Raw genomic sequence first — 576,716 nt, forward strand, 5'->3', positions numbered from 1 at the left:
CAGAGACTTCAGACTTGTTAAAAGTGATGTTTTGTATAAAGACTCGGAAAAAGGTAAGGTTGGCTAAGGATACATTCTGAACGGCTTCAAAACCTGTTGACCTTCATCCTGAAAGCAATGCTGAGAAGTTGTCTAAACAGGCAGTCACAAGAGCCAAATACTAACTTACACGTGCTCATCTGGTGGGAGGGTCCAGAAGCACTGATGATGGAAAGACTGAAACCAGACAGAGCAATTAGAGGCTGTTTCAATGATGTGTGTATAAAGGACAATAAAAGGTACCAGATATATTTCAATGCCTGCCATACGCTTATGATGTACCAGGAATGGCTAGAAATTCTGCATACATAATTTCATGTTAATTTTTGCAAAAAAACACTAAGCTAATAATTATCTTGATGTTATTGGTAGAGAACTTGAAACTCAGAGAGTTTACATAGCATCTAAAGTCATGAAAGTAAAGGTAGAAAGGTAAGAATTCATATTAATGATGTTTCAAAGACCTGTATCAGGATTGGTGTTTAAACATGAATGTATAAGACAAGCTAAAAACCTCTGCAAGCCTTTAATCCTGTAATACTAGAAAATGGGGCATTGTCATTTATGAATGAGAACTAAAGAAAGCAAAATGGAGCCTCTTCTCCATGTATTTACTGTATATTCCAGATTAATTTTCCTATTTTAATAATTTTACTATTAAAATTTTACTATTTTAATAATATTCCTTCTCTTTTCAACACATTTAATTTTACCATATTGTCTCCAAGTGATCATTGTGTGTATGCATCTAATGGATCCCCCCAAAACAATAATTTGCCACTTCCAAGAGCAAAAGAATCGCATTTTTCTTTTCTAGTTGAATATTCATGGAGTGCTTGATTAGCAAATTTAAGTTACTAAATTTTAGTACATGCGATTTATATAGGGAACAAAAGGAATTACAGGCATTACGTAGTGTTTGTAAGATTATTGTTGTTGTTTCTATTGTTGTTTCACAAAAATGATTCCAAATCTGGAGACTAACTTGTAGCTCATTATTGTTTTCATTATTTTTTAATGGTTTTGGTATACATTTCAGTTTGTAGCACAAATCTGGACACCTAGTACATGCTTAATAAATACTCATCACTGTTGCTTTTGGAAACTATTTCCTTCAGTTTATAAATGTGATATTCTTTCTTCCTCAAGGAAGGTCACTTACAATTCTCACTTTACAAATGGAAAATGTCAAAATACTCATTGTATGGTTGAAAACATAGCACACTTTATAGTATCGCAAATATATAGTTAAAAAGGGAAGATAAACATCTTAGCATTTTACTCCTATCCACCCTCCAGCCCGCGGTTTTTCCTTAAGTCCATGGCTAAGGAAGAAAATAAATGCTTCTAGTGGTTCCATGCTTTGTTCAAATGAGGTTGAGTTTCCCTTAAGCATGTACAGTATTTTATATATGCCTATATGTTTTCTTATCTATGACCACATTTTGCCCTTATAATAGCCCCAGGAGGTAAGTAGGCAAGAATTACTATCCCCACAGTGCACAGATAAGTGCCAAGTTCAAGGACCTTGCCTAAAATCACACAACTGGGTATTGGCAATCAAGTCTCTGGATAGACTGCCCATCCATCTTCTTTCCTCAAAGCAGGCAACCTCTGAGGCTAACATTTTTCTCAATTAAAGTTATCCACATTAATTGCAGCTGTTTTCCAAGTACAGGAGGAGGGAGTGAACAGCTATTCTTAACCTTAAAGAAAAGTGAGAGAACCACCACAGAGAATTCTCAGGCAATTTATGACTTGAGTCCAGGCCTGCATCTGCTGTGACAAATAGAAGAATGGGTTGGGTAATTACCTACAATGTTAGTCCCTGTAGATAACCACTCTCCCTAAACCCCTCAAATCACTTTGTCCTTAGAAGCATCCCCTTCCTTCTTTTAATCTGACTCATTCTATGCTTAATACTGTGAGGGCAAGGACAAGGTCTTCGATGTCCCAGATAGCTGGACTGATTGGCTCAGCTTGTGCTAATGAGCACAAGGGTGTCATTGAGGATCACAGAGGAGGACAAACCACCTCTGCTATACTGGAAACTGCTTGGGGTTCCTTCCTGCAAGGGCAGCTGGGTGAGTGTGGATGTCCCTCAACATCTTTCCCTGATCCCTAACAGGCCAAATTCAACTTGTTCTTCAAGGTCCAATTAGCTCCACCTTCGCCATGAAGCTTTCCCGGAATATACCAAGTTGATATCCCACTTTAATTGAATCCCTCAGGCAATAGATGACTCCCTTTTGTCCCAAGTCATAGCCTACCTTTCACTGTTACTTAATTATGTCCTTTACATATACATGTCTCCTAATTGAAATGAAAGGCCAGGGACTATGCATTTTCTTTTCTGTATTTCTTACCCGACTCTAATCCCCTTCTTATTCCACTCTCACCCTCCACTAAAATAAGCATCTGGCACAGGACTGAAGTCAGATGAGATATGACAATGTGAATGATTTCTCTAAATATGTTGGGACTTTTCCATCCAAACAAATGCTGTTCCCTTTAAAGCAGTGTTCTTGGAAAGTTCTGCATATTGCTGCCTTTAATGATTGCTTCTCTCCCAGATTGGTTTATTCTTTAGTAGAGAGATAGCTGATGTTCTCTTTATTTTTGGATTGAATAATTTGCCCACTCCTATGCTTGCCCCTAACCAGTAGACAAGGCGCACCTCTCTGATTTTTTTTTTAAAGTTTCCAGCTTGGAGCCTTCTAGTTGGGATTTTAGGGGTATAGCAAACAAAACATTAGTGAGCAGCTCAAGTAAGTGCATAACCAAATTACTGAATGTCTTTACATTCTTCACTCCCTGTGTAGAGCAGGTCTCCCTGCTTTAGGACCTCCATCGTACTGGGAATTCCAAGAGAGCATTCTCTAACTCTGCAGAGCTGCCCAGACTCTCCCAGCCTCGCCAGCCAGCGAGCTCCAGTTAAGGGCTAGACAGGCATTAGTTCTCTTTCTTTGCCTCAAGTCCTAGCATAGCATCTTAAATAATAAATCCAAAAGTCAAGTAATTAACCATCAAAAACTCACTCCCATTTGCAGTGATAAAGGAATTCAGTGAAGGCACTGAGCAATGTGAACTTGAGAAGTTGGATAAGTCTTCATGGACCACTGGGCTCCACCATAGTGGGTGAGTAAAAGACAGGGGGAAGAGGCAGGAGGACATCTCAGAGAGCCACACACCCAGAAATACTAGTACATCTTCCATTAAGCTTTAACGAAGAGGTTGAGGGCTAGTCCATCGTCCCTATCTTCATAAATCTAGATAATATCATTAAATCAAGAAATTGCCTCCATTTGGGAAAAGGGCTTTGATGAAAGTATTACCACACCCTTGAAAGGTACACTGAAAATGACACTAAGTTATGTGGCTCTGAAAAATCAGTGACACAGTCTAGGGCACACCACCCTGAACAGCCCCGGTCTCGCCTGAAAAATCAGTTACTCTTTGTAGAGCTTGACTTCCTCGTCTTTAAAACTGAAATAATGATTCTTGTCCTGTCTCTCCTGGGATGAAGATGAAGGTCAGATGAGGTCGTATATGTGAAGTACTGTGAAAAGCACTGGTGCAAATGTAAGTAATATCTGATTTGGCTGATGCATTGGAAAAGAATGCAACTATCTGAAGATGAGAGCAATATCCATTTGAGTTACTTATTTGGAACCCACTTCCACCCAGGACAATGCTTCTGCATGCGAAATCACCAGGCAGGTATAATTAGGCTTGACAAAAAATGGCTCTCTTCTCCTTTCTTCTTGCCTCACCTTCTACAATTTTGGATCTTAAGGAGTGGTTGAAGTTTCAGAAGAATCAATTTGAAAATACTGTATCTACTTAGAGCTACTCTGTATCTCAACATCTATTACAGAAAGAAGGGTTGTTTAATGAAATTTGATGAATAAATGAAGTTGCAGACCAACAAAGACTTGGAATTTATTTGTTAATTAATTTAGTAATTTATACCAAGAATGTATCCAGGTCATTTAAGAAATAGCTCCTCTTTCTTGTGATTTAGATCCACTAGTTAATTGGTTTCTCTGCCTGGCTGATTGTCAGTCAAGACGCCTGCATTGCTTATAACTAGCATGTTTATAAACAGAGCAAAGTAATTAATTTAATCTGCTTCAGTTGGTGGGCTATGTAAGGGAACCATGCTGTATGTACATAGTTCCCTTGTGATGTTGTATGTTTGCTGGATTAGCACCTTAGAAAAAGTTAGGTGTGTCTGTCTACACAACACCCATAAGACTGGATTATTTAGGCTATCCAGCCAAACAACTCATTGATTCAGTGGTACATATCCATTGTTTGACTGAACTTTTGGTTGTTTAATGGAATTGCATGGTTAATGAACTTTGATTGGTTGGCCTAATAATGCTGTGGAGACAGATTTTTTATTATTTTTTCTTTAAAAAAATGTATTTCCTTGAAAAGGCTAATGATTACATTTAATCACCTAGATAATAAAAAATCAGCCTAGATTAATATAAAATATATTGGTTTAGGAGCTAAGACATCTATATTCTCATCTAGTCCTACTTCTCCCACTACCTATTTGACCTTAGAAAACGCATTTCAACCCCCACTGCACCTTTTCTCTCCATCATCACACTCTTTCTCACCTTTCACCCCCAGCCTCAATTTTATCATTTGTCAATGAAACATTTGAACCAGATCTCAAATTTGGGTTTTATGAACTTCTGACGCTATACTCATACTGCCCTTTTCACTAGAGAATCCGGGCTTATATAAGCTTCAAGCATCTAAGCACTCATTACTCATCTCTAGTATAGACTTATAATCTATTACAAGATAGATTCTATTTTAGAGAAATGAAGGGTACACACAAGGCTTCCCATTGGAGCTGACACCTGAGCTTCATATTGGACTATGGATAGAGGTTAGACTGGTGAAAAAGAAGAGAACAAAGGGGAGAGTTTCAAATGGAAGCAGGATTATGATCAAAGGCATGGAGATGTGAGGAATGGCAGTGCTTCCACAGGCATAGCTGCTGCTCGACCCACTTTGAGTGCAAACAGGGACAGACAGCAGTAGTTAGCACCCGATAATTAGGCAGTGCCTGTGGTGTGATGGCTCATGCCTGTTCAGTGAATCATAGGTTCTACCATTTTTCAAGACTTGTTTTGGGTGATGACAAAGACCCTTACAAGGAAGCTTACATTCCTAAGCCTAGAAATGCCTGATGGCTCTGGAACAAGAAATCGGTGCCAATGTGCAATGTGGTTAGAAGGGAAAAGAGGTTTGTGTGAGAGCAGGAATGCCATTTGGGAAGCTGTCACAGCCATCTAGGTGAGAAATGATGGGGACCCACACCAAAAGGCAGTGAGGTGGATATGAAAAAGAAATTATTTCACTTGGCACAGCCATTACCTGAGAGACTATGGGCAAGAGCTGTGAAGGGCAGCATGGTTCCTGTGCGCTCATTTAGGACTGCGGTGAGTAAGGGTATATTTTACTTTATTTATTTCTTAAACTAGCAGTTACAAAAACATGTCAAAGCTGCACACCAATTAATGAACCCCTAAAGACTGGGCTGAGGTTTTATTAGAGGCTATGGGAGATCTGTTGGCATGGCAGCCAAAGGGAGGCTTTGGCTCACGGCGGCCTACATCCATGGCAAAGCTGCATTCCTCCCTCCACAGACAGCTATCTCAAGTTATGTTGCCTGAGAAGTGTTAGGTCTGAGATTATTACCCTGGCTTCACCAGCCAGCCAGCCATGCCTGTTCAAGCATTTGATGCACCCAATATGGTGTAAGGCAAAGAGCAGATGTGAAGAAGAAAGACAACTTCTACCTGAGCCCCTGCCTGCTCACTTATCAGCCCTGTGACACGCCCACAAGACAAGGGCTAAGCTGATTCCCCAAATGATGTCAGGGTGACTGGCGGTTTCTCCCCTAAGCCTCCTCTCTCCATCCACTGAAAATTTGCTCTATACCTCCCCACTACCCTCCCATGAATAGCTGTTGTTGATGAGAGCACTGGGCTACATCCAGATACCTTCACAAGCCCTTTCTAAACCTCTCAAAGGTTTTGAAGTGGGAGGTTAAGCCTTCTACTTCAAAACCTCAAAAAATAATATGGCGTGTGAATTTCATTGTCCTTTTCCTTCTAGCTGCCTGGCTTTACGGCTTGTGTCTTCTATTCCTGTCTATAGCAAATCTAATAAACTAAACGAGGTTAGAAGTTCCTGAGTGATAATAGCTTCAGAAAGCTGACCATCATCAAGAGAATGTGCATTTTTCTTAGCAGCCTTCAAAGCTTTAAATCAAAGCATTATAGGAACAGAGGTGAGGATACCATTGCAGGTGATATGGGAGATAGCCCAGAAGAAGACCCTATGAACTTTGACTTCTGATCTTGAAGCACAAGGAATGTATGATTTGTTTTTTAATGGAATATGACTTCTATGCAAAAAAAAACCCCATCTCGTATAAGAGTAAAACTTATATTATTTGCAAGGGTTAAGATGTTTCACTTTTGATATTGATACCAGTCAACCCCGTTATAATGAAAACTCAGCTAAGATGTCCATGCTCCAGATGAAGGCCACTGAATTCAGACTCGATGACTCACAATTTAAGTCTGACTTAGGATTCATTTCCACAGGACGGGTCCACATTAGATCTCCGGGTAAGAAGATTCTAAGAGCCACCCAGCCTTAACCAGGCACGGAGTTTAGGCTGTGACGTGGGGATGGCCAACGGGTTCCTCGGCCTAAGCCTTCTTCCCCCAACTGCATGCCGCACAGCCTATCACCTCACCATCCAAAACTCACTCCCTTGAATTTTTAAATCCACCATTTCTCTACTAAGCAGAACGAGGTGCAGTCTAAAGCTGGTTCTGCTTCCTACCTTCAATAGATCATGTTCTATCCCAAACTTTAGCTGGGCAGAAGATTATACCTCAGGAACTCATAGACCAATAATAAATTGATAATGGACTTCCAGGGACCTGTGGACCCTGGGAATATTAGCAAAACTTCCATTTCAACACGAGAAGCCTCATTCCTGTCTCTGTGGGGAGTGATAGGAAACCTTTACATTCGTGCAGATGCACTTTTCTGAAGAAAAGCCCTCAAGTGTCATTACATTCCTGATCAGGTTATTCATACAGAGATTTAGAATGATAAAGAGACACAGAACAGGATAAGGGATGCAAAGTCGTTTGGCAGGGTTGGAGGAGGGGAGCAAATCTCTGAACAGGGTGGTAGAGGGCCCTTGAGACTAACTGCCCTATGGTCACATCTCATCTGCAGACTCAAAAGTGGCTTCTAACCCTGACTCTTGTTCAGTAGTTGTCCGTGCTGTGTCCTGACCCTTGTAGCAGCTCCTCTAGCCCACCTGCAAATGCCAACCCCAGAAGAGGCACTTTGAGGCTCTGCCCCTGGGACATCTTGCCACATGACTTTCCACAACTGGTACCCCCACACAGTTTAGAATCTCTCGCGAAAAAGCTGAACCATGCGCTTAGGTGTAGAAACCACTTCATTTCTCGCCTTTCCCCTGCTCGAGTTGGCCTGAGCATTTGGGGTCTGGCAAAGCCCTTGTCATTGCTACAAGGAAGAGGCAGAGCAGGGATCTGGTTCAGACCTGGGGAAGCTCGTAAACACACTGGGCTGAGCTCAGCTCTGGCAGGGAGGGCACCTTCAGGGACTGGGACAGATGGGTCAGGCCCAAAGTCCAAACTCTCCTAAAGAAATGGCAGAGGGGGCCCACGCCACTTACAGCAAACATTTCCTTGCTTGTTACCATTGACTGGGTCCTCCAGGCAGGTGCAAAGAGCAACCTCTAGAAAAGCTTACTTACAACCTGTCTCAGACAGATGATCAGGCACCCACCCGTGCAACAAGAAGTAATGCATGCAGCCAGATTTATTTTGGCCCCATGCCTCACCCAAATGCCTCCACACCTCTTCCCATGGACACATGTACACACGTAAACACACAGTCTCAAAGCTTATCAAAGCAAGGCAGGTAGGAAAAAAATGCCCCTAAGCATATTGAATAACATTTGTCATAGCTTTACAGTAATACATGCAGATTATGGAATATATAATAAGGTAGAGAAGGAAATAAAAAGTACCCACAGTCATACCAACAGTGGTAGCCTCTAGACGTATTTTCCCCCAATAGAACACAAATTGTACATGCCACGTAGAAACCACTCCATTCTGTTCTATTTTCTCAGTAGTCAGGGCTGATGTTGGAACAATGCTCAAAAGATATAAAAATAGCCAAATCGATGCTTCCTAAAGCACTGAGCTTTGTGATTTGTAACTTCTATAGACTTTATTAATAGGCATTTATGTTAACAGTGTTATGTGGTCAAACAAGATTGTGAAATGCTGGGTTTAATAAAATTATGTCATTTTCTTTATCACTGAGTCTTTAATATACTATATATATTTTTAAGTATTCCCAAGAATAAGGTAGACCATGAGGCATTTCTCAAATGCATTTTGACCATAGAATCCCCCCGACACAGAACATCTCATTCGTCTCATGTGTTATGAGTAGTTAAGGAAATGCTAAAGTAAAAATCAGAGAAAAGAAATCCCACAGTCATTTCTGGCTCTAACACTCACTCAGTATTTGATTTCAAGTATCTAATGCTGTGTAACAAATTACCTCAATACTCAGGGACTTAAATCAACATTCATCATCATGGTTTCTGTGAGAGAGAAATCCAGGGTTGGCTTAGCAGGAGGCCAAGGCCTGGGGCACAGGACCTCTCCTAAGCCACAGTCAAGGTGTTGGTCAGGGTTACAGTCACTCAAGGCTCAGCTGGGGAAGGATCTGCTTCCATAACACTCACGTGATCATTGGCAGGATTCACTCCCTTAGGGTTGTCAAAGTGAAAGTCTGTTTCTCACTAGCTGTTGTCCAGAAGCCTCCTGCAAGCCTTTGCCAGGTGAGACTTTGCCAGGTGAGCCTTTGCCAGGTGAGCCTTTGCAGCTTGCTTTGTTATAGGAAGCACACAAGAAGCTCCAGAGAGAAAACAAGCAAGAAGGAAGTCATGGTGGTTGTAAACTAATCTCAGAAAAGTGTCCCTCCTACCATATTTTGCCGTATTCTGTTTGTTAGAAGAAAGGCTCTAACACACAGGGGAGGAGATTCTAGAAGAGTGTGATTAACCAGGCAGCAGGGACCAAGGGAAGCCATTTTAAAACAGGGGTAATCCAGGTCCATCCACGCTGTCACGAAGGGTAAGAGTTCCTTCTTTTTTATAGCCATGTAGTATTCTACTGTGTAAATGTACCACAGTGTTTTTATCCACTCATCTACTGACAGGCATTTGGGCTGTTTCCAGATCTTGGCTATTGTAAATAATGCTGCTATGAACATAGGAGTGCATATATTCTCTCTGACTGATGTTTCAGGATTCTTAAAATATATTCCCAGAAGGGAATTTCTGGTCAGACAACAGTTCCATTTTTAGTTTTCAGAGGAAATCCCATACTATTTTCCAAAGTGGCTGGTTTTACTCATATGTGAAATCTAACAGAATAATCTGACAAACCAAATAAAACCAGGGGCATGAATACATGGAACAGACTGGCAGATCACAGAGGGGAGAGGATGGGGAGAAGTAGAAGAGATTAGCCTAAGAATATACATGCATATATGCATAGTCCATGGACATAGGCAACAATGTGGGAAGTCCAGGGCAGGGAGGGGGTGGGGGCTGGTTGGAGGGGAACAGAGAGAGGAAAAGGAGAGACATCTGTGTCAATAATAAAAAAATATAAATATAACACAGCTAATCACAGCTATTCATAATGATCACAGGATCCTCATTCTTCATTTGGAAGATTATCTGATCTCCATATTGAAAACTAGGAGACATGAGGTTCTGTAAGGTCAAATGTGTTCCCCCAGGTCACAATGTACCAAGCGATGACAGTCACTTAGTAGGGACACAGATCTTCTGAGTGTTAGTTTGGTGTTTCTTCTATGATAGCAGGCTGCCTTAGTGTTTACATGTATAAAGTAAAATTAATGATCTCTGGACTGCCTTTCTCCCTCAACAGAGATCTACGAGAAACCAGAACAATTGAAAAACTGAAAATGCATTAAAAGCATACAATGATAGCTATTCAAAGTTATATTTCCTTGTTAATATTTCTTTTAATAATAATGTTAAGTGCTTAGGTTTAGGGCCAAGCAAACTTACGAGGTGAAATTTCTTCTTACTCCTCCTTTTCCCTTTTTTGCTCCTGGACGATGAATACATGCACTTCCTACTGAGGGAGCCCGCGGCGCCAGACGCTTGTCTCCTTTCCATCCCCTTGTTTCCGGTGCCACTTACTTGGCATTTCCTGTTCCCATTATACTTGTATCAGTGCCTACTAAGCTTGAGTTGCCTTCTGTGAGTTTTTCTCCTTAATGGCAATGCCTATTCCACCTGAGAAAATTCTGCTTCCTTCCTGAACAGTTCTTTTGTGAAAAGTATGGGTGGGGATACTGCAGAGACCCAAACATCCTGCCATCACACCTATCCACCCAAAGTGTCACATTATGGGTAGAGGTCCACCACCTCTGCAGACTCCAACAGGATCCCCACCACTGGAGGGTTTTCACACACACCCAAAACCTTACCTTGCTCAGCCTCAGAGCTACCATTTTCTTGAGGACTCACTTTTAAAGCACTTCATAGGGTCATCTTTGATGTCATACACACATACTCAAATGAGTAGAAGAGATCAATGAGGCGAGAGACAGTTGAATCCCTTGGCCAGCTTCAAAACCAAGAGCAAAACAGGGAATTGCCCCAGGGCATCTCCACTTCCAAAGTCCAAATGTGTGTTTTTCCCCACATCAACCATAAACGTCCAGGGTCTTGACTCTATTCTCAAGCATATTGTAGGCAACATGGAGGGAGGAAGTTTGCCTTCCTTATCTGTAACCTCAATGCCTAGTACAGCATTTCAATTAGTACCATGCACTGTCCATTGCAGGTACATTTATCATTTCACCATCCTGGCTAAGGTTCTTGAGGGCAATATCTTGCCTTACTCTTCTCAGCAGCCAGAGCAAGTCCTCCAGTGTATTACAGGTGTGTTGTTTGTGTCTCCTCACCCTGTCACCTCAGGAGTCACAGGCCGTGACCTCATGAAGCAAAATCATAAGTTCAGTGAATGTAGGAAGAACAGATTATATCGTGGGAGCTTGAGCACCTAACCCCAGTGAGCCAGTGAATGGCTGCCAGTGAGTGGCCCCGACCCATTATTACTGAGGAAAGAATGAAGTGGGCTTCCCAGTGGACGTCCCTCCCTGGTACACACAGGACGGTTCCTCAGACTGGGGAACTCCCTTTAATTTGTTCTGAATCGTCTCCTTCGCATTTCAGAGAAGTCAGGCTGTCCTTTTACGTGTCCTGTTGAAAGCCAGTTCATCCACCCAGGTGAGGAAAGAAGAGCACGTCAAGGGCTTCTGAATAGTCTCCACATTCTCTCCTGGTATATTTTGTTCCAAACTATTTGTTCCTCCCAGAGTCGAACAGTGTACCTTTTCAGTCTCCTCAGGCCGCCCACATTTTAACCTTACCTCAATCATGAACATTAGCCTAGCCCAGCTGTGTATACAATTAAAGTGTTTGTTTATAGAGCTTTCGATCACAAGCACAGAATAATAATCAGGTATCACTCTGTCAGGTCATGTTGCCAGCAAAACTCTTCTTGACATTCCCCCAGATTTCTCTCACATTCATGCACCTTGTCTCCACTTCTTGGCTCCTCATTCCCTTCCTTCCTGAAGTAATTGAGAACAGGAATCTCCCTGTCAAGTTAGTTCCTCGCTCTTTTGCCAAACGTTCTTTATTTCACTTATTTATTGGGCTCATACATGTCCCCAGAGTTTACAGTAAGCCGGAGATTCACTGAATCCCAATTTAGTATTTCCTCTGCCGCTAAATCCATCTCTTTATTACTGTTCAGCCTTAACAGCAGGCATTGCTGCCAGAAAATACAACATTTATCTCACAGCTGAGGTGCAAATAGGATATTCTTTGAAATATTTTGCCCTTTATCCAGGAGCTATAAAAGACAAAAATATATTCTGCTTAACTTAATGTCAGCCTCCTAGCTCCAGCTGTGCCGTCTGCCGTTACAAGAACCACCATCCTCTGTGCAGTTTAAGCCTGGTCAAAGATTTCCCAAACCCTCACAACATCGTGATAATGATTCAGTTCTCTCTTTTATAAATTCTCAACAGTATTTAAGTCCTTTGTAGCAAAATACGCAAAGTAGTTTTTCGTTGGTCGGCATGGACATTAAAGAATTCTCACTCATCGAGAATGACTCAAATACTTGGAAAATTGAAGCCTGATCACACAAACACCAAGACAAGTCACTCAGAAACCAAGATCAGAGTCAGACAGAGGGGAGGAGGTGGTGGCCTCCGGGTCCCTCCTGGGTCCCTCCTGGGTCCCTCAGGCTCTTTGCTTTTAAGGCAGCTCAGGCATTCCTCCCTCAACCCCATCTCCTGTCTCATTCCACAGAGGAAGAGCCTCCCTGATCCCAACCCTCAACAAGGCACCTTCACATCTGTGTCTGACAGCAGCAGACCCCAGGGGCACGTGAGGTCTGGTCCAGAGCTGGACCACTGTGTCCTCATAGAACATGTCACCACATTTCTCCCCATGGCCAGATTCTCTCAGCTGGACATTTTATTAAAGAGCATAGTGAAGCAGTTGCTAGGCATCTTATACACAAAACATGCCTATATGCTGAGAATTTTTGAAAATTGCAAAGATAGGAAGGAAATGAAATTTTAAAACTTGAAGGTTGTGAAGAAAATGAAAAATAAGCCATTGTTTTTGTTTTGTTTTTTGTCTTCTAGATGTAAAGACAGTTGGTTTGCTTAGGAATGTAAAATTGATTATATGATATTTAAAATACTTTTACAATTCTCAATTTCTGCATATTAAATGACACAAAGGCTTGCCAGATAGCTTTAGGAAACTGGGGTTATTTTTAAGAAAAAAAAGAATCACAGAGATATAAAGTAGAACATAGGGAATATAGTCAAAAATACCGTAGCAACTCTGTGTGGGGTCAGGTGAGTACTGGACTTATCAAGGTGATTACTTTGTGATTTATAGAACTGTCTCATCACTATGTTATATGCCTAAAACTCATATAATATTGTATGTCAAGAGTAACTGAAAAAACTTTAATGAAAAAAGGAAATGAATATCAAGTCTTAGATACAAAAAAGTCTAAATATTCTTTGAATGGCTTTTATAATTTTGTATTTTATTTCTAGGCCTTCATGTCTTCATAAATGACATTCTGTTGAGTCCGACATAAGGACAATTTAACTAGACATAACAATTTCAGCAAACAGTCTTCTTTTATACACATTATCTAGTTAACTTTCACAGTTTGGAGGTGGTTAGGGGAAACTGGTACTGATTGCTTCAGCAAATAGTGAACATTGAAGAAAAAAGCACCTGACCCATGATGCTGTCTATTGGGTTTGCTTCCAGATGCACCACTTGCTGTGTGATTTAGGGGAAAATACTCAAATGCTATGAGTGGCAGTTTGTCAGGGGGAAGAGAAGTATCTTTCTTTCATTTTACAAGGTTTCTATGAGACTCACATAAGATGACATGGAAGAACATCCTAGTGAATAAAATCTTTTATTTAAATAGATACTTCCTATTATATATATTATATATTATATTGTTATACATAGTCAGGTACTTCCATAAAATGTTGCTTCTTTATTCAGGCTGACAATAGAATTAGTGAAGATAGAGTCTATTGAGCTCAACAAGCCAGAAGCATCTCATGTGGTCTGCCCATAAACTTGCATGTTTTCATTCTAGGTCTGTTGGGGAGGCGGCTTTTAATTACAGCTCCCAGTAGCCAGTGGTCTCCAGCACTAGCCCAGTTCCTGCAGAGCAAATGAGAGATTTTTTACGTACAACCACACGGTTCTGTAAATAAGGACAGTTCTATTCCCTTTTCCCCAGTATTTATTCTTTCGTTTCTTTTTCTTTCCTTATTATGCAGGCTGGATCAAAATGTTAATAGCAAAATACTGTGAGCAAAATNTTTAACTAGACATAACAATTTCAGCAAACAGTCTTCTTTTATACACATTATCTAGTTAACTTTCACAGTTTGGAGGTGGTTAGGGGAAACTGGTACTGATTGCTTCAGCAAATAGTGAACATTGAAGAAAAAAGCACCTGACCCATGATGCTGTCTATTGGGTTTGCTTCCAGATGCACCACTTGCTGTGTGATTTAGGGGAAAATACTCAAATGCTATGAGTGGCAGTTTGTCAGGGGGAAGAGAAGTATCTTTCTTTCATTTTACAAGGTTTCTATGAGACTCACATAAGATGACATGGAAGAACATCCTAGTGAATGAAATCTTTTATTTAAATAGATACTTCCTATTATATATATTATATATTATATTGTTATACATAGTCAGGTACTTCCATAAAATGTTGCTTCTTTATTCAGGCTGCCAATAGAATTAGTGAAGATAGAGTCTATTGAGCTCAACAAGCCACAAGCATCTTATGTGGTCTGCCCATAAACTTGCATGTTTTCATTCTAGGTCTGTTGGGGAGGCGGCTTTTAATTACAGCTCCCAGTAGCCAGTGGTCTTCAGCACTAGCCCAGTTCCTGCAGAGCAAATGAGAGATTTTTCCTTTTACGTACAACCACACGGTTCTGTAAATAAGGACAGTTCTATTCCCTTTTCCCCAGTATTTATTCTTTCGTTTCTTTTTCTTTCCTTATTATGCAGGCTGGATCAAAATGTTAATAGCAAAATACTGTGAGCAAAATACTGAATCAAAATGTTCATAGAGGACCACCCTATCTCCTGATATTTCATTAGTCTTTGTTTCTCTGTAACATATTTGAAGACTGCAGAATAAAACACCACTCAATTTCGGTTGTCTAAGATTTCTTCTTAGTTAAACTCGGATTATGCTTGTGTCAGAACTACTCCAGACATGATATTGTATTCCTTTCACTACATCACATGAGAAGGCACAAGATGCTATTAGTGATTTCGGTTTCAAGCACTTGGTCAAGATGTTGTTTTCCAGGCTTTTCCACTGTAAAGTTGTGTTTCCATTGGTGACTAATAAATACCTTCTGGTATTGTGAGACTATGTAAAAATCCTATTAATCCTCCATGTTTAATCCACGATCTTCCGTCATTCTTCGATGATCTGGTCTCAATCAGTTTTATGATGATGGTTGTCAAATAGTGATTTTCTAATTCTATGTTTTCTTCTGCATTTAAAATTTAGTGTTCTGCTGTTTAAAAACACTTTATCATTTACTTTCCATCTATGCAGATTTATACATACTTACTTCATTTCATTGGTTATAATTACTATCATTATTAATTTAGAGCTTAAAATGACCCAGATTTGACCAGGGGGAAGCTCCTTCAAGCTGGCTCCTGGGTCCATTTGCTCTGTCAGCATCATTCTTTGGCCACCCACTTGCTTTCTTGCACAAGATATTTCAGGCTTATCTTAGCCTTTCCTTCTTCAGTACAGGAATCAGGCATTTATCCCCAGAGTCCTGGCTCCCCTGAGTACAGCATGGAACTTAAAACCAACATCTGGGGCTAAGTATGGTTATTGTTATTGACAGTTTTTGTTTATGTTTATTCACTTGTTTTTAATCTCATCTGCAAATCTTAGTCTCTTGTTGAAATATTTATTCTTATATTAAACATAACTGCAAAAATCTCAATTTGTTCCATCAAATTTTTGTCTTTAATATACTCCTTTCTTGCATTTTGAATAAACTATGTTTTTATTATTATGTATTTCCCCCTCTTACCTTGTGATAAATGCATGCTTTTATTATTATTTTCAGTTATCCTGGAGATTATAACATACATCATTCCCTAATGAGTGTATATAATTAAAAAGTGTATAAAATTTAAATACCTCATAAGACATTAACTAAATATACTTGTCTCCACCTCCTTTACTGTTTTTATGACTTTTCAGTTTACATATGTTTCAAACCTCACAACACTACTGTTTTAAACAATAAATACTTATTGTTTATATTTACCCACATTCTCACTCTTTTCAATGCTCTTTCTCTCTGTAAGCATCTTCCTGTCTCAAAAACTTGTATGAGTGTTTCTTTCAGTACTGGTCTTTTTGTAACCCAATGTATCAGATTTTCTTTGTATAAAAGGATTTTTATTTCACATTTATTTTTTAATGATTTTCGGTGGGTTTAGAAATCCTAGATGAGAGTTGACTTTATGTCAGATAGCATTCCACTGTTTTTCAAAGGTTGGCTTCTGTCTTATTGTTTCTACTTTGAAGATAATCTGTGTTTAATGTCTGGATGCTTTGGAAATTTTATCTTATCTTTAGTTTTCTGCAGTTTTACTGTGATATACAAAGTGTTACAGATTGAATGATGTCCCCCCATGGCCCACACACACAAAAAAAATGCTGAAGCCCTAACCCCTAGTACCTCAGAAGGTGACCTCATTTCGAAACAGTCTTTACTGAGATAATCAAGTTAAAATGAGATCATGAGGGTGGATCTCATCCAATATGACTGGAGTCCTCATAAAAGCGGGGAACTGGAACACAGAGACAGACAGACACACAGAGAGGGTAGACGATGAGAAGACAGAGGACTGGAATGATGTGTCTACCCACCACGGAGCACCAAAGTTCCCAGAAGGTAGAAAAGAGACACGACACAGATCCTTCCAGGACAGCACCTGGATTTCAGATTTACAGCTCCCAGAATGATAATACACTTCCATCGTCTCAAACCACCCAGTGTGCGGTATTCTGTCACAGCAGCCCTTGAAAACAACATGCCAGGACATGGTTTTCTTCATAATTTTCTTTCCGATTTCATTGGGCAGAACTCTCAGTGCACACCGTGACTGCAAAGCAGTCATCCTACCTGGAGGCTACGGTACTCAGAGATGCAGGATGTTTTTAGCAACTCTGGGGGGATTTGGGCATATTATCTCCTCACATTATTTCTTCTATTCTACTCTTTTTTTTCTGACATGCCAGCATATGTTAGAATTCTCCATGATGACCCATATATCTCTTCTCTTTTGTGTGCATTCTGTATTCTTTCTCTCTCAGTGTGCTTCGGTCTGAGTATTTTCTAACATCTATTTCTACTTTACTAATTCTCTAGTTTACTTGCCTTCTGCTAAAATATATCAATTTATTAAATTCTTAATTGTATTCATTGCATATTTTAGTACTAGTGTTTTCATTTTACTCTGCTTTATAGATCCCGGTTCTTTGGTTACATTGTTTCTATTTTTGTTTTATATATATTGGTGATAATTATTTTAAAGTCCCTATCATTCTAACCTATGATTCTCTTTCTATTGTCTATTTTTACTTGGAGTAGAGGGTGGTTAATCATCTTATCTTTTGGCTTACCTGGTAAGTTTTGACTGAATGCTAAATACGCCTTCTAAAAATCGTAGTGACTCTACATAATGTTATCTTTCTTCAGACAGAAAGAGTATTGATGTACAATTCATCCCACTGGGCCTCACCGATTTCAGATTAGTCTTTATTTCTTGAGTATAGCCCTTTGGGTATCTCTCATCATGAAGCCTGGAGTGTTCACTGCAGTGCCTCTGTGTGATGGGTTCTAACTGCCAAACCCTGACTCCCATGACATCAGAATGCCAAATCTCTGCTAAATGTTTAGCCTTGAACAGGCAGCTTTTGCATGATTTTTGTGAGTATTGCCCTCCACATGCACTATTTCAGAGTTAACAAATGTCCGGAGGGAGATTTTTTTCCAAAAAAGCTTCAGGTTCACCTCTCTGTGGTTTTCTTTCCTGTGGTGTCTTCCCCCTCAAATTAAGGCTGTTGTAGCATATCTGAACTCCAAGTTTCATCTCCCTAACCTTGTGAGCCTGCCAAAAGCTCAAGACTGCCAACTTAGTTTGGCTCTGGTGCCATGATCTGTGAATCAGCCCTGAGGATTAAAAGCAGCCATAAATTCCAAGCTCACTTCAATGCAATTCACTCCTCTTCAGCATCTTGGACCTAAGTGCTTGGTTGTCTTAGTTGCTTTCTAATGCTTTCAAAGAGCTGCTCTGCTTCTCCTCACCCCAAAATCTAACCCAAAAATCTTGGTAGAAGATTTTGTACGGGATCAGCAACACCACCACATGCAGAAGTAGAAGCGTTGCTCATTTAATTTTGAATCCTGTAACAAAAGATGATAATTTCTGCCTTGCTCACCCTATAGTGAAGTTGAAATTAATTTAAACTGGATAAAAATAAAGCAGTAGAAAGGAAAAATGATTAGTTTCGTAACTTATTCATCAAATCTTAACATTGAGTACCCAGTTTGTAGTGGATATTGTTCAGCAAAAATGGGAGGGAGGGAGGGAGGCAGGGAGGGACCCTATTCACACGGAGCCTTCATTCTCATGAATTTAAATAAATTTATATGTAAGTAAAATTTTATCAAATAATGACAATTTCTAGACAGGGAATTAAAACAGAGTATTAATGCTAAAGATTAAGGGGTCAGGGAAAGGTTTTCTGAGGAGACAGTGCTGAACCTGAGATCTGAATATAAAGAAGATAGAAACCATCTGAAGACTAAAAGGAATAACAATACAAACAAGGGGAACAGCTAATGTAAAGTTAAACCCTAAGATAGAAATGAGTGAGGCAAAGAGAAAATTAATGTCAACAACTGCTATGTGAAGCTTCTCTCTTTTCTCCCTTCTCCCCCTCCGCCCTACCAGTTCCTCCTGCTGGAGAATCTCACAGGAAGCTAGTTAGCAAAGGAGACTGAGAATCGCAGTGTGCAGACTCTAACCCTAACAACACAGAGCAGAATATACAAAGGTAGATTTGGGCTGAGAAACAGCAGTTTTAAAATAAGCACTGTCCATTGTTTGGGTTACTCATACCCATCTACACATGTTTAATAAACGTCTAAACAGTGACCATAACATCATATTTACACCATATGAGATGCAACCATCTTTTATGCAAATGAAGATACTCTTACCTTTGTCTCAAAAAAAAGTGAGGGGAGCGGTTGACATGAAGACCTAAAAGTTATTGTTCTTGTTTTCAGGTGACAGTATTTCTATTTATAGGGAAATTGCAATCCTACCTTATCCTGAAATATATAGACTAAATTTATTTTTTAAATTTATTTAATTATTTTTCAAGTACAGTTTTAAAATTAAAAATTACCCACCATCCATGCTTCCTATTAAAATAGTGAAAGGGAGAGGGACAAATATTTAATGTATATATAATAAGGGAAAAAGAGATTATGTTTAACTGCAACTTCCAGAACTCATTGCCTCTTTCCTGTTTTTCTCACTTGATTGAAATTCTTTATTTGGAGGAAAACCAAGCTGTCCTTCCATAGGGAGCTTCCATAGGGATCTGAATCCTATCTATATTTCATTGTTGAGGTCTCCGTTAACAGTTGGGTAAGGAAGCACTAAGAAATCCCTGAGCTTCAGTTAGAGTCTCCTCCGTCCTGCTTCAGGGAAGCAGTTACCTATTCTTGATCCATGGTTGGGAATCCACATATGTGGAAGACCAACTATAGTTATACATAAATTTTTGACTGTGTAGGGAGCCCAAACCCCTAACTTCCAGGCTGTTCAAGGGTCAACTATATTTTTTTCCCTCAGTAATCAGAATCAATCAAATTAACCAGTAAAATAAACCCATTTCTTTGCCTGTTGTTTCTCGGGCGTAAGTACCAGATGTCAGCCTCCACTACCAGTTCAATCAAATTATTGTTGTTTTCTGTAATGAAGGAACCTCTCCATTGAGATCAAAGGCTTTTAAATCAGTGAGACCCCAAGTTAGAGGCCCAGGAAGGAAAAGGTTTGAGTCAGACACTACCTAAACACCCATCCTGTGCCAGCTGTGTGGGCTCAAGAGGATCCAGAGCAGATGTGGAGAAATGGACAAAGGAGGCAAAACTCCTACCCCAGAAAAGTTCCATGATGTATGTTCTCTGTAGACCGGGGATGATGTTGGGAGATGTTGACATTGACATGGGCTCCCTAATTTCTGTTGGAATGAAAGGCAGGGCCCACTGGGCAGCTCGTAACCACTGGGGACACAGTGAGCACAAGTATCATGGTGGGCAGCAGAAACAGAGCGGTACCAAGAATGCGGCCCAGAGTCCCTGGGGACTTTCTGATGATACTTTCCTTGAAAATAGATGGACAACTTACTCTAGCAGTACTTTATCTGACAGTGCTTATAGGCGCTTTCTGAAACCCAAGCAGGAAGACATTATTTAAAGAAGAAAGGTGTAAGAAAATGTGAGCAAAAAGAAATGAGTAACAATGATTAAGTTTTAACTGTGAGTATACTCCTGAATCTGGCACAATCACGGGCAAAAGACTTCTCTTGGGCTCCTAGCTTTTGTAATTTTAACATGAGAATAACAAAATGATTTAAAATGGTAATAAGAGGTAATATGAATGAAGCATCTGCGATGCACCAGACAGTTTTAAAGACTTAACATGTATTATCTCATCCAATCCTCTTATGAAATAGGTTATATTATTAAACCCATCTTTTAGACGAGTCATCTAAAACAGAGATGTGAATAATCCATCTAAGTGTCCAAATCTAGTGACAGTCCAGGGTCTTAAAGTCATACACTCATTGCCACTAAGTCACGAAGGAAACCCCTGGAACCTCAGTTTCAATACCAGTAGTCTTCTTTTCCAGCTCTGCTATGTGATAGCCCCATGGCCCAAGCTGATCCCCACAAAAGACCAATTTTAGGGAAACAGAAACCAGCTTTCTGCAATTGTTCTTATTGTGTAACTTAACTCAGGTGGACTAATTTGGCTGTAAATTCTTCTACCAGGCAGCCATGCCCCACAGGCTTCTGGGCACGAGAACAAAAATAACTAAGTGCATAATGATCGCAACAGGGACAACTTGCCCAAACATATCCATGTGCCAGAGCACACAGGAGAGGAAGAGAAATAATTTCCTATCAACACCCCTAATCATTCTGGGAGACTACTTCATAATGGCTGCCAAGGCAGAAACAGGATGGCAGGTAGGTGGGAGGGCTGGGGGTTACCAGGCATCCCAGAACAGCTTGGCATCTTAGAAAGGCAATGGCAAAGGTATGAGACACTTACGCTCTAGTCCTGCCTTGACTCTGAACTGCTGTTCAACATGGAACTTGCTGTCATCATCATGGAATATTAATGCTAAAAGAATCATCATCAGACTCAAACTCCTGGTTTTATAGTTGGGAACAGGGAGGCACAAAGAAGTACGATAGCCAGACCAAGCTCAATTGCTCTGAATCCCCAGATTTTTCTGCTGTCCATACCGCACCCAGCTGTGGGCTCAGGGTCTCCATCATTCAGAGCAGAATGGGAATAACCTCAGGTGTTAAAACTAACTACTGTAAGTGATTTGATAAGATCAAAGGAGATAATATAGGGGAGCGTGTTTTTTTTTAAGATGTTATTTATTTATCTTTAGAGGGGAAGGGAAAGAGAGAAGGAGAGAAATATCAATGTATGGTTGCCTCTCATGAGTCCCCTGCTGGGAACTGGCCTGCAACCCAGGCATGTGCCTTGACTGGGATTCGAACCACAATCATGTGGTTCGCAGGGCCATGCTCAATCCACTGAGCTACACAAGCCAGGGCCAGGGAGAGTGTTTTTTAAAGTATATAGACACCATGGAAATACCACTGCTCTGAAGGTTTGGGGATATAACATTCTCCTTCTCGTGGGGTCACCATTTTCATAGTCTTCAGCCAGAGTACCCTAAGGATCTCCAGAAACAGACCTGGAGTTGAAAGTGAGGTACACATCATTTGAAGTCAATCAATGAGTTAGAACTAAAGACAATAAAATAGAAGCATGGGAAATGTTACATAGATGGTGGGGGGGGGACTTAAAAATCTACTTGGTAAACCACAAAATATTCTCCACAGAGACAAATCTACCACTCCACTGCTTGCGTCATTTAAGTCCCACCCCTCACAAAGTGTTTAGAAATGTCCCAGGCGGGGTGATCTACCATTAGCAAGGCAAGTGAGCAGAGGTGTCCAGTCCAGGTTGGGCTTTGTCTGTTGTCTCTTCAGCTCTTCAGCTCAGGCATAATTGTCCCTTCAGGTCCCAGTCATCCCTGATGGCTTTAGTTGGCCAAGTTTTAAATAATGGTACGTTCTTCCCAAAGGGTTGTACTGACTGCCTAGCCACTTTTCTCTCAGCTTTCATTTAGCACTTAGGAGCCAGGGACTGTAACCAGTGCTTTGTGTGTATTATCTCATTTAACCTGAGGAAGGAGGTGCTACTGTAACCTTCAGTTAACAGGTGAAACACCTGAGGTCTAGGGAGGAGCCAGTAAGTGAAGAAGCAGAGACTGAAACCAAAACCGTTGAAGTGAACCTTTGAACTTTCAAGTCCCCTCCATATTACCTCCCTGTGTTCTATTGGATTGTTTCATCGTCTTAAGCTACAATTGCAAGCCACATGCTCCAGGAAATGAATCTCTCAAGTTACTTTCCAACTGCACGATACCCTTTTTACAAGTATTTAAGAAACACTGGTGCTGATAAAAAAAAATCAAACCTGTTCTATATGGCTTTAGAAGGAAAAACTAGGCTCAATAGTTGAAAAATATCAAGAGTCAGATTTGAACCTTGTATGTAATTAGCTGCTTTGTCACTACATCAAGCAGAAGTTATTGTCCAAACATAGGTCATGAGGAGCCATCTGTCATGCTTTGCTGCCACAGGGGAGGGACTTTCTGTTATCCTACAGTCCCCAAAGTTGTGGCTATTCTGTCATTTCACAACTTGATGACCAACAGATCTGGGTAAAGGATAAGTGAGAACATCCTTTGTCTGGCCTCCATGGTGATTCCACACTTCTTGTGACCCAACCAATTTCCTAAAACAAAAATTCAAAAACAAAACTAGTTCTTGTGACTTGAGGAAAGGGGTTCCTCTCTCAGGCTAGTGTCATTTAAAGCCATCATCCTATCCCCCATCTGAAATACTTTCTTGATCACAGTTACCAGGTTCAACTGTCCCTTCCTCACGAACCCTCTCAAGTCTCACTTCCTCCACAAAGCTTCTCCAGGTTGTCCCAGGCCATCCCAGGTCCTATACACTCCCCACTCCTTAAACACCTGCGACACTCTCTTCTGACACTCAGTGTATTCCTAGTTGCAGGTAACAGATTGTAGGAGCTATCCAATCGCAGAAGAATCGGTGACCACTCAGAACAAGGATAATCAAGAGAAGACATCAGAGAGGAAAATGTGGCCTGAGTGGCTGAATGCTAAAGCATTGACTGTCAGCCCAGGAGGGTGGCAAACATGGATGTCTGATCTTCTGAGGGAACCCTGGCAGTTACCACAGAGGCTGGCACACTATAGATGCTCAAAACCATATATCAAAGGGAGAAATGAGAAAAGAAAAGAGGGACAGGGAGGGGACAGGGAGAGGACAGGAGAGAGGGAGAAAAGGAAGGAAGCAAAAGTGGGCTAGGCATCTGTGTGCAATGGTGGTGAGACCAGACTAATGAGGACAGTGTGCATCTGTGCTGAACAGTGGGTATTAGGACAAATGAGCAGTGCAGGTTCAGATCTTGAAGAGTCCGGAAAGCCTGGATGAGAACCTGAGGCTAACTGCAGAGACATTTATGATATTCTGAATAGCATGGATGCTTTTAGACTGCAAATTATCTGAGAGTACTGTTCTCAGCTTAGTTTTCTTGAAATCCTCAGTTTATTTAGCTTAGGTGCACATTCATTGTGCGAATAAATAAGCAAATGATTAAACCTCTCTCTGGTTCAGTCATTTCAGAGGCAGATATATTTTGTGCACCTTGCTGACCTTCTGGTATCAGCCACAATGTCGGCCACTCTCGCACATAGAGGAGCTCAGGTGATGTGAATAGTTCTTCAACTTGGACACGACAAAATTAAGTTTACTGAGATTTCCCCTCTGGAAGGTATTTAGCATTCGATTGATCCATCTTTCCAGTACCATTCTAAAAGCCCCACATCCAGGCTACACGGGTAGCCAGTTTCCAAGACTGAGTCATACTCTTGGATGTGAATCAAAATGGAAAGTTTAATAATCAGAGAATTTGAAAACCTACCCCATCCCTGACAAAACATTTTATGAATAGGTGTTGGTCCCATTTTTTTCTGATGAGAATATCCTGAAATCAATTACAACACATCCTTCAGAAGATATACATACGGAGTTTCAATGTTGTAGGAGAGTCCAAAGGGGTAAGGAGGGAGAGGACTTGGTCAATAGGCCTCATTTCTGGCACTTACTGACCCCCAAATTTTGGACTAATTACTTTTCCTAGGTATCAGTTTCTTCATCTATAAGATTATAATAACAATGTCTATGACATTTCTACACATTTTACACATTAGTAACATTTTTGTATACACATTTTGGCTACATTTGCATATCTATTTTAACCTGCATATTAATCTGTTTTAATCTAATAAAAATATCTGAGATTTCCTCCTAGGGAAACAGATCGTCCTTCCCCAGGGTGGACTGTTGCCTTCAACCTTTCTTTTTTTTTCTTCTTTTTTTAAGGTTTTATTTATTTATTTATCTTTAGAGGGGAAGGAAAGGGAGAGAAACATCAATGTATGATTGCCTTTCGTGTGTCCCCTGCTGGAAGTTGGCCTGCAGGGAACCGGCCTGCAACCCAGGCATGTGCCCTGACTGAGAATCGAACCGCGATCCTCTGGTTCACAGGCCCACGCTCAATCCACTGAGCTACAGCAGCCAGGGCCTGCCTTCAACCTTTCTTATTCCATTCTTCCATTAGAACATCTCTTTCTTTGGCCTCCTCTTGGGGTTCAGCACTTGGCTAATGAAATAACTCTTCAGAGTAATGTTATTAATAAAATGCTTCTTTTGTGATAAAATATTTCCATTTTTAACTAGCAAATTCTAAATATCTTAATATTGTTAAATGTAATTAAATTCATAAATCTAGTCTAGCAGAAAGCCAGTAGGTAAGTTTGGGTTTGAAAGTGTTTAGGGGTACCTTTAATATCCTTAAAATTTCCTCTGTTTAGGGGTACCTTTAAAGTCCTTAAAATTTTAAAGCTTAAAATTTAAAGTCCTTTAAATTACCTTTAAAGTCCTTAAAATAGGTGACTGTCCAGGAGGCCCATCATGACCTTGTCACTGGGGCCAAAGTCAACAAGATGCATTTCAGCAGAAGACACATCAAGTCCTACATTTAGGTTCAAAACATCAAAACATTTTATAAATAGAGGATGGTACTTGTTTTGGCAATACTTACCTGCAAAAGATGTCATTGTCTTATTTGACCACAAGCTGGAAGTGTTTAAAAAGCTAACACCAAATTAGGTCAGTCACATTTCCATATCTATAATGCCAATGTTGTGAGGCAATCTATGCTAATTCTACTGTAATGGCCCAATGTATCAGGAGTAAGAATGCAGTATGCCTTGAATTGTCAAAACAAGGCAATGAAAGGAAAAATGTCCAATGAGACCCATCTTGTGCAAACAGGGATTTCTAGCTTGGAGGATAGAAGGTTAAAGAAATTGACAAATAATTAAGGGACTCTAATAAGTAAGAGAAAAAAGATGTTGTCTGTGATTCCAAAGAACATCACTAAGTCATAAACTACAGACAAACCCTATTTTGCTGCAAAAAAGAACTTTCTAAAAGTAGAGCTATTAAAAAAATAGACACATTCAGTAGTTTGAAATAAATGCCACTTAGAAGCATGTCATCCTTTAACAAATGGAATGGTGTATCATGAAGAAATAACTTATTTTCTGAAAATTTAAGGCTTAGCATTGTTCTTGGCTCATAGTAGAAGGAAGAAAGGAAGGAAGAAAGGAAGAGGAAGAAGAGAGAGAGGCAGAAAGCTGTTCTCTCAGCTGGCAACTGGGGCCAGTCCTCTAGACTCTAAATTGATGGAGATTTCTTACTGAAACCACACCATCTGCCCTTTTCCTGAAAGTTCCCTCAGTTACTACCTGGCCTGTATCTGCTTTAAACAGGCTCTTTCACAATGAAATCCCACTTAGGATTTAATCTATCTTTGAAGAACAGACCATCAAAAAGTATTAGCCTTCCAAATTTTTTCAAAAGCTTAAAATTACTCATGTATATTTCATATTTCTTCCTAATATCAACATTACTATCAGTGCAATGTCAGTTTCTGATAGCATAACATTTGGCCAAATTAAGACACGATGATAAAGACATGAAACATATGGATTTTTAATTCAACCATATTTTCTCAAATTTTATATTAAATTTTACTTAATGTCCAACATTCAACACACCTTTGTTGAATAAAATAATGCATTTAAGTGTGCTTTGAATTTTTATATAATATAGTTTTGAGTCTAAGCAGAACTTTCTGTTACATTTAAGAGTTTCATGGCATTGGCCATTTTTTAGATTTTTAAGATTCAAAACACAACATTGTCATTCTATGACTCTCTTACTTCAACCTAGAGGGTAACATGCTTTATTACCCATCATCACTTTTTGATATACCTGACTAATTATTGCATCATCTGATTCCTGCTTACCTTACCTATCTATTCTTTAGTTTGATCAATAACCTGAGGGCTGAAGTCAGGACACCTGGATTTGACTTGTAAAGACACAACCCTGGGCAATTCACACAGCTCCTCTGAGGCTGTTTCCTCATATGTAAAATGAGATAAAATTGTTAGTCTTGTCTACCTTTCTTGCTTACTGCAAAATTATCTGAGCTAGCTTCCATTAACATACTTAGTGACCTGTAAACATTTCTAAATAAGCATAAGGCATCATTATCCCTGCACAACTCAATGAGCAAAAAAAAAAAAAATCCCTATTCCATTTTCGAGAAGCAAAGATCCACAAGGGCTCTGAAGAGGCAATCACTGCTGTGACTGCTGAACGGCCAGGCGCACCTTAGACAGACGGCAGTGGGGCCAGGCTCCTTAATTCCGATAAGTAAGCACATCAGTAGTCATGTATGCATTCGTTCATGGGCTCCAGCAACTTTTGACATGTATACTATGTTTCATAAACTTCTGCTTTCTATATTTTTGATGCACGGTTTGAAGTATAATTTGTTATTTTTTTCTACATGGGCTACGTACACCTTGGAAATCTGGAAAGGACACCGAATTAGGAGACTACTTTTATGATACCACACACTGTGGGATTATGGATGAAGTAATGGCGTGGGGGTCCTGCCACTCTGAAACGATCCATGATGAGTAGCGGCTCCCTAAACAGGTTCACATCCTGATCCCCGGGACCTGTAACCACGTTGCCTTACATGCAAATGGGACTTTGTCAATATGATTGCATTAGGGGGTTTGAGATAGGGAGTTTATCCTGGATTATCCAGGTGGGCTCAATGTAAATATCAGGGTCTTATCGCAGGGAGGAACGAGTCAGACTTGTGAAGGAGATGGTTACAGAAGCACAGGTCAGCGTGCGGCAGAGCCATGAGCCAAAGAGTGTGGACAACGTCTAGGCGCTGGATGACACAGAGAAACAGATTCTCTCCCACAACCTCCAGGGGAAACCCAGCCAGTCCTGCTGACACCTTGATTTCAGGTCACCAAGCCTGATCTTGGACTTCTGGCCTCCAGAACTGTAAACAAAGCACCTTTATGCCCTTTGAAAGCCACTAAGTTTGTGGTGCTTTGCTACAGCAGCAGCAGGAAACTAACACACCAGCTTTGGAAAAGTGTTTATATCTTTAAACCAGAACTTATTTTAGATTACTGCAAAGGTCCCTTTCCATTCTGACAGCCTGTAGACAGATACTGTCTGACACTTGGAAAATCCAGTTTTTCTTACCGCAGTGTAGTGAGCAGTCACAAAGATGTTGACAGTTAGTGCTAGGCTGCTTCTAGACTTGGATTTGCTTTATATTCCTTTGTTTTACATTGTCTAAGCTTTGTTTCAGTCTCTGTTGCATTTATTTCTCTGTGGAAGAGAAAAAACATTATACAGTTATGTGTTGGGTTTTTTGTGGGTTTTTTTTTTGGAACAAGGTAAGGATGGCAACCGATGAATAACTGCAATGCAGAGAGAGCCTCGGCTTCCAGTCCAGAGACTTGGTCTCTGCTCTCACCTTTGCTGGAGCTTAGGCCCCTTCATGCCTCTTTCTCCCTTTCCATGTTGGGGTCCCAGGGCTGCCGTACAAACGACCACAGATTGGGTGGCTCCAAACAACATAATCTCACAGATTATGGAGTTCAACAATGCACAAATCAAGCTGTGAGCAACGTTCGTTCCTCCTGGAACCCTGGAGGGAGAGCCTGATCCACGCTCCTTCCTAGCCTCTGCTGGTTGCCAGTGATCCTAGGCATTCTTTGGCTGGTCGCTGTCATTCCAGTTTCCTCCTTGGTTACCACATGGCCTTTCTCCCTGTTTGCTTCCTCTGTGTCTGTTTTCTCTCCTCCTAAGGACACGAGCGATCAGATTTAGAGCCCACCTTCACCTGCCACGGCCTCTGCACTTGTCAGCATTCTCCAGAGAAACAGAACCAGGAGGATGGATAAAAATACGCAGAATGAGGAATTAACTGACAGGATTATGGAGGCTGACAAGTTCCAAGACCTGCAGTTGTAAGCTGGAGACCCAGGAGAGCTGATGCTGCAGCAGTTCCAGTGGGAAGGCCAGGAGGCCCCATAGTCCAGACCGAGGGGAAGCCGGTGTTTCAGCTCTAGTCTGAAGGCAGGGCGAAATCACCGTCCCAGGTGAAAAGGTAATCAGGGAGGAGGACTCCCTGCTTAAACACAGCACTTTTGTCCTATTCACACTTCCCACTGAGGGGATGAGGCCCGCACCCACATTAGGAAGGGCAATCTGCTTTACTCAGTCTGTCAATTGAAACATAAACTCACCCCCAAACACCCTCATGGAGACACCCAGAATAATGTTTGACCAAATATCTGGGCACTCTGTGACCCAGGCAAGTCGACACCTAAAGTTAACCATCACAACTTCATCTTAACTAATTACACCTGCACAGGCCTTCCATCCAAATATCATGTTCTGAGGTTCCAGGTGGACACGACTTTCGGAGGTCACCCTTCTGCCCACCACACCTTCCTCATTTCCCATACTGGGAAATGGCCCCTGACCCACACTACAGTGCTGTTGGAGGACTGCTCCAGAGACTGAAACCAGGCCTTCCGTGGCATGGGGTTCTGGGTGCTCGTAAGGTTGGGAAATGCTGCTTGGAACAACATTAGACAGGTTCCTTTGCCACTGGCTCCTGCTGAGGCTTTGCTTCATGAATGAGCACTGTGAGGTTTTAGGAAAGGACACACAGCTCTGCTTTTCCAGGGCTCACTTGATCATAGAAACCCCTGTCTGTTTTTCTTGGCAAACCTATGAACGCCTCCCAACCTGAGATCCCAGGCATCTAGTCTCAGAAACACTAAACTTCCAAGGACTCTTCAAATTCCAATAATCTGTGTCTACCAATCATTAGTTCTCCAGCTTCTTTTTAAAGAATAAACTCCTCTTCGATTCCCAGTGTTGGTTTAAATTATCTTTATTATAACGTTACTTAAATAAGAATAAGCATAAAACTACCTATAAATCCCTTATGCTTCTAACACTCATAGAACTATAAAACCCAAACAAAGGTGCACACAAATTTCACAGAAAACCAGTAAAATTAAAATTAGCAACATTGATTTAATGTCGTATAGTTTGCTGGAATTCTATCTCTGCTCACAATGCACGTATGGTACATTCTGCTCTGGTATAGAGTTCAGCAAATCCGTTACAATGTGCCACAGGTGATTTCATTCTCCCACCAGTTTTTCTATTCAGATTCCAGGAATAATTTAGCAGTTCCCAGTACTGCCATTTGCTTTCTTATAGTGGAAACATACCATTTTTTTAAATGTCTATGTCTCTCTTTTTTTCTTATGACTGGTAAACATTAGACAATTCTCCTTCATATCAAGGCAATAATAAACAAAAATAGACAAAGCTATGAAAATTGGAGGTAGGTTATTAAATAACTATACAAAAGATTGCATGTGTTTTGTCTTTTCTTTAGATTATTCATTATCAGTAGGCTAAAGTAGAAAATGTATATATACACACACATACAAATGTATACACATATGTACACACATAGATACACATATACACACATATACATATATAGTAAACAAATACAATAAAGAAGCTACAAACCCCAGAAATCATTTGTAGATCGCAATCCTTTACAGTCCATTTTTAAAGGGTTAACTATAGATGCTTATGGTTCCCTTACATGATCTTACTTGAGCCCATACCCCCTTCAGAAGAGACGTGCCTTGCTCTCCTCTTTCATTCTCTTCCTAGGGGCCAAGGCATCAAAAATATACATGAAGATGATGCCTAATTACAAGTCTTAACTATTTATTTCTCTTCAGGAGGAGACCGTGGCCATGAACTTTTATTTTATGTAACTTTATGTAAACATCTGTGTACAGCTAAAAGAATTGTGTGGCTTTTGCAAACTCACAAGTTAACCTTCAGGAAGAACATTTAATGAAGTTTAATGCTCTTCCCAGAATGCCTCTCTGAGGCTGCCCTGCCCATGAACAGATTTCATTAATTCGGACTAAACGGGCTATGAAGAAGCCAGGAGCAGTTAAAGAAGTCTGAAGTAAATTTTGTCTCTACTATCTAGTAAACATAACTCAAACTAGCATAACAAAGGGTTGAGGCAGAGGTCCTTAATGGGCTGCTTTAATGATCAGGTAAAAGTTTTAAATTAGCACAGTGAGTGTTTTCTTGTAAATTGATTCTCTACTATTCTAATACGTGTTTTAATTCTCTGCAATCTCGTTTACCCCAGGAATTTGCTAAGAAAACTCTTGCTTTCATAGCTAGAGTAGAAGCAACATTTAGCTCAGGCTGGTCCAAATGAACTCGAGTTTCAAATTAGTAGCAGCTGATTTAATTAGGTTTTACTAATAACAAGTGAGGAAAATGCATTAACTTACTTGGCCCACTAGGGGTTCCCTCTGTGTGCCGACATTAATTCTGGCGTTCTCTTCATTGCCTCTTGCTTCCCTCCTGACTGTCTTCTCACTGACAACAGTGTGAGGAACATTTTGACAAAACTCACTCCACATCACCAGCACTGCCAGCTCAGCAGATGGTGGATGAGTGGTGATTTAGCTGTCAGTCCATGTGATGAGATTAGAGGGTCACCACAAGGTCGCCCTGACTGAAACCATCACTACCTTTTTGTACCTGTCCTGAAGGAGCTGTCACAGACATGCCTGCTATTAACTTGACTTCTTGAGAACTTTGGAGAGATTGTGTGCCCTTTTGATAACATAGTATCACTTTTCTTCTCATCTCTCTGTTATCCACATACCTGGTGTGCGTTAGCATGGCGGGAACTAGGTGTTTCTGTTCATTTGAGTCTCATAAAGATACGCTTTGCCTTGCAACTAGGGGCAACGTGGAAAACAGAGGTTACTTTTTTTTGCATTTTTTTTTTTCCCAAGCCTCACTACCATCCCAAGCCCCCAGCACCACTCTGAGCAAAGAAAAATAGCTGCTAAAAATCCACTGATGAATAAGCAATAATATTCTAAATAGTTAAACCCTGGGCCAGGAAAACAATCGACCTTGGTCATTAACAGTTTTGTTTGTTTAGTCATCAACCAGACAGTGAGGTTCTGAGGGGATGAGGGTTTTGACAATATGTAAGGTTGTCTGGGCTGTGGAGGCAGTAAATGAGCCCGAGGGAGCCAGGGGAAAGGGAGATGTGAGATTTGGCAGGAAAGATGAGCACCCCCCCCCCCCTTCCCAATTTCCTTCCAGCTGGGACAACTCAGATACCATGGCTGACCAGGCCCAGGCAGTAACGACTGAATAAACTCAACTCTCACCGTGTCTTTCCCCCATGAAATACTCTCTGCTGAGAATAGGAGAATTCGGAGAGGAATTGTTTGCTTTTATGAGACCTTCATGGAAGCCAGGCCTGGGTGTGAGGCAAAACATGTCAGGAAACAAGCAAAACATCAGTTTTTGACCCAGGGGCAAGTCATGGACAGGCAACATGATGAACAATGATATTCCTGAGGTACATCAATCATTTTCTCTCCCCAGCTCAATAATTAGTATCATAATGTGATAGATGTCAATAAGCTCCCCCAACATGTTAGTAAAGGAGTAAACGGCCTCCTGGTTGGAATGATCTGATCCAGTTAACTTAAGGAATTTTTAAATAATGAGATCATATTCTTCAAACAAAAGTTTAATGACTTAAGAATCTCCCTACGCTTTTGTTTCTCCAATGAAACCCCAGAACATGGAGAAATAACTGGGACAATGGGGTGGGGTGGACAGGTGGCAGTTTTCCTAGAAGCAGGGAAGGGATTTGCCCCCAAGCCCTTTTCCTCTGCTTAGAAGTCCATTAGCCAGAAAAGAAGGGATCACAGAGGAAGCCACTGGCCCCCTGGGAGGCCCTAGAAAGAGTTTTGGGGAGCTTGGGAGATGGTGAGTGGAAACCTCAGCATCTACTCATCTAAATACTACCCCAGTGACTTTAGGAAAGCTGTGTAATCTGGCCAGTCCTGTTATGTTGTAAATATTTATGCCCTCCCAGAAATTCATCTGTGGAAGCCCTAACCTCCAATGTGATGGTATTGGGAGGCGGTGTGTCTTTGGGAGGTGATGCAGTTTAGGTACAGTCATGAGAGTAGACCCCTCATGATGGGGTTATTGCCATTATAAGAGGAGAAGACACCAGAGCTCTGTCTCTCCCTCTCCATGCACATGCACCAAGGAAAGGCCATGTAAGTAAGCACACAGCAAGAAGGCAGCGGGCATTGACTTCTGTGATCAGAACACACACTTTCTGATTACCCACTCTACAATCAGCTTTTGTGTTTCTACTAGGTGCCAGCTTCTGTGCTACAGAGGAGGTGATGCAACCATGAAGAAAAACGTTCCTACCCTCTAAGCAGCTTTCTGTTGGCAAAGCTCGGTCCTGTAGCTATAAATAAAGTGACTCATCGAGTTTCTGGCTCCTAATCACTGAAAAAAAAATTTTTAAGAGAGTGGTCATGAGTAAAAATGATGTGTAGTGCTACCTTAGAGAAAATTAACACTATTGGAAAAATTTATATTTAGGAGAAATTATTCCAACCAATCACCAGGAAGTTATTTTTCTCCTGAACATAATATTGATAATTCTTACTAGACATAAAATAATGTTTATTCTATTCTCCTCTGGTTCTAAAAATACACAGTGCTCTGAAAGCCAAAATCTAATTTGTAATTTTCACAGCTGAATCACATCCATTTCCTTCCAAATTGGATATTAGTGGGCATAGCCACCAATGCCCAACAGCAGCCCAGCTCCAAGCCCAACACCTCCCCTGGGGAGAGCCTAGAGGGTGAGCTTCCATTTATAGCAAGCCTGAAAAAGAACACCTCTGAAGTAGGAGATATTCGATCAACAGACAGGAAGTTGGAGTAGAAGACCGTTAAGGCTCTTTCCCATCCCAGATTCCTTCATTCTGGAAGACTTCTGGCTCATGAAACATGATGGACACCCTAGATAAGCTTTGAATGGAAGCCAAATGTTCTCATTTCCCACTTATGATTTTGCAAAACAGGTTATGGTGGGCCTGGTCTATAGCGTAAGGAATAAAATAGTGTTGTCTTTTAGTTAAGGGGGATGGTTTACAGGGCAAACACATATGCAGATTAGCAAACCTTTTACCCAACCCAACAAAGCCTCCTGTAAGCCTCAGTTTATAGGACACACAAAGACATACACAAAGGATAGAGAGGTCATCCCAGCTGGAAAGCTCCTAACAAGCCCTGGAGAGAAAAGTGGGCTCTTCAGAGATGCAGCTCCTTCCTGAGTTAGGGTCATGGTAGAGGGAGAGGCAGCAACAGCCTCCTCTGACCTCCACTTGGGGGCCTGGACAAAGACTAAATGAAGACCTGGAACAACTTTAAAGATGATTTGACAGTCTTTACAAGGCTAGAATGTTCACTGGAGGAAAAAAAATTTTAAAAATGGGGGGCACAGTGGCATGGTAATTTCAGAGCCTATTTGCCAAGGGGATTCTAAATTTTGATAATCCAAAGAATAGGCATGAATTCAAAGGGCATATTTTCTACTACTAAGAACATTTAGATTCAAAAGAACAATATCTCTCCAACTAATCTCTAACCGGGACAAGAATCAAGGGATATGCTGCTTATAATTGCGTTTTTAAACATTCATAGGTTCTCAGAGGGGAATCTATATTACATGGAGGTTAGAAGCATGGGACCTGGAATCAAAACTGAGATTAAATCCCAGATTTATTCCACAGTAGCTGCGTGACCTTGTGCCAGCCACTTAATCTCTCTGAGACTCAGTTTTTGTTTTTATTTTAATAATGTGATATCAATACATTTTTTGGAATGCCAATGTAAGAGTAAATGAGATAATATATTCAGAACTTAGCATAAATTTAGGTGCTTATTATAAATACAGATCTGAAAGTTACATTAATTTAGAATAATAATATTAATCTAGAACATGATTGATTATATTTAATTCAAACCGCTTGTACATGAATAAATCATGATTCAAAGAGAGAACAACTTGTTCAAGATGACAGCTAAGATGTCTCAGAGGCAGGATAAGTCTGACTTTAGGCCAATGTTCTCTATCCAGCACCAGCTCACATACGTTGGGGTTATTTGTATGTCTGAAATGCCCCTAATTTTCCTGTAGATCTGTTCACATAGCTTGTTCCTTACTCAAGGCAACAAGTTCCCCAATTCTCTTCTGAGAACAGCTCTCATTTCCCAATACCCTATGACCTGACTCTTAACTGTTTCACTATTTGATCCCTAAAACTCAATGTGTGTGTTTTAGCTTAAGCTTTTCTTTATTTCTAGTAGCCAGTCACTGGCCATTCAGTATTGCTTTCAGTGAGTTCCTTGATACTTATTTATTGAAGTATCACCTTGCATAGTATTAATAATAAGGACTTTTAATCTCTAGCCACATCCAACTTGTCACCATGAAATAATAGAACCAAGTAGAGATAGCCCTGCACCCTCCCTGTCACACACCCAAGACATACATCAGTAGATAATAAAGTCATGATCTTCAGTGGGTCAACAGAAATTCTTTAATTAGAATTCAAAGAGTTAGAAATTTTGAATGAGGGGGATGCCCAGGCATGTGGGCTCACTGCGCCTCTACTCTCTGTCTTCATGAACATAGATGACTGAGGTGCCAACAACTCTATGTCCTGAGCCCAACTGTGTAGCTGCACAGGAAGACGAAAGAGAGCAGTCCCATCCTTACAGGAGGGAAAGGTTCAATTTCCTAATGCTCTGTAATAATTTAATCCTTTGGAACATATAAATGGGTTCCTTGGCCCACCTGTTGGCCAACTTACTAGCCCACTGCAGTTTTAGACCTATAGCCCATCTATATAAGGAGGACGCTTTGCTCCAATGTGGGGAACTCTTTGGGGTCTCAAATAGGAAGGAAAATTAAGGCACTTGAATTCTGGGTCATATATTCAGCACCATAAAGATAAACTTGCCAACCAAACTATCCAGAGGGAAAAAAATAGTTTTCAGCATGCCTTCGTTTGTGAGTTTGAAAAGTCCGCCCTGCTGTCCTCATTAACACTGAACTTGATGGAGATGAGTCATGATTCAGTGGCATCTCTTTCAGAATCAGATACATATGCGCCTGTGCTTACCGTAATCAATTCCAAGGAACCACACTTCATTTCTACGTGAATGTCTCCCCAACCACACCTTCAACCCTATCATCCCCTGAGCACCAATGGCCCACTTCCAAGCCTGCATTAGCTACTTGAAAATAAACTGTTGTTGCCTAAAAGTAGCATATTTACATTTTTGTCAAAGTACTTCACATCTTGTAGTAGGCACTAAATAAATACTTATTGCCTAAATTCATAAAACTTTCTGTTGACCTTGCTGCTCCCATTCATTGTTCTATCATTCCCCCACTTCACGAGCATCATGGAGTTATTTTCTCTGACTCTGCCCTTGCCATGAACCCTTAATCCCAATCAGTCACCAGTTTGTCAAATATTCCTTTGAGACACATCCACCTTTGTCAACACCCAGATTCAGGGATCTTAGTATTTTATGCCTCTTCATTGAACTGTTAGTTTCTTCCACTCACTAATCTATCTTTAATCTATCTTTTTCATCTGTAGTTGCCAACCATGGTTTCAATAGCAAGCTTCCCATTTCCCCAGTCCTTAAATGTCCCAAAGAGTGCTATCAGATTCTGGAGCTGCGGTTTTTAAGTTTTTCAAAGAGCCATGGAAATACCACAGAGGGAAGGAGTGGGAAGCCAGATGGAAAGGCTTTCAGGAACCTCGCATCCCTTCTTCCACCAGAGATGATCCTTTGGAGGTTTTTTTTTTTTTTTTCCTATTTTACCTCCTGGGATCTATATCGGTTTACTTTAAAAGGTTCTCTATTGGCAAAAACAAGTTTGGAAATTACCAGCTCATGGATAAAAAGCCAAACTCCTTAACCTGACCTTTAAGACTCTTCCAATCTAGCCCCACGCACCTTTTCAATAGGGCTCATTTTATTTCTCTTCAAGTCAGATTATCTCACTGCCTGTCTCAATAGGCCTTAGCAGCTTCCACCTACCTTTCCCCTCCCCCTCCCCTAAATGCTGTCCAACCATGGTAATCACAAGTACTATTACAAACCACATATTTCCACTTCTGTACACTTCCAAGGCAGGGCAGAGTTGCTCTTCTTAGGATCACGTGTAGAGTTCTGGCCAATGACATTTGAATCTAAGTTACTTGTACCACTTATGAAGCACTCATTGCCAGCTTTCGATCCCCCCCACTCCACCACCAAAGGTATGCCCTTTTCTCTGATGCTGCAACTGGCTACACTCCAGGTAACGGTTGCACCATCAGCCTGGGTCCTGTAGAAAGGGTGGGACTGAAGTATATCCTCCAACAATGTATAATGGGTGAGAGCTGAAGATTAGTTGTTTTAAGCAACTAAGATTTTACGGTTGTGTTGTATGGCTGTGATTTTTCCTAAGTGATATGCTGTGCTATTTCAAGGATGGACTAAAATAAAATCCTTTTAAGGTCATTTCTAACTAAATCATTTTATTATGTACTCTGCACTCCCTACTTCCAATGAAAAATGCTTCTCAGTGAATATCAATAGCAAATCAAGCAGCCCCTCCAAGGACCTACAAAAACACTACAATTACCTCTACTTATTTGGCATTTAGACCAATAGGCTGCCCCACGTTGTTAAGCTACCTATGGGGTTGGCCAAAAAGTTTGTCTAGTTTTTTTTCATACAATGGCTCTAGTAGTGTTTTTTTTAACTTCATTTCAAATAATTTTGTTAGATTGTATAGTGACAGCTGTCATACCAGTGTGTATTTTTAAAAACTTTATCAAAATTGGTGAATTTTTGTGAATCCATTTTAATAGCAAAGATGGAAGAAGATATACATTATTATTTCATGGAAGGTAAAAACGCAACTGAAATGCCAAAAAAAAAGAAAGAAAGAAAGATTTGTGCAGTGTATAAAGAAGGTGATGTAACCAATCAAATGTGTCAAAAGTGGTTTGCAAAATTTTTCATCACTATTGGCATTTTGGCCAAATAATTATTTGCTGTGGGACTGTCCTATGCATTGAAAGTTGTTCAGTAGAGCCCTTGGCCTCTCCCCACTAGAAGCCAATAGCAGGAGATAGCCAACGTACTCAAAATCTCCAAATCAATGAAATTACCAGTGAGAATGAAAAATATGTCTTATTTTATGAAAAATATGTCTTATTTTATGAAAAATATTAAATGGACTTTTTGGCCAACCCAATACATACATACTGGCAAAAACAAGTTTGGAAATTACATACTTACAAAGCACCTGGTGTATAAACCATAAACTCTTCAACTTGAACATTCCCTGGTGTGTCTCAGGGTGGAGGAAACACTGCACTCTGTGCTTCTCTTCCAGTCCCCCCAACCTCAATGTACTTGTCCAGATGAATTTAGCTAAATTAATATCAAGGAAATTGTTGAAAGAAAAGTAATTTCATAAAAAGAGAGTGAAAAGGGTGTGCAGCCTAAGAATTCAGTACATCTGGGTGTGAGGAGAAGACTATTGCTTCACCGTAGTTACTGATTCATTCACCGTCCCATCTGTAAGCTCCTTAACTGAAGACAGAAGCCAAGAGCTTCATGAGGTCCACTAACCTGGGCAGTAGAAGGCGGTGACCCACCTCATCACTTCTCACACTTCCATCATCTGTGAAGCCCAAGATTACGCAACTTCTTTTTGTATACAGCTCCCAGGTGTTCAGCCCAAAGATGCTTAAGAAGCGTTTATTTCTGGATTTATGTTTTTTGTTTTGTTTTGTTTTTCTTTCAGCTACCCACAGAGAATAGAGTCTCTTCTGTGGGCATATAAGATTAAAATAGAAAATCAGTCACTGCCCAGAATTACTAAAAAGAGTTGAGACAGTATTAGTTGATAGTTCCTTCATCCTTTCAGTGTGCTAGGTATTGCTGTAAGCATTTTGTATGTGTTAAGCCAAAGTACCTGGTGGTTAGGGTAGATGCCTGGGTCAGACTGCCAGAACGTGAGTCCTTGATCTTTAATTATTACCTATGGGCAGACAACCTCTCAGCAATCGGTTTTCATGTACATGAGGTGATAATCACAAGAGTACCCACCTCATGGGGTTGCCGTGGGACTTAAAGACAGTAGCACATGCCCGAATCTCTGCACACAGTGTAAGTTCAGCTTGTGCTGGGCTAGCAGCTTCATTACAGAGGGCCAGCCAAAACACATTCTCAGGACTTAAAGAATGTTGCAGATAGAAGATGCAAAGGCAAACATCACAGGTCACAGCTCGTAATATCAGGTCAAAAGAGGCCTATCAAGGATTGGCCATTGGCTCCCATCGAGATGAGGGAATTGGCTCCTGACAGAGGTTTGTGCTGCCTGGATATTGCTGCTGCTGCTGTTTCACATTAGAGAGTTTTTTTCTTACTCAAGAGATAACTACAATACACTTGGCAGTTCAGGGCTTTTCATCCTGGACATTTATGGGATGTGATAACAACTCTCTTAGCATTCGTTTCCCACTAAAGTACACCAGGCCATCCCTGGGTAAAGCTTTATGGGAGTGTCCTGCTGCTGTTTAACAGGATGAAGAAGAACCAGGCATAATGTAATTCTCCAGAGAAGGAGAGAGGATACTGATCTGACCTGTGATAACTGCTTTAGAACATAAGCAATTGTCAAGATAAGAAAGACAGACTGAATAACTGGTCTGGGCTTTGGAATCCTGTTAGGAGATATTCCCAGACTGCTATGTTGTCCAACTACATGGCCACAGCTTGTCAGGAATTCATTTCTCAGAACATCTGCTGGAGACAAACCGGAAGTGAGCCCAACTTGGTCAGGTGGGTTGCAGACTTGGTTCATGCAAATAGAGTGGCAACCTTCCAAAGGCTGGCCTGGGGAGACAGAGGAGAAGAGAAAGCCATCTCCCCTTCCCTCTCCTGCCTGCACCGACTGCCAGGAAGGTGGCTGGGTAGAGGGGGCGGAGGGAGGAGGAAATCCTCTGAATGCTCAATGGTAGCCCTATTGTACAATTATTTGCGAAATTTGCAGTAGAAGAGAACATGAAATACTTTTGCAGTGCCTTTACATAATATTTATATGTGCAGTTTAACTATATTACCATTGTGAACATTTTGTCTATAAAAAATAAAAATACCTATATTACTGACTTACAACCTAATTTTTTCAGTTGCTATTCCACATTAGTTTTTTCCAAATAGTATACTTCTACATCGTATTACATGATCAGAATGTTATTTATTTAACCCCAGCCTCCTACCCCTACATTTGAATAGTTCGATTGCCTCTAATTGCTTAAAATTGCAATGGCAGAGATAAATAATTTTGAACATAAATCTCTATCATCATTTCCACCTACTTGCTCAACACAGATTTCTAGCAGAAAAACTCCTGAGTCCTATTGTATGAGTATTTTAAGGCATGTATGTATTTCCATATTTCTTTTTTAGGAAGGCATTTCATACTTCCACAAGGGTATGTAAAAGAATCTTGCTCTTCCAAGCCTCCTAGGCTTAATGACAGGTAGGTACGTAGGTAGGTATAGATATATATTTGTGGACTTCATAAATTTTAAGTATCTTTGCTAAATTTAGAAGTAGTTAAAGATTGATCCACATAGAACAACATTGCATATGGCAAAATGTCATAAAGCTTTAAACAGACAGGGTCAGACAGGCATTGAGGCAGGTAGGAAACCACTGAAAGTAGAAATAGTCGAGGAAGGTTTTAAGAAGCAGCTAGTCTCTAAGCTGAACCTCAAAGCATGGTTAATATTTGTTCAGATAGATAGGAAAACGTATGCCTATCTGGAGAGGAGAAAATCTTGGATAAATATATGAAGCCAAAATGAGCAGAAAAAAATATATACCTATTTTGGGGGACGGTTTGTTCCTAACAAACATTTATTTCCACACCCATTCATTCAAGCAGTATTTACTTGTTGCATATTAGGTACCTGGCAGGGTGCTAGGTGCTGAAATTACAAGGATGAATAAAACATAACTTTGGCCTCCAGATGAAATAACCTCCTTACCAACCTCCCTGCCTCCAAGTTCAATCCATCCCAGTCCATCACTAACACAGCCATCAAAGTATCCTCTAAAGTATAAACCTGTTTATATTTATATTATACCCTGGTTTTAATCCCCATATTATTTTTACAGGATTTGGAAATTTCAGTGGTTTAGCCAGGCTTTGGGGTAAAATCCAAAGACCTTAATGAGGTTTTCATGGTTTTTCTCCCTCTGGAAGTGTCTTCCCTCCCCCCACCTAGCATCCAGTTTCTCTCCCTCCTTTTCCAGAAATAACAAGTTTTTCTTCGGCTCTTTAAACTGGCCAAATGCAAACTCTTCACACAATGTCTAAACTCTTAGAATTCATGCATGCTGTTTCCTCTTCTGAAATATCCTCTCCCATGCTCCAGCTCCACCGCATCACCTACCTACTCCCGTTCCTCGTCTAGCCATCAGTTTCAGGAAGGGGTCCGTTGGCCCTGCCACATATTCCCAAAGGAACTTCTACTTCCCCTGGCATCATGCTCATCGTATTTTTGCATAATTTCTTTTATTATAGCCCCTGCAATGAAGATTGTCGGCTCTATAAATATCAAAATTGTGTCCTTTACATACTCTTCTAAATGCCTAACATGGAGTCATGTGTATAGTAGTTTCTCAATAAATACTTGTGAATATGAATCTAGTCTCACAGAGTTGTGTTGGAGCTGTTAACTCAAAGATTGAAATTCAGAACACTGAATTATTAGTCCAAACAGAACCAGCTCAGGTTCTGAACAGAACAGAAAAGTTCTGTTCAGTCTCAGGAAACTGCACAGTAATATATTAATGTAACAATAATAATCTACTCAGTTTGAACAGTTTAGTTATCTTAAAATAAGCCAATTCCTAGTGTATTATCATGGGTTAGGATTCAGTAGACAAGATCCAAACTGAAAGGCTTTGGAGTAAGACAAATTTGCATCTATATACATAACCCATCTCTACCACTTTCTGGCTGTGCGAGCTTGGGCAAATTACTTAGCCTCTCTGAGCCTTAATTCTCTCTTCTGTAAATGGAGAAACTAATGTCTCTCTGCCATCATCAGGAGATCAAGTGGGTAGAGCAATGAGTACAGCTCTCATCAAACTCTCACATTCACTCAATATTCATTTTTTCCCTCTCCCTCTCAGCTCTTCCTCATGCCCTCCAAAGAAACTTGGACAAATCACTTCTCCCTAGGTTTTCATACTCTCTCCTGTAAAGCTAAGGAACTGAGTAAAAGCAATGGCTGCCAAAACTGGTCAACCCAAAATATCATCAAGAGAGCTCTGGCTGAAAATCTCCAAGAGTGGACCTGGAAGTCAGTTTCTTTATAAAGTTCCCCAGGTGATGCAGCGGCAGCCAGCCCAGCTCTGAACTGCAGTCCAGTGTCTTGGAAACACTAGCCTTTTCCAGCTCGAACAGGCAATGGTTTCTTTTTCTTTCTTTTTTTTTTTTTTACTGCTTCTCACATGGAAAATGTTTATTCAGTAAATCGGAATATGACTCACCTGGCTGGCGTTTTTTTGTTCCACCAGACCAAAACCATGCCACAGTTAGCAACAAAGGTTAGCATGTGTGTGTGTTGGGAGAGCGGGAAGAAGAAGCATTTAAAAATGTCTGCTTCCAACATTAGCTTTGCTGACTGGCATGAGTTGTACACTCCCTTACCCCCAACAATGGGTCCACAGCAGCATCAAGCAGTGAACTGCCTACAGAAGACTGCCCTTAAAGTGAAGGAACTCTTCAGTCTTCTCCTGTTGTTATATCAACATCAATCACATTAGCAGGTTGGCCAATGGTCACTGACCTATCAAGTCAACAGGAGAAGCTGTGGTCACTATGGACTCTATGAACCAAGAAGAGTTTAAAGGGATAAAATCTAGATCGGTACAGAAGTTGGTTATTAGTTTAACAGAGAGCATTAATAGAATCAAAGCCTGCAATAGGGGGCAGAAAAAGGTGAGGAGCAACTGCATGTCCACCTGATAAAACAACAGAAAACACAGGAACTTACTGAGGCATGCGAGAGATTCAAAGCCCACGGAAAAATCTGAACTCGAGGCCTGCAGTATCATATGACAAATTTCGTAAACACTACTTGAGCTCCAGATGTTTTATAATAAATTGAAGATAAAAATCTATTAAGACATAGCTCATCCTGTTGAAGAACTTTCAGTCTATCAATAAAGAAAACTAAAAAGAATTATAATTAAGAACATACTCAGTGCTAGCTGCATTACACATAATATCACATTTAATTTGAATAATTCTGCATTGTGGATATTATCAGAGAGGCTCAATGGCTTACCAAATATCAGGAGCTAATACTGGAAAAACTGAACTATGTCTTTATTAATAATAAATGGACTGGTCAGAAACATCATAACATAGAAATATTTCTACACAGCTCTTTCTAGTTAATATTCAAAGTTCAAACATTCATCAAAGGAATATTTTTATGAAGATTCACTAAGCCTGATAAGTTTCTCTGAGATAGCCCAGAAACTAAATAGTAAGTGGAGTTTTAAGTTCAAAGATTCTGCTTCTTGAGATGGTCATTTGGGTGTTAATGCTAGAATTAGTCCTTGCCAGCCACGTGAGTCTGTTCTCTCTTCACTAAGCCAGAATAAGCAAAGCACTTTCCCCTTATTTATGCCCACGTGTTGGGTAAAGTGACAGCCCACACTCCAAACAGTCCTCTGGAATGCTTGCTGGGCACTGGTGGGCAAAGGGCCATGCCAAAAGGGCTGGAGAACTGGAAACAAAATTCAGCCAGTGGCTCCAAGAACAAAAATCCACATATTTCCTTTCTTCCTTTACCAACAAAAAAGTCATCCCAAAACTAACAGTCTATCTAGGCTAATAACTGCACATCCAAGTATTCACTACTCCCCCAAATTCTTTTAAAAAGTCTCATTGATAGAACTGGAAAGAAATTGAAATATCTTTGTGCCTGATTGAAAACATGTTTCCTGATTCTCTTGGGCTTCCACATTTAACAGCTCATTCCACAAACAATCTCTCTTCTCTCCTCTTGGCCTAGAAAGTTTCTGACCTTATTGGTGCATTTTAACACACAGACTGTCCCCTTTGAACGTGACTTGTCATCACTGAACTTTGAATATACAAATCTAACCATCCCTTCCCCCAAATTAGCTGAACACGTCTCTGTTTTGACTCGCATTAGATGGTTGCTTCTGAACTTGAAAAGGTTGCATTTCACTTCCTGGCATCGTTGGATAGATGGCAAATCATAACCACACTAATTAGCACATGGACTTCTGGGATCTAAGTATTCCAGGCAAAGGAAGATGGGAGGTAGGGAAGAGAAGAAAGAGGAAGAAGTCACTCAGGGGAGGAAATGGAAGGGAGAACGCATGGACAAAAGGGATTAAAGTGACCTTATTTTATCCTTTGAAGTAGATACCTGCTGGAGGATATCAGCTTCAGTAAAAGTCCTTTAGTATTAGCCTTACGTTTTTCTTACTCAGGAATAAACACTCCTGTTCTTTCTTCCTAGACCCTCTTTTCCTCTTCTTTTCAATCATGGAAACACAACAGGTTTGGGGAGGTACTGAATTAAATTATGTCTGGCCTTGCTGTCACCCACAGTCAAGTCTACTGAAATCTTACCCATTACAAATCAACTAGAAAAACATGTCTTTATTTGGAAAGTTGCGGAGCGCTAAGTCTTGCTCTCAGAACAAAAATGGAAATGATCATCTTTTAAAGTATATGTGTGTGTTCACGTTTCTATGTGTATACAAGAGATATAAACACATAAATATTATGCATATATACACATATGCATAGGTAGGTAGAGAGGAAGGAAAGAAGGGGGGAGGATGGAAAGGAAGAAATAGACACAGGTATGAAATGCTTCTGTTCTACCAACAAATAAAAGGGGCTTTGCTTGGGGGGTGAGGGGTGGGTAGGAAATAAAAACATCTCCCTTAGAACTAACTTCACATCCACCATAAGTTCTTGAAAATGGAGCCTTAATTACTTCCCTAAAGGCTCCTCCTCCTTCCCTACAGGCTCAGGCTAACGCATAGTCATTCTCTCATTACAAATGTATTTGCAAACTATCAGAAGAAGCAGGCTGTATGTCTTGTTTTTAAATGTTGTCTCTTGGCTTTCTCTACCCTCCTCCACTCCACCCCCCCCTCCTCCAGCCCTTCAAATAGCCCTGTCCTAAATGAACCCTGCAGGCTGGTCTGATGTTAAAAGAGAAATGTTTATCTTGGAGTGTAGAGATAATTGACAATTAGAAAAGAAGACGCTTTTAGCTCTTGGTCAGGGCACTGCACTCCTGGACAAAGTGCTCTTTTCTGTGAAGCAGGGTGGAGTGCTGAGTGACTCAGGCAAGAATCTGTGCGTGTTTATACGTAGGGACTGCCAGTGCCCAGGACTGGAGCTTTCTGGGACAGAGTTGCCTACCAGCTCGTCTAAAATAATGTGAAGATCTTATAAAAAACAAGATCAAATGATTCTAGCTCCTCCTGGTAAGAATCTAACCTCTCCTCTCTGATGTGTTTGATTTACAGAAATTGACTTAGAGAGCTAAACCCACATCTGACCCCAGTTTTTGTTTTTACCACTCACCAGTGAAACATGCTATGATGAAAACTGGCTTTCTCCCCAAGTCCAATCTTAAAAATTAGGCAATTTATGGCTCGCCCTCTGCAAATTATTGTTATAGTATTATCTCTATAGTGTGGCTTGCTCCATTATAAATTCACTTTTATTCATGCATTTTTACACTATTTTATTTTCAAAATCTACAACCATTACTCTTTCCAACAAGGGTAACAATTCTAATGTGTTTAATGAATTGTTTTTGTTTTGAATGTAGTCTTAAAATTAGGTATATGTTATTTCAATACAGGTAGTTTTAAATTTTTATGAAAAGTACTAAATTACATGATTCCATTTCTTGCCTCTTTCTCACTATATTTTTAAGATCCACTTATGAAACTTTGCGTGAATATAATCTATTGCGTCTACTGTGTTCCTCTCCCACTTCTTACCTCTCTCATGCTCTGTGTTGCCCCCGGAGTCCAGGAATGACTACACTGACCTTTCAAAAGAAAACTAAAGAATGAGAATTGCCTTGTGATACATATTTAAGACATACTATGAAGCCATAATAATAAAAACAGTACATTCAGGGGTCAAGAACAGACAAAGAGATCAGTAGAAAGCCAAGAGACAGGTTCTACATGTAAAGAGACAGAATGTACTCAGGAGAGGGCTGTAAACAGTGGGGAAAGTGGAGATGGTTCACGGGTGGTGGTGGGAAACCTGCCTCACTATATGTGTAGAAATACCGAGATATCTAATACCACACTCAAAGATGGACCATAGATGAGTTAAAGGCCTACTTGCCAAAGGTTAAACTACTGAGTTATGATAAGGAAATATGAGTAACTTTATAATGTAAGACTAAAAGAATGTGTTCAATAAACTCTCAAAAATGCAAATATAAGATAAAAATGATAAGGTATCAATAATTAAGTATTTCTGTTCAATAAGAACCACCAGTGGCAAAGTATTGATAATTTTCTGTATTTACCACTTGGGTAGTAAGAAATTGTTATTGCTTCTGTTCATTTGACCTGCTCCGAATCCCAAAGAAGACTCATTTATTATTTCTTGTTCAAAATGGATGAACAAATCAGCCTTCATTCTCTTCAAGCTCTGCACGGTTTTATACATATTGACTGGAAACACTTTTATCTTTTCAATCTTGCTCAAACTAGTAGCCCCAAAAGAAAAAGGCAGGCTTGGAGAGTTTTCTGATTAAGCAAGAATGTGTACACAGAAATATTTCACTTATTTCAAAGCATCAGAACATGGAAGCTCATTTCTTGCCCTTCTGTCTCAGGCCTGACACTAAGCATGCATGAAATTCCTTAGATAGTTCCTGAGAAAGAATTCTGAGCTTTCAGAACTAAAAGAGGTTAGGAGTGTTGGTGACAGCGAAGAAACTGCCAAATTCAAGACAGTTTTGTCCTCACTTTCAAAACAACGGTGCAGGAATAGGACTATTTGCTATTTAAGGTAGCAAATTCTTTCCAAGCTTTGTTCACAGCACTGAAAAAATAAGAAGGCATTCGATCATAGGCACTGAAAGCTAGAAGGAACCACAAGGGATTAACAAATCCAGAGAATTCTCCACTGCCACAAGGAAATGTGATGAAGACCGCTTGCAGGACTTGCCCAGGGTCACAAAACTAGTTAACTGAGCTAGGGCCCTGGTGCAGAGATAACTCCTCGCCCCGTTCTCATGATTCCCTGACTGTATTAGCCGAGATGTCTCAAAGTACCACAGTTTGAGGGTTACTCAAATCTCACAGGGTTGCTATAAGATATTTTAATTATGTAAGAGAAACGGCAATAATTGACACCCGTCAGAAACCACACAAACCACTACTAGCTCAAAGTAGTTCAGTTTCAAAATTAGATTCTGCCGCACTCCTTTTGATGACATCACATTTTTGTAGAGTTGGGCTTTCATTTGTTTCTCTGATTAAAAGCAAGTCCTGTACAAAAGTCCATGCAAAACGGAAAAGATGGCAGTATCCAATGTAATTCCAAAGTTTGAGAATTTGCACATGGCCCAATGAGCACACATATGCCATCAGAAGTAATTATAGTTATCTAAGATAAAATTATAATATTGTTTTCCTCATATAAATATGTTTTTCAAATGCCAACTGGGTTGTTAGGACATAAATACTTATTAACTTGTTTGTACCTAACTAGGTTTAGCCTAGGAGCTCTGAGGAAAAAACAAATGCTGAGTTACAAAGGGCACCGAGAACCAAAATATTTGGGAGCTTTTGCTATATTCCTTTTTAAAGTACATTTTATTGATTATGCTATTACAGTCACCCCAATTTTTCTCACTTTTATCTCCCCTCTGCCCTGTACCCCCAACTGTCCAGCATTCCCCCCTAAGTTCATGTCCATGGGCCATACATATAAATTCTTTGACTTCCCTATTTCCCATACTATTCTTAGCCTCCCCCTGTCTATTTTGTACCTACCAATTATCTTTCTTATTCCCTGTACATTTTCCCCCATTCTCTGCCCTCCCCTCCCTGCTGATAACCCTCCATGTGATGTCCATTTCTATGATTCTGTTCCTGTTCTAGTTTTGATTTTTTATTTTGTTTTAGGTTAAGTTGTTGATAGTTGTGAGTTTGTTGTCATTTTACTCCTCATATTTTTTTAAGATTTTATTTATTTATCTTTAGAGGGGAAGGGGGGGAGAGAAGGACAGAAATATCAATGTATGGTTGCCTCTCATGAGTCCCCTGCTGCGAACTGGCCTGCAACCCAGGCATCTGCCCTGACTTGAAATCGAACCGCGATTGTGCGGGCCCGCACTCAATCCACTGTGCTACACCAGCCAGGTACTCCTCATATTTTTTATCTTCCTTTTCTTAGGTAAGTCCCTTTAACATTTCATATAACAAGGGCTTGGTAATAATGAACTCCTTTAAATTTGCTTTGTCTGGAAGTATTTTATTTGCCCTTCCATTCTAAATGATAGCTTTGCTGGACAGAGTCATCTTGGATGTAGGTCCTCACCTCTCATCAAATACTACTTTCCAGCCCCTTCTTGACTGCAAGGTTTCTTTGTAGAAATCAGCTGATAGTCTTATGGGCACTCCTTTGTAGGTAATTGTCTCCTTTTTTCTTGCTGCTTTTAAGATTCTCTCCTTCTCTTTAATCTTGGATAATACAATTATGACGTGCCTTGGTGTGTTCCTCCTTGGGTCCAATTTCTTTGGAACTCTCTGGGGTTCCTGGACTTCCTGGAAGTCTATTTCCTTTGCCAGATTGGGGAAGTTTCCCTTTATTATTTATTCAAATACGTTTTTAATTTCTTGCTCTTCCTCTTCTCCTTCTGGCAGCCCTATGATTTGGACATTGGAGCACTTAAAGTTGTCTCAGAGGTTCCTAAGCCTCTCCTCATTTTTTTGAATTCTTGTTTCTTCGTTCTGTTCCAATTGGATATTTATTTCTTCCTTTTGTTCTGAAACATTCATTTGTTTCTCAATTTCCTTCCTTTCACTGTTGGTTCCCTGTATATTTTGCTTTATTTCGCTTTGTTTAGCCTTCATTTTTCAACTGAATTCAATCAATTCTGTGAGTATCCTAATTACCAGTGTTTTGAACTCCACATCTGATAGGCTGGCTATCTCTTCCTTGCTTAGCTCTTTTTCTGGAGTTTCGGGCTGTTCTTTTATTTGAGCCCTATTTCTTTGTTTCAGTGCGCCTGTATTGTAAGGGGTAGAGTCCTAGGTATTTGCCAGGGTGGAGCAACCCTCTTTACTGCCTTGTGGCACTGTCTGTGGGAGAGGGGTCAGAGAGGGAACCATGCCACCCTCTGGCTGCTCTGCAGCCCCACTTCCCAACAAACTCTCCTGTGAGGCTGGGAGTTTCTCCCACTTTCACAGCCCATACAGTATTTTATAGCTAGAGGTTTTGAGTCTTCAGTTTCCTGGTATTAGCCAGCCTCACTTTGCCCGTGCAGTCTGTGCTTTGCCATGGGTCTTCTCTGCCCATCTAGCTACCTGTCTCCCCATCTCCACCCCTTCTACTGGTCTGGATGAATGTTTCTTTGATTCCTGGGTTATAGGATTTCCATGCAGTTTGATATTCTAGCAGTTCTGGTTGTTTACTGTTTTTAAATTGCTATCCTTTTTTTTTGTTGTTGTATGAGGAAGCAAAGCATTTCTACCTATGTCTCCATCTTGGCTGGAACCCAACTGTTTCTCTGTCCTTTAGTTGGTCAGAAGGATAACCTACTACACAGTTGCAACAGTGTCTATTCAGAGCCTTTGAGACTTGAGGTTCCAATTTCAACAAAGCAGCTTCATATTGACTTTGCACATTCCCATCACCTTTAATTTTGAGAAAAGATTGAGGAGCTGGGGACAAATGAATAGAATCCACTGGTATGGTGGACAGATGGGATTTGAGATTAGAAGATGAAGCAACTCTTCTTATTAAAATGTCAGGGAAAAGCATGATAAATTTCCCCCTGATCAAAAAGATGATGCTAAAAATACAACACCAAGGAATACCAGGGAGATTGCTAAAAATAATCCATAGTAGCTCAAATGGAAACCTTCCCAGGCCTTGCCTCAACTTCCAATTTAGTCCATTGCAAACTATCTGTAGTTTTACCTTAAATACTGATGATTTAGGTTCAAAGTCACTAGCTATTACTGAGACACAGTTTGTTGTGTTATTCATTTCTGTTGCTGGTATTACAATGTTCTAAGTCTTCTAGACTGGAAATTTAAAATTATTTTGGCCTCCTCCCTTTGAATTACTCTCCATAATCCCTTCAGGCACTGAATCAGGCATTGTACCTGAAAAATCTCTCTCACATCCACCCTCTCTTTTCGATAGATAGCTGAAGTAAGGAGAGGGTACCAGTTTACCTAAGTAAAATAATGACTTTTTTGAAGGGCATATAGGCAATGATATCAATGGAATAAAAGGAGTTAAAGTATTGGTGTCATCTACATGGAAGTGATATTTGAGGCAGCAGGAAGACAGCGCAGGAGAATATGCTCAGCAGCATAGGAAACAGTGATTCCATCAGAGGAGACGGGAAAGCAGTCACCTACAGAGAACTATCATATAGTTCAGGGTCATCGTCACTAAGGGATGAAACAGGGCAGGAAAAAAAGGACTATCAAACATCAATCTGTGCTCACATATTATGGCTGTCAAGGAGAAAAGGAAAAGACATAGAAATAGGATTTCTAGTCTCTAAAAATGCTATCATCCAGGTGAGGATAGATAGAACACATTCACAGGACAATTTAAGAGTAATTCAGGAGCAATGTCACCTTAAAGGCAAAATAACTACTCATTGGGGCCAACAGAAAAGAACACAAAAGAGGAATTTCAGGTTTCTATTTTTTCCACATTCCTCTAAGCCCCACTGCTTGAGCTCCTTTGAAGCTATTTACAAGGTGTTTAAGATATGTATTTTGATGATGCTGAGCTCTATGAAAACTCACCACAGATTTCTACAATCGAGTTATAAGGAGTTTTATGGAGTCAAGGAATGTTAACACTCACCAGGTTCGCCAAAATATTTGCCATCCAGAAATTGCAAACTGATAGTTTATAAGCTCAAACATTATTCATTTTTTTTATTTTGATTTTGAACCTTTCGAGAGCTATTACCTTTAAGTCTATAACTTTTCTTGCACAATCAGATCTCTCTGCCAGGGACTGGCGCACACGAGCACGGCAGCAATCAGTCATAGTGGACTCACAGTTGCCCCTTAAAGAAGACCCAACCTGGCCTGATGACTCACTGGCACCGTGGACCTGGCTCCTTTCGGGATTCTGGTTTTCAAGCTTGCTATAGTGCAACCTGCACACTTTGTAGATGAAAAGCATCCTGCATCCCAGAGTGACAAAAGAGACTCACTCAAAACCCACGGCTTGTTGGCAGCAGAAATGGCCCTAACCTACAATCTCTCGACCAGATCTCCTTCTTTAGGATTTATATAATGAGGACATTGTACAATACAAAACACTAGACAGAGCCCTAAAAGAGAAATGGTTTCATTCCTAGGTCTATTGTTTATCTTTGAGTGACCTTTAGCAAATTGTCCCCATGTCCCTCATCTATGCAGTGACAGTATTGGCAAGTGTCCTACTTACTTCATAGGGTTGTAGTTACAATAGAATATTTTTAAATGGCCTCTAAAAATAAGAAAAACAGTAATTTTTAGAACACCAGAATTAACCTAAAGTCATGGGTTCTAGGCCTAGTTTCTCAACCAGCTATACATTTCTTAAGTTCTCCAGTTTCAAATGCAAATACTATTTTATTTTCATGATCTTGGCAGGATTAACCTCATTCATCATTTCTTAAAATGTTTTTCTTGAACTAAAACCTTTATTACTTGGGCTGAACCCAAGTGTGAATTAAACTAATAGAGAATGAAAATGGACTATTGAGCTGCACGTACTTTGCGGGCATGTCGGAAGCACACCAAGTTGTTGATAAGGTACTGTCATTGGAAACCTCAGCACCTCTGCTTTGGCGCGAAGCAGACCTCATCAAGAGGAGAGAATCAGAGCAGAGCTCAGAGAGGAAAAGAAGAGATATAAATGACTGGAAAGGCGCTTTCAACATGCTGAGTCAGCGGAAACAGCCTCCTGCTGAGCTCAATGGATCTTTTCTCAGTTGCCTGGAGCGTTGGCTGGAGGCTGCTTGGCAGTGCCTGCTGAGAAGACAATTTTTAGCCCATCGATTCATTTGAGCTGGGCAGTTTGCCCTGGTACTTAGGCACTCAGACAAAAACGTCCTTAATCACTGGCAAAACCTGGGATGTAGAGAGGGCCGGTGGCTCAATCAGCACCCCCCTGGCTGCTTGAAGGACAGTCTAGAAAGCTCAGGGTGCCAGTCACTGAGAATTCACAGGAAAGAATCCTGCACTCTTCAGGCCACAGCTATAAAGAACCCTGACCTGAGGGTCAGGAATGTTCCAACTTAAGAGCACTGCACTCTTTCCTTCACCCTCAGTTAAACCCACAGCATCCAGGGAGCAGGTTTGAAGGGCTTTGCTCACCCTATCCACTCTGTATAACCTTGTGATCTATGCTGGTCCGATTCCTACGAAAACGAGGGTGTGCCACCTCTAGGAAACTTTCACTGGCCTCCTTCTTTCTCCTTATTGGGATCAGACCCCTTCCTGACCCTCTGTAAACCTCGCTCACTTATTGATATTGTATCACCATCACAGCACATTGTAAGGGCCTCTTGTTTACCTCCTCAATAAGACTCATGTGAGACTCAGGGCTTCTATTTAATTATTAGTCTCTATCTCTAGTGCCTAGCAGAGCGCCAAGCATATGAAACACTCTTAACCCTGAAATGCTTCTGGAGGGACACAAAGAGGGACTTAAGGGGGGAGGGGGAGGAGACAGGTGGGTAGAGGTGACTACTCTAATGGAAGTGAGCCACGTACTTACTGAGGGAATGAATTGGTACACCCAAGCTGGCCACCAAAGTCCCCCAAAGCAGAACTAACAGAAGGCTCTGGTGTCTGAAGAGTCAGTACAGTCAACTGGAGGAAAAACTAACCCTGGACACACTGAGATTCAAAAGACCTTGGTTTTACTTCCGACTCCACCCAGCAACCGCCCACCTAACTTGGGGCCAGACAACACGTGCGGGGTTTCAGCATCCTCACCTGTAAAGCCTTAAGAAGACCAGGTGAGATCATTAGTGTAGAGGTATTTTGAAAGCTTAAAGAGTCCTATAAATGCAAAGGATTATGAAAGTCTCGATCACCACCATGAAAGGATTAGGACTACTTCCTCTCATCAAGCCATGATTCCTTTCTCTGTCCAAACCTGAGGCCATATGACTCACACAGGATAAATTTCTAAAATATTACATGCTTTCTATTTAGGTTGTAAGCCAAATTTCTTCATGAACTAAAAACTCCCAAAACATAGATTATATCATATTTTAATAATACCGATAAGGATGCCTTACACAAATACAATGTCAGGAAAAGTCCTCAAAACACATTCAGGTTGGATTTTTACAAGACCTTCTATGGAAAGGCCCATCAGATAGGGTAGCTCCAATTTGCAGATGGTGGGACTGAGACTCACTGAGGTGAAGTGGGCAGCTCGAGACTGTATTGTAAATTTAGTAAGCACCTAGAAGAATGCGAAGCCCATTTGAAGTTCAAAAACATTTACAGAAATATAGTGCTGGAAAGGATCTAAGAGGTAAACAAGTTAACTTCCTACATAGCACAGGAAATCCTTGACAGAAGGATACATGGACAACTGACAGGTCACTTAAACATACTTTATTTTCCAGAAACAAAACCCTTTCCCATTATTCTCTTGTCTCAGAGCCAGTTGACTCTTGTATTAAAGAGATAATAATGAGCGCCTATTTCCTAGGTTTTTATAAGGAGGAAAATAGATAATGTATGTAAAGTACTTAGCAAGAACAATTCCTGGCACATAACATGTATTCAGTAAATGTTAGTTCTCACTACTCTTATTACTATAATTTTCATTCATCTATTTTGTTTTGGTTTCTGCTTTTTTGTGTTTTCTTTTTTTCCTGGACTCTCTCCAGCCTCTTGCATGAGACCCATTCACTGTTTCAGGTGAATAAGGGGGAATTCTATTTTCACAATTCTCTAAGTCATCTTCAGTGGAGTGTCAATTGTCGATCTTAATCTCACTCTGCAGCATAGAGACTTAGAGACGTGATGAATTCACAGCAACTGAGTCAAAGACAAAGCCTTTTGAGAAAGTTAGGTTACTGTCTTCCAGAATCGGAGTTGCCTCTTTGGCAACTTCCCACTTAAATAGCATTAGGTGTAGTATCCAGTATCCTAAAAATACAGATGAAATTCTTGTAGAATAAAGTTTGACCATGAAGAGTAGGTCACTGCTTAGGAAAGTCTGTTTTAAAGCATACGCCATAGTGTCTTTTTTATGTTAACAAACTCTTTAAGTGAATATGACCCAGTAGGAGGGTGAGACCATACACTGGCACATAGAAAGAACCTATGGGACTTTCAACTTTCATATTAATGCAATATTTTCTATTTTAATTTTATCTTTAGTAGGTTTTTAATGTCCATAATATTACTACAGTTGCACATGTATAGAGTTTGTTAGTAAATGTATATATATTTGGAGTCCATAGTCATAATTTTTATATGGAAGGTATAGGTTTTAAAACCAATACTTTATACAAATCCTGAAACTAGTAGCTGTGTAAAAAGTTCCTATATAATAATCTTCACTACTATCCGTGAAAAAATAGAATGAATATGCTTCTTTATAAACTAATGTTGCCATTTTACTTTTTACAATATGAATTTGAAATTTGATAAACTTGGCTTAGTTCCATGACCCTTTGCTTTTTTACTTCTCTTTACACAGCCTAATTCATATTTACTATGATCACTGTATAGAGAATGGGTGGAAAATGGGAGCAACATTCAAAGGAAACATTCCTAAGAGTGGATGGAAAGCCAAACCGTAAATCCAAGTGCAGATCTTGACATCCTTTACAGAAAAGGACCAGTTTCTTAGCTACATCAGCCAACACTTGCACAAGTTTTCATGGAATGAACAGAGAAAAATACCGAATGCCAAGTAACCAAGTTACAGCCCACTTCCTTTGGGCAATGCTGCCATAAGCACGGTTCAATTCTCTTTAATTCTGATATGATTCTAGACTCATGCCTGCCCCCCAAAAATGCAGAAACAAGCTGTGAAAGATGTCTTCTCTGTGCTCTCAGAGCAGTTAATCTCTCCCAGAGACTGACAGGTATTTGGGGATTTTCTTTCCTATCGGCAGTTCTTTTTCCTCCCCTGGTGGTAGAGTGATGAAGGGATAGAGATTAACTACTTATATCCTCCCCCGCAAAATTCCTATGTTGAAACTCAACCCCAAATGTGATGGCATTAAAAGATGGGGTCTTTGGGACATGGTTATATCATGAGAGTGCAGCCCTGATGAAGGGGATGAGCACTCTTATAAAAAAGGCCCCAGAGATGGGGTATAAGGAGACTAAATAGTAATGGAAAAAAGATAATAAAGATTAAATAAAAATTAAAATAAGAAAGCTCCCTTGTCCCTCCTACCACATGAGGACACAGGGAGCAGATGGTCATCTATGACCAGGAATTGGGCCCTCACCATATGCCACATCTACTGATGCCCTTAAGTTCCCAGCCTCAAGAATCAGGAGAAATAAATATTCATTGTTTAGGCCACTTAGTCTATGGTATTTTTGTTACAGTCCCCGAATGGACTAAAACAGTAAACATAGTGAGTTAAGCCCCACAAATCTCTGCAACACCTAGAGACACCAGAATCTTTCAAGGGTACTTTGGAGAACTGTGCTACCACCCTGACTCCATTCTACCAATTCCCTGGTGATCCATCAGGCCCGGCAACCTAAATCATGGCACACTGAAAAAACAGACCCCTTCACAAATGAATATCCACGGCAGTGATATGAGTCACACACCATCTATGAGTCATACACCTTGCAGCAGAAATCATTCTGAATGTTCACTGAAACATTTCACTTCCCTTCTGGGCACCAAGAAAGCTGTTTCTCAACTTTTTAAAATCTACATGGGACTGTGTGATGAACTCTGCACAACAGAATGTACAAAGAAGTCACGTAGGCCAATTCCAGACCAAGACCTAAAGTGTCCTACAGAATCATTCTGACTCCATTTCTTGTTCATGAACTGACCAGATGCAGAGGTTCCCGTGGGGGAGTCCAAAGAGTTTGTGCAGAAAGGCAGAGCACAAAAGAAAAGAAAGAGTCACAACTCATAAGAAAATTTAAGTTGGATTTCATTAAAACTAGAAACTACTATGTAAAACACACTGTTAAGAGAATAAAAAATAAAGTCACAGACTAGGAGAAAATATTTGCAAAACACTGCTCTAATTAAGGACTTATATCCAAAATACACAAGAAAGCTTTAAAAGTCAATAACAGGTTAACAAATTGCCCAAATAAAAACTAGGCCAAACGATGGCAGGTAAATATATGAAAATACATTCAATGTCATTTGACACTAGAGTAATGCTAAGTAAAACAAAACTTAAATATTGAATTGGCCAAAAAGTCCACTATGATTTTTCCATAACGTCAAAGACACATTTTCCATTTTCAACAATAACTTTATTGATTTGGTTATTCTGAGTATGTCTGCTATCTCCCACTCTTGGTTTCTAATGGGTACAGGCCAGGGGTGCTGCTAAATATCTTCCCCTGCATAAGACAACGCAACAGCACAGAGTTATTTGGCCAAAATAGCAACAGTACCAAGAAACTTTGCAAACCACTTTTGATATATTGGGTCAGTCACAGCACCTTCTCCATATACTGCACAAATCTTTTTTGTGTTTCTGTTGCGTTTTTACCTTTCTTGAAATAAAAAAGCATAATATGCTGAAAATGTTCTTCCATCTTTAATATTAAAATAGATGCACAAAAAAGTCACCAGTTTTGATGTTTTTTAAATGTATGCTGATATGATAGCTGTCACAATACAATCTAACAAAATTGTTTCAAAATTAAAGATAATTAAGTACTACTAGAGCCATCATACAGAAAAACGCTAAAGGAACTTTTAGTTAAACCCATACTTCTACATACCTTTAGAATGGTTAAAAATAAAAATTAAAAAAAAACTTGCTTAGAAGTTCAGCCAAGGGTGTCTCAGCAAACGGCAGAGTCAGGTTTGAAACGCGGCTTCCCAGACTGCTCTTCCCAGGAGAAGCCTGACTGCTCAAGCCCCTGGAGAGACCTCGGAGTTCTACAGGAACCAGCTGGGAGTGTAGGGATGAGGAACACCTGGGTTCTTCCCTCTCTGCACCCTGAGCCCTGGCGACCCACTGATCTTGCCATCTCCATAGTTTTGTCTTGTCTTCAGTGCTCTGAATGGTTGGGGTCATACTATGTTTGACCTTTTGGAGTAGCTTCTTTCAATTGGTAAGTAGGCATTTGAGGTTCCCCACACATCTCCACATGCCTCAGTAGCTCGTTTCCTTTTGTCATTGAATGGCATTTCATATCCTGAATGTACCTCATTTTATATGTATTTTCTCCTGTTGAGGGACATCTTGGTTGCTTCTCTGTTTGGGCAGTTATGAATAAAGACAGCCACTGTAAAATAAAATTAAAAAAATCCAAAAATCTGACAATAGTTATTGCTGAGAAGGATATAAAACAACAGAAACTTTCATTCATTGCTGGTGGTTATAGCTACTTTGGAAGATGTTTCCATAGCTCGTTACAAAGCTAACCCACTCTTACCATAGGATCCAATCATTGCACTCCTCAGTATTTACCAAACTGAAAACTTATGTCCCAACACAAAGCTGCATGTGAATGTTTGTGTTCGTATTCCTAATAACTAAAACCTGGAGGCAGCCAGGAAATTCTCCAGTGGGTGAATGGATAACTGAACTATGATACATCCACATACTGGAATGTTATTTGGTGACAAAAATGTAATCTCTGGAACTAGGAGGAGGTGTATTGATCTTGGATACATGTTGCCGGTTGAAAGAAATCAGTTGGAGAAGGAGGAGCTGCTTACTCTTTGGTTCTGATTGTATCGTATTCTGGAAAATGCAGGATTGGTGAGATGGTAGAAAGATCAGTGGTTATAAAGGAGAAAGCTTCAAACAAGTGAAGCACCAAGAATATTTTGGGCCACTGAGACAATTCTACGTTACTGTAAAAGTGGATACCTGACCCGATGAATTTGTCAAAACCCATTGCCTTTTACAGCACAAAGAATAAACCTCAATGTGTGTAAATTTTAAAACCTGATTTAAGGGGTCAGGAAATCTCAGAATGGAATGTGGCCATACAGTCTAACTGTATTATAAATGTCTGAAACAACCTCACAAATGGGAACAGGGGCAAAAGTTACTGACCTAAGTAACTTCAAATGAGTACAATCTATAAGAATAAAGGCAAAAAAGTAATAAATACCTTACAGAGGTACCAAACGTTTACTGATAAAGTTCTCACCTGATACCACTATACATAAGTGTGCGATTAAGAAAATGAATGGCAGTTGGGGGAAGCTAGGTTTCTCATTTTGGGAGTGGAAGGCTACAAACAAGAGGAGGAGACTAGAATGACCCATGAATTAGAGTTTCAGATATCAATACAAACTTACATTTAGTGTAATATAGGCCCAGATGATGACATATCAAATAAATATACACTTATTCATATGTGTATGTGTATACACACACACACACACACATATATATATATATATATATATATATATATATATATATATATAAACATTTCCTTGCTGTCAGCTAATTCTGTAGCAGAAGCATACCTAACGTCCAGATATTTTCTAATATCATTGTCCAGTAAAAGGAACTAGGATCCCTTGGGAAAATGACTGATTCTAGCACTGGGGCAAGAATTATACAGTATGAACTTGGAGCACCTTGAAGTACCAGTAAGACAGTGACCGAAGCTGCAGGGGTAAAGGTGGGGGGAAAGGGGGAAGGAGCATGTATCAAGGACACACAGATAAAGACAACAGGGACAGGATCAAATGTGGGAGGTGGAGGGTGGGTAGGGCAAGGGAGAGTAATGGGGTGGAATGAGAACAACTGAAATTGAACAACAAAAAAAGAGAGAGAAAAGAAAAGGCAAAAAATATCACAGTAACAAGAGTAAGAATAAATAAATAAACTCAGGAAAAGAGGCAAATCTCCCTTCCAAAAAAATTATAAACAACGGTACCAATGTACCACACCCTGAGAATAGGTGGAACATGACATCCCACTAATTAAGCATTTGGGCTACGCATAGTAACTTCCTTCCAAGGAGCACAACGAGTATGGAGAGCAGGATGGTGAGGGAAGAGTAACTTTAGTGAAGATATGCAACAAACACGACCTCGGCCACATGGTTAAGGTGACCACCAACAGGTCATACTGAAGAAATGTAGCCTGGATATGCTGCAATGAAAATGGCACTTGGTCACTGTGATCTTCCTCCCCAACACTCATAACCCTGTGGAGGACATTATGCTTTCCCAACCTCCCAACTGAACTAAGCTGAACATGAATGAGAAATAAATCTTCAAGCCACAGAGATGTTAGAGTGTTTTGTTACAGCAGCTAGAAAGCCTGACTAATAATACAGGTTCATTTGAAAATGTGATGAAAGACCCGTCCCGTCGGAACAGAACAATACAAATAGTATGTCCAGATACACAAAAGATGGTGCACAGCTTCGCCAGGAGAAATTCTGTAGCTGGCGTCAACACAGGCTGCTGCCCATCCCCTGTGTGGTTCTGAAATTCTCCCATCACATCCTTTATTTTGCATAATTTGTATTTGGGGTTGGATTGATTTGGTCATTTCCCTCTCATCATAGCCCATATAATTTGAAATCTGTGTTATCTCTTGGCCTCTAATCCCCAGAAGGACAGATGAGTGAACCCGGCAGGCCGTGGCCCCAGGGGTCCACAGAGTCCAGTAATGCAGGGACTTCCTCCTTCCCACCTGGAGAAACTGACTGACCTTCTGGGTTGCATTAGCTCACCAGCACTCAGCTTAACTGAGTGGATTTTCCGGCTTCCACCAGGCCGATAAAACACCATTTTCAATATGGTAACCTAACTGTTCCCCTTTTGTTTCCACACCTGGGTAGGTTAGGAAGCTGTACCCGATCCTGAGAAGCAACTGAAAAGCAAGCACCCTCCAACACCAATGGTGCCATGTGTAGCCTTGATGCTACCTATAGCCAGGCTCACCCTGAACTTCACTCTCCCCACCCTGCCTTTCACTCACCTTGTATTATAAGCAATACCTGTATTGCCCCTTCCCTACTCCCCCAGCTCCCCCAGGTTAATCATTGGTATGTGGTAGGTAAAAGCAGCATTAGTATCAATTGTCAACTTTGGCAGCGTTTTTAAAAGAAATTTTTATCACTTCGGAAATTTTTGAATTTTCCCCATGTATAATTTTATTGTATGATTTATAGAAATAAATTGTGTGTTTACTTCTATATCTGCTTGTTTGTGAACTATTTCATTATTTACTGGTGATCTAAGCAGCTTTCTTAACCAGGCATCACAGTGTAGCCTGACTGGCAGTTATAACTGAACCACGGCGGCTAAGAGAACAGGTGTTCCCAGATTTCCTCCCCCTCAAGTAATTCTTGGAATCACCAGAGAGGCTTATCTATATCCAGAATCAGCCAGACAAGTCAGAGGCATCCACAGCTTCCAGGCCCCTTGAGCTCCCCAGGGCCCCAGGCGGCCTCTCTGGGCCCGATTAGGTTTCTACGCCAGATGCTGCCTAAGGAGATGAAAGTGTGCCCGACCCCACTGCTCCTGGACCGAGAACAGGCCTGCGCATCTTGGAGCCCAAAACCCCTGTGGCAGCTCCTCTGACAGATGACCCTGTCTACTTCACACCCCTTCTAGAGGTCAGGGCTGAGTAGAAGTAGTTACAAAAGAGTCATGGACCCAGAAATGTAAAATCTTTTAGTGATACAATTCTTGACTCCTATACACACCCAGTTGCCTTCTCCCGGAAGAGCTGGGTCAGGCCGACTCCCAGCTTCCACTGCCAAACTGCATTCAGGTCTTCAGTTTCCTGACATGTGTTCACAGGTGGTTCCTCAAACCCTCTGTGCACTCATTCATGAAAGTGAACACGTGAGAGGGACAAGTGTCACTTTGCTTTCTTTACCCAGACTGCACTCACCGGAGCCCCAGCATTGGTGCAGTGAAGGTGGTATGGTAATGATCGCACACTTGCATAGTAAATAACAGACACGAACTGGCTGTACAATAACAAGACTTTCTTCAAGCTTCTCATGAAAATTACTTCAATTTTTAAATCACCCTTTATATTTTTATTCTCAGGAAAATTGTGCTTATTCATTTATATATGTATGTACCTGTGCTTAAGAATATCACTTAGTCCTCATATGCCAAGGAAGAAACCATTACCCACATGGAAACATAAGCCAAAAGCAAAAGTGTTTCTTCCCAGTGTTATTTATTGTTAAGAATGCATTTTATCTCATCTTGATAAAGAGAAAACTAGCTTTATCTACCACAGTGAAATTCTAAGCACCAACTCTTTGCCCTGCCCATATAAATAGTTAATTTCTGAATTGGTACTACTGATACTATTAGTTTGATTTTTCAATGTCTGAAAGTTTTGAACACAAGTGGCTATCAATGCTATATAAAAATCTATGCATAAAATAATGGTCAGAAAAAGAATTTCATTTACCTCATACCACACACACCTCATGTACCATTAAGTATAGAATATCAAGAGGTCAGGTTATTTTGAATAGCAAGAACTATGGCATTTGGATTTAGTAATTTCATTTTAATTCAGAGCTGAAAACAGTTTGTGGTGTTGGGGTGTTTGATGAACCTACCAATGGGATAGAAACCACAGTCTGTTTCCTTCTGGGTTTTAGTTAGCTTCCAAAATAATTTGAAAGAAAAAAAGTGTACAAATTTGTATACTCCCTTGATCTTCTTCGTCTATTCAATATTTACTTTGTAATGAAATGATACTAATGACTTGTATTTGTATAAAACTTCCTAGTTTTAAAACACTGTCAAATCCGTTGCTTTACCTGCTCTTCCAACGTCCCTGTGGAAAGTAAAGCAGAATTAACACCGAGTTTTAAAAGGAGGGAAAAGAAGTTGAGGCAGGAGTAGGAGGCTTGTTAAAATCAACACCAACAGAGAACTGAAGTCTAGAAATGAGTCCTATGAAATCTCAGCAGAAGTCTTCCCTGCCCCCGCCCCCACCTTCTCTAAGCCAAATAAGCGAAAATTTGAATCTGGCTCTAGCTTCCCAAAGAAACTTTGGGAAATTAGTTATCATTGCCAAGCCTCAGTTTCCTCCTCCACGAAAGAAGAAAATTTCCCACAAGTACATTAAGGGTTTTGCAAAGACACATGAAAGAATGTGTGTGTAAAAATGCAAGACCATGAGTAAGTCCTTGATAAATATTCACTATTTAGCTTCTCCTTTGCTTATTTCCAGAAAGCCCCAGGCACACCATGACAGTTCCACTCAGTAGGAATCTGTGAAAAACCAAGCTCGGGATCCGTCTGGAGTGAGGAAGAGATTAGATTGGAAAATCATATTGGGCAAGAAACTCGGTGGAGGGGTTTCGTCTGCAGGGAACTTTTGACATGTCTCTCAACCCCCGTCCTGCCTAGCTCCACAAGGCAGCTTGTTGTCATGGGCAGGTCTCTTCCGGGGCAGCCTGTCCAAAAGATTCACCTCTCTCAGTCTACCTGGTTGCAGATGCTCTTTGGCACACATCCTCATTGGCGTGATTGAAAAGACCCTGCAATAAAGACCCTCGGCCCTCTGGGAAGGGTACCATTTGACTTGGGGCTGGATCACACACAGCTACGGAGCATTACGTTCAAGTTATCTGAGATTTCAAGGAGTCAGTGTTCAGCAGACAAACACTGGCCAGGGTGAGGGAGACCGGGGTCTGAGCCATAAGCAACAGCTACCTGCTGACTCAATAAGGCCTCTTCACCTCCCTGAGCCTTCAATTTTTATGTACAGAACAAAGGGTATTAGACCAATCTTCGCAATTGTGTGACTCTATGATGCAAAGGGCCCATGTACCTTTCAGCCCAAGGATGTCATGGAGCAAAATCACACAGAACCGAATAAAGGAGCAAAAATGTCATGGGAAATCTAAGGTGGCAAAAGGGCCCAGATTAGTACCATCTGTCATGTGTCAAGGTGTGAACCGGTGCCTGAAAGACTTGTCAACCAGCCAACAAGAGCACTGGAAGGAACCCTAGATGTGACTAGTAGATTAGAGAGAGGGAGTAGAGTGAGGGGTGTGGGAGAGGGAGGCAGAGACAAGCAAACCTTCAAAGAAATTTGAGAGTTGCCTGAGGAAACAAAACCAGGCAAGGGGCCAGGAAGCCTCTTCTGAGGGAAAAAAAAAAAAGTGCTTTGGCCACAAGGAGAGAAAGGTTTTGGCTGCAGGCTTATTCAAGGTCCCTCCTTCCTTCCAACCATCATGCCATTCATTGCCAAATTATTCATCCTAATTCACACTAATGTGCCCGGGAGGATCTTATGAAAGGCTTTGTAAATGAGGTGTAATTTGATAGAGTCTTAGGAGATGAGTAAGAACTCATGGGGTGGGCCGCTGAACTCCAAGCAGAAGGAAGGAAAGGGAGCATCTATTTTATGAACAGCTCTTTTGACACAGATGTGCTAGGTGCGTTGCAGGCATCTCATATAAAACCACACGACACCATTGGGAGGCAAACTCTGTCCCCACTTTTCAGACAAGAAAGAAGCGGCTCGGACAGGCTAAGTAATTTACCCGTGGTTACTGAGCCTCTAATTTTAAAACCTCCCAACTTTAAAACCTATACTAAGTTCATTTTGTAATTTCTCCTTTCCCACCACGCCTCTCAACATATATAGAGGCACAGAGCTGCAAAAGAATACCGTTGAATTTGAAAGCACTGTCTACGCTTTCTCCATATAAACAGAAGTACAGCTAGGTGGGACACGACAGGTGGAGATGGGGCCCAAAAGTCAAGTTGAGGCCAGACTAGAAGAGGTCTTGAGAGTTGTACTGTCATCTTGTGGACAATAGGACACCACTGAAGGTCTGAAGGGGCAGCAGAAGACAGACCAGCTGACAGCAAGGTAGTCCGGTATTTGTGCAGAGAGACCGGCATCGCCTCCTGACTCATTGGGTGTTTATAGAATACTATCAGAATCACTGTTTTTCTTGAGAAATAGCATCATCTAGAACAAGTTTAGGTTTTTCTGGGTGATCTCAAGTATCTGTGACTAAACTCCTTTGGCGTCTGTTATCAGGATATTATTAGGTCCAGAGGGTAAAGGTGGCAAGCCCATTCCTCCAGTTTAAGGGTCTAAGAAGTACAATTGTAGACATGCCGTTTGTCTCACCCAGCAGACTCCAGTCAAGAGAATACTCCCTTTATTTTTTAAAAGATTTTATTTATTTATCTTTAGACACAGAAGAAGGAAAGGATAAAGAGAGACAGACATGTGCCCTGACTGGGAATTGAACCAGCGACCTTTTGGTTTGCAGGCCTGTGCTCAATCTACTGAGCTACACCAGCCCAGGCCCCTTTATTTTTTTTTATGAAAAATAGAGACATGTATTGAAGAAGATACAACAAACATTGTACATAGGAAAATGATACTTCACTCCCCTTCAAAGTAGGTGCCTTGGGACCTCACACAGTTCTCCCAGTCGCCATCAGCTGCCCCGTTGTATTTTCCTGAATCTCATTAACAGTCTGAAATCTGTTCCTTTTCGAGGATGATCTGAGTTTTGGAAAAAGCCAGAAGTTGCACAGTCCCCAAATCTGGGCTGTAGGGGAGCTAAGTCACCTGAGTGATTTATGTTTCACCAAAAAACTCTGCATGAGACATGATGCGTGAGTGGGTGCTTTGTGGTGATGAAGCTGCTAATCACAAGTTGCCCATAGCTGCGGACTCCTGAGTCATCTGAATAGTTTCCGTGGAGGAGTGTTCAAGGTTAACTCACAATTTGATGCAGATTCATTGCTCTACTCACTCAGTCATTTGGGAGTATTTTTATTGTTGTTGTTTCGTTTTTTATTTTTGTATTTTTTTGTTATTCTCTTACAGTTGTCCCATTTTTTCTGTTTGCCCTCCCCCACCCATCCTCTCCACCCCCACAGTCAAACCCCACACTGTCGGAATACTCCCTTTAAGTACAGGCTCTTCGTGGGGACCTCTTCAAGAGGCCTCCAGACCCAGTAGTACTCAGAGAGTCTTCCTTACCCCACCGGAATTTTGGATTCATGTTTCTTTCATGTCTCATAAAGCATACTCTCTCCATTGTATAAACCAAGACCAGACGATTGTAAGTTCCATTTTTTTCCATCATGCTCTATACAAGAAAATTGGATGCTCATGTGTAAAAAAAAATAAAATAAAATAACAATAATAATAATTATGGGACCAGCGCCACATGACAGCAGCAATAACAGCTTTCAAAATCCTTTGAGTGTAAAAGTCTTACTTGTTTTATGAGCCGACACATGGAGCTAGTCTTAAAAATAAAAAATAAGAATGGTTTCTTGCAGCTCGGATTTCATAAGAAAAAAAATTGCATCTTTAATTAAGATTTATGGGCCTCAGTAGGGCCCAGCAAGAGAGAGAGAAATGGCTCAGGAGTGTAAAAACTAACAGTTAAAAATGGGGAAATATGATTAAGGGCCTTTAATTCCCCCTGCCTCTTTTGCAGGACTTCCAGTGGCCCCAGGCAAAAACAGGCACTTATTGTCTTTAAAACAGCATTATTCTTGGCATAAAATGTTTACGAATCAAGACGAAACTTGTAAGGAATAATAATATCAACCTTACTTGAAAGGCTTTTCTTGCTAGAAACAATATTTAGTTTAATGAAAAAAAATTCCTTAAGAGAAAAATATGCATCTATAAGGGAAGATGCACATAAATTGATACCTTCCTTGGTGTTCGGTTGGCACCTTTCGGTTTTCACAGTGACACATGCTTGAGCTCGCGGGGTCTTCTTAAGAGCCCTGAGAGGCAGTCAGGGTCGATATTAGGATCTCTGATTTGAAGATGAAGCCTTTTTTTTTCCAAAATATGTTGTTACTCATTCAAACACTGTAAATGGATATAAATAGCAGTCTGATTCTAAATCCAGTGCTCACTGCTCTATACCACTGTGCTGCTGGTCCTCTAGGAGTTTATCTGTGCACATTATTTCTATACCATGTGTATATATATTTTAAGTTTCATGAAAAACAGTTTTGGAAAGCATAATGAAGAAACTCTAATACTACGCATTTCAACTCTCTAAAACTAAACAATGCACAAGTCCCTCGAACATTGCTATTGAAATGTGATTCTGGGATAGAATACATCTAATTTGACACAGAAAATGCAATTCATTAAGGCTTAGCATAAGTCCTTCCTTGACACATTGTTTGAGAATCACATTTGAGAGCAAATCATTCCAAAAATACCTGTAGCCATTATTGTACTTGCCATCACATAGAACAAAGACAATTATCCAATCTTCTAATGTTTGTTATTTTAATAAGAAATTGTTCTGTCTCTTCTTTCTCTAAAAGTAGTGTAAAAGTACTTTAGAGAAGGGACTGGGTCATCATCTGTTATTACTCCAGCTAATGTTGGAAATGCTGTCAGTACTTGACTTGTCAATTAAGCCAGACTTGCTTTAATCGTTTTAATTACTTTTTTAATGCTTCAAGGCATGCCCTCTTGATTTCGTACTTCAGTATTACTACATAAACTCTTCCTTTCATGATTGCATAGCTTTGATTATTTATCACTCAACCCATCTTCTCAAATTAAAAGTCCAATCTGGTCCTAGCTTCACTACTCACATACTGTTTTATGAGCCGACACATGGAGCTAGTCTTAAAGCCTGTTCCTTCCAATGAGAAGGGGGAATGTCTGTGGATATCTATATCCAGTACTGGAATTTTAACAACCATTTCGCCCCAAAGCTTTTCAAATCTGGTAGTCACTCTTCAAGGAACCTCAACTTTTCAGAAAGAGAAGGGAAACCAAAAATTAGATAAATAGGCTTTCTTTCCAAAGGGAATCTAATTCAATATACATTGAATTAGATGTACATTCTAATTGTACATCTTACATTAACACAGTACTTATATTCTCATACATTAGATGAGAATATAATGTAAGTATGCAGTAGAATATAAGAATATAATATACGTATGCAGTACTTATATTCTCATACATTATATTCTCATACAATTAGATGTACATTCTAATTGTACATCATACATTAATGCAGTACTTATATTCTCACCACTCTTTCTTGATGAATCACTTCTATGACTTTATAAAACATTCTTAGAAAGTTGATTTTTAAATCAATATCTCTAGCCCCCAGATTGCTCCAAAACACCATCCACAAAGAGCCATCTACTTGAGAAATCTGGACACCTATATATGTAACCAGCAATGCAAACTCATTATATCCAAAATTAAATTCATGATTGTGTTCCCTAAACTCACCTTCCTTACGCCCTCTAACAGCACTTGCTTTTTTTCGTTTCAATTTCCTCACCCGAAACAACTACATTTCCATCAATAGCCCTTTCATTTTTCAATGATAGGCTTGAATCCCATCTCAGTGCTAACTCACGGTCCCTCCAGCTAAAATTAAGCTCACTCTCTTTTGAACTTTTAAAATCTATTGTAATTCTAAATGTTACCCAGTTGTTGCCCAAGTATCTCACACTAGTGATCTGTGTAATGTCAACAGAAATGCCTCTTTTTATCTGTGTCAGTGTCATACGTGAAAGAGGAGTTTAAGGGGAGCTGTCTCCAGAGTGAGCTGTACAACATGATCTATTGAGGTGCAGAAGGAAACGTTAGAGTTTCTATTTATGTCTATCTTAAAGTTAAGAAATTAATTTTGCCTACATTTTATATATGACTGCCTACCTTGAATCTTGTGTGGAATGTAATTGTATATTTGACATACAATTATCTACACCGAATCTCATGTCCCATGCAACACAGCGGAATCTTTAGGAAAGAGCAGAAATTTCTTAAAGCCAAAGAGTAGACAGTGGGAACATCATTCTCCCATTTGCTTTCTAGGAAACTCCAGGTGTTATAGGTCATTTGTGCCTAATTTAGTGAATTTTTGAGTAATATTGTCTAGTGTTACCTTCTACATTACCTCCACAATAAAGCAAACCAGCTTAAAATATTTCTTTCAATGTTATTTGGAAGAGAATTAGTTGAAGTTAACAGGAATAATGCAAATGCAAATGAATAATAAGAAAGTGGCCAAGCTGAAATATCTAGGTGTAGTATAAGCTCTTCATCAGAAATGTATGAAACAAGAATATGGATTATGTAATTAGACCCACCTGCAATGGAGATTTTTAACCTCAGCCTAGTATAGCTATGATATCATATTTGGGAAGACATTTTATATATTTTATCTTGCATCATTTGAAAGTTATATTTTGACAATGTTTCCAATGTTCATATTTATCAGTATTAGAGTATCTTTATAATTTATAATAAATAAATATTTATATGTTATGGGTGCATTTTTGGTTTCTTTTTACCAGCAGAGATGCAAAATGATGTAATTTAGAGACCACTGCATTGGAGACCTGATTTCCTCATCAAGAGCCTTCAGACTCACTGAGCTCACTGGTGAGGAGGTTCTGGTGTTGGTAGCAGAGCTAAACCCCTGGTGTCCCACAGAGACACTGGCTGATCGGGGAACCCCAAGCTGCCAGCTCGAATCCAGTGCTGCCATTCACACCACCAGTGCCACCTGGACAGATCTCAGCCACAAATAGCCTGTAGAATATCTGCCAGGCCTCAAACGCTGCAGGATTCTGATATACAACATGTTCTGTTGACATTAATATTTCCGCCACATAAAGGTTAGAAGGAAAGCCTAGAACCATCACTTCTCTCTGATGATTAGTCCTGCTCTTTATTGTATCAAAAATCTGGTATCTTGTCACCACCACCACTGCTTCCCTGGCTCTGACAAATTTTCTCCCATCAGACCTTGTTTATCTTCTTTCCTTTAACTATGGTCAGGGCCACTCTATAGCATGAAACATATTCTAATAACTATGAAGTCAAAGGGAAGTAGCAGGACTCCCATTTCCTTTCTGCCAAGAGTCTTAGTTGCCTTTTTATAGTTCCATGGATTTGAAAATGTGAGGGAAATGATGCCTTGCAGGCTCCACATAGCAATAGTCAAGAGGCAAATGAAAGTGTGACGTTCAGAAGAAGCCAGGTTCTTCTTTTCCATAAATATCCCCCAACTCTGAACAGGCGTGAGCAATCACATGGCTCCTCTCATTTTTCTCAATGACAAGTTCTGTAGAGTACAAGGGTGAGCAGCATAGTGTAAAGGTTTGGTGCACAAGCTCAGGGACAAGATGCTCTGGATCCACCTCACAGTTGCACCACCAACTTCAGTGTTGACCTTGGGTATCCATCAAGCCTTTCTGACCTCAAATTCTTCCTTACTAATAGAAAGAGGAAATAGAAGCCCTGAGAATTCAATGAACTAACTCTTACAAAATACTTTGAATAGAGTTATCTTTTGTGGGGGTGACCTTGCCCTCAAGTTCCCCCATCCACCATGGATGAAAGTAAGTACCACTGAGACATGATCTGCTTGGGGATGAGAGGTGACCAGTTTCTCAGAGGAAAATTGCCAAGAGCCCCTTCCTCCATGGGCTTTTATTGGGTTGTAATACACAGGAATATAGGGTGGCAAGGATCAAACAGTAGATAACATTTCAAAGGAATCTGAGGGCCAGTCTGAGTCAGTGTCTGTCAGGAAAGGGGCTTGCAGAAGCTTTGGGAGACATACTCATTTCCTGCTCAGACCTTTAACATATGAATGAAAGCACTCTTAGCAAAGCAGGTTTCACAGGGTTTTTAGGAATTCTTTCTTATGCTTGGTTACCCCGGATACTGCTCTAGCCAGGCAAGGAGCTGCACCACCTCCCCACACAGGTTTTCAGGCTTAAGTGAATTAGAGCCAGGAAGCTCTTCTCCCAGAGGAGATGGGGACTCAGGCTATGTCAGAATAGCTGGGGGGCAAGGGTCCATTGCTCCCTCTTTGTCTCAGCCCTCCAAGTTCTTCCATGATAGCCTCCCAAGTGATTGTGTCTGGTTTAGGTTGCCCCTCTCTCTGAGGAGTCTTACCCATCATGGATATCAATCATGCTTTGGGGGCAGGGGAGTAAGCTAAGGCGGCGTTTGCTACCAGAGACAAACTTTTGTCTTCTCTGGCTCGCATTCTGGAGGTTGCTCACTCATCCTTAGCCATAGGGGGTAGTTACAATTCCTGAAACCAGGCAGAGCGGTTCCCAACAATCTTTCACATTCAATCACCCAATACATGTTAGCATCAGGAATTACCACTATTACTATAAATTTTCTTTTTTCTAAGAACTTCAAATACCCTGTGTTTTCCCCCATATTTAATTGCTTAATGGATAAATTAAAAATAGTCAAATGAATGAATCAATGAATAAACAATGCTTTATGTTATTATATCATAATTATTTTAGAAGTGTGCATTTCTTTCTTGAAACACAGTGTAAGTTCCCCAGTATTACAATGGTTCTGAATTCTTGTATGTTCTCCACAGGGTCTCACAATGCTGAAAATATATATATATATATACTTTGCTTATCAGTAAATATGGAATGAACACAACAACAAAAAGAATATCTGCCAAGCAACCAATGCATAATTTTTTCTTCGTTGGCCTCAGATATTTCTGACTTCAGCCAAGAAAAATGACAACTGCTAACAGGAGTCTGAAAAGTGACTTACTTCCTTCTATCCTTTGCCAGATGGTCGTGTTACCTGTCTTTCCTCTGGAGTTGCCTGTATTCCTTCAACAGGTTTCCACCCACCAGGGAATTCCCAGGAAGAGACCCAGAAGAGATCTTCTAGACCTGCACAGGCCCATCACCAGCATTTCCAGGGGGAATGCCCTCAGTGCTCCTACTGTGTAGCCTCAATCTAAATATGATCATTAGGAAGTCTTCAGGCTTGAACAGGGACCAGGAGACACCCTTTTACCAAGCTGAGAGTAACTGAAAGGGAAAGGATGTTGAAAAGTATAGGAATGTTAAATAGAATAGAAGAAATGGAAAGAGAAGATGTGACCAACATATTCAACATCATGACATACGGTGCATGAAAATTGTTTCTTTTCTTGAAAAAGTACTCATTCCATGAGATGTGAGAGCACAGAGTGAAGTTCAGGAAGGTGTTTGTATAATGCTCAGAGGAGACATATAACATTCATACGTAGTCTCTGGTAAGTATAACTGAGGCCTTGGGACTACATTAAAATATATATGCCTGTATAGAATTCTTAGGCCAGTGTTATATCACTAATGATATATGCAGCTAAGACCATGGTAAAAATACTCAGGTATCCTAAGGTACACAGTCCTAAAGACAGCAATGAGGGATTCTTATTCCCCATATGTTCATGACCCCATATCTGCCTAGGTGCATAGGCAGATGATAAAACCACATTCTCTCTGTCTTTCAGCAGGGGTGAAAGGTCATGCTGCCTGTTTGGCCAGGGCCAGGAAGTTGAACTAATGATGAGGTTGTCCTTGTATGTTTAGTTTGTTTCTGGAACACTTTGGCAACTGAAATCTCAAAAGCAACCAGTCAGCTAGTATATCTCTCAGAATGAATTAGTAGTTTTATGGTAACAAGCGCCCCCCCCCCAAAAAAAATCTCAGTGTCTGAAAGCAACAAAGGTTGACTTCTTGTTCATACTGCATGGCCCTCTTGTCTGGGCTGAGAGCTTCCTTCTGGCCCCAGGCTGACGGAACTGTGGGCACTGACAGCACTGCAGCATTAGGAAACTGTACGTACTCTGGAGGGTCCCATTGGTGATTAAGTCCTCTGACCTGGAATTACTATACAAGTCCTCTCACAACTCATTGGCCAGAATTAGTCACATGTCTCCACCCAACCATGATGGGCCCCGAAAGTTTAATTCAAAGGAAGGGGGACAGAAATAATGTGAACATCACTAAAAATGTTCTTAGGCAACAAAGGTGAACAAATATCCTATTACGAACTTAAACTTAGCACCGAGGGCAAAATGGTGTGGGAAGTATACAATTTGATGCTTTCATAAGCCAGTGATCTCTGGAGGTAAACAGACATCCAGAAAAACAAAAAGTTAACTGGCAGTGCAGACCATTTATAATCAGAAGGACTATGAAACTCCAAATGTAGAACATTAGAATAGCACATAATTTTCTCTTTAATGTGCTAGATACTCCAAGTGAATATTCTAAACCACACCCTTTAGATCATTAATGGTTTCCATATACTACTCTTAAATTTATTCTAATTACTCTTTTCTAAAAATTCATTATGTTATTCATATCTTTCTCTTCACTTCTAGTATAAATACTAAACTTACTTTTAGTGCAGAGATCATTGTACATACACTCACACTAATTTATATCCCTAACAATAACTTGTGAATAAGCAAACACAAATGAAAAACAAAAGCCTGTCTAAGAAGCAACATTTGGCAGTGAAATAATCTCACTCATAGCACACATATGCACAGATATAGGTGTAAGATTCAAGCGTGTGCTTCTGCATTACTATTAAGTTTTACCTGTAAGATTCTGGGGAATCACTGAAAACACAACTAACAATGCTCAGTGTGAAAACACTAACTATAAAAGAAATGTATAGAAGAGAGTGCATCTGATCTGAACTGCTATTAATGTATTATGTGTCTTGGGAAAGTAACATTTGCTCATTAAGTTTCATCATCTGTAAATTCGGTGTTAAACTACCTTGAAGCTCTTTCCTGAGCTTGCACTTCACTTTAGGGTGGGGGGAGTGCTATAGTAGTTCAAAGACAAGTAGAGAGGTCATTCTGAACTCAATAGAACCACAACAGTATGACAACATTCTAGAGGTCAGACATAGTAAACAGTCTCTTCTCACCTGTTTCTAAACACACAGGCACACGAAAAAAATCTTCACATTCTCTTATATTCATATTATTTTTCATTCTAAGCACGCTCCTTCAAGGGAGGAAATTTTATCATTAACTTGCTTTTCCACTTACAGATGAAGGAAAGAGTATCAAGTCTAGAAGGTCACAGAAATCAAAATTCATTTTTTAAACAAATGAGTCAAGGACGCACTGCTTACCTGAACCATGGTAGATGTAAAATGTATTTTTAAAAAATGTATCCCAAATGTGTCCAGCATATTTTGGCATTCAGGAAGCATATAATTAAATTGTAATAATTCGTATAAATTAAATTGTAATTTAAAGAACAGATCAAGAAAATCAAGAGTGAGATTACTACGAAAACAAATTTTTTAAAGTTCAGGAAAGGTTTATGAGAGGGGTACCCAGAATGCTGAGGTACTCAAAGGAAGATCGTAAAACAATAGAAGAGGGAGCTAAGGAGTGAAAGAAGGCGAGATGGTAATATTTGCTGAGTGAGCAACATAATAAAACTGTTCAGTTGAGAACAAGTAGAGAGACTTCTTCCAAGCAGGGTGGAATAGTTTGTGGAATTTATCCAAGGATAATTTTTAAAGCCTATAAAATAGTCCAAGCATATATTTAAAAATATCAGGAAGGTGCTGATTCAATGAAGAGTAGGTGAACCAAGATTAGAGAGAATGAGAACTACGGAGATGAGCTGATCTGTACCGCTCTTTTCCTAGGAGCACTGACTGACTGTGGAAATGAGGACCACCCAGGCCAGCTTTGCTTGCTCAGAAGACGACAACTGGGAGCTAGGTAACCACAGATCTGGTGGCCTCATAGAGCCAAAGAAACCTATTACACACTTGAGAAAAGTTGTACGCCTCTGATTTCTCCCTTTCAGATAGTACTAGGCCACACAAAATGGGAAGTTAAAAGATAATCAGAAGCCTCTGAAAACAGAATAGAACTTTATGACTTTGAAGTAGGCAAAGATTGCTTAATCATGGTACAAAAAGTGCTAAATGCAGAACAGTGATGATAAATTGGGCTTTATTAAACTTAAGAGCATCTATGTAGGAAAAGAAGCCAATAAAAGTTCAAAGGAAAGCCACAGAGAGTGCAAAAATATCTGCAATAAATGAATCCAAAAAAGACTCGTGGCCAGCATATATAAAGAACTCCTTTGAATCAATAAAAAATATAGCAGGAAAATGAGCCAAAGATTTGAAAAGGAGCTTCTTTAAATTCAAGTGACAAATCAGCACAAGTTCATTAGATATCAGAGTGATGCAAATTAAAATCAAAATAAGATACAGCACAGAATCGCTAAAACTAGAACTCTCATACACCATTGATAGGAGCATAAATTATTAACAGACTGTCTGCTGGAGCTAAACATATACATGCAATTCAGAAAAAAAAAACTGGTTGCTAAATAAGCCAGTTTGCATTTTTTAAGTGACTCATTTTATTTTAACACAAGACATTATTATAATTTTGCTGCTTTAGCACATGATCACCTTAAAATTTTTAAATACTTGTAGATGTATGAATCAATTTTTTTAAGGCCGATTGAGCAAGAGAGCAACATTCTTAGTATTCATGTGTTTCTCTCCCATGCCACACACATTTCTGGAGTTCTGTCTTCCAGCTCAAACGTCAACCACCGTGATGATATGTGTTATTGACAGACAAGATTTTCTCAGCAGAGTTCTCAGTGCCAGGAATAGATGTTTGCAGTAGACATGCTTTTGCTTTTTAATATTGAATGCAATATATATTTCATCTAGGGCCCATGTGTCCCACCAATATTCCATGTCCCAAATAGCTAAAGCTGATCTGCCTTATGATATTGACACAAATACTAATATTAATCTTCCAACGAAACTATTATATTTTATAGAGTGTCATGGTAGTCATTGTGGTAAGTTTATCCTTGAAACAGCATAGATGTGTAAAGAGGGATACAGATTTCAAGGCGCAAGAGGAGATCAGGGTGGATTGTGCCCTCACGCCAATCAGCGGTGGTGGATGGTGCCTTCGCACCAATCCTCAGTGGTGACCAATGGCTGTGTAAACATACTCAGCATCTGAGCCTCTCACTATTTTGCTTTCCTGTTCTATCCCCTCTCCCTCTTCCCATCCCAGCTTCCCACCAAAATTCTATGATCCTCTGTATTCCAAAAAATCCACAGAAGTCATTACTTTATTAATAACACCAACAAAGGAATTGAAGCTACAGGGAACTAATGCTCCGGCCAAGAGAGGCCTGAATTTTTACAGAGATCTAAGTTTTCTTGGCTTGTGAAAACTGATACTTACATTCTGTTTGGGTCAAGGAACGTTTTTGCATATTAAGACAAAAATGGTTTAAGGATTGCCCTCTTCCTGTAACCTCTTTTAAAATCTAAATAGCCTTTAAAGGAACAACATGCTCAGTTCTGAATACTTAATGTAGGTTTGATTATCAGATTGCCTAAGACCATGAGGCCATGAAAATGACATGTGGGCACTGACAAAGAAATACAGAAATTGACAAGTGGAGGGATAAGTTGGAAAGAGAAACATTGCCTCCTTCAAAATGATCTCAGGGACCAAAAAAATAGAAAACACACAGATTGCTGTTCTCTGCTTGTGGCTGCCCCTTGAACATAAGATGCCTTCCCGTGTGGCATTTGGGTTGACATCAAAACTATAATAAAAAGATACTGACTCCCTTTCTAAGCCAAACCTTGACTGTTAGGCCCCAGGAGCTCAGAGAAGATGAGAAAAAGAGAGGCATCTTCTGTCTCGGTTGATGCTGGAGTTTACAGCAGCCAAAGTCATTTTACCCCATATTTGGCAAAGCGATCCAAAGGCTGTATCCAATCCTGCAGCTAGGCTAGTCTCAACTTTCAGCACTGTCTGCAAACACATTTGGGAGTTGCCAACTGCCTGATTCCACCGGCCCGGGAGGAGCTCTTTCTTCTGAGTGTCGCTCTGTTCTTTACTTTACTAGTCATAGGGCTACCAGGTGAAATAGGTAACGCCCATAGGACAGTATTTAAGAGGTGGTAAAATGGGCAGTTTCTTCTCTCTTCCATTAAAAGGTATTTTGAGGAGAGTAAATTCTCTATTAAAATGCAAATAAAATGCAAATAATAAAATCCTTACCTGCCCTTAACATCTTTTGATGCGTTAGTTATGGGCCTAGCAAGTGCACCCAGCACTGAGTGAGGAGCCCAAGATTATTACTGTGAAAGGGGGAGAAAAAGTGTGAAAATCACCAAAAGAGAACGGGGCCATGTGAAGCAATGCAAAAGTTTAGTATGCCAGTCTTAATACCACCTTAGTACTCAGTGGGGAATCTTAGTTTAGCTGTCGGGGGAGGGGAAACAAAAGAGTAGAGAAGAACAACAATAACCACAAAACCGGTGGGAGGGGAATTGTGAAGAAGCCTGAGTGTGGCGGACTTTTTAAGAGTGATAGAGATGCACCCTTGAGGTCACAGAGAACTCAGGCCCTCCAGAGAAGTCCTGCCCTAGCAAATAGTTGTCAAGGGAACTGTTTCAGAAGGAGGCCACCAACACTCATATCCATAATGTTCTCCTTATAAGCTCCAGTCTGCTTCTGACCCCATTTGCCCCAGAAATGCCAGTTCTCGTTGGAATGGGCTCTTCTACCATGCTAACTGAGGCCGGGCCCTGATGAGGCTCCCACTCCTGCTTTTTCCTGTGGCCTAAATTTTGGCATCTTGCCCAGGTTCTACTTTCCAGTGTTTGTCTCTTCCTATTCTTGCCTTCCCTAGCCACATCTTCTGTGAAGATGGATCTTCTGAGACTCCACAGGCTCAGATAGATATGTACCAGAGACCAACTGTGTTTGCCTTCCAGGTTTCGTGCCCCCACAAGTTCCATGGGGCTATCTAGGAGATTGGTGGCCTGATGGCCTATGCTGGTGGTGACACCAGAATGTCTGATGAAGAGAAATATTTTCATAGTCTTCAGAGTAAATTGAAAGGTCTAGAAAAGAAGACACGGCAAGGCCCTGCCCAGAGCAGCCCTGGGCACGGCAGAACCCACCTCGGAAGGCCCTGCCTGTGCACATTGCAAAGTCCGTTAGTGTTTGAAGGAGGCCTGGAAACTTTGACCCCTTCCCCCAGTTAAAATGTGATTTCACCCAATGGTTTAAGGCAATCAAGGTGTTTCCCTTTCTTTATTTACATCTAAAGCAGAAATAAGCACAATAGTCATAAGTCCCAGGGTCCCTGGGAGAGGAAAGTGTGATTCTTATAGAATAATTTTACCCCTCCAGGAGCACAGTTCACCCAGCTGCTGCCATCTCAGGACCATCTCATCTGGGATGAGGGTGGGGGACATTTTCAGGTTTGGGGATGACTTAGTGAAGCAGCAGGGTGGAAGGCCACTGTGGTTACTGGCAGGGGTGAGCACATAATTTCGGACCTCAGGCTCATCCCTCAGATCCTTTGAACTGAGAGTGATTTTTCCTTCTGCTCAGGAAACAGGGAGAGTTTTCTCTCACAGACAGCTTCCAAAGAAGAGTGGAGAAAGGAAAGCTGTGAGGGTCGCGGCAGGTGGGAGGAGCAGAAACTCACTGCCCCGTGCGGGGTATGGACGTTCCTGCAGCCAGGCTGCCCACCCACGCTCCAGGGAGCTGCTGACACGGTCGACACTGAGCTCCGGGAAGGAGCCAGAGCCCCATATACCCATTGGTCTAAAGGTGGAAAAATTAATTTCCTCGTTAGCCTAGCCTCTGTAAGGTTAGAAACCATCACATAGAGCATTTCCTCTGAAACAAATGGAAAAGAAAAGCATACAAACAGCTTTCTTAACAAAACAAAGATGATTTTACTAATGGCTGTCCCTACTCATCTTCATCTCTGCGGGAAGGATGCTGAATCACCCCAGCTCCACAGACCACCAATTCACAGCGGAGTTTGTTTGGCACTACCTCTGAGTACCCAGAACCTCTACCACTGGTGGTATTGACCTAGAGGTCATTTTCCCTTGGTCTCTGCTGGCCATGAGCAAGCTTCACTTGAAATCTCCAAGTGAAAGGGAAATAACATGTGATCTGCCTGTGGAGCACCTCCATTTGGCTTCGGAGCACGTTCGGTCTTCTAAGTTGCCACTTTCACACCCGTCTGACTTTTGCATTTGCAACCAGGCCTCTCCAGCAATTTTCTCTGTATGGGTGGCTTGTCTGGGGCACCTGCACTTTCCTGCCACTTGGCTCTCTTACCTAGTGCTCCCAGCTTATAACCAGGCTTAGGGTCACTGGCAGCTTTTACACTTGTTCCTGAGGGCCATGTGTCTCTATCCAAGTTCCTTATAATCTGAGGGAGGCCTCTAATTTCTTACTGTTGCAAAGCAATAGTTCTACCCATCCCATCATTTTCCAGCACATACTAAGAGACTGCTGTATTATGGAGTATGTAGAGATCCATAATGGATCTCAACATTAACAATTAGGGGAAGAGCTCTCTCTGGGATATATGGGGAATTGTTTCTTCCTCCCTGGTCTTCGGAATCTGAAGGCCTATGAGGCTGATAAATACTGGGGGCGGAGAGAGAAACAAGTGGCATGGGGTTCTTGTAATCGGGGCTTAGTCAGAGAAGCAGAGTCATCACAAGTAGGGGGAATAAGGAATTTATTATAGGAAGGAGACCTTATGTACCTTAGGGAGCCAACTGGGAAGTAAAGTTTTAGAGTGGATGAATCAGCCAAAGATCATTAACTAGCCATTGCGTAATTCGATGAGTTAGAGCTGGCGGGAACATCTGAAGTTAGGAGCCCTTGGCCACTGTAGTCTGACTGTGAAGAGGGCAGTAGATGTCTCTAGAAGGTTGCTGGCTCTCTCTTACTCCTTCCTCTATGAGTTCGCAGGGAAGGGGCAGGTGGCAGGTCGTGGATGCTGTTAGTCAGCAAGGCCATCTGTGAAAATCATCAAGGACCCGTGGAAACCCAACTGCACCTTTGTGTCCCTCTCTCACCCCTTCTCATCAACAATGGTCATCTGCTGCACATCCTCCTCACAATTCTCACGCAACTTCACTTCGGACAACGCGAACCAGAAAACTCTCAGGCATTCCCCCAAGATTCTGAGGAATCTAGTTCCCAGGGAAACCAAGTTGGCGATGGAAATCCAGCACACACGCGATCCGCAGCCCTTCTCCACTGTTTCATCACCTCCATCCCTGAGGCTCCTTGGCTTCGGAGCCTCATGGCCCCGCCAGGCCCACACACGCCATTTCCTTTTGTAACTTAACATTTGTTTAAACCTGATTTCACCGAAGTTAAACAAACAGTAGGGGCACAGAATGTGTGGGTGTAGAATATTTTCCCCAAGGGGTTCATCCTCCTGGTACAGTCTGATGTGCCCATAGGGTATCCCATGGGATATGCCATCGGATATGTCTGCCCATATATCTTCAGCTAAATATCCTGACATTTTTTGTCTTTTGAATCCCCATACTGAACCAAGGAAAGGTTCTACAGAGGGTTCTTAGCTGGTCTCAAGTTTGAACTGAGGGATGGAGTAAATGCAGGGACAACAATTGCCAAAGCCAAGGCCAGAACTTGGGAGCAAGTTAGGACAGGACCAAATAAACTAGACATTCTTGCTGCACAGTTCTAGCAGGCTCCATCCCTTCTCATTGGGATTTGTCCTAAAATGCAGTTCTGCCCAATAGCTGGCCTTATTTCTTCTTTGTATCTGGGTTATGTCTCAACCATCCTTGCTTTTATCCCCCAACCTCATTTCTTTCTCCCTCACTCCCTCCTCTTTGTCTTTTCCATTTCCCCAAATCCACAGCTCTTGAAAGGTTCACTGTGACGTATGGACACAGTGTTTCTCACTGTGCTCAGTGGATCACCTGTTTCAGAAATGCCCACGGTTTCACACAAATTCTGGGACTCCCCCACTTCCAACCCACTAAATCAGAATCTATGGTCATGGGCCTGCCTGGCAAAATGAATTTTAGCAAGCATTCTAAATCATGCTTATGCAAATCCAGTTTTCAAAAGCACTGTGCTAAAGGCTTTAAGGGAACAAGTTTATACTATCAATGGTTGGTCCTTGTTACATAATCCTTATGCTATCAAAATATTGTTTACCCTGTTATTTAATCTCCTAATTATATTATTTAACATGTTTTGTTTCTGTTGAAAACAGTCTCCAGCAACCAAGAGGACAAGCCTCCAAACACCGCAGTCAGCTGGAATGGGTCGGTATCGGAAGAAAACTTAGGAGGCAGCACCGGGGTGGAGGCAGGGCACCCCACATATATAGTCTTTATTGGAAGAAGGCCTCCGCTTCATTCTCTTGCTCTTTCCCCTGGAAAATGTCTTCTGCCATCTTGGAAATCTTTATTATTTTCTCTTCTTTTTCTACGAGTTCAAGCTTCCTCAGTGTGTCAGTCTGCTCGGGCTGCCATAACAAAGCACGGGCTGGAAGGGCTTGAACAGCAGAAATTTCTTTCTCCCAGTTCCGGAGTCTGCAAGACCTCGATTGAGGTCTGGTGGGGTTCAGTGCCTTATAAAGCTTCTCTCCCTGGTTTGTACACAGCAAATCTCACTGCAACCTCATAGGGACTTTCCTCCCAGGACACAGAAAGAGAGAAGAAAGAGAACGTCTTTTCCTTTGAGGATGCTAATCCTATAGGATCAGGGGCCCACCCTGATAAACTTGTTTAACCTTAATACTTATGTTGAGGTCCCATCTCCAAATACAGTCACATGGGGGCTAGGGGTTCAACATTTGAATTTGGGGAAGACAAAAACATTCAGTGCATAATGCTGGGGCTTCGGACCAGAGGTATGGCACTCAGACTCAAAAGAATCACAGGTTATCTTCAGAGGACCTTCGGACACACACAAAACAAGCCATGAATCTGAGTAACAAATTTAGAGGCTGCTTGTCAGAATACTGACTCGCGTGATGTTCCTATCACCACATCCATCAAGACCTTCATCTTACCATGAAATAATTCTCAGGCACATTTTCAGGCGCCCACCACCTTGCCACTCAGAAGAAGTTTTTTAGCCATTCTTTCTGGAAGAACATCATTTGTAAATGGCTATATTCTATCCTGTATTCTTGGCCTTGCTCTCTCTCCTGAGCTGACAAGAACAGCTATTACTGACATTTGGGGGGTTGGATAACTCTTTGTGATGGGCCCTGTGCAATGTAGGACGTTTTGTAGGATCCCTGACCTCTGAGCACCAGATGCAGGTAACGCCCCTTCCAGTTATGTCAACAGAAAGTGTCTGCAGACTGCCAAATGCCCTTTGGGGGGGCAAAATTGTTTGTGGTTAAAAACAACTTAACCTAAACATCAGCTTCTACATTTGACCCTCATTTCTAGAGACTTGAGTCCCCATTTGACTTAAATCTTGAACCTAAAAAGCCTAATTACCACTCGGTTTTCATGATTATTAGGACTCCAGGAATAGTATAAATGTTTACCAGGCTTTTCCTTTAAATGCCGGGAGGTGCAGCCAGAGAGCCTTCGAATCATCAGAGGGGACTGTGCGCAGAGAGTTCCAGACCCACCACAGATGGCGTGAACTTAGTGCAGCGACTTTGCCTTTGAATATTTTCACTTAAAAAGTGGGAGGTATCTGATTAGGGTTTGTTAAGTGCCTTTGAAGCTTAAATATTCTACGGAATAGTCCAATTTCTGTATAAAACATCAGCAGGCATTAATAACAATTATACTTCTGATTCACGGTCTGGATAATTAAGGCCAAATCTGAGAGTCAAGTTTCCAGGATGTAAGCAATAAAAGGCACAGCGCCTGCTCTTTTAAGTAGTTTTGTGTATTGGTCAGGAAGCGCCTGGGTATTACAGATGACAAAGTTCAGGAGTTCAAACCGTGCGGACAAAGCAGGGAAGACTTCACAGAGGCGACAGGAATTAAGCTGAGTCTCAGAATACTGTGAGAATGAGGACAAAGAGAAAAGACTGCTTTGATCTGCTGGCAAGGGAATGTCAACCTGGCTCTGTGCTGGAATCACCTGGGACTTGTTGTGCCTTCCCCTCTGCTCAAGCTGCACCCTAAATCAATTAAATCCAATCTCCAGAGATGAGGCCTGGGCACGGGCATTTTTTCAATGTTCCCTAGGTGATTCTAATCTGCAGGGAGTGTTGAGAAGAACCACTAAGCTAGGCAGAGCAAGATGAGCAAAGCTCTCATTATTTTAATGTTATAATAACACTCAGCACCTGCAAGGTCTTTTCATGCTCTTGGCATTTAACTTGAACTATGTATTAACTACTTACCAAAAGAAATCCCCAAAGGCCTTTCCTTGGCCCCGACCTTAAGCAGGAGCATGAACACCTGGGGGCCGCATGGGTGCCTCTGTTGACAAATGCTCACACCTGTGCCTCCTCGCCCACCCACACAGCAGGGGGACTGAGAGCTCCTCGGGTGGGCTCCGAACTCTGACATACACCCATCACAGGTGCTTTTCGAGGTGCAAGGAAAGGCACCTCTTCCTCTTCACTTTCACCCACCAGAAGGTGAGGCAGGCATTGTAACTTAAAGTCATGTTCATGTAGCACATGCTTAATTTATAGACAAAGGAACTAAATTTCCTCTTTGAAAGAGTTTGCTCCAATACACAGAGAGCTGCTCTGGTAAATATGAAAACCAAGGCCCACTTGCCTGGGGCAGGTGTAGAACCTTCTCAGGTGCCAGGCACAAGCTTTCTTTCTAACTTTTCCACAATCTCCTTCCTGGAAAAAAATAAGCCTTTGTATTTCTCCTGTCATCTGAACCATTCAATTTAGTCTGACCTTGCATTTTATTTTGGTTGGCTATATTATTCTTGCCTCTCCCACCCCTCCCCTAAGAAAATATGTTCCTTGAAGGCAAGAACTGTGTCTTTCACTTCTGAGACACCCATCATAGTAACTAAAATGTAAACTCTGCGACGGAGGGACTCGGTCTGTTTTATCCACTGCAAGGTCTAGGCCTCTTTCAGCACACAAAACACTTGTGGAAATGTGATGGACAACAAACAAATACCTGTATGAAGTAGCAGCATGAGGTTATAGTCTTATATTCAGTGTATACAGTTGCCTTGACTTAAGCATTGAGTCCTATCTCTTCTCAAAGCCACTCATGGAATAGCCTCCAATTTTCACTAAGTACGCCTTTGAGAAGGCGCTCCAAGTTTCTTCTCTGTACTTGCTCACAGCCCAGTGTCTGGTGTTCCTGGCATTAAATCTGGTCAGAGGACCTAATCCCCAACATTAGGCTGACCTTCCCTACGGGGTCACTTTGGGTGAGAGCTCACTGCGGCTCCAAAAGCCCCCTTTCTTCCATGCAGCCCAGGGTGGGCCGCCACATCGTTTCACTGGCTCAACTAAGTTTGGGGAGGAAATCAGTTTGACGGGACTCTGCTTGGCTTAACAAGGTGTCTGCATTGTCAAACAACACCCCCTAGCTCAAAAGAAATTTTAGACATGGAAATAAACTGGATTTTTTCTCTCCCTAGTCAGCTGGTAATAGAGAACTTCCCATGGAGCCATACATGTTGACTGAGGAGGAGGTATATTGATCAACGCAGCAAGAATAAATGCCATGGAAGTCTGTCATACATTGTTCAAATTGTCCTTGACACAGTGAACCGCCTGCCATCAGTGAGTGTAATCTATTTTCCCACCTCTTGATTGTCCTTATTATGCTCGCTATCAGAACGAATGAGGCAGAAATATCATAACTTTGAGTTCTGATCACAGGCCCCCCAAATCCTCCCAGCTTCAGCTTTGCCTCTTTTATTTCCCGCAATTCTGTGACCTCCACGTGAAAAACCCTTGGTCAGCGTTTTGAATGACAAGAGAGAGACATGGCCCAGTCACTTCCATCGCCCCAGCTGATAGCCTGTCCACAGCCACACTTGTGAGTGAGGCTGTCCTAGGTAGCCCAGTTCCCAGTGACAGCGGACACATGAGAAAATCCAGCAGAGATCAGTGAAGCTGGACCACACCAGAAGAACGACCTGACTGACCCACACCTGGTGAGAGTTATAAGATAAATGGCTGTATTTTAAAACATTAAATTTTAGGGTGGCTTGCTATGCAGAAAAAGTTAACTGATACAGAGTCTTAGCCATGTGTTCCTACACCTGAAGTATGAACTTGGTCAAGCCCAAACTTGTATATCCCACTGTTCTGAGTATGCCCAAATTCATGAAGTTTAGGGCCATATAGGAACCAGTAGAGAGTTCATGTCACATATTGCTGTTTTGTGATTGTTTATTATTACCAGGGTCCTACAGAAAGCAGAAGCTCTCTCTCAAGAGAATCCTAGTTATATGCAAAAAGCAGCATAGCTTTGCTCCAAACTCCTGAGGCCGTAATTCTCTCCTTGGGTTACACAGTACTCCCTGTCTCCTAAAGACACTCTGAGCCTCACTGGATCCACTTGCTCTTGTAGTTCAAGAGGCAGACAGAGCACCTTATAGCTGCTACAAAGCTTTGTTTTTATCTGAGCCCAAGTCCAAACTGGCAACAGATGAATGGGTCCGATTGGCATGCCATCATGTGTATACAGTTCCTCAGATTCAAAGAGGCCCAGGTGTGTGCCCCCTTTCTTACAGATAATTAGTACTAGATGCAGCTATTTATTTTTCACCTTGGCAAGAATATCTCAATATGTGCCCACCACTGAACACCTCAAAAGCGCCTCAAGATAGGAGACATCTGAATTTTTATAGGCTTTATTTTCCACCTTCTGGCTTCCATATGACTAACCAAAGCATCCAGGGCATTAGCTACATTACAACCACCGTTTCTAAGCAGCATGATGTCATTAGTGTTATGGATTAACACCTCACCCTGTGTGACAGTGAGATAATGAGCGTCCCTGTATGCCGCATCGTAACCAGGATTTGATGTAGTCTAAGGCTATGAAGGTATATTGCTATCCATGCCAAGTAAAAACAACCTTTTTACAGAATTTTCTTCAATTTTGCTAACAGGTATGGAAAATGAAAACAACCACCAGAGCAATACTTGAACACTAGGCATCAGGAGTTTAATTTGTTTGAGTAAAACAAACAAACAAATGAAACATAAAACAAAGAGGAAACTGCACTACATGTCACCTAAGTTCACAAAAATTAACTTTTATTCTCCAGATTCCATCTGTCTTTTAGATGGGCCAAGCATGCGTACTCTAAATCTGTAATCATACCTCTAATCTCTGAAATCTCCTCTGGAATGTATTGGCAATATTAATTATGTTTTTCATTTTGGTAAAAATAAACTTCCACTTGGTTCTTCTTATCATTGTGGCTATCTTGGCCCAGGTCTGAAAGCAAACATGGAGGTTTCTGCCACTTTCTGAGTGTGCCTATTCTAACTATTCACACTGATGTTTTGGTTATTGCCAAACCCATTTTGAGATGGAATTTAGGCCAAAACTCTATTCATTGCTTGACCCTTATAAACTTCTATATTTGTAGCATAAATGGATATTTTGAATCCTCTAGAACATGAGTTATTTCAGCCCTTTTTGAAGGCAACTGCGAGGCTGATGTGGCCCCTGGTGAAAATGAGTTCGACGCTCCTGCTCTAGAATTAACATCAATTTAGATATCCGGTAATCGCTCGGGATTCTAGGAATTCTCTCCTGCAGAGTCAGTCACCTTTGTTAGTGACCCCAAGTCAAGCAGAGGAAGAAAAGGAGGAAGACACATGACGTAGATGTTGACAATGAAGCAGAGCCCTCCCTCAATGTGGTCACAACTTTCCTTTTACCTAAACATCTTGGCATCTGCGAAGTTAAGTCCGAGCACTCAGAGACGATCACTGTTTAATTCCCCCAATGAACACTAAAGACTTCACTCCCTTTCTAACACCTGCAATCTATTCCCACACATAAACTGGTCTAAATGACCCTGGCCAGATAGCTGGTTGCTGTTGTCTCCATACCTCGAGGTTGTGGGTTTGATCCCCAGTCAGGGCACACACAAGAATCAACCAATGAATGCATCAATTGGTTATATATATATATATCTTCCTTCCTCTCTCTCTAAAATAAAAAAAATGAACAATTTCAAAAAATTACTATAAATCAATAAATCGATGAAGTATTACAATTCCTCTTGGGTGTATCAAACTTTTTTTCCCAACCATAAATTCTAAGTTATTCTCATTCTCCTGGATTTGAATAATCCTTACTAAGGCTGTTAGTAAGGCTGTTTTACCAGGATTTAGGTCAAATTACAGGTCTGGAAGCAAAGAAAGGTAGTGCTTGGGTCTTAAAAAATCAGTGTCCCTTGCAAGGTGAATGCCTGAGTTGAAATCATTATAAGGTGGTCAGGCGGAAAAGAGATACTACTGCTTCTCCTGGCAAGGAGAGCAGGTTAGGGGTGCTCAAGGTACTTAGATTCATGAAAATTTGTCCAAGTTTCTCCTCCATTTTCTTTGGTTAATGCTCTAACTGTAATACAAGGGACTTGTTACATCTGTACATTTACTTTGACTTACAATTTGCCTATCCTTATGATTATTTATACTTTTGATTGGGTTTTAGAAATATTGGCCCAGCAGCCACAAAAAAGTAAGAAATGTTTTCAAGACAGTAATTAAAATCATAGTCTCCAGAACTTATCCCACTCCTTGAAAAACTCATTTAAAACCCTAATATTTTCTTTCTCTTTCCAAGTTCTACACTGCACCCAGAAATAGCCAGCCCCACTCCACTTCCTTTGTTCTCTTTATTTCCACCATAAAGTTTTATTACTATTCCTTCACTTGGTACTGTGCTTTCCAAAGGCTTGCCTTCTATAGATAGATAACTCCATAAAATTAGAGGTGATAATGTAAATAACTGCTTTGCTACTGTATGTCACAGACTATCAATGATCTGTCTTGTACTAGCAGGGAAGTTGATCTTGCTGTTGATCATAATCCTATCGGAAAATCAGCTTGACGATTTCATCCTTAAAGTTTCATTATCCCAGAACCACTTGCAGTTCAAATAAAAAGCCCTCTATCCAGTCAAGAAGTAGAGCCATTTTAACTATGACAAGTGTAAAGAGAGTGAGTTAGGAAACAGGGACTTAACGTTAGAAGAACTTGGAAGCATAGGTTGGGGGAGAGGGGGCTGACATCTGAAGCATCAAAGCGGAGAATGTCAAGAGCTTGCTAGAAAACTGTTTCGACTCTCAAAAATTCCTGAGAAGTCTACACCAACCCCCCCCTTCACAGAGCTATACCAGGTGGTTCTCTAGATCTTACCAAAGACATTACTGTGGATCATTCACCTGCCCAGGGGTCTGGCTGCAACTACCTCCCCCAAATAGTGACTATCATTCTCTTCTTGTTTTCGAATGACAATGACATGCAAATATCTCTTACAGATGAATTCTAACTTAAAACCACAGAGTGAAGGGGATTCTGGGAAAACCACCCTCTCTACAATGCAGAGGACATCCAGGAGGGAGTTGTAGTAACAGCAAAGTTGCTGCAGACAGTCCAGCACAATGATCTGTCCCTGTTTTGTGACGCACCTTTAAATCATGGGTTAGAAAACGGATGCTTACATCTTAGAGCTTCCACCAACTCTTTGTCTCCCTATGTCTTGCTGAGGCGCACCCCTCTGAAAGTGGGGACCCTCCTTAGCCACTCACCCTGGCTACTTTCCTTTCCAGACCCGCATCAAAAAAGAGCCTCTGTTAGGAAAAATGCTTCAACCACAGTGGTGTTAATATATTTCTATGAGTTTTTATCGCTCAGTTCAAACTGGAAAGACATCCAGAGGCTGAAAATAGAAGCTGATACTTGGAACATGGTCATATCACATGACCTCTCAGATTCAATTCAACTATGCTCAAGAGCACTGGTTACTTACATGCAGTTTACCTAGCTTTGGACGCAGGCTAAATATTAGACTTTTATGGATTAGATTTTTCAGCCAAGGTGTTGCCAAGAGTTACAATGGAATAAATTGTCCTGATTCAGAACCTAATACCTCCTAATCTGTCTGACATCACTTTGAGATGCACCTTCATTTTCTTTTTCCTGAGAAGTATTTATCAGAGCATGTAAATGAACCAGATAAGAAGATCTCACTTTAGAAACAGCAGAAGAACAGAGGACTAAGGGAAGACTGTTCGCTTTTTGAAAATATTTTGTTTTAGAGCCCTGTATATCTATAACCTATTCAAAATAACATAAAATAAAGCCCAGAAGAGATTTAGACTTGTTTGTTTGTTTGTTTTCATCTGTACCCATTCCAGTCAGTGAATAGGGGTGACTAAAAGCCTTGTGTTGAAAGGATTAGCAAAAAAAAATATGTCATAATCAGTTAGTAATGTCACTCCATAAGCCCAGAGAAGAGACCGTGGCACTGTGCAATTTCTTTCTTTTAATTAATGTCACGAACACCTTGCTAACCGATAAGATTAGTATATCTTCCTTGGCCATACAGACTTCCCTACGTTATAATATTTGGGGCCATCCTCAAAAATCACAAGGGAGGAAAGCAAGCCAAGGTATTATTATTCACCTTTGACAAAGGCAAACTCCAAATCTTAGCACTCTCCAAAGTTTGTGCAAGTGCGGGTGACTCATTGAAATCATCCCATCTGATAAATGGGTAAACGGTGAAAGCCACACCAGGGCATGTCTTCCTGAGTCATGCCTCCCAGAGCTTTTCTCATAGTCTATGTGGTATGAGAATGACAAGGTTTACCTCTTATTGGAAGCAAAGGGGAGGCACGAATGTGACCCTTAAAAGGTATTATAACTAGTTCTCCATAGGCTAAGGTTGGTTACCTAAGATTGCATTTAGCATTAAAAACGAGAAGGTACTAGAGTATCACTGGCTCATTCCTTAAGTCTTCCCTTTAAGGCCACTGCAGTGTTTCATGGGGACACGCCTAATTGAAGGCTGAATGTGTGACTTGCTGACTAAGGGCCTCAGGGAGCTGAGGAGGAAAGGGATTAGTGGGGTGAAAGAAACAACAATGCTGACCTAGTTCACAGGAATGTAATTACCTAACGAACCACTGCGAAGCACTTTGAAAACAAAGTGTGGTATGAGTGCCAACTAATGTTCCCACCAAAGCTAACTTCAGGTTGCTCTATCGAGGTTCCCAGGGTACTCATCAGACTTGCCTTGCCCAGCCTGCCCACTCCCATGTGGCAGCACGTTACAAACTAACCGGTCCCTATGCCCACTTTCCCACACCTACTCTTGCCCTCCTTAAATTCACGTTCTCATTTGATTTCATGAAAGAACCTTGAGTTCAATTATTGGCATTCCACAAAATGTCATTAAAGCATAACTGATGTCCCTCTTTCTTTATGATCAGCTTTTCTTTGTGGCTGTCCTACACGAACATAGAAGCCATGTCATAGGCCAATGGCTATTCAAGAAATGCTAATAATACCCTAATGCCTCATAATTGTGTAGCCCTTTTATTTTTGCAAGGCACTCTCCAAGCTATTCTCCCATAAAATGTGTCTGAGAAAGACAGGGCAGGGCCGATCACTACAGACAGGTGAGTCAGCCAACGCAGTAAAGGTTTAAGTGACTCTCTCAAGTTCCTATTAATATCGAAGTGGGGATTAAAATATTCAAGTCCACAGTCACAGCGTATTAGCCCAGTGACTGACATATCACAGATCCTCAACAATATTTGTTGAACTGATGCATGAATGAACAAAATAATGAAGACATCAAAGCATCTGTTGGAACTCCCAGCCCAATGCTCTTTGCACTTTGTCACACTGATACCATATGCTGGATGAGAACAGAGCTCTCACCGGATAAAATGCTGCCCAGAGAAAGAGTGCCAGGGTGAGCCGAATCCTGCTCCCACCTCTTCAATGACGTTCTCCCCTGGGTGAGGGAAGGTACCCGCAACAACAAGCCCTGTTTCCGTGGGATTGATGACCTATGTCCACAATCCTTCAGGGAAGGAAAATGTGATTAAAACCTGACCATTATTATCAAAGAGCATTTATTGTGGGCCAATTATAATAACTACTCACATTTGAAACTGCTTTGCCATTTGAAAAGCACTTTCCCATCCATTAGCCTATTTGATCTTTCTAATAATGCTCTGGAGAATGTGTCATCATTATCCCACACTTTACAGATGACGAAAATGAACAAAAGGAAGGCTAGGTAGCTTGCTTGGGGTTATATGGCTCAGAAACAAGTCTACCATCTTTGAAGACAGTATTCCTTCAAGTGCACTGTGTTGCCCTCCCAAAATAGGAGACTCCTTTCTAGGACCGTTTTCGAAGAAAGGTTAAATTGTCCAACACCTTCACCACCTTGCCTGTGCCTCCTTGAGCCCACATTCTATCTCCCTCTGCTTCCTACCCATGGCCTCAGCTGAGTAGCCAAGTGTATGTGTATGTGATTCGGAGCTCCTCTGGTAAGATCCTTTCTTTTTTACGATGCATTTTAAATGACTACATCTTCAAGTGCTACCTTTCAAAAGCCCGTGGCCTGCCAAAATGCAAAAAAAAAAAAGAAAAGAAAAAGGACTAATGGAGAAATGTAGGGAATGTAGCAGGGGAGTAACCAATTTAGGCGCAGGGAGGCCAAACTGAGGAATGGTAATTCAATGGCTATGAATCACCAATCCAAAGGAATGAATTTTCCGGAAGTGTTCAATAAGAATTTGTTCATTCGCTCTTTCCTATAATTATGAGTGCTTAACTCTTCACTCGAGGGCTTGCAAGATGCTGCAATGTGATAATAAATGACCTTTAAAATTATTCAATTAACGTCCTCCCCGCCATAAGTTCTTCTAGTTTGTATGGCTGTTTTAACCTCAGACAAGGAGGGCCTCGCCCTTTGCACGGCAGGTAAGAGGCACTGGCTCTACAGTGGGCACTTCATGCACCAGAAAAAGGCCTAATTTTAAACTTTGCTAGTATTTTTTGTTTGTGGTTGATTGGAATTTTGTTCTGCTGTGTTTTGTTTTTTAAAGGTAGAGCACATGTCTTTTCATTTGTAACTCAAAGAAACTCAGACAACTACTAAAGATCAGAGTAAGGCTGTTAGGTCCCACCACCCACCACACCCTCAGGTTTGCTGTCCCTTCAGTTTATGGAGAAAGTCATATAAGGGGGTGGGGGAAAGAGTCCGGGTTTGAGAATCATCACTACAAAAGAAATTGAGGATTAGCTACTAAGACAGACATAAGTTTGGAAGCAAATAGACGAGCAACATTTTAAGGGTTATGTATTGAAAAAAATGAAAAGAAAAACAAAACACCCACAAAAACCCCTGTAACTACTCAAAAGTTAAAACAACATTTGAGCCCAAACTAGCAGCAGCAGAAAATAGGTAACAAATGCTGAGCAGCCCTCAAGGAGGGCACACTTCGCAACACCAACTTCAGAAGTGGTCACAGGAAAAATGTTCAAAGAGGGGCCAACCAAAACCAATGCACAATGGAATTTCTCCCAGAGGCATAATCAGAATCTCACCCAGAACTCCCTCACCCTCCTCCCAAAAGGATCCTTTACCAGGACTGCCCAGCAGGATTTCATCATTGTTGGGGAACTTTGCAGATGGGAGTTTTTAATAGCTGTTATCCCGTCCCAACTTTACAATGTACATTGCAGGGTGGAGGGTGGGGTGGGAGCAAGAGGGCAGAAATCTTGTTCTTAGAATTTGTAAACTGCCAGATCACAGGGAGTCACACAGGACCTCATGAGTCACATGTGCATCACCCAGAGTACCCGAACACTGAACTGGATGGATCTCCGGGGTGACTGCCATGGGGCGGGAACAAGGGTTCCATAAAGGAGCAAAAGGATATTCAGTGCACAAAGGAGTGGGCCAAGGGGGATGCTGTGTGCTCATTGTGGCTCATTTCCTCCTCTCTCTGTGCACACTGTGAGACTTCATAGTCCAGCCACCCTTGAAATTTCAGGGCTACATTCGACCTCTGGCCAATAGAGTATTGTGATGTGCAACCATGGCCTGGCCCCACCCATCTTGTCTCTTTTCCCCATCCACCAGCCAAAAGGGAGAAACTCCAAAACACAAAGAATGGCAGACCCACCAGGTGAAGGGAGTCTGGATCCTGAAATCATCACATGGAGGAAAGCCCACCAAGCACTGCAGTGAGAAGACATTAACTTCCTATGGTGTTAAGCCATTAAGATTTTAGGATGTCACTGTTTTGGAAGTTTGTGCCACCTAACAATACATACAACTATGTATTTGAATCTATTCCTCTCTGTGTTTTATGCAGCTCCTAATACAACTCCTGATGTACCTTCTGCGCAGAGCAGGAGATAAAAATACATTTTTTTCAATATATATATACAAACAAATGAATGAAGAAAGATGTATCAGAATGCAGATGGCTAGAATTCAGAGTCCCTCAATCAAATTAAGTAGGGGGATTCCTTGGTTGCTTCATCTGCTCAAGGGGGCTAATGCCTCCTTCTTAAAAATGGGAATGAAATTATGCAATAAATGCAAAGTACTTAGCACAAAATGAGCATTTAACAATGAGCAGGATGTTTTATTATTAGCTGCGAACTCTACACAAAGTGGTTTCTTAGATAAAATAAACCATGTCTCTGAGAACAGAGAAGTACTTTTCTTGAAATTAAATTCCGCATCTGATTCACGTTGTGTATCTGAAGGGGCAAGGACATTCTCACATACAGAGTTGTACATAGGGTTGAATTGTATTCTAGAAAGAAGGTAGGAAAGAAAAAAATTATTTGAATGATACTAAGGAGAAACAAAAAGTGAGAATGTAGATAATGCTAACAGATCATTGTATGGTTGATTTATTACTTCTGTGAAATATAGTGTTTGTGCTTTGAATCTGTCATGAGAAGGTGTTTATTCTCATACATAAATTCACATTTATAGTTAATCGCCACAAACAACATAGAATTGCAAAAGGTCAGAATCTGGCTAAAATGAACTCTGTGTAAGAGCCAGAACAAAATAAAAATTCATGAAAGAACTTTTATATAAGCCCCCAAATATTTGAGACTAAATCTATGGATAAATCAATTGATCATTTCCTACTTGGGAATATCAGGAAAATATCTGAACATCCTAGGTCCCTAGGAGATTTCCGTATAGGCACTTAGATATAGTTAAAGTATAGAAATATTTATTTTTTCTAATGTTTTATATAATTCACATTAAAAGCAGAATTCAGTTATGAGAGGTACAGAAGGACATAAATCATACTAGTACTATGTTGAAAATTCAGTCTCACAACTTCAAACTGAAACTAAAGCATAATATATCAAAAAATAGATTTGGCAATCAGTATGAAGAATGGGGTGGAATGATGTCATCTTACTCTACTGAGGAAAAGAAAGAATGGGGTGGGATACAATGGAATAGATCCAAACAAAACAGTGATTTTCAAACTTTTGCATCTCATGGCACACATAAGCTAATTACTAAAATTCTGCAGCACACCCAAAAATATATGTTTTGCCGATCTGACAAAAAATAGGTATAATTTTGATTCATTCACAGCAGATGGCTACTGTTGTGTTGGCTGTTGTCATTTTTTTTTATTTGACAATCTAAGGGAACAGAGGTCAGGTCTTGCATGTTTTAAAAAAATTCTTGCAGCACACCAGTGTGACACAGCGCACAGACTGAAAATTGCTGAAATAGAAGTACACATCACCAAAATGCAATAAAATGTCACTGGTTTAAATAGAAATTTCAACCCTGTACCCCTACAATGAGGTACATCGGGGACTTCCAACCCCAACCTCATTTCCCCTTTCTGGGTAAATGAGTGACCTTTTGTGTCTCTGGGTGCTGGGGTTAGGTTGCCCAAGCACATTTCCAAACAGTGCACATTCTTCAGAGAGAAGATAGCATCACTTCTCAGTGGGGATCCTTGTTATTAATTCAGGTGAATCATGGAAGAAGAGAGTTGTGAATTGACCTCCTGTTTCATAAGCAGCCACAGCAGTGCTTCAGGGAGGAGGTTGGGACAGGAATCCAGGACCAGCAACTCTGGGAAAGGCAGTAGTGGAGGGATGATTAGTGTTGCCTGTGGAAGGGTGTGTTGTCAAGTCCGGACCACGAGGCTAAGTACCAAGCATACCAGGTTCTTTCCCTTGGCCTGACAAGGAGACAAGCACAGAGCTGATGAGAACTCATGCCAGAATGTACTGAGAACACTGGCCCTGCCCTCTGGGAACTGATTACCGAGGGCAGGTCATCCTGACCTGGAGCCACAGTCTACCTGTAATTCCAGCTTTTGGAGGGTCTGGGAGCAGATAGCACAGAGAACTTGGGGACTGATTAACCAACCAAACACTTGCAGATATTACATATCCAGGCAATCAAAAACCTGCATTTTAGAACGTCACCTGCAGAACAACCAGCAGGACTCAGGAGAATTGTCCAGGTCATAGAGTGTTTGTAGAAGTTGTCCAACTGTGGCTGGGTTGGGCCTCAGCTGGCTGGAGCATTATCCCATATACCAACATATGAACACAAACATACCCTTGGCTGAGGAGGAGAAAAAGGAAAAGGAGAAGGAGAAGAAGCATCCCTCCACTAAGCAGAAAACAAGAAAGAAGGAATCTGATCCCAAAGGAATGTTCTCCATCTCCATTTATTCTTCTCTTAGAAGGTGATTAGTCCTTCGTTTATTCACTTATTCATCCTTTCATTCATCATTCAATTGTAAGCACTTATTAAGAGACTGTAATAAAGCAGTCACTGCAGAAATCCTGGTAAAAACAATCAAGTCAAAGAACAAAGACAGAAACATCTCTGTCCTAACAGAGTCTATATAGTTTACTCTTGATGGGAGGACAAGGAGAAATATATTTTTAAAAACTAAAGAAAAAATGTTATTTGTTGGATAACGATTAAGACTGTGAGGGAAACAAAAATAGGAAGAGAAGGCAGTGGAGTGAGCGAGCTGCTCTTTTATAGAGAAGAGTCAAGGGCAGGCTGCTCTGAGAAGGAGTCAGGTAGGCTGAAACCTGAAGGAGGGTGGGAGAAGTGAGGACCCCTCTGGAGAGAGAAGCCTTCCAGGCAGAGGGAGCCGGTGCAAAGGCCCTGGGTAGGTACATACCTGGAGAAATAACTGCCTGTGTGGCTATAAGGAGGCCAGTGAGAGGGGAGACATAGGGCGAGGGATCAGGTACTGCCTGTGGACTATTTAAGTTTTGGGGTTTTGTTAGTTTGTCTTCGTGAGTGACAGAAGCTATCGGAGGGTTTCATGCAAAGGTATGACATGATACTGCTACCACTTGGGTTTTAAAATGCTCACCGTGATGGCTATGCTGAGTCTCTAGGTGCAAAGGTTGGGAGCAGGTAGACTTTCTGTGAAATCTTGGGTCACCAGGCCAATGATGCTCTGTGTCATGTCCATAGGACCTGCATAGGGATTCAGCTACAACTGCAATGGGAAATTTTCACAGCATTCATCCCACCCCCTCCTGGCCTGTTTCTGTGACTGAAGATTCCTCCCCACCCCCACCCCCTAGGTCTAGTAGCTTAAAGGTACCAACCACCAGAAATCTGTCACCCTGGAGCAACCCTCAACCAAGGAGAAATGCAGATTGATTGATAAATGCCTCAGTTTTCCTGTCCCTCCATGGGACAGCTGAGGCTCAGTCACACAGACCGCAGTGGGGCTGAATCGGAGTTGCACACAGCGTCAGCCAAATTACTGACACACTTTATTGGCTTTTCTCCTTTATGGCTTTTCTGCTTCCCGGATCACCACCAGCACCTCCCCCACACCCCTATCCCAACGGAAGGTGCAGGGTTTCTATAAAACCTTTCATAAGCCCAAATGGTATAGAGCGAAGAAGCAATTACCTTAGGATGCATCTTGCTACCGGATGCACAAAATAAATCGAGATGAAGCGCAGATGCTCACAGACAGTTCAAAGCTGTGGGGACCCGATGCTGCGGATGCTGAGTGTAGTTTCCGGGGGGAGCTTGGCGGGTCCACGTTCGCAGCTCCAGGTGCGGCTGCCTCTGTAATGACGTGCTGCAAAGCAAACGCCAGCACTGTCCTGGCTTTCTGTCTTCCCTCGTAAATGGGAAAAATTCTCTTCGGATTTCCTTCGGTTGGCGGAAACAAGTACTAATACAGATCTTAAAAGTGAAGCATCCTTCTGAAAAAAAAAAGAACTTCTGAAAAGTTGGGGATACCTGTACTTGCTCTCCAGTTCTTGTCCTTGCACCTACTTTCAGGGGACTCAAGTGACGCTTGTCAGGTAAAAGGTGACTGAGGCTTTAACAAGGGTGGAAGCTCGCGTGAGAAGCTGGGTAAATGCATGTGTCGTAGAAGTATAATAAAAGCACAAAAAGTTCTCTATGTGTAGTTCTACATTTGTCGGTACATAGCCGTGATGGCATTTTGATATTCTGTTGGCAAATGATTCTGCTTGGATTGATTCGTACATGTACATTCGTACACGGATTCGTACCATTTTGATGGTAAAAGAGCCATGCTAAACGTACTGTGTTGCAGTTTAATTTTCATTGACTATATTATGATTATCTTATTTCTCAGAAAGCTTGGTGAATGTGCTGATGAATTCAAATACTTAATAGTTCATTCTACATAGCATACTCTACTCTTCATAGCATAAATATTAAACTAATTCCCCACTCTTGAAGATTTAGTTTATTTCCAATTTCTCAATACTATTAACAACACTTCAGTGAACAACACCCTCGTACAAACATCTTTGAACATTTGTCTGATTATTTCTTTAGGATAAATTCCTTACAATGAGGCTTCTCTGTCAAAGCATATTTCCATATTTTAAGTACTTTACATATTGCCAAATTCTGCCACAAGCCTTCACTAATTTCCATTCCTATGAGAGTGTTTCTCTTTAATCTTGAACAACTCTAATGCTTTTTGGAGGTGGGGGGAGAAAAGGGAGGGGGGAGCGAGGTGTTCTAGAGCACGCAGCCCTCCATCTGTGTTGCTATTAGTCTTAATTATTTGATTTTACTGTAATTTGATGCTTAATTTTTAGAACCAGTTGATTTATTAGCATTTAATTAATTGAAAGATTCCATGCTGATTTATGAACATTCTAATATATAAACTTTTTAATCTTTTTTTCTTATAAAATAGAACAGAAAGATATTACCCACCAGAAACTCTGCACCATTTTCTCATTGGAATCCAAGTTCCCAGTTCCCTGTCGTCTTTTATGAAAGAAATAATGCATTTCTCATTAGCTAGACCGAAGTGGCTTCCACAATTTTGAACAAGAAAAATTTTCCAGAAGTGTATTATATTAAATTCTTCAAGAACAACACACAAAACTTGATCTCAGAAATATTAAGCATAACCTTCATTTTCACCTCTGCCAGTCCATTTGAGGAAAACAACTGGCATTTCATGTTTAATTCACATCTTTATAACTACTAATGAATATGAATTATATATGTACGTAGTAATATATATAGCTAATCTGTGTAAGCACACACACACTTTCTTTTACTGTCTACCCTTTGCTCTATTTTTTCCACCTTTGCCGAGAGGTATTTGACATACAACATTGTGTAGGTTTAAAACGTACAATACAACGTGATGATCTGCTACACATATACATTGTGAAATGACTCCCACAGGAAGGTTAGTGAACACATCCATCTCCTCAAATATTTACAATTTTCTGTGTGTGGTAAAAACACATAAGATCTCTCTGAACAACTTTCAAGTGTATTATATAGTATCGTTAGCCGTAGTTGCCGAGCTGAATATTAGCGCCCCAACCTGATTTACTTTATAACTGTCAGTATACACCCTTTACTCGGTGTCTTCCCATTATTTTTCAATCCTCAGTCCCTGGCAGCCTTCACCATACTCTCTGTTTCCATGAGTTTGGCTTTTTTTTTTCTTTTTCTTTTTCTTTTTTTTTTTTAGGATCCATATGTAAGTGAGATCATACACTATTTGTCTTTCTATGCTTCATCATTTTAAAAAATATTTTATTTATTTATTTATGAGAGAGGGGACAGGAAGGAGAGAGGGAGAGAAACATCAATGTGTGGTTGCCTCTCATGTGTCCCCCACTGGGGACCTGACCTTGTCCCCCTGGTCAGGGACCCGGGCATATGCCCTGACTGGGAATCAAACCGGCGACCCTTTGCTTCACAGGCCCACACTCAATCCACTGAGCTACACCAGCCAGAGCTGTTTTATCATTTTTGTGGTAGTTACAGGGGTTCCTTCTTTCCTATGGCTGAATAATATTCATATATACCCCACATTTTTCTTATTCATTTATAAGTCAATAGACACTTAGGTCATTTCCGTGCCTTGGCTCTTAAATAATTCTATGATAAACATGAAGAGTAGAGATATTGAGATAATAATTTATTTCCTTTCGAGACATTCCCATAGGTGGCATTGACAGATCATGTAGTAGTTCTATTTTTTGAAGCACTCCATACAGTTTCTATAGTAGTTGTACCAACTGACGTTTCCACCGACAGTGCGGTATGTTGGTATGTTACCTTTTCACCACGCCCATGCCAACTCTTGCTGACTTCCCTGTTTTGATAGTAGCCATTCTAACTGGGGTGAGGTGATATCTCACTGTGTTGACATTGACATTTCCCTGGTGATAAAGTAATGTTGAGAATCTTTTCATGTAACTTCTAGCTGTTGTATGTTTTCTTTGAAAATATGTCTCTTTAGGTCCTCCACACATTTTTAAATTGAATTATGTGTTATTTTGAATTGTATGAGCTCTTTACTTATTTTAAATGCTAACAACTTATCTGATGTATGGTTAGCGAATACTTCCTTAGGTTTACTTTTTTTTGGCTGATTGTTTATCTTGCCGTACAGAAGCTTTTTAGTTTGATGTGGTACCACTTGCTTATTTTTGTTCTTTGTGTTTTGGGTATCATATTCAAAAGATCATTAAGACCAATGTCAAGGGACTTTTTCTCTAAGCTTTCTTCTAGGAGTTCCACAGTTTCAGGTCCTGTGTTTAAGTTTATAATTCACTTTAAATCAGTTTTTGTGAATGGTATGAATAGGCATCCGATTTTATTATTTTGCATGTGAATATCCAGTTTTCCCAGCATTATTTATTATAAAAATTGTCTTTATCCCACTCAATAGTTTCTGCTCCCATATCAAATATTAGCTGACCATATATACACAGGTCTGCAAGTCTGGGCTCTCTATTCTTTTCCATGGGTCTATGTGCCTGTTTTATTCTAATACCATACTGTTTGATTACTGTAGCTTTGTGGTACAGTTTGAAATTGGGAAGCGAATGCCTTCAACTTTGTTTTCCTTTCTCACGATCAGTTTGGCGCCCTCATTGGTGTGGCTCAGTTGGCTGGGCATCATCCTGCAAGCTGAGAAATGTTGCCTAATGGATTCCTGGTCAGGGAGTGCGCCTGGATTGCGAGTTCAGTGTCTAGTTGGCAACATTTCTCATGGAAGGCAACCTGTCGATGTTTCTCCCTCACATTGATTTTTAGCCCCTTCTCTTTCTTCCTCTCTTCCCCTCTTTCTAAAATCAAAAATTAAATTTTTAAAATATGTTTTCTAAAAAGATAACTTTTGCTTATATGGATTCTCCTGCGGTTCCAAATTTTAGGATTTTTAAAATTTGTGTGAAATATGCTATTGAAACTTTGATAGGGATTGCATTGAATCTATAGGCGGCTTTATAGAGGGGTGTGACTATTTTAACAATATTAACTCTTCCAACCCCCCCACACAGGGTATCTTTCTATTTAGTTGTGTCTTCAAATTCTTTCATCAGTGTTTCATAGTTTTAAGTGTAGAGATCTTTCACCTCCTCAGTTAAACTTATTTCTTAGAATTCCGCTGTTTTCGAGGCTATTGTAAACAAAATTTTCTTTATTTTTCTTTCAAATATTTGTCGTGAGTGTTTAGGAATGCAATTTACTTTGATTGCATTGATTTTGCATTTGGGAACTTCCCTGAATTCATTTATTGATTCTAATAATTTTGGATGGAGTCGTTAGAGTGTTCTATGTATAAGATTATATCATTGGCACACAGTTTTACTTCCTTCTTTCTAATTTGGGTACCCCTCTTTTTTCTCAACTGATTTCTCTGGCTAGGACTAGCAGTCCTCTGTTGAATAGGGGTGGTGAGAGAGCACCCTTGTCTAGATTTTGATTTTAGAGGAAAAGCTTCCAGCTTTTCACTGTTGAATATGATGTAAGCGGTGGACTTGTCATCTATAACCCTTATAATATTGAGGTGTGTTCCTTCTATATGCAATTTGTTGAGAACTTTTATCATGAGAGTGTGTTGAATACGGGCAAATGTTTTTCCTTATCTAGGAGAGGTAGGAGAAGTTGCCTCAGAGGAAAAGGGACAAGAGATGGTAGGATATCCTCAGCTCTCAACAATACAGGGCCTCATACTCAAGATACACCCTAATCAATCTCTACAAATTGAAAAATATCCTCAATAGAGAACCTGAGACCAGATCTCCACTATTTCTGTGGCCTTAGGCAAATTGCTGAAGGATTTTACCAAGTTTCCCCAGCTCTTGAGGGAGACAGTACTAGAAGACTCATTCGAGGACAGTGTGAAAAGCAATTGTGCTATAGTTGCAGGATGTAATTCAGCTGGGTAGCTGTGCAAATGGATGGACCACAGACATATATTGAAATATATAATGTTGAAGCATCAAAATAATATTGGTGAATCTAAACAATGTAAAATTGAGTGGAAGGAGATTACATATAGAAGGATGCTCTTTTAAAATAAAATTTAACACCAAATAAAGTGAAACAATATATCAAAAACAGTATATAATTTTATATGTGCATATATATATAAAACCATATTTTAAAGGGGAAGGACCTTATAACACAAGATTCAAGATAAGCATTACCTGGGAATGGAGGACAGAGTGTGTGAGGAACAGAGTGGCCAACACAGATGACAGTTTCTGATAATGTTCTAGTTCTCAGGTTGGGTAATGGATTTATGGTGGTAATTATAGATGAATTAATAACTAAATAAACAGCTAAATAAGCCAACACGTACTAACCTACTTTTTTTGCTTGTTCATTTAGCAAGCATGGAGTAGGTATCTTCTATGTGCCAGAGACAAAGGAAACAACACAGAACCTATCCCTTTGGGGAACTGAAGTCCCCATTGGAAAGACATGTAAGTCAAATAAATAACAAAGAGATGCATTATAAAATATCAGGTTGTGCTAACTCCTATGTAGCAAAATACAGCAAGACAATGGGCCAGAGAGGAACAAGGGGCAACCTCTGGTGGCTGACCAGGAAAGGCCTCCCTGAGGAGGTGGCCTTGAAGCAGAGATCTGAATCAAGTGAGGGAGTGAGCCATGTGAAGGTCTGAGGGAAATGTGTTCCAGGCAAGGGAGCCATCCAGTGAAAAGGCTGTGGGTCAGAACGTGCTGGGCATCTTTGAAGAAGAGCAAAAGGACAATGTGGGTGGAGTGATAAATCATGGTAGGAAACCTAAGAAGAGACCAGGGCTCTCTAGGCTGTGGGGAGGACTTCGGCTTTTACTCCAGCTGTAATGGAAAGCCATTGAAGAGCTTTGAGCAGCGAACTGGCAGGCATTGCTTTACCTTTCAAAAGGATGGTCCCATCTACTATGTGCGGGTAGGCAGTTGAGGGGCCAAACTGAGCAAACCAAATCTCTTCACACATAGTTGGATGTAGTCCCTTCCAATGCTGGCGTGCTAATGGCCAGGTTGCCAAATAAAATTGCTTGCAATATATAAATAAACTAATGTCTGTCTCTTTTGTGTGTGTGTGTGTGTACACACACATATAGTGTGTATATGTACACATACATGTATATAACATTTGTAGACATATTCATATGAATTTTACATGTATAGTCTACGTTCAAGATATACACTAAAGATCTGGAAGCTGGTGAACTGCATAGAACACTGAGCCTATATATGTGTGTGTCATGTACTTCTAGTGTAAGAAAGATTTCATAACACTATTCTAAAAACAGAAATATTGCCACATGCAAATATTGGACCAATGGAAGGTATGAACTGGTGAAATTAATGCATGCTTGTGAAATACGGTTTCCTTTTAGTGACTAGGAGCCTCTGCATGGGGTATATCCACTTGGCTAATCAAATCCAACATCGGGTTGGTGAACTTTAGGTTTTTTAGACAAAAACACGACTCCTAAATAGGCTAACATTTTTTTCTGTGCTGGGCAGGTATAATTTGAACCATGAAATGACACTAACTTTTGTGTAACCTGTGGGTTTTCTGTAGGGTTTTATCTCACTTAGGTAGGAACATATTCAAGTACATGGGACCCAAGCTCTTGTGAGCAAGGAACATTTTGGATTTCCTGATCGTCCCCAGGAATCACTCCATCGCAGTATTACACAGATCTACACTCTATTTCTAAGGCCTAGTTTTCCCAAGCTTATTTCATGCAGTGTGGGAAGTCTCATGAGGAATTAGACATCATGCTATCTTCCAGCACCTGTTCATATATATATTGGGTATATTCCTATCTTTTTGTTTTTCTACTCACCCCTTGGGATGACTTGCCAAATTCTCTACAGGCATCCCATTTTTTTAGAGTCCAGGTGAAGGTCCTTTGCAGACCCCTTATTCTCACAACCCAGCTAAAGTTCAATCAACCCCAAGGGACTCTTGATCACTCTTCTCTCCCAATGCCTAAAGATTAGGCACCTGCACTATGCAATCTCACATTAATTACATGATGTTGTTCTCTCACTTTTGTGCAAATGTTTTGGCCCTAGTTTGATACAAAATTGTTATGTATTTTCTACATTTTTTCTGTATTTCACCAGCTTCTTAGAAAAATGCTAAGCACATGTGAGATACTTAATAAGCCATCAGGATTAGAAAAACAACAATGACATATGAGGAGGGACCCGCCCATATGGAATTTATTTATAAAAATTTGTGGCCCTGGCTGGCATAGCTCAGTGGATTGAGCACGGGCCTGCGAACCAGATGATCGCGGTTCAATTCCCAGTCAGGGCACATGCCTGGGTTGCAGGCCGGTTCCTTGCAAGCTAACTACCAGCAGGGGATGCACAAAAGGCAACCATACATTGATGTTTCTCTCCCTCTCTCCTTCCCCTCCAAAAATAAATAAATAAATAAATAAAATCTTTAAAAAAATTTGTGTATTTATTCTTACATGTTCAAACTTCAGTCACCTTCAAAGTACTCTCCATTTGATATAATACACCTACTGAGGCATTTTTTCCACTGCTCAAAACAGTTTTTGAACTCGTCCAAGTTAATGCCTTTTAGTGCTTCTGTTGTTGTTTTTTATTTCACCCCTTTCACATCCACATTGGCAAAACATCTCCGTTTGAGGACCTTTTCATTCAGGGAAAACAAAAAACAAGTTGCTCCAGGAAAGATCAGGTGAATAGGGAGGGTGGGGCACCAGAATCATGCCATTTTAGGTCAAAAACTCCTGAAAATTCCATATGCATGGTCAGATGCACTCATAAATCACCCATCACGAGATGGGCAAATGTGTTGAAAGAGTCTTCAAAAAAACACTGAAGCCAAGTGCATGCAGCCTCTCACAACATGCCAGCTCCTCTATATTGATATGTTAGATTCATATGTTAACGTGTCTAAATAATTATATATGTAACTATATAATTATATGAATAATTATATATTTATATGTTAACTATAAAAGCATATCTTGGAGATAGTGTGGGTTCAGTTCCAGACCACCACAGTAAAGCAAACATTTCGATAAAGTGAATCCTAATCTTTTTGCTGGTGGAGGGTCTCACATTCAATTTGTAAAAACCACATCAGTGAAGCACAATAAAATGAGTTATGCCTGCATATATTTGATTAAATGAGTATATTACTTGCCCATGAAGTGCTTTGGAAATTGTGGAATCTGTGCAAATGTAATGCATTGCTACCAATGCTAATATGAACTGGAGTTCAATACTAGACAAGCTACTACTACTGAGTCACTTGAATTACCAAATGGTGGCAAAGTAGGTTGGGCCACCAAGTGGGCAGTCTGGCACATCCTTGGAACTGTGGAGGTGTAGGCTCTCCCTGGTGGGATATCGGAGAAGTTGCACTGACCAGAGCCTCTGGGACCCCTCTAGGAGACCTGGCCTCTGGGCTCTTCTGAGTTTGCTGAGCCCGTTCCAGGGAAGATTCGCTCCCGTCCTAGAGGGAAAACTTGCCCTCTAGCAGGATTTGTCTGTGCATGTCTTCTTTAGCTGCAAATGTTCATTACTTCTATCTGTACCTAAGCCTATATTTATGGATAATCTATTGAAAGAGGAAATACAGCGCAGGTGAGTGGGAGTGACAGGGCTGTATTTAATGGCTACAGCAAATAACCTTCTAACTGCTGAAAGAGTGTCATATCTCACAGTTATGATGTCTTCAAAAGGTGATATTTCTGGCTGTGTCATCATAGCTGTGAAAAGCATTTTCTCAGCATCGAAGAAAAATGGGAAGACAGTGGGGTGATGGAGGTACCTTCCAGACAGGTGGGTATTAATCAAACCACCCAGCCTCAACTGTTGTCTAGTTTAATGAGAGGCATTTGGGGTTGGGGGAGAGGTGGGTGGGAAAGGTGCACACTTCCCGGCCCTCCAGGTGGGTAGTTCAGAGCCATGCACCTGCCATGGGGTCATGATTTAGGAAAATAGGTTGAGAGCTGGTCTTCTCTGATGGTCCCCAATCCCCTTCCACACAGCCCTGCTCCTCCATCTCCTTTGACCCATAGTTCTGCCTCCAGCTAGCACCAGCAAAGCCCCAAGTTCTAGGTCTATCACTTCAGTGCCCCTGCCAAACCCATCAAACTTCCTTCTATTTCCAATCCATACGTACATGTGGGCTGAGTTCTTCCCGCTGTACTTGAGATGATGGTGGATGTTAAAAGGGCCTCAGGTAATAATACTTCCTCTGGAGACACAACTTACACAGAAGCACATACTTCACTGACACTCTAGGCTTGCACGAATACACTCATTGAGTAATGTAGCCATGCATTTATTTTCTCTGTGTTCTGTATAAAGGGTTGGCTCCGGAGTAATCTGAGGATTACTTAGGACTACCAGTCTGCCCTCTGATCTCCATCAGTGCTGCTCCTGGAAGTGTTTCCCTTTTCCCTGTGCCCGCTGCCCTCCAGACCTCTCATTCACACCTCCGTGAATCCACTCCGAGCTACCCTCCACCTTTCTCAACACTAGCTCCCAATGTGCTAACACGGTCTCGCCCCCCCTAAGTTTTGATCCAGACTTGTAGCACTATCTCGGAAACACAACAGTGTCTTGTTCACGGATTATTTCATGTGGTTTATGCCTGAAAACCTGTAAAAGGAAGTACTGTACATTTGCTTGTACTCCATAATATTAAACCCACGTAAGGTACAGCCAAACGCCCTTGGTTTGTGAAATTTGATTTCTGAATGGAGCCCTAAGTTTCCTGCTTTCTTGATCACTCTCTGAACCTAATTAACCATTTCACAATGATAATAGTAACTATTTATATTATGTCAATATAGAAAAAGAAGCTTTTATTATTTCTAGGAACCATAAATACATTTTAATTTAAAGCCACATGTAGTGCATGAGAAAGTGTTTTTTTCAGATCCCCATTTTTTCTTTCATGAAAATATGAAATATTATCTCAGGGGATAAGGAAAAGAATGTAGATGACCTCTTGCAGTTCATTTCCAAACTATAACATCAACTCATTTCATTAGTCACAGAGAAAATGCTGCAATCATAGGAAAGGATAGAGTTTAGGAGAGTGTCCAGCACCTTGCATGCATTCAATAACTGTTTGCTATTATATTGTATGGGTTATTGCTTGTATTATCTTATACATTTATTTTAATACTAGAATAACCTGATAAGAGTTTTCTCCGCCTAAATCCACTTCCTTACTAAATCCAATTCCAATAAACTGGGGATGAGGAGAAAGGCTTAGAGGTGTACAAGAACACTTGGAGTAAGTCCCTAGATGATTCTGGTTACATCTCCCCTGCCTCGCCCCCTCCCTCCACCAACCCACGTCTCCCACACACAGGGGCAACTGCTACCATCAATTTAAGGAACTCAGAGAACACGAGTTAGTACTTTATTCTTGGAGTGTAATTCCATTAGCAAGTTTGAGCTATGTCTTCAATATTATTTTGTTTGTGCCATGCTAGTGATACTAATATTAAAAGTAACTTGTCATCTTTCATTATAAGCATGCTTCCGGCATCTGGACCTTTGATTTCTCTGGTCAGCAGCTACAGTGGTGGCCTGTTTGCAGAGTCACTGGGAACTCCACAGAACGCAGGAGGGATGTTAACCCAGGAGAACAGAGCCACATATGTCATCCGCGAAGTATGTGATGCAGAGGGTGCAGTGACATTTTCTGCTTGTTTGGAAAAGGTGGCAGCATTTCTTGTGGTTCTCTTGCTGAGGAGAGTCATAGTTACCCCAAGTGGATGGCTGCAGAGTTTTGGGGGCAGGCCCCCTCATTACACTTATGTCTCTATAAACAAAAACTCAAAAGGAATTGAGATCTCTATTTCATGGCTTCAAAAAAAGGCTATCATTTACCAAGTTATACATAACAACAACTGAAGTGTTGGCTCTTAAAGCATTTTGCAACTTGCAAAAGTCATTGTTCAGCTCCAGGATTTTCCAAGGAATAACTCAAGTAGAGAGTTGGTGGAAAATATTACAGTATATGCTGTGTGCACGCATAAGCCTTAAATCAAAGGCAGGACAGGTAACTTGGTTCTGTTTATTTACCAGGGTTTCCATGAGCACATAAGAACAATATCCCATTTATTGTGCAGCTTTCTTATTTCAAATTATATTTAAATGCTTGTATTCATCTCAGCCCAGACTTTTCCATTTGAGTTTCTATTTTTAATAGGCCTTTAGGTACTGAATGCAGAGAAATTTTAGCTATTGGTAAAAAAAAAAACCATGGGGAATGAGTAATTTAAGAGGGTCGAACTATTTACATAAGTAGGTATTTCAGCATTGACATTTATTTGTATTTTAACCGTTTAAACTCAAAGATTTTATTCTCTCTACCTTTCTAAACCTAATGCATAAATACTTGTTGTCGACCTTGCCTGAAACAACATGGTCTTCACATCTTCTTGGGGTGTGTGTTCCTAGAGAAAGGCTCTCACCTGCTACACTCCTTAAGTGTTTGTGTTTGCTTTAAATAGCTCCTCTCCCAGGCCAGGATCTGGCAGTTGCACTGGGCAGCCTATCACTACGTCAGTCCCTTCTCTAATTCTGTTCTTCCTGCTGCCATGAAATCCAAGCCACATCAGCTCCATGGCGGTATTTTAGCTGGCTGTTTTAAGAGTGGAGAGCTCAAACTTTCGCATAGATGTTTGTTTCTTTCTGTTGCAACGTTCTGAAGGTGACTGAGATTAGTAATAATGAAATTCCAGGTGGGTGAGACGTTGCTGACCTCTGTAGACTGCCTTTATTTTGCTAATAGCCACTGGCTTTACAGAATTTTTACAAAAACAGTCAATACCAAAATCACCTAATGCTAGCTATCATCTTTGTTAGATCTTTAACCTGAGTGATTGCAATGTATATGCAATGTTACTGCTATGGGTATCACTGCTATGACCATCTTTAAGAACAGCAACTGAAAGTCTCAGAAATGAGAGTATTCGTTCGATAACACAGGCTTGATAGTAGCAGATTTGAACCCAAATGTGGTTTGCCTCTAAAGCCTGTGTCATTTCCAATATATCACGCCATAGACACCCAGTAATTGAAAACATTTTAAACTGTGGCAAGGTTATCCTGGAATTGTATTTTCCAGGTTCTTGGCCAAACTTCTTTTAACTATTACACTTTTAGAGTATGTAGTGACTGACTGTTCTATATGTATTTTTAAAACTGCCAGGTAAAGTTGTTATTACTCCGAAACTACTAGAAACAGCCATCGTGAAGAATTTCACGTCAGAAAATGGGACAAAGCACAATAAGTTACGGAGGAGAATTCTGAATTCCCCTTGTGGATCCTCCTCCCCACCCCACCCCCACTTTGTTGTTTTACTTATTTTTATTTAATTGTGAATAGGTAATATATTCGCATGGTTTAAAAACCAAAAAATTTATTTTAAGAAAATGTGCAGAGTCAAAAGTCTTGATGCCTTCTCTAACTTCCTTTGGTCCCATACCTACCCATCGCAGCCAGCCACTGACAAGGTAGTACATCTTTCAGTATTTATTTAGGTCCATGTAAGTATTTCATTTTGGGAGGTCAGAAGAATATTTAGCTTGTGCTTTCTTCAGCTAACAGTGCACCTCGGAGAGCTTTCCGTATGGCCACATAGAGAGGGCCTCCATTTTTCTCCGTGTACTTTCACTGTGCCCCATTGTTTGATTATATTCCGCTGTGCGTGAGCGGTCCCCCACTGTTGGACCCAATGGCTATTTCCATTTGTTTACTCTTACAAACAATGACGACATAAATAACTTCGGACCAAGGTTGTTTTGCATTTGTGCCAGCTTTAGTATTGATTCTCACAGGTGAAAATCTGAGTCCAAAAGGTGATACCCGTATAATTTTGGATATTTTTCACTTAGTGTCCAAAAGGCTTGCGGTAGTTTGTCCTTTTCATTGTGAACAAAATTGCCCATTTTCCTGATGCCTTGAAACAGAACGTATAATTAAACTATCAGATGTTTGCCCATGTGATAGGTGAAAAATAACATCTCAGTAAAATTTAAATGTGCATTTCTCTTATTACGAGGAATGTAGAAAGAATCATTTCATAAATGTAAAAGATTTACATTTCTTTAACTCTGAACTGTCTGCTCTTTCACTAGTTTTCCATCAGGTTGTCGGTCTGTTACATGAGTTGCCCAGTACTTGTTTCTAGTCTGTCATTTGCCTTTTGACTTTGCTTATGGTACAATTTTTTTGCTTTGTTTTTGATGTGCAGAAATTTTTTTAACATAGTATATTTATTGATCCTCTCTTTATGTGGTTTCTGGATTTTTGAGTCATAATTAGATAGATTATTTCGGCACCTTGGAATAGGCTTTGGATTGGATAATGTCTAAATCCATGGCGTGGCCAGGAGCACACTAGAATAGGACTCAGCAGGCTCAGGCCTAACCTTGACACTCATCATTGGGTAAACACTGTCAACTTAGGTGACCCCTTTGGATATCAAGCTACAGAATCAATTATCACCCACCCTTTTGTTTTCTGACTTGTATAAGCAGTTAGCTTATTTAGGAAACATAAATGCCTTTATAATTGAATAGCCAAATTGATCCTTCTTAATTAATTGAAAACAAAGAAACACAAGCAATTTATCTGTGCATTAGTCAAGTTGGACTACATAACAAAATACTATAGACTGCAGTGTCTTAAACAACAGAAATGTGTTTTTCCCACAGTTCTGGAAATTGAGAAGTCCAAGATCAAGGTACCAGCTGATTTGGTTCCTGGTGAGAACTCTCTTCTTGACTTGCAGACAACTACCTCACATGGTGGCGAAGGGGATCTTTCTCTTCCTCTTTTCATAAGGCCAACAATCTTGTCAGATTAGGGGCCTACTGTGATGACCTCATTTGACCTTAGTTACTTCCAAAAAGCCCTAACTCTAATACAGTCACACAGGGCGTTGGGGCTTAAACATATGAATGTTGGGGATAGATGATTCAGTCCATAGCAAACCAAATAAACAAATTAACCAACTTTTGAATGCAGAAGCAAAATTCCTTCATAGATATAAAGCATTGAGACAGCAATCATCCAAAAACATTAGAATGACAATATTAGAGCAATAAAGAATGGGCACCAAGGTTGAAAAATGAGGCTCTATCTCAATTAACCTTCAGTTTGTTTCAGTTTGATTTACTTTTTAAAGATGAAGTGCAAATGATGAAGATGGAGAGGGGAAGAATCTGTTTCCAAGAAAAGCATCTTTAAGAGAGTCTGACTGAAGCCTGAGCATGATCAGCTCAATCAGACCTGATGCTGTGCACCTGCTCAGCTCTGTGCCAGGCAAAGATGTTAAAGGGAGCTGGCCCATCACCATTTCAGACTTTCTCCTGTCCCTGGAATCAGCTCATGTCCCAGCAGTCCCCAACTCCAAAGGTTTAGCTTTCAATCCATGTGATAGGCAGAAGAGCCAAATCTACAGGTATAGTAAAAATATGATGAGGTCTTCCATTGGCAAAATGCAAATATAAAAATGTAACAGCATACACTTCATCCACTAATTTTATAATTCTTTTGAGACAAGCTGTAAAGTTCTTTTGCCTAGTTTTATTTCTCTTTCTTTATATACACACATAATGTTTCCCATTGTATTCTTTATGTTTACAGACAGTCTTTTTTGCTCCATTACTTTCCTAAATCAGATGGAAATCACTTGCAATGTTTCCAGGGATAAACAGGAGTAAAAATGGGAAAAGTGGCAAATTGGACACCAGGGATGGCCCTTAAGTGAGCTGTTTTTACATGGTAACCAGCTCTCTTTTTCTGAGGCTTGGTTGATCTTATTGATCTTAACTGATCTGATTAGAACAGTGATTTTTAACCATTTTCATTGTATGGCACACATAAACTAATTACTAAAACTCTGCAGCACACCAAAAATATGTATTTTTGCCAATCTGACAAGAATAGGTATAATTTTTATTCTTTCACAGTGGATGACTATTGTTGTGTTGGCTGTTCTCGTTTTTTTATTTGACCAACTAAAGGAAATGAGGTCAGTGCCCCTGACTAAATAGTCAGATATTGCATGTCCTAAAAATTCTTGTGGCACACCAGTTGCAAATCACTGGATTAGACTGTACAATGGCCAGTCTGCTAATAAAGGCACTGTCCACACATATGGCACTTTACATGTCAGAGGACTGAAATAGTTACAATCCTATTTAATCCTGACAGTAAGTTGAGTAATTAAGTAGGCAGGGACTTTTGTCCTCATTCTAATGATGAGAAAACTGTGGACGGGAAAAGTTCAGACATCTGGTATCCAAGCTAGAACTTCAGCTCATGCCTGTAGCATCCTGGCTTAATTGATCATTTTGGATTGGGCTGCTTGGATTCCTCCTGAAACTGGCTAAACTAGCGTGATTGACCAAATCACTGACAATCAGAAGTGTCACCTTGGGCAATTGCTGCAGGAAGACAAAGGAGTTTTGGATTCATGTGAATAGCTATCCTAGTTTTGTCTGACTAAATGTGTTTTTTTTTTTACCACAATTATCTGATCAAGGTGGTTCAGACAATGAGTGTCTTCACAGAGAGAAAGATCGTGAGGAACCAGATCAGTTAACAGCAGATTTCTGGCTGTGGGTCCTACTTGCATTGAATCACTAAAATTTGGCTAAGTCTCAACTTCAGTCTATGGATGCAGGAATATTCTCCCAGGAAACAGAAATGTTCTATGAAAAGTCTTTTAATTAAATAACCATGATTGTATTATGGATGCTGCTGGAGAAGGTGGAGTGAAGGTGTCATGCTGAAGTGGGAGCATCTTAAGGGGTGACAAATGGGCTCAAGGGATGAAAGTGGAATGATAGACACATGCACGTCACAGAGGCACACAGACAAAGGTGACTGTAAGATAAGAGAACAATAGAGAAGGCAGTAGAGCCTACATAGGCTATAACCATCCCTGTGACAGTCACTCCCTCCTTTCAGCCAGAAAAAGTCAGGCATAAAATCACAGACATTCCACTGTTGAAATTCTTATATAGTATAGTGAATACCTTTCCTTAGGACTATTTGCCACCTTATGTGTTTTTAGAGAATTTGAAGAATGCAAAGAAGAAAGGAGTATATTGTCCATATTTCTACCACCCACAAGGAACCACTAACATGGTATCTTTAGGGCCCTTTCTTCCAGAAACCAGTTGCCTCATGCGGACACTGGCTCCTCCACCTGTCCCGCTGCAGAGACTCACCTGGGACTGAGATCCAAATCCAGATGTCTTCTTTCCCTTTCCCTCTCATCTAACCATGTCAACCTTGCATCCTGTCCCTTCTCCTCCATGTTTGACTCCAGTTTCCAAGGATACAGACAGCTCATCTGACACCCAGTTTGTGCCAATGTGCTGATTAATGAATGCTACTGGGCAAATGCCCCCCCCTTTAGTCTTCTCTGGGTGATCAGTATATCTCAGCTATGAGATGACTTCTGGAGACTCTGAGGCTTGACTTGAATGGACATATAGGTCACTGTGCAGGCCAGGAGGGAACGTTTTGTGTGGGGGTGGAGGAGACCTGCATATCACACAGAGTAGGCAAGCAGTTGTTGCAGCTAACACTGAATCAGCTCGTTGGCCAGACAGTGACAAGAAGAAACAAAAGAACCCTGAGATCCAATCCAAACTAGCTACTAAGAGGACCTGGATGAAGCTGGGCCCTAAGGTGATGAGGGGCTGGGAGAAGGCAGGCAAATACTAGGTGAGTTATGGAAGTAGAACAAGCACCCTGGCCTTCTCTGAGCTTCATTTTTGCAAGAAGGAAATAGTAACAGCTAAATTGGGTCAGACCTGCTGCAGTGGCTTGAACAAAATAACAAAGGCAAAAGCTTGCTGTGCAAAGAATTATAGGACACACAAAACCTCATGAGTCCATGGACTCCATCCCTCACCAGGCTGAGGCTTAGATGTGCCTAGAGAAAGGTCTGCTTTCACCACAATGCTGGGTTTAAAGATGACGATCTTGGATGTTCCAGCCTCAGCACTGTGGTGAGGACTCCTGACATCCTCACCCGTGCCTTGGCGTGTTCCTGGGTGGTGGGTTCATGGTAGGATACAGGGATAGTTCCACACCTGCTCCAAATAGCTTCTGGTCAAGATTTGGGGTTGGAAAGGAGCAACGTCCTAGACGTGTTTTGCCTATACTTCATCATTTAAACTTTATAGCCATGATGAAGACATATATTATTTACAGAAAGGAAAATTGAATTTCAAAGATGTTAAGTAATGGACCCGTGATTATGCAACTAGTAAAGGGTCTGAAACAAAATTGGCATTTGTATCTATGCAGCCTGCAGAACTTCTTTCTATGACACCAAGTTATCCCTGAAATGCAAATAAATATGGGGGAAAATCACAGATGAATTTCTTTAGGTTCATCTTTATAAAGATCATATTATACAAATGATATTCACCCAAGACTTAAACAACACATGGATAGAACAGCAATTCATCATTCACTTCCATTCTTCAATTTTCTCTCAGAATCTCTCTCCTCATTTTACTTTATTCTTTAAGATACCTCTAAATTTGAAACATTAACTTCAAGTTCTCCCACACTTTCAACAACTACTTAACCTTCACGCAAGGCCTTCCGAGATTTTTTGTTGCATGATAAACCCCAGTCAGCTAGGGACCTCCTAAGGCCCTTCTGACCAGTTTGGGACTATGGCAGGGTCACTTCCAGTTCCTGTTTCTCTTCCTACAGGTTACCGAAAAGCAATGTATTTTCGTGAACGGGGAGTTCAGGCGCAGTTTCACTTTGCCCAAGTTGTATCCCTTCCTTTCCCTTCCCAATGTTGGTTTTCCTTTGGTTCACAGGCCTGCGCTCAATCCACTGAGCTACACCAGCCAGGTGTCCCCCAATGTTGGTTTTCCTAAGAAGTTACCCCATGGAGAACATTTTAAGGAATGAGAGAGGTGCTTTTTTTTAATGAACCCATTCATTCTTATTTTTATTTTTCATTATTTATTTACTTATTTTGTGTCATTTATTTATTTATTTATTAGCTTCATTATTTTTTAAAAAAATTTATTGCTGTTCATAAGCCAGGCAGCAAAAGACAAATACCATATGATCTCACCGATAAGTGGAACCTAATGAGCAAAACAAACAAGCAAGCAAAATATAACCAGAGACATTGAAATAAAGAACGAACTGAGAGAGGTGCTTCTGCACTGGAACTCCGGAGCCTGTTCCAAGAAACACGTCTGCACAGTCGCCTTCCAGATAAACCAGACTGCGGCCACCAGGCCGGTGCTCCTCTCCCCCTCTCCGGGGGATGGGCAACGAGAGGGAAGAATCAACACTCTTACATGTACGCAGGGTGGTCATTCACGGTCTAAGACGGCTTCATGAACACAATGACTAGTTTTCCCTGGGCAAACGGAGTACTTAGAACTCAGGGAACATAAGAGAAGGTAGGAAAAGGATATTAGCTGAAGAAAGAGGCTGGGAAAGAAGGCAGAGCCTGGGAAACTGCAAAGGGCACCACCCGGCAGTTCTAAGAATTCTCAGGAGTGGGTCTTGTGTTGCCAAAAAAATCTTCCTCTTTTCAGTTTTCCTCATCACTCTAAAGAGTAATTCATGATTTGCACCTCAGAAAGTTAAGTCAAAGTTAAGTCTTCAGCTAGCTACCGATTATCTCTACTCTGGAACTAAAACTTTATGCTAGAAGTAAAACTAAAATTGGCATTCCCTATTTGCCAATTTTAGACTTTTGGGACATTAACCTAAAGTGTTAACAACTATTGGATACTCCTTTCAAGCACAAACTAATATTTTAACAGGAAACCTCTGGTCACAGTATCTTAACACAATGAAACCCGGCTACGGATAGTCATTACATTTTATGTGATGAGGCAGATAATGTAGGCAAGGAAAAGCCCTAGAATAACATAAATTCTTCCTAGTTAAAGAACCAGGCAAAAGTATGAAATTTGTACTGACTTCGGAATTCAAGCACAATAAAATTTTACCTCCATCTAATGTGATCATTAAAATACTGAGAAGTCATTACCGCCACGCTATGAGTTTATTGAGGTACAGGGATATTAGCATGACATTCTGATGAAGGGCCCTGATTAGTTAGAAGTAGGTTAGGCAGTGAGTAAAGGAAACCCTAAACTAACAGCAACTGGGAGAGAGTGGTGTCTCATGTAGTAAGGTCTGGTAGATGATTCTGGAAGGGCATAGTACTGAAAGCATCAGGCTCCGCCTCTCTTGCTAATCTGTAGTGTGTAATCCCGACCTTGTGGTCCGAGACGGCAGCACCTGCCTTTTAGGTAGTAGAATATTAGAAGTCCTCTTCTCTAAAAGAAATGCCAAGAGAGACACTACCCGAAGTTTCCTAGGCCACTCTTACCACCATCATATTGGCCAGAAACACTTCGCTACACCCAGCTATCATGGAGGCTTTGTCCCTAGTGTTCATTAAAAAATGCACATGTTCTATTACTCGGGGGTAAATGAGTGGAGTGGTGTCAGAGCGTCACTAGCAGTAGCTACCACAGGTCCTGTTAAGAATTAGGCGACAATTCGACCAGAAGCTGAGTCCATGTGAGGGGGCAGGGCGTATGCTTTTTGTTTTTATTTCCCATAGCATTTAATATAGATGTGTCTTCATTGAAGGTTTGCACTTAGAGACAAGACATGTATGTGAATAAACGAATTTAGAGAAACAATTAGGAAAGTAGAAGAGTAGGTAAGTGCTGAGAATGGAAAATGCAGTGATTCTTCCGAGGAAAAAGGTTTCACCCTGGCTGGTGTAGCTCAGTGGATTGAGCGCAGGCCTGTGAACCACATGATCATGGTTCGATTCCCAGTCAGGGCACATGCCTGGGTTGCAGGCCAGTTCCCAACACGGGATGCACAAGAGGCAACCATACATTGATATTTCCCTCCCTCTCTCCTTCCCTTTCCCTCTAAAGATAAATAAATAAAAATATTTTTTAAAAAGGCTTCAATCAAAGACTTCTGGCAGAAGCTGAGGCTTGAACAAGGCCCAGAAGAAAGCGGACATTCATAGGCAGGCAGCAACAAGGAGGAAAAGGCATGGAGAACAACACCAATGAGCAATGGTAGAAACAGAGGGAACTCTAGCTGGGCTCCAGTGTTCCTGCTGCCTTGTGCAGGACAAACATTTTCCATCTGTGGTTCCAGTCTTTTCAAACGGAATATATGTATTTTTAAATTGTTTAATTTTTATTTTACGTTCCAAGATCGTAGGCTTTCTATAGTTTGTGTAGCATATAAAGTGGTACTGGCTTATCAAATATTTACTTAATACAAATATTTATTCAATGCTCAATCTGCACCTAATACCACAGCTCTACTTAGAGCTTTTCCTCTGAGAACCATGCAATTATTCTAATAAAAATTGTAAGGTAATATGTATATATTTATAAAAAGTTTAGGTTACAAAATCAGGTAAAATGGGATACGAAAGAGCTAATACAAGCAAGAGCTGGTACATGCAGTCTAAGCAAAGTTGACAATTAAGCTGCATTAAGTATGTAAGAGGAAAGGGAGGGTTTCGGAGTCGGAAGTGCCTTCTTGGACATCACCACTGCACGGTGGGTCCAGAGGGCTCCACTGTAATCCCTGTTGTGACCCTAACTTCCAGTGAGCTGACTTGCTCTGTATCCCTTTGCCAGATCTGGGTCCCTGCCTCCCTCTGACAACCTCTTCCTACTCCCAGGCCAGGAACCAGCCTCTCAGATGCTACCTGCAGAGTTTTTACTGTTCTGGCTTTTCTGTCACCACGCTGACCTATCAGCCCACCCATCAGCCCACCCACGAACTTATCTTTGATCCTTTATCGCAGTTGCGACTAAACATACTATTGTTAAGAGGTTGCCCTGTCCACTGCTTTTAAGGGGGCTTCCCCCAAAGTCTGCCACAGCCTCTGAACACATAGAGTACTACTAAGCTCTGACTCTTTTCACACCTGCACCGCACAACTAATACATATATGGATCCTTAGATAAGAGATGTAGTTGCCTTTTATCAGTCTTGTGTTCCACACGAGAGAAAAGGCTTAGTCATCACTTCGATAGGGAGGTGCCCTTCTGTGAAGAATAATAGCATTGTATAAACACTCCAATGTTTTATCTTATGAATGAAGGTTAAACAAAATGAAACCTTATTTATTAATTTGCTCCTTTCACTTGCCTTTGTTCTTTCAAACTTGGGTATATCATTTTGAGATAATTGTATTAGGTACCACAACTCTGCAACTATATACAGGCCACTCCAGTGGAAAAAGCATTGGATACAGATGGTGATAATGCCCAAATGATTATGTATCGACATACCCAGAATTCTGAGCAACCTGAAGAAATGGGAGTTCATACAGAATAGGGAGAACGATAATCTAGGTAGGTAAGATGAGATGGAAGCCGGTCCCATTTGCTTACTTGCAATCCTATGTATCAGCCACTGTCTTCAGGAATATGCTCTTGCTATCTCATGTTCAGAGGGAACTTGGCTGTTGAGAAATTCAAGACTAGAATGGAAATGCTTATGCACACATATAATTTAATTGGCTGAAGACAATTTCAGGGCCTCATAGATGTTTTTGCTGCATATCAGTTTCTCCTGATTTTAAATAGTGGACATTGATTATAGGTAATATAATCAATTATAGGTACTCATACCATTGTCTATGAGGGAACTCATTTATCTATAATACTATATGAGATACCCAGATGCCAATAACCTTGGTACAACTACCTGAGAGTATGGATAAGCAAAGATACAAGTGATTGCACAGGTCATCATTTCCAACCGAACTCCGAATTGTGTTCAATCAACTTCTCTGCTGACTCAAAACTAAAGATTGTGAGTTCCTGTCTGAAATGAGTGTGTCTCTTAGGCTCCGAGAGTCTCTAACCCTTCAATATACAATTCAAAATGCCTGTCATCATGCCCTGCATCCAAAGGCTTGAAATATAGGTGGATGCATGGATTCTGTATCTTCCGCTATGAATATATGACATTGCTATAGTTGATTTTGCTTTACACAATTTTTTTACCAATGATTTTTAGTAATGCCCCATATGAGAGTTCATACTTACGACTACCCTTCACCTCTCAAAATATTTTTCTTTTACACATCTTTTTACTATTAATTATTTAATGATGAAGCTTGAGTTACTGCTGAGACAATATCAGTCTCACTGTGAAAATTCAATCCCATTTTCTTTCCTTTGGATCGCAATTCAGAGTAAAAATGGAAAAACAAAATTTGCCACAAAGTGGCAAATTATTTTCTCAAAGAGAACACGTCCAGATATCCTTGTTTTGAAGGCCCATTGGGGTGCCCGTTTGATGAACTTCCTAGTTTTCAGTTCTCTTTTTCTTAATCTGAGTCGTTTTGAGAGGGTACAAAGGGCTGGCAGCTGGGTATAAAGGGAAAGGCTCTGGAAACTGCATATCATTGTGTTGGTTTCTAAACCTAGCTTTGTCAGCTGCATGAAAATGTGGGAAAGTTAGTTTATCTTTCTGGTTCTCAGTTTTCTCTCATCTCCAAAATGAATTGCTTGATCCAAATGATCTCTAACAAACCTGCCAGCTCTATAATTTGAAGTTTCAATGATACTGTGATTTCATTTAGAAGGGTGAAATCAACAAGCTCATTCAATACGTCCCAAATAAGTGATGTAAGGAGCATCCAGGTGTCTCTCTGCTGCTTTCTGGGCAGGCAGTGCCGCATTAGAGGCTGTACGGAGCTGTCGGCAAGAGGGTGAGCGGACGCTGAAGTCCTTCTACTGGGCTTTTAACCCTAGTTCTCCTACCAACTAGCTTTGCAATATTGAATAATTTGCCTCAGCTTCCTCAGCTGGTTCAGTTTCATGTTCCTTGTGCTGGATCATTTGCCACCAGGGTTAAACCAAATGACATTTTTGAAGATCTATCTGATGTCAGGATCCATACTGCTATATTGATAGGTGCTTTGACATAAATAGCCTAACTACTGAGGAGCGAAGAATGACTCTGTGCCTTCTAATCCCAGAGTCCGGAATAAACCCATCAACCGAGAGGGCAGAGTTCAAACTAATGTTTTCCCATGGCCATAGCATGCATTTATATATACAGTCTGTCCAAAAAAAGTCCAGTCAGCCCTGGCTGCTGTAGCTCAGTGGATTGAGCACGGGCCTGCGAACCACACGATCACGGCTCGATTCCCAGTCAGGGCACATGCCTGGGTTGCAGGCCAGTTCCCAGCAGGGGACATATGAGAGACAAACATACATTGATATTTCTCTCCTTCCCTTCCCCTCTAAAGATAAATAAATAAAATCTTTAAAAAAAGGAAAGTGGCACTGCAGAAAGAAAATTTAAAAAAAAAAGTCCAGCCATAGTTAACATAATTAGAACACTTTTTGTGACATCGAAGTAACCTGGCAGCCAAGGAGAGTAGATTGGAATGTGCATGTGTGAACAATGGCAACTTCACTGTACTAGCCAGTGGGGGCAGTGGGCGCTGTTGAGTGANTCCCAGTCAGGGCACATGCCTGGGTTGCAGGCCAGTTCCCAGCAGGGGACATATGAGAGGCAAACATACATTGATATTTCTCTCCTTCTCTCTTTCCCTTCCCCTCTAAAGATAAATAAATAAAATCTTTAAAAAAAGGAAAGTGGCACTGCAGAAAGAAAATTTTTAAAAAAAAAGTCCAGCCATAGTTAACATAATTAGAACACTTTTTGTGACATCGAAGTAACCTGGCAGCCAAGGAGAGTAGATTGGAATGTGCATGTGTGAACAATGGCAACTTCACTGTACTAGCCAGTGGGGGCAGTGGGCGCTGTTGAGTGAGTATGGGTACCGGGTGGCCATCACATTCAAAACGACTGAGTGAATCTGCATCCCATTTTGCATTAAGACTGAACGTTCCTCCATGGAAACTATCCGAATGATTCAGAAGGCTACAGCTATGGGGAACTGATGATTGGCAGCTTCATTACGACAATGCACCCACTCATACATCACATCTTACGTGGAGTTTTTTTGCGAAACACCAATTCACCCACTTGACTCACCACCCCCTACAGCCCAGATTTGGCACCCTGCAACTTCTGGCTTTTCCCAAAACTAAACTGACCTTTGAAAGGGAAGAGATTTCTGACTGTTGATGAGATTCAGGGAAATATGATGGGGCGGCTGATGGCGATTGGGAGAACTATGTGAGGTTCCAAGGTGCCTACTTTGAAGGGGACTCAGGTGCCATTGTCCTATGTACAATGTTTCTTGTATCTTGTATCTTCCTCAGTAAACGTCTCTATTTTTCATAGTACATGGCTGGATACTTTACAGACAGGCCCTGTGTGTGTGTGTGTGTGTGTGTGTGTGTGTGTGTGTACTATGTGTTTCCTGTACTCTTACAGCATCTACCACAATCTTGGTCACAAAATGCATTCATACATTTTATTATTTAACTACACTTAATCCTCATTTAAGCCCGAAAGAGTTGGTGCTACCTTTGTCCTTTTTCAGATGAAGAAGCTAAAGCTCAGAGAAGTTGTTTGCCTAGTTTTCCTCCCAATGAGTCAAACCCAAACCTGCCTAGCTTCAAAGTCCAAGTTCTTCCCATGCGGCAAAATGCCCTTGATGTTAGAAACATGTAAACTTGCTAAGAGTTTTGGCTCTTCATTCGAAGTACAGGAAACACATAGTACATGTCTAGCCCATGTCCCATTGTAAGCAAATCCCCCATAATCCTCCTGCAGAAATGTTTAAGGCTGTAAGGTCACTTGTGCACCAGCCTGTTGGCCATAGTCATGGCTACCGCGAGGGTACCTTTGATGCACTGGGAGGCAAGGAGATTTTTTACAAGAGAATGGAATCCTGAAAAGATGGCAGTTGAGGTTGTCATAGGTAGAGAAAGCAAGAGTCAGATGCCTGCCAAAGTTGTGAAGGAGCAACCCCAAGCACCTTGCAGGAAAAAAAAATTGTCTGCGTAAGGACGAAACAGAGAGATGAAGAGAAGCACGGGTGAGAGTCAGGGTGACCCTGGAGAGAGAGCAGGACAGAGGAGCTGCCTGGCAACTGCCCAGTTCCCCTGAGGCCTGATTATGCTTCGAGTATCTGCCCTCCTGGAGGCTCCCCTGTATTCTTCCAATAAACCCCTCTTGGGTTAAACAAGCCATCCCCACTACACCTCTGTGCATACTTCTGCCTGTTAAGGCCCAAGGAGGTAGATTCTTGGGAAAAATGAAGAACTTGGATCTCTTCTGGGACCCGCTTCTGGCTCCTGTGCCACACACAGTGATATAAACATAAACTCTGTGTACCTGGGCTCCTAAGGCGCGGTGAGGAATTGGAAGAAGTCCAAATCTTGCTGGGGATTTGGGGCTGTATGAAGTCAGTGACAAAAAATCAGCCAGGGAGCCAGAAAATGAAAACCCAGCAGAATGCTCCTCCCCACATCTTGCTGCCTTTCAGGTAGGGAAGGCTGCTGTCTTAGAGCCTTTATACCAGGAACCATGCGCCAAGAAAGCGTCCTTTAGTGAATTTTTCACAGCCAGGAAGACAAAGGTTCCAAAACTGCAATTCAGTCATTGTCAGACCTGGAATTCCCTTCCTGGGACAATTACATTTTGCTCCTGCTTAGCTCCTTGTTGCTTAGCAACCAAAGTAGCATCAGTGGAAGCCACTGGAGAGAAAAGCCCTTTCCAAAGTGGGGCTAGGGTAAGAATAATCAAGAGTGGAAATGACTCTCTCACTTCCTAGAGAGAGGAAAATACGATGTGTACCTAAGAGATAAGCTAGAGGCGGTAGAGTTAGGGTACATCTAGAGAGAGACATTTAAATGTTCGCATCATATTTAATCATCAAAACCAGTTTTCACACAGAATTCTTTAGCTTTGTAATGTAACTTTATATCGGATGTTTCCTGCAAGTCTCACAGTGATGGATCTCTTAGTGCATGATGATGGCTCTCCGTTTAGAGAGGAGGAAACTGAGGCGGAGGGGCTAATAATGTGCTCAGCTCCACCTGACCTTTCAACGGCAGAGCAAGACTAGAATCCAAGTCTACCATTGTCTGTCTTCCCATGGTAGCCTTTATTGACAGGTTGATTCATCATTCACTCAGTCCTGATACAGGACCAATGTTCATCTACTATGTATCGGGAGGCATGATGATGTCAAAGTCCTAAAATTTTAAACTAACCACTGCTCCAAACTCACCCCATCCCTCTCACTCTACCACCTAGTCCTTCCTCAGGATCCAGAAAACTGGAAACATCACTTGGCCAAGCAAAACCAGTGTCAGTGTCCATTGTGACCAATTGGTTGCATGTCATGTGGTTAAATATTTTTTGATATCTTACCAATTCTTACTGGACATACATTGGGCTCCAAGTCTGCTTTTACCCGGTGAAGATACAGAGGTATAATGGAAAGTCCTTCACCTCAAGGAGTTCACAGATTGTGGTTGGAGAGAGGTGAGAAACAAGGGCACAACATCTATACTGGAATACTTCTTGCAACAGGGAGCTCATTATTACTCAAGATGATCTGTTCTCATCTCAGGTCTAATCAGAGAATTTTCTATTATATTGAACTGAACTCTACTCCTTATAAGCACAGCTGATTGGGACTGGCGATGCCTCCCAGAGCAGAGTCCAGCCAACTGACCCTTTTTTCCCCTGATGTGTTTCTTACATCTAAAGACGGTTTTCACCTTCCACTTACATTGTTCACAATATACTCTCACTGTTCTCTCGGGCCTCTCTTATGTCCTAGCAGCAAAACTGGAAAGCATTCTACAGATGACCTGCCCCCCCCCCCCCGCCCAGAAGACTTCAGAATACCCCTCCTGTTGCAAAAGAGGAATCTGAGGTCAGAGAGGTGAGGGCACTTGCCAAATAAGCTTAAAACCATGTCTCATTAACAATCTGGTGTATGATCTTTCCATTGCATCATTGAAACATACTCCCAATTTCTACCTTTCCAGAATAGCCCCCAAACTCTAAATATGGTCCAATATCGCTGCACAGTTCACTGTGGTAGTCACCTGCTTTGGTTAGCTGCACCTTTTATAATGCTCCCTAACCTAAGATTGTTGGAACTAAGTGTCCGGGTTACATCACGGGGGTATGCCCTTTGTATTGGTTTAGTGGTTCTCAATCATTTGCATGTTAGAAGCATCCAGGGCATTTATTATAAAGACCAATTAAGTCAAGATGGGTCCTATGCAACAGTAATTCTTCCAGGTAATTCTGATTTATGATATGTGTTGAGAAGCATCACATCAGATAATACTACCTCATTTTCCAAAAGGGGGAGAATCAGTATTGTATTTAAACCCAAGAAATGTGTATGTATATGTGCAGGGGAGTGACTGGCTCTGAGTATTTGATTATATTACTCGATCTCAACTTCTTAATAAAGGGAGAATGTGTGGGTTTGACTAATTTCTTTCAGCTCTTTAGCTCAAAAATGTGACAATGACTTCACCTATACACTTGGAGCCATACTTTGCTTGCATAAATGCCCTTTATCTGGCTCTCAAGTCATGTAGGGAATGAAGGATCTTACAGATCCTTGCAATATCTGGTGTGGAGTCTGGAGCAAGTTGGGGAGGGCTTCTGTGATGGTCATTTTACAGATTAGGCACGCGGGTGCCTAGAACACGGAGCAATAGTCCAACCGGCAGAAAGTCAGATATTTGATGGTATCAGAGGAACCTTTATACTTGCCCACCGGTATTGACATTGTCCATTCAGGCACAGCCCAATCCTCACACGTTTCATCTTTGGTTGGAGAAAAACAGATTTCAGGGGGAAAAAAGTGTACGCGAACAAAGGCAGAAGGAAATGCTTATGTTAAATAGATAATAAATATTCAACAAGTCTAAAGAAGATTTGGTTTCTGACCTCACTCTCCTCCTGCCATTTCTGCATTTGTGCTCCATGCAGTTTGTAAGCATCTCCTTTCTGATGGACATTTGAATGCCAGTCTATCCCACTTTGGTGTGAATTCTGAGTTTGTAACTCTCGTTGCTACCATAGACCATGCTATAGAATTACTTGTAGAATGCTGATTTTGGAGATTGGGTAGAAATAAGAGATGTACATTGCGTGCATGCCCATCAGCTGCTCAGAGGGTCCCTCTATTTTCTCAAGAGCCCTGGGGAAAGTTATCTTAAAATTGTATGGCACTAATTTTCAGGCCAAATTCTTTACCAGCTTCAGACTTTCTGTGTTTCAGAATCTAGTTCTCAGATAATCCAAGACTGGCCTACTAGGGAAAGGATGGAACAATTCCTGTGCCTGTCATCAAGAATTTGAATACAGATCCACGAATCTATAGATATCTATAAATATCTATGTAAAGACGAAGATATTTCATTCAGGGATGGGGGCTTCAGTTTTCAGGGATCTTTTATTATTATATTATCCTATATTTAAATATAAACATATGATATGCTATATGCGACATTAAAAGTAGAAGTATATGCGTGTATGTATATCTATGCATATGTATGTATATTTTATGTATAGATGTATGAAACCAAGAGTGAGAGGATTCCCCTTGCTTTCCCCGCCCTTTCCCTTTCATGACTGAAAGGTGGGCTGCATGCGAGCAAAAGCACAGGATGAGAAGCCAAGGGACAGAGAGCCTTTGCGTGGCTTTGCCTTAACCTTGAGACCCTGGACAGTCCATCGTCTCTGTGCTACTCCTACCTCAGCTTTAGGATGATGGGTTTAAGCAGGTGACATCTCAGGGAAACGTCTGCCCCAACATAATTTTATAGACTTACCATCGATTACAGTAAAATGCTTTAGCAGGACCAGTGCTTCGTGGAGTCGCACTTCAGAGAAACACAACACAGGAAGACCCTGTGCGTATGCCTCGGCTACAGAACAGAAAGGACTTGAGCAACAGGCCGTCGTGTGCTCCTGGGCCAACACTTCTGAGTTTGGGGGCTCACTTTCTCAATTTGGAAAGGGTAGGAAATGGTTAGGCTGTCACAGGCTTAGGCCCCTGCGAACATTCAACATTCGTAGAGAAATCTAGGTGCACAGGGGAATGGGCAGAGGTCATCTGATAACAGAGGACGACTGTTTGGGCATTCTGTTTTGTGACTTCTATCACCAGCTCATATGCCCTGATGATTTTTCTATGTAAACATCACTTTACCACTAAAACAATACTCCAGTACAAAGGGGAGTGGGAGACCTACTAAGATGTGGGTGTAACAGAGGTCTTGGCAATGATGAGTAACAGAAGAAATGTTTGTGGCCCATCAGGACATTCCTGGGGTGGGGGGAAGAAGACAGGGAGGTCATTTGGGTCAGAGAGGAGTGAATTTTCTGTGGAGAATCAGACTGAATTTCATCCAGTACGCAGACCAGGATGAGTTGGAGGGTCCTCCAACCCAGTCTCTTATCCCACTTCACGGCAGCATTACTGTGAAAAATGCGAGGAGAGCGGAGATGCTCAGGGACAGAACTCAAAGGAACAGCCAATCCAGGCGGACATGGCTGATATACGGTTGTAGGTGGTGGTGGGGGGGGGTAGCATCCTCAAGTCACTGCCAAATCATTCTCCAAACCGAATGTCCAAGGTGTCTCAGCATGGCATCCAGAGTCCTCTCAGAATCAGAGCTCTGAGAACACTCTACCTAAGGTCTTCAGGCAAAATCAATTGCAAACCTTCCTGAATCGTACCTGTCCTATCTTGTCCTATAGTGTGGACCTGTCTCTGAGGAGTCCCATGACCCAGTGGTCTGAGATTGCAACTGAGTGGCTTGGAAATGATCCCCTTTTGCAGCCCAACTATAGGCACTCAAAGAGATGAAAATATCACCATACTCTGTATGAACTGAGACATTCCACCTTATTCTTTCCACCACCCTGCATGCCAACGGTCATTTGTCATCTCTCTGTGTCTTTCCCATCATCAAGTATCCATTTTTTGTGAATAACAGGAGAATGCACACAAGCATCTGAATGCATATATGTCGCCTAACAAAAAATAACCCCCTGAAAGTGAAATGTAATTACCAGGTTAAAAAAATGCACCCAGTTTTCAGAGCCTATCACATCTCTCGCCTGGGCGCACAGCTCCCCCCCAACACTGCTCCTGTTGTGTCAGATAGTGGCAGTGTTGAGCCCGGGAACCGGCGCCGAGCCCGCGGCTGTCCCTGCGGCCGCCCAGTCTCCGCGGCTGATTCAGGAGCGCAGGAGCCACTGGGCCGCGAGGGCGCTGGGGAGCGGGAGGGGCTCAAGGGGCAGAGAGGGGTCCCCGAGCAGCCTCCGCGAACTGTTTTCTTCCTCCCGCGGCAAGAGCCCCACTCCCTCCAATCGATCGAAATTAACCGAAATTCACTGAAAGAGGGAGGGTGAGGGAGAGGTCGCTCGTTACTGGCTACGCCTCCCGGGGCTCCAGCCGGGAAAGCGGCCCACGGTCCGTTGGGCGAGCAGCGTGGGCTCCCGCGCCCCCTCGGAGGCAGATCGAGGGTGGCGGTCCCCGCTGGGCTCCGCCGCGCGGCCGCTCCATTCCTCCCCCCTCCCCCGCCCGCGCCCTCCCCCTTCCTTTCACTAGGACTCCGGGACTCGGGAGAGGGCGCGGGAGGCAGGCACACGGGCCCGACCCCACTCCAGCGCTCGCCGGGGACGCGGGCAGGCGGCGAAGGGACGCGGCGGGGGCGCGGGGCGGGCGCGGCCATGGAGCGGCGGCGGAGGCAGCACTAGCGACAGCGGGCGGACCAGCGAGCGGGCGGCAGGGCAGCTCGGCGCCGCGGACCGAACTGCACAGCTCAGCAAAAGCGCCCTCGCCCTCCGCGCGCCGCCTCCTGCGAGCCCAAACCCGGCAACATTTTTTAAAGCTCCAAACCAGCCTTTGAAGAAAAAGAAAAAAAATAGCATTGATCGGAGAGACGGGAATATACATACATACAATTTTTTTTTTGGTTTCTGCTAAAATTAGCCGGCTCGCCGCGCGCCCGTGTGCAAGTGTGTGCGAGTGTGTGCGTGCGGGCGTGTGTGTGTGAATGTGATTACTCCAGGACTCCTCGGGCTCCGGAGACGCCATTTTCCCCCTTGATATCTCTCTCCATAAATCGGTGGCGCGGCGGAGGCGGCCGCGCCGGGCGGGAAGCGCGGGGCCGGCCGGGGCGCCCGCCGCCGCCTCCGCGCGCCCGGGGGCCCCCGCGCCCCCCGAGCGAGGGCGGCACGCCCGCGACTCGCCGTTTGACAGATGCTCGTCGCCATGGAGTTACCGCAGCAGCACCTTTGGGGGCTCGGGCGAGCGACCGGAGCCGGGATCTGAGCGAGCGCCGGGGCCAGCGGAGCCGAAGCCGCCGGGACATGGGTGAGCACGCGCGGCGACCTTGGCCGGGGAGCCCGGCGCCCAGCCTCCCACCGCACCACGGGTCCCCGCACGCCAGGGGCCGGGTCGGTGTGTGTGTGTGTCCGGCATGCAAAAGTTAACGTCGCCTCGCCGGGGCTTTGACTTTGCACGGGGCGGGAAGGGGGAGACGGGGCTGAGGGGGCGGATGCCGGTCCCGGAGAGACTGCCGAGGATGGGCGCGATTCCGGCCCGCTCACGGGTGGGCAGCGATGCTGGCTCATTTGGAGTGGCCCGTTGGTGGTGGCGATGGTGGACGCTTCAGGCTGCAGGGCTGGGAGCTTATTGAGTTTCGCCTAATCTGATTCTCCCCAACCCCCCCGGTCCTGCCGCCGGCTGCCAGGGCTGGCGGGTTTGGTGTTGGAGTGGACTCGGAGGGGGAGGGGGCAGGGAAAGGGGTGGGAAGGCGGCAGGATTTTTTTTTTCCTCTCTCTTTGTAACTTGCAGGTTAAGTGGAGCTAGAGAGCTACATTGTAACCTAGTTGGATTTTTTGGGGGGGAAAATGTATCAGAATCTAACGTATCGTTAATAGAAAGAAGAACAGGGACGGAGTGGTCCAGCCGGCGAAGGTTGGTGTGTGCTTGTGTTGTGGCTCTGTGTTAGTCTTTCTCTTAAAATCTTAATCAGTGGATCCGAGTATCTTTCTCGTGCTCTTTGGTTTTGGGACTCTTAAAAGACAAGAATTCCCTTAAAAGCAGACGAATGCCTTTTCTGAAAGCACGCATTGTGTGTGTTTCAAGAGGAGCCGTGGGCTTGGGAATTAAGGGCAGACTTCCCCGTTTGGTGGTTTCCAAGTGGGAAATCACTCCGGAAAGGGAGCCCTTCAGTATCGATTTATTGTTTTTGTCTTTCAAATCATTATCTCTTTGACTAAAATACTATTTGAGAAGTTCCACAGAGACAAAGTCAGGTATACCGGACTGGGCAGGTCTATAGCAAGATGGTGATGACGGTGATGCTGTTTTCGGTGTCTGTTTGTGATGGAAGCATTGTTGGATAATAGCAATTTCTGATCAGTAGAGCATGCTGGTTCTAAAAAAATAAGTAACTGCCGAAATGCTGTCTTTCAGTCCCCCTCCCCACACACAAACACCCCTTCTCCCCTGACCCACATCAATTACAACAATTCTGAAATCGGATCCAAGTGGAAATATTTTCTTTGGAGATCAGAAAGTTGTGCAATTGGAAGTAGGAGATGAGGCTAGAGGTCCTGGAAGTGCCAGGCAGGGGGGTTCTTACTGCCCCCGATGCTGCGTTTATTCTTTATGTGTTGTGTGTGTGTGTGTGTGTGGGGGGGTTCTGAGGGTGTGTATATCAGACTAAAAGGACTATTGAGGGAAGGATTTCCGATTTGTTTCCGCTTTGAATAAACTGTCCTGATAATCTCATGGTTGACGTCTAATGCTAAAAGGCCAATTTGTGTGTCTCTTTATCCCTGCAAAAGGGCAATTTATTTTGGAATTCTACAGCTGATACTTTTCCATCTCAGCCCCCCCCCCCGCCCCCCAATCCACACTTTCCCCTGAAGTTTGGTTGGAGTCCATGGTCTTTAAGGAAATATAATATTGCTTGTTTTTCTCTTACATGATTTTTTCATTCTCTTCCTTTACTTGCCTGCTTTTCCTGTAGATTTGTAAAAAAAACCAAAACAAAACAAAACTTTATAAAGTAGCTGTCACTAAAGCTGTCTGGCAGTTCAGCCCCATGTCTTACCCTCCTCTAGTTCACACCGCTCAATTGTATTTGCCCGGTCTGAACTCATACTCAGCTGCAAATGTGTGTGTGTGTGTGTGTGTGTTAAGAGGTGGGGTTCAAAAGCGGGACCTGGAGAGGAAGGGTGGTGTCTGTGAAAGCCCCATCTTCCCCACTGGGGCCAGACCTGAATGGACTGGGAGAGCTTCCCTTGCACACCCCAGTTAGAGGTTGTCTGGCTGTGGGATGGGGAGGCGGGGCCAACTGGCCCAGAGGCGTGTAAGGGAGGAGAAAGTTTGTGGCACTTTAAAATGTAGCCAGTTCACAATCCCAGGTCACTGTCTCCCGCTTCTCCTGCTTTCCGTGGCTTCCACCATCCCAAGACTCCCAAGGCAGCCTGAGGGAGGCAGGATCTTTTCTGCTCTGACCTGGGAATCCCAGGTTTCAGAACCAAGTCTAAGATGTTGTGTTTTCTTTCTCTATTTAATCGAGTTTCCTGCTAGAAGAGAAGCAGGTCCAGACGGATCAGAAGTGTGTGAATGAATACAGTATTTGCAAATTTCAAAGAGTATAGACTGAGAAATTAGGAAGATCAGGTACTCTGAAAGTGCTGTTTTGCACACCGTCTCCCCTCCCCCATTAATTTAAAAAAATGTTTTAGTCTTGGGAAGTTGAATTGGGGTTAGAGCTGGGCTGGGAGAGCTGCTTGCCTCTATAGTAACCTGAGCTGGGCTGGGGGGAGGAGGTGGTGAGCCAATGCAGTCCGCAGCCAGAGGAGGGAAACTGACTTGTCTCTGTTAGCAGGGAAAATAGATGTGTCACTGGAATAAACAAACTGGAAGTGGGGGAGGGGAAGGCGTGTAGTGAACATAAGGCAGAGTGGCTGGGAGGCAGCCGTGTGGGTTAGGAAGGGGCTACTTCTGGCTTTGGAGAAAATATCAGCTGCCTTATATGTTCATGAATGGGCTAGACAAGTGACTTGTAATCCGATCTTTTGTATGTTAACATCAGAATGTTACATAGGAAGGCACTGTTGGCAGACTTGGTTCTGGACTTCACACAGGGGAAGCCCGGGGTGCCCCTGGGTGAACCAAGGAGACCTTGGGGCCATGAGAGCTTCTGGCCCTGTACTTGTATGATTAATGGCAAGCTACTTTGTAAATCATCTGTCCTAAGAGGCAGTGGTAGGGAAAGAGAAAAATAGTGCCTGGAATCTTTGCAGAATTTAGTTGAAAATGGTCAGTGGGGAGAGGCAGGAGGCAGGAGTTTTTGCTGAAGAAGAAATAAATAGGTGGGCACTTGCCGTGGTTTCCCAATTCCGTTTCTGCCATTACCTTGACTTTCAGTTCCATTTGAGGCCCAACCAGTATTTGACACACTAATGCACCTCCAGGAGGGGCGAGTTCTTTCCATTGGTCATTAGTTTTAGTTGTACTTCAATCTCACTCTGAAGCTCCTTTATCTCATGCAAGAGGAGGAAGAGGAGAAGTAGCTAGATGGATGGGACGTCCCTTCTGGGTTCCCGAGGAGTCACTGCAACTTGGCCGGGCCTCAGCCTCCCAGAATGCCAGTTTTTCCCTTGGAGACTTGAAGTTTTAATTGAAACCAGAAAGCTATTGAAGGCAGACCCAGCCAATGAAACCTCGCTTTCTCTGCTGCTCAGGAATGGGAGATAAATAATTTTTTGCTGATGGCATTTCGAGTTGCCTCAGCTCTGCTCCTTCCAGAAGGATGGGGTAAATCTTTATTAACATATTAGCATTGTCAGGAGCTGCAGCGCCTTAACACATGGTATGACGTTGTCGAGTTTGCTCCGGGACCCACCGAGTGGGACAGTTCTGGTGGGGTGGAGTGGGTGTTCAGGAGGCTGCTGTTGTCCTGGAGAGTTGCCCTGAAAACAGGAAGCCTCCTAGAGTCCTTGCCACATGTCTCTGTGCTTGGTCCTTGGGTTCCTTTGAAGAAGGGAACAAAAACAGCTGAATTCCATTCCTATGCAGTGGCACATTATGAAACTGGGGGAGTTTTCCAAAATGGTTGGGCCAGCATTAGGTAAGGAACACTATCAGTATGCACATTGCCACTGGCTTAGGCCTCTTTTAGAGCTATTTCTAAAGGTGGCCTGGTGCTTCACAAACTCTTCGTGACACCGCAGACACTTCAGGCAGCCAAACGCTTGATTGGGACAGAAAATTAAACACCAAGGTGCCCGCAGACTGTACTTTGAGTGTGGGGGAAGTGCCATCCTCCATTCTTGTCTGGTTCTGAGTTTTCATTTCCATTTTCACTTAGCCGCCCATTCAGTTCTGAAGCCTCCTTTGACACACCAAGTTGGGGCAATATCAAGTTTGGGGGGGCTGGTAATCGTAGTTAGGTGACTGAGTCCAAGTTTGTGGCCCTGACAGTTCTCATCAGGAAGTTTTAAAGGTTCGGATTGAATCAGCTTCCCTTGGAAAGTGGGTTTCCCCCCCTTAGAGGGTGCCTTCTAAGGTTGAGGTAACGTTATTTTTAAAAAAACGTCTTTTGGCCTAGAAACCCACAGTTGACTTCCTGTCCAGTTCAGAGCCAGTGATGCCAGGATCAAATGGAGAAGCTGAGCCCTGGCTGAGTTGCTCAGCTGGTTGGGGCATCATCCCTTACACCTGAGGGTTGCAGGTTTGACCCCCGGTCAGGGCACATACTTAAGTCACAGGTTTGATCCCCTTAAGGGACTCCTGGTTACTAGAGGCAACCAATCGATGTTTCTCTCTCTCTCAAATCAATAAACATGTCCTTGGGTGAGGATTAAAAATATTTTTAAAAAGTAGAGAAGGTAAGCAGGCATCAGAGGATCTCTTGGGAGGAAGGAACCATAACCCCCAGGGACCGATGGCAGATTCTGAGGGGCAGACCTGTGTGAAACAGTCACTGAGGTGAAGCCGGCTGAGCCGACCTGCCAGCATGCGGGGGCCTCTGCCTCCCCACGCGCCAGGGAGAGATGGGGAGCGAACGGTGAGCAGACAAGACTTCCAGGACTTTGCCAGGTTGGGAAAATGTTTCCCTAAACCTACTTTTTTTTTTTCTCATCGAAAATATTCCTTTCATATGTGTGGCACTTTGCCCTTTTCAAAAATATCTTCCTATCCTATTTTCCCCTTGATTCTCCTGAGGAAGGAGGCCAGACACGCACTTTGTCCTCATTGTGGTAGTTGATACGTTGACTTGCGCAAATGACAGGAGTCGGTGGCCGAACTGGGATCAGGCAACTGTGTTTAAAAAAAATGTGAAGAATATCACACCTGAAGTGTCAAGTCTGCTCTGGATCCTGTCCCCACTACTTCCCAGCTAAATGACCCCCACCAAGGTATTTAACCGAGTTGAGCCTCAGTAACCTAATCAGTAAAATAGGGATAAAGATGCTTACCCTGTCTACTTCACAGGGGTTGTGAGGATTAAATAATGCCCGCTAATTTCTGTAATTGAACTCTGAGAGGATTTCCATGCTGCCTCCTGGAAGCTGGTCTTGAGATCCTTGTCACCGTAGCGCACAGATGAATAACCCCTTGATATGACCAGAAATGCCCACAGGGGCCCCTTGGGTTCTAAGACAGTCAGGGAATGGTGGTTTTCTACAGTTGAGGCGACTGATGAAGAAAATCAGTTGGATTTGTGGATGCTTATGTTGCAGTGCGTATTGGAAATGCTGTGTCTCAGGCAACATCCGGTTTGGACTCCAGGATGTGTGGATGCTTAGGAAATGCTGGAGTTAAGAATGGGAAGGGGACAGGGACAAAGACTTAGAGACACACAGAGGGGAGGCGAAGAGGAGGGCGGAGGGGGAGGGTGTCCATCAGGGGCTGACAGTGACTGAGCCGGGGGGACATTCAGGACAGAATTTTTAGCCTCTGTAAAGGGGCAAGTTGATAGCAGGATTACCTGTGCCCTAGCAAACCCAGTGATTTCCCTGGAATTGGGGAGGGCCTTCACAGTCCATTTGTTCCCTGACTCTTCTGGATCACCCGTCTTTCTTTTTCCTTCCCACGATTCCTGGCGCACCTGGCTTAGCAGCCTGCTCCAGACACCTGGCAGTGTTCTCTAGTGAACCCCATTTTACACAACACACGCAGCCTCCGCTCCTGCCACACTGATTTCCTTGCTGACCAGGGGCACTCTGTGCACATGTCCACCTCCACCCTCCACTCCTCAGCTCATTCTGTGTCACCACCTCCTCTGCGGAAGGTGTCCTGATTGGTCCAGCCAGAATGTCTGCCTCTTAGGACGTCGGACCGGCCCCCTCTCAGCGCCTCAGGTCTCCAGAGCACTTCAGGTCTGAAGCACTTGCCTGGCAACCTCCTCCTGCGGCTTCTCTGTTTGTTGTCACTACCTCCCAGGTTGTCAGTCCTTGAAGGAAGGAGCCAAGTTCACCCCATGAAGCCCTGCCCCTGCTACTGAATGATTTCTGTTGCGTGAATGAATCTCAGAATTTATGCAAAGATGGAATGTTAACAGGGAGGGCTGTTGAAGGTGAGCTGAAGCTCCGCACTGTGAAGCAACACAGTGAGGACCTCTTAGACGAAGTGAATAATAACCACTTAGGTTAATGGCTTTTTATGTGTTTGGCTATCTTTCAGGGACAATCACCCACTCTTGGTTTCTCCCTCAAAGCCTAAGAGTTAATGATGTTTTACTACATGTATAGTCTACCAGTCATTGATTCACTCATTCCTTGAATCGTCAAATATTTATTAAGTGCCTACTAGAATCTCATCGTCACGGTAGCACACAGAGCTCTTGACTTTCTCTAAAAGTTCCAATTGCATGTTCTGTCCACCAGTGCTCATTCAGGCACTCAACCCAGCAGACTTCTCGGTTCCTCGGTCCAAGGGCTTCCCCACTTCTCGGTGATGGAATGAGCCTTGGCTGCAGTGACAAAGAAGGCTGAGCAGAGAAATGCACCCAGGGAGGACAGTTCCAGGGAAGGGCTCCTGAGAGGCCTGCCGCAGGCCGGGCTGGCCACTCAGTAGTATGTCGTGTTGGACAAGTGACAGTGCCTTTCCACTCCTTTATCTGGAGCCACGTTAAAGTGGAAGGACTTGATTCCTATGAAATTCTGCGGTTCTACTTCGTGGCGGCCCAGCACCCTTCTAGAGCAACCCCCCTGAGGAGTAGTGTACTTTGCTAAGTGTTTACTCTGGGGAACTAGGTTACAGGAGGGGAAACTGGATCAGGAGAAGCTCTCCACTTAGAACTGAGAGCCAGACTTGGGACACCGCAAAGGGAGAGGTGAGAAGGTGAGCTCCGTGTGAAGAAGAATGTGGAAGGAAGAGAAAGGTTGCCTCTCGACATCTTTTTTCACAACTGGTCCTCTTTGGTGAAATAGCCGAGACAAGGGAGATGAAGCAGACAAAGACAGCTTCTGGAAAATCTAGAATATATTCTCTTTCTGGGCTTTGCTACTGTTTCCTACTGTTTCCTGTACCCAGTAGGCATCTGGAAACCCTGCTGTAGTTACTTGGTGGACCTCATGGATGGAGGAGGCTGGGTGTTATTTGTGTGTGCGTGTGTGTGTGTTTAGATTTTATTGGGCACAAAGACTGGAGTCATGACTGTGTTCCTGGGGTGTCTTCTCAGTCCCCAGAGCAGAACCTGCCCTGCCCTGGCCTGTGTTCGGTAACTACTAGTGAGTTGGTATGCATGCATTTTGAGGTCAAAGGGAGTGAGCCACAGTTTGTCCAGCACCAGGGAGAGGCCTCTGTGCTTTGGGTTGAGGTGGGACCAGGGAAGCTGGGCTTTGACCTGAGGTTCTGTGGAAACTGAGCTAGAGGTCTGACCCTAGGCACGCTGATTGGCTGTTGAGGAAGAGGGATGTTCTGCAAGCTACAGAGATGCTGCAGTTGCTTTTACCTTAGGACTCAGGATGGAGGGGGGGAAGGTACGTGATCCCGTTAGCCTAGCTGAGTGAGAAGCAGTTTCTTCATTATTCCTTCCCTCGGTCGGAGATGTGCAGTTCTATCAGTGGAAAGAAGCTGCTTGGGGTTTGCACTTGGAGCTGGCAAGATATGGAGGCGGGAGATGCTGAATTTGATGCATCCAGCACAGCAGCCTCAGCACGTTCATCAGAAGCGCTGGCACTGTTGTTGTGCTTGTAGCAAAATAATGAAATCTGGGTGGCAAGTCCCCTTGCAGTTGTTGGTGGCTGTGTCTGTGACCTATTGTTATTTGAACAATGAGAGCTTTGATTTTTTTTTAAAGTATTGATTAATAATGGTGGCTAAAAAGGATGATTTGATGTGAAAGCCCCGTGGGCCTGCTTTCCGCTCATTATTTTGTACTCTAGAGCTCGATTACAGTCGGTTTTTTGATCCTCAAATATTTATTAAAGTCTCAGCATTGCAGCTTGTGTGAGCCATTGTTCCTGGCACTGTTGGGCGGGAAAGGTCTGGTGTGAGATGTGGCTTTTGCCTGTGGAGAGTGGACAGTGTCTCTGGAGAGACACGCTTATTAGCTCAGATGGAAGGCAGCAGCCCGCAGCCAAGGCGGGAGCCTGACCTGAGAAGAATTACGTTGTTCGTGTGACCAGGGCTAAGGTGTAGTCTGGGAAGGCTTTGGGGAGGATGTGATTTGGATTTGATGGGAAAATTAGGAGAAGGGGACATTCTTGGTGGTAGAGTAGCTTTTGCCCAAGAGCAGAGGTGGGGCAAAGTTTGAATCTGGCTTTGGAACTGCAACAAGAAAGGAGTGCTGCATCCGGCAGGGGGACCAGGGCAGCCCTGGTGATGGGGGTCCAGCTGGGTGGCGTGGACAGGCTGGCCAGCTGTAGCCGGCATCTTGGCGGTCTGAGGTCTTCTGACCACAGGATGCAGGACGAACCCCAGGGCCCTAGAAATTGGTCCCAATCTGGGTGTCCAGAGTTTTTGTTCAGGCTCATCAACGCTTCAACCCTCTGATTCGGCAAAGTTTGCTCGTCAACGTTTCAACATGAGTATGACCAGACTCTGCTGGCTGCTGTGGGGACCCCAAGAGATGGAGAGAACCTTGTGTCTGCTCTCAGTCTAGTGGAAGAGACCACAAGAACTCTGAAAACCAGGGAGGGAACAGCAGTGGACAGTCGTCTAGGGCCCAGTAACTGAACTCTGCTGGGATCTCAGGAAAGGCCAGCACCCCCAGCGATTAGACAGACTAGGAAAGCTTCAAGGGGCAGGCAGGACCTGGGCTGAGTCCTGAATAATGGGACTGTCTTGGGTAGACCAGCAGGGCAGACACTGATCTTGCGAATGCAGAGGCACAAAGGAGACTGCTTTCCGAAGACCGCTTCCTGGAGACCAGGGTTTTGTGGAGTGTCAGGCAGCAAGACGGATGGGATGGGGTCCTGGGAGGGACAGGCCGAAGCTACGTCTCCCCTGAGCTGGGAGGGGAGCCATGGCCGGAGTTTTCAGAGTGAGGCGAGCACAGGGTGCTCGGGACAGAGAACCTCCGCACCCACCACACCTGAGAGAACCCTGACCTCTGACTAGGCTGCCCACCCGTGCTCTTGTCAGCCTCCAGCTTCTCAGTGGGACATTCCAAAGAGTGTTCTTTAAAACAAAACCCCCAAATACATATAAGCATTCAGATGAGTGAGGATCAACCCCTCTGAGGAACAAAGAGCTCTATGATACTCATCTTTGGGAGTTTAATGTATAATTGGAGAAAGACATGTATGACTTTCAGTAAATGCAATATTGAAATGACAGTTCAGGATGCTGAATGAGAAATATAAAGGAAGGGAAAGGAAGCTAGTATTTGGTTAGCTCTTTGGTTATGCCTAGCATCTCTTTTGTGGCAGAAGCACAAACTTGTAAGTGACAGATGACCCTTTATGTCCGATTGACAACAAGAAAAGCAATTGCTGAGTCAAATGGTGATGAAGTTGAGGGATTTGATTTAAGACTGGGCAAGGCATGGAGGCAAAATTAGAGGGTCGAGAAAGAAAGAGTGTGAAATTTATTGTTTGATTATTCAGTTTAGTCCCACTGCCTTTGGGGAAGTCTGTCATTTTCATTCCCAGTTTACTAACGGCATGGTGGAGGACCAGAGTGTAAGTGACTACTAATTCTGGGCATTTAAACACTGATGACATTGTGGTCCAAAGGGAAACAAATGCCATTTGGAATCAGACAGAGCTACTGCTGTCCTTTCAATAAATTCCTCAACTTCAGTTTTCTTACCTGTAAGATGAGTACGTCTCAGAGTTAAATCGATGGGTGAACTCAAAGACCTCGTTGTGTACGAGATGCCTGTTAGAAGGTAGAGTCCTTTTCTTCACCTCGTGGATCGCTCCACTCTGCTTGCACAGGGCGAGTGATGACCACATCGACTTTTTACAGGTCTTCCCTTTGATATTTAACCTATTGAGGTGCTATTCTGCATGCATTATTTACTTTTTCCTGGTAAGATTCTGCGAAGACATTAGGAGGGCAGGTAAGAAAACGGATGCCCAGAGGGTTTGTGTGGCAAATCAACGGCAAGCTGGTTTTGGAGCCCACTTCTGGGGAAGCCGTTAAGAGTGTTCGGTTGAAAGCGGGCATCACTTTATGTTTTAGAGACATCATGATGTACAAGTAAAGGCACAGGCTTTGGATTCGATTGTGATCTGGCACAGGTAGTGTGTGCCCATAAGGAAACTGTTAACCTTCCTAGACTGTCGTCCTCATGGCTGTGAAGTGACGGCAGGTCTCAGCATCGCAGGGTTGTCGTCCTGATTAGACCCATGAGGCCCCTGAAGGGCCCTGGTTGTGTTTAAGCCCTGCTCTCACTGAGCTGTGTGCCGTCCTAAACTGCACAGAGAGGTGCGGGCCACAGGTGATTTGCCAGAGCGAGAGCTCAGACGTGTAGGCTTGAGGATCAGCCCGTCCCGTGCTTGAGAGAGGCTTCCCCGAGGGCCCGAACCCAAGACTCTGTCCATCCCTTTGCCTTGTGTTCCTGGTTCCCAGAGGAGGCACTACTTTTGCAGCTGAAGCCGGAACTCTTGGTTAACAAATAGCGTGCCCAGCCTCCAGCTTCAGAAGCTTGATTCTGTTTCCCAGTTGTGGAGATCCCCAAGCATCGGGGCCTGATTCTTAGTTTTGTGTTACGCTCAGCCAGGGGGAGCTGCAGAACCAGTAAAATTGATTAAGAAATTTTAAGGCGCCAATCCTGTCTTTGAGGGGGTCCTGTTGAGGTAAAGCTCAGCACCAGAGAAAGCCAGAGCTGGAGGGAGCCACAGAATTCACAGCATCACACCCATCATTCTACAAATGAAGGTGGGGAGACCAGGAGAAAGGGGGACTTGCCCAAGACCACCAGTGCCAAATGGTGGAGCAGGGAATTGCATCTGGAATTCAAGACTGAACTCAGTCTTATTTCCTCTGTGAAACAAACTAGGAACAAGAGGAAAACAACACTCAACGACATCAAAATACTGAAGTTGGCAGGTACATATTAAACTGCCCCTATGAGCTTCCCATTGTCGAGGGAAATGGAGAAGGTTGTCCCTCAGGCTTCGCTGGGGGATCTGTGAGGAGAAGGCAGCATTCAGCCAAACGATGATGGGTGATACAGACTCTGGGAGTAAATCAGATTTCCCCGGAATTTTGAAGATGCAGTAAGGTGATCCCAACAGGTTCTTTCATAAGTATCTTATTTAATCTTCCATTACTTTTTAAAACAACCTTGAGGTAGAGTTATTACCCAATTTCCAAGTGAAACTTGAACAGTTTAAGTGTATTTTCCAAGAACGCAATTACCAAGTGAAAAGGAAAAGCTGAATAACCTAAACCCGTGACATCAAATTGGTGCTACTTCCATTCTTTTCCAGGAGAAACGTTTCCATACATGCTTTTGGACACTCACTGCTTGTGTCCATCTTGCTCTGACCCGTGATAAAGGGTCTGTCAAACCCAGCCCCTCCCCTCATGGCAGTCCTGGTATGGGGGGAGGGGTAAATAAGTAAATGGAACATTTCAATACAGTTTGCCAAGCACTTTGATAGCAGAATGCCCAGGGAAGTCTGAGCCAGACTATTTGTGAGTGTGAGTGTGAGACTGGTGTGTGTGCATATGCACATATGCATATGTGTACACACAAGGGGAAAGGAATAGAGGTGAAACTTGACCCAGTTCTTGAAGGATGACTTAGAGGTAACCAAATGGAGAATGGAGAACGGGCAGGCCAGCCAGAGGATGTAGCAGGGATTCAGGGAGTGATGTGAATTAGTGGGATTTGGGGGAGCTGCGGCTCAGGAGAAGCTGCTGGGAAATGTGGTGGGTGCAGTGATCAGGATCACAGCTTGGAGGAGGTGCACTGTGATCAGGGAAGTACCGCCCAGGTGTGTATTGTAAAAACACTACCGAGTTTGAGTTTCATTCTTTGCTGTAGACCATTGGCGTGTTTGCAGGGTCAGAGAACTGTGGTGCGCAGCTGCTTTTGCCCTTGCTGATTGAGAGCTGGCTAAGGGTTGGGTCACTTGATCGATTTATCAGTGTTTATGGAGCACTGACTCCGGGTGTTTCTGCAGCAGGAAGGATTTCAGAGACCCATCATTCAGAGTTGTGGGAACCTAAGTCACATGGCACCTGGCTGGCCTTTGACACAGACTCTCATTCAACATTCACTCAGTGAATAATTTTGAGTGTTGCTCCATGGGTCAGCCGTTGTGCCAGGCTCTGGTGGGGTCTGGGGTGGGCCAGACAAAAACAGTTTCTACCCGCAGAGGGCTTACCTTCTAGTGGGGTAGGCAGCGTTGAAACCAAGAGTGGCCCATGCACTAATTATAGAACACAGTATATGCTAGGGAAGAAAATTCTATGCAATAAGGGCACAAAGCTGCGAGTCCTGCTCTGCATTGTGCAGCTCAGGGAAGTATGATTTGATCTGGGCCTGAGTAATAAAGAGGCATTAACCTGAGGATCAGGAAGAGAATTCCAGATACATGCAAAGTACCCCAAGTTGGAAAAGTCACTTCCGACTCGCCACCAGAATACCTTACAAGGCATAGAGAGAGGGGAATGCCCAATCACCCCTGAAGCCAAAGTCAGACAATCTATCACCAGAAGCTGAGATGGGATTCTCCTAACTATAGGGTAATGAGCCTGGGTTGGAAAGACAAGTGTTTGCCTATCTGTAGTCAGGTAGGCGCACCCTCCATCTTTCTTTACCCTCTGCCCCCTAGGATCAGAAACTGACAATTTCTGTCAACCTGGAAGGTAGTCATCAGGCCTACTACAGGGGCAGTGTTAATAAAACAACTAAAGATGGTCTCTTCTCTCACATTATTGCTTTCATTCCCAAAGTCCACAGCTCTCAGAAAACAAAGGGCAAGGCTGCAGGAGAGAGATTTGAGAGGAGTGAAAGGAGCGTTGACTTCTGAGCAGAGAACTTTCCTGGAGTAAAGCTCTGAGACACAGACCTAAAGAGTCTTTGTAACAGTGCATATTGTGGCTTCAGCCTTTTAGAGTTTGAAGAATATGGCAGAAGGATCGCTTCTTTGTCTAGCAAAACAAGAGTAGATAGATGTCCACTGTTTGTGCACCCTAGTAAATGCCCAATACTCTATTTCCCAGATTTGTTAAAAAGATTTAAAAACAAAAAGATTTTTTTTTATTTTTGGAGAAAGGGGAAGGGAGAGAGAAAGAAAGGGAGAGAAACATCAATGTGTGGTTGCCTCTTGTGAGCCCCCTTCTGGGGACCTGGCCCACAACCCAGGCATGTGCCCTGATTGGGAATCAAACTGGCGGCCCTTTGGTCCACAGGCCAGCACTCAATCCATTGAGCCACACCAGCCAGGGCCTATTTCCCATATTTTTGTAAAGCCTTGATTTAAGTGTGGTGATTCCTGTGATGTGAACCTTTCCTACCATGGACGGTTTTTAAGCTATCATATCACCTTGATACCACTGAATGTAAAGTTGACAAGGCACTCCCTTGGTAGGCTCTCGGGAGTTCTGGGCTCTGGCTTCAGCACATCACTGTCATTCTTCACTAGGAACTGGGGTGATCACATCGCTGGTGACAGCATCAGCTCTGAGAGGAGGATCTGACTGGCTTCAAGATGGATGGAAGGTAGAATCAAACGGAGACCGGCTTTTCTGTCGACCAAGACTGCCCTGTGACTTTGTCCTCACTGAAGCATGAGTAAAGAGAAACAATCCAAAATGAGGCTCAAAATACAGTGAGAGGAACAATGACAGTATCAGGGTAATTATTTACTACAAGAGCAAAGCAAGAATTTTAGAAAGCTTCCAGACACCTGTAGCAGGAAGAAGCATGACCCTGGCGGAACAGGAACATAAAGTAAGAAGGAGGGAGCGTTCTGAGAGGCAAAGGCATCAGAATCAGCAGAGAGGAGGATGAATAAAGTAAAGAAAGATCGCAGGGATGCAAAATGTACAATAACAGAACTAAAAATTCATAGTCAATAAAGGCAAAGGGAGGGGTGAAATCAAATTAAATTGATAGTGTGTAGGCCAGATTAGGGCAGACCGTCCCACAGTGAAAAATAAAGAGATAAACACAGTAAGAGAGAGAATGAGAGAAGTGGAGACAGTGCTGAGAATTCTGAGCTAGGAGTTTAGGACAAACCTGGAAAGGAGTGAGATCCATTGAACAGAAGAAATAATGAAGAAAATAATTGATGGGAACATTGTTGAGAGAGAAAGAACCTACGTCTATAGGTCCAAAAAACTTGTGTTCCAGGAAGAATAAAAGGAACAATACACTCACTTTGCCATTAATAAAATTCTACAGTGATGAAAAATGCCTTCAAGGGTCAAGTTAAAACACATTGCCCACAAAGGAAACAGAACAGGCTGGTCCCCATTTTCCATCACTTCAAGTGCTAGAAGACATTCTATAGAGTTTGTCTGGGAAAACATCAGACCCGAAGACTACATAGTCAGTAGGCAGGGCTGAAAAATTTACATTTCCGTGAAACTCTGCAGTTAGTTAAGAGTTCTTCAGGACTGCAGGTAGAGACTTTTTTAGACTAGGAAAAATTCTTCCATCTTGAGTATGTGAAGTGGGGAGAGAAGCTACCTCTAGGCGCTTATTTAGGCCATGATTCCCCTGTCCCTAAGAAAAATAATCCTGTAGGTTATTCTGTCCAGTTCGAAGTGTCCCCATAGGTCTGCGGCTTGCAGAGTAGATTACAAAGTCTTCGAGTATGGAAGAGACCTTGATCCCACTCCGTTTATTGCTGAGATAAGTATGGCATAAGGGACTCAATGTGGCTCTCAGTGGGAGAGAGCCAGGAGAAGAGGCCAAGTTTCTGGACTCCTGTCCCAGTATTCTTCCTAAGTGTATCACCTCCCTCTCCTTCTTGCCCCTCTGTTCCCCTGGGACCTCACAACCAGTTGTTTCCTAAGCCATTCCATTGTTCCTATGTGCCCAGCCTCCTCCGTGTCCCGTGGGCAGTCATGGAAGGGTTAACTTTTGTTGGACTGGAGGCCTGAGCCAAGTACAGAGTGTCCATTGTGTGCCCGCCCCCTCTGGAGGAGCTGCTGACTGCTGGAATGTGACAGGCAAAACGTTTTCACCTTGCTTGGGCTTTCCCTCCTCATGAGTGTGTGAGTGAGTCAGTGAGTGCCTGTGCTCACACCCGCGTGTCGGCAGGGGCGCACCCAAGAGGGCTCGCAGTTGTCTCCCAGACTCACCAACAAATTGAACTGTGACTTTGGGATGGCAGGTAAGGGCTGGGAGGAGGCGAATGGAGAACAACAGCTTTGTGTGCTGGAGAAGTAAACAGACAGGTTAGGTTTCTCTGCTCTTCGCTTTTGAAAGCTTCTTTTTATTTTCCTAAGGTGAGGAGTGCACGTGGACCCGAGGGGCTGGGTTATAATCCTCAGCACTGGTGGAGGATTTTGCAAGGCCTGGTTGGGTGGAGCTGCAGTTGGAGTGGTTTGAACCACGGGATTTGGAACAACTGTCACGGGGCTAATTCATTTTCAGTGAGAAGTTCTCCAAGTGCCCAGGCCCACACTGGGTGCTGAGGTGAATGTGAGTTGTACAGTCACAGTCTACCTCGGCCTAAAACTGAAATGGAATAAGATGTGTGTACTAAAAGCAATGAGAAGACAAGATAAGACCGGTATTTAGTGGCAAGCTGTGCAGCTGGGTGAGAGGAAGTCAGGCTGGGGAGTGAATGCTGTGGTCCAGAGTTTACAAAATATGGCCATTAGGAAGGGAAGACTTGGACATGAACTCGAAATACGGGGAGGATTGGGATCTGCTTGTTCATTTGTTCATTCATTCCTTCATGCAACAGACATTTAGAGAGCACCCATTGCATGAGAAGCCATTGCTTGGATTGATGGGAGGAGATAAAAGGAAAGATTCTGTAAAAATACTAGGGCAGAAACAATTCTGAGAGTATAACGCTACTGTGCAGACTGGTATGACTTGAAAAGGGAATGCAGATCGGTGGCTAATGAACCCTAAGACTGGATTCTTAAAGTGAAAAACTTGAACGAAGAGTCTGGAATTCATGTGTTCCTGAAGATTAGGATTATTGGAGATGGCATTCCTGTCCTGTCCCTGGTTTTTATTCTGTCACATTCACAGTGCTGTGGTCCAGGTCCTCGTGTGGCAAGAACAGAATTTCAGCTGAGCATCTCGTTACGGCCGCCCCCACCCCCTTGCTTCTAATATCAGGTTCTATTAATTCATAGCTCACATCACATGCCAGATTATCTTCCTAAAGCATAGCCTTAATAGCATCCCTTCCCTATTGACATCCCCTAAATGGGTTTTCCCATTACCTGTAAGATAAAAATCCAACTAATTAGCATGACATTCAAGAATGCCCGTGATCTGGCTGTAGCCTTTTATCTGTAGCCATGCTACCCACCAGTCCCCATTTTGTACCAAGCCTCTTAGCCAAACCTCACTTGTCTTTTCCTTGAACTTTGTATGTTCCTGCCCCAGGTCTTGCCTGGATTCATGCTCTTCCTCCTTCCTGCTCACTCTACGTATTCAAGACCTTCAAGGTCAAAGCCATATTCTGTGCTCTCCTTGAAGCCCTCTGGGGTAGTTTTCCATCTATTTGTGTATACCTTGCCCAAGTGGAAAACACTCTCTCTTCTCTTTGTTCCTGTCCTTTATTATAGGTCATATAAAAATTTGTTCTGTTTTATTTTTCAAGTTACTTGCTAGAGTATAACCTCCTTGTATTTTATCATGTCCTAGGATTTTGTGGAGAACTGAAAACATTCTTGAGTTTTCTCTTTTTGTGTGCCTTTTACTACTTGAGTTTTAACTTTTGGAGCTTTGTCTTCTACATCAATTAGTTAATGATTTATACAGCTAAATATAAGAAAAGCAGAAGTGAGCCATTTTTTAACAGAAGGTAATTTATTAATATGAATAATATATCCAACCTTACACATCTAATCATTCCTCTAAAGTTTAGGTGTCACCCTCTTCTCTCATCACTGAACCTGCAATGTACATTGTCCTATGTGTAGTTCAAAGACCCAAATGGGTTTAGGGCAGGAATGTTTTATGGGGAATGCACCTGGCCTTTGGCCCTGACTCAGGGGTAGCTCTATAGGTAGGTACCATGGAATTAAAATCTGACATTATAGATTCCTGCCAGGGGGAGTCATAAGAAAACACAGCTTGTAATTTGTATGGCCCTGGGGTAGAAGTCGAGAATGACCTACCAGTCTCTTACTGCTTGACCAGCAGGTGTGTATTCTAGGGCATCGTGGTGTCTCCGACAGCCAGTGTGCTACCTGATATGAGGAAGAGAGGCCTCAGTGAATGTTGACTTCAATGTGAACTTTAAAAAATTATGTGAGGTCTTGGGTAGGTAGGCAGATCCGTGTAGATGAGACAAAGAATCTTGTAGGTGAATGAAACATCAAGTGTCATCTGGTCTAACTGCCCTCCCCTGGTCCTAAGTTGGGGCTTGGTCCCTTTGTAGCATGGAGCATGGGTGGCTGGCTGTTCCGAGTTTGCCAGCTTCAGCAAAGATGCTCGTGTTCTCATTAGGCAGCTTCTTGTCTGCCAGAAATGCCACATTCATTGGGTTTTCCCCTAAGTGGAGGCAGTTATAAATGTGTCTTTCTGCAGGGCTGAGCAGTTTCCAGGAGCTGAGTATGTTCCTGGGCATCTCTGGGGTTCAGGTCCACGTTGAAGCTCTAACCACCGTGCTGGCTGACGTCTTCACAGGGCATCAGCTGAAAATGCACTGAGAACATACACGCCCCCGTCTTCAGGATCCAGTTATTGGCTGTTCTGAAGGTGGCTTTGCAGGCATCGTTGGGATTTTATGGTGGGCACATCTGCTGACCAGTTACTTAAATTGCTGGGCACTCTATGGTAGAAACCTAAGGTGTGCAATAATGTCCTCTGTTGGGAAACTTTGAGAGCATTCAGGCATTTCAGAGGCTTGAGTGTGACCTCACCTACAGCATAGGGGTGGAAGGAGATGGTGTTTTGAAGTTTGGTGCAACCCCATGGCTCTAGGTTTTGGCTGGAGAATGAGCATTTGGGCTTCCTTTTTGGTCTGAAAATGATGAATGGTGAGACAAGGAGTGGATAAAGGTGAAAGGTGCTTTAGCTGGCCCTCTGATGGTCTGGACAAGGCCTGACTGATGTTTCTCTTTTCCTTCCGAGGAAGGCAGAATCAAACATACTGGCATGGGGTGGTGATGGGGGCAGGTGGGGGCAGGGTGGTGGGGAGCAGGGCCGGGGCTATTTACTGACACTTCCACAGGCCTGTGAAATGCTACCCTCTCTCCCTCTCTCCCTTTCTCTTTTTCGTTGCCATGTAGATGTAATGCCACTTTATTTAAGGACCAGAAAGAGACTTAAAACTGTCCCGAATGACTATTTTTATGTAAATAATTGATAGATTAAATATCTTTTGTGTCAGTGGAAACGTTTTTTAAGGTTGCTTTTTCTTTTTTGTTTTGAAGCCTGTGCCTAAACTTTACAGTTGCTTTCAAAGAAGTCAGCTGGACTTGCAGAATTGAAATAACTCCTAATGAAAAGTGATAAGGAAAAAGAATGGTCAGGACCTTGACCAACTGTCCTTCCTGTGAGGGGATGGAGGGGAGCTTGGCCCGGGCACCTCGGGGGCTGTCGTGCTCAGCTTTGCAAACTGTTTTTCATCTGTGTGGGAAGTGGTACAAGAAGTCAACCAAATGCAGTTCCCACAGACCTGAGCATCAACACTTCAGACTTCCCTTTCGTCATGCTTGGGTTTGCGGGTGACTCAGCCAGCTGTGGTTTCAGTTTAAGAAACTTCTAGCTGGTTACTGGACAGGAGGGCTTGCCTCTTTTGTTTTCCTTGGGCCCACAGCCATACACACTGATAACAATTCAATGAAGGCACATGTGTTTGTGTATGTTGTCCCCTCTGCTCCAGTTGAATCCACGTGGGGACGTGCACATTCTGATCTGATTTCTTTCCTTCGGTTTTTCAGATGCCTCTGATGAATGGGAAAGGGCTTCTGGAACTGAGATTGAGTTGTCTTTGAGGTCATTTTTCTCCCTGCCTCGGCTGATTATCTCTCTCCTTCTCAGTTGCAGATCTGATCTCTTCTGAACACCTCGCCGTGTCTCCATCCTTGGGACTCTGAACCCAGCAGCTGGACCACTTTGTCCTTGGAATTTTGGGTGTCCTCTTTTCTCACCTTCCCTTTCCCCTTTTCCCTTCCCCCTCCTGAGAACTCCTGAAGACTGTAGGATTGTCATGGAGTCCAGGGAAATCTTAAGCGGCTCCCGGCAAAGGGGGAGCGAGTCGGATTTCCTGCCTGTCTCCTCTGCCAAGACCCCGACTGGTCCAGGCTGTGCAGGAGAACCTCTGCTCTCTGCTCCAGGAACTGGGAAGGGGGTCCCTGTGGCCGGAGAACGCATGGAGCCAGAGGAAGAGGATGAGCTGGGCTCAGGGCGGGATGTGGATTCCAACTCCAATGCAGACAGCGAGAAGTGGGTGGCAGGCGATGGCCTGGAAGAACAGGAGTTTTCTATCAAGGAGGCAAACTTCACGGAGGGGAGTCTGAAGCTGAAGATTCAGACGACAAAGCGGGCTAAGAAACCGCCAAAGAACCTGGAGAACTATATATGCCCACCTGAGATCAAGATCACCATCAAGCAGTCTGGGGACCAGAAGGTGTCTCGTGCTGGGAAAAATAGCAAAGCCACAAAAGAGGAGGAAAGAAGCCACTCCAAAAAGAAGGTAGGAAGCCCTGTTTTGTAGGATTTTTTTTGGCCACTTTTATCCTCAACTTTTAAGGGTCTATTTGCTTATTACTAATTTGCACTAAGTTCTCACTTTACACCATCAGTAGATCCTGTGACTTTAAGTAAAATTATGTGACAAAAACCAATGTTACTGTAGTTAAGTGCCTATGGCATCTCATCAACATTATAAGGAAGGTGTTGAATTAAATGACTACTCAAGAACCTGCTGTATTTCTGAATTATCAGTGTCCTTTTGGGATACTTAGGACCTCCAGAAGAAATGTGGCTGATGTCTTGGTGTAGTGTCCAATTATTATTATTTATCATTCTATCTTCTACCCACCTGAAAAACACTAGCTACTAGAATCAGAAGTCCTGATGTTTCTATGTATTGTGTAGCAGCCAGTTGGCTGGATTGGACCTGGCTAAGCCGTGACAACATTTTGAGGTCTCTCTTTTGCTGATATTTCCGTCTGTTCTCATTGTCAAAGAGTGGGGTGTTGGAGAATCTTGGTCAGTCAGAACAGTCCAGAAGCATTGTAACCTTTTCAATGACTACTGTACGTCTTTCTGACATAGGTGAGCCTTTCAGTTGACTAAGGAAACCCAGTCTTTGTAATAATGGGAGACTGTTAGAGGGCTGTGAGATCATTATTCTGAAAGCCAGCGCGTGGCAAGCATTGGAACTGGAACTGGAGAAAGAAAAGGGACAGACGACTGACTTGAATCTTTGCCTAACACATCATAGAAGTTTAGGACCGGGGTCTTGGGTGAATGTATGTGGTTGTCACTCTCCTCTTAGAAGACAACTGTGGATGTAGAAAGCAGTTCTGTAGGTGATTGGGGGTGTCATTTGGTTGAGAAAGAAGGGGTCCAGATTTCAGTGTATTATTGTATGAGAGGGGTTTGCAGTGAGCTCTTTTCCTGGAAGGGGTGAGGCACTCAGCTGGGAAGCAGAGGACTGTCCTAGGCTAGAAAGTTTCTGTTTCACACAACCTTTGGGACTTGTGCATAGCTCAGACAGGGGGCCTCTTGTTGACAGTTTTAGGTTCTAGGTTGTAGGTGTTAACCAGTCTTTGTGACTCTTTCCCCCACATATTTTCATTTATCTGAGCTCTGGCCTTGATGGACCAGCTAAAAATGGACCATATAAATGGGCCTCTCACTTCTGTAGCCCGTAGATAATTTGTAGTATTTCTGTTGCCAGTGGGTTTTGAGCTTTGTTGTCATCATTTTCAGTAAACTGATGGGATTCATGTTCTTTCTTTAGTGTAGGGCCTGTGTCCTTCCTCGTGCTAGGCGTTTTGCCTGATTTGTTGCATTTAAATTCCAAAGACTTGGACCAGAAGAGACTTTCTGGAGCAATCAGTGCCTCCCAGCTACTTGACTCAGACTCTCCTGGTTTTAAAACTGAAACTCCTGCATCCAGGCACCCCTTCCATCCTGGGAACGCTCGGACAGATGGTCACCTTACTTTAAAACCTGGAACACAGAGGAATCTTTGTAATTATCTTGCTTTTGCACAGCGTAGAGATAGTGCTTCCCCCTCCCTCCTCTCCATTACACTTTGCTTTCTGCTTCCCTGTTGTAAAACCGGAGGTTATCTGGACACACATGGAAACTTTGGAGGGAACCAGCGAGCAAGTATAGCAGCTCAGATCAGGCCCCATGCAGAAAGTGAGGCTGTGCTTTAGAGTAGGATCTCTTCAGCGTTGGAAAAGAGTATCTTTTTCTCTGTTCATTGTGACGGCCAGTTCTTTGTGTGTTGTTGGGCTTTCGTATGAGTGGATACTCTTGAAAACTGTGGTCACTGTTTTCTCTCCATCCCCATCACTACCAGGATTTGAGCAGCAGATGACAGTTTTGGCTGTGGAAATCCAAATTCACTCTCCTATAAAGAGATATAGGTACTTTATATAGGTACTGTTTTGCCTAAAATCACAAGATTGTTCCCCAAATATGCCTTCTGCCTATCAGGATGCCCTAGAATAAAACTCTGGAATTTGTGACTTGTGGGTGATTCGAAAGCTGAAATGTGCAATGGATCTCTCTTCTCATACCTGAAATTCTCAGGCTGGTCATTCTCACTCAAAAAACTGGGTGCTCTTTGTGTGTTTTATTGGAAAGAGAGATGAAATCAATCACTTACTTAAATTTGCAACTTACCAAGTCAGTATTTCTAGAAGCCTCAGCAATTGAGGGATGAGGGGCAGAAATAAGGGGAAGGGCAGGAATTTAATGAATTAAATATCTACAAAATTTTTAAATTGTTAGGATCTTGCTTCATGTTGTACTTCTCTATTCTCCCTGCATTACTTATGCTTAGAGCTGTTACTTTCCAGAAATAAATGAATAAAGTCATTAGTATTGAGTCTTAAACACTTGATGGATGGTAGGAAACTTCTGTGATCTCTGTTGAATTAGAATGTTAACTTATCGGTCTTCCAGTTCCTGTAGTTTTCCAAGAGGGATTAACCAAAGCCAAGGCTGAGATGGAGAGGTGGACACTGACCTACCATTTGTATAGAAAAGCTCAGTGTCTTGAACTTGCAGAATTTACTTATTTGTATGAATGGGAAGTATGTAATGAGTCGTTCAAGATAGGGAAATGTATGAGGATGGTATTTTTCTAAGCAACAGGTCAATGTCTTACTCTAAAACCCAGTCTTCTGGAACTTCTTGTTTTTTTTTAAACAAAACAAGCAACTCATTGAAGAGTTACGCATGGGGTGGGCCCCGAGACCCAGGTTCTGTGGTAGGAGCTAGGAAGTAGGCCCCATCAAACTGGTCCCCTCTCTGGTGGAGACGCCTGCTTGGGAGTCCCCCCAATCGTCAGCGCTGACTTGGAGCAGGCTCAGCAAAGTGAAGTCCATGGGCCAAATCCAGCCCCCTGCCTGTTTGTGTACAGCCCACAAGCAAAGGCTGGTTGGAAAAAAATCAAAAGAAGAATAATATTTTGTAACATGAACACTTTATGAAATTCAAATTTCAGTGTCCATAAATACAGTTCCTTCTGGAAACATGCCACATCCACTTGTTTACATTTTGTCTGTGACTGCTTTTGCACATAACAGTGCAGTTGGGTGGTTGTGACAGAGACTGTATGGGCCCCAGAGCTTAAACTAGCTGGTGAGTTTTTTTTTTGTTTTTTGTTTTTGCCCTTACCAGACCAAAAAAGTGTTTGTCAACCTTTCACTCAGGGAAAGGACAGAATTTCAGGATAACAAGGACTTTGTCTTATTTTGTTTAGTTTTTAATGATTCAGCCTCCATTTTTTCCCTTTTTACAAACCGATTAATTTCGTTGGAGCCACTGTTTGACAGCCTGAGGCAAAGGCAGCTTATCTTGGATCCCAGTGATTTTCTTTCTCATTGGTTTTTGCACAAAGAATGCTCTGTAGGATAATGATAGCATTCCGTGTATATCATAGCAACTCCTCTGCTAGGTTAGCCCTGCTCTACATGTTCTGCTGCTTTGGGGTGAAGAGATACGTGTGTAGCGTCCTCAAGAGCTTCATTCCAAATTTCAAACCTAGGACCGGTCCTCCAGCCTGAGGAGGCATTAGAGATGCGCAGGTGACATGGACACGGAAAGTGGTAGGATGTGAGGCGGGAACCGTGCAAGTACCATGTCGCTGGGTCAGCAATGCATGGATTCTGCCAACCAGAAGACTGGTCACCTTTCTGCCATGTAAAATTAGCATGACAACCGTGATGCTCTCTGGAAGAGAGCTTATGGTGATTGGATTTATGTGAGGTGTAAGAGCAGCATTTGGCAGAGGATGAGAGAAGTCCCAGAACTTACTCCGGGGCCCCAGAACTGTCCTTTGGACAAGTCCAGCTGGGCAGACGGACTCTGGACAACTTGCTCTTGACCACCACCAGTGCTGCATCTCAGACTTACTCAGGTAAGTGGTGTAATAAGCTTCCTCTCATTCCCTTCTAGGTCACTCAGTGAGAATGTGAGGATGTGTCTGTAGAAGCAAGTTCAGGCACAGCACGTGAACATGAAGTTGCAGCAGAGGCAGGTTTTTAAGAGACGCTCAGCCAGGCAGAGATTAACTGCTTTTCCTTTTTGCTGAGCACTTTCAGTGGGAGTCAGGGACACCTATCCGGGTTCAACAGCTTCTGGAGAAGGGGAGGAGAGTCCTAGGGGAGCTCCATGCAGTGGCCCAGGGGAGGGCACGTGGTGTGATCATGCGCACCCACTGGCCTTTGTGACTTTGGACCTGGGATATAACCTTGCTGAATCCCCACTTTCCTCATCTGCCAAGTCAAGATGATAATTTCCACATGATGTAACCCAATGAAAGATCTTAGGGGGAAAATGGGCAATTATAAAGCGTATGTCATAATGAGTAGTTTGATTTGTTGAGCTGAGTCTCAGACCTTTGCTAGCAGTTTTACATGCATTCACCTTTTTCATTTGTCCTTGTAACAGCCCTCCCAGGCAGGTATTATTTATTTACAGATGAGGAAATGGAGGCTCGGTTGCTTCAAAAAAGCAGGAGCAGGAATGGGCAAGGCTGGCGTGTAAGGCCAGGTGTCTTATCCTCCAAAGCTAACGCTTCCTTCCGGTCATTAACTGACCACACCCAGAAGGGCTGCTTGAAGGTGAGGATCCAGCTTGAGGGCGTTTCTTCCACACTTTCCCGCGTTAGTAAAGGCATTCTGTCCTTAACTCCCCGTGTCTGGAGTGTTTGAGAGAAATTTCAAAGCCTTATGAGTTAGTCTTTGTCCTTTCCTGTACTTAGCACTTTTTATTCGCTTTTGACCAAAAGACGACTTCTATTTTCTCTTGTTAGACTTCATTTTCCCTTTTCCCAGCTTCACCAGGGAACCTCTTTCCTGCAGCAGCAAGGACTTCTGCCTTCCACTCCTCAGGCGTCCGCCGAGGTCTCTGAAACACGCTCGGGGTTCATCCCCAGGTTCCGCACCTCGGCCGTGCTCATATGTCCACGGCAAGATTCTTGTGTTGTGTTCTGAGCAGTCCTAACCCCCTCTTGGGAAGTTCCATGGGTCATGCATTCATTTACTCACTCTAAACCGTATTCTCCAGGTTTCAAAGTATGGGTAGGGAAAAAAGCCTCTTTTGGTGAGGTAGGTGGGAAGCTAGGTTGGCATCAGATTGCTGAGAGTGATGACTGCCAGATAAATACATGGGGTTGCCTTGAATTCTGTAAGTGATGGGAGTGCTCTGCATGCTGTGAACTGGGCAAAGGGAAGGAGTAGGGACCTGGGGAACACAATGATAATGAGGCAGGGCAGAGACTTAAAAGGGGAGAGGTGAAAGGGGAGCCTTTAGGTAATGCGGGCGTCAGTGAGGTGGACTGCGCTGGGTCCTCCATTTTTCCTGCTGGGTGCTAAGAGGCACCTTTCTCTCTTCATCCTCCGTGGTTGCAGCAGTTTGGTACATCAGGTACATGAGGGGGCATTGAGTAGGGGACGAAGGTCAGCTCAGATTGCCTGCCATCTGGCTGCTGCACCCCTTACCCCCTTCTTTACTCTGGTGGGTGGCCCCGGGTGTCCAACAGAAAGCCTTCGGCCCTTCTTATGGTTCAGGTGTCCTCCCCTCACCTCATTTTGCCCAGTCCCTTGGTCACTCCTCACCGCATTGCTTAACCGAGCACTTGCCCCCGTTCTTCTTCTGGGGGTGCACCTATGGTGTTTTGAGCTCACAGGAGCGTGGGCTTCTTCCTCCACAGCACCTTGCACTAAGGGCAAAGTCCTGCCAGCATTTCTTCTCAGGAGGCCAAATTTCTTCTTGTATTTCATTTTTATTTTCTGTCTACAGATTTTTTTTAAGCAGTGTATTTCTATTTATTCACCAGAGTGGCTGGAAATTTTCTTTTCTGGTAGGTTGTAGCTAAAGCCACATGGTGGGTGGTGAATGACCTTTCACATAGCATTTGTCTCCATGAGGCAACAGGTACCATTGACACCTGGAGCCGGAGGCGTGGGGGGCAGAACATTAAACTTGGGGAGAAGCGCCCTGGGCGCGGGCTCCGTCTCTGTTATTGACAGTTTCAGCATGAATGCTTCATTTCCCTGGGTCTCAGTGTCTGCCTGTTTAAAAAAAAAAAGGAATTATAACAAAAATTGTGTTTGACCTCTGAAACCTTACTTCTGTTCTGAAAAATGGAAACTTTAAGAGCCATTCTGTAGATGTGGCAAGTCTTTCTCTGCAAAAACTGGTTACTCTAAACAACATTGTGACCTCTCTGTGGACCCGCTGTTCCATCATCAGATGGTTTCCTCTTTGACCCAATGTCAGAGGCAAGTTTCAGCGTTGAGCTTAAACAGCCGTGGGATTTACCAAACCTGCGTTCCACGAGGATATTCTGGGAATGTTCGTTTGGTTCCCTGCTTCCATTCTTTCGTGTTTCTTCTACCTCCTGTGGTTGGGATTCTCTGGGGGTTTAAAGTGGTGTGCTGACTTTTTCCCACTGGGTTTGATATTCCCTTGGTAGTTACTTTCTTGGACTTCCCCAAGGAACATTTTTGGAGAACTCCGTGCCACTGAAGATCAGTCTGGCAGTCCTCAAGCAGGAAAACTGCTCTGTTCCGACAGTCATTCCTTCCCAGAAGTGTTCAGACCCCCAGTGAGGAACACGGTGTCTGGACTTGAGCTCCGCTTCCCGGAGTCCAGGACTGGGCTCTCTCTGCCTTTGGAGGGAAAGCACCACCACTGGATCCTGGGCTTCCTGGAACCTGAAGTCGGCTACTGAATCTCCTGAAGTGGCTTCCTGATTGTACAAAGACCACGGATCATAGCAGCACCTCCTTGTTGACGTCTGGTGGGGATGAAAGTGCCCGTGGGCACTTAGCACACGCCTTGCTCAGTGTGCATCGCTCTTGTTCCCTCCTTCAGTACAGCCTGGGCGAGGCACTCGGCGACCTGCGGTGGTGCTGGGCGCCCGGGAGGCGTGGCTGCCTCAGAAGCCACGTGTTTCCTTAGGCCGGTGCTGCTTTGACATTGCTCCTGGCCGAGTTGAATCGAGTTAGCTGAGTGGCAGTGCCAGTGTCTTACTTCTGACGCGTGCACAAGTAACTACAGAGGGAGTGTGTCCTGAATGCTTCACCACTCACGGGGGCGGGGTGGGGATCGCTATGGGGATCTGCTTAGAGGTGGTTCAAAGATCTTTTATCTCTGTGGTCACTGATCTGCCTAGCCAGGGTGGCTGCTGAGCTCTAAGTGTGACTCAAAATGAAAGTTTAAAACCAGTGTCATAAGAACCGTCTGGTGGGGTTCAGATGGCGTGCCTTCCACCCTGCCATGTTTCCGGCTTCTGCAAAGTCATCCCTCCTCCCCTCCCCCCTGGCCACTCTGTATCCTCAGAAAGTCCTCTCGAAGCTGCCTCAGCAGTTGACCTGTGGTTATAATTCTTTCTTTCTTCTTCTTTTTTTTTTGGTTCATAATAAAAGGCAAGAGAAACAATCCTTGTTTTTTGTTTTTTTTTTGTTCTTCTGTACCCCATCCTTTGGTTCTTCTGCTTCCTATGACTTTAAGTTAAAACTATTCCACCTTCAAGGCACGGCAGTGCAGGGTGTCCCAGAACATCTCCAGCTGCCTTGCTTGTTCATGAAAATGCTAGTGGCTGTGGTCAGGAAGTCAGTGAGCTTGGTCAAGGGACCCAAGGCAGAGAGCACAGGGATGTGGCAGAGGGGTTCTCAGAGCCTGGGCCCCAGCCTTTGGTTCAGACGCCTGACTGCCTCACTTAATGGTGAAAAAACAGCACATGGCATTGGAGACTTGTGTGGTAGGAGGGTTTGTTTATCCACAATAAGCTGAAAATTGTGTGATAATTTTGCATGTACCAAACTGTTTGGGGGAAAGGGTATCAACTTGGATGGTCCTCAGGGTAAAACTTGATTTGGAAGGTGCTGTTAAGGCCCTCGGTACCCCTGCTGAGGAGAAACCAGTATCTGGAGGGAGGGGCTACGAGAGGAGAGGGCAGAAGTTCATGAGAACCGGCCCCCAGGAGGCGAACAGACAGAGACAGCGTGCAGACACCCACTTGGACTTGCGGTTGCACCCTGTGTGTTCAGGAGTCTGAATTCCACGCTGGGTGGCGAAGCAGGGAGCCCTCTGTGCAAGCTGAGGCCGCGGTCTGAGCACGTGGGACCACGGACAGCCAGAGCTGCGTGGTGGGCAGGCTTGGAGGTCCTCACTTCCCGCGCTCCGCACTGTGACTAACAGTGGTCTTGCCCTGGGAAGGCAGGGGGCTCTCTCTGTACCTCTTGGGTGTGTGTTTCTCTCTGAAGCCCCAGGGTTTTTTTTCCCCCTGCCGGCCCCTCCCTCCCCAATCCAACTTCCCTCACCTCTCCCCGCCAGCCTGTGACCTCAGCAGGCAAACAATGGAGGCCTTTATTTACTCTGAGAAGTCCAGGCGGTTCCCACCTTGGTGCCTGGCCTGCGAGGCCATTTGATAATCATCATTAGTATCAAGTGTAGGTTGCTTCAGTGTGTTTGCTAGACCTCGTTTATTGTGTTTTTCTCCGGATCCTCTTCTTTGCCTCCCACGTGTTCCACAGTGCAGGGAGTCAGAGGTGGGGGAGGGGAGGGGCTCCCATGCCTTGCCAACAAGAAGTAATCATTGGCACATGCGAATTTGCCCAGGGGTGTGGGCAGGCTTTTATGCTGGGTCAGTTAGTTCATTCGCTTAGTGCTGTACATGGGAACCCAGCTCAGGAGCTGAGTCCTCTTCCATGCCACACCGTACCCCTGGAGAACCAGCTTGAAGCCGTTTCTCACGGGGAATCATGGGTGTACTAGAGGGAATCTGTTTGTGCTGCCTGATGGGAATCTCCACGATTTCTCTGGCCATGGCCTTTTTGTGGAGCAAGAAGGCAGAAACTGTTTTATTGGGGGGTGCGGTTCTATCAGCTTCCTGAACTTCCCAGTCTGCCTTCAGGGTTGCTGCCATTGAATGGGTGGCAGGTTGCTGACCTGCTGGGCTTCGGGTGCTACTGGGTCATGAGGGACAAAACCGGGAGAATCAGAGAGAAGGGGTCTGAGACCCAGGAGTCCCATCCATGGAGGACACAGGCTGGAATCTGGCCCTGGGTCAGAAGGCAGGGGAAGGCTGCCCGCAGAAGCTGTGGTTGGCTCACACTTCCAGAATCGTGGACTTCATGGAGGGTCAGGAGAGGCGTTGAGTATCTTCATTAAAGCCTCCCTTTTACACAAACAAGACACCTTCCAAAATCCCTCATGGACAGTTACGGGGCTTCTGCTCAATGGTCCTCGGGGAGGGGACTCGCCATCTCCTGAGGAAGCCCTGGTTTTAGTAGAGCTCCTTCTGTTGCACTAAAGTCATTCTTTTAAAGCCTAAATACTTTCAGTTCCTACAACTGTTCCTCGGATTCCATGGTTTCCTGATGCTAAACCACCTAGGAATACTGGCTGGTCAGTGTCCCTCCTGAAAACATAGGTGGGAACGGCTCACAGAGCAGAGTACAGTACCAGAAGGCGTTCTCTGTACTCTGTAGAGCGTCAGGAGATGGTCACCTCCTTTGCTCTAAGCCCAGAACCTTTATTAATAGGACCCCAGGCTATACCAGCTCCCTGGCAACTTCATCATTGTTGGTGTATACTGAACTCAAGGTGAAGGCAACTCTTCAATTTAATACTCTCGCATGCTACTTTTGCTGGTCCAGATCATCACTTCCTGCGTACACTGGCTTCTTTGGGGCAAAATGCAGCTGTGTGCATTATCCTTATTGTCGTCTCTTTGTGCACACTGGTCAGATGCTCTGGTTCAGGTCTGCAGATGACAGTGGAGGCCTTTAGAAGGCATAGAAATAAGGCCACTTTGGGTGTCGAAGTTCCTCTTCTGTGCTTGCTTTCTGGGTGCGTGGCCTCCGTGGGGCCTCTCTGGATGGCTCTTCCGCATCTGAGAACCTGCTTTCTCATTTACATATTGGCCTCTTGGATCTAACTGTAAAGGCTGTTAAAAATGTGTGATGAATAAAGTCCGTTCTCAGTTAGAGGTGGAGGCTCTCTGTTGGACAGGAGTTCTGTCCTCTAATACGATATTCACTTGTTTCCCTAGCCTGTTAAGTCCTTAGCAGCTCTGTGCCGATAGGGATAGTTCTATGGAAAACCCTCTTCTCTGTCGAAACAGCTTCTGCCTAGTCAGCCCTGCGTGTTTCAGGTTGGTTTCTTACAAACCTCTGAAACCTTTAATCATGCTGCCTATTTGGGGTTTGCATGCAAATATACTACAGCAGAGCTGAAGCGTCTAAATTCTACAGAGTTGTATGGTGTGTTCAGCGTAAGTGCTGTGTGGGGTAAAGCGAGATCTTATTAGGAAGTATTGATCTCAGGGGCATTTAGGGAAAACCCAGGGCGGTATATAAATGGTCACGACGGGTGTTCCAGAGAGTGCAGAGTGTGGAAAATTGGTAACAACCCTCACATCTGCCCGGCACCTTTACAAAATGTTCACATCCACCCTGCTGTTGCCTCTTTCTGGTTAGTTCTTAGGAGAGTTCAGTGAAGTAGCTGTTAATTCTTGTTTTATAGACTGAGGAAGGGACTTTGAGGGTTTTTATTTTTATATATATTTTTAACCAACTTTCTGGGACTGACGATTCTTAAGCACATGTAAGGCTGAGAACCTTTTTTTTTTTTTTTAAGGATTAGGGCAGGTTTATCTCCTTCTAGGCCAGCCTTAATTGCAAAGAACAGAAGAGAAGGCTTGGCTTGCCCCCAGGTTATACTAATTACCAGGGGAAGGGGAGAGGAGACTCATGCCCTCATCACACCCTGCGCCTCTGGTCTCCAGCAGCAGGAAGTGACCCCCGAAAGGTGCGCTTTCTTTCTGGTCTCCCTGGTGCGTAGTCAAGTCCCGTGCAGCGCACCTGCTGGCTCTGGCCTCCTGCCCTAGGCCCAGACTGTGGGTAAACCTGAGTGTTGCAGCTTCATCCCAGGGACCCACAACCCACTTCTCAGACTGCCCACAGCCTTCTCCCTGCTGGCTGACACTCAGCAGGACACGGTGGAGCTAGATGTGGTCAAGGAAGGCTGGCTGGCAGCAAGAGGGCTGTAGCATAAGAGGCTCCCTGTGACTTAACCTGAAAAGGTAGGAGTCAGCAAAGGGCCCCCCCCAAAACAAGATTCCACAGACACTGTCTGGCCTGAGACTGGAAAGGGGTCCGGTTAGCCATGCCAGCATTTTAGGTCTGAGTCTTTTCTCGGAATCAATGTCGTTTTCTCATATTTAACAGGGGATTAACACTGTCTCTCTTCTATGTTACTCTGAAAATAATCTGAGCAAATGGTTGTAAAGTGCTTTTGATAGGTTAGGAGAACAATGGAAATACTGGGTTGGTCAAAAAGTTTGTTTAGTTTTTTTCCATATGCTGGCTCTAGTAGTGCTTAGTTCTCTTTAATTTCATTTGCAGCAATTTTGTTAGATTGCATTGTGACAGCTATCATATCAGCGTGCATTTTTTTAAAAAAACGTATCAAAATTGTGAATTTTTGTGCATCCATTTTAATATCGAAGATGGAAGAAGATATGCAACATTTTGGGGATATTATGCTTTATTATTTCAAGAAAGATAAAAATGCAACTGAAACACAGAATAAAGATTTATGCAGTGTATGGAGAAGGTGCTGTGAACGATCGAATGTGTCAAAAGTGGTTTGTGAAGTTTCTTGGTACTATTGACATTTTGGCCAAATCATTCTGTGCTATGGGGCTGTCTTATGCATTGGGAGATGTTTAGCAGCAACTCTCTGCCTTCTGGAGGCCAATAGAAGAAGATAGCTGACAGAGTCAGAATATCCAAATCAATGCAGTTATTTGTGAAAATGACAAATGTGTTTTTCACTTTATGGAAAAGACTAAACGGACTTTCTGGCCAGCCCAATACAAGGTGCTGTTCTGTCGCACGGGCCTACAGTAGAATCCTGACGAACTATAGTCTCTAATTGAACTTTTCCATTGCTCTTCCCACCATCCCCTCACTCACTGGCCTCTGCCTTCGCCTGCTTTGAATAAAACCCCCAGACTTGGCTGTGACGGGCAGCAGCTGCGGGTTGGAAGCGGTCAGCAGCCTGGTCCAATACCCGCCACATGGTGTAATTGCCCTTTGTGAAATTCTGGGGTGAGAGGTCAGCTCTCGGTGCCCATCTTTGTCACTTCTCAGTCATCTGTGTCCTGGTGGCAGTTGTGTTATCCCGGCATCCTTCCCCTACCCCCACCTCACCCCACCCCCGACTCATGGAGCCCAGGAAAAAACCATCTGCTGAGTTGGCTTTCAGAAGATTTTTTTTTAAATACCAATTTCTCTTTGTTCCAAGGCAACCTCCAATCAGAGCTGGGGTCTGCTGGGTTTGGCGAAAGGCTGGTATTGTGTTTCGTGCTCCCGGAGGAAAGGTTGTCCACTTGCTTTTCTTTTTGATTCGATCCCCTGCCATTCTGCAGGGGAGTCAGAGGTTGCAGCTGCCGCCCGTCAGCTGTAAATGGGGGACCCCTTGTTTAAGAACCCACGCGTTAATCCTTTGGCAGGGGGAGAAAAAAACAAAACAAAAACAACACAGGGAAAATAATTAAAACCATCGCTCACAAAAGTCTTTCTTCCTATTCCCATCTCATCCCATAAGTCACACAAGATCCCGTCAGTGGCTTAAGCTCAGGCTGAGCTGTCGTTGGAGGTTTGTTGGAAGTGTCGTGGTGTCCAACCTCTTGTGTTTTCTGGCTTCCTGTTGGAGAATCCGAAGTGTGTATCAGAAGCATCGGAGAATCACTCTTTGATGGAAAATTCAAATCACAGAGGAAGGTAGTCAGATGTCAGGCTGCTTCCCTGGATACGGCAGCGACCATCCCCTTGGTACTTAGGATGGCTGAGAACTTTGCCAGCCACTAGACCCATATTGTCTGCTCAATCCTTCCCACAGCCGCGGTGGAGATGTTATCATCCCCACTTTACAGAGGTGTGAAGTGAGGCATGGGGACCTCCCGGTGCTCATCTCAGAGTCAGGAAGCTGTGGTCCCAGCATGCCTACCCTCCGAACTCGGAGGCAGCTGGCTCGTGGCTTCTCACATAGAACTTAGAATGGGAGCCTCCCCTTCAGAACCTACCTTCTAGAAACCCGTGGGCAAGGTGCTTTCTTAAGGCCTCTGTTTCTCCATCTACAAAGCTGCAATCGCAGTAGCTAGATGCCAGGGAATCTAGAGAGACAGTGGGTCAAAACTCATGAAAGCTGTGTGAACTCTTCTGTCTCTGAAGCTAGTGCTGTGGTCCTCTTTTCCGTCATTTTCCACAAAATGAGTAAAAATCCTCTCAGCAGATTTAGGAGATGCTCTGACACAGCCTCTCAAGTTATCCTCAGCTTGGCGAGCAGAGCACCCTGTAGGCCGGGTGGGGCCCACGCTCACTCCACCCGTGCTCCCATCCTTACTCAGTGTCCTTGTTAGGGGATGCACCTTTACAGGCAAAAGGTGTGTCTTGCTCCTTTATGGTGATGAGAGGGTCAGCAAGTGAACATGCTGAATTTCGTAAGCTGGTAAAAATGTATTCATCCATAAAGCTGGTTTTCAACGTGCCATCTTCTCCCTCTTCTCACTGTTGGGCTGACACTGTGACGCAAAGCCTGGGGGGACCCGAGGACCCCCCTAGGATGGAAGATGAACATAAACAAACAACAGAAAGACAGAAAGGTCAACAGTTTCTTTTTGGCTTCCCCTTGAAGATATAGAAACTTCCTAGATAACTAACTTCAAATGTGTGTGTTGATTGTAGTATTTTAACATGCATTGTAGATCCCTGTAAATGTGGCCCATAAGAAGTGTGGCTTTATTGAGCTAGAACTCAGCTTTAATCCTAAAAGTACCTGAAAGAGCCCTTGTTCAGCACCTTATCTGAAATAAGGTAGTTTTTCCTGAGTAATATCTCCTTTTCTTCACTTTCTAATGCACTGTAGGCATGAGAACGAGTCTCAGCTGAAGCAATTGAAGAGAGAGAGAAGACAGCTTGTAGACACATTAGAATAGGAGAGGGAACTGTCAGGCCATAGGTTGGTGGCAGTAGGGCCATAGGCAGGCAGTGGGCCTGGGGTCGAGAAGAGTTGTTCCCGTGCTCATCTCTGCAAGTTGACCCAGGCTGCACCGTGGGCTATCCAGGGTTCCTCTGTAGAGCTTGGTTTTATCCAAGGCTGTAGATTGCAGGAATGGGGGGGCAGGAGGGAGTAGGAAAGGGGGAATATTGATGCTACAGTTGCTGGACCCGAGAAAGATGCCCTGAGGAAGATCGAGTGACAGAGCTAAGTTGAGCGGAGCTTGGGTGCCTCTGCTGGTGCCGACTGTCCCACTCACAGTGATCTTTTTCTTCTGCATCATTCATTCCTCATTCATTAATTTACACATTAATTTAATCAAAGGTGTCTTCTTCGATAACTGTGTACTGCATGCCAGGCATCATTGTGAAGATACAACTGGGCATTGCTCTTTAAGTGGTCCGGGTGGTGTAATGTGGCCTGTCTGAATTGCAAGCTCCGCGGGAGTAGGAACTGAGACAGAAAAGCTTCTCCATAGCATCTCGACTAGGAAGAAGGATGTCAGAATTCTCAGAAAATACCTTGTAGTTGACTGGTTGATTTGACTGAGTGATAGGGACTGTCTGTGGCTACTTAAAAAGAAAGACAAGAGGCACCTCGAAGCAGAACAAAATGAGATGTGACTTGAACATGTCCATTCGGATAGACACGCGTGGCTTTATGGTGCTGATGGTCTTATTCGATAGGCTGTCCTTGAGATTTCGTCATAGAGCTTGGAAGAGAGAATGGCCAGGGTGGCTGGAAACCTGAGAAATGATGGCGCACATTCTGGCAGAGGGAGCAGAATCCAGGAAGAGAGGTGAGGGAGGTGGAAGTGGAGAGCCTGGGGCAAATCAGGGCAAGGGTGAAGACGTGACAGCTAGCTGTCCCCAGGGGCAGGAGGAAGGGACAGCATCTGAGAGAAAAGGTCTGCAGGGGGTGGAGGGCAGAGAAATCCCATGTGCTTATGGACTGAGTCAGCATTTAATGTCTGGGGAAAGGGGCTGCCTCAGAAAGGCTCCATCAGCCCAGGTGACCTTTCAGAGGGGGAATGGAGCAACCGGAGGAAGAGCAGGTACTGCCGGAGAAGCTTGGCCTGTGGTCCTAGACCCTCACTGCTCCCCTCCAGGTACTGGCGGCTTTCAGTGGGTATGGAAGCCACTGCTGATCCTTTTGAAGGGCAGCCAGCTGTACAGGTGGGCTTAGAGAGGGCCTGCCCCGGGCTGGACCAGCTGTGCCCCGCCCCCCCCTTCAGGGAGGAGCAGGTGCTGAACTTCTGGGTGCTTTCCTTCTGGCTTCAATCCTCAATGACCACTGACCTTTGCTCCCAATTCGAACCTTGCAGCAGATTCCTGTGTGTCTGGGCCTGACTGGGGAGCAGCAGTGACTGCTTCTGCTCATTTCATTTACTGCACGGAGATAATTGCTGGTCTGTGGAGCTTCTCTTTTTCAGAGCAGGACAGCCCAGCTGGGGCAGGGGGCCGGGTAGGGGTGGGTTCAGCCTGCAGGGAGTGGAAGCAAAGAGCTGGAGGGGAGGACACATATTTGAGAATTGGATCCAAGTCAAATCTGCAGAGTATCAGAGGACATACGTCCTTCTGCCCTTGTGTTTCTCTGAGAAGTTCTGTCTAAGGAGGTGGTGCGGTGCTCGGTGCACGTACGTCTGTGTGTGCATGCGCATGTACAGCCTCTGGGGAGACAGGTACTGCGTGTGATGTAATCGAGGCCTGAAAAGCAGGAGAAGTAGCCTCTGCCTCTTGCCGCCTGCCCCTTGTTCTTAGGGGTCACGTCTTTTCTTGTTTTTCAGTCCTTACCCAAGGATCTGTTTTTATTGATGTTAGAGAAAGAGGAAGGGGGAGAGAGAGTGAGAGAGTAACATTGCCTCTCGTACACTCCCTGACTGGGGATGGAACCTATGACCTAGGTATGTGCCCTGACTGGGAATTGAACCCGACACCCTTTTGGTACACAGGATGATACTCCAACCAGCTGAGCCACCTGGCCAGGGTTTAGGGGTCCCATCTTGAAATGAAAGCAATGAAGCAGAAGATCACAAAGTCTTGCCTGATTCTGGTGTTTCAGGAAACCACCATGTAAATACTGACTTATACAGCTAGGTATTTACACCTGTGTGACAATGGAGAAATATTAATACATGTGCATGATTTTAACTGATCATCAGTATAATCATGCATATTTTTGAATAGCTGCCTATAAGTATAAAGCAAGCATTTTAGGGAAAAAGTAAACGTATTCAGCGACACTTAACATGACTGAAAGAGAACTAGGGGGGAAAGGAGAGAAAAATCATACGTACACCGCAGTGGGTGAAAGGGTACCGTCATCACTCTCAATTTGTAGGAACCTGTCTGGTCTCCAAAGAAACCCCTAGCATCCTAGCTTGGGGCGTTTAAGCCCAAGCATGATACTCATGTTGTCCCAGGTGCTGGGCTATGTGAGGAGGCCAGGGAGGGACAGGCGGAGGGGACAGAGTGCTCATTCGTGCTGTGCCTTGGTTTACCTGGAAAGTCTGCCGTGCAGAGAAGCCTTGGTGGGGCTGATGGGTAAGATCCGACTTTCCTGAGTGCTGCGTGATGATGTCATCACCCACCCCAGCACTGGGGAGAAGAGGGTAGGGAGTGGGCGGAGAGCTGCTTTAGAATGTGGTGATACAGCCAGCGCCGGAGAGAAGTGAGCCCAGACTCGGACAAGGAGCAGAGGTGGACTGCAGCCCCCAGGGAGGAGCCAGCGCCCTCGAGTTCTGCGGTCGCCCTGACAAGGCCCAGAGAGCCTGCAGGCAGGTGGAAAGGGGTGGCCTCTGATCCTTTGATTCCTGAGACTTAGCCACTTTCTTAAGATTTCATTGATTCATTTTCTTAAGAATTCATACGTATCCTACTGACACTTAGGAAAAGCTGACTAGAAAGTGCCTGGGGTGAAGATGAGCATAAGTCGTGCACCAAGGTCCCCAATCCAGCCTTTTACCTTGAAGATTTCTTTCTGCCAGGGATGCCTGGAGCCGGCATGCCCAACGTAAGAGTTCCTCATGTCCATTGTTTCCCCGTGATAATCCCAAGGCTTAGTTTCTGCAGGTTTGTTGCCCATGATATGGGGTGTTCTGATGCTGCCTGGTGTGTCACTGTCTGTTTCCAGGGTGTTTGACTTTCCGCTCTGCTTTGCCACCCATTTTATTTCTATTTTTAAATTTTTATTGAGTTTATTGGGGAGACAATGGTTAATAAAATCATGTGGGTTTCAGGTGTACAATTCTACGACACATCATCTGTATATTGTATGATGTGTTTACCACCCCAAGTCAAGCCTCCTTCCATCCCCATTTGCCCCCCCGTTACCCTCTTCTACCTCCCCTCAACCCCCTTTCCCTCTGGACGCCCATTCTTCTGTACTGTTGGGTCCTTCAGGACTCAATAAAACCCATCTTTCCCACCCTGTCTCCATACAAGGCTTTCAGGAGAAGGTGGGCGGGGGGGAAGCCAGTATCCTTTTGCTCCTACCGTTGTCTCCTCTCAAAACCTTCTCAACCGCTTTCAACGTGACCCATTCATACACAAGGTGGAGGAACAAGTTACACTTCTTTAGTGTTAGGAAGGAACAGGAAAATGCACATGGCCGTGATGTGGAATTTCCGTCACCTTTGGATGCTGGGGGTACAGAGCAATGGTGTGAAAGAACGAATTAGTTATGGCAAATCTTGTTAGTGGCCATTGTGAGCAGAGAAGCTAAGCCATCTGTGGCCACTTGCAAAATTGTTTCTTGTTTGTTCAGGCTCCCCACCGAAGCAAATCTTTGTGGCTTCTGATAATTTGCATACTGTCACTTGTTTGCCAACTGGAGGGTGTCTGGACATGTGTGTGTGAGAGGGCATCTGTGTGGACATGTGTGTGTGCTGAAAAGGGCCCAGTGTCGGTATGCCATTGAAATAGGTATCTGGGGGCCTGGCTTTCACTGGGTTCTGGGCTGAGGAGAGGAGGGAGGGTTCCCGGGAGACCTTCTTGTGGACATTCGTAGGCAACATCTCCCGTTGACTTTTTGTGTTTCCATCTCTGAGTCCCCAGTTCCCTGCTGCCCCGATTTCTCTACCATCTTTGCTTCATCTTCTAAGTTCTTCATTGGAGGTGTGTGTCCTGTAAAAGGCAGAACCTGTTTAGAGTAGCTCGCCACCTAGATACAAGCTAAGAGAGGTGTCCTGGGGTCGTGTGTGTGTGCCTTCAATGGGACTGCATGGTGCTGTGTCAAAGACACTGTTGTTTTCCATCTGGGTATTCTACACGTGTTTACAGTGGGCCTGCTGCAGACACGTGGCGTTCCGGGTGCTGTAGGGGGTGTAAAGACCTCCATCACCTCTGACTTCAGGGAGTTTCCATGCAGTAGAAGTGATGTATGATGAGCAGTGCATGCCTGGTGGAGGGGAGGAACAAAGTTCTGCAGGTCTTCAGTAGAAGGATGACTCATTGTGATCCAGTGGCCACTGAAAGCCTTGCGCTGGAGGGTGTGTGACCGACAGAAGACTGCGGAAGGCATGTGGTCAGGGGGCTCTAGTGCCAGACTGCCCGGGCATCCAGGCTGGCTAGGGGTAGTGGCAAATGCTAGTCTGCAAAAATTAAGCAGCAGAAATGCTCCTTCTGCTTATCATCACAACATCCTACAAGAAGAGTGATAGAATAGAATAAAATTGGGGGACAGAAGTTGGAATCCTTCTGTGTTTATTTCTAATAGCACCAATAATTTACTCTCTCTGTGACATGGACAACTCACGTGGTCATACTATACCTTAATTTCCCCTTTGGGGAAAGAGCACCATGCTCTCGCCTCCTTCTCTTCCTCTCACGTGCTCTCGCACCAGGCAGACTAGAAAGAAGGTTGGTGCTTTCACGGCATGGGAAGACACCCTTTGTACTCTAGGGCGGCGTTGTCCGTAGCTCTCTGAGAGGGTTAGACTGCTTCCTGCTGTTTGATGGGTGCATACAAAGAATATGAAAGTTGAAAAAGACCTTGAAGATCATCATAGATGAAGAAACACAGTCCAGATCAGTGATGCCTCATGATTTGTCCCAATCATATGGCCAGTCAGTGATTGCCTGGAAAAAAATACCCTTTCTAGTTGTCACAGTGCTGGGTGCTAAAAAAAGAGCCAGGACACTCCATCGCCATGGCCAGTCATTGCCCCTGCCTATTTGCTTGGCCCATCTTATTACAGTTTGGCACTTCTCTCTTGAACCCTCCTGAACCCACATGGCTTTGCCCAGGAGAATCGGATAAAGGATCCTTTGATTCCCAGCTGCCCTGCGCATGCAGCATTCAGAGAAGAGGGGCTGGCAAGGGGGGTGGGGAGGGGAGAAGACATTTGTCTTTCAATACTGTCCTGACATGAAAGTCTCACTGATGGGCACTTTGAGAACCCAGCTAAATAATGGCCACAGCCAAGACAAAGGAGAAAACTGACCCACTAGTTATGTGGTTACTTAAACATGATTTACCCTGGATAATGCTGGCTGGGACCTGGGGTCTCGTTTGTAACGAGCTAAGAGACAGCACCATTAATTACATGGGAAGGAGTGTTGTCAGACCGCAAACTAGTCCTGGCAGAAGAAAAGGCCCTTAAGTACCTTCAGTCTTCCCCATGTTCTTCAGGTACTCACAGAAACACACAGACATGGCAGAGCTCACACATTTAGGGCACCGGCAAGGTGGGGAGATGACGAGTGCTGGTGGTCTGTCTCAAAGCAGGATGGGCGAGTGTGTGTCCTGTAAAAGGATGTGTGTGTGTGTGTGTGTGTGTGTGTGTGTGTGTGTTGGGATAATTAGCTGGAGCTGGGGAAGTTGCAGTGATTGGGAGAGGGTGGGGCAGAGTTTTGGAAAAGAATTATCCTGTGATTTGGCTGAATGTGAGGTCTCCCTCATCACTGCCCTGGTGGACACGATTGCTGCCATGTATGGTGCACCCGACAGCTGACCCTGAGCCTGTGATGCCCACCTAACAGTGAGGGTGTGAGGCTGAGGAGCGAGCTAGAGCTCAGAAAAGGCTCCGAAGGCCGAGGCTGGGAGGCTGCGGTTAGGCTGCTCAGAATGGGAGCCCAGCCGCAGGAGGTGTCCCATCCACCGTGATGTGCACATTGTTCTAATCATCTTTTGACCCTGCAAGCAAATGCCAGCAGAGTTCTTAACTCGAACTGCGTCAAGGGCGTCACCGTATCTCCCTTTGCTCTCACAGAGCAGCCCGAGAACTCAGCTCTGGGTTGGGGAGTCTGAGCTGGAAAGATGAGAAGGTGAAGGCTGGAGGATTTGAAGAGGGCGGGGGCAAAGGTTAAAAGAGAAAGGTTAGCAGCAGGCAAGGGTCCAGGATTGAAATATTTGCTGAAGTCTGACAGGCACCAGAATAGAGGCAGACAAGTGGCAAATTCCTATTTTCTCCTCTGATTGAGAAAATATTTTGAGCGGTGTTCAGTCAGACTGCATAATGAGTGCGGGAGGAGGCTGGAGATGGAGAGAGAGGAGATGAGTGAGAGTGTGTTATTAAATTTCCCCTGGAAGCCAGGGTGACTCCAGAGTCCTCTTCTCTTGGGTAGCACAGCATTCATTTCCTCACTCACTCTTTCGGCACGTGGCCCCAGAGGACCAGCTGTAGACGGAGGGGTTAGTAGCTGCCCATGGGCTTTAACATCAGGTACGTGATGGTAACCGCTCAAGGGTGGGCGGGTATAGAGGCACGGGTTTCCAGCACAACCCAAGACCCTTGATTCATTGTTGTTGCCATTGGTCTCCTTCAACACCTAAATCTTGCTGTCATCTGTGCCTCTCCACCATCCAGTGATCCTTTCACATCACCTTGTATTCGAGAGAGAACACAAAGCGATTGCAGATCTGGCCGTCGCAGGCACTGGTTTCCAGGGGGTTGCCCTGTGCTGCCCGAGTAACTGTGTGGTGGAGCTGGGGTGCTGGGTGTGTGAAGAGCCGAGTCTGGGTGTGGGGAAGCAGCAAGGAAGCAAAGCGGACGTTTCTCGACTCAGCCATCCCCCAGCTGCCCCTCCTTCTTGCTCTACCCTGCCTGTGCTTGCTGGTGAGAAAGGTCTGCATGGTTCAGGAGTGCACGTTTACCTAGGTTTCCAGGCTGATGGTGGGCTGCACTGATGCTTGGTTCAGGAGGACCTTTAGGAATCGCGGGAGCGTGGAGCTGGGGTTGTGTTGCACAGGGGAGCCCACGTAAGTCAAGCGACATTTCTGTGGAGCTTTGTGAGGCTGTGGCAGAGCTGGGACCCTGTCCCAGCCCACTGACTCCCCACCCTATCCTCTAAGTCCTGCGGGGCCACGGCCACCTCCTTCAGGAAGTGATGACTCAGATTATTTTCTTCAGTATCCCTCACCGCCCCCACCCCTCTTCCATGTTCTTCCCACAGCCACCAGAGCCAAAAATAGACCAAAGTAATGTCAAGTTTAGGCCATGTCCCTTTTTACTTAGAAATCTATGGTTACTGTAGGGCGCTAGGCTCGGGGTGCGGAGGGAGGCATGAGAATTTTCAAAGGGGGTGGGGTTCTCCTGGCTCTCAGGTACCAGGAGAACCTGAAAACTGGATAGCTTCATAGAGCCCTGCACAGGTCTCTGGAAGATTCCTTCCGCTCTGGCGTTCTTGGGGTTGTAAGTTCAGAAGGGAATCTGTCCCCTGCCAGCCCAGGGACCATTTTTAAAGCTTCAGGAAATGCTAACGCAAGTTTTCAACTTCAGCAACTAATTTACGTGAGTCGTAACAATTTGTAAGTGGCACCCCAGGCTCCCGAATGTCATTTCCAGTAATCCTAGATGCACGTGACTTTCTTTTCTGAGGAAGGTAGACACCTGGCTTTGTTGCAGGGACTAAAATTGGAAATCACAGAAAGCGATTGTGAATAATAAATAATAACTGTCATCTCTTAAATTTGGTGTGTTAGACGCTGAGTCAAGTAAGTCCTTTACAAACGAATTTATGTGTAATCCCCCTAACAACTCCAGGAGGTCTTATCCGTCCCGTTCTGCTGATGCGCAGGCTCTGGTGGTGGAGGCTGCATAACTTGCCAGGCGGCCCAGAGCAGACGTCTGGGAGACGCCAAGTCAGTCTGATTTGGAAGTTCACACTCTTAATTGAAGACCTATTATATAGGTCTTCCCACTTGCAGTTTAGAGGCCCTAGACTGTATAATGTCACTTTGAGATTTCACCAAGTGTTCAATTCCAAATGGCCCTTCCTTGAGTTTTTATTACATTTTTACACTGTTTTTACACATGCTTCAAGCCACGCAAACTGTGTGTTCAGTCACATGATTCGTTTTTAGAATGATACATGGGCAAGAGCCCATGATGAGAGCCAGCCGTGCTCGCACTCTGGTTTCTGGTTTCACCTTCTGGGGTCAACTGCGGAGAAAAAGCCCTTGGCCACTGGTCTCCGTGGGGAGCAGGGGAGGGCTCTGGAGACGCCGCCTATTAAAGGAGCTTGGAAAGTTCAACACTCTATCCAAGTTCGAGAAAAGAATATGTTAGCAGCTTTATTTTTCCTTTTTCTTTAAAACAGTCTAAACATGCTTCGACCTTACTTTTCGGGCCCTTCTCTTTGAGATCTTTTTCTAGAATGTTCATTTGGGTAACTAGAATGACGCTGGAATGCGTGCGCTCTAGGAGTTGAACTGTTTGGTTGGCACGTGTGTGAAAATGTGCGTTTGTGTGTGTATAGTTTGACACCTAAACAACCACAGTCGTTTAAGGTTTTACTGTCACTATCCTTATTCTTGTCACCCATTTGGGGGTAAGAGATGATGACAAATGATATCTGTGGAGGCTTCTGTCTCTAGGGCCTTCCCATCCTTTACTTTTCATTGTGAAAACACTTTCTAGATATTTTGCTGAACGTCTTGTGTGGGTGATGAAGACTCATTCAGAGGAGATCCTGAACTTGCTGCTCTAGAGGCAGCCTGGGCACCGAATGGCTGCCCCTCCCCCCATTCAGTCCAGACCCGGGAAGGGGAGGCAGACCCTACCTCTGTGTGAGCCCTGGAGGAGGTGGCCGGCTGTATGACTTGAAGCATCAAGAACGTTCTCTCTACAACAAGAATAATGTGAGCGAACCCCTTATATCTTCACCAAGCACTCAGAACACCTTAAAGTGAAATCTTTACCACCGGCACGAAAGGAGGTTCTCACAGGTGAAGGGGACCCGCGCTGGTCTTCCCGACAGACACTAAGCCCCGTTCTCTGTGCTTCGTGAGGGACCTCGTGGTGGTTGAATCGCTCTGGGCTCAGATGCCCTTTCCCTACTGGATCAGGGTATGCCTGTTTGTAGCCTTACCCAATCCTAAAACCCAGAAGCCCTGCTAGAGAGTGGAGGCCATTTTTTGAGATCCCAAACTGAAACCCAGGTCAATTGTCGCTCATAAGAAAAGAGACTTGATTCGAGGGGAGTTGCTTAGAAGTACCCTTCGTGCATTCTCTTGTTTGTTCCGCTGTCACTTACTTAGGTTCACTCTAAAGAATTAATGAAGGCTGTCTCAGGAAGAAAAGCAAAGTCTTCTCTCATTTAAGACTCATTACTGAGAAATACACTAATTCTGAGAGACTGAATAATTCATGTCCTGTCTATTGTGATCGCTTTAGCACAGCTTGGCTACTTTATTCAAATTCCTGTGTTGTCCTGTCTGATTTATTTCATATACCAGCGCAATCAGGACATAAAGAGGAGAGACCTTTCTAAGGCTCAGTGGCAATGCGGCATCAGAAATTGGTGGTTCTCGTAACTGGCCATATCCCTGGATATCATCATATTTGTCTGCTAAATTTACTTGCATGTTCGGGAAGAAGTAACTGTTTTGCTTCTAATGCAAGCAGTCAATTTAAGGTGCATCTGGGTACCTGTTTATTGATGTCCCATAGCGATCATTTGTTTGTCCCACTACCATTTGAAGAGTTGAAATTCTGAGGATTCACCGGCCTCAGTGTTGAGAATATAAAAATCAAAGAAAACACACTGTGTTCCCGCACGAATCACACAAGCTTGAGTGAGATAGGCAAATGAAGTGGAAATTACAAAGGCATGTACTCAATAAGTGCAGTGAACAGAAATGCTGACCCTCTGAATCCCGTGGGGTCAGGGCGAGAAAGCTTCAGGGGAAAAGCCCTGGCAGCAAGTTTCGGGGAGCGAAAGGAGTCAGGTGGACTAAGAAGGAGAGACGGACATTCCAGGAGGAAAGATGGGCCTGTGCCTTAAAGGCTTGGGTTAATGATTGGATTAACAACACACGACGTGTTGGGAGCAGATAGGAGGGCATAGTACAGATAGGAACCACCTGTTTATTGGCTCCTGCTGTGTGCCAGGTAGAGCTATAAGCCCTTCACATTTGTGTCTGAGGTAATGCCCATACAACCCTAGGAAATAGGTACTGTTATTGCCTCCCCCTTACAAGTGAGGAAACTGAGGCACAATGGCCATTTACCTCTGTCACAGAGCTAGTAAGAGGAGGAGTTTGGATTTGAACCCATGGAGTTCACTCTTTGAATCACCTCTCTATGGATCCTGTGTATAAGGAGGGTTCAACATTATCCTGGAAACTGACTTATTTTAGACACAGGAATGACATGGACAGAATTATCTTCTGGAAAGGTCCCGCAAAGAGCACTGTGCAGAGGCTGGAGGAGGAGAGGCCTGCTGGAGGCCTTTTACATAATCTCAGCGAGAAGTGATAAAAACCTGAAACACACTGGTGACAGGAGACATCATCGGAAGTGAATTGATTCAAACGGCATTAAGCAGGTAGAGCCCGCAGGACTTTGGCTAATGGGATTTAGTTGTTGAAAGAGAAGGTGGAATTTAAGTTATCTCCTGGGTAAATGGATATCACCATTCACAAAGAGGGGCAGGCTTGGGGACGGGATGCTGAAGGAATTCAGTGTGATTCCTGTTGAGTTTTAAGGGAAGCCATGGGTGTGGCTTAATTTCCCTGGGGCAGTGTGTGGCATCTGAGGACTGTGGAGAGAGCCTTGGCATTACAGCCACTTAAAAGATGAGCAGGGGGAAACATCTTTGCCAAGAGTGGTCTGGGCAGAGCAGGAGACACCCGGAGAAGTTCCCAGGAGTGTGTGTTTTATGTAGCACAGGTTGGCAACACTGGGAGAGTGTTTTCAATGCAGTTGTGGGTTCAGAAGCCTGTGAAGAAGGGGTGGTGGAAGCTGCCGTATAGACACATCTTCCCAGGAGTCTGCATGTGTAGCTACACATTTGTGTGAGTCAACTTCTTGAAAACACGCCATGGAACATTTGCCGGAGCCCAGAGTAGTGAGGCTGGGGCATATTCCACCCTTGGTGCATGGGTGGTACTGAACTTCTGTCCCTAGACATGTGTTGAATGGGACTTGCTTTATCGTGTTCGGGGCTGAGCCCGGTATTACGCAGAATGAGAGAAAATTATATAGCACAGGTTCTGCCCTCAAGCAATGTTTATTCTAGTTATAGGAGTGCGATGAACATGGGAAACCAAGACAAAGGGTGAGCTAAGCTGTCAATCAGTGGGCTGTCACAGAAGGGAGAGACAGACTTGCCTAGGGTTCTGGGGGATACAGGCAGCAAACTATAATGATGGATGGAGTCAGGGAGGATCTGGGGAACAGGGCATGAGCCTGGATGTGGAAGCAAATGGGGTGGTATGTCGGGGCTGGGGGAGGGGAGCAGTGAGGAGCCCACCTCCCACCTCCTAGACTTAAGGTCTTTCGCTTCTCCAAATGTCTGCTTGACCATGTGCCTCTTTGCAGCCTCCCTCTTCAGGAACTTCCCACGTGTTCACAACCTGTGTTGCTTGGTCTCTGTATCCACATATATCATGAGTCACTCTGCCTACCTAGGGGAAGGTATTTGGACATCTGCTCCCTGTCATGCCTGTGCTCTTTTTAGGCGGACAACTGGTTCTTCTTTCAGCATTTCCCAGTGGTCCAAAGGGACATGGAAGGGAGCAAGGAGCAAAGCTGTGGGTGCGAGGGAGGGGAAGAAGAGGAGGCTCGGATGGCCCCACGAGTTTGGGATGGTCAGATCATGCTGCAAGCCCTTCATAGAGGAGACGGAAGTTATTCTAATCACTACTAGGTGACAGGCCACCCCAACCCTTAGTGGCATTGCAACCACAGCCATTCGATTGGGCTCCCAGTGCTGTGGATGAGCTGGGTGGGGAGGTCTTAGCTCCTGGGTGATTGAGAATTCCGTCGGAGTGAGTGGGGCAGCGCGAGTTGGCCAGACCTCTGCCTGCCTCTGGCTGTTGGCCGAGTCTCTCTGCTCTTCTCCAGGTCCTGTCCCCTGGGCATGTCTGGTGCGGGCACTGGGACGGCTGGAACCGCGGGGGCTGCCAGGGGACTTTGCTGTCTACACCACCTCTCCGTGTGGCTGCCTTGACTGTCCCCACAGCATGGCAGTCTCACTGTAGTTGGAATTCTTCCCTGACATCCTTCCAGGAGAATTGGGTGGGAGCTATGAGGCTTCTTGTGTAGTAGCCTCAGAATTTTCAAATGTCACCTCCACCAGGTTCTCTTGGTCAAGCATGTCACACAGGCCAGCCCAGACTATCACGTGTGGTAAAAGCCTAGCTTTTTCTACATGGCCACAGGAGAGGGAGGTACCACTCGTTTAACTGATGTGCTCCCAACAGAAAATGAGGTCCACAGAGAAGTTTATGAGACTGGCGTACTCTTCGCAGGGGAAGGCCCTTGCCCAGTGGCCCAAAGAGCCCTGAATTAGGAGCCAAGAGACCTGAGTTCTGGCTACAGCGTTAGCTCCCCCTAACCAGCCTTAGAATGGCTTTGACCTGTGAATTAAAGACCTGGTCTTAAGTTGCTTTTTTATTTTACTCTGTATAAGGCCGAGATTCTGGATTGAATGGAGTTAGGCTGGTTGGAGAAGAAAGGGAATGATTATCTTCTCTGTCTCCCTGTCTCTGCCGCACACACAGGCACACATACACCAGACACACACAAATCCTTACATTCTCTATCAACTAGAAAAAGGGTTGAATGATCGCCAGCAGGTACACCACGGTCCAGTTCTTGCTTTTGCCACTTAATAAACACGTGGCCCCCTGAACTCATTTTTCTCACCTGTCAAATGGAGATAGTGCCATTTACCTGGTCAGTTGGTAGCCAGTATGGAATAAAGTGGTCCAGGTCTGCTGAGGGCAGACTCTCCATAAAAATCATCATTGTTATTCTGATTGTTTGCCCTGATGAGAGTCCAAATTTCTGTGACGTCTGTGTGGACTCCTTTACCTCGTCCCCATGCCATGTCTGGTCCCATGGGGACATCGTTTCTTTATTACAAAGTACCAGTGGCTGGGGGAGGGGGGTGTGCACGTGTGTATTAAAAGGTGTGGTTTCTCAGGTTTTGTGTTAGCATTGTCTGGACTGATTGGATGATTGGATGAATGATGTGCCTGTCTGAGTGTGCAAGTTAGTGTGCAAATGTGCTTGAAGGATTTAGATCCAAAATTGACCTGTTCAACTTACGTATCACTCAACTAGATGATCATGTATCCTCATGATGAGATTTGAGTTGGTTGAAATTCATATCTAAATATGATATTCTTGGAATTTGCCGTACTGCTCTGTCGGGATGAGTGGGGCCATGAGATCCTGTCTTCCGTAACATGCTGCATTTGGGCTGCAGAGGCTGCCTGCCCCAAAGTCCCTGCTCTTTCCTCTCAGGCGATCACCAAGTTCTAGCTACCGGAACGCGGTGTGCCTGTGCCGAGCAGGCATCCAGTGACGGAGGAAACCCAAAGCCTACGTCCCGACGGATAAATAAATAAAGATGTTTGTCAGAATGCATTGAGTGCTATTTCTCACCCTTGCACCTTTGACAGGAGCGAGTGTATCGTAAGGTGCATTTATTTAAACCCTGCCTGCTACGGAAAAGTGCTCTGTACACGTGCCCTACTTAGCTGTGCCTGCACACACTGCTACCTTTCTGAGGCCTTTCATTCAGTGAAATAAATGAGTTTAAACAGAAGTGCTGTGCAGCCTCTTAGACCAGTAAACAAGAACAGTTCAGGTCTTTTCAGGAACCTGAAGCCAAGGGATGGTTTGTTTTTTTGGTCTCCAGGAAGAGCCCGTACAGAAGGCGGTATTGACCTCGCTGCTTTGGCTGGCACCCACCAGGTCCCTTCCTGGCGCTCACATTCCCCGGGCCTGTAACTCAACACCTGTCCCTCTGCCTGCAAACAGAGCTCACAGTGATGGCCGAGCCCCTCCTGCCCCTGCCCTAGCAGCAGCTCGGGACCCTTTCGCCCAGGAGCTCCTGCCTCGACAGACCAGAACCAGAGACCACGGTTCTCCCCAGGATTCTGATGTGAGGCCAAGGAAAAAAGTTCATCAGAAAAACAACTCGCAGGGGAGGTCTTGGGATCAGTACAGACTTCCATTTCTATTTCCAGATCTTGAGGAAGGAAAAAAAAGATTAGACATAATAGTGACCTTTAAGACTGGCAAGTAGCTCCCCTCTTTAGCGGAGATGGGCGTGTGGTCTGAATGGCGTTCTCTCACCCTGTGTCAGGGCCAGCCTATGGGAGCCACCCAACACCCCCTACTGTTTCCGTCTGACGTGGCCAAGCCGAATCTCTGGTAAGTAAATAATTAATTTGGAAGTTGGGGATGTTAGTGGAAAAGTCAGCTGTGACGAGCTCAAATAACAAGCCCCAAATGTGATAGCCGCTCTCTGGCGCTCTGAGCGAAGACCTGCCAGTTTTATTGGACCTGGGCCGTCCTGTCTTCCGGCCTGTCTCTCCACATTAAAGTCAGGGAACTGCACCTCTCCATTTCTGAATGCCGTCTTTGTCCCCAAATGCTCGTGCACACGGGGCAGGTGGGGGTTTTGTCTCCTAAGTCCACCAGGCACATGCGAGCTTCATGACTCACCACAGCGATGAGTCCCAGTTCCAATACCTCTGTGGGTTTGGGGAGGGGTCAGGCCGTGAGTAAACCATTACGTGGCTGATTCTACATCCCTCTCTTTTACCACAGAAACCTCAATTTCCCTTTTTGTGGAAAACAGAACCCTCTTTCAGTGCCTCATCAACGGGACTGTGGCCTTTGAATTGCACGGTGTCTCGGGGATATTGTAAAGATTAATGGTCCTTCGGGATGGAGTGGCTGGGAGAGCCCCTGCCCCTTGTCCATGGGGGAATGATGCATCTCCACTTCCATCCTTCTGACCTCGCTGCCAACCTAATGTGTACAGGAGGAAATTGATTGGCCCACAAATGATTCGAGAATCCACAGATGTGTGGCTGAGAGGCCCTCAGGGCACCCACCGCAGGCTCAGCTGGGTCATGCAGCGCCCTTGACCCCACCACAATTCAGTGTTGCCGTGGAGCTGGGGGAAGCAGTGAGCGATGATGGGGCCGCAAATCTCAGATCGCGGGGAGCAGGGGCCTGGAGCAGGTACTAAAAATCGAGGGCCTCCCGAGGCCTGATCAAGGGAGCTTTCTAGCATACCAGGCTGAGGTCATTCCCAGAAAGAGATAACAGAACAAAATCAGACTCAGACGGCGTAAAAATTTGCAAGCTGTAAACATGATATGAAGGTGACATGTAATGCTTGTTGCATGAGTGAGTTTTCTTACCCTGTTGTGCCTCTGGATTTGGCACTTGTGAACTATTCATTAAATACCCACTCGGTGCAAATTTAGCATCTTCCCTGAACCTCCCGAAGACTGCAGGTGTATTCCATGAGCTGCCTGCTAGTAGAGCTCTCCTGTAGATGCTGGGAGTATACGTGAAGGGGCTTCCGCCCTTCTAAGCGCCATTGCTCTTACGAGATGTAATCAGAAGTCGAAGCTGCTTGCAACGTCACCCAAACTGCTGTTTAAAGACTTATGTGTCACCACTCTCTGATGGTCTGTTCATTCCCTTACCAGGCTTCCACTTTCCCACTTTTGTTCATGTGATTCTGACCTTAAGTGACTTTCTCCGCCTCCCTCATCTCGCCACCGTGCACCTTCTTTCCCCTGAACCTCTAGAGCACCTGTCACCAGATTGGTTATGTAGTGGCAGAGTGGGTCCCCACTGTCACCTTTCTCCTGTGGACTATTTAAATGGTATTTGTTTGTTTACTTACTATATTGCTTTCTCCCATGTAGATTAGGAAATCTCTTTGGGAGACAAAAGATTTAGTTTATTGGCATTTCCCACAGAATGTAGCATAGCACCTTACACATCCTCAATAATTACTAACTGACTCTGTATGATTAATTTCTGGATGATGGAAAAGTGTGCTGTACTCCATTTCTACCCCTAGGGAATTTTGCTGTCCAATAAGTGAAAAATGAGGTTACCTGTAAGTCTACATAGAGATGCTTCTTAACTACAACATTGTGGAGTTGGGAAGACAAAGCTAAATTCGCAGTATTAATTGGAGAAGAGCACCCAGAGAAGGGGGATCTGGGACAGGTGCAGAGGAGTTAGTACATGTGACTGAACGCTGTTGAGAGCGTGCTTGAAGATTTCACCTGTGGAAGCCTGCTTTTGTAACTGCCAAAGTCATGGGATGACAGGTTGAATTTGAACATCTTGGTGATCTGCCCCAGGCCGGAGATGAATTCAGGAGTGTCCTTCCCAAGCATTCTGTGCTTCCCCTGGGAAAATATGCTTCCTTGGTGGAATATGCAGAGTTTAATTACTTGGAAGAGACAGTGTTGAAATTTGGAAACACGACCCAATAGTGACAACTGTCAGACACACTGATGTTCACCTAGGACAAAAATACATTTCAGCAACTGTCTGTCAGTGGATGGGACAGGCTGCAGGAAGCGGGAGGGGCAGCGTGGCCTTCTGCTGGAACCATCAGTGCCAACCAAAGCACTGGAATGGTCCTTGGAGGAACCAGAATTGCATGTTGGTGCTGATTTCAAACATCCATTTCAGGCTACAAGCATGACTGCAATTAAAATGGATTTGGGAAGATGGTTTGCCGGCCGCAGGGGGATATACTCGAAGGCTTTTTCAAGTGTCCCCCACTCCCTGCATTTTTAACAGCGTCCAAGCCTTTTCGAAGCTTCGAACCAGAGGGAATAATAATACTTGTTTTAAGCTCACAATTTGGGCTTTAACCTATTTCTGAAATACGATTTCTGCAATATGGAATCCTGGGCCACTTTGTGAGAGAAGGTCAGCCCTCTCAGGAGGTGCATTGGTGCACAGCAAGGGTGTCAGAGGCAGGAGACCTTCATCAGGACCCGGACACCTGAATTCTAATTCCTTTCCGTTTACATTCGTGCCGTTCAGCCTCAGGCAAGCCGTGTAATTTCCTGGGCTCCGTTGTTTCTCCCCTATAACTAAGGTTGGATTAACTATCTGAGGTTAGAGGTCTGAACCCTTTATTAAATCTATTAAATTTCCTTTATATATCTAAATTCTTTGATTCCATTATTTAATGAGATTAATCCTGCTTGCTGCCGGGCAACCTTGGCCACTCTGTTCTCTCGACTCCCGCCCTCCCTCCTACTTACTTGGCTGCCCTGCCTCCTCAGTTGCTTGTCTCCTTAATTACGTCTGCAGTGTTGAGCATAGGGCTTGGGGCACAGTAGACACTTAGTAAATCTTTTTAAATGAATGAATTATTGATGAATTTATGAGTGGCTATTGAGCTCTGGGAGCTCAAGTCTGATAGATCAGGGGGAAAGGAGAGGCAAATTCAGTTGCAAGTCTGGGAACTTTATCTTGGTAGATACAGGTCAGCAGGCCTGGCTTGTTGGAAACCTGCGTAGTTTGTCTAGGTCAGGCCCGCTTTTGTGACCTAGCAGAAGCACGTAACACTACACAATAAAGGCCCAGCCATCCTGGTTTACTGCCTCACAGAGCAGGGTAACTTGTGAATGGGCTGGTGAATGCTGTGGGTACAGCCCACTCGTACCCAGATGGCCAGTACATGGTTACTTGTGCCAGGGGAGGAGATGCTGGCAATGTGGTTTCTCCATATGCAGACTCACAGGCTGGCCATGCACAAACACACACACACACACACACACACGCACACACACACACACACAGAGTGGCTGACTTGGTTTGGGAGTACACTGTACTTACCCATATTTTGCCATGTGTAATGCACACCCACGTTTTTGGCCCAAGCTCTCAGGAAAAAATGTCTTTTAAATTTTTAATTCAGTATTTTATTTATTTATAATTAGATACTTGTTTTTTATTATAAAGGAATCTTAGCATTTATTTTTGAACATGTTATGGTACAAGAAATTTTATCTAACAAATAGCATATTAATATTTGAGCACTTTTTGCCCAAATTTTTGAGGGGAAAAATAAGGATGCACACTCTACGTGGGCATAATGATTACATGCCATGGGTATAATAATGGGCATGATAATCCTGTGTATAATGTGCACAGAAATGTGGGTATGCATTACACACGGCAAAATACTGTATTTTAGCTGGTGTGAGCAGGTGACCCGGTGACCTTGTGAGAGACCACATGATAGAGTGTAAATTTCCCTGGATTCGGAGGTAGAAGACACAGATTATGTTTTCAACTCTGGTTTGCTCTGAGTGCATAACCTTAGAAAAAAGTCACTTCCCCAGTCCCATCTTCTGTCTGTAGGACGAGGGCATTGGCCTGCTCGATCACAGAGTTCAAAGGGAAGACTTGCCAGAAATAGCACGGGCTGCCTGTGAAGGCAGGGAGTTTCCAGTTGCCGTAGGTGTTCCCTAGCAGGGGTTCTGGGCCCCAGCAGTGGGTTCTGTTAGAGGATCTTTCCTGCCTGAGACCCTGATGGGGTCAAGCTGACTTAGAACTGCATCAGCCTGGGCCAAACTGATGTCAGGGCAGAGAGAGGGATTGCATGCTTTGCTGTGTGTGACTCACAAGTGAATTAGTGACCTGCCATGGCTCTTTCGATAGCGATGGTGTCATCCCCATGGTCCACCATTTTTGAATCATTTTTGAAAGTTCATTGCTGGGCAGTTGCGTATCCAGAAGCACCCACGGCTTCACATGCCTCTTTACTTGTGCCCTGTCTCTTCCTCATCGGAGTAGCTGGCACCTGAAGCCCCTTAGTAAGACTTCCCAAGTAGTCTGCTAGAGAAGCCGGGGGCTGGGGTGCCCTGCACCCCGCACCCCTGTGTCTCTCCCCAGAGGCTCTGTCACCGGGGTCTCCGGTCTTGCCTAATGGTCCGGTTGCCTTTGTTTAGAGACCGACATTCATTTCAAGTGTCATACGTGTCCCGTGTTGACATCCTTTCCCCAGACTCCTTGCAGTCCTGTCCTGGCGTCTCTGCTGGTGGAGATCTTCATTCACGTTAAATGGTTCTGACGCTTCCCAGTCCTGGGAGAATTATGGTGTCGCCTCCATTTTACTGGATTTCGTTTTCCTGGAACTATTGAGGACACGTTCTCACACGTGTTCTAAATATTTATATGTTAAAGAGAACATGTCCTTGTGTGGACACATGCACCCGTACTCACACACGTACATGCACACACTCGCCCCTTCTGTATGAATTTCCTGCTGCCACTAGAGCAAATTATCACAAACTCAGTGCCTCCAAACAATCTAACTTTATTATATTGTAGTTCTGGAGGTCGGAAATCTGAAGTGTGTCTCCCTGGGATAAACTCGAGCTGTTTGCAGAGCTGCATTTCTTCTGAGGCCTCAGGACAGTGCCCTCTCCTTCCTTCTTCCAGCTTCTACAAGCCGCAGACAGTGCCTGGGCAGTGGTTTCATCCTTCAGTCTTCAAAATCTGTGTCATCATGCCCTGTCCTTTCTGTACTGTCCTCTCTCTGATTCTGTATTTTTTTCCTTCCTCTTCCACTTTTTAGGACCCCTGAGAACACAGGGAGCCCACCTGGATAATACAGGATACTCTCCCTATTTTAAGGTCAGCTGATAAGCAACCTTAATGCTACCTGCAGTGCTAATTGCCCTTTGTCAAGTAGTATAACGTATTCATGAGTTCCAAGGGTTAAAACAGGGGACATCTTTGTGGGGGGCATTCATTATTCTGTTTACTATACCTTATTTTAGTAGTTCTCAATGCTTGGCTTCACAAAACATTAAAAAATCATGCAACTCTGCCGTTACCTCCTTGATCTGTGAATACTTCCCTAAGCACAGTCCTTTATATTGGAAAATGAAAATCATTTGCTTTTTGTTTAATCCAATTGGCCATAATTTATAGAACTGTCAGAGCCGTAACACCTTCAAGATATATTTTAATAATAAGACATTTGTATATTTATAAAAGAGTCTGACTAAATATTTTCCTTCATCAGAGGTTCTGGAAAATCTGCTTTGCATTGTCAGAAATCATTGAATTTGGATTCGGGAAAAGAGAGTTTGGTTATGCTACTTTAATCAAATGTGTAAAAGGCACAGAAGGGGTTGACAGTATTCTCAATAGATTTACAAAGCTGGGATACTAGGTTATAGTCCAGTAAGTGCACACTATGTCTTGGCAGCTGTCGAATCCCAGACAGGAGTGATTCTGGTTACGGGGCAAAAACTTGACTCTCACGGCGTTGTAGGGGCACACATGAGGAGAGGGGGCGTTGCTCTGGGACCTCCCATGACCATCAGAAGAATGGACAGGCTAAAGGATAGACTTTGGTCAGAAAAACAGGAAGTCTGCCCAGCGGTGCTCTGGAAGGCCAGAAGGATGAGGTGCTCCTGTTTACTGAGAGTTGTTGCAATGCCCTGGACCTCATCTCCCCAAATGCTGGCAGGGGTCCCTCTCAAGAGACTTTCCAAGGTTAAGCATTTACAGATTTACTGGTCTCAAGTCTGGAGGTGCTGAAGTTTGGGTTTTTATTCCATAGCGGGACCGTGGTCAGTAGGGCTTCAGGGATTATTACATCAACACCTTCTGGCATTACGAAGTGAGAATAGGCATATGCCTAATGCTTTGCTTAGAAAGGTTGTCCCTTTGATCGTTAGATGAATGACCATGTTACACTTTACACTTCATGGCCATTACACCCAGAAAAGGAAACAGCAAGAGAGCTGGTGTCAGGAGAGCTGAGGACTTCCACTGTCTCAACACTTGTGGTCGATTACTTCATTTCTTTGTGCTTGGAATGGAAAAAATGATTCCTGTCCAGTTAATCTCAATAATTATTTTAAAGACCACATATGATGCAAATGTACTTTGAGAGCGTCAAGGGTTGCATTTCTAATACTTTAAAAAGAAAGTGGAACAGAAAGGGACACTGGAAAAGGTAGCTTGTCTTTTGTGTTGAGTCACAAATCTTGAATGTGAATCGATGCATTTAACTGGTGGACCGTCACACATGGGATGAGGCTTGTGGTGTGTAGGATGGAAGGCAGATATATTTGGGGTGGGGGCAACACAAGTTGTTTGATCTGTTATTGGTTTAATTCTCATTTTTTATTGTTTTCAAGTGTTTTATCTCCAGTGACATTTTACATTCGCAAAACCGTATGGGATGGCTGTCTTGGGAAAACAAACCTGTTGAATAAATTTGAATTACATCTTGATTTCTCTCTCTCTCTCTCTTTTTTATTCTCACCTGAGGACATGCTTATTGATTTTAGAGGGAGTGTAAGCGGGGGGAGAGAGAGACATTTATGAGTCACCCCAACTGGGGCTTGAACCCAGAAACTAAGCCTGCGACCTTATGGTTTACGGGATGACACTCTGACCAAGTGGGCCACATTAGCTAGGGCTCACTCTACTGACGCACGCATGGAGCTCTGCTGTGTCTTGGACTGTAGGCTTGGAGATTCTAAGATCACAGAGTGCAGAAGACTGAAGTGACCAGAATGATGTGGGTTTTTTAAAAAGAACAATTGTGGTACAAGTTGGGTGTTTATTCGGTATAACATAATATTGTCATTAATCAGTGAATATTTAGAATACCTGCTCTGTGCCAGGCTTTGAGCTAAGTGCTAAGCACACCAAGATGGCAGAGCCAGTGCCTGTCTGTAAGGGGTTCATAACCCAGAGAGGAGAAGGGCATTAAACAATCAGTGTTCACTCAGCTCCTGCAGGGTCTGGGGGGATAGGAGGATATGCAGGATCAACCCACAACAAATAGGACCCGTCCCTAAGATCGCCTGGGGGTGAGGAAAGGCTAAGCTGTTCCCTGTCTCTTCCTCTAGATAAATAAGATAAGATGAGGTCCATGGGAGACCAGTTTTCACTGCCTGCCCTATGAGAGCCTTGCTTCCTTTCCAGTTCTGTACCAACCTATGACCCTGGAAGCCTAAGACCTATTTTTCACCATCATTCTTCTTATTGTTATTATTTATGACGGTCATTGTTTTAACTGCTCCAAAGAGATAATTGCCTTAGTTGCTAAGGCAACCCAACATATTGGGTATAAGAGCAGCCAGCAGAAAGATTTTGCCAAATTGCAGGGCTGGGTGGGAGGTGTGGGGTGGGAGAGCAAGGGAGCTCAGCTGCGGAGCTTGAAAATAGCCATGTTCAAATTATCTCTGCATTTCTCCCACCGAGGAGCGTGAAGCCGCTTGGAATCCGGTGCCTGCCAACTCCTCACCCACCCCTGACGCTTCCTATTTCCAACCCAGCTACCGCACTCGCCCTCAGTGCTCAGCCAAGAGCTTCCTCGGGTTCCATTTCCCAGACTCTCAACTCCTGTCTGCTGCTATTCAGCCCTGGAAAGGTTCTTGCCCTTTATCTCTGGGGCCTGCAAGGGTAGAGATGGAGGGGTGCAGCACACAGGAATACAGCCCTGTATCCCCTCTCTGGGCCCTGCGCGTTGTCCATTTCAAACAGAAAAGAGTCCCTGGTGATCTTACTTAGGGCTGGTAGGCTCCTCCCTAACCTGGGGAAGAGAGTACCCTGATGACAACGACCCATTAAATAGATAAACTGAGGAGGCATGCAGACACAGGGATGCAGCAGAAGTGGCTGAGCTAGGCCTTGAACCCCTGGTTGCTGACTCTTTCACCCTCTGTGCCTTAATCAGTGCCCTTGGCTTTTGTTCTTGGCTACCAACTTAGTCTGAGGTCTTTGGGTCATTTGGCTCCAGTCTGCGTCCTGTAGTTAGTTTGTTATTTGAATCCTGACTGTGGGTCCTTATGGCAGAATGGGGAGTGGTCCAGAAGGGGCTCTGGGACAGGAAGAGGTAGGAGACAAGTGCATCTTATTGGCCAGCTTTACTTTGCAACTCTGGGCCATCCAGAAGCAGCTATTGCCATGAAATAGGATAATGGGCAGGGGTAAAGGGCAAGAAGACAAAAGAGTCTCTTCCCAGAAGATTTGAGTGGTGTTTGTGACCTCTTTCAGCAACTCCATTCTCCTTGTCTTTCCTGCTCACCAGGCACACATGCAGCCCCAGGATGTCCAGAGAGGGCCAGCCTGCCTCTGTGTCCTTAGCAGCCTCCGGGGTGTCTTCCTAAGTGTGTCCCAGGGCCCTCTGCTAGAGAGCCACCTCAGAGTTGATCTATCTGAGCAGGTTAAATAAACAGGTCTGTGTTTGGGTTAATTATCACTGGCTCTGTTGCTCTCCATTACTGCTCCATCCGGGACTCTGGCCAAGGAGCAGATGGGAGAGGCTGCATCATCACCCCTGCCTCCTCATTGTGTCTGGCTCTCCCTCCCTCCCCCTCCCCTCCCTCCCCCACTCCCCTCCCTCCTTCCCTCCCTCCCTCCTTGTAGTCCTCTCTCTCTCTCTTTCTGTCTCTCTTTCTCCCTCTCTTCCTTTGCCTGTGTCCCTCCCTCCCTTATTTTCCTCCCCCTCCCTCCCCCCTTCCCTGCTTTCCCTTCCCCTCTTCCCCTCCCCCTCCCCCTCTTTTGCTCTTTCTCTCTCTCTTTCTCTTTTTGGCTGAGCAAATAGGCCAGATGGCAGTGAGGGGAACAGACAACAAGTGAGGCATGGCATATGGGGAGCTTGTTTAATTTCGGCTCCTGTAGGGAAGTAGATTGGAGGAGGTGAGCTACAAAAGCAGAAAATGGAAAGGGGAATGGTAAAAAAAAATCCCCCAAACACAACAACAACTGACCCCTCCATGGGGGAAATTGGATTCCATTTACTACTGTTGGCCAGTGGAAGCAGTTGAGAAGGAAGCGACTCCGAAGCAGAAAGTGCCCCTTCTTGGCCAGTGGAAGCAGTTGAGAAGGAAGCGACTCTGAAGCAGAAAGTGCCCCTTCTGCATCTCCAGGGTGCAGCCCCCCCGCCCCTGGTGAGCCTGTCTCGCACCAATGCTGCACCCTGCCCAGGAGTCTGGCTCTGGGAGGATGGCCCGAGAGGGCAGTGGGATGTGGGCAGTAACATGGTAAATGGCTGTCTGTTTGTGCATCCATTCCAGGAGGAAGCTTGGCCAGTAATTTACAGAGAGAAAAAATAGAGGTGTCTGGCTAAAATAAGAGGTTGAGGGAAGACTAGCCCCCAGCTAACCTGGCTCTTTCTTCTCCTTGGAGCCCTCGTGCTTCGGTTCATGTGCCTTTTCAGTTTGATTCATTCTTCCCCACGGGCAGCTGCCCACATAACCACACCTTGACCCATGGACCCTGTTGACCTCTGTGTTTTCATGGAAGAGTCCAGGCACGATCATGGGGAACAGCGTGTAGGGACCCTGGTGAGTGGCCCTCTGGCACGAGCCCTTTGTTTGTGATCAAAATTTATTTCACCTTCGTGGGGGCCACCTAGAACACCAAATTTGAGGCAGTTTTAGCTGGAGTTCCAGGAACATTCTGGCCACAGCACATAAAATGGCCCATGGCTTGGTCCCTCCAGTGCACGCATTCCCACAGATCCATCAGATATATTCTGCTCCCCGCCAGCACACAGATCTATCAGATGTATTCCGCTCCCCGCCAGCACCTTTGCGCTCTGCCGTGGCTGGGGGACCCTCTAGCCAGCCGGTGACTCCTGCCCTCAGGGAAGGCTGTGACCCAGTGGTGCCTTGGACTGGGAGAGAGGGAGGAGCCCTACCGATGACCCTAGGAACAGAGAACACAGCCCAGGCTGAATGAAGCGCTGGGGCAGCAGCCTGCCTCCTTCCCTTCAGGAGCCTCCCCAGGCCCACCAGGCAACCCTTTCTGCCGCTGATAACCGGATTAGGCAGCAGAATGGAGCAGATGAGTTTCCTGAGGGGCCCTGCTTGGGAACAGGGGCTCCCTGGCCTGGCCTGGGGGCTGCCACTGTCAACACCCTAAGCCCGTGCCTCTGGAGGGGCATTTGCATGTGTGTGCCCTACTGTATGAGGGAGCCAGTGGGAAATGCCTGTGGTGGAGGTTCACACGGGCCACTGCCGCACAAAGCCCCGTGGCCGCACAGCCCAGCGGCTCTGGCTGTCAAATGTCTCGCACTGGTCTCTCACGAGCAGGACAGGGGCAAGGACTGCTCGAGGCTGAGCCTAACGCAGCCTGTGCCCCAGTGCGGCCAGGCTGTTCGAGCCTTGCACAGCCACCAGGCACCCAGGCACAGAGCCACCGCCCGCCTTGCCCAAGACTCCTCTGAAATAGAAAGAAGTGTTTTTTTCGTGCTGGCTTTCAGTGGCAGGCTGGCGGTTTGATCTCCCCTGAATGCCGTCCCCTTGTTTGAGCTTGGGATTCTGAGAAGATTCGGGGCATTGTCCAGGGTGGCGGGGTGGCGGATTGATTTCGGGGCCTTTGTGCGGACGTGGGGCTCCTGAATGAAGCTGTTATGCGCGTCTGGGGCTGGCGGGCAGGCTGTCCGGCTGCAAGCTGGGCCTCCCTTTGTTGCGGGGGCCTCATTGAGTCCACGGAAGAGGCTCATTTCAGGGTGATTTACTACCACCCAAACACCAGCTGTCTGTTGTGCTGATGCCTGGCCCCCTCTGGGGGGAATCTCCTTCTTCTGAAGCTCTCAGAGGCCCCACCCCTTCTTTAAACACTTACTATATATTCATATTCATGTATATGTAGGCACACATACATATTATGTGTTTGTGTATGTGTACATATATCCTGCATGTACAGTTTGTTTTAATAGAGGGATCTGGGCTGAGGCAGGTGACAGCGCTGCTGGGTTGGGAGCCATGTGCCCAGGGCACCAGCCCCAGCTCTGTCCCTCATTAGTTGTATGACCTTGGGCAAGTCACCAGACCTCTCAAAGCCTCAGTTTTCTTCATCAGAAAAAAAAAAGTGAGAACATTTTTCTTGAGAGAAAGAAAGTCCTAATGTATTTCTTGAACTATTAATGTATTTTAAAGCTATGAGGATAAAAAAGAGGGTGTCACATTACCTTAATATTTTTGTAAAGCATTATTTGGTGAAAAATTAAGCCCCAAGGCAGTGGGTGCAAGCGAGTGTGCAAAGGAGGCCCCTCAACCTTGCTAGGCAGTGTGCCAGGGGTGGAGGGGAGACACCCAGACTCCCCTGCTGTAGCATCTGACGAGGCAAGGGCCAGGGCCAGTGAGTAAATTGCTGCCATGTTGTGCTGGAAGTGCTAAGGGAACATCAAAGAGGGGCCCAGGAGGCAGCCTGGAATGTGGGGAGGAGGTCAGGGAGGGCTGGGTTGTTTTGAAGTTCAGGATGGAACTTTTGAAGAGGAAGGCCTGGGAAAGTTATTCTGTGGCGTCTGAGTGGTCATGGTCATCCCTCTCCAGCCAGCTTTTCCTGCTCTGGAGGGCTCCCTTGTTTGAACCAAGGAGCGGAGCCAGGATCGGGTTTGAATGGGGGCCAGGGCATAGTCACTTGTGCAAGGTCAAGGGGCGGGTAGGTTGTCAGTCAGCCAGACCATTTAGAAGGCAGCTCCAGTAGTTCAAGCAAGAATAGTGTTTAAGGTTTTGTGCTTCACAGGAGTGAAGAACACGGTGGGAGGGGAAGACATTTATGATGTGCACCTGACCTCAAGACTGGTTAGATACAAGGTGTTCTGGTCAGATACCAGAAAGGCGTGAGTCTGCAATGATAGCCCCATTTCTGTAAAATAGGACAAATAAGAGTACAACATGTATAGCATTGCTCCATGACACATAATAAACACTCAATATGTGCCATCTCTAATAATGATATTGCTATTGATATTTCAGGCAACTGAGTGGTTGCCTCCAGGTCATATCCCCAAATGGAGAATCAGCAAAGGAACGGATTTTTTTTGGGAGGGGAGAGAACATGGAAGGAAGAGGGGGGTGATAAGTTTAAGCATAGTTCCATCTTCACAGTTGCTATCTGATGTAATGTCTTTGGGAGCAGGGTCTGCACTGGAATTATTTCCAGACCCACCCCCCACCCCCACCCCCGGCATAAGGCTAGCTCAGTGCCCACAACTTGCAAAGCACTTAAGAGATATTTGATGAATTTATAGATTAACATATATTCTGAATCTTAACAATCAGCTAAGAAATAATCTTTTATTCTGCAGATTTTAAACAGTACTAGTTACTGACATGCATAGGGACACAGTAAGGGACAAGCAGGCGGGATATATGCCAGCAAGGAGATTGTGGTCTGGTGTCCATAAAGGTGACAGAGAAGCTCGTGCTCAAGGGGTTGAGGAGGGTTCCTGATGTTGTTTCTGTATGTCTGAGCTTTGCCTTGGGGTGGGGGTGAAGGACGGGTCCAGCATGCCACGGATGCATAAGGCACCTTAGTTGTGCTGAAAGAGCCCCATGTCTTTATCTAGCGCCTGGTGGGCAGAGACAGATCTTGGTACAGTGGTTGTGCAAGTCAACCCAGCTTTTATTTAAAAAAATGTTTTTAAATGTATTGACTTGAGAGGTGGGGGAAGAGGGAAAGAGACAGAAAGAGAGGGGAGGAGAAACATCAATTTGTTGTTCAACCTATCTATTCACTTAATTCTTGTATGTGCCCTGTCCTGAGATGGAACCTGCACCCTTGGCTTTTAGGGGTGATGGATGCTCTAACCAACTGAGCTACCTGGCCAGGGCAGCCCCAGCTTTAACCACTGTCTGAAGCTGTGAGCTCCTAGTGCTTAGGGAGACAGCAGGTACGTGGTGCTTCCCAGTTCCCCATGACTCCAACTTCAACCATGTCGACTCTGATGCCTCTACATACAGGGGATGCGGACTCCCCGGTCTGCTGCTCGCCCAGGCTGCATGACCCAGGGTGGTGGGGAAGTTCGATGTTGGTTTCTACTTTGTGTGGGTTGACAATCTCATGAGCTTTGGAAAGTTCAAATTTAGAACAACTATAGGCTCACACTTCTGGGACCTGCTCCAGGAGGTATTGCAGCAAGTACTAGAATCTCTCAGTATTTCAGAGAAAGGGAGCTGAAAAGAGCCTTAGAAATCTTTGGGAGATAAAAAAATAACAATGATTCTCTTGCCCTGGCCAGTGTGGCTCCTTTGGGTGGTGCATTGTCCCGTGGACTGAAAGGTTGAATTCCTGCTGAGGGCACGTACCTGGGTTGCAGGCTCAATTCCTAGTCGGGGCACGTAACAGAAGGCAACCAATCTCTTTCTCTCTCTCTCTCTCTCTCTCTCTGTCTCTTTCCTTCTCCCCCACTCCCTCTCCCCACGTCCTCTCTCTTTAAAAGCATTGAAAAAATGTCCTCAGATGAGTATATTAAAAGCATTCTCCTTCCTTTGCTGAAAGTGAAATAACTATATTATAGAGGAGAGGTGCCGGCTCAAGCTGCACAGCTAGTAACAGTTGGGTGAAAATTCCACCGGTACAGCCTGGCCTACCAGTCCAGAGCTTGCTCTGCTTTTTACGTACTGTTTCATATTGCTATTGATGAGCGAAATGAAGTAAGTTAATGCCTCTCCCTGTTCCTTAATTTTCCCACGAGAAACAGGAAGGTGTCGGGCCAGGTTAAGTCAGTGTTTTACAGTGGGCAGTCTGTGGGACACACTTACCAGGACAGTAAAAGGTGGTAGAGGCCAAAAAAGGATTCCGTGAGCAAAAAAGATTGGGAAACACCTGGTTAAGCACAACTAAACAGATGTCGTTGCAGTGGGTTGTCTCAAAGCCTTTAATATGTTAATGAGCATCGTGGTTCTCCAAGTGTGGTCGAATTTATGGTGTTTCACAAAGTCAGTGGATCACAAGCTGATGCCTCCTGGACCAGCTGTTTCCAGACCTCTCCCAGGTCTGATTCTGGTGCAGAGATGCCTCCCTGGTAGAGAGGCTTAGATCTCTGGGTCAGGGAGCCTTTGTAAAGGGGTTGCACTGATTCCTCAGCCTCCCGAGGCTGGACGGGGTTGGGAGAGAGAAGAAAGAAGAAGCTTTGAGTAACAACAATTCCATTAAGTGTCGCTTCTCTTCACCAAGAGAGCAAGGAGAAAAGGGAGGAAGGGCCATGCTGCTAAGGTGGAAAGGGGACGTGGGTGTCTTTCTCCGAGTTAGGATGGTCAAAATGATCTCTTTGTTTTCTCGCTAATCAGGAAGAATGAAGTTTGCAAATATAAGCCTAGAAAAGCAAAAGGAAGGAGCGGAGCAAACCAGGACGTTTGTTTACTTTTTCAAAGGAGGAAGGGGAGGAAGACAAGTGAGGGGATATCAGAATCAGCTCTGGCCTCATGGCTTCTATTGAGCAAACATCAGGATGGTTCCTGGTCTTGATCAAGCCTCAGGTAGCGCAAGAGAACGTGGTTTCACAACACATCAACGGCACAAGGTCAATCGGAGACTATTCAAGGTGCTCCTCGGGAAGAAATGGTCTATGTGTGAGCATGATGTGTGTGTACATGTGAGCACCTTGAAGGTGTGCTGCAGGTAAAGGGGATTGTGTCCAGAGCTCATTTAACTTTTACCTCACTGGGTTGGCGTTCCCAGACCTCAGATCCAGATGCACATATCAGCCTCTGATAAGCTGCTCTCAGCAACTTAAATGGAGTCTGCTACTCATTGGGCAACGTAGGGTGGATCACGTACCGAGACATATTTGCACGCACTGCTTGGGCATGTGGGAGGACACGCAAGAAGATGCAGATGGATGAAGGAAGGTGGTGAGCGAGGGTCTCCCACAGGCTACTGCAGAACCTTTGCTACCTCTGCTTACACCATCCGTATTCCCCTGTTCTCCCCTTGACCTCTGAGGCTCCCCTGTTGTGAGCAGAATAGTTACAATGGAGAGAAAGGGAGTAAACTTAAGGGAAGTTGTCCTGGTAATGCATTATGTATATACAGTGCAGAAACAAACCTTCTTCTCTGTTTCCATCACTCAGAGAAGCACTTCCCCAGGGCCAGCCCTTAATAACACTCCTGACCCCTTGGTGGCGTTCTAAGGTTTTCATCACTTGGCTCCGTTCCAGTGCGTGTGATTGGACCCACTGTACAAAAGAGAAACTGAGAGGCACAGAGAAACGTGTCACTTGGGACTCAGAGAGAGAAGTCACTTTGGAGGCAGTGTGTGCTTCCAATTCCAAAATCCTGTGATGTCGTCAGAAAGAAATGGCCAAGAACTAAGCGTCCTCCATATCCACCGGACCCAAATCTCTGGCTTCTCTCTGTTTTATCACATCCTTGTTTAGGAGACAAGGAATAATCTGGGGATACCAACACCAGAAGGCCGAGCTTTGCATTAAATTCCAGGGGAGCGATTTCTTCTTCAAGCAAGAAAGTATGAGGGGTCTGGGCTGACCTTTTCTAGGCAAGTAAAGAAAAACCGATATGTACAGTGATATGTGGGTTCTTTCCTCAAAGAGCTTGTACTTAAGAGGTAGAGGATATACAGATGAAAGGTGAAATATCATTTATCATCAGATCTAAGATGCCATAGATTGTGAGACAATTTCAGAGATGTTAGAAATGAAAAATTACACACCTCAAGATCAAGGGGCTATGGCAGTAATACGAAAGGTAAATACAAATAAAAGTTGATAATCCAGCGTTGTACGCCGTGTGTGTTCATTTACTGCTCGTTTCTGCTGATGCAGTGGCCAAGAGAAGGTAGAGGCCATCGCAGCTCTGAACTCTGGGTGAGGAAGGAGCAGCGGTGGTGGAATGGAAGGACTCAGGGACAACGTGAGACTGTGCGAGGAACGGAAGGACTTGGAGGATTTTCAATGAGTAGAGAGGAGGAAGGGGTGGTGAGGAATGTTATAGGTTGAGGGTTATTGAGCAGAATGCCCAGCTGAGCGATGACCCTGGGGGAGGCTGCCCAAGAGGATCATGGAGACTCAAATTTAATTCGTAGGTGAATTAAAATACTTGTGTCTTAATCAGCTTGGGCAGCTACAACAAAAACATGATAGACCAGGTGACTTAAACAGCAGACATTTGTCTCCCAGTGTTCTGGAGCCTATTAAGTCCCAGGTCAAGGAGTCAGTAGAATCGGCTCCTGCTGAGGGCTCCCTTTATGGCTTCCTTCTTCCTGTGCCCACGCATAGCAGACACAGAAGCTCTGGTGTCTCTTCCTCCTCTTAAAAGGGTGCTATCCCATCACGGAGACCTCACCTTTATGACCTCATCTAAACCTGGTCACCGCCCTCAATGGCCCCATCTCCAAATCCCTTAACAGTGGGGATGAGGGCTTCAACATATGAATTTCGGGAAGACACAAACATTCGGTCTGTGATAACTGGGAACCTGTTTAAATGAGGTATGGGTCCTGGAACTTAAAACAGTGGACAGGCTTAGGGAGCCTGTGAGGGTCCAAAGAAGGCAGCATTATCGTGGCTCTTTTGAGGGGCTACAGACATCTAGGTTGGCCTGTAATTGCATCAGGTGTCACTGGGTTCATCTGGGCTTCCCATCCCGGTTCCATTCAGCTTTCTTAGACTAAGTTCGGCTCTGCAGAGGATGTGACAGAAGGGGACACATGTCCTCTGCTCTCAGGGGGCACAGCTAGAAGTGACAAAGCTTCAACTTATGAATGAGTTTAAGAATAGGACCAGGTGAGATGGAAGGTCTGTGAGGTGCTGATAGTCTGTTATAAATAATGAAAAGATAGGAGATTGGCGTGGGCTAGTTGATAAGGCTTCTTGGGACTGGTGGGATTTGTGCTGAGCCTCGAAGATACCAGGGCTTGTAATGAAATGAAAAGAGGCATGAGTAAAAATATGCAAACATTGTATTGCTACTTGGTTTATCTCTTACTTGTTATTTTAGTTCTTGTTATTTATTTATTGATGGTTCAGTTACAGTTACAGTTTGAGGGTTATTGAGCAGAATGCCCAGCTGAGCAATGAGCCTCGTTTTGAGCATTTACCTGTGTGGTGGAGTTCATGGCAAGGCAGAGCTCGTTGTTTGTTTGTCTAGGCTGTAGTCAGGGCAAAGGCTAGAATTGAGAGAGGAGGGAGGAAGCAGGACGATAAGGGAAAGTATCTTCCACATCAGCCTCAACACTGTTCCCTGCATCTTTGGGGAGGTAGGTAGAGGGACGTTCAGAAACTTACCCTATCAATTTGTAAAAATGTTGCTGCTTAAACCAAGTGACGTGAGTTTGGAAGAGTTTGGAACAAAGGAGCAAGGGCTGGAGGAGAGAAAGTAAATGAGGGGCACTAGTGGAGTGGAGAGGGCAAGGCATTCACATTTGGGCCAGTGCCCATTCTTTGCTTTCGATGCCCCTTCCTCTTTTTCTACCACTGTTTGGCAATTAATCTTATAGGACTTGTGGTCTCTGTTTTATTACCGTTTATAGTTATTTGTGTACAATATTGCTCTTTGATTTATCTCTTGTTATTTTATTTTTTTGTGCTCTGACTCATTCTGTGTCTCTGCAATTAAAATGCCTGGGTCTTGGGATGCAGGGCCTGCTTCTTCGTATCTCAAAGAGTTGGACATGTTTTCTTTTTCTTAGTAAACACTTAATAATGTTGATTTCAATGCTTTTGGGAAATAGGATACACTTGTTAAATAAAGGAAAAAATTAAAGTTATAGATACAAAGAGTAGAGGAACAATCAGTGGTTATTTATTGGGTTTGCACTTACTAGATGGATCGCCCTCCCAATGCAGCGGATGTGTCAATCACAGTAGGAGGCACACCGGGACCCCAGTGGCACTTGAATGCCTCCATCATTGGGCATTGACTAGAGGTCAGTGCTGGGGTGAGCCCAGGACTGTCTTCCTCACTGAGAGCCTGGACAGCTGTCTCTGGGATCATAGATGCAAAGTGCGCATGTCCCGGTGAGAGACATAGGCAAACAACAGGACTGCTTCCGAAGACCGGGGAAGCTTTTGGGGAATGATCTAAATGGAGTGCTGGTGGGTACTTAAGTCTTTAGAGGTGAGTAGAGAGATTGCACCCTAATAGTGGCAACTGCAGACATGGCTGGTGATCTCTTGCTGTCTCTTGCTGCCTGTTGAGTACAGTTGACACATTTTATTTATTACTTTAAGGCCCATGTAGGTGTCCTGAGAACTCTATGTAACTACCTGGTCCATGGAGTTGTTTTACCTAAGGTCCGGGGTTGCTATGAAATCTATATAGGTGGTCCTTTAGGTTTTCCCCTCACCTTCTGAAATGAGATGCTCAGCTTTTCCTGTATGTGCATTTAAGCATTTTTCTAGGAAGGAAGTGGATAGCTTTCATCAGATTCTGCAGATCGTCTGTGACCCAGGAAACTTAGAGACATTCAAGCTTCTCAGATGTACAGATGAGGAGGCCAAGGCTTAGAGAGGATCGTCTGCTCGCTCCTGGTCACGCAGAGCTGGGACAGATTATGCAGGTCTCTAGTCTCACCACACCGAGTTCTCTCCCCTGTTCCTCTCTGGCGGATCAAGAAGTCACCTTGGTGTGTGGATTATTTCCAAAATCCTACTGAGAAGGATGGGCCAGTGCGAAGGGATGAGAGATTGATTTCCTGCCATGGCCTTTAGTCCAAGACTCCTCTTGTGTTGGAACCATTGTGAACCCACCCCAGGCTCACCGCAGAAGAACAGGAGTTTTGTGCAGTGAATCATGGAAGCCCAGGAGGGCAATCTGGATAGACCCTAGAAAGCAGGGGTCAAAGGGCTTCTTCACCCTTAGTGAACAGCCCTGTAAGGAGCCTCCCCTCTAGGGACGGGGGCCTGAAACTAGGGAATAGAAACGTGGTCTCACTTGCCCAATGTCATAGAAATGTCTTGGCCTAGCTTTTGTGCATTAGACCTCATGCTACCCTCAAGTAATAGGAACACACTATTAAAGAGCCCTCCCCTTTGATTCAGTTGCCCACACCGAAGTAAATCCCTTCCTCAAATCCCTGATGAGTGAGCTCTGGCTTCTTTACCCCGTGGCTGGTGTGAGTGTGAATAACCCAGACAAACCTTTCAGGTGAACATGGGCTCCTGTTGGAGGCAAGGTATGTGGTGTGTCAAGACTTGTGCTGGGTGGAAGTCACGGACAAGGGTGTGGAGAAAAATAGTGTAATGCTGATGATGGTAGTGGGACATCACAAAATGTCCTGTGCCTTTAATTCTCTGAAACATAAGAACCACTAACTTGTTTGTGACCTGGAGTGGGTCACGAGACCTCAGTATGCCTGTTTTGTATTTTGTAAAGTGAAGGATCTTGACTAGAACAAATTTTCTGAAAACATTTCCTGAAATGAGATGCTGGGTTAAAAAATGAGGACAGGAGGAAAATCTAATCGTTCAGCTTTATAAATGCTTGATTAAAAAAATTAAGCAAGCGTCTTTATAAAGCCTTTCTCAGAGCCTTCCACATGCTAATGTGCCCCATGAATCTCTGAGTGTGAGTGACACTGTGCTGTTTCCCAAACGCCATTTGACTGCAGGGAACCGTTTGTTGGAACAAATATTCTGTGCCCCCCCGCCCCCAGCCCGTTGAGAATCGTGGAACTAGCTGGTTTCCACAGAATCTTTAGGCATCTCCACGCTGACAAGTGCATTCTTCTCTCACTGGACCCAGGGCTGAGTGTGAAGGACAGGTCGCTGCGCAGCCGTCAGCCGGGCTCCCGTGCCCACTGGGAGAGCTTGTCCTTCCGCTGCAGCTATCGCCACGAGGAGGGCATCTCCTGACCACCCCTGGCATTGAGGAATGGGAGCAATTCTCTGCACGTGTCACTCCCACCACCCCCTCCTCTCGTCTGCTGTCCCCTCCCTGGCATTTGGGACATCTGCCTTGAGAAGCTCATTAACCTCTTTAATGATGCAATATCCTTTTTCCATATAAACCTCTGCCCTGAAACTTGGCCACTCGCAGTGCTTCCCAGGAGGGGAGCTCTCACTAATGGGTGGCTCTCTGAACTGGAACTTGACCCTCAATGCTGGGAGGACGATTGGCTTTCAGTTTCTGGTGTGGGGACATGCTTGGGAGAGCACCAGGGGACCGTTGTGTGGATTTCTTAAATTTTCAGAATGATTTTACTGATTCACAAATGTGACGTTCGATGCCCTGCTGATGGATGACAATGCTCTAAATCCATTTAATGAAAGGAAGATTTGGCTTTCTTTATTCTCTTGGGGGAAGAGTGGGGTACATGATTTAGTTCACCCATCCGACTTCTGAGGCATCCGAGATAAACAGTTGTTAGGGTAAGCCCCTTTGATTTTGTTCAGTAGTCCCAGGTGATATCCAGGGCAGTGAGGAAGAGGATTTGGATTTATTTCTTATGTCCCTCCAGTGGCCAGAACTCCACGACCCCTCCCCTCTGCCCTGAGTTTGCCTTTAGGGCCGGGCAGGTTGGATTGGCATGTCAGTTCTGCAACTGACTAACAAGATGGGAGGTCCTGGACAAGTCACTCAGTCTCTCTGATCATTTCTATCGAGGAAGTATGCTCAGAATTAAATACTTGTAGTCTCAGTTAGCGGTTTCCCAGCTACCTGTGGTCCCTAGTACAGCTACGCACTTGCTGGGGCATAGCATGCGTGGCGTTACGTGGACCCTGCCTCTCAGCTAATGCCAGGGGCAACTAGCCATGAGTGTACACATACACACAGGTATGTGTGAATGCATGTGCTCTGTCTCCTGTTGGTCTCCACTGTGCTTAATGTGATTGTTATTATGAGGTTTAACTCACATTATATTGATACTAACATTACAGCTAACATCTATTCAGCACTTACTTTGTGCTTCCCACTATCTCATTTAATCTTCCCCACATTTCTGAAGGCAGTATTTAACAGATGATGAAATAGAGACTTAGAGAGGTTAAACAGCTATTCCGGGTCATGCCACTAAGATTTAAACCCTGACTCCAGAGTCTGGGCTCTGAACCACTTTGTTAGAAAGTACTGGGAAGCACTTCATCAACCATCAAGTGCTCTTCAGATCAGGGAGCATTCCTATGGCTGCTGACCGTCTCCTAATTTGAAAGGCGCCAAAGGATAATGAGGAGAATCACAGTGATGGGCGTTAGGGGACTGTGTGTCTGATCGCTCCCTTTCTGGTTGGAGAGGGGTTTGTTATGTGTGTCTCTGAGGGTCCTAAGGTTGAGGAGATGGAAGGAATAGGGGAACCTCAGAGAGACTCTACTTTATCAGGAGAGAGTGAGCTGGGAAGTTCCAGTTCCCCATCTCTTCCACCGGTCACCCACTTACAGTCCTATTCTAGTTTGGTCTCTGAGCCAGGAGAGGGTAGTCTGGGGACAAAGGGACTCAGGCGATGGATGATGTCAGGACACTGTGGAGTTCAGAGACTGCCATGACATGCTCCTATGCTTTATGCGAGTCAAGGAGACAAAGAAATCAGTCCTCAGGCCATATCCCTGACTTACTACCACTTTCCTTGGGGCCAAAAGGCAAGCAGTAGCTGACAATAGGTCTCAGGACCTAACTCTTAAGGCTGTAGAAGTCATAGGACTAAATTAGGAATTTTTAAAGTTCTTGCCGTTTATTTGGTAACTTGCCTCAATGAACCATTGCACATCCTTAACAATCCTGCCTTTCTGCCTGCCTCTGTTCTGTTTCTTGTTTAGCCGTTATGATGGTTTTATGGGAAACTATGGAGCAGGTTCCCACCTATGCTTTCCACATAAGAAAGTACAGACTTGGGTTAAGGGGCATGGGTTCCATTGTTTACTGATAAAAAGGCACCGTGTGCGTTCCTGCGATGCCTGTAGGGTCCACCATAGATGGGGATTTGTGTGACATCTATGTCACACAGACGGTTCATGGTCTAAATTCAAACCAGTTTCTTGAAGTAACATTCCAACCTGGAGAACATCATCTTTCTTCTTCTGACTTTGCACTTGGTGAATTAGGGTCTTTTGGGTCTTTGCATGGTGAACTCATGCTGAGATCAGGACCCGTGGTGCTGTCGTAGGGCATGGAAAGGTGGCAGCCTCTCGGCTTTGTCTGGTGGTCCATGAGCAGCGGTCCCTGCCCTTCCGCTTTATTTCAGGAGGTGTGTTTTCAATCAGCCGACTGTTGTGGCTTTGCAGTTGCCCCTAAGAAATGCCCGGTTTGCTAATAAGCTTTACCGCTTGGGGGATACTCTCAACATGTAAAACATAATCCCTTACTGAAACCTTAAATTATCCAAACTGAAAGAACTTTCCGGGCTTAACTGGCTTCTCTCAGTGAGATGGTTTGTTTTCATTGCTTCATTTCTCCACTTTTGGCCTTTGAGCTCACTCGTCAGTTTCATTCCTATTTAAAGTCAGTTTCACCTCTCAGTTCCCTTCTTCTGCCTTAGCCTTACAGAGTTTCATTTCCCCTCACAGAGTGACGGGGTGTTGGGGGTCTTTATCATTAAATTTAAAATAAGAAGATTTCCCTGAAATATGACCAAGGTATTGGACAATACGGGGAAGGCAGTGTGATTTCAGAACAAGTCACTCAATTGAGAATCTTTGACCTCCTCCTCTATACGTAATGCTGTTACTGTGGAGATCATACGTCTCAATTTTGGCTTCATATTGGAATCACTAGGAACTTTTAAAAAAATCCTGATATCTGTGCCTTATCTCATAGAGATTAACGAGAAAACCTAGAAATGGGTTCCAGGCATTTGCATTTTCCCCCCAAAGTTCCCCAGGTGCTTTTATGGGCAGCTGGGTGGGAACCACTGGCCTGGAGGCTTGTCGAGGGTCTCAGCCCTGTGGTGGAGCACGGTCAGGACTGCTGGTCAGGACGGCTGTGCTGGCGGTGCCTTTGTTCCCCAGCGGCGACAGATCTAGTGCCACGGGTCTCCTGGCATGATGGTTACAAAGTCCCTCCTCCTTGCTCAGTAAATGCTGTTTCTGAAATGGTCTTTGATTTAAAGGTGACCATCTAGAATAGTTTCAGCTTCAGCTTCTCCCAACTTCCTTGTTGCCATAGAGGGAGGGGGCCTGTGCCTCATCAGACCCCACACAGCTCTCCCCATGTGAGAGGGCAGGAAGCTGGTCTGGGTGGGGCGCTGCAGAGAGCCACAGGCAAGTCGGGGCTCCTGAGTGCTCAGCCTGGCCTCTGAATGGTCACCCAGGGCCTGTCCAGGGGCCCTGCCTTGCCTTGGCAACCCAAGCTCTCAATGCAGCAATGATCAGCAAAGCCAAGTTCTAAATCTCCGTCAACTGGCCTTCTAACACCTAAGGAAAGGGGGCACTTGGAATGAAACCCTGTGCATTTCATGAACTTGAATGCATAAATGCTTATTCTGAGCCATTCTGCTTTACTCACCTTCTCTTTCCCTCCCTCCTCTCCAGACCCTGCCAACCCAAGCATGATGGAAGCATAAAATCTAATCCAAATGATAGATGTGGTATGGAATAACATATTTTTCAGTTATTTCACAATCAGCAGACCTGGGCTGTTTTTGTTTTTATTTTAGATGGTGGTCGGGGGGTGGGGGTGGGGAGAAGGCTACAGAATACTTTCCAACACACCATGTATTAAATACATTGTATGTTGATTTCTGCCATGTCTTCTCCATGGTAGAAATCTGAGAAACAGAGGACAACAACAAGTGAGGAGTCTCAAATAAGATTCCAATTATATTTATGAAATCAAAAGCATTTCAATCTGTGCAAATGGACAATGAGTTTGACGTGGTATCTATGGTATACAAGCTCTTTTATATTGAAACAGATGATTAAAAAGCCCCAACATTTGGAATTATCCACTGTGTGCGAGAACTGACTTTACCCAAAATCTCCTCGGTTCCTCACTACAAAGTAGGCAGTATTGTTTTAATTTTAGTGTTAAATAAAATAAGTCAGAAATTGAGGCTTAGCAAGTTTTACAAAACTTGTTCATACAGTTAGCAAATAACGGAAGTAGAAATCGGTCCAGGTCATCTGATCCCCACCTTCTTCTCAGCACCCCACTAATTCTGAAGAGCTGACGGGTCCGTGAATGAGAGACTATGCTCTTAGAGCGTGGGGCAGCAATGGGTTATGGTACAGTTCTCTTGTTGGGTCTGCGGTAAGCTATACCAATGCATCTCTCAAGACAACCTACCCTGTTTTTGTTAGAGCTTTATTTCATATACACGTCACTTTGGAATAGAGCTTTGTTAATCATTATTGTCTTCATGATAACCCTCTGAAGTGGGCAGAGCCATGGCTTCACCCTCCTCCCACCCTTTATCCCTTAAAGGGAGAAAACCAACACAAGGGGCAATTGATTGCCTTATTTATATTTCCAAGTTTTTTTCAGTGGCAGAGCCAAGGCTGGAACCCTGGCCTTCTGACTTCTCCTGGTCCAGTGCTATTTCCATCGCTTGTGACTAAAGGTAGACGTTAGTGCACAGCCTGGCCTCGTTGTGGTATCCTGAGTGACCCTGGCCATCAGAGGCACAGAGCTAGCTATATTCGGACCATTAGGTAAGGAACTGGACTAGCTGGCCAGACGAGTCTTACCAGCTTTCTCGCTCACCTTGGCTGATCCGCAGCTCTACCAAGCTTCTAAACACAATTTTTTTTTTCTGCTCTAGAGACTGCTAACTTCTTTGCTCACTCCTGGCATGCTCTTCTTACCACTCTAGCCAATCCTTCCCTTCCAGAACCCACCGCCTCAGGAATGCTTTCTTGATTGTAGACAACTCTTGGTATCTCCCCAAGCCCTGAGTTCACAACATGGTGTTTTTCAAACAGTACAACTCTTTTGGCACTTAGCTTCTAGAGCTTTGAATTTTATTCAGATCCTCGAGTCTGTGTGAAGTTAGAGATATCTGTCTGTTCTTTTCTGTGTCCCAAGTATGGGGATGGAGGTGGGGGTGAGGCGCTCAGTGTGGCTTCAAGTACATGGTGGGCGCTGACTTTGCTCTTTTCTGGTTTACTATGTAGTATTAACTCAGTGGTTACAAGGGTATGCTGTGAAATGGAGAAAAAAAGTAATTATTTAAAAAACAGGGGTGGGTCAAGAGCTTCCCATTGAGCATGGGAGTGTGGGAGCGTTGCCCAGAGAAGGAAAGACTGCGCAAGCCAGTCTCTGGGGTGGCCCAGGCAAGGTCCTCAGAGTGTATTTGATGGTTCTGTCACCATCAACAATTGACATTGGCAGAAGGAACAGACATTTCTAAAGGGTGAATCTGAGTGTCAGAATTTAAAGGTCCTGAACTGAACTCAATTACGGACTTGCTTTCAGCTCTTAAGCCCCGTCATTTTGTATTATGAGTCATTCACTCATCCTATAAATAATTATTGAGCACTAATTTGGGGCAAGCCATAGTGTTAAGTGACATACAGAATCAAGGTGATGAAGATATGGTAACTGTCATCAAAAAGCTACCAGGTGAGCAAGACGCAAACAATAATATGTATAAAACAAGTGCCCCGTGGACAGGACAAAGGGGAGGGACACATTACTTTAGATCTGGAGGAGCTTCATTTACAGACATTTTTGATGATAAATTTAACTGTGCCTAAAAACTATCTTAAACTGGCAGAGGAAAGGAAGGAAGCACCCCACTCCGAAAGTGAGGGAGGGTTCCAGGTGTTGAGGGGTAAGTGAGTGACCGCATGGCTTGGAATCAGCAGTTGGAATTAGGAAATCGTGGGTTATAAAGGACTTTGAAGGCCAGGCCAGGGAAGTCAAACTTTGATGGGCAAGACCCCTTTGGGGTATTTTAATGGTACTAAGCAAGGTTGCAGAGCATCCAAATTTGTTTCCCAACATCTTCACATCTCAAATGAGGGGAGGCAATCTGATTGCTCGCTCCAAGCTCTCTGGCACGTGTCTGTCGAAAGCAGAGGTGATTGACATCAAGACATCTGCACCCCTTTACGGGGGCGGGGGGGGAGGGCCCAACCTGTGGCCTGTAAGCCACATGCAACCCAGGATGGCTGTGAATACGGCCCAACACAAAATCATAAATTTACTTAAAACATTATGATTTTTTGCGAGTATGTGTCACAAGTGTTGTGAGTGTATTTAATGTGTGGCCCAAGACAGCTCCTCTTCTTCCATTGTGGTCCAGAGACACCAAAATACTGGACATGCCTGCTGGGCGGAAGTGAGAACCACCAGCTTCCTCCAGCCCAAAGCAGGGTTATTTGAGGTTGCCGATTATCGTAGTGACTCACTAAAGCCTCACTGTGTTCAGTTCGAGAACTCGAGAGGGCTGAGAGATGCCAGCGGGCATTTGAAGCTGTGACGCCCTTTCGCGACTACTCTCCCAGACTGTGCCGAAAGCCATACTCTTTGGGGAGATATTCCTGAGGTTCCCAACCTCAATTCCTACCTGGCCTCGGGGTCACCTTTGACACGTGTGGTCCTGCCCTCCTTGAGACACTTTCCCTCAGCTCCTGTGACAGCATTCTGTTGCCCTCCTAGCTCCACCTGCCCTCTTCCTGAGCCTTCTGCTGGTTCCTCCTCGTGTTCCTGACCTGTGAACACTGGGGTGCCCAGGGCTCCGTCCTCCGGCCTCTCCTCTCTGTTATCCTCGCTCAGGGCACTGAGTGCCATCTACACACATAGCACATTCCAACCATGAGCTCCACTCTGGGCCGACCAACTGAACTCAAAACTCAGACATCCGTGCTACTTACCACAGCATCTGGAGTGCTCCTTTAAAACATCAGTCAGATCAGATTCCCCTCTTCCCCACACCCTCCAGTGGCTCCCTGTTCCATTCCACGGCAAAAATCAGCTCTTTGCAATGGCCTGCAGAGCCCTCTGTGAGCTGGCCCGTTAACCGTCTGACCTCCTCTCCCTCTGCACCCCCTGATAGGATCCTTCTAGCTACCAGCCAGCCTTGGGGACTTGGCTTGTGCTGTTTCTTCTGCCTAGAGGGCTCTCCCCAAGACATTCCTAATGCTTGCTCTTGACCTCTCTGCTTAAACGTACATTATCCATGATGACTTTCCTGACTACCCACTATAAAATAACAGACTCCATCCTTTCTGACTTTCCCCAGTCCCTTTAACCTGCCTGATTTTCATGCCTAGCACTTTCCTCTCTCTGCTGTGCTATGTATTTGACTCGCTTATTTGTTCATTACTTGCCTTTCTCTGCTGGAATGAAAACTCTTTGAGAGCAGGGACATGACTCTGCTCCCTGGGGTGTTGTTGTGCCTAGAACAGTGAGTGCCACACAGCGGGAACTCAATGAGTATTTGTAAAATGATACAGATATTGATCTCCTTTAAAAGCAGGGCTCAGAAAGAATGCCTGGGTTAGGATCTGGCCCAGGATGAGCTTCGTCAAAGGTCAGAGCGAAGGAATGGTCCTCGAGATGGAAGCCTCGGATGAGAACAGGTTTTCCTGCAGACAGCATTTTAAAATCTGGGAGTAAATATCACACAGCAGTTTCCCTCTGATTTGAATGGGTGCTGCCGACTTACCTACAAGGTGGAAGTGAAGTACTTCTGCCAATTAGATGGTTGGTCCTTCTCCCTGTCTGCAGGAGGAACCAGACTGGCTCCTCTTCTGTTCTCGGAGAAGGATGTGTGTCCAGTCAATTTAGTTTTTCCCTTTGGTCCAAAATAGTAAGATAAGGTTTTTATTTTTAAAGAGTTTATTTATTTATTTTTAGAGAGGGAAAGGGAGGAAGGAGAGAAATATCAGTGTGTGATTGCCTCTTACACACCCCCTACTGGGGACCTGGCCTGCAACCGAGGCCTGTGCCCTGACAGGGAATGGAACCTGTGACCCTTTGGCTCGCAGGCCGGCACTCAATCCACTGAGCCACACCAGCCAGGGCCATAGGGCTTTTCTTGTTGTTTCTAGCTGTACGTAGGCATTTTGTGGGTAGATGTGAAGGCATTTGGCTTTATTTATGGGATGGTTTCTTATTATATCCTCTCTTGTTTATGTAGGTTTTTTTGTTTTATTTTAATGTGATTAATGGCCAGCAACTTCCCTGAACTCTGTGCAAATGGTATCCAGGCTACAGAATAATTATTTAGTGAATGGTGGATCCAGTTTATGTTGGTGCAGATGAGATTAATCATTATTAGTCATGCCTTCTCTGACAGTCACTGAGGTTACTTGCAGACGTGCTCCTCTTTATTAAGAAGTAATGGCTGTGAGGAATGGTTGCACTGCGCTGTGACTTCCCCCATATCTTGGCAAGAGAGATAACAATGTGTATCCAGACTAAACACACAAACACACACACACACACACAAACAAAACCACCCACGAGGCCTCTCTGTCTCTCTCTCTGCTATTCCTGCCCACCACAGAAAAGTCAAGTTTCAATATTGACAAAACAAGAAAGGAGGCTTCGCAGCTTGTGGCTCAAAGAAAACAAAGTAAATAACGACAACAGTAATTTTTGGTGTTTATTATAGTAGGACTTCATCCACAGGTGTCTTTTCCTGGTTTCCTTGACAGTACTTGGGTCTTGGGGACGGTGGTCTCCAAGCCTCTAAAGTCCTGGCTATCTGAAAGGTGCTTCCCATTCTGGGCTGTGTGTGGATTTGCTTCCAACAAGACATGCTCTTGGCCTGGAAGTAGTTAGAAAGGAGCGTCCTCTTCTCCAGTCCAAATTGGCATATAGGCATTTGGAAAGCAGGCAAGGATGAGATGGGTCGGCAGAGCCCAGGCAGCCAGGGGATGGGGCTTCAGTTCTGGTTGTGAGGCCTGTGGAAAGCTCTTAACGTCTTGGATTTTTCAGATCTGTAAAACAGAAGGGTAATGTTTGGAATATTATTCAGGCTTAAAAAAGGAAAGGGTTTCTGACACATGCCATAACACAGGTAAACCTTGAGGACGTGCTGAATGAAGTAAGGCAGTCCAGACAGCACACACAGACAGATACTGTGTGACTCCACCCCCACGAGGTGCCTAGAAGAGTCAGATTCACAGAGACACAAAATAGAGCCTGGTTGCCAGGAAGTGAGGGCAGGGCTGGGGAATCAGTGTTCAGTGGGCACAGAGTTGCAGTTTTCAAGACGGAAAGAGTTCCCCAGATGGATGGTGGTGAGGGTTGTCCAACGATGTGAAAACACCTAATGTCACAGACCTTAACATTTGCACATGGGTCAGACGGTAAGTTCTATATTGTGTGAATTTTGTCACAGTTGAAAATTAGAAATAAAAAAACAGAATAGCAATAGTCTCCAAGACTTATGTCTTGGAGACTATGATCCCTTATCGGTCCTCAGAGTGGTAGGAGTCCTAAAAGTGAGGAGAGCCCTGAGGTCGATCTGCAAGGCCCCAGCACTCAGAAACGAGCCTCACACTTCCACCGGACATGCATGTAGGGGCCTGTCCCAGGAAGGGAGAATCTCAGTTTTGTGTGCTTCTGCCGTGAGGACTTAGAACCAGTGGACAGGAGTGAGAGGGAGTAAACTTTGGTATCGATGGAAGAAAACTAAAAAACCAAAACATAAAAAGGCTGTCCAAGAGGAATGAACTTCTCCAGGAAGGAGTTGACTCTTCTCATGGGGGCGTCTGAGCAAATGAGGTGGTCAAGCTCAGGGTCCTTCCTACTCTCGTGGGAGGCTGGGTGACCGAGTTCTAAATCGTCTTCCTTTCAAAGGCCTCTTTTCCTTTCCCTTGTCATTGCCAGTGAGTGTTTCTTTTATGTTCCCAAATAACAACATCTATTACGGACGACAAAGTGAAAAGCAGCTCTGGTGTTTAGGACTCCACTGGTTACGTGGGAGCAAACTAAATTATCTAGAGAGAGATCAAATCTGCTTGCAAGAAACTATTTTCTTTTCAGAGGAGTAACCAACTGTGACTGGACTTCAAACTTCAGGGTTTCTAGTTCAGCGAAGGGAAGGAAATCAACAAACTCAATTCCAGATTGGTGTTAAGCTTAGGAACCCGTTACCTCCTGAACATGGCTGCATTAAATGCTTGTGAGAAGAAGATCTAATGAGGTTATGTAACCTTCATGTATATGCTAGTTTAACCCTGCAGTAAGTGTCTCTCTGTTGGACGACTTGGGCAGGTTGCGCCACTAGACACGTGCCAAGACCGCCTAAGGATTTCCTTCATATTTACCGAGTTTTTTGGTGATTGATTACCAAGTGTTTTGTTCTTTTCCTTCTAAGAAGAGTTGACTTCCCATTAGTGGATGTATAGTGATTAAATCAGACATTGAATTGCATAAGAAACTTGAAGTTTCCGACTTGTTGCAAACCTCACACAGTAAAGAGAGAGATGTATTTCATCAGGGACTCTATCACTTTGACCGTTGCCACTGGTTACTCAAGAAAGTCATGTGGAAATCCTCAGGAATAAGGTAAAGACTCCAGGGTCTGTCCTCATTCCCCATACCCATGGGGGTGATGGAGGGGCAGACAGGCTGGTAGATTCTTGTGTCTGCAAAGGGCCCTATGAAGAGTGATGGACAGTGTGACATGTTGGGTATATAACACACCTGCTGATGGTTCTTTTTCAAGTGACGAAGGAGATACACGGGGTGGGGGGAAGGGAGAGAAACAAGCTGGAGGGTTGTTCAGTGGTTAGAGCTCAGCCTACAAGACGGAAGGTGCTGGGCCTGAGACTTGCTGAGGTGTCTGGTCCAGAGGAGGAATTCTCACTTATGAAAAGTTCAAGGGGCCCCACGGTTGAAAACTTTCCATGGGAATCTGGAGTGATTACTGCTACTCAACCCATCTCTCTCTTTTAAAATATATTTTATTGATTATGCTGTTACAGTTGTCCCCATTTTTCCCCCTTAGCCCCCCTCCACCCAGTACCCCCATTGCATCCAGCAGTCCCCACCTTAGTGCACGTCTGTGGGGTCATGCATATAAGTTCTTTGGCTTCTCTATTTCCTATACTATTCTTAACCTCCCGCTGTCTATTTTGTACCTACCAATTATGCTGGTTAGTCCCTGCACCTCTCCCATTCTTACCCTTCTGCTTCCCAGCTGATAACCCTCCATGTGATCCCTGTATCTACGATTCTGTTCCTCTTCTGGTTGTTTGCTTCATTTTTTTTTTTAGATTCAGTTGTTAATAGTTGAGTTTGTTGCCATTTTCATGTTCATAGTTTTGATTTTCATCTTTGTATGTCTTTACCCTTTTTGTTTTTCTTCCCATGGTAAAAAAAATCCTCTAAAACCTTTTCACTTAGCCTGGAACTCATCTTTGCTATTTAGATTGATTTATTTATCAATTTATTGCTAAAAATCACAAGTACCCTAGGAGGGAAAAAGTCCTGATGTTTTCTTCAAAGCATAAGATGGTCTTTTCTTCACAGTGTGCTCTTTATCGCTGCTGTTATTAGGGGACGCTTTCTTGGAAATGCGTCAGTTAGTAGAGACCCACTGAGAGGAGCTTGGCTCAAACCAAATAATCCAGTCGATTCTGATCTTCTACACTTTTTCTCTTTTTCTCCCTGGCATGTGGAATTCAGTGTCTGGAAATAAGCGTTGGGGTAAAAGTGAGAATGGGAAGTAAAGAATGAAAATTTTTATTCTTTCTCTTAGAAGTACAGTAGTAACACATAAACACACACACAACTGTTTTCTTTCCAGCATTTTGCTACAGAAGTTTACGTAGGACCACCTCCCCGTTGTCATGGAAATGCCGAGGAAGGCTGGTGGACAGGCTGCCAGGCAACTGTATAGGCAACTGCCCTGAGGGTCTTCTTTCGGCTTTAGGACCTGACACCACTTATGTGCCCATACGCCATCTAGATTGTGTAAACGGGGGCCCGCCAGCTCCTGTGTGGGCTCACCGCAGGCACTGAATTGCAGAAATTCCAGAATCTTTCCTGTCAACCACCCCCATCTGAAGAAAGCCCCAAATGATTCGTCACTGCTAGTGGATCCAGAAATTTTTCCAAAAAAAAGGAAAATACCCTCACCACTTTTCCTTCCCCTCCCCTCTACCCAGTTGATAAATAAAACAAGAAAATGCAGATTCTGTGGGAGTAATGCCGCGGGTTTGTATTCACATTGAGGCATCAGTGGCTGGTAACTGATGTGTCCATGAGGGGGGACCCGCAGAAGTAACTGAGGAGGGAGGGAGGGGTTGAGCCTTGTATCCAGCAAATTCCGATGAGGGGGCAATAGGAGCAGAAGCAGAGGCTGCTGGGTAAAGGCTGGGAGCCTGACCCTGGCATGGTGACATAGCATCCTCCCCTCCCTGGGCTCTTATCAGTTTGACATCGAGCAGTTCTCCGTTTACCTGCTTAGTTTTGTTGTTTTTGTTACCTTTTTTCCTCTGTTGCCTCTGGGTTGCCCTTTTTGTTGAGAACTTTAGTATTGTTTGCAGGGTCCTTGGGATTGCCAGGGGATTCCTCCCTTTACCTTTGACACTTGGACGAGACATGAGAAGTACCACACTATTTTTTATTTTGTTTTTAGCTCATTTCCCAACCTCCATTGCTCAGGAACAGTTCTCAAGAAATTTGGACTCATTCCTTCAAAAGTTGTTGATGATAACTGTGCAAATGTCAGGGGAGCTCAGTACATAAATCCCATTAGAAGATAAGGGAGGCCTTATGGACCAGAGTATGGGCAGCTGGATGTTTCCCAGCAGTAGGGGAGAGATTGCAGGCATTTCTTGCACTCAGGGGAGCTGTGAGGACAGAGGTGAGTCTCTAGGTTCAGGACCCTCACTTGGATGCAATGCATGGACCTACAGGGCATAGTGAACGGGCATTCTGAGTCAGTGTGGCTCACGGTGACTATCCCTGTGGCCTGCTACAGACCGGACTGCCTGTCTAGGACCACTGGTTTCAACGTGCAAGGAGGCCCGAACTGTGACCTCCAGTTTCCTGCAGACGGCTGTTGTGGTCCGGCCTGCATCAGAGTGACCTGGGAGTTTTCCAAAAGTACAGATTCTCGGTATCTGCCCCAGACCAACTGAGTTAGGACTCCTGAGGGTGGGTTTGGAGAAAACACACACACACACACACACACACATCCCATACATGCATGCACATTTTTCAGCTCCCCAGGTGATCCAGGTGAGTAGCCAGCATGGAAATAGGTAGAGAGCTGTCTCTTGTAAGTGAGCCAAGCCAACACCAGGCACCAGTGGCTTCTCCTTAAGTGTCTTGGACTCTACAAAGGGGTGTTTTCCATGTGGAGCCCCAAGACAGAGGTGGGATCCCCATAGAACTGGACACAGGGACAGAATGGGGATCCCCACAGTGTGGGGGGTGTCGGGAAGCCCATCCATCTCAGGCCTCCCTTGTGCTCAGTGGGACAAGTCACGCCTGGGAAAGAGTCAGCAGAAGCAGAGGCGGGCTTGTGCCCTGCCTTCTCATCAGCATGTGACCCTTTCTGCTCTTATCAAAATCTGCCTGGGCATTTCCTGCCGACAGGCCTCCGGGGGTGCAGCAAGAACAGAGGCCAGCTGGGAAAGGGATGGAGGAGAAGCTCCGTGTTGTGGATTCAATATCAGCTCGGTGGTTCCCTCCACCCCGCCCCCCCCAGGGATAAATATTGTGCTTTGCAGCTTATATGATGGAACAGACTTCCTAAGTGCACGATTCCAGGAAGAGAGTTAATAAAACCTCTTGGTACCTTGCCTCCCTGGCCGCATTTATTTGTCTAGCAGGGAGGCTGTGTGCTGATCATACAGTGCTGGTGTTAGGTTGACATTTGTTTTGACCTTTAAACTTTCTGCTTCCTCCTTCCCTGTCCTCTCCCCCGCCTGCCTCCCCACCTCCTGTTGTTCCTCCGAAAGTGAGTTTGATCTCCTGCGACCGGGGCTTTTCCAAAGGTTGACTCTCCCAGGCTGGGATTGGGCGGGGTGCAGGCTTTCCCTGTTTTCTTTTTCTGCACAGGGGTCATTGTGCGACTGTAAAATTATTGTCTGGCGGCCGCATGAGCGGCATTTCACATGTGGGGAGTGTGGAGAGTTTTGTTTTTTCTTTAAATAAGAAGAGGAAAAGAAAACACCTCCAGGATTCACATCTGCCCGGGGAGTGAGGGCTGGGCCTCCTGCATTGGCTGGAGGAGGCCCGCACCTCCTTTGGAGTCCAGCCCAGGCCCAGCGGGGATGGGGGTGGGGGCACGGCCCCGGGAATGCGGGCGCTTGTCCGGGAAAGGAACATTCTTGGTTCGGAGGCTTCTTCAGGTCCTGAGGGTGTTTTCATAAGGGTGGAACACCAGGGCTAAAGGAAAATTCCACTCTTGGGAATGTTTTACTCTTGGGATGTTTCTGTACTGGGTTGTCCTCCCAAGGGGCTGTGTGTTGTGCTTGGGCTTCCAGGCTTTGCACTCGAGCCGACTCAGACTGGGTTGGACTCTAGCTCCACGGAACAGCACTGGACAACTGGAGACAGGTCACTTAGTGTTTTTCGACCTCAGTTTTTTCATCTGTTTAATGGGATTCATGGGGACATATTTAGAATTAAGTATGATGATACCTACAAAAACGCCTGGAATAATCCCTGGCATAAAACATCAGATACCCAACGGATGTTAGAGCTTAATGTTATGTATGCTTCCTCCTTAAGTGGCTTCAACCTGGAAGAACCTTTAGTTCTGTTGGTATTTTCAGAACACTGTTGGACTGTTGAATGCATGACTGGTACCCTTCAGTGTGGAACTACCTGGGAGAGGCTCATTTGTTCTTCAAGTTCCTTTTCTTGATCATTATTGAAGACCAAAGACCCTTTCGTCATGTAGACACGCAGAATGCATTGTTGCTCTCCCTCATCATCCTTCCTCTCCTGCTCCTGTTGACTTGGATTCATAATTGTCTGTCTCTAGGCTGATTTACAAAAAGTAAATGTACGAGTAGAAATGCGCTGTAGAGGAAGCAGGCTCACCAGGGATGACCCTAGACTTCCCACCACGAGGGTTACTTGTGCTATGAGCCATCTCTCACCACTGCACTTCAGAGAAAAGGGTGTCTATGTAGGGGGCCTTGATGGCTCCCACTCTAACCAGGTAGCTGCAGGTTTGCCCCACAGGCTCGTGGGAGGCTGGCTCACAGCCAGACAGGAAGGAAGGGGGGTGGAGACGGGCTAAGCAGATTCTGCAGTGCCGGCTGGGAGGACAGGGGGGCCTGCCAGTCTCCTGCCCACTCCTGCACATCGGGCAGCACACTAAGGTTTTGTTGGGACACATCTTTGCTACACCAGCTGGAATTTGCTTTCTTCTGACTCCTAGAATGCAGAGGAGTGGTAGTTGGGATGTTTATAGCCTCACTTTTTAAGTGTTTATTCCCAACTGATGGAAACCAAAACCCAAACCAAAATAAACAAGTCAACAGATACCCAATCCAACCACTAGGGCCCTGCAGAAGATCTCAGACAAGCTGAGGGGACTGTGGTCTTAAAATGGGTTCATACTTCAGATTCCAAGGAAGTATTAATCTCTCTCTTTCTCCCATCCCCCCTTTGAGTGCATGTGTGTGTATTCATTCCTTTCCTGGCATGGTCTGGTAAGGTGAAAGGCATAGCTCCTAGATGACGTGTTAACATATTTCCGTTCTCCTGCTATAGCCACTTATAGGTGTCTGGGGACACATGGCCGTTGACTCAGATTGAAAACAAAAGTTTGAGTCAGTGGTATATCATAGTTATTGAAAGGTAGTGTGAGAAGGAGGAAGGGAGGCCCAAGATTTATGCACTAATTTGTGCTAGAAATGTGCTTGGTTTGCTCTGGGCTGCAGCTGTGACTCTGAACATGTTCTTCTTAAACGGATGATAGCCTTTGCTGCCTCTTTCCGTGTAGGCATGAGTCTCAGCACACTCAGCATTGTCTCAGAGAGCGTGCGTGCCGAGGGCGTGAAATACCATTCCATCCAGGGAACTTTATTGAAATACACGCTCCTGACTAATGTCTTCCAGGAGCGAGTGCGCGAGTGTGGGGACATGTGTGTGTGTTTCCTGGATGTGCACATCTTGTGAAATATCTCCAAAGAAACCCTGATGACACACGTCCGATATTCACCCCATGCCAGCTAAGCACTAGAGAACCACTGGCGGAGACGAACCGCTGGCTGTGACATGTGCAGACACTTAGTGAGAGCTGTCATGCAGAATGTGACCTGGCAGTAGCTGATTTGTGGACAGGGTGGGAATACCTGGGATTCTGCGGGTTCAGCGTTGGAGGTGGTATGAAGGGTCTTCTAATCTAACTTCTCTGTAGATACTCTGGGAGGTACTCTTCACCCTCAACTTGAAAATGTCGTACAGTCTGAAGTCTGTCAAGCCAGAATTTGAGCCTGGGTCATCTGATTCCGGAGCTCACACTCTTAACACTTAGGCGTTCACGCAGATGACAGTAATCTCTCAATCTGAATGAATCACATGTCTCCAGGATATTTAACAGTAGATTCATGATATTCTACATTTTTTACTTGTCTTTTATTCTAAGTCAAATTACTTCAAAGTTGGTATCCTACTTTGCAGAAAGGATAATGACAAGGTCCCTAGAGGTAAATTTAGATTTTTTTTACTTTCCTGAAAATGAGAACGCTTATACTTTTAATCAGTGTGCCTTGCCTCGCTAATGAAGGTCTCTCCAGAAATTAAAACCTTTAGCTAGTGGCTTGGATCATTTTTTCTTTTAATTGCTATTGGGGAAGTAATTCCAGTGCTCATTCATTCAAAAACTTTCTGACCAGTTACTTTACGCAGGCTCCGTGCAAGGTGCTACACACATTTGCGTGAGATGCCCTCCCTGTCCTCAGAGAACTCGCCATCTTCTGGGAGAAGACAGATGACTCAATCCACGGGGATGTTTCTTCGTGACAGGTGCAGCTGGCAGGCTGCTGAAGGTGCTGTGGTGTCCGAGGCAGGGAAGACAGGGAGGTTCCCAGAGAAAGTACCAGAAGGTTGTGATGTGTGCGGTCCTCTCGCTATCTCACTGTGTGCCTGCAGGATTCACGACTGGAGCTTTGGTTACACGTTTTTTTCTGCCCTCACCTCCTCCAAAGCCTTGTTTCCGACCCATGAATTAAATATAACTCTTGCCCACTTTAGTTTCTGACCTCTTTTTTCCTAGTAGTTTTATTTCGCTTCTTAATTTCTTCACTTAGTCCAAGTAATTAACATAGAGCATAATACTCAAATTTAGGTCAGCTTAGGAATTCCCAAGCTTGTAAAACACCATGTTTAATCATTTCTTTTACTCTCTTAGACTGAAAAATAGTGAGTCATAGAGATTGGATTTAGGATGATGGCATTGAAGACTATCAGATTTGGAAGGGACACTCACGGCCATCGTACTGATTGCCTGCATGTTATATGCGATGCATCTCTGGCCTGGGTAAGCCAGTGATGGGTCTCAGTTATCTAGCCCGATAGGTGGGGGCAGATCGCTGCTGAAACTGCTTTCTTTGCACGCTGATCTCTACCTAAACTGATCATAGATAGGGTGATCACCTCCAGAATGACCCCAACCTGCTTCTATCTCTTAATTGCTCTTCAACAGGCAACAAACCGGGCCATTTTAACTTAATTGCTATTTACCCGTATCTCTCTTTCATCTCTTATGAAGTTGTGAGGTGCGATTAGATTATCTCAGTGGAGCTGCCCTGGCAGGTGGGTGGAAGCGGGTGCTGGATATTACCAGCAGTCACTCCACCTGACGCTGGTGTATGGACAGGCAGTCCAGGACTGGACGGATGGCAAGTGAAGAAATGCTTTTTAGGGCACTTTCACCGTTGGCGTTTTCTCCCTCTCCCCCACCCCTGCCCTGGCTCAGTTGGCTCCCCTGGGCCCCCAACACTCCCGTTGAACTGTTCCTGATGGCATCAGGGCTGCAGAGCCCTTGCCCTTGACCCCAGAGCATGGCCATACTTCCCACGTAAACAGCCCTGTGGACCCAGCCGAGACTGATCTTTCCTAAAAGGCCAGAGGAAATGTGATTTCCAGACCAGACAGCATCAGCCCTCTCTCTATTTAGTGACACTGTGCTGTGGAGCTGCCAGGATAAGACTCTATCTAGCAGGTTAGAAGCCAGAAAGACAGGAAATTTCATGGTCAATATCTAAGCTTTGGGGCTACAGGGCAATTGGGAAGTGCAGGTTAAGAAGCTTTTCTCTTTCCCTCTAATTCCCCATGTTTATCACCTGAGCTCTGCCGTTTGGGCTTATCCTTTATGCCTAAAGAAGTCCTGCCTTTTAATCCGTTAGCCAGGAGAGAAAAAGTAAAGAAATATAGAACACCCCAAATAACGCCGTGGGGAAATAGCGTCCAGGGGGATGTTAGCAGTCAGATGTCCCTAAGCCTTGTGAAGGAGTTCACAGATGTGCATCTCGGGTGTGGACCAGTTTAGCAGGGGAGAAGGGAATACTTAGATAGGGTGTGGAGGACTTGGGGGCTGGTCCCAGGCGTTCTGCTTACACTTTGTTTATGCCTCAGTGTCTACACTGATAAAGTGGGGAGAGAAAGTTTGTTTAGGCCAGGAGGCCTGGAGGATAGAAATTAGACAAGGAGGGAAGAAATTCTGTAAAAGCCAAATGTGATCAGTGAAAATATAAAGTATAATCATGGCCTCCTCGGAGGCCACTTCACCCTGGTGTGTGATTTTCAGAACTGTCTTCTCTTTCCTCCCAAGCCCTGAACTTCAAACCAGGGGTGGAGTGGGAAGCAGCTTGCCCAGTATCTCCCGAGTTACAAGTGGCAGAACTGGGTTACACACTCGGCACATACACTCTCTGACACTCAGCCGCAGCACCGGACTTGCAGTGATAATTCCGTCGGCGTGAACTGTCACGTTCTGGCTGTTCTGGGCGGCCTCACGCTTGTGCCAGGTCTCCTTGTGGACCTGACTTTGCTGCTGGCCCAGCACTGTCCAGGGTGTGTCCTTTTCAGGTGGAGCGTGCTGGGCCTCTTTACCTCCCACTGTGTGTTCTTTTTTTTTAATCCTCAGCTGTGGATATGTTTATTGGTTTTTAGAGAGAGGGAAGATGAGGGGGGGGAGAGAGACAGACAGACAGACAGACATCAGTTGGTTGGTTGCCTCCTGTACGTGCCCCAGCCTGGAATCAAACCCACAACCTAGGCGTGTGCCCTGACCGGGAATTGAACCCACATTTTTTGGTGTACGGGATGACTCTCCAAGCATCTGAGCCCCCTGCCAGGGCTTACCTCCTGCTGTTTTACTCTCTCCCTGTGAGCAGGCATTGACGCCCCCTCCCCCTCTATTTCCCCAAGTTTCTGAACAGCTAAACTGAGGACCTAGGAGATTCCTGAAAGAAAGCAGGGACTTCACAGCAAGCCAGAATAGGCAGGCTTGGGGGCCAAGCATAAAAATCTGATTGCTCAAGCACTTTGTCTAATGGGTCAAAATGGCACTGGTTAGTGCTTCCCGTGGGAGGGCAGAACCTGGGGGGCAGCCCTCCTGCTCCTGAACCTGACTGTGATAGTTACCATCACCGAGGAAAGTTCTGGAATTTCACTAACAGACTCCCTGGGGCGAGGGAATCGAATGCCTGGTGTGTAGATGGGCTCCAGGGTGGGCTGGCGGGCCTTAAAGAGTCTTGATCTGCCAGGCCCCCTCCTTTCCTTCTGCCCGAGAGAGTCAATGCCAAGACTTGTGTTGTTTAGCTTGGCCTGAAGTTGGAGGCATTGAGGCTGGGCTGGCCTCGTGTGACACCCACTGGCTGATTCCTTTGTCTGAAAGTTGACAGTGTGATAGCTTCTGGGGAACCGAGACCCCTTCCTCATGCACATCCCTCCGAGACTGGGACTCCCACCCAGCCAACTGGTAAAGCTGGGGGGGAGCCCCTAATCGCTCACCCTTGCCCCCACCCAGGTTTCATTCTAGGCATTTTGTACACTTGGGCTTGTTGTCCAAAAGGTCATCAGAAGCTTACCAGGGAGAATTTGGTGTCACTTGGTCGGTACATCCAGGAAGAACTCTCAGGTGCAGAATCTGAAGGGTTTTTTAATTTGATCATGTGACTTTTCTTTCCCTCATCTCATGAATTTTATTAAGAATACAAAACAAAAAAACAAACAAACAAAAAAAGCCTATATTTTATCTTTTCTGAGGTTCCAGCCAGTGGTGAGACACTACTCTTTTCCATTGAGTGACTCATGTTCTTTTACCAGTCAACGTCCTATTGCAGTTTTTGTGCCCCCTTCTCTCGCTGTTATCAGGGTGCCGCGCAGGAGGGCGGGGAAGTTGGTAGAGGGCTCCTCGAGGGGTGGTGTTGTGGAATCTGTAATTACTGCCCAGAGCCTGGGACAGACATGGGGTCTTTCCACCGGAACCCTTATAAGGACTGTGCCTCCTGCTGAGGTCTGTGTACTTAGCCCCAGGGCACTTAATCCAGTTCAGCGTGTGGTGATGCCACTAGGTGAGAGCTTGGGAGCTGGGTGGCTGGGTGGGAAGGAGAAGGATGAATGGCTGGTTGAGAGCCGAGGTGTTGGGTGGCCACTGAGCGGTGGCCTGAGCGGCCTCCCAGCCCCAGCCCCGTGTTGACTTTGCAGTGAGATCATTACCTTTCCTGGGTTGTTAAATGCAGTTTAATCTTCCTTAAGACAGGGCTGCACAATGTTGCTTCTGTGACTTTAGAAAGTCTCTAGTCAGGTTAGGGGAGGCCGGGTTTCCAGAATTCCACCAGGAGAAAATCACAGCCTGTCAGAGTCAGGGGATGTGTAATGCTTCTGTTCTCTCAAAGGGTGCACCGCGTCACTGTTGACAGAGCCGACACTTGGTGGGGATCTTGCAAGGCTGGAGGCCATCATGGAGTCCCCGTGGAGTGCTTGGGGCTGAGGAAGACCTGCCTCCGACAGAGCCTTGGACTCCCCCCCCCCTGACCAGGAGTAGAGGCGGCAGAGGTGCAAGGCGTACCTCCTGCACTGCAGCTGTCAGAATGCAGAAACTGCTGCCGCTAGTGCCGGCTTCCTTTTGTGTCAGGGTGGGACTTGCGGTTTTCTTTTCCTTTTACAGCAATAATGGCTTGTCAGTGGTTACTTTGGGGACAGACAGTTGGCAGGAAAGGACAGGAAGAAGAGGGAAAGGGAGGAAGAAAGGCTAGGAGGGGGAAGAGAGAGAAAGATTGCTCTTGGCTCACCCAGGCCGCCCACTGCTAATGGGAGGGGACAACTTTGTGAAGAGGTGGGCTTGGAGGAGAAAACCTAAAAAACACGCTTGGAGTCCATGTGTGAGCTTGCCTAAGGGTAGCCGCCTAATTACCGTGGACTATCAGCTCCTTACCTACCTGCTCTGCACGAGGCTCTGAAGTCACCGCATTTCCCCCCTGCGGCCTTGTATTTTTCTTTGAGGTTGTGTTTTCTTCCCTTACCTTGATTCAACAGTCTGATAGAGTGAAATTCAAATCACAGCCCTGAAAGATTCTACCAGTCCCTACCGTCTCTCTCTGTCTGTCTGGTTTTTTTTTACACGTGCACACACACACACATATACACACACGTACACCACATTTTCCTACCGACACTTTGGGACTATGGAAGAGGGTACCCTCCCTGCTTGGGAGCAGAGTGCTCCCAGTGGGCCTGCCTCCAGCAGGACCTGAGCCCAACTGTGCGCCGTCTCAGTACTCAGACACCAGAAACATGCGGCAGCAAGCAGGGCTTCTCCAAATCTCCTGGGGAGGCACGTGTTGCAGGAGGTGCAGTTGTGCTCCCTGACAGTGATCCTCAAAAGGCTCCAGAAACAGGCACCTGTTCCCCTGCCGTGGCTCAGTGACCTCCTGGTACCTTACAGAGGAAAGGACATCCGGCTCAACGGGGAGGATCCCCAGGCCCAATCCCTCATCCTGTGCCCGCCCCCCTGGCTGGTGCCTTTCTCATCTTGGAACGGTCATTTTGGTATTCCTTTCATCCTTTGGGTCCCTAAGATTTTAAATTGCCCTCATCACTTTTTCAGATAATGAATCTTAAATGTTGTTTTTTGTCTAAAGGTCCCTTTTCCATACTTTAGGGCAGGTCTGCTTGTTGAGTTTGAGAATTGACTGATGAAGTCTTCACTGGGGCTTTCCCCCATGCATGGTTTGTGGCATATGTTCATCTTCCCGCCCACTCACTCATCCAGTAAAACAGGGAATATTTATGGAAGACGGTTATGTGTCACACACATAAGACTGGCCCTCACCAGGTTACAGTCTGCTGGGGAGGAAGGACCTTAAGGGAGAAATATGTAAAGCCTTTGTGTGCCGGGCAGAGGAAGCGGAGTGCTACAGCAGACCAGGGGCTCTTAGTTCTGAGGGTCACAAAGGTCTCCCTGGAGAAGCGGTATTTAAGTTGAGAGCTGAAGAATAAGGAGTCAACTAAGTAAATGGTAGGTTGGATGGGGTGATAACAAGTCTGGCTCCGTCAGGAGAGAGAGTCCCAAAGAGAGGAGACAGCTTATACAAATGACCCTGAGGCCGGAGGAAGTCTAGTGTTTTGGAGGAGCTCACAGGGCAAACAGGGGGAGTTGGAGGGGAATGAAAGGAGTGAGTGTTGGGGTCTTACTAGAGTTCATTCCACGGACAGTGGACAATCATTGAAGAATTTGAGCAGGGGAATGACATGACTTTACTTATTTCAATGATTATTCTGGCTACTGTGTGGAGAATGGATTTGAAGTACTAAGGGTGGATTGGATATGGGGGTGGGCTCTCTTGACCTACCTTCTTAGAGACAGAGAAGTAATTGGCCCACAGTGTTCTGATTGGCACCTCTCCCTCTAAGATATTTTTCATATGTCCCACCCCTTCTATTGCTACTCTTATAATGTTAATTTGTGCTTCTGCAGACAGACACACTCACTCTGAGGGGAGGGTGGTAATCGGTTGCATTTCTGTAACCCCCATTACCCAAAATACCAATTCCTGGCGTAAAAGGTCCTCAACGAATGCCAGATTTCGGAATGCGTGGAGAAACACAGCATAACCCCTCTTTAGATACCCTTTTGAAAGATTTTCCACCTCGTGCTTTTCCTTGATATGAGAGTGTCAGGGAGAAGGGAGTAACGCAGAGAACTGAACAAGGGGCCTGGGTTCTCGTCCCACCTCCGCCTCTGAGAAGCTGAGCACGTGGGGCCGTCCAGGCTGCAGCGAGCTGAGACCGTTTCTCCAAGTGGGAGATGAAGAAGGTGGACAGGAGAAAGCCTGCTGTTAATCACCAAGTTTTTGAAGTTCTGTGTGACTTAAGTCACTGTAATACTGTTTAAATCACACCTAACCCTTGGGTTTGGCAACCCTCAGCATCTTGAGTTTGTCACTACGTGTCCTTTGGGAGAGGGACTTCAGAGAACCAGGACTGCGTTGTTTGTTGTGGGGTGTTGCCTTACTCCCTTCGGGTCTGGAGAGTTAGGGGAAGGGAAGACGCCTTCAAGGATGCAGGACGGCCTCTCTGAGAACGAAGGCCAACACCACTTGGAGGCAGGCTTGCTGCTTCCCGAGGGCATAGGCAGAAAGGAGGGATTCCATTACCAAGAGAAAGATTTGCTTTTTGCTTTCTTTCCCTTCAAGAAAAAGAAAGGGGATAAAAGAAAAACAGGACCTGAACGTTCACATCCTGATAAGAATTCCCTGGTATTTACAACATGTAACATAAACTTCTCCACCCCCCCCCCCCCAAGAAAAGCATTTTTGCTACTTGGCTGATGTGACCACTTTGGGGAGAAAATACGGTCTTTTGGTTCCAGTATGTAGATCAGAAAGAACAAAAGAGCCACACAACTTTCTTTTTAAAATAATTATTTACCTCCTAAAGGAGGCAAAGAAAAGTCGAGAGGAGACAGAAAGGCGGCCCTGTCAAGAATGCTAACTCCAAGTTTCAGGGCTGGGTGGAAAGCGCCTCGGTGGGCGCGTGTTTCCCCCTCTCTGGGACTCCGGGGCTGAGGAGCTTTCTTCAGGGATTGGGATAGTTTCCGTGGAGAGAGCTAGATTGTCTCTGGGGCTCGTCAGGCAGTCAGCAAGGACAGATAGAGGAGTACTGTGTGCTTTCCCAGCTGTCCCGGGGGAGGCAGAAATGCCTTAGAAGAACCCCACCCTCTGCCAGTTTGTATTCTAGGGGGCCTAGCACCACTGGTGGAGCAGGTAATGAGGACAGGCAAAGGAAGGTGGCATGTCACCTTGTCCTTACGAGGTGATCATTCTATCAAGTAAGGTCATTCTGTCTCACACCTGGAAGCCCCAATAGTTTTCATACCCGAGATCCCATTGGATCTTCCCTAGATCCTTCCCCGAAAGAGGCTGGTGGACCTCAGAGAGCGCTGGAGATGCGGTCAGGCTGCTAAGACATCTGCGATTTTCCTCCAGTCACATACCTACAGAAGCCACTGTTTCTCCTCATAAAGGTGCTTTCCTCCTCCCCATTCTCATTCTCCCCAGGGTTATTAAAAGGATCAAATAAAATAATGGATTAGAAATTGCTCTGTAAACTCTGGGAAACTCGACAAATAGGAGATACCTTGCCTGTTGTTGGAGACAGGTGATTAATGTTTTGCACACTTTGGGGTGAAGGCTCACTGTATTAGTGCTGGTCAAAAGGTCGGACACGTACTCAGGGTCCCCTGGCTTATCTGCAGCAGAATCCTGGGTCTCCATCCCGGGAGAGGTATTTCCAGTGTAATAATCTGTGGTTGCTTCAACCACTGTGGGAATTCAGATAATTCAGATGAGAAGTAAATTTATGGGGCATAGTTCATAAATCATTAGTGTTCATGGAACTCCTGAGATGCAGTCTTTTTTTAACTTAACAAAATAGAAAGATGTTCCCCAAACCTATTCATGGTAATTAATGGTGGTCATGCAACATTACAGAGTGTCGGCAGGACGTGGTCAGTGACCTGAGGAGACGCCCCCGTGAAAAAAATTATTCTGTTGTGTTTTATAGTTTTCTCAGCTTTCCATGTAGATTGTAATATTTGATTATTTTAGAATCCTATGATATAAGGAAGAAAGACATTTTTGTTTATTCTTGTCTTTTAAATGCAGGACCTAAGACCTTGGGCTGTTTAAAAAGAATTTGCCTTAGGTCATAATACCTTTTAAGTGGTGAGTCTAGGGCCAGACCTGAGTGTTGAGACCTTAAATTCTTATCTCCACTTGCTAATGCCTCCAGTTGTTTACACTGAAATGTGGGCAAATGGTTTGTTTTGCTGATATTGCAGTTTTCCTGTAGGTTTCTGGAAAGGAAGTGGGAAGCCTTGTTCCAAGCAGTGAAATGTAGGGGTAAGGGTCCGGGCCCTCTGGCCTAGTAGGTTGGGTCCTGCCAAGCTGCTGTCATGGTCTCAAGTAAGTCAGTGCCTTTGTTCCCTGGTCTGGAAGATAAAGGGGTTGGACCAGATACATGGGTGAAGGATGTCATCATGTAAACTTTCTGAAAGATACAATAGGGAGGACGGAAGTTTTTCTTTATAGCATGCTGTCTCTAGTAGCCCACTTCATTTCGTAGAGTATTTTAAAGTTTTCCGAGGATGCACCATCTTACTTCATTCGTCCTGACAACATTCTTCAGAGAGCTTGGCCCATGGATGGTTTTTATGACTTCTGGCCATTTCTGCCTTTCTGTTTCTTACACAGGCCTAGCCCAGACCCTCCTCAGGGGCCTTGCACTTGCTATCATCTGTGTGACCTGCTCCTTCTTGTCACTGGGTCTGGCTCACATGTCGCTTTCTCAGAGGGGCTTTCGCACATGCTCTCAGTTAAGGTCCCCACGGCCCTATTCTCTCTCACAGCAATCTGTTTTATTTCCTTCAGAGGCTTTGTACCTGAATTATGAATATTACTCATTTGTTTACATCCTTGTCTGTCTCTCTGTGCTGGGATTTAAACACCAGTAGAGCTTTCTGCCTTGTTCTGCATTGTATACTAAGCATCCAGACCAGTGCGTTGCACACAGAAGGAACTTAATATCTGTTTGCTGAAATAAGCATCTCAGGAGACATTTAGCCCCTTGATCAAGATTCATCAATGAGTGGCCGACCTAGGACTAAAATTCCAACCAGTTTCTCTGGTCCTAGTTTACTATTCATTCCATTTGATATTATGCTGCCAAAATGTGTGCATATTTATACCGGGCAGTTCCTCATGACTACTGATAAAATGTCCAATGATCCCGAGGCATTGATGTGAAACTGAATGTGTTCTTAAGAGAAATGAGGAAATCCCCGAGGCCGACACCTTTCAGTTTATGATAACAGAACTTCATAATCTATGTACGTTGTGTGTTCGACATCAATCACCGCATATTTGTTTAACTCATTTTTAAAGGAAGCTTATTTTAGGTGCCCTTGCTATATTTTTTATTGAGGATGTTGGATTTTAACGTCCATAAACCCACTGTTGTGCACGCACACTCACGAGAGAACGTGAACAGTGACACGCGGCTCAGATTCCTGGTCAGATTGCAGGAGTTTTCTCCAACAGCAGCTCAAAGGGCATTAAGTGTGCGCCGTGAAGTTGCCAGGACCTGGCTGTTCACTCTGAACTCAGCCTCAGAAGTTACATGACAATCGTCTCCTCCCAAACCTCCTTTCCCTCGACCACCCATTAGGAGTCTGAGAGTTGGTTTATTAGAGCTTGTTTAGGGATTCAGGCGGAGTTGGGTGTCACCTAGATTCCGTCTTAGTTGCGTAGTTTATTTACTACTGTGGGAAGCAGATTGCCTTGAGTCTGTCCTCTGTTTTCTCTTTTGAGCGTTAATGAGATTCCCTCTGAAAGAAAACTATTGACGGTGAACGAGGTTGTGTTTACTGACTTCCCAGTCTTTCAACTTTCTGGTATGTTCATTCAGCCTTCCCTTTCCCTTTAGAAACTAAATGATCTATCTATCTATCTATCTATCTATCTATCTATCTATCTATCCTTTTAAGACCATTGCCCCATTCCTTTTGAGTTGAGGTGTAGTTCTTCCCCTCCACGTTCCCTTTATTGATGTATATATAACATGCCCCACAGCATGTGGCATTTCGGATTAGGGCTCAGTATGATTTCATAAAAGGACAGATTGGTGCTGACTTTTTCTCTTAGGACTTTAGTTATGTGCCAGAGTTTTCTCCACTTTGGATTTTGCCAAAAAGTCCTACAAGTATACTGCCATAACCCCACCCTAAATCAAAGTATTACATGTAGTTTTGCAAACTAAGCAGTTTTACCCCTTTCCTACTCTTCATCCAGTTTCTCAAGACTTTCCTATGTTCCCATTTTTATGTACAAGCTTCCATAGTTTTTTCATCGGGACCTTCTTCCTCTAGACCATTGCCATCGATCAGCCCTACTGTTGTTTTTCAGGGGCTGCTGATGAGATGTCCAGAGATACACCCATGTGTCCCACCCTTCATTTCTGGTCTCTAAGCCAACTTGCTGTCTGTGACAGAGTATCAACTCTAGTCCTAGGAAAGGCATTATTTTAATAGTTCTTGGTAGATACCTTTTCCAGAGTTGGCATCCTGGATTTTCCCCATAAGCATGCTTATTGACTCACATGAGGAACACAAACATCCTAGAGTCTGGGGGTTGATATTGACGTCAGCCTAGATTTAGACCTAAGTTCTACCCTACACAGAAAATTTCAGCACGTGTTTTTAGGGCTCTTCGATTTCTTTTTTAGAACTGCATTTTTCTATGTCACACATTTATGGCATCACTGTGCACTGTTATGTCAGGGATGAGTATGTGATGTGAAAATTGGAGATCTTACATGGGGACAGAAAAGCCTTTGTGGTAAAGACCAAGGGAAACAGACAAGATGAAGACCCCAGGTAGGACCTACAGGGAGGAGAGAATGTGTTTCACGCTCTAAGACAACATAACCTCTGGCAAAGAGAAGCTATCCATGGGAGAAAGAAAAGATTTTGGCATCAGTCAGGTATTCCCTGAAGATTTTGGGTTTGCTACTCCCCGACGCATGAATACCGAATTCAGTGGTACTCAGGGTTGGAGAACCACAGGGGACCCGAGCAGGGAGGGGTTGTATTGACTTTCAGTTGATTTACTCAGGCAATTGCGTTTGTCGGGGAAATGTGATCGTCTCCATCAGCTGTCGTGCTGAGATGCTCCTGTCATGCTGTCAGTAGCTTTCCGTTTCTGATCCTCCTCTCAAATTCACTGTCTGTTAGGAGAGCAGACGAAAGATGCTTTGGGTACCAGAAAGGGAAAGCATTTTGAACTGTTACCTGGGAATCAGTTTACAGACTTTGAAGCCCTGTCAATTTAATCCTGATGGTGTGTAGTAATGTACAAGGGACAATAATGCTTTTGAAGGTAATTTAGATTTCTCTCCTCGGGAATGATTTTATTTATGAGGAGATGAGCATGAATAGCACCAGGATGAGAAAGGGCGATGCTTGTGGAGGCAGGCTTGTTTCCTTAGTTATGGTGATATAGCTTAATTCAATATAGCGCAGTCACAGTAATTGGAGGGATATTTCATTGATATCGCGCCTGTCAACCTGAAGTACTTTTCAGAGACTCCACAAACAGGTACTGCTTTTCCTCCCAGAAAAATGCTGCTGAGTCAAAGATGGAACTGAGATGCACCGTGGCAGCCCTGGCCAAGTACACAGCGGAGTGGACTGTGGTGGGAGAGAAAGCCTGAGGACAGGCACCCCTCACTCTATGAGACAAGTGAATTAATGAAAACATGTGTAGAAGCAGTTTAAAAAATACCAATGCCTTAGGTCCTGGCCATTTTAAACAACAATGGGGACATCCTTGCTAAAGGAAAGAAAAGAAATAAAAGAAGAAGCAGAAGTCTTCTTGTAATGAATAAAGACCTTCTGATTTGTCTGTTGCTCTCATTTGGACTTGTGTACATCAGTGTTTGGGGTTTTGTTGTTTTTTTTTCAAGGCAGGAATAGAGCTATGCTTTCAAGATCAAAGGTAAAATGCAGCCCCACAGAAGAACTTCGCCGGTGATGCTGGGTGGAAAAAACCCTTCAGCTCCCCCTTAGGAGTGTGGACTCCTGGTTTCTGTTCAGCTCCTGGGAAAGCCTGTCTCTGTGTTGGAGAGAAGCGGGGTCAGTTCTCCTGAGCAGATGTGAGGAAAGGCTGCCCACTCTAGACCTCCTTCCCCGGCAGCAGGACCTGGAGCAATTGGGAGGGGTGTGTCCTTGGGCCTTAACCGGGGACTGTAGGGGACAGTGGAATTTCTGAGGCACTTGCAAGTTACACGTCACTGGATGGCCACTGGCTTATGGACTGTAGTCCCTTCAGGATATGAAAAACTCCTCAGGCTATTCCTCTGTCTTCTCTTTTTAAAATATTTTTATGTTTTTTAAATTATAGTTTACATTCAGTACTGTTTTATATTAGTTTCAGGTGGGTAGCATATTGGTTAGACAATTATATAATTTGCAAAATGTTCCCCCCGATACTCCCAGTGCCCTCCTGACACTGTACATGATTATTATTACAGTATCATTGACTGTATTTCCTGGGCTGTACTTCACATCCCCACGATTATTTTGTAACTGCCAATCTCCGCTTCTCAATCCCCTCACCTGTTCCCCAGTCCCCCAGCCGCCCCCCCCCCCCCCCGGCAACCATCGGTGGTTCTCTGTATCTACGAGTCTGTTTCTGTTTTGTGTGTTTGTTTACATTGTTCTTTAGATTCCATATATAAGTGAAATTATATGGTATTTGCTTTTCCCTAATTGACTTATTTAACTGAACGTAATGCCCTCAAGGCCCATCCATGCTGTCACAAATGGTAAGATTTAGTTTTCTTTTTTAATAAGGGAGTAATATTCCTTTGTATATATGTGCCACGGCTTTTTTATCCACTCGTCTATTGATGGGCACTTGGGCTTCTTCCATCTACTGTTGTAAATAATGCTGCAGTGAACACAGAACTGCCTGTAGTCCTTCAAATTAGTGTTTTGGTTTCATCAGATCTTTGCCCAGGAGTGGAATCACTAGGTCAGAAAGCAGTTCTCTTTTAAATTTTTTTTTGAGGAAACACCACGCCGTTTCCCACAGTGGCTGCACCACCGTGTGTTCCCACCAATGGGGCATGAGGGTTCCCTTTTCTCCACATCTTTAGCAGCTCATATTCGATGATTTCTTGATGAGAGCCACTCTGACAGAGGCAACAGGTGCATCTTTCTCTGTGTTTTCTGGGTGAAGATCCCATTGAAGACCTGTCGGTGTAAGTCCAGAGGCTGAAGCCACGGACAGAGTGAGGAAGAACAAGGGCCTGGAAGCCAGCCTTTGCTATGGGAACATGTTCTGCGAATCTTCAAGACCTTGTGTTCGCAATGCTTCCATTCCCTTGTCATTTGTTCTTCCAGAGACACTCATAAGAAGGAGCAACCTTGTTCATGGGGAAGGCAAGCGTTCAGCATTAATTTAATCAGTGAAATAATCTGTCATAAAAATGATCATTTAGACACATGAACCATTCCCCCATCAAAGAAACTTATTTTTCCCCATGTTTTAAAACACATGACAACTAAAAGAGTCTTATATCCCTTGGAACTAAATGTAGTCAGGGGTGAATTTTGTCTAGTGACACTGGGTAAGAGGACACAAGGATTATACACAGGGCAACAGGGAGTTTGTCCCCGCTGTACCAAGAATAGCTCTGTGACCTTAGAGAAACCACGTAACTTCCCTGTCCACGTTTCCGTAAAACGAAGACCAAATGGTGGTTGGGGTACTTTCTAGATGTTTGCAAGGCTCTAATATTTAAAACTACGTAAAATCCCCTCATCTAAATAGTGTTTTCTTCCTGTGAGTTTCAGCGAGTACAAGCCTGCTCTCCTGAATCTGACTTGATTCAGTAACCTGGAGAATGTACGAAAAATAGGACAGGATCTAGTGCCCATCCAGTGAGTGGGGGCCACTCAGCAGGGTTTGTCCTCGGGCTGTGTCCACTTCACGTGAACGCCGTCAGCACCGATAGCCCCATATGGACAGCATTCCGTCACCTCCTGCTCCGTTCTCCTGTTTTCCTCCGCTTCTCTGCTTAAAAAAACAAACAGAAGATTTTATTTTCTGGTGATTCTCTTGTTCTTATCTATTAACCGGGAAGAAGGAAGTAGGGTGGCCACCGTGCTCTGAGCAAACTGGGTCTGTCCCGTCCTGCACACACAGTAAACTCACTCCTCCCACATTCCTGAAATTTAGCGAAACCAACTCCGACACGCCTGGTTTATGTTACTTTTATTTCAGAAAGTACTTTTCCACACTGATGCCTCCTGATAAGGCCTGTCCGGAGCTGCTCTGCTGGCCCCAGGAGAGTCAGAAGTCATCGTGTGACAGGTCCAATTCACCGGACAAACCCAGGGATGATGTCATTTACCCAGATCTGTTCTTCGCACCAAGTCCCCACCCATCAGACTTTCCCCCCTTTTCCTTTGCCTCCTGGTAGCTGCTGCCCAGATTACAGTCCTGTGGTCTCCGCAGGAAGAGTGGGCTGTGTTTCGTGTGGAAGAAATGGCCACACATCTCACTGTCAGTTTTCCTTGTGATTACTTTTGCTCCAGAAAAGGGAACGTGGGTGCTTTTGGCTCAGCTTAAAAAACAACAACAACAAAAACCCCCCACAACAACAACATTAACAAAGCAGAAAACTCTTCAGCCAAATCTATTAGTTTGTCAACAAGTGTTATTCTGTTCTTTCCCTTTGTTGGGCCCTTTGAAAGATAGAAAATGAGTCTAAGCTACTGCTTCCAACTTATCAGCCCCGTGTGGACTCGAGTTTACCAAGACTTTTGTTTCTTAAACAGAAGGTGTTTAATCTTTCATTAATTTTCTCATTTTGATTAAGCAAAGCCAAGCAGAACTTCTGATCTACGATAGCCAGGGTGAGGCTCTATACATCCACACCGAAGCCGTTCTGCCTACCGGGCAGCCTCGTCCCCAGGGTGTGTAAGAGCCCACTGTGCTTACTGAGTAGATTCCCGTGGTTCATTCCCAGAGCTGTGGGGCGTGGCCTCTCAGCCCTGGCTGCCCATCAGAAGCACCTGGGGAGTGTTTACAAACTAGGATGCCCTCCTCTGACCCTCTGAGTTTCTGTTTAGTTGGTGTGGGGGTGCCGCCTTGGCCTGGGATTTTGAGAGGTGTGCAGCAGCCCACGTTCAGAACTGCTGTCCTGGGGGCTCCCGAATCGTGTGGCCAGACCTTCTTTTTTGCCTCAGAGAAGCTTACGATTTGTTTGATGAGATAAAATATACATTCCTAAAAGAGACCATTCTAAAGAAATGTGAAATCTTGGTACTCTCTTAAGAGCATTCATTTCTTCAAACATTTATGTTTTCAATCGTGGATTCATTCAGGGATATTGATTGAACGCCTGGGATGTGCCGAGCACCACCTCAAGTCTTGAGGGCAGGAATGGGGACAGAGCTGGTGAGGGCTGTGCCTTCCTGGAGCTTAAACAACTTCACGGACAGCTGAGGCAGATGGGCTAGGGAGACCTGGGGACCAGGGTGCCCTGCAGGCAGACCTGGAAGGAATGGGGGAAAGAACATGGTCAGGAGGGGGACTTCCTTGGGCCTAGAAAGTAGGTGGGAGGGTAGACCACCAGTTATCACAGCAGGGAGGAGCTTTGGATTTTCCCAAAGCACTTTGTCTGTGGTCTTGCTCTTTCATAAGTTTCCTGATAGAAAATACATCCTTTTGGTAAAAATATACAGATTATGAATCTTTAGGTCCTTCCAAGAGGATGTCAAACATGCACTTTTGAGTGAATGTTTTCCCTAATAATTCATGGCATCAGCCTGGGACGTTTCAGTCAGGGGACGGTTTTGCCCCTCCGGCCAGGGGAATATTTGACAGTGTCTGAAGATTTTTGTGTTTTGTTTTTTTGGTTGTTACGACTGGGCGGGAAGTGCTCCCAGCTGGCATCTAATGGGCGGAGGCCAGGAATGCTGCTGCGCCACCTACAGCATGAGATCAGCCCCCACAAGAAAGAAGGGTCCAGTTTCGAGTGTTGGGGAGGTGGTGGCCGAGGACCCCTGTTCCAGAGATCAGAAGGAGAGATGGAAGGGAGGCTTCACTCGGGATATTGCTCTGACTGTAGCTACTGCTGCCGCCTGAATGCCTCTCACCACGCACATGCACACACACTCCCACACACCTGCATGTACTTGCACCAATAAAGCATGTGAATTGGTGCTTTGCACTCCCCTGACCAGCCCCAAGGGAGATGTCATCTTCCAGGGGGTGGGTATATTCAGGGTCTGTACACCTGCCCCAAACCACGTTCTTTCCCTGAGCTTTCAGCACTTTGGAGAAATTCCCATGGATGGGAAGAATTGCCCCCGGGGTTGCCTATGCAATTTCCTGCTCAGTTTTAATAGCAGCTGGGCTTCTCCCAGCCTAATGCTGAAACTGAAAGGTTGATTTTTCCCTCTTGGGGGCAAGAAAGCGGAAAAACTCCTCCTTGGATGTTTAGGACTTCTAAACAACATTTTGGCTCAAGCTTTGAAAAGCACAGGGCGGTATCAGCTGAGGTAGGCTGGTCAGTGGCCCCCAGCGCTGTGCTTGGGAGAAAGCCGGAAGCTGTTCACATTGCTGCTTCCTCTGACTGCAGACAGGGCACTGGTTTGGAGCCAGAAAGCCGTATTTGAATCCTAGCTCTGACTTTCTTTACTGTGCGGTTTGAGCAGATCATTTCATCTTCCTCTGTCTGTGCTCTGTCTTCTGTAATCTGGAAACATACTGCTCGTTTGGGGCCTGGGCGAGCATTAGATTTCATGTGTATAAAGTGCTGATATATAGTAGGTGCTTAACAAATGGTAGCTTTGACAAGGTCATCTGAAAATGGAGAGGACAGGACTAGGAGGTTCCTGACACTCCATGCAATTCCAGTCTCATGTACATGGCCACGTTGGGGAGTAGGGAGGCTTGGCTTGCAGTAAAAAATAAGGAGAAAGGGTTTTGTGTTTGTGCCCAAGGGAAGATACCAATGTCAGCATATGTCCCAGACAATTTTTAGGTCACATCAGCTTCTCCGTGACTGGAAGGAGCAGCAAAGAGCCAGGGAGCCAGGCAAAAGTGTGTGGTGTCTGGCTAAGAAAGAAGGTTGGGGCTGTGCCCGAGCCCACCGTCCGGGGAGCAGGCGGTGTGGCCGACTTGCTCTCTGAGCCGTTCTCAGTGGAGCCAGCACAGGGACAGCTGCCAGCACCTGATGGCACGTGGACCTCCACGTTGCCCACCGCCACCTGGACTACCTGAGCCTGTTGACCACGTTCCTTCTTCCCTGTCCCTGCCAACCTGGCACCAAGAGGTGTTAATTGCCTTTTACCTGACCACTTCCCCTCTCACCTTGCCTCCCCTCTGCTCACCACACCTGCAAAGCAGGAGTATCCTTTTTGATGTTGGCTGGCAATTGAAGTTCGCCTCCCTCTTTTTTTTTTTTCTCCTTCCAAAGGAGAAGAGCGGAATGCCACACACAGTGTTATCTTGCTCTGACTTTGAAGAGGAATTTCTCCCCTTAGGGCTCTATTCCTGGTGTAGCATAATCTAAGGGGGAAGAAAAAAGTTTATCCTAGGGAAGCGGAATCAGCCAAGAGTTATTCAGAGTGTCTGACTGCCTGTTATATTTAGTAACTACAGGGAGGCGAGCTTGAGGAATGCTCACAGCCTTCCAACGAGTGGTTCTCTTTGATTCCTTGTGGTTATTTTTCGTGGCCAGATGAAGACAGCGTCCCTCAGCCCTGTGCTACTTACCTGACTACTGTCATTTGGGTGTGCTGGGATGGGAGATAAAGGAGAAACCCAAACGTAGAATTAAAGACTGGGACTTTAAAACTACTTGGTGTCCAACCTGACCTCACTTGCACCTCTAAACTTCCGTTTTATTATCTATAAAACGAGGCCACTGGGCCTGATCGCCATTGAGGTCGTATGGGGAGTTTTGAATACAGATGTCGTGGCTGCAGGCCCAGAGACCGTACACACTGGCACTGGCATTCTGGCAGTGCTCCCTCTCAACTGACGCGAGTTCGCAGCTCCTGTTGACAGTCACTGGGCCACAGCAGTGCTTCTCAGAGTGTGGCCCCAGGGCCGGCAGTGGCCGCAGTGGGAACTTATTAGCAAAGCAGAGCCGGGGACTCTGCCCCAGGTCCGCTGAGACTGGGGTATGAGACCGGCGAGGCATTCTGTCCAGCTCTCCAGGTAGTTCTTCTACATGAAAAAGTTTTACAAGGAGTGGACTGGACCACTTTTTCAGGGTTCCTACTAGGTGTCATAATCTGTAATCCTATAAACAGCCCAGATAGGCGGCAAGACTAAGCAGGAGCCACGCAGCTGGCTAAATAGGTGGTGAAGCCCTTGCCGGAACCTAGGTCTTTGAACTCTGATCAAAACTTGTATAATTATCCAGTTAGGAGGATGTTTAGGGTTTATGACGTGTTTCTCTCTCTTTCTGTCTCTTGTCTCGCTGGACTTAGCTTCTTGTGGGCCACAAGGTTGTAGAGAAAACGTCACTTTTGGTTCATGGCATACCTGCAGTGCAGGGTATGTTGGGAAGAGAAATTATTTTTTTAATTCTCAGGCATGTGGCAAGGGGTGAATTATCTGTGAATTACTACTGGTCACTGGATTGGTTTCTGTGAAGTACTTTGGGCAGTTTCTGTTGAAGCTGGTTGGCAGGTGAGTATCACGCTTGCAGGTAAGTTGCAGCTTGCGAGTGTGAAGAGCGGGGTGGGTGAGGCCACTTTCTTCCAGGGCACAGCTGTAATTTTCCTAGCACTTTGTGACAATTATCTAGGACACCCGTCTTTGTGTTGCATTTTGTAAAGTTAATTCACTGTCTGTAGTGCTAACAGCCGTTTTAAAAAGGTTGTTCTTTCAGCAGGGTCTAGGGTGAATTTTAGGGGTGAATTTAAGATGTGTTAAGAAATAATTTTAGCCAATCGTTCGAGGGATTAATGAAGGGGTTGCTGTCAGTGCTCAACCCCCCAGAGGCAGAACCGGAACGAACACCGTGGCCCCCACACGCAGGCCGAGGCATCAGGAGGTGGGGAGAACAGAGGGGGCTTCCAGGGAGGTTGGAAGCTGCACACAATTGGGGAGGTGACTGAAGGCCATGAGATTGGAAACCACGAGCCAACAAGACTGTTGGGAGGAGCCTTAGAGATTTTCCAGGCCCGCTCTCACTTTATAGAAGGGGGCACTGAAACTGCTGTACGTCACAGGTGCTGAAATAGAGCCCAGTCTCTGTGATGTCATTCTTACCCAGCGCTCTCTCTGTCTAGCACACTGCATCACTTTCAGGTCACCAAGATAAATCCCTGGGAGGTGGGCTGGTCCCCTTCCCCTCACATGGCACCTCCGCCATTCCTCCTGAGTAGGTGTTGAGATGGGATGTGGCTTGGGATCCTGCTCCCATTGTTTAGGGATATAGCATGAGAGCAAAATGTTTCTTACGATCTGAGACTTACGACGTGTCATAATTCTTCCTTGGGTTGTAAGACAAGGAATAGTGGACGGACATGAGTTCTTCTAACTGGTATCAGAGGCAGGGCTCTGATCCAGCAGAGGATTATGATGTTCCCAGATCTGACAGAAGCCCTACCCTCTGGTTTCAGAAACAACAGGGTTGCCATGCTGCAGCAAAGCAAGACACTAGTGTGCAATCGATCTGCCGTGCAAAATAGTGGAGTCTTATCAGGTTGTGAATAACTTTGCTGATGGCCATGGCATTTATTGCTGTATGAGGCATCTTCTAATAGTCCCATTGCTGTTTCCCACTCAGTTCTTTCTCCCTTCTTGGAGTACCAGGACTTGTGAAAGCGCCCCGAGTAATTGTGATCATTGCTGAAAGGACATGAGTGGTGTCTTAGTTGGTGAGTCTTAGATTCCTCTCGGATCCCGTAATGTTGGTCTGCTTTCCACGCCCTGCCACTCACCGCACTCAAACCAGGTCTTCTTCCTCACAGCCGGGCCTGAGTCCCTTGTACTCATTGCAGATTTCCTTAGAAGTACCGTGGGGGCGATGGACACTTTAAAGAGCCAGGGGGCTGAGAGTGGTAGGGGAATTGTTTTCTCTACCCGTGTGTCAGTCTGCCCACCTGCAGACACTGGGATTCCTGAATTTGTCCATTGGTTACATTCAGGGGTGAGATGATCTGATGAGAACCTGAAGTGCAATTTAGACGTGGAATGGCAGGTCTATTTTTAAAAGCCCAAGAAGAAAACAACAGTATTTTATGCTGACCCCACATTTTGAAAGACTGAAATCATTCCTTTGAAAATCACCAAATCTGTGTATAAATATGCACATACACACGGATGCCTCATTAAATGGAGCTCTCTGAGCATAATCTCTCTTCTTTGTAATTATTAGTAACGGGGAGAGCATCGGGGACTTACAGGACGAGCGGAGGTTTGTTCCTGTAAGGAGTGTCCTCAGACTGTGTTTTGCATTGGTGCCTGTGCTGTGTTTTTATGTTTCTGTTTTCTTTCTCACTGTCAGGATGCTAGCCTTCCTTTTTGATGCTATTAATAAACATAAGCAGTTTTCCCATCAAACCAAGTTTCCAGTTAGTGCTTCGAATCTGCCATGGGTGGCAAACAACCTCAGCCGGCTGGTGAAACCGTGCGGCGCAAACAGAGTTCCTTCTTTTCCCTGGATTGTCCTGTTCGCTTGGCTCTGGAGAACTCACTTAGGGATTGTTTATAAAATGAAGGTCAATACTCTATGTATTCAGTTTCCCTCGGGTCCCTCCTGGGACCATAGGGGAAATGGGAAGAACCTTCTATGTGACGCAGTTAAATGGAGTTTCAGGGTTGGAAGGGCTCACGAGTGTCACACTGGAAGAGACCTGGGGGTAATCTGGACCCGTGCTTGTCCCCCCCTCGACTGCATGTGCATCAGGGTGACTTGGGGACATATTAAAACACCGATGCCTGTGTCCCACCTGGAGGGGTTCTGATCTGGGCTGGGATCCCGGGATCTGCATTTTTTAAAGGCTCTTCATGTGAGTCGGATCACAGCCGGAGTTGAGGACCAGGGATCTCATGCTCCCCTTTCATATCACAGATGCGGAATATTAAGGCCCAGGAAGGGGGCGTGGCAGGCAAGACCGCAGTGTCTCTGCTGACAGGCAGCCAACAGCCGCACCCATGGCGGAGGCCATTCTGATGGCCTTCTTCAAATGTAAGCCTTCCTTGGCCAGACAGCTCTTACTCCTTTAGTTTTTCCTCAAGTGTCCTGATCCCAGGATTTGTGCCCTGTTCCCCCTATGCATGATTTTTGGAAATTGGGGGGGGGGGCTCGCCAGGGACAAAATAATCATTCCCTCCATCTTTCTCTGTTTCTCCTCCCCGTCTCACTTCCTGAGATGAGGTCTCAGGAAGGCACTTGCTCAATGTTACCATCGTTGAGATATTAATTGGCCGGGGCCCTGCACCTTACTGAACAGGTGATGGGCAGATCCTGGTGTGTGTTACTGTTTAACCAGAGATGTTCAGCAGCGGTCTCATTTGTGGTCTGAATGTAAAGAGAGAAATGTGGTTGACTTTATTTTTATAGATGTTTTCTTACTTTTTAGTGTTGACATATTGGTTTCAATGCCATATGTCAGCATATTCGGTATGAGTTGTCTCACATATGTTGAAACTTTTGGATAATAGCATTTACTGTAGAAGTTCTAACTCCTAAGCCTCAATTTATCCACGTTCATACTTATGTTTTCCCACATGCATATATAACTGAATATGGTGGAACTTCCACTCTGGTGTTCAAATCAGGGGGTGAGATCCATTCTTCAGTAATCTCAGAGCTGTCATGACTTATTCCCGGTTACTTGGAGCAGAAGCCCCACACCATTGCTCTGGCCCCACCCATGACATGCCTTCCTCTCTGGCCTCTCCATCCAGGCTGAGTAACAGATTCAGACTCAGAATCTCCCAGCATTCCCTCGGATAGGAGAGCAGTGCTACTTGGAACTAACTCCCAGCTGCGAAGCCAAGCCCTGTTCTTCCTCTGAACCCAGAACCCTGGGGGTTGGTGCAAACAGAAGACAAGTGGGGAAAAGAGTGTGTGACCCTCAGGTTCTCTGCTGAGAGAGCTAAATTATCATGGCAGCCATATATTTTTTGCTTTTTAAATCGAGAACACGGCCTATTTTACCCGCATTCTACTTCTGCATGGGGTGCCCACACTCTCCTTCACTTAACCTCTCCCTCCCCAAACTCAGGTCCGGAGCCACTCGTTTCTGAAACCCTTTAACTGTGAGGTCCCAGGGTTTCTCTTCCTCTGAGTCCATGGCACTGGATAGTTGAATGCGTCTGTCTGCTCCCGGGGCTGGTCTCCGGTGAACTCGTCTGAGACATTCACATCTCAGCTGAGACCTGTCATGTGATCATTCACACTTAGGCTTCTCTGCTAAAAGAATATAGGACCCATATGTGACCTAAAACCTACAGGCGCCCCCCCCCCCTTCTTACCAGGAGAAATACACATAGGCACAAAGTGTTTTAGGTAATAGCAAGAGATTCATGGGCCAGACTCGTAGAAGGTCCATTAACCACAAGATAAGAACTCTTGCAGGAGGGGGACATGGAGGATATGTTACCCTCCCCAAATACATCCCAATGGTGAAAACATAAGGACTTTTAAGACATATCTCTGAAATTAAAGAGAAGGAATAGTGCTCAAAATCATAAAAGCCAAGGATCTCATAAATCATTTAATACAATCCATTCGTGTAATAGACAGGAGAACTGCTCCCCAGAGAGGGGGTGGTACGTCCCTGAGGCCACATTGAGGTTAGTTACCGAGATGGGACTGAACTGGGGTCCCTGTCCCAAAGTTCTCTTTTTCTAATCAGTACAATAGAACGCCTTCTCAGCGAGTGAGGTTGATTTACCTATCCGCTACCTGGTTTCTTGCTCACTCTGAGGTACAGGGAGGTAGCCACAAATAAAACTCAGATGCCCTGAGGTTAAAAAAAAGAAAAACAATAGCTGAATCTAAAATATCGCTTCCTCTTTCAGAGAAAATGCATCATCTTTCAGGCATCTGGGGCTTACAGCATCGGTGCCTGGGGGTTATTGGGAACCCCCCAGTCTTGTCTGGTGAGGTGCGTCTTTGGGAGGACAGCAGGAAAGCCCACACCCAAGGCTGAACTCAACATGTGCCCCGGGAACGCAGGTCACTGGGTGTCCCAGCTCTTCTCTGTCTGAAGCATTTGGGAGACCAAAATAGCTCTCCCTCGTCTCCTGTTTGAGGGCCTGAGACCCGAGCAGTATCTGGAGATAAGTTTAAGTTGTTCCCAGTCAACCTCAGACTTAGCTGGAAGTCAGCTCACCTGCGTTTTGCACCAGGCCTCCCCTGACAGGTGGCGTGGGGTCTCTGCTGCTTTTCTCCATCCTCTGGTTCCTCAGTCCGTTCATCAGTCAGGTGCATATGTGCCTTGAAAACACCATAGACATGGTGCATCTGTGTATTATTTTTCCTAGTTCTGGAAGTCTGGAGCCAGGTTTCCAGAATGGTCCGGTTCTGGGAGGGTGGTCTTCCAAGTTGTACGCTGTCATTTTCTCATATCCTCACATGGCAGAAGGGGGCAAGAAAGCTCCCCGCTGAGGTCTGTCTTATATGGACACTAATTACCTCCCAAAGGCCCCACCTTCTAGTACCATCACTATGGGTTCGGGATTAGGAAATATGCATTTTCAGGGGACGCGAACATTCAGCGCTTTACAGTCTGCTTATTGGTCTGCAGCTGCATTTTTGCCATTGTGCTGGGTACTGTGGACCAAGTCGAGGCTGCAAAGAAGCTTTTATGTATTGGAGAAGTAAAACTGAAACCTGTTGGCTTGTATTAACACAGTTATTATTATCATTCATATCAAAGTGTGTTCCCCATAAAAGCTTAAATAACCAAATACAAAACAAAGGGCTAAGACCCTTCGTGTGAGTCATGAGGTGTGACGCAAAGACCGTGTGACAGGGCCTTTGGTCAGGTGGTTCCCTCTTCCTGGGATTCTTCTGCTCCTTCCTCTTAACCTCCGTGTCTCCGACCGGAGCCTCCCTGTATGTGATGTCAACTGAAACACCGGTTTCTCAGGGAAGCCTGTTCTGACTACAGGTCCTGCAGCAACCTGAAATCGCAGAAATCCAGACGCTCACAGAAACACATTTCCTACAGGCTCAGGCGCATCTTGTACTCTTCCTCGGATGTGTGTGCTCATCACGGTGATGTCGCTTTACCTCCAGGTGTGAACTGGGATAGTGAACCCACCAGGATGGCTGTTATATCCCAAGCAGAGGGATACAGCCCAGGAGAACTGTGATAAGCCTGGACTGGAAACGGGAGGCATGGCTTCCCAGAATGTGTGGGTTTGTGTGGCACTGGCCGGGGGCAAACTAGAGATCATAAGAAAGCTGTGTTGGAGGAATACTGTAGTTTACTACATAGCCAGCCTGAGGGGACACAGCAGGGAGGAAACTTGGAGAATCACACTTCCTATCTCCTTCGCCTCCCTCCTGTGTTGTCCTAATGGTGCTGCCACTCCGTGGCTGAAGTCGTGGGGAGAAGCAAACTGAACTTTCAGCCCACAGAGGTCAGGGTCCCTGGTGAAGAGCAGAGTTAGACCCGAAGAGGCACATGCAAGATGTCCCGCCCAGTGGGCAGGTTGCCCCAGTCTTCTTCCCTTTCTGCTCCTGTTCAGGTCACTACCTTAGAAACTGGGGAAGGCTGACTAATCATTCCCTACCGCAGTTAATATTTACTCTCCTTTGGCCGCTGGCGCCTTGGGCACCAGGTGTGTCAGGCCCGGGGGACGTGCTCCAGCAGCAGGGAGATGGTCAAGACTCAGGCTGGTTGTTGTCAGTAGTTCCCCTGACTAATCAAGTGGGTTTTTACTTGATGCCAAGGAGTCCCAAGGCTAATCATTCACCAAGTTGTTCCTGTTACTTTCTTAGCCCAACAAAAAATGGAGCCTGCCTGGGGAGTCATTTTCTTATGACGTTTGGGGAAAGTGATGCTACTATTGTTTTATTTACACTTTGTTCTGAGGGCAGGGAGTTCTTTAAAAGTAGCTGTGGTTTACACTGGGATCCTACTCACAATTCGATAAGGATTTCCGTGTCCATTTTATGACTTGATCTTCACAACAGCCCCTAGCGATGATAGGCATTGATAGAAAAATCAAAATGCAAATAGAGGAAAAGCTTGCAGTGTATATGTTAGTATATGGGCACATACTTTTCGACAAAGGAGCCAAAAACCAATGGAGAAAAGAAAACCTCTTCAATAAATTTTGCTGGGAAGATTGGAAAGTCACTTGCAGCAGAATGACTAGACTGCTATTTGTCACCATCCACAAAAATTAACTGAAAATGGGTCAAAAACTTAATAATCAGACCTGAAACAATAACTTACATAGAAGAAAATATAGGTAATGAACTATGGACCTTGGTCTTAGAGAAGATTTTATTAATTTGACCTCAAAGGCAAGGGAAATGAAAGCAAGAAGAAATGAATGGGACTTTTTCAAACTGAGGAACTTCTGCACAGCAAGAGACACTGACAATAAAACAAAAAGGAAACCACTCACATGGGAAAAGATATTTGAAAACAATGCCTCCTATGAGAGGTTAATGTGCAAAATACGTGAAGAGAATTCACACAACTCAACAACAAAAACCAAACAATCCAGTTAAATGGGCAGAGGACCCAAACAGACACTTACTTCTTGTGAAGACATACAAGTGGCCAACAGATATATTAAAAGATGTTCAACTTCACTAACTTCTAGGAAAACGCAAATCAAAACTACAGGGAGATACCACCTCACATCCGTACCACACGTGTTGGAGAAAAAGGAACTCTCATTCACTGCTGGTGGGAGTGTAAATTGGTACAGCCACTACGGAAAATAGTATGGAAGTTTCTCAAGAAATTGAGAATAGACTTACCACGTGATCCAGCAACCAGAGTATCTACCCCCCAAATCCAAAAATGTGTATTCATAAATATGTACGTGCTGTCATTTTCATTTAGCGTTATTAACGATGGCCAGTACATGGAAACAACCATGTCTTTCTATAGATGATTGGACAAAGAAGATGTGGCATATACAATGGTATAGGAAAAGATGAAATACTGCCGTTTGCAACAACATGGACAGATTTTGAGAATATCATGCTAAGTCAGATAAGTCAGATGGAAAAAGTCGAGAGCCATATGATTTCACTCATATATGGGATATAAAACTGAAAGCAACAACGGAACAAAACAGGATAAACAAACAAAAACTCATAGACGCAGTTACCACAGTGGAGGGTGAAGAGGGCCAAGTATATGGTGATGGAAGAATATTTGGGTGGCAAACACACAGTGCAACGCACAGATGACGTATCATAGCATGGTACTCTTGAAACCTACATAATTTTATTAACCAATATCACCCTAAAATAACTTATTTTATTAAATCCATAAACTTAATACAAAATTTGTTTCAAAATATAGATAAACAACTTCAAAATTGATTAGGACTGTAAAGCAAAAGTGCCACAAAGGCCAGCATAATGAGGACGTGCCCCGAAGATGAAATGACAAGGACAGTGGAAGGAGATGGGACCGGAAATGGAGGGGGCACCTGCCCCAGTCCCTGTTGACCAGCTGAAGGACTGCTGGCATCTGTAGCCTTAAAGCAATGGGCACCGTTAAGGAGGGGCATGCCAACATAAGATTTGCTGGTAAAGTTTCTTCTAGAAACTATGGAGAAGGGATGGAAGGAAGGCAGAGTGACGTATCGGGGTAGTTTGGGTGAAGGATGGGGATGGTGATTAAATAGAAAGTATGAGGCAAGTTTGGGAGTGGTTTCTGAGGCAGAAGAAAAGGACTTCTGGACAGGTATATGCCTGCATTTAGGAATTTGTTCAATTGAAATATAACATGAGTCTTAGAACTGGACAGCCAGCTCAGCGGTAGAAGTCTATTTTGTTACCAGTGACAGGTGTGTTTGTGCTCACACGCATGTGTGTCTGACGTGTGTCTCAACACTGGGACCATTCATGCTCCAATGATTCTGAAGGTTTGCGTACATTCTATTTTTCTTTTAAGCCAAATATTAGGCCTGATTATTGAGCTTGCCATCTAAAGGGAATGAGATAAGAGAGGGGGATAATTTAACACACACTTTTTAATAGTTGTTGGGTTTTTCATTCAGTTTACACAGAATCCAAAAGGAAACATTTCCCACAGTGTGATTGGTCCACCGTTACCTTTCTAGGCAGACATAGCTATAAAATTATCAGCGTATTTATGGGGAGCCACCTGGGCTGGAAACGATCCATCTCATGTCCTGTAGGAAATGTGGCCCTTCAGTCCACTCTGGGCTAAGGGAACTAGACAACTGATGGGCGAACTCAGACGCAGGTAAGCTCCTCAGCCCACCAGGCACTTGCCTCCTCACTTCCTCTGCTCAGCCAGGCAGGGGTGACTGGCCCACGCCACCCTCCGGGGAGTCTCCTTTTTGAGGTTTGGACCAGGGCGGGCACGCACACCATTTCCCCTGTCGGTGTCGCTGGCTGCTGCTGTAGCGGGCACAGCCATTCTTCCACCGACAGGGACGTTGCCCACGCTAGTTTTGGCTCACCTTTCCTGGCATGGTTTCATGCGAGGGGAACATTTAGCCTCTGGTCTGTAAATAAGGAGGTACTTCTTGGCAAAAAAAAAAAAAATCTTCACGCGGATGGTTTTGTCTCCAGAATTAATTATGGAGAATATACTGATTATTCATTAAAGTACGGGATTGGGAACTTCAGTTTTACAAAAGCATCTGACTGTACGCAAGCAAAGAGCAAGGGAAATCTGAAATCTTCGCGTGCTGGATCTCTCCCCATGGGATTCTCTCTCCCCTCTTTTTCTGCTTACCAATACCCTACTTATTCTTCAAGATAAGAGTCTCCCCCTCTGAACCATCGTCCAAGGCTTCCCAGATTCTAACCACCTCTTTCTCCTTCAACATTCATCTTGAGCCCATGTATCTGTCCCCTGTGCCCCCTCCTGTGATTGTTGTTGTGCACAGATTGTAAGCAAAGCCCCTTCAGAGGGAAGGAAATGACTGTGCGCTATGCGGGCCCGCAGAATCTAACCGGGATGGCTTACCCAGAACAATGACTCCCCAGTATTCAATAGCTAGGTCAAGCTCTGTCGACTCTCTTAACTACTCCCAGTCCTGGCATCTCTCCTGTGTGGTGACAGGGTTATCGTTTCTTGGTCGTAGGGTTTTCAGATGGTAATTCGCCAAACCGCTGGTAGCCAAACTTTTTTTCAGTGAAAGGCAGCCACATTCCTCTGGCGTTAGAGCAGACTTTGTAGGCATTTCTGTGGGGCTGGGGGTACTTGAGTAGGGACCAGAGAGTATTCTCCCAAAGCACTGGGGTCCGAGAGGGGTTGAAGTGAAGACCAGAACATCAGGCAGGTTTTCATGAGAGAACACATCATGGAAGGTCAGGGCCAATGTTTGCTTGCAGGGGTTAAGGGTAAGGGACATCATTAGGAGCCAGGAGTAATGCCCTTGCTCTTCTGAAAATGCTGTCCTGTATTTAGCAGACCATGCAGCTGTGTTAGCAGGCATGTCATTTACGTTGAAAATGCTGTTCTTTTGCATATCAACACAGTGGAGTTCTGTTCTGTGAAGGCCCGGGCCCTTGACAGGGCTGCTTCAGGGTAGGTAGTACAGTACCTTTTCAGGACTGAGTCGCAGCAGCTGCTCCAGTGGAACTTCAGTGACTTGAGTTTCATTGGAGCCAAATACAGAAGGCACGCTCCTATCTGCAGGAGCATCTGCTCCAGGCGGAATGGGCTCCTCGGAGCGCAGGACTTCTTAGGTTGTCTCCACAACCTAAGCTCCACAGGTGCTGCTTCCAGACTCATGCCTTCTTTCCCTCTCCTCCATTCTCTTTGCTTTCACGTTCGTTTTCTTTTCCTCTTTTAGCTTCCTGATTTCTGCTATTCCCCAGACTTTGGGTCTCATTTTCCTCAAGGGTGAAAACAAGGAGTGGACAACTTTTTGCTGGCATTCTTAAGTTTTCCTTCTTCTTCTACGTTATTCTTTCCTCCTTAATTTTCTCTGTTTTCTTCTTTACAGCCCTTTACTTTTCTCTACAGGGTCTGGTATAAGTAATGCCCCTTTTTAATTACAAAATCTTCAATTAGAAAATCATAAGCATGTAATTCTGTAACATAACAATATCACACTCCAGCACACCATATGACATTTTAGGTGAAATGTTCAAATTAAAGCTATAAATTATTACACCCATATTATTACCCTGCCACCCACACTCAAGCAGGCTTTATTTCTGCTGGACACTGTATAATTCCTTCATTCTCTCCACGTCGAAACAGAGTGTATTCATTAAAACACGCCTCCTTGTAGCCTAGTTATGATTTCCTGTTTTCAGGGGAAGACGCTTCACAGACGTAGACCATTATTCCTCTTTTCATGAAATAGTAATGTCTTGCCGTGGTTTGCTGGAAAATGACAAGGAAGAATGTGGAAAACTGGCATCGTGTTGCCTGAATTTTTCCCCTTCCATTTCCTTTTCCATGAGCCACTCTAGCTAATCAATGAATTGGGAAAAGAAAAGAGTTACAATCTGGGATAGGTAGGTTGTGTTCAGCCATTCGTACCTCTGGGCAACCAGTTGCCTAGATAGGTGCCATTTTGAAAACAGAGGGGCGCTTCAAAGTAAGAAAACAGACCAAGGTGGCATAGAATTGAATGGATAAACATTATATGTCATAGAATTGGATTCACAAGAATATATGTATATATATATATATATATATATATATATATATATATATATATATATATTCTAAGTCCAATAGACAATGTATTGTGCGTGAGAAGGAGAATAACTTAGTTGATTTAGGTCACAGAAAAATATCAACTGAAATGTTCTGAAATGGTTGTTATGATGAAATACTATACTTTGCTTCGAATCAGGTGTACATTGTTTCAAGAAGCACATATTTTCCTAAAAGATGTATAAAATGAATTTTGTAAATTGAACTGTAGAGTCAGTGGAGAACCTGGGGAAGAACATTCTGGTAGAACATTACATGAAAAATTGGCGAAGAATGCTCTTTAAAAGCAGTCCTGTAGCGATCTTATTTTGTAAGGGCTGGTTTTCATGTCTGGAATGTTTTCCCCTTCTTAATAGGTACTTTAAAAAATGATGTTTTTACTAGTGGATCTCAAAGTATTTTTGTAACTCCCATGGTCTGCATGAGATTCTGAAGTTCTGCCCAATGTGTAGAAAGCAAAAGCCTATAAATATGATCCAACTTGCCCCAAACACAAAGGCAGAGCGTGAGTATTAGAAGGATCATTAAATCCCTTCCTTTTCCTTTTAGGTTGAAAAAAACTGAGCTGAACATGGGGTATTAATGATCTCTGACATAGTGAGTGTCATCCTTACACTCTCATTGAGGCCTTATTATGGGATGTTCTTATGTAGCCTCTGCAGAAACCTGAACCTCCCCAGGCCATGTCACTTACCAGTCTGTGTGACTTGCTTTTCGTGGGAAGACAAAGTAAGACATCAGTAATGATTGGAAATTGCTCTGAGGGCCTTTGGCATAAGGGTGCTCTGGAACCTCCCCCTGAGAAGTGCTGTGTAGGCTTAACTCCTGGACTGGGTATTCTCCCAAGACCTCAACTGTTTGCTGCCCCCACACTCTGCCCCTAGAACTAAAATTTGAGGGTGACTGAGAGAAGGAATTTCCCCTCTCCGGGGATTTTAATGTATTAGAGATTTTGAAGGTAAAAATCCCTTAAGACTTCAAGTAATGAAATAATAAATGGAAGTATTCTTGGTGTACAGAAGTTGACATTGGAAACTTGGATAGAGGAACCTGTTCGTCGGGGCTTCTCGGGCACGTGCCTGAGGCCTTGACTTGCTCTGTGTGTCTGAAATCTGCCAGGCACTCATGGGGACAGATGTGTCTCTGTGTGCGCACGTGTGTGAGTGGAGGCGTACATGTATGCACGCGCACCTCTTCTTCCTTCACCTTCTCACAACCTGCCAGTTGTTTGCTCAGATTCCAGCCACTTCACAAAGCTGGTCTGGACTTCTACAGAAGTGTCCTGGCTGCAGACATGTTTTCTCTTTAACTTTTATTATGTTCTGTTGGCCTTACAACTTAGTCTGTATTTACATAGTCTGTTGAACTGTTCTTTCTTCATTTTAGGCATTCACTTTTCCTTCTGAGCTAGATTGCCCATTCCCTGAAGGTATGTGCTGTCTTCTTTATTGCCCCACAGCCTCAGCAAGGCCACGAGCTCAGCTTGCAATTGCAGGGTTAAAGCATCTTGGGTTTGGGGATGCAAAAGAGATTGGTTGGCTCAACTTTTTCATTCAACAAATGGATTAAGTGAACGCTTATTCCACTTGCCAAGGTCAACCAGATAAGGCAGTGATTGGCCTGGGAGGGGGACCAGCCCACCCAGCCTCATTCCTCTGCACTAAAATGCAGGTGTCTAAACTAGGTGCCAGGGCAAAAGGCTGGCGCACAGAGCACACGGGGACCCTCATACTCAGCCTGAAAGTATGCTAGTCAGTCTCGAAGTTGCACCTTAGACCTTCTGTTTCCCTTTGTCCTTGTTACACAGTTTTCAGTATTTCCATGATTCTACAGCATCATATCTATCAACACATACACACATGCCAAATGTAAAATGAGAGAAATGCCACATTAGGGAACTGAGAAGAGAACTTTCAATGTAGAAGGAGAACTGATCTACCTGTGAGAAAAGCAAGAGAACTTTTAAAATTGTTTTATCTTATGGGTAAATTTCAAACACTGCTTTTGTATTTTCTCAAAGCCTGTGAATCTGTCTTCTGCCACCAGCATACGCTAGCAGAAACGACCACAAAAGCTTGTCCCCTGCTCATGAATTATGTTTTGGTCTTCCATGTCTTCTTCTGCTCCCAGGGAAAAGTTAATTCCGAGTTCCTCTCTGTTGCTCCCTGTGTCTCTGTCTTTTTGGTGAGTGTGTGTGTCTCAGCATCTTTCTCTCAGATCACACAGATCTCTATATATCTATCTAAAGATACTCATGTCCCAGTTTGCTTGGATTTCTCACTTATGTGATTACTAGTAACACCCAAGCTCTAAAAATGCTGAAAACAAGCCTACATCTTCTCACTGAGTTCCGTTTTTCTACCGTGGATCTGTGCTCATGATGGGGAGCTTCTTTTCCTGGTAGTGGTACTTGAATGCAGTGTTGGAAAGACTCAGTTTGCCTGCTCCTCACCACCTTAGTCATGGCTTCCCATCTTCTTGTGTCTAACTCCCACCTGCAGCTTCACCCAGCCTAAACGTACAGCCTCTCCTTGGGATTCTGTCATTGGTTGCAGTAAACCCTAGACAGCCAGTACTGGACTGGGCACTGAATTGCTTCAAGTGGGTTACTTGTCGCTTCCTAACTACATTGTGGGCTCCATAAGGCAAGATTAGGAATCTTATATTTTCTTCTGTGACAACCATTTTGCATAGCATGACCTTGGCAATGTAATGTAAGTTGAGGCTGATCAGGACAGAGCACAAAGAACAGTATGTATTAAAACCATATTTTAGAGCTTCTTCGTATCATTTTTTCTTGATTGTGTATTTACAACATAGATCTAAAGTTTATGCCCACTGATCCACCAATTTTATTTTTCCATCCTAAGAATTTATTTATTTATTTTTGCTTTGTTTACTGGTACGATGTTAGGGGCCATTCTACCAGGAATCGTTTCAGATTTGTCTCAGTCAATTTAAAATCATGGGACCTTTTCCACCCTGTCCTAAATTACCCATGCACCATCGTAGAGACATTTCCATTCATATTTATTTGGTGACTTTTTTTCTTTGAGACACTAAGCCAAGAGTACTTGGCAGTTTCGCTTGAACTTTGAGAGCCAAAAAAGCCCCCGAATGGTAATAACACGAAATCCCCTGGGCAAGGCAACATTTTATCGTCATGAATTTATTTGCTGAAAGCCCTGTATGCCTCCTTGCTTAATTTTTCAATTATAACCTGATGCTGGGGAGCTAGTGGGGTCACTTATTTCTGAAAGATTTATGTTTCTAATCTAGGGCATTCTTCACAGTGCTCTTGCTGGACCCCAGGACTCTCCATGGCCCGAGGGACCCCTTGTATCAAAGGGCGTGAGCTCAGGGCAGCCACTCAGAAGGGACTCTAAGCAACTATCATTGCTTTTAATATTTCCTTTTATTGTGTTATCTTCACAATAATGAGCTGTTTTCCATATTTTTTTGAGTATGGATGTAACCAATTTTGGCAGCAACAAATGTTATTTCCAAATGTTCCTTGAGTCATCTTGACCTTCTGATTATAAAAAGAAGATAGGGGTCCTTTGGGATGGGACCGCATGGCGATGTGGAAGAAGTTCAGTGTTAAGACTAAATACATGTCTGGTTTGCCCCAGTTCCTCTGTTTCTGCTTAAATTCAGAGCCTTTTCAGCATTCACCTTCTTGGCACCTGTAAGAACTACAGGAGATATGCAACTTGGAAAGTGAAGCAAGTACGTATGTAACTTCACTTAGCAGTGTTAGGCAAGACCTAAGGAAAAAAGACATTTGGGGTGGATCTTGAAGGACAAGTAGGCCTTAACTGGTTAAAGATGGCATTCCAGCGAGGACATGGTAGAATGAAGGGTTCACAGGGCCGTGACGATATAGAGGATGACAACTTTGGACCGGGGAAGTGACAACTTCTGAACCCTGGCAACTGGGTCCTGATGCCGACAAGCCTGGACCAGCAACCCAAGGAATTTCACTCTCAGGGCAAACGGGAGTCATCAGAGGTTAGAAATAAGGAGGTGGGATCCTCAGGTCTACGCATCAGAAATATGTTTTCAGGGCAGACTGGAAACTAGGTTGGAGGTGGAAGACATTGAAAACCCACCGACCCTCTGTAGACTCTTCTGTTTCCAATAACCGCTCCCTCTCAAGTGGTGGAAATACCTTCTTTGTTAATTACCCCTTGTGCTGCCCTTACAGCTCTCCACATCGCTGTAAATTAGCTCTCCTCAACAGTCCTGGTTCGGGGTGCTGTCTGTCTATCTGTTATCAACCTAGCAGGTGCTGTGCCCTCCTTCACACTTCCTTACGATGATTTGTTTCTACCTTTGTCTCGCCACCAGCCTTGGATCATCCAAAATGCTGAGAGAGCCTCCATGCGTTGTTCCTTTCCGGGTTTTCACTAGTTCACCTAAGTTTTATTTGAATCATTGGTTTCATGGTCCTGGAGGGTCAGGGTCAACCAGAAACCTTGAGAGGGGAGACTTGAAGAGAGCTGCTAGTTGGGATATATGGAGAGAAATGACATAATTCTAAAAACACAAGAGCATGCGTTGGCATGAAAGCAGGAGGAACCCACACAGGGGCCGCAGACACCTGCCTTCCTGGAATACACGGTGGGCCCTGTGGAGAATCAGCAGGAAGTACATTTGGGAAATTCCAGAGCTTATTTCCGTTTCTAATTACATTTGACCCAAGCTAATCTTAACAGAGTTTAGCTGACCCCTGAGCATGGCTTTCGGAAGTCCAGGAAAAAGGTTTCAGAAACTGACCAAAGAGAGAACATTTTCAAAATAGAAAAGAATTGCCGCCAACCTGCTTTTTGTGAGTGAGGGAGAGTTGATACACATCCTTTATTTGCCCGTCTTAACCAGGGGCTCATAGGATGCAAATGCTGCGCAAACCAGGATTAGGTGTCCTGCACTGGTATGTAATATCCAACCGTGCCTGTTGCTTTCGTGTTTTAATTGTTGGTAGCAGAGTCCTGGAAGGTATTTTTCAGCACAAATGTTTCCACTTGCTCCAGTGAGATTATTGTATTTGCCTACTGAGGTATTGGTCAGTTTGCATAAAGGCAGTAAGGAGGATGAGGCAGGGGTTCACTGAACCCCACTTTTTGAAGGAGTATGAAGAAATATTTGGATGAATCCGAGTAAGGTGATTTTCAAAACTGCAATTAGATAACTATAGAAAGAGACAATTTCGGTTCATTCTCATGCAAAAGTGGCTCCAGGAAAAAGTGAAAGTTCATCTTCCCATTGTGGACTCGCAGGGCTGAGTGATGTGTGCATTTGATCCCCGATCTCAGGCTTTAACAGGAAATTAGCCTCCCATTCTGAAGGACTTTTTGCAACTGTGAGGGAAATGGTCATCAGGGGAGCCAGCCCATAAAAACTGGGCAATGGAGTTACCCCTGGCCTATAGCATTTTGCTGGATCAGGAGGACACTCTGTGAAGCAGTCTGTCCTTCATGAAGTTTCATGTTGTCGCTAATATCGTTCCTTTAAATAAGAGTGCTGTCTCTCATTGGCCACAGTTCATTACCCAGGTGTTTAAGAACGGGGAACAGGGCTATGGGGTGGGTGGGGCAGAGAAAACTCAAACCCAAGTGTTAGGCGGCGTGGTTCATGGAAGTTCAGCCTACAGTGAACATGAGAATCTCTGGAGCCTGTAGGTCAGTGTATAATTAGCAGATTATGAGATATAAACACTCAGAATAACCCTTCTCCAGAACGAACCTAACGCAGAAAGCAAGAGTCCCCCCACACCCCATTAGACCAGCCAGTGCTAGAACTGACCTTGCCCTCCAGGCTTTCATCTGCCCTTTAAAAGGGAAATTGCCTTTTAACCTCCTCCAGGGTTATTTTCTCCCCCATTTGGGCAGTTCCCCGTAGATTTAATGGATTTTATCTCTACTTTTGTTGGAGAGGAAAGCTCTTATTCCGGTACCCAGGTCTTTGATTCATAAATAGCCCCACCTTTCCTATCTTCCAACACACACTTAACCTGCTTAATTTTTCTGTGTGATGAAACCATCAGTCTTCCCTGAGACCCACAAGTCCAGACTGGGAAGATGAGGATAATATGTATTTATGGAATTAATTTTATGAACCCTCCTGGTGCTGCCTTTGTATGAGAATAAAGAGAAATCTTGTCTTTCTGGGGTTATCTAACTGCAGTTTTGAAAGTCATATTACTCAATTCATCCAAATGTTTCTTTTATATCCCTGCAAAAAATGGGGTTCAATGAACTCCTGCCTCTGAAATACACAGTAAAGGACAAATTAAAAATCAAGATTCAAGACCTGTTACAACTGGGCCCCAGTCCCAGCCCTGCCTGGTGAGTGTCCCCCGCTCTGAACATTCATTCACCTGAAATGGAGGTATTGCACCAGGTATTGTAAAAGTTGCCCTCTCAGTTCTAAAACGATGTAATTTTTAAGGAAGGGAATGAAAAGGATACTAGAACTTCTTTGTAAAGATGGAGGGAGATCCACCTTATATACCCTGTGGGGCTGAAAGGAATGTGCCTACGTCTCCATGGTTTTCTGGTGCTCGTTCACGATCAGACTCCAGCAGCAACTCAGACAGGAGATGCCAAATCTGAGTTAGGTCGGGGATGGCACTTCCCAAGGTTGCCCAGACCGTCCCTGCCACAGCTGAGTGAATGACACTTGATTTCTGGATTGCAAATTGGCATTAGAATATTGTTTGCTTTCTACTACGTCATGACCATTTGGGGTTTGGGAAGCAGTTTTGTAACTTCAGAGCAGGATGTAAACTTGCGTGTAGATCTTGACTTGAGGGAATGAGAAAACCGGAAGTCCAAATGGAAACCCACAGGCACCAGTTTTTTTCCTTTGCTCAGAAATACAAGGAGGAGACATTTAAAGCCTGAAGGAAATGCTGGACAGCACCTAATCCAGGGAGCCGGTGATAAATCCCTTCAAGTTCATGTAGAACTGTATTCAAATATGAATTATGTGCATTTTCTGGGGGAGAGATATGTAAATTTCAAGATTCCAAGAAGGGATCCGGGACCCAGCAGAGTCCCCCCATTCTATGTGCTGGGAAGCTGAGACCCCACCCCCCACGGGAAAGTGCCTGAGAGCTCCTGGTGCTTCTCAGAGCCAGAGTTTGAACCCAGACTTCCTCAAAACCATTCTATTCTTTTTCTTGGGCCTTTTGCAGACAACTTGCTGTCAGATTTTAGACCCAACCTCACATTTGAAATTTTTTTGAAAATACAATGTACTGCATTTGTTCATGAAAAGACACAACTAGTCTAGCGAGAACATTTCTACTCTGCAGTCTTACCCATCCACCCATCTAACAACGTTCACCCAGCTGTGATGTTTAATTGCACCTGCACACACAGGTGCTCACACATATGCATGTGTGCACATACACATGCAACTTTCATGCATGCCTCTGTGGCACTGCCTCAGATTTGTGGCAAAAGGCTGAAAACGGGCTGGCCACTATTTTGCCTCCCACAGTGTGGTCCCGTGACTGTGGCTATGACCCCTACCTGCCTGGGTCTGGAGGGCACGTGACCATCTAGACCTTGCATTTGTGGAATGCAGTGTTCACCCTGACTGCCGAACATGCCAACAGACCTAAGAAATGATGGGGGCACAGAGCAATTTTACTTAAACTTGCAGTTAGACCCTTCACACTGACACTGAGACAGCCTCACTCTTTCTTCTCACCACCGTTAAAACAGCACAGCAGCTCATGCCCGCAGTCAGGGTTCAACCCTGTCGTGGCTCAGTATCTGTGCGAGGTCTCTAGTCATGACCCGTTGGTGGGCATTCTCAGGGTGGCTGGTCCAAGTGCTGGCGCAGGCATTGGCTTCATGTTCCTTAAGACTGTTGTGGCGACTTTGCTGAGAGGACAGCTGGCCAGTTCGCCAGAGGATAATAGCTGGATATGGTTCCCAATGAAATAAGCTCTAAGAGTCCCAGGAGTGTCTGACTGGGCAGCCAGAGCAGCTGCCCATCAATATCCCCAGGGGTCACAGAGTTCAGGGCTGTGGGAGGCTCCAAGGAGTGGAGGGCAGTGTAGCCATGGGGCTCACTGAAGGAAACTATGTGCAAGGCTCTGCAAACATTGCTCATTGCCTGTGTTGTCTAGTTCTTCCAGCCCCTTGGCGTGCATGCGCACCTGACCCTGCGGACATTACTCCCTGTAACATGGCGATGGTGATCTCATTCCTGAAATTCTTGAATAAATTTATTTTTTCAAATTCAGTCATTTTTTTAATTGATACACAAGATCCTTTTGGACATCTATAATTTCGCTGGATGATTGATTTTTAGTGTTTTTTGATTTTTCTAGAAAACAGAAAGCCAAAGGAAATGCTCTCTCAAACCATTGTGGGGTGAATTATTTTATAAAGTGAACCCTATTTTTCATTCCCCCCTCATTGTGTTTGGGGTGTTTTTATCTTGGCATGACGTGCCGTCACTTGCCTGGTGCCCAAAGGGATCTCCCAGTGCCTTTGCTGAGCCCATTTCTCCTCTCCTTGGATGCTGGGTAGTTGCCTTTTCTGTGGCAACTACCCAGCCACAGTCAGTTCTGATGTCAGTTCCCTAGTCGCATATTGAATCACTTCCTGCGAACACCTTGAAAATCAAGTTTCTAGTTGTGAGCTGGGATGAATCCAACAGGTGGGCTGGACGATGACAGGTTGTAGGGCAGCATTTCTAAGCATGTGTGGTTGGAGGAAAGCCGTAGAGTGCAGGGAATGCCACACTCCAGCAGACCTGGGTGTCCGGTTGTTTCAAGATTGTTTTCTTTAATGTAAGAGCCCCAGGAGCCAGGACTGGTACCAAGATTGCCACTTCAGTGGTATTAATAAATGGGTAACTTTAAGAGGTCAGTGACATGTTCATTTTGAGCATCAGTTTTCCATAGAACAGAGAGGAGACAGGCTGTAAAGGGGAGGAAGGCACTAACTTGTTTCTGAGGATCCTTTTCTGTTGATATACAAATAAAACTCAAGTTCAACAGTCCACTCTGTGGCTGTCTTTTTAGATTGTCTTTGAAACTGGGGCATTGCCATAGGAAGATACTGAACGATGACGGCTCATCTCCTAAGTTTTAAGGGGCCATAGGAACTGCCTGGGGAGGGAAAGTCTCCCCCCCACCTCCTCTTTCCTAGAGGAAACTCGTCTTCACTATTGAGAGACAAGTGCTGGACAGAGATGGAGAGAAAGAAGCCAAGAGCCTCGTCGCTCAGCCATAGGCCTCCCAGGCTCTTGGATTTCCTGCAAAGTGTGACAGTGTGACAGAGTGAACGTGTGCTAGACTGAGAGCAGGACGCCTGCTGTGAGATCTTGGACCTCAGGGTTCCCATCTGTAAACGAGAAATTGGAATCAGCCTCCCGACTCCATCAGGCTCTACGTTTCTGTGCTTTTGCCAATCATTAAAAAGGGAAACTTACACAGCTTTCTGTGCCTTCCTAGGCAAGAGAGAGTGCGTGAGGAGTGATCCAGCTGGATGCAGCAATCCATTTATCCCACAGACACGTAGTACTTCTGTAGCGCGTGCCAAACACCCTGCTGGGATCTGTGAATGCGAGACTAGAGTCATAAACTCAGGGTCCTCTGAGGGCTGACACTCTACTAGATCCCATCTGTTTATAGAGTTGGGGATCCTGGTGGGTTTTCTGCCCACAGGTAATCTTGAAACCCCCCAAATTTTCTAGGGCGTTAGAACAGTGCCGGTGACCCTGGTGGTCCAGTCAGATTCCTAAGTCCTCTGGTCTGGTTCCATTATTACGTCTGCAGTATTGATCACGTGCTAAAGTGAGCAAGTCTACAGGCTGTAAATGGAAGAGTGAGTAAGGAGAAGGGCCCTTGCCCTCCAGGATCTCCCCGTTTAATGAGAAATGGAGGCAAACAATGACTGAGGACGTGTTCAGGTGAGGCAAAGGCTAAAGAGACAGAGAAGAGGCACGAGCCCAGTGGGAGGGGAGGGGAAGAGGAGCAAGAGGGAAGAGACCAAACAGAGAACCTCACCTGGAAGCAGAGGATGAAATATTTTAGAAGCTACATCTGGTTTATTTAACTTGGGCAACAGTCTCTAAAAATATATCGAGAGTCGGACTCATGCAAAACTTGCACCAGATGTTAGGTAGTTGTGATGGAAATGGACATGGCTGTGTGGGGGAGGAGCTCTGGCTGGAAGAAATCAGACAGAAGACTTAACAAGATCCTGGCAGAAGGGGCTGTCTGACCACCTCGGATGATGTAGTGGTTGTGACCTGTCCCCTGCCCTCACCACTCTTGCCCTTTCCTTGGGGAGGCAGGTTCTTCATCCAGAATAGTGAACATCCAAAAGAGCCAAGTGTAGTTGAGGAGAAAAGTGATGCTTTGATAGTAAATTCTCCACATGGTCAGGAAAATAAGTAACTAACCACAGAATGAGGGGGGAAGGAAATGACGTTAGAGCCACCCAGACTTGAATTTAGTTCTATTTTGTAGTCTTTAGGTGAGAACAGAAAGTCTTCAAGCTTCCGTATCCTAAAGTGCAAAGTGAAAGAGGCTGTTCCTGACCTCATTGTCAGGGTAAATGTTATGTACGGCTTCTTACATCTAGAATTGACGAATCAGAAAAATTGTGAGTTTAAAGTGGTCTAGAATACGCAGAGACTAAATAAAATTCTCTTGTATTGAAGGTTTGATTAGAGGCCCCCCACGGTAAGTCCCTTCAGGTCAGATCCATGTGAGCAGAGACCCCTGAGGCTTCAGGGAGGAAATGGGTGCAGGTGCGCCACCCTGTGAACTCTGGCCTCTGATGCTATGCAGTGTACAGCGTGGTCAGCTGTACAGGGTATTCCAGGAGGTCAAAATCTGAACAGATTTTTTAAGAAGTAATTGTATTGCATTTAATAATCTGATTTGGGGAGGAGGTTTTCCTGGTGGATTAGGTAACAGGAGTACAGGTGTGTGGAGGTGGCTACGAAAATGAAGTCTTTGGATTTCAGGGCCCTTGCATGAATCCTGTGTAGCCACACCTAGTACCACTTGAAATCTCAGATTGGTCATATACTCCACCCCTAGTATCATCAACACACTGTCGGGCTGGGAGGACTGGGTGGGAAGATGTAGAACTCGTGGGCTGGACATGTACTGAGCCAGGAGCTCAGGAATGCCAAGTTCTCTCCTCAGTTCAGAAATCAAGCAACTGACTTACATTTACTGAGCTTGTCGGCCACTAAGGGATCATAGAAGATACAGTTCCTCCTCTTAAGGATTCGACTCTCTCTCAATGAGGAAACAAAATTAGGCAATTCACAATCTAACATTAAAGTGTGGTAAATATCATCAGGGCTTTAGAATTCCGAGACGGGAGCTATTAGCAGGATCTTTGAACTGAACTGCGCAGTGAGTTGGATTTGAGGATGGCGCGCTGTGAGCATGGCTCTGCATCTACTTCCGAGGGACGAGGAAGGGAGGGGTGGGCAACAGACATTGGGATTATCCAATAAGGCTTATTCTCTTAGGCCTCTTTATGGCTGGTGTGTTGTATTTTGTCCATTTTCTTGTAGCAAGGGTTCCAAAAATCTGTAGTCTTTTGACACTAGTTTTTAAAAAATTTTATCAAGATATAATTGACGTAGAACACTGTGCAGGTTTAAGGTGTACGGTGTGATGGTTTGATGCACATGTATGTTGCGAAGTGTTTAGCGCCAAAAAGGTTACTTAGCACGTCTTCCACATCCCATAATTACCATTTTGGGGTGGTTGTTGTTGCTGTGGATGACACCACTTTTTGATACACTAATGCCCGTGGTGCGGTCAATTATCCCTATGTGATTTGTGCCCGTGGCGCCCTCTCTCTTTTCATTGCCCCAGAAGCTCCAAGGAGTCAGCCGGGTGGCAGACAGACCCCCATGTTCAGGATGAGGATGGAGCAGGGTGATGTGGTTACCGTCCTGGTCAACCAACACAGTTGCCATCTGCAGGGTTTTCTTTGAAGTTGCAGCATATTGTCTCTGTTGCCGGGCAGATGAGGAAACTGAGACTGAGACAGGCAAAATGACAGCCTGAGGACGAGGGGAGACCTGGGGGGAGGGGCACTCCAGCCTCACTGGGCCTTCTGTGTCTGCATCTGTACAGTGACAGGCCAGAGAGGGGTGATTTTGGAGGGCCCTCTCAGCCCAGCCACCTGACTGTGTGTCTCATGCCACTTTCCTGCTTCCCAGCGAATGCTTCCTCCCTAACACCAGGCTGTTTCTTCGGCTGAACAGAAGTGATTTGACTCCCCAAATCAATAAACAAGTTAGAGAAAAAGGAGAGAGGAAGCCTGGGAACCAAAGGACAACAGATGAAAGAAGGCCTGTGTGGGAGGAGGGGCGCTGAGGGAGGGGCTCCCAAGGAGCTTCCTCTGAAAGTAGAGCAGGCAGGGCAGGCCAGCAGGGGAACTGAAGCCTCCACTGGGCTGTTTCATTCCTGGCGTCATCTGCCTGGGAATCAGCTAATGGGTGGGAGGGGGGTTAGGGCAGACCCCTGAGGGGGGAAAGTAGCAGGTGCAAGCAAAGGCTACAATACAAATAGTCGGGAAGGATTGAGGGGCCTCGCTAGAGGGGCAGTTGTGAAGCATATCTTGGGAAAATACATAGAGAGGTCAGCAGCTGGCGGAGGGGGTGGAGGGGTGGGGGAGATGCAAGAGAGGAGAGGGAGGGAACCCTCTAGGGAAGGGCTGGCCAGATTCTGGAAAAGCCAGTAGTGGGTTTTGTGCCTCCGTGGTACCTCAACGATTGCCTTTACTAGAAGAGATGTTTCCCACTGGTGCCCAGTCATCGAGGGCAGGCGCAGGCCCCTTCTGTGAGCACTGGGGCATTGGAAAGAGCCGGGCATGGCCTCCAGTGCCTGAGTCCTCAGCTGCCTCTTCTTATAACCTGTCAGAGGCCCCTGTTCGGTGGAATAGGACACCTGAGATCATTGCCCCACCTTGTCCCCTCCTTGAAATTTTTGCTCTCCTAGGCCCAGTTTTAACAAAGAAGCACTTAGGATTTGTTTTTAAATGCCTTTCAAGGTTGTCGCTTCTGCACCCCCTTCCTCCCCCAGGGGTCCTTTTAGCTCTTTCTGACCCAGAATACGCTGTGTTTTGCTCTGAGTTGACAAGAACACATGAAACACAGATCCAGCCACCGATTTAGGGAAATTGACGATCATCTGGGGCTTGTTCTGTTTGGGGTCAGATGATAATACTGCCCCTTGGGTTCGTACAGACAGCGCACTGGGATCTCCAGGCTCATCGGGAATGGTCCCTCGGACGACAGGAGACAGATCTGCGCCGTGGCCCCAAGGCCGCTGCATCACTAAGGGACAACTGAGAGGCCGTGAATGGAAATGACTTCGTGTGAGAGTGAATGTAGAACTGAGAGCATTTACTGAGCGATGTCGCTAAGGGTGCAGGCTGCTAACATAGCAGCACTGCCTTTGAAAGCTGGAGCCTTCCTCTCCCGCCAGAGCAGCCCACCCACCAGGCAAACCACAGCCCAGACTAGGCAAGTGACTTCAATTTCAGGGCCTCTTTGTCTTTGTCCATTAAACACCCCAAAGGCGGAACGCAGGGAAGAATCCGGCCAGATAGGAGCACGGCATCTGAGTGTTGTGCCTGCGTGGGAAATTTCTAAAATCAGAGTCTTCTTAGTCGGGGATGAACTTGGGTCTCAGGCGGACTCAGAGGTGCTCTGTGGAGGACCACACCCTCCAAACAGAAGTGGGGGGGGGGCATTTGTGTCCCAAAGGGAACAATGAACAACTATATCATGTGAACTGAGACATTGGAACTGTCTTAAGAAATCTGGCATTTATGGTTCTTGGAAACACACAACTTTTCAGAGTATCTTCAAATCTTCCGAGAATAGACAGATTATTGTATATGACACATATTTTGTGATATATTTGCCATATGGCTTGAATGCTATTTTAACCAGGTGTTTTGGTCACCCTGTATCAGTGTTGAGCTTCATAAATTGCGACATAAAATTCTCTTTTACAGCGGAATTAAGTGATTTCCTAAAAGACTATAAACATCCTGAAAGTGGGAAGGCAGATTCGAGCCCTTATCTATCTACCTCCACATTTTACGCTCTCGTGTGAGTTTATACTTCCTTTTAAGAAACAAAATTCTCTTTTAAATGGAGGTAAAATTATTTTTATTAGAGCTATTTTATTACAAGGTGTTTTACATATAAAAAGGAATTTGTTCTAGTGGAGATGCAAAGGATCATAAAATCACTGAACCTTAAAAAGAGGACTCAGAGTTCAGTGATCTTAGCTTCCTTGTTTTGCAGATAAGGAAGTGAGGCTCAGAGCTGAGAAGTGACCTTGGCCAAGGTCAGGTGACAGTGAACCCAGGACTCCCAGGGAAGTGTGCTTTTCACTCTGACACGCAGTCTCCTTCAGTTTAAAACTAGTGACCATGGGGGTGGTGACCAAAAGTTGTTAAGGCCACAGGTGTCCTTAGTTGGATTGTTTAGTATCTTCACTCCTACACTGACCCCGCCAGTGAATTAACTACTTTTGGGAAGATTGAACTCCTGTCTGCTGCCTACCTCTTGCAAAGTTAAGATGGCCTACAGAGGGAACCTGGAGGCCTGATTTTTTTTGATATTTGTTATCTTCACAAAAATGCTCATAAAAACATTTCGAGCCTTCTTTTTATGAAAAGTAAAGAAACACACCCGTGCGCACACACCCCTCACAGTGCTACCAGGATCACACTCAGTTGCTGGAGTGTGCCCTTCTGCCGTCCATCTCTGCGAAACCACGCTATGGTGCTCTAATCACTGTTTATATCCGCTTGCATTTGCTTGCACTTAACATTGTCACAAATACTTCCCGTTTCCTTAGTGACTTTAACGACCAGATAATATTTCATTGAGTGTATGTATATGTATACACAGGCAGGCACCCACAGATTTATTTTAATAGTCTGCTATTATTGGCCTTTGGGAAGAAGCAGAACAATTTTTTTATGTAATTGTTTATTCTCTGGGATGGTTTCATTAGGCCAGAGAGTCGAGAGTGGGGAGAGATTTCCCCTTTTCTCGTGATACAGGAGTTACGTTGGTTTTCTGAAGACTAATCGAGATGTCGCAGTCACCTGGTTTCCCTCTGAGCAGGGATATGAGCACCAGATGCACCCAAGGCTCATTTTCTCTCCCATCAGAACTTCTGAGTGTCTGCCTGCCGCTCTGCCTACTGCAAGTGTGGCTGTAATTGTTTCTCATCTTTCTCCTACGCAGCATTGGGTCTTCTCTTCCAATGGCAAGTCTTTCTGCGTGTTTCCTTCTTTGCACACAGCCACACAAATATTTTGGGGAGTAGGTGGAGGTGCAGACAGAAGATGAAGCTCCTTCTCTCACTTATCTGCATATCCCCGTGCATGGTGGGAGGGGGCAACCCTCTGGTACAGTGGCACACAAGGGCCCCCGAGCTCAGCGGCCTCCTTGAGGTCCCATGATGGGCCCCAGAGATGAGGCACAGCCAGAGCCTTGTACTGGAAATCCAGTGTTTTCCCACTGCACCTTAATGAAGCATGTTTTCATGTCTACACTGAGGCCACACTGGGGGCAGCTGTCTGGGTCTGCTTCAGCTTAGGTGATAATGTTGTCCTTGGGTAACAACACAGCCAGCAGGCAGTAAGTAGGTACTATAATATTCCATTCAGAACGCTTCTTCCGAATGAAGCAGGGCTGCATGCAACCTGCTTGTACACCCTTGAGAACAAGGCGGGTTGTAATGATCCCCAAGCAGCGGCCAAAGGTAAGGACCCGTAGCCAGCTTCGGACAGGCAGGATCATTCTTTTGCAGAAAGAGGTGCCCTTGCTGTTTGTGGCACTCGGTGCCGGTGGTAGAGGAGCAGGCAGCTGGAAGCTATGCCAGGCCTGTCGGTCCAGGGGCTTAAGGAGTCTGGTGAAGTCACTGGAGTCCAGGGTAGGGCGGGGGGTGGCAGCAGTCTCTGGCTGCTGTTTCTGGCCTGTGCAGCAGGAGGACATTCCACACTAGGCCATCCCAGTCTGGGCTCAGAGCCACTCAGCCAGGCTCTACGTGGCAATCAGGCAGTGACCCGGCTGGAGCTTGGGTTCTGGAGCCCAGTGCTGAACTTACAGCCTCGTGGTTTTCCTGTTTCCAGGCTTTAGTTGCTTCCTCGATCACATAAAGGAGTTGAGAATTATAAATGCACTACTCGAGGACCTGAGAAGGCAGTGAAGGCACCCCCTTAATGTCCTGACTATTTCAGCTCCTGATGGGGTGCTTTCCTGGCTGCCTGCTCCCCTGATCCTTCTTTATCTGGCCTGGAGCCGTTGAGTCCAGCCTGCTGTGTGCCTCTGTCCGGAGCCTGTGTTTCTGCATGGTGGGGTGTGTGGGGTGTGTGTCCTGAGCCTGTGTTTCTGAATGGTGGGGTGTGTGGGGTGTAAGAACCTGAGTCTCAGTTCTCTTGCCTCTTTACAAGCTGTGTATGCACAGGACACAACCTCAGGAAACTTCCGTGATTTGGGGGAAAATAGCGTAGCACTACCAGATTGACTCACCCCATCGTTCACAGACCTTTTAAGAGTGCCAGCCCGTGTCCAGGTACTGAGAGTCCAGAGATGGAGAGCCCCCGACCCCCACCCCCTGCAGCAGAGGCCGTGTCCAGCTCCCTTCCAGTGGGATAGCCTGTGACTAGCTCCGTGCCTGGCACACGGCGATTGGTCAATGAACACTTGTCGGAAGGACTACCTGAAGACATAGCCCCAGATTTCAAGGAGCTCACAATTGAGTGCAGAGAGACAGATGGATAAATAGTCACAGTGACATTGTGGTGACTGGACAGAAATGTATCCGTGCTAACTTGGGAGCCATCAAAGGAACATTTCCTTTCATTGAAGTAAGAGGATTACAATCTCTTATTGGCAGGTAAGGGTTCTGCTTCCCACAGGATGTCCAAAGAGATATATTGCTTCCCACAAAGATATATTGACTCTGGAAACAGCATGTGTTGGTGGGAAGCAACTGAGTTGGGGGTAGGGAGAGCTGCCTTCCAGATCTCACTGGCTGAGTGGCCTCAGGCATAATCTCTTTGTGCTACAATTGTTTTCATCTATAAAAACAGGACATTAACTCCTTCTCCGCCTGCCCCCCAGCAAGGCCTTGCTTAACAGCCTCTCCTGGCTCCCCATCACCTACAGAATAAAATCCCGAGTCTGCAGGGCAGAATCCAAGCTCTTTGTCATCTCCCTTTCCTCAGTGTCATCCTGAGTTTCCTTGAGCATCCTTTGTCTTTCCATAGCCTTGTTCATCTGTGCACAGCGCTCCCTGTGCCCAGAATGCTCTTTCAGAACCGGCCTGCCCAGAACTCTTCAACTCAGATGGCCCTCCTTCGTTCCCTGTCCTGCAGCTTCTGTGCCCCTTTGGGGTCCTTCTGACAAAGCATTTGTCCCATTTCACTTTCCTGTGTATGCACCTCTCTCAAAGGCTTTGGACCTGCACTCCGCCCCACCCCACCCCCCTGTTTCTGATACAGGGCTGAGTGTTTTAATAAGTGCATGCAGCGTTGCTGAAGGCATCCGAGAGAATGGGCTCTTGGGTAGCTCACCGAAGTGGGCAGAGAAGAAACATGGGTGGAAATGACAAAGAAGCCGTTTTCGTTTGAGTGTTTTAAAGAATCTCCTCAGAACCAGAGCTACTCAGCAAGAGTGTGGATCCCCACTGTGTACCTGGGGACTTGTGAGCGGTCCACAGCTGGGAACACCTGCCATGGGAGCTCTGCCCCCACCCCCACGTCTGCAGCAGCACAGCTCCTTCGGGTAGGACTCGCTGTAGGAAAGAAAGGTGAGGCCGCTGTGGCTTTCTGGGTGACCTATCGGAGGAATATCCCTCCCTGCTGACCAGATTCCCACGTGCCTCTCCCTTCATTCTTTGCTTTCTTTTAAGTGTTCATTCACTGGTTGCTGTCTAAGTAACTGCATGTCTTAGTACAACAGTGGCTTCTGCCCTGCAGAACGGAATAATCCACGTTGGAGCGTGACAGATTTGGGGAGAAAGTTTGCTCTTTCCATCTGTGGCCCTTTAGTTAGACAAGGCATCCCCATCCTGTTCTGGGGGAGTGTGAGCAGAGAATGACGTCAGTGCAGGCTGTCCAGCTCCGTCCGACTCCTTCGTCAAGTCCAGGTGGCGTTTGGGAATTAGCACTTTTCGACAGGTAATGCTCCTGTAGTATTCCTTTCTCTGTCTTCTCAGGGGTCACTTCCTAGCATCTAGTGGCGCCTTGCACATAAATATTTCTCAATTTAAAAGTGCCTTCTGAAATCATTGACAGTTGATGTTTAACCACTGCTTAGGAAACAAGTTCCAATCAATATGCGGTGAAGGGTTTTAAGACTTCTTTAGCCCTTCCTCCCAAATTCCTTTTAAAATTTGCTGTATGCCACCGACAGTGCCTGCAGGGGTTAAAGCTGGGGTGAGAGGGTGCCATTCTTCGCACCCCCTTGCCTAACCCTGCTCTGGAACTGGGCCCACTCTCCACCTCACCCCACGGAGGACATCGTAGGCATCAGCCTAAAGAACTAAGCTTTAACCTGCTCCCTGTCATAGACTGGGCGCATCTAGAAACTGTCATATTTAGAGGTAGTGCGTGGTGGTGGCTGGTCCACTGTTGAAAGCCTCGGTCTCTGATCGGGATGGTCCCAGTGCTCCTTCCCTGTAGGTACGAGTATGAATGAGGCTCAGAGTCCTCAGTGGTGCAGCTGTTGCCAGTTTGGGTGTAGACATAAAAGGATTTACCTTGGCCTTGCTCCTTGGGAGGTAGTCATTAGACTCCATTGCCACCTACACAAAATACGGAGCAGACTCTAACTCTGAAGGTAGGTACCGGTCAGTTGGAAACTGTTAGCATTTAATAGGCTGACAATAAATCAATATATATGGGTTTGTTTTCTTCCAAATGACATTAATGAAAAACTGGGGAGCATACCTAACAAAGCAAAAACCAGTGATATCTCCCCACACCCTGTTCCAACAATAGTTGTTGTATCCTAAGAAGTAAACAAAGGAGGAGCACACCTTTGCTTCCGCAGGACAGAGATGGCACTTCCTGTTTGTGCCTGGTTCTGTCACTTGGTGCTGGAAACATTTGCTCTGTGACGAGGACTCACATCCACGAAGACCCAATGGGGAGGCATCCCACAGCAGGAAGCAGACGCGGCACTACTGGAGGGGTCGGTCTCTGGTGGAGGAAGACCAAACTTTGCTGCAAAACAGACTCTTTCCTTTGGGAACAGGAACTTCTGGGTCAAGAGGGGAATAGGAATAATCTTTATTAGCCAAGGTCCCAAAGATGTAGCAGGGAAGATAACAAAGGTGAGAGCCAGAAAATCTTGGAGATCAGTCCCCTTGAATCACAAATAAGAAATCATTTGACTTCTCCCTTCCTCCTGCTGCTTGGTTGTGATAAGTTCTTGTGGTGAGCAATGTGATTAAGACCATTTAAGTATGGGATTAGTTGGACTGAAGAAGACACAATATGTCATGAATCCTCGGTGTATAAGCACCTTGGCTTAATAGCAACCGTGGCAATAATCCCAGATGGCTGAGAGGATGACGCCCCAGTGTCCTGAGAGGAGGCATTACTCGCCATCACCCCAGACTCCACCCAGGTGTTTCCTCTACACTCCTGCCAGAATCTTAAGACAGTTTATGGTGCCTTGGTCCTTTCTGTTGAGAAGATGGGCAGGGGGGTGGTGGCTGGAGCATGGATCTTTAGGCCGAAGGTCCCTTCTGCCCCTTGGCTCTTCTCCAGAGCTCACCCATCCTCCAGTGTTCATCTCAGGCTCCCTCCCTTGAGCCCGCCTCTTGGCGCATCCTGCCTCTGCGAGCCTGGTGCACACCTGGTCTCTAGTACACTCTGCTCCAGCACCTGCTCATTTGCAGCACGTAACAACACAGGTAGAGTTTTGTATAATTCGCTTAAATGGCTATTTAATGTGTGTCTCACTAGATTATATCCTCTCTAAGGTAAATGTCTCCACTAACATTTATTTCTAATTTTAACACAATTGCCCCACTAACCCAGTACCTGTATAAAATAGATGTTCCAAAGGTATTTACTAATGAATTTCTTGATTGCCCTTCCATATTTCTAAGGGTCTAATGTGACAATTCAATGGATCTGTTTTTAACTTTTATTCTAAATGACCCATTAAATATTTAACACTGACAGATTATTTTTCCGAATGACAAGTTAGAACTTTTGGCTATCCGCCCCTCCTCCTCCTCCTTCTTTCTCCAGGGTATTACCCTTTTGAGGCAATTGGAAAAAAGAAGGGGTGGGGAAGAGAAGAAGCAGGAAGAAGGAAGAGAAAGCAGTGAAGAGGAAGGGGAGGGGCTAGATAAGCCTTGGAGGAAAGGGGTGGATGTCCACAGAAAGTAGGTAAAGGTGAGGGAGGCCCGTACTAGGAGAGGAAGGAGCGAAGAGAGGCTTGGCCTTGCTGTTGCCATGGAGACTGCAGTCTCCTCCATGGATACCATGCCTCTCCTCTACTCCTTGGGGTAGCTAGCTGCTTCTCAGTTCTTCTCCCGTGAGAGACAGGGACCGATTCTCTGGGACATTGCTCACCAGGTCAGATGGAGTTAGAGTTTTCTCTCCCATTCAGAAACTTGCTCTGTCTTACTCTGCTCTATCCCCAGGTGGGGACATTAGGGTAAGATGTTTCAGACTACGGTGACAGCCTGGATAATCCTATATACTGGTTGTTTATTTATCAAGGAGTTATATTTTGTCTGTTTCTAAAGGAATTTCACAGTTTTACAAGCTTAATACAAAATTCAGCAGTGAGAGAAAAAGCAAAGCAGAAACATGTAGGAGGAGGGGAGCTCCCTGGCTCCCTCAGGGCTCCGATACTCTGTACTCGGTATTCTACACTGGGGACTGACTTGGGCCGCAGGTTTGCTGGAAGCTACAAGGAAAAGGGAACCATCGGGCAGTTTTCACTTAACAAAAGGCTCAGATGTATCTGCAGAATATTTCTGAAAGTATTTTTAAACAAGAATTGTCTCTGACATAGTAGACAATATTTTCAAGTCCAAGTTTAGAAAAGACAGAAACACTAATCAAGCAAATGGTTTTCAAACTGACCTTCTTGAAATGTAGAGGATATGAGGTACAATTGGAAATCCAAGGAAACGCTTCCTCGGTAGAGCGAGAAAATATGGTTCATCCGTATTTGGGGCAACCCTCGTCTGACCCATGTATCCCAAAACACTCGTGAAGAGAAAGGAGAAAAATAACTTCCTGGACGATGCAAATTTCTGAATGGTGCAAATAATACTAATAGGAATAGTGGTCATAGTGTCCCCACCTTTGCCAGGAGCTCTTCACTCAATCATTCTTTCATGGTTTACTGAAGCAGCAGAGTAGAGCAGAAAAAATAGGGCCCTCGGTGTTACAGGCCCTGAGCCCAACTCACGACACCACTCCATATTGGCTACGTGATCCCAGGACAAGGGAATTCATCTCTCTGTGCCTCAGTTTCCTCGGATGGTAATAGAGAGTAGCTACTGCCGTGTTGTCTCAAGGATTCAATGCAATCACCAATGAGCAAACAGGCGGCTCAGTACCTGGAATTTAGTCGGTGCTCAACGATTGTCAGTTGAGCCCTTTTGTAACAAAATGCGACTGAGCATGTGATGTCTTCTCTCAAGGGAAGCCAATAAGGCTCAAAAGGAATGTTCTCATAGAGTGATTTTCACTGGTTCAAAATGTACTTGGTCCTTTGATGTCTCAGTGTAGTTGCCTTTCACACTCTGGTTTCTGTTGAGATTGTATAAAGCATTCACCTTGCTTACTAGGGCAAAGGAAAGGGTGGCAAGAAGGTAAGGAAAGACCCTCTCGCCCCGTCCCCATCCCTCCGTGGCCCTTCACCCTCTCCCTGTGCTCCCTGCCAGGCCCTGGCCCTTGTACAAAGGCCCAGTGCATTCAGCTCTATGGTTGCTTTGTACCTGCTGGGCCTGCCCCCCTCCAGGGCCCCTCTTTGGCCTTTTTTCCTCTCTTTTAAAAGACCCCATGGGGGTCTCAGGGCCCAGTGGCTAGGCTCCCAGGTCACCTCACAGAGGCTGTGTTGTCCAATAGAAAGGCATGTGGAGTCCCGGGGTGAGAGAGAGGAGGACATTATCAATCATGAGCTGTGAAAAGCCAGGAGAGAGAAGGGAGAGCTGGGGAGAGCAGGGAGGACTGCATTGAAGCGGAGGGTTTTTTTTCCCCTGTTCCTGTTGTTGTCGTTGTTGAAGGGAGCTTTCTTGGATATCTGCCCAGACACATGCTGAGTTAAAGAAGCAGCAGGGTAAATTCTTAAAGAATGAATTGGGAGAAGGGAAGGAGCTGGGGGTGGGGAGAAGTAGTGAAAAGAAACCAAGGAATGATTCCAACTCCCAGACAAAGGAGGCCCCTGCAGACCAGACCAACCCCAGCCCAACCCTTCTGTGGTTCAAATATTGGTTTGTTTAGCACATAATCTAGGGACGCTCACGCTCCCTAGTAGCTGTTTGGAGCCCACAAAGGGGCCACAGGGAGAAACTACAATTTCTCGAGTGTCTCCTTTCTATCCAGGACAGGCTGAGCATGCTTTCAGTGACATACACATGGGACTCACCAATGGTAACGGCATGTTCTCTTTGGTGCCAAATGTCTTTTTAAAGAGAAGAAACTTGTAGAATGCTCTCCTGGATCCTGTGGTGAGAAAGTAAAGACCCCCTCAGTACAGTTTCTGAAGTGAAAAAAACAAAACAAGACCTTGTGCTGATGGTGGGACAACTGGATTCAAACTACACTTCCCCCTTCCCTGGACCAGACGGTCCATAGAAAGGTCAATAGAGAGCAACTTGTTTCTTTAATTTTTAATTGTTTTATTCATTCTGTTTGCCCTGAAACCCCCTAATAGGACTTACGTTGCCTGCTGCCTCCACACTGGTCAGACGAGACATCAGAGGAGAACAGTGGGGGAGCATCCGCAGTCAGAGAGCCCCATGGTAGATTGTTCATTCATTTCCTTGTTGCAACGTGTATATTTCAGTGATCTGGTGGGCGTTCATGGAAGAAGGCCCTGGGGCCCCGGCCCATGCTAGGGCTTGGGCAGATACAGGTGTATTGGGCCCATCAAACCATAGATGAACAGCATCTGCAGCAAAGGTTAACAAAGCTTTTCCTGCACTTTAAGTTCATACCACAAACAGTAACTTCACAATTTGTAGGGACCCTGGAGGAAGTAAACATTATAGTCACAGCATAGTCAGTGTGAATGGTACCTCCTTGAGTCAAGCATTGCACACTTTATGCACCATATTGGTCAACCCGCTGAGCCTCCAGTGGGCTCCTCTGTGAGTGCACCCCCTTTCCCTGCACTTCTGTGGGAGATGGAGAGAAGAAAGAAGAGTGAAAATTTAATAGCGCTACTATGTAAGTTCCACCCTCATCGTACTTGGAATTTTTTATCAGTGACCCCCGATGATGAAGTATGAGTATGCTGCAGTCCAAAGCATGAAAGAGTGAAAGGCTAAGTCTTCAAAATACAAACGGGGCCTTATTATACTTCCAAGTAAGCGTAGTCACCTCTCGGAGTATTCTTCTAAAGAGGCTATGTACCAAATATTGCCATTGTACAAAATGTGTTTGAAGTGTCCCTTTGTTGTCTCCAAGTCACTAGTTTTAAAAAAAGAAAGGCCATCACAGAAGTTTCTAACCCATGAAGCTGACTTTTTCCAACAGGGCCCATGGGAACTAGTGAAGCAGTTCCATTATGCCGACATGTGGTGGAGCAGGTTACCCATGGTCTTGTCACAAGGCAGCAAAAACAGTGGGACTCACAATCTGTGAGCTGCCACAAGTCCTGACTTGTCACATTTGAAAATGGTTCTTAAACCATAAGTCATCCACAGTGTAGTGGGTGAAAATTCAGATACCATTGAATTGAGAGTCTCCTGGAATAGGGTTATTTCAGGGGCAACTGAGACAATGAGGTGTTTTCAGTCTATTCTGATGTGTTTTCCATCATTGTGAAAATTGTTTCTTCAGCGTGGACTGTTTCTCCTACACTGTGTAGTATAAAGGGTTGGACAGAAAGGGTTTGTAGGGGAGGAGGAGGGGAGGGGAACCTTAGAAACAGAAGAGACCTCCACTGACTTGTGCTTTGCATCTTCAGGCCTGCTCTGAGTTAACTTGCGTCCCCATGAAATTCGTATATTGAAGCCCTAGCCTCCAATGGGACTATATTTAGAGGAAAGAAGTGGTTGAAGTTAAATGAGCCTGTAAGGATGAAGCCCTGAGCCTATAGGATTAGTGTCCTTGTAAGAAGAGACACCGAAGATCCGGTTTGCTCTCTCTTCCGTGTGAGGTCACAGCAAGAAGGTGGCCCTGTTCACACTAGGAAGAGAACTTTCACTAGAAACCAAACCTTGCTGGAACTGTGGTCTTGGACTTTTAAGCCTCCAGAACTGGGAGAAAACAAGTCTGTTGTTTGGGACTCCCAGCGTATAGTATCTTATATGGCAGCTGGTGCTGACTCAGACACACTCTTTTTCCAGTTGCATCTCGTAGATAAGTACGATCTTTAACACAGTACTATAATCTACACTGTGAATCTGCAAAAGGGAGAAGGGGTTAGGTGAGTGATGCCGTGTGTATTTTCCCCAGTCATTTCCCAGACGGATTTGATCCCGGGACACTTGTTTTGATCCAGGGTCAGAGAAGATCCATGTTATACAGAATGCCTTTATATTGGGAAATGTGCTGCAATTTAAAACCTGAATTCTTACACGAGGCAGTGACCTTACACAGGTACAGTTTTACTCAACCATAAAGTCTGGGGACTGGCCTAGTGATCTTAAAGGCTTGTTCCGGGTTGTCATCTTATACCTCTCACATTTTTAAAGCCGTAGAAGCATCTCTAAGGGAAGACGCATAGAGGTGTTTGGAGTGTCTGCAGTTACACTGAAGTGTTTCCTTCCCTCTTGTTGTCTATGCAGAGGGTGTTTTTGCTTATTATTTAGTGTGATGCAAACTTCTGGGATCGATCGGTTGGAAGCTGGGTGGGACAGCCTTAGAGAGCAGAGTTACGAGGATACCACTCTGCTTCCTTGGCCAAAATACAAGTTTATTCTCATCCTCTCTAAACAATGAATACAGGAAAACCACACACAAGTTTTAAAACATACTGTTGCAAGAAGATTGAAGGTTCCTGTGTACTATGGAGGGGAAGGGTGGGGAAGAAACCCTATACATTGAGAATTTGAATTGATTCCAAGAATCTGGATTCACACAACAGTACATTGTGTTTCCTGCAGTTTGAAGTGTTTCCGTGGGTTCATGGCTTCCTTATACAGGGAGAAGATCATCCCACAAAACATTGGGAGGATGAGGAATATGTATCATTTGGAGAAACTTAACTTCAATTTTCTGCTCAGTGACTTTCTAGAGTGTTTATTCAATAAGGCCTCGTACAGAGTTGTCTTTTTTTGTTTTTATTCCCAACTCTCCTTAAAAAAGAAGAAGAACAAGCCCAGTTGCCCGTTTTTGTGAATCCAGCAGAGGCGTGTCTGTGAATGTTGCCATCGACGAACTGTCCTTATCCTGGCCTCGACCGAGGCAGAATAACATGGAGCAGAGCGAGCTCAATAGGACTTGTTTTCGTAGATCGTCTTAGGCTGAACCTCTCCTCCGGGGATTCCCAGGGCTTTTCTAGAAAGACATGTGGTCAAGGGTTACCTGTCAGTTCAGGAAGTTTCAGAATCTCCTGCCCAAACAGTCATGAAGTTTCGTGTTGGCTCTTATAAACTTCTATGATTATTTTCCTTTGGGGTGCCCTTATGCCTTTTCATTGTTGTGCCCATTTCTGATGTTTCATTACATTATGCCCAGATTATTAATGATTCCTACACACGAGGGTTATTGGAATCAGGCAGAACAGAGCCTACTTTCTGACTTCCAGCTCTTTTTACCTGTGTGAACTTGGTCATGTAGTTAATAACCACAGGGTTCAGAATCCTCATTTATAATTGAAAAATAATTGTACCTACTTCATTAGGTTTCAGAGAGCATTAAATGAGGGAATTTTAAAGAAAGTCATCTGCACCACACCTGGTACTATATAGGTATTCCATAAATGGAGGTTATCACTAGCATTGGCTTTAGAATACATGAGGCGTATAGATTTTCTTAATTAAAACTAATAATATTTAGGTGATGACTGTGACACAGATTTTAAAATAACATCCATGCTGTCCCATTCAGTCACTCACTGAGGTTTCTGCCTGAAGATGTCCCTTGGCATAGAGTTGCCTTCAACTCATGTACTTCCAGGCTTGCTGTCAGGGGCCATGGCTCATGTTTCTTTGTACTCCCCTAGTGGAGTGAGACTTCCGAGTTTAGTGTTCAATAAATAGCTATTGATTACTAAATAGATTATTTGGGAAATGTCAAGAATGAGAAGGCAAGTGCTTCCCTTCACTCTGTAAAGCGCATGGTCTTCGGGGTACAGTGTGCATGAGGGAGCCCTACTTTAGGGTCTAGGGGGTCTTTGATCACCAGATCTGTCTGGTGAAGCTGGACACCACTTAGAGATGCAACGAAAAGTCTTTGAGAAGTGCCTCGGCTTCCATCACAAGTGAAACTGAGGCCACTCTTGCTGTGGTCTTAGTGAGCGTAACAACAACCGCTAGGGGAGACTTTGGAGCATGCAGATTCCCAGGCTATGGGCTGCCCCAGAGGTTCTGACTCTGTAGACCTGTGGGGGCCTAGGAATCTGCACCTTCAAAAGCACTCAGCTCAGGAGATCCTAATCCTCTCAGTGTTCTGACCTCTCCCTGAGAAACTACCCCAGCAAGGAGGCCCCTTCTAGCTCTTTCTCTGGCAAGGCTGAGTTTCCTCTGAATCCCAGGGTGCAAATGAGTCACAGTAGAACCAGGTATCAGTAGTTAGCGCATCCCTGGAGCACCAGGACGTTTGCTGAGTGCAGCTCGTGTCCCCAGTGTCAGTGCCTCAGAGTCCTCCTCTGCTGCCTCTCCCCTCCCGCCCCACCCCTCCGGGCAAAGGCTGCGGTGCCCTCCGTGTTCTGATTACAGAGGCCTGGCAGGACAGCGTGGTGCTTGGCTTCCCACTCCCTGGGCCCTGCTGGTCCCTGAATGAGAAACATCTGTCTGCTGCCCGCCATTCTGTTTAGACTGCTTACACAAAATGCGTGCAGTTCTGCAAGCCGGGTCCCAGCACTCCCAGTTCTCCGGCCTCTGAAGTTCGTCATAGTTGGTTTTTAATCACATCAGACCCAGGGCTGCATGATAGCAGGGCTGTCCCTTAGAGCACAATCTTGTTTCCAGTCTGTCACTGCTGGGTTTGAGGCCTGACTGTGTTCCTGGGGGCCTTTTGGTGGATGGGAAGTGTCTGCTCAGATCAGGAGCCCGAGACACTGGGCAGTATGTCTAAGAGTGCATAGACCAGGCAGGACAGAAGCCAGAGGTCTAGGCCAGTACTTAGGCCCCACCATTGCCTGGGAGCTTGTTAGAAATCCAAAATTTTGGGCCATGCCACAGACCTTGAGGCACAGATTTCCTGATGTTTCTGATGAGTGTTTTAGTTTGCTTCTGGGGGACTTGAACTTAAGCCACCGCTAAGTTTAGACTAGAAACAAATTTCTGGAGAAAGAGAAACTGCAGAGGGCCTGGCAGAGGTTGGATTTCTTGTTGTTCTGAGACATGGATGTGGGCAACGTGCTGCGGCCAGGGCCTGCGAGCGTGAGGGAGGGCGAGGAGGGTGTCGGGCCAGAAGAATGCTGTGAGTCCGGAAGCCTGGGGAGAGCAGGCATGGACACCAGGGCCCATCTGCACCATGGACTTCCTAAGTCATTGGGCCAGGAACCTGATGGGGAGGGACGGGGAAATGGGGCTGAGCGTTGGGAACCCAAGTGACAGTGGTCAAGTCGGATGGCAGCTCCCACGGGGAGAGGGGCAGCAGTAGCCTCGTGCTCCTGTTCACAGCACAGACGTGCAAAGATGAGTTAGTCAAGTTCAGTCTAGAGAACAGTCTACCGATGCTGCGCTTCCTGGGTCAAAATGGTCCCTGTTTACGCTAGGCTCTGCTGGCATACAGTTTGTACTCCATGTGGAAGTTGTTTTAGTTAGGGAAGAAGATAAAGGACCTTTCGGATCACAGGAGTTGCCTCTGATTCTACCTGTGGGAGAGTGAGGGAGGTTTTTGTTTAACATTTGCCTGGTTTGGGCAACGTTAAACGGGAGGTCCCCAATGCCTGCCCTGAAAGGAAACAAATTCCTCGTTAAAAAAAATGAATGATATATTGACATAGTTGAGAGCACAGCTGAAAGCTGAAACACAGGACTGTGGAAGGAGGAAGATCTTGGTCTGGATCAGACTGGAAAGTCAAAAATAATAAGACAGGACTGGACTCCAGGAATTTTCAGAAACTTGGGACAGGCAAATAAGGTAACGGGTATAAATGCATTTGTATAGATCTCCAAAGATGGTTCAGTTGAAGGGTAGGTTACCCTCTATTTCACCATATATATAAAATATAAGCTCCCAGAGGGCTGGGGGCTCATTTTCTCACTTTATTCACCAAAAACATGACCTTAGCCTTGCTTGAGAAAGCTCTAATAAGATACTTGTCAATGGGAATAACAATACAGAACATACTTTGAGAATTGGCACAAGAAAATATATGGTTAATTGCTAAATGAGGATGAACTGGAGTGTAGTTTATAGAACAGTAAATGCCAGCTCAGAGCTGTGAGTCTGAAAGAGGGCTTGCTCAGAGCTCACCAGGGCATGGGGCGGTGTGGATGCGGATGGGTTGAAAGTGGCTCTTTCCAGAGATGATTTGTGATCCCCAGGAGTTATGAAGAGGCACAGAGGTGGGGAGGAAAGGGCCAATCAATTGCTCAACAAATGTCCTCAGTCAACAGGGACCAGCCAACGTATTAATTAATCAATCAAATAATTAGTGTAGTCATCAAATGCCAGGCGCTGTGGCAGGGACCAGAGATTCAGAGATGAATTATGACAGAAGTACTGGCCCTCAAGGAGTTGTGTAGGCAATGACCAGCAGTGGGGATGCATAAACTGGAATAGAGTGTGATACCCTGCTCAGCAGCCGCCCCTCTGGAATACAGTGCAGGCCAAGAGATGAGCTGACTCCAAAGGAAGGAGGAAGGAGCCAGGGCCAGTTCTCTGGGAAGGGTACAGTCAATTCCTGGACCTCCTTCCCTTCCCAAGGAGGGCCTCTGACAGACCTTGGCCTTGGGTGACACCCTTCGGTGAAGTGCATTTTATGAACATCATCCCATTGGGTCAGCCGCAATTGTGAAGGAGACAGCCTTAGGCTTGGAGCTGCCCCTGCTCGCACTCCTCTGTGCTCCCTGCCTTCCCATTTACTGCCTGTGCTTTCCCTAGAGTCTTCCTTCTAGGGAGAAAAGTCCAACTGATTAAGGTCACCAGGTTTAACATGTAGAACTCCCACAAATACATGCTTTAGTATAAATATGCACAGGACATACACTAAAAAGTATTTGTCGTGTATTCAAAATTCAGATTTAACGGGTCGCTCTGCTTATTTTTTTTAATCTGCTAATCCTACAGCTGATTTTAGAGTTCAGAGGTCTGTCTTATCTACCTGCCCAAGGTCTCCTTTCCATATCAAGGGGCTGAGGCCCTGAAAGGTCGAGTGGTTTATTTGCCAAGTTCAGGCAGCCAAGCTGGAGCAAAGCTGTGATTTCCACACAGGCTCAGTCTGCTTGAAAACCTGTTCTCCACACCTTAGAATGAATTAGTTAAAAATGTCAGCCTGCCTACAGGTATTTGCATTTTAAAAGAATGCCTAAGGGCAAAACCCTGAGAGTGTGAGTCTCTAAGAAAGTAGATCCAGGTTCTGCAGTAGATGTTTGGGGAGGCATTCTGGTCCTGGGACTTCTCGGAATTTTGTGAGGGCCTCCCACAGCCTGTTCTGGTAGCACGGGAGCCTCCTGCTCCCCCACCCCACCCCCTCCGTGGCCCTCGGATTTAACAAACAATCATGTGAAGTACGAGGCCTGGGACAACAATCTCTTCCATGGCAACAACACCCTGTACTTTTCACAGCACATTCACTGACATGATTTCGCTTCATTTTCATTTTTACAATGTAAATATTTACGTATTCCCCATGTTTCCAGTTTGGTTTCCGCCACCAAACAAACCAGAAAAGTTTCCACAAATGCAGAATTGTGTGTTGGCTTTTTGTAAACAGACTATTGTCAAATTTTCATTCTTTTCTCTTCCCGCTCCCCACACCTTCCCACCTCTTTTCACTTTTTAGCAGGTCATAGCTTCTGCTGGGTTTTGGTGCTGGTTGGCATGGGTCTACTGTGCTGCTGGGGAAAGAATGTTGAGTTGTCCATTCCAGAGAACGGGAGAGGTGAGCGTGCCCTCAGGCCCCGCTGGCTCAGAGCTCACAGGTGTGGAGTCCGGGGGCACTTCCTCCTTACCCGGTGCCACCCCATCCCACCCCACCCTGCTCTTTCCTTAGGAGTCTTGGTCTCTCCTCTTTCCTCCTTTAGAACAATGTTCCGAAGAGTCTTGAAATCTATGCCTGGCCCACTTTTTTGGCATAGTTTCCATTGCTTCTTAATATTAGTCTAGGGTATTCTAAGCTAAGACAGATTTGTAATTGGCTGTTGGGCAGAGGAGGAAGACAAGGTTTATGAACATCTAAGCAAGATGCAAGGCAGAACGTGGCAGGCCCCACTGCCCTTGGTTCTTTTGGCGCCTGCCGACTTTGGGTTTTGCTGTCATTTCCCCCTAACAGTTTGTCTCGTCACACCTAGCCCGTGAGGACCAGGAGTTCTTGTGACATCCCTGTTTGAGCCATTGCAATTATCAGGGTCTGCCACTGCCGTCCCTATTTTTCTGCAACTGTATGTGCCCATGATTTTCTCACCATCCATTTCCACTTCTTCTTTAAGAATCTTTCCATGTTAATTTTTTGAGTTGTTTGTACTCTCCGGCCTGCACAAAGGATTGCCAGAGGGTATGCTAGACTCTACTCCACAGGCTAAGAATCTTGTTTGATGTCTTGGAAACCAGCCGTGCTGGTAGGTCACCGAGCAAGTGCCCTGGATACAGGTCCCTTTTCAACCCAGGCAGTCTTTGATTTGCACTCCTTCCTTCAACTAATGTGCACTGCGCAGGGACTGCGGAAAGTGTGATCTGAGTGCAGAGCAGGAGCGCCTCGTTCTCCAGGGAGGAGGGTCAGCCAGGCTTCTTGGAGGAGGGGGCCTTCCTGCCTGCCTGAGAACTCACTTATCTGCTGGTAAACTATCAGCATTGCGATCCATAGCAAGTCTTTTTAAAAATTATGATCAATATGGCGTACCTTTGATTCAGCATAGCATATCTTTTATCTGATCATGAATACGGGGTTATTGCACGTTCTAGTCCTGCAGAAACTGAGAGGTGTGCCTTTTTTTTTTTTTTTTATGTGTAATCATCTTCCTTAACTGTCTTACTTGCCTCTGGGGGATGGAGGGTGGGGTGTGAGAAAGGCCTGGCCTCAGCACACTGGGCAGTGTGGATGTTGGCCACAGCGTGGGGGCGATGCTGTCCATTTGGTGCAGCAGAAGTGGGGGGCGGGGGGCACGCACATGCGTTCCCAGGACCCGCATCACAGCTGCCTGGCCTTTCCTGACTCGGGTCTTTAGAGCCATTTCATTACTGTGTGGAAAGTGTTGTAAGCCCTACATTTCCTCACCCATCCATGTCAATTCCAAGACGTAGATGCATGCTAAATGACGTTTTGATTATCTGTCATCTTGGATTATCTGCCCTGGAGTCGTCGGTATACACAGAGACATAGGCAAGCACACTTCTTCTGCTAGGCAAGCCTCAGATGAGCTGACCTGCCCCCATTCCCTGTTACGGGTCATGTGCACCACGTTTCCGTAATTCTCAAGTCTCATGTCCCCTTTCGCTTGTTTTATCCTGCTGGCCCGTGCCTGGTCGGCCCTCTCTCCTCCTTTCCGTAATGAAGATCCTCCCAGCTTCAGGGTTCTTCAAGGTAAAAGACACTTTATGAACTACGTTTCACACCCACCTGCATTCATTGTAGCATTTCATTATCTATTCCATATTTTCATCCCGTATGTCAGTGTCCCAGCCTTTCCCTGCTTCTCTACTCTTCTCGTATACTGACATTTAGTATCGTGCTGTACTCACGCGGACGCTGCATGTCTTCACATTGATGTGAAAGGTAGGCTTCATTGCAGAGCAGAACAGTAGAGGGTTCTGTTCTTTCTTTTATCTGATGTGTTAGCTCAGCTGTTGCCTTCCTAACAGTATGGGAAGGAGTCTGGGCACCATGAAACTTTATAAACAGCTGTTGGGGACATCTGGAACCCTTGCTGCAGTCGTGCTGGGTTACCTGGCGGAAGTGAGGTGGCCCTTGGGGTGTGAGGGAGACGCGTGCTTATAAAGTTGTATTTCCTTCACCATATCTCTTAGTAAAGTGATTCACTCCAAAGCCTTACTACTGCTGCTCAGATAAACGGGCCCTGATTCCTCCCTTCTCCCCAGGCCAGTGGGCTGTGGGATGGGCTGGATGGGAACTGTCTTCCCAGCCCCTTCCTGAATGCAAATGAACCCGTCCACCCCATGAATGACGTATGCTTTAAATCCCATTGTTTGGTCCTCTGGTGCACACACACCCAGACAGACCCATGCAGACACCGCCACACCTAGTGACACGATGCCCGGAGCTGACTGTTGTGACCTGTGGCAGCCACGCACAGACAGATGTGACGAAGATGAACCGATCCCATTTTTAAGAGAATGAAATAAGCTCTTTAAAACTAATAATCAGCCTCTCTCTCAGGCTGATACACATTCAACTGTCGGTTTGAAGGATGAGACCTTGATGTCACTTCTCGGCAATGAATGATTTTCTTAATATCTTAAAAAAAAACAACGGCTTTCTCCTTGCTTCTTCGCAAAGAATTAAGTATTACAGAGGAGACAGATGAGAGACCCGGGAAGGACCGCTCCTGGGGAGCCCACAATCCTCATCTGGCAGCGTCTTAAACAGTTCAGGCATGTGAATGAACCACAGCAGTTGTGTTCCCTGATGTGGGAATCCAGGGTGAGGGGCTACCAGGGAGGTAGCAGGCATCCGTTTAAACGGAAAGCCTAATCCTTTCTTTCTACTTCCCATACCCGCCACCCCCAGGGATGGGCAGGCTGATGTGCAGATGCAGGAGGAAGGAGACTGATGCAAGCTGTCAGGCAGACCTGGTGCTGCTGCGGTGGGACTGCCCATCAGCCCACACTGGCTTTGAGTGTCTACCTGGCTCTCAGCTACTGTTACAGGTGACAGAGAGAACCGTGGGAGGTGACCATGCCCTTATGGGTCTTCCATTCCCTTGGGAGCCCAAGGCTATGCACAGTGAGTTCCCAGTCCTGGAGATAATGCTAAGGCTAAAGCAAATGCACAGTACTATGGGATGCAGAGGTCATCTAAGGCTGTAACAAGGGGTAGGGGACCAAAGTGGAGCAGCTAGATAAGTGGGAATCTGAGATCAAAGGTAGATGTGATAACCATTCCTTCCCAATGTGACTTCTCTGGGTACCTGTGTGTGGTCAGCGCTTTGTAAACACTGAGTGAATGAATAGCGAAGATGAATGAGGGAGGGGCACACACGTGACTTTTGCTGTGTATCCAGGGATGATATGTAGGGTTGTTTAAACTTCCTCAGGAAGAGTGGGTGGAGAGCAACTATGATAACATGTAATTTTTATTTTACTCTTTTCAATCATTCATCCTGTGGATGAGGAAGATGGGAGAAAGCAGGTGCCACCACAGGATTCCAGAGAATGAGGGGCACAACATGTGCCTTTGATAGCAGGAGGACCAGGAGACCACGAGAAGAACTCTCTGACCATTTGGTGCGACATGCCTTTTTGATACTTAGTGCTCCTTATTGTATTTATGTATTGAGTTCTGTTTTCCCTCGGAGAAGGAGAACTCTCTCCGTGAGTTCCCGTGGTTTAGGGACGCGGCACTTTGACAGCTACACTCCAATCTGTAAGGCTTCTCACCTCCATCATCTCACTATTCCCTGTGACAAGGTCAATGTGGCAGATGCATAATTGCCACTTGTGTAGACCCAGACCCTGAATCAGAGACATGAACTGACCTGTCCAAGGTTTCACAGCCATTGAGCAGCAAGTCTTCAGGCTCAGATTTCAGTGCATTACCACTGCCCAGGACCATGGCCTCCCTTGCTAGACCACCAGAGACGTGGCCCTCTACAACAGGCCCATACTTGATAGCATTCCTTTATTTGCAAAAGAACTCTGCCAAACCAAACCTGGCCCACTATTAACTCTTCATCCAGCGGGTTAATGGGAATGATTCATGCCAGCTTTCCCCAGATCTGGGCTGTTTCCCTCTTCCCCAGGACTCCTCCATATTGGAATGACATTTACATCTTAAAATATACTTCTTTGTTTTGGACCAGGTTGCACAGACTAGAATAAAGGAATTGTCTTTGGCTTTCCTGGACAACGTCCAGGCCTCTGGAGTAATGAGAGAGAGGTGGGAAGGAAGAAATAGCACAACTCTTACATGCCCAGTTCCTAAATCTGCCAAGCATTTTGTAAAACTGTAAGAAGTATTTTAGAACACAAAATGCCTCTAGTTCAGTGATACTTAATACTGGAAGTACACTTAGAACCACTCGGAGGGCTTTGCAAGATGCCAGTGCCGGAGTCTTCTCATGCCCAGGGACTCAGCTTCAGTTGGTCCTGTGCAGGTCGCGATGTGGGCATTGAACGCTTTCAAATGCTGTGCAGCCAGGTTTAGAACCTCTGATTTAGCCTATCCTTTGTATAAAAGCAAGGAAACTAATACCTAGAGAGTTGAAGTTTATTGCTCTGGATTAGCTATCTACCACTACATATACATTACCCCCAAACTTAGTAGCTTAAAGTAATAAACATTTATTATCTCTCAGATTTCTGTGGGTAGGACCCTAGGAACACCCTTGCTGCATTGCTCTGGCTCATGGTCTTATGAGCTTTCAGTCAAAAAAGATGTCAGCCATGGCTGCCATCATCTGATGGCTTGACGGGTCTGTTTGATCCTCTTCAAATGTCATTCATTTGAACACCTGGCAAGTTAGCTCTGGTTCGTGGCAGGATGCCTCAGTTCTTCACCGTGTGGACCTCTTCATGGGTTGCTTGAGTGTCCTTGCAACACGGCAGCTGGCTTTTCGTAGAGGGAGCGATCTGAGGAGGAAGCCACAACTCCTTTTATGACCGAGCCTTGGAAATCATACACCTCACTTCTGCCACAATCTGGTCATTAGAAATGAGCCTCTAAACCCATTTCACGCTGCAGGGGAGTAGAGGTAGGTGGCACCTTTAAAAAAACAATGATTGATTCCAGAGAGAGAAACATCAATGTGAAAGAAATATCAATTGGCTGTTTCCTACACCTGCCCTAACTAGGGACCAAACCCTCACCCTAGGTACACACCCTGACCGGAATTCAAACCCTTGACCTTCAGTGCACAGGATGATGCCCCGACCAACCGAGCCACACCGGCTGGGCTAGGCTCCACCTTTTGAAAGGAAGAGTATCAAAGAATGTGTGGACGTATTTTAAAACCACTCATGGCCAAAGTCATGTAACAACAGTTAGTGCTGGAGCTACAAGTCTTTTTACTGTTAGTTCAGTGCCCCATCAACTAGTCTCATAATTAATTGGTTGACTCCAAATAAGGAAATCCCCATAAAATATTTAAGTTTCCATCAATTACCTCATTCCCATGAACAGACTGGCTCTTTAAAACATCAGCATGCAGAGATCAGGTGTGTGACGGTCCCGCCCCTTGTGTGATTCACTCCAACTTACCGCCTCTTTCCACCCATGAGAACCCTCTGAAGGATCGGATTACCGTGCCAGTGGAAATATATGAGCTCCCTGTGTGATATACCATAACTGCAACAGCACATCATATAATTTTCCCCGAAGGCTTGTTGCAGCCTATGTCGAGTCATTTGTATTTATGACAGTTCGGGCGTGATTTAGTGCGACCTCACTTTGATAAAAGCCATTTAAAGCTCATAAATATGGGTGACATGCTGCCTCCCTGGCTGGGGTTACTGAGGAGAGACCGAGATTTGCATTGCCATTCAACTTGCATTGTTCAGGAAGAAGAGGAAGGGAAAGGGCAAGGAAGTGGGGAAGCGGAAAGGAAAGCGAGCAGGACAGAGAAGGACAGAGGGAGACTTGAAGAGCCACGCGGTTGCCACGGGGCTCCTGGTGCTGAGGCATGCTCATCTCTGGTCCTCCCGGGAGCACTGGGCTATGTGAAGGGCACCAGCTCAGAGGGAGGGCCAGATGAGGCACATGAGAGTGAGTAGGTCACCAGGCTTTATGAGCCATTTACTTCCTCTTTTAAAGACATTGTTAAATCACAACCAAATTATAGTAAATTGTCGATTTTTATTGAAACAGGAAAGCCCTCTAGCTTAACTCCTCACAACACTGCTCTCTGGGGACAGCTTTACTACAGGTGGAGCGGGTGACTACCCTGGTCACAGGACCCGAAGGGCACCAGCGTGGGGCCTGCCCCAAACACTGTATCACAAGGACCCTCAAAGTACACGAAATTCCGTCATTTCAGAACCAACTATTTTGAGTTGGGAGGCCTGCACAAGCCACAAAATCCAAAAAGGAAATAGCTTCAAGCTTACCAGTAGAAATGTGGATTGCCTTGTGGGTGGCAGAGATGGGGTGCGTGGGGAGAGAAGCTAACAGGAGAGACCACAGAGGGAACATGGCTCCGGTTCTGTCAGTGGGCTTTGGTCTGATGCCCTGCTCATCTGCTGCCCTCATTTCCCATCAGAATCAAGGAACTACTGAAGGGTACGCCCAGATCTCACATGTGGATTCCCATTGGCTGTTAGACCCCCATAAAAATGCTGACATCATTAGCACTGAGCTGGTGGGGACCCTGGAGACCTCCTGGGGCAGCCCCTTCACGCTGCACATGAGGAAACCAGGGTCTGCGAGCTGGTCAGCCAAGGAGCCTAACCCCAGCCAGGTCACTCAGACCACAGCCATGGGTGGCCCTGGTAAGCTCAACCTTCTTTGGCTGATTTACTTTTATTCAGAAGAGGTGCCCATGTGTCAGGAATCTGGGAGGGAGAGTGTGGGGAGGCAGCCCCCCAGGCATTCCCACCATGTGAGCAATGGCAGGGGCTTCTGACAGCTGTCTTGTCAATAGGCCTCAGGCCGGGTGCTTGTGGCCAGATTCATCCCACAAGACATGTCCTTTTTGACCCACTCAGTGTTTTACCAAAATTTGCCAACATTTGAAAATAAGGAGATTTCTCACATGCACCTACACCTGCAACTACACTCACCACAACAGTTAGATTTGGCTTCCGGAAGCAGCTGGAATAGAGTGGGACTGGCTTTGTCCCTTGGGTTCATCGAAGCCCCCGGATGATCCGCCACACTGGTTGTTGAATTTGCAGCCTCTCTCGTTTCCCACATGGGGCCACTGAGGCTCAAAGGAGCAGGGTGGCTCCTTCCCACAGGCACAAGGGAGGTTAATGGCAGAGCAGGGGCCAAAGCACAGTGCTCCCGTCACCCATTTCTCAAGATCCCACTGGAAAACCCTGCCCTTCGGGCCAGCCACAGTCCTCAGTGCCGCATACTCTGGGTCATGTGCCTCTCCTAGGTTGTTCTCTGTGGGTCACAGAGAGAACGACCAGCCAGAGAGAATCCCCTTTAAGGATAGGCTTGTGGAGACAGTAGATAGGGTAGGTTCATGGCACAGGAAGGCAGATTCAGTGTTGTTTTTTTTTAATATATTTTATTGCATATGTTATTATAGTTGTCCCAATTTCCTCCCACTTTAGTCCTTCCTTCCAGTACCAACCTCCCCTCCAGCAGTCTCGTCCATAGCTCATGTCCAAGGGTTGTGCATATAAGTCCTTTGGCACCACATTGTCTATACGATTCTTAAATCCCCTGCCAATTCTGTACCTACCAGTTATGCTTCTTAATCCCTTCACCTTTTCTCCCATTGTCCCCCAACTCCTCCCTGCTGATAACCCTCCAAATGATCATCATACCTATGATTCTATTCCTGTTCTGGTTGTTCGCTTAGTTTGTTTTTTCGCTTAGTTTGTTTTTTAGTTTAGTTTTGTTTTCAGTTGTTGATAGTTGTGGATTTTTTGCTATTTTATGTTCATAGTTTTGATCTTCTTTTTCTTAAACAAGTCACTTTAACATTTCATGTAATAATGGCTTGGTGATGATGAACTCCTTTAGCTTTACCTTGTCTGGGAAGCACTTTATCTGCCCTTCCATTCTAAATGATAATTTTGCTGGATAGAGTAATCTAGCTTATAGGTCCCTACTTCTTACCAATCCCTTCTTACCTGCAGAGTTTCTTTTGAGAAATCAGCTGACCACTTTATGGGAACTCCTTTGTAAGTAACTCTCTGCTTTTCTCTTGCTGCTTTTAAGATTCTTTCTTTATTTTAACATTTGGCATTTTAATTATGATGTGTCTTCGTGTTGTCCTCTTTTGGTCCAACTTTGGGACCAGAGTTTGGGACTCTCTGTGCTTCCTGGACTTGTATGTCTATTTCCTTCCCTCAATTGGGGAAATTTTCTTTCATCATTTTTTCAAATAAATTTTTAATCTCTTGCTTTTCCTCTTCTCTTACTGGTATCTCTATAATTTGGATGCTGGTATGTTTGGACATGTCCCAGAGGCTCCTTAGACTATCCTCATTTTATTTTCATTCTTTTTTTTTTCTTGCCATTCTGACTCAATGCTTTTTTCTTCCTTACATTCCAAATTGTTGTTTCACATCTCAGTGTCATCCCCTCCACTGTTGGTTCCCTGTAATTTTTTTCTTTATTTCACTTAATTTAACTTTCATTTCTGCCTGGGTCTTTTTTATGCTGTTGCCATACTGAGTTCTTTGAGCATCCTGATCACAAGTGTTTTGAACTCTGCATCTGATAGGTTGGTTATATCCGTTTTGTTTAGTTCTTTCTGGAGTTTTTTTCTGTTATTTTATTTGGACCATATTTCCTTGTCTCCTCAATTTGGCAGCCTCCCTGTGTTTGTTTGCATGTATTAGGTAGAGCTGTTTTGACTTCCTGTCTTAGTAGCACGGCCTGTAGTAGACGAGCGGGTCTATAGATTGTGTAGGGTGGAGCCTTAGGTAATTAGTCACCGGGGCAGGACAATCTGTTTCACTGCTTTGTAGTTCTTTGCGGTAGGAGGACTCAGAGAGGGGACAGTGCCACTGCCTGGCTTCAGGAGGCTTACCTGGGAGGAAGCTGTCTCCTGGCACTCACCCTGTTTCCAGTCACTTCACTTTCTCCACTGGTGCCCTTCCAGCTGTTGCCATCGTGCTGAATCCCAGAAGGGGTGGGTCTGCATAAGTCCTAAGTCTGTGTGAGTCCTTTCAGAGGAGTCTCCTGAAAATCCAGCAGTTTCTTCCACCACCCCAACCCCCACTGCTTTTTACAGCCAGAAGCTATGGGGATTTATCTCGCTGGCACTGGAACCCTGGGCTGTATGGTCTGGCCTGGGGCTGGGATCCTTCTCTCCCAAGGTATCCCGTCTGATTTTTATCCACCACTCATGAATGTGGAACCACCCATTCCTCTGCCTCTCCACCTGTCTCCTCGTCTCCACTCCTCCTGCCTGTCTGGGTGACTGTGGCTTCTTAAAATCCTTGGTTGTCAGACTTCCATACAGCCCAATTTTCTGATGGTTCTGGGTGATATTTGTTTTGTGGTCTAGTCGTAGTTGTTGCTTTAGTTGTGTGAGGAGGTGAAGCATGTTTACCTTATGCCTCCATCTTGACCAGCAGTTCTTAACAAACAGTTTTCAGAAACTTTCTCAGAAGAACTTTTCTGGGCAAAGCAGTTGCTGCTCTCAGTGGTGGCCAGCCAGGCGAAATATCTCTGATGCAGCATTTTGTCCCTCAGAGTGCCTCACGTGAGACTGGCACACAGTAGGACTTAGGACATGAGCATCGATTTGCACATGAAGAGGCTTCATGCATCCGCACTGACTATTACTCTTAAATGCAGGAACAATTCGCCCTCACTAGCGCTTGTATCGGAGCGTCCCCAGAGCAGACGGGGAGAGGATGTCTCCCACGCAGCAAGCCTCCGTTTTGGCCCTGCTGACCTCTCAAGTTCACAAACTCCTTTTGCCTTTGATCCAGATTCTTATTTATTCTTTTTCCAAAGGTTAAGTTTTTACTCCTGTCTATTCTTTGACTTATGACACACTTATTTGCAATAAGGAATTTTGTTTTTTCACTCAAACAAATTAGTTGTGAATTAAAGCTTTTAGATATAGTACAAAAAGAGGGTATATTTTACATCAGCAGCTGTATGCTGTTTGATGAATAGTTTTAAGTTCTGTCAGGAGTATCAGCCTTCCCCCAAATGGTTCTGTTTTTCTCTATTCTCTTCTCCCTCCCTTTCTTGCTCTCGTTCTCTCCTTCCCCGCCCTTTATCATTCACACACACATGCATTGAAAACTAATACACAACTACTGCATTGCTCTGACTTCAATTACATAGAGACATTTTCTGTGTCTTACTTTCTTACTTTCCGTGTCTTACTTTCTTGTTTGGTGGTCCATACTTCTGGAGGCCAAGCATGGAGTTGTGTGGAAACTGAGTCCGTGTGAGAGCGGGTAAGCTGGAAGGACTTCTGCAGCTTCCTGCAGTGTGCACAGTTAATAAGGCCAGAGCTGGGATCTGAACTGGGTGCACCTGCTCCAAGGCCTTCCGCTCACCAATCTAAAAGGGAAGAGAAAGCATGGGCTTCATCCTGTGGGTTCTTACCGTATAGCTGCAAGGACAGGTGAAAACATGACTCAGTTGTCCACTCCACCAGGCAGTGTATGCTCAGTGTCTCCATAAGGATGCTGGGTCATTGAAGCCTCAGAGTCCAGAAGAGGAGGTTGCTGGAGGGTCTTAATGGCTGGGGAAGTGACACAAGGCACATGGAAGCTTCCAGAACAAGACCATCTCAGCGGTGGCTATGTGGAGAGCTGAGATTATCATGGGCACTGGTGGACATAGCCTAGGAAAAGTTTTCTTTCCAACATGCTGTAACATTCATACTCACGCCTGCGACCTGGAAAGAGACTGGCTTTGTGGCGAGACGGCCTTGAAATGAATGAGTGACTGATGAGGTTTGATCTTGAAAGGGAGATTTCTTTCCACATGGTAAGAAAGTTAGACCTGACTACTCTCTGTACTACAGGGCAATTGCCAGAGAGGTCAGTTATAGTGATTGGAAGAGAGATAAATTTCTCATGTCCTTTTAAACTCAGAATGAGAAGGTTTGCTTGAACTGGATAGTGTTGCTTGAACGACGTTAGTTTTCCCACCCACAGTGAAATACCACCCTGGACCTTGGTTCTCCTGGCCATGGGACCGCTCCATGAGTCTCAGGCAGCCCACCTACATCCTTCTACTCCTCATTACCCTTGGCCCCTGCAGAGACACCTGATTGCAGTCATTTAAACACCTGGAACTTTCTAGGGAGCAGGAGGCTTCACACTTCATCTCATGAACCCACGTGGGCACCCCAGAGCTGAATTCCCACTTGTGGCCCCCACATGTTCTGCTTGGTGTTTGTCAGCACTCAGTCTCTGTCTGGTCTCTGGGTGGCTGGTTTCCCTGTTGGTGTGCACAGTGCTCAGAATGTGTGGGGGGAAGAATGCAGCTGGGGGTCTCTAGAGCCATAGGCCCCCACAGGGAAGGCCCATTTCCGCACACCCAGGACTGCCAAGGGCATGGCGTGCTCTGCCCCACCACTCTGGGGACCTTCCCCATGGGCAGCTCATTGAGCTCCCTAAGGCTCATGGCAGGCAAGGCCAGCCCCCCTGCCACTGCTTTCTCATTTATCTGTATGCACCAGGGAGCCCAGTTCTAATTAATTACCATCTACACTCCAACACTCCAGAGGAAAACCTGCTTGGGGGAGAGTGGGGGCGAATAGAAGTAGAAATTCAATCAAAATCTTCAGGTTGCAAGGCCTGGTGTTGGCAGCCACGCTTCTTCCCAGAGGGCAACTGAGAAGAAAGCACCCAGCTCTGTGCAAAGCTGCATAAGAATTTGACTCTTTTCGTGTCCCAGTGCCTAGCAGAGGGGACTCCTGGAGGTGTCTGAGAACAAGAGCCTCCACCTGAAACCAGTGCTTCTCAGGTTCAGGGTCAGGGCACACATGTTTGCCCGTTGTCCCGGGAGGACAGAACCATTTGGCTGCCAGAGTCCCTTCTGGCGCGATTTGGGGACTGAACACAGTGGCTCTTAACCCCGGCTGCGCTTACCAAACACCTGTGGCATTTAAAAAAATTTGCATGCCCAGTTCTGTTGCTTTACTTTTTAAAAGACGTAATGCCCCCATAGCATCTTCTAAAAACTGGAGATGTAATTTGCATATAAAGTTAACCCTTTTAAAATGTCCAGGTCAGTGGTTTTTAATGTGGTACAGAGTTGTCAGTCACCACCATCTAATTCCAGAACATGCTCGTCACCACAAAAGAAACCCTACCCTGTGACTCTCCATTTCCCTTCTCTTGTGCCCCTGTCCCCACCCATCCCCACCCATCCCCACCCATCCCCACTCCCAGCGCCAGGGACCCCAGTAATCTACTTTCTGTATCCATGGATTTGCCTATTCTGGGCATTTTCTATACACAAAATCATATAGTACATGTCCAGCTCCCAGTACTGAACCTTGTGAACTGAAATAGCTTAGCCTTACATGTTTAAAAATAAGCCTCAGGTGATTAAGCACAGCCATGGTTTGAGCATCCGAGGTGCTCAAGAAATGGTGAAGTGCCCTGCCCAGGGGCGCCCAGCACACAGTAAGTGCTTAGGAAATGTTTGTCAACTGCTCAAGTCCACATTCCAGAGAAATCTCTTACAGCCTAATATGCTCGAGATGTCTCCCCCGCAAAGATACCAGTTATTCCTTATGTTTCCAATTAGCTGTTTCGCCAACACTATATAGATATCTCAGTCACAATCCACATGGTCTCTGTTTCCTCAAACCAGGAAATTGGATCAGTCTCAGTGCCTGTTAGCACCTCTCTGACTTGTACGGAACTTTTCCACGTGGGCTGTGGCTGGGAGCACGTGAAAGGCGCTGTCCTTCCCAGAGAACTCTGTAATGACAAGGGGAGTCCTGGTCACTCAAAGGAAATTAACTGAAATGGCCAGGCTGGGTTCTCGTGAATGCAGCAGAACCAAAGCTAGACTGACTTGGGAAGAGAGATGAAATGCAGCCTGTCACAGACGTGCAAGTTGGGAGCCCTGTGAAGAGGGAGGTTACAAATAGGCGTAACACCGCAGTGATTAGAAGACACGGGTTAGGGTCTCTGTCTGCGTGATGTTTGTGGAGTCTGTTCAATAGTCCAAGTCCTGCTCCCCCATTTCTAAAGCCTCCCGCTTCCCAGAGATGCCAGCCCCAGCCAGAGGGCACTTGGACTGCACCTGTTTGCCCAGCGCCTCACACAGTTCTTTCATGGCACCTGCTTGGTCATTTACCACATTAGCATCTCCATCTTCTGCTCTGTGCCTTCTGGGGTGAGCACACTGAGACAAGGGATCCAGGGTCACCTCTCAGTGGGTACCTGCAGAGAAAGAACAATCGGGAAGTACACAGGGCCATCACTGAATGTCCACGTTTGGCCTGCAGTTGTACAACATAGTGGGAATGGTTTGATGCAAACCTGTCTCCCGCGCTGGAAACACAAAGCAGAGCCCTCCCAGCAGAGAGAAGCAGAGAGGTATTCGTGCCTTGCTTTGTTCAGCAAATCCTTTTGGAGCGCCTGCAGGGCACCAGGCACTGTTGGGATCGGGCAGTAAATAAAACGTGACAAGTTCCTGCACATCAGGAATTTGCACTGAAGTAGGATGGGACAGAGGGTGAGGGAAGGGAGACAGACAGTGAGTGAGTTAGCAAGCATATAATAAGATGCCAGAGAGTGATAAGTGTATACAGAAAGGTGGAACAGGTCCAGGGGATGGAAGAGGGATGGAGGAGAGGAAGGAATGCCAAGGTGGAGAGACTAGTCTGATCCACAGCGTGACCTGCATGCAGTTAGGGAGCGAGCAGGCTGCCCTCCCCAAAAAAGAGAATTCCCGGCAGAGAGAACAGCAAGTTCAAAAGCCTTAGTACCCAACTCTGGCTCAACGTAATAATAATCACCCTGGAAACTGCAAAAACTGTCCAGGGTTGGACCTCGCCCCAGATAGGTGAAACTAAAAGCCCTGGAGTGTGTGTGCAGGTGTGTGTAAAACTCACCCCATGATTCTATCAGACAGGTAACCAAGATTGCAAAATATTGTACAAAAAGGATAACACGGAGAGCATTGTGGCCGGAACTGAGTGAACCTCTGGTCCAGGAGATGGGAGGATAAGTGTGGTGAGGCAGGCAGTGTTCTGCTAGGTTGTGGAGGCTTTGAAGGCCACAGGAAGGGCCACAGATTATCACTGGGAACAGTGGAAGGCCCCCAGGGTGTTGGCGCAAGGGTGCAGCGAGCATCACCGTGCTGCGTGGCACAGCAGCACACATGGTCACTGCCCTCTCTGAGGAAGTGTCAACAAACGCTGGGGACGTGTGGGCCGCGAAGCTGTCTTCGCTCGTGGAGACTGTACACATAGTTAATCCGTGTTTGTTTATGTGTCCAGAATAGACATGTTTACACACAGTATGGGCTAGAAATCCCCAAACTAGAGGACCTCCACACTCACCACATTCTACTTTTCCCCTGGCAGTTAGATGAAGAAGATAAATGCATCTCTCGGTGTGGGGACAGGGAGGGCCTCCAACGGGCTCGTTTCTTCCCGAAGAGGTGTTTTTTAAAAATGCAAACACAATGGAACAGATGAGAAAAGTTGCAGATTGCATTTCTGACAATGCGTGATCTCCGCCTGTCCGAGCGTTGTCATTAGCAAGCCTTCTGATTACCCTGGCAGCTCTGGTTTCCCCATGGACAGAAAGAAGCAGGAGGAGAATTACATTGCTCCAAGGATGGGGCCAAAGGTCATTCTGTGCATTGGGCAGCTGGCTCTGGTCGTACTGAAGTGCCGTGGCCTCAAGTGTTGCTAACAGAATAGCTGATGGCCTTGTCGTCACTTTCTTTATGCTCCCTGTCTCTTACCAATTAAGCTGAATTGTGGATTCACAAAGGCCGAGGAAGAAAATCTCCACCTGCTCGCCCCACTCTTCTGCATTCATTGTGTTCTCCAGGGCCACGGTGTTGCAAGGCCACACGGATGCAACTCGCTAGGTCCTGAATGGGTACCTGAGTCACAGTCACCTCGCTCTTCTGTGGAGAGGAGGAGAGTGGCACTGGGCCCACGTGCTCCTGTTGGCAATGTATTAGTAGAGCATCGACCTTGTAATGCCAGTGCCAAAAAGACAGGCACCCCGGGTCCTCATGCCCCAGCCACTGTTGTGTTCTCAGATACCGTGGTTCCACAAAAATGGCACTGGACCGAGAGGCAGAGGCTTGGCATTTACACCTAGGCCTGTCACAAACTGGCATTGTGGTGCTGAGCAGGTGATGACCCTTTTAGAGCTTCAGTGCACTAATCTCTGAAAGGAGATGATTCAGCTTGAACACGCCCTGGTGTTTCTCCCGGCAGCATGCGTCTGGGATGGTTTGCCAACCTGGGAAAAGGACTGGAGTTTGAGTGAGCAGAGGAGGAAGGTGGTGTGGTGGTGAGGGTACAGACTGTGGGATCAGAGGGAGAGGGGGGACAGACTGTGGGATCAGAGGGAGGGGACAGACTGTGGGATCAGAGGGACAGACTGTGGGACAGACTGTGGGATCAGAGGGACAGACTGTGGGATCAGAGGGAGAGGAGTTCAGCTCTCAGCTCAGTCACTTTCTAACCATGTGGTCTTGGGCAAATGACTCAACCTTGATGAACCTCAGATTCTTTATCTTCAGAATGGGATTACTGATGCCTACTCAGAAAAATTGTGCTGAGAGGTAAATGAGATGAGTATGAAGCACCCAGGACACTCGAGAGCCTATTAAGTAAAGGCTAGCTGTTACCATCGGTTACTCACACCATCCTGGGTAATTATTTATGCCTTTGTAGTATTCAGGTTCCACAGTGGTGCAGAACTCAGCAAGAGAAAGATTAGTTCTCTTAGCATTGGGTTCATTAGGAAATAATTCTAAATTGCCCCCAAATCTTCCCATGTAACTCTCACCTTCCAGACTTGATCATTTGTGGTGTGAAGGGCCTTGTAACATTGTACACACATTGGATCTGGGGTTTTTTTACCCCCTAAATCAGGGGGCACCTGGGCTGTGCCTGTGCTGTAGGGTGTGATGCATCAAAAACTCTATCATCAGCTCATGACATAGCACGGAGTGTGTATCCCACACACCCACTGGGATAAACAAAAATGCATGCCCCTCCCAGAGACTTCTTTTCCATTTGGAGAGGTGAGAATCTGCCCTAAATAAAGGGGTGCAGCCCCACCTGGTCTTACCATGCACCTGGGTTATGTGTACATGCCATTAATTAGGCCCAGGTGGTTTCCCATATTGGGGATCAGAGTGAGGCACCCCCAACTTCTTAGCTCTAGGAAACCTTTTTGCAAAGAAGCAGCTCTTGGCTTGTTTGCCCCACTTGCACCAGCCCCCGGGCCTCCTGATCTGACCTTTCCCCTCTGCAGTCCCTTGAGAGTGGTCCAGAAACTCTGGGGGAAATGGAGCAGCTCTAGGCCCCCTCAAGGACCACGTCAAAATGAAAGCACAGGACATGCTCATGCAGAACTTTGTGTCTTTATTCGCCCTTTGGCAGGCACTTGTTACAGGGCTACTGTACCCAAGGTACCCAAGGACTGTGCTTGGTCCCAGAGGCGGGTGCCAAGTTGTAAAAGCCCAGCTCTGCCCTCAAGGAGCTCCCAGGGTTTGGCTCAAAGACTCAGGACTGTTCAACCCCAGAAGAGGTGGGGAGGAATATCCTGAAGTTCACTGTGTAACAGCCACACTTAGGGCTTTGATGTGGCTGATGGAGCAGGGCTTCTACACCCACCATCATCATCACTGTCGTCATCATCATCATCATCATCATCGTTGTTGTCAGTGTTGTCATTGTCATTTCCCAAAGTCAACGGGACTATTTACTTTGTCAACTCAGGAGCCATCTGAAGGACAGTGCTCCTGGGTTCTGCCCCGGGAGCCCATACCCCTTTGGACTGCCATGGGCCGCCTGTCCCATGCCTCGGGCTCATGGCTCTCCGTGCCCTCCCAGGTGCAGGCAGCTCTGGGAAGCGGGCAGGGGCCATGGCTTTGATCACACACACAATAACCTCAGCACTGAGGCATCCATGCTAATCACTTTTGATTACAAATGGATTAAATAGGACAGCAGCTGTGCAGGGCTGCTGAGCTTCAGGCCCACTCAATAAGGAGATGCATCGGCACAGGCTGGGAGGCTGCCGTCAGCCCTGCCCAGCCCCAACCCCACCTCCTTCAGGGGCACCTTCGGGCAGGGGCACTGCTCTGAGACAAGGGAAACTGAGGCGACTCGAACAGGCTCTGCATTCAGCTAGCCTCAGCGGTGCCCTCCACCTCACGCAAGATATCCCACAGGGCCACGCCGCACGCCTGTCCTTTGCCAGTGGTTCAGCCGTGTTCTTCCCTATTGCTGCAGGAAATGCGCCCTGTTCCCTCTGTATTCTCACGAGGGAAGGTGAGGAGAGGAGGGTTAAACAGCAGCTGCTTCTCCGTGGTGAGTCCTGAGTTTAACTCAGGAGCAGCCCGATCCACAAAGGGTCTTCCGCCCCCCGGTAACTGTGCCCCAGATCTGTTCATTTGGCTTCTCAGAGATAGTAGAAATAATGTCCTCAGTAATAACCTTCTGTGTATAACACGTATGAAGGACACTCCCGACCCTCTCCCATTTTGTTTTCCCACAAAGTCTGCGAGCTGGCCAGGGTTTTTGGACCTCTTTCAGAAATAAGGAAGTAAAATTCAGACAGGTACAAAGGCTTTTCCCTGGCGTCTCTGTGTACCCTTTCTGGGTTTTTGGAGACCAGCCCAGGCTCTGCCATCCTGCCATGTAACCATCTACCGGCGCCTCTTTCCCTTCATCGGGGCATGTCCTGAGAGTATTTAGTTTCCGATGACGGCTCCGGGAAGGCAGGGACCGCCTGTGTGTGTCTATTTTTGTACAGAGATTGAACCGATTTGGGGTTGTTGGGTAGGAGCAGCTGCCTTGGCTAAAATGCAAGGCTCAAGGGAGGGAAGGGAGATAAGAGGGATTCAGCACGAAAGCCAAGAGCTCTTTGGGCCATTAGATGGACCACTAAATCCGACCTTGAGGCATTTCATGTTAGGCCAAAAGCGGTTGAAAGAGCAATGGGGAATCCCCTGTTTCTAATAAAAGTTTCCACAGAAGAGCCATCATTTCTAAACACCTGCCCGTCCTTGCCCTCAGCCCAAGAAGACAAGTTCTCAATCTTGTGCTGGCCAAAGCCCCTCCACGTTGCCTACAGACCTCCCATGCTAAAGGGTTTCAGAGTTACGGGCTTGGAGGCAGGTAAGGGAAAGGAAGAGGCACAGAGTTGAATGCCAACCCGCCTGTCTATTGCTGTGGTACAACAAAGTGTCCCGATTATCCATTTAAGTGGTCCAAATTGAACCTCCCTGCATCTCTGAAAGGCCTAAGGAAGAAGAAGGCAACTCAGGTTTATGAAGTGTTGACTTCTTAGGACTCCTTATGGGCATGTATTTCATCATCCCAACACCCTGTGTTGGGCTACTGTTATTCATCTTTTGTGGATAAGGAAACAGAGGCTCAAGATTAAGCTGCTAGAAAGAATTAGCAGCTGAACTTGGGTCTGGTTGACTGTCGAGCATGTGTTATACCCGGCAGAGCACATCGCCTCACCTGTATTCTAACTTCCCAGGCGAAGAGATTGAACTCTAGGGATGATAGTGACTGGGGCAATGTCACAGTGCTAGGGATGGCAAGACCTGGGTCACAGTTCAGGAGTTCTAACCTCAGTCTAGCCCTCTTTCACATTACAGATGGCAGGGGCCCTTCCAATGTGCAAATAATTCCTCTGCCTGTAGCCCTGGAGCCTGACATCCCACTTCCCTGAAGTGCCTTTTCTACAATTCTGTGCTTAGCAACATCTGTGCATCCTTCTCGGCCCAGCTGCCTTATCGCTTCCTCAGGAAAGACTTTCTTAACCAACCCCAAATTCTTGATCAGGTCTTTCTCCATTAGCTCTCATCATATCCCCCCCCCCCCCATTTTCCCCAACTTTAGGTCAATAGCTTGAAATGGTGAGAGTTATTTGTACTGTGGAAATTGGCAAATGCCTTACACCAGGGCTTTTCTTTTCCTCCCAGAGACTCAGTTATTAAAGGTTGGCCAGCACAGGTCTGGTTAGTAGCAGTGACTCCTCCCCCCGGCGCTGTGTGCTCAGACCTGAGAGGCACATTTTGAGGGAGGCATTTATAAGCTGGATGCGGATGAAGAAAACCATATTGAGGGAAGAAGAGTTGAAAGCACTTGGGATGTTCCACTTGGGGATGGTGGATATGACACCTGTCATCAGGTATCTCGGGGATGGCCCATAGCAGGAGAAAGGAGCAGACTATGGGCAGGACTGGACAGCTCAGGGGAGAGGATGAGTCTGGAATCTTCTGGTTTGTTATCTGGCTCTGTGCTAAGACGTGGGGTCTGGAGTAGGTTGATTAGTCCATCTGCTTCTCATCTGTTAAATAGGGTTCAGATTCCCTGTCTAACAGGAAGAGCAGGATAATGAAAAAAAAAGAAGCAGTTCCTGTTCCTCAGAAATAGAGGGATGAGTTTTAGTGAGGCATTTTCCACTAAATAAAGGTAGATTTTCTAAAGACTGTTGCTGGGCACTGACATAGCAAGCGCCCCTTCCTCAGAGGTGTTCCAGCTGGGCGTCCATCTGTCCGAGAGGGGATTCCTATATCGGAGGGGTGCTGGTCTGGAACACCATGCCCCGAGGTCCCTTCCGTGCTAAGACCTGCAAAGCCAGGAACGTGTCCCTGGGCAAGTCCCTGACCAATTTCTTTGCCTCATTTCCTCCATCTGTTAGACAAGCAGGGCAGTTTCTCTCCCTTCCGTTTCTCATTGTTCACTTGAGCAGCCCCATATTCGAAATCAGGATTCTCTCCATGAGAGAGAATGATAGGACTCTCTCTCTTGTCGTACCCATACTTTTTTTTAATCACCCTTATTTTCCTTGAATTTAGCATGACCCTAAAGTGCATTCATTTTTGTTACTCAAAAATAATGCCATTTCTCCAGTGAGACTCCTGAGTTCCATGAGATCTGGGGCTGTTCTGTTTGTTCACTGACGTATCCTCAGAATGTAGACCACTGGACACTGTTGTTGGGGTGATTAGGTGAGCTCATTGTCTCGAATGTTTCTGGGTCTCGGAAGGAAAGGTATTTTACCCATCTCCTAGTTCACCATCCTAGTTAGAATAAAGGCACTTCATACCTGGAAAAAAGGCAGTGTTTCCTGTGACTGGGCTGTGAAGGATACCTGCCATTTGCACCCAGTTGGTCTTAGATGGTTCATCATTAAAAGACAAATTAATAGCCAACCTCCTTTAAATTGCAGGTGGAAATAAGCTGTTGTGTCTTAGAATTAGGATGCTTGTTAAAACCCTACATTAGGAAAGCCTTAAATGCATGGAGACCCTGGGCCGAGGCCCTTGGCACTCACATGCCTTGCACTTGGATATGGCAAAGGTGAGTGGTTGGACGCCGCTAGCTGTGTCTTCCCCACCCTGCTGTCCCTCTTCTATCCCAGAAGCAGGCTTGCTTCACAGGGCTGTCCTTGTAGCAGGGGGTCCTTTGCCCTCCACATTATGGGCCTCTCTCCCCTCTGTTCTCAGCTACCCTTCCTTAGATTTGTCATTTCTTTTTATCAAAAGACATGGGGACTCCTGTTTGGTTTGGTTTGGTTTTTGTTTTGTTTTGTTTTCCTTTTTCGCCTGGTTAGGAGGGAAGCACAGCAATAGCTATCCTGAGAATATCTGCACAGCGATTCTGGTGTAATTGATTGATAGCGTATACTTGCCCGAAGCTGGATTTAGTAGGCCCGGATGTGCAGAGAGCAAGAGACCACTTACTCCCTGAAAGACCAGTGAGAGACCGGGGCGTGGATCCTCCTAAAGATACACTTAGGCTCTGCCAGCTCCTCAGTTCTGCTCAGGGCCTGCCCTCTCCTTATGTCTTACCTCCTCACCATTGCTGCTATCATTATCTCACCCCAAGTGCCTTTAGTGATGGTTAGTGTGAAACCTGATCATGCGCTGGGTGAGTGGCCGTCTATACCCTTTCCAAGATTCACAGACTGTCGGGTCATGGGGTGATCTTTCAGAATGCCTCATGTCAGAGGTGGGGAATCTTAAGGGTCAGGCAGAGATATAGTAACTTGTCCAAGGTCGCACTACCAAGTGAATTTCCAAATGTGGCTACAGAAGTGAACATCCCCAGTCCCTGTGGTGGGCCCTTTGTTAGTGCTATAAATAAAGGGCTTAGGCACGTGATTATTAAAGGGGCCTCAGACTCAGTTAGCAGCTACTTGCAGTCCTGCTGACGGAGCATCTGTGTTGCATTTATTTTGCTCAGTCGCAGCGGGCAGTATATAGAGGGACAGCCCCCAACTGAGCCAGCCAGAAATTATGGGCAGGTTTGTCCAAAAATGGGTGGACTGTGAGTCAGGCACACAAGTGATTTCAGGGAGAACAAGTAAAGGATATCTCATTTGGAGAAGTGGTCCAGGGAGGTACAATTCCCATCTGACTGAGCCATTGTCATGAGAAGGAAACCTCCAATTCCAGATACCTGTGAGATGATCTTCTTGTTCTTGACAGTGAAGTCACAAGAGGCCATTTTTAGCAAACTGTAGTGGAGGCGGGACTGCATGAAACACAAACAGATACACACGCAGCCCAGCAAAGATGAGTTACTGGTGAGCCAGCTGTTTCCAGAAGGCCAGTGTAGAATACAAGAGAGACAGTTTTTTAAATTCTATTTTTTGATTATAGTTCAGATTCAACACTATCTTGTATTAGTTTGAGATGTACACAGCACTTTGGATAGACATTCATGTCAGTTATAAAGTGTCCTCTCTGATAATTCAGTTGCCCACGTGACCCTATACCTGGTTATTGCAATACTGTTGACCATATTCCTGTGCTGTACTTTCCATCCTGGTGGCTATTTCTGAACTACCAGTTTGCCTTTCTCAATCCCTTCACCTTTTCACCCTGTCCCCCACTTCTCCTCCCCACTAGAAGTGCTCTGTATCTATGAGTCTGTTTCTGTTTTGTTTGTTCATTTATTTTTGTCCCTTAGGTTCCACATGTCAGTAAAATCAGATTGTGTTTATTTTTCTCTGTCTGGCTTATTTCACTTAGCATAATACCCTCTAGGTCTGTCCATGCTGCTGCAAATGGTAAGATTCCATTCCTTTTTATGGCAAAGTAATCTTCCATCATGTATAGGTACCACAGCTTTTTTATACACTTGTCTATTGATGGGCACTTGGGTTGCCTCTGTATTTTGGTTATTGTAAATAATGCTGCAGTGAATATACACGTGCATTCCTTCTGAAGATGTGTGCTCTGCCAAAGAGGGCAACCTTCCCCAAATGAAGAGAGGACCATTCTTGGGTCAAGGGTGTAGGACTCACTGCACTCCCCTGCTAGAAACTCCAAACAGTCTCTCACTGCTGGAAGGAAAGAAGGACAGAAGGAAGGAAAGAAGGGACAGAGGGTACACTTGGTTAGAGAGACAAGATACTCACGTAATAAACACTGTTTGCAGCATTGTAGAGTGTATAGTGAGTCCTTGGTCAGCCAGGATTCAGGGGCAAATATTCTTTGAAAAAAGTCAATTTGAGTTCAGAGAAATTTGAGAGGGAAAAGCAAGATAGTAGAATGTTACCTTAGATGCCTGCACTGTGAGGCTGCATGGGGCTGATGGGAAGTCTGTCTCGCACCTGCATGGTGGGCTCTCCGGGGCACAGCGGGCAGTGGTCCCAATGTTCCTCGGTTCGTGGCTGAGTCCCTGGCAGAGGAGGGAGGAAGGAAGCAACATTCTGTTTAGGGATTCCTGAGGGGGTCGTGGGTGCCTTAGACAGAAGACTGGATTGTCACCATTACAAGCGAGGTTCACATTCAGAGTCCTCCACTTTTTGCCTCCATAACCCTGGGTGAGTTATTTAAACAATATGCATGTCGGCTCGCTAAATTATAAACTGGTAAGAATAAAACTGTCTTACATAGATAATGTGAAGACGAAGAGAGATAATAGAGTTGAATCATCTACCTGGTATAATAACAGTATCTCCTGAAAAACTCTATTATGTTTTTCTTATAATTACCAAGAGTTCAGAGTAGGCTTTCTGGAGGGGACCCTCCCATCTTACCTGAGGCTTACAAAAGCGTATCTATCTGCAGCTGTAAGATTCAACCATCATTGGGTCCAACTTGACATTATCCCTTTCAGATATTCACCTGTAGCTGTGATTAATTGCTCTAGATTTGGCCCAAGGGACCCAGGTTCTCAGCCAAATTGGCTACGCCGAGCTGAAGAGCAAAGCTTTTGACTCCAGCGCTCAGATACTCTCTGAAGTGAGCACCTTCTGACTTTTTCATTCTCTGCTGCTCAGTGAGCCTAAGGGTGTACATCAATTTCCTGAGATTCGCCAGGGATCACAGAAAGCTTTAACACTAGTGTTAGAGCCAAGTGAGCCGATCATCTGGCCAGTCTGAGCGGAAATTCAGCAAACGATGAGAAGAAGAGGGAGATGGCAGTGGGTTTCCCCATCATCCAGCTTTGCTTGGCGTATGTTCAGTGGGGGGAACCACCTTTATTGGCCTCTCCCAGACTTTGGAAACAGCCCACTGATGCTTGAGTGTGATTTCTTCATTTTGTTTGAAGGGAAGAACCTACAGCCCAGACCACGCTCCTGAGAGGTAACATGCCTATAGCTCCATGCTTTCCTGGTAAATTAGTTATGCTTTCTTCAGCGTGTACTAGCTGAGCTTCAGATGAACGGAGCAGGCATCATTGTCTTCAGAGAGCGCAAAGTAAGAAGAGAAAGCATTTTTTCTGATGAGTAACTAGTATGTGGCAAGTATTAGGCGGTTTCCATAAAATGAGGTCTGGCTATGCATCTCTTCTGCTAACTGGTGAGAGATGACTATCTTTTCATCTCTAAAGAGGTGATCTGGGTACTTCACTTTCCCCAGGTGTGTTCTGTTAGCACTGCGAACGGCTTGCTGACCTATGCAGGGGCCTTCTCTTTTTACTAGGAGTTTGCAACATTTGTTTTTTAGAGAGCCTTAAGTCAAATAGATCTTAACATGGAAATTCAATGTAGAATATCAATGAAAGTTGTGTGGTTTGGGTTAAGTGGGATTGGGGCTGGAACGCTCTACCTTAGCTCCTCTCGCCGACCTCGATTCCCGAGACTGTTCTCTGGAAGCCAGGACTCCTTGGGGTACAATTTGAAAACCACTGTTCTATAAATTTCCTACGCATGATTCATTTTGAAGGATCAGCGCATCGTAGAGAACCTGATAAAAGCTCTAATGGCGCACGTTCCAAAAATAACAGGAGGCTCATAGCCTGTGTTGAGTCAGCCAAACCAGGCTCCACTCCTGTTCTACTGCCTCCTAATCGTGTGGCCTCAAAAACAACTTCACCCTCTACAGCTGTTTTTTAACCCAAATACTTAGTAAATGGGGATAGGAACTTCCGTGTCGCCAGCTTGTATCAGGTTTACCTTCGTAAATGTCCCACCCAACCCTGTCCCAGAGGCTCTCCATGAAATCCAGTTTTCTTGGTTTGGAGAACAAAGCATTTAAAAAGAATTCTACTGGGAAGCTCGAAAAGGGCGGGACAAGCTTCTGTAAGTTCACCAGGTTCAAGTAAAGTAAAATAAGACTCCTTTTTTTTAGTGTGTTCTAGATTAGGGCATTCAGAGGCCCTTTCTTTCACTGGGTCTCAGTAGTTGCAGCTCTCATCTGCAAGAAAGATTAAAGACATTACCACCCAGAAGTCAAAATAGTTGTGACAACCATCAAATACACACACCACAGTAAGACCATGAGTTCTATGTGCAAGGTTACTCATGGATTAAAGAAAAGGTAAAAAAAGCTCTTTTGGCTGCATACCTGGGGAAATTTGTTACAGATCTCACCTGTAAATATTAGAACCCCATCATTTAACAAAAAATAAAAGAAAAATATGAGCCATCAAGACCAGGCTTGCCTGGAGTTTATTCAGTTATTATTAGTCATGTTTGTTACTCCTTGGGAAGGAGCTCAAAGCTAAGACTGAAGGTGTCAGTGGTTTCAGGTTTAACCTTTAAAAGTCCGTGAGTCTGAGGGGATTTAGCAGAAGGACTGTGCCTAGCTAGGATGGCAGCTCCAAGTGTGCGGCTTGCCCTGCAGGATGGTGGGAAGCCGACTACTTGGCCTCGGCACCACCCGCGCCAAATGGCTTGGCAGTTAGGACTGATGCCTTCTAAAAGGTCTGGCTGTTCACCCCTCTCCTCAGTGTGAATGTGACTGCAGCTTCACCAGGCGGAGAACCCGTGGAGCAATCTAAATCCTATTTGCACACCCATAATGCAGGCACAGAACAAGACTCTCGTTGCCCTCCCTTCTGCCCTTTGGATTAGGAATTCTTCCAGAAGGTACAGTGTCTTGGAGGTGTGTGTTTGGGGCAGGGGAGGGGAGGTGCTGCCAAAGAGGAGTTAGAGGAGACTAGAGAGAGTCTGTTTGTTTCATCTCTGTTTCATCCCTGAAGGGAAAGGGCCACTTTGGGGTGCCGGCGGTGTGGGGCCAGAGGGACCGTGAGATTCGTTTTATAGGTGGTAAAATACGATCTGAATAGGTGACATAAGCCCCAGAATTAGTGAGTGGAGGCAGACCCAGGGCTAGGACATGCATTTTCCCACTCCCCGCCCAGTGAACGCCCTTTGGTACTACAGAGTTCCATTTATCGTCCCCGGGAAGGGAAAGCTCCCCGTTGGGTCCCTTTTACCTCCCTTATTACAGTTCCCACATTTCCCCCTGTGTTCCTGGTAGAGCTGTGTCTTATTCATGGATGGTGCTTTCAGAGCCCGTTGCTTGGTGGAAATCACCTCAACCTTCTTTCCTTTTCTCTGTCTTACCCCCCGACTTGCCTGGCAACACCCACCTCCCCTTCAGAATCCCCCAGCCCCAGGTGTTGGAGTAGCTAAAACTCTCTTTGGGTTACCTACATGTCCCTGGGTTTGTGGTTCCTGATTTTCCAGGGGATGAGTCGCTTACTCTTTCTCAGCCTCAGTTCCCTTTTTGCCAAGATAGAAGGGGGGGCTCATTGGTTTCTACAAACCTCAGTCACACATATGGTTGGGTGTTTTATTTGGCTTTCTAGGGCATTGCCTTCCACGAAGGTTGTCCTGAGTGTTTTTGTGGGTTGAGGGATTGGGGTGGGATGATGCTAGGGCTTCATCCAATAGCCAAAGAAGGAAGGAAATAATGCTTCACAAAGTAAAGTGGGAGAAAGGGATCAATTTCTTATGAAATAAGAAAGAGAAATGCGAACAGATTGGAAGTAGGGATAAGTAGAAGTCTTCATTTAATTAAAGTGTCTTTATGAGCAGTTTGGAAATGGGTCATTTGTGCTCCCCAAATCCATCTTCGCTCCGCCCCTTTATGTATCTACCTACCTGCCTACCTGCATATCCACCTATTTACCCATCCCTGTCACATGCCATCATCTGTTGTTCTGGCCCACAAGGGAGGAGATAGCTGGGAAAAACAAATGACCTAGAGGATCCCCGGGGAAACAAGGCTTCAGTTTGTCCAGCTGCATGTCTGGGAGGCTGAGACCCTTCTGGCCAGATGTCCAGTGTGACCCACCTTCCCCCTCTGTGTCAGTGATTCCCTTCTGAGACACGCGTGTCCTGGGTCAGCCTAGGGGGTTGGTGGAGGCCCTGCCTATCCAGATGTGGTGTGTAACAGAGCGGCATAGGGGAAACCGTGTCCCCGCGGCAGGGGAGGGCCCAGGGAGAGAAACGGAGCCGCTGTCTTCTTTCCTATGGGGGGAAGTTTGGGGACTGCAGAAGTTAGCAGGCAAGAGCCACACTGTTGGTGGGGGGGCAGTCCTGGGCTGGGGGAAGTCACCAGGTGATTCTGGCTGCTGCTGTCTTAAGGGGGACTGCTGATGAGAGGGTGGGACGACAGTGAGAGCAGAGTGCCTCTGCTTGGGAAGCTGAGGGCGTGTCTCCTTCCTGTCACCTGTTTGGGGCCCCACAGCTGTCTTTATCCTCCCCAATCCTCCCTGCTCCCCAACCTGCTCCTGAGGATTAGAGAGACCAAAAAAAAAAAAAAGAAGAAGAAGAAGAAGAAGTTTTGCCAAGAGAGAAAACTGCAGCTCTTCCCACAAAAAATGGGAAGCAGGGTCACCATCCTAATATTCTGCACGCGGACTGTTCCAGAGAGCTGTGGTATGTGTCAGGAATGAGAATGGCCTGAGACAGGGCCCAAGGAACATGCCTGGCTCCACCCGGGACATGAAAGGATTTCTCTCTTTCCTTTGCCTTTTAAATGTAATTCTGCCTTCCCTTCTCCCCACACCTGCTCAACCCTCTCCCTGGTGCAATGCAGACACTTGGCCATCCTGGGAAATGGCAGGACCCTTTTCATTAACATCAGCCTGATTGAAGTCCCCAGAGCCACCACAGATTTCATTCTCCTGTCCCCCTGCCTCAGCTCCGTCCCCACATAGCTGGGCTGCTCTGGGCAGTGACCCGTTTTCTGACAGGACAGAATGAGGATGGGGTCTGGTAGGGGCCACAGTTTGGAGATGATCTAGATCCGTGCTTTTTAGGTCAGTGGCTTTGAGGGGCATGCTCGTCTCTGCTCGCCTGTGCCTCAGTTCCCCCTGAATTCCTGGGCATGCCTCTCCCACCTCCAGGATAGAGGTTGTGTCGGGGTGTCAGGGTTGGACTGGGCTGACATGGTCACTAGTGGACATTTCCACAGAGGGGTTATGGGTTTGGGGACCCACCCAGGCCTGTTGTTAACTAGCAGTGTGATCTTGAAGTTTCTCATCAACTTCTGCAAAATAAGGACTCAGTCTGCAGTTGTAAAATTTGTTTTGGTGGCAGGTTGTTCATTTTTAAATGAACTTGTGTGCAATGAAAGAGCGTAAAACAGAGCTGCTTTGGTTGAAGGGGGGAGAGGTGGACTCGGTGGAAATCTGCTGTCTGCACCACCTTCCCTCCTTCCGGTTCTGCAGCAGAGGCGGCTCCTGAGCCCTCTGGGGACACGATGGTTTCTTCATGCACCCAGGGACCTCTCACTGTCTCCTCGAGGTCCTGACACTGCATAAGGACAAAAATGTCTTCTGAGGACCAGATCTAGGTGGACTGCGATTTTGAAATGTAGAAGAACTTCCTGTCTTGTGTTTTTAATCCACATGTGTCTACCCTACCTCAGTGCACCGGCCAGCCCTCTCCCTTCCTGGGTGCAGCATGTGGGGATGCCTGGGAAATAATCAGTAGGAAAGGAGAGTGTTCGAGGAGCACAGCCTGTGTTTTGCCCAAGAGCTCAGGTATCTGGTTGGAGGGTGTTTAGATCACAGAGCCAGGAGGCGGGGATTTGGGACTGGATGGTGAGGAAAGGCAGGCTTCTGCACACTAGGCTTTAGGGAACCATTGAGAGGACAGGTCACAAGGCTTGCCTTTGGTTGTTTCCCAGGTCAGATAACACCTAAAACACACACCAGATTGTGAGTGAATAGTTCAGAATCTACAAGGCCAGGCATTCCGAAGTTTTAGAAGTTTCTGGATAAACTATCCTTGATTCCACCCCCTGCTGCCCCCACCTGCCATCAGATAAGCTGTGGCATCGGAACTGCAGTGGACCCCTTGACCGTTTTATGGTTTCCTCCCCAGGAGGAGGAGAGCTCGCGCGCTCTCTCTCTCTCTCTCTCTCTCTCTCTGTTCAGCCTCTTTCACTTTCATATTATGTTTTCTTCAATTTAGCCTTTGACTCCTGCACTGAAGTATAAGCCAATATTCTCTCCTAAAACCTACAGTGGATAGAGCGGAGTTTGTTCCCATCGCTGATTAATTCATTCAGATATCTGAGTGCCTACTTCATGCAGGAGATGCTCTAGGTGCTGAGTGCCACTTCCTCTTGTCACTTAGAGGACGTCACAAGCTGTCTCTCACAGGTCTCTTTTCCAGGCTCTGCAAGTTAGTCACAATAGTCCTCACTGCCAGATTGGCAGTGTTCCCTACCATCCCTTTAAGTCATTTGACTGATAGGTAATTATGGACTTTGTATATCCAGACTCAGCAATACTTTGAGAAATACAGAAGTTACATGAGATAGTAACCACGGTCTTCTTGGGCACCATCCTGTTAGGTGAGAAAAAGAAAAGAAAAAACACATACAACAGAAAAAAAAGAAGGAAGTGTTAAGTCAAAGAACATCTATAAAGGACCCATGGACAAACGCAATGGGATGGGGAGGATTGAATGTGGAGGGTGGGGGTCGGTAAGGCAAGGAAGCGTAATGGGGGGAAATGGGGACAACTGTACTTGAACAACAATAAAGAACTTTTAAAGACACATACAGCAGCACAAAACAGAACTTTAAACTACTAAGAGCTAAATGCATGGGTCTGGCTCCTTAAGAGAAGGAAAAGAGTGTCTAAGGGCTTCAGGAAGAATGGGATAGATCCTGACTTTGGTGAGCAGGGGACACTGTGAATAATAACTCCAAATGCCGCATCTCAATTTCAGTCAAACCAATGGATCTGGTTATTTCTCAAGTCTGAAACCACTGACATGAGAAAATAGTGCATCTGATGAGCTGCTTTGAACAACCTTGTGGTTGATTTGCAGTTGTGGCATCAGAACTAGGGGCAACTTGACCTTGTGTCTCACCCTTGCTGTCTACTTGGGGAACCCCATTAAAAGGCAGTAAAAGGGTCCCTAGCTGCTGAACTCCAATAGCCTGGAGAATCTGAGGTTTGATTCCCATGTGCTAACTCACGTTGGTGGCCTTGTCCTTCACGAGGTCACTGCCAGACCCATACCTCACCCCAGCCCTTCTGTTGCTCCTCCTCCGCTCCATCCTAACCTGTGCTCAGCTCAAATTAGAGGCCAAGGTTGGACTGGTGCAATCAGAAGAGTGGATGGTCACTACCAATTAAATAAAATAATGTCTGGAAGGAAGGGTCAGCGAAGGGTCGTTCATAGAGACACACCTTTGACGTTACTGCCTGTTGCTCCTCTGATGAGTAGTCTGGCACTCATCCCTTTGCCCTGTGCCATGTCTCCTCAGCAAATCATCTCCAGCGTGCTGTCCATCAGAGGCATCATGTTATAAAAGACAGAGAATGAGCTCTGAGATAATATAATCTTGGGTTTAAATCCCAAATCCATGAACTACTTGTGTGGCCTAGAACATGCTATTGAACTTCCGTAAGTCTCGATTTTGCCACCCCTAGAGCGAAGGTACTTTCTATTTCATGATGGAGTTGTGAGGATTGACAACGAAAACTTGTATAGAGTGGCAGTCACTGTGCTGGGCCCCCAGGGGGGTCGATCTTCAAAGCCTGATAGTGCCCTCCCTCCCTCCTGAACGTGTGGGGGCCAGCGATGGGTGACTGCAGGTGCAAAGGGCTCTGTACTGGGATTGGCGAGTCCCTTTTCCATGTTTTTGGTCTTGCAGCTGCCCCACCTGAAGTGCCTCAATTGCCCCCTTTCCATTGTCAAGGTTCAGTTCAAACTCTGTCTTGTTTTGGCGGCCCCACCTGAGCTTTCTTGCCTTATGCCCACAGTTTGACTCTTACATTCTACTACACTCTGCTCACACTTACATACATGCCTTCTTGTTTGGCCAGATTGTAGGTTCCTTAAAGGCAGGAACTAAGTCTCGTGATGTTTGGCCCTTAGGGTCTGCTTAAGCACCCTCGTGGGTGTTTCATTACAGAGGGGCCAAACGGTCTCTCTGTCAAACTGAAGCCACCTTCTCCAGGTACCTTTGGCACACAGAGCTGCCATTCAGGTCTGGGCATGAGGAGAAACGTATAGCCTTCCCATTCCCCACTTCCTCTATGCTCTATCGTAGCATTGACGCCCGTGCCCATCATTTTTGGCCAAGTCATTTCAAGAAGTTGAAAAAGCCTTGCCGAGCCTTTCTGAAGGCCGGAGGCACTGGAACTCAGCATGACTCCCTCTCTTTCTTGAACCAAACAAAATATTGTTGCAGCAAACATGAAATATTTCCTATTTTTTGCAAAATGCTCTCCAGGCCTAACAAAGCTAGCAGTCACACTCCCTGAATTAAAAATAAGCATCTGCCCTTTTTCTCTTTACCCCACACCCTTCCAACTTCTTTGAGCAAAAATAAAGAATGTGATTATTTCATTAATTAATCATATGAGTCTATTGAATTCTTTCTGGAGGGATGCAAAAATACTAACACCTTAACTTTACCCTTCACTATTGATTAAATACAGAGATACAGCAAATAGATAAGCTTGACTCTTGTGTTTTAATGCTGTGCGTGATAGTTTGAGGCATAAGCTATGAATACGTGTGTAGTATGTAGGATCAAAGGCCTATGATGAAGGAACCTAAGTCGCCGTAGCTGGGAAGAGAAAAGGGTCATTTTCACTGGTCTGATTAACAGGAGAAGAAGCTGCAGCAGCAGCAACAACTCTCCTAGATGAAATCCACCTTGAACTGTCTCTTTGGCTTGTGGTGTCACCGACTACTGTGGCAATAGGAAGAGAGTCAGGGACCTGCTCCCCCAGGAAGTGCATGTACCCGTGGACTCATGTGTGAGTTAACTTGTAACCTCAGGGAGTCTGGATCTGCTGAATGTCTTCCATAGAGCGTGATCCCCAATTTAAGACCCTGGGAAGCATCGGGGGCACTTATAAGAAAGGAGGGAGAGTCAGTAGAGAGAGGCCATGCCGAGACATGGTGGCCACAGGCGAGCAGGTCTCTGAGTCAAGGTTTCAAGCCCAGAATCGCTCTTACCTTTTGCGATTCTGCTTCTTTAGCTCCAGATCGAGGCTCGGGCGAGTCCAGTGCAGGTCAGTTGTACTGGGGGTACTGTATGCAAACTTTGAGGGGTATCACTAAGGAGAATTCCTTTGTTCTCTCCCAGCTCCTCGCAGCCGGTGACCTTGCAGCCAGCGACCTCAAAGGATTTCAGCCACAGGTGAGTCCCACTGACCTTTTTTGGCAATTTGGGAGAATGAAGTATTCCACAGGCTAGTCACCAACAAACGAAGCTGGCACCTGGGCAGACACCCTCAGCTTGGATTTCCGGCTTCTCTGACTCCAGATGCCAACCTTGAAGAGACCTGGTGTCTTGCCCTCTCCCTCCAGCTCCTTGCTCATCATATCATGATCAAAACCACCTTTTTCTTCTCTCTCTCTCTTAGTATTTGATAGTGGGGAAAACGTAGACCAAGATGCTTAGACTGTATGGTAGCAGGTGACTTAGCTTAGAATTAATTCTTAGATAAGAATTAAACCAAGGAGGTAGAGGGTAGGGTGGGGCTGATGTATTTCCCTGTTTCTCTGTCTGGGGACAGAATGGGAACATTTGTGGGATCTGTGTGCACATGCCTTGCAGTCATTGCCCTGGCATCCCAGTTCATCTCAGACTCTGGCAAAGGCAGATGATGGAGCTTTGGTTCGTTTTGCTCATCTTGGTTAGGAAATGGTCCACTCTCTGGCCAGAATGCTGTTTGGAAGTCACCATGGATAAACCACGAGAGGGCACAGGCAGGGGCTCTCTGGGGACCTCCTTGACAGCAGGGAAGGTGGACAGCCACCCTCCATGTCTCTAGAAGGAGACTTTGTCTACATAATACAGACAGATAAACACCAACACATTCCCACCAGACACGCAGAAGTTCCTGTGTTCCGCACGGACCTAGCACAGAAAGAGCATGTATCTAAAGATAGGTACACCCTAGAATGACAGCTGTGGCACACTGTCCCCATTCCTGTCCCACTTTCAGTATGAGTCTTTCTCTCACCCCCCAACTCAGTGCTGCTGTTAGATCCCACCATGCTGTACCTTTGTGGGGATGCACATCATCGCTCACAGCAGAGAACGTTTGAGGATAGAACACACAGTTTTCTAGTAGCAAAGATCGCATGTATTTGGGCATGCCTTCCTCGTGAATGTGTTTCACATCCAAGAGCTCGCTGCGCCCACACTGCACCTCTCCTATGTGGGGTGTGTTCCGTGAGCCCCCTTTACCGCTGTGGAAACTGAGGAGCAGAGTTCTGATGCAGAGTGCCCTCAGGTGACACGGAGAGCGAGGCACAAGGTCAGAGGGTGGAAGTGCGAGGCTCCAGGGAGAGAAACCGGAGAGCGAGCCCCATTGTCGAGTCACAGGTGTAACTCCCGCAGCCTTTGAGGTATTTCGATCCCAGTTTGCCTGTCCTTCTGTCCAGGGTGCAATGAGGCTTTGGAATAGGTACTTAGCTGTTCTGTGTGATGACTATGGAAAACTAGGAATTAATTAAAGCACTTATTCACGCAGTGACACAAACTTCCGGGGGAGTTCAGGGAATGTAAAACGGAAACGAAGAAAGTCAACGTTTACTCATGTCCCACCCACTACCACACCTACCTCCAATGCCCCGCCAAAGATTTATTTGTATCTGAAAATTTTAAAAATAAAAGGAAAAATGTTTTGTGTGATGTTGTTTTGAGGCCTGAAAAGGGTACATAGTAGAGACTGAGTTTATTAAATGAAAGGAGTCTCTGTGTGTGTGAGTGTGTGTGTGTGTGTGAATGATTTGGCATTGTCGCTTTCTGAGGTGATCCTAGTCTCTCCATATCTGCCAAACCACGTTTCGAGATTGGATTTCCACTGAATTTTTAAGAGAAGCAAAAGTAAGACATATTTGGGTGCACCCACAGCATTTGAGGCCATGACCCTAGAAAGGCGGTGGCGTCCCTGCGGCCCCCACACCCAGGCCCCCGTTGCTGGTGCAGATGGCTCACTCCCCTGCTTCTGCCTGACCTTTCCACGCTGCTCCATCTGTGTCATCCCCCTGAGACTGGAAGCAGAAATCCACATTTTTCACTCCTCAGGACGCATGTCCCTGAGGCCAGGAAGCCCTGGGAATGCTGCGGCCGGTGTGTAGTGCCCAGATCAAAGTGAATTCAACAGCATCACTTCCAAATCGGAAAGGCCTGCGTGTGTCTTCCATCGGTGCCACCCTCTGGGTGCCTTTCCAAACAGAAACAGTGCGCTGCCCGCGTGCTTTGGTCCACACCCGCCTGCCAGCCCCGCTGCTCCACGTTGTTGGTCCCTGTTGTTACCCTTCCCTTCTCTCTTTGGGTTTCAGATGAGACACAGTCCCAGGCATCCTGGTGTTCACAGTAATTCACGGGTTTGTTCCCTTCCAGGAACTGTCAGTGACTTTCAGGGCAGGAATTTACCAAGGACCCCTCTCGTGGTAACTGTAATCAGGCTTGTCAGCTTTCACGGTCCACACTGATCACTTGCCGGTGAAAGGTTTTCTTTTCTTTTTTTCCTTGATGCCCAATCCTGCTGCACCCTCTTAGGGAAAATTGTCGTGATTCCCTCGCTAATCTTTGATGACTCTCTGCTTTGAAAGTGTGGACAAGGGCCACTCTGTTGGGCTGGACCGTTCTGTCTCTTTGTCTTGGTCCTCCTCTCTGCTTCTGGATTGAAGGGGGAGAATAGAGAAGAGATATCAGTCTTTCTCCCCATGATTATTGGTTTGCAGAGATACTGTCCTCGTGTGTGGAAATAAACACATTACTCTGCAGGTAGAGTCTGATGACTGATGCTAAGATTGTAAGGTTGTAATTTGTTATGGGAGTTCTGCCCGGCTGGTGAGCTGGGCCTCTGGACCACAGGGCATGGTACCATCTCCTAGAGTCAGGCCTGGGGTTGACACGTGGCTACTATTTCAGCAAGTTGATTAAAGGCACAAATGAAAAAGCTTCTGAAATTCACACCAAAATTGCCCAGACTCTTCTCTTCCCTTTGGTTCCCCCACAAACACGTCTCTCATTTTTCAGCATCCTGTCCTGCTTGCCTTTTGAAGGAGGGGGCACACTTGCATCCCTCCTTTCTGGCCTTTGGATGATTGGAAATGACTACCCTCATCTCCCTTTGCCAGACCACCCCCTGTACCCCCAAAAGGAGTAAAAGCAGGCGTCTGGTTCCCTTTCATAGAGGCCTAACAATCCTACGCGTTCCTCTCCCTGTTTCCTTTACCCATTTCTTTCTCATTGTGAAAGCTAATCTGGAAAGGGGGAAACTGGTCCAAAGGTACAGACGTCCAGTTATAAATAAGTCTTGGGCATGTGCGTCATGGCGACTTTAGTTCATAATACTGTATGTATATTTGACAGTTGCTATGAAAATAGATCTTAAAAGTACTCATCATGAAAAATAATTTGTAACTGTGTGAGGTGATAGATATTAATTATAAAAATTATTAAGGAATTGGGAGAACACAAAAAAAGCCATAAGAAAAAACTCTCCTGTGGATGGTCCCCAGGAATGTGGGTCCTGATGTGTTGGGGCCCTGTGTTGGGGTATGGCCTTGCCATCTTTGTGGTGCACAGACCTATACATGGATGGATTCTTTTCATGTTCATATCATATTTTATATGCTTTTTTTTTGTTACCGTCTTTCTTGTTTGTTTGCATGCTTCCCATGTCACTGGAAAATCTTCTAGCAGCTGGCTATTTCTGTCCGGTTGCTCGTACCGTCATTTATTTGCCCCTCCCTTCTTGTTAGACATTCCATTCCTTTTGCAGGCTGAGCTCTTCAGGAGCAATCCAAGGCCAATGCTAGATCCAGGGTCTTCATCTAGGACACAAATAGCAACCCAGGCTTCTTGGCATTTGTTTCTCCTTTGTTTCTTAGGTCCTACAAGGATGTCATGGTGGCTTAAACTTGGCAGCAGCGTGTCCATGTGGGTGTGCCCGTGGGCGTTTGTATATATGCTTGCAAGCCCCCCCCCCCACCCCGTGAAGATGTGGTGATGAAATAAACATGTGGGGCCCAAACACGGATGCAAGGTTCACGTACCTGGCCCCTGTTCTGGGAAAGCTGCCTTGCAAAGACCCATCCCCTGCTGGCTCAAGGACTTGGTCCTCTCCTACTTTCTAAACTCTCCGCTATCTCAGAGGAGAAGAGATACTTCCTTCAGGAAAAAATGAATTTGGGCTTCAAGCGGGCCTCATGATAGGATCTTAGGCCAGCAAGCGTAATAGGTGTCCTGTAAGGAGAGGCGTTTGTGAGGAATTTCTAAAATGTCCATTGCTTTTATGGCCAAGGATACACTGTCGCAAAGGGTGGGAGAGAATAAATGAGGACGCCCAGGGAAACGCTTTTCGCTGTGGAGAAAACAGGGCTCTGGGTCGCCGAGTTACTGTTCCATTCAAAGCCTTCTGGGGGGACCTTTCTGTGGCACTTCCTGCTGGGCACACTCTGCCCCCGAATTTGACGGTCCCGCCGTGTTCCACTGCTGGTGTCAGCTTTGTGACCCTAAGCACAGGACTGAATGTCTTTAATCTTCATTTTTCTTATGAAGCAAGGTTACATCGGGCAGCATGTCTCACAGGTTATGTGAGGATCAAATAAGACAATGTGTGTAAAAACAGCCCGGCACAATGCCGGCCACACACAGTGAATTTAATTTTTTTCTTCCATGAGAGATGTTCAGGTTAAATTATTGAAGGAGACATTGTATTCATATAAAGCAAGCAGGTGAGTCTTCCAGGGGGAAGGTGTCATTGTACCAAGACAAGTGAGAAGGAGGCGAGGTAACGAACTTATCCTAGTAGAGGGGAGGCCTGCATGAAGGCCAAAACAAGGGTGGAGATGCTTGGATGTATTCTGGAGACTTGCAGGGGTTTCATTCATCTGGTTTAGAGGTGGTACGGTGGGATTTCAGTTGCACATTAGGTAGGTTCCAAACTGCAGAAGGTTTTAAAGCTCTGGAAAAGAAATCAAATTCTTTTTTTTTTTTAAAGATTTTTTAAAATTTATTTATGTTTAGAGGGGAAGGGAAGGAGAGAGGGAGAGAAATATCAATGTATGGTTGCCTATTATGTGTCCCCCGCTGGGAACTGACCTGCAACCCAGGCATGTGCCCTGATCGGGAATCGAACCGTGATCGCCTGGTTCGCAGGTCCGCGCTCAATCCACTGAGCTATGCCAGCCAGGGCTCAAATTCTTTTTTTAAAATTAACTATTACTGAAGTTTTCAAACTTACACAAAATTGGGCATAATAGAATAATAAACCTCCAGCATATTATCTAACTTCTGTTGTTTATTGTCCAACTTCAATGCAATGGTATAGTTTGTTGCTTTTTTAAAAGCTGTGATTTGTAGCACTTGCCCATTTCTGTGGTGTCAGTGTCTCTGCCTTGACCAAGTTTAAGCCCCAGCGGTTTAACAAAGTGTTTGCAGAGTCTTTGACAGTCAGCTTCCAGGAGCTGTTAGGATCAGCCCCGAACACACACCACGAGGCCAGCCTCAGTAATGGTTATCATTTGCCAATCTTACTTCATGAACACTCCCAGCTCCTTTCACTTTAGATTTTAATTGGGGGGGGGGATGTATTTTAAAAATCCCACTCATTATGCTATTTCATTCATAAATACTTCAGTAAGCTTCTCTAGTGATAAGGTCTTTTTAAAAAACAGAATCACGGTGCCATTATCATACCTACCAGAATTAGCAATAATTCCTTACTATGTGCTGATACCCAGTCCATGTTCAGAGTCCTCTGATTGTCTTAACATGTTGCTCTGCGAGGTGAGTCATTTGAATGAAGACTGCGTTTAGAATTGGGCCTCCATGGGGAGACAGTGGGAGTAGAGGCGGTGGGAAAGAGCCAGAACTGTGTTGCAGGAAGATTGCACCGTTGTTAGCTGGGGTGAGGAGATGAAGAGGGGACCCCGCAGTAAACCTGGGCCTCAGGTCCATGTGAGGAGTCGGACGGAATGATGCTGGACTGGAGCTAATGGGGTTGCTGCTGAGGTGACCTGTGCCAGGGGCAGAAGCCCTGGCCCCGGCTGCTGCTTGGCTGACGGGGGGCCAGAAGGAAGTGCAGGCTGAGAAGGGGCAGTGTCCCGACTGGCTGAGGAATGACAGCAGCACCCTGTTCAAGGGAGGGGGGCTTTGTCCTCCCTCTGCAAACCTTTACTTTATTTTTCTTCAGGCCCATAATCAGTTCTGCTCATAGATCATCAGGCGATATAATTATCTGCAAAATAGCTTGAGCTCCATGGCTTTAACTCAGAAGCTTTTAATTCAAGAACCCCAAACTTTTGGTGACGAGAAGCTACTTGCGGGGGCGGTATGGCTGTGGAGTGGCTGAGTAGCCAGAATTCCCAGCTGTGCTCATGCGTAATAGAAAATGCAGGTGAGGCTGAGAAGGGACCGTGGCGGCAGCCCGTGGCTCCGTGGTGTGCTGTGTTTTTGATCACCACAGATGGGTGCTGCCACACTGAGAAGTAGCAGGGCAGGTCGGGGAGTTAGAGGGTTCTGACAGCACCTCTCTCTTCAGTGAGAAGCTCCTGATTCCCAGGTTGCTTGTTCTCGTGGGTTGATCGTGTCTTTCCAACAGAATCACCATGATCTGACTCTCCTCCAAACGGGCACCCGCTGCCTACAAGTTCAGCATCACCAGTTGTAGAGATTGAAATGGAAGCTCTGGGCTTTCCAGAGCAGTCAGCTCCTGCTGAACTCAACAGGGGCTGGTGTTAGTACAGGCTCACAGTGCCTTGCATTGAGTACATAAGTGCTGAGGATTTACAGAAACTGTGCCATATGCCAGAAAGTATTCTTGGAGCTTGACATGCATGATCTCATTTAATTATTACAAGACCTTTGTGAAATCAGTAATAATACTGTATCTTCCTATTAAAAGGAAGCCTAGGGAAGTTATGTTCACAAAGCCCATAGTGACAGAATTGGGATTTTAACCCAGGCAGTCGGGACCAATATCTTTGTTCTTAACCACTTCAGTTATGCCACCTTGAACCAGAGTTTATCCCTGCGATTATGATCGTTTGAACCTAGCCTCGCCACTGGTAAAACCAAAACAAGCGACCTCGCCTTCACTTGTGTGCATTGTATTGGGTTTTCTCACTCTTCGCCAGGCTCCAGGCGAAAGCACTTGGTGCCTCTCCGAGTAACAGGCAGAACTGATGCACAGCATTTGAGTCCTCCCATCTTGTCATGGAATTTCTGTTGTTCTCCTTCCCTTCCTTCCTGCACTCCCGATGGAAGAATCGTGGGCGGCCACCCCTTCTACACGGGAGCTGAATCGAGGCAGAGGGAGGCAGGTGTACTGTCTCATCTAAGACACACAGCCATGAAAAAACACATGGGCTTGCTTTGAATTCACCCCAGACTGCCTACTTTGCCGTTTGGGGAAGAACCATCCCGAAGCAAGCCAGTGCGTAAGGAAACGTTGCTCTCGATGCTTGCTCTCCTCCTCTCTCCCTTTCAAAGCTGGAGGAAGAGAGCGCGCACCCAGGGCAGTGGCTCTCAACCTTGAATGCAGGTGGGAATTAAGGGGGCACCTTGTAAAAATTACAAGAGTCCAGGCCTAACCCCATTGAATCAAGTTGGGTGGAGCCCCGATAGTGAAGTTTTCAGAAGCTTCCCAGGATCTAAATCAACTTCATAATTTTCTAAAACAAACAAACAAATAACACAACAGTGCAGAGCCCGTGTTGAGGAGAGAAGGGACAGGGCCCCACGTTCAAATTGTGTCTACCCTGCGTCAGGAACATGCCATGTGCTTCCCTGGCCCCTGGCATCCGAACCCTGCCCTCGCCTGCTTATCAGACTTCTCACTCCTGCCCTTTCACGGAGGAGCAAACCATGGTCCAGGCTCAGGGAGCATGGCCGAGCATGGATTCTGTGAAGCCTACAACTGTGCTCACCTCCTGCTATTTCCACTCAGCCATTGAGATTTGCCCAATATTTTAAACTAGTCAGTGATGGTGTTGGGTTCCTGGCCTCCTCTGCTTGACACCTAGATATGCTTTCCGGCCTCTAGAAGATATCAAAAGAAGATCCAGCTTTCTGACGCCACCCCACTGCAGAATGCATCTCCCTGGCTAGCGCACCTAATGCCCTTGTCTTCAGGATCAAGGTTGACCCCCCGCGGGTCTCCCTTGCTCAGATTCCTGTGTAGTAAATCCAGGCCTTTTCTCAAGGCCTTACTTCGACTTGCCTTCTGTCGGCTGCCCTGTGTCTTTGCTCTCTGATGCAACACTGTTCCGAACACGGACTGCAGACCAGGGCCAGCCTGTCAAGTGTGGGTTACTGGTTCACCATAAGATGTACCTGGAAACAGAGAGTGTTCAGAAATGTTTATAGCAACTTTGATGTTTCGGTGATATCCAATCATGTGACCATTTTCCTGCTGACTTACCTTTTACAGTACTTTACCGAAGTCATTCAGCAGAAATCATTTGAGAAGCTCTGTTCGAATTAGGCAGTTCCCTAGTTTATTAAAAGGGCAGGATCTGGACTCTTGCTTTTCTTTGCCTCCTTCTGTGAGCTCATGTGAATATATTTGTGTTATGAATAATGTTCCCCCTGCCAAAAAAAAAATGTGGCTCCACCTGTAAAGATGTCTTTCTGGCTACTTGTAGGAAACCTACACGAAACATGGATCTTTCCTTATAATCCCTAAGGCAACGCACCTAATTCTTTTTTTCTGAACATGGACATCTGTGACAATAAAAGATCAGTTTTAACAAAATAATTGGCTCACGAGCCCACGTATACCCAGCACTTATAAACCCAAACTGACCCTTCTGATTCTTCTCACATGAAATCCGCAGCTTCAGACGACAGTTCTTTGCACTGCCGGCTTTGATGGTGGTTGTGGAGGATTTGGGGCAGGGGGCAGCGGCAGCGTTGGTCTTTGCTCCTGGGGAGAGAAGTTCTCCAGGTGTTTCCAGAGTGTCTGGTCTTTCAGTGGAATATTCTGAAGTTTTAATAAGTTCTCTTGGGATACTAAATCTGTTTAGAATTTAGTGACTATTTTGTTACTCCCAAGATGTTCTGACCATCTGAGGGCTGTGTGCAGGTGGACCCAACTTAAAACAAACTAATGTGTAGACATTCATGCCAGAGAAATTGATAGGTGGCAGGTGGGTGCTGGGGCAGGGTTATTCGTGTGCAGAAGGAGAGGTGTTTCCACTTCATCCAAGGAGTCAGCAGAAGTTATCTCTACTGGTGTATTCAAAACTGAGTTAGCCTTTTAAAATCTGATTTGAGCTCAACTTTTCAGAAGAGAAGTGAAGCCAACCACTGGAGATTCACTTGGGATATCATCCTCTTCTCTTTCAACTATAGTTTTCTCATCTAAAACAAACAGGCAAACAAACAAACAAACAAACAAAACAACAAGAAACTCAGCAACAAGGGTGCAGAGTTCGATGATTTCGGTGACTCTCCTGAGACTCAAAATGCTTAATTACTCTGTGATTCGTCCATGTTTCTACTTTTCTATTCCTGTTTTTCCCTATGGTCTTTCTGGTAAAGAAGTCTCAATCTGAGCTTCTTTAAAATCATCCTGTGATTCTGCTCATTTAGTTGTAATTCTGCCATTGATGTTTCATGATAAATCTCAGGTATCTGTGTTTATTAGCAGGTTGAGTTATAGAGTCAGATTTCCTTGTCTCTCCATTGTAATATGATGCATAACTTTGTTCTATACATGTTTAAGTCCACGAATGACTCGCCTACAGAAAATGCAAATTCACAGACCACCTTTAGGGCTTGAAAGAAAGTGTCTTCTTCATCATTGCTTTAGCAAGGTAGTTTCAAACCTGCCTCCTGAGAAGTATGGCCCACCTCTCCAACAAATAAGGAAGTTCGCTTTTTAGGTTCTTTCCAATCCCACTGCCCAGCTCACATTTTAGCCCTCTTGTCCCCCCTACCCATCTACCCAACCCCTTCCCCAGCATCTTGTACCAAACAAAAGGATCGATTGAGAGGTATCAAGAGACCCTCAGAGAGAGGGGCCCCTCATAGTGGAACAGCTTGCAGCTCACAACGGCGCCTTCCAGCCATCTGCTTGCTTGTGTTGGGAGGTTATTACCACGTCTGCAAACAGCCTCCACCGCGGTTGTCCGGTATTTCCCTGATGATGACCGTTCCCTTCCTCCCTTTCCAGTTCTGCACGTGATCCTCCTTCTCTGTCTCCCACTTTTCTCAAAACGTGTGTCAGAGCCTCTGGTAGAACTGTGGTTCCAGCAGGTGTCCCAAGCCAATGACACATGAGACGAGAAAGCTTTGTGATGTCATTGTAATCTTTATCCCTATGTACAGTAAAAACTGATGCTCATTCAGTAACATAACACAGATTCCTCCCACCCTGCTGTGTCCAACATCTAGCAACATTACTTTATCATGTAGGAGTTAGGAGCAGTGATTCTGGGCTCAGACTGACAGGTCTGAGTCACAGGTCTGCCCTGAATGGAGAGACGTTCATAAGTTATTGACCTTGTTGCTCATTAGTGACAGGATACATACCTGATAGGTGTTTGAGGAGGATTCACTACAGAGCCAAAGAACAGTGTCTGACATCTTGTAAGCACTTCACAAATACAGTAATTCTTCTTATTCTTAAAAGTTACATGATTGAAAGTCAACCTGGTCCACTGGAGTCAGGGTTAGCGCAGAAATTGTAGCTTCCTGAGACAGTCTGACTAGAATTGGAGATTATCAAAGAAGGGAAAAATAAATAACTGACAAATGGGAATCTAGATCTTGCCCGATCTTTCCACCAGTTTCTTTTTGACACTTGCCAGTCTAAGTGAGCAGTGACAGACAGGCCAGCACTGTGACAATGACCCTTGAAGAGGCTGCAGCAGGACAGAGATGGGTGAGAGTGGCTGAGGGATGGATAGGGACAGTTTGACGGGGAGATGAGAACACCCACAACTGCCTTCATGGATTGCTTCCTTCTCTCACCATCTACGGCCCTGTCTGAATTAACATTTTTGTCTCTTTCCCATGGGGGAGGACTAGCTCGGAAGTACTAAAAATGATTTTAAACACATGTCCCGAGAGCTTTTCATCCACCAGAGTATCGCCTCATCTGAATGGCTGCCTTGGGTCCACTGGTCTCAGCATAATGCTGGACGTGCACCTGGGCTGCAACTGTAGAAGAATCATGGGCACTGTGATGTACTGCCCGGAAAATTAGCGAGGAAGTGTACCAAAGGGCGTCTCCGTAGGCGCTGTTCAGGAGACTGTGGGAGAAAATGGGGACTTCGGGGGCTTCTTGTATATGACTTTCACAGCCATAAATTCCATTGTCCCTGTATAAAAAAATAGACAAGAGGTGATTCAGTAGTATGTGGGTTCTGGGTTTTGTGGACCACAAGATGGAGATGGTACCTGCAGACAGGAGTCTTCCTGGCCACAGGACTCTCGTCTCCAGTAGGCAGTCCATCCCCACATGTGGACAGGGCAAGTTATGGGAATGAGAACTCTGCCCCAAAGTCAGACTTGATTCAACCATGAGAAAACAACAGCTGGCCAAACTTAGGTTTTTTGTGCTCCTTCTGAGTTGGAACAGAAGTGCCAAAGTGAGGGATGGGGATGGAGGGACGAGCATCATTTAAAAAAAAATTGATGTGCTTCCAGAAAAAAAAAGTTATTTGTAGAGTCCTTTCTAGGGATTTCTGTGTGCCAGGGTGAAAGTGGACGTCCCAAGCAAAAATGCACATATGCAAACTCTATTTCCCTTCTGCTTTCTGATCTTGTGGTTATAATGAAAATGTCTTTATTACTTGTCCCATTTTTTGGAGCTAACTCGTTTTGTGCGCCTTTTTCAGGGCAACCAAATCTTTGTAGGTTTCTGTGTCTTTCGCCAGTGTTGTATGGTTTTTACAGTAGGAGTATTCAAGTACCTCTGGAATTGAGACTAGGAATACACAGCTTTGAATTAGATCAGAGTTTGGTCCACCTGCCTCCAACCTACTGCATTATTGGCATCGCACAAAAGGCGACTGAAACACGGGATCCTAAGAGAAGTAGGGGATGTTGAAAAAAGAAACGCCTGTGAAATCTCAGCCTGCAGGCGTCTGGAGAGACGGCGTGTTTTATTCTTGATAAACTCCAGCAGAAAAGAGCAATCAGCTACATGGGAGCTGGACAAATTAAATGGCTGAGTATTATTTCAAAGGAGAGCTTGGGCAGCATCAGAAATCCCCCATCAGCTGTAATAACACCAATTACTTTGCCAATTGTAGATTCCATCGTGATGTGTTTAGTGCAATCAGGCCTCGGACTCTTGCAGGGGCCTGATGGGTTTTGTTTACTCTGAATGTGCATTTGTAGAGAATCTTTTGCACCCAAAGGCTGAGAGCTCTAAGCGTCCTCCTCTCCCTCCAGATTCACATACAGCTGAGGGAGATTATCTTTGATACAGAAGCAGGAGAAGGCTGGGCAGGCTGGACCCAGCGTCCCTCTCACTGGACAATGCCCAGGATTTAAATACAAAGAGCACAGCTGGGTGTGGTAGTTCTTAGTGATGTAGCGCTTTCCAGCAAACCCCTCTGTAAATTGCCCAACTCGTAAATAAACATATATATTTCTGATTACGAGCAGGGCTTCTTGGCATGTTGGAGCATCGGACAGATCACCATTAAAAAATAATAACAGACATGAAGCTCTGGGAGGAGAGGACGCGCCAAGAGTTCATTAAGCCTTAAATACTGACAAATGGGGTGGGGTGCAGGGGCTTTCATTGTCTCCCTTTGTGAACCCGTTGGTCAGATGGTAAATGTACGTATCATTTTGAATATGGGAACAGATCATAAGAGAGGAAGGTATCCCTCCCCACCCCACCCCCATTGTAGCAGGGAAAGGAAAATTTGGAGAGTGTACAGGAACATTCATTTTCTGTTTACATTTGGCTCCGTGGAAATTAATGGGTGTGTGGCTCCGGCTCCGTGGAGGAGTTAGCTGTGATTCTCCATTAACACTCTCAATTGAGGAAGGCGCTAATCATGGGCGTTTACTGAGCGCTCGGCCCGACTGACAGCTGGAGTAGAAGCTGTATCTGTGGCTGCTGGGCACCCAGACGAAGAGTTAAAGGCTGATTTGATTCCACTTGTGCTCAGCTGTCATCTGAGGCCAGAGCCTGGAGGACAATGGAAAGCTATTCTCTTCCCTCTGCTTTGTGACAAGCAACCTTTGTGTCACCGTATTTTTTTTAACCTGCCTCTTCGTCCTTGGGGGAGCCTGGGATAAAGCCCCTTTGCCTGGGGAAGAAAGGATGCTTCTGAATTCAAAGGCAGCTGCCAGTGCTTCCAAGTGAGTGCTCATTGGCTCACAGCCCTCCCTTCCAACTGCTGTCGGCTCCCTGTCCACCGGAGTCAGGGCAGGTCCTGATTTAGACAGGAAGTTAGACATGAGATCAGGTGGGGATGGGGCATAGGTCCGTAGTGTGTCAGGTTAGTGTGTCAGGGCTCATGCTGTGGGCTTCAGCAGCCTTGCACCTAATTCATGTCAGGAGTGTCAGTGTGTGTGTGTGGTGTGTACGAGGGTATGTATGTACACATGTTTGTTTCCCCTAAAAGATGCACTCCAACCAGTGCATTTGGTTTGACACCAGCCATTCTGCAGGCGGCAGCTGTTCAGATAACATTTCTGGCTCTCGGATAAGAGGCAGAGCTTGTCTCCTGCAGTCCCCCCGGGGACAGCAATGGCCCTCCGAAATCGCCAGATAACGGAGGAAGCACTAAATGGAGGAGAGGGCGTCAAATCATGCCATGTGTGCTCGGCACTGGTGCTCCAGCGCCAGTGGCAAAGGGAGCTGCCACATCTGGCCTCCTCATCAGCGTGACTTGGACGGTATTCAGGGATCTCTTGACTCTGGGGAGATTCATGTGTTCACACGTGACCTCCGAGGACAGCTCTGGCTTGGTGACACAGCCCCACCATGAGCAGGGGCGTGCTCCAAGTTGCATTCATCAAAAGCAGTGCCAGTGAGCTGTGGTTGTGTGTGTGCCCCCTCGAGACCGGGTCTCAGAATCACTGACAGAGCTTGGCCATGGAATGAACTTGCCTCTTGCTGCAAATACCCTTCCTCATCTTCCTCTATAGCATCTTTTTAAGAATAGAAAGGCAATAAACAATCCAGTGTTTTAAGAGACATGGATGGCCCTTGTGCCAAACTTAATGATTTCACTCTTCTGAAATATCTTATCAGTCTAGATTAGCTAATCAGGGTTTCTATGGATTAAATTCATCTCCACCAGATACTGGACCATCTACCAGAAGTTGTGGCCACAGACTTTTTAAGAAGGTATTTCATTCCTTGCCTTGGAGAATGAAAAGGATCATTCTCTCAAACCCACTGACAGCATACATAGCAATAAAAACAGGTTACATTTATGTAGCAGTTTTGCCTTCTTATACTTGGTGAGCACCTGTGAAACAGGCCGAGGAAAATTAACTGCACTTTACAGAAGAAAAAGTGGAGACGGAGGCAGATTAAGTGATTTGCCAAAAGTTCTCAGTAGTTTAGGGGTAAAGTGGCAGCAGGGATTCACTAAGACCTGCAGACGCCAAAGCCCCTCCCCCTTTTGTTCTTCGCTCTCTAGTCCGAAGCTTGTAAGACAGCAGGGTGTATGGTACTGCATACTTACCGGTGGTGTCTATATATTTTCGCTTTACCTACAGAACAGATGTAGAATTTCTCCTGAATTAATTGTTCCCTGAAGGAAAACTAGAACCAATGGGAGTTGGTTGAAGAGGCCGACTTCCAGTTTATTTGGGAAGTATTTCCCAGCGACAGAAATCTACTCCCACGAGCCTTGTTAGCACCCAGTCTCCGGATGCTTTTGAGTGGCACCTGAGGGGACAGAGTATAGCAGAGGAATCTTTGGGGGGCAGGCGCAAGCCCTGAAAATGAATCTCAGCTTCAGTACTTGTTAGTTCTGTGACCTTGTTAAAGTTAGATAACCTCTGAGCATGCCACGGAGGGAGCGATATTCATCTCACCTGGCATAAGAATACTAAGGATGGGTGCAAGGGACCTCGTGCTTTCTCAGTAAATGTGTAAGACCTCTCCAGCTTGGCATGTCTCCAAGTCACTGCACCCCGTGTGTCTCCTCTCTCCCTGCTCCGCCTTAAGCAAACACCCTGGGCACAGCAAGTCATTCCAATGGCAACATTGGGTCCCAATAAAGAACCTTTTAAAACTCACTGTAGATTCAGAAACCAGAAAAAGTAGGCAAGGGTGGGGGATATAGGGACAGAAGGAGATTTTGCCCGGGGTGATGGATGCACAGTGCAGTGTGCAGATGATGTGGTTTTGAGTTGTAAGCTTGCAAGCTGCATAGTTTTATGAACGAATGTCATCCCGATAAATTCAATAGAAAGAAAAGAAAAACGTCATTGGGAAATGGAACTGGAATCTTCTCAGCAACTCTGAGTAATTCACAAGGATGCCATGAGGGAAATAGTTTTTCTGTTTGCCAAAAGATGATACATCCTCTTGTTCGAATCAAACTCCTTCCAGCCCATTACACTAGACCCTGCTGGCATCTCGAAGAGGTCTTTCCAAAAATAAATGACCTGGGTAATCTGAGTCTCTCAGTATGTCATGAGTGCAGTGCCTACCTAGGTGTGTGTCTCAGTTTCCTTATGGCCTCAGATGTCTGTTTCACACAAGTGGAATTGAATCAGCCTTTAGCTTTCCTTCAGAACCTTCAGCAGCCACAGATGCGGCTGCCAGTCACGCTGTGTCTCAGTTTCTTTAGGTACCAAATGGACAGGTGTGCTTGAATGATGTCTAGGAAGCCTTCCAGCTCTGGTATTTACCCCTTTCCATTCCATTTCATTTCATCCCATTCCTGTAGAGATCAGACTTCTAGAGACTGTAAAGAATATAAATGAAGGTTTTTAAGAATAGACATAACTCTCCCATGGCTCACTGCTTGGGGCATCGACTACTTAAATATTTATTTACTCTTGTCTGAGATGTTCTTTAACCCACTTGTATCAAAGCCTTCCACTTGCATTTTTTTATGCTTTCATATTTTTCCTAGTTGGATGGCATACTTCTATATTCCTGTATCAAAGTGGTTTTAATTTAAAATAAAACGAGGGTGGTTAGAATTTGGGGCCCTCTGGTCTAGACAGATGCCTTCACAGGAAGGGTCCTGTCACCTGTCAGGTGCACCCAGTTCCTCCTGACCTTCAGCACCCATGAGACATAAGGAGAAAACCTCATCTCAGGGAGTTTCATGAACTTGGCGGTCACTACTTTTGAAAGATTACCAGACTGAACCTTTTACTATTATCTTTGTTGTTCATTGAAAGGAACCTAACCACTCTCTCTGATGTCACACATGAGTGACAGCTTACATACGCCCCAAGGAACTTCTCACTGAGCTCCTCCAAAAGCGCCCTTCTAAATTCCCGGTGAGGGATCTGCTCACAGTGAACTTAGCAGAAACCACTGAACTTGCAGCGTGCTCTCAGGAATGCTTTCCAAAGGAAAGAAGTCATTGGTGAATGAGTGAGCAGTGTTACCATGTGCTGTTTGGGAAGAATGTGGAGTTTCGGGGAGAGATAGAATTGAGTGTGAATTTTGCTCTTTATTTTAGTGGGTGTACGATCTTGAGAAAATCGCTTAACTTTGGTTTTCCCCTTTGTCAAGGGGGGACATGAACTCCCTTTGAGTGTTACTGGGAGGGTTAGAAACGATCGATGTAAAGTGCCTGATACAAGGTAGGTGCCCATTAAAAGGAGGCTTTTTAAGTCTCCTACCTCACGCAGTGCCTGGTGCCCAGTGGGCCTTTAGGAAGTGTTTGATGACTGAAGAGAGCCCAGCACCATTCATCTGAGGCCACGAGTCATTCACACACAGAAATTAGACCTCCTTCATCTAACGGGCTGCTGCTCTCAGCTGGGGAAGTCCCCAGCTTCCCAGTGGCACATCAGTCCAGCCAACCAGGTGTGTGCAGCTCTCTCTGGCTACTCTGAGCATGAAAAAGATTACCTGGGAATTCTTTTCCTGACTAGACATGCCTACCTTTAGGGCAAAAAAAGCTACACTGAAAATGACAAGACAGAACAGAGGGCTTTCCCCTGTTCTCTGCTGGGTTCAAGTGGTGGAAAAGCAGGGAGGAGTGTGCAAAGGCCAAGGCTGTGGCGGGTCTTCGGGATAAGAAGCCAGGAGCAAGCACTGGCTAGGATCAGTTATGTCAGGGTGAGCAACCAGAGTGGGTGAAAGTTTCTGACCACTGAGCACAGGAGAAGGCACAGGCGGAAAACAGAACTGTTTGCAGGATGCTCAGGGCTCATCCAGGCAGGGGCAGAGCAGAAGGTTGTCAAAGGCATAAAGAGAGGTGGTCAAACCAAGACCACATAGAGAAGTGGCAGAAGGATATCCAGTCGTGAGTACCAGGAACCCAGGCTCCAGGCCATGGGGGCTGGGTAGGAGGAAGATAAAGGTACCCAGGTGCAAGGCAGTAAAGCCGAACTAGGAAAGATCTGGACCAAAAAGTAAGAAATACTGTTTTCTGGGCCCAGATAAGGAATTTATGCATTAGAGTGTTCAGTCTTCAACCCAGGTGGAAGTTCAATTCAATTCAATTCAATCCAACCACCCCTTTTCCCTTGGACTAGTCGAGGGTTCTGGCCCTGCTCTGCTAGGAAAGGAGATCGATTTCTGTACCAAGCTGCCATTGAATCAAGTACTATGGGTCCAGCCTGCATCCATGCACTTCAGTTGATGAGAAATAGAGTGAATACAACTCAAGCCCAGGGTTTCATGCCCTGTGAGCCAGTTAGGTCTGCCAGTGTGAAGGTGCATTCTTAACAGCTCATCAGATGTCACATGTGGGCCACTCTGTCCTGGTCAGTGCGTGGGGGGACCTTTTCACAGAATCCCAAGAAGTAGTGCTTCAAAGTTGATACCATTCTCTCTATTCTTTAGCTAAAGATTTCTCTTCCTTGAAGTCTTATGAATTGAATTGGTACCAAAAGAAATAGACTTCCCATTGGTGCAAAATAAAAAGTTATATAGCAGCAGATAAAGGAGCTTTGTGCTTTTATTAAAACGCTGACAATCAGCCTGTTCATTTCCTCAGACTTACCTTGTCTACTCAAGGCCTAATGCCCCTCTGTTGTGATGATCCCTCATGTGAACTGTTATGAGCAGTGACTGTCATTGACATGGCCACTGAAGATTAATGACATTGATGCCACTGACAGCTTACCCAGAGGTTTGGAGCATGGAAACTGACTGAGAGTAATTGGAGGTTCAAGGAAAAGGTAGAAAGAGAGAGGGTCTAGAAATAGTTGACAGCCGATCCTTCCTGGGGGTCAAGTCAGTTAACCCCTTTAATTCTAAGACCTCTTCTTAGGGACTGGAGAGGCGGCTTGATCTGTGTCCCAGGCAGGGCCTGCCCGTTCTCTCCCAGAGTGTAAGGTGTACTGCCAACACACCTAACCCCTCAGCAGCAAGTGGAAGCTTCTGCCTCATACACACACACACACACACACATACATACATACATACATACATACATATACATATATTCTGGAAGAAACACAGCTAACTAATTTCATTTACCTTTAGGCCTTAATTGATTTGAAAGTTGATTATCTTCTCAAACTTTGTTTTCCCCCCTGTTATTTTAAAAACTACAGCCCTTCAGCCTTTCAAAAAAGAGGTAAATAATTTTGCTGATAGTCCAGTGTTTCTCTGATCTTTTCATTAATCTCCAGGGATAACAGTAGGCCCATGTGGCTTTAAAAAGTTTCAATGTTGTTGTTTTTTTTTGCCAAACTAGGAGGAGAAGAATCAAAAGAGGAAGTTAACTTTGTACCGAGATCTTCATTCTTCTTCTAAAAGATTAGGAACTATCATGAAAGCCTTATTTATCATCCCTATTCAAACCTGTCCTAAAACCAATAAACAGCCAAAAAACCAAACAAACAAAGAATACTTGATCTAGTTGCTCAGGTCATTGTCTGCGGTAGAGACCTACCTCAGAGCATCACCCAGCGAGTGGGGAGGTGGTTAGGATGTCTCCCAGATGTAAATGCGCTAACGGGCCTCTTGGAAGAGCTACCACTGAGATTCTCCTGTGTTACATTCTGCTGTGAGGGTCTTAGTAGGTTGCTAAATTAAACTGTTGAGATGGCACCTATTGTTACACAGTTAACTGAGGACAGACTTCATATCTACATTAAAAGTAGGATGAGAATACTTTTGTAAAATGCACAGGGGCTGTTAATTCCATATGTTATTAGTTTCTTCTACATTGTGGGTTTTTCTCCATCTAAGAGGTGATCCTGTTTTTCACTACCTGGTACAGAAACTTTCACAGGTGGGGAAGCCACTTCCACAGGAATCTTCTTAGAAGTCCAAATGGGGCATTCTGGGATATTTGTGCACATCCTATTAAGATAATATATCATTAAGTTATTGGGAAAATATGCCTATATTTCTTTATTTTTTTAATTTTTTAATGAATGGACTTTATTTCTTATCTAACTTTTATAATTTAGAGGATCCTCAAAGTAGCCTAAGCAAACAGCCAGCAGGAGAAGGTGACCTACAGGCTATAACTTGCCCACTTTCTCTTACATTTGCGATTTGCATGGTCTTCTGATTTCAAGTATAGGATTCTTAGCAAATACAAGATGCTAAAATGTTTGTCAAGAAAGAGAGGCACGTCACCACAAATGAAATAAAACACACTATAAACACTCATATATCTGATCATCTGTGGTTAATCTACATTTTAATTATACATATTTAGTTGGCAAATGCTATTAAGTGCCTACTGTTTGTCAAGCATTCGAGGAAACTGGTTTGAGAAACAGACCTACAGTTGAATAGAGTCTTGATTTATTTGTTTTCCTTCCTTACATTTAGTTCTCGGGTAGAAACATTCAACTCCCTTGCGTTTTCTTTACAGATGTGAAGACAGTTTTATGTAATAGGGAACACATAGGGACCCGTCAGACCACAAGGTGCTCAGAAGCAGGGCAGAATGAGCCGGATCTTGGAGATGGAGCAGGATTTTGATGGAGAAGGGAGAGGGACCCGAGGGGGAGAGAATTTGTAACAAACATGTTTTAACTACTCTGGGCCAGACACCATGGTGGACTTTTTATATTATGACGTGGTCCCCAGTACCATGGAGCAGAGATAGGCATTCATACTGAGGCCACTAGAGAAAGACATTAGGTAAGCACACGTATAGTCTTATTTTTACTACTCCTTGCTGAGTGCATCATTATCTTTTTCCTCTTAATCCCCTTCTCTCTACCTGTCTTCCTCCTCCCCATCCAGCTACCTGTGAGCGTACGGTGGGGCTGGAATAGACTGGGCCTCATTATAACCCGGTCTCCCCTTGAGTGGAAGGCAGCTTCTGATGTCATCACGAGTAGGTCTGTTCCCCCGAAGTGAGCCAAGGTCACCATAACCATGCCGTTCGTGCAGGCTACAAATGCCCTATTTCTGAGAAAAAATGATGTGTTTGAGGCATCAGTGATCCCAATTGGCTGTAAATATTTATCAGATTTCCTGGACTATAACTTAGGCTTTCATTTCTTTTCTTTCCCTGCTTATGGGACTATTTCAGAGCCCTACTGCAGAAACACCAAGAGACTATCTGATGGAGGCATTTTCCTCCTTCTTCAGGTCACATATCTCGTCACAGGTTTTTGTCTTGGACGTCTCGAGATGGGAACTGTAAAAGACATTATTTTTGAACATTGCTTTTCATTTTCTCAAAGGAGTTTGCACATGATCGACAGACATATTAATCAAACCCACCTACAAGATGAGAATCCCAGACTCAGAGCTAAGGGGCGGGGGGAGAGCCCTGGGTACTCCAGGATGAGAAGAAACAGCAGGAATTAAGCTCGAATGTCTCATAAAATGAATCCTGAATAATCCTTCTACATTTAAACATTTTGACAGATTTTAGGCATGAGCGGGAGTGAAGAGTTTATGCAGAGCCCAAATTATCTTCAGATTGTTTGTGTGCTATTCAAGGGTAAAAGAAAACAAAACAAAAGTCTGCTGGCTTTTCACTGTAGACAAGAAGTCATGTGCACGAAGACCTAGCTGTTTCGCCAGTATGAGTTCCACACCTGCCCAAATTTTGCTCTAATTGGGAACTTTAAGGCTGGTCATGTACAGGAATTACGGGTGGGAAGCAAAATGTCTTCAGAGTACTTACATAGGCTTTCTAGAGGGGTGCACACAGGTGCAGACAGCATTGAAATAATGTCACTTTGCATATGTGCACAGTGTTAGGCCTTTTAAGATGCATTTCTCTGTGTCATGTAGAATTTTAGTTGTACAAGAGGCTCTATCTGACTTGATCTTGCTACTGATTCAGGAATTCAGTCAGGCTTACCTACTGGGTCATCTGACCTCTGTGTGAGTGTTTCCGGTGATGGAGAGCTTCCTGTTGGGCCAGGCATCTTCTTTTGTGGCTAGATAGCTTTTACTGTGTGGAAATTAGACTCTGTATCGAGTTCAAATTTATTTCACCGAAATCTCTATCTCCCAATTCTCTAGTTGCACCTACGCCATTTTTCTTCCTCATCCACACAATAATTTTGTAAACTATTTGAAAGCAGTTATCCAGGCTCCCCTAAATCGCCCAGCTAAACACCTCTTGTTTCCTCAGTCAAGCCTTACATGATACAGTCTCCATCCCCTGCTCAACTCCACTCCCTTCTCCCCAGAACAGACACTCCTGATGTCCCCATGGGTCTAAGGAGGGTCCTGAGATTTTGACAAGGTATTCTAAACGTGCCCCTGCCAGTGCGGTGTAATTGTGAGCAGTATCCATGGACATTTTCCACTTTCAAATTCTGCCCTCTAGGATTCTGGTGACTATTTGAGAAACCCCAGCTAGCTCAGGAAGAGCCTGTGGTCAGATGATGTCATCGGCCCGTTTCTCCATTCCACTCCTTCTCATGTCCTTAAAAACAAACAAAATACCTAAGCGAAAAGTCTGGGTAATTAGAACAGATGCTATTACCTCAATTGAAAAAATATTAGATAACCTTTCCTGACTGCTTACTAAAGGCCTGGCATTGGTACCGTCCTACGCACCCTTCCTATGCCAACTCACCAAATCCTCATAACAACCCCGGAAGTAGGTTCTGTGAATGTTTCATTTGAGAGATGTAGAAACGCAGTCATGGACAGGGTCAGTAATTTGTTCAAGTTCACACACGTTAACTGGGGAGGGTGAGAGTCAAAGAGACTCTGGCCCAGAGCCTTCATCTTGCTTTCTAGTTGTGTGCAGTCAGTGGTCAACAAGGATGGACCCTCAGTCTCCCGGCCGCTAGATCAGCATGGCTTCCTCACTCCAACGTGGCCTTCCTGTGGGAGCAAAGCGTCTCTCACTTCTGTTCCTCCTATAAGATGCTTTGTTTATGTGTTTGTTTATTTGTTCTTTCCAAATTGAGACTCGTGATTCATTGGATTGTGAGTTTAATTGCATGGGTTACTACTGAAAAAAGGAGGGAGGGAAAAATGGAGGGAGAAAGGGGAAGATGGAGAGGGAGTGAGGTCAAAATGCATTATTCTTAGTATTTTGTTTCGAAAAACTCATGTTACTGTATGTGAAACACGCACATACACACTGGTATGTGTATACAGAGTTAGAATGAAAAACTTATTTCTTGCCACTTCTTAGGGTCACAGCAGATTGAGAGTTGCTGCTTTATCTATAGTATGTCCCCAACTTTGTTCCTTTCTTTAAGCAGATTGTAGGGAACCCCAAAGTTTTAGATCTCCCTCTTAATCTGCAGCCAGTGAGAGCATGACCTACAACTAAGCAGAAAGTTTAAGCAAAGAACCTTAGAGAGAAAAGAGGTTATTGAGGGCTAACATGAAAGAAAAAAAAAAAAGCTGTTCCAATTACAGTTGAGTTTCCACTGAGCCTCATAGGTTCCTAACTCCTCACCTCGAACTAGTCACTTCCTTTCTCCCCAAGCTCTTTGCCAGAACCAGCTAGAGAATTCAGGAAATGCTACCCTCTTTTTCTTTGTGAAACTTGGCAAAATGACTTCAATTTAGCCATCCATGCAGGAAGCAATTGTAAATATAAATCTGTTTTACTTATTCCTCCCAGAGGAGACTTAGAGTTTGTCTCCCCAGTGAACAAGGAATATCTCGACTTGTACTCCTGGGGATCTTGCTTGGATCATGTTTTTCTTTTTACCCCCCAGTGGAGCAATGCCCTTACTGAGGGTAGTAACACTGAGCTTGGTGGATTGGTGGGAAGTTTCATTTGCATGCTGAAAAAGCCCCCTTGGCGCTCAGTTAAAAATCATTACATAAGGAGGGAAAGAAAACTATTATGTGGATTAATTACAGCATATAGAATTTTTGTCTGTCATGTCCCAGTGATGTGTAGATCATAGACTGAGAAATAGAGTTTTCTGTGGTTACTTCCAGAATCATCTTAGGCTTTTGGAAAAAGGCAATCTCCCATTTTATTCGCTGAGATTATGTCTAAGAGTGAGGCAGGTATGGTATAAAAATCTCTAGGAATCAACAAAGAACCATCAAGATAATCGAAATAGATTTTAGCTGTGGAGAACCAAAGACCACTTAGGCCCAGCTCACTGTTGTAAACATAACTAAAAATTATGATTTCACATTAAATGTTTTGGGTAAAAGCCTTTAATGAAGTTACTGAGAATTTTGAAAAATTAAGACCAGCAGAAAGCACCATGAATTTTGAATGTACCCACCTCCTCTGAGTGTGGTCCTCAAATGTCTCGCACAATCAGGCATGCGGGTGGTGCTCAGTCTTCTCTGCTGGGTGATTGTTGGTGGATTGTGAAATGGCAGTGACCTCTCACAGGGTGAGATGTCTGTCCAAGGTGCCACAGCGAGTCCTTGGAGAAGGCGGCTGGACTCACACATGAGTGCTCTTTCCACAACCCCATGCTGCCTCCAAGTGGGAAGGCAGCGGTGGTGTTAGGATGGAATTTCTTCATGACTTTCTCTTTCCCTCCGACCTGACAAGTACCTAAGGATCTTAGGGTGGCTTATAGACTTAACAACATAGTGGTTGGCATATAATTGGAGAACTAAATGACTTCTCTCCAGGGAAACTAAAATATTTAGGTTTCTTATTTCAGTCAAAGAGGAAAAAAACGCTTTGGATGCTTTATAAGCTATGCATTAATATCAAGTGGCCAATCCAAAAACCCATTTGAAGGAGATTTGATACAATACGTACCATAATGGCGAAGTCAACATCAGTTTCCAGTCCCTCTCTGCCCACCATACTCTCCCCACACTCATTCCATGATACGAGTGTTTCATTCCCTTTGTGAGGGGGTTGGAGAGGAACATGCGCTCCCAGCAGGGCTTTGTGGGTCTTACATACCTGTAACATTTGATCCTCTTCATATTGCAGTTTGTTACTTCCCTGTTCTGATGGGTGAGAGAGTGGTATGGGGAAGGTGGTGGGGAGCAGGGTCTCCGCACACAGTTTCTGAATGGGACTTGAAGGTGTCTGTGAAGTTCACTCTTCTGACTTTCTATCTAATGAAGAACGACCTGTTGACATAAGCTTATTCTACCTCTTCTAAAATGTCTAGTAGCTTCTTCCATTTCTGAATAGTCCTGATTTTCAGGAAAAGACTATGTTTAGCTGAAATCTTTCTCCTGGTGGCTTTCTTTCATGAGCCTCCTTCTGCTCACCAGAACTGCACATGCAAGTGTAAGTCTATCCTTACGTGTCTCAGTCCTTCATGTATTTGAAGAGAACCATCATCCCTGGTCCTCTCCCTTCTCCATCCATGTTTTGATTCTCCAGGCAGAGTATCCACACTCTTCCTCCTGGTATATGGTACCACTTTCATCACCGCCCTTACTTGTGTTTCTCTTCGTCTGCTCCTGTTTGTCAATGCCCTTACTCAATACTCTTCGGTTACAGATGTTCCAGCAGCCATCAATCTGCCCAGCTGTACCATCACGCACATGCAAGGTTCTATCAAAACTGTGAGGCTTTATCAGAAATGTTTACCCAGCTGTCGCCCAGAGCATGTTGGCGCACTCCCGTTGGAACCTGGCTTCTGGGTGGGCAGCTGCGCACCCCTAACTTTCGATTTGCTGCCTTCCTGCAGAAAAGCGCCGCAGAGTTTGAGCCTGCACTTGAGCTTCACAGTTGCTGCATTTTCCTGCTTTTAAGTTGCAGACGGTCTATTTGCGGCCGCTTAAAACCCAAACTGTTGAGTTATAGCCCCGTCTGTGGCCACGAAGCTGACCGTGGGCTGTTTCCCGTCACGACCCATAGGCTGACACCTTGGGGCATCGCTGTGTTTGAGAAAGAACAGTCTGGGGCTTTCTGTGTTTGAGAAAGGGGCAGGATCCGACGCTTTTGTGAAGACAATATGGTCCTCCTATTGAGCCATGTGAGTTGAACATATGGAGGCTATGAGGGAAAAAAAAACACAAAACTCTGCCCTTTTTAGCGACCCAGGGCTGATGAGAAGGTGTGTTACAAATCTGTATTCCTCCCAGCGTGTGGCCTGGGCCACAGCAGCTCATTTTACTGATGAGTTCCTCGAGTCAAGCAGGGGCCGCCATCTCTCACCGGCTTATAGCATTAATGGAGCTGTGTGGGAAACACTGCAGGTGCGTCTGGGAGAGGACAGAAAGCGAGGAAATACCGTGCCTGCTCGCAGAGATGAGGCAGATAGAAAAGTGCAGGCAGACGTGGAACTGGCAGTGTATGAACAAGAGCAGACATGCGGCTGGTACAACAAGGTCATCTTTTCCAATGGAGGTGATGGGGGAGGCGTTGTGGGCCTGCGCTGTAGGCTCTTTCTCTGAGTTCGAGTGACCGTATCCACTGGACAGTAAGTACAGACTCACAATGTGGGAAAGGATTTTAATGGACTTCTGGGTACATTGAATTAATGGAATTTGGATATGCAAATGTGGAGATTTGTGGTGTGCGCCAGTGTTTACATGAGCACAGTCAGGCAGAATACCAAAAGTACGGGCTGTCACAGAAAAGCTGGTGGGTGCATCCTGGTCACAACCAGGACTTCTGAGGAGCAGGTACCTACTGGAAACTCAGGTGATCCCATCATTCCAGGCACCTTGGCTGTGAACTAGCATGATGACAGGTGTAGAGATGCCCACATCATTGCCCCTCCACATTCTTTCTGGATCCCACAGTGATGACCTATAGCATCAAGGGCTTTTTTAGTTACACCACTAATTGATCCTATATATTTGTAAATTACAATATTTAAACTCAGGTATGTTAGCCACTGGTGAGTTTTCTGGAAGTAACACAGAAACATAATGAACATGCATTAAGGATGGGGATGGCTAGCAATTTGGCTCTCACTTGATACACATGAGAGTCACTTGGGAAAATTTAAACATAGAGAGATGATAGATGACAGATAGGTAGACAGGTAGACGAATGATAGATCCATCCATACATAGGTGGATAGAAGGATTTCCTGGACTTCTTGTCTCCGAATTCTAATTCGGTATGGCTAGAATGAGGCACAGAAAGTGAGAATTTTAACAAGCCCTCCCTGTAAATCTGATGCAGGGCTTTCAGGTTCCTATCTTCAGAATATTCACTGGGGCCCCAATTTCCTGAGTTTCTGGAAGGAGAATGATAAGCCTGCCTCCCAGTGTCTGTGAAGGGGCTCCAGGTTCTACTGAACAGAGTCGTGCCTGGCAGAGTTCTGAGCAGAGTAAATTTTTTTAGGATTAGGAAGCTAAGAGGTGATTCAAATTCTCGATTAAACAGAAAGAAGGAGCCGAAGGGGGTGTTTCGGAGCATGCATATAACTCCAGTGTGTTTTCTCTGTAATCAGAGGAAATGATTGCAAAATATTTGAGAGGATTAAATGCTCAGAGAATCCAGTGATCAAATAGCATGAGATGCTGTGTTCTTCACAATGATCGCCCGCTCGGCTTTGCACGTGTGGCTGAACTGCCACCACTTTCGCCTGAGTACCGAGGGAATGCTCCAACGAGACCACTCCCCGCTGTGCATTGGGGAAAACAGCCCAGGGTCTCACATTGGGAAACGATGGGCCCTAGTCTGAGATTGTCCATGAAATTGTGGATGATGTCGAAATAAGGTATAGTGTCTTTACTGTTCAGTCTTCTCTTTCATAGAACAACAACAATAATCCCTACAATGTCTTTCTTCATCTTAGCCTTTATTGATATCTACTAACTCAGCAATAATTTCTTGAAAAGCTATTTTAAGTCCTCTGCAGGACACAGGGAGCAAATTTTTATTTCAACAATCACAGCTACTGAGTGGCTTTCAGATGTCACGCTTTTTTTTTGGAATACAGAGATGTATTTATTCTCCAAAGAGATTATATCTGGGGCTTGAGCAAAGGCCATAGCACAGGGAGCCTGGACGTAGGCATGGGTGGTTTCCCACGAAAGAAGATTCCATCCCCAAAGGTAAATGGCAGTGGTTCACCGCCAGTGCCCGGTGACCGGTGGGTCAGCCGTGGAAGAGAGAGCGCTCCCACTCTGAGCCAGCAGGGTCAGGACTGGGAAGTCCCCACACTTGGTTGACTGCTCTGTTCTCAGAATCTTGTGGTTCTTCATGACTTTGGAACAAGGGACCCCACAGTTTCATGAGGCTCTGGGCTCCAAAACTATGTTGCCAGTCCTGATCTAGATTCTGTGTGCCTTTTGGGCGAATTATTTGATGCTGTGATTTAGAAGGGACCCAGAATCCACATGTATGATTGATTATAAAGGTAAAATACAAAAATATATATTAAGTGCCTGTTTATAGATGTTTAATAAATGTTTTGTTTAAGACGAAAAAAAAGACTAGAGCTGGAGCTAGCCAACTTTGTCTATAAGGGGATGGACAGTGAATACTTCAGGCTGTACAGGCTGTTCAGTCTCGGTCGCAGCCACTCAGCATCACACTTGAAAGCAGCCACAGACAACCCACCAATGAATGGGCGCAGCTGTGGTTCCATAAGACTGTATTTAGAAAAACAGGTGGTCATAGTTTGCTGACCTCTGGACTAGGGGCTAGGCGGGGGATGTCAAATTCTTCACTAGGGGCCACATCAGCCTCGCCATTACCTTCAAAGGGCCGAATGTAATTTTAGGACTGTATAAACGTAACTACTCCTTAACTAGGGGCAAGGAGCTCAGCACTGCCTCCGGGTAGAAACAAGGTGCTGGGCTGGATAAAACAAAGTGGAGGGCCAGATTTGGCCCAAGGGCCTTGCCTTTGCCACCTGTGGGCTAGAGAAAAAGAAGACAAAGAAAGCAGAGACAAGTAGACTAGTTGTTTCAAAGTGTGTTCCCAGGACCAGCAGCATCATATCACCTGAAGAAATGCTGGTCCCGGGGTTGGATTCCAGAGGCTGTGCCTGAGAGTGGGCCCAGCAATCCAGCAGTCCGTGTTCAACTCCACAAACCCTGCAGGTAATTCTGTCGTCTGGCTCATGTTTGAGAACCTCTTCTTCTAAAACAAAGAAATTCAGGAGAGTCCAAAGGAAAAGCACAAGAGCAAACTTAAGATGACTCCATCAAGAGATTGTTGGTCATTACAAAAGCTTATAGCTTTATGCTGCTTTATAGTTGTGAACACAACCTCCAGTCTTTCCTCCCCATCGATCCTCACAACCAGCCTGGAGTCCAGGAAAGAGCAAGCAGTCTTACAGAGAATGATCTGAGAAACTAATTTTTTTCATACTCCCATCACTAGTATCGTTCTAGAGGTGGAGGAGAAAAATACCTAACATACAATGAAATCCATGGGACATTTATTTTCAGAGTGGTCCCCAGACCAGCAGCAGCAGCATCTCCTAGGAACTTTTTAGGAATGCCAGCTGTCAGGTTTTCCTCCAGACCTCTTGTTGGTGTAGGGGGTGTGGGGGGCAGGCAGTGCAGTTAACCAGCCCCCCTCCCCCCCCCAGGCGATTCTGAGCACACTCAAATTGGAGAACCACTGAAGGGTTAGAGCATTAGGGTTTAATTCTCCATCCTGCTTGAGAAGGGCTGCCACAAACCCCCAGTGAAAGAGGTGGGTGGGTACAAAAATGACCGCCCCAGGGCGTTTGGCTGGTACCCGGAGGAGTGTGGACTGGAGCCCAGACCTTGCACTTCTGAGTCCAGGGCTCCTTGTACTCTGCCAAGTAAAACCAGACACAAACAACCCCCCTATCCACCTTTTAAATGTAACATACGAATCCACTTAACTCCACAAAAACAATAAACTGCACATGGGTCTTTAATACATAAAACAGAGCAACAACTATGAAATGTGACACCCTGAGAAGAGCCAGCTTTCTCACTTGAGCTAATAATGCTATTTTAGTTTTATTCTCTTTTATTTTTAGAGAGTTAGCTGCCTCTTACTTTGATAGATTCCCTCCTTCCTACCTTACCTCTCCCAGCCAGCATGAGGATTAATCTCTACCTCTGTCGTAGTGTGGAACACGGATTATTTTGTGCTCTTCTGCCCCTTCGGGGATGAGACTGGACTTTGCTGCCTTTCGTTCAGGCAAGAGTGATGACACTGAAAATTTGAAAGGAAATTAAAGTCAGCAGGAGACAGACTTTTGAGATTTTAGCTTCTAGGGCCACCTAATCAATTGAGTCTTTTTTCTCATTCTTTCTGCCCTTAGCATTATCTTTGCCTGTAAGTAAGTGACTTCTGTCCACTGGAGGGGTGGCACTTCAGCCATGGCCCCAGGGGAGGCATCCTTGTTCAGATGGCTGCAGCTTGGGGTCGGGATGGGAGCAGGGAAGGTGAAGAAGTGGGGGGGCATTTACCCCACTCGATGGGCCTGGAAAGATCCCAGTGATTCGATGTATCTTACCTCCCAGCATCCGCCTTTGCTGCGGCCGGAGCCCATCCTGACCCTGCATGGGTAAGCTCTGTGGAGAGGTTGGGTACCGAGCACCTCTGCTCTGCAGCAACTGGGACTTGACCAATTAAGAACTATTACTCGGGGACAAGCATTTTTAGTTGCACGGACCATGAAGAACCACCACTTTTTCTCTTTCATTCTTTCCCAGCCAATCGTATATTTTAGCCTATCTTTTCAATCCCATTGAGAAATGTTAGTTCTCTGGCTTACCAGCTCACTCGTAGGAAGTAGGAAGTAGTTATTCTGACTTTCTGGGCTCACGCCTCCCAAGAGCTCTGTGGTTCAGCATGGCAACCGCTAGTGACCTGTGGCCATTTGAGCGTAAATTAACATGAATAAAATTAGCTTAGTTCTTTACTCACAGTAGACATTTAATGTACCTCGCTAGATGGGTCTGATGGCTACTATGTTGGATAGTGGGGATGCATGATATTTTGATCATTGCAGAAAGTTCTAGAGAGCAGCACAGCCCTAGATCTCTCTCACCCATTGTATCTCTCTCCGGTCCTCTCCGAGTCCCATGTAAATTCTCATGCTCTGTCTCCCGTCACCTCTAACCACCATCTGTATCAAGTACATTGGGACAAAATATAGACTAATTGCTAACACTGTTTGGTGTATGTACATTTTCATGTGAATAAAACCCTTTAGCTAAATTGGGCTGAAGCTCTTGATGGTGGAATTTCAAACACAGACTAGTGGAAGCCGAGGCAGAGGTGAAATGAGGTGGGAGTAGACGGGGTAGGGAGCGTTCAACGAGGCTTTTGAGTTGCCCCACATGACACAAATGGAACAGACGTTTTCTAAGGAACTTTTCACTATGAGAATGTTGAAAAATACAGAAATTTTGAAAGAAATCATACACTGAAAATTCGTATACACTCTCCCTAGCCACTGACATCAGTTGAATTTGTCAGAGGCGATGACCCATTTGAAAAGCAGATTGCAGGCGGCCTGCCCAGGGACAGCCGCTCACTTCGCACGCATCTCCTACTACCAGAGGCCTCCCGTCACCCAACCACACAGCCATTATCACACACACAGAGTGAATTCCGATTCCACAGCAGCTCAGCACACACACACAGCAAACACTTCCCTGTTTTTTCATTCTTTCCCAAGTGAAAAGGAGATGTTTCGGTGCCCAGTGAGGATTTTGTTTCTCCTCTACTCTTGGCAGTGCCAATCTCTGCGTGCACACCTGCCATTGCATGTGTGGAGCCCAGAGGATGCCTTCTGCCCTCGGCGGCCCTGAAATGTCAAGAAGTGTAGAAATAGACCACCATGGGATGTTGTCAACAGTGCGGACCACCTCCACTTACCATCCGTCCTGGGAAAGAGAGTTTGTAAACCAAGCTACAGGGAGCCTGAGGGGACTTTGGGAGGGCGGCTCTCGTGATGACGATCAAAAACAGAGAAGTAGGAGCATTCTTTGCCCTCAGAGACCTTATGCAACAGTCAGTGGTTTTAAACAAGACAAATGCCATTACCGTTATCATTTTAACACATACCACATTGTCTCTTTTTCTCATAGTCAGCTTCTTGCAGCATATTTATCCACAGTGCTTAGCACAGATTAGGTACAAAATGTTGCTTATTAAAATCAGAATCCCAGAATAATTAACAGAACAAACTCATTTAATGTCACATACTAGGTGCTCAATAAATACCATCCTACTTAAATTGCATTGATTTTTCAGTCACCTTTCTGGAAAGTCTTTGACACAATATCTGTACTGCTTGCTCATTTGATGATCTGAAATTACTCAATTACTTGACATTTCATTTATTTTTTCTTATATATTACTTGTCTCCACATTAAATTATAAGGTCTGTTGGGCCAGGAGCCATATCTTTTAATTCTCATTTTCCTATGTAAAACCCGCTACAGTGCTGAGTCTATGGCAGGCTCTCCATACGTACTTGCTGAATGGATGATTGGATAGATGAATAAATGAGTTAACTAAGCAGGATTGAATTTCACAAACAGGATATATAATTACTTTGGAAACTAGGTTCAGTGTGGATACAAGCTACAAAATTTTTGACACTACTTCGTAAAAGATAAGGGAGAAATGAATGGCTCCTCTCTGACTCCTTTCTTCATCGTATAAGATTTCCAGGCTTCTCACAACACATACACACAAAACACAGCACAAGCACAATGATACCTGTCAGTCTGTGCTGGGGATGAGCACGCGCTCCCCAGGTTCTAGGCATATGTGGCCTGTGTTCGCTGTGGCTTCACTACTCTGCTCTTGCAGGTGTAACCTGTTGGTTTAAATGCCATCATTATAGGGTTTTTCTCATGTTCAAAGATGCCAAATTGAATTATAAATGAATTTATATAACAACAACTACAACAACATTCTCCTAAAGTTTGAACCCATGTGCAAAGACTTAGCAAAGCAAAATCCTATAATTATTTGAAATTAGCTAAGCGCACAAGCACCGGGTGTAGTGGATCGGACTCGGTAACAGTTAATCTGAAAGACGACGTGGATGCCTATGTTCGGTAGAGTAGGCTAGACTGACTTAACACTCGTGACAAAACGCGTGACAGTTCGGGGCCAAATGTTTCGGTCCATGTGCAACATTTCTCCATGCAGTCATTCCAGGACCCAAGTCCCTTCCCTCTCAGGGCTCTCCCATCTGCTGGGGTCTTGTTTCCGTGCATCAAGTTGGAAAAACAGAAAAGTGGGGCATGGCCATGCCCACCCACTTCTCCAAGTACTTGCTTGAAAACAGCACACACGCCTCTTGCCTTGACTTTGTTCTGTGGCCACAACTAACTGAAGCTCACATCTAGCAGCCCAGAAAAGAGAGACATTTATCCTGAGGAGCTAGCAATCTCTGGCACGTTTTAGGTGACTTCAGAATGGAAAAGATAAAGGGACATTTTAGAGCCCATAAACAAAAATATCAGAGTCCATAGTAGGAGCAGCTGGGGTTTCAGGGTGGTACGCTGGCCCAGCAGTGTCGGGGGCCACATTTCAAAGGAACATTGCAAAGGCAGAGCTGGAACAGAGGAGGACGGACCAAGGCAGTAGGAGTCCAAGAAGCATTTCTAGAAAGAAATTCTGGAGAGCCATGTCCAGAATTACTTCCAGGCAGAAGAAGTAGGGGACATGTCAGTAATTGCTAAAGTAATTAGAAGAGGAAGTTGGCATAGTTTGAGGGATTCCAGGAGCCTGCATTTTGACTCCTATAGGATTTAGGAGGGTAAGAAAAATGCATTCCTCAGCTCCCAGAACACAACCTAATACATCTTAGACATTCAGTAAATGTGTGTGAATGGAATTAATCAATTAGTTACTCAATTACCAGGACCCAGGTTTGGATGCTGGATCCTTAGAGATCCAGCAAGTAAAGGGTTCAAGTAAAGGGTTCTGGTACCAAAAACACTGAAGAATTGGCTGAGCACATCAGGAATGTCGCAGCCATGATACAACAGGGACGCTGCAAGAAGCCACAGTGTTCACTATCCCCAATGCTAAGGCCCCTTCACGTCTGATTCGAGGACTCACCATCCTCTGTTAAGCTTTAAGGAGGTGGCTGTGTTACAGCAGATTTCAGTATCGCAGCCAACATCATCAGGAACCCCACAAAAATGAATCGACCTGGGATCTGTCAGTTGAGTCATTTCTTCAGAATTGGAAGATGCTTCTGGAAGACTTGTCTTCTAGCCAGGATTTTCATGGTGATACCAGGGCTATGGCTCAGGACTTTTATCTCTGCAGCCTTGTAGCCGCACACCCCTCCTTCCAGGAGCTACAGAGCAAATGGTCAGAATCCCCTGCCGGACCCCTTTCCTTTTTGCATGCCCCAACGGCAATCCCGCTGACCAGAAAGGTCAGCCGCTGGGTGATGAAAACCTCTGGATCTTAGAAGAGAGCCAGGCTTCCTGTCAATGGGGTCAATAGCACCAAGACTCCAGGCAACAGCGGAAATCTCTGCCTTCCCTTCCGAGTTTGGAAACTGGCGGTGATTCTTAGGACTTAGGTGATTAAGTTTAGCTACGAGCCTGCAGCACGAGAACTGCAGCATTACAGACGTCTTTTGAGAAGGCTCTTGATAAAGATGTACTGACTTTACTCTGAGGCCTTCCTGCTGTTTCCTGCCATCAACACTGTCGTATGACAACGCGTGCCATTCAGGACTGACGGCAGCAAATGACTCATTCGAGAAGCAATGAAGGGATGGGAGGAGGGCAAGCCAGGTAAAACGAGGTATTCTTGAATACTTTTCCCAGCTTTCTTTGGGCCAAACCTGCTTTTTCCAAACCTTGGTGTCTTCGATGGAGTCAAGAGATGAAAGAAGCTGTATCATGGACAGTCCAACACACGCACACATGTTGACTGTTTCACCACTACGTGAATTGAACTCAATTGAAACTCCACTCCATGTTTTATAAAAAGCAACATCCACATACCAATGATGCAGCCAAGTGTCCTGTCAAGGTCAGCATCATGGGTCCCTGGGACCAGAAAGCCTTCATATCCTCATTGGCAACTTATTTTCCCAGAGGAAACGGAACCTCTTGCCCTGGCAGACTCCGGCCTGGCAGTTTCTGCCGTTTGTTCGCTGTATTCAGTAAGCACNCAGGAGATGAAAGAAGCTGTATCATGGATAGTCCAACACACGCACACATGTTGACTGTTTCACCACTACGTGAATTGAACTAAATAGAAACTCCACTCCATGTTTTATAAAAAGCAACATCCACATACCAATGATGCAGCCAAGTGTCCTGTCAAGGTCAGCATCATGGGTCCCTGGGACCAGAAAGCCTTCATATCCTCACTGGCAACTTATTTTCCCAGAGGAAACGGAACCTCTTGCCCTGGCAGACTCCGGCCTGGCAGTTTCTGCCGTTTGTTCGCTGTATTCAGTAAGCACATAGTGATTGGGTGTGGTGTGGCTGGGGGTGGGAAGGAGCTGTGTCTACCTCTGGGTCTTGCCCAGAGCCTCCCCACAGGGAATACTAGCCCTGGACTCCCGTGTGTTTTTGATGTCTAGGTCTCAGGGTGGCTTTCTGACTCTCACCCCCTTACCACCCACCCCACACTGTCCTTATTTGCCGCTCTTTGAAGTTGCAGGGAAGGAGAAGTCTAGAACAGTCAGGTACAACAAAGCACTCGGGTTTCCTCACATTCCTGCCTGGGTACCTATGTTGTCACTTTGTAACACAAGGCTATCTGGGGGTATAATTTCTACCAGAAAGAGGAAGAGTGAAAGAGTGATTCCATAACATCAAAGGGCATTGAACCAGGCCCTGAATTTGAGGTGAGGGTGAGGGAAGCCTTGTCTCTGTGACAAAAAGTGTTTTGGTCTCATGTGATCACCCCCGTTTCCTCCAGTGTGTCTTTAGCTCATTGAGGCTGCCCTTGGGGAAATACCAAGCTCCCTGAGTGGAATCTGCCTTAGCGTAGAGAGCCGGCAGAGAACCGAGATGGAAAGGGCCTTTAGAGATCCATTACTCTGCTCTTTCATTCTACAAATAACGTTCTCCAACGAAGAGCCCTAACATGACTTCCAAAGACTCGCCACAGAATGCAGGTTCGAACTCAGCTGCTTCTGGGGCCTACCAGCCAGCTGTCTCCAGAGAACCCATGAGTTTTGTTCCGATTCTTAACAGATTAGGAAACTTTCATTGAAGGTGGCCTCTGCCCCAAGCTAGCTTCCTCTGGCCTCTCCTTTCAGTATTGAATAGGCTCAGAAACAAAGACATTTATCTTCCTAAGGCTAAGGTAAAGCAGTCTCATTGCTTAACTGGGAAAAGCTGAACAGTGCCTCCCAAGGAGGGGAAATAATGCGCCCTGCTAGGTCTCCCACTGTGAGGTGGTCAGGCTCTCCCACTCTGCTTCCCCTGCCTAATTTCTACCGGCCCGGCCGGACCCTCCGCAGAGCCTCTCTGGCTCTCCGGTGGCATTCTCTACCACGAAGGGCCTTCTCCTCACTGTTCAGCAGGCCGCATCTCTTCTCTAACAGACACTGAAGCAACACTCGCTAATGCCTAACTGTGTGTTGATAACAAACACTGAGACAGATGCTGTGGAGGGGCCACAATGGGCAAGACTTAATGCTTATCATTGAGGAACTTAGACAATAGTGGAGGAGATGAAGTGCGTGAAGACACAGACACACAAACTTAAAGGTCGCAGGGGACGAGTGATATATGGCAGATTACTTAACAAGGTGCTAGGGGTCTGGGAGGGGACGTGAGCACCTCCCGCAGGGTGAAAACGGGCTCTGTATCTGAGTGGCATTCACTTCCCTTTGAACTGTAAGGGTCAGGTTTGCTCATTGAGGCCTAGATGACATCCTTATTGTTCGATAAATGTCAGCCTGGACTCCCTAGTAAATTTGAAGCTTTTCAAGGACAGGGACCCTGGACATGACACATAGTGATAGCTTAAAAAATATTTGTGGAAGTGTCGGGTTTTACCTGTTTCCCCTAGAACTTGTAGTAGTATGATCCCACGAATGATGAAACTCAATTGAATTGGGTCTTGGGGGGAGCATGTGTGTCGTGAAATGATGCCACTTCCCATCAGAAGCCTCATTTATTTCCTGACACTCACTGATCGTGTAGAGATTTCTAGAGCAACTTCTCTTTACAGTGACTACCTTCTGTATTCAGAGGGTGCTCACGCCCTTGCTGCACACGTGGTCATCGACACGGGTCTCAGCCGGTCACTCTCCGTCCTGCCTTCTCCCACCCTTCCTCCTTCTCCCCTCCTGGTCACTCCCGTGAAACTCAGGAAGCAGCAAGGACGTGGCGCCTTCGCCTCCTCAGTGTCCTGGGGGTCTGTCGGCACTCCACCTCGCTGTCAGCAGTCATAAAACAGGAAGCTCCCTGGGGCTTTGACTTTTAACCGAGAGGAACCGGGAGCTCTGGAGCTGGGGAGTGGGGTGTTTTGGGGAGAAGAATAGATTGTCTGAAGAAACCCTCTCTGATTCCGAAATGGTTTGTCTGAATCCAGGTCACATCTTCCTCCATAAGTAAAAGTTATGAGCCTCTGTACCAATGAAGGTTAAGGGCAGCTCCCTATAACCGAAAACCTATAAAACAAGTCTCAAACAAGATCAAGTGGAGTTTTCTCTTGGCTGGGGAAGTCTAGAGGAAGAAGGCCCAGGACAGGTGAGGCCACTTCACCATATCACCAGGGACTGTGTCTTCTTCCGCCTCTCTGCTCTGCCATCTTTAGAGCCAGGATCCTGCCCTCAGCGGCCTCATGGTTAGGTTCAAGTGTGAATTCTCTGCTTCAGGCTGTCGGTGCTGTGGACATCCTGAGTAAAGGGAGAAATGTGTGGACGGTGCAGGGTCAGCCTCACAGAAGACCATAACAGTGGGTTAAGACTAAAAGGTGGATAAGCCTGGAACATGCAAGAGATGGAAGGGTCTGGAAAACAGAAGGGAATGGCCGTGGAAAGGGCTAGCATGGGAAGGCAAGTTGTTTGCCGGGACTCCAGCCATGTCTAGGACTGGGCCACCGACTCCCACTGGCGGCCCCTACCTGTCCAAGTGCGAGAGCCTCTTAGTGCTGCCGGAGCAGTAAGTGGAGTGAGCATTTCTGCCGTCGTCGGCTCAGAACTCTGTGTGTGTTGGCTGTTCAGCATGTTGTCTCAGACATCTTCGAGTGGCCAACGGTGACCACAGCCAGCTGTGTAAAGGTCAGGGTGACACCATACTATGGCTGGGCCCCTTCCATTTTTAGATACTTAGTAGGATTGGTTTCGTTAGTTTATTTTTGTTTTCCACCTTCCCTCCACTCCTTTCTCAGTCTTTTGCAATACAGGGCTTGCATGCTTTTCTGGTGAGCATAACAAAATAGTACAGGGCTCAGGACAGCTGCCCAGACCTGGCCTTTCTGTGTCTACAGCTTTTGTCCTTCCATGAGGGACAGACCCCCAGGCTCAGTATAGAGTGCCTGGAACTGCATAAGGCACCCTCATCTCCCCTGTCCCAGCCCAAGACATGCCTTCCTTCCACGATCTTTGTGTGTGGTTTCCTCTCGCGTCTTGCTCAGGCTTTGCACGGATGTCGACCCAAAGTGAACTGCAGCTTCCTGAGTTACCAGGGGTGAGGATATTTGTCATCAGACCCTGAGGATCAGCATTAGCACAGGGGCCTGGGACGGAATTGGACTGCTGAGGCAAGGCCCTGCTCTCTAGGAAGTGACCTGCTGGTAGGCAACACGGAATACACTTGAGTGAGAGTGGGAATCCGGCATCATGTTTTGTTTCTCCGTTTCAACACCAGGGTTTGCAGTTTGGTTTTTAGTTTAGTTTGTTTCTGCCGGGCAGGATCAAAGTCACAGTTTCTCTCTAAGGTAGGCAGAGCCTGGCCGTGAATGAATGGATTTGGTATTGTCTTGGCTCTTGGAATGGCCACCACCTTCTAGATTTAAATGGAAGGAGAGACATTTCTTCCAAAGGTCTATCTAGTTAAATGATGTGGGAAGTGACAGGGAGAGCTAAGAGTGGAAGCCATGAGATGTTACTGACTAGGAGAGATTTGGGATTAAGGTGAATTTTTTTTTAACATTAATATCTGGAAGAAGCAAGCCTGAAAGTTCATCATGACCAACCCTCTTATGTTACAAAGTCATTTAGTAACAGGAATGGGACTTGAACCCCAGACTCAATTTCCAGAGCACCACTCTTAGCAATACACCTTCTCTGAACACTCTCATGCCGATCCCCAGGCGTACATTCTGAGAAAAGATGCCTCTGTCCCCTGGGCTTCTGGAGTGAGCTTTGATCTTCTGAATGAAGGCCTATTTTAATTCCTTCATGGATCAGAGACAGCCAATGGGTCCACTTAAAAAGTACTAAAATTTACTTAGGAAATGGCTCAGGTTGTGGCTGATGTCATTACTTCATTGTAAATACGGGCTTCAAATTCATTTGAATGTAATTGTGGAAATTTATGACAAAGAACTATTGTCTACTTCATCCCCAACTTGGCTGTCAGAGGCCCCTGGGGTGCCCTCAGGGGAAGCGTGGCCAGCGTTTGCCCACTGTCTTCCCCTTCATTTCATTCTGCTCCACAGTGAGCTCCCCACGCAGCTTTCCACGGTTCAGAAATATACTCAAGGATCAGTCCCTAAAAGATGTGTGGGGTTTCATTAGTGACTCAGGGAAGCACCGCAAATCTTTTTTTTTCCTTTTCAATCAAAAGAACATTGGGAAAATGTCCTTCTATACATATATTTTTTTAAATTTTATTTATTTATCTTTAGAGGGGAAGAGAAGGAGAGAAATATCGATGTACGGTTGCCTCTTGTGAGTCCCCTGCTGGGAACTGGCCTGCAACCCAGGCATGTGCCCTGACTGGGAATCAAACCACAATCGTGTGGTTCGCAGGCCCGCGCTCAATCCACTGAGCTACACCGGCCAGGGCATATATTAAGTAAGGGTATAAATCATGCCATTAACCAGTGAGATAATTAGTAAGTATACACATAGCACTTAATAGTGTGCCCAACCCTATGCTAAATACATAAGAGAATGAAAGAGAAACATGACTCTCCGATCCCCACGAGACTCAGAATATTGTTTAGAAGAAAAATGGCATAATGCATAAACATAATAAATAAATTACTAGAGGTTTATATTAGTCAGGGCTCTCCAGGGAAGCAGAGCTGATAGGACACGTATCAATATTCAAAAGGAGATTTATCAAGAGGAATTTGCTCACGTGGCCGTCGTGGAGGCAGAGAAGCCCCGTGATCTGCTCTCTGAAAGCCAGAGGCCCAGGGAAGCCAGTGGTAGAGGTGGTGTCCAAACCCAGAGGCCCGAGCAGCAGGAATGCGCATGCCCAAGGTCAGGAGAAGAGGCTGTCCCAGCTCGAGCCAGAAGCAAATCCACCCTTCCTCTGCCTTTTTGTTGTACAAGCCCACCTCACCCACCTCTTTTTACTGCGCTCCACTTTATTGCACTTCACAGAGCTTGTGATTTTTTAAAATGGAAGGCAAGACCTTTCACCAGCAGAAGGATTATGACTTGCTTTATTGTGAGACTTACTTTATTGCCATACTCTCTTTATTATGGTGGTCTGGGACCAAACCCACAATATCTCCAGAGTAATCCCACACAGTAGTCCCCTCCGATCTGTGGGGGGTCCATTTTAATATCCGAAGTGTTTGCCTGAAACTGCACATAGTACCAAACTCTCTCTCTATATATATTGCATTCTTTCCCATACATACCTACCTGTGATAAAGTCTAATCTTTAAATTAGGCACAGTAAGAGATTAACAACAATAACTAATAATAAAACAGAACAGTTATAACAATGTACTGTCATCGGTGTTGTGGGAATGTGGTCACCGGTTTCAGGGGATCCCTGGCTGAAGTCTCCGTATTGGCTCCATGCCTTCTGCCACATTCTGTCCATCAGAGTGGTTCCTGTTTGTGTCTTCCACCCGCAAATTTAATGCCTTTTCCAGTTTAACTAAGCTCTTAGCACACGCTGTGGCCGTGACTTTTGCAGTTGGAGGTACGACAGCAAAACAAGCATGAATTTCTTTTTCTTTCTTCACAATTTCACAGATGGAAGATTTGTTCTTACCATAGGTCTTAGCTACCTCAGCTTCGCTTTATTTTTCTCCTTTCCTTGTCGAGAACGTTCGCCATTTCACACAAAGGAAGCACTTCACGGCTTCTCTGTGGTGTGTCTGAACTGCCAGCTTCTGCTCTTGCACTTGGTGACCACTATTAAGTAAACAAAGGGTCGCCTGATCACCAGCACCACGCTACCGCAACAGGCCATCCGATAAGCGCAAAGGCTCCGAAGGGACTCTGGGTGGGTGGGGTACGGGATGTGGAGATGCGGACGATCACAGGATGATTCACGTCCCACCTGGGAGGCTGCAAGATTTCATCATGCTGCTCAGAATGGCACACAGTTTAAAACTTATGAGTCACTTCTTTCTGGAATTTTCCATTTCATGTTTTTGGACCATGGTTGATTGTAGGTAACTGAAACCCCGGAAAGCACAACTCCAGGTAATAGAGTGTAGAAACTACTGTTTTCAGGCCTCAGCAGACTGGTTGATACCTACCTGTATACGTGAGGGTGATCTTTACTCAGCCTACAGGTTCAAATGCTAATCTCTTCCAGAAGGACCCCCACAGACACACCCAGAAATAATGTTTTGCCAGCTCTCTGGGCATCCCTTAGCCCCGTCAAGGTGGCACATATAATTAACCAGACAGGGCTCCCGTGTTCAGTATTAGCTGTCAGTAGCAATCAAATGTCAGACACGTGAGATAAGAGATGGTTGAACAATAAAGAATCCAGAGCAGGTACCGGGCAGGCCCAGAACGTGGTTCAAGCGGGGAAAAGGGAAGTCACGCGCAAGCACCTGCTCCCACTTACCAGGTGCCCTGGGCAAGACACCACACTCCTTTCATCATTCTGTCGTCGTGACAAATCCATGCAGTAGCTATTGTGACCCCCCCTTTTACAGATGAGAAAATGGGGCAAAGAGACTACACGCTTGTTCTGTACCACCCAGTTCATAAGTGTGAGTGAGGTTCCAAATCCACAATGGAAAGACTCCAAGAAGTTCCCTCTCAACTACTCTCTGTTCTCTTCCAACATCCCACTTACTGATGTTTCTCTCAGCCCGAGCAAACCCCTGTTCTTTTTCTGTTTTCCAGCTTCCAACCTGCCTGGAGTTCATGGGACCGGGAACCCGATCCCATGATGAAAGGTTCCTCACAGTTTTCTCACACAGAAAAATCCGCTTCTGGCTGCGCCCAAATGTTTCTTCCTTCGGGCTTTCTTTCTTTCATTCCATAAATATTTATGAAGTTTTTCTTAAGCACTCAAATTTCCTAAACAGAATTTGGGTAAATATTGTTTCAGTCCAGGTCACAATGGAATCCAATGCTGAGACACGGCCTCAGGCCTGCAGATGGGGCTTGAACTGCCCCTACTTGGGGATGTGGGGCGCAGTGTCCAATGAGCAGCCCCGACTGGAGAACATACTTTCATAACAGTCAGTGTGGTGAGGTTGAATGAGTCCTCCACTACGTCAGGAAAGAGTCTATTTTTATCTCCCAACTGTGCTGTCAGCTTCAGAAAAATTAATTCTCTTGCCCTCCGAAAAGTCATTTGAACCCTGTCTGCCGCACTTTCTTCAAGTATAAATTGGGACTGCGCGTTCCTTCTCTGATGAGCTCACCAGGGTGTCGGGAGGCATCGTAGTGAGAGTGTGTGAAAACTATTCCATAAAGTGTAGCCCCCCTCCCAGGCCTGGTAGCACGTTCTGGCCAAATGAGACACTTTCCTAGCTTCCAGACCCAGTCAACCTGAGGCTGCTGCCCAGTGTGGCAATTCACTGGCTGCTCTATGACTCCAGGGAGCACCGTCAAATGAAGGAGTTAATGGACAGCATGGCGTGGAGGTAGCCCCATTTCCCAGAGAACCTACCGAATGTCCCTCTGTGTGGACGTCACGGGACAGACACTGCCCTCGCGATGCTGCGTGAGGTAGAGCTAGCTTGGACCAGAGTACCTATACGCCAGGTGAGGCAGCAGAGTGGCTTTGCACCAGGCCTTTCTCCCTAGGCCTCGGTTTCCTTACTTGTGAATTGAAGGCTGATTGACTGACTTGGTGGATTTGGAGTCATTTTCTCCAAGGGCTCGACAGAGCCCACATCGAGTGGCTGCCTGGAAAGAGGTGGTTTGATGCCTTATAGTCAGGAGTGGTTCCAGCCTTTGATCCCAGGGTGGCTCAGCTCTTACCATCTTTATTTGCTTACGCTCCAGCTGAGGTTTCATATACACCGCGGATTACAAAGCTTGAGACAATGCATTTAAGCACAGGACCAGGTAGTATTTAAATGCCTGACTTTCTGGTTCTGTAATCCAGTTACTGAGTGAGTTATCTTCTGTCCTTTCCTCATTCATGTGTGGGCTCAAGGGGTGCGGGGCTCTAAGTTCTCCCCCCCACTCTGCCCCCAGCTGGAGGGTTGGAGCCCTGACTCCTAGCACTGACCCCCTCCCTCTCCAGCTTGCCCCCAAGGCTGCCACTGTCTGCCTCCCACTGTGGAGGCTGAGAGGTGTACGGACCCTCTGCATCTGTGCTCAAAGCCAGGGCGCATGAAGGCTCTGGGGTGCTGTGTTCTCAGCGCTGATGGCAGCATTCAGTGTGACTTTTGGGACTCTCAGGAGCAGGCCTAGAGAAGGAAGCTGGGGCAGGAAGACAGCCCTAGACATGTCAGCGCTTGCAGCAGCCGGCTGGTGTCTCCCCTGGAAAGCCTCACAGTGCTCACACGCCCTTACACAGACTTCTTCACCATGGTCTGCCTGGAGCATTTGGCCCTCGGTTTGTATTTTTGGAGGGCTTAGAAAAGTAGATTAGATGTTTGAGGGCCAAAATCCTTCCCAGTGCTGCTGAGCCATCCATACTTTCCTCTCAATAAACAGCTGTCCGACAGTTTGATTAAATGAACACCACCCACCCCAACCACCGCCACCGATCTATTTCTAAATAATCATGCCTGGAACAGCCTGCCCCGCTGTGTGATGTGTGTTTGCATTTGGATCTGGTCATCATGCTCTGGTTGTGCTTTCTGGGGACATGAACTTGGGGGCAGGGTCCGCCAGCGGGGAGTGGACGTCTCAGCCCAAGGTATAGGGGCCCGGGCTTAGCTGGCATGACCGGGGCTCCACTCCTTTCAGGCCAGGCCTCCTCCATGAAAGGGATTCTCGGCCATGGCCCGAGGCGAGACCCTCTTACAGAAGGTCCCAGTGTAAAGGGCACCTGACCTGGGAGTCAGGAGACCTAGACTTTATCCCACCAGACCACTGCTGAGTATAGGGCTGACCAGAAACGGAAGCAATTGCTTTGACAGGCATGGCTGCCTTCTCACTAGAAATAGTGAAGCGGGGAGGGTGGGCCATTGATCAGAAGGCTGAAGACAGGAACCCAGCAGTGAGTAAATGACAGGGTGGATAAAATACTATCAAAGTTTCCTTCAAACTGATCCTCTCCAATTCTGGCCAGTTTGCTCACCTCTGCAGAATTGTTGGAATGAACAAAAGGACGTGTATAAAACATTTGACTGCTATAATATTGGCATAGAAACGTAAGATGTTGTATTCTAGCCATCAGCTTTATGCCTGTGGAGCTACCTGGGGTGCACTGTCATTGGGCTAGATGCCCACCCCTTCCCCCCACCAAATGGGCTCAGCACAGTCTTTTTTTAATGTTTTATTTTTCTTAAGATTTTATTTATTTCTTTTTAGAGAGACTGGAAGGGAGGGAGAAAGAGGGAGAGAAACAGCAATGTGTGGTTGCCTCTCACACACCTTCTACTGGGGACCTGACCCACAACCCAGGCATGTGTCCTGACTGGGAATCAAACCAGCGATCCTTTGATTCTCAGGCCAGCACTAAATCCACTGGGCCACACCAACCAAGGCCACAATCTTAGTGAAAACTTCACTTTTCCTGGGGCAATTAGGTGAGATTATGGCAACTACCAGCCAACTGTCCCCCTAGAGTTTAGTACTTGCAGGCCCCACTTTGAATTTAGATAAAGAAGTAGCATAGGCAGCACAGCTGGTCCTGGTGCCCTTGACACCCATTTCTGCACTTGACCATGAGCTCTATGAGGGCAATGTCAAGCCCACCTTCATTCCCTTCTGTGTTCTCATCATCTGGCCACAGGATGGAGTTAGTGCTTGGTAAATATTCGTTGAATGAGAATGTGGCTCACTAAAGAAATGAAAGGATTGATACAGGGTTCTGCTTCTGTGTGTACTGGTCATCCAGAGAAGTGCTCATTTCAGTTGCGTCTCTGCCTGCATGTTACTTTCTCAAAAAGGGCATCCCTGACCAGCCTGTCTCAATCCAATCCCCCAGCCTTAAACCCTGTTTGTATGTTCTGTTTTATTTACTTCTTAATACTTAATGCCATTTGATGAATTAATATACACCTGTGTGTATATACCAGATATACTTGCATGCAAATATATCTATCTGTGTATATCAGATATGTGTGTGTGTGTAAACGCATACGAAGATATGAGTATAGTTTGTTGTTTGTTTTGTTTGCATACTTTCCTTCTTCCCACTAGATCCTAGAATGGGGCCAGGCATCTGTTAGCTGCTCAAAAAATATCTCAAATGAATGAATATAGGTTTATGAGACAAGATGGACCTGAGTTAGGTCTTACAGACTGAGTACAGTTTGGCCAAGCTCAACAGGAGAAGACTTCTCCAGATGAGGGGCAGTGAGATCAAAAGCAGGTTGGTAAAAGTCGCCCAGCAGGAGCCCAGTGGCTCTGTGCTGATTTGTCACGTGGGTCGCTGGCGCAAACCAGTGGTTGCCCGCTATGGTTTGCAGCTTCTGCCAGGACCAGCCCTGAAGGTCCCTGTCAGCTACTTCCTGGGAATCTGGAAAGCTCCTCGGCTCAGGCTTCTCCAGAATTTAGGCCTTAAGAATGTAAGAGATTAGTTAGAAACTAGTTCCCACCATTCAGACAGCCATCTTCACTTTTTGCAAATGACACACTTACACAGCCACAGGTTTTCAGTTATCCCCTTTGTTCTCAAATCTACTACAATACGTCTACTAAAACGTTGCTAATAATAACAGGGATTTGGTATAGAGGGAAGTACGCCGAACTGACAAGTCTGAGATCTGGGTTTCAGTCCTCGCTCTGCCAATAACTAACTAGATAACCTCTCTGGTTTTCGGTGTCCTTATTCATAAAGGGAGGCGATTGGGCGACATCAATTTTAAGATACTTTAATTCCTGAATTAATCCTCAAAATCTACAGGTTGGTGAGTTTTTTTAATCTTGTATTAAAGTTAATCTTTGACTTATAAACAGAAGCAATTCCTGAAGTCCACAGGCAGGCCAGTAATGAAGAATCTGCCTGCAGTGTGATAAATGATGGGTACCTAGCAACTTGTGCACCTGCTGTTTGAAGGGGAGAGTAGTTGAACTCCCACTGCTAGTCCAGTGGTCTCCAGCATCACTGACTGGGGGGCGTCCAGGGCTAAATTCCTCTGAGGCCCAGCTTTGTGAGCTTTGAGCAGACGGCCAGACACTGTCTGATGGGACTGGGTAGGAGCTTCATTAGGCAGGTCTTACAGCAGCCGCGTTAGAGAGGCTACAGGCAAAGCAGAAGGGATGCATGGTGCACTCCCAACTCGGGTGGTACACTGCATGGGACCACAGTCCCAGAACAAAAATGCTCTGCTTTCGGTAGTGGTTTGCAACTTCTAAAATGACTCTGCGTTATTTTTGTCATCGTGGTCCATCCAGGTGCTAAATGTTGTCAGGGATTCCCTCAAAAGATTTATAACCCAAAAGGGAGAACAGAAACATGTAACCATACTGTAAGGTCGACTACGCTGAGCCCTGGAGGATATACAGAGCAAAAAAATGTGGGAACCCAGCGGATAAATGGCTGCATGGCAGCTTGAGGCTTCATGAAGGGTGTGGCAGTGGAGTTGGTTTTTGCTGGATGGGAACAAGGCATGCAAGGGTATAACAGAGAATGGCTTCCCAGGCTAGACTGTGGGACCAGTATCACACTTCCAGGGTCCTTTGCGAAGCTCAGCAGTCTACCACGGCTCATGTGTTTCAGGACATCAGTTCGGAGGGAGTGATGGGCCAGGCAGAGGAATTTGAGCTCTATTCATGAGTCAAAGAGTGACCAGCAAGACTCATGAGCATGAGACTCAGCCATTTCATTTCAGCGACTTGCCATGTAAGAATAAAATAAAGGAGCTTCAACTAGTCTCACTGTTCTCCAGGTGTCCACTGATTACTCTGGTAGGGAGCACATTGTACACATGAAGAGATGAAGAAAAGTAAAATGTAAGCTTTCTTTCTTGGTATCTGTATCTTTCTCTCACTGTAATCAATGTGTAAGGCATTCTCATGCCCATTTTATATTGACAAATGAAGAAATAGAGACTATGGCAGCTGACTTGCCCCAAATCCCACATGCAGTGATCGCAGAGGTGGAACAAGTGCTTAAACCTGCAGAATCACAAAACACAGGGTCTTTCTAATAAAGTACGTACTAGGTGTGTCCATGCACCTGACTGAGATCCTGGGAAAACACATGTTTTCTGCTTCATCGAGTGCCACCATGTGAGCGACAGCCATTGTTGGAACGCAAAGTGCTGATGTTTCAGGTCACTTTTATAAAGAGATAAAGTAATTATCTCTTCTCACCCTCCCCCGAGTCACTGGGGTTAAAATCTTAGCTTTGTGTGGCCCAGTTAAAATTCTCTTCTCCAGTTCTTTGGAGCAGCTGTCCAAAGGACAAAGGCTTCATTTTAATGATAGTGTTTTCCCTGCCTAGTTGAAGTGAACCCCAGTGAGCAGACACAGCACCGCTCAGCTCTCATCCCTGGGTGAAGTGTCTCTTCTTTCAAGCTGAAGGGGCACAGCATCTGTAAGGAAAGGCAATCTAATTACATGGTACATGTTCTAACTTAAGATGCTGTCAGTTATAAAATATTGGAGAAGCAGAAGCTTTAGGATAGGTACTTACCAGGGAACACAGTATCCTCTAAATGATGAGAAGAAGACTGTCAGGGACCCCTCTTGAAGGTAATTTACCCAGAGCTCAGAGATTCCACAGGTGAGCCTCAATCCATGGATTAACCCAACCTTGAAAAGCAACCACTTGCCTAATTGCCATAGGCCAGCTGCCATATTGGGTAGTGTGCCTAGCAAGGAACTATGGTGTTCCAATGTTACAGTTTTTTAGGATGGCAGGCCTGGAGAGAACTTTAGACATCATCTCATATGACCACATGGTTTTATGTTGGAGGAAACATACAAGGAAGCGAAGTGAGTCACTGAAGGTCAAAGAGTTTGACCCTCTGGGCATCTGAAGGACATGTAACTTGCACAGAAAGCATAGTCTGATATTAACTCCCTTCCTTCTGCACAATATGGCTGAGCGCTACACAGGCAGGGACAGTATCCTATTTACCTGGTGAACACACGGACCTCAGGGAGTTTAGATGTGTGCCCGTGATGAGCAGGGATTTAGCACTGCACTCTGTAGCAGCAGGCAGGCCTTCCGAAGCTGCTGAGTCTTTGCACAGCATTGACTCACAGTTATTTATCCATGCTTGAGATAAATTTGTCAATGAGCCAACCATGCTCTTTAAATTAATTATCTGCATGGCCGAGAGTATGCATTTGTGAGACAGCTAACAAGTCAACGTACTACATTTACAGGCAGAATTCAGTAAAGCTAACTGGTTGACATACCACTGAGCATGGAACCCTTAGCACTGAACACCAAATCATGATCTTGATACACTTTGCTTCCTTCCGTCTAGGGACGTAATCAAATTCTCAGTCTCCTGTTATGATTAGCCAGACCTTTGAGCATTTGTTGTTGATTAAGAGGAGTTGTCTAGTAAGTTAAGACTCATAATGCCTCTCTACTGTGCCCTGATGCTGCCTGGAAGAACTAATGCAATCTAGAAGATACACCGAAGTGTCTCTGATGACCTTAAAGAAATAAGCCAGCATGGTGGTGGTGTGAAGGTTAAGAAACTAAGCATTGGGATGTGTTTATAGAAGTTCTGTACCTGCCAGGGAGACCCTATCCCTGGACCTTTTTAAAGCCTTCTATCAGATGTTCTGCTTTCCAGGAAGTGCTTATAAGCCTACACTTTATTTGGTTGTACATAGACACAAACCGGAAAATTTCAGGATGACCCAGTTGTATATGTGGAACCCTTGAGACTATGGCCTCCTTTCAACTTGTACCAAGAGGGCAACTGCCATCTAGTTAACAAATGATGCCAGGTTGGAGGTTAGGTACCTCTGTGCTTCCATGTCCCCAGGTGGCTGTCACTTTGTTCTTCCTACTGACAAACAGGCTTTGGGATCAAGGAGTCAAATGCTATACACAGCCTATGTTTTTGTGGGGTTTTTTTGTGTTTTTGTTTTTTGTAGAATCAGCTCAGGCAAACCCTATAGGAAAAGGCTAGAGACGGAAAATTACCTCAGCTGTATTTAGGGTTTTCAAGAATGAGCGTCCTCCTGTACCTTAATCCTAATCCAAGAATCGAAGAGTTTTCAGTGCTAGAGTCCAGAAGAGTGTTGGACAATCCTCTAGCACACCAGCCACTTTAAATTATGGATGGGGAAGCTGTGGCTTGGATGAGAAGCGTGTTCAGGGGCCCAGATGCTCATCCTAATGCTCTGCCCACTGTGTCTTGAACCATCCTTGCATTCCAAGAGCCAACGTTTCCAGCTTGGCGAGGCATGGGTTCGCTCAGAGGGAACCTAGAAATACACCATAATTCTAAGGATGTCTCAATGCCAACTCCTCTTCTTATTTAGTGGGAAATAGACTCCCAAAATACATCACTCACTCCTCTTGAGAAGAATTGACTTATCTAGGCCCCCCTTTACTAAGCTACCGTATATATGGCACCAGATGTTCTTCCAGGTGATTCAAGAGAACACAGCTCTCCAGGCCCAGGAGAGAAGAGCATGACTCAAGTTGAGAGATAGGTGGACGCAGCCTAGGGAGCCCACAATGCTCCTCTTCCTTCTTGAGCATGTGTGGGTTTTGTTTTTTGTTTTTTCATTTCACCAGAATGATCTGAATTTTCCATGGCCTTTTTAATAGCAAGGAAAGTTGCTATAGTCCCGCCTGGATTTTTTTTTTTTAAACCACAGTGCCCAAGCTGTCTGGTACATTCCCATGAGGCAGTAACCATAAAACAGAGGGACAATTAAATCTTAGTTTCATCTCCCAAAATGTATACTGTTTTTCCCCTGTAAATTCACACGCAATAAAATACTTAAAAATTGCCTTTCATTTCCCGCTACATACAGGGCTGTGAGGGAGGGTGAGGAGGGTTGAGGAGGAGAGGGCAGGACTGCTCCAGACCTGGGGCCCACTCCACCTGCAGACTCACTGCAGAAAAACAAGGCTGGGGAGTCAGGCTCCTTTTATGATAGGAAAAATGACTGTTTTTATGGCACACTAAATAAAACCTGCTTTAGAGCTAGAGGTTTATTGCCAGTGTGGGGAAGGCTGTTGCTTTGGTTTTCTGCTCCCTTCCTCTTCTTTGACCCTCCCCTTCAGCTGAGACAGAGAAAGGGGTGGGGTGGGTTTTTAGGAATCCTTAGAAAGTGTATAGACATAATATGATTTTCAAAAATTATTTTAAAAACTTACCCCAACCTAAGCCCGCATCACATGTGGATTTTACCAGCAAAGTGTTCAGCCTTCTTGGCTTTTTGAAATCGTTACAAGAGTTCTCAACCAAGCAATAACAAACAACTGCTGTAACCTGCATTTATATAGTGCTTTACTGTTTCCAAAATGTTTTCATATCCAGTAGATCCTCAGGGCAGCCTGGAGAAGCAAGCAGGCCTGAGATGATCGTTTCTCTATTACAGAAAGGTGGATACCCAGAAGGTTAAGTTCCTTGCCCAAGGTCACACCACTAGTTAACAGTTGAGTGAAAGCTGAAACCAAGATTAATTAAATAAATGCAAAATTAAAATTAAGATCCTGGCCTGGGAAATAGGGAGTTGTTGGAGAATTAGAATGAAAAAGAGGTAAGGCTAACACATCAGTCTGAATATAGATGTTAGAGAAGGTGGATTTCTGTTGACCTGTAGCTGCTAATGGGATGTGTATTTGTTTTTAAAGACCTTATGCCTTGATGCATAACCAGCAAAGACAGGAGGAAAAAGACCTAACACGTCTAAATATCCACAAGGCCACAGAAGAAAGTTTTTCACTGTGTGATTTTTGACCTTATGGTTAATGCCATTTCATCAGGAAGTCCTAGGGCCAGGTGCTCCTGCTCTCTGGGATGCAGTGACCTCGCTGCATGACACACTGGTCCCTAAGGGGCCCTCCTGGTTCCCTCAGTCCCTGTTCTTTCTTGGGTGCAGGGAATTACTGAAAACCGTCCCAGAGTAACCTAGCGTGAGACATGGGTAAGCCAGTGCCAAGGAAAGAGGTCGATGAGGTTAGTGCTGTTAGAGCAGTAGGTGTTCAGGCAGGTGTCTGAGAAGGGACCTGCTTAAAGAGAAAGTGGAATGATTAAGGCCAAGCTCTCTAATTATCTTAACAAAGAGCTGAGAAAAAGGCAGGTGCAAATTCTGAAGGAGATAGTCCAGCAACCCAGCAGAGGCAGGAGCATCAGCTCGGTGGGTTCAGGAAGTCAGAGCTATGGGGGAGGTCCAGCAGGTGCAAAAAGGCTCAGCAGATACCCAGAGAGTGAAGACAGACCAGAGAGTTTCACTACAGTTCCTTGCACCTTGTCGCCTTACAGAGGAGGTTCTCGCAAGGGAAGTAGAAGGACCAGCTGGAGGCTGAGTCCAGAGACTGTGGACCAACTCTAGCCCTGATTATCTGCATGGGTTTAAGCCATGCATTAGTCTTCTAAGATTCTGCGTCTTCATTGCAAAAGGAGAAGAGAGTTTCCAACATCCCTCCAACTCTAAGATTCGGCAACTTTGTAAGAGCACTGTGCTCCTTCTGTAGTGTGACCTCATATATGTTTGCTTAATGAATGACTTTGGAATGAATAGTCAGACGCACCAGGCTCTGGCCCAATATAGATGAAGATTTTCAACCCACATCCAAATGTCCCCATCACCATTTAATGACATTCATTGCCCACAGACTGGTGCCAGGACTCATTATAGATAATATGTGGCACATCTTGTCCCCGTGACTTTATAGCATGGCAGCACCCCCACCACAAAGCACCCCAACAAGAACTCTGTACAATGTCCAGCTTTTCCTGCTTTGTTGCAGGAAGAGCTTAAAGCCCTTAATAAGCTAAAGTATGACAGTCAAAGACAACGAGGAGAATCTGTGTCCAGTTTACAACTTTTAGAAAATTGATTAACACTGCAAGGTATTTGTGCAGCAGGAAGGCACAGGGTACAGCTGGGAAGATGAAGGCCAAGCCATTCGTGGAATCATGGTCAGTGAGTCTGTTTGGGCTGGATGCTCCTTCCAACTAATTAGTGTCCTGGTCATCAGAGATCTCCTCCCAGACTTTGGATCACATCTCGGGAATTTGAGCTAGAACCTTTGTCAAAGGGATGTAGGTAAATGTGGGGATAACTCAGGGTGAAGGCACAGTGTTCCCTGACCCCACTTACTAACTGAGTTTCTGATGGGTGGTGACACTACTATGTAATTGGTACGCATACATTTCTGATGTTAGTAGGAACTGGGATTTGTTGGACACTTCCGATGTGTTCTATGAATACTTTACCAGTGTTGCCTTGTTTAAGTCTTAAAACAGCACAATTAGGTCGTGTTATTTATCCCATTTTAAGGGGGAAGAAGATAAGACCTCAGCCCAGGGTCACACAGGTAGTAAGAGGCAAAGCTGGGATGTGAACTTGGGTCCTTCTGATTCCTGAGCCTGAGATGCCCTCAGTATTCTCCATCAACTAGCGAGCACTGGGATAGCCTTGACTGTGCACCAGGCTTTACATAGATTGGACCAGCTGCTTTACATAGATTAACATATTTGATTTGCCTAGTGACCTTAGGAGGTAAGTGTATTATTATCCCTGTATTACAGGTAAGAATACTGGGGCACAGAGAGATTAAGCAACTTGCCCAAGGTCACACAGCTAGTAAGATTTGGACTCAGCTGAGATCGGAACCCTGTCATCTTAGCTCAAGAGTCTGTGCCCCCTGCTCCTACACATTTCTGCTCCACTGCCTTGCAGAGGAACATAGAAGGCGATCCACAGATGATAAGTACCCTGCTACCTGCAACAGGAGAAAGTTAAGGAGCACTGATTAATTAGGAGATTCTGAGAGGCAGTCAAAATAGGTTGACATGGGGACCCAGGGGACTGCCGCACCAGGAACTCACGGTGTCCGTTCATGTCCACCCAGGACATGAACTTGTCTCTGCAGCACTTCAGAGTCGGGTATGAATCTGTCTCCCAGCCCCTACTCACAAGGCCAGCCCCTCATCCCGCGCTGCCTGCCTGGCCTTTGGAAGTCGGCGTCATCTTCCAGATGAGACTTGTGCCAAATGAATGAGGCCCCAAATACCCGCAGTTTGCAGTGTTTCTGGGAAGCTTTAAAAGCTGGATTTTCAGGCAAATTCAGCATCTTCATGACATTTTAGACTCAATTTATAATCAACGGTTATTTTAGCTCTAATGGCAAAAGCACCATGTTTTGCAGTAAAAAGCATTTATAAAAAGGAGAAAAGGAAACATGAGGTGAAGAGGAAAAAACTACTCTTTTTGCTCCACCAGCTCCCATCTTCTTTTTTTTTTTCTCCTCTAACAAGCAAAAACTAGCTGGAATCTTTGGGAGGAATCTTCAAGCACTTTCCTGCTCATACTAGCTTGAATGACCCCACACCAGTCTCTCTCTGCCACCCCTCTATCCCAGAACAGAGCACCCAGACCCCCTTTCCCTGGAGAAACCCTTATGTTACCAAGTGTTTACCAAACTTGACTGAAGTAGGGATCTCTGGACCCCAGCCCAGAATCATGACTCTGAATTTACAGGAGGGGGCTTGGAGAGCTGTGTATTTAGAGGCCACTGGTGATTCTTACCCTTAGGCAGGTTTGGAAAATGCCCTGTGTTTGGCCAGATTAACTGTACACTCCCCTTGTTCATTTAGCTTTCTTCAGCCTCACCAGGTCCTCTGCCACCATGGCTCTGCCTCTCAATGGGCTTAAGGTCTGACATCTCATATAGACCTGACCTTCAGACCTGAACGCTCCACTGCAGTCATTTGCCACTTCATAGGAGACCACCGGCTCTCAAAGAAGAGGCAAGAACGTGTTTTGCTTCCTCCTATTTTGAGAGAGTGGGATGAAGAACTAATCCACAGAGAACATCTAACAGAGTTTCAAAAACCTAATTATCACTCCATCACCCTTCCCCATCAGGGTTAGTCTTCAGTCGTTGCTCAGCGCCTTGACCACAGAGTGTGCTTCAGGCCAGGACTGTGTCCTTATTTCTGTGCTCTGTCCCCCAGACTCCCACGATGCTGGAGGCCCAGAGAAGCGTGGGCAGGGAGGGCAAAGCCTACTGTCGATACTATTAGTGAGATTCTGGGATAGCAGGTCCTCGTCCCTGCACAGCTCAATCTGGGGGTCTCCGTGTCCCTTCTGCAAGGATGTGATGGCACCGCTGCTCTCCAATTAGCCCTGCAGCAGGCCTGCTCCGTGGCTGCCTCTGAAGTGGCCTCCCTGACGCTCCACGCTGTTTTCTGCCTTACTCTGCATTTTCTTAAGTCGACTTCCAGATCTTCTGCTGAGAAGCTATTTTTTTATTTGTATGTCACACAATTGAAAGCCCAGTTTTTATCATGTTTTTCCCTAACAATAGCACGTTTTCAGACCCACTGGGAAAGCCCCTTGAAGTCTGCTAAGGATTGATGCTGGGTGGAGGGGGCAGATGGGGAACTTCCTTCCAGGGGTGCATTTGCTCTCTTGCAGGAGCCTGGCCCTCAGATCCAGGCCAGCCCATACAGAGATGCTTGTCTTTCTCCTTGCCAGAACTCTCCCAGGGCAAACAGATGTCAGCTTCACATAGGAAGGCACTTTCAAATAGAGGGCAATGTATTTTGTGCAGAAGCGAGCTCCTAGGACTGCATATTGTCCAGAGTCTCCCAGGGAGACTATGAAGAAAGACCTTGAGCTCTGAATGTTGGGCTAGGTTGGGGGTGGGGTGGCTGCAGACTGGCCACCAGGCCCTCTAGAATGATTGATTGACAAGAAACCACCATCTGAGCTTAAAGGAGACTCTCCCGGATTCAGGTATCTACCCCATCCTCCATTTCTTCTGGATGTTGCTTTTCAGAAGAGCAGTTTACTTAAAAATGTATATGTATAATAGCTATGATTATAAGTACTATGGGCCAGGCACTGTACTAAATACTTTACATTCATCAACTTCTAACCCTTCCAACTTCCCTTTGATGTGGGCACTGCTGTTACTTTCTCAGGGAGGAAGCTAAGGCAGGAGAGGCCATGTGACTTGTCCCCTTAATTATGGAGCTGGGATTCCAACCCTGGCACAGACCCCGAGCCTCCCTCTCAAGCCTCAGATCTCAGGAGTAGTGATATGGGTCAAGGACTGGGTAAAGAGGGCTTGGACCAACAAGTGATTGACCTTGGACAGTACTCGGGAACTTGTTAGAAATGCAGAAATGCCAGCCCCACCCCATACCTCCTGTATTGGAGTCTCCATTTTCACAAGTTCCCCAGGTGAATTATGTGCAACTTAAGTTTGAGCGGATCTGGGTTCCAAGGTTCTGTATGGCCCAGCCCTTCCATGTACACTCCAGTCCCTCCCTCCACCCCCTCCCATAGTTGAGATGTGGAGAGGCACAGTGAATGGATTTGAGAGTATGAAATGATCTCCCATGCTCTTATTGCTTTGACAAATTCCCCTCACCTCCAGATAGTTTGCTCAGTCCCCAGCAGAGTCCTGATTTGTGCTGACGGGAAAAGGGACTCTGGCTAGTTGGAAGAAGGGGAGTGGGACCCCAGGGGAGGAAGGCAGCAGACACAGCGGTCAAGTCCACTGGTGACCAAGCCAGGTCCTGTGTCCCTGCATCCAGCTTGCCACCCTTCCCCACTACCCTGCCCCCTGCCCTGTTGGTGTCCTTCCCCTGTGTGGCATAACAAAGGGTAGCTTTCCCACCAGGAGAGTCCCACTGTGTCCCTGAACATGACAGTCCCTGCAGCTACTGCCGATGTTATTAATTTTTAAAACAAACTTCCTGATTGAGGTTCTGGGCTGCCGCTAAATTGTCTCTACAAGGAGACTGTGTACTAATTAACCCATAGAAACAATCAATGATGTACCTTTTTCAAGTTTCAGGGTGATTAGAATATGAAAATGAAGAGCACAATGGTGCAGATGTTTTAAAATCACAGCAGACAGCAATTAGTGACACAGAAACCAGCTGCTTATCTCTCCAGATAAAGCCTCTTAATAGGGAATTACACTGGAGGAGTCATTACCCAGATGGATCTCACGTGATTTACAGAGGAGGCGGGGCAGCTTTAACTTTGATCTGTGAGCAGGTTCTCGTCAAGCTTCCTTACCTCCAACAAAGCGGATTTGTGGCTGGCACGGAGGCGGGCTTCACCTTTCTACCTGTTGTCCCAGGTCAGGGATGCTGCCAAGAACCGGGAAGAGGCGAGAATGGGCCCAGTAGAAGCCACAAGCACCTGTCTCCTTGATTCAGGCCCCATTGTTTTGGGGTCGAGGCAGTCAGCTGTTCCTGGGCGGAGGAGGGTAAAGGGTGGGCACCAGGGGACAGTGAGTTTCTAGCTGCCTAGATGTTTCTTGGAAACAAAAGCCCCAAAGTTCTGCAGAAAGACTGATGCATGTGTGTGTGTTGGATATAGGGAGTTTTTACTAACTCTTATTTGATGTATTTTTTCTCTTTGTTTATGTTACTGAAGTAAAATTTACATACACTGAAATGTATAGACCTTTATTTTTTGTTTCGTGAGGGTTTTTTTTCAGATCTTATTTATTTAGTTTCAAAGAGAGGAGAAGGGAGGGAGAAAGAGAGGGAGAGAAACATCGATGTGTGAGAGAAACATCGATCGATTGCCTCTTGTTCATCCCCAAATAGGGACCTAGCTTGCAACCCAGGCATGTGCCCTGACAGGGAATCAAACTGGTGACCTTTTGGTTCACAGGCCAGCACTCAATCCACTGAGCCTCGCCAGCCAGGGAAAGACCTTAAATTTATCGTTCAAAGAGTTTTGACAAATGTATACAGCTGTGTAACTCATATTCCTTTCATGATACAAAACTTGTTCATTACTTCCAGAAACTTCCCTCCTAACCCTTCCCGCCCCACCTCACCCTATAATATAGGCAACCACTGTTCTGGTTTCTATCAGACTAGATTAGTTTTACCTACTCTAAACCTTATGTAAATTGAATCATGCAGTATACACCTTTGGTGGGTCCAGTTTCCTTCACTTAGCATAATTTTGTGCGTGTGGTGTATCCATATTATTGAATATGTCCACACTTTGTCCTTTTCATTGAAGAGTGTGTGTTCCACTGTTGGTGAGCACCTGGGCTCTTTGCTGGTGCTTTCTCCTCTGAATAGGCGGCTGTGAAGTTTCTATAAAAATCTGTTTGTGGATCCAGGTTTTCATCTGTCTTGGGTAAATACACGGGAGTGGAATTGCTGGGTCATAGGGTATATTTACCTTGAAAAGGCATGTCCGAAACATTTTCCAAAGTGGTGGCATTTTGCACTCCCCCAGCAATGGATGAGACTCATAGTCTCTGCCTGACCTTGTCGACTATTTTTTAAAAATATCTTTTTGATACTAGCCATCCCACTAGATGCGTCGTGGCATCTCGTTGTGGTTTTCATTGGCACTTCTCTGAGGACAAATAATGTTAGAGGGCGCGGCGTGTGCTCACTGGGCATTTCTCCTTGTTTTGTCGCCCAGCATATTTCACGGAAGGCATTTTGCAACTGGGTGAAGTTAATTTGGGAGAGTATTGTTGAAATCTTTTGTATGTTTCTTTTTCTGATTTTTTTTTTGTTAGTCGATTTGTTCTAGCACTTACTGAGAGTGGAGTATTAAAATTCCTTTAATTGCGGGATTGTCTTACTTCCTTAAATTCTCTTAATTTTTGTTTCGTGTATTTGAAATTCTGTTACGAGGTACAAACAAATTTAGGATTATTGTCTTTTCTTGATGAGTTGACTTGGATCATTTTGAAGTGTCCCTAAATTATCTCTGGTAATCCCGTTTGTTCTGAAGCCTATTCTGCATTATAATAATTTAGTCACTCCAGCTTTCTCATGCTTAGTGTTCCTGTGGTATATTTTATTCCATCATATTACTTTTAAGCCATCTGTGTCTTTACATTTAAAGTGTATCTCTTATAAAGACCATATAGTTGGGTCTTACCTTTTAATTCAATCTGACATCTACCCTGTTTTTGTTATTGTTGCTGTTTTGTTTCTGTTGTAGAATATTTAGTATGTAGATAGTTAATGTAATAACTGATGTTGTTTAGTTTAAGTCCACCATCTATGCATTTTCTATTTGTCTCATCTGTCTTCATAGTTTTTTTCTTGTTTTCTGCCTTCTTTTGGCTTCATTAAACTCTTTTTTAGTATCCTTGGTTTGTTTGGGTTTTTTTGTTCATATTTTAGATATACCACTTTTACTTTTAGTGGTTGCTCTAGAGATTGCAATATCCACCTTTAAAGTATCAGTCTACTTTGAACTAATATTACATCCCTTCAAAAGTAAGCAAATATCTTTACAAATATCATCCTGTTGTTCTTTGTTTCATTGTTGTTTACATTGTATTTCTACAAATGTCATAAGCTACGTGATGCACTATTATTTCTGCTTTAAGCAGTCAGTTGCCTTTTGAAGACCCTAAGACCAAGAGTAAAGCCGTATATATGCACACATATTTGCCATTTCCACATTCTTCATTTGTTCACGTCGATCTGAACTTCCATCTGGTATTATTTCCCTTTGGCCTCAAGAACTTTCTTTTACATTTCTACTAATTCAGGTCTTCCAACAATGAATTTTCTCAGTTTTTATTTATCTAAAAAATCTCTATGTTGCCTTCATTTTGAAGGTTGTTTTAAGTTGACTTTATTTTTATTACAGTACTTTGAAAGTTTTTTTTTCATTATCTTCTGACTTGACTTTTATTGATGAAAAGTCAGACATTATTTCTGTCTCTGTTTTCTTATAAAGAATGTATTTCTCTGGCTGCTTTAAAAATTTTTCATCTTTATTTTCCATCAATTTGTTTACAGTGTCCAGAAGTAGGGTTTTTTTGTATGTGTTTATTCTGTGTGGGGTTTGTTAAGCTTCTTAGCTATGTGAGTTCACATGCACTATTTTCTCTCTTCTCCTTCTGGGATGCTAATTGTGTGTATGTTAGAACACTTGACACTCTTCCCTAGGTCACTCAAGTGCTCGGGTTTTTGACATCTTTCTCCCCTCTGTCAGTGTGGATGACACGTGCCATCTCTCCTCATGTTCACTGAACTTCTCTTCTGCAGTGTCCTGTAAGCTGTGAAGCCCATCCAGGGATATTAGTGAATGACATAATATGAAATGATATTTCATTTCAGATATTACATTTTTCCAGTTTAGAATGTTCATTTTGTTACTGTGGTATAGTCCATCTTTGTGCTGAGATCCCCCATTATGTTCCACCTTTTCCTTTCAATATTCAGACATCTTCATGTGGCTGTTTCACATGTCTCTGCTGTCTTGGTTGTAGGTCATATTTGCCTGTTATTTTGCTTATCAAATAATTGGGGTTTTTTGTTTGTTTCCCAGACATTGTGGGTACTGTATTATAAACATTCTGGATTGTGTTGTTTTCCTTTGAAGAGTCTGGCTTTTGTTCTGATAAGTTCATGTACTGACAGATTAGGTTAACCCTACTGTAGAGAGTCTTTTTAGTGTTTGTCAGGGAGGGACTGGAATAGCTTTTACTCAAGGGCTAGATTCACCCTGCTCTTAATAACTACTGTTAATGGGAGATCAGCAATATCTGGGGTCGTCATTAAAGTGGCCCCACTCTGGCTAGTCAGAAAGCCAACATTGCCTGATACTATGTAGCCCCAGGACTCTGCTCAGCTTATGGCTCGCTAGTAATAAGCCTTTGCAAGACTTCATGGAGTCTGACCCTCAAGTACAGGTTAAAATTTAGCCAAAGACATAGGGGATGCCTACTAAGGATTCTAGGGTTTCTTTTCTACATAACTCCCCTTCTCGGGTAACCTCTCCCCCAATTGCCAGCCCCCTCAGGAACTCCAGAGTCTTTTCTCTCCATGCAGTGAAATCACAGGTCTCTGGGTTACACTTCCCTGGGCCCAGGTTTAAAAAATATTTCTCCCGAGCAGAAAACTAGAGACACTGTAGAGCCTTATGAATTTCTCTTCTGTCTAGATTTCACAGTCTATATTGTCCAAAGCTTGAAAACAGTTGCTTTGTATATTTTCTTCCATTTTATATTTCCATAGGAAGGGCATGTCTAATGCTTACTAATTTCATTGCGGCTGGACCCAAGTTAGTGGTCATTTTTATTACAGAATCACTGTGTACTCAGGGCGGCATGTGATAGTGGCCTCTGTCTTTGCATGAGCCTTGTCACCCCTGATGAAAGGAGTGCTTCAGTATCCCTCACAGCCCCAAAATACCAAGTCGAGAATATTTCCTGTGGGAACCACATCAAGGTGACTTCCCAGGGTATGTCATGTAACAGGAAATGAGGACGCAGTCACTATATGTACAGTATGCAATGAAGCCTCACGTCCATTTAGGAGCTGGCTAGCATTTCTGTGTCCCCTTGTCTTAGAGTGCTTGGGCTGCGATAACAGAACAGCATAGACTGGGCGATTTATAAAAAGCAGAAATTGCCTTGGCTGGTTGTAGCTCAGTGGATTGAGTGTGGACCTGGAAACCAAACAATCACGGTTCGATTCCCAGTCAGGGCACATGCCTGGGTGGCAGGCCAGTTCCCAGCAGGGGACACACAAGAGGCAACCATACATTGATATTTCTCTCCCTCTCTCCTTCCCTTCCCCTCTAAAGAGAAATAAATAAAATATTTTTTAAAAGCAGAAATTTATTCCTCAGAGTTCCAGAGGCTGAGAAGTCTAAGATCAAGGTGCCAGCAGATCTCATGTATGGTGAGGGCCTGCTTCCCACTTCACAGATGGCCATCTTCCCTGTGTCTTCAGTGATGAAGGACGAGAGAGCACTTTGATGTCTCTTATTAGATGAGCATTAATCCCATCCGTGGAAGTTCATCCTCGTGACCTAATCACACTGTGCTCCCAAAGACCCCACTTTCTAAAACCGTCACATTAGCGTTTAGGATTTCAACATATGGATTTTGGAGGGACACAAACAGTCGAATCAGGATCATACAGCGGTGGCTCAAAGAGGGTATTGGTAGCACGCCTCCACACCGACCATTAGCAAAGGCAGGGATGAAACTGGGCTGAAAGATGTTTGGGGTCAAGTTCAGTGACGGCTGGCATGTGCATTCCTCCTATTCATGAGCCTAACGTAAGTTTCAAAATCATTTCTTAAGTGCCAGAAGCATCCCTCCCCACCTCCCTTCTGTTAAATGGAATCTTTTGCAAGGCCACTGTGTTCCTTTTGGGGTTAAAACAATGGTCTGGAGCTTCCCTGTTGCCCAGTCCATTGGCTACAGTTCAGAAAGGTCTTTAGAAAATCCCGGGACTCTGTGGAACATGTTTGAAAACCACTGAGCTGGAACATCTCTTGATAATATCAGAGCCTCTCTAGTCCCTTACCCAGACCCCTGTCTTTAACATAATCCAGTGGTTCTCAACTCTGTCTGCTCATTGGGATAAGTGAGAGCTTTGAAAAAAGAACTGCTGTTCAGGCCCCACCTCTCGAATTTTGGTTTAATTGGTCTGGGTCAGATCCCAGGTACAGAGTGCTTTATGAAGCTTCCTGGGTGATTCTAATGCACAGCCAGGGCTGAGAACCTTTAATCAGACACTTTGTGGTTGCCTTCCTTGTCTCCCACACTTAGCTCTTGCTCAGGCTTGAGCACTTGCTTTAAGCGTCAGGGATGGAATGTCGGGATTCCCCGGAGGTCTGGGGCTTAGCCTGGGTGAGACGGGGTGATGAAATCTCGGGGTTGGAGGTCATGGATGCCACATGCCTAGTCCTTTCTGAGAGGACAGTATTCCCATCCATCCATATCATGACTCTTCTGTCCACCTCACCATGCAGTATGCTTGGCACACCTAAACAGGGGGCCGTGCGAGAGGTTCTTACTATTTAAATTACAGAGAGTTCGGAGAGCAAAGCAGGAATGCTCAAGAGTGCCAAACTGCACATCGTAACAGGCCTGTGGTGGTTTGCTCTGCATATTTACCACCAAAATGGGCTGCACATGCCATGGCAACCGCAAAAGAGCCCCACCTTAGAGGAAGTATTGCGTTGAAACATTCGATCACTGCTTTTTAAAACTTGATTGTACGTCAGAATTATCTGAGGAGCATATAAAAATACACATTCCTTGGCCCCACCCTGGGAGATTGCGAACTAATGGATCTGCCGTGGGGCCTGGGAATCGGCATCAATAACCAGTACCTTAGGGTACAGGGATCCAGGACCACATCTAAGAGAAGCATCCAATGCCAGATGAATAAATAAAGCTCCCTTCTTTCCTCATAGCCAGACATATTTTCCGGCCCATGTAAAGCAAAACGCCTCACAAACAGTAAATGTAAATTATCGAAGTCAGCAGAAAGCAGCATGAACACAGCTAACCCAGAAGAGTGGTTTATCTCCCACGAAGTCATGCTTAATTTCTGATGAGCGATGTGATTTTTCTGAGCCTCAAATCGCTATCTCCTCTCCCCGAGACAAACCTTGCTTTTCAGATAAGCCCAAGCTGAGGCTGAGTGACTCGTTTTCTCCCTGCTTGTGTGGGTCTTCAAGTTTTTATGCAGTGAGATAATGCTCTTTTTAAAATGTAAAAGAAAATAAAGAGCTTTCTAAAAAGACATCTGACTTGTGCAAAATTTAGATGTATATTATTTACACATTAGTTCGGGGGGAGGAGATAGTTATCCGCTCCACAAAAGAATGCCTCACGTTACCAAAAGACTTGCTTCTGCAGACACGTCCTCTAGGAGAGAAAGCCGTCCGGTGTGGTCAGAATGGTGTTTTACTGCTGAGTATCTGCCCTGGGCTCAACATGCATGGAAAGCACGGTTCCTATGAAAGCAAGCCACACCTTCACAATGACTGTGAGCTCCACACACAGTCCATTCATAGTGGTGGGGGAGCAGCCAAGAGACATGCTTAGTTGGTGTTAAGAGTTTTCCACAAAAGTAACTGGCCCAATGTACAATATCATCACGTCTTCTGTTACTTGTGAACCATTTCAGGAGATGGCCCTGTGAGGGCCGAGGGTGGTATAAAGGCCTTAAAAGATACAGGTGTTACCCCCCAGAAAAATTTGTCGTCTGAAGGGGACATGGAGACCTGTGCTGTGTGGGTTACTAAAGCCCCCAGTCAAAGACCCCCAAGGGGAATCATATCCCCAGACTGCTGGAACAGGGAGGGAGAGAGAACCTGTGCTTCTCCCGCTTGCCCCCCGCCTTCAGCCAGGGGCCTGGTTGCCATGTCTGTGTCTGTCTCAATGGAGTAAGTGCTCAATTCTCAGCGAAGGACGTATTGGAACTGACAGCCTCACCATTGTGTGTATAATATGTCATGGCTGACAGATGAAGAAATGGGATTTCCTGAAATGCAGCAGGACACAGCCATCAGCCGCTGCTGGAAGAAAGCCCCCTTCTCCGTCCTCCTTGCCCCGTCGTCACTTCAGCTCGTCCTGAGCGTAGGGTTGAAAGCACAATTTCCCCCCATTACTCCTGATCCTTTGTTGGGCTTCCCTTTTGTCCATCCTGCCCTTTGATTGCCTGGCTCTCCCAGCAGGGCAAATTGCGGCTGATAGGATGGAACAATGGGATCAGGCAGGGTCCAGATGGAAGCACGGGGAGCCAGGCACGCTTAACTGCATTACTTTCAGCTGGTCTGCCCTGGGTGTAAGTGAGCAGGCCCCACCTTTCAGCTGCCAGAGTGCAACCCACCCTCCTGACAGTCCTGGGGTCTTCCCCAAAGGCAGAGCTCATTGCAAAGTGAAACAATTGACAGGAGGGGGGGAAGGATTAACAGTGGAAATTGTACTGAATGGGAGTTACCTTGCAAGTACCTGTAGTCCTTAAGAATTTGAGAGAGGTTTTTTTGTTGTTGTTCAACACCTAATATATTTCAGCGGTCCAGCTTCACTGTGAGCTATTACCAAACAATTGATGGGCGGTTTATTGTCTTTCGTGTGCAGCCATATATTCGGTCATGGTGGTAGCCAGCTCAATCATTATTTTGTTTATTCATTCGGCAAACATTTATTGAAAACTTTCGGGGTGGTTTTCTTTGTAGTAGGCACTGGGGATAAAAAGAGAAATGAGAGAGTCTCTGATCTCAAGGTACTTATAGTCTATGAGAGGGAGAGAGAAAAGTACACAAATAAATGGCACATATAAGCATTGCGGTGTGTGTCACGGCTTTTATGAGGGTTGACAGTTCATGCAGAAGGAATGGCATAAGAAATTAGGCTGGAGGGGTGATTATGTTTGCAGACAACATGTTGCAATACACAGGTCATTAATCTCATTGTTGACCAAATGAAAATACCCATAGTAAAATGTATGTTCCTTTGTTTATTCAGTAAATATTTATTGAGTGCCTACTATTTGCCGGGCACTGTGCTTGCTGCCTCTGTGATGGTGTACGTATAGGACAGAAAGGGAGAAAGTTGTGAACTTAGTTAGTCCACAAATCAAATGTAAAAGGAAAACTGTGGTAAGTATGCCCAAGATGATATCCGTGGTTTTATTATAAAAATGTATAATAGGAATGTTTCTAAAAGGTAGGGGGGCTCCTAGGATTCAGCTGAGAACATAAAGAAAGAGTTCATTAAGGACTCTGATAAACACCAAGAATAAGAAGATGAGGCAACAGAGAAAACATGGTCGGAGTCAGTGACTGAGGTCCCAGCACCACTGTGAAGCCCCCTTGGGGACTTCAGGGTCCTGATCTCAAAAACAGAAGGGTTGGTGGCAGGAGGCCGAGGAAGGGGAGAAGGAAAGTGACTCCAAGTCCCATGTTGCCCAGGCCCAAAGCAATAACTGATACCTTTTGTCCCACTACAATTTTTAATAAGTGCCACCACTCACTCTCAGAGAAGGTTCTAGTGAAAGTAATCAACTCTGTTGCGGCCCTTAGGGCCGGGAAACTTTCGGTCCTCTTGTAGGCTGTCATCCTGCGAGTCTGCCCACGGGGCCAACCAAATCCAAAGCATCTGTCAGGAGTTAACAAAGCCCCGATGCATATTAAGTAAGTGCATTTAATATTTTATGCCACGAATAAGATTTTTTTTTTCAAAAAAAAAAAATGGGAGAGCAGCCTACATCCACAGCAGTGATACCTCCTAGTAAACAAAGTCAAGGGGCAGGATTCCTTCTGCGGATGTTGACGTGTGTTGGTGCATCCACTCTTAACTACATGATGAAGAAAAGGTTCAATCAATTTTTTTCTTAATCTTCTCTGGGCACTGAAAGACAGCCTGGGGAAACTCTCTCATGCTACTTAAGAAATAGAGTCCAGTGTTGGAAGTATAAACAGGATTTCATAAAACCAGGGGGCAGAAAATAAGCCTAGGGATTCCAGGAACTAGTCTGGAGGAAACTCTGGTTATTTTACTCCATTGAATTTTACCTATAATGCTTCCTGACATCTGCGCTTTGACTCTTAACAGAGACTGTAAGAAGTATTTTCAATTAAAGCATAAATTCTAAAGCATCAATGGCAAATAGATATAGATAGATGATGGATGGATGGATGGATGGATGGATGGATACATAGGCAGATGCATATTACAGGTTAAAGCTTCCTAAATTCACAATGCCAATCATCATATACTTCTCAGTGAGGATATTTTCCATAGCTTTCTGTAATTTATTAACATTTCACTTCCTTAACAAAGCTTAGGGTAATGCATGCTGTAAGTTTACTACTCTATGCATAAAAACAGACTTAGGGCCCTGGCTGGTATAGCTCAGTGGATTGAGCACGGGTCTGCGAACCAGAGTATCATGGTTCGATTCCCAGTCAGGGCGCATGCCTGGGTTGCAGGCCCGTTCCCACCAGGGGACCCACAAGAAGCAACCATACATTGATATTCTCTCCCTCTCTCCTTCCTGTCCCCTCTAAAGATAAATAAATAAAATCTTTTTAAAAAAGACTTATGATAAGCTTTTTTGGGGATGCTTGAGGGATGCTTTTTTGTACTGGTAGTGTGGCTTGAAATCTATCTGGAACAATGCAGTGTCTCTATTAAAAACAATTTTAATATTTCAAAATGATATGTTCACTATCCATTCCCTTCGTGATTTTATAGACGCTGGTTATGCTTTGCCCCTAGCACAGGTTGTGCCTTCCCTAAGGAAGGTGCCAGAGTCTGAAGACATTCATTTAGAATCAATGTAGGGGAAAACACGGCTGACAAGTTCAGAGGTGTGATCTTGAATGATAATGATTTTTTTCTGGCACATTTGTCCAGGAGACTCAAGGTTCCTTTTGCAAGTATCCAAGAGTTTCCTCAAGAGAGCAGTCACTGCCTAATGCGGGCTTAAGGACGCCTTAGAGGACTAACTCCCAGACGCAGCCCCACTCCTGGATCCGGCAAAGGCTTGAAGGCTCTTCCATTTTTGATCCATGCCTTCGGCCCACTTCCCCCATGCGGTTTTCAAAATGCCACCTGAATTCCTCCATTTGTGCTGCTTTGCCTTGCCACAGTGGTTCCTAATGAGCCACTTGTTGGAGTACAGAGATGTTGAGATTCAGGATAAAGTACAAACAGACATGGATTGCAATCAGAGGCAGCCTGGAGGAGAGGCCAGGATGGGTAGAAGAGGCAGCTTGAGCTGGAAAAAAGAACACGGGAAGTCAGCAGCTCAGATTCTCTCCTGGACGCTGCCACCTCGGGCAGGACACCCTGTTGTTGAGGTTTCAGCTGCATTTGCAAAATGCACACATTGAGCTAAATAACATTTAGGTCATCTCCTCTCTCTAAACGGTTTGTGTTCTCGGATTGCATTTGACTAAGATAGGTAAGTTTCTGTTATTTGGCGAGGAGAGGGGAAGACATGATTAAGGCATCCACATTCATGTTTAAAAACAGTGCACCGTATTTTTACTACTGCAACTGAGAAACCCTCCCTAAGGCATTCTGCAAGTAAAGGTAGCTGTTTCCAACTTTCATATCATTAAGCCTTTTTACTTTATATCTTGAACAGCTCCAATATGCTCATCTTTGTTTCTCTCTCTCTCCCTCTCCACCCTGCTCACCTTTAGGCTTACGAGCGGCCACAGAAACACTCAGCTCTCCATTATGACCCAGCCCTCCCACAAGACTTCACCGGTGACACCTTAAAACCAAAGCACCAGCAAAAAAGCAGCAGCCAGAACCACATGGACTGGTCCACCAACTCTGACAGTGGGCCTGCCACTCAGAATTGCTTCATCAGTCCAGAATCTGGCAGAGAAACTGCAAGCACCAGCAAGATCCCAGCTCTTGAGCCCGTGGCTTCCTTTGCAAAGGCCCAGGGTAAGAAAGGCAGTGCAGGGAGCACGTGGAGTCAGCTGTCCAACAGTAGCAAAGACCTGCTCTTGGGAGGTGTGGTTCCATCCCCGAGCAACCACAGCTCGCCAGGCCCACCCAGCAGCTCTGCTGAGTGCAATGGGCTTCAGCCCTTGGTGGATCAAGATGGGGGAGGAGCAAAGGAGCCCCCAGAACCACCCACTATAAGCAGCAAGAAAAAGTCCAGTAAAAAAGATGTGATAAGTCAAACCATACCAAACCCAGACCTGGACTGGGTCAAGAATGCCCAGAAAGCATTTGACAATACCGAAGGGAAAAGGGAAGGCTACTCTGCAGATCATGCCCAAGAGGCATCGCCAGCCAGGCAGAGTGTGAGTTCCGTTGGTAATCCTGAAAATGACCCCAGTCACGTGCGGATTACTATCCCTATCAAGGCACCCTGTCTAGATCCAACCAGCCATAAAAGGAAAAAGAGACAGTCCATCAAAGCAGTGGTGGAAAAGATCTTGCCAGAGAAAGCCCTGGCTTCTGGAATCACTATGAGCAGTGAAGTAGTTAATAGGATACTTTCCAACCCCGAGGGAAATAAGAAAGATCCCCGTGTCCCAAAGTTGGGTAAAATGATAGAGAATGAGTCCCCTTCCATTGGCCTTGAAACTGGTGGAAACACCGAGAAAGTTGTCCCAGGAGGCCTGCCTAAGCAGCGGAAGCCAGCCATGGTCATGACGCCTCCAACATGCACAGATCACTCTCCATCCAGAAAGCTGCCAGAAATCCAACATCCAAAATTTGCTGCAAAACGGAGGTGGACTTGCAGCAAACCCAAACCCACCAGTATGCTTCGGGAGGCGGTCATGGCCGCGTCCGACAAACTGATGGTGGAGCCGCCGTCTGCGTATCCCATCACTCCATCCAGCCCTCTGTACACCAACACAGACAGTCTTACTGTGATCACACCGGTCAAAAAGAAGCGGGGACGACCAAAGAAGCAGCCTTTGCTCACGGTTGAGACGATTCATGAGGGGACTTCCACCAGTCCGGTCAGCCCCATCAGCCGGGAGTTTCCTGGCACCAAAAAAAGAAAGAGACGACGCAGTTTAGCTAAGTTGGCCCAACTCGTGCCAGGAGAGGACAAACCCATGAGCGAGATGAAGTTTCACAAAAAAGTTGGAAAGCTTGGGGTGTTGGATAAGAAGACCATCAAAACTATCAATAAGATGAAAACACTCAAGAGGAAAAATATCTTGAACCAGATCTTGTCCTGCTCCAGCAACATTGCTCTGAAGGCTAAAGCTCCCCCAGAGACCAGCCCTGGGGCAGCAGCGATTGAGAGCAAACTGGGCAAGCAGATTAATGTCAGCAAGAGGGGAACCATCTACATTGGCAAGAAGAGGGGCAGGAAGCCAAGAGCGGAGCTGCCACCCCCTTCCGAGGAACCCAAAACAGCCATCAAGCACCCAAGGCCTGTTTCTAGCCAGCCGGATGTTCCAGCCGTGCCTTCCAACTTTCAGTCACTTGTGGCGTCTTCACCAGCAACTATGCACCCACTTTCCACGCAGTTAGGTGGGTCGAATGGCAACCTGAGCCCCGCCAGCACTGAAACCAGTTTTTCAGAGTTGAAAACTATGCCAAATCTCCAGCCCATCAGTGCTCTTCCAACCAAAACCCAAAAGGGAATACATAGCGGAACCTGGAAGCTGTCTCCACCCAGGCTGATGGCCAACTCACCTTCGCACCTTTGCGAGATCGGGTCACTCAAGGAGATAACGCTGTCCCCTGTGAGCGAGTCCCACAGTGAGGAGACGATCCCAAGCGACAGTGGCATTGGGACAGACAACAACAGCACGTCTGACCAGGCGGAGAAGAGTTCAGAATCCCGACGGAGGTACTCTTTTGATTTCTGCTCCCTGGACAACCCGGAGGCCATCCCATCCGACACCAGCACAAAGAACCGGCATGGCCACCGGCAGAAGCATCTCATTGTGGACAACTTCCTGGCCCACGAAAGCCTCAAGAAGCCAAAGCACAAGAGGAAACGGAAAAGCCTGCAAACCCGGGATGATCTCCAGTTTCTGGCAGACTTGGAAGAGCTCATCACCAAATTCCAGGTGTTCAGGATCTCCCACCGGAGTTACACCTTTTACCACGAGAATCCGTATCCCAGCATTTTTCGGGTTAATTTTGATCACTATTACCCGGTGCCATATATCCAGTATGACCCGTTGCTCTATCTTCGTAGGACTTCAGACTTGAAGTCAAAGAAGAAGCGTGGTAGGCCTGCAAAAACCAATGACACCATGACAAAGGTGCCTTTTTTACAAGGGTTCAGCTACCCTATTCCCAGTGGAAGTTACTATGCACCCTATGGAATGCCTTACACATCAATGCCTATGATGAACCTTGGTTATTACAGTCAGTACCCAGCTCCTTTGTACCTGTCGCACACGCTCGGAGCAGCTTCCCCATTCATGAGGCCAACAGTGCCGCCACCTCAGTTCCACACGAGCTCCCACGTGAAGATGTCCGGTACAGCGAAGCATAAAGCAAAGCATGGCGTACACCTGCAGGGACCTGTGGGCATGGGCCTTGGTGACATGCAGCCATCCCTGAATCCTCCCAAGGTCGGCGGTGCCAGCCTGTCCAGCGGTCGGCTCCACAAGAGGAAACATAAACACAAGCATAAGCACAAGGAAGACCGGATCCTGGGGACCCACGACAACCTGAGTGGTCTCTTTGCAGGCAAAGCCACAGGCTTCTCCAGCCACATCCTGAGTGAGCGGCTGAGTAGCGCAGACAAAGAGCTCCCACTGTTGGGCGAGAAGAACAAGCATAAGGAGAAGCAGAAGCACCAGCACAGTGAAGCCAGCCACAGAGCTTCTAAGAACAACTTCGAGGTAGACACCCTGTCTACGCTGTCCCTTTCTGATGCCCAGCATTGGACGCAGGCCAAGGACAAAGGTGACTTGAGCGGTGAGCCTGTGGACTCATGCACAAAGAGGTACTCTGGCAGTGTTGGAGACGGGGGCAGCACAAGACCAGAGAGCCTGGACGTGTTCAGTGACATGAACCCTTCAAATGACAAGTGGGACAGTGACTTGAGTGGGAGTAAAAGAAGGAGCTATGAAGGCTTTGGGACGTACAGGGAAAAGGACATCCAAGCCTTCAAGATGAACCGCAAGGAGAGAAGTTCTTATGAGTCCTCCCTATCTCCAGGTAAGGCCAAGTTTTTCTTCAACCTGGGACTATCTTGTTACTAAACTGCCAGGGTTGGCTATTTTGAGGTCCACCATCTTGGACACATTGCTTGCAGTGGTTTGCAAAGAGGTAGGAACCACATGAACATTCTTGCACATTTGAGTCCACGCACATTTTATACATTGTTTACTTGGGATTTACTGTCTTTACTCTTCGCTCTCTCTTGGAGCCATTTCCTGAAAACTGTGGACCCAGAGGCAGCCCCAGGGGCTACCCAGACTACAACCATTCACACTACCTCCATGCTTTTTATTAAAGGTTCTCTTCTTACATTCTCCTCTGATTGGATGGTGCAGTTTTCTAGTTGGGTAAAGCCTCTAATACTCACTAAGAATATGAACAAGATCCCAAGAATGTCACGGCTGGATGTGAATGTCTGTCTGGTGTATCCGACTTGCATTCTCTAGAGGTCACACATCCTAGGTTGAGAATTCTGCAGCTGAGCCATTGGAAGCTGATGATCAGTGAGTCCTGAAGTCTACCTGATAAGGGAGCCCTAGGCCCAGGCTATATTGTCTTCTCTTTGTTCCTGGGCATTTGATAAGCTGCCTTGGGCAGGTGCCCACGGTGAAGCCCTGTCATTTTGCTGCAGGAGAGGGAGGGAGCTTTGCTGAAAGATGCTGCAAGCCCTCTGCCCTCAAGGGGACCTTTCTGCTGCATGTCTTGGTATGTCTCCTAGGAATGGAACCTGCCCACTAATCTCTAAATTCCAGAGTTCGCTCCTTATCAGCTGTTGGCAGAATCTCCTTGCTAATCTGGCCACCCATACAATCTTTCCTTGCTGTGGAAGCATCACAGGTCTGCATAAGCATCCCTTTGTCCCCTTCACATATCTTGGAGACAAGACTCCTGTAAAACACAGCGGTAATTTTTTACTAGGCAACTCCTCCCCTGGGAGCTGCAGGAGCTGAAAGGATTTCTCATGTCCCCCTTGCCCCCAAAATAGTGCAAAGCCCCCAGCTAAAGGTTGGTTTTGAAGGGCTAATCACCCCTGTTGAGGGTTTGGTTGTAGTGTCTCACCTCTGTTTATTATGTGTACCCCATAATTGTCCTTTCCCTTCCCGGAGAGCTTATAATTAGTGAAGGCGGGGGCAGACGATTCGTGAGGAATTAGAGACATTCTCTAAGCCGACAGATTTCAGGAAGAAATATGATTATGAGTTAGAAGCCACTTAAAGATCATCCCAAATTGCCACTAGCTTGTGAGTTGCTGTGGTAGATGTTCTCCTTGGTTAATGAAGAGACCAATTAGCAGTCCTGTCCCCTTCATTTGCTCAGATGATAAATGGCCTGTGCTTTGTGTCTGCCCAAAGTGGATGTTCTCATCTGGGTTTCCCATTTCTCATCATCAGGCTTCGTTGGAGGTGCGTGGTTTTTCTGTGCAAAGCCCAAGTCAAGTCCACTTGGGAAGAAGTTGCTCGATCAAGCTTTCCCACGAGAAATACTATTGCTTTCTCCTTCAAACCGATAGAATTGACTCAGGATTAAAACTAGCCATGGGCAGAGGGTGTTCTTTTTTCCCTTTTTCTTTCTTTCTTTCTTGTTATTTTCTTGACTTGTTTAGCTAAGATAATGGTGTCTTATTGCTGAGAACCTACAAGCAAAAACCCTAACATAACAGATTTGAGGAGCAAGCTCTCAAAAGCTAAAACCAGCTATTGTTGCTCACTAGGTTTCTCAGCAGTCTCCCTGGGATGTTTTTTGTGGTTGAACCATATTTCTGGGTGCTGGTGGAAATTTCTCAATCACTGTGTGTGTGTCTCTGAGGGTGCCTTCTCTAGCTGGACACTATTCCTTGTGTTTGCATTCACACAGGGATCATACTTTAAAATTCTTCCTCCCAGCCCCCTGTCTTATTTGTCTTTCATCCGATGAGTAGGCATCATGACCCTATCACGAAAGAAAGCTGGGTTCAGCCTAAGCTTCAGGCACTGGTCCCAGCTTGGTTGTCAGTCCCCGGATGCCCTTAAGCATGGCACTTCACTCCTTATGCGCACTGCCTGCCAATCTGTAACTCGAGGGGTTGAGCCACGCCTCTTTCATCTAATATGTTTTAGTCCTTAAAGCCATTTTACATACATCTCCATCACACCCTTCTTGCAGTTTTAGAAGAGAGGTGTTCGCATTCTAATTTTATAAACTGAGACACTGAGGCTCAGAGGTAAGGTGACCTGGCCAGGTTCAGAAAACTGTCACTTTTGAGTCTAAACCCAGGGGTTTGTACCCTGTGTTGCAGCTCAATACCATGTCACTCATCTAGTTCAGGCCAAGTCTAGAACACAGGTTTTTGTCCGCAGAGTGTTGCTTCTATATCCCACCACTACCCTTCTTCTCAGACCCCCATCCATCCTCTGTTTACAAGCCTTCCCCTAAGGCATTCGTGCAGCTATCATGTGATGGGTGCAGAAGAGAATGATTAAGACAAAAATACATCCCTTTATTCATCCCCCAAAGATTGAAGGATTCCTTATGGCCTGACCTTGTCAAGTATTAGCCTGGAAACACCTACGTGGACGGAGCTCGCACCTCTGTCCGTACTAAAATCCAGTTGTCACTGCTTTGTGCCCATCTCCGTGTTAGGTGAGTTCATCTTCCCTCACCATTTTAATCAGTCACAGTTCTTGGCGGCTTCTGTGTCTGTATGAGTTACGACTGTTGTACCTACCTACACATATTGTTGAATACCTTAACTGGCACAAGTCGGATTCCTTATCATTTCTCTTCCTTCCCACCTTGGCCTCTCCTTGCCTGGATCCCAATTGCCCCCGCCTATTTCTGGACCCCTGAAGCATCTGTGGAAACGTGTCTTTGGCAACACGAGGAGCCTAATGTCAGAGTTTGTCAAGATTCCCTGAAGAGTGTTGTCCTCAATGTAATATACTCCAGACAGTGCCAGTTGTCCCTGAAAGATGTGAGGCAGGTAGGATGAGACTCAGGTTGCCCGAGGCATTCAGATCTCTGAGACTCTATCAGGGTCAAGGTGCTCTTTGGCTGGAGGATACTGGTCATGAATGGAAATATACATCTGCCCCTCCCACCACTTCTCCCTCCCTCCAATTTCTCCTTCTCTATTCCAGATTCATTTTGGTAGCATCTCAAGGTCCTATTTCACATGAGCTAGTCTTCTCTAAATATATATGACATAAGTATAGATGTCATCCTTTAGCCTATTGAGGACCAGATTTAGGAGCTGCATCAAAAGAGGACTTGGAGCACTCTCTGCGGTCAGAACTGATGAAAGGCACTGCATAAATGCCCGTCGTTACCATTACGGAGAAAGGACATAGAGACCCCATTTCACAGTAGCAACAGTTGCACGCCGCTTTTTCTCTTTCATGCTCAGAACGTCATCCATTCTCCGTCCCCCTGCCCCAGCAGAGGGATGCTTTCTCGTGTTTGCCCCCATACAGCACACCTAGAGCTCAGAAGTCACACAGGCTCCTTGTTTCTGCCTTTTACACCTTCTCCTCTTTTGGTTTTAGAAGGCAGTGGCTCTTGTGACCTGTTTTCTAAATGTATACCATCTGCTAAATCTCCATTTATAAAAATGCTTGCCTGGGGCCAAAGAACGGATCAGTCATGGGAAGGCAGAACTCTCGGAGTCGGAAGAAGTCTTATCAGCCCTTGTTTGCACCTCCCTCCCACCAGGCATCACTAGCTTGCATATGCTGACATGCAGCAGATTCCCAGAGGAGCAAACCTGTCCAACATTGACAAGACATAGTCCGAATGTTCTCTCAAAGCCCAGCTATCATAAGGTGGTGGAAGAGGTCTCTGGTGTGAGCGATGCTTTTTTTGGTTGAGACCACTTAGAAACGATCTTTGCACGCTTTGACCTCAGTTTATGTCAGGAACTTCAGACTCCTTGACTGCTGCTGTCCAGGCTTCCATCAGATGTTGGGCAAGCAGTGAGAAGAATTCTTTTAGGTTTCATTAGTATTCAGGTAGCCATCCCGAGTTCCCCGTGATCAAGTACTTTCCTCGTGATGAGTGGGTGCTGAGAACTGATCCTAGGCTCACCTCCCAGACATCAGAATCCTGTCGCAAGGTAACTGGATTCCCTTGAGCCTGGCCGACTCCACGTCTCCTGGTGGCTTCTGTCTTGCCCTTTGCCAGCTCCTCTTATCAGCATGGTGGGGCATTTGGGGAGGCAGCCTCTGTTGTCACTCACCAGCAGGAAATGAATGCCCAAGCCAAAACTAATATAAAACCTCCTCCAAGCAATCATCCAGATGAGGGAATTAACCACATGGATGAAATGCCATGAAAACTATACAAGAAAAACACGTGTGAAGAGAGTCTTCTAAAAATGGAATAGAGGGAATAAGAGGACTTATGGGAGGAGAAAGTTAAGACCAGGAAAAAAGAAAGGGTAAAAACGGAAAGCTGATGAAGTGTAGACTGTTCAACGTTAATCCAAGTGGAATTGTAGGCCATCCTGTGGGAGGAAGTGAAAGGTTAATTAGCCAGTGGCTGCCGTGTGGTTCAGTGGGGTTATGGGTGCCTGCCCGAGTTTTGGTTCCTGCACGGACGAGCTGAAAGACCTCATCTTTTTGACTCTCACTATTCTCAAGTGAGATTATGACAGTAAAGGTTCTGACCAGACCTGACAGTCCAGGAGTCTAAAAGTCTCAGAGTTCCAAAAAGGAATTTCAATACACACACACACACACACACACACACACACACACATTCAGATGGGGCAGGTAGGGAGAAAGTGCCCAAGTTACTGGCCATGTTGGCCAACTAATTAGCTGTTTAATGATGTTTCAGAACACATCCCTCTGGGCCGGGTATTAATCTGTGTGATTCAGTCCATTTATTTTGGGCTCCAGCCACTTCACTTAGCCGTTTGATCTCACCTTTCAGAAAAACTTCTCATACTTGACTCCCACCAATGAACGAGCTCGCTCCTTGTGTGGGCTGAGGCCAGTCATCACCTTAGAAACAAACAGGTTAGAGCCCTAAAATGACCAACTGTATGGGCACAGCTAGAACAAGCTTGCATTTATATTTAGACTTGGAAGTAAAAGATCCTTAATGTAGTCTAAACACCTCACTTTGCTGGTTAGCATACTGAGGCTCAGGGACAAGTGAGGCATTCAGGGACACACGTCTAACTGGTAGAAGAGCTCAGACTGGGAAGGCAAGGAAGCATAGCATTTGGGAGAGGGAAAGGGAAAGGAGGAAGGAGACACAATAAAAGAGGGAGAAAACAGAAAAGTGAGTTGTGGGAAAGATGTTAAGCTATATGTTTTCTTTTGCTGAGAGCTATTGTAAAAGGTAAGCATCTCTTTGACAATAATTTGGTTTCCAGGCTACCTCTGGGGACTCATGTTCGGGACTGGAAACAATCTATGTGGGCTCTGATGGAAGTCATTTTTTTTTTCCTTTCCTGTCTTAACAATTGCACATACTTATTTTATTGAGCCTCCCAAGGTTCCTCCTAAGGTTTCCTTTTGGAAACCAGGAATTAATCAAATTAAATGTCATGACCCATAACTTTCTGGCAGTGAAAACAAAAAAATCTTAGCCTCACAGCATCTCTTTTGCTGCACTGAAATAAGAAATCCAGCCATTCTGCCTTTGGAGCATGAAGTCCCTGGGCCATTTATCTTCTCACAGTTGGCAAACGCTCCCCTGTCCTGTTGGAAGTTTTTATTTATACCTCTGTGGCTTTGGAGAATTATGGAGATTCAGGTGTGGATGCAGAGAAGTCACAATTTTGACAGGCTTGGCTTTGCTACAGCATGGAGCTTTTCTTGGCTAGAGAAATCAGGAAAGCATGCCTTCCAAAGACTGGCCTGTCACTGGGAAGAGATAAGGATGCTGTCGCCTTTGGAAGGGTCCTCCAGGAAACCATATCTGCACTCTATAAAAAAAAAGTGATGGGGCTGAGTACCCGCTAGGATTGTGAGCTGTGCCTGTGTAGTGGCACTTAATGAAGATTGGCTGAATTCAAGGGGAAGCGACAAAGACGAGAGAAAAATTTTAAAGTGAGTATCTAGTGTATGCAATGGCTTGGCGTAGCTCTGGGGGAGGTACTAAAGGATCAGTAACAATGTTTTTGCCCTTCAAAATGTACAATCCAGAAGGTTCTCCTCTACAACTCAGGGGAGGGAAAGAGATGCAACTGAAATATTATATGGCAGACCATAAGGCTCAACAGAAAGTTGCAGAGAAAGGGCCAGGGCCTTCTACACGAGGGTGAGCCACCTCCATGTTTTCAGTGAAGGTGGGGTGGAGGGACCAGGAAATGTCTCTTTATAGTAGTCAGCATTCGAGATGGGTCTTGAAGGGTGGAAGGAGCTTTTGGAGAGCTGAGATGGTGGAGGGTGGGGGCAAACACAACATAGAAAGGAAGTCATGTAGACAAAGGTATTTCAGTGGAAATAAATACCCAAGAAGCATTTGGGAAAAGGTGTCCAGTCTAGTTCTTTTCAGGTTAGGATCTAAAGTGGGGGTGGGGGTTGTGGTGGATAAAGTTGGAAAAGAATATTATGGTCATGACTTAGACAGTTTTCCTCCCACATTTTGGGTCTTGTGCTTAATTAAGTAGACAGTAGGAAGCCATTTTTTAACCAGGCCAAGGTCATGAAATGACAAAATTATACTTTCTCTTTTTTTCCTGACCACGCCTTTCCCCTAATCAGGTTGGGCAAAATTACTCCATCTTGTGATCTTCATACACTATTGTAATTATCCATTTCTTGTTTGGATTATACCCACTACTCTGCCCTTCCTCCCTCACTCCACCCCCTAGATTATAAACATCATAAAGGTATCATTATCTACTCAGGTTCTCCAGCAAAAAATACTGAAGAGTCATTCTTGATTCATCTGTTTCCCTCTCTAACTAAAGTCAAAGATGGTTCCAGTATGTTTGCTCTGGGCACCTGGAAGAGTGGGGACAGATGAACAGAATTACAGAAATCAAAGAGAGACTCTGGTTGGTGTATGAGGAGATGAGTTGTTAAGGCAGCAACTGGCAACATTGTGCAGAGCGTAAAGCCAGAAATTTATCGAAGGAGAGAATTACAGGGAATGAAGTCAAGAGGGAATGAGGGAGGACCCCGTGGCCCACCCTAAAGAGAAAGTCAGAATAAGAGAGGGTCAGGGAAGATGCAGAGAAGGAACAACAGAAATTCTGGAAGAGCACCAAGGAGTCAAAAAAGAATGAATTTGAGAAGAATGGGGTGGCTGGTAGGGCCAGAAGTTGGAGAGAGTCCGTGGAAGATGAGACTCTGTATGAACATATTGGCGGCTCTGAGGACAACAGAAAAGTTAAAGACTATGTGTTCGGCACCACATGTGGTTAAAGTGCACTGGGCTGTGGGCCAAATCCAGGCAGCAAAGAGTTAAGGAGCAAGTGAGAGATGAGAAATGGGGGCTCTGTGTGCAGAAAGCGAAAGTTGGCTGTGGTTGTAGTGGTGCTCCAGCTTCTAAGGAGACTTGGCTTGGGTAGTCAGCCCTTGGTAGGAAGTGACACACTCACTCTCAGCAGTTCTTAAGTCTAAGAACCCCACTTCTGGGCGCGTAAGCACAGCGCCAGAATCCTGCCTCCCCTTGAAGGGCCACGTATAGAAAAATGTAAAAGCTACAGAATTTAAAAAGAAAAAAGAGAATCCAGACCAAGTCCCCTTTATGCCTCACCAACTGACAGGCACTTCATTTTTGATCCTGGCGCTGACTGTGTGAAAGCTGCTGAGCACTCGTCTCTGTCTGTAGTGCCCTGGGCGCAGGCTGTGCTGATGGGAGTGTTTGGGGGACCAGCCCGGATTATCACAAGTTCTAGTAAATGGATCGTTTATTGAGTGTTTGCTAGGTGCAAGGCCGTGTAAACTAAAACCCAGTTGTTGGTCTTTCAGAGGTCTTTACTGTTTTGTGAAATAAGACAAATATGGCAGTTCATAAAGAATTTAGCATGCTCAAGATTGATTGAGAGCTCTTTAGTTATGTAACATATAACTCTGTTCCAGAGACAACTAGAGAGTCTAGAAGAAAAGGGAAAGCAGGAAAGGGCTCCTGACCTTATACTATAGTATAACTCCCTTATACTATACCAGAAAGAGACCGTGTTAAACATACACAGAACAGCCAGAGAATAAATGCAGACCAAGTTTAACCCATGCTAACTCATGCCCAGCAATGCCAGCCAGAGGGAGCCAGGATCAGAAAAGATAATAGTGTTCCGAAGACAAAGTCCTGGAACTCAGCCACAGATAGTTGACTGTGTAGTGAGTAAGTATGGCAGGAGATGGGTGCAGATGGGTGTATGCAGACGTATAGGAAGGCGGCTGGCTAGATAGAAGGGAGCAGTTGAGTGGACATGGAGTTTAGAGGTGTAGCTGCCATGCAGGGGATGAGAGCTGCACCCCAGAGAAGGGAGGACACATTGATGCTGAAGGGTACTGGGTGTCGAGGGCGTAGAGCCTGGTGTTAGGTGCTGGCTGAAATGATGAAGTATCAGAAAACATGCCTGTCCTCCAAGACCTTGTAAAGCTATCAAGAGACAAGAAATTATACATAGATAAAAAGCAATTAGAGAGAATAATGAGAGTCTACACACTAATGACTAAAACCAAAATCCTATTCTACAGGAAAAAGGACCCATAAAATAAATTTCAGGATAATAAATTGCACGTTATAAAAACAGGTTGGTAGTATTGGTGTTTGCCTAATTACAGAAGGTATCAGAACAAGTTGAATAAAGAAGGAGGCATTAAGAGCGGGCGATTGCAATCTCCAGAGGAAAGTGAGCAGGTGAAGCCCCAAGAGCTGCATTGGCTGTGTGTGGGTTTGCACCCTCCAGTGGAGGGGTTGGGAGACTGGGGAGGAGATGGGCTCCCCTGGTTGATGGAGGATCTGAGGGCAGAGAGAGATAAAGAGCTTTCCCCGAGGCTACATCCCAGGCGTCCCTTGCATCTGAACAGGGCGCTGTGTGTTTCAAAGCACCTTTCCTTATTTTCATTTGATCTTCAGACCCACTGATGTTTGCAGATAGGCGTTGCTCTCCCGCTTGACTGGCAAGGAAGTCAAAACCCAGAGGGTTCACATCTTGGTCCAAAGTCACTGAACCAGCTTCGCACAGAGAAGATGCGGGAGCCCAGGTTTTCCGACTTTGCTCAGCACCTTGTTTCTATTAGATTTCTGAAGTCTTTGACAAGGTCAAGAGGATGACTTGGCTCATGAACTATCCCTGAAGAACCCTTGCCAGTGGGTTACATAGTGGAGCCCAGAATAAGGCACTAGCTAATGGACAATTTGGTCTGTGCTAAGTTTCGTTTTCTTATGTAAAAGGGAGCTCTTAGGAGCCAGGGTCTGCCAATCCCAGGCTGTTTCTATGTGGACATTCTTCTCGCCTTGGGAACAGAGACCCTGTGTGAAGCCTGGTATCCTGAAAATCACAAAGGAAACACACAGGAAGAACAAGAATGTTCCTATTCACTAAATCACAAAACCCTAAAACTAATATTTAACACCTTGCTATTTTTTAAAGAAAATTTTACACAATTTGAAGCATTGTACACGCCTACTAGTAAACATGCAAAACCTTGTCTGTTGAGAGTGCTGCAAGCTGAAAAATAACAATGGAGTGGGGCATTAAAGAAACGGTGGCTCCATCGCGAAAGGTTGGTAAATTGTTGAAGAGACGTCCTCTGCTTTTGAACATCCACCAGGAATTGGGATGTGGGCTGAAAGGACTAAGGTTCTGGACCAGTTTCTCCTGTCTTATATCTCAAGTAAGACCAGTAGGACAAAGAGGTTTCTCGTCTAGGATATGGTTTCTGTACTGTTAGTTACATGTATTTACTTAATTTATTTATTCTAATTATACACTTAAAAAGTATCACCTGCCAATGAAGTGCCTACTATGTATAAGGCATAGTACTGGACAATGTTAAAGCTATAAACATGTGAGGGACACTTGTCACCCTTCACTAGAAGGAGCACGGTCCTAAAATTCTGTGTCAGGACCTCTCCTACAAGAGAGCAAAATAGTATCTTACTCTAGATACTATTTTTCTACTTGAGGCCCTAACAATAATAAAAATGGATTCACCAACCATAGCACAGGACATACTGTTATTCGAAAGAACAAAAACACATATTGGGGTTTTTGGTCATAGAAAAAATGCCTATTAGTGAAGGAAGTTTGGATAATTTAGAAAAACCTGTGTGAGACAAAAATAAAGCCACCTTACAGTCCCACCGAATAGCCATTGTGATCATGTAAAAGCACAGGTCCCCACGGACGGTAACTGTTCGCTCTGTGTCTTTTCTTTCTACCCCCCTCCACCTGCTGCCCAGGAGAAGCTAGAGAAAACCAGCCCATGCTCCCCTCCATCACGGATCCTTCTCTCTTCTCCTGGCTACCCTCCACCACTTTGGTTGCCTGGTCTTTCCCATTTTCTCTCAAGTACCTTCCCAGAATTGACCCCCACACCCTTTCCTTCTACATTTTGTGCCATTGCCCAGACAGGGGAATGCATCTTTGAAATACACACAGCAGCATTTGGGGATGAGAACCACCCAGATTTCCAGACTGTCCTATGTAAGATCACCACAAGAATTCAAGTGCCGGGATAGCAACCAGGAAGGAGACAAATTAGTCGTGGCCGAAGATGATCGCCAGAAATTTTCTCCAAGAGGTGCTGAGTGTTGAGTGTTTCTCTTCAGATCAGATTCTGACGGGGAGCGGGGTGGAGGGGCACAGTAAGTTTTCCAAAGCCTGAGATCCATAACTCCACCCTGCAGTGGGAAATGCAACCATCTCTGTTACAAATAGCACTCCCATTTCACACACGCACACTTGCATGTTCACACACAGTCACTCAACAAGTCAACGTGTGGCTGTTCTGATTGGTCAGTATTGCTGTCACTCATACCAAGAGCATTTAAAGGGAAGGAGCCAGCTATTAATTTTAGGTTTGTGGCACAATGGATTACTTGTACTTGCTTATTTTCTTCCTCATATGCCTATGGATATTTCTAAGGTGAAGTTATAAAGCCAGTAGTTCTTATTGCCAAAAATACCTCTCCTGTTTTTTTTTTTCTCCCCTTCCTCCTCAATCAGAAAGTTCATATCTACGTATGCTCTGAGTTGTGCATTTGCATAGGGCACCAGGCAAACGAGAAGACAAGAACTTTCAGGAGATTTCTTAAGTCTTCATGGATGCTGCAAATAAAACATTATCAAATAAAGCAGCTTAAATAGCTCTTCCCATCAAATTCTTCTCCATTAGTTTTCTAGTTCCAATTGATATTAACTATGTGATTAAAAAATCTGCTTGACTGCTCTGTCTTGGAAAGAAGAATCTCATTCCTGGGTGCCATCTTCTGATACTGGCAAGGGCTGTAAGTGATGTCCCCCTCAACTGAGTCCCCCAAAACAGCGTGTCCGCTCCATCTGCATCAGGTAGTCACTCAGACCCCAGAAATGCTCCATTCATATGGGCTGATTTTCTTGGTCCGGAGCTATGCTTCTGTATTTCTTCACTACAATTCATGATCCTTTTGGCTATAATCAACCCAGAGCAAAACTCTACTATTACATCCATCTCCCCCTTATGGCTCTAACTAAACAGATATATTAATTATTAAAATGGAAAAAGAAGAATAGTTTTTCATGGAACACCTAGAAAGGTAGCCACAAGTAAATGAATCATTGATGTCAGAGTAGAAATATCAATTCCAATTGCATCAAGTCCAAACTTTCTCTGACTTAAAAGGCCCTCCATTATCTTCCCTCCCAGTCTCCCCTTGTTTCCTGATCATTTTCAGCTTATTCCCTTGCTGTGAGTTCTGCTAAATCTCCTCCTTACCCCACAGAAAATACCACAATTAACCCTCATCTGACCCTCCAGTCCCCACGCGGCCGCCTTCACACAGAACATCCTTTTCTTTCTCATCTGGCTTCCAAATCTTACTACTTACTTCTTAACCATCCCGGCATCTCCTGCCTCCCTGCTATAACTCGAATAGCCTCGCTTTCATTTCAGTGGTTGTTTATACATGGCCTGTATTGTTTACTCTTATTTTAGGTAACAGTTCTCTGATGAAATGTGAGTTGTGTGGTTGGCGGGGGGGTGGGTTGTCAGGATCGTATCCTCTTCTTTTTGTAGTTTATGTGACATCAAGGTGGTGCTGAGCATGGCTCTTACTGAGGGACTGATTGATTAGGCTGACCCTCACAGACCACCAGGGGTTCCTGGCATGTGCTTTGAGAAGCACTGGCTTAAGAATAATTCAGCAACTTCTAAGGCAGCCTAGTAGGCAACAAAAAAGATCTGTAGTTAAAGTCTCTTAGATGTGGGTACTAAATCCCCCACTTACTAGTTGTGCGACCTTGGGCAACTTAGCCTCTTTGATCTTCTTTTCCTCATCTGAAAAATGAGGCTATTAATACTTACCTGGCGGAGTTTTATGAGAGCCAAATAAAAGTGGAATGTACACAAGAGCATCCAGCACACTGCTTAGCACGTAGTCGTTAATAATGTTCATTTCCTTTCACCTCCACTATGGATAATATATTCAAGCACAGAAAACACAAAACAGCAGACTGCTATAGAAATCCTCTTGGAGCAGCAGGCTTTCCTTCCTAATTACACTCTTACTGGGGTGAAGTTAAATCCTTCGCTGAACCCACACACACACACACACACACACACACACAAGCAGGCATCACCGGGACCACAACTGTATTTGATGACAAATGTCAGTTGTCAGGATTATACAGAGACAGTGGGTAAGTAACCAGAACTACGCGTTGTGCCCAGAGATAACCCAAAGTCACTGCACATCGTCTGCAGGACTGCAGGACGTGGACGTTCTCCTGAAAGGGGTGGCAGTTCCAGTCCCTGGGCGTTTGTTCTGTCACAGGGAGAGTTTGTTAGCTCTGTTCAGTAGCACCCGCTGTAGACCAACCTATCTACTGATGCCAGCCATAAAAATGCAGTGATAAGAGAAATCATCTAATTTATATTTACTTTCTATTGGTGCTATAAAACTTTACCACAAATCTAACAGCTTGAAAGAACACAAAGATAGTACCTCGTTGTTTTTGTAGGTCAGAGGACCAGGAACCTCAACTGGGTCCTCTGCTTAGGGTCTCAACGCGCTGAAACCAAGGTGTGGGCAGGGCTGTGCTCCTTCCTGGGGCTTCTGGAGAAAAGTCCACTTCCAAGTCCATTCACATCTCTGACCCGTTCAGCTCCCTACACTTTTAGCACTGCTGGCCATTAGCCAGGGGCTGGTCTTTGCTTCTAGAGGTCGCCTGCTTTTCTTGTTCTGTTCTCCACGTGACCCCTTGCAGAGGTCAGATCTCTCTGACTTCCCCATTTTCCCTCACCTCTCCGACTCCTAGATGCTCATCTCCCCGCTCCCTACCCTTGTATTCTAGCACCTGGGACCTACTGTATTTCCTGAGCACAGATTCACCTCCTTCCCTACCTGCTGACGTTTGCACATGCTCTTTCCCCGAAGTACCCTTTGCAAAGGAAGATGCTAACATTCTCCTCATGACTGACTATGTTCTTTGTAAGTTTCTCCATGTATTCTGGTAGATAAAGGTCTACCTCCTGGAGAATTCTGAAAATGCAGTAAAAAAAAGTCAGTTATGGAACCACAAATTGCTCATGTGGAAGGGAAAGAACTCAGAAAAAGGATAGTTCATGTTTAGGATGAAGTGTCTGGAATGCTTCATGGAGGTGGCACTTTACCTGTGCCCTGGATTGGTTGTATTTAGGTAAATAAGGAATAGAAAGGAACAGCTTGAGGACAAATACTAATACATATGTAATGTTCTTTGAAAAAAATATTACATGTATTCTTTTTTTTATCCTCACACAATGACACACCTATTTATTTTAGAGAGAAGGGATTGGAGGGGGAGAGAGAGAGGGAAAAAACATTGAAGTGAGAGAGAAACATCAATCAGTTGCCTCTTGTGTGTGCCTGACCAGGGACCAGACATGCAACCTAGGCATGTGCCCTGACCAGGAATCGAACCCACAACCTTTCTTTCAGTCTGTTGGGTGACACTCCATCCAACAGAGATATGCTGGCCAGGGCCATTCATTCTTATATATATATATTTTTTAATATACAAATTTTATATATTTGTAATTCCTGAGAAGACAAGAATAAACAAGAAAGATAGAGCTCCCATTTACATAGAGTGTTTACAGCCTAATAGTTGATGCAGGAGAGAAAAATGCAAATACAATAATAACAAAATGTAGTAAATTTGGGGAGAAAAAAGATTAACAGTGGGGCCTGATCTTCTTGACTTGAATAGCAAGTCCCCGTGGAGGGGTGGAGAGCAGGTCGGCCTGGGTGGGGCACGTCCTTATCAGACAGCTTTGATGTCAAGTGGTAGGTTTTGACTCACGCGCCCAGCAAGAGGGGACTCTCGGGGTCAAAGAAATGGCGTGGAGGTCACTGTGCCTTCTGCAGACCGGTATGGCGGTTGTATTATTTACCTTGATCATTTAAGTAGTTCCAGACCGTCTTGCAGTTCTGTTACATGTCCAGATGGCTTAGCAAACACTCTGTTTATAAGTAGGCAGCAGCGGATTTTCATCCGATCCTTGCCTGAATGACTGAGTTGCAGGGACTTGCTCTTGGGAGTGCCCTGGCAAGCAGACCAGCCAGGAAAAGCTCCATCTATAGTTCAGGCATAGCTTGCACGCTAGGAGGAGGTGGCTCGGAGCATGCAGTAAATCAAAATATCCCTCACTCATAATTTCTTTTCACAGCTCAGAATCTGTGTTTTATCCCATGTGAGAAGGAAAATTACTCCTTGCTTGCATTTCTTGCTGACATTTCTCTTTAGCGGAGGTCAGGAGGAGGTGGGGGGGGGGCTCACTCGGAAGGCTTACTTTTCCTCATAGTACAGCTCTGTGGCACTTTAATAAAATACCAGCCACCAAAATTCTAGTAATCACAAAAACGTGTGCTTTCTTCTATCCCCTAGAATTCTTTCTCTCACACACACAAAAAAGAAAGTTCAGAAATTAAATTAGAAAGCTAAACTCGATATCTTTACATTCTTTCGGTTGAAAAAATACCCTACACTTTTTCTGATTTCCTTCAGTTAAATGTTACTCCTGAATGGGGCAAATTGTACCAAAAACCTGAAGAATTGAGGCTCTGACATAGGAGGTTTGTATTCCCATGCTAATAAAAGAGACGAAGAAGAAACCCTCAGTTATGTCTAATCTTCAGGAACGCAGTGCCCTGTCCAACCCACAGACTTCTGGCAACACCATAACACTACACATAATGTTCTTTTAAGCTATTTCCCCCCTCCCAAACCTTTCCTGTGAAGTTATAAATCTCAGCATGTAGAGACTTTTATTCAAATAAAATATGGACTTCAGGTTGGGTCTTTTGGCCTCATTTCTGCTGGCTGTGCACCGGAGAGGCGGCCCCAAGAAAAGCAGGCACCCACTTGGCTGGCCGGGCCTGTGTTTGCCTTCGTGTGTGAACTCCCTCTTGTCCTTCTACACCCAGCGCTCACTTTGTGCAGCTGTGATTGAGTAGCTCTGGGCCCAGAGGAGGAAATTCCAGCCAACCCCTCGTAACATCCTCCTGCTTGTCTAGAAAAAAATAAAATGACTCTGAAGGCAACCCCACTGCCACTTTGCACCTCTTCGTGTGCCATTTGTACCTGGCCTTCTGGTTCCTGCCTCCCCGTAGGTTTCCCTGCCACAGGCAGATCAGTGTGACCTCAGGTGGAGCTGCACCTGGAAGAATGCCAGATAATGTCCACTCAAGGTCAAAAAGACAAGGTAGATGCCCTAAATCTGCTACCGCCTTTGAGTCAAAGAATCCAAACTCTCCCTGTCTGGTTACTTAGCACACTTCAGGATGGTGGCTTCTATTTTGCAAAGTACGTTCATGCACTCTCCCCTTTGGTCGTCACAGCCCCGTAAGCTGAGAACTCACATCACTTCCTCCGGGAGCAGCCAAAACATGAAAGGCACCCTCTGACTTAGAGCGATGAGCTGTCACGGGAGGGAACTGGGAAACCATAGAGGCCAACCACAGGGGTCATGCAGGGAGGCTTTGGGCAGGTGATTTAGGCAACATCCCTCTCTGTCTCTCAAGTCAAAATAGGGGTCATAGGGTCCACCTCATAGGGTATGTTTGCTTATAAAGTTGTAGCATAATGCTTGACTCATTGGAAGCAGACAATAAGTATTGGTGGTTATCATTATTGCTATTACTAAGCACATACTGTGTACCTATGATATGCTAGCCTTTATGTCAGATTTTTGTATTCAGTGATTCTGGTAGGTTTTCAATCGTAGAATATATGTGTGTTTTCAAATGCACATGATTATCCATAAACAGTAGGTATTAAGCATCTACCTATGTTGTGTCAAAGATTCTAATACACGTATGACCCAGTTGCTGCTTTCCAGGGATTGCCATTCTAAGAGCGAGAGAGAGATGCATGTGGAGACAGGGCTTTAGGAGGCCTTCGGTGCTTAGGTGGTATGTGCCCAGGCTCCAGAACGGGCCAGAAAAGGCAGCGTGGGTGACCGGATGGAGAGAGCAGATGCTACCACTGGCAGCCATGAGAATGGAGACTGGAGCCGTGCCACAGCCTGTCATGTTAGGGACAGGAGGATGATGAGGGCTCTGCCCAGGGTTTGAGACTCGGGAGATGGCAGCTAGCAGGAAAAGAGGAAGTGCTGCTCCGTGAGACAGAGCGGTTTGGACTGTTGAGCCTGTACTTGGGACACCAGTCAGAGGTTTTAAGTTGTCAGGTGCTGGAGGGTGGGGTGATTGATGTTCTGAGTTGGGCCTTAGAGCAGGCTTTTCAAAAACTCTCTGTGGGCAAGGACCATAGGACTCCGGAACTGCAGGTGGAGGCGGCATGTCAGGAACCGGTCACCTCGCACACCGTGGTGCTTTCACTACATGAAAGGCGTTGAGGTTTTAAACTGCAGCTCAGAGAGGCTCTGTGCGGAGTCCAATCTGGTGGGCCTCCCCAGGTGACGGATGCAGCCTCATGAGTGCTGCACAGGTGAGGGGGTTATATCTACCGAAGTCCAGGAAAACAAAGTCCAACCGCACAGCAAATATATGGAAGACAAGGAGAGTAGTACCTGGTCTCTTTTAAAGTAAAATAATCCTACCCCAAATGGTCACAATTAAAAGCAAAACAAGTCCAATAGCAGTCCAGTTTCACCTAAATAGCACAGACCTTTTATAAAATTTATTTTCTATTCAAATATAAAATATATTACATGGAGGAAAAGAGAAGCAATGAAATGGACACCTAATTGGAAATACTAAATTAGCCTGCCAGTGGCTATCTTTAAAAACTGGATTAGTTATCCTTTTGCCCTTTGGGAACATGTGTACTTTACAAAGATCCTTCTGAAATCTGATTTTGGCCAATACCTCTTTACTAATTTCTCTGTGTGTGGCTCTGTTATCAATGCCACCAGGCACAGAAAGGTCAGTCAAGGGTACAAAGATACAGTTTGAAATCTTCAGATCTAAGGAAAGAAGTTCTCATCCATTCAAATATTTGAACTTCTCTGACCTTAAGAGCCCCTCCATACGAAAAAAAGAAAGTCACCCTTAAGAACGCTAGACTACAGTGTAACAGGCATTGCCTGCATCTTCAGTTCTGCTAGGTGCTGGACACGGCACCTCAGCCGTGGGACCATTCATTGACCATCGACCATAGAAATGGAGCTGGGACTTTAGCGCTATGTTCCTGTCTGTTGACTGCCTTACACAAAAATAAATTCACTTTGAAATACCACTTTCTGTTTTTCTCATGCTAGCAGTCCAGTCATTTCAGAAGTACATTAACTATCTGTTAAGTTACTAAAGTTTGAATGTGGAAGATGCTGTGTTCAAGAATGGTTGATATCCTAAAACCAGTTCTCTGTGTTGTCCATGGGTGTTCTGTGAAAAAAAGGGGGGGGGGCATGGTTGGTTACTGAATAAGTTTATTAACTATCAAAATAAACAAAAATATATGACTATCTATTTTGTCACTCTTGACACACATTTATGGGCAATGTGAATCCGTCCCTTGAGAAAAAGAGACTTTCCCAACTTACCTGGCTGGACAACTCTTGTTTTCCAAATCCTCCCGTTAATATGTTAAGGAATATGAGCATTCTGCAGAAGCTGGTTTGGGAAATGTTAATATGGCCCAATCCCCTAAAATTAGGAACGACAGAGTCGAAGCTCAGGGGATTCCGCACCCTGGCTAAGATTAAGTAGTGATGACCAAGCCGGGCCCCGTCCACTTTCCCTGTGCCTTGAGGAAGTCCTTCTTTGAATCCCCTCTGTCCGATGAGGTGTGTGTATTCAGTCAGCAGTGAGACGAGCTTTGGGAGAGGAGTGTGCAAGTGTGTGCGTGTGTGTGCGTGTGTCTGTGTGTGTGTTTATACATGCATATACACTAGAGCCCCACAAGCCATCGAGACCCTCTTCACACAAGTCCCAGGAAATGCTCCAGAGCAGGGAGCAGTTGTGGGAACTGCGGACCCACAGTCTCGGTGGATGCAGAGGCCCCTTGTTTGTTTGCACTTCGCATTAACCTTGGGCTGTTGCAAAGGCCAAAGCTTGGCTTGCATTTGAGAGCTAAAGCTCTGACATTCAAGAAGCTCCAAAGTAAATGAACCTGAGTGCGTAAATAATTAAATCACAAAGAAAAACCAGTATCGAAAAAAAAAATGTAAGCGATCTGGTATAAACTCTAGAAAGCCAGGCAGCTGGGAAGTGTACTGGCCTCTCCCTGCCCCCTCTGCCTAGTCTGGGCACCAGAACATGTGCGGAAGAGCAGGATTGAGCCACCCTGTGCTTGTGGCCTTACTAGGCTTCCAGGTACAGATCCTTAGGGCCGTATGCATTCAGCACAAGCAGGGAAATAACCCATCAGTCAGAGTTAGGGTCAGTGGGTATTAGGGGCACTGGCTTCAAACTGCTTACATTTGAACTCCAGCTCTGTCACTCACTAGCTGAGTAACTGGGTGAGTCATTTACTCCTCTGTGACCCATCTCCTATTTATTACGTCTGTTATATCTGAATAACAATATATGATGTCAGAGATGTGCTATGAGGATAAAGGAGTGACTTTATGTAAGATGCCAAAAGAAAGCCTGGCAGATAGGAAGTGGCCTAAAAGTATTTCTGTATTTGTTTTGTTGTTATTCTGAGGCCCATTGCCCTTGAGGTTAAAATAAAAAATCCAGCCTTGGGAATCAGACATACCTGCAACCTCAATTTATAGAGTTGGAGCAACTCTGTGACTTATTACCTTAGAGACCATGTAACCTCTCTGAGCCTCAGTTTCCATATCTGTACAATGGGGAACAAATTGCGTCTCTGTTGGGACTTACCGTAAGGATTTAAAAGGCAGGTGTGTATAAAGAATGAGAGTTTCTAATCTGTAGTAAATCATCAATACAGGCAGCTCTTATCATAACCTCTGAGGCTACTCCTATCTCAGAGATCCCTTAACCTCTACTAGGAAGACAGTCCCCAGGCCACTGAAAGGCCTCTTGGAATCATTGAGTGAAGCAGCTCAAACCCTGTTCACACAGGAATGTACAAGAAAAGAAAGGAAGGCTGTTACTATGTTCTTTCTGAGCCCAGGTAGAGAGGGCCTACAGAAATCTTTCAGTGGTGTTCTGGTGTATTTTCGATAAATACAACAAAAGAAATAGAGGAAGTGTGTGTGCTCAACTGTTACTCTGTGGAAAGAGAAAGGGGAAAAGGGGAGCAAAGGGAGGGAAGGCAGATAAGCTTAATCTAAGTTTGATTATAAACCCTGGCCAATGTTCAATCAAGAATTAGCACCAGCCAGAAAAACGGGCTGCTGCTGGCAAATGTCCCGGATCGTTCTGTAGAATAAGGGACCACGAGTGGGGAAACACTGCTTGATAAATGAATTGAATTGTAGTAAAATGCCGCCTTCCAGGCACTAGCCTTTGAATTACTCTGATATGTTGATTTAATTCAGATCCTGGTATTGCCTGGACATTGACTTTTTAACCTTAATTGTCTCCTGATTTATTAGTAGATCACTGTGCTTTTCATGTTTCTCTGGTAGAAGTTGAAATCTTGCTTCCCAGAAAGGTCCTGTAATGTGGGGCAGATCTTAGGGCAGCCAGGCTCAGTTCACCAAGACCAGTCAGACCTGTAAATGCTAGTGTCTCTGAAACTTGAGCAAACTGCCTGCCCAGCTAGGCAACTGTCCAGAAAGCTACTCATTGACACTGCAAATAACAAGTGTTGGTCAATTGCTAAAAATCTTTCCCAGGGTCCAGAGGAACAGTGTTCAAGTACCCACAAGTTCAGGGTCATGGTACACCTTTCAGCTTGAGGGCCAGATGCTCTTCCTGTTCTTGAGTCTGGGATTAAGTACACAGCATCATGAAATGTTGCATATTCCTGAAACAGATCCCTCCTTCCATCACAGCCAGGGCTGCTCCCAGCCCTCCAGCCAATACCGCTTTGGAAAAAGCAAGGAGGGAAAGAGCTCCATTATTCCACTCCTTGCAAAGGAAACTGACAGTCACAATTGATGACATAAAACACTAAGACAGGCTCATATTTTAAGAGTGTCAATACAAACTTCACCCTGCGAAGGTCCCGATTTCAAGAGGCATCACACCACATGTATTGCAAGTCAGCTTCTTTTCGGTTCCCTCTGCAGGGGGGACAAGAGAGAAGCCAGAAGCTGGAATTTGTAATAAGGCGCCTGCCTCTTATGAGTAAACAATGTCATTTTATCTTACATCTTGGGATAATAATCAGGAAGCCCCCAAATGCCAGAGCCCCAAAGCGTGAGCACGAGGAATCTAATCCTAATAGCATAATACCATTCCGTATTTACACTCCTTTGCTGTGACCTTTACAATGTGGTAGGCGGAGGCTGAATATAAATAGCCCCATTTAACAGATGAGGAGAAAAAATTCCAAAGGAGGACTATTACTGAACGTCAAAATAGAAAGCTGTCTTGTTGTCACTCTTAAAGTGCACAACACTGAGCCTGGTGGATCTTTGTGGGTGGATGTGGAGACGCATGTTTAAGCAAGCCTGGCTCAAGCCCTTCCCACTGGCTTGATGTGTCTGCCTGTGATGGCGCTCAATGAAAATTAGAGTGGTCCCCGTACATTTGTTTAAAACTCCAGGGTGAAACGCTGCTTGACATTATCCATAAAATGTCTTTAATGACCCCAGATCTCCTGATAATAGGCACTATTATCCCAATTTTTCCAGTTTTACTGAGATACAATTGACATGTAATTTTGTATAAATGTAAGGGGTACACATAATGATTTTATATCTGCATATATTATAAAAAGATTAGCACAAGTTAACATCCATCATCTCACATAGTTACAACTTTTTTCTTATGATGAGAACTTTGAAGATCTGCGGTCTTAGCAACTTTCAGCTGTGGTCTTGTTAACTGTAGTCAGCATGCTGTGCGTCACATATTCCAGGACAATTCCAATTTTAAGAATACTGAGCCTCAAGAAGTGAGTACTTCGGCTAAGATTATGTGTGTAAGTGCCTGAACTTGAATTTGACCCAAATCTGTCTGACTTCAGAGTTGGTGCTCCTTCTCTACTAGGGTGCTGATTCAAACACATTTGTTCTATAGTCTTTGACTGGCGTCCCCGTGAGGGGCCCCGCAGGTGGGCTTTTGCTCTCAGCCTAGGTGTCCTGGTCTGGAAGTTGAGCACAGGGCAGGGCTGGGCTCCCATCTGGTGAAAGGTACCTTAACAACTGTATAAAATGTCTCACGCAGACTTGCCTGCCCTTAACAGAACCCATGCAAATCTTAATCTGCTTTGCAGTGCAATCCAAAAGGTCAACTCCAGTCTTTTTTTTTTTTTTTTTTTTTTTTTTTTCTTGAAACTGTGTTCCTGGAAACTGCCTATTTTTAACTTTATCCCTAAGCCTTTCATATTTGTTTGGCCCTTTGTTCTAGGGTGACTTCAAAGGAGTTGCCTTACTTCAGTCAAATTCAGTGGACTGAATTGGTAGCGTCATTAGAAGCCAGAGTCAGCTTGTGGCCGTCCACAATCTTGAAACATAATGGTAGTCAATGAACGTTTCTGAATAGAATTATTGTCCGTAGCTTCAGTGGTGATAAAGTTTTGTCTATGGAGAGTATCACAAAGCTGTGTGATTCCACTCCGTATAGTGGGGTGATATTTTTTTGTGTTGAACAAATCTGATACTTTGAGCCATAGTGACAGACCTGTTGGTTTTGCTGTGAGTTTGGGGCCTTAGCGATCCATACCCTAAGTGCTAGCCAATGATTGACACTGATACAGACATCGCAAATGGCTGTCTTCTGGAGAGACTCCACGAGACGCAAAACACGGTTCAGGTTCAAGAAAACTCACTTGATGTGATTTAACATTCCTTATTGTGTCCTAACACCATTCTGTACCTGTATTGGCTGGCAGTGACAGTCTTGATTCTCCATCCATGCACTTCATTGGATGGCTTTGTACAACAGGAGTCCTTCTGGTTACTAAATTCATATTTCTGAACACCTCTGTGGATGTTCATTTGGAGGTAAGGGACTTTCTGAGTCCGTCCACTGAGCAGGTGCTGATCCACTGCCCCTGGGTGCCGGCTCTCTGAGCCTTGTGGTTGGAGCAGTGGCCCAGAAACTTTTCACTCTCAGAGTTTATATCTGGCCTCGGTGAGCCCAGGCAGTAGCAAGGCGGTGCTATAATACGACCTCAGACATCAGTAAGTGCTGAGAAGAGAATAAAACAGGTTTAGAGGACTTAGAGTATAGAGTCTAAAATATAAAATATAGACTGAGTGTATTGTAATACAAGTATCAGGACATGCATTTTGTAAACTGCTAAAATAAAAGAGGTTCAGGAAAGAGGGGTTGCATAGCAAGCTGGTTTGGGGCTGCACATGATTGGATTACAAGGTACATCCTGTTATAAACTGTGGTTTAGTGAGGTTGAAATGAGGAAGTGTTACTACAATATGTATTAAGAGAGTCAATTTCATGGGTCATAGATTCTCAAAGTAAGGAGGGGCCTGAGAGGTCACCCAGCCCCTAATAGCTTTTCTGATTTGCAGATACCTTCTACCACATTCCTCTGTTAAGAAAAAAAAAAAAAAAGTGTAGTCTCCAGAAACTCTGACTGTATGAGAACACCAAATCCACTTCTGAACATCCCTGAGCCTTCCTTGTCTCTCATCTTCTCTGACAAGCAGGAGTCTAGGGAGAAACCCCCCTAAACAGAGGTTAGTCCTTTCTCCCAAGCTTGAAGACTGTTTATCCTGTATGAGTGCGTAGGAGCTTCCAGCGGGGAGGCAAGCAGTCCACTCCTATTGGCTGCTTAAGAAACAACTTCTTTATCTCTAGATGAAAGTTATGTTTTTGTGGACCAGGTAGGAAAGCTGCAAAGCGTGGTTCTAGGGCAAAAGCAAGAACTCTGTATGTGAAAGCAGGAAACACCGGTTTTCTAAGCCTGCTGGGTGCAGCCTCCACAAATCAGTATTTTTCCCTGTGCCTTGTTCATTCACCTATAAAATAAGAGGGTTGTGCTAGACCAGAGGGTCTCCAAGTACAGTCCCCAGACTGATAGCATGAGCCTCACTTAAGAATTTGTTTGAAATGCATGTTCTCAGGCCTCATTCCAAACCTACTGAATCAGAACCTCTGGGGCTGGAGACCAGAGACCTGTGTTTCCACAAGCCCCCCAGGTTCTGGAGCACACCTAGAGTTTGAGAACCACTGCTCCAGATACTCTCTAAGTCCCTTGATTCCAGTTGCAACATCTGTGCATCTGCAAAGCAGGGCAATGAAAACTGGCCAGTGCACTTGCTCCTAGGATTGCCATAATCTCTCCGGTTCTGGTGGCTTCTCTCTCTCTCTTTCTCTCTCTCTCTCTTTCTCCATGAGCCATGCTGCAACGCCAGCAGCTTCTTCAAGAGGTTACTCTAACTCCCAGGACATGCACCTCCCTTAAAAAATCTATATCCGGTCTTACATGGAATCAATGCTTACAGTCACCTTGTATCTAAGCAAATTGAATAAAGCTGGGATCTCGAGAAAACCTGCTTATTTATCTCATGACAAGGAAAACAACTTTCAGTTCTGCAGGACTTGACACCTTTGTCAATAAAATCTGCAGATTGCACAATATAGAGTTGTTTTAGAATTCATCTTTCTGACAGTAACAGGACTTGCCAAGAGAAGAGCATCCAGGGGTTATCACGGCAGCCACGCCTCTGCCCTGTGAGTCCTGACCCTCGACGCATGTCTGCATTTCACACCAGCACCACTGAGTGACTGCATCAGCACAGAGAAGAATAAGGGCACATTTTTAAAGTGCATGCTCCCTCTTGGCTGTTTTACTTCTCTTTCTGTATCTAAAGGAGGCAACCAGATTTAATTTTTTTTTCTAAAGAAGTATTTCATTTTAATAGCTGATTGGCCTGTGAGAAGGTCAAAGTCGTGGGGTTTTTTTTCAAGTTAGCAATGAAAACAACAGGGTATTACATCTGCAGTGTCACTGTAGCATCTTTCCAGAAGTTTCTATTCACGCTGCTTGGAAGTGCTATATACAGCAGAAGTGTGCACTTACGTTGAGTGGGTTTACTATAGGACATGTAAAAAAGCTCCCCATCAAGCGGAAGTTTGGGGGAGGGGGGCGGAGTTGAAGATCATATAAGTCCCTCTGAAGTGCCTGGTACAGGGGAATCGCCATTTGTGGTGTCACAGCTCTGGAGTAAATGACACTTCCGGTAACATTCTCCTACACAGGTGTAAAATATACAAGTTGGGTGAGGAAAAGGGGAGCGCCATTGAAATGCACAAAAGCAAAAAGCCGAGGAAGCAAGCCCGTGGTGAAGAGCCGGCCTGGGGAGGCGGGGGATGCCGCTGGTGAGTCCGCACACCTTGGCTTTCTAGCGCAGTCGCCTCGGGGCCGGGCGCGAGCTCTGTGCTTCCCCATCTGGTTGCGATAATTCTGTGATGATTCTATCACTCAGGGCAGTGCCTGCCTGGGGTCTTTTTTTCTTCATGCATGGATCTGATTTGCCTTGTCCTATTTGTCTTTTTCTCAAGTCCTCTGAGTTTGCCATGAATTGTTGAAAAGATGATTAAAGTGAGCAACACTATAACTTTTAATTGTACCCATACCAGTAATATAAATTTGGTGAGCCATAAATACATTGTTATCCATGTAGATAATTATAGAGACTAAAAGTGCTATGTTTTATGTATTTCCCCTATAGCTGAGTATTTGACTCTTCCTCCTGTTTGATCCCTGTTCTCATTAGGTCATATAATTTCCTGCTGGCTTATGGAGGTTGTCTTTTGCAATCCTTTTTTGACCTCTATTTTGAAAAGCTTTGGAAATACGGCATAATTGTCAGGGGCGGGGCACTCCCACCTTTAGTGGGGGGTCAGGGGCTGCAGGACCAGTTTCTTCTGCAGACCCAGTCCATGGCCTGAAGTCACCTGTGTTTCTGCACCGAGTTTTATAGATGAGCACCAAAATCTTGAGCAATTAAGAAATTTGCCTAAGGTCATGGGATAGCTGAAGTTCAGCCATGACTATAGTTCTAATTACAGTGCATGAGCCCTCTACTGTAATTATTGAAACCCATGTCTGATATTTCCAGTGGGCCCTTCGTCTTGTAGGGATCTTACTGGGTGGGAGCCAGGCCTATTGCAAAAATCCCAATCAGGAACACTGAAAAATGGGGAAAAACCAGCAGGAGCCATTTTAGTTTATAAAACCATATTGGATGATGCTTTTATGTTTATCAAAACAACATGGGGGATATGAAATCATTTTTTAGGTAGTAACTGTTAAGGGCTCAATAACTGTTAGGCGCTATTCTAAGTGTTTTAGATGCATAACCTCATTTTGCACTGATGGGCCCTAAGAAACAGGTACTTAGGGCCCATTACGCATGCAGACCGGGGAAATGAAGCCCAGAAGAGTGAGGAAGAATTCCAAGAACACAGAGCTCACTGCGAGCAGAACTGAGACTTGCCTGAGCCGGACTGAGTGCTCCTCGACACTCGACCCCAGCCCTCCTGGTGGGAGCAGGTCCGCATGTCTAATTTTAACTCCTCGGTAGCAACCTCCTTCTTTCTCCTGCCAAGTGACACCAGAAATGGCCGTCAGCCCATGCCAACTTGAGTGGCTTCTTCTGAACTTGGTGACAACAATGAGCCATCAGCCTCGTTAAATAACCCCGTTTTTGTTTTTTGTTTTTTTTTTCACCTTTTCCCGAAGGATTACGATGGTGTGAAATTACAGAGGAGCCGCACCAGTAGATCCCCGTTTGCTGTCTGTCTTGGTACAAGAGACCCGTCTCTTCTGAATTTCAGTTTTGCCATTTCACAAAAAAGGTGGTCCTTCCTGCCCTGCCTGTCACAGAAACAGTACAGAATCACAGTTCCCTGTGTGATAAAACTATAAAATAACGTACGATGACAGGGTGGTGCTGTCGTCTTTGGGACAGGTGCGGTGTGGATCGAACGAGGCCACACACCTGAAGTGCTGTGATGGTGCCTGACGCATAGCAGACACGTGCTGCTTGTGACAGTCCTGATTATTAGTTCCACATTCCTAATGTACCCTGCAGGGATTCAACGTTTACGTATAAGGCTTAGTCCACGCTCAACTTTCAGAGACTGCTCAGTACCTCTGAGATAGGCAGTAGATGCTAGTACTGGGTTGTTTTGTTTTGTTTTGTTTTGTTTTCAGGTGACTCGTAACTTTTTTAGAGTCTCACATGGTCCCTATTTTACTTCTCTGGAGCTATGCTATTCCTCCATCTCCTTTTTTTGAGTGGCTCTGACAACCCTGCATGTAATGATATAACAGTAATAATAATAATTCTGACTTGGTGCACTTATTAATGTTGACTGTTTTAAGCTGTGTAATCTATCAGGGAGCACAGTTGCATTTATTTTGTATGAATCTCACACAAGACCATAGTTACTCCTGTGATGTTTCTTTTTCTTCTCCTAAATGGTATTAATTTAAATCTACACTACAACTGTTCTGTGTTTGTGGTGTTTAGGTGCCAGTCTATCAATCTGTCAGTAATCACTCTTTAATCCACCATTTAGTATCTGCAGGGTTACTCCTAATCAGCTTTTAGGGCTGTGGATTCCCCTTGCTCATTTTCGGTGTTCAGCCTTTAACCAGCTCCATTGTCGTAAGTGCCATGATTTTCTCCCAGATTCACAGTGATGGCCAGAGAGATCCTGTGGGGAACGCTGACATAAGACTCTTTGTTTTGAAAACAATATTTGGAGCAGAGAGCTACAGTATACAATACTCCATTAGAGCATTGCTGCCAGAGGAAAAGAGCGAGCAATCTCTAGGCTTTGGGTTTAAAGTGAGGGACAAAATGTACATTGTGCTGCAGAGTATCCCGGGAACAAGTGTAAAGTGATACCGCTTCTTCCAGTGTGAGTCACCAAACACCTTCCCCAGTGGGTATTGCCCGTCAGGATGCCCCAAAGACATGTTCATACACAGACATACCTGAATGTCCTCCCGAAGAGGAGCGCTCAGAGCTACATTGCTGAGCACTCTACGGTCACATAAAGATATTTGAGATATACGGGGAGAAAGGTGGCTATGAAACAGTGAGACCTGTGAAGTTGCCAGCACCCAAAGCCCCCCGAGAGGGTTGTTGCCGGCCCAGCAGTGATTAGACCAGATTCTCATGCAGAGGCCGCCACTCAAACGGTTTTGGAGCTCTCTTGGAATTTTTTTTTCAAAGCCCTGTCACATTCTTTTAAATATCTGAAATATCATTGTCTCTGGAAGGAGGATGTGATTTACAGGAACCGTTGAAGCCCTTGGAGCCCAGTCCGGCAGGGAGGTCAGGATGGGCGACGTTAGTTCGTGATTGCCCAGTTTAGGCAGGACTGCTGTCAATCCGGCCGTCCTCGGTGACGACTGCTTCTCTCACAAACGTCGTTGTCCTTAAACTTGGAGCAGAAAAATGCACGTAATGAAAACATTTATTATTGATAACCCGAGTTTCTATTCCCACTTACTCGTGCCTATCAGCAGAATGGCGTGTGCGTGCCTGTACAAGAGTGTCGGCACCTGTATATGTGTGTGTGTGCGTGTGTGTGTGTGTGTGTATTGAGTGTAAATAGGTGAATCGATCTGCATGTAGACAAACAGGCCTCTGCAGAGATATACATATACTGTTTCTCATGGATATTTTTTCACGCCCTTTTCCCAGACACAGTTTCCAGAATTCTCCTAGAAATGTGAACCTTTTTCCTTGTTGATATTCCTCTGAGATAAGCAATTCTTAACCTAGTTTTTAAGATTACATATTTCTTTTAGAATCTACTAAAAATTATAGACCTTTTTTAGAAAAAAAAACATAGATGTGTACACACATTCGTGTGATTTGGGAAGGAGGGGACATGGATGCCACACTGAAAAGTTTTGTTTTAGAATTTAGAGAGAAAAGTGGCTTAAATTTCCACAGCATAAAACATAGTTGTAGAAACAAGTTAAACATGCCTTTTCAAAAAGAAGCTGCATTTTATTTATGGTGGGGCATCTTTAGGTAATTAACTGAATTTCAAATTGCCTGAATAAGGCTAAAAAAATAAGTGATGAAAATAAGGGAAAGAAGTTGGGGGTTGCTTTGTATTAACATTTGCACACACACAAAGATTTCTATTTTCAAGGCATAGCAGACAAGATATACTTTATTCAGTTTTTAAAGGTTCTGTATACTTCTGATACAAAACCTTTAAAAGCAAAATAAAGTATAAAAGACATCTTTGTAAGTGTATGTCCAGGTGTGTATATGTGTGGGGGGATGGGGAGAGGGGGTTTTTAGAAGCTGAATCTGGTCAGAAAACACTAATACAAAGAGGTAGTCAGTCTTAAAGTTGATGGATTTCTGGACATCTGCTTATCCCTGGATGTCCAGACATTTTTGGTTTATTGGAGCACTTGAGAAAAATAGAAGACACATATAATGTCCATGCAATGCAGGAGGTATGATCCAAAATTGCTTCTTAAACCGGGTATTTTATCGGGCAAAACCCTCAGTGAAAGAATGACTAGAACCCCACTCTCCCCACAAAGAGCCTTGTCCCTCTGAGCCCTGGGGGAGGGGCCAGTCGCCTCTGAGAAGTCTTGACTGTGAGAATTCTCACATGACGAAGGGCCCAGGAGATACCTCTGGTGAGCTGAAAATGATCAAGCCAAAATTTCAGTTTAAAATGTCCCTGGGTTGCTAGCATGTTATCTCTGGAAAAGTGAATTCTCACAGATAAAAGGCCAAAAGCATCAATCATCATAAAAAGATTCACATGCAAAATGCATGAAGGAAATAAGCTTTTGTAAGAGTCAGTAGAAACAACAAAAGGTCGAATTGGACCCCCGGAGTCAATAAGAATATAAATCTCTCTCAAATATGAACTAAATACGCTTAGTGTGTTTGGAAACGTAAAGGCAGTCATTAAAAGGAGAACATAGTTCACTATGCAACCTGACAAGGTAGATATGAAAACTACATGAAGAGAAGTTCTGAAAATGAAATGTAGTCATTTAAATTGGTGGGTGTTCTCTCCTATTAGTCGTAACTACTAAAGAGAGACTCGTTGAATTGCAGATAGGTCCAAAGAATCATATATACTGTAGATGGATAATAGAGGATAATAATAAACAAAGGTTAAGTGAGTTGTAGAATAAAAAAATTAGGCTTTTGATACATGTTACTGAAGGTCCAGAAAAGAGATAGTAGAAGGAATGGGGAAAAGAATCATTCTTAAGAGTTTATGGGATAGATAAAGGTATGGGTCCCCCCAAATCAGAAAGCCCCAGAAATTCCAACATACTTGTTAAAGGAAAAAACTCAAGGGAGACACCCTGTAATCAAACAGTAGCCTGGAAGAAAAGATAAGATAAATAACCTTCAAAATGTGCAGTAGGCTTTTAGCTGACATCTCTACAGTAACAATGACATCTAGTAGACAGATGAAAACTATCCTCAAAGTACAGAAAGAAAAAGAAATTGTCCAAATGGAAAAATATTCAGAGCAATACCATCTTTTAAAAGCAAAAATAAAGGTATTTTAAGTCTAACAAAAATGTGAATGTTTACTACCTGTAGACTCTTCCTAGAGACACTTGTAAAGTATGTGCTTCAAAAAGAAAAATCTATGTATTATCCCAGAAAGAAGGTCTGATGTAAAAAGATATAAGAAACAAAGAAAATATAAAATTGCACATAAATTTAAATATACAACATTGGCTAGACAAAACAATAATGTCTAATTTGTAACGTTAAGAAAATTGGAAGTAAAATATTGAATAATTATAGCATACATGGTTAAGAATATTAAGTTTAAAATACTGAAAGTTTATTGTTTTGGAAAAAGCTAATGATAATAACTTCTGACATTATTTCATTAAATATAGATTTCAGAAAGCCTAGGGTAGCGATAAACAGATAGAACTAAGGGTGTAACTTATAACCAGTAGAGGGTGTGAGAGAAAGAATGAGGAAAAATATCAAAAAAGGAAACTGAATATCAAACATAAGAAACTGAAAATTTTACAAGATAAAGCACAAAGTAATTGAAATCAGTAACCACAGCAAACATAAAAATTTAAAAAAGATTGCATTATATCTTCAAATTTATAATCCAGAAGTATGCTGGTTACAAAGATATACATCTAAAATCTATGAAGACATACGACTGAAAAGAAAGGTATGAGATAAATATACCAGACCAACAGTAATGGGAAGCTGGTATGCTGCTATATTAAATAGCCTTATTGATTGTGCCTTTAAAAAAAGTTATTGGCAGTCCAAGGGTCATAACATAACCTTCATGATAGGTGGTTCGGTTCAAACAAAGAAGATTCTGTGTGTGCATAGTAACATAGCTTAAGACTGCGTAAAGCAACTGTGACAAAAGGAGAAACTGACAAACTTGATCTCAGAACAGAACATTTTAGCCAATCTTTCTCTGTAACTAACCAAGCAAACAAAACCAGATAGAGTAAAGATACATAAAGTTGGAGAAAGATGACTTGCAAATCTCATTCTGATAAACATACATAAATGCCACATTCAACTAATAGAAAGCACAGCAAAGCACACCTATGAACATCGATGACGCACGAGGCCATAGAATACCTCTGACAAATGTCAAAGTGTCAATGTCATAGAGACTGTATTCTCTAACAAATAATAATTACATTAAAGTTCTAACAAAAAAAATCATCAAATTGTTAAAAATCATCAAATTATTAAATACCTCAAATTATTAGGCATCAGGAAATACACTTTTAATTAACTCATAGGTCAAAAAATTTAGAATCACATATTAATGGAAATACTGCATATCAAAATTTGTAGGATACAAGTAGGTTGGTTCCAGGTAAGAAATTTATAAAGGCTTATATTAGAAAACAAGAAAGATTTACTTTGCAACTTAAGAAATTAGAAGTTGTTTTTTAAGTGACTAAACCTGAAGAAGCTAGAAAAAAAGTAAATCATAAAGATGAAAGCAAAAATCAATGAATTACAAAACCCATACAGATACAGAAGTGTCAACTAAGGCAACATTCTTTTGAAAAGACTAATAAACACTAATGAATTTATGGCAAGAATAACCAGGGTTGGGGAGGGAGGCTAGGAGGCAAAGAAAAATGTAAGAGGAAGAAGGAAAGAAAAAAAATGTTTTGGAGAGTGTACTACTGCAAATGCACGTCAGGTGAAAACACTAATAATATTTTATCAACAACGAGGTGCAATATATTTGAAAACTTAGATGCAACTGGCACAGTTTCAGAAAAGAATATAACGAAAACCAAGGCTAGATAAAAATAGAAAACCCACATTTCTTTTTAGTCATTGAGTAAATTACTTTTAAATCTTCTCAATAAAACTGGGTCCAGAAGATTTTCAATAAGTTCTACCAAAAATTCTGTGCTCACACAGACTTGTCCGTGGCACAGAAGAGGGAACTCCCCTCATGTTGCAGCCCCAGTCACTGTCAGGCAAACACAGAATGAGAAAAATAAATCAATAAATCAAAACCAGGCCAATTTGGTCCATAAACATAGATGCAAAAATTACGAACAAAATAACAGCCAGTCCAACCTAGCAATGTATTTGAAAGAACACGTTCTGGCCATCTTTGATGTAACTCAGGAATACAGTTTTGATTTGACATTAGAAAATAGATCAGTGTAATTCCACACATTAACGGAACAAAGGAGAAGAGTCAGATGGTTATCTCCGTTGGTGTAGAAGTAATTCGACAAGTCAATCATTTAGGATAAACGCTTTCTGGACAAATGGAGAACGGGAAGACACTTCCTCATCCTGATAGAGGGTATCAAGAAAAACCCCTCCAGTAGGCGTCTGTACCTACTAGTGAAACATTAAAAACCTTCCCTTTGATAGCAGGATGGAGACAAGAATGCCCACTGTCCCCACGGCTGTTCAGTTTGCATTACAGGTCTTAGCCAGCAAGATAAGGAGAGTCAAAGAAGTAAACTGCACAAGATTTGGGGAGGTAGAAGTACAACTGATGTTATTTTCTTCTGTTAAAATGACATTGAAATCCAGAGAATATATGAACAAGTTATCCTAATTAATAAAAGTATAACACAAAGTTAGGAAATAAATATGGAAAAACTTTTTTGATATATACATGTATGTCTCTTTGTCAGTGGTATATAGAAATGCATATTTATACCAAAAATAATATGGTACCTTCAAATAAATCCAACAAAATATGACTATGATATTATTTTTTAAGTGAGACTTCTTGAAATATATTAAAATTGAAATTGGAAAAGATGGATAGGAAGACTTGTTATCATAAAGATATGAAATTTTCTCCAAATTGATCTATAGATTTAGTTAAATTCCAATCAAAATTTCCACAGGCAGATTTTCTGAACTTTATAAGATAATTCTGTAACTTACATGGAAACCCTATATGGCACGTACAGGAATAGCTAAAGTACTCCTGAGGAAGAAAAAAGATGGATAGACTTACTCTACAGGCTATTTAGATACACAAAACCCAATTTCAGATAAGTTACGTAATTAAATGTAATAGGCAAAACTTGGAACTTTTAGAAAATATTTTATGACCTCAATAAAGGAAAGTATTTCTTAAGACAGAAAGTGCAAACCATAAAGATTTTATAAATCCATTTCAATGAAAGATGTTTATCAAAAGAAATTATAAAAGTGGTGATAAACTATCAACTAGAAAAATATTTGCATTTTATTTAACCACCAAAGAAGGAGAATTCGGAATAGTTGAAGAACTCCTTCAATGTGATAAGAAAAAGATAGGCCATTCTGATTTTTAAAAAATTGGATAAAGCCGTGGCTGGTGTAGCTCAGTGGATTGAGCACGAGCCTGTGAAACAAAGGGTCACGAGTTCGATTCCCAGTCTGGGCAAATGCCTGGGTTACAGGCTAGATCCCCAGTAGGGGACACATGAGAGTCAACCACACATTGATGTTTCTCTCCCACTCTTTCTCCTTCCCTTCCCCCCTCTCTAAAAATAAATACATCAAATATTTTTTAAAAAATAATAAAAAATAAAATAAAATTCTTTGAAAAGAATAAATAAAAAATAAAAAATTGGATAAAAGACATGAAAAGGCATTTCACATAAGTGGACACAAGAAAAACTGTGAACCTCATTTTAATCAGGAGAAGGCCGATTAAAGCCTCATTTACAAGATGGCAACAATTAAAATCTGATAATACCAAGGGTTGGAGAATGTGTACAATGATGAGTATTCTTTATACCCACTAGTAGGAGTTTCAGTGGGCATAATCACTTGAAAAACAGTTTGGTATTACAAATAAAATCAAAGGTTCTTACTATGCTTCAGTGTCCTTTCTAGTTGTCTGCTCTAGAAGAACTCTTGCACACGTGTAGAAAATAATTAGCAGCATGCTCACAGGTTACTATCGTCTGTGTAGTAACTAAACACTGGACACAACATGGGTAACCATTGGCAGGCTATTGTATCAATAAATTGCAGGATATGCATACAAAGGAATGGCATTAACTAGAAAGAAGCTAAATAGCTTTTTCACCATCTACACCTGGATATTTACCAAAAAAATTGTGACTATTTCTCTAAAGTTCAAAAGCATAAAAAATGAGCAATATATTATTCAGGGATATATATATATATATATATATATATATATATATATATATAATAGAACTGCAAAGAAGAGGTTGGCCAGGGTTGCCTTTGAGTTTTGCACGTTGCAAGGACATCCAGTCAAGAGGGTGATGGAGCTAAAATCTCGCCCTTTAAAGTTATCCCCAAGTCTTTATCCTGGTGTGAGCAACACATCTCTATGCGAAAGAAAGGGGACCTTTTCCAAGTTTACACAAAGGCACCAGGTCAGGGGTGGAAGTGACATACAAGGAATTGTCAAAGATGTATCAGGAACATTCTGTGTCCTAAGCTGGGTGCTAGTACATAACTGGACATGTTATTTACATTATATAAGTAAGTAATATGAAGAAAAAAATTTTAAATATGCATATATATACAACATACATAGAAAATTACACATATTGTATGCAGTTTAAATGTGCATTCATCTATGGAATATATTCACTCTGTGTATATGCTTTGCATATATGAGATATGATATATCTTATAATTTTAAAAAATTTACATAAAGCATATGGTATTAAGTTTTCTTAACATGGCTATTTTACTAGTTTAAAAAGGAGTAAATAATGAATTTACTACAGTGAATCACTATTTCTCACTGGGAACTGGTATATATTTTGTGTTATATATTTACATCACACATAACCTTGACAAATGTTTTAACTAATCAGTTAAAATATCTTTCCACAACTGCCTAAGAAATCAAAACTCAACAGGCCTATTGTCAGGCCTGAATGAGGCTGTCTTAAAAACCCAATACAATGAACCCTCAGGCTTCAGTACCTAACATCCTTGTTAGTCTCTCCCTCTCCCCTCCTTCCTGTCCCTCTCCCCTTCTCTCAATAAAAAATGTCTAAGACTACACAGAATGGCAGCTCTAAATAAAGCCTGATGCCCAGGAGTGATGTTTGCTTGGAAGACGAAAAGCCTTCCCAGAGAATGACGACAACTAGCATGTGTGCACCCTAGTGCAGCTTCTCCGTGAAAAGGGGCTCTCCATGTACAAGGTGCTCAGAACTTGTGGGGAAAAGGAGTTTGTGGAGTTTGTGTGGAGTTTGCGGGCCCAGACAGGAGCCAGATACTGTCTCCTGGGCTTTGTTCAGCTCCACAGACACCTCTGGGAGGCGCCCCTGAGTGAGTGTCAGCCCCACAGGGAAGAAGGAGGCACTGTGGCCTCTGCCTCCACTCCATAGGGCACTGACACTTCTATCCACAAAGATAAAATTGTTGAACGGAATCTAAGGATTTTTTCCATTTCAATACAACTTTATAATTTGCAAAGGGCTTTTGCGTGCATTATCCCACTTGAGCTTCCCAGCACAGTCATGAGGAAGGGCAAGACCAGCAGTTGTTAACATTCGCTTCATACCAGAGAATCAAGTCCCAAAATGTGAAATGACTCTTGTGAAGTCAAGTCATTCAGGTCTTCTGGCTTCTACTCCAGTACTCTCTCACTGCATCCCATGGAGGGATTAAATTGGAATAAGGTAGAAGCAAAGAAAACACAAGAAAAAGGAAAAAAAGATGAGGCACTCGTGGAAGAAACAGGGCAGGAAGGAGAGGCTGTCCCAAGCAGAAGCAGTGAGACTGAACACAGGCAGCCCTCCACCAACGGGCATACACCAGGGTGTCTCCGTACAGCCCCATCACTCACTCCAGGAAGGCGGATTAGAGCAAAGGGCTCCATTTGCCATATGGAAAGTGGTCACTGGGTGGGCAGGCCTGCTTGAGGGTGATGGGCCTGAGAGCTGCAATGTAGGCCTCTCCACTCTGAGACCTTTAGTCTCTTTGTTCTTCACTGCAACCCCCATGGGGCAAGTAGTGTCTGTCCCTGCGATGCTGGCTGGTCATCCAGCTCTCCAGACAGGTGCCCCCAGTCCTCTGGGTTCCTCACTTGTGGCCACTGAGGCATGCGGATGGGCTTAAGTCTTCCCAGAAGCCTGCCATCTGAGGACCCCATTCTCCAGCAAGCACATATACCTTCCAATGTTGGAACAAACCCAGGCCTTATGCTTGGCCTCTGTGCCAGCTGGCTCCCAGCTCTAATCATTAGGTACTGCAGCCCATTACCAGCGTGTTGCTGAGTATTCCTGTAGAACTTTTTTTGCAAAGTTCTGGCCAAACCCTGGCAAAATGCAATTGAAGACAAGAAAAAACACTTACGTGGAGGTCGCTATACAATGGTGCAATTCTTAGAATCTAAAGGTTGAGTTTTTTAAGCTAATGATTTGATCTCCATTGCCTAAGTGTAAATTAGAAATGGATACCATATCTTTAATGCTAATTAGGCATCGCATTACTTAGTCTTCCAGGCCTCATGTAAATAACAATTAGCAATAATTTAGTAGTTGTACATGCTGGCATCTTCTAAGCCATACCATTGTATACCATTCCAAATTCCTTTGCATTAATTAGGATCATAATCCAATCAGTACTAATTAGAAAGAAAGTAAGTATAATAATAAATGCAACAAAATTAGTGATTTGTATCTGGTCGGTAGTTCCTTCCCTCTGCAGTTCATCAAATAGTCTTAATGCGTAGGAACTTCTTGTAATTGAAACTAATTATGAGGTTTCCCCTGCTAGTTTGAGCCTCGTGTTCAAATCCCACGAAGCTCATTAAATAAGTAACAAAACTGGAATCTTTAACACATATTGTAACTTGGATCATGTTAATTAGCACCACACGCAAAAGGCAGCGAGAGGCCGTTTAGCAGCCTGTGCTCTAGTTAAAGGGAAGGGAGACTGGGATCTTTACGGTTCTTCAGGGCTTTCAAAGAGCCAGGCCAGTGGTGGGTGGGCGCTGTGGTGAGAAAGCCCGCGTGCTGTTTCAGAGGCTGAGAGGGACTTGGAATCCGGGGCCAAGCTTCGCCATGACTTGGGTGTTTGCAGCAGTCCCAGTTGTGTATGGAAAACACCTAAGTGCGGTGGTGGCCCACTTACACTCTCCTGTACCTCCAGGAACCTGCCCTACATGTGACTCCGCTATGGCCGCCTCTCCCTTGGTCCTTACTTTGGACCAATGATAGAGCTCTTCTCCTCAAGGTTGGGTGATGAACATGAAGGACCCTGAAGAGTTTACTTGCCCTGCACAGACTGAAACTGTATACACATAAACCCATGTGTCTGTTTCTAGTCAAACATATGGACTGTTCAGTAGACATATTGACTGTATTCACAGCTTCCAGTGCTGATCTAAATGACTGTCGCTCCTTTTCCATATACAGCTAGATCTGGAGATAGCTCTCTAGTCCTCAGTTGGGGATGCTTAGAAATACATGCACCCTCCAAGGCGTCTTTCACCCTCCCTGCCTTGGAGCAATCTAAAGTCCAGCACTGGGAAAGGTCAGATACAGGGAGGTAAAGCCACAGGGATGTTGGTTTATGGTGTACCTACCTAGAGTCCTAGAACTCCATAACAATACTGTTTACTGCTGTTTTATGAGAAGTAGTTCTAAAATAACCCTAACAGGAAACACTTGTTACTCTACCCCCATGACTTATCAAGCTTGATGGCTTGATGAGAAAAAAGCCATGAAAAGAGATTTTCAGGCACCCAGCTGAACCAGAGCTAATGGTGTCTTAAACTGTTAATGTTAACCTTATGTATTTAGGGATAGAATCTTCTGATTCTTCTGTAATAAACAATAATTCTGAACATCCTTCTAACTGTAACTAAGGCCTCACTTTTAAGTAAAATAGCCCCTACTATTTAGTCTCATAAAAATCATTCCTCTTTCCTTTTCTTTTTTTTATACTCATATAGCTCTGATTATCAATATGAGATTTCCTTGTGCATGGTTTTGAGTTGTTTAATGAGAATTCACTGGCAAGTCTGGTGTCCCAGACCAGGCTATCAGTTATGCAAGAGCGGGTGTCCTGATATGTCACACTCCTGAGCCCTTCAGTGGCTGAGACAGGCTGAGAACCAAAAGTTTCCAGTAAGTTCTGAGCCTTTGCTGACCTAAGCATTTGAAAGAGCACCTAGAACTCAACATAAGAATGACACTTTGGGAGTCCAAAAGTATAGTTTTAATTATTCTTGTAGTATTCTCAGTATTTTAAATGTTGTGTGTGCTGTGAATGGGTGGGAAGGGAGAAAAGTCTGAAGTCTTGATATTATCCACTAAGTGGTACCTGAAAAGTACTCTGGGACTTGGGCAGTGTGTTGTGATGCATCCATGTCCCTTGCACTACTTTATTTGATGCTGATGGATCATGAACTTGGGGCTTTGTCTACACAGTATGCATGATGGGATAGAAAGTGAGAACAGCCTAACTCATGATAATCCTTCTCACTTATACTCCATAGTAAAGAGGAAACTAATCATTATTAGTTTACCTGCATGGATAAAATTAGCTTCCCTGGTGAATGCATTTCAGCCTAGTTTATTCAATGGGTCTGTGTCTGCACAGTCCCCGACAGGACACGTAAGTATGTTTGAGGACATAATTCTGTGTCATGTAATGCTGAATAATGAGCAGTGGAACTAACAAGATAGCAGTTATGCCCTGGCACTAGTAGCTCGCAGCCTAGAGGTTTTCTTGTCAAGAGCTTGCAACTGGTCATAGAGAAATTAAGTATAGCCAAATTGAAATGTTAACCCACAGAGAGAATAAAGCAAAACACAGAAAGCATGTTAGTCTTTCTTTTTAAGAAAGAGATCATAACCTCAGTATTCTTTTATCTATAGTCCAACATTATATTACATGACAATGATCTGTTACATGCCTGCATGCCCTACTAGCACCTGACTCTTACTTCCTTGCTGGCATAAAAGTCAACAAAGGATCTCAGGTGATGCTTAAGCAAGAGGGATCCAATTTGGCATAAGAACACCTAGGCTGGGCTTCTACACCGAAACTGCCATCCCCAGCAGAAGATGAAGTAGGAGGCTGGTTTAGGTTATGAGGAAACCAGTGTGGATGTTTGGACTTGGACAGACAAGAACGCCTGACTTTGGTAGAATCAAGTTACTAGGCAGAGGCAGAGTCACCAGGGGAAAGCAAGTGCCAGGGATGAGGAACAGGCCCAGGGACAGAGTAGGAGCTGCAATAACCAGCCAGGATGCTGGACAGCCCGTGTGTTGCCCTGAGTCCTCTGTTCATGAACCTGACTAGAAACAGGGTCCTCCTGGTTTGGAGCAGGTAGGGGTGAAGGGGCAGGGAGTGGGGAGGGTCAGCATTAGAAACTGCAGTTAGAGAGAGCCCAGTGGATGATACAGAGTCTGTTCCCCTCAAATCTTCAAAAGGTATCTCTAAATTTTACCAAAGATAATTTTAAAATTAAAAATATACGTGTATGTTTTAGGCTTTATAGCTTAAGATTTTCTCATTGGAAAAAAGAGAGAAAAATCAGAGTAATTGTGCAGGAATATAATGAAGACCTTAAACACTAAATAAGGTGCTGTTAAAAATATCTATCACTAGACCTGGGGTGCGCCCTTGAAAATGCTTATAACACACACTAGACACAGTGTGGTGTTTTTTGTTTTTTTTTTTACATTTTTATTCACTTACATGTGGTGCTGAGTTACAAAGACAGTATGAGCAAAAATGGTGAGGCCGGGAGGTATTGAGGACCCCAGTGCAATGGAGGCTGCGACAGCCCAGGTCCTCCTTCCTACTGTGCAAATAGGATGCTTCTTTCCTACGCCTGCAATTATTCGTTCACTCATTCATTCACTCATTCTCCATCCGCGGAGTGCCTCTCTGACTCCAATACTACACTGCGCACCCTGGCTCAAAAGACAGTGTGGTAGCCTAGGCATTGCCCATGAACTGGGAGTCAGACTGATGCGTGTTCAAGCCTTGGCTCTTTCACTTGCGATGCCAGACAGTTTTGGTAAGTCACATCTCCACTCAAAGCCTTGGTTTCCCCACCTGTAAATTGAGGGCAATATTAATTCCTGTCCTGGGCATTAAATCTGATGCCTGAAAAGCTCCTGGACCAGTGCATGGTACAAAATAAGTGTGCCCAAAAGTGTTAGCTGCTACAGATGCATTCTAATTTGAGCTTTGCAGATCTGCTTCAGTGAAGATATTGCTCCTCTCCTTTTGCCATGAGGGAAACTGAGGCTTAGCAGAGCCAACTAACACCCCCAAGGCACTACAGCCGGGAAAAGGTAGCAGAGACCCAGACTCCTAAATCCATTCTCTTTCGTTGCACTACATTAGCTCATGTTGATGCATTCAAGGGTCCTCGGGGAAGCTGTCCAAGACAAAATGAAGTCACGCCAGACTTTCGTCCCTGCAGAGTTAGAGGGAGTTGCTCCTTGCTCCTCTCCAGATTCTGCGCATTATCCAAAGCCCCTGAAAAAGGGGGCCTAAAAATACTTCAGATCCAACAAGTCTGAAAAGCTCCTTCAGAAAATCTCCCCTTCCACACAGTGATCTCTTTTTTAAAAAAACAAAGCTGCTCCATCATCTAGCTACACTGATGAAAGACAGGCCCAAACCAAACATTCCGGAAATTCACTCTAGAATCCCATCTTTCAGGTCTGGGATCAGAAGGGGCAAGGGGGGGAAGGGGGTGGTGGAGGGTGAGGGTTGAGGATGATCTTTGTGTTTGGGTTTTTGGGGGGTTTTGGCTTTTTTTTTTTTTTTTTTTTTTTTGGTAAGAGGAACAGATTACATTTTCGAATCCCTTGCCATGTTATAAACAAAACTAAGCACACAGCATTCCTTCCGAAGCACATGGCCCTGTTTTTAAACCCCAGGTCTGGCCTCCCCTGGAATCCAGTGTCTGTCTCAATCCTGTTCTCCCTATTCACTTAGGATTTGTTATAATTCAGCATTATTAACGGTGGCCAAGAACGGAACAGTTCTTCCATTCATCTTCTTCTTTCCTTCGTCTCTCCCTCCATACCCTCTATCTCTTATAATTATGTTTTTAAGCCTGTAAACGTTTCCTAGGGCAGTGCCAGATTTGAAGTGCTGTTTGTTATTACCTTGCCTGGGTGGTTTTACTCTGTGTACCTGCGGCCTCCAGTTTTTGCTGGCACATTGCGGTTCCTTCTCCAAAGCACTCAGACCTCAGCAACGACCTCAGCTGAGGTAATGTTATTGAGCTTCTTTCTTTTTTGTGGAAAGGGGTTGGGCGTTTTGACCTTTGCAGGACAGTTTTAGAGGGGGCCTTTGAAAATGTGATCCTCAGGGGACCATGAAAACTTGGCTGACGACTAGAAGAGTGGGGGGCTGCACCTCTCACTTCTTCTTTGGGGGCTGGTAGTTAAGGACTTGGGTCCTTGGGGTACCTTGGTATATAAGAGATACTAAGATTGAGTTATTAGATTATTCCATTTAAGAAACACACTATGTTCTCAACCAAATGAATAGGTCCTTGTCTCAAAAGGACACATCACAGTCCACAAAGCTGCCATAGCCCCAAGAGTCTGGGGAATGTTTCTGGAATCACCCCCAAAGATTTTGTTGCATTTTCTTTTCCATATTTCCGATCGGGGAAAACCTTCATCCTCTCTCCATGCACTAGTCGATAAGCATATTTTTTAGTTCCTAACCCATGATCATCACAGGGTCCTAAACCTGACTTTGTGGGTTGGTTCCCATCGGACGGCAGCAGTGTCATTGGGCTCCATGACTGTGTTCCGTGGTGACTCCTTTCCATCACGCCTTGTTTACGTGAATCCAGGCTGCCTCCATGGGCCGTGGCCATATTTAGGGAGCACGATTACCCAGGGAGCCCATGCAAGCCATCACCGTTCTCACCTCGCCCCATAGAAAGTGTCTGCCCTGGTCCCAGCTTCAGAGCAGGTGTTCCCACTGTAAGCCCAAGAAGACCACCTCCATTCTCACAGTCAAACCACCCTCCTAGGAGTCTAACCGAGTACCCTGCTTCCCCTCCTCCCTGAAGCTCCTATGCAACAGCAATGAGATAAAAAAAGGAGACAGCAGTAATCCCAAAGTCATATTTCTTACCTCTTCAGAAGCCATTTAATTGCACAGGAATTCGGAGGCCTGTGGATTATTAGGAGCCTAACATGGTGGCTTTCTCCTCAAATCTTTATGAAGAGTGATCTTTCATAAAGTTGTGCGCTGTGGTTTGGGTGTGCATAATCTTTTGGTGAGATTATCTCCCACCGGAGCAGATTCTCATCTTGGGGCAGTTTCTCTCCCAGAAGACATTTGGTAATGTGTGGAAACATTTGTATTGTTACTTTGTGTACGTGTGTGTGTATGTGTGTGTGGAGGAAGGGTCCTACCAGCATCTAGTGAGTAGAGGCGAGGGACACAGCTAAACATGGCACAAGGAACAAAACTGTTCGCCTTCCCCCACCAAAAAAAAAGAATTATCTGACCCAAGTGCTGAACCTGACAAACCCTGTGTAAGTCTCACCTAGTGAAAATCAAGGCAGCATATGGCATAGCCCTGGCAAGATACTGCGCATACTCTGCCTTCTTTGAGCGAGGTTTAGCACCGGGGCCACTTCCTGTGGTTCAAATCGTGCCGTGAAAATAGGAGTGTTCCAAATTGCCGTTGGAATCCCAAATTCATCTTCCTGCACCAGTGTGTGGTGTGAACGCTGGCCTCCTTGTGCCCTGGGCATAGCACACCCTGCCCCGGGCACTGTTTGGAGGCCCCACAACATCCCCACCCCTCTTGCTTTTGTGATCTCCACTTTCTATTGTGTGACCTGATGACTGTTGAAAAATCAAGCAATATTAGAACTGAAGAGGGTATTTAGGTTTTCTTACCTGTGAGGAAACAGACATCTGGAGAATTCAGGGAACGCTTGAGGTGGACAGCAGTGGAGCCACGGATGAGAATCAGGTCTCACCCCCGTATTTGTATCACACTTTCTTCTCATCAGTATGAAGAGGAGCAGACCCAGGTTGACTGTCCCCAGCTGGTAACAGGTCTCCTTACAAACCCAGGCAGTGAACAAGCCCGTGGGCTCCACGCAAGAATGAGAGCATGTTCCCCTCCGTTGCTGGACCCTGCACAGTCTCTGGGCCGTGAAGCTCAATTCCCTGACTTTTCTGCTGAGATTAGAGAATGTTGTCTTCCGTTCACACCTCATGTCATTCTTAAAACTTCATTAATTGGCATTGGGAGCGATCCTGATGAGCTGTTCCATCATCCTTGTCGAGGAATGCACCAGGAACATAGCTGACTTGGAACAAAGGAATTTCATGGGTTGCAACTGTTCTTTTTAAAAGTAAATAAGTAGGAGAAGCTTAGCAATCTGCAAAGTACTGTAAGGGTTTTGCCACAATATCGTAGTGGAGGTATGAACCCAATATTGTGACAACATAGACACCAGGCGTCGTCACTACACGAAGACAAATTCTACAGTGAGGGTGTCCCAGCCCAGTGTACGAATTGGTCACATTTTCCTTGGAATTTACTAAGTCTTGATGATCAGTCCTCTCAGCATTCCCCCAAATAAGGTGCTTTTCAAAACAACCTTAGTCTCACCGTAGGTAAGTGAAAGGAGGTATAAGGGCAATATTTCTGATGGGGAAATTGCAAAGACTGTTCGGCCCACCCGCAAGAAGACAAGCCTGCTTTAAGATGTGACCTGTTACAGAGTTCTGGTCATAGAGCCAGCAGACTTGTAAAATGGAGAAAGAACTTCTAGGCCACCCAGACCAGCTCACAGAAAACGCACTCTGGATCCGGGCTCAGGACTTTCTGTAAAGCAAAGGTGCTAAATAAACCTCCGAAAGAGAGTTGGAAATGTCCTGACGGTGGTAGGAGGGGCTAGAATGCAAAACCATTTGCAGACTCACCAAATCAGGGAATAAGCTTTAGGAACAATTTGAGGCGTGACAAGCCCTCGCTCCCTCATGAAGCCTTGACTATCCTAACCAGCGTATTTCTCCCTTTGCTCAGCGCTCTGATTCATACATTTCTGCTCCCACCAGCTTTCCCTTTCATTGCGCTTTGTAGGTTCATTCAGAGCCTCCACAACCACCTTGGTGTCCCAGGGCTCCCGTAACAGGTACCACAGGCCAGGAGCTTAAGCCACAGAAACGTATTATCTCCTACTGCTGAAGGATAGAAGTCCAAGGTCAAGGTGTGGGCAGGACTGATTGCTTGCGAGAGCTATGAGGTTCTGTTCCATGCCTCTTCTTGTTTCTGACAGCTTCCTGGCAAACATTGGTATTCCTTGACTTGTACCTGCATTACCCCGATCTACCCCTTCACTTAGCATGGCATTCCCCATGTGTGCAGCCCGTGCCCAGACTTCCCCTTTTCCTAAAGACACATATTGTTCAGATTAGGAGGACAGCTCAGGATCTGCTCTCAGGGAAGTGCTGATATGGAAGATCACATTTCCTTCCCCTCCCACAAGAGCAGCTTGGGGAGGGTCAAAGAGCAGAGACTTTGGACTTCGCTTGATGGGCTGCCTCCTGTGACTCCAGCTGTCTGGTAGGTCTGACCTCAGGGAAAATATCTGGGAGATCTGAGCCTCGATTTGCTCCTCAGAGGAGTGGGGATAATACCTTAAGGTATAAAAGGGAAGCAAAAATAAATCCCCTGACTCCCTGGTTCTCCTTCCAACAGCTAAAGGCAAGGTTCTGATTGCCTTATATGCTAGAAGTAGCAGACCCCAACCTCTGGCATGGGCTCGGGGGTCAGCAACGAAGCAGCCAAGTGGGAGAAGGGTCCAGGCCCACCTCCCCTCTTTGCCATCCCGGTTGGCTTGGGAGCTCAGGTGTGCTTGCCACAGCTCTGACAGCAGAGCAGAGAAAGTGAGGTGGCAGGGTAGTGAGTGTCTCCTCGGCTCCAGGGACAGAACATAGCACCTCATGGGCACCCACTTCCACAGATGAGAAAGTAGAGGAGACTGGGGAGACGATTGCCACCTTGCACTGTGGTGGCAACACTCCTTTTAATGAGGGCTCCTCAGAAGTCATGTTCTCAGAAGGGAGGATGCAAGAGGAACTGTGTTTCCTCCCAGCCGCCAAGCGTACCTACAGGGCACCAGAAGGAGTTTCATTCTCAGTTGGCCCTGCAGCCAACCTCGCATATTGCTTTTTGGTGTTTACCAACAGGGAGGCTTGGTCTGCAGCTGCAGCAGCAGGTGCTGGCTGCCAGGTTCCCCGTGGCAACCCAGGTGTACGCCAGGTTAGCAGCTCTGCCTTGGAGAAATGGCCTCATCTCGGATGCATGTGGGCCCGGAGCATGGAGGGGGACTGTGCCCCTCCCCCCACCACCACAGTGGGAAGATGATGATGGTGCCAGTGTTTTGGGGTCATAATCTAACCTCGATGGGTGGTTCAGTGCCACTGTGGCTTTTAGGGGGCATGGGAGACTGTAACATGCTTGTTGTTTCCAGTCGGAGGGGTCTCTTTGTTCTTTTAAAATCATCATTCGGCCTGATTCATTATCATTCACATGTTTGCCCGGGCCCTTGGTTAGTATGTTTGTGAATCCAGGAAAGCAGTGAATGATGACTCAAGTTTGAGTTGGTGTGTTTTGAAGAAATGTTCCCATCTAGGATCTTACTGGCGCTGTCTATGGAATCAGGAGTGAGATACACAAGGAATTGCTAACCTGGCCTGTTGGACATGCAAACCAAGGCCCGGAGAGTGGCTTGCTTGGCTGGACACTCTGTGTGCTGTGCAGCCAGCACCCGGGTCCGGGTCTCCTGGGTGTCGGGCCTTATCCTTTCCCGTCTGCTGCTCCGCTCACGCCTCCTGCGAGCGGGCCCCTGTGTTTTTGTTTCCAGTTGCCAGTGAACTGTTTAATCACATGTCTTTGCCTCCGATCTGCTATGGTCTTTCCTTTGGTACACAGATCAATGCCTGTTAACCACAGTCGCCTGCCTTGGAGGCTCTGTTACTGAGCACAGCGGGAGAAAAAGGAAAGGAAAAATCCTCAGCTATAGAAGCATCTCACCCCCTTCACCATGCCTGTCCTCTCCATGGGCTCCCCTGCACTGCAGGCCCCTGGCTCCGCCTTCCTCTAGTCCACCCCAAATGCTTGTTTGGTCAGAAGCAGTCGTACCTCCTGGAGATTCGGGCTTTGTGGGGCACCAAGGGAGGCCTCACCAGGGCCTGAGGGCACGTTGCCTAAAGATCATATGGGGCTCTTAGCCCCCACACATTGGTAAATCGCACCCTAGTGGGCTGCCGACTTCCCTATAGGAAGACTGCCTGGTCCTGGGCAATCCCTAAAAGCTGATAATCCCCGCATTGCGTGCGCGCGCGCGCGCGCACACACACACACACACACACACTTCCTATAACTTCTTTCTGTAACTCTTTAGGAACTTGACAGTGACATGTGGCATGACATTTCTTGGCTTAGGCAGATGTTATAATGTGTTTGCATTCCTTAAACAAATAACTAACTAAGCACGAAGGCAGCTCAGAAGTTTATGGAAACAGTGCTGAAAAAGCATGTGTCGTTAGTGGTTCTCACGGGTGTTACCAAGAAAACAGTTTCTAGGACGCCTGCCCCCTCACTTAATTCACAATTAACTGAAAATAGTAACAATGAAAGCAACAAAGAAGCATTTACCAGGGGCCAGACATCGTGTTAAGTACGGTGGGTACATTACTGATTTGTGCCTCACAACCACCCTACAGAGCTGGGTATCACTGATATTGACAGAGGAGAAAATTCAGGCTTACGGGGCTTAAGTAATTACTCAAGGTCACGGGTAACATAACTGGTGTGGACTTAGGCTAAAGTGTGAAGGAAGACAAAGCTCTAATTTTTTTTAGCTTTATAGCAAGTCATTTGTTACTTTAATCGCTCTATTTGGGTATAATTTACAAGTAAAAAGTCGTACGTAGTTAATATATACAACTCCGTGTTTGGGAATAAGTAAACACCAGTGTAACCAGCAGTACTGTCAAGGCCACGGACTCATCCATCACCTCCCTCCATTATATCTCTATTGTTACCAATTGTTGTTGTAAGAACACTTAACACAAGCTCTACCCTGTTAGAAAAATTTAAGTATGCAGTACAGTGTTGTCGGCAAAGCTCTCGTTTTAAAAGGCAAATGTTACTTTCCTAACTGGAAGCTGACAGAATTGCATATGATACTCAGTAAGAAAACATAACTCGTGGGATCAAGTGACATCAAACAATCTCCTGACGCTGGTGCCCTGTGGGTGCTACAGAAATACATGGCCCAGGTCTAGGACGAGAGATCCCACAGCACATCAGGGGCAAGATGCACATACCTGCAAAAGCCCACCACAGACGATGATTCCAATGTGATCCAATCAGGACTGTGTTGTTAGAGTCACAGACTTCTCAGGTAGAAGAGCTCCTGTAGGTAGGGACGACATGTGGTGACAGTGGCCCACACCACAGTGCCAGGCGCCAAATAAAGGTTTGTTCAACAGCTGAACAGTAAACCGGCAAGACCCTGTTGTTCGTGGTCTAGTGCAGGAATTCTCCAAGCAGCAGCCCAGTGCTTGGGAGAGTGTGGGGCGGCACACACTACCATACAGCAGGGATTGCATCCCAAGTGCCCACCCACGAGAGCCAGACAAGGAAACGGGGCCATAGTGGGAACCACTATACTGTTTCTTTTATCCACAAAGTCCTACTAAAGAAATTAAATTAAATGTAAAAGCTGAACTAAACATTATGCTCAGTGTCATACTTGATTTACCTGCAGTCTCTTTCTGTTTCTCAGAGGCCAGGTAACAGCGGGTTGACCGTCCACCGCCAGTTCACACACCCTGCTCTGGGCAGCACTGTTCCAGGGCTGTACTCATTAGGTCTCAGTGCTCTCCTAAAATTCTGCTTCCCGGGCCCAGGTGCCTTCAGTGTGCACCTGCCTGGTGTGCACCCGCCTGGTGTGCCACCTGGCAGGGCTGACTGCCACCTCTGTCTAGCTGTGTGATCTTGGGCATCAGTCCTTTTCTGGAGACTGCAGGTGGAGATTGAATGAATTAAATACAATGACTTATGGAAAATGCCTAATACAGTAATGCTTCCTACCTGTTAGCTCTTTTTGCTGCGGTTGCTCATAATGTCATTAGAAGCACATGTACTTTTAAAAATATAGACCCCCATAAAATAAATATTCTAGCATAAAATTAAAAAATAAAAATCCCAGCTTATAGTAATAGATTGAGAAATGATAGGAGAGTGATTTCTTTTAAATTCTCTAGCCTTAATCCAGGGCATTTGGGAAAGTCAAGGGCAGACATGAATTACGATGTTACTAAAATGCACTCAGGATTTGCTTTCATTAAGAAGGGTAAGACACACAGATGCAAAAACGATGGTCACAAAGGAAGAAGTGTCTACACACAGATCCCTAGAAACAGGAGACACACTGCTCTGTGCCTGTTGTGTGCAGGACCCCACAAAGAAGCACCAGGGCAACTCCCCTGATTGTGGCTTTCATGGAAATGGACGAGTGAGGCAGGGTAGGCAGATTGGGGATCGGCTGGTGTGAATCATTTGGCCCAAGCTGCCTGGAACCTGGCCCAGGGGGTGACACTAAGGAAGCGGGACAGTGGCTTGACCTGCAAAAGCTCTGCAAAGGAGGTAGTTGGTGGATATGGGCCCTGGATTGGTTTGTATGGGAAAGGCATGCCGTCACGGGCGTCAGGTGCAATCTCTAGAAATTAGTGGGCCTTGAGAGAGACAGTGTCTCCATGATCAGTGAGGCCTCCAACGTCAAAGTATCACAAAACATGAAAAGCGGGAAACACGCCAGATACACATGGCTCTGCAACCTAGAACACAGGGGTGGTGCTGGTGACCAAAGACACGCTGACAGCTTCTCGCGGGCCGACAGCCGACCCAGGCGTCTCCTAGGTGGAAGACTCCCAGGGCTACCTCCATAATGCACAGCAGGAAGCCGGGCTGGTGCTAGCCACAGGGCCCCGACTCCACGAGCATGCCCAGTGGTCAAGATGATGTGGGTAGACCCGGGAGCTCACCCCTTCGGTCTTCAACCCTACCCACATGCTGAACTTTTTTGATGACTCACTTTATGAGTGGTGCCATGCAAATCTGGTTGCCTCGGCCCAGTGGGAATTTTGAGAAACCTGTTTCTAGGGCTGGATCCACTTAGACACGGACTAGACAGGGCAGCGTGTGATTGTTTTTGAGTAGCAGCCACTTAATGACCTGGCCTTCGTGTTGTCACTAGACGTCCCCAACCCAGCTGTGGAGTCTGAAGCTATAATGCTTGTGTTGGACAGACAGAATGCACCCACCAGGTTTCTCCCTCCTGCTCTGTTTTTAAGTTTGCTTTCAGGGAAAGGCAAAGGGTGTCCAAGACACTCGGGAATACACAGATGTGTTTAAACAACTTGGTTTCTTCTCAGGTTCTGCCTTAATTCAATCATCCATTCATTCTTTCATTCAATAAGCAAATGATGTTTGGCAGAATACTTTTTTCTGAATTCCCAGGCAGCACAGAAAAATGAATCATTGAGCTTTGGGACTCAAATTCTCCAGAGTGGGAGGGGCAGGGAAAAGCCAGCATCTGCTGTACGATCAGCAGCCAGAATGTGGGCCGAGGGAGTTGGTGAAGGCAGTCTGCAGCCATCCATTAAGTAACAACTGGACTTCCTGCAGTCCATGGCAAGGACTTGGAGAGTTTAAGGGCTCAAAGGAACCAGCTTCATTCCCGCATCACCCAGTGAGCTCTGGTCTGCTTCACGGGCCACCAAGTCTCCCCCTGGCTCTGATCTGCTGCCCTACACTGAGAGAGCAAAGGGCAAGATGTGCTGATGAATCCGGGTGCGTCCACCCTGCCGTGAGAGAAATGATTCAGGGCGCATCCTCCTGCCATTGGATCAGGGTAGTGCATCTCAATGCAAGCCCATGCAATCAGAGACGTGGCTCACACGGATGGGAATGCATTAATAAATATGGTCTTGTTTAACTGGCAAACTTGGTCCAGCTTCCTCTTACCCTCTGGTCGAGTGGTTACCGATTGAATTTTCTCCTGGCACATACTCAGGAAACCAAAACATAAAAGGAACCCAGTGTCTGGTACTTGGGAGAGCCAAAAAGCCAAGAAACCAGGACTGTACAGCATTATTTGATGGTTAAGTCTTTGAACCCAGCTTACACGCATTCACATTCCGACTCTACCACCTGCTAGCTGTGGTAACAGAGGGTGAATTGCTTATCCTCGCCGTGCCTCCATTTCCTCCTCTGTAAAATGGGAATAAATATCATACCCCTTCCTTGTTGTAAATATGAAATGAGTTAGTACTTGAAGAACGCCCTAGTGTGGGGCAAGCGCTATTTAACTATGCTATTGCTATGACTAGCATGGTTGTGCAGTAAAGAGTTTTAGGAGCTGGAATGCATGACTCAACCAGGGCAGAGGTTCTCTGGCCTCACCACCTTGCCATCAGGGTTTCCCTGATCAGTGTCAAGCATTCTGGGGTGTGGAGAGGAAGCTTCTGGAAGCTGGATCGCCTCCCCACAGGTGTTTCCAAGGTTTGGGGCACAGAGAGTCGAGAGGAATGGCTCTGAGCCTGGGGAGACCTGACCAGGAGCTGGGTGACTCCCAACACTAAGATGAGCAGGTATTAAGGTGCTAGAATGAGTCCAACTTCTCAACAGTCATTTCTACCCTCTTGGAGTTCCGAGCAAGATGGGATGTTCAAGCAGGTGTACCAGGTCATCTCCCATTTTGCCCAAATTCAGACACCTGCCCATTCAGCCAGTACTGCATGTTGTCAGCCAGTGCCTGGCGCTTGGTCTCCTTTCATCACTATCACCATGGAACTCTTACCTAAGAACCTACCCTTAGTTAGTACACTTACAGTGCTTAGAAGCACTCTTACCTTTCCCAGGTCCTTAAAATATGACAGACGTACACATGGGTGTTATGGGGTGAGCATTAGCAGGCCTCCGGTCACCCCACCCATACCTGGACCTTTTGGCATTGTCAGAGACTCAGAAAGCTTCTGAAGAGGTGTGAACAGCCATGCTTGTGTGACGTAAAAGAGCAGTGTTGGTCCACACTTTATACCTGTTGGTCCACCTTTCTCAGTGGTTCACACCAACGAGCACTGTGTGGAGAAAGGCAATGAACGAGAGAGTCAGGCAATAGTTTGCTATTGAAACAATCTTGGGTTGAACAGAGAAAAACAGATCAGTGTATATACAAACTTATTCCCATAACAGAGAAAGGAAAGAGATTTGACATTTGGTCATGGGGATATTTTGTTATTGAGGTAGATGTTTTTATAAGACATTTTATTCATGCAGCCCCCATAATTACCATATAAGAGGAATTCTTACCATCTTACACTTAAGGAAACTGAAGCCCAAGGTCCGACTCACAGTCTCCACTCACTAGAGGTTACTTCCTAAAACAGACAGCCCCTCCCAGCATCACTGAGAGATATCAAACAACAAAAGAAAATACAAACGTGAGAAAGCTGACCAGCTACTTATTTTGCTTTGCAGAGGCAAGTAATTAGTTTGAGCTCTTGCTGAGTTTCATAGGAACGGGGCTGGTGGGCTAGGGGAGATTTTCCCTTCTATACACTATTATAGGAAAGCCCATAATTGGATCTAATTTCTGCAGCTGCCATGAAAAAGCAGGATGGCAGCATAGCATCTGAGAGACAACAGAGACCCACAGAGCAGGCTGCCCGGGGTGCACAGGGCAGAGCCCGGGGTGCAGGGGCAGAGCCCCCACCCCAAAGTGACACCAAGGCCAGGATCCAGCCAGTAGGGGCAGTGGCAGAGAGAGTGGCCCCTGCACCTCGGAAGGGCGAGCATCGCACAGACTTCCTGCAGCAGCGGAACCTCCTGTATCTTTGTTCTCTCTCTGCCACGGCTTGTAAGTATTAGCCTGATGTTGTTTACTTCTTTTCCCCATCTCTCCAAGGAATATGATTCACACGTTTTCAGATTTATTTGAACAAAATGCAATAAATATGCTGCTTCAATTTTAACTGCTGGCCTGTAGCCAGGGTTTTTAATGAATCTGGCCAGTGCTACTGAAGTGTTCCAGGATCTCCAGGGCTCTGGGCACTGTGAGATTATACACACTGGTGTGCTCGCACACACGCACACATACAGGCACCTCCCTGCCTCCTATTCCCTGGAGGGCCAGTGACTCACAGTCAACTGCAGGTTTTTCACAGCCGACTCTGGTTAAAATTAGCAGGAGCCCTTATTGTTCAAGGAGAAGAAGGATTCCTCCATCTCCCTTCACAGCTGCATGGAAATGTCATCTTTTCATTCCCCCCTCCTCTGTCAGAATTGCTCTACCCACCTTCCAAAGCTGCCTTCCTCAGCCTCTCTCTCTTCCTTTGTTTTGTCTCAAACGGTCACTAGACCAGGACCGGCCCGGGGAGACTTGCGTATTTAAACAACTGGGCATGGGGGCTCACTGTGGGCGTGACAACATTCTGCCTGGATTTTCAGCACAACCAGTCTGCAACCCGTGCTTTTGAGAGGTGGGCGAACATGGGAAGAGGGACACCCACAAAGGTAGTCCTGAGCGTGGCAGCCTTTCTCAGGAAGAGGACAAGCCTGGGAGCTGCCCGCCTTCCAGACCCCACCCCCCAGTACACGCTGCCAAGAGAGGGTGAAGCTGAGGAATCTACGAAATGGGTTCCTCTTCTTGACCCCAGGCCCCCCTTTCCATAGGAGGATGGTCACCAGGCCCCCCTCCAGCTTCAAGAACCTGAAACTCCAAAATTAGGTGCCTGGAATGAACACTTAGGGCCATTTGGGGTTGGCATGTGGGAACTTCGTTGGAAGGAAAGGACTAGTGAAGGACGGGGCAAATCTAAGGGCGAATCTTGCCCCTGGAGACAAAGAGGTGGCCCCCGAGAGCCCGTTTATCGAGATGGTGGCCAACGACTGCCCTGCAGCTAGGAGGCGCTCCCTCCTGTTTCTCTTCTTGCAGAGAACAAGCCATAGTCTGATGTCTTCTCGTAGAACCAGCGACTTTCAGTAATATCAGGTGCCCCTGTTTGCTTACTGCTCTGAGAGAAATTATAGATTGTTTGGCAGGACCCGCCCACCCACTCTTTCCCTGTCTCATTTCATCACATCTTCCGATGAGACCTTCACAATCATAGGACAAAGCAAGCAATAAAACTTGGAAGCCAGGCACCTGAGCAGACAAATAACTGGCAAGGCCTGGCTGCCCTTGATGACTGGGCAAGAGACCCAGAGTGCACAGGTCCAGGTTGGGGTAGCTTCTCCAGAAACACTAGGTGTGACCCCTAGGAGCCTTCGTTTCCTCATCCATGGAACAGTGGAATCCATGAAGCGATCTTTCCAGCCCCAAAATAATTACAGAATAATTCTGTAATTTTGACATGAGGACTGCAGACTTGGAGTGGTTTTCCCTTAACATCTTTTACCTTCATAGCATTTGAGGATTAAAGATGCTTTTACAGTTAAACACCCCCTTCTCTGTGTTTCACTTTCTTGAAATGGAATAATAAATAGCTCTGATTTCTGCCGTGATTGCTCAAATCATAAAAAGCACATCCTCTGACTTATAATATTCATAGCCTTGTGGAATGTTTTTCTATGGTGACTGGAAAGAAAACACCATCTTTTTTCCGTTCCAAGTGGTAGTGTTAGTGGCGTGTGTTGGAGTGTGTCTCTCCCATGTCCTTACAGGCACTGGTACAGACCTGTTAAACTCACGCCAGCTGGTCACCCGATTGCTTGCTAGCCCCTTACCAGGTGGACATTGTTGAAAACATCTGAGAAATGGAGGACATGAAACTCTGTTCTCAACTCTTTTTTTTTTAATAATTTTTTTATTTAATTCTTGTTCAAGTACAGCTTTCTGTCCCATATTCCCAACCCTGCCCGCCCCCCGCCCCATGCTCCCCACCTCCCTCCCATTTCCGCCCCCCACCCTTAGTTATTGTCCATGTGTCCTTTATACTTGTTCATGTGAGTCCATCCTCTTTTCCCCTATGATTTTCTCACCTCTCCCCTCTGGACCTTGTCAGCCTGTTCCGTAATTGAGTGTCATTGGTCATATTTTGCTTGCTTGTTTGTTTTGTTTAGATCCCTGTTAACAGTGATATCATATGGTATTTGTCTTTCACCGCCTGGCTTATTTCGCTCAGCATAATGCTTTCCAGTTCCATCCATGATGTTGCAAAGGGTAGTAGTTCCTTCTTCCTTTCTGCAGCATAGAATTCCATTGTGTAAATGTACCATAGTTTTTTGATCCAGTCATTGACCGATGGGCATCTAGGTTGCTTCCAACTCTTGGCTATCGTGAATTGTGCTGCTATGAACATTGGGGTGCATAGATTCTTTTGGACTGGTGTTTCAGGGTTCTTAGGATATACTCCTAAGAGTGGAATTGCTGGGTCAAAAGGCACGTTCATCTCAACTCTTTAACCAGCTTATTGGGAAGTTAAGACACATTTTCCACATTTGAGAAATATACAATAACAATAATAATGTCAGTAATACACAGCAACATATGAGAGATGTAGCAATACTAATGTGCACAGCAATGATAATTGATAGATAATAGTGTGTCTGTTAGGAGCCAGACATCCTGCTAGATGTTTGATAGATCTTTACCTCACTGAAGCCTCAGCAAATTCCATAATGTGTCCTTTTTATTTCCATTTTAGCAACAAGGAAGATAAGGTTTAAATTAATGCATCTGCCCAGAGCTGAGGACTGATTGAAAATGCATCTGACTGACTGTATGAGTTTGAGATGTCATAGCACCAAGTGTTGCCCAGAGTGTCAGCAAGGTCTGTAGTGATGTGGCCATGCTGAGTCAGGGTGTTCGAGTTTATCCCACAAGTGTGGGAATGGACCCTGGGCTTGGAGACCAGGCGCCAGTTCAGGGGTGAGAAGGGGCATATGAACTCCTGGTAGGAGATGTTGAAAGGAACACCAGAGGAGCCTGGCTTTGCCACCCGCCACCCCGACCCCATCTTCTTTAACAACAGGGAAGCCTTGGATGAGACCACTGAGGAGAGAGCTTCTGTCTCTCCAACCTAGACCCTGCTAACCCTTTATACTGGATGGCCTTTGAGCTAATTCCTGGCTTGACAAAGAGCTGCCATCAGGTAATTCTGATTATTTTTGGAAGGGTGCTCACAGAAACAAACGAACTCCACCTGTTACTAATCAAGCTGGCAAAACAACACGTTGAACTGTCACTTTTATGACTTGGGAAATGTCATAATTTCCCATTTGGAGAATTATAGTCAGGGAGTTTCTTAAAACCTCTTTTTAAAGGGTTGCGTTTGCTCTGATGGCATGTCTCAGCCACGCCATTTGCTCCCTGGACCCTGGCTTCGGCTTTCTCTCCTTTCTCAGGGAGGCGTAATTCTCAGGTTCATGTCAGACGTGGAAGGGAGCTCTCGGTTTGTGGAAATTTTCCAGACTTGTAGTCTAATGGCGCATTCAGTCAGATTTTTTTTTTCAACAGGTTTGGCAACTTTTTAATCCCACACCAGGCCATTATCTGCTTGTTTCCAGGGCCAACGAGACAGAATTACAAAAACAAGCCATTTGCTGACAAGTGTTCTTTTCTTCAGCCTTTGTCCAAAGAAAACCTCTCCAACGTCGTGTCCCTTTTAGCGGGTCCAGACAATAAGGTGCCAGTCTGTGGTCCTGATCGTCATGGGAAAGGAAGACTGGGAGATGAACTCACAGCAACTTGGGTTCAAAACTCTGCTCACGTTTAGTTGTCGTGCGACCCCGGATGTGTTTCTTAACATCTCTGAGCCTTATTTCCTTCCCATATAAAGTGTGATTGATATTATCTTCCTCATGGGGTCCTAGGGGTTCGGATTAAAAGGGGCACATGTAGTTGTGTGATCTTCAACCAAGGACGGTTAGTTGGTCCGAAGTCAACCAAAGGGACTCCGTTAAAAAGCTGTGTCCCCTGTCAGGCAGCTGTCAGGTGTTCCCTCCTGAGTCACTGTTACCATGAGGTGCCCAGGTGAGGACCTTAAACACCCACACAAGCCTGGGCCTGACTGCATTTCCCAGGCCGTGGCATGTCCAGTGACGAGTGCATTTCGTTCGGTGTATTTAATAGACACAAAATCTCTGCTGTCATCTCAGAAATAGAAGTACCCCCCCATTTGCCTTTTAGAGCTTTATCATGGCCAGACAACAACCCCCCCCCTCCACCATTAAGATGCAGGATCAGAAGGAATCAGAGGCCACCAAGAAACTCAGGACAAAAAGAAGTGGCAGGCCCAAAGTCACAGAGCTAAAGACAAGGGAGCCTGGGGACACCACCTCCAGGGCCTCTGTGTCCCCACCTCCACTTTTGTCATCTTAACCTGTGAGTGAACCCACAAAGTCGCCCTGTGTGGAGATGCTTCTGCCCAGCACGGTCCTCAATGAATCACTGAACCAATGGAAAGAATCAGGCCACCACGCTCATCCACAGATGTGGGGTGCTTCTGTGTCCAACTCAGAAGTCCTATACCCCGTGTTCACTCTTCCTGCTCCTTCAGTGGTCAGGCATTCTGGGTATAGGGCTTGTCTTTAGTTAGGGTGGGAATCGTCACTGCCCTTTCTCAGTTATTATGTCATTCTAGTCCCTCCACGTGGTGCACCAGTGGCTTTTTTACTGTAAAAGCTCCTCTTCACCGTAGATGCTCCGTAAATGTGCGTTGAATGAACAAATGGATAAATGCATGAATATACCCAGCACATATCAACTCAGCAGTATCTGTAACTTGCTGGATTGACTTCGGTTTACAAATTAAACAAGCCATGAAATTTTAATTTCATAAAAGAATTTGGTGTGGGGCCTGTATGCCAACGAACCAACAAATAACTCTCTGGACTACTTTGTAACGAGTCATTACGATGCTGAGTTTAAAGCCGTAGTAGGCCTGCTTCTTTAGGAAGGTGGCCGCAGGCCTCGCCTGGCCACCTCCGCTGGTTGCAGCTGCCTGCATGGTGTCTGTCAGCACTCTGTCTTCTTGTACAAGTGAAACATTCACTCCCGTCATTGTTGTTATTTCCTCTCCTCTCCCCAAACTCCCATTTTCTTCCTTATGTTCGAAGCTTTAATAATCTGAGGATTGAGCACCAGTAGAGTTTTTTATGGAGAATGAAGTTCTCCAAAAATGATAGGAAATGCCCAGCCCGCAAAGGCAGGCGGAGTAACTGAAACCCTCTGTGCACACGTGTACAAACCCATACTTGCCGAACACACACTAGGTGCAGACTTACCTTCTTCAAAACATGCCTTTCTGAAAACCCTCACCTCTGGCTTCCTTTATACGATGAGTTGTCCAGAAACAAAATAAGACTGATTTAAAAAACTATGATTGGAACATGGCTTTAGGTGTCTTCACAGCAAGAGCCATAACTTGCTCATCAGCTCCCCCTTAGTGCTTCAGAGGGGACGTCTGTGGTGGTCTCTGCCCGATGAAGGTGGAAGGAAGGAAAGAGGAAAGGTGGGGTTGTGAACGGTAGGGCACACTGCTACCCATTCGGCATCCGGGGGCCCATTTCTACCCTTGATGTAAAAGCATCTTCTCTTCTCCTTGCTGGCTGCTCAGAAACCCACTGAGAGCAGTTTTCATCCTCTCTTATCCGAGCTGTGCACACAGAGGACAAGCATCCATGGCTGGGTGTGTACGTGGGAGTTCTTCATGGCTCCCTGTTACCCCCACATAACATCCCAACTGCTAGCATGGTCCCTAGCCTGACCTAGGGCCCTGTCTTCCGTGACACCTCACTCCCCCACCCTAGAAACTATCTTTCAGCCACACTGAATTCTTGCCTTTCCCCAAACTATTTCCCCGTTCTATTTTAGGCTCCATGCCTTTGCACCTGCTGCTCTCTCTTCCTGGAATTCTGTTCCTCTCCCTTCAGCCAGCGCACTCAAATTGTGAGAGACCCAAGTCAAGGGTCCCCCCCCTCCTCTGAAGTTCTGCCTGACTGTGGGGGCGACTTTGCCAGCAAGTCTCCCCCGTCCACCACGGATGAAAGTAACACTACCAAGACATGATCTGCTTGGGGAGCAGAGGTGACCAATCTCTCAGAGGAAAAAGGCCAGGAGCCCCTTCCTCAATGGCTTTTATTGGGTTATAATACACAGGAATACAGGGGGCAAGAATCAAACAGTAGATAACATTTCAAAGAAATCTGAGGGCTTAGTCTGAGTCGGTGTCTGTCAGGAAAGGGGGTTGCAGAAACTTTGGGAGACACACTCATTTCCTGCTCGGACCCTTATCATATGAATGAAAGCACTCTGAGCAAAGCAGGTTTCACAGGACTGTTAGGAATTCTTTCTTATGCCAGATCACCCCAGATCTCGCTCTAGCCAGGCAAGGGGCTGCACCACCTCCCCCATCACAGGTTTTCAGGCTTAAGTAGATTAGAGCCAGGAAGTGTTTCTCCCAGGGGACATGGGGACTCAAGCTATGTCAGAATAACGGCAGGGAGCAAGGGTCCATCACTCCCTCTCTGTTGCAGCCCCCCGAGTCCTTCCATGATGGCCTCCCAAGTGATCATGTCTGGCTTAGGTTGCCCCTCCTCTGAGGAGTCTTACCTGTCATCGACTATTCGACCATGCATTGGGGCAAGGGATGAAGCAGAGGCAGCGTTTGCTACCAGAGACAAGCGTTGTCTCCTTAGTGGCTCACATTCCGGAGGTCGCTCACTCAGCCTTAGCCATGGGGGGCAGTTACAACTCCTGAAACCAGGCAGAGCAGTTCCCAACACCTGACCCAGCAGAGAAGTCACTCATTCCCGGGTGACAGCGCTTCTTCCAGTCTCTGTTGTCCTTGTCACACAGTATTAAAAGCCAGCATTCTGGATTTTCCTCCAACACTCTAAGGACAGAGGTTTATCTTGGTATCCTCACATGTGGACGGGTGGGAGGGTACTACTATCAACTTCGTGACTGATGAGAAAGCCCAAGCACAGAGTAGTCAAGGAAGTTGCCCAGGTTCGGACAACCAGTCTTCTGTTGGAACGGCCATGTGAGCACAAGGGCTGTGGGCTCGGGGCTCACCTTCTCAACCACATTGAAATGCCACTCTTTCTTCGAAATGATCATTTTGGTTATGTTGTACTTTTACTATGGTCTTTAGATTAACAGGAATTCTTATTCTTAGTCAACCAGATCAATTATATATGTGTGTATATGGGTTGTGCCTTTAATGAATTCCATTTTAAACTATTGTTCTAGAATATTTGCTAGCTAAGGTCTCCCCAGTAAATCTTTCGTGTGACCCCAGGAGCAATTGAAGGGAATGTGGATGGTGTTTACAGCTCAGGGGAGATTGTTATTTTTATTTAAATGTCTTGTTCCTGCATCTTGTTTCTTCAACTAAATATTTGAGTACCCAAAGACTGGAGTGTTGCTTATACCTTAAGGGTCCCCCAAAGGACCCGGAGTAGTTGTGTTCACTGTGTGCACTGAAACTTTCACTGAGTAAATTAACCCAAGAACAAAACTTCTTCCTTATTGCCAGCTACCAGCGGTGCGTTGAGGAGGCAGCATCAGGTTGAATGTTCAAGAGCTGACAGACCTTCTTACTGCATTCCCAGCCCTCAGGGGCTTGGGAGTTAGTTGGTACAGCAGAGACGGAGCGACCGCCTGGCCAGTCACCTCTCCCCCAACCTCCCGCCTTTCTGTCCAGCATCTGGTAGCCTCCATCCTCATCACCTTGTAAACACCCAGCATTTCCTGTACTCATTCCTGTGGCTGGCGCACTCAGAGCACATTCTCTGTGCCAGCCACTGTGCTAAGCATTTTACAGGTATTATCTCACTTAATCCCCTTATAGCCCTCTGAAGTAGGTGATTTATTAAAGCTTTTTTTTTTAAATAAGGAAACTGAAGCTTTAAGAGGTTAAACAACTTGAACAAGGTCAAATGCCTAGTTAAGTGAAAGCTGGGATTTAAACAAGTGCCTTCTGGCTCCAAAGGCGCGGACTTAGCGCTCCTTTTCATATAAATAGTGAGTCTCCCTTATTGGCTGACACATTTGGAGTCTGGTTCTCTCTTACACAGAACGTGTCTGTCTCTGTGTCTTTGTTTTACTTCCCCCCTTTTAAATCCCCCCCCTTGAAAATGAGGACTAAAAATGGCCACGGATTTGTTTTTTATTCTGGACTAGCATCTTATCCTCATGACCCTTGGTAGTTTTAGGTTGCTTCTTCTGAAATGCTTATTCCTTTTCTTTGTAATGGTATTCTGCCTCCAGTCTTTGGGACTCCCATTTCTCGGCCTTCCGGATGAAATTTAGGGTGCAGCAGTCCTTATTCTTTATCTCTGTCTCAAGACTAGGCTGTTAGTAAGCCAGATTGACTTTCTGTGAGTCTTTGAGTCTGATGCAGTGATCTCTTTGCCAGTCCCAAACCTCCCCAAAGACCAAGCTTCCTGCTCTGATCTCAAGCCCCACCAGGGGTTCTTTATTCCCATTGTCCACTTTTCCAAATTCCCTGTCACTCTTCTCTGGGTGACCAAGAGGTCTCCTCAGAGGCCCTAACTATTAATGTGCCCCCCTTTTATCCTAAATTATATTATCAGTCTTGCTGCTTGTAATGGCACATGGCCTGTGACCTGTATTTGTGCACCACATGAAATTTGGAACCAATACAGGCAGTAGCCAAACTGAACTTACCTGGAACCACTTTGGGGTCTGACAACGGTGAAATTTCCTTAGAGGATGATTGATTTATTTTTTAAAAAGTGCACTGCCTCCCATTTCTTGAACGGAGGCTTGCATAACCAACCAAGTAGAAAGAAGTGTTGAGATGCATTTAACCTCATTAGTTTCAGTAGGACTGGCTCTCCCCAATCCATCAGAGTTGAGCTACATTAGTGAAACTCAACTATTTCCAAATCTCATTTACATAATGGATGAGATGTGAAATGAGCCCCATGCAAGGGGGGGCCGCCCGGAGGCACTAAAGTTTATCACAATATGTAAGAGTTCTTTTAGATCATTGCATTAAATTTCCACTAACAAGATAACAAATTAATTGTCTGTGTTACTGTACTAGCCCAAAGTCTATTGAGTAGAGAGTATCAGTGAGGCAGGCAGCTGGGTTTTCACGCACTGTAGGCGGGGAGGGGTGCTCAGAGGGATGTGATGAATGCTACGCTGAGTTTCTTCTGGCCCTTTAAGAAATCCCAGGCACCTCTGTAATCTGATGGTGGACTTCGGCTTTATTAGTGAGGTAAGCGAGGATGAGTAAATCAACTGTATCAGACAAGCCTCAGGACATCTAGAAATTGATCATTCTGCCGAAATAAGCACTCCGTGTTTATTAGCTGGGAGTTCATCACTATCACTACTGCTCATCCTATTCCTAAGAGATTTCAAAGCCATCATCATGGTATTAGCTCGTCTGACTGAACTACTAGAGATAAAGATTAGGAGTTCTATCTAATGATGGGTCTGAGTTTCTGTGGTTCTTTTTTCTTCCATTGCAAAGAGGAGCGCCTTTCTAGCGCACGTTCTGTGTCTGTATGTGGACGCCCTCACCCAGTGACAACGTGCTTGCATTCCACATTCAAACAGTGAAACAAAGTAGTTGGTTTGAAGAAAGGACACCCACTAAAAAGCGCTTAAAATAATGCAGCTGTCCCATACATAAAGAAACGACTAGAGAACAGGGGGACAGACGTAGGCGAAGTTGACTCCTCGAGGCGACACAAGGTGCCGTACGGTGGGTGATATTTCACTGAGAAGAATAATTAGATTCCATAACCATATTTATAATTCCAACACCCATGCATGGCCAGGCTCCCACAAATGTGTCCATGAGAGATGAGTATGTATTGGACTGATCTGTCACAAACCAGCAGGTATGCATTTATCTATTTCTACATATATTTATAGGCACACATGCACTTAAGCTCCTGATATCAAGCTCTTTTCTCAATGTGGCTTCTAAATAAGCAGTAATCAAAATGCAAATAAGGTGACCCAGTTAGCATCCAGATCTGTATTGCCACACAGATGTTCTCTGTGACTCCGTGCTCTAAAGGTAAAACAGGGAAGGCACTACAAAAGATGCTTATACTAAGCAGCATTGACTACTAAGCCCTTCTTACTGGAGAGAATCTAGGAAAGACTCTTCCAGAGTTAATGGACTTAGAGCCTAGATCCGATCTCTAATTTTGGCATTGGTCTGTTTTTAAGCCGCCTTGTGAGTGTAGAATAATAACTGTGTGCCAGGAGAGCAAGAAGACTGCATCTGTGAAGTCTCAGAATGTAACTCTTATAGCACAAAGGCAACACACTGGCCTGGACCATCCCAGAATAAGGCCAGGGTCAGAGTCATGGTCCCACCATCACCCCATGTGACACCGGGCAAAGCAAGTTAAAGTCCTTTCGGGGGCTCCGCTGCCCAGGAAGAAGTGGACTAATACCGAGCTGCCTCGATACTACTTTACTGAAGCTCCTTTGTGTTCCTTTATTGACGAGAGCTGTAACATGCTTTAGGTCCATTTCAGTGGCAAATTCTTAAATTACTTGTGAGCCAAGGATGTCACAAGAGCACACTTGGTGCACAGCACACTATTAAATTGGTTTTAATTACACTTATGCATTGTTTCTTCCCTTGTCAATACCTTTTGAAAACCCCTTTGTTATATTTTTCAGAGAACAGGTCCCACTCTATTGTCCCTGCTCTCCTTTTTAAGCACGAGAGCAGTTACATCAGCATTGGACTGGGTTCTGTCTGCCCTTCGTGCTTCCACGACGTGCGAGCACGAGCATTTGTGTGTAGGAATTCACTTGTGTGTGTAGGCAGATAAGGGCTCTGACATGAGCTTTCAAGTATCTGTGAACCTGCAACTTCATATAAAACGTGTTCTGTGTGTATAGGTGTGTGCACATTCTTTATTCCTATGAAGAGGTTCTGATGTTTGAGATGCAGAAAGATTAAAAACCTCTTACTCAGTGTGTTTCCTCTTTGCGGTATCTGATAAATTTCCATTCTGGATGATATCATTGGGCAGGTCTAGAAAACACCTTTCATCTGGCATCAGCTTTTGAGTAGAGGATCAGGAGAGACTTATTTCTGCATCATTAGAATTGACTGCTTCTTTACTATAAATCCCCGTGAATTTCCAATGGGCAGAAATATTATTGTGTCTTCTCTGCCCATTTCTGCACTCCTGAATTAGAAGGCAAGATCTAATAAGGTAAGTTAGTGCCTTTTCTGAATGTAGAAAGCTTAAAATCAGAATGGTAGAGCTGGAATCAATTCTGACCAGGAGAAAACAGAAGCTCACAGAGATCCTAAGTCTTGTGCAAGTTCGTTCAGTACGTGTGGGGCAGATCCTGCAATAACTCACCATCTCAGAACTCCAGTCTTTTAACTTTCACATTAACAAATTATTTGTCTTTGATACAACTGACTGACTCTAAGTGTTCGCCGAATAGTTTGTGTCAGCCTTATCTAGAAAGCTGTAAGAAAAGAATGTAAAGTCTCTGCTTGCTGAGGAGTTTAAATCTTGTAGGGGACACACATGACTTCAACATATTAAATAAGATTAAAATGAGACAATTAGTACTAAGACAATATAGTGCTGACAAATAATAATAGTCAACGCAGTTGAGTTCTTACTGTATCTAGGCATCATACTAAGTGCTTTTGGGTTAGTTTTGTGTTGCTACTGTAACAAATTTCCACAAACTGGTGTAGCTTAAACAACACCCATGTATCATTTTACAATATTGGAGGTCAGAAGTTCAAAATGGTGCTCAGGGAGCTGAAATCAAAGTCTCCATACGGCTGCATTCCCTTCTGGAAACTACGGAAAGAATTCATTTGCCTGCCTTTTTCATCTTCTAGAGGCTATCTGCATTCCTTAACTCCTATCTCCTGCTCCATCTTCGAAGCCAGCAGCAAAGCAAGTCTCTTATCCCACTCCCGGCACCACGTCGCTCTCTGACTCTTCTCTCCTGCCTCCTTTCACTTTCACAGACCTTTTTGATTACATTTTGACCATCTGTTAATGAAGGACACTCTAGCTATGGTAAAGTCAGCTGACCGGCCCCAGTCATTCTGTTTGCAACCTTAATATACTCCCTTGTCATGTTACAGAGCGTATCCACAGGCTGTAGTAATGAAGTTGTAGGTATCTTGGGCAGGGGAGGTGGGGACATTATGTTCTGTCTACCATACTAGATAAACGCCCCGAATCCTTACAACAACCTCGTTTAACAGATGAGTAAACTGAGGCACGGAAAGCTGACATAACTTGCCCAAAGTAAACTTTACTCACACAGCCAGTAAAGCCTATGTTGTCTTAATCCAGAGAATATGTTCTTTTTTTAAAAAGATTTTATTCATTTATCTTAGAGGGGAAGGGAAGGAGAGAAGAGAGAGAGAGAGATATCAATGTATGGTTGCCTCTCATTCGTCACCTGCCGGGAACTGGGAACTGGGAATTGGCCTGCAACCCAGGCATGTGCCCTGACTGGGAATCAAACCACGATCGTGTGGTTCGCAGGCCCATGCTCAATCCACTGAGCTACACCAGCCAGGGCCAGAGAATATGTTCTTCACCTCCCCTTTATATGGCAATGAAAAAGTAGTTTTAGAATAGAGGAGCATGTGTGGACTGAATGGTTAGGGCAGCTTCCCCCGAAGCTTTGGACCTGGAACCATAGGTGGGTTCCATTTATCTCTTCATCCATCCAACCCTTTCAAATATCTCGTGTCTATCAAGCCAAATGTTGGGAAGTCAGAAGAAAACCAGACATGGTTCCTGACCTCTAGAATCTTGCCATTGCCTAGAAAAACCAGCAGAGATGTGCACAGGTAATTGCACGACAAGAAGTCCTATTGCAGAGGTCTGTCCAAGGTGATGAAGCTTGTGGGAGGGAGTCGACATGTATCACCTCTCCGTGACAACTAAGTATGTGTGTAATTTTTCCCAACTGCCTTTTCAATCTTATCTCCCAGTATTTGGTTTTTAGGACTCATCCCAAGTACTGTTGCCTCATTTGCACAAAGAAGATCCCAGCCCTGGCAGGTCCTCCCTCCACTCCTAGCTGTTGAACTCCATCCACTGGGCAAGACTGGGACTTCTGTGCCTGTATCTGTCTTCCTGAGTGTGCAGCTGGTCCCATTCAGAGTGGGTTCATGTTCCCCATGCCTAATAATGCCTGCTACTTACAGGCTCTTAATGACTGTTGAGTGAATAAATGGAAGAACACAGGACCACTTCAGATCCCAGTGAGATCTCATTTTGTTCCAAATTTGTGGAGGGCTCGTCTGGGCTCCTGCCTACTTAGTTTATCAGCGTTGCGTTTCTTCTCATCCTACTTTCCACTTCTAAACCTCCTCTGCGGAGACAGAGATCACATCTTCCAAGATTTACTTACTAGTCAGCACTCTCAAATAGCTATTGATTTTAAGTGATTGATTTTAGACCCACTGAATAGTATTTTACTTATGAGTGACCTTGCCTGAATTTTATCTCTCAAGGTCCTAGAATGTAGTAAAATTCACTGGACACAAAATACATGCTGATAGGGCCACCCACTGTGGTCCAGCAGGTCGGTCACTGTCCACTAGTGCCGGGCTCTGAGGGACAGTAGGGCTCCAACCTGGTCTGGCTCCTCTCTTCAAACCGTGAGTGACAGGGGTGCATTGCACAGAGGACGTCACATCTTTTGCTCCTTTTCACAAAGGTGCCCTCTCCTTGCTAAGATCTGTGTCCTTGGTTTCTACCCACCTAGACGCCTTTTTCTAATCCACCCAAAGATACGACATAAGTAGCAAAGGCCCTGCCTTCTGACGATTAAAAAAGCACTTTCTGATCTTTCAGTGCACTTAAAACAAGTGGCAGCTACATTCTGCTACACAGAGATTATTAGAGTGTAATTCTTTAAAAAAGAGGGATTTCAACTGTTTTTGATCAACGCCATGTTCCATGGTAGGTGTTCAAAAAATACTTGTCGAATTAAGGAATAAGATGCCGCCATGAAAATAACACTTTTATTGACTTTGGCACAGCAAAATATTATTTCTCAGATCCTAGGGGTGCCTGTCGGCTTGATCCTGCCATGAGTGACACTCATTTGCAAACAAGAAAAAAGAGCAGTGCAAAAATCTGAAAAGACAACCAGTATATGAGAAAGGAAATTATTACCAAGTTTTCAGGAGCCGTTTTCTCTTGTACTGCTTTACCCAGAAGTCAATGTGTTAAAGTAAAGGAAAAAATATCAAGTCAAGTGGCGTAGATTTCAGCAGCATTTCTGCACATGACACATGAGCTTGGGCAAACCACCTGGTCCTCTGTGCCTCAGTTTCCTTATTTGTGAATTCTGGCTTTCACAGTCTGCCTCATTATCCACATGGACGTTGCAAGGGGCAAATAGCATAATCTGTGTCCAAGTTCTTTGCAAGATAGAAAGCCCCTGACTGCTCGATAAAGCCTCCCAGTCCATGCCGAGCCCTATGGCCTGCCATGCAAAGGGGCAGGGAAGTGACTGCAGGGACCGGTCATCCTGGTGGTGTCAGCTGCTCCCAGGATGCCTGCCTAGCCTTTGCCACCAGGAGACATCTGCATTTGCGTATCTTACAATTAAAAAATTAAGTAAGGAGGTGTTCAGGAGGCCTGTATGAATCACATACTATTGTTTCAGATGCATTGCTTTCTGCAGTGGATGTTGCAAATCAGTCACATAAGATCCCTGGGTAATAATCCCCATCAGCCCCTGTATTTGAAAGAAACTGGGAGATGAGGACCCAACCAGTTCTTACCACTCCTTAGGAGCTGTGCAATTGTATAGAAGTTATACCACCTCTCTGAACCTCCACTTTCTCATCCAGAAAAGGGGGGTAAATAGTAGCCATTCCACAAAGGGATTTTTTTTATTGTTTGTTTGTTTTCCCCATAGAGAAAATGAGATAAAGTAGGTAACTAGCTTTATAATTACTCTAAGGTAAGGCTGGTTTTTATTATCCAAGGTCACAGAGCTTATTAAAGGGATCCTGGGAAAGCTAGCCTCCATGGAGCCTGCTTTTCCTCCGTGACCCCTGTGACCTTGAGCAACCTGGAGAAGAGGTAATTGAACAGCAACTACCACTTTGGAAGAAACAGAATCAAAATATCGAAGCTATTGACTCACCCTGAAGGCAGTAAACAGTGCTTTGGTTTCTGACCTTTTCGCATCCTGGGGCAGTCAATAACCTGGCCGATGGATGCGGTGCCTGCCACTGATTCTGATTTGGGAGTACTTTAACCTTGAACTGAGCTCCAAGTAACCAAGGCAACAGGAAGTCCGCTTCGGCGTCGGAGGAGCAGGAATCCATAAATCAAATCCCTAATGCAAACACGGTGTGCAGGTAGAGGTTTGAGGGGATAAGTGGTCTATGAGAAATTAGCTTTGAAAATGAGTGACTGGCCGTCTGTAGGCTCCAGCACAGTTTCAAAGACTTCGAAAACACTGTATCGATAGAGGTCAACAGGTTATAACAGAATGTTTTCATATAGGTTTGACTTTTTTTATTTCCTCTTGGCTGTGTCTTTAATTATGAACAGATGTTGGATCCACAGAGTTATTAGCACTGTTATTTCCTCCTTTAACAATGTGCTGGCCTGCAAATAAGCAAGCTGCCGTACAGTTTGTCCTGTGCTGGGGTTTAGGGATGCTCTGAACACATCTACCAAGGGTGTGTTCCATAAAGCCCGGGTCTGAATTTGACACAGCGATGCCTTCCCAGATGAAAGGCTTGTCATCTTGAGAACCTGGTTCTGAACTGTTTCCCATTCCCCTGGTCATTTGGGGACCTCCATGGTCAGCTGCTGCCTGGAATGAAGGGGAGCTTAGGCTTCCAGGGGGCGGCCAGCCCAATGCTCTCTCCCAAGAAGTCACCTGTTCCAGTCTCCCGAGACCCCTGCTCTCAGGCAGACTTTGTGGGTTGCAAGTGCTGTTAGGCTAGCCTTTGTTTAAAACGTACCCGATAGTCTCGCCATAGTATACCGTATTTCTTGGAATGTTTCCATAACCCTTTCAAAACCCAATCATGTCTGGGAAAATGTCAGGGCTTTTTTTTCCCCCCCTCTCAATTTGTTTTCAAATTCATTGGAGGGCAGCTAGCACACAGTACTCTAATAGAAAACCCTAAATTATCTAGGGTTTTCAAGACAGCTGAACAGTGACAACGTGAGTTATAGAGTGTTTTAAGTGTCATTTTATGACTTTTAACGTATTCTGTAACGTAAACACTTGAGTAGCAAAGTATGCCCAATAGAGGTATGATCGGATCAACTTTAATGAAATGATGTGGACTGAGACTAATTTGGATTGTGAGCATTTGCATGAAAATGGGTACAACTAAAACGACTTGAAATCAGTTTGTTCCCAAGTGAGGGTTAAATATCCACCTGTGAATCCTGTTTATGGCTCACTCTCTGAGCATGTCGTAATTTGAGCAAAGAATTACGTGCCCAGCCTGTGTCCACAGGTACAAAGTTGACGTATTAGTGAGTTTTTCCAAAGGAGCTGTTACCCAGGAGCCCTCTGACAGCTTACAGTTGCAGGTGCATGCTGTGGAAAGTGCACCTGCGTCCACTGGATGGGACCCCCGTGGCGTGGCCCTGCACAGTATCAAACTGGGGGATTCTCGTCTGACTCGGGCCGGTTGTGCCCACTTCAAATTTGTTAGCAGCCAACTGTTCCAGCCATCAATCTCCCCAATCTCCATGCTCCAATAGAGGCCTCCAGATCTTTTCCACAGTATGTTTATTTCTCAGAGGAACAAGAGTGTTTGTTAAACATGTTTGTGGTTGTAAATATATTAACAATAAAACAGGCTAAGGAGTACAATAACGCCCCCCTTCTTCTCCAAGTCTCCCTGTGCTTTCCTCGCTCAGAATAACCACTGTTAACTGTTTAGATGTGTTTCCTCACAGATAGTTTTGTGTGCACTTTACATTATTTATAGGTGTGTCCTCGCCTCTCCCTGGCACACCTGCATATGTTAAAAGCAGGCATTCTACACACATTTGCTGCTCTTTCCAATTCCCAGATGGTTGTGCCTTGCAATCTTTCGATCATAGAATTTTATATACCTGTACGTTCACTGTCAAAATGCTATGAACTATAAAATCCACCCCCCCAAAAAAAGGCCTAAATGGTATTGTTATTCTCAGCAACTGAAGCGGGAGGTTTGGAGACTAGGAAGGAGGAAGGGAGTGGATGGGAAGTGAAAAGTCTCTGCGTGGATTTTCCCCCTCAGGGGCCTAGAAAGGAGCCTTATCCGGGCGTGGCATTAGGGCCCCTGCGTCCTCCAAGAGAAGTGTGTGGTTGGCAGGCTGAGGTCGCAGACAGAGGTCCAAAGATGGACGGGCAGAACAAGGTGATCCCTCAGTGGAGCCTCTGGGTACTGGGAAACGTCCAGCTCTGACGTTAAGTTCTGTATCAGTTCAGCCGGCTCTCTCTCTCTCTCTCTCTCTCTCTCTCTCTCTTAACCTCTCAGAAATCTATTGCCCTCATCTGTAACATTAAGAAAACTGTCACCTCCACACTACCTGCTTCACTAGGGCTGTCATTGGGCCCAAGTAAGCTGATCTCACTGTGGTGGGAAGATAATGTTTCTCTAGGAGGTGACTGTATCACTCAGGTTGGCTGGGGGAGGGGACAACAAAGGTCAAGGTCTGCTGTGACAAAGCCCCACACGTTGTTGCAGCTGGGGGCGCATGCTTGCCAATGGAGAAAGTCTGGAGAGACGAGTATCTGATGTGGATTCAGAGCCCCCATGCTTCAGACTTACACTTGCCTGAGTCGGAGAGCCGCTTTTTTGCATCTGGGGATGTGGAAGGTGCTCAGAAATCCTTGGTCACGTAAGGGAAGGGAGCGGACACTTTGCTGGCTGGTTTCAGTTGGGCCTGAGAGAGCAGCAGGTTACAATAGTGATCGTTGTACCAATAGGAGTAGTAACAATGGGAAATGCTTACATAGCATGGATAATGGGCCAGACACTGGGTCTAAGCAGTTTATGTAGATTGACTCCAGGATGCTCCCAGTCACCCCTCTGAGAGTGTTCCATCCCCTTTGGACAGTCAAGGAAGCTTAAAACTTGGAGAAGTTAAGTAACTTGCTCCTGATCACACAGCTGGAAAGTACAAAAGCCTGGATCCAAGCCCAGGAAGCTAGGTTCCAGAACAGCTCCTACGATTTGTCATATAGTAAATCTCCAGGCCCTTCCAGAGGCATCTCACGAGAGATTTCCCAGGCCTTTCGGCGTCATAAAGATGTGACTTATGATGCTTGTTATGACCAGACACTCAAAGGCTCCCAAGTCAGTTCTCACTTGGCCCAGTGACTGTCATTCCACTCCAGTCCCCACAACGCATCCTCGGCCTCCAGCAGGCTGCCTCTCACCTGGACCATCTTTCTTTCTCCATCTGTGACCCCATATGCGTCTCCCTCCTCTTTGCTGCTTTAGCATGAACTCTGGAATGCCGCTCCTTCCGTTTTCCCACACGAACCCCTACCTCCTTAGAACTCCCCAAGCACCTATGACACATAAGCTTGCCTGTACTTATTGCCCAACTTTCTTTTCTCATTGAGTCTTGTCTCCCCAGCTGGAGAGAGGAGTTGCCTCAGGAGGGGGGGGATCCACTTCTCGTCATGCTGCACACAGCACACAGCACACAGCACATCCCCCGTAGAGACGGGCTTTTTAATCCTCAGAAAGCAAAGCGTGCCTGATGGGGGATTATGCTGCTTCCTTAGGCCTGTGCCCCGACCCCACTTCCAGGCAGCCAACCCGGAATGAGTCCCCACTGACCGCAGCCACAAAGCCAACACCAGCCATGCTGCTAATTTTTTTTTTCTTTGAACATTCTAACGTGTTATTCTTGTACCAGAAGGTCAGATCATTTGACAATTTCCTCAGATCACTTTCAGCTTTTATGTTGTCTGTCTTCCTGCTCCTTCAAAGTAACTGCAGGCTTTGGGATTCTTTTATTTTTTTTTTTTAGGGATGGCAAGTCCCCACTTAAAAGTGGACCAGACGGCAGCGCATAGTAAGAATGAGGGCTCCGCGCCCACCATGATGACCAGGAAGAAGCCAGCTGTGGTCGACGGTGTTGCGATCCCACCCACCCCGGTGTTGTCTCTCCTCGCTGCGTCTGCAGCGACCTCGGATGCAGGTGAGCACTTTTCGGAAGCTTGGGTTCACCCCAGGGGAGGTGAGCGTGGAGCAGACCTCCAGGGAATGTGCTGGTAAGAGTAAGATACAGGTAAGAGTCCTCTGTTGAGCTGACCTCCCATAGACACGAAGCATGTGAGCTGTTTCAGCACTCGATTTCTCAAGTGGGAGGAGGTCTCAGAAAGAAGGAGGTCTGCTTGAAACCTGGACCCAAAGTCTTCTGGAAGAAGCGATCCCGTCTATTCTGACACATGCCCAGTAGCAGCAACTAAACAATAACAGTATCAATTACTCATTGTCCAGCTTCAGGAATGGCATACCTCTGCATCCAGGGCCTTGTATACATTATCTCATGTAACTCATTAAAAAGAAAACAGACTGAAATACATACATGTGTCTTCATTTCAGAGCAGAAAGCTAAGAAGAGTCAGGAGCTTTCCCCAGGAACCTGTGGATAGTCAGGATTCCAACCCAGGTCCTACACTCCGGGCCTCTGCATTTTACAGCCTCGCTGGCTCCCCAGGCTTGGGAGACGGTGATCGGGGTCTCCTTGATTCATTCTGCCCTCATGCTGTCACGAGTCCTGCCGTAGTTACCAGACCCTTCCTGGGTGCTGACAAAATATAAATTCCTTACTCGGACACCCTGGATGCTCTGCCTTCCTCTACTGCCCATGCAATCTCTCACCCCTCGCCGTACCAGCCCGCACTCTACCACGCTCATCCCACACACATCCCAACTACCAGGAAGGCAGGCCTTGGACTTGGCTTAATACCTGCCTTTGAGGACAGTCTTACTCAGTTTCTACTTACATCCCACAGATCTTGAAGGCCCTGGCCCCCAGTCACACCTCCTTTGAAGGCCGGTAGCCTCCGGTGTCTCCGCCATGCATTCACCACCCATTCAGAGGATCTTTAAGAACTGTCTTCTCCTTGACCTCTTTCTCTCACGACAGAGCTGTACTTACCTCAGAGGTAGAACCCCTGATGTAGGTGTTTGCCAACTTCATGGCACACAGAATGATGGCCTGCATCGTAGACACTTGTTGAACTAGTACATTGGTCAATGTTAAGCATATTGCAATATTTAGAAATGCCTGTTATGATAAGAAGCCCAAGAAGAGACTGATTATTGATATTCGCTCCAAACTCATCTTCTAATTCAGCAGGTTGCTTGTTTTCAAGCAGAAAACTCAACTTTGTCCCTATACCTACCTCCTTCAGAGAAATTATCAGCAATTAGAAAATGACCCTAATTGATAGGACAGAAAAAAATATTTGGAAGGACACTGCCTAAAGTGAGCTCAGCAAAATGTCAGTAGGAGTTTTGTGATAAAAGTTGTTTTCACAGTTACATGGCTGTCGGGAAGGCTGTGTTACGCCCAATTTCTTCTACAGAGCTGTTCGGGGCCTCTGGTTGACCAGTGTTCATTTGGAAGTTTCAGGAGGGAGAGACACAGAATTTTGGGATTTGACTGTCTTATCTGACCACAAACCCCATTTCTCGGGAAATAGCTCTTAACGTCTCCATGGAGATGGTGGTCTCTCCAGCCATTTGGGAAATCACACAGGATCATCTCTCAACTAGGATCCTAAATCTTCACACTTTTCACATACTAGATGTGAAATGAAGAGTTTTTGGTGGAAATGTCAAGCAAATAATGCCAGCGATGGGTGCAAGAACAGGTCCAAGGAAGACACGTCCCCGAGGAGTGGGGAACAAGCTGCTCCTGAGACACGATGGATCAGCAGCCCTTTGTGGGAGGGCGGGCGGGCAGACGGAGCAGTGTGGCAGGGCCCTGCACGTGGGAGCTGGTGTCATGCCTGGAAATCGGGAGGCATCGCTCAGCTGGGGCAAAAGATTTGGCCTCCGTCTGCACCACCCACCCAGAAAATTGCTTATTCGACCTTGTCAGTTAAGCTCTGGAGACTTCCCTTTATGGATTTAGAAATGAGTCTGATGTTGCTGCCTTTGCTTGCCAAGCACAGATATTTCCCAGGGACAAAGGACAGGTCGGTGGTCCTCCATTTCCCCTCCCCTGAGCCCTTTCTGTTCAGTGTGACAGAAAGCATTCTTGGGAGCCCAGCCTTCCACAGACTCACCTCCTCTATTTGCACTGAGTGATTTACTGGAATGCCAAACGGGCATAGAAACATGTGGGTGTTAAAGGTTCAAACCTGCCTGTCTGGTGATCAGAGCTAAGATGAAGCTCCCTTGTCTCAGAACGCAGGGATGGGCTGTTTATTTCGGGCAGTGCTAAATGGAGACCCTCATGAGAATTTCACAGATTTGGTCCATTTCTGGGTCTCAGGCCAATGAGTAGAATTTTTTTGGTTGTGGGCAGGGGGCCGGGAACAAGCCACGTGCTGGAGGCCAGACCTTCCTGAGACCCTGCTCCCCACAGACACCACTTCTCACGAACCAGAGAGGGTGTGTGAGGGCCCCACGCTCTGAATCTCTGCAGTTGGCAGCTGCATGAGATCATGCAGTTGGGCTGGAACCGGATTTCTTAATTTACCGCCTGGTTTCCAGTGGAATCTCACTTCTGTCATAAGCCTAACGTCAGCAAAGCCAGGTTGCTTTCTCCCTAACTGAGGATTCCTGCTGCTTTTAGTGAACAGTGAGTGCAACCCGTAATTTCATGGGGTGCATAGCCTGAACAACGTCAAGCACACAGCAAACGGGTGATAGCACATCGTTTCTGGGTTTGATTTCATTCAATTGGGTGCTTGTGCGTTAGTCATATACATTTCTGAGGAGACAGCTCACTTATTTTTTGTTTTTTTAGAGTCCCCTTACTCATCTTTCACTATAAGCAAGCTAATTTAGAATTACTTCTGGCTGGATACAGAAGTGAAATTATTTTCAACGGATCTTCACTTCTACAGAATGGTTTTGAAGGCCCAGATAAGTGCAAAGGAAAATAAAGGAAAGAACAATAAAACTAAGTGGTTTACAGATCAAAAATAACTTAAGAAATCTTTGTTGAAATTCAAATTACTAACATAATAGGATTAATTAGAAATTTCTTTCATTTAAAAATAATGGATGTTACGTGGTTATAATCTAAGGGGGGGGGGAGAATGGTGGGGGAGGGAGTGTGCCGGTGGAGGGGAATGAAGGGGGGGAATAGAACAACTGTAATGGTATAATCAATAAAATATATTTAAAACAAAAAAAGAAATCAGCTGGAAAGATGGGAATTCCCCCATAGGTGACTGACTGCTTTTTTCTTGCTGCATTTAAGAATCTCTCTCTTTAGAGAGAATTTTAATTATGATGTGTCTTGGAGTGGGCCTTTTTCTATCCATCTTTTTTTTGGATTCTCTGTGCTTCCTGGACTTACACGTCTATTTCCTTCACCAAATTAGGGAAGTTTTCTTTCACTATCTTTTCAAATAGATTTCCAATTTCTTGCTCTTTCTCTTCTCCTTCTGGAAAAAAAAATAACAGATGTTAAAGTTTTGGGTGCAGTGCTGATACCTGATAGGGGCTCAGGACATTGTCACTGAGCAAAATGAATGGTGGATAGTCAGCAGCTGCTGATAACCACCAAAACAGGGACCCAAGTGGTGGGGACCTCTGAGAAAAGCCTGCTCAACCCTGGAACTGCTCGACAATCCAATGGAAACATTTGACAGCCATGAAGTAGGCTGCTGGCAAATACTTGCCAAATCATGACTCAGTCTCTGGTCTCGCCAGCACTTTTTCAAACAAGTGACCTTTGGGAAAAGAAAGAAAAGGGGCATTTCCCATTTTTTATGCACATTATAATGTAGGAGAAATGAAGGTGGGTCAGAGGTTTAAAAACAGGTCTTTTCTAGCTTTGTGTGTGTGTGTGTGTGTGTGTGTGTGCGCGCACGCTCGCACATACAGGCGTGTGTCCGTGTTTTGTTTAAGGCAATTTTTTCACTTCTCAGAGTCTGGGAGGCATGCTGATTATGAAGTGATTGATTCAGAGGAGGAGGGAGAAGAGCTGAGGGGAGGGTGGCCAGACCGAGAACATGTCAGTCTGTGAGCTGCTGGAAGGAAGGGGTGGCAGTGGCCGCCAGTGGACTCACGCGGGTCAGCCCTTGTGATCAAATTGCTCAATAGCTATTGATCAGCCACAGTCCCCTGGCACAGGGAAGGAGGCCTGATTCAAGAGGCCATCGTTATTGTGAGTAATTAGGACTAATGCAGTAAAAGCTCCAATAAAGTTTATTCAAAGTGCTGCATAATTTGAAATAATTTCTGTTGCACAGTCCCAATCCTAATTCACTAACTGTATTGGATAATGAGATAGGCCTGAATGGGTCAGGCTGATTTTTTCTGCTCTACCTGTTGAACTGACTTTTCAGGGAGGTCATGCCATGTGTAGAGAGCTCATGATTTTCCTAATGAAACATGCCCCCACCTGTGTGCTTTAGATGAGACTGTATTATTAAGTAGATTAGAAATTTTACAGGGACTCAATAGAATAGCAAGGAAATAAACTCTGTGGTTCTGCACCTGCTGGAAAAACAAGCAGCTGTATATCCCTCTCCTTTCTCTCTCTCTCTCTCTCTCTCTCTCTCTCTCTCACACACACACACACACACATACATACACACACAAACTGATAGTCTCACATCTTAAATCCAAGGAGAAAAAAAAAGACATGTATCGGGCTTGCGATCAGCAAATCTCAACTGCTCAAGGCGTAGCCCAATTCCAGATAACAGAGGGAAGCAGAGTGAATAGGGCACTTAGTTCGTATCTCCTTCGCATCAAGGCTAATCCGTTATTCTCTCAGACTGTAGGATCTGCCTTATTTAAAACTGCCAGAGCCTATGAGTAAATGAAACTATTTAATTTCACAAGTCTATTACATTTTTAAACATTTTGCTTCTGAAAGCAGAGACGATATGAGGTAAACCATTTCATTGTTAACCAAACTATCCCCCCAGTCAGAACTGACTGATGTCTATAATCAAGATGTAAAACTTTAAGCTTGAAAAGTTACTTTTACAAGTAAAATAATGGATTCTTAATTCTAATGGAATCAGAATGAAATCCAGTAATGTAGTAGCTGAAGCAAAATGACTGTGAAAACTGCTTCTGACTCCCAAATGTGTAAATGTCTGATTTTTCTCTTAACCAACTGCTATTTATGGAGAGTCCCAGAATAACTAAATAATATCCTGGTGCAAAAAACAAGAAACAGGAATTTAAGAACTGTAAAGTTATTTATTTCACTTGCTTTCCATCCTATGTGCAAACATGAAGTGAAACTCCTAACCAAAATAATAGGTCACTTTGGCCAAAAGTCTGGTCTTCCAAAAGAACCAAAACAGAGCAAGTAATTGTTCAAGTTAACGGGACTTGGAGCATTCGGGGCCCACAAGTACACAAATCGAAGAAGTCTCCAAATTATAAAATAAACTCCTGCAAGCCCAGACTAATCATTTAAAATATACAGTAGGAAGCCCTGGAAAAATCTAGAGAAAATAAAGCTTTATTTTAGGAACAAACCATCCATTCACATGGTCTGAAAAGTGCTGCTAATGGACCCCTGTGGAAACAGCATGGAATGAGCTGAGCGCCTGGAGAGTAAGTGGGACTTGAGGCTCCTGGAAGGACCTCCACCCCCGTCTCTGAGCCCTGAACAGACCCAGCGGGGTTGGAAGCTTCTGTGCTTCCCTAAAAACCCCATCATAACAAGGGCTTTCTGAAAAACTTCCAAAAATATGTTTTAACTTTGCCCAGAAAGGATGGAATAAGCTCTTTTCGATTTAACCTGGGCATCCCGAGCAGCGTAGCTGTTCCCAGGACCAAGGCTGTAAACATTCAGAGAAGCACCAGAACTCTCCAGAATCTGGCTTTCTGCCTTCTGCTCCTACCCTGTCTCCTTGGAAGTGTCCACCAGCAACACACTTCTTTGGGATCTTCTCGGTCAGAGTGTAATTTTCAAAAGCATTAAATTCATGTCAAAGATTCACACAACTCTTCCATGAGCAAATCAGTGTGGTGGTGGAGTTGCTCCAAAGAACTGGAGGAACAGGGCATTATGGGAATGTGAGCCTTGGAGAAAGACCATCAAGCCACATCACTCAGTTAATGTCCTAATGGGGGGTAAACCCATAACCTCTGGGATTATCTTTTCTACTGGACAGAAATCGTATTTATCTTTTCTGGGCAAAAAGCTGCAAGTTATCATATTCGTAGGCACAATCTGGGCTGTTTAATCAGTAGTGGGTAGCAAATCCAAAAAAGGTATATTTCCCTAGATAATAATCACTGGGGAGACCCAGAAAATTCTGCCTTATTTTTAAGTCTTGGCTCATGTTTTCCTTAACACCACACACAGGCCATGCAAGGCTCTACTCAGATGCATGTCCTCTTCAAATGGCCTGTGTTGAAATCTCAGGGCTGCACTTACCAGCTGAGCAATCTCAGACCTCAGTGAAAATGGGGGAAAGCATACCACCTAGTGTAGAGGGTCGTGAGGAGGAATGAATGATCTTGGCAGCGTACCTAGCACATCTGCAGAGGTCAGCAAATGAGTGATGTTGTTGCTATTAGTATTGTTACTGCTATTCTGGCTTTCCACCCTGGAATGTTTCTCTCTCCCTCACCCGCCCCTCAGGCCATCTGGATGGCTAATTCATGATTATTCTTTAGGACTCAGCATCGGTGCCTTCAACTCACAGAAGCATCCCCCTTTACAATCACTTGGAGAACCTTCCCGTGGCCAATTTGGGTACCACATCCCTGTACTCCATGGCTCCCCGTCAGCCCGTGGATCATTGATCTCCACATTTAACAGTCTCTGTGCTCATGCCTGCATCCCACGCTGGACTGACCACTCCCTTATGGTCAGTACCTAGCACTGAGGTGGACAAACAATAAATAAGCATTGAATATTAGTCCAGGTGTGTTGAGCAAGGGTTTCCTGTACAAAAACCCCTAGTATGTGAAAAGGCATACTCTAGCATTATATTCTTTAGAGTTGAGAAGCAATGATGGGCCTTTATTTTCCATATCAAGGCCCGAAATAGCCAACCGTCCTGAGAATGCTCAGCATGGAGAGCAACCTGAGAGGGGCTGCTGGGGCCTCCAGAATTCTTTGTTCCGTAATGGCAGACCAGCTCCTGCCCGATGCACCGGGATATCCTGGGGGGGAGATTTAGGTCAAGTTCAAGAGTCAGCCTATATGGTATGATATGTGCAGTACATGAGTATGTGTTTATTCAGAGGGGGAGGATCCCGTGTCTCTCTCCACATGAAAATTCTATGGGATTTTCAGGATGAGCCACTCAGTGGAAAGCTGGACGAGACTGTGCTTTAACTGTCCTATATATGGGGGTCTTGTGGCCGAAATACTGGTTTCCGAGGGCAGGGACCACCTCTTATATAGGTGTTGTCTCATTCAATGAGGGCTAAGAATCACATAAATCCCCAGAACCTTGGGTTACCTGGGATGGTAATAAGAGAGACAAAAGGCAGGAGCATCCCCATTAAACAACATATAATCATGTTTGGGTGCCCAGAACCTTGCACAGCGTCGGGTGCCTGGTAGAAACTTAATATACGTGTCTGGACTAGATTTAACTAATTTTTTTTTTCTCTCCAGAGCTGAGATTTCAGAGAAGACAAAAGGTTTAATGACAGGTTTGAAAGTCTGTGTCTGTGAGAAGTTTAACTCAATTTATCTTCTCAAAATGCTTCCTACAGATTACGCTCCCAACCTCCTCTCGCCACAGTCAGACCCTCTTAAAAATAGAGTAATGATAATAATACATTTTATCTTCCTCCCAGTGATAGTATCACTCACACCTCCATTGAAGCCCAGTGGGGGGTTTGGCTGTGAGGCCCTGGCGCAGGGGGAGTCAGGTGCGATTATTGTAATGAGGGCTCCACGCCGCTGGGCCAAATGCAGGAAAGAAAACCTCCCGTACGTGAAGCGATTTCTATTAAGATACTCATTTTATATCAAATATTCTTTGTAAAAGGGAAAGAATGAAAGGAGGCTCATCCAGGGGCAGATTTTATGCAGCCAGGAACGCAAGGGCTGAATGATTTTATGATCGGCTTTGAGATAGTGCTGCGCCTGCCTATTCACCGGCCCTCTCCAGTTCCAGAAGTCTAATTAGATTGTTGGTTTAATGGTGGCAAGATAATTTAGTGGCAACCGAAAGCAAGTGTGTTAATGAGAAGGGGGAGGGGGAGGACAGTGCTTCACGTTTCCTGTAATTAATGGAGAGTTTTTGAAAAAACTTCTTGGTTCCAGTGAAGTTGGCCTACTGAGCCCAGCTGTTGAGAAGTGGGGCAAGGTCTTTCCTGCTCATTGCAGCGGAAATGGCCTCAGGCAACGTGGGAGAACTGCGTAATGACTGTCGTTAAGAATGATCTTGAGTGGTCCGGGCAGGCAGGACTCAGTCTGAAAGAGACGGGGACAGAGAGAAAGGAGGCCATGCGAGAGAATAGAGTAGGGACAGGAGACCGACGTGACAAAGAGACACGGCACGGCACTCACCCGTAAGCCCTCTCCACTCCACCCCCGGGAGCCCCTGGAGTGACGCCAGAGCACCCTCCCCGAGGGTCTCCTTCTCCTACCGCTTCAACTGGCATTGACCAGACTGGATCAGAACAGACTGGAAGGGACCTCTGCCAACCCCTCTTGTTGCCGATGAGGAAATTGACTCCAGAAAGTAGAAATGAATTAGAAAGTGTTACCTGACCAGGAATTAGGGAACCTGGGCTCCTCCTGGCTACCAGTCAAATGCAGAGCGGAAACTGGGTTTGGAACTCCGAGACCAGGGTTACGGTAGCCTGCGGGAATCACTGATGCACTCCCTCAGGCGAGTCGCTGGGCCTTTCTGAGACTTCGGAGTCTGTTTCCTCACCAGGGAAATGGGAAAAACAATGTCTGCCTTTGAGGCAGTGGTGAGGGAGAAATGAAATAGCAGATCAGAGCACCAGTGACATTCAAAACAATACATCACTTTTATGACCCGTGTTCTGTAGTGATTTAATCATGTTAAATCATAATTTAGTCATGTTGTGACTCAGCTCATAACACCCATTAATTACTGTGAGAAGTTTTGTCCTCACTTCACCCTCCCAAAACCCTTATCTTAGGGCACAAAGTCCCCCTTCCTGGGAGAGCATTGGCTGCCATGTGAAGCTCACCTTACGGGAACTTCTATAAGCCTTTGTTACCAGACGGCATGGTGATGCGTGGAAGTATAAGACCAGACCTGCCCTGGGACAACTTCCGCACTACTATTTGGGAAGACCTGACTCCAAAACCTGAGATGACCAGATAATATTTGATAGAAAAGCATGTTGACCAATCTCAGATACTAACAGCTCTAATTTAGCGATTGACAAGTCATGGACTCCCAGCCGAGGGGAACGAAGGGAGTTCGGAAGGTGGTAGACGATTTGGAAGGAGAACGGCGGCAGCCCCCTGAGGATGAATGGCATTCACTGTGCAGACGGAGCAGGAGGGACACAGGTGGGACCTCTCCGAGTTAGGCATGTACGTGCAAATACCAGACGAGGCTGGAAGAGAGGCTGGGGTCAGAACGTGGCAACCCCGAAATCCTCGAGCAAGGCGTGGTGACCGCTCTGAAGGGCAGCGAAATGGCAGCCGAGGGCTGATAGCGGTCTGCACTCATATTTTGATTGGCCTACAGAGGGTTATACGCTTCTTTAAAAATGAACTATCTTAAAAGACAGAAAACGGTACTTGAACAATAATTAAAAAAAACTAACTAGCAGTTTGAAAATATTAGAAGATTTATATAATAATCAACATTTCTGGTGTTTTGAAACCCAGACTATCTGACAACTTGGGACTCAGATTTCTACCTGCCAACAATTGACTGATACAGAGTAACATTTATCCATTAGACGGGCCTTATTCTCATTAAGTTTCCCAGGTCCTCCCCCGTCTTCCCTACCTTCCTTTATAATCCAGACCAACTTCACTCATTATATTGGCTGTCTGGCTCCCTACAGGAAACCATTAAAGGAATTTGAACCAGAAAAAGTAACAAAATCCAAGCAATCTGCAGGAACACATAATCTAGCAGAAGTAACAAGGATAATCTGTATTAACATCTTGTTGTGTTTAATTATGGAATTTGGGAGTTGGAAGAGCCCTTTGAGATTGTGAAATCGACAGGAATTTGGCACTCTGAGGCAGTCAACAGTGGAAGATTAACAGGGAAATCCAGACCTCGCTTCTTACCCAGCTCCCTGTCTTCTTTGCTTCGTTGAGAAAATGTGCTGTGAAACTGGCTTTGAAATAGGGGAGCCTTTGCTTGAATCCTTGAGTGTATGACCTCTAAAACATAGGCCCTTGGGAAAATTAGTTAATCTCTGAGGCCTCAGTGTTCACCTCTGTACCGTAGTGCTGATGATGTCCACGTGCGGTTGATAATGAAATGAGGAAATTCGTGAAATACCACAAACCACACTATAGATTCTCCAAAAGCGTTCAGTTCTTCTTCCCCTTGGCTTCACGTGAAAGGAGGAACAGTGCATTTCCCTGGCCTTGCACCGAGTATGGTGTGATACAGGGAATGGGTGTATCTATTATTTTATTATTACTAAAATAACCAGTGAGTAAATGAGTGATGGAAAATGCCTTGCACCTCCCCTAGCAAAGAATGAAAGTCCTTTTCCTCCCCTCTCCCCTTGTTTGTCCTCAAATGTGATAATGGTTGTCTGAGATGTTTGTGACTCACCCCGTGAGGTCGTGTTCTGAGGTCTGCTTTTGAAAGGGACACGAGGAGAGGGGCTTGGCTGCTCGCCCCGCCCCCAGACTCTCTCACCTGTGGCGGAGCCCTCTTCCCGAGGAACTGTTTTGTGTTTTCTTGATTCTTCTTTAAACTAAGGGAGACCAGATAGTTTTCATACAACATGAAGAAATGTCAGTTTGTGCTACCAACGGACAGGTGGAAAAGACAGGGCAAATGTCCTACTGGAGGGGATTGCAGCTTCGGCGATCTCAGCAGTGTCTGAACACCCTGTGTGGCCTGGACCCAGGGCTTGCCCCGTAAAGATGACAGAGCTCAGAACAAAAGAGAGTAAGCCTGACATTAGCTTTAAATTCGGCAGGGGATCTAGGCCAGCCTCAAGCGGGGTTCCTGGGTTGCCAGCGTCAGTGATCAGAAACGCTCCCACTGAGGGACTTCCGTGCCCTCCAGAACCTGAAGGTATTCTGAGAGGATTTTTCTTAGTTTGAATCCAGTTTAGTTAGTGCCCAAATAAAAGCCATAATCCTGGTCTTTGTCTCGTGCAAGTTGCCGGAGTTAAGTGATTTGGGCTTACATATGGAAAGTTCATTCTGTTGTGTAATTAATGGGAAGCAGACTTTGGGAAGCTGATGATCCAGGCCCTTATTTATATGAGAGCATATGTCTGTGTTTTGTTTATGACTCACTCTCTTACTCCACGAATTGTAACTTGGGTTTGTTTATGCTAACTTTTCCTAGAATCCAAGCCACATGGTATATGAGCCAATAATTTATGGTCTCTAAAAGGCGAAGATGATGAATGAGTTTTTTCCTCGTAAATTGTCAAATCTTAAATTGAGGAAGGAGTATTTGCTGCCTTGAGCTTGTCCAAGCTTATATTGGGGCGGGGTGGGGAGGGGAGGGGGGAAGGAAAGCAATAACTTAAAAAGAAAAAAAATGCTAGTGTAGTTAGTGCTCAGAACTTGAAAGTGTAGATATTTGCCAAGAGAGCATGTGAACACTTCCTCACAATAAGCAATTGTGATTCTGACCCGAATGTTCAGCAGTGAAAAGATCTGTATCTCTCTCTCTCTCTCTCTCTCTTTCATTTTTGGTGTTATGTAATTAATATATAATATATACTGTTTTCCAGGGGACCCATGGTTTTAAGCAATCTATGGGCTTAAATGCTCAAGCTGGTTTGCTTAACAAAACTTAGTAAGTTCCAAAGTTGTATTTATCATAGAAATGCCACTTTTCCTACAGAGAGTAGCAGGGACAGTAGTCTGTATTTCGCAGCACTCCCATGCTTTGGTCATCATAGCTGATATACTCCAGACAGTGAATGGGGCTCTGAGGAGAGGAGGGAACAGCTGAAGTGGGTGAGGATCTGAGTTAATATACAGTGATCTGGATTCCCGTCAATAAATCCTTTCATATTCCATGCACAGACTTTACAAAGTAGATGTTAAGTCTGGGTGTAGGTCAAGTCACGCAGATCAGTTTCAGTTCAAGTCAGTCGTCTGAGTTCTGTGCTGGTCACGAGGGGTGGGGACACTGTGCCTGGCACGAAGTGAGGTTCAATCAGTATTTGTTCCAAGAACGAGTGGGAGTGGTCAAGACATGTGCTTGCCCCTAAAGAAAACACAATTTAACTGAAGGGATCAATGTAGGTTGCTCCCATCACCTCAATACAGGAAAAACTGTGAAGTGCTGTAAGAGAGATCCAAGCAATATAGAGAGGCCCAGAAAGATTAATGTTGAGATGAGAGCCCTCAGATGGCTTCTAGGAAGGCAACTTAATTGGAGTTTTAAAGAATGGGTAGAATGCATCAAGATTAAAATGCCAGTAAGAAGCTTTAAGTCCAAATCATAAACTGAAGAGCAGTGGAAATTGGAAAGCAACGGCACCACGTCTTGTATTGTTTTGGTTTGATTTGGTCTCATTCTTGTCACTGAGGCAGGAGGTTTGCCTCTGGGTGAAATAGGAATGTAAGGCTTTCCCCCAACCCAGCATCAGATGCAGTGTCCTCTGTGGCAGGAATAATAGCGCCGGGCACACCCCTGCAGGCTGTTCGAAGTCATTGTTTCCGAGGCGCATCCGTCATCTCCTAACTAGACAGACACAAAAATACGTGAAAGTCTAAAGCAATGAATACAAACTGCTTCTTGTGTTTATGAAGAATGCAGAAGACTTTGTTGTGGAAATTGGAATGTTTTCTTTGAAAAGTTTAATAAAGAGATTGGGACAACTGTAATAGCGTAAACAGTGAAATATTTAAATGAAAAGAAGTTTTAGTAAAGAGGAAAATGGTAGCATGCATTTGAATCACTTGAATCGTGCCCAGAAGGAGTTAAAGGGAGTGTCATTAACTTTGAGGGTGTTTAAACCCAATAGAAATCCCTAAAAATCTGGTCCCCCTTTGAGGAAACAAAATTAAGAATCCAAACTTTCACAACAGACTAGAACACTGGACTAAAACAAGTAAAATTAAACCTTGCAGATTTAAAAAGGTTTTAGCTCAAAAACCAATTCCGCATAGCAGTGTCCAGTTTGGTGGCAGTTTATATGAAAAAATTTAAAGGAGGTAATTGACCTTCCATGTAATATAAGTGAACAGTGTGTTGGTGCCACACACACACACACACACACACAACCCTGAGGTTTTTGGGTTTGTTTTTAATGTAGCGCTTACTAATAATCGTGTAGTGCCTGACCGCAGAGGTGAACCCAGTTTTTCTGCACTATCGCTTCACCCTTGGAAAAGCAGTTCGATTCTAGGCACCAAAGTTTAAAATGAGATTTGATAGATGCTAAAACCTCCAGAGGAGGGTGATCAAATGCAGTATAGTCTAGAATTCATCTCACATAAAACACAGATGAAGAAAGCAAGGGTTTCTTACCTAGAGCAGAGGAAACTTGGAGGTGTGTGACTGTTGCTGTAGAACTATTTATCAAGAAGTAAGAGTCCTGCCAAGACTTGAAGAGATTTGTCCAGGCCCTGGCTGGTGTGGCTCAGCGGACCAAGGGCAGGTCCGTAAACCAAAGGGTCGCTGGTTCGATTCCCAGTTAGGGCACAGGCCTGCGCTGCAGGCCAGGTCCCCAGTAGGGGGCACACAAGAGGCAACCACACATTGATGTTTCTCTCCCTTTCTTCCTCCCTTCCCCTCTCTCAAATAAATAAATTTAAAAAAAAAATTTAAAAGATTTCTCAGGAGCCACAGACCTAATGAGTGAAGTCAAGACAAGAACCTCATTCTTCTAATATCTTGGTCACTGTTTTCTATCAGATTGTAAATAACTACCCTGAGTTTTTCAGTAAACAAATACAATTATTTGTTTTCTTAGGAAGAAAACAAGACACGGATAGCTACCATTGATGTAATTCTTGAAGTTCTGGCATGGTCAACAGGATTTATTTAATCTAAGCCTAAATATTAAAAATGTGAAAAATATTGTTATAAGATCCTGTTTATTACATTATTCTTTGTTTTTTCCCTATTTTTTTTCAAAATTCAAAAAAACGGAACAAAACTCCTCACAATCAAGTATGAGCATGCATCTATAATCCTGGGAGTACTTGGAGTATGATATAAGGGATCGTATTTATGGGAAAGGATATAGCTATGCCGTGTTTGACAGGGGAAAAATACATAAAGAGCCCATTGAAAGGGTGTGACCACCCTGCCATGTGACCACCTGGCGTGCTGTGAGACTCCACAGATGTAGCATTAAACTTTTTGGCATAGATTCCATTTCTCTCCAGCCTTTCGCATTGTCTAGTCAGTCTGCCAGGGCTTGAGCCACATGCAATGCACAGAAGTCAAAGTCGGCTGAAACAGATTAGGGGTACATGGCCCTAGTATCCCCCGTTTGCTGAGGGTTGCCCCTCACCATTCACTCCTCACCGAAGGCCTAGGGTAACACTCTGAGCCTCGTTCCATCCCCAGAACAACTCTCAGACTTAAAAAAAGACTCTTCTGAGGACCCTCCCTGCACAGTTCCTGTTCATGAATGTGCACCGCGTCCCTTAGAATCGCCTCTGTTGCTGGTTCTCTGATCTCTGAGCTCTCTTTCTGCAGGCCTGCCAAAGTCCTTGTCACCTTTCTTAGGCGTTCTGCGAGCAAACTAGCAGTGTTCTTCCTCGGTTCAGGTTCTCTCTGGAGGCGAGTGAACGCTGCCTTTATCTGTCCAAAGCCACCAGCAGCTTGTCCAAAACCCAGCTCACACAATGCCTGTTACTATTTCCTCCTCATGGTCAGAGAAGTCAGGGATTCTAAAAACCTAAGGACCAGGACCAGGGCTGCCTAAGCAGATAAAAGAGGTCAGCATCAAAGCTCATGGCAGAAGTTCTCTGTGGACAAGACGCTCTTTTGACCACCTTGCAAGTGTGGGCTACTCAATTAAAAGTGCTCTAGGGAACGTAAAGACTAGTGATGTCCAGGCCTCGGTCTCTAGGAGCTTACAACCCTGAAACAATCTGGCAGGAAATATTAATCAAGCATCTACTATGAAAAGGGACTGTGTTCTTTGTTACGAGGTGAATGAAGAACACATACTGTCTGTCTTCAATAAGTTTAATGCTTTTTCGGCCACGTGCTGGTGGAGAGGGAAGACCTGGGATCAGATACTGAGTTAATGAACTCTTCAGGACTTGAGTAAAAGAAGGGAAAACTTTAAAGCTGTCCAAAATTTGGACCATGTGGTGATATCAGTAACATACATTTGAAGCGTTTCCCCATGTAAATACATGTGCAGAATATATGCGTTCGTCCTTTAAAATACAAACTTTTGAATGTTGAGATAAATCTGCAGAAAATAATATTCTTAAAATACTTCTACGTTTCATTGACCTTTTTATTAGTAATGAAACAAAAATAATTTTACCGACATCAACATTTTATACTAATTTTAATAATGTTTTAGGAAGGACCAAGTAATTTGGTTTGAATACTTATTTTTGAAACACTTATTTTTTTAACATGTGATAAAGCAATTTGAAGGTCTGATTCTGAAATCAGTTTATTTCCATGCATATGTTGTAGGTTAAAAGAATATTTCATATATATGTAGATCCAAAAAGTCTGAATCATTTTGCTTAGTGCTTTCATCAATTAAGCAAAGGTTTGTTTCTGAAATGTGGCAAACCAACATCTTTATCAATAATCAAATACTCTTGCATATCAAAAGGCATTATTTTTTAGTAAGTTCAAATCCCTGGAACTCTTCTTTTGGAAGTTAACTCTCTACAAGATATTTTAATTTGCAGATTTAAAGGATTTTATAGGTTATAATATGTCATTTTGGCAACAAAATTGTCAAAAAATGAAAACATTTTCAATCAGTTTCAAAAAATGTTCTCTCCCTAGTGTGTTTCTTTCTAAAAGCAATTACTTTCTTGCCCATTTCACCCTAAAAGGACATTAAGTTTCTGTTTGTTTTTTAATAACTGCCAGGTAGCATTACTGATAGCCCATTGATAGTGTGGAAAAGGTAAGAGCTCCTAAAACCCTATCTTTTTGTACAAGAGAATTGCCAAATTCATCTTTGAAAATGACAACTCGTGTGCAGCTTGCTGAGATAACCAGCAAAACTCTGTGTCATATATTTCATGGATATTCCTGATCTCATTACAAAGTATTTTGAATTTTCTTTTTTTTTTTGAAGATTTAAATTTTCTAAAATGGACCAGGGAGGCTGACTTGCTGCAGCACCCAGTGCAGGACGTGACAGCATCCTGCAAGTAGCAAACCGATGGGATGCCTGGCCGCCCATTTGACTGCAGGCGGCCTCGTCTCCTCCAGAACCCCATGCCCGACCTTGACAAGGGACACATATGTCATGTGCAGCCCAAATAAAGGCCTCTCTGTTGCTCCATATATGATGTATTAGGATGCTTAACTTAGTTCTTATTTTTTAGATAAAAATATAAATAATAAACAGAAAAAAATTTACTTTTTTTTGCAGCCCAGTAAATAGTTTTGCTTCCTCCTTGGAAAAAGTACACCCATGTGGGCAGCTACTGATTTAAAATAGAGCCAGATTTAGAGAGTAGGGAGGTGGTGAGCAGTCGGACAAGGCTGCAGGGGCAGGAGAGTACAGGGCAAGTTGCTAAGTGCCTAAGGCGGAAGATCTAGGGAAGACAGACACTCTGGGACACTTACTGCTTGGTGGCCTGTGACACTTCAGAATTCGCTCACCTACACATGCACAGGTTCACCCCCACTGCTTCACTTCTCCATTTCCCAAACTGTCCACCTCACTTCCTACCTTCACTTGTCCCAGGACGAAATGTGAAATGGGAGCAAAACAAAGACAAAGAGCCTGTGAGCCATTGCAACACAGAGGAGATGCTCTTTGTCAATAACCCCCTAAGACGAGTCTGTCATTTCCTAGTCAAGCAGGCAAAGGAGCTAATCCCATTTTCAAATGAACCCCCAAACTGTATTAAGATGATTTGAAGAACAGACTAGAAGCACCTTACTATCATAAAAAAAACAAAACCCAGACCTGGACGCCCATTCTTCTTCATTATGGCTTCTGAGCTAGAAAGCAAAAACTACGGTACTTGTGCTGACAGCCAGCACGATGCGCCCTGCCTTGCAGAGGCCTCACCAGCACAGGCAACTTTCTATCTTTTTCAGAAGCGCATTTAAGGCCAGGAATGTAGAAGGTTAATTTAAATTCTAGGGAAGAAGGAAGAACATTTGCAAGCCAAGACAAGTTGCTTCATATATCCCATTAAAAAAATAAGAAGCAGCAAGGAAAACAAGAGATCATTACTGAGTTAAATATAAATATAAAGTACCCCAAAAAACCCACACAACTTGCTTGGGAAAACATTAACTGTTTGAATCCCCCTGAGCTTGTATTGCTAACTGCGTATTATGTAACATGTCATGTATGGCACGTAAGTGACCTGTGCCAGGGAAAAAACACAGGGCCTTTGTCTTCCAACACCCTTCTAACCTGGATCAGCACACAGTGCAATCCAAACCACATCTCTGCCTTGACTGAGGCAGATGGTATCCCAGCCCTGGTCCCCCAGGAAGGCGACACAGCTCCTGGCAGTTCAGCAGTGCCCCCTGCTACCCCACGTCCCCTTAGGGAAATTCAAACAGTAAGAAAAATGCTAGTGAGTTTAGAGGTAAATTTGCCTCCCTCTCCAATCCACCCTCAGATTCCTCGTAAACTAGGATGTGACTTGCACTTGGGCAAAGCATAGCCTCCAAACCATTGGCACCTATTTCTGGGACACCTTCCATAAAACCAAGCCTGGTGAGCCCTTATCTAGCTCACGGTGCCTGTACTACATCAGTAGAGTCGGTGTGAGAAGAACAGTGCTAACTCCAGTCTTTGATTAGCATAAAAGACATGGCAAAATGAATGAAAGCCGATGATCCAATCTTCTGATGATGGGAGCAAAGAGAGAGAAAATCTAGATCTGGACCCAAACCACCTCCGTCAACCATTTCCCAGGCACTTTTAAGTACAGAGAAAGGTCCAGAAGGATTTGCATTGCAGAGTTGAGAAATGAATTTGCATTTTGCCATGGCTACTCATAATTATTTTTTTAACTGACAAAGAACAGGCAAGATATAAGACAATTATAGGAAGGAGGGCAAATATGGAATCAATCTTCCTGCAAGAGGCCAGAAATTACTGTCTAATAATGAAACAATTTGAAGAGAGGAAAATCTGAAAACATTTAGAGGGACAGTGCAATCATAAGTAATAAGGAGAAAGATCTGTGAATGTCAAACCCTGCCAAGCCCAAAGTCCTCCCCCCAACTAGGATTTCAAAATTATCAGATGAAATAAATATTATAGAAAGCCACCTCACACTTGGCAAGGCAACCGATAACGAGTAGAGGAAAGAATTATAGCAATCTTTAAATCTGGGAGAGAACTTTGAGAGGATACGGTCTCCATCCAGTGTGATAGAGGAAGAAAGAGATCCCGAGAGGCTAAGAGACTGTCCTAGTCCCACTCGCGTCCCAGCCACACCTGCACGAGGCCCTTCCTGCTCCACAGCACTCCATTCGCACACAGGGATGGTGGTCGATCTTGTTTCATCAATACTTCTACTTACCTCCTCTTTTCCTTATTATTTGGAAGCCAATCCAGATTATATAATATGACTTCATCTGTAAATGGCGTAGTGGCACTTCTAAAAGAGAGGTACTTCAAAAAGGCATGATCCCAATGCGATTATGACACCTAAGAATATTAACAATAATTATATAATGTCATATACTGCTCAGGTAGTAAACAAATCTCTATGAATTCATGAAATATCTTTTTGGACGGTCTGTTTACATTGGCATCCAAATATGGTCATTTGATCTCTTAGGTCTCTTTTCATTTATACCTCCACCCCCTCCCCTACCTGTCTCCTCATGCATCTCGCTTGTGGAAGGCCCCAGGTGGTTTGCCTGGAGAGTCCTACCATCTGTGTCTTACCGATGAATTCCGCTGTGTCCGAGGTTCACAGTGGGTACGTGTCGAGTTGAGCTCTCCAACATTGGAGCTACTAGCCACATGTGACTATTTAAATTAAAGTTAAAAATTCAGTCTCTTGGTTACACTGGCCACATTTCAAAAGCTCAGTAGCTACATGTGGCTAGTGGCTACCATACGTGGCAGCACAGGTCTGGGACGTTTCCAACGATGCAGAAAATTCTATTGGATGGCAGTGCTCTAGAGGCCAAATAAAGTCCCATGGGGCAGCTTTGGAGGGAGAGATACTGAAATCCCGCCCAATCAGGGTTTGGCCCATAGTCGGTCTCCTGCACACTTTAACCTCCATACCTGCACATGGGAAATAAAATAAAAATTCAAGGGTCTCTATGTTTTTTAAACTTGTGTAAATGGTGTAGTTAGAAATGCTTTTGTTTGATGGGGGGGGGGGAGTTTATTCAAGCTTTTGTTAGATTTAACCATGGCAATATATTTATTTGTAGCTAATTCCTTTTAGCAGAAGTGTAATGTTCCGTTGTTCAAAAGCATCACAGTAGATTGTCCTTTTAATTAACATTTAGATTGTTTTCAGTCTTCAGAGCTTCAAGGACCATCCTTGTTACAAATAAGTAGAGGAGGCACCCTGGACATGGACTTGATGGGCATTGAGTATGCCCATCTTCAGCTCCAGTAGCTACTGGCCAGTCACTCTACAAAATAACTACACCTGCCCTGGCTGGTGTAGCTCAGTGGATTGAGCGTGGGCCTGCGAACCACACAATTGCGGTTCGATTCCCAGTCAGGGCACATGCCTGGGTTGCAGGCCAGTTCCCGTTTCCTGGGCAGGGGACAAATGAGAGGCAGCCATACATTGATGTTTCTCTCCATCTCCCCTTCCCCTCTAAGATAAATAAATAAAATCTTTTTAAAAAATTTTTTAAATAAATAAAATAACTTCACCTATGGACACTCCCGCCAAGTACAAGTGTTCCCACTTCCTTATAGTGTTACCAACATTAGGTAGTTTCAGACTTTTGATTTTTACCAGTGTGCGTTCATGCAGTAAAAATATGAATATAAGCATGGAAAAAAGAGAAGAGTGGCATTGAGAGAGGATCCCTGACTTAGCTGAATCTGTAAGCATAGGTAAAATGTGAATGGTGGGCACGAAGGAGTCGGTTACGATATTTTGCTGGCACTCAGAATTAATTTTTATTTCATAATCATTCATCATTGCCCCCACATGACCTCCAGCTGGTGGATTTTTTTTCAGTCAAGCTTTATGTGGTCAAATATTTCCAACTAACTGCCCGAAATGATTTGGTTTGTACATGCATGCTGTATTATATATTGCATAGCATTTCTTCCCCGATGGATGATATAAACTAAAAAGAGGGTACACTGAAAATGGAATCTGTATTTGGAATAATGCCAGGAGTTTTGTGGAGTATTTCTGACTAGTTTTCATTTGCTCATGAGCTACGTGGGCAAGGTAAAATGCTCGGCTCCGACATGGAAGCCTGCTGCCTCTTACTGTCCCTGCATTTGGGATGGTTGCTTTAAATTTTCAGAGTAGAACTCCTTTCAAGAAGATCGTGACTACGAGGCAGCAGTGGTCAGTATAACTCACCGGTCCAGACACAATTTTTAAATCCTCCCCGTGCCTGAGAGGCCCCGTCCCCATAAGGGACGTAAAGACCAGCAAAAGTCGGTCCCTGCATCTGATAACTGAAAATCAAGCAACATTTTCCTTCTGCAATACTAACTATGAACAAAATTGTACTTTTCGTAGACAGAAACTCGCTCTCACTTTGCTCTGTTTTGATTTTCTAACTTGTTTTAAGATTGTTCGGTAGTCACTCATTGCTCAGTAAGTCTTGCAATGACCTCTGGCCAAAAGCAGCAGCATTTTGTACTGTCCAGTGGAACTCAGAACTTCCCGCTCCACAAAGCTGTGGTATAAATAACTTCAAATGAAGCCCTCCTGGCGATCTGTCCTGGGCACAGTGAGAGAGAGAAAAGGAGTAAAGCAGGGGAAAGAATGAAGTGGGAGTGCCCAGGAATAAGGGAGAGTCATATCCATGTTTTCAGCATTTTGTTCCTCGTTTCCTTTAAGGTATTTATTCCACTTCTCCACTACTAGTTGAAAAAACTGGGGATCACACAGCAAACCATGATGCTAAAATGAAATATGTTTCCTTGTAGGCCTGCAATGCTTACTAGGGTCAACATCCTTGCATGTGGGCTTCTTTGGGGTTGAACATGTAGGGTTAATTATGGCTGCAAAGAACTAAGTGAAGATACACTTACGTTTATAAATGGTCAGAAGGAGTGACCACTGTGGATATAGGGCCGTGGAGTACGTGTGAGTGCTTGTGTGTATATACACATGCATGTACACGTGTCTCATGAATAACCCAGGAGAAAGAATGACCTAAAGGAGGAAAGCGCTGCTTCATCTTGAAGCCATTCACACGTTATTGTGTCTGAACTTCAAAATGAAGCAGTACTGAAGGCTATTTAGTGGCGGCAGCACAGGACTTCCTGAGACTGGAAGTTTGGCTCATAAACCAGAGGAGCATCTGGCCACCAGGATGTGCAAAGAGCTCTTTGCAGACGATAGCCCGTAGTGCAACTGTAAACGATTCAGAAACCCCTGGCTGATATTTCTCTTAAGGTAGAACTAGTTAAGAAGGCCCTGCTCAAGTGGACATCATTGGGCAGCTTGACAAGTTCAGAAATTTGGAGCAGGGAGAGAGGGGGGGAAAGAATTAGAGAGATGGTATCACCCCAAACAGTGTGTCTCAGACAATATCCCTCCCTTCTGTCAGTGGAGGAAGGTTAGGCATAAAATAGGCTCAGTTACATATTCCAGTTTAGGTCGAGACATCTCTTTTCGGTGGTTGACAGTCTGTATGAATGATCCGTACATTCAAGGACATAGCAAGATGGCATGAAATGGCAGGCTGCTTGTCACTCTATTCCTTAAACTTGCTCTACAAAAGGAGAATGTGTAACCTAATGCTACACGGAATCAGATCAGATGTCAAAGGGTCACACAAAGTTAGAGCTGTAATAGGAAGGTTTGATCTGACGTTGACTCCCAAGCGGCACTCCCCAGTGGCATGAGCCTCAGCTTCCAAATCTTCAAAATGGGACCGAGACTATTTCGTAGATTGTTGTGAAGATTGAAATAGAAGAATGGAAATGCTTTGTAGACATAAGGTATTTGATCAATGTTTATTTTTATTATTTTTAATTTTAATAAGGCAAAGGGAAGAATAAAGCTTCGGTACTAGGACGTATCCATAGCATTAACACCCCCTAATCTTCACAGCCAAACATAATGCCCCCTACGCTGACAGCCGGCATCCTGTGCTCAGTTTCTTCTCTCTCCCCCGCCCCCTGCAGCCAGCTCCTCCCTGAAGAAACGATTCAAGAGGCGGGAGATCGAAGCCATCCAGTGCGAGGTGCGGAAGATGTGCAGCTACACCAAGATTCTGTCCACCAAGAAGAACCTGGACCACGTGAACAAGATCCTGAAAGCCAAGCGGCTGCAGAGACAATCAAAGACAGGCAACAACTTCGTCAAGAAGAGGAGAGGGCGTCCCCGAAAGCAGCCCACCCAGTTCGACGAGGACTCCAGAGACCAAATGCCGGTGCTGGAAAAATGCATCGACCTGCCCAGCAAAAAGGGTCAGAAGCCCAGCCTGAGCCCGCTCGTGCTGGAGCCTGCTGCCACCAGCCAAGACACGATCATGGCCACCATCGAAGCAGTCATCCACATGGCCAGGGAGGCGCCGCCCCTGCCCCCGCCGCCCCCACCGCCCCTCCCGCCTCCACCGCCCCCACCCCCACCTCCCCCCCCACCTCTGCCCAAGACCCCCAGAGGAGGCGGGAAGAGGAAACACAAACCACAGCCTCCTGCTCAGCCCCAGCAGCCGCCACCCCCGCAGCAGTCCCTTCCCCAGGAAGAGGAGGTCAAGGCCAAAAGGCAGAGAAAATCCCGAGGGAGTGAGAGTGATGTCCTCCCCTAGGGTGGGTCTGGGCATCTGAACCTGGGGCTGGGGGAACTGAGGCATTTGGAAGTGCAGTGAGCAGGGATGGGGGCGGAATCCCCCGCTGCAGGGACACCCTGGCCCTTCTCTCCAGAAGCTGGGCGGGCAGGATCAGGCCACGTGATGGGGTGGAGCCATCGGTTCTTGGGAAAACAAAGCGGGGGGGGTCGCTTTCACAAGAAGCTTGTCTGTGCTTTGCAGCAGTTCCCAACCGAGTGGCACCTCAGTGCGGCTAGATCCTTGACAGGCGAGCCAGCAGAAGACCCATCGAGCAGGAGAAAGCTGGTGGTGCTCTCTGACAGCCACCTACCTCCTGCATCCACGCGCACCCTTGGTGCATGGCGTTCGCTGGCCGGGAAAATGGAAAGGGAAACACCCTCAATTAGGAAACATTCCAAGGGCAGAGAAGCTGCAGATTTCTCAACTGGCTTTGTTGTTACCCACTTCCATTTAATTGGTTTTTATCTCTTTTGGTTTTCCACACTCGGCTAGGCTTTCGGCACCAACATTGTCTTCAGGTGACCTGAATCTTTCCGGTGACGATACGGTCTCTCTGATGGACTCGTCATCAGGAGGCGGAATTCTAGTGCTAGGCAACCTTAGACTTGCTTTCGTGTTCTTCTCTATGCCTTCTCTGTCACACATACACTGATACTTAGCATCGTCTGTTCCCCCTGTCCCTTTGCCCATTACGTACTTCCATATGCTTTTTCATTAACTTCCTTGCTGCCTTCTTTTCCTTGGTACACACCTAAACAATGTAAACCTTACCTGTGTTGTAACATTCACCCTTGGCATGCCGTCCCAAGGAACTTGGCTTTGAATCCCAATCGTGGTGAAACAGATACGCAGTATTGATAGAGCCTTTTTTAATAAGTGATTTTAGAGCAGCTGAAAATATGTTGACCCAGGTGTCAACCAGGTTATTTTTATACTCAAACCATATCATCACAGGACACGCAGAATAAGATGGTTTTAATACCCCACAGTAAATGGAAAAACTGGCAAATCGCCAAAAACTGAAGCCCTAGACCACCAGAAAGACAAATGTTTAGCAATGCCTTGGTGTGTATTTTTTTTCATACCAATAACTATCATAGGTCATGGAAAAAAGGAAACAAAAAGACAACAGAACAAGTCCATTATCTCGATAATTATTTCTTAAAAGCAAATGGGAGTAAGTGTTCTTATCTGAAAAAAACACAAAATGAAAATGCCCAAGGGTATCACCTCTCCAATTTTATCAAGCCACCTTGGACAGAATATCCAAATTGTGGTTGCCTTAATAAACTAAAACATTTTTGTACATAATGTAATTAGAAGTCTATCAGTCTGCATGAATGCAAACTGTGTGTGACAAATCGTCTTTTAAATGGTCGATTTCAACTGTACATTTCTCATCCAACTTGTACTCTAGTCATTGGTTTAGCGTGGATGGATATTCCATCTCTATTACCCATTTCCACAGTCCAAGTGAGACATGTTAAGAAGACTCAGAATGAGTATGAAGTCATTCCATTACCGTAGATGTTTTTTAAAAGTCGGATGTGGAAATTTCAAATGAATATTTTCAATTTCCTCCCTCGGCCCCTTACCTTCCCCAAGACATCAAACACCTGGCATGGTAGGTTATGAGAAGAGAGACACTAAGAGACAACTAAATTTTCTATTGGGAATTAGAGTATCTGGTTTGCCTCCAAATTAAGTTTCTTTAAGGAAGTTGGGACTGGCTGGAAATTGTACTATCACTTCAGAACATAACATTATTTCCTTAGAGAGAGATGGATTTTTGTTGGGAATATAAAAGAATAAAAGAGGGGGCATCTATGAGAGTGAATTTTAAAACTCCAAGTTAATATGCTGACAAACATCACTTCCCTGTCGTGGTACCAACAGTTGTCTGGAATGGCCCACAGAGTCATCTGTTCTGCACTCTCACCATGGACTTCCCGTCACTACTGCCCACTAGGTCAGTCACACTCAGTCCTAACAATATGTAACTTTAAAGGAATGTATTCTCCTGTACTTTAAAGCTTGTGTTGTAGATACTCAGTTTGTGACCCTGGTTGACCTTTGGCATTTTACACAAGGTGAACAGCAAAATCAAACCAGCCACTTTCAATGTGTCATTCCCGAGCTATGTCTGAGTGGTGCTGAAGTCGCCGGCGAGGAAGTTTTGAATTAGCCCCGCTCACCCCACCATTGCTATGAAAGAGCAACCATTTTTATTCCAATTAGGCCACGAAGAGGTTTCTCTCCTGTTGCATTTTAAGAGCATTTCCTTCGTTCTTTCTTGCATCCTTCTCCTGCTGGAGGTAGCCTGTCTCCCTGCAGGTCTGCGGGCAGACGACCCCTTCCCGCAGAGGACAAGGAGCCGACGCTCCATCTCCCTAAAGAAGGGCCCGAAGCTCAATTGGCATTAACCTCTAGTAGGTGAGAAACTTCAAATAACTTTGGAATTTTCAAACCAATGAAAAGTATTGCAGGAGAGATACAGCAGAGTTGCAACTCGTACGTAAATTCAGTGCTTCAGTTCTCTTGTGAGTTAAATGCAAATCCTCTGTGTTTCTGACCCCCAGAATAGATTGAAAAAGTGCAGAGGACCCAAACTAAGACATACTAAACAGCCATTGGGGTCCCAGCCACCTGCACAGCTGACTCCCCACCACCCAGACTCTCCCTCAATATCCAACATTCCTTTTTTTCTTTGCTTTCCATCGGCATAGCTCATCTGTACAGCCATTTTCTTATGTTCTAACTAGCCTCTTTCCATTTGCCTCCCCTTTCCTGTCTTGGCTCAACACTGGGCCAGTCTTGATTCACGTCTCATGGGTTGGTTGAAGAACCCAGATCCCCTAACCTGGATTGTGGAGGTCTGCAGCCACCCAACACTGCCTTCTGTGGCTGCATTTTTATTTAGACAAGATGTCACTTGGGATGCATGGGACTCCATAAACAGCTCCACAAAAATACTTCGTAACAAGAGGAATCCCTTCGTTTTCTTTTTCTTTCTTTTCTAGAAAACTTGCCTTCAGCAAGCAGGAGTAAACCTACTTATGATATAGTGAGTCTGGTTAGGGATAAGCAAAGAGTGAAATCAAGTTCTAAAAACCTCCTTGAAGGAGATGGTGGGTCTCTGATCCAAAGTTCTAGGTGGCTGGAGGGCCACTTGGTTTTCAATCCCTTATCTCAAATGAAAGGAACAGAAATTTAACTTCCTCTAATGGCGTGGCTCTGGCTACGACCCACAGAAGACAGGTCAAAGGAAAGGAGAGCATGTCAGGGGCTGGTTTGTGACTTGGCAGGACCGGGATTCAACAGCCGCTGAGAGCCCAGAGTAGGTGACTCAAGGCTAACAGAGGATTCGCATGTTAACTTGGCTGCCATCTGGGGCGGGGGGGCCATCATTGGCGGCCATCGGAATTTGTGTTCTACACGTTGCTGGGTCTATAAATATGATAAGCAGGTGGTGACAGAATTATAGTATAAGGTGATGTACTACATGCAGATCATGAAGGATTTGGTTTTAGGACTTACGTAGAAAATTCTACTCTTACAGCTTGTTACCCAACACTATTCAGATAATGAGCTTTTGGAGAATATTTTTTCCCTACCCCTAGGAAGATTTACCTGGGAACTGTCTAAAGTCTATACATATATTTCCAAAGCCTTTAAATGCCAACTGTAGCATGGAGAGAGGGGGGGTGGCAGAAGCCGAAATGCCTCAAAAGCCATTTAAGTGTTACATTGCAGGATTTTCAGTCCTCATTATGTAAAAGTAGATAAATATAGACATTATTCTCCACACTATCCTGTAGCATCACAATGGTCCAAATGCCAGAGCTTACAGATAATGTCATCACAGTGCCTAGAAACTCAAACTGTAATATATCGTAGCATTTTCTTGGTGTTTTTTAAAGTTTCTTTCCACAATGCAAGGCTCCCCCTGCCTCTTGTTTCTTGGAGAGTTTGCCCCACGGATGAGTCTGCCTTCCTTGCTGGGCTCAGTCCCTTGGGGAACAGTCTTTGAAGCACATACCAACCAAGGAAGAAGCTTCCTGGATCTCTGTCGGCCACTCGCCCGGGTACAACAAACAGTAAACAGGGGAAATTGACAAGAGCTGCCGCTGGTCAACACGGAAGGGCAGTTCCAACCTCGGTTGGCGTCTTTCTTTTCCTTCCTTTTTTAAAAAAGTCTATTTCTTAAATAATAATAAATGCACATGATGTGTTAAATATGTATATATATATTTCAAAGGAAAAAAAATGGGGCACAAGATTGTCTTACGAGTCGTGCTGGCTAATTTTTAGTTTGTATTCATAAGTGGTTTTTAAAAGCCTTTTTTAAAGTGTAATTTGCATGTTCTACTTTGATTGTATGTAAACATATTTTAGAACAAAAAATGTATTTGTATTTTATTGAATATAGAGGCAAGAAAAATTGTACATTGTTTGAAATGTTCTTTTTGTAACAGTTTTTATTCATAAAGCATTTTTGTACATTTAAAATGAACACGGACTTGCTGTTGCTGAGGCGTAGGTACATCCGGCATGCTTTATTGTCATGCTCCTCCATGGTCTTAGATGTTGGGTTTTAAACATTTTTTCTAAAAGAAAGCTCAGTCATTTTCGCTACCAGATCAGGTTAGCACAGTATAGAGCACTTAACTATTAAAAAAAAGTTAATCCTATTCATATGTTATTCATTGTGTGAAATTAAAGACATTCAATTCAGTCGAACATGAGTTGTGAATTCTTTTGTTTTCTTGTCCATCTGGTTCACATCACTCAGGAGTGGAACAGCGTTTGAGGGTCTTAGCTCCCACCAACTCAAAGTGGAATCACTGAGAAAATTCTAACTAAGTTTTGGCCTTTTCATATGAATCCGGGGGTGTACATTGTGGGCAATATTTGAGTCTGATTTTCTGGGTTACTGCTCAGAGTACATCACACCTTGACATAAAGCCAAGGGCAATTCAAAGAACCAGTGAGATTGCTGCTGAAAGCATTCAAACTATATTTGTAAGATATTGGAGGCCCATCCTGTCCTAAATTTTTCGAAGAACATTGTGGATGAAGATTAAGTTTCTTACTAATATCTCATGCTGTCAAGTTGGGACTTCACGTTTGACTGCAGTGATAGGAAAGGCTATTTAAATAACCACAGAAGTTCCTGATGGCCTACATCCATAGCTAACCATTCTGGGCAACCCCTTAAGGGCAACGCCAGAAATACGCAGGAATTCACCAGGCAGGCGTGGGATAAGTGAACCAGCAGTTCCGAGCAGAATGCTCAAGTAAGAGGGCCGGGGTCTCGGAGAAGGGTCAAGCCCCTAGGCTGAACTCTATTCGTCCTGTTTTGATTTTCAGTTTATCCATAAGTAGATTTCAAAAGCCCTTTTTACAGTGTCCTTGCTTGTTCCACTTGGAGAATATGTAAACATGCATCTATTCATGTATGTTTAGTTTATTTTATGTGCCTTTCCCAAAAGCCAACAAGGTAAGTAGGAAACATCCTGAGCAGCTTCCTGTTCCTAGTCATCCATCTGACTCCCCGGGATGCTTGTTCTGACTTCCAGTGTCTGCCGCACAGTGAATAATGGGGATCTGGTGGGACGGATGCAGGTCTTTGTGAGTAGATGGTTAGGAGATTACTAGGGCACACTCGGGGGCTAGAAAGCCTGTGCTTTAGGCAGCCTTGTTGAGAGAATTCAGGCAGCAACCTCGAACAAAGTAGAATTTGCCCTCTTTTCCCTCTCGTCTGCCAACTATCTAACACCGAACCAGGAAAATTTAAAGTGTTACAGCATCCTCTTTCTAACTCAGGTTCATTAGCCCGTTAGCATTTCTGAAATCCGCAGTGACATCCAAGCGTGCCCCTAACCTCTTGCCACCAGCTTCTTGGGCAGGGACAAAGCTGTTGCCTTGAAATGGAGGGGCTCAACATTTAGGGTTTTTAAATCAGTCCAGAGTCCCGATGCGCTGACAAAGACTCTCAGGAAAGCCTCATGTGTTCACACATGTGGCTGGCATGAGTCTCAGCCTACAAGTAAACAGGTGGAAGGAATATATATTTTTAAATGTCTCTGCAGCTCACTTTTGTTCATTTCTAAGATTCCCCCCAATTCCACCCGCATAGCAGACTCTTAGTTTCAGACCTAGAAAATCTTTTTCTAACCTGGGGGCGCCATGTAGACAGCCTTGCTCCAGCTTTTTTCCAAATGGCCTCTCTGTGCCCGAGTCCTATTTCCCCAGTTTCTAGGCATTTAAAACTGAACAGCCAGTGGGGGGTGGGGGGAAACTTTTATTTATTTTTTATTTTTCCCTGTGCTTTGTGCTTGTCGGAACATGCCCCGGACGGATGAGCTCAAACCAGCTGGGCTGCCTGTACGGTGGGAAGGAGACTAGCAGCAGAGTGGACATCGCAGGAATCGGTTTTCTCTTAGAAATTTTAACCTGTCACGCTTGTGATAGGGAGTGAGGACAATGTGATGTGAAAAGCTCAAGGATGTGCCCAAGGTCCTAAAAGCCTCTTTCTAGGTCAGATGAGATGATGAACGGATGTGAAAGCGATTGGGAAGGTGGCAAGAGGTGTGCAGCGTTTGTGATCAGCGGCTCTTTTCCCCCTTTTGGGCTATGCCAGAATCCAGGTTTTTAACTGTTCTAAGGCTGTGGCAGTAAGCTTTCCAAAAGTGTTGCAGAGGGCCTTTGTTCCCAGGTCTAATTAGAGGAAAAACTGGTTCCAACATGCTGCTCTTATTCACATAGGTTAAAGTTGGGAGGTAACAAATGAGAAATATTAAAACTCTAGAAGAGTTAAACACCATGCATATTCTCTCGTGATAATTTAAAACTTAATTTTCCTCTCGTTAGTGGACAGAGCACTGGCATAAGAGCCAAGAGACCTGGGATATATTCCTGCTCGGTCACTAAAAAATTCTATGCCCAGCAGCAAAACTTTATGGAGTTCCAATTGACTACACTGAAACGGGGGGTTAGACTCTCAATAGTATCTGCAGTGCCTTCCTTCCAAGGCTAAGTCTCCAATCTGTCATTTCCATGCCTTCCAAACAGGCCTCCCCTTTAGTTTCTGACAGTATCCCCCCATCATTGTGAGCCAGTGACATTTTGGAGTCATTACCTCTGCATAGTCAAACCTGTCCTAACAGGTTTGATGAGAGATGTGACTATATGGAAGAAGTTTAAAAATACAGAATTATGAAAATATATGATCAAGTCTTTCCTTCCTTCTTTTTCTCCTTCCTTTCTTCCTCCCTCCCTTTCTTCTTTTTTTGCACATCAACAAGTACCAAAAATGTAAGGATGAGCGAGAAAAAACAAGGCCTCATGGAGCTTTATTCACGCAAATCTAGATGGTGAACTTCTGCATTCAATTCTCTGTCTATGCAAATTCTATCCACTTTTGAGGGTCAATTTAAACCCCACTTCCTCCAGGAAGTCTTCATGACCGCAACCCACAAACATCTCCCAAACCACTCATTTGGTCACTGTCCTTAACAGTCCCACATGTGGCGGAGTGTAATCCAGGTCAATTTACTCTGGTTGTTTCCTGCACAAAGGGATTTTTTCTCAAACTTTACACCCTTGGTGTGGCAGCTGCCCCCGTGGGCATTTTTTTCTCATTGTCACAAAAGTGATTCTGTGAGGAAAAAAGGCTAGAAAAAAATTTTCAAGCGAAATGACATATCTCAAGAAGGCAGAGGTGATACCTGTTTCTTCCTACTCAGACCTTGAGTGCCCTTGACACTTGGGGGCCAGTTTCCTAAGATTTCCCACTTTTTTATCTGTAATACTTCAGAAGACCTCTGAATTCATTCCCAAACTAAATAATTAGAAGAAAACAGTGAAACCAAGTGTTATCATTATTTTTATATGTCAACTTAACTGAGCATAGAGTATCCAGATTAAACATGATCTATTTTTGTGAGGGTGTTTCCAGATGAGATTAGCAGTTGAATTCAAGGATGTAATAGATGGCCTGGGTATCATCCGATCAATGCTCTGAGGGCCTGAGTAGAACAAGAGGTTGAGAAAGGAAATCTTCCTTTTTTTCCTGTTTCACTGCCAAGATGGCACATCTTGTCTCTTCTGCCTCTGGACCAGACTTATGGGTTGGCCAAAAAGTTCATTTGTTTTTTCCATAGATAGCTCTAGTGGCACTTAGTTGTCTTTAACTTCATTCAAAACAATTTCACTAGATTGTATTGTGACAGCTGTCATATCAGCGTGTGTTTAAAAAACTAATCAAAATCAGTGAATTTTTGTGTAGCCATTTTAATGTTGAAGATGGAAAAATAACCAATATTTTCAGCATATTATGCTTTATTATTTCAGGAGGACTAAAAACAACTGTAACACAAAATAAGATTTGTGCAGTGTATGGAGAAGGTGCTGGGAGTGACCACATGTGTCAAAAGTGGCTTGCGGAGTTTTGTGCTGGCGGTTTCTTGCTTGACGATGCCCCACAATTGGGTAGGACGGTTGAACTTGATAGTGATCGAATGGAGACATTAACTGAGGACAATCAATGTTATACCATGTGGGAGATAGTCGACATACTCAAAATATCCAACTCAATAAAGTTATTGGTGAAAATGAAAAATGTGTCTTTTATTTTACAGAAAAAAAATGGACTTTTTGGCCAAACCCATACATCATAGGCTCTCCTGGTTCTCAGACCGCTGGACTTGGGCTACTTAACACATGCAGCTTCCTTGGCCTCCACCTTGCAGACGACAAATCCTAGGACTTCTCAGCCCCTGCAATCCCAAGAACTAATTCCTGCAATTGTTCCACTTCCTTGAAGCCTGAGTTATCTACATAAATTATTTGAATTCTTATGCACAGGAGATTTTCCCCTTTTTTATTTCAAAATAACTTTAGACTTACAGAAAACTTGCAAAACTATATGTAGAGAGAGAATAAAGATGCATGCAGGTGTCTGGAGAACTGTGAGCCACCAGACAAGAGCCTTGTGCAAATGTGCCAGCTGGTTTCAGTGTTGCACCTCCATGACAATAAAAGTCACTGAGCCAGTAGACATCTGAAGTCCTCAACAATCTACAATTTCCCAAAGTCTTTGGGAACCTTTATTATGAAATAGTTACAAATTCACAGGAGGATGCTACGGGATATGCGAAGAAGTCCAGTGCAATGTTCTCCTGTCTTTCCTTACGCCATGCCTCCATCCCATACAAATACAGTTCAGTATCAAAACCAAGAAATTTTCATTGGCACAATCCATAGAGCTCATTCAATTTTTCCAAATATACATAATGTGTGTGTGAGTGAGTGTGTGTGGCGGTGCATGTGCATAGATCTGTGATGCAGGTTTTCACAAGTACAGCCTGTGTAACCACCACCACAGTAGAGATACTCAGTTGCACTGTCAGCAAGAATATTTTCCTCTGGCAAAAAGACCACCCGTCCCCCGAATCCCAGGCAACCACTAATGCGTGCTCCATCTCTACAATTTTCTTACTTAAAGAATATTGCATAAATAGAATTATGTAATGTGTAGCCCCTTAAAAATACAGTCTATTTTTATGTGTATAAAAAGTTGTGGAAAATAGTATGGAGAGGCCCCATAAACCCTGCACCAGGCCAATTTTCCCTTCTTATCAATGTCTCACATTAGTGTGGTTCATTTGTCACAATTAACCAAACAATATTATTATGCTGTTCACTAAAGTCTACACTTTATTCAGATGTCCTTAGTTGTCAGCAAATGTCCATTTTTCTGTTCCAAGATCCCACCCAGGGCACCACATTCAGTCGTCAGGTTTCCTCAGGCTCCTCTCGTCTGTGAGTTTCTCAGATGTCTCTTGTCTGTGATGACCTTAAGGATTTTTAGGAGAACTGGCCAGGTATTCTGTAGAATGTCTTTCAATTAGATTTGATGGGTGTCTTTTTCCCATAAGTTCTGAAGATGATCACAGAGGTAAAGTGTACATACTAGTGACGTGACTTTCCGCTATTGACATTAACACTGATCACCTGGCTGAGGAAGTGTTTGTCCAGTTTCTCCACTTCAAGGTCGTTCTCCCCTCCTCCTTTTCCTTATTTCATTCTTCAGAAGGAAGTCACTATATGGAACCCACTCGTAGGTGGGAGTTCCACCTCCTTAAAGACTGAGTCTCTACACAAATTATTTGAAATTCTTATGCAGAGATTTTTTTCCCTTTTTAATACTTTTTATTTTGAAACCATCTCAGGCTCACAGAAAAGTTGCAAAAAATTTTATTTCATTTTCCCCCACTTATTCTAACATTAACATCTCACATACCATAGTACACCTGTGAAAACCAAGAAATTAAATTTGGTACAGTATTATTCATTAAACTACAGATTCTGGATCACAAGTTTTTCCAATACTGTCTTGTTTAATACCTTTTTTAAAATGTTTTAATGCTGGTAAAATACATATGGCATAAAACTTGCCATTTTAACCACTCTGATGCGCACAGTCAGGAGTGTTCACTATGTTTGCATTGCTGTGTCGCTGATCTCCAGCACTTTGCAGAACTGAAAGTCCGTGCCCATCAAACAACTCTCCATCCCCACTTCCCCGAACCCCCTGGCAACCACGATTCTACTTCCTGTTCCTGTGAGTTTGACTGTTCTAGCTACCACATGTAGAGGGAACCATACAGAATGTGTCGTTTACCCCCATTTATGCAGTGTTTTATTTACACTGGCATGGACTTGGATATTGACTTTATATTTTGGGTTATAGTCTAGTATCGCTTGATTTATTTTGTTGTTTGAATTATTAAAGTTATAGCCATTTGGAGTTCTTTCTGTCGGCTCCCACGGGCCTTTGACATGCCCTCATCATTACGCATGCATGGCTTTTCTTTTGTTCTGTTTTGTGCTTGCTAGCGCTTTCTTACGTTCTGACACTGTAAGATGTTTCAGGCTCATCATGTGCATTTCCCGTGCTGGTCCTAGAATCAATCATTTCTCTAAGGACTTCTAATTCCTGTTAATGAAGGGTCATATTCGAAACGGAGATCTGGGCCCTAGGTGTGCTCTTTGCTATTGGAGTGTCATCACTTCTCGCCCCTATCAGCTGGTAAAGCAAGGGGTACATATGTGTGTACAAGGCTCTGAATGTATACTATATAGAGAAATTATACGTAACCATCTGTGTCCATACCAAGCTACACAGGAATCTAAATATAGCTCTAATTGTTGTACACCACTACGTGGATCATTCCAGCCTCCTTTTCTTGATTATCTGTCACCTTCTACTCCAATAGTGACAAAACTGGCTCTCGTCACTTGCCATTCACTTTTGCAATTGCTTGATTCTGGTGTGCCAGTGTCAGAGTAGTTGACTTACACCTATCCTTTCCAAGTCGGCCCTTGTTCGCTTAGCGTGATTTCTTTGAGGTTCATCCAGTTGGTTCTGCACATCAGTGGGTTTTACTTCACTGCTGAGTAGTCTTCTATGGCGTGGATCTACCAGGCTTTTTCCACTATTCACCCTTGGGAGGACGTTCAGATAGTTTCCAGTTTGACGCTTACAAATAAAGTGGTTACGGATATTCATAGACAAGCACCTATGTGAAAACAAATTTTAATTCCGCTGGGAAAATTACCCCAAATTCCAACTGCTCGGTTGTATGGTGCATCCGTTTTTAGTTTTGAATGAAACTGACAAACGGGTTTTCAAAGTGGTTCTATCATTTTACGGTCCCACCAGCAACATGTGGATGATTCCGTTTCCCTCTCTACACTCTCATCGGCCTTCAACGTCACCGCCATCCTTCATCTCAGCTATTCTGAAATATTTGCAGTAGCAGCTCACTGCAGCTTCAGTGTTCATTTCTGTAGTGTCTGCTAGTGCTGAACACCTTTTCATGCATCTACCTGCCATCTGTATATACCCTTCGGATCTAATTAGATTTTTAATGCTGTGTTTGAGAATATTTTATGTATTTTTTCTAGTCTGTAATCTGTCTTTTCATTTACATTTATAGTCTTAAAACACAAGTGGGACATAAATGTTATTTATACTTCAGCATGAGGAAACAGGCCCAACAAGATAAGGACTTGTTTCTTTAAAACACACAGTTATTAAGGGCATACCCAGGATTAAAACTCAGTTCTTACTAACCCTTTGCCAAGTACTTTTCTATAATAGGCAAAAACGTTGGTATTACAGCTTGGTAACTTGATTCCTCTTCTTGATGCCAGTCTTTCAATTAACAATAGACTGCTATTTTTGAAGGAATCTTAGAAAGCTTATAGCTCAAGTTTCTCAAATTACAATTGATAACACTGAGCACAGGGAGCTGAAATGAATTGGCCACACTCACGTGGCTTATTAATTTATGGTAGCCCCAGCCTGGAGCCCAAGGCCTGGACCCCGGTCTCCCCCTCTCCTGCTCTACCACACTCTGGTAGTCCTCACGGCTCTCCATTGTTGGCATGCCCACGTCCTAAGATTCTGTGGGGAGGAGAAGGGTAATGACTTAGGAACCCAGAAAGGAGCTCCTCATCTTGGAGAGGCTGAGGGAAAGTGAAGTGCAGCGGAAACCAGGTGTCACCAGGGGAAGTGATGTTGAAAGTTTCACTAGTGAGAACACATGGTGGCCTCTGGTCCCTGTAAATGTTATCCCTGCACCCCAAACCAGACATGTTATTTACTTCTCTGCAACATCTGTAACAATCTTAATAGAGATGTTTATTTATGCCTGATAGTTTACTTTTACCTTGTCTCAAAATGCTAAAATGCATTTCTCTAAAATAATTAAATGAATCTTCCTCAATCAGGAACTTTTGCACATATTTTTCACCTCTCNAGCAGAAACCAGGTGTCACCAGGGGAAGTGATGTTGAAAGTTTCACTAGTGAGAACACATGGGGGCCTCTGGTCCCTGTAAATGTTATCCCTGCACCCCAAACCAGACATGTTATTTACTTCTCTGCAACATCTGTAACAATCTTAATAGAGATGTTTATTTATGCCTGATAGTTTACTTTTACCTTGTCTCAAAATGCTAAAATGCACTTCTCTAAAATAATTAAATGAATCTTCCTCAATCAGGAACTTTTGCACATATTTTTCACCTCTCTTCATCACCCTCTTGCCCTCCCACACTCCTCTAGCACACGCACGCACACACACACCTGGACACACAGCAAGGGGAGAGGCTCTGCTTCTCTTTCCGCCAGAGCAGGAGCCTTTGGCTTACCAGGGTGTGGGCTACACATCACTGCGTTCAGGTGACCAAGGCAATGTGCGTATTTGGAAAGGTCTTCTTTTCGATTCTCTTTCTGGTTTTATCAGCCAACTATACATCCCAAGACATGAACCATTAGTCTTACCCACATGTTAAACTTGATGTGGCTTTTAGGTCTCTTTGAATCTACCTATCTCCCCTCCCTCCCTTACTTTTCTTTACATAGACCTGCTGGGGGACTTTGACTGTTTGGCCTGCGCAGTTGCCCGCCATGTGGATGCTACTGAAGGCTCACTCGTGATGCAGTTCAACATGTTCTTCTGTCCTCAACATCCCCTGCGCATTGGCAACTAGAGGCAGGGCTGGATCCAAAGATAGCGAGATTCAGCTTTGATCCCTTTGGAAAGGCTGTGGGTGGAATTGTATTCATTCATCAAAGAGGCATATAGTGTCCGTTTGTCCCCCTGTGATATCAACAACTTTTAATTGGTTGTTGTTTTAATCGTTTCATTAATGATTGATGCTAGATCTGTTCATTTAGAGGGGCTGAAAGTGTTTGATGTGACACTGACATTGCTTTTCACGGGTTGGTTGGCATGCTTTCATAAAGAGATGCTTCCTCTTTTCTTTGGTTACCTCTCCTGCTACTGTCTATAGAAGAAAAACAGGATAAATATTTGGTTCTTTCCTTTATGTTCAGAATAATATGTTGGTTCCCTACCACCCTCTAAAGGTAACCAATTTGTCCTTTTTTTAATATTCTTCTGAACTCATGGACTTAAGCCTATTTGAAGGGTGTTACTCCATTGCAATTATTATCATTCCTGAAGTTCAAACTGGGCCATCTGTGGCCCATTGGAGTCTCTTTGAGTTGGCCCCTGAATTCCTTTCATATAACCTCAGCCGTGTATACAACCCGGTAGGCTCTGATGGCTCCTTGGCTACCTGGTGTGACAAGCCCTTCTAAGCTCATCTTGCAATTTTCCTGTTCAGGCCTTAAATGAGGTGATTTTCTCAGAGGTTTATCTACTTTTAGTTTTAAAGTAGGAAAATTGTGTTTTAAGAGCACAATCTGGGCACTAGTGAAAGATAGATTATTGATAGATAGTTAGACAGACAGATAGAGGTAATCTGAAATAAATTTGAATTGGAAATATCAATATGAACTTGTTTCATGTATACAAGGTCTGTCCAGAAAATATCCAACCAGGTAATATGAAATATAAAGACGTTTATTGATGGTACAAGAAACATTGTACCTGGACAATGATACCTCAGTTCCCTTCAAAGTAGGCACCTCGGGACCTCAAACAGTTCTCCTAGTCGTCATCAGCTGCCCCATCACATTTTCCTGAATTTCATCCATGGTCTGAAATCTCTTCTTTTTCAAAGATGATTTTAGTTTTGGGAAAAGCCAGAAGTCACAGGGCATCAAATCTGGGCTGTAGGGAGGCTGAGTCACCTGGGTGATTTGATGTTTCACCAAAAATCTCTGCAAGAGATGTGATCCATGAGCGGGTGCATTGTTGTGATGAAGCTGCCAGTCACCAGTTGCCCATAGCTGCGGCCTTCTGAATCATCTGAACAGTGTCCTCAGAGAATTGTTCAAGCTTAATGCAAAATTTGATGCAGATTCATTGCCCTACTTTCTCATTTTGAATGCAAAAGCTACCCAGTACACATAGTTACTCAACCCAGTATAGATGCTTCCTCAACAGCATCTATGGCCCCCACTAACTAGTACAGTGAAGTCATCATTGTTCATGTCTGTGCATTCCTGTCCGCTCTCCTTGGCTGCCAGGTTACATTGATGTCTCGCAAACCATTCTCATTTTGTTAAAAATGGTTGGATTTTTTCCAGATAGTCCTTATATGCGTTCCTACTGATACTTTTAATCCAAATTTATTTCAAATCCCTGGATTTAAATTAGAAGAGTACTTACTAAAACATATCTGTATGTTCTTTCTTCATATCATGAAACTTAAGGGCATGAGGGCAAAAGAAATAGAAAACCATAATTATTCTTGTTTTTATGCCACATCGTATATACAACAGTCTCCATGAAGCAACTTTAATACCATCGTCAATATAATTTCCAAAAATATGGGAAAAGAGCATGTGTTTTTCTCCCCCCACAGTTGTCCTGTATCTATAACATCAGCACATACAGAGCACATTTACTTCCCCTTTCAGCAGCCATTTCATCTTAGTTTGAAAAGGAACTGGCTATTTCATTCTCGCCACCAGAATTATGTCAATGTCTCTGCAGTCACTTTGGTATCTGAAGCTTACTATGAAGTAAATTCTAAGAAAAGTCTCGGGGGAATACAATTTTTGGAGTTCTTGGATGTAAATAAGAATTGGTGTCCTTTCCACGTGAAAGTCAGTTGGATCAAAAACTCTTGGCTTACACCTCTTTCCTTGAGTGTTTTAAATAAGTTCTTCCATTTTTATCTGGCATAAAACATTGCTTTAGAAAAACCTAATGGTAATCTAATTGTCTCTCCCTATAGGTCATTTGCTTTTTTTCTTTTAAAAAAAAATCTAATCATTTTACTAGAATATATTTTGGTGTTCATCAATATTCTCTTTAAATATGTGATAACTTTTTAAGAAAAGTTTTTTTAATCATATATTTTAACCTTTGTTCTGTTTCTTTGCTTTGATTTTCTTCTTCAGGGATCCCCATTACCTTCTTTGCGTAACTTCAGTTTTAGTCATGGTATCATGAACTCTTTTTATCTCTTTTTCTTACTTTTTACTTTAATTTTTTCCTCCATTTAAGCTTCTATTTCTCTTAAAGTATTTTCCATTGTGTTTATTCACTTTTGTATTCCTTCTGGTTTTATCCTCATTTCTGACATATTTTCACTTACTTAAATTTTTTTCTTGAGTTCAGTCTCTTATTTCTGAGGTTTGCAATTCTAATTCATACTGTTCTTTCATATCTCTTAGCATTTTCTTAATATATTTAGCTCATTCTGACATAGGAGGCTGGGGATTTGATTTGTTTTATGGGCATGGTTTTCTGGTATATTTTTTTCTGCCTCGTAATTCTCTTCTTCTTTTAATAACTTATAAAGAATTTAAAAGTTGGTACCTTTCTGTTCCTAATTTTTGTTTGAAATTAATTTTCCTGAATTTTTAGGAAAAAACAGGTTTAGGACAGTTTTGCTTATTTGGTAGTTCTCTATCTTCTGCTCTTTCCCCGTAGCGTTAACAAATCGGTTGTTCTCCTCACTCATTTTTGTCTGAACCTTCTTTCTCTGTCCTCTCTATGATTCCGATTCTCTCTATTGTCATTTTAAATGAGCCCAGGATTCGACTACCAAGCTACTCTCCATTACAGTCACACGTCCCATGATGACGCTCTGGGCAATGATACCACAGAAACAGCGATGAGCCTGCAAGATCACAATGGAGGCGGAAAGTTCCTGAAACCTAGCAACACAGCCATTGCGATGTTGAAGCACGGTTCATTTCATTCCTCAGGGGTTTGTGTGAGCAGGTGCAAACCAACCTTCGGCCAGTCCTTTAAAAGTACGAATTTGAAGAAAAAAATTTTTATGCATTTAGGGTAGCCCAAGTGCACAGTATTCATAAACTCTACAGTAGTGGACAGTGATGTCCCAGGCCTTGACAGTCACTCACCACTCACTCACGGACTCTCCCTGAGCAATGTTTGTCCAGCAGGCTCCATTCACGGTAAGTGCCTTGATCAGGGGTACCATTTCTTGTATTCTGTACTGTATTTTTTTTCCGCACCTTTTCTATGTTTAGATACACAAATACTATTGTGGTATAACTGCCTACAGGATTCAGTATACAGTAACATGGCATGCACATTTGTAGCGTGGGAGCAACAGGCTGTGGCCTAGGTGTGCAGCAGGCCAGACCGTCTAGGTTTGTGTGAGTGCACTCTGTGCTGTTCACACAACGATGGAGTCACCTACCGACGCATTTCTCAGAAGGTATCCCCGTCTTTAAGTGGCGCGGGACTATGTTCTCAGTGACCACGTGCTGTACGCCGGGCTGAACTGAAGGGGTCTAGAGGCCATCTCCGCCCACAGGTTGAGGTTGATTCCAACTTCCATTGTGGATTTGACCCATAATGAAAGGAAGTTAACGGGCCAGGACAGTAGGGTGTGAGGAGGTAAAAGGAGAGAAAGAATGGAGCTAAGTCGGTGGTTTTCAACTGCTGTGCTACAAGAATTTTTGAAAATATGCAATATCCGAGTAGTCAGGGGCATTGACCTCCTTTCCCTTAGATTGTCAAATTATAAAATGACAACAGCCAACATAAAAATAGCCATCTGCTGTGAATGACTCAAAATTATACCTATTTTTTGTCAGATGGGCCACAGAATTTTAGTAATTAGTTTACATGTGACTTGAGTTGAAAATCGCTGATCTAAGGGTACACAGGACCTGAGCCTGACCTTTGAGGATGGATGTAGACTACCTGAGAAGGCAAAGAAATGGGTCAAAAATAGGGGAAGAGATGTAGGCCGATCTGCTAAAAGATTTCTGCACATGGCCCGGTTAGGGAACAGAGAGGAGGTACGCCTGGCAGGTGGAGTGAGATATCACAGAAGAAGAAAAATATCAGTGGGGAATAGAAGTGAAGAAATCGAAGAGGGTCATAATATTAAAAGGAAACACAATCAAGGCTCAAATTGGTGAACATTTATGATATGTTTTAAAAAACAGTAAACCAGGGTTCAAAACTCCAGAGAGATCGGTTTATGGTCCGTGAGCCAAGTCATTATTCTGATTCTGTCGTCCCTTTAATACTTAGTACCCTTCATATAGAATACTCTCGAATTTGCTGATTCAACACAATAATAAATTACGGTAAGCCTACTCCAAAAAAAGTCTGTGAGAGCCAATGTAAATACAGCAGCCATAAAACAGGTGCTGGCACTCAAGGAAAGTAAACCTAATGATAGCCAACATAGTAGATATAAAAAGATCCACAAAGCAGTGTGGCTATGCATGACCATCAGCATGGCTCAATTAAAAAAAAAGTAAGTACACCCCTTTCTACTATGTCCAAGAGATGTTATTTTCAAGAACTGTTAAACATACATGAAGCAAGCAAAGAAAAAACGAGTTTAAACTCAGATGGAGGGAAATGTCAGAATGTCAGCACCTGATAGATGCTCTTTTTCTCTACCTTCCTTTCCTTCCCCCTTTTCCCACCGGAAGTGCAAGTGTGTTACTCTTTCTACCAGACCAGGGGTTGGCAAACTGTGGCCCCCAAACAAAACAAGCTACACTGCCTGTTTTTGTAGGGCCTGCAAGCTAAGAATAGTTTCTGTATTTTAAAAAGTGGAAAAAAAGGGGGGGAGGCAAAGAATGTTCCACATTCCATGAGAATTATATTAAATTCAAAAATCAATGCCCATCTCTACAGTTTTTTATTTGAACACAACCCACTCATTCATTTACTTGTTGTCTGTGGCTGTGTTCCCACCACCTCAGAGTTGAGTAGTTACAACAGAGAACATGCAGCTTGCACAGCCCACAGTGTTTACTATCCGACCCATTAAGGAAATGCCTATTGGCCTGGAATAGAGTAACTCAACAATCAGTCGCCAGGAAGTTCAAACACAGATCATATGCACGTGCTTCGGGGCTCAGGAAATTTGCCTTGTAGCGTTTAATCAGCCTCTCAGGAGGAACAATAATCTGCACCTCATTTTTGTAACTTCCCACCTCAGGCACTTTCATCCCATCCTTTTTGTCCTTCTATCACTAGGGTTTCAAGCTCCTTGCTTACGCTGTATTTATTCAAATTGTTCTTACTATTGTGTTTCCATCAGGTCCAGGTTTCCCATCTAGTTCAAGCCTCCTGGCCTCTGGAATCCCATCTGGTCTTCTACCAGATGAAAGCAATTGTGCCTCTGCATTTAGGGCCTGCAGCCAGATAATCTAGTCCTGATTCATAATGAACTCTATCACACTGTTATCAGGTGTTCCGGTGTCTGCACAATGAAGGTGAGCACCTTAGGGGTGGAGACTCTGTTTAGCATTTTGTCCTGACCCAACTACCAAGGCCCATCACAACCCCTTAGCAGATGATCACTGTGTGTTTGTTGATTGACTAGTTGGCTGATTCATTGAGCAGCTGAGCCAGTGAGGTAGAAGCCTGGGGCAGCTCAGAAAGGCCTTCCTTTGAGCACTGTGCCTCAGGCAGAGTTTGTTTTCTTTTCACTCTCTCTCCTTGAGTGCCTCTGGGTTCATTGGTTTTAAATAGCATTTGAGGAGAGAAGAGGGTGCAAGTGAACCAAAGCAACTTGCCTCCATCTGCCTTCAATTCTCAGGCTGGGAAAACATTTCCAGAAGGCCTGGTGCAGGAGAACCTGATGCGGTGACAGAACGTTCTGTCTCCCTCTTGTTCCGTGCGCAGTGTGCCGAGTTTCCACAAGCTCATAAATCCTGAGGGCCTTTTCCAGCCACGGCAGCCCTCGTCCTGGGAAGCAGACAGACTCTTTGAAACCCCCATCAAAAGAGAACATTGTGTTTCTGCGCATCCAGCCCCACTGCGGGCTGATTCCTCCCAGCGCCAAGGGGCTGAGCCCACCAGCTAGGTGAGACCTGCTTTCTGCTTCCTAGGCTCTCACCTTTTGGAGATGTGCAGGAAAATACAATTCCCCAGCACTGCGCAGTGATATGTTTGAGTGAGCGGAGGTAGTATTATGGATTTAGTAAGTTCAGTTTTCTGGGAGGTGACCCAGAAAAGTGTTGACTAATGCAAAGTGATGGTTGCACAGGGCAAGCACTTAAAACCAGCACCTAGGAAAGCCTCTCCTTTGTTCGAGGAATCTCCCCTGGCCGCCAAGGGGAAGAGAGTCTGGTACCCAGCCTGGAGGTGCAGGGAGGAGAGGGACAAGTAAAAAATCATCCAGGTTCACATACACGTAAACCATGGCTTGGCCCATCACCTCCTGATGCACCCCCTCCCCCCCCCACCGCCACCACTGCCAGGCAGCTCTTGTGTTCTTATATCATTCACAGCCACGTCTGGAGTATTGAGTGTTTGGCAACACCTTAAAAAAGACATGTAGCAGACAGAGTTTGCACACTGGCTCAAAGGCAGAGCACTGGATGTGAGAAGTTGGGTCAGTATTGCCTTCATTTCCCTCTTCTGTAAAATGAGAGACTGGGACACATACCTGCCAGGGTTCCCGTGAGAATGCCCTGAGACAGTGGCTGTGAAAGCACTTTATGAGCCGCTATTTGAGCGGAACACACTATTAGTATGCCAGGCCATCCTATGTGAGCTGCTACTGTTACACCTATTACTATGACAATGTCACGTCCTGCTAACACTACCAGTAATACCAGTCGGCGGGCCAAAGGACCAGGAGAGGAGCCTGGAAACCACATCATACCTGAGAGGGAAGTTTAAATAGACCAGCTGGAGTCGGCCCAGCAGAAACTTCCGTGGGAAAATAATCATCTTCAAGGATCTGAAGGTTTGCCATGTGGAAAAGGAGGTAGGCTTGTTCTGAGTCCCTCCAGTGAAAAAGACCACAGAGCAGAATTACAAGGAGAAATATTTTATTACAGGATGAAAACCTGCTCTTCATGTAATCATCAAACAATGGCAAATATCATCTTCGAACACGGTGAAGACATTGTCTTGGGAAATGTTGAAGCAGGAAGGGTTGAGCACCTCTGCAGGCTCCAGCCATTCACCCGGTACTTACTGATGCCACAGTATCTGTGGCCAGCCCGGTGAGTGGCAGGCTGTGCTCTGGGTGCGGGGACTTCCACAGTGGACAAGACCAGCTTCTGCTCTCCTGGACCTTGCATTAGCTTAGAGCATTGCCTTCAGGCTGGATGCTATGTCATGCCATTCTTTTCCTGTCACTTCTCTCATTCTGACTCTTTAGGAATACTGTGATTTCACAGGTGTCCACTGGAGTGAGGAGAAGGGATGACTTGTTTCTGCTCTGCAGGGAGAGTTTCCCTCCAGCCTGCTGGGGAAAGGCCTTGGCAGTAGAAAGGCCTGGAGAAGGAGCCTCCAGTTCCCTTGCAATTCGTTTCCGTAAGTGAGTCACCCTCCTTGGCTGAGTGGCCTGCCTTCCCCTAGGGAGTTTCAGGCAGTGGCTATCCTGGAAGCTGGACATTCCTCCAAGAAGAGTCCCTGGAAGATGATGGGCCCCAAGCCACCAAGACCTCTTGGAAACTTCTGCAAGGTGAACAGCAAGGCCCTTGCACTCAGACAAGTGATGGCAAGCAGCCAAAGTAACCTCTTGTGTAAAATACATCTCCTCTCTCCCTGAAGATAGCCTGCAATTGCCCCCAGGCAGCCTTTCTTAAAATGCAAATATTCTTGGCAGGAGTAGCAATACTGCCTATGTTCAAGTAGCCGACAGTTCCTGAAGATTTCACCCTCCCAAATTTCACCTGGACACCTGGCACCTCCCTCGGGATCACCACGGCCACTCCACAGATTGCCTCAACACTCGCAGTGCCTCCTGGCCTCCTTTCAGCAACTGGAACGGGCCCAGGAGAGAAGCAAACGTGTAGCATTTGTGGGTCATTTCTTCAAGTGCATATAGCTCAGTTCTGGAAGGAAACCCTGAGCCAGGCAGCCACAGATGGGTGGGGTATTGTTTTGAGATATCCAAGGGGTGTGGAGTTTGCTACTTTATAGAAGAGTTAAATATACTAATAATTGAGGGAGGCAGTTGGATCAAGGGAAGTTATTTGCTAGGCAATTTCGAAACCAGAAAATGCTTACAATGCAAACCACAAGATGAAGACAACCTCAAAGGTTAATGAAAACCTGCAACAATGGACAAAGGAAATGAAGAATTGCAACAGAGTCTTCCTTCCAGATCCACTAAGTAGCCATACCAACACCGTTTCCAGCGGGGAAGCTATCCAGCCCCATCTGTCCTGCCTCGAAACCACTGAGATAGGACAAAATGCTAAGCTGTAATACTTCAGTGGCTTCTCCATGAGACCAAGAATAAAAACTCATCCCCACAAACATTGCTGAGACAGCCTGGCTTGTGCAGCTATGCCTCATAGGTGTCCCTCAAGTGCTTGTTGCATACATTAGAGTCCCTGGGTCTAGCCACTTAACAATGTCAAGCATTTACTAAGGACCAGGGAGAATAGGAGTAGAGCAACTGTGTGGAAGGGTTAGGGTAGAGCCCAAAATACTGGTCCAAGGAAGGCACTTAGACAATGTTAAGAAGTCAAAACTCATAGGCACAACAATAAAATTATAAATGTTGTGACAGGGAGGACTCAAAAAGTCAAACTAGATTTACTTCTGGATTGAGAGGAGATAATGCCTTGATGTAGAGAGCAAAAGTTCAAGATTTGGGAATTTGGAGATGTGCCCAAGTCTGAAAAATAGGAGGGTGTTCATCCTGAGAACAGCATGGAGACAGGTAAGCACAGGCCTGGTGACTGTGGACGAGGGAGTTGCCGCTACATGGTTAGTACCTGGCCCTGCTTCCACAGCAGGGACACATTTTTAAAACAGTGCCATACTCCCTGCACTGCGGTCTGGCAACAAATGCCTGTGACTTTCTGCCAAAGCCTGTAGAAGCCACTGAACTACATACACTCCTGGAACTGAGGAAAGAATTGGATCCCAAGACACAGAATAGTCAGCATGTGGAAAGGAGAAGCCACTGGACAGTTGTCAGGGGGCCTGGCTCAAGGCCTAAGTCCATAGCCCACTCGTGCGCAGCCTTGGTTTCCTCACCAGGAAGACGGGGATAAAAAGTCTTTGGACTTGCTCTCGGGTTACTGTGGAACCCAGAGAAGGTACAGGATCTCCTTTGTGAACTTGAAAGCACTGCTTGGACATCACAACTCACTCTCTTGATTTGACAGCAGGACATCTAAGTTTCAAACTAAATATTACTTAGGGTATCAGCCAGTACCATTCTAAAACTGTATCATTTTTTTTTTCTAAGGAAGAACTAAGTTTTGTTGTTTCAGCCTATTTTGTTTTCTTTTTCTCCTCAAAGTCTTTAACTTTCTCTTGGGAAACTGATGTTCAGCCCAGTGTGCCTGTCTTTTTCTTTCCCTGGCACCAGACTTGAGATATTTCGATGTCGGACCCTCTGGTTAACGTCTCCAGTGCAGGCTGCATTTCCCTCTTGTCTTACAAGATATCAGGCATCAGGAAATGTTGGAGGTGTCGTAGAGCATCACCCAGCCCCCCCGGACTGTTTTCTTTAAGAGATGAGCTTAGTTGACTGTGAAGACAAGTGGAGAAATTCTGCAGAAATCCCAGGGAATTAACACAATTAGGTGCTACGATGTGGCAATCTCGTGTGCTTTGGGCAAATTGAAACATCACCTTCGTCTGCTCCTTTTTTCTTTTCTAACAGAACACAGAAGGACTGCTGAGCCAAGAGAAATGTTTGCAAAGTTTGACCTGTGGTCTTTCACACACCCAGATGCATAAGCATCTCCCAGCAAAAACCTCTTCTGGAGGAGCAAACTCAACTGCAGTGTGATTGTGGATTCACCCTTCTGTGCCTGTTATCCCTTCCACCTCTTTAACCATTGTTCTCTCTCCTTGGGGGATTTTAAAATGTGTTTGGCATTTTTTTTAAGTCTGTTTAATTAATTGAGCCTTGGGGTGATATGGAACGCAGCGAGCCCAGACAACGAAGGGAGAGACATGGCTTCCCTCCCGGGTCTTCCACTGCACACTGGAGCGGTATCTCAGCGGTGCCTGAGGACCAGCTTCTCCCAGTGCCAACAGAGTGAGGGGTAATCGTACCAAAGCCTCCCTCCTGGCCTTATGCACTTGAAGACAAAATGACATTTACAAGGGCACTTTGACAAATAGAAAGTTACAGCAATTTAGACGAGTTTGTTATTATTATTATTGGTAGCTGCATTTGTATTCGTATCGGCAGCAGCAGCCGTGGTAGCATTTCCAGAAGCCTAGAGTCTCGGTGTCAGAAAGACCCAATGGCTCACCAAATACAGTAATACTGTGTTACCTGTTAACTTCATTACCATAACTACTATTTTATATGCTTCTTCCATTCTCTTTCCCTTGGGCATTCGCCAAAGCATGACTAATGTCTTTCTTCTCTTTTTCATATCTCTCCCATCTCAACCTGCTCTTAAGAAATGATCAGTCAATAAACCCAATGGTGGATGTAGTAAAATAAGGATTGTAAACCTAGAGAACCAAAACAGTAAAAAGGAAGGAAAGAGAGAGGCCAAGAAAGAGAAGGAGCGCATTCTCTCAGACTTAGAAATTCACTGGTGGTGGGGAGGTGGGGGAAGGAGAAAAAAAGACGATGTTTCTTGTCTCATTAGGGCCTTCGCTCCTTCACTTCTCTAAACCAGGAGCTGTTTGGCCAGTGGTCAGTTTCACGGCTGGCTGAGACTTCCTCACTATGGGATAAGACAGCTCTTATAACAGTCTCAACAGGATTCGTACAAAGGTGATTCTGCAACTCAGGGTAAATCCCTGTGTTATTTTACACAATTAATTACTTCCTCCACATTTGCTTTAGGATGCTATTTTCAGAGCTGAATGAGCCACAGGAAGCTCTAAGGCTCCCTGGGCTGAATGGATGGACTGTGTCCTGGTGATCAAAATTCATTTCTGAGTTATTTCCTGAAAGGGTATTTTGACACCTGGGTCATATGTTAGCTTTATGGAGCTCCTCTGTGACATGCAGCAGCAATGCAGATATGTAATAGAACATTAATCACAAGGAGGTAACGTGGAAGTCAAACTGGATTAAGTAAGAGGAAATGTTTAAGTCAGATTTTACTCAAATATCAAGTGCAAAACAAATTAGCTTACTTTTTAGCTAGAAAGATCTTTCGTGGCATCATTATTTCCAACCCTGTTGCCTAGAGAGCTTTGGAAGAGCTCAGGTGAGAATCCGAGTTTTGCATCTTAGGGCTGGAGAAAATCTTAGTCAGGGATAATTTTTGCAGACATCTGCCACTGGATAAACATCCTTATCCCCAGTTTCCTGATGAGGCAACTGAGGCACAGAAACTTGAGTGAGTCAGGTGCAATCACACAGCTGGTAGGTAGTTGGTGGCCAATCAGTTCAACCCAGGACTTCATTCCAAGTACAGGGCTGCCTGTCGCTTCCATCCGTGATCGTCCAGGGCTACTGCTGCAGAGAACAATGAAATGCTCTTTTCCCTGGGCTTGAGAAAGAGTGAGAGGTCAGTCGCCCTTGGCTTTTCTATTATAACTGTCAGTGTTTTTGCTTCACGCATTGAGCCAGCCCCATGAGTTGGCAGAATGGGCAGCTATTAACAGGATGTAAATACCTTCTCAACCTTCCAGGACCTGCAAGATTTGAAGTACCTTTACCCAGGGCTGACATCTCTCTTTCTTTATTAAGTAAGAAGACTAAGAAGGCAAATCTTTGTGTGCCAGCATGCTGCCCTGATTAAGACAATTGGTTTTGTATCTAGGAATATCCAGAACCAGCTGGCTGTGGCACCTACTAGCTGTGTGCCCTCGGGCAATTATTTATAGTGTGTCTAGTTTGCCTCTTTGTTAAACATTAGTACAGCATCTATCCTATGGAGATAGTGACTGATTAAATGAGACCATAAGGTCCAGGCAAATAGAATAGATCTAAGGATTTCATGCTCCCCAGATGGAGAAATGCATAATCCTTGGCCTCCTCCCCCAGGTCAGCTCTTGAAAAATTGCAGGAACAAGAAGCTGATATGGTTCCCAGAAACTAGTAACAACGGTAGGGAGGAATCCTTGGGAGACTGGTATATTGGGAGGTGCATGGCTACCTGGAGAGGTAAGACTGGAGGCAGGGAGGGTTGCAATCCGCTCTTGCCTCTCCCAGCATCGGCATAACTTTGGGACAATCTTTGTGTGCACTTTCACGCCATAAATCTTCAACAAGAGCCCAGAGCACCAGCACAGGTCAAAAGCCTTGCTGGGTGAGAAACTGGAAAACAGGTGCAAGGGGCTGATTGTCCTCGGGCATTCACTGCCTCCTTCACCATCTTCCCTGTAGGCTGTCAGCTGGTGCGTTAGTTTTCTAGTGCTGCCGTAACAAATTGCCACAAACTTAGCAGTCAGTTCTGTACGTCAGAGTCTGGGTACAGCGTGGCTCATTCAGGTCCTCTGTTTAGTTTCACTAGACTAAAATTAAAATGTCAGCAAGTCTGTGTTCCTTTCGGAGGCCCTGGCCAAGTTCAGTTCCTTGCAGCTTTGGCACTGAGGTCTCTGTTTCCTTGCTGGCTGTCATCCAGAGGCTGGTCTTTGCTGTAAGAGCCTGTCTGCATTTCTTCTTGTGCTTTCCTGTGGCCCCTTCCAGGAATAATGGGCTGGGCCCCTCTCGTGCTTCAAATGTCTCCGACTGCTTTTTCTGCCACATCATCCTCATTTCACCCAGAGAAAGTTCTCTGCTTTTTAAAGGCTCATGTGATTAGACTGTGCTCACCTGGATAATCCAGGATCGTCTCCCTAGCTGAAGGTCTGTAACCTTAATTACATCTGCAAAGTCCCCTTTGCCATGTAACATGACATATTTATGTGCTCAGGGATTAGGGCATGGATATCTTTGGGGAGATCGTGCATATAGACATGCATAGAGAGACACGTAGGCATATTTTTACAACACGAAGAACTGTTCCATCACCTGCTCTTAGCGAATCCCTTCACTTCTGTGTGATCTGAATTCTCCCTTCCTGCTTAATGGTATTTCTTCTTTTGCATGTATGTTTATTTTTTTAAAGGTTTTATGTATTTACTTTTAGAGAAAGGGGAAGGGAGGAACAAAGAGAGGGAGAGAAACATCAGCGTGTGATTGCCTCTCATGAGCCCCCTTCTAGGGACCTGGCCCACAACCCAGGCATGTTCCGTGAATGGGAATCGAATCTGTGACCTTTTGGTTCACAGATCTGCACTCAACCCACTGAGCCACACCAGCCAGGCTGCTTGTATGTTTAAATGGTTTTCCCACAGCTCATTGCCCAAAGGATGTAAGTGTTTCCTAGCTTCCCCAAGCTTTAAAACCCTCTCTCAATCCTTGACTGCTGTACTTTTTTCCACATTCTCCTCCAAATCAACATTCTTTGCTCATCTCTACCATTGTACTTTTTTTCCACATTCTCCTCCAAATCGCATTCTTTACTCATCTCTACCATCGTTCATCTGTTCACGTCTCAGTCACCATAACAAGGCTGTTGGTTTTCAACAACCCAAAGGAGTTTCTTCAGCAAATGTCATCAATGACTGCCTTGCTTTCTAACCCAAATAAAGGCAAACTGGTGATTATCTTAATGTAATGTCTTTTAAAAAATATTTGATGTTATCCATGACACCCTCTTCTTCCAAAGTGCTCATCCCCTGGTTTCAAGGTCTTCCATGTCTCCAGATTTCTCCCATTCCTTGGTCATCCACCCAGTTCTTTAAATGCTAGAGTTCTTTCCAATGCCGTCTTCTCTCTTCACCCCCCATTCCCTCCTTAGGCAACCTCAGCCAGTTCTGAAACCTCAGTGGCCATTGGTATGCTTTTACCTTCCTTATAAACCCAAGCTTCTAAGTTGAATTTCAGATACTTATATCAAACCACCTGCTATGTATTTCCACTTGACTTTGTACCTTCCCCCACCCCGATATCTCCTCCTCAGTTATTTACTTATCCATTTTTGTAAAAAAAGAGAGATGTTACCCTTAATTTCCCCTCCTTTAACTCTCAACATGAAATCCAGGACCAAGTTCTATCCAGTAGATCCTACTTCTCTCTTTAGCCTCGGCCACGTCCTTCTTTCCCATTGCTCTGCCTTCATACCAGCTCCTATTCCCCAAGTCTCTCTGCATGGGAGCCATGGTGTTACACTGGTTTTGAAAATCATTTTCCTTTGTCTTCACAATCATTTTGGGAGGTAGATAACATTGTTTTTATTTAACAACTGAGGAAACTCAGTCATGGCTTGGCTAAATGACTTAACATGTATCACATCATTTCTAAGTACATTCAGGTCCCCCTACTTCCTAAATTCATGCTCTTTCAAGTGCATGTGGCAATGGACTCTTTGGGCTCCTGGCACGCTCCTACAGACCCCTGAAAGGTTTTCCCAACTGTCTCCCAACCACCCCTCCTGTCCTCTGTGAACCCCTCCTCCACACCTGCAGTCAAAGGGTACCCGTAAAGAACGCAGTCGTGTTTCTTCCTGTCCCCAAACCTGTCATTTGGTTGCCTTTGCCACGTGTGGATAATTTCCACCTCTCAAGTAGTCACCTTTGTCATCTGCTTTTGTCTCCAACTTATTTTCTTGATTGAACTCATCTGCTCCACACATCAAGCTTCCAGCTATCCCCAGACTTGCTCTCCTGTTTTGTACTGCACCCTCCTCACGGGGTGTCCCTTCCTCCCTTGTGGCTGTAGCTTCTCACCACCATTCAATGCTTCAGCTCAACTTTCTCATTGGAACCTTCAACCTCCTAGAAAAAAACCTTTCTAGGTTCCCCCGCCCTGCAAAAAACATTCAATTACATGCTTTGTATGTGTGTGTGTGCCTATACCTTGCCCTATACGTATTTCTTTGGTTGAACTCAACATTGCTGTGCTTATTTGCTTATTTATATGTCTCCCCCCCATCTCCTAGAACTATAAGATCCATGGATCAAACAACACATATTACTTGTGTTTACATTCTTAATACAGTGCCTTTCACATGTGAGGATTCAATGATTGTTAAATCCTTGGATTCATGAAAGATAGAGACTTGAAGTCCAGACTAAACAGTCTGGATTGTATTCCCTAGACAAAAAAGGAAAAAGAAAATAGACATGGAACTTTTGGGGGCATTTGCTTGCTTGTTTCTGAGCGTGAGAGTGCTGTGCCCGAGGCAGATGTAACTGGCAGCAGCGTGTAAGATGACTGTGATAGAGAGAGCTGGGCATGGAAGACCCTTTTCTGGGCCAGGTCTGCAAGCCAGGTAAGAGATGAAGACGAGGCGGAAGAGGCCACTGAGGGTGACCTCTGAGGCAATGGCATTCAACAAATGAAGAATGAAAGCATCATAATGATTATGCAATAATCCACTCTTTTGATGTACCATGTCCACAGGCAGAGGGCATGGGAAAACAAAGGAACGTGTCGACAGTGATTTCACAATGCCTTCGGATTCTGGAAATGGTGGGTGGATGAGGGGAGAGTTTATCATGTCTTTTATACAAGTCATGAATATTCCTGTCACTGACTAAAACTAAAGGCAGCAGCCTGAGTATTTATTTAGATTTTATGGTCCATTTATTGTCTCATATTCTCCCAGTCAAAGATAATTATTTTTTAATTAATCATATGTAAACAGTCCATAGCCTTTACAAAACTGGCTACTTAAAAGAACATTTATCATAGCAATTGGTCCTGTACACCTAACTGCATATCACCCACTTTTGGGGTGATCTTGCTCTAATTGGCTTCTGATCGTGTTTGTGTTTCTAATGGTTTGGGGAGAAGACAGAAGTTGGAGAAGGCCAGAAAATGAATAGCATGTGGAATTATCCATTACCCTTGTTATTTCCTTTTTGGAAAAAAAGTGCATGAGGATGGAAAGAAAAGAAACCCTTGTGAGTTGAGACATTGGCAATTTGTCTTAGAACTGGTCAGAAAGTGATTTTGTTTCATCTTCAAGAAAGGTTCCATCAGGAATTTCCCTAACGGAGCACAGAGGGATTTTAGAGCAGTGAAAATACTTGGTCTGACACTATGATGATGGATACAAGTTATTATACATTTGTCCAAATGCCTAGAGTGAACAAGACCGAGAGTGAACCCTGATGTAACCTATGACTTGGGTGGTTATTATGTATCAATGTAAGTTTGTGAATTGTAACAAATCACTCGAGACTGGGGAGACTGTGCATGTGTGGGAGTATAGGGGGAATCTCTGTGCCTTCCTCTTAATTGTGCCGTAAATTTTAAACTGCTCTCAAAAATAAACTTTTTAAAAAAGTTTGCCAGGGAAGAATGGCCACCACCCGACTCAGTCTTGTGGGGGTGGTATTTACAAATGACCCCAAATTGCATAACTGGGCCAGTGCCCATCTTGGTATAGACTGTGTCATCCTGGAAAAAATGCAGTGAGTGTTTTTATCTTTTGGATTCCCAAATTAAGATGTAATAACAAATAGTGTTTTGCCATTGAATCAAGGAGCATCTCATCATTTTGTCTAGGTGCTTCCTCAGTCTATTTAGAAAGTGCAGATCAGCTTTCTCTACCTCCTGTGGACAATAGTTGATTGACATGCAGTATAAAAGATCCAAGTTTTTCTACCATCGGGATATAGAGAGGAATACTCTATGTAGAAATATATATATATATAAATATGTTTTTATATATTTCTATATATTAAATATAGAAATATACATTTCTATAGAAAGAAACATATAGATATATATTTCCATGTATTTTTATATATATAATATATATATAAAATATATATGGATATATATATAAATATATATCTATATTTTTCTACATATAGACATAGATATTTCTATATATTTTTCTATATATTTCTATATATTTTTCTATCCAGCAAAGGTTTCATTTAGAATGGAAGGACAGATAAAGTGCTTCCCAGATAAGATCAAATTCAAGGAATTCATCATCACCAAGCCCTTATTATATGAAATATTAAAGGGACTTATCTAAGAAAAAGAAGATAAAATATTTTTTATGAACATAAAATATGAACAGTGAAAGGACAGCAAACTCACAGTTATTAACAACCACACCTAAAACAAAAGCAAACTAAGAGGACAGCTAGATCAGGAGCGGAACCATAGAAATGGAGATCACATGGAGGGTTAGCAACAGGGGAGTGGGAGGAGGAGAAGGGGGGGAGAAGGTAGAGAAAATAAGTAGCATAGACGGTAGGTAGAAAATAGAAAGGGGGGTGGGCAAGAATAGTAGGGGAAATATAGAATCTAAAGAACCTGAGACAGCTCTGGCTGGCGTAGCTCAGTGGATTGAGTGCGGGCCTGCGAACCACACGATCGAGGTTCGATTCCCAGTCAGGGTACATGCCTGGGTTGCAGGCCAGTTCCTTGCATGCTAATTACCAGCAGGGACGCACAAAAGGCAACCATACATTGATGTTTCTCTCCCTCTCTCCTTCCCCTCTAAAGATAAATAAATAAAATCTTTAAAAAAATAAAATAAAATAAAAAGAACTTGAGACAGGTGGTCATAAACTAAAGGAGGGGAATGGTGGGGGAGGGGTGTGCAGGGTGAGGATAGAACAACTATAATGGTATAATCAATAAAATATATTTAAAAAGAAATATATATTTCCATATGCCTCTCTATATATTAAATATATATAGAAAAATATATGTTATATATTTTATATATTAATTTCTATAAATATATATAGCACTATATAGAAATATATAGTTCTATATATTTTTTCTATATATATTTCTATATAGAGCATGTGTGTGTCCTTCAGATGAAAGCAAGGGGAATCCCACGCACACTTCCCCTCCACGTATCTAAACTGTAGATTATTCTGAGGAGAGGAAATATGTCTTATTCAAGTTCTTTTTCCTGACTTCTTTGTACAAAGCAATCACAATAAATGCATTAAATGAATATAAAAAATTAGAAAGTTTGATGATTCTTTCAGAGAACTAAATTATAACAATTGTTCAAACAAAACTGTGTAAACTAACCAGTCTAATTGTCTTTTCACTTAGATATGAGGAAACCAGAGTCCACTGGGGGGAACCGATCCAGTACCAAATTGGATAAATTATAGGATCCTAGAAATTCGACTGATATGCAATGTTCTAGCTGCTTCCTATATGTCTCCTTCCACTTCTTTTCTTCCTTCTTCTCCCCCCCCCACCTCAGTGGTCATATGTCTTATGTTAAGGACCCTGTCTATCTACCTATATTTGAAGGATTAGCAAAAGTATTTTATTTTAAACATTTTTAAAATTTTTCAACTTCATTTGAGGTTAAATAATATTTTGTATTAGTTTTAGGTGTACGACATAATGGTTAGACACTTACATGATTTGCAAAGAGGTCTCCTCAGTGTATCTACTGCCCACCTGGCTCTACACAGTTACTACAGTGTTACTGGCTATATTCCCTGCGCCACACTTTACATCCCCATGACCACTGTGTGATCACCAGTATGTACTTCTTCATTCCTTCATCTTTTCACCTTGTGCCCAAGCCTACTCTCATCTGGCATCCTTCAGTGTGTTCTCTGTATCTCTGAATCTGTTTCTGTTTTGTTTATTTTGTCCTTTCGATTCCACCTTTAAGTGAAATCATATGGTGTTTGTTATTCTCTGTCTGACTTGTTTCACTTAGCATTATACTCTCTAGGTCTATCCATGTTATTACAAGTGGTAAGATTTTATTCTTTTTTATGGCTGGGTAATATTCCATTGTAGAGATATACTACTTCTTCTTTGTTCAGTTGTCTATTGATGGGCACTTGGGTTGCTTCCATAGATTTACTATTGTAAATAACTCTGCAATAAATATAAGGGTACATGTATCTTTTTGAATTAGGGTTTTGAATTTCTTCAGATAAATACTCAGAAGTATAATTGCCAAGTCATAAGGAAATTCTATTTTTAAATTTTTTTAGTAACCTCCATACTAAAAAAGTCTATATTGTTTATTTTCATGGGTCTATTAAATTTTTCCAACACTGTTTATTGAATAGGCTGTCTTTACTTCATTGTATATTCTTGCCTTCTTTGTCAGAAAGTAATTGACCATATAGGTATAGGTTTACTTCTGGGCTTTCTATTCTGTTCCATTGATCTATGTGTCTGCTTTTATGTCAGTACCATGCTTTTTTGATTACTATAACCTTATAGTATAGTTTAATATCAGGTAGCACAATACCTCCAACTTTGTTCTTTCTCAAGATTCATCTGGCTATTTGAGATCTTTTGTGGTTCCATCTAAATTTTAGGATTATTTGTTCTAGTTCTGTGAAACATGCCATTGTTATTTTTGGTGGGGATTGCATTAAATTTTTAGATTGCTTTGGACAGTATGGACATTTTAATGATGTTAATTCTTTCTGTCCATCAGTAAGGTATATGCTTCCATTTATTCCATCTTCCTCAATTTCTTTTTTCACTTTTGTACAATTTCTGAGTACAAGTTTTTATCTCCTTAGTTAAATTTATTCCTATGTATTTGATTTTGATCGATTGTAAATGGGGTTGTTTTCTTAACATCTCTTTCAGATAGTTATTGATATGTAAAAATGGAACCTATTTCTGAATATTAATTTTATATCTTGCTACTTTATTGAATTAATTCAACAGATCTAATAATTTTTGATGAAAGCTTACAGGTTCTCTCCATATAGTATCATGGCATCTGCAAATAATGACAGTTTTACTTGTTCCTTTCCCATCCTTTTATTTCTTCTTGACTGCTGTGGTGTGAGTGCCAGTACTGTGTTAAACAAAAGTAACGAAAGGGGAAATCCTTGTTTTGTTCCTGATATGAAGGGAAATTCTTTCAGCTTTCCCCCACTGAGTGTGACATTACCTATGGGTTTCTCATATATGGCCTTTATCAGCTCAGATATGTTCCCTCTCTTCCCATTTTGCTGAGAGTGGATTGCTTACCTCCACTTTTAGATCTTTCTGCGTTTTCTTCCATTCTTTCACTTGGGCGTGTTTCTTTGTATCCTCATTTTAGCTGCTTCTCTGTGTGTGTTTCTGTGGATTATGTAGAGCTGCTACATCTCCTAGCCTGGCCAGGGTGGAGCCTCTAGGTAGTAGGTGACCTGTGAAGCCCAGTGGCACAGTCCCCCTGGCCACCTGAACTGGGTGCTCCGGGAATGTCCTTTGTGTGTGTCATGTGTGCTCTCCTGCTGTAGTTCAGGCTTGATGGCTGTTCACACGTCAGTGGGTGGTCCTGGCCCCAGGCTGACTGGCTGTGAGGACTGGCCATGACCACAGCTTACATACCAGCTGTGTGGGAACGGCTGACCCCATGGTTCTGGATTCACCTCTGTTGCCTGCTGAGCCCATTCTTGGGCTGTGCCACTTGGGCACCCAATCAGATAGTGTTCTGTTGTGGTCTGAAGCTGGATACCAGGTTGGTTGGTTCTAGGGCATCTTGGAAGGGGCTTGTCACTGACCCACAGCCACCTGGTAGGAGCTACCAAGCAATTCTCCAGTGGTAGCTGCCTGTGTTGAGCCAGGAGGCATGTGCACCAAAGTTGGCTGCCACCAGTACCGGGCTTGAGGCAGCTCAGCACAGGGCACCCCAAGGCCTGCGGCTGCCTGCTGGCTAGCCTTAGCCGAAGAGAGAGCCAGGGCGGTATGTGAGTCAAATAAGACAGGATCCCCTGGAGTCATTAGGGTGGGGTGAGTGGTGTTCACCAGTTTAATGCAGATTTAGGTTCGGTGCCAATGCTGAACCTGGGTCCATTTAGCGAAAGGCACAGGGCAGAGGGCTCCAGCATCTGCCTGCCTGGGGCCTTCAGAACCTTGAGAGTTCTTTAAGAAAGACTGTTGGGTGGGCCAATGCCAGGTGAAAGCTGCTGAACTAGCCCCTGGGGGTGCACAGGTTGGGTGGGGCAGGGTCTCAGGTCATGCCCAGGGTGGAGGAATGGGTGGAGAGCTCAATACAGGGACAATGGCAGGTGTCCCTCCAGTCCTTGCTCTGAAGCTCTGTTCCTCCTTGTCTGTCTCTGGCACCTCCTAAGCCACTGTCTCTCTGCAGGAGCACAAGGTAAGTGCACCTGAGTAGGTAAGTCTGTGCACAGGCCCCTTTAAGAGAGTGCCTGGGTTTCTGGCAGCCTCCCCATTTACCCTGATGAACAAAATCCCTGCTTATTTTCATCGTCAGATGTGCTGGGGGCTCCTCTTCCTGGCACTGGTGCTCTGGGATGCGGGTCCAGGGTGGGGCTGGGAACCCTCATTCCTAAGAGGGACTTCAGTAGCTGAGACGTTGCTCCTGATACTCAACTGCCACACCTGGGCGTCGGGCCAGCCTGTTCCTATCACATTTATTTATCTTTGAAAGTGTGTGTCCTTTATTAGCCTCATCCTAGTTCCCACACCCCCTAGTCTGTGGCAATCACTTTCATACACCCTTTCATTGAGTTTCACACCCCACCCTCTTCACACACAAATGTGGCACCATGCAGTGTTTGTCTCTCTTCATGCAGCGTAATACCCTCACGGTATAGCTGTTTTGTTGCAAGTGACAGAATTCCTTCTTTCTCCTAAGGTTGAATAATATTCAATTATGTATGTATAACATTTTCTTTATCCACTCATCCATTGATGGGCACTTAGGTTGTGTTCGTATCTCGTCTCTTGTGAATAACGCTGCAGTGAGTATGGGAGTGCAGTGTCCCTTTGAGGTCCTGTTGTGACTTTCTTTGTTCACAGACCCAGAAGTGGAATTGCTGGGCCACTTGGTAGTTCTACTTCTGATCCTTTGAGGAACTTCCATATTGTTTTCCATAGCGGCTGCACCATTTCCACAATGAACAAGGGTTTCTTTTTCTTTCTAACCTCCCCAACACGTGTTTCTTGTCTTTTTGATGACAGTTATTCTAACAGGTGTGAAGTGATATCTCGTGTTTTGAATTCCCATTTCCCCAGGGATTAGTGATGTTGAGCACCTTTTCACATACCTGTTGTCTTATTGTATCTCTTCTTTGGGAAAAAAGTCCATTCATTTTCTCTGTCATTTCATTTCTCATTCATTTCTCATTTTTAGTTAGGTCATTTGCATTTTTACTATTGAGTTATATGAATTCTTTATAGTGAGTTTTTTATATATCTTGAATATTGACCCTGTATCAGATACATGGTTTGCACGTGTTTTCTCCCATTCCACAAGTTGCCTTTCATTTTGTTGATGGTTTCCTTTGCTGTACAGGTGCTGTTTCGTTTGATATAGTCTCACTTGTTTATTTTTGTTTTTGTTGCCTTTGCTTTTGCTGTCAAGTCCAAAAACTCATGCCAAGACCAATGTCAAGGAGATTTCACTCTATGTTTTTCTCTAGGAGTTTTATGGTTTCAGGTCTTATGTTCAAATCATAAATCCATTTTGAGTTGATTTTTGTATGTAGTATAAGATTGGGATCCAGTTTTATTCTTTTACATGTGGCTGTCCAATTTTCCTGACACCATTTATTAAAGAGACTCTTGCTTCCCCATCGTACATTCTTGGCTCCTTTGTGAGGAAGTAATTGATTATACATGCATGGCTTTATTTCAGGGCTCTCTATCCTGTTCCATTGATCTGTGTATCTGTTTTTATGCAAGCACCATACTGTATTGATTACTATACCTTTGTAATATAATTGAAATTAGGAACTGTGATGTCTGCTCATACATGTAGGCCTCATAGAAACTTTGTAAGCTGAGTAGTTTTGCCCTCACATTATACAATTAAAAACTAAAAGTTGATGAAAGTTAGAAAACCCACCCAAGGCACATAGATTGTAAGTTATAAAATTTGAGTTTGTCTAATGCCGAATCCTGTGCTCTTACCTTGTCTGCTACAACAATTATGTAGTAACTTCCTTTTTGTCTTGATACGAAAACATCATCAAGATACACTGATAAAAAAGTAACCAAGATAGACAGAAAAGCACACAAAGTATTCTACTTTGTGTGGAAAAAAGAAGGCAAAAAAATGTCATTGGCTTAAAAATGCCAAAATACTCACAAGTATGAACAGTAAATTAATCTCAGGGGTTGATTGTTAGAAGAAATTGAAACTGAGCAAATGGGGCAAGGATGGGAGACTCCTGCCCGTACTTTTAAAACACATTTTAATATTTGAAACATGCATATGGATTATCTCTTAATATTTTAAAATTTAAAGCAGGGTTTTAAAAGTATATGGCTTCTTGTCTTGGCTGTTTTGACATGGGGCATTTTAACATGGTTTTAAATATACAGCCTTTGTAACTGTGTAATTGCATGTCAGACACACTCCATTACATCGCCGAGCCATGCCGAATCAAAACCAGTACGGAAGCCCGAGGATTAGATCCAGAGCTTCTGCTTTGACCAGAAGAACTTGAGAAATTTGAGAGCGTCATTGTGATGCTGATTCCTCAGCCCTTAGCTGTTTGGCTGCCACAAAGTCTCAGAGCAGCCATGCCATGTTGAAATAATCATATTCTGTGGCCAGTTCTTCGGCCTTATGGGCTCATACGCTTGAGTATTCCTCCTTACCAAAAATGAATTAGTATCTCCAGAGTATATTTACGTTACCTGAGTTTACAAAAGCCTGGAATCTAAAGCAGGGAGCCAGCTCACGAATTTATAATGAGATAGAGAGCAGAAAGCCAACACGTTCTCTCCCTGAGGGCAAAGACACATGGCGGTGCAACCTGCATTAACAGATTGTTTGATCCATATGTCGTGAGAACCGGGGGGATGAGCTTTGTGGTGATGTCACCGGAAAGGGATGGGGACTGAGGCAGGTCTGCCCTGGCACAGTCTGGAATGTGTGGGTTCTTGAGTACTTACAGGAAAGATTTCACAACATGCGTCCAGATGATTTTGAGAGCACGTTTATTAAAGCTGGGAACCGTGAAATAAAGGAAGGGCTTAGGAGAGAAGACACAAGGTCATAGCAGTAGGAGTGAGCCCAGGCAGAGCTGCCCTGGCCCTTTGGAAAGGAAGTCACAGAGGCAGGAGAAGGGAGCCAGCTGGGCTGCGTGCACCCAGGAAACAAGCTACAGAGGCAAAGGAGGGCCCTTGGACACAGGTTCAGGGGTTTAGCCTGGAGAAGCTGCCGCTGCCCAGAAGTCTATCATGAGACTTTCAGAGCTTAAGAGAAAGAAAGGAAAGATAAACACCTGAGGGAATAAGGTAGGGAGGGGTATCTTACACAAGAGAGAGAGGGTGCTGAGTCCTTTATCTTAAAGGTTTTTATCTGTTTCCTGAAGGGAGCATATTAGGGGAGGATCTCAATAGAATATTCATCAGCTTTCCAGGAGTGTCCTTTGATACGCTGATGTATCAAAATAAGTATATTGAGAAGCCAGGGCCATTCTCTGGTCAGTTTCACCTTCCAAGAATGTCACCCATGAGGAACTGGGACCCAGGCAGGTCTGCCCCCAGGTCTGGAATGTGTACATCATTTGCTCCTACGTGTTCTTGGTTAGGGGAGATACGACTCTGTGATTCCTTATCTGGCTGTAAATTGTTTGGCTGTTTAACTGTCTCAGTTTTCCTGTTCTACTTGCCAAGGAATTCTTCCAGCTTCTTACTGTCCTGCCTCAGGGATGAGTTAGGTCGAGTCTGCAGCTGGGGTTTCTGCAGCAGTGACCACCCTGCCACCAGGACACAGTGGGTTATGTTCTCAAGTCTCGATGCCTCTCCCCTGGTTCTGGCTCGGATGAACATCCACCAACATTTGCCCCAGGACCCCACTCTGTTGTGCTTCTGGCAGACAATGCTTTCTCCTCAGACATGGTCAACCTGACCGGTTTAAAACGGGTGATGGTTTGGCTTTTTTACATGACTCCGTACAGTTTAGTTCTAATCACCAATGAGTTGAAATACCAGAGTCTGTAACAATCAGTTTCATTTTCCTTGATTCCCCACTTTAGAGTCTCCAGCCCACCCTCTCCATGCCAAACCTGCCACAGACAGTCTCCAGGACCCTGTCTCCCTGTCCCCAGGGGTTTTCCCTGTCCTCATGCACTGTCCCTGGGGGCTGACCAGTGGTAAGTGCTGGCCAGCTAAAAATACTCAAGTCTGACACCTGTCATCTAATCCTGATGCCTTTTTTCCTTCACTCTGGAGAACTTTGTTTTCAATCCCGCTGTGCACAGGGGAAAGGAACTACTTTATGTCTGTGTTAGGATGGCACATCTGTGTAAGAGTGAGTTGACCGCCACCGTAAGTGTCAGAGACGGGTGTGGGGAGGAAGTCTGAGGCAGGTCTCTAGCAGGGGAAGCGGAGGGACTGCGAAGCTTAGGTATTGGAGGGTGGTGAAGAGCCACCTGTGGACCCAGACAACCTCACAGTTTTGTGAATAGGTGACACAGCAAGAGAGAATCCAAGGGGCTCTGAGGTCAGCAACTCTATCCTCACTGCTTGCAAGGCTGCTCCGCTAGGGTAAGGTACCAGTATTTTTTTAAGCAAACCTTTTTCAATAGGTAATATACCCTAAGTCTAAAGTATACAGTGTATATGGAAGTGCCAGTCCACAAAGTCTTTGCTTCTGGTACACAAGAGAAATTCAGAGTGAAAACTAAAGAGTTAGGAACTTTTATAGCAATGTGACATTGTCAGCCAAGCATGGAACCAGCGGACTCCAGTCCAGGAAAATGGAAGACATCGGTTAGGATGTTGTCAAGCCTGTATGGTGAGAGACACGCCGAGCAAGCTGCCTGAGAACGTGCACAGCACGTGCTGGTCTGCGATAGAAGAGAGAACTAACTGGTGCCTCCCCCGACGAGTAGTCTGAAGAACCCAGAGATGTACAGCGAAAAGTCCTCCTTCTGTTTCTGTTCCTCAGCGATCATTTCCCTGCTGGAGGCCACAAAAGTTATTGGCTTCTTGTGTATCCTTGCACAGTTCACAAGCATGCATGTACATGTGTGTGTGTGAATGCCCCCTTCCACATGGGGGAACATACTAAATGTTCTGCCACTTGCTTTTTATTTAACAATATAATTTGAGCACTATTTTTCTCATTTGTTAAAATAGCTGTACAATAGTCATGGATATGAAGGCACTATAATATATTTAACCACTTCTCTATTTTGCTTTAAGTTAAGGCTGCAATGAATAATCTGAATATATTTTATTTCATACATGCAAATAAAATCCTTGACATTGAATAGCTATGTGTTTTTAAAATCAAGAGGCATGTGTACCATGTACATAGTAGGTATTTAATAAATGCTTACTAAAGTAAATAAGAAATACAAAAATTGGTGAAGCTTCTGAGGGAAGATGAGCCCACGGCCTGTGGGGCCCTTAGTGCAAGAGAACTTGGTGTAGTGGGGTCGGGCCACATAGGAGGAGGGATGGATCCCGGAGTGCTCAGTGCCACTTCACTGCTTTGTAAGAGGGCAGCAAGTGGCAGAAGCTGGCCTCGAACTCAGGCCCCTCCCATCCCACCTTTCTGCCTCTAGGCTCCCTCTGGGATCATATGCTCCTTCTCCTCTGTTAAACTACATTGTGCTCACTTGTTACCTGTTGGTTTGACTTTCATCTTTTCTGTCACCCTTTTAGCATCAGGGGACAAACTAGAAAAGTGGAGCAAAGTTGGTCTTTGGTGTAGACAGAGGTCCTGGCTACAAAGGCTTCTCTGCTTGTTTGACTTGGGCGACTGCTTAACCTCTGCAGATCTGGTATCTTAAATGCAGGTGGTAGCGGAAGATGAGATGAGCTGGCCTGTGTACTGCTCCTGTCTGGATGCCTGGGATGTCGTGAGCTCCCAAAGAATTTTAATCCCCCACTCTCCCTTGTCCCAAACCAAGGCACTCCACTGATGCTTGCAGAGTTGAACCTAATGACCTTGAGTACCACAAGATGTTTCTGTGCCTCTTGACCAAACAGATGGCTGCACTCTGTCCTTGTCCTGTCTCCAAGATGCATTTGCTCCCAACTCTTAGAGGCTCCATTGCAAGGAGGAAAGCACAAGGAGTGGACACCCCCCCTCAGGAAAGCCAGGCAAGACACCAGAGGAAACCAAGACTGCTATTCCAGGTGTTCAATGAGAAACAGTCATCAGAGCCCAGGCCTGGAGCACAGAAGACAGGCTGATGTTCGTGAATAGTTTGGAGTCAATAACACAAAGGGCATGTTCCCTTCTCTTTGCTGCATTCTTACATTACCTTAACCAGTGCCAGCTGAGCCACTGAAGGTGTACCTGGTGCACTGCACAGAATGAACTTCAGTCTTAAGCTCAGTGTTGATGCCTTCAAAAGGGCACAGGGGGAGAGAATCACCCTGGCTGAAAGGTGTCTGTTGCTACTTGGCCAATTAGAGGTGTTTCCTGGGAGACTGGTTCAGGGCGTGGGCTGACAGTGCACTGGGCAGCCGTGGAGCTCCTCTTATACCTCACCCACCAGCTCTTTAGCCCAAGTGCACTCAGATGCTCACAACAGGTACTTAAACAGCACTTGCTGGATGAATGGCAAATGTGTCTTTACAATCTCCTGTAGAATTAATTAGCAGTTTCCTGGTTGTTGGTATGATATCCTTATTGCTCAGCAACAGTCCAGCACAGGTCAGAAAGCTGCCTAATGGCTATTCCTGAATAGAAACTGAAAGTAGGAGTCTCTGCCTTTTGTTATAAAAAATTCATCTTTCAGGAAAGGCATGTTTTTGAAATTTATGATGCCAACATTTTCTTAGAGAGACCCACAAAGCCCTCCACCATCAGACTTTGCCTGTCTGACCTCACCCTTAATATTGCTCTTTTTTCCTCACTCCTCCTATACCAACCATACTGACCTCCTGGGGCAGTGAAGGTGCCAGGCACAGCCCCAAGAGCACTACAGTCATGCCGCTTTGTCAGCTGGAAGCTTCTACCCAAGTCATCACTGTTCCTTTCTAACTTTTCACCAAAGCACTTCACACCTATAACATGTCACGCGAGTTGTTATTTCTGCTATTCACGTTTCATCTGTTCTTCCAGCATGTAAATGCAATGAGGACAGGGATTTTGTTTGCTTTTTTGTTTGTTTCTTTTATTCACATTTTTCCTCCAGTACCTGGAACTGTACTACAAAACAGAATTCAACGGATATTTGTTGAATAAATGAATGGATGCGTGATGAATGACACATGACAGGCAAAAATTTAACTAGTGAAGCTGATTTACGTGGTAAGTGAGATTTAGTATTCTAGAGAAGGGGAATTGATTTTCTAGATAGATAGAGGTCACATAAATTAAACAATTGCTGAAGGATCAACTTGCTCAGAGACTTATATCCCAAAGTTTTGGGGTCACTAAGAGACCAAGCTGATTCATTCAATTATCCAACTTCAGAGCAGAATATGCTCCTTAACAGTTACTTAGCACTGGTGGTGTATCAGACGCCCTTGACTAACATAGAGCATGTCAGTCAACAAGCCACAAAGGCTGAGTGGATGGAGAAAGTGACAAAGTCAAGAAGGCAAGAAAGTGAATTCAAAATCTTTGCATTGGGACTTTCTTATAAGCATTTTTTACAAACTGCACACACCTTAGAGAGCTGCATGCCACCCTAGGAGAGGACACTGGGGACAGAAAGAACAAAAGGGATGTTGAGAAAATGTATATCTTCCAGGAAAATTCCAGGACCAGAATTGCTATTCCAATTGCTCCATTCCAAGAAAAATGCCCCTATCAGTGGAGGTGGACCTGCAAATACCCCAGCAGAGTATAGATCACTGTCGAAGAGATAGAAGAAATGGAGGCAAGACCCAGAGCTGCATTGCTAGCTTTTCAAGTCGCCTCAGTTGTAACGACACTGCAGTTGCCCACCCTCAGGCCTCTTAGGTGAAACTAGCAATAAAGCAAGAAATAGCGGCATCATGCCTTCCACATAAAAATAATAAACCAAGGCCTTGGAAAGGCCAACTAGTTTAGTTTGATGAAACTTGCCTAATGTACGAGAATACTAGAGAGCAGCACAGAAAAACCATTCATTCACATCTCTGAATCCCCGCACTTCTAATGCACAATCCTGGGCTCCAATGAACAGAAGTGTTCATACTGTGACTTTAGGGAACATGCAAATAGGCTTTTGGATTTCCTCACCCACCATGCATTCCAGCTCCCCATTAGCAGAGAAAAGGGGAAAGAAAATGAATGTTCCCTATGATCTGATGATCTTTTAAGGCATTTTATGGTCTGGCTCTACTCTCCTACTTATACTAATTTGTTCAGTAACTATGTACTGATCGTCTATTTTGTGCAAGACCTATGCTAGGGACTGGATCTACAAGGACAAAGAAGGGACAGGAGGCTAGTGGTGAAGTTGGCATGTAAACAGTAAAGGTAGAGTGACAGCTCCCTGATTGACCATTTATACTGGGGCCATCCTATCTAAGGAGTGGCTTCTGCAGCCAGAAAACACCATTCAATTTCAAAATTATCTTAAAATTCCTAAAGAAACACGGCATTGTGGCCCAATTTACAGCTTCTCAGTAAGTTCAATTCAGCCAGTTTTTCCACCCGAGAGCTAGCTGTTCCCCTGGCTGAGCACCAGAAAAGTGGTCGGCTTTTGTTTTGGGGTCATGTGGAATACAAAATACAAACCTTCAGAGAGCAAAATACCAGTCAACATGGGAAGATTCTCACAGAATGAGGATCGCATGAGAACCAAGCCCAGTATGAGACAGACACTCACTAAGGGGGAATGGGCTTCAAAATCACCAGATTCTGTAGCTTCATGTTGATCTCTGTCTCTTTCTCTCTTGCCCCATAAACACATATAGTTGAATATTAAGAAGTTTAATGCCTGAATAAGACAACCGGATGTTAACTCATGTTGGGTGCTTTGTATACTTTGTATACATAATGATTATATATGGTTTGTTTTCCATTATGTCCATTTTACAGGTTGAGACGATGAGGCACAGGGAGGTTAGATAACTTGGCCAGGGTCACACAGTAAACTGTGATGGATAGTGCAAGGTCCTGGATCTAGGGACAGAAGTCGTGCTGCTACTGCCTGTCATCCTGAAGGAGCACAGGGAGGGTAATGGCTGGAGGGGCACAGGGGGAGAGCACTGCTGATGGGAACCAGGGCTGTAGGCTGAGGGCCAGCCAGCTTAGGGGAGGGTACCAGGGGATTAATAATCCTCAACTCTTCTCTGCTCTCAATCGACTGCTTCTTTGCAAGGTGGCCCATTAACTGAACCAATAAGAAAGCCAGGGACAAGAGAACCTGCTGATAGGTCCACAACACTGAAGAAGGGTGGATGGTGAGTCCGGAGAGGCAGGCGGAAAGAAGCTCCCCAGATGAATTCTCTGCCAGAGAGTGACTCCTCCAGGTCAGCCGCAGCAATGTCTTCCTCGTGTTCACATTCTGCCAAACAATGACTGTCGCGTCGGAAGATTAATGAACAATTGTATTGCCTCTTTCTCTTCCCGGTCCTCTCTGCTCTTTCGTCTCCAAAATAAACAGGCCAGAAGTGAAAATGGCATTCCCAGCCCAGTGAGGGCAGCGGGGGATCACTGGATAAGAGAGTGTTGTGCCCTTGTCTGCCCCCTCCACGCTCACCATGGTCTGGGGGGTGTAAGTGGAGAACATTCTAGAGCAGGACCCCTCTTGTAAACACTCCACATTCCTTGTCCTTTTGCAGTTGGCCTGGAGGCCGGGAAGAGGGAGGGTGGAGTGTTTCTTTTTCTGGGGATGCTTCCAAGCCATTTTGTAGACCATCAGCAACTTTAATTTGGGTCATAACCAAAGTTCAAGAACCAAGCTATTCAGTGAACTCCTTTATAAGATGTTGAAAAAAAACCCACTGGTTTTCAAGTGACCAAAATTGTTGTCAGAAGCATTTCAGATTTGAATTCTATTCGTGAGAAAAATGTGGAAAGAGAAGGGCTGCGTATCTGTTCCTTCAGTTAGTACTTAACTGTCTACCAAGTGCCCTTGTACCAAAAATGATCAGCGAGAAGGACATTAATGGCTTACTAGAATGAATGAATATAGTCGAAAGGCTAAAATCAAAAATCTGATGTTTGGCTCTAAGGAGGTCATCTTGCTCTGGTTGGAGTATTTGTTCCTCACAGGCCTTTCATACGCCTGTTGATGGCCTTTTAACCACAAGCAGCTGGGATCTCAGTATGTGTTAAAATTTCTCTGGACACATTTGCACAAGAGAATGTGTGCTGGACCCTTCAGACGTGAAGGTCCCGGGGAGGTCATTTTGTGCGTCTCCCCTGTCTTTCTGCACTCAGCCTTTCCCACACTCGTTGATGGGACTCTTCCTAAGGGTGAGGACCCTGAAGAAGAGACGTTATCTTCTCTCACAATTCGCCTTGTCTTGCTGTGAGAAAGCAAGCTGCTCTCTTTAAATCTTGCCTGTTCAGAATTAAAAATAAAAAGCACAATAGTTTAATACATTTTATGACCTTCATGTTTTATTAAATTTCATAAAGGCATTCCCTCCAAAAGAGGGTCAGATTTTAAATTAAGCCTGTACAACAAATATTTAAACTCAGACTTAATAAAAAAAGTTATTGTGTATTCACGTAATTGCAATTGATTATAGAAGACTTAGGTATTGAAATTTTAAAAGGGTAGTAGATATTGTAAATGGATAATAATGTTTAACAGGATACTGTTAAATTTGGTATTTATTTGGCCTATATTATGTACATTTTGAAAATTTATTGAACAATGGCAATAGTTTTTAGATACAAGTGCTTCACACATAGACATGGCATAATAAACAGTGATGGAAAGAATGCGTGCATTATAGGAATGAAAAGTATCTGCAAATGCTATCCTCTGTTATGAGGACTAATGCACTTTAATTAACTCAATGTAACAAAATTCCATACAGAGTATAATCCATTGTAGCTTTGCAACAAGCTTTGAAGAAGTTATGTGAAATGTTCGAGCATCCTTAAGGAACTGAGCACTGAGAAACATCAACTATATGGACATAAAACATTCAGACAACAAGAAAAAAGAGATACTGGCCCTGTGCCAGCTCTCAGGGGTGCTAAAATGGTTAGATAAGCCTTTATGGAGGAAGCAAAATTGAGGAAGCTCTTGAATAACTTCCAAAGGGGCATATAATATGCTCTCCCATTTTATCATAACAAGCATTTAAAGATAATCAAAGGATTTGGCAAATATTCTCAGCAAGCAGCATATAAAGGCTATTTAAAAAAATTAAACTCCCCCCTCCATACCAGTGTTTCTCTCTATCCAGAATTTCCCCTTAGTTTTGTTTCCAGAAGTTTGACTTCATTGTGCTTAAATGTTCTGTATTTGTATTTTCCCACTTGGCCCAGTGAGCTTTTAATCTGTGTAATGGTGTCTTTCATTAGCATTGGAATTATAGTGGCCATTCCCTTGCCCCCAAATATTGTTTCTTTCCTATTCTTTCTCTTTTACTCTCCGAGGATTGCAATTACATAGATACTTTAATTCATCTCTCACATTTCTTTCTGTTCTGTTATTTTTACTGTTTTTTTTCTCCCTGTGCTTTAGTTTGGGTATTTACAAACAAGGTCTCTTAAGGTTCAATAATCTTATCTTTTGTTGTGTCCAGTCTGATATTAAGCCCCCATGCAACTTCAGATACTGTATTTTGTACTGGTAGAATGTTGATTTAGTTATTTTTTAAATATATGTTATTGATTATGCTATTAGTTATCCCATTTCCCCCTCTTCATTTCCCTCGACCCTGCACACCCCCTCCCACCCATATCCCCACCTTTAGTTCACGTCCATGTGTCATAAGTCCGTTAGCTTCTACATTTCCCATACTATTTTTACCCTCCCCCTGTCTATTTTCTACTTACCATCTATGCTGCTTATTCTCTATACATTTTCCTCCTCTCTCCTCCTCCCACTCCCCTATTGCTAACCCTCCATGTGATCTCCATTTCTGTGGTCCTGTTCCTGTCCTAGTTGTTTGCTTAGTTTGTTTTTCTTTTTGTTTTAGGTGTGGTTGTTAATAATTGTGAGTTTGATGTCATTTTACTATACATGTTTTTTATCTTCTTTTTCTTAGATAAGTCCCTTTAACATTTCAATGAAATAAGGGCTTAGTGATGATGAACTCCTTTAACTTGACCTTATCTGAGAAGCACTTTATCTGCCCTTCATGCTAAATGAAAGCTTTGCTGGATAAAACAATCTTGGATGTAGGTTCCTGCCTTTCATGACTTGGAATATTTCTTTCTACCCCCTTCTTGCCTGTAAGGTCTCTTTTGAGAAATCAGCTGACAGTCTGATGGGAACTCCTTTGTAGGTTACTATTTTCTTACCTCTTGCTGCTTCTAGGATTCTCTCCTTCATTTTTTATCTTGGCTAATGTAATTATGATGTGCCTTGGTGTGTTCCTCCTTGGGACCAACTTCTTTGCGACTCTCTGAGCTTCCTGGAGTTCCTAAAAGTCTATTTCCTTTGCCAAATTGGGGAAGTTCTCCTTTATTATTTGTTCAAATAAGTTTTCCACTTGTTGCTGTACCTCTTCCCCTTCTGATACCCCTATAATTTGGATGTTGGAACATTTAAAGATGTCCTGGAGGTTCCTAAGCCTCTCCTCATTTTTTTGAATTCTCATTTCTTCCTTCTTTTCTGTTTGGTTGTTTCTTTCTTCCTTCTGATCCACACCATTGATTTGAGTCCCAGTTTTCTTTCCATCACTATTGAATCCCTGTGCATTTTCCCTCATCTCACTTAGCATAGTCTTCATTTTTTCATCTAATTTGTGATCAAATTCAACCAATTCTGTGAGCATCCTCATCACTAGTGCTTTGAATTGTGTATCTGATAGGTTGGCTCTCTCTTCGTCACTTAGTTGTATTTGCTGTGGAGCTTTGACCTGTTTTTCCATTTGAGCCATTTTTTTTGTCACGTCTGTTATATATGAGAAGCAGAGCCTTAGGTGTTCACCATGGCAAGCCCCCCACCCTGCCCCGTCACTATGTTGTGACACTGTATGTGGGGGCGGGGTCAGAGAAGGAACAGTGGTGCTTGTTCCACTCTCTGCCATATTTCAGTCCCCTTTGCTGCTTTCCACAAGCAAACTGGGACCTTCTGGTGCTGATTCCCAGGTGGGTGGACTTGTGCACATTCTAGGAGCCTGTGGGTCTCTCCAACGAAACCTCCTGTGAGGCTGGGAGTCTCTCCCTGTGCCTCAACCCCGACAGGTGTTTCCAGTCAGTGTTTTGAGGCTTTATTTCTTGGTGCTGTGCCCCTGGGTTGCATGGTCTGTCTTGCTCCCCAATTTCGCCTGGTTTATTTGCACATGAATGTGGGACCACCTGGTCAGCCAGCCACCTTGCGCACAGCGCCTCACTGCACAATTGCCGCCTTGCTGGGTCTGCCCATTGCCACCCCACACTGGAGTCTGCCAGCTGCTGCCTGGTGCCACCACTTTTTTTTTTTACTGTGACCCCTCTCTGCCAGACTGCCTGACTCTGCCCTTTCTACCAGTCTGGATGAATGTGTCTATTTTAACTCCTTGGTTGTCCAACTTCCATACAGTTCAATTTTCTGTCAATTCTGGTTATTATTTTGTTTCTAAAGTGTTGTTGTTTTTACTTTGGTTGTGTGAGGAGGCACAGTGTATCTACCTATGCCTCCATCTTGGCCAGAAGTTTAATTCAGTTATTTTAAAAAATAGATTCCAATTCTCTATTGAACTATTTTATTTTTTAATCTTTTACATACATTTGCCCTCTATTTTCTTTGACATACTTTGTGAAGTCCTGTCTGTTAATTCCAACATCTAGATTATTTCTAAATCTGTTTCCATTAACTGTCTTATCTTTCCATTGACAGTCACTTGCTTCTGTTTTATTTTATTTTATTTTTTAAGATTTCATATATTTCTTTTTAGAGAGATGTGAAGGGATGAAAAAAGAAATGAAGAGAAACATTGATGTGAGAAAGCAACATTGATTGACTGCCTCTCATAGGTGCCCCAATCGGTCACCAAACCTGCAACCCAGGTACGTGCCCTGACTGGGAATTGAACTTGTGACCTTTCACTTTTCAGTATGATGTGCAATCAACTATGTTACATGGGTCAGTGCTGTCTCATTTTATTTCTAGTAAATTTTGATAGCATGCTGGGCATTTTAAATTATGTTTCACAGAGGTTTTGATTACGTTACATTTTATAGGGAGTTGAGTTTTATTCTGTAGGTGTTAAATTTCTGGTGAACCACCATTTTTCTTTTCAGGATTGCTGAAAGCTTTGTTCCAATAGATCTAATTCAGTTTTTTTCTTATTCTCAAGGCATTGTCCTTGCTTCTAAAATATGGCCTCGCTAATTTTTCAAGATGTTTGTCGAAGTACCTTTACTCTGGCTGTTCCCTATGGGATTTTTGCAACCTCTGATCATTTCTTGATTTCTCAGCATCTGCTGTTTTCTAGGCTATCTAGAGTCTCATGATGTACTTGCAAAGGTCAGGAACTGCCCTGGAACCTGAGGGATGTTTCCACACAGATTTTTGGGTGGTTTACCCTTCTGTGTCACCCTGTACTAACAGCTCAGTTACATCAGCAGGCCCAGACTCTGATTCGCTTCCTCCAGCCACCAACATCACCATTTATTGCTTGGGCTTCTCTTCTCTGCATTGAGCCCAGAAAACATCATCAGGAAGAAAGTTTGGGTTCTATGGGGATCATCTATGCCCTCATTCTCTTAAGGAACACAGCATTTCAATGGTTGCATTCCAATATCTGCAAATAATTATTTTATATGATCCATCAAGATTGTATAGTTATTTGGGGAGCAAATGAGTCCAGTACCAGTTGTTCTGTCATGGTTCAGGCTCATATAGTCACATGCATAATATTCTGGATGTGACTTATGTATGTAAGTATTATATACATTACTTATGAGTACATTCATATTACTTATGAATATATATTACTTATATCATCACATGTGTGTATGCATATGTATACATGCATACTGGTTTGCTTGTGTGTGTAGGTCTATACATATGTGAATAAATATAGCTATCTCTCTCTATGTAGAGATATACACCACACATATACAAGTTCACTTGTGCATATATACATGTATGACCAAATTATGCATGTGTACGCACACACAATCATGTTTAAGGTTCAGCTTATATAACCAGAGTTGGCTTTGGGGGATTAGAAGGTAAACGTTTGCTTCCCCCTTACCAGGTAGTCCACTGGAGGTTTATCTGGTCAGTTGAGGAGTGTAGGCATTGATGCCTTCCTATGAATTTCTTGGAGTAGGCTCTCTTTCTGGTAAAGTCCCACCAGGGTAAATGCTAGAGTTCACCTTCCAGCACCAGTCTCCTGATGTCTCAAATGCTCTTCCCACTATATCAAATTGTCTATTTTTTAAAAGATTTTATTCATTTATTGTTAGAGAGAGGGGAAGGGAAAGAAAAAGAGAGGGAGAGAAACATCAGTGTGCGGTTGCCTCTCATGTGCCTCTCACGGGGGACCTGGTCTGCAACCCAGACCTGTGCACCAACTGGGAATCAAACCATCGACCCTTTGGTTCTCAGGTCAGCACTCAGTACACTGAGCCACACCAGCCAAGGCAAATTGTCTATTTTTTTTAATTTAATTCTTGTTCAAGTACAGCTTTCTGTCTTATATTCCCAACCCTGCCTGCTCCCCGCCCCATGCTCCCCGCCTCCCTCCCATTTCCGGCCCCCACCCTTAGTTATTGTCCATGTGTCCTTTATACTTGTTCATGTGAGTCCATCCCCTTTTCCCCTGTGATTCTCTCCCCTCTCCCCTCTGGACCCTGTCAGCCTGTTCTGTAATTGAGTGTCATTGGTCATATTTTCCTTGCTTGTTTGTTTTGTTTAGATCCCTGTTAACGGTGATATCATATGGTATTTGTCTTTCACCACCTGGCTTATTTCGCTCAGCATAATGCTTTCCAGTTCCATCCATGATGTTGCAAAGGGTAGTAGTTCCTTCTTCCTTTCTGCAGCATAGAATTCCATTGTGTAAATGTACCATAGTTTTTTGATCCAGTCATTGACTGATGGGCATCTAGGTTGCTTCCAACTCTTGGCTATCGTGAATTGTGCTACTATGAACATTGGGGTGCATAGGTTCTTTTGGATTGGTGTTTCAGGGTTCTTAGGACCCTAGTTCACTGTTGGTGGGATTGCAGACTGGTACAACCACCATGGAAAACAGTATGGAATTTTCTAAGAAAACTAAAAATGAATGTGCCTTTTGACCCAGCAATTCCACTCTTAGGAGTATGTCTATTTTTTTTTAATCAGTCTTTTTCCAGTATTCCTCACTTTGTCCCCACAATACATGGCTCCTTGCTGCACCGAGTAGTGGCTACTGAGATGTTCTGAAGGCTTCCGGGAGACTCCACTCCATCCTCTACTTTGGTTTCAGGCGCAAGCTTTAGCAAAAGCTTTCTTTTAGTTCTTCCCCCAAACAAAAGGAGCTGTTGGTCACTCGAGCATGGCAAAGAACAAAAAGAAGAACTAACTATCATTCAGACAGAAACAATTCAACTGAGAAACTTTTATTTTTGATGTCCCGTGTCCTCCACATCTAGTTTTGTCCCAGTCCTGGTAGAGTCCACAGCTCCTTTCGTTGATTCTCATTCTCCCTTCGAAGTCTCAGTTCTGTGTTCTCAATTTGAGGTGACAGTAACCAATGATGATTAGCTAAAACTTACTCCTCTCAGACACACTTTCATTTTAACAAGGAGTCTAAACCTTAAACTAATGAATCAAAACCCCAAAGGTGACAGTTCTCGCGTTAGACAGTAAGTGAAGGAGGATTGGGCTAGGTCTTGGGTAAGGCAGAAACATCTTCATGCACTCCTCAAGTAACCCCCCACAGTTAGATGCCTAAGGAATTAAGAATATAAGACTTCAAAAACCCTCACATTCTGCCCTCAGTCTAGGCCCCTTGGAGATTAGAATATTACCAAGCCCAGAGCAAGGGGGGGGGAATAGAAAAAGGGACTTTGCAAAAGTAGAAGAAATGGAACTCCTGAAGTGCTCATTCTTTTAAGATTTGTTTTCAGGTCAGGTAAAATAAGTGTTCTGACCAAAGTTTAATTTAACAAAGCTCTTTACAGGTCCTAGAAAGCTACACATGCTAACAAAACTCATTCACCAAATTGAACTCAAGCTTTCTTTTAAGAATGTAAAGCATGCCCTGCCTCTTTGCAACTTAAGACCCTGCATTGCCCCTGTATGCAGACTGGACCCTTAGTGGCCCTAGAATCTGTCGTCTGTCTCCTCTTCTTCTCCAAGTTCCAGCCACACTGACCTTCTGTGTCCTCAAGAAAACCAGCTTGTTCCCACCTTGAGACCTTTTCACTTTTTGATTTTAGTGCCCAAGAGCAGCTCTTCCCTCAGGCCTTTGTTCCTTCTTCTCATTCAAGACTCCGTTCCACTGTCACTGCCCGAGACAGACTTTTATGACCCATCACACTGCATTCCTGGGCTGCATTACTCTTCAGCAGCCATCTTGGTTATTTGTGGTCTGAGCCTTCCCTTCTCTGTAAGAATGCCCTCTTTGAGAGCAGTGATCATTTTTGTCCAGTTCAGCACCGTATGTGTGGCTGCCAGGGCAGTGACTGTCTCGGGGCAGGTTTCCAACCAAGTGTGTTGAACTGAGGAATTAATGAATCAGTGAACAAATAGTTATCTCTGGTAGATTGATAGGAATTTCATTCATGGATTCATATAATGCCTAGACTGACACACCCCCAGAAAGCCTCTAGTTTGATTTCCACTTAATGGACCTCATGTCCCATAATATCGCAGAAGAGGGATGTGTGGATAAGAACGCAGACATTGCTATTGAATTGGTCTGCATTCAAGTTCACATTAGTAGAGTGTCCTCAGGTAATAACCCCGGTAAACTCGAAATTGCTCACTTGTACATTAAGAAAGTAAAGTCTTCTGAGAGATACTGTAGAAATTGAAGCAATCTTTCTAAAAACTTAGCCCTACATGCTGACTGGGAATTAGCGTTCAATAACTGCGAGCTACTCTTATTACAATGGTAATGTTCATTGTGACGGCCTTATGAGTAAAAGGAAAAGTTCTGTGCAGTAAATTTTATGGATATCCAACACCATTACTCTTTCTACATTTTAATATAAAATAAAACTTCAAATATTCAAACAGCCTGGCACGACTCATATCAACATTAATATAGCTTTTATTTTTATAATATTTTATGTTTTGCAAACCCCTTTAAGAGATATTCTCTTGTTTGATGGTTCACAGCTGCTCATTCACTGAATAATGCAAAGCTTCAGCAATATCTGTAATAAAAGTTACCTGTATCCCAGTGCAAGAACCAGCTGCATCTTGAACTCTTCAGTCTTAATGTTTTGTTTGTCCCAATCAGATTTCCTATGCCAGAAATAAAGCTGATTTGTTCTCTTGCAAGCTTGCATTTTAAAGGTAAGGAAGGAAAGTCTTTATCTTTACAAGGCAGCTTGGAGGTGTCAGTTAAATTCACTGCCACCCACAGGTGCTTAACCTGGAGAAATCAGAAATAATGGAGGATTAAAGAGTATGCGCCTACAGTAATTTTGGAAAATGAAGGACTCCCTCAGGTAGAAACATGATTCATTAGCCCAAAACTTTTCAAGTTACAGCCTATAAATATTTGAAATGTTTCAATTCTAAGGAGGCAAAGGAATTATTCAGCCCAGTACAATGAGAGGTGACGGTACCAGGAGTGATGAGATGACATTAACAAAGAGAACATTTCCTCAGTGGGGAGAACAGGTGAGACCACGGCTGAGCTCCATTTCACTCCATTTTAAGTTCTGGGGGCGTGTGCCCTGCTCAGAGCAGGCTGAGTGATTTTAATGGTTCATCCAGTGCCTTTTTAATTAGTTTGAATGAACTGGTAAAAAAAAAAAAGTCCAGATAAGCCGAAATATTGGTGATTTCCTGGCATGTTGACATTGCTTTTTGCTGGTGTTTTTGTGCAACCCTAATGCAACACCCCTCCCCCTTTGCCGCTTCCACTTGTTTTTTTGCTGGTTCTTAATGATAACTAAACAAGAGAAGGAAAACACAGTAGGTGGGGGCAGAGGGTGGGAGGAGAGAGAGATGTGGATATTAAACTCACTCCCATGCACATATCACCAACTGAGGAGGATAAACGTTGCCCTGNTAATTGGTTTGAATGAACTGGTAAAAAAAAAAAAGTCCAGATAAGTCGAAATATTGGTGATTTCCTGGCATGTTGACATTGCTTTTTGCTGGTGTTTTTGTGCAACCCTAATGCAACACCCCTCCCCCTTTGCCGCTTCCACTTGTTTTTTTGCTGGTTCTTAATGATAACTAAACAAGAGAAGGAAAACACAGTAGGTGGGGGCAGAGGGTGGGAGGAGAGAGAGATGTGGATATTAAACTCACTCCCATGCACATATCACCAACTGAGGAGGATAAACGTTGCCCTGAACAACCAGCGTTATGACAACTGTATTTGTACCTGTGGACTCCTTTCGCATTCTCTTCACTGCATCTTCTCTAGTAATCCTGCCTTATATACTATTAAAATACAAGGAGATGAGAAAAGAAATATTAAAAATAACAGGACCAGAGTCAAGCTATTTCTCTCTTAATTTATCAATCTTAAAGTTGATAAGGTTTTCAAATATTTAAGTGAAGTCAATACAGTTAAAAATCTTGTGTATGATTCCATTGACATGAGGTACCTAGAATAAATCAACTTCTTAGAAACACGAGGGACGGCAGAGGTTCCAGGGGCGGGGGGCAGGGAGATGGAGAATAGCTGCAGGAAGGGCCCAGAGCGTCTGTTTGGGAGGATGAGCGGTGCTGCCAACGGCGGTGCCGACGGCTGCACAGCGGTAGAGTGCAGTTAGCGCCACCGTGTTGGACATTGAAAAATGGGGAAAGTGGTCAATCTTACGTTGCGCGTGTCTTACAGCAATAACAAAGTTCCATTTTAAATTTGAAAACTGAAGTGAAGGGATTCATTTTGACTGATTTCCTAGCTAGAGGAGACAATTTCAAGAAAACTTTACTTTTCCAAACTCCGTAGCCAACCCACTCATTCCCTAACACCCTCTTTCCCCCTTATCACTACCAATAGCTTTACAAAACTGAAAGGAAACCTAAAGCTTGCACTCTATTATTTATTGTAGCCACATATTGATTTTAAATTTATGATGTACAGAGTAGGGCAAAAGTATGTTTACTGTTGTTTACATGGAAAATAATGAAATCATTAGTAAATGGTAATATAAGAATGAACTGTGTTTTGCATACAACTGTAAACCTCCTTTTGCCCCCCATATTATAATTAATGATAATAAAAATTTTATTTATTTGCTAATTCATGCAGCAAACACACCTAAGCATTTATTGGTCAAATTTTATTTTAGGTAGTAAAATAATGGTGCTGGGTACAAAGATATTAGTGATATTAGTCTCTACTCTTAAAGAATTTTTTTATTGTTCTTCGGTTACACTTGTCCCGCCTTTTCCACCGTTGCTCCACCCCCCACCCCCACCCCCCCCACCCCCGCCAGACCCAGACTCCCACAGTCAACGCCCCCATTTTCCGTGCCCAGGAGTCCTCTGGTCAGGATGGTTGGCTTGCCCCTTCCCCTTCTTTCTCTCTTTATCCCCCTCCCCCCTCCCCTCTAGTTACTCTCTGTTTGTTCTTTATTTCAACGCCTCTGGTGCTATTTTGCTCATTTGTTTATTTTGTTGATTAAGTTCCACTTATAGGTGAGACTGTATGGTATTTGTCTTTCACCACCTGGCTTACTTTACTTAGCATAATGCTCTCTAGGTCCATCTACTCTTAATGAGCTTAGTATCTATTGGGGAAAAAAGACACATCAACAATTGAAAAAATATATAAAGTAATATATGTTGACAATACTGCTGTCATATTTAAATCAGTGTGTTATATTTGAATACATTTTACAGTGTGGCCAACATATTTGCCTGAAAGGAGGTAGATTTGTTTTTAGCGCTGAATCTTCACGGAGGACTGGAATCTCATCTAGGCCATAAAAAATGCCAGTTACACTTATTCCCATTTTACAGACTATATGGACTTTATTTACATAACCATGTACAATGTAATGATTTCAGAGGATTATAGGTGTTGAAGTTTCAAAAGGAACATTGGAATCTCAAATCAGACCTAAATTTGATTTCTAACTCTATTGATTACAACGATGTGATTAAGGGCAACGTACTTAATCTCTTAGAGTTTTCATAGTGTTCTCAGGACATAGGGCAGTGACTCCCTCATGCCCTGTGTTGACCGCGATGTCGTATGTAAAGCACCTGGTTATAGCAACTCCTCGATAGGCATCTGTTGTCTTCCCCAGTTGTGGTCGTTTTAGCTGAGGATGTTAGAGCACAATGCTGACCGAAGCCGTGATTTCCTAGGGGTGACCCCTGGGTCTCACACACCAGCTCCACTGATAAATTATTCCTATTGGAAACACAGATCCTATCTTAGTGACCTGTGTTTGATCATCCTCTTTCTGCTGTGGCTTCCAGGAACACAGCTTGATGAAAAACCCAAACCGTCTCATATGAGTGTGTTTGAGTACATATATACATATATAAAATATATATTTGTACTGTTTTCAAGTACTTTCAGTAATGTGATCTGGTGTTTAGCAAAGTATTAGAGAACAGGGTTCCTACCAGATGTGTTTGAATGACTGGCTATCAATCATTTGTAATTAGCACACTGTATGTAAATTTATGCAACTTAAGTGCATGAAAACAATTTATTCTTGTAAGTTGATTAAATTGTCCTTTTTACAATCCTGTTTACATTGGTAATTTATTTAACAGACCTCGTTTCATTGATGGTAAACTTTACCCCTGCCCAAGTTCAAATTTTCTCATTTTGGCTAAGTGCCATCTGAATTCATGAGGTTGTATTGCACTAAGGATTAAAAAAAAAGGTGGAGTACCAAATTCCATCAATCAAGCGCTGGCTGTCAGTGACAGGAAATTGGCACACACACTGGGCCCCCCGACCAGATGGTAGACATCTGTGATTTTCTCATCAGCAGGGCCAGGTCAACTGTGTACCCTCCGCAGATAGGACTCAAAGACTCAGGGCCCCATAAGTAGAGGGCAGCTCGGGGCTGTTAAAATATTTGGGTTATGAACAGCAAAGAGGAAACTGACACTTTGGGGTGCCTTGAACTTTTAAAAAGAATTATGTCAGAGAACTTAGGACAGGAGCCAGGTGTGATCTCCTTGAGTTTCTAAGGTGGGTTTAGTATCTTTCATCTTTATAGTACAGGAAAACATACAGAGGAGCCATCCTCCAGCAGAAAGTGTCCTGGGAGGGAGTCCTGAGGACTCTGGCTGTACCCTGAGATGAGAACTTGGCCTACTTCAGAGTCTAGACTCTCAATGTCTCTGTGCAAGAAGGGGAATTACTCTTTCCGCTTCCCCTACCTGCCAGGGAGAGTTTGCGGGTCCCATGAGCTGGAAGATGGGAACATACTTCGTGAAACCAGAGAAAACAGGAGAAACCATTGTACCCCAATACCTCCCCGCTTACTGAAATCTCAGCTACTCTTGTGACAAAACCAAGCATGTTGTCCTCCATGAGAGCCATCCCAGTTCTTGCCACGCAGATCACGCTTTCCAAATGCAAAGTTCTAGAACCCCTACGATCTAACAGGGCCTTATCCTGTTCTTAACTTCACTCTGAAAATCGAAGGAATTTGAGGGCCCTGTCTTCTCATCCTCTTTCACAGGAAGATGCTAAATAAAAATGTGTTAACTGATTCATAGCTCTGACATTTCCACTCATATTCACAGCCCACTAGGCTGCAGTACTTTTCCCTCAAATCTCTGGCTGAAATCCTATTAAAAGGACAAGCAGGATATTTTCATTCCGAGGCCTTGTCAGTAAGCATCAGTCCTGCCAAGGCCCACAGAAGAATTCCTGCCTCTTCTGCACCGTGAAAGTGAAGGGACTTCACCAATGGCCCCTTGCACCCTGAGAAAGTCATCCTTGAGCTTCAGATGTACTTGCAACTCTGACTTGCTCTTATAGGCTGTCAATGTTAAATTTTGATAAGCGATAATGGTAGCTAGGGGAGAAAGAAGGAGAGAGGGAGAGAGGCCTTATATCTGTGGGGATAGAAAAAGCAGTAGTCATAAAAATTCAGCAGAGATCGAAATCTAATTCTAGCTCTGCTTTTAACTAGCTCCATAACCATGGGTAAATTATTTCATGAACATGAGTCTCAGTTTCCTCTGTTCTGAAATGCTCATTTGGACTAGGTGGTCTTTAATGACACTTTATGTTCTATCATTTCATGATTCCCAGTGGAAAAAATCACAGAAGAATTGGTAAGTGCTAGGAAGGTATGCAGTGGTTATAGGAGGCATGCCAGCTCTTACACTCTTTTCTGCAAACAAACAAACAAAACACGGGCAATTATTTATTTGTTAGCAGAATTAAACCAGAAGGAGATTATTAAAGTCTTCCTGACTCTAAGTTCTAGATTTTGAAAAGTGCCCAGATTTTTATGAGTTTAAAAAAAGGCAAACAAGAGATTATACATATATCTCTCTGTAAACCTTTTCTATAGAAAAATATGTAGATACATGTTATTAAGTGGTTATGTCTAGATGGTAGAATTATGGGTGACGTAAACATTTTCTGCCTTGTTTTTTTGTGATTCCAGATTGTAGTAACTTTAGACTTTTTAAAAACATTTGTTCTTTAAAAAAGTAGTCCTTAAGACATAAAAGTCTATCCCCAAAATGCACACGTATGTGTCCACGCTTTCACATGTACCGAAATATAAACATCTTTTAGGCTGGGGATCCAGCTGAAAACATCAGTAGAAATCCTGGCCTTCATGGAACTTATATGCCAACATTCTAACAGTGACAGATAGTCAATAGATAAATGAATAAATAATGTGAGGTAGGGTACAGAAACGTGAAAGAAACACAATGGGGAAGGAGTGAGCTATTTTCAGTGTACCTGGTGTGTTTGAGGAACGACTAAGAAACCAGTGGCTGGATCTGAGAGGACAACGAGGAGAGTGGTGGGCAGCGAAGTCAGAAGTGGAGGAGCCTGAGAGGGTAGCAACTCCTAGGAAGGTGGGGGTTTGGGCTCCAGGGCTGAGTGAGACGAGAATCATTGCAGGGTTTTGAGTGCGAGCGTGTCATGATCTGCCTCGCATTTTGGATGGATGACCCTGCTGCTTTCTAGTGAGCAGGGTGTGCAAAGGCAAGGATGGAAGCAAAGAGACCAGTTTGGAGACCATTTAAAGAATTCCAGAGAAATGGATGGCTGTCAGGTTAGGGAAGTAGCAGTCAAGTAGCAGTCACTTCGAGAGAAGTGGTTCGGGAGCCAAATCTATTGTCAAGGTTGAGCTGACAGAAGTTGCTGCTGGATTGGACTGTGCAGCATCAGAAAGAGACAGGTCAAAGATGACTCATATTAACAATAAGTCTAAGTTGTCGGTCTGAGCAACTCATTGGTCGAATGGAGGTGCCATTCTGGAGACAGGGAATAGAATGAGAGCAAAAGGACTGTGGTGAAGGCTTAGAATCAAGATTCCTCTTTCAAACATGTAAAGCTTGAGATGCCCATCAGACAGCCAAGTAGGAATGTGCAATAGGAAGTTATAGATGTGCCTCTGGAGATCCGAAAGAGGTCACTGGTGATGTGAATTTGGGCATCAACATAAAGAAGGTACTTAAAGCTGTGGGACTGAGTGCATCCACTAGGTAAAAACAAAAAATTGGAGATTACCGAAATCTCTGAGTCTGTAAATTCTTCAACATTTAAAGGTCAGGGTGGTGGTAGGTGTGGTCAGCTTTTTCAAATGCTGCTGGTAAATCTAGTAGGAATAAGGGATCTTATTTAGAATTCCCACAGTGACACGGGTGACTTTTTCTCCCTGTGTACAGTTGTGCGTCCCATCAATAGCCTTTCCTGCTAATTTGAATAAGAAAAATGATTACTAAAATGAAACCAACAGCGTCATCCACCCCTTGCATGAAGCCACTCAGGACTCGCTTCTGTTTGGGATGAATGATTGTGTGTGTGTCTGAGAGAAAAAGAGATAGAGTGACACAGAGATTTCATACAGAGAAGCATGGTAGTATTAGACACTGTCCCTAGCTTTGAGGAGTTTCTCTAGAAAGAAAGACAACAGGACCACTCACAAGTCCCTGTGGATTCAAAATACATAAATAATGGAAAACAGAATGATTAAGCAATCAGGTGCTGTACAGAGCAGGGGAGGATCTATAATGCCTGAAAATTATTATGACTGTCTTCGAGAAAGCTAAGGAATGAATCTATTTTCAGAAAGTCATGCCTCAGAGTCATTTCTCAAGTTGTGTTATTACATTCTAGCTTTTCCTTAAGAATGTCCAAAGGCATTCTTTTGTCTAGAGGATAATCTCTCCCTGTGGCCCTGACTAGCATTCAGGGTTTTTCAAAAACTTGCCCCAACCCTTTCTCCTAACTAGTCAACTTCACAGCAAGCTCTCCCTTTGCTAATGATCTACCTACCATTTGTTAGTTGCCTTTTAAAGTGATTATGAAGACTTTACTTGTTTACAGCAGTTTCAGATTCACAGCAAAATTAAGAGGAAGGTACAAAGATTTCCCATATAGCCCCTGTTCTCATGTACCATAGCCTCCCCCATTATCAACAGCCCCCACCTGAGGGCATTTTCATTACAACTGATGAACCTACACTGACACGCAATAATAGCCAAAGTCTATTATTTACGTTGTTTCACTCTTGGCATTGTGCATTCTACCGGCTTGGGCAAACATACACTGATACTATCCATCATATAGTATCGCGCAGAATATCTTCAATGCCCTAAAAATTCTCTGTGCTGCATCTGCCCATCCCCCCAGCCTCAACCCTGGCAACCACTGATTTTTTTGCTGTCTCCATAGTTTAGAATGTCGTATCATTGGGCTCACATATTATTAAACCATAGTATGTGGTTTAATGATATTAAACATAGTATGTGGCCTTTTCAAATCAGTTTCTTTCACTTAGTAATATGCATTTAAGTTTCTCCAAGTCTTTTGATGATTAGAAATTCATTTATTTTTAGCACTGAATAATATTCTACTGTCTGTATGTACCATAGTTTATTTATCTATTTACCTGCTGATGCGCATCTTGATCGTTCCTGAGTTCTGACAATTATGAACAAAGCTGCTATAAATATTTATGTGCATATAGTGTGAGGAGAAGTTTTCAGCTCCTTTGGGTAAATACCAAGGGGCACAATGGCCTGATCGTTGGTAGGAGTGCATTTAACTTTGTAGGAAACCACCAAGCTGTCTTCCAAAGTGGCCGTACTGTTTTGTGCTCCCACCAGCAGCAAACGAGAGTGTTTGTTGTCCCACGCTCTCACCAGCATGCTGTCCCTGTCTGGTAGGTTTATGTGGTATCTCATTGTCGTTTCAATAGTCTTTTCTTTCAGTAAGTGTCCTCTCTCCTCAAACAAATGGTAAGATATAGAATGAATGAGACTTTTATTTTGCTCTTTTTCCGCATCCACTCCACACAACTGTTGTCAGATGGGTACTAGATAATGCTACTTGAATAAATGCACGAAAAATATGGGTCTGTTTTACCTGCCATTGCTAGTATTTACCCAGGTATAATCCAACCAAGAAAAAGACAACCAGAAACATTTTGGAGTGGGGGAAGAACCATTGGTAAAGTATTCAGCTGTTGTGTTTCCTAAATTTAAGCAAAATATAAAATGAGGAAATTTAAATCAAGAATTGGTGTGTGTATCACGTTTAGGGAATTTCATGCAACTTTTCTTAAAGGTGCCCTCTCTGCTGTCAAGGAAGTCATGCCTTCCATAGAAAGAAAAAAACATTGCTTTGACCTGTGGGGGTTAACCAGAATGGCCAAATAATGTGTCTTTTAGGCTGGGGCAATTTTGAGGAAGGAAGGGATGCTAATAAAAATTATACCAGGTATCCAGGACTGTCCTGGGTTTTCTTTTTTGAGACATAGACTCCTTAGAAAAGGGTGGAAACTATAGTTTCCTTCTCCAGAAAGATTCTACCTTAAGTAACAGGATACAATCACCTCTTAGAGCCCGTCCGAATTCACTGGTTAAGAATTTCTGACCCACACCAGTTCATGGTCATCTGAGTATATTGTTCTTTGAGTAAATTCACAGCCCACAAATAGGGGTTAAAATGATCTTCCCAGGTCTCTAAATTAAACCAGAATAATAACAGTATATAAATGTTATTTGCTGTAGCTGACCTATGCTTTCAACTAAAATGCCTATAAAGCTCATATCTATGGAGAAAATCTTATTTTCCATAGCTTGCATTTTAAAGGGGGAGCTGCGTTCCTGTTTAGGGCAATATAGTTAAAGATTTTTCTATCTGTAACCGTGTAGTAATTACTTTTGAAATAGATGCATTGTTTTTCAGTACTTTCAAAAGCAACCCTAGGTTCTCTGTCCCTGAATCCTTTGGGCCTCCTTGCCATACATTTATAGTCACCTAACCTGTAACAGTGTCTGAGACAGCTTGGTTACTGTGCTACATCACGCCAGTCAGCGCTGTCGTAGCATGCTAGGCCTCTCTGGGGGAAGACTTATTTTTTAATTAAATTTATTGGGTGGCATTGGTTAATAAGAATATATAGGTTTCAAGTGTACAAGTCTATGATACATCATCTGTATGTGCATTGTGTGCCCACCACTCAAAGTCAAAATTCCTTTTATCTTCCTATGAACTTGTGTTTGACCCTCTTTACCCTTTACCACCTCCCCACATCCCTTCCCTCTGATATTACCGTTGTCTGTGTCTATGAGCTTTTGCTTGTTTTTCTTGTTTGTTCATTGGTTACATTGTTTTGTATCCCACATGTGGGTGAAATTAAATAGCACTTGACTTTTTTTGTCTGATATTTCACTTAGCACAGTATTCTCAGGATCCATCCATGTTGTCACACATAGCAGTATTTCACCTTTTCTTATGGCTGAGTAGAGATAGCCAACAAATTCATGAAAATATGCTTAACTTCACCAGCTATTACAGAAATGGAAATTAAAACTACAATGAGATACCTCATATCTGTTAGAATGGCTATTATCAACAAGGCAAGTAATAACAAATGTTGGAGAGATTGTAGAGAAAAAGGAAGCCTCATTCACTATTGTTGGGAGCGTAAACTGGACAGATACTATGGAAAACAGTATAGAGGTGCTCAAAAAATTAACACTAGAGTTACCTCATGACCCAGCAATCCCTCCTCTGTGTATCTACCAAGAAAACTTTTAAGACTTCTAAAACTTTATATTTTTTATGATTCCAAATTTTCAATGAGGCTATAATAATCTCACTACACAGTCTCAAACAGAGCTTTATGTGGACAATTCCACTCTATTCATTCTGTCCCTCCTATTTCCTAAGCATAATGAGCAATGTGTGAAAATATATATTTGGTGAGTGGCTTCATAGGATATTGCCAGTTACTTGCTCTAAAAGATGTTGTACACACACACGCACACATACACACACGCATCTTTGGAAGACCTTTATGTTTTAAGGACTATTTTTTAAATAATACATTTTTTAAAAAATCTAAAGTTACATTCTCATTGTAGAAAATTTGAAACCACACACAACATAAAGTAGAAAATGCTTAAACCACCCATAACTCTACCATTTAGAGATAACATATGCTACACACTGTTATATTTATTTTCCTCGTATATACATATAGAGAACGTTTAGAGAGATATCTACATATGACCCCAGCTTATCATTTTTTCAACTCATATAAAAGTATAGATATCTATATAGATATCTTCTAGTATAGATATCTATATAGATATCTATCCAAAATCTAGACTTAAAGTCAGAGAAGACCTTAATGATCTACTGGTTTAATATTATTTATTACATTATAGATGAAGAAATTTATACATGGATTTAGCACCTACTTTTTTTAAATTTCAAATGAACAAATAGACAAAGAGTCTATATTTTCTATGAGGAAATTATTTATTGCTGTGTTAATCTCAAATATAGGTGTCATCAAATAATTTTAAAAACATGTATAGACTTTCTACTATGATCACAATTATACTTTTTTGCATAGCACTTGAGAGGTAATGAAGAAATATCTGATTTTTTAAAAATCTTCAGAATGTGAGAAATACCATTATTGTTGTAATCCCCATTTTAGACATTAGAGAACCAAGGTTCAAACAGATCAAACCATGGCCAAAAGCACATAGGGAGTAAATGAATGAGCTGAAGCTTGAAATTAAATGTTGATTTCAAACTCCTTGTTGTTTTTAGTATAGTATTATAATCCAAGTAGTAAAGTTTACAAAATAGAGTACATCTGTAAGCAATTTTAGTTTTGCCAAAGAGACAAGATATATTCATCAGAATGTATAGCAGACAAAAAATAGCTAAAATTTACTGAATGTTTACAGAGGGCTGAATATCGTGCTGAAAAATTTTCCGGAGTTACCTGATTTGGTCCTCACCTCTGAAGCAGGAACTATTTCCCCCATTTCCTATGTAAACAACTGAGTCTTGGAGCAGTAAATGGTAGATTAATTAAATGGTAAGGCTCAATTTTGGGCTCCTGGGCCACAGAGTTATTCTGCTGCACGGTGATCTAAATACCATGAATCTTTTTTTTCGTTGAACAACTGCAGTTCTGTTTTTGTCATGAAACCTGACATCTTTCTCAATGGTAGGAGTGCTGGGCAGGAGATTCATAAACATCGTGAAGTGGTAGGCTATCGATAGTCAAGCAAGGACTTAAACCGAACTTGGCCGTTGAGCAGTGCGTGTGGATGCAGTGAGCGTGAGACCAGAACTGTTGTCACTGCGGACACAGGCAAGAGCAAGAGAAAGGCAGAAACGGGAGAGAATGCGATGTTTATGGGACCATTCCAGCCACCCTACAGCCAGATTCCTGGGACCACAGCTGGAGTGAGCGATTAGAATGGAATCAGAAGGGCCAGGTTTGCCTGCATGAAGAGTTTGGGCTTCACCATTGAAGAACTGAGGGCCACTGAAGATTTCTGAATCTGAAAGTCTGTTCCTGCTGGGCCACCAGAAAGGTGTGCCTGGACAGGGAAGATGTCTAGGTTAGTGTAATGGGCATTAAGCAGAAGCAGCTGTCAGGAGCTTCTGCTTAAAAGCTGATCTTTGGTTTTGCCTCCAGAGTCTAGACAAAGAATCATTGCTGTCTATGGTTCTATTGCAGCTATAGCCCAGGGCAAGTTTGGAAAAAATAAATGTCAGTCTGTTGTCTGTTTGTTTCTGTTGAGAAACAAAAAAGAAAGCATAAAATCTGCTTTGGTTTAGCAGTGTGAATTTTCGGATTCACATTTCAATGGTTCAGGAATCTGGCTGTGTGTTAGAAGGTGGGTACCTGGGCACTTTTCAAAGGCACAGATGCTTTGTTTTGGGTCCACCCCTAGCAACTCTGATTCAGTTTCATTAGGGCAGTGTCCAAGCATTGGGGATTTTGAAAGCTCCCATTTTGTTCTAAGGGGAATAGTTGGTTGAGAACCATAGCTGCAATGGAGGAAGTTAAAACTAGTGTTCTGTGTACTCTTCTTAGGACCTTAAAACAGAATTCTTTTTTCCAAGTTTATTGTTTAAATCTGAGCATCTGGCCTCTTGAAGCCAGAAGACCATGGTTAAGTATTTTAGAAGGTATCTTTGGATGCTTTCTTTTACATGTCTGTACAAGTTTCCTGTGGAGGTCAAGAAAAAAAAAGAAAAACGTGACTCTCCCGCCAGGTTTCCCCTCCCCTCCCCAGTTCTACTTGCCTTAATGTCTGTCAAACATCAGGGGCAAGGAGCTGATCTTACCTGCAAACTCACCGTGCAGACCTGCCTTTCTGGCTCACCTTCCTATCTTCCCTCCACTACACGCTCGCTGCTCATTCAGCACTTGGCAATCGGTACCCACTCTTTCTTCAAGGGGCCTTTGGCTACGTCATTCTTTAGGGCTCCACCAAGGCAAGTCTTACCTCCTTCATGAATTCTCCCCTGGTGGAATCCATCCCGAGAGCTCACTTCTTTTCTCACTTATTCATACCTATGACTTGAACAGTACCTTAAGGCATCACGCTTTTTGTGCGTGTCTTATCTCTTCCCCTTCAAGCTGCAATGCCTTAGGTACTGTCCTATCCTGCTCATAGCGGATGACCAGCACCCCTTTCTAACAGTCTTCAGTGATAAACTCCACACACTCATCACTCTTTAGTTCTGCTGGTGGGTCCTGATGTTTAGGCTACAGCACACTTGTCCTCGAGTTCATTTTCTCAGTGTTTCTCATCTGCTCATTCCAAACACGGACTATAGTTTTTTTCTGAGGCTGATTCCACAAGTTCTTGGACCCCTCTTATTAGGATGGAATTTGAAATTTTGAATATATTTTATAGCTCCTAGATGGTTAAGTGTTGGCCAAGTTTTGGAAATAACTTTCTAGGGCAACATTTTAAATTTCTTTTGCTACAATGCCTAGTAACTAATGCTTCTTTACTCGGCGATTCAACACCTCACACAGCCATAACTGAAACATATGTACTTACCTTTATTGTATGTGAAGTATTTGATATTTTCTACCATATTTTATTTCATTAAAAGTGACAATTTTGTAATTCTTTATTGGGTCACCACTCTTAGTTTGAAAAATACTGTTTTAGAATCTAGCCCAGAGTTACTCACACAGGTTGGAAAATCCTAGTGGTATTGATATGTATATCTTTTTACTTTAGTTCTAGGGAATATTTTTAACTAAAAAGTGTTTTCTATCAATTAAAAATTTCCCCTGTCCCATTTGTCTCTCTCTTTAAACTAAATTATAAGTATGAGCCACTGCCCTGAGCTGATTACTCTGTTCTAGCTCTCAATTTCTTGAAATCTTCAAAAAGTGCTTCCATGAGACATTTCTTACAAGAACCTCACTCATGCTCCAGCCCATAAGGACAAGAGGGTAGGTCCTTGTAGGCCTTCTTTGGAGGACTTCAGCCTCGTAGAGAACATAGACTTTGCCTGCCTCCATCTTTATTTCAAGAAGTGGCAATACTGTGGAATACCATTGGCTTGTTCAATATATAGCTGTTGAATGTTTGCCTTGTGCCCACTAACTTGGCCTAATAAAACTTGACATCAATTTATTCAAGTAAAGACCTCTTAATATACGAAGCTGTCACTTCCAGCTTTCCAGTTGAAAGACAAGATGGTTGGCATTCACACCGAGATGGATTATGTCACCGGGTCTCCAGAGTGAGAAAGCAGAGACAAGAACTAAGCCAAAGGTGATCAACAATACAGGAGGTGATTTTTTGTTGTTGGTATTGTAAATGCTGGATGAGGCCCTAAAAATAACTACAAGGGTAGAGCTATAAAGAGCCCTCTTGAATTTCTATTCAGTGTTAATTTGACCAAGAGAAGTGCTATGAGGACCTTTAGAGCTTGTTAGTCTATCAGTCACTTGGCAAAAAGCACCTCACCTGGCAAATTGCATTTCACATGCATGCTGTCCAGAGAAAGTGTCTAGATTTAAAAACTGGATGAGGGTAACACTGTACTCTGCATGAAATTCATAGGGTTAAATATGGGCTTGCCTTTTTCAAAAGATTTTTTTAAACTACTTTTAAAAAGACTTTTAATTTCATTTTTAGAGAGAGGGGAAGGGAGGGAGCAAGAGAGGAAGAAAAACATCGATTGGTTGCTTCTTGCATGCCCCCAGCTGGGGACCTGGTCCACAACACAGGCATGTGCTCTGACTGGGAATTGAACTGGTGACATTTTGGTTCACGAGCTCTCACTGAACCCACTGAGCCACACCAGCAAGGGCTGGGCTCACCTTTTTAAATGTTCCATTTAGGTACCTAGGTTCTGTTAAGCTACATCATGACTATATTACAAAAACCATGTAATAGTAATAATTAAGAAACAATGCAAACAACTATAATTGAACAACAATAGAATAATTTGTTAAAAAAAGAAACATAATATCTCCATGCTGAAAGGCTGACTTTTATCACAGTGAGATCTAGTTAATGTATAAGGCCATATTTTATAAATATATGTATATATATTTACACATGCATACATATTTATATACATTTGTGTATATATTATGTATGGTATGTATATTATATACATGTAATATATAACAAGACTCACTAATACCACCAAAGTTGCCCAAATTCTGTTGATCAAGTATACTTGTTTAAAGAGAGAGAATTAACTCCTTTCAACTGACTATTGATATTTAAGGCTGATAATTTCTTTGAATGAATTAGATTAAATAATTGGATGAAGATCATAAGATACAATTTCCTTTTGATTTTTATAAATTTGCTTTGCAGATTTCTTTTCATTTATTCAACAATAATTTATTGAATGCTCACGACGTGTCAGGCAAAATGCCAGGTGCCTGACATTAAGAAGCTCTCAACCCAGCGATGAAGCATGTAAACAGGAAGGTTTTTCTGAATAAGTTTCAATAGAAAATATAATAGATGCCTTTTTTGCTGATGTAATTCAAACCAGTATTTTGTTTCTTAGAAAATTTAAAGGGAAGAACTGTAAAAAAATACTAATGCTGTAAATACGATATATTTTGCTCAAAATGATAATTAATTAATATTAATGTAAGGTCTACTATTTTTGTGGATGGGTTCGATGAAGTTTTACTTGGTCATTTTTTCACAAACCACATCCATGATGCATTATGTATAATGTCCAATTTTGTTTTATTTGGTTTGTTTTGAAGAAGAGTGAAAAGTTAAAAATACTTGCATTAAAACTATCTGAGTCTGAACATCTCTGGAATTTTATATGTTTTTCCCCTACTCTTCCAAAATTATTCACCCATACCTAATTTGACTTGCTTTTATTGAGTCTTTCCAAACAAATTAACTTAATTTTCACAGAAACAACAACCCCATTTCTTTCGTCTTTATATTTCAGCAGTTTAAGTAATATATTATTTAACTGCATAATTACAAAGAAAGGTTCGACCATCACAGGCAAATTTGGGAACAAACGTGGTTGATTCTTGGGAAGTGTGCCATTTAAATGTGAGTGGGATCAAAATATCATCGTGCTAGACAGCAGAGCACCAGCCCCACACATTCAGGGTGCCCCTGTCAACTGTTGTATAGAGGAAGAAAAGCCTAAGCCAATGTGAAGAATTAATCATATAAAAAGTAGTAGGATGTGCAATTGAGAGTTGAGCAAAATGGAGCAGGAGCACAGCGTGTCTACAGCCTGGGAAGGTAAGAGAAGGTGTCACAGAGGTGATGGTATTTGGACTGGGTCTTGAGGGTTGAGTAGAAGTTTTCTACATGAAAAAAGGGGCAAAGGATCTTGCAGCCTCAGGAGACAACTTGTCCAAAGGCACAGAGACAAGAAGGATGTGGAGCATCTGAGGGACTCCATGGGCAGAGCAGTGAATGATGTTGAAAAGTAGAATGAGGTAGATTGCAGAGAAGCATACTAATTCATTAGAGATGTAAAAACTATTCAGAATACAGAATAATTCAGAATATAATATAATACCTTTCTTTAATTTATAAAAGGAGGCAGAATACTCATCAGGTACTTACTAAATAAATGCAAGGGAAAACAACTGGATGACTATTTCTGTGCCTCACCTTTGTCACAATTCCCAGGTCAAAATTAAATTGTGTTGGGGATTTAAAACAGTCAAAAAGTTTTCATTGTCTTCCAAGTAGGAAGGACGCTTGAAGTCAATACTTGTTATATAAGGAAGCCTTGTAGGTCTCAAAACTCAACATAAGGAAAAATGATCCAGCTAGAAAATGGGCAAAAATGTGCACAGACATTTCACTGAAGAGGATATATACTGTGTGATTCCATTTACGTGGCATTTGTGTGATAACATAAATATAGAGATGGGGCACAGATTGGTGGGTTCCAGGGACTAGCGCCGTTGAGGAGGGCATGGGAAGTGCGTGTAGCTATGAAGGGATGTCACAGAGATTTCTGTGGCGATGGCAGAGCTGAGTGTCTTGGTTGTGGTGGTGGTTATACAGGCTGCACATGTGATAATATTTTACAGAACCATGCACACATGCTCACATAAATGAGTGCCTATAGAATCAGTTAATGTTTAATAAAAATGAGTGCACATATAACTGGTAAATTTGAATAAACTCTGTGGATTATTGTAATGCCAAATTTCTGGTTTTAATAATGTGCTAGAATTGCGTAAGATGTTAACATTGAGGGAGGGTGGGAGAATGGCGCATTTGACTTCCTTGTATTGAATACATTTTCTTGCAGCTTCCTGTAAATTTAATCAGTTAAAAAGAAAACAGTTTAACAAAACACTTTGTATGTATGTTAAAATTGTAACATATATAATTATATGTTACAATTTTGATATATCCACTCCAATGCGCCAAGTATCAATCCTCAGCCGTGTCCATCACCGGGTAGCAGCCTCTGTGTTGGTGATTCTTTGCTAGCATGTGGAAAATCTATTAAGGATTAAGCCTAAGCCCAGAGCCACAATACATGTGATAGACAAATCTATTATCTTGACTAAGTGACAGGCTTCCTGATGGCTGGCTTCACAACTCCTTACATACTTTGTATAGAATACATCTTGGCAAGACACCTATGTTCTTGAGAAATACACATTGATTATATTGAGAGGTATCTGCCATATGTTCAACCTTAACATATTAATGCATCTTTTTTAGGGAAAAGGATACCACATAGCACATTCCAAAATAAACTAATGGAAACCTAAAGAATAACAAAGATGTTTCTCTAATGAACATAACAATGAAAGCAAAAAAGTCACTTCACATGACATTTAAAATAAAAAATATTCTAAAGTCATACCTAAAGAGTTTCATTCTGCACGCAAACTATTAGAGCAATCTTTGTTTATAGGCCTGCAGGGTGGGGTTTCGGGTTTGTTGTGAAGAGGCGACCTTTTACCTGCTGCCTCCACTTTTCCTGATGCCTAAATTTGCATCCCCAAAAGACCAGATATTTCCTTTCAGATGCAGAAGTCGGACATACTGCTAGCGCTCCGGAGAGGGGGTTTAAATGATGACTTAAACTTCTCTTAAGTTACTGCTGTAAGGCACTTTGATAAGTACAGGTTTGACTAGGAAGGCCAAGAGTCACCTGAAAAGAGGATGCGGCATGGCCTCCGAAGAGAAAGAAACACATGACAATGGGGGATGGAAGAGATGGCTCAGTAGTTTTAGAGACAGAGTAGTTGAGTTTAAATTCAAGTTCTGTTGCTCACTATCTGTGCCATGTGTCCTCCCTTTAAATCCAGTGTACGCATAGTAACCACATCATGGAGTACAGAAGCCCAGAGCCAGGTCATAGGGGACCCATGGTCAGTGGGAGCCCCTGGTGGTGGTGACAGTGATAGTTGTAGGACCGTCGACCCCAGCTTCACTCGGGATGTCTTTCAGGTACCCTTCACACTTTCCACCTTGGCTCTCAGCCATGGGAAGGGCTAGAGAGACTGCAGGGCCTGTGCTCCTGCATCTCACTTTCAACGGGGAAAGATGTAGTTCTAACCGACGCTTAGGAAAATCTTTCCCACTCCGTTATAATTCCCTGAAAAGCAATAACTTCTTTCTTTGGTTTTGAGTGTCTCTGGCAGGCTTTAGTGCTACCTACAGCAAGCGATCAATAAATATTTGCTGACAACCAGGAAGAAAGTGGATTATTGTAGGGGTTGTTTGAGTGCGTGAAACAGAAACCTATGAAAGCCAGTTTAGCAAAAATAGAGACAGTAGGGTAGGGGTTGACTGTGGGAGTGAGGTGGGGGGGGTGGGCTGGACAGGGGAGAGTAATAGGGAAAAAGGTGGGAAAACCGTAATTGAACAGCAATAACAAATATAGAGAGAGAAACGCATACAACCCAACTGGGAGATACACCGTGGGTTTCACGCCCAAGTCCTGGAAAGATTTCAGGCAGCCATTCTTTCTCCACCTCTCTGACACTGTTTCTTTCTAAATTTCCACTTAGGTTTCACATTCTCCCTTCTTCAAGCCTCTTGGACTCCACTCTCTGTAACATGGCCTTGAATGCGGTTTTGGTGCCCTGGCACCAACTCCAACTTGGAAGACTTATAGTTTAATGTGTAACATTCTTTGATTGGCTCAGCCGCTGCATTTTAATTCCATTCTCTTGAGAGATTGCCTGTGCCTGACCCACCTCGGGCAGGTAAGCATCCCTGGTTCAGTGCACAGGGACAAGGAACGAGCTTCTGCAGTGTGAGTGCTGCCCCTGACAGCTCCTCAGTAAGAAAACATGGGCAGGGCAGGTCTAGAACATGGCCACAAATATATCAGCTTTTTTCCTGCAGATAACTCTCAGAGGGATTTTCAAATTGAATATGATTGCAGTTTGCTAACGAACTTCCAGGATAGGTCTTGAAATTGATCCAACTTTAGATTCAGGTTAGGAGAACCACCCTTGTGTGTGCCGAGTAAGTTCTCTCTCACACTCTGTACATTCAAGGCTGGCAGAAAAAGGCCCTTTGTCAAGAACGTGACCTTAGATAGGCCCATTGTTCTTGAATGACTCGAATGCTACACTGTTCCTACTTTTGTCCCAAGTGGACAATGAATGTGTGTTTTCCCTTCCACACAGCTCTGCTGCCATCCAAGGCACCAAAACAAAGAGGCCAGGTAGGTCCCTGCAGCTGCCCTAATGTGCCACTGTGTTGTGGACCCCACTTTGCAGCCAATTCCCCTGGTCTCATCCCAGTCTCCTGTGCTCAGCTGTGCTCTGCAGCACATTAAGGACTTGCTGTCTCTATTAGCCACCAATAATGCACTAATACATTTGTTCTCCTAATACCTCGGACACTAATTTGGTGGAATTGGATAGTGACAGCACATTGATGTTGTTGAAGTTAATGACCCAGCAATTTACAAGATAAGTCACATTAGTAGTCAAATTGATTGTAATCATTGTTTCACTGAGCAGAATCTGCATTAAGTACAGTATGTTGTGCTCTGTCCTTCACCACCCCATTAATGCAGAGGAAGAGGCAACCAGAATCTTTGCCTTTCATACCTTCCCTCGTGTTTTTGCAGTGAATAGGCTGGGGCTTCAACTCTCTCTTACATCTGTCATAGAAGGATGCTAAGTACACCGGGATAGAATGGGATTTTAGTTTATACACTTGTGAATTCAGCTAAGCCACTCAAATAATTATGGTTCTTTCTTTCTTCCTTCTTTCTTTCTTTCCTTCCTTCCTTCCTTCCTTCCTTCCTTCCTTCCTTCTTCCTTCTTTCTTTCTTTCTTTCTTTCTTTCTTTCTTTCTTTCTTTCTTTCTTTGGTATCTATGATTTTCATGATCTCATGATTTGTGGTAGGGGCCCCAGGGTAAAGTGTAAAAAATGGTTTCTGCCATGAAGGAGCTCACATTCAGATAAGAATTGTGCATGTGGTGATGAGACAGCAGGAGACTGTGTGGAACTCCAAGCGAGTGGAATAATCAATCAGTCCTGAGGTTTGGGAGAGGCTGGAGCGGATGGGGAGAATGTCACAATGGAGACAGATAAAACTTTCAGATGGGGATAAAAGTATCTCTAAAGTCTTCATAAATATTAGTGATCAAGTCTTTAGCCTTTACTTTATAGTTATAAAATATTATTTAAGATATGAGGGGGAACTCCCCCCAAAACAGAATTTATTTTTAAAAAGCTGTGTATTTATTCTTACATGTTTAAACCTCAGCCACCTTTAAAGTCCTCTCTGTTGGAGGCAGTGCACCTATCCAGGTGTTTTTTCCACTGCTCAGAACAGTTTTTGAACACGTTGACTTTGATGCTTTTTAGTGCTTCTGTTGTTTTTTGTTTCACCTTTTCCACATCAGCAAAACATGTCCCTTTAAGGGCTTTTTTCATTCAGGGTAGTAACAAAAAAGTCACTCTGAGTGAGATCAAGTGAACAATGAGAGTGGGGAATGGGGGTCATGCTGTTTTGGGTCAAAAACTGCTGAACACCCAGCACAATGTGGGCAGGTGCACTTGTAAATCACCCATCATGAAATGGGAAAATGCGCTGAAAGAGTCTTCAAAAAAAGTCGCTGCAGCTAAGCACAGCCTCTCACAACAACGCCAGCTGGTACACGGATGCAGATGGGTTCCTGGAATACTCTCCTAGTGGGGGAAGCCTGTACTACAAAGAGCCCACCCTCCAGAAGATAATCCCAGGTTTTTTTGGTCCCCCTCGTATGTTTATCCCTTGAACTTAAATAATTTTGGCAAATTATTAAGCTTTGTTTTCCTTCTCTACGAAATAGAGATGATAGTGTTGCTCTCATACGGCTTTGACAATATGAGAATGATCAAGGAGGATGCAAATAAAACTTTCTGGCAGAATTTTGGCATATAGTAACTATTTCAATAAAAGCTACGTATTTGATTCCATATCTGACTTAATAGTTTAAGAAAATTAAAAGCCACTTGAAGCCAAGATAGAAATAAGTTAGTAAACAGTCCCATGTAGGAATATCATTGGGTTGTGGATAAATAAGATGTATCCCTGAAACAATGATCTCCCCGGGCTGTGGATGTGCATGCTGTACCTGTGCGTGTGTGTGTTTGTGTGTGTCTGCATGTAGTCATGCAGGCAAACAAGCTCTAAAGGCATTGGGACTGTCTGGAGAGGCAGTAGACTGAAGTGGTAGCATGTGGCCCCCTCCCTGTGGGAGGGACAGCTGAGAAACCATGTGGTACAACTTAATTTTACAGATGAAGAAGCCACAACCCAAACAGGGGAGAAGGCCAATTGCTCCAACACACACAATGAGGTAAGCACAAAAGGTGGGTTACAACCCTGATGAACTAAATTTCAGAAAAAAATGTTCTTTCTACTACTTTAAGGCCCAAAGGTGTCTCCTGTGCAGGACAATATTGATGACACATTACGACCCATTTTCTGGGTGTTTAGTCTCATTTCTTCATCTCCATGGATCCTTTAAGAAACCCTGTCTCTCCTCTGGTTGCTCGAGTCTTATTCTCACTCTCTCATTTCTCCAAAACACAGGACCTCCTCACACCCTGGCCTCTGCTCACATCAGCCTGCATCCCTCACCCTGCCTGCCTCTTGTACTGCAAGCAGCCTTGACTAGGGATGATGAAGCATCCTGAACTAGACTGACGACCGCGTTGTGCCACTGGCCCTGGTCAGTCCTCATGGTTCCTGGTTCCCGCCTGTCCTCTGGAGCTGTCCAATTACACAGCATCCGCATGTCCTCATGAGTTAAAAGGATGATATTTGATGTTTCCTCGATTGAAGCCACCCCTGCTTGGTGCCATCAGAGAGACTGGGGCCTGCAGAAAGCCCTCCTTGTGACTGGGATGTCTGCCTGCTTTGCCAGCTCAAGGACCCTTTATGAATGCTGAGAAGCAGTTGGAAGCAAAGGCAGAGAAAAACAACATCAATAATAATAATAATAATAGATGGATTCCTTCAAGTCCAGAGAAGCCAGCAGGAAGGGCATGTCAGCACCTTGCAGTGTGATGTATGGTGGGAAAGCAGCCGCTCACCCTTAAACAACAGCACGCACAGGTTATAAATATGAAACACACTCCACAGACTGCGGCAAGTGCAGCCTGGCCAAATGGAGTGGCAGAACTACCCCACAGTACACATTTCTATTATCTCACCATAATTAAAAGTTGCCGGGATGCTGAGCTTCCCCTAATCTTTTGTTGGTCTCCTTCAAGTAATCAAACTGTCAGGACTAGCTTACTGTGGTGTAATGGCGATGGGGCCAAAAAGGACTAGCACAATCGTGCTCATAAATGCTGGCGAGACGTGGGGGAAGACGTCTGGTGATGAAATCACAGATGCTGCATGTGGGGAAAGGCTTAGCTTCACAGGAGGACAGCGGGCAATGTGGCGGCAGGTGGATGGCAGAGTGGCACCCCTACCGTGATGGAGAGAACAGGCAGAGTGCATCACCAGGCTCAGCACTTAACAGAGACAGGTGTGCACAGGCAGAGACACATGTCCAGGAGGCGTGAGAGCTTTGGAGCTGTGAAGTTGGATTGTAGAGGTGGCATAAGGAAATTGGGGGTTCAGAGAGAACACCAAGTACTAAGGCCATGGTAAGCTGTGGAGGGTTAAAAATGTTAATTCCAGGGAGCTAGAGTAAGCTGCCATCTGCCCATCTAGTGACCTGTTTTTGTGTGTCTTTTTTAATCTAGGGATGAAATCACCATCCCAAAGAGACACCTGCACCCCTTGTTTAGGCAACATTACTCATAATAGCTAAGACATGGAAACAGCCTGAGCGTCCATGAGGGAGTGAAGGGATGAAGCAATAAACAAAGTGGGATTTATAATTCATCCCCTTTTAATGTGTATAATGGAATATCATTCAGCCATAGAAAAGCAGAACATCCTGATGTTTGGGACAACATAAATGGAACATGAGGGCATTGTGCTAAGTGAAATAAGTCAGAGAAAAAGAAATAATGTAAGATCTCTCTTGTATGTGGAATCTAAAAACATGCAACTCACAGAAACAGAGTAAAAGACTGGTTGCCAGGGGCTGAAGGGTGAGAAAAATGGGGCAAATTGACAAGGCTTAAAAAATTTCAGTTATGAGTAAGTTCTGGGGACCGAATATATAGCGTTTTGACTATAGGTAGCAGTAATGTATTGTATACTTGAAGTCACTGTGACATAACAAAGTGGTAATTATGTGAGGTGAAGAATGTGTTAACAAACCTTATTGTGGTAAACATTTTGCAATATATATATATGTATATGCATATGTATATGTATATGTATATTTCATCTTTTTTGTGTCCCCAAAGAAACCTTTGCCAATGAAGGAATCTGGGCCTAGATTTTCTTTGATTTAAAGTTTTTAGCAACAAATTCAACTTCTTCAGGTATAAATAGGCTGTTGTTGGGTCAAGTATTTTATACATATCAGTGAGATCAAGTTGGTTGATAGTGCTGTTCAGGTCATCTCCACCCTTTCTTTCTTTTCATCTTCTCATCCCCCTTTTCTTTGGAAACCATTAGCTTGTTCTCAGTAGCTATGAGACTGTTTTTGTTTTCTTTTGTTTTGTTAGATTTCACATATAAGTGGAATCATATAACATTTATTTTGGGGGGTCTGGCTTTATTACTTTACTTTATCATAATACCTTCTAGGTCTGTTCATGTTGTCATGAATGGCAAGATTTCATTCCTTTTTATTACTAATATTCATTGAATATACACCACATTTTCCTTATCCATGTATTTATCGATGGACACCTAGGTTGTTTGTGGTTCTGTACATAGTTTTATGTATCCTTATTGACCTTCTGTCGACTTGTTCTATTGATTACTGAGAGAGGGGTGTTAAACTCTCTAACTATGATAACGGATATGTTTATTTTTTCAGGTCTATCAGCTATTGCTCCATGTATTTAGAAGCTCTGTTTTAAGTTGCATATACCTTTAAGATTTTTAAGTGATTTTTGATGAATTGATCACCTTAAGATTGTGTAACATCCCTCTTTACCTCTTGTAATATTTCTCATTTTATGTGTACTTTTCCTAAATTAATATAGCCACTCCAGTTCTCTTTTAATTTGTTTGTGCGATGAATCTTTTTTCAGCCTTTTACTTTTTAATCTATGTAAGTATCTATATTTCAGATGTATTTCTTATAGATGACATGTAGTTGGATTTTACTTTCTTATCCATTCTTATAATCTCTGACATTTAAGTGGTGTGTGTAGCCTATTTATATTTAATGTAATTACTTATATTATTTGATTTAATACACACTTTGCTAGTTGTTTTTAATTTTCTCCTTCTGCTTTTTATTTATATTTATTCTGTTCAGATTGAGTGTTGTTTATGATTTTATTTTATCTTTACTATTGGCTTATTACTTATACATCTTTTAAAATTTTTGTTTTAGCGATTACCCTATGATTACCAATAAACATTTTTAATTAGCTATGACCGGCTTTCAAATGATAATATACCACCTCATATGTAGTGTGAGCACTTTATAACACCATACTTCTAATTCTTTTCTCCCATCTGGTATATCGTAATTATCACACATTACATATATTATTATATATTTCTTAGAGTGTACATATACTGGTAATACATTTTCTCAGTCTTTATTTGAAAAAGTCTTTGTTTTTCTTTATTTTGGAATGTTTCCCCCCCCCCCACACTGGATAGAGAACTCTGTGTTGACTTCTTAATTTTAGCATTTAAAAATCATTCTCCATTGTCTTCTGGCTTGAATAATTGCTAATGAGTAGTCCGCTGTAATTCTTATTTTTTCTATGTGACATATCTGCTTTTTTCTCTGGCTCTCTTTGGGATTTTCTCTTTATTTTTGACTATAAGCAATTTACTACATTGTGTGTATGTGTTTTTATTTTGGATTTAGGTACTTATCCTGATTAGCATTCTCTGAGCTTCTTGGAAATGTAATTTGATTATTTTCATTAATTTTGGAAAATTCTTGGTCATTATCTCTTTCAATTTTTTTCTCCCTTCTCTTTTTATCCTTCTTCTGAGATTTCAATTAAATTGTATATGTTAATTGTTTGACATTGTCAGCTCTTTTATGCTTATTTCATTCAATATTTCTTACATATATTTTTTTTCTGTTTAAGTTTGGGTATTTTTGGTTGCCTTATCTTTAGGTTCACTATATTTTTTCTCTCCTGGGTGCATTCTTCTTATGACTCCATCAGTGACACTTTAAAATCTTTTTTATCTATTTAAAAATTTTAAATCATTTTTATTTGATTCTCCCTTATAATTTCAATTTTCCTGTATTTTCTGTAAAATCTCCTATATGTTTATTCATGTTTCTGCTTTTTTCACTGAAGTGTTCAGCATATTAGTCATAGGTATTTTAAATATTTTATCTGGTGGTTGAAGAACCTAGATCATGTCTGGGTCTGGTTTCTTTGACTGCGTTTCTTCTTACAGCCTGTTGTCTGAGTTCTTGCTTCATAATTTTTTTGTTGTTGTTGTTGAAAGCTGAGTATTTTCAGTAGGACAGTAGAGACTAAGATGAGTGCATTTTTTATTAGAAATATGTATACATTTTTCTTTATTATGCTGTTAGTAGTGGTGATGGTGTTGTTAAATCAATCCAGTTTGGAGCTAAGCTGGGTTTGTTTTTTTTCTTGTTATGTTTACCCCAAGTCTACCACGGGCTTCAAATTCATCTAGCACTGCTTTGTGCATGGGAGAAGTACTGGTTTTATCAGTTACTTTCCCAGTGTCTGAGTCACCATTAGCATTAGGTCTTCTTGTTATGTCTGAGAGTCGTAGAGGCCCGCTCTACATGTTCTTACCTCACTCCTTCCTGTAAACTGATGTTATTTGTTATTTAATACTTGCCTGTCTGGTTAAGGGGAAGGGGTCAAATGAACATTCTCTGTTGCCCTGGTTCAGCCTCAGTGTTAGGCATATTCTTTGTCCCGGGGTCCCATTTGTGGGATCTTCTCCATGATCCTGCCCTTCTCTCAATGGTATGGGATCTTTATTGTTCTGCACACAAGATGTGTTCCTGTTCCTCTACTTCTCCTCAAGGAGAAGGTTTTTATTACCTCTTCTCTCAGCTGTGTTTTCATGTGTACCTGGAAAGATAGAGGGTTTTTTGCTATTCTTACAGTGTCTTGTTCTGTAGTGGAAACAAAGGAGCAAAATCCGTATGGGACTTTATACCTTTCCTGCACAGTTGTTGTTCTCCTCTTCCAGGACTGCACCACATTGGAGGCTTTCTCTACTCACCCACATCCTCCCATCTGTCTTGTGAGTGTCCAGTGTGATCCATGGAAGGAAAGCCTGAGTGTAGCTACTAATTTCCTCTGGCTCTATGGCTCCCAGTGTTTCTATATTCTTACACAATGTCTTACTCAGCTTTTAGCAATTGCTACACATTTTAGCTGCGTACTTCTTACCAGCTTGTGTCATGCTCATCACACCACTTGCTTCAGATGATCTGCTTGTGTCTTGTCCTTGGAGACTTGACTTTTTCAGAAGTTTCAGGCTCAGCAGTTGTCCTGCAACCCTAGCTCTCTGATTGCTTTAAGAAAAACTTTATTTTCACAGATTATTTAGTTTTTTCTCGTTCTAAAAGTAAGGATGATTTTTTTGCCTTCTATGCAGAAACTACCTATTTTTCTTCTGCTGTTATTTAATTTGCTAACCTATTTTATGATCTTCTGTTGCCTGAAGATATTTTCAAGATATTTCAACAATTTTAAATATAGGCATAATAAACACAGTACTTTTATAGTATTTGTGTGATATTTACAAAACATGAAATCCTTGTGACTGTATTTTTGCTGTCTGTTGTTTCTACTGGTTTGTAAACATATTCATTTATCTGTGTCTCCTGTTTTTAATGACTGTGGGCTCATCATTTCTCTTGAAAATTTATTTGTGGAGGTTCCCCAAGTCTTAGGATGAAGACATTTTCTTCTAGAAAAAACCTGTATTTATTTTGCTGGATCTTTACTTTTTAGTGTAAATTGATTATTTTAAATTAATTTGTGTATAGTGTGAGGTTTCTTTGATTATCATGAGGAGTCAAATGTAGAATGTACATCCCTGCATATGTTTACCATCTTGTGATTGTTCTTACTCTCTCTCTTCTTTCTGTGTCTCTTTCTCTACCCCACCCCATTTTCTTCCTCATTTTCTCTAATGACAAGGCAATTGTCTCCCATCTTTAGAAAGGAAGCAGTCAGAATGAAACATTCTAAAAATCTAGAAATTCCTAACACGGGAATATGGAAACACTTGAATCTTAAGGACTAAGAGGGACTCTTCTAAGAGACCCACCAGTTACTGTTGTAACCTGTCTGTCTTATAAACAAAAGTAATAGCTGGCCCAGAAGACCAATTTGCTTCAATTTAAGCTATCGGCAAAATAATAATAATTAAATGCTAGATCAACAACCCATTAGTTAGTCTAAGAATCAAGGTGTAGATTCCTGGGCAGGGACAGCACTGTCACTTTGTTTGAGGGTTAGGCTGGGTGTTTTAGTTGGCTAAAGTGCATTTTGTGAAGGTCACTAAGACCTGTTCTGAGTCCAGCTTCCTGTGTTTTTCTGCATGCTGGTTACTAAGGCCTTTTCCCAGTAAGTCTACCCTTAATGTCCTCCAGAGGCTGTCAGCAAAGAAAGAATGTTGTCTTACACATTTTTGATGTAATAATCTCTACCTCGATGGCTTTCTCTAAAGCAATACAGAATTCAGAGTTTATCAAAATCAATACAATTTAAGGAAAGATCTACCATTATAGTTTAACATATCAAGAACGTAAGAGTCAGATTTATCCATTTTCTACCTTCTATTAGATAAGACCTTCAAGGCCTAAAATTATCTTTCTTTTGCTTAGACTTGAGGACTCCAGGATTGGTCTTTGAAAGTCATATCTTGGCTTTATTTCCATTGTTATTATCATGAAGCAAATAAAGAGCTTTGCTTCTGTGTTCCTTCAAGTGAATCTGTCTACTTTTTCTCAATATCCACAGAACAGCTAACCAGCCAAATGTTTTCCAGGAAACTTACCCCTGAAAGTTGCAATGTGACTCTAGCCCCACTCTAGCTCTGTGCTGCAGAATTGGATGATTGAAAAGCAATGCAAAGATTATTTTTATTTATTTAGAAGGGACTTAACATAGTTTACCAGGATATACAAAATACAGCAAAATGATGGAAAGAAAGAAAGGTAAAATGAAGCCAACATTCCACAAATACTACTCATGTGTTTACCAATACTTTGGTTATAAAATATTACTTACTCTTCCTTGAAAGAAAGTTGATGAATTATACAAATTTCAGTGTCTTATCAGGTAAAAATAGATGTATTGTTTAGGAGACACAAAACTCTTCTAATACGAACACAAGCTAGAAAGGTCGTTCATGGATCATCACACAAGGGACCCCTAGTAAAAGCATAAACACTCCTTACAAAATCTTTGGGTAGTGACACAGCACATAGTCTATGGAGATTTTATACGGCCCCTCAGCATTGAACGACGACACTACATGGAAGCACAATCTATAGACGTAACATCACAGAGGAACAAAACAATATATCACAGGAATCCTGAATAGGAAAAAGTTTGCTGAGTCTTGAGAAGTTATGGAATGAATTCATGGGAGATATATTCTTGAAAGTAGATTTTTGGACAAAGAAAATTATGATGTTGAAAATTAATATATTCTACATATTTGAGGTTTTCTAAATATATTGAACAGATGCATGGGAAATGCAAAAAGAAGTTCTACCCTTAAGTTGCTTGAGTAAGTGAATTTAAATAGAAAACTGTCCCAGGAACATTAGTTGCAAGAACACAGGCCTGGAAGAATTAAGGCCAGGGTATCAAAGTAAACAAACACAAAACTAAAACACCTGTTGTAGCAGGTAAGTTTTCATATCCAGATAGCTCATGCAGATGAAGTTTTAAGATAACATTTTGCTTGAATTATACTTTTTCCTTTCCTTATCACACAAAAAATTATTTTCTAAAGTCCAAACATAAATGTCCTTCCCATGCATATTCATGTATCTTTAATATCTTTGAGGAAAAACAATAAAAATGCCATGAAAAAGGAAGGCAGTGCTGAGCTGCCACGAGGTTTGTCTGTTTGGAGAGGAATGAGGACAAAAGTTAAGTCACACGTCTAAAAGCCTGAGAGAGCTGGGCTTTTTCCTACTCCAACACTGGTATTGGGAAGTCATTCAACCTGGGTGTTCATTCTGGGTGTCCATTTTCTTATGCATTAAAGGAAGGATAATATTTTTCATACTTAGTCATGGGGCCACTGAGGGCAAGCCCTTGTCTTATGCCATAACACAATACAGAGGATCAATAAATATTTATTCCAAGAATGGGTAAATTATATAATGAACATTTTAGTACTGAGGCAAGTCTACAGATTTTAGGAATTGACATTATTACAAAAAACAGAACATCTTATATCTGTGTCTTTTCATTTGGAATGTGTGCAAAGAGAGAGACAGTTTTTACTCGTGCCCTGGGGCTCACTGGGGTGCAGCTGACTGTGGGGCAGAGACAGAGGTTACTGAGAATGAAGAAATGGCAAGACACTTTAATCATTCATCTCTGGCTGACTTGGGAGATTCCTACAGAGCCTGGTCCTTGCTGTAGGAGGATTCTGGATTCCATCCACGCTGCTCATCAGAGGCCTCTGTGTCCACAGCCAGAATTGATGTGTTTCTAATTTTAACACAAGTGGAGCGGACCTTTATTTTGGGAAGACAAGAGCCTTTTGTAAATGCTTGCATTTGCTTCTGGGCTGGGTCAGAGCTGAAATTTTTAATCATCCTCCTTATATGAAAGATTTTTTTAAAATTTATTTATTTATCTTAGAGGGGAAGGGAAGGAGAGAGAGAGAGAAATATCAATGTATGCTTGCCTCTCATTCGTCCCCTGCTGGGAACCAGGAACCTGGAACTGGCCTGCAACCCAGGCATGTGCCCTGACTGGGAATCGAACCGCGATCGTGTGGTTCGCAGGCCCGCGCTCAATCCACTGAGCTACACCAGCCAGGGTGAAAGATTTTTTTGAATTTTTACCTGGCTATGGTATGTTCTCTTTCTCTAGCTTTCTAAAGGACAATTAGGAGGGGTTTTTTTCTTACTCCACAAGATGCCTTATCTGCTGTATACTTCCCAGAGTCTCTCTGGTTTAGCCCACATATATGAGATCTGTTTGAAAAATCTAGCCATTTTTAATATAATGAGAATGGTTCATGTGGCATTGATATAACCTGGTAGCCAAGGAGAGTGGACTGGAATGTGCATGCATGAACAATGATGACTTCACTGTACTAGTTGGTGGGGGTGGTAGATGGCATTGAGGATATGTACTGTGTGGCCATCCCATTCAAAACTACCAAGTGAGTAGAGCATGAATCTGCATTATTCCTCCATGGAAACTATTCGGATGACTCAAGTTTTCAACAACGATGCAATGAGTGCAGTGCAAATAAAAGTGTGGCCCAAAGGTTTCAAAGAAGGTCCAGAATCTGTTGAAAGTAACCCACATTCTGGGAGGACTGCAACAAACAAAACACCTGAGAGTATTGAATGAACAAATACCTGCCACCCAGGTGACTCAGCCCCTACTGCCCAGACTTGGTGCCCTGCAACTCTGGCTTTTCCCAAAGCTGAAATCACCTTTGAAAGAGAAGAGATTTCAGACTGACAATGAGATACAGGAAAATACGACAGGGCATCTGATGGTGATTCCGACCAAAGATACTACAGGGTGTTTGGAACAGTGGAAGAGACTGGGAGAACTGTGTGAGGTCCCTAGGTGCCTACTTTGAAGGGGACTGAGGCGTCATTGTCCTGTGTACAATGTTTCTTGTACCTTCTTCAATAAATGTTGCTATTATTTTACATGGCTGGATACCTTCTGGGCAGACCTGAAGTCCAGGCAGTAACCTTTTACAGCATTTTCGGGACCACATTCTCTTCACTCTCCAGAATACAGCAGCTGTGGTGAGAGGAAGGATTACTGAACTGAAAGTTACACAGGCCAGAAATCCATTCCCAGATCCTCTGCTTATTAGCCACATAACCTAAGGCACCTCAGTCATGAGACCTTCTAAGAACCTCCATTTATTCTTTTATACAATATATATTTATATAAAATAATATTGCTTTTCTTGACTCCATAAATATGCCCGGGGCTCATGTCATTCATCTTAATACCTAAACCTTTCAAGACATATGTAAGTTATTATACTCTGAACCTCTAAGGCCTGATTCCACAATCATTCTTCATATCTTTTTATACCACTTTAAAGATGGAATCAGGCATGAAAAAATATATAAGGGAAATTTCTCAAAAATTCCTTCAAGTTAGGGCTGCTTCCCTTTGGTGGGGAGCTGGTGGCATCTTAACTTCCCCCAGGGTGAGTCCACATGGGTGTTTTCTCAAGACCACGTGACCATGTGCTCTTCTCACGACCAGGTGCTATTGCAGAGGTACTTACAGGGTCATGGGGCAACTTCATTTGAGAAGCATTCCATTTGAGTCCAGAAACTTGAATTTGAGTCTACTGGAGTCTCCTCTGTGCCTAAGCATATAGTGTATGCTGCTGGGATAACTGTCAGACATGGTTCTTCCTCTGAAGCCCATGGTGCTCTGTGGGTATGGGGTAGAGACATAAGAAATAATCAGAGAACGACGATAGGTAGCGTATAATAAAATCTAAGTGGACTGCAACCCAAGTAGGGTAACAGAAAAAGCAATGGACTATCTGAAATGCCAGCTCAGGTTCCACTGCGCTTGTAACCTTCAAATTTTTTTCTTTTTCTGGGCCTCATTATTTCATGTTTGAAATGAAGAGTGGTGTAGTATAGCAGTTAAGTGTGAGTTATAGACCCAAATAGACCTAGAGCCTCTGTCAGTGTGTCTTAGATGAATTAGAAAAAGACATGCCTTCCTCGGGGTAGGGCTTACTGTTGGCTTATTGAACAAAGAATGGGTTAACTATGAGACCCCACTTGGATCCTTGCTGCACACCAAATATGACAAGCTCGGATCTGTCCTGGCTCTGTTATGTACTTGCTCTGTGATCTTGAACAAGTTTTTGGTATCCCTCCAGTTTTCTTATCTGTAAAGTTGGAATAATAATAATAATAATATTTACTTAATAGTATTGTTTTGAGGCTTAAGTAAGATAACAGATACAAAGTGCTAGGTATATCCGAAACATTCAATATAGGTCATCAGTAAGAGCACAAAGAGAATTTTGAAAATACCAAGATATATTGAACAAATACTGCATTTTAGGGAATCAAGAAGAAGAGTGTATCACCATGAACAAAAGATGGCTGTGTGGAGGATGTGCATGAGGGCAAACCTTGAAGGATGAGGGGAGTTTAGATGGGCACATATCTGGTTCTTAGAGGAGGTCATGGAGAGGGTGTGACCACCGGTTGACATGAGAGCTGGAGCTGAGCCATTGGGTGCTCCTCACCCCTTCCCCTTCCCCTGTCCTGGAAGAGGCATTCCATTTGAACCTGAACTAGAACCCGCCCCAGGGACTCAGCCTCGAGAGAGCAATGTGTTGTTGAAACCATCCTGATGGTGGTGTACCTGAATGAATCTCGTTAATCCTCTGTATCAGCTTTGAAGATTCTGACAAGTGGGAGAAGACATTGTCTTTTGGCTGCTCAGGACAAGACTCATAAGTAAGTTTCCTTGTTTATTAAAACTGCCACCTCCCAATCCGGAGTGGCCTGCCTTTTCTTCTGTCTCTCCCTGCCCTCTGTGTATGGGAGGAACTGAGCATGGGCAAGCCAGTACGGATATGGAAGAAATGGGTCTTGGAAAAGAGGGATTAAGGGGGGAATCCTGAGTTGACAATGACCTCTGCGTGGGGCAGGGTGACCACATCTTACATGCGTGTAGACTGCCATGTGAGTGTGGGAACGTCCCGAAAACATCAGCAGGTGTGATGCATTTGTCAGGGAAACTGCACAGAGCCTGCCGCAGCAAAGAAAGGAAAGGAGCGGCTGTGCAGTGGGCAGCCCTCTATTGTGGGAAGCTCAGCTGTGACCAAAGCCCAGTGAGAGGCTGACACTAGAGTTAGAAAGTTGGGAGAAGAGCTGAGGTTAGAGGGGGGACGTGCGTTTGTCCACTGCTCTGCCAGCTTTGGGGCTAACGGACAATGTGGGAGAGCAGGATAAGTTGGGGACCTTATCATGCCATTGTGCAAAGCTAGGAGGATGCCAGTGCTGTGGATTAAGGTCCCAGCACTTGTGACAACCTTTGCCTGGAACACTAAGAGGAGGAATCCCCGAGAAAATGAGGAGAGAGAAGAAAAGGACACTGTGGTGATTGCCAATAAAACAGACAAAGTGCCCCATGCTGTTCCACCCCTAACACAGAAGGAAGTAAAAGCACAGCTGCAGCAGCCCCAGCCAGTGGGGCAGCCCCCAGGCCTGGAAACAGTCATAATGACAGAATACACTCCCTCTGAGCCTCTTGATACAGCCGCCGAGGTCTAGCAAAGGCCAGGACAGTATCCAGGCATGGCTAGTGTGGCTTTTGGGCATGGGAGTGGTGGCATTTCTCTGCCTGGGCAGTGCCTGCATGCAACCAGAGGATTCAAGGTACTCACTCCCTTATTGACTGGATTTCCTAGCTGCCGGTGGGGGGGATGCTCAGTGAAGGGTACTTCCCTGGGCACCTGAAACCATGGAAATCTATAGAGGAAATGCAACAACTCCTTAGGGAGCTGGGAATGAGAGAGGCCATCTATGTCCCTGTCTTTGAAAGCACTGATCAGGCCACGTTCACTGTAGGAATGAAAGCCAAGATACTCCAGTCTGCCCGTAGCTCCTAGTATGGGATGCTGATATCCGTGCTGAGCCCAATCGTGGGATAAGGAATTTTCGATGTTGGGCAATCAATTGCTGATCTGGCATGGCAACCCCCAGAAGTTTTCTGGCCCCGTCAGCACCATTGATGGATAAGGAGGGCAAATTTTATGGTCAGAAAGGTCCTTTTGACACTGCACATTGGGTGTTTTCCCCATCGAGAATATGAGGGCTTCATCTCTTTAACACCACAGACCATATTGGGCATTGGTATCCTACAAGGTCAAACTCTGCAACCCTCTGTCAGTGAATTCTCCCTTCCAGTTAATTGTCCCTGCATTGCTGAGGGGAAATGCTGACTGGAAGCCAGTAAGCCTCACATCCCCACAGAGGGTGGTTAACTGTCAAACAGCATAAATTGCCCGGGAGCCTAAGAAAATGGGAGAAACCATCCAGGAGCTGCACCAGTGGGTATTGTCTGCCTTGTCCATGGTGCTTTCTATAGCCTGGTGTGGCCAGTGAAAAGGCCAGACAGCTCACAGCAGATGACCACACACAGCTGAGAAAACTGAACAAGGTTCTGTGCCCCACCAGGCAGCTGTGTGCAACATCGACACCACCTTAGACACCCTGGTCTCAAGTCCCCCAAGTCTGCCGTGCTGTGCTGGACTTAGCAAATCATTTTTTCAGGAACCCAGGCCACTGAGTCACAAGCTAAATTCTGGTCTAACACAAGCTTTCCCTTGTCACCATCTAAACCCGCCATCACCCTTAGGGGATCAGAGAAACTGACTACTGTGTATGGTTACCCTCATCTAATCGACTGTGATCAGAAGTCACACTTCAAAGCTTATGATGTGCAAGACTAGGCAAAGGAACCTGACATTAATGGAGGTTCTAGCTTACCTATGACCCACAGGCTGAGCAGGGTTGGTAGAAAGGAAGACTAGAATATTAAACCTGTAGATTCAGTTACTAACAGGTAAACCATAGGCCAGGTGAAGTGCTATCCCAGGATTTGAATGATCAGCCAGTAGGATCTGCTGTCCCATATGCCAGACTGGGGACCTCTGCTGAGACATCCAACATTGTAAAGGTATGAAAGTCACAGAAGACAGCTAGCCATTGCCTGGACTCCCATCATGGATCAACATGATATTCTGCTGAGGGACGGAGCCCCATCAGGCCTGAGAGGGGTGTTGTCTAGTGGGATTTGTAATGGGACATCCCACTGGGACGGGTGAGTTACTTCTCACCCCTGGGCAAAGGGTAACTAGTCAGTATCCACTGGGACCCCGTTTTCCTGTTGCAAGCCAGACCTGTTGGAATGCACTCGCTACCTACAATGGAACGTGCACCACTGAAGAGGGGGAAAGGTGGGATATCCACCTGTCTCTTGGGGCACATCCTGCCACAGCCCATCTCCTCCTGCCAGTGGTGCCTTCCCCGGCTAACAAAGGCTAACAAGTATGGTATGCACAGCCAGGTCAGGTTGCTGAAGCTGCCAGCCTCCTTCTCCTTAAGGCCGGATGGGCGTGTTCTGCTTTTCAGTGGTACAATCATTTGGCTGCTGTCTTTGTTCCCTCCACCAGCCTGCAGGACATTCTAGCACATGTAGAAGCTCTTACTAAATTCACCCAGCAAGTGGTACGTGATAGCCAACAAAGCCTGTCTCTACTAAACACAGAAATGCCTTTATTGAGAAAAGCTGTCCTCCAAAATAGGATGGCCTTGGGCATTATTACTTGCCTTCCAAGGAAGAGCCTGTGCCATTAACCAAATATAATGTTGCATGTTTATGCTTAAGTCTGCTCATGTATTATCTTTATTAAGTCACATCAGGACACAAGTGAACACCCTGAGAGATCCTGCTCCAGGTCCAGCTCAGGAATTTCATAAATCAGTAGTTCAGATCATGGAACTCTCCCTGGGATAAAATGCTACTTATTTTGGGGATTACTATCTTGATCTGTGCTTTCTTTTGCATTTGCCTCTAGTGCAGCCAGGTTAGTGCCAAACAAGCCACCTTTACACCAGTGAAACCTCTCGCTAACGCACTGCAGATGAGGAGGGCAGGTAAGAACTGATCGCTGGGGGTTAAGTTGAAGGAAGTCGTGGAGAGTCACCAGTTGACTCTGGAGCTGGACCCAAACGATCGGAAGCTCCTCTTCTGCTACTTTGTGTTCAGAATATATTTTCCCCTTTCCAAACCCACCATTTCCAGAGCCGGATCCATTGCAAGGAGGCAACCTTAAGAGAGGAATGCGTTATTGAGACCATCTGGTTGGTTCACGTGACTGAGCTCCATTAAGGCCTCTTCATCAGCTTTGCAGATTCTGGTGGGTGGGTGTGGATATCTACTCCTCTTGCAGACATCAAGACAAGCCTTGTAGGTAAGTTTCCTCATTTATTAAAACTGCCATCTCCCAGTCTGGAGTGGCCTGTGTCTTTCTTCTCTTCCACTTCTCTTTGCCCTCCATGCGTGGGATGATTAACATGGGGATGAGGTCCCAGGTGGAAGGAACTTCTGGGGTAAGTAAAGCCTGTGAAGAGGAGGGGATCACGTGTTCTCCTGTGGAATAGAAACTTCAAGTTGGGAGAGCCAAGAGGAGGATGTGAGTATTCTGATGCTTCAGGGCATATTTAGGCATAAAAATATTATGAGGGGGGTACTGTTATTATAAAGAGATTCTGCTAGTGTTAGGGGTTACGGTTCTGTCTCCACATTGCAAAGAAGTGAAATGTCAGATTATCCCTTAAGTTCCCAGGCAAACATCTGTGTTCTTCCAGAAAAAAAATGTCACCTAGAATGCAAATGTGCTCTCTGATTTCCTGATGAGATGGCTGATGTCATTCTATTCTCATCCCCTTGTAGGGGGTCTGCCTTTTCTTTCTGGCAGCTTTTACGAATTCCTCTTTCCTTGATTTTCTGAAATTATAAAGCTATCTGTCCAGATATGTTTTAGTGTATAATTCTCTCCAGGTTTTCAGGATCTTACAACCCAAGAACTCTTGTTTTGTTTTGTTTTTCTAGTCTGGAGACATTGTCAGGCATTATTTTTTTTTAATATTGCCTTTTCTCCAATTTTTTTTTTCTGATAGCGGTTTCTGGAACTCAGATGGATTTGGAAGTCTGGATGAACTTTCCACAATGCTTAATGTTTGTCCCATTTTCTGTCATCTTCTGTCTGTGTGAATTCAACTGAATATTTAGCTTTCTGGTTACCCTTCAGCTGTGTCTTTTTTATTTAACAATCCTATTTTTCATTTAAAAAAAAATCTCTGGTTCTTTGTCATAGTTGCCTACTCTTGTTTCATAATCTCCTATCTTTGTTTCATAGCTTTTAAAAAAAAAAGTTTTAAGAGTGTGATTATCTCCCTGAAGCTATTTGAGTATATTATTTTAAAAGCCTTGCAGATTACTCAGGTGTCTGTTTCCTGTTATAGTGTTGGCGTTCCTCAGGTTCTTGGTGTCGGTTAAATGCTTGTCTTCAAGAAAATTTTTTCACGTGGCTTTCTCACACACATTTTTATTGTCCTCCTCATGAAATGGCCAAGTAGCAGGTGTCTGTCCTCATCTTCACTGTGGCAGTGGCTTCTCCTGGAAGTCTATGTTTCTCTTTTAGAGATGTTTTTGTTGTGTTTGCATATGGCTTTGCAGTAATTGATTTATTTCTTATATGTGAGATGGTTTGGTGCAAGATGTGGAGATTTTTACGAAGTGCCCAGACTACTACGTGCATTCTTAAAATCAGAAATACAAATCTACCTGTTTCTAAGATCTCCCGTAGGTCTAAAATTCTGTGATTCTTTAAGTTTCCTGAAGTATATAACTACATGTTAAAAAAAAGTATAGGCTTTACATTTTCTTTTTGTTTTTTATTTCTTAAGTCAAATCAGTGTTTGCCAAGCAAACACTTTCGGACTGTGTTAAGATATTACAAGACATTGAGTTTGGGTTTATTTGTTTAGCTTTACTTGGTATTTGTTTCCAAACAAAACCGAAACCATATATGGTGGATCCGTATAGTCTAGAACTGCGCCGTCCTCCCTGACAGCGGCCGGCTGCTGGGCCAGCAGGGTTGCGGACTCCGAGGCCTCTCCCCTCGGCCTGCACACGGCCACTCTCAAGATGGCTCTTCTTTTTTTTATTTTTTATTTAATTCTTATTCAAATACAGTTTTCTGTTTTATATTCCCAGGCCTGCCCCTGGCTCTTCACATGGTCTTTCCTCTGCGTGTGCCTCCTGGTGTCTCTCTGTGTGTCCAAATGTCCTCTTCTTAGGACAGTAGTCATATTAAATTAGGGCGCACCTGAAAGACCTCACTTTAACTTAACCTTCTATTTAAAGGCGCCATATCCAAAAAAGCCACATCCCAAGGTATTGGGGTTTAGAGCTTCAACGTATGGATTTTGGTGGAGGGAGGGGGCATAACAGTCCCTAACAGATGGTACTTATAGAATTAAAAAATATCGTCAACCCCTGATGTACTAGAGGGCTAGAAGTTCTCCTTGTAAATTTAGTTCTTTGTGTGCTTGGAGGACCAGCAGTTTCACCATGTTATTTCCTTGTAATCGAAGTCTGTTGGGTATCAGCACTTGTTTCTGCCCACTAATGAGGAGGCATCATGGCCTGGGAGTAAATATTTCTTTTCAAATCTTGGAAACGCTTTGAGAGTCACCTTGGGATTTTCATTCAACTTTTGAAATCTATGTCTTCCACTATAAAATGGAAAAAAATGGAAAAAATCAGAACTGCCTGATAATGCTGTTTTCAGTTAATGCCTGCGAAACTACCTGGCATCAATCCTGTTTCCTAACCTGTGCCCTGTAAGTATCTCCTGGAAAGAGAAGAGACTGAGTTTGTACGGACTTCTAGACAACCCATATCTTTTTTAAAAAGTCATCTGGAATGTTTTTTTTTCTGATAAAATTAAAGTGTTCCGTGCATGTAGTAAGATCTATGGAATTAGATATTTCAGTTAAATAAAATTTAGCTTACCACGGTTTAATGAAAACTTGGGAGACTTGGGCTGAAATATATAAAAGACCTTTTCTTTTCACCAGCAATTTGGTAGTGATCCCTGCACAAAAGTCTCGGGTTCGCTGATGAAGGTCCTGGGGAAGCCTCTAGCTTGAAATGAATACCATTCCTGCCCGTCTTCTTCTCGGAGACTTCCTACGCTCTTCCAATCCATCTGGGATTGCCCTGGAGAAGTCTGCTCCATTGTGCGTTTTCTCAATGAATTATAGCCCTCCAAGAATAACCGAGGGAGGAGCACAAATACTTTGACTTAGAAGAAAACATAACACTCTCTCCCACCCAACGGATGTTCCCTTTCTCTCACGCCTTCATCACCCCACTGTGTCTCAAGCTCCCATCTGACATGACATGTTTTTTTTTTTTTCCTGGAACTTAATTATTAAGAATTCCTACCGTATAGTGAGAAAAAATTTTCTTCTAATCCTGGTAGCAATTTTCAACATGTCCTAGCTCAGTCTTAAATGGATGAGAAGGAGAACAAACTCATTGATTTAATGACAGCATTCACATTCTACTGGCAGCAGTTTTCAAAGGCTGCTCTGAGGACCATCCCCGCAGCTCAAGTTTGCCCGTTGTGAATTGAGTCATTAAAGGTGTGTGGGTGAGTGGCTGATGCCAACCTCATGGAGAGTTGGCTGGATGATTAATGACCTTGGCTTCTGAGTTTAGAGGTTCCCATTAATTACAAGGGATGGAGTCTTTTTCATGAAGTCTCTGTTATAGCTTCTCCTGCCACCTCCTCATTTCCTTTTAAAGCGAGTTAGATGAGTATTTTTAATTTTAGAGTGTGGAAACCATTTCTTGTCATTTCCTTTTGAAAATTTCTGGAACAGATCTCTCTAAAAACACATTTCTTAATCCTATAATATTTGAACAGTCCTGGAACAAGAAGAAAACTGGTAAAAATGCCAACGAGTATGCTTCTGCAGCTTCGTCTGTGGACTCATTACTTTCACTATGGGCAATTTCAGGGACAGTGTTTATAGCAATCTTAAACCAAGAACATCAGTAGCACTAGAATCATTTAAAATGTTGAAGAAGTATGTATTCGCCATCATTGTCTCTGTACTGTGGGTGGACAAAGAGTCAGATGAGAGCACAGTAGAGTGGAACCAGCCCCCAGATAGGGGGCAAGGAATCTGGGTTTGATTCTTGGCTCTAAAATGAACTAGTTGTGCTGCACAGAACTTCACTGGCCTCAGTTTTCTGATCAGAAATACCAAATGGGAAGTATAGATAAGGTTACGTAAAGAATATGGAAAAATTTGTATTGTTAAATTTGTATTTAACTCCCACTTACTTCTTGTCTAGACACCCTTTTCGGCTACTGGACTTTAGTCATATTGTGCAAATTGGGCTTGTCTTCTTGGATAAACTTTTAATGTCAGCAGCAAAGTGAGCAATGGGACTGGAAAGTAGCACTGTGAGGGGAATAGGGTTTGAGCCACACATTCTTGGTTCAAATTCTAGCTTCACCCATGCCATCTTAAATGAGGTACTTCACTNTTAACTCCCACTTACTTCTTGTCTAGACACCCTTTTCGGCTACTCGACTTTAGTCATATTGTGCAAATTGAGCTTGTCTTCTTGGATAAACTTTTAATGTCAGCAGCAAAGTGAGCAATGGGACTGGAAAGTAGCACTGTGAGGGGAATAGGGTTTGAGCCACACATTCTTGGTTCAAATTCTAGCTTCACCCATGCCATCTTAAATGAGGTACTTCACTGGATGCAACTTATTTCATAGGACATTGTAAGGATGAAAATGATAACATTTCTAAAGTAACTACATAGTGCCTGGCACTTAGCAGATACGCACTGAAAATTGTGAGTACGTAAGCACTGCTCTCCCTCCTTCCTTCCCTCCCATTGTTCCTTACTTTACTTCACAGAAATCACTCGATCTCTAGCAAGCCCCTGGAGAATGCAGGAAGTGGAGACAATCGTAGATTTTGCTGGATCCAGGGAGTCAGCAAGACAAGAAAACAGTCTGCCATGATCTTGCCCATCTCTTAAGAGATAAGATTCTGTGGGGAATGTGTTCTCTGCTTTCATCACAGACCCCTGATGAGTCCTCCCTACAAAAATAATGGAGGAGCAGAAGAAAGGGCCAGTGAAAGTCCTTGATCTTCAATGTTTTTACAATTTCTCTTCTACAATATCTTGTTTCCCAGGCCAGGACACCAGGCTAAAAATAAACAGTCAAGCTCTCTGAGCTACTTGGAAGAAATGCTTAAAAGTTGCATTTTTGGCTTGTAACTCATAGAGAAAACAAGAAAAATTTAGATTCTGTTTGCCTGTGCCTACAATGAGTCTCCCTTATTCTCAAAATGAACCTGCTTGAAAACTCTTCCTAGTATTTCTCTAGCGTGAGTGGGTCACAAATAATCTAAGTCATTCCTATCCATCTAACAAGCCAAGGTGAAATTGGTCCCCAGGACTATTCATCTCAGGACTCATTGGAGTGAACTGTATGAGGTGCTACTTAGTCATGCCCCTGGAAGGTTCAGGGCTTTTTGAAGGTTCAAGGTCATGTGAAGAGCTCTGAGTGATAAGTTCAGAAACATGGATGCTGGTCCAGACTACACCATGACTTGTTTGGAACCTTAAAAATGTCCTTTGAGGTCTCAAGGACTTGATTCCTCATCTTTAAAAGGGAGATAATTGTCATCATACTCCTTTGCCTCACAATAAAATGATGAAGATGAATGCAGATTATGTGTGATTATAGGTGTGAAGGTGTTGTATGAAAGCAACATGCTATTATTACCTTTAATAATAGTCTTCTGAAGTCTTGCCATAACTGTCCTGGAGCTCGAACCTCTGGTACCACTTTATAATGAGGACTTTGGGGAGTTTCACCAACCGTATGTCTTGAGTGCCCTTCAAACTGGACCAGAATCATAGTATTAGAGAATGTTAACGCTGGAACAGATCATAATAAATCCAGTCCAACCCTCTCATTTCACAGATGAAATACAGCAGTCATAGAGGAGGAAGGGGACTTGCCCCCAGTCACCCGGCTACAGAGTGGAAGTGGTGGTACAGGAGCCCACTGCCCTTTCTACTCTGCACACTGAATGCCGCCTCTACACAAAGAGGGCATGCACCAAATCCACTTCTTCCCCGCATCACTGCCACGGTCACAGCTCGGCCCCTCCTCACTTCTCACCTGGAGTCTCATCCCAGTCCTCCCCAGCTTTCTGTTTGCCAGTGCAGTCTCACTCGACTTACTGCCGCCATGCGCCTGTTCAAGATCCAATCACAGCACACACACACACACGCACACGCACATACATACATACATACATACACACCCTAAAACACACTCACCACTTAAATCCTCTCATGCTTCTCCGCTATCTTCAATATAAAATTTAAATTTCTGACAGAGGAAAAAAGTATTCCAGGATCAGCCATTCTTCCGCCTTACCACCAAGCTCCCTGTTATGTAGAATTTACCCGGCAGACCTTCTTACTTTCTTGCTATGCGGCAGGTTCTTTATGCTTTCTCGACCTCCTCTGCTTTGCGAGTGATCTTCCCTCCACCCCAAAGCCTGGCTTTCCAATATCTTGATATGATAAGTCCCTGCTAATCACCCGCCAGGTAATCTTCCCCTTCACTCCCACACCCCTAGGTATAGGTGCTTTATTCTCACCGCGGACACGCCTTTATTACAACATTTCCACACTGCGGGAATCTGAAGACAATTGGGGGCTGCCATCCTTAAGCTTGTACCGTCCTATGCAGTCATAGAGCACTGGAGCCTCAGAGATTACCTATGTAGAAGTAAGGATCTGAAGGATAAAGGAGTTTGGAAAAAGAAGAAAGTAAAAGATGTGTCCGTTTTTAATGGTCTGTATATTGTTTTCTAAGACATTTAAAGTCATCTGTTACCTAAGTTACGTTATAATGTTCTTTAAGGGCAGGTTGTATATCTTTCTAATACTTTTAATCTTTCTCTGTCCCCACACCTCTCACCCAAACAGGGCTCTATCTGCAGAAATGGGAGGGCACAATTAGGTGTGTTTGTTTTAAAATATACCAGAGAAAAGTTTCCACCCTGTCACTTCCGCTGCATTCAAATAATTCCACTGCCCCCTTTCATCTTCTCTCTGTCTTCCACCTGCTCCTCTCCTCTGGGTGGCACCTCAGAGGAAGACGTAGGAGGGATGAGGAGGGACGCTCTAGGCCACTCTGAAGGAACTTCTCAGTGGCCTCCAGGAACTCCATTCATCCTAGACCAAATAAAGGGTCTATAATGTCCTAAAGCATCATTAGTAGACATCCCAAAAACCTATGAAGCAGGTGGAGACCAATGTTATTGCAGTTATTTGCCAGATAGGGGGACTGAGGCTCAGAGGGTTTGAGTGATGTGCCCACTGAAAGTGCTGGGATTGAAAGCCAGAGCCCTGACTGCCCATTCTACAGTCATCAAGGCCAGAGCTCTGCCTGCACACCTGTTCTGACCGCTTTCTGGTCAACAATTTGGTGAGGAAGGGATTTTCTACCTGAAATAGTACAACATGGTTGACCACCTGCCACTTTGACACTGGGCAGATGAGACTGACATCAGCTTATTAGTACTAAATACTATCAGGGAGGGTGAGAAGGGCACTTGGAATAGAGTATATAAGCAGAGTCCATGGGAAACAGGATTCACAGTAATAAGGGGGTGAGGTGACCCCTGGTTCCTGCTGGAGAATGTGATGGGCTTGTTTGAACAATTCTGGAGGCTGTCAGCATGGTGACACCATTAGGCAGAGGACTGAGAGGCGGGCAGCTGGCCAGCTGAGAGGGCCTGGATGGGGACCATATCTGGAGAGAGCAAAGGGTCTCACAGTTAGGCCTTTACGGCCTTGGGGGCCTCAGATACGTCAAGGCAGCCCATGAAATCTTAGGTCTTACAGCTGCCCTTCCCTTCCCTGCACACACGGCATCTGCTCTGCAGAAAGTGCTCTCATTCACTGTCACGTTCACTGGGGCCTCCCCCAAGATTTTCTCTCTCACGAAAATGACTGTTCATGAAAGAATCCTGTCAAGGAGCTGGCCTGTCCCTTGATGGCCCAGTAGATAAGGAGGCCTGATGTTAATTTATTTGCCTAATGAGTAACATGCTAAAGTCTTGGTTTGATATAAGTACACCACTTACACCAAGGTCTTTCATTCACATTCAGCTTCGTAAAGTGGACACCCTGTAGAAATGAATTGAATCTTGGAGTCTGGGGTAATGAACAACGTCAGCACACTCCAGAGATTAAAGATCCACACCAAAGGGAAGCGGCAGCCGAGGAGAATAGCTGTGCTTCCTGGAGACACCTGCTGAAGCAGGAGTTCACCGTGGCCTCTCGTGGGTAGACACCATGATAACTAATACAACCCTCCAGTTTTTTGTTTTTGAAAAGCCTATGCTTTGAACCTCAGGACTTCACTGAAAGCCCCTGATTTCCACAGAGGTTCATGTGAAATGAGCTTCACAGCAGCTCATAAGACTAAAAATCACAGCTTAATTTCCAAACGTGTTTGCAGCTATTAGGGGGGTTATGTTGTGGCCCCTACTCCAAACTTCTTAATGATCACGAGGACTAGGACCAATGGGGCTGGTGGAATTGTAAGATGTCTGTGTCTTCTCTCCCTACAGATGTTTCCTCTGCATGAAATCGTGCAAAGACTAGAGTCAGGGTAGTGGCCCCGTTAACTGTCTCCTGGACACACAAGGTCTCCTCTGTTTTAGTTTTTGCTACACTGTAATAGAAAAATGAAATTTTGGACTTATGCCTCAAAGGGAAAGGGCAGGCTAAGGAAACTGTGACATAATGTCCAATTAAGTGCTCCTTGTCCTTGGCTGTACATGAAAATGATCTGTGGGTTTTCTTCTGTTCTACTTTGCTGNCTAAAAATCACAGCTTAATTTCCAAACGTGTTTGCAGCTATTAGGGGGGTTATGTTGTGGCCCCTACTCCAAACTTTGAGAAAGAAGAACAAAGTAGGAGGGATTACAGTAGACTAGGACCAATGGGGCTGGTGGAATTGTAAGATGTCTGTGTCTTCTCTCCCTACAGATGTTACCTCTGCATGAAATCGTGCAAAGACTAGAGTCAGGGTAGTGGCCCCGTTAACTGTCTCCTGGACACACAAGGTCTCCTCTGTTTTAGTTTTTGCTACACTGTGATAGGAAAATGAAATTTTGGACTTATGCCTCAAAGGGAAAGGGCAGGCTAAGGAAACTGTGACATAATGTCCAATTAAGTGCTCCTTGTCCTTGGCTGTACATGAAAATGATCTGTGGGTTTTCTTCTGTTCTACTTTGCTGGTTTTTTTTAAATACAGGTACCTGATGTTACTCCTATTTCTGCTGAATCAAAATTTCCAGGACAGAAGCTATGTAACTTATGTGTAGTTTTCATGCACAACCAGGGTAAACACCTCATACCTTTTGCATAGGAAGGAGCTGGCAAAAGGTAGACATCCAGGAAAGCCATAAACTCAGATCAGGGGACCAGCTAATAAAAAGGAGAGTAAATGGGTCCAGAAGAGATAGAGCAAAAGTGGTCAGAGTCACCAGGGAAGAAAATGAAATCACCAATCAAACAATAATGGGCAGCTGAAATGATGAGGACAGATAAGACTGGATCTAGACAAGAGCATGGCTATGACCTAGATAAGGCCTGTTTTCCTTAACTCTGGCTTTATGTTCCACATTGTGATGGGACTAGATAGAGCCCACACAAATCAGTTTGGAACTGTTGCTTAAATGTAGGGTGACAGATTGAGTCAGAATCTGATTCCATGGAAGCCCAAGGGTAGGAGGGGTGATGGAATGGAGTTTGTCACAATTCTACAGGGTGACACAAGTTGGGTTGGCCAAAAAGTCCATTTGTTTTTTTCTGTAAAATAAAAGACATTTTTTTTCATTTTCAATGACTTTAATAACTTTATTGATTTAGATACTTTGAGTATGTCAGCTATCTCCTGCATGGTTTAATGTTAATTGTTCTCAGTTAATGTCTCAATTTGATCACTATCAAGTTCAATTGTTGACCCAACTGTGGAGCACCGTCCAGAGAGAAATCTCCAACACAAAACTTCTCAAACCATTTTGTATACATTAGACCAGTCACAGGACCATTTCCACACAATGCCCAAATCTTTTTTTGCATTTCAGTTGTGTTTTTTGGCATAATTGCCAAAAATGTGTATTTTCTTCCATCTTCAGTATTAAAGTGAGTATCCAAAATTCACCAATTTTGATAAAATTTTTTAACACATGCTGATAGAACAGCTGTCACAATACAGTCTAACAAAATTGTTTCAAATCAAGTTAAAGGCAACTAAGCACTACTAGAGCCATCTTACAGGAAAAACCAGATGAATTTTTTGCCAACCCAATTTATTCCAAATAAAATAAATTTAAGAATTAATAAAAATATGTACAAGTGTGTATAAATATATTCATCCTGCAAAGTGTTCTTAAAATAATTAACTAACCTTTATTAATAAATAAATTATACCAAAATTTTACTAGGGGAATGCAAAGAAGTAAATATTACTGCATTTTCTTTTTTTTAAAATTTTTTTTATTTAACTCTTGTTCAAGTACATTTTTCTTTCTTGTATTCCCAGCCCTGCCCTACCCCAGTGCTCCCCACCTCCCTCCCATCTCTGCCCCCCACCTTAGTTATTGTCCATGTGTCCTTTATACTTGTTCATGTGAGTACTTCCCCTTTTACCCTGTGATTCTCTCCCCTCTCACCTCTAGACCCTGTCAGCACGTTCTGTGCTTCAGTGTCTTTGGTTACATTTTGCTTGCTTGTTTGTTTTGTTGTTTAGATTCCTGTTAAAGGTGATATCATATGGTATTTGTCTTTCACTGCCTGGCTTATTTCACTCAGCATAATGCTTTCCAGTTCCATCCATGATGTTGCAAAGGGTAGGAGCTCCTTCTTCCTTTCTGCAGCATAGAATTCCATTGTGTAAATGTACCATAGTTTTTTGATCCAGTCATTGACCGATGGGCATTTAGGTTGCTTCCAACTCTTGGCTATTGTAAATTGTGCTGCTATGAACATCGGGGTACATAGGTTCTTTTGGATTGGTGTTTCAGGGTTCTTAGGATATACTCCTAACAGTGGAATTGCTGGGTCAAAAGGCACGTTCATTTTTAGTTTTCTTAGAAAATTCCATACTGTTTTCCATAGTGGTTGTACCAGTCTGCAATCCCACCAACAGTGAACTAGAGTCCCCTTTTCCCCACAACCTCTCCAGCACTTGTTGTTTGTTTCTTTGTTTATGATAGCCAATCTGACTGGTGTTAAGTGGTATCTCATTGTGGTTTTAATTTGCATCTCTCTGATAGCTAGTGATATCGAGCATCTTTTCATGTGTCTCTGGATCCTCTGTATGTCCTCCTTGGAGAAATGTCTGTTCAAGTCCTCTGCCCATTTTTTAATTGGGTTGCTTGTCTTCTTTGAGTGGAGTCGAGTGAGTTCTTTGTATATTTTGGAGATTAAACCTTTGTCTGAGGTATCATTGGCAAATATGTTTTCCCAAACAGTTGCTTCTCTTTGTATCTTGATACTGTTTTCCTTAGCCATGCAGAAGCTTTTAATTTTGATGAGATCCCATTTGTTTATTCTTTCCTTTATGTCCCTTGCTCTAGGGGACGTATCAGTAAAAATATTGCTGCGTGGAATATCTGAGATTTTCTTGCCAAGGCTCTCCTCTAGGGTTTTAATGGTTTCACGGCTTATATTTAAGTCTTTTATCCACCTTGAATTTATTTTGGTGTATGGTGTAAGTTGGTGCTCAAGTTTCATTTTTTTGCATGTAGCTGTCCAGTTCTCCCAACACCATTTGTTGAAAAGGCTGTCTTTACTCCATTTTATGTTATTGCCCCCTTTGTCGAATATTAATTGACTGTAGAGAGTTGGGTTTATTTCTGGGCTCTCTGTTCTATTCCATTGGTCTATGTGCCTGTTTTTGTGCCAGTACCAGGCTGTTTTGATTACAGTGGCCTTGTAATACAGTTTGATATCAGGTATTGTGATCCCTCCTACTTTGTTCTTCTTTCTCAAAATTGCAGCAGCTATTCGGGGTCTTTTCTGGTTCCATATAAATTTTTGAAGTGTTTGTTCTATGTCTGTGAAATACGCCATTGGTACTTTAATAGGTATTGCATTGAATCTGTAAATTGCTTTGGGTAGTATGGACATTTTGATGATGTTAATTCTTCCAATCCATGAACACGGTATATGTTTCCATTTATTTGTGTCTTCCTTGATTTCTTTCTTCAGTGTTGTGTAGTTTTCTGCATACAGGTCTTTTACCTCCTTGGTTAGGTTTATTCCCAGATATTTTATTTTTCTTTTTGCTATATCGAATGGGATTTTTTTCCTGATTTCTGCTTCTGCTGCTTCATTGTTGGTATACAAAAATGCCTTTGATTTCTGGATATTAACTTTGTATCCCGCTGTTATGCCAAATTCATTTATTAGTTCCAGCAGTTTTTTGGTAGAGGCTATAGGGTTTTCCATGTACACTATCATGTCATCTGCAAACAATGCCAGTTTTGTTTCCTCCTTTCCGATTTGGATGCCTTTTATTTCCTTTTCTTGTCTGATTGCTGCATTTTCTTCAGTAAATTTAAAATCCAGCTTTGAAAGAGAAACCCATACATTGATTCTGCTAAAGGGGGAGGAATCGGCATGGGCTGAACTTGGCCTCTTATTGGGCCTCCACATGCACTTACACCCTGGAGATGCTGACTTCTAGTTCTCTGACACGCCAGGCAGTTCCATGTCATTTTGTCTTTACTGTTGCTGTCCCCTCTGTCTAAACTAGTCCCCACCCACCAAAGCTATCTGGCCATCCCTATGTTCCGCTTAAGATCCAGCTTCCACGTCAGCCCTCCTTTAGTCTTTCTCCCCCTCCAGCTTTCTTCAGAGAACTGATACTTTCTCATTTGCAACTCTGTCTTCCTTCTTGAGTGAATCGTTTAGTTATAAATGGTTAGAATATTCACCATTGAACCAGGTTCCGACTTTTACCTGTTGTCGGGGGGTGGCCCCCTCCATGGCTTAGCATGACCCTGGAAAATAGACAGAACGGTTTAAAAAATATTTCCTCGATTTGTTTTGTGTAGTTCCACTCTCATGGTAAATGTTTGCTGTACAAGAGCAGAAATGCTGAGAAATTTCAAAGCCATTTCACAGTTAGTTAAGAAGAAAAAAACAGGATTGGAATGAATGAATGGCAGGCAAAGGACGTGACGGTTTCAGCATTTGAACCAAGATCCCTTTACTAATTTATTGTCATGAAAGCAAATATCTTTATACGACTATTTTCTTATTTTAATTGTTCTCGATAATATTGACTTAATATCTGCTTAAGTGCTTACTATACTAGGAAATGTTCTAGGTGTTTTACATGTATTAGCTGATGTTATCCACACAATGTTACTATGAGGTCTTTCTGCAGCTGAAAATGCTTTGGCTCAATGCCACATAGCCTAGAATGAGCAGAGCTGGGCTTTAGATCCAGGTTGCCTGGTTCTGGAGCCTAAGTACTTAACTGTTATGCAGGCTTTCAGTGCTACAGCCGAGAAAGTCCTAGGAAACCTGGGACCGGTTGGATGCCCTATGCTCTAGGATCAGGGCATTTGCTATGAGATCTCGAAGGTTGTATTAGTTTCCCTGGGCAGCCATAACAGAGTACCACACACTGGGTGGCTTTCACAGCAGAAATTCATTGTCCCACAGTTGTGGAGGTTAGAAGTCTGTAGTAAAGGTGTTAAGGCCCTGCTCTCTCTGAAGATGGCAGGGAAGGGGCTTTCCAGGACCCTTTCCTTGGCTTATCAATGGCTGTCTTCATGTTCGCAGGTTGTTCTCCCTGTGCACATGTTTGTTTCCTATTTCCTCTCACTCATATCGGGTTAGAGTCTACCCCAATGACCTCATTATTACTTCATTATCTCTATAATGACCTTATCTCCAAATAAGGTCACATTCTGAGGTACTAGGGTTAAAACTGCAACCTATGGCTTTTAGGAGATATAGTTCAGCCCAAAATAAGTACTGTAAAGTAACCAGAGGTCAAGGTCAAGGTCAAGTTCAGGCCATGGAATACATCAGGGTTTTTCCATTTTATTGCATGTTAAAATCACCTAGGTGGCTTTTTTAAAAAAAGAACAAAACAAATTTAAAAAATACCCCAGCACCTTTAGGTCCCATGCCAGATAAATTAAATAAGTATTTTAATAGTGGGTGGAAGCACTGGTAAATTTTTAAAACTCCCAGGTTATTCTAATACACAGCCAGAACTGAGAATCACCAATCTCTCTGAGCTGAGGACCCTGCAAGTAGCAAGTCCAGGGAGAAGAAAGTTGAAGGAAAGGGTAAGGCATAGGTGGAGGCAAATGTATGGTCTAGGGGCCCCATCTATAGCGAAATATGTGCCTAGGGCTGGGCTTGGGGCCCAGGAGGTCAGGAGACAGGAGGGTAAGACAAGGTCGGGCAAAGAGGTAATATACAGAAGCAGGATAAAGACTTGGACCCAGATGTTCTGTCCTCTCCTGGCAGGAGCAGCTCCCTGGGCAGGAAGTAGAAGGTAGCTGACCGATGGCCAAGTTCAGGGGTTAGATTGACTCAGGCATCTGTTGGAGTTGCCTTCTGCCACCTCTGCCTCTGCCTCTTATTCACATTACAGACTTACCCAGCCTGCAACTACCTGCAGGCTTGTGTGTCCCCCTTTTTCAGTGGGTATATGTTGTTTAAAAATCCAGATTTGTAAAGTGGATGTGTTAGAGAATATTTACTTCATAAAATTATTCACAATTGAACTTTCTTAAATCTTCTCTCTGGCCAATTGGGTTTATTTGGCAGAAATCATTTCACACAATAGTTTTCCACAAGCACATCTGAATTGTGAACTAAGCTTCAGGAAACAATATTCCTTGTTTTTCTGATACCGGTTTTGAACTTAAACACATATTTACTTCTCTGAGACTCAGTTTATTCACAAAATAAGAAACATACCAGTCCTGATCAATTCCATATTATAAAAGAATGAGAGAGTATTGCAAAAGTAATTAGAATTTTAACAAAACATAATATTTAAGGAAGTCATCAGTAACCCTAAAAAGTGACTTGAGGAAATCTCGGGATTCCATTGCCATTTAGCTCATGACAGTGGCTGTAAGATGGAGACCTTGGTTAATCAGTGGTTTCAGGGAGGGTGCCTAATGGTACGTGCACTGTTTCATGTTGGGAAGATGATCCTTGAGAGGAGGAGCTGGGCAGGGAGAACCTGGGCAGGGCAGCATGCTGAAGCCACAGAGCAAACTGCGGGCACATCACGCCATCCCCAGAACTAACAAGCAAAGCAGGTAGCTAACATTTGCAGAACACAGAAGATCAGCCAGGGCTCCAGAAGCACAAGTTTACACTGAAGTTGGGCATTTGCAGAGAGGAAGACTAAAAACTTAAAAATAAGGACCCCAAGAATGGAAAACAAACTTCAGCTCAGTGAAGAAAGGCAGTGATGAAGTAGCAGAAAGGTGACGTGGTGGAAGGGGCATCACAGGTTGTGCCAGGGAACAGGGCAGTATCATTGGATGCTTTAGTAATGGGTCACCAACATGTCCCTTATACGGCTGAACTAGGAGGTAATATTAGAACTGTGCTGGACAGTGTTTACAGCTAGTTACACATAAGCTTAAGATAGTTTGTAATGCACATTGTATTTCTCACTGACCATTCATTTTTGAAACTTATTATTTTTTAAATAATGAATTCTCACAAGTAATGTCTCCGCCTCCCATTATACATAGAACAGTCCTGCCTTACTCTCTGGGACAAGTTGCTGATGCTCTAATGCACATAGCAATGACCAGCATCCTTGCAAAATGATGTCTGGATAGGTGCTTATGTGGGTCTAGTCAACCTGCCAGTTGTACACACAGCCCCCTTCCCTCTTCCTCGACCTACACACTCCCCTGTTCACTTCTGCAGGAAATTATAAACTCATGACCACATACATTTTCTGTCCCTCCTTGATGGCAGCACAAACCCACAGGAGTCGTTACCAAACCCAGAAGGTCAAGCAATGCAAAGTGGAAAGAAACAGCGTGGAAGAGGGCATGGCTGCATCTGAAGAATTCGTGCTGTGTGCCAAGCCAGCTGGGAATACATTGTTATAAGGAAAAAGAAAGGGGATTCAAATGGGAAGCATCAGTCTAGAGGAAACCACCGAAGCCTTAAAAAAGGCTTGCCAGGAGTTTTGCTCTGGGACGGGCTAATCATTCTTTTCTGAGTCTAGCTATTTCTCTTCGGTATTCGCTGTAGTTTTAGGAGATGAAGCAGGACGGAGGCGCATGAAGGAATTTGAGTGGGAAATTTTTTTTCTAGTGAGTTGCATGGAAGGTAAAATAAGGGCTCAATGGGGTTGCTCCCAAGAACTGAGTCTTTCAGATTCCTGAATCCATAAAGTGTGAGCAGTTACAGTCTAAGGTTGTGATCTAGGTCAGCTGGAAAATGTTCTGTTGGAATACAGAGCACTTGATGATACATGTGTCTACAAAGAGTCTAAGCATTAGGTTGAAACTCAAGCTAAATGAATTGTCAGACCAACTCCACCTGTTTCTTCAAGCTGCAGAGAATGCATGTTTTGGAAGGTCTCTAGTGGGCTTGCCTAAGAGTTGAAAATACTGTGCAAAGTAAGCTAAAAGTAGATTTGGCATGACAGTCCTGGCTTGGGTTGATTAATTCCTTCTACTTGCATGGAAACACAGTCTAAAGAACAGCAAACCCATTTGAGGAGCAGATTTTTCTACATACGAAAGTGATAGGATTTATAATTTCATGGTATACATGATCAGATATTTTATAAGTACTTTCATTCATCTTGTGAACTGTGTTTTAAAATAAGATAAGCAAATGTAACACAAATATTGCCCAACATAAGCACATGGTCATCAAGATTGTCCTGGCCCTGACCCAGATTCTCTTCTTGAGTTTAACTGGCAGGACCCAGTATAGATGCTGATCTGCTCTGATAAGCACATAAGGAGTTCAAATTCCTATCTCACGACTCACAGGCTCCTGCACTGGGCAGTTCACATAAGTTTCCTAAGACCTGTTTGTACCACAGTGGCCATGAGGGCAATACCAACATTCCATAACAAACTGGAAGGATAAGTGAGTTAATGCGTATGGGTATTAACAATGTGAAGATTCATTCTCAACACATTGTCAGTAAGTGCTACCCAGGTCTCCTGTATGTGAGATGGGGTTACTTACTACAATTCTCTGAGGCCTCTGGCCTTGGTCTTCTCCCTAAGCCGATTTGGCTGGAGGCCCAAAGAGGGCAGCACCAGCCTGTCTGACTCTGTGGGGTTCTGTCACTTCCTGGTCTGGCCTCATAACCCTTTTGATGTGGTGAATTACGCTAGTGTCGGAAACTTAGGGTTGCCCATCAGGGTTTCCAG

General features: G+C 44.4%; 1 protein-coding gene across 5 annotated transcripts; it reads left to right on the top strand.

Moving 5' to 3' along the window:
* Positions 1-125,942: 125,942 nt before the first annotated feature.
* SETBP1 (SET binding protein 1) lies at positions 125,943-474,091 on the top strand. Of its 5 annotated transcripts, none has more exons than XM_037033621.1 (7): positions 125,943-127,050; positions 146,300-146,954; positions 305,101-305,154; positions 371,893-375,352; positions 400,196-400,315; positions 446,507-446,677; positions 469,258-474,091. In XM_037033621.1, exons 2-7 carry the CDS (start codon positions 146,469-146,471, stop codon positions 469,881-469,883), a joined length of 4,917 nt encoding a protein of 1,638 aa, XP_036889516.1. In that variant the 5' UTR covers positions 125,943-127,050; positions 146,300-146,468; the 3' UTR covers positions 469,884-474,091. The 5 variants fall into 5 exon arrangements, with proteins under 5 accessions (XP_036889516.1, XP_036889528.1, XP_036889532.1 ...); XM_037033624.1 differs by lacking the exon at positions 125,943-127,050 and adding an exon at positions 127,570-127,656; XM_037033622.1 differs by lacking the exon at positions 125,943-127,050 and adding an exon at positions 142,337-142,454.
* The last annotated feature ends 102,625 nt before the right edge of the window (positions 474,092-576,716 follow it).

The sequence above is a fragment of the Sturnira hondurensis genome, unplaced genomic scaffold, assembly GCF_014824575.4.
Source record: "Sturnira hondurensis isolate 20B ecotype Veracruz unplaced genomic scaffold, ASM1482457v3 Scaffold0001872, whole genome shotgun sequence".
NCBI classification, from domain to species: domain Eukaryota; kingdom Metazoa; phylum Chordata; class Mammalia; order Chiroptera; family Phyllostomidae; genus Sturnira; species Sturnira hondurensis.

What these genes read in the sequence shown, in the direction of transcription:
- SETBP1 (XM_037033621.1), top strand. Translation starts at nt 146,469, where the DNA reads ATGGAGTCCAGGGAAATCTTAAGCGGCTCCCGGCAAAGGGGGAGCGAG. An exon ending in GAAGCCACTCCAAAAAGAAG is followed by an intron (nt 146,955 to 305,100) that starts GTAGGAAGCCCT and finishes GTTCTCTCCCAG; the next exon opens with CTCCTCGCAGCCGGTGACCT. An exon ending in GGAGGCGGGGGATGCCGCTG is followed by an intron (nt 400,316 to 446,506) that starts GTGAGTCCGCAC and finishes TTTTTTTTTTAG; the next exon opens with GGATGGCAAGTCCCCACTTA.